Genomic DNA, 576,716 nt, shown 5'->3' on the forward strand with positions numbered 1-576,716 from the left:
CTGTAGAAGGTAACCTTACTTGGAAACAAGGTCTTTACAGAGGTAATCAAGCTTTAAACTGGAGGTTATTGCATGAGCTTAGGCCCTGATCCAAGAGGACTGGTGCCTTATACAAAAGGGGAAATAGGGACACGGAGACATATGTGCACATGGGGAGAACGCCATGTGACCATGAAGGCAGAGATCAGGGTGCTGTAACTACAAGCCAAGGAGTGCCAAAGACTTTGAGCAAACTTCCAGATTCTTTGTCACAGCAGATTCTTTGTCATAGCTCTTAGAAGGAACCAACCCTTGCTGACACCTTGGTCTAGGACTTCTAGCCTCCAAACTGGGAAACAGTGCATTCTGTCATTTAAGTCAGCGATAGTACTACTACCTAGTTTGTAGCACTTTGTTTATGGCAGTTCTAGCAAACTAATATGTACCCTTTACCCAGTTTCACTTACCATTAACTTCATTTGCTATGTCATATGCATAGATTTCCTCCCCCCGCCTACACACACGCACACACACACACCACATATATATGCATATATATGTATGTATAGGTAATACATGCTTTTACCAAACAATTTGAGACTACATTGCATGTCATGGCCCTTTACTCCTAAATATTTCAGTATGTATTTTCTGAGACTATGGATATTCTCTCACATTAGCCACAGTACAGTTATCAAGTTCAGCAGGCTTAAGCTTAATAAGATTGTTTTATCCAAGCTACCATCTCTATGCTGATTTTTAATGTTTTTTTGTAGCATTTCCCCCCTTGAGTGAAGAGTCCAGTCTTGGATCAGGTATTGCATTTACTTTTTTCACTTAGTGTTCTTCAATCTAGAATATTTCCACAGTCTGTCTTTGTCTCTTATGTCATGTCTTTTATGACATTTTTGAAGAATTATAGCTGCCATCCATTTTCTTTTAAATAGAAAGCTCCTCATTCTGGCCTCATCTGATCCTTCCTTGGATCCTTCCTTAGATTCCCAGGTGAAATGAATACTACATACATGGTATATCCTTCTCAAGGATCCCATCTGGAAGCATACGATGTCCATCCGCCCCTCACTGGTGGTGTTTATTGTGATCACTCATTCAAGGTGTTGTCTGACTTCTCCATTGTTACTGTTTTTCCTCCTTGCAACAATGAGCAAACTGTAGAGAGACACTTCAAGGCCATGCAAATACTCTGCCATTTTGGAGTTTAACTCTTTCTCTGTGCCTGGAGACTATGAGGGATAATGAGATGACTCTTACAGAATTGGCACCCTGTCCTCAGTCATTGCAGCCCTGCAGCATGGAGATAACAGACTCCTTGGAGGCCGTCTCACTTCAATCCATGCCTTGAGTTGAGAGTTTAAGACACTGAGCTTCTCTTTTTCAGAGCTGCCAACCCATCTATCATTGCCACAGCAATCCAGTGACTTTCCAAGTCTTTTCTCCTCACTGTACTCCATCCCATGCCCAAGACACCATTATTTGAGTAAGCCTGATGCCATGGTGTAATTTTTTTCCCAGTGTTCCGTTTCCCTCTGTGTATGTGATGGAGCCATTTACAGCAGTGTGCACAGAGTTAAGAGAACCCACAGGGCATATTGAGTGACCAGGAATGAGTGACAGCAGGATTAGAACTTTTTTTATCTGAAGGTTAAATGCTGAGGTCGTGGAGGAAGGGAATCCTAGCAAGAAACTGCTGTTATAGGGTGATAAAGCCACTGCCAAACCTCTTGTGCTGATACAGGAAGAGAGTGGACAAGAAATACTTTACTTCTCTTTCTTTCTGTCCTCCAAGATCCCATGGTACATCCCATTGGATGAACCTGAGAAGAAGCTAGATGGCACTTGGCTATCGGTCTCTAGGTTTCAGCCCTTTGGAGACTAGAGGGTAAAAAAAGAATATAGAATAGCAGCACTCAGCCTTTTACTACATGGTGTGAGGAACTTACTGTTGTCCTTCGTTTTGCTCCTACTGCATGCAAGTCTGTTCTAACAATGCTTCCAACCTTTCATTGCATTTTTTCTGTCATACCAGTTCTTGAAGAAAAACAAAACAGCAAAATCCACTTACCCTCTCTCCTACCCTTTTACTGTTATTGTCATATACATTACCTCTGTGTATGTTATAAATGGTATAATATATTGTTAATTCTTGTTAATTAATTGTAGATAATATGAGAGAGATAATAATCTCTCACAGATTGTTCTGTTTAAATTATTTTTCTTTAAATATTTGACCTTTTAAAAATGTAAGAAACTAAAAATTGCTTTTATCTTTACCAATATCTTTAGCATTTCTAGTGCTTTCTTCCCCCCTTCTTATGAAACTGAATTGCCATATGGTATCATTTTCCTGCAACCTAAAGAATTTTCTTTTGTATGTCTTGTAGCATAGATTTGTAGGCAACAAATTATTTAAATTTTCATTTATGTGACCATGTCTCTATTTTGCATTCATTTTTGAAGGATATTTTCATTCAATGTAGAATTTTAGGTTGATAGTTGATAGTTTTAATTTTGTTTTGGCTTGAAAGATGCCCTTGCTTTGTTTTTTTAAATTTTAATTTAATTTTATTATTATTTTTAAAAGATTTTATTTTTTTATCCGACACAGAGAGATCACAAGCAGGCAGAGAGGCAGGCAGAGAGAGAGGGGGAAGCAGGCTCCCCCCCGCAGAGAGCCTGACGTGGGGCTCGATCCCAGGACCCTGAGATCATGACCCAAGCTGAAGGCAGAGGCTCAACCCACTGAGCCACCCAGGCACCCCTGTTTTTTTAAAACATATATGCACCCCTGTGTTTATTGCAGTGTGATTTACAGTAGCCAAGGATGGCAACAACTTAGGTGTCCATTGATCAGTCAACGGACAAAGAAGATGTGGCACAGAGGTACAATGGAATATCACTCAGCCATAACAAAGAATGGGATCTTGCCATTGGTGATAACATAGATGAACCAAAAGGATATTATGCTGAATGAAAAAAAAGCAGACAGATCAAGACAAATACCAAATGATTTCACGCATATGGGGAATCTAAAAAACAAAGTCAAACAAACAAAAAAAGCAGAAATAAACCCATAAATACATAAGACTAGTGGTTGCCAAAGGGGAAGGAGGCGGGGGGATGGTCAAAATAGGGGAGTGGAAGAAGGCACAAGCTTCCATTTATGGAATGAGTAAGTCACAGGGATCAAAACCACGACTTAGGGGCACCTGCGTGGCTCAGTGGGTTAAGCCTCTGCCTTTGGCTCAGGTCATGATCCCAGGGTCCTGGGATGGAGCCCCGCATGGGGCTCTCTGCTCAGCAGGGAGCCTGCTTCCTTCTCTCTCTCTCTGCCTGCCTCTCTGTCTGCTTGTGATCTCTCTCTATCAAATAAATAAATAAAATCTTTAAAAAAAAAACAAACCACGACATAGTGAATAAAATTGATAGTGTTGTAACAGCATTGGATGGTGACACAGGTGGGAGCTGCATTTGTGGCGAGCACAACATAATGTCTAGAGTTGTCAAATCACCACATTGTGTATTTGAAACTAATATAACATTGTATGTCAACTATACTTCAATTAAAAAGTAAAGTAGCCCTTGCTTTGTTTTCTGCCCTCTACTTGTTCTAATAAAAAGTCAGCTGCATTTTAAATTGCTTTTGCTTTGTATTTAATCTCTTTTTTGTCTGCTTTTTTCAATTTTTCTAAATAATTTTTGTTGTAAAATATGCATAACACAGGATTTACCACTTTATTAACTTTTAAGGGTACAGTTCATTGGTGTTAAGTATATTCACATTGTGTGTAAATAATCTCCAAAACTTTAATCTTGCAAAATTGTGCCCATTAAACAACTCCCTGTCTCCCATCCCCCTAACCTCTGACAACCACATTCTACTTTTTGTTTTTATGAATTTGACTACTCTGGATAACTTATATAAGTGGGATCATATAGTATTTATTTATTTATTATTTCTTTTGAAGATTTTATTTATTTATTTGACAGACAGAGATCACAAGTAGGCAGAGAGGCAGGCAGAGGAAGAGGGGGAAGCAGGCTCCCTGCCGAGCAGAGAGCCCGACCCGATGCAGGGCTCAATCCCAGGACCCCAAGATCATGACCTGAGCTGAAGGCAGCTGTTAACTGACTGAGCCACCCAGGTGCCCCTGGAAATTAATTTTTAATAGCATTTTAAGGGCTGCTTCAAATTATATTCCAGATTATTCAAGGACACACTTGGTACCTTGGCTAAAAGAAAGCATATTTGTTTGTATAAAGTAGATGGAGAACATAACAAAGCAACAGAGAAAGGATTGGGTTCCTGGAGAGTTACAGCTTAGAGACCATCACAAAACCGTGGGTTTGCCACTATGATAACAGTAAGAAGGTAGCATAAATTTAGATTAAAATTCTTATATTGCTGTGTGATAGCATCTATTGTGGGACAGAGTGCTCAGGTAGAGTCCTAATAATAAGGAAAGAATACTTACCCAAAGTTTATATTCCTCTTGTATTAGGCATTCTCTTAAGGCTTTGTCCTACCTCTAAATCTGTTTTCCTTGAGTCCCTACATCATTCATACATTATCATGCATTTTGTTACTTTCATAAGGGGTTGATTTATTTCTCCAATGAAATGCCAAGCCTTTTGAGGTTATGCATCATGTTTTAATTCTTTATGTTACACACTATTGGGAACAGTTTTCTTTTAAGGATTTTATTTTTAAGTTATCTCTGCTCCCAATGTGGGGCTTAAACTCACAACACCAGGATCAAGACTTGCATGCTTCACCAACTGAGCAGCCAGGTGCCCAGAAAACAGTTTTATTCAAGCGGTATTTGATACTTAATTTTACAGAGTATGAGAAATCTAAAACCTTTTAATTTAATTTGTGATTTGCAGGATGCAAATATTTTTATTTTAAAAGATGCTACATTAATAGGAGTTCTAATGGGAGTGAAAGCAGAAATTCTTCTTGATAGAGAAGTTATGATTGTCCTAACTATGGTTCATACTTCTCCCATAACTTTTGTTTTTGCCAAATCCTATTTGGCATATTAATAATTCATTGATGTGTGTATAGTTTGGAAACTTAATGTATTAAATTTGGTTCTAAGGCATTGAACAGGATATAAGAAACCACTGAAAATTGGAAAAGGGCACTATTATTCAATTTTAGCTATAGAACACTTTGGAATCATTTGAAAATCACTACCATAAATCATCCAAATAGCTCATAAATTTACCAGTTCAACATTCAATCTTTATTCCCTAGATGGTATCTTTTGCAAAAACCCATTGTTTCTGTTCATTAAAATGGTATAACACTTAATGTTCTGAAAATACTACATAATCAGTATAGAAAATTAGAAAAATGCAGAAGGGCACAAGGAAGAAAATATAAATCACTGATAATTCCATCACTCAGAAATAACTATTATTACCATGATTGAATATGCAGTTTGTAAAAAAGAATCTTTTCCCCCCTCATGTATTCTACACTTAAAAAAAAAAAAGAGAACCCAACATAAAAAAAAAAAATAGGCAAAAGATTAGAACAGGTTTGTCTAAAAGACCAGTAAATCCATTAGAAATATGGAAGATGGAAATTAAAATCATAAAATACTGCTATATAACTATATGACTATTAAAGTTATGAAAGACTGACAATAACCAATGTTATGAAAAGTATTGATACTTAGCTCATGAGAGTGTCAGTTGGTTACAGGCAATTTGGAAAACTGACATATCTACTAAAACTGAAGATCCATGTATCATTTCCTCTAGTAATTCCACTCCTAATTATTTACTGAACACAATAAGTGCTCCTGTGCAATAAACACATATAGAAGAATGTTAATAGTAGCATTATCCATAATATCTCCATGTGTCCTTCAAAAGCACAATGAATAAATAAGTTGTGGTTGTATATTCATGAATTGTTTAGAAAGTTTTTCCCCATTTCAATATTTAGCAGGGAAGAATGACTGCTATGTGCAAAAAAAGGGTGTGGAAGAGGCTAAATATAACAAAACCAGACATATACAACAATGGAACAGAATAGAAAACCTGGAAATGTACCCACAACTGTATGGGCAAATAATCTTTGACAAAGCAGATAAGAGTATCCAATGGAGGGGCGCCTGGGTGGCTCAGTGGGTTAAGCCTCTGCCTTTGGCTCAGGTCATGATCTCAGGATCTTGGGATCGAGACCCACATTAGGCTCTGCTCAGCAGGGAGTCTGCTTCACCACCACCGCCCCCCCCCCGCCTGCCTCTCTGCCTACTTGTGATCTCTCTCCTTCTGTCAAGTAAATAAATAAAATCTTAAAAAAAGAGTATCCAGTGGAAAAAAGACAGTCTCTTAAACAAACAGTGTTGGGAAAACTGGACAGCAACATGCAGAAGAATGAAACTACACCATTTTCTTATACTATACACAAAAATAAATTAAAAATGGATGAAAGACCTAAATGTGAGATAAGAATCTGTCAAGGTCAAAATGGATGAAAGACCTAAATGTGAGATAAGAATCTGTCAAGATCATAGAACACAGATAACTATCTCTTTGACCTCAGCCACAGCAACTTCTTGCTACACGTTTCCAAAGGCAAGGGAAACAAAAGCAAAAATGAGCTATTTGGACTTTATCAGGATAAAAAGCTTTTGCACAGCAAAGGAAACAGTCAACAAAACTAAAAGGCAACCTACTGAATGGGGCAAGATACTTGAAAATGTCTTATCAGATAAAATGCTAGTATCCAAAATCTATTAAGAACTCATCAAACTCAACACCCAAAAACCAAAAAATCCAGTCAAAAAATGGGCAGAAGATGTGAGCAGATATTTCTCCAAAGAAAACATACAAGTGGCCAATAGACACATGAAAAAATGCTCCACATCCCTTGGCATCGGGAAATACAAATTAAAACCACAACGAGATACCTGTCACACCTGTCAGAATGGCTAAAATAACAAGTCAGGAAACAACAGATGGTGACTATGCAAAGAAAGGGGAACCCTCTTACACTGTTGGTGGGAATGCAAACTGGTGCAGCCACTCTGGAAAATAGTGTGGAGGTTCCTCAAAAAGTTAAAAATAGAGCTACCCTACAACCCAGCAATTACACTACTGGTTATTTATCCAAAGGACAGAAACAGTGATTTTAAGGGGCACATGCACCCCAATGTTTATAGTAGCAATGTCCACTAATAGCCAAAACTGTGGAAAGAGCCCAGATATTCATCAACAGATGAATGGATATGGAAGATGTGGTGCGTGTTCACATATATACATATGTATGTATATATATGCACACATACACGCACAATGGCATATTACTCAGTCATCGAAAAGAATGAAATCTTGCCATTTGCAATGATTTGGGTGGAACTCGAGGGTATGATGCTAAGTGAAATAAATTAGTCAGAGAAAGACAAATATCATATGATTTCACTCATATGTGAAATTTGAGAAGGGGCGCCTGGGTGGCTCAGTGGGTTAAAGCCTCTGCCTTCGGCTCAGGTCATGATCCCAGGGTTCTGGGATCGAGCCCCACGTCGGGTTCTCTGCTCAGCGGGGAGCCTGCTTCCTCCTCTCTCTCTGCCTGCCTCTCTGCCTACTTGTGATCTCTCTGTCAAATAAATAAATAAAATCTTAAAAAAAAAAAAAAAAAAAAAGAAATTTGAGAAACAAAGCAGATGAACATAGGGGAAAGGAAGGAAAAATAAAATAGATGAAAATAGGTAGGCAAACCATAAGAGACACTGAACTCTAGGAAACAAACTAAGGGCTGCTGGAGGGGAGCTGGGTGGGGGGAAGGGTTAATTGGATGATGGGCATTAATGAAGGCACTTAATGTAATGAGCACTGGGTGTTATATGTTACTAAATTCTACCTCTGAAACTAATAAAAAAAGGTATACGTCATGATGATTTGATATACATATATGGTTAACTCTTGAACAACATGGCAGTTAGGGTGCCAACACCCTGCACAGTTGAAAATCCACAAATAACTTTGGGCTCTCTCCAAACTTTACTACTAGCCTACTGTTGAGTGGAAGCCTTACTAATAACATGAACAGTTGATTAACACATATTTTATATGGCATATATATTATATACTGTATTATTATAATAAAATAAGCTAAAATGTTATTAAGAAATCATAAGGAAGAGAAAATATATATAAAGTACTATACAACATCTATCAAAAAAAATTTGTAATGGGACCCTCTCAGTTCAAACCTGTGTTGTTCAAGGGTCAAGTGTATGTGAGGATTCCTCATATAATTAATACATCCATCACTATTCTCTCATCTTCTTTGGAACTCTCTGTGCTTCTTGGATCTGGATGTCTGTTTTTTCTCCCAGGTCAGGGAAGCTTTTAGCCATTATTTCTTTGAAAGCTTCTTGCCCCTTTCTTTCTCCTCTTTTTCTGGGGCCCCTATAATGCAAAGTTGGTCTACTTGATGGTGTCCCATGAGTCCCAAAAGCTATTTTTTCCATTCCTTTTTAAGCTTTTTTTTTTTTAAATTGGGGTATAGTTGACACACAATGTTACACTATTTTTGGGGGTACATCATAGTGATCCAATGTCTCTATATGTTACACTATGCTGACCACAAATGTAGCTACCATTTGTCACCATACAATGCTATTACAACACCATTGATTATGTTCCTTATGCTGTGCATAACTTATTCATTTCATAACTGTAGGCCTGTATTTCCCACTTTCCCTCACCCATTTTGTCCTTTTTCATTCTTTTTTTCTTTTTGTTCTTCTGATTGAATAAGTTCCACTACTCTGTTTTCCAGCTTGCTGATCCTTTCTTTCACTTCATCTAGTCTGCTGTTGAATCCTTCTGGAATTTTTCAGTTAAGTTATTGTATTCTTTAGCCCTGTGATTTCTATTTGGTACTTTCTTATATTTCCTCTTTGTTGAACTTTTTTTTGTTCATGCATTGTTCACCTGACGTTGGTGAGCATCTTTATGACCATTATTTTTAACTCTTTATCAGGTAATCACTTATTTCCATTTTATTAAAGGTTTTTGTTTTTGTTTTCCCCCTGAGGTTTTATTCTGCTCTTTCCTCTGGAACATATTTCTCTGTTTCTTCATTTTCCTTGACTCTTTGTATTGGTTTCTATGCATTAGATAATATAGCCCCTTCTCCCAGTCTGGAACGAGTGATCTTGTGTAGGAGATGAACCTTATCATTCAGTCTGGCCTTAGCTCTTGGTTGTCTCTTAAACTTTTGTGATTGTCCAAACCACCTTCTTTGTTTTTAGTGGCTCCCAGTAGGTGAGGGTGAGCCTAGAACTGTCAGTGTTTCAAAGGGGAGGATCTTAGTCAGTACCTACAAGAGGCTAAATGGAAGCCAGACCCTCAGGCAACAGCTCTTGAAGAATGCAAATAGACCTCTTTCAGGGAAAGACCAGGAGATGAGCATTTCTCTCTGCTCCTTCTGCTTTAAGCTCTGCAGGCATGGCCAGTTAAGAACTTTCTTTGTTGGCTACAGTTCCATTGAGCCTCGGAACACAAGTTCTCCTGGTCATCAAACACAGGCTATCAAGGCATGTGTCCTCTGGATGCAGCCACAAAACCTAGGGTGTATGCACAAGCTATATGTACCCCAGATGTATGCATAAACTCCTTTCATAGAGACACTGGTGACTTGGAAGAGGCAGAGGGAGAACAGGAAAACCACTCCTGCTGCTCCACCCTCCCCACCAAGTCTATGGAGAGGAATGAAATTGTCTCCTAGATAAGTGTTAAATTAGAAGACTGACTCTCTTGTAGCTTTTAAGATAAGCAAATAGACCTCTTTCAGGGAAATATTGGGAGTTAGGTATTTCTTTCTTTTTTTTTTTTTTAGATTTTATTTATTTATTTGTCGGAGAGAGAGAGTGTGTGTGTGCACAAGCAGACAGAATGGCAGGCAGAGGCAGAGAGAGAAGCAGACTCCCCGCCAAGCAAGGAGCCCAATGGGGGACTCGATCCCAAGACACTAGTAGGATCAAGAACTGAGCTGAAGGCAGCGGCCCAACCCACTGAGCCACCCAGGCATCCCCAGGAGTTGGGTATTTCTGATGGCTGTCTCTGCACTCAGCCTTGACAGCTGGTTAAGAATATTTTCTCTGTTTGTTGCAGTCCTATGCGACCTAGGAGCATAAGCCCTGCTGGCCACCAGGGCCAAGCAATCAAGAGGTAGGTCCTCTGGGCAGCAGCCACAGAAGCCAGGGCACCAGCTACGTGCACAAGCTCCTTTCAGGGAGGTACCTACCTGTAGCTGGGAATGGAGCAGAGAAAGAGTACAAAGATGGCACCCATCAGCCTCCCTGGTCTCTGGAGAAGACTGGAGTCAGTCCCTACTTTCGTGTTAAATTAGAAGCCTGATTCTCAGGCTGCAGCTTTTAAGATATGCAAATGGGCCTCTTTCAGGGAAAGGCTGAGTGTTTCAGTCTGCTGCCTCTCTTCTGAGGCCTGGGAGGAAAACCACTGTGAATCCTCACAAGCCCTCTAGGACTGTGTCTTTGTTATAATCCTGCGCATGCTGTTGGCTTTCAGAGCTAGATGTTTTGGGGGCCCATCTCTTAGATGGAAGTCTGAAAAGTCAGGGCATTAGATGTTGGGTCCAAATCCTTCACTCTTCAGGGAGTAGCTGGGATTTGTGAGTTTCCTCCTGACTTTATGTCACTGTGTAGGGGATGGGGTTTATGGCAAGACTGTTTCTCAGTCTCTCCTACCTGTTTTGATGTGGGTATTTTCTCATTCACACAATGTGTAGGAGTCAGCTTCTGGATTTCGTTCAGAAGTAATTGTTCCATATGTCGCTGTGGATTTAATGTGCCTGTGGGAGGAGTTGCATTTAGGAGCTTACCATGTTGCCATCTTGAACTGAAATCTTCCTAAATAATATTTTGTGATGTGGCAGATTCCCTTTTACCTGGTGTGACAAGATGTTAAGGATTTATCTTCTACATCTTCTATTTGAACCTGTTACCAGCCATCAGGAATCCTTGTTTTTTGTTAATTTGGTTTGTTTCATTTTGCAACTTAGTGGAGATGGTATTTTAAGATCACTATCTGGGTTTGATGGATGCCCATTGCTACTTGGATGGTTATTGTTTATAAGTCCTTTCAGTAGACTGATCTAGTAACTATATTCATCCATCTACCTATCTGTCTCTCTGTCATCTATCTTTTACATTCCACTTGAAATTTAGTATTTACAAAATTAGAATTTTATTTTATTAAATATTTTTTTCTTTGTTTGAGAGAGAGTGAGAGCCAGAGAGAGAGAGAGAGAGAGCGCACACACAGAGGGAGAGGGAGAGAGATAAGCAGGCTCCCCGCTGAACAGGGAGCCTGATGTGGGACTTGATCCCAGAATCTCGGGACCATGACCTGAGCTGAAGGCAGTCGCTTAACTGACTGAGCCACCCAGGTGTCCCCCAAATTAGAATTTTAAATCTCTTCTACATTACCATATTGTTTTCCTTCCATACTGATTATTCTGATTCTCAAAGACACTGGGAATGATAGAATTAGAATATCTGATCTTGCACATTTGCTTTATGCAAAACAATCTGAGAATAACAAAACTATTATCACTAAAATGGCTACTGAAAAATATTAAAAACTTTTTGCTTATGCTCTCCCCAGTCTTCCCCCATTTTTAATGGTTAGTGTTAAGTGTAATATAGTGTATATAGCCATTAAACACTGTAGCCTTTATTTTTATCCTCACTTAGATTTAGTTTTAAATTAACCATATATTTAATGCTCTTGACCAGTATTTATGTCAATGTCTCTCTAGTAATTTTGGTTGTCTGAAGCTTCTAGAAGATATTTCTGGGAGGGCTCATGGGAAGATTATTTCCTGAGTCCTGTTTTGATAATAGTCTTTTTAGCTCTTTTTTTTTTTTTTTAAGATTTTTATTTATTTATTTACTTGACAGAGAGAGAGATTACAAGTAGGTAGAGAGGCAGGCAGAGAGAGAGGGGGCAGCAGGCTCCCTGCCAAACAGAGAGCCTGACGTGGGGCTCAATCCCAGGACTCTGAGATCATGACCTGAGCTGAAGGCAGAGGCTTAACCCACTGAGCCACCCAGGCGCCCCTCTTTTTAGCTCTTTATACTTAAAAGTTAGTTTTCTGGGTATAAAGTCTTTGGCTCACATTTTCTTTCTTTGCGTATCTTAAATTTACTTCTGCATATAACATTGCTTTCAAAAATTTGATGATAATCTGACTTTCTTATCCTCATACGTCAGATGCTCAATTGGCTATATTTCTAAAGAATCTAAAAATATTTGGATTATGAAATAACAGATAAAAGTATGTTTTGTGGGCGTATCTTTCTGGAGTGCTTTCATTGATCATAGGGATATTATTCTGCTCCTTATTTTCATTTGGGATTTTTTATGGGTTTTAACCCTGATCATTGTCAGCTGCTCATTTTTGTATGAAATTAGTTTTCTTGAATTTTTTGAAGGAGGAGTGGTTCAGTCACGCTTTTCTAACTTCACAGGTCTTCCTCTTCTGTTATTTTTGTGTAGGTTGAAAAATATGGCAGCTTGCCTTCTGAAATGTTCTGGCTCAGTTCTCCCTCCCATTTTATTTGTGCCTTGTTTTTCCTTTGCCTCTATTGTCAATATCCTGCTCAATTTTGACTCCGTATCCAAGAATTTCTCATGAGTGTAAAGTCCAGTTCTGGAAGGGAATGGTAGCTGGTCAGTTTGGAGAGTGCGAAGGATCTGGATGGTTCCATCCCTTTTAGACCTAAACATGGGTTCTTGCTCTCACCCACTATGGGAATACAGTTTTAGTTTTTGCTCTCAAGGTGATCTACCATGCTTAATAAGGAACATTTATTTGCTATTTTATGGCGTTACTATTCTCAGATCCGATAAATGCCTTGTTCTTGTCTGCTTCCTTCTGTAAAGATGTTAATATACTCCAGAAACTGTGCCTGTTGCTGGTTTGTGCTTATCTGTTTGCATTTGGGATTTGGGGGCAATATTCTGTCACCCAGATTTATTGTAAACATTGGCTGTGTCATCTAGTTTACTGCTATATGGGGATCTAGAAAGTCTCTACAACTGTTTCATCTTCCCTACCACAATCTTCCCAGAATCTTTTCTGGAGTTTTTTGACTTGCAGAAGTTTTAACTTTTGGCGTAGTCAAATTTGTCAGTCTTTAATGTTATGGTTTATTGACACTTCTTGTATCCTTAAAAGGGCTTTCTTCGTTCTAAATGCAGATAAGTAATTCCACATATATTATTATTCTTTTTTGGGTACATTAAAAATGTAAATGATCTGTAATTTATTTTGGGGTTTGGTGACATTTAGTGACCTGCTTTTATTTCTCCAAATAGCCATCTTCAAAACCATTTAGTCATTTTAATCAGCACTGATTTAAAAGGCCCCATTCATCATAGACTAAATATTCTTTGCACTTAGATCTGTTGCTAAGCACTCTAACAATTTCCACCTGTTTGTCTATTTCCATGATCACCATCACATTATTTTAATGACTAATTTTTTATAATTTTCTCCATCGGGTAAGTGTAAAAACCTTTCATTGCTATCCATTTTTTTCAACATTTTCTTAACTATTCCTTCCCATTTATACTTTAAGATAAATATTAGAATAAGTTCATCAATTTTATGGATTTTTGATTGGAATAGCAAATAATTTGGAAGAAATGATATTTTCATAACATAGGAACTTATCCATTTGGGAAAAGAGTATATTTCTTCATTTTTTTCTAATCTTCTTTCATGGTCCTCCACGAAGTTCTGTCAATATCTTCCTATAGGTCCTCCAGATCTTTTCCTGATTAGAAAAAACAGAATTCCTTATCTCCTTCTCCCAAGAGGTAGAATTGGTTCCAAAGTATGGGTTACTGACCCCCATGATTGGGGTTAAATGTTGTCCTGCTCCCATTTGGAAACCTCCAGGCACAGGGATAAGCGAGGCGTGGTGGCTGCAGGCATGTGCCTTGTCACCCTCTAACTTCAGGGGACATAACTGCCCTAGGTCCAGAGCTATTCCTGACATCCATTGTTGCTCCAAGCTGATGACTCAGTGTGTCTGGGTGAAGGGTTTTGTACCCAGTTCCAGCATGGGTTGGGGGGATGGGGTGGATTTCCCCACACCAACCAACAAGTCTCCAATACCAGCTGGGTGTCTTATAATTCAATCAATTCTGACACTATTTACCCAGGATAATATTGGATTCTATAGGTTAAGGGCTTAGTCTCACAAGATTGCCCTTCACTTCAAATGCCAATTGCAAGTTCATGTTGTTACATGTGCTTCTGACTAACTGCCTATAAATCAGAGGTTTCCACAGCCCCCCTTATTGGGCTCAGTTAATTTGCTAGGGTGGCTGACAGAACTCAGGAAACTCATTTACTGACTAGATTACCAGTTTATTATAAAGGATGTTAAAGGATATGGATCAACAGTCAGATGAAGAGATACATAGGGCAAGGTTTTAACAAAGGAGCTTCTCCTTTGTCCTCCTGGAGTTTGGGTCCCAGAATGGTGGCCCTTGGATGCATTCTAGTTCACCAACCTGGACGCTCTCCAAACCCTCTCCTTTTGGGTCTTTATGGAATCTTCATTATAAAGACATACTTGATTAAATCTTGGCTGTTGGTGATTGATTCAGCCTGCAGCCTGCAGCCTCTGTCCTCTCCGGGGAGATCAGAAGGTGAGACTAAAAGTTCCAACCCTGTCTTCATGGTTGGTTCCCCTACCAGCCCCCATCTTTGGGGGACGTCCAAGAGTCACTTCTTTAATATAAACACAGAAGTGTTGGAAAGGGGCTTGTTTTGAATAACAAGACACCCATTTTACTTTTATGGCTTGGAAGCATTTTCAGGAACGGAGGACAAGAGACCAAAGACTGTAGCACAAAATGCTCCCATTGCTAGTTTCATTCGGGAAAGATTCAAGGGTTTTAGGAATTGTGAGCCAGCATGCATGGGGGAAGACCAAAAATATACATTTCTTAGAAATCACAGTATTTTATTGGGATACTGAGCTCTCCCATCCCAGGGAAACACTGGCCCACCCGCCAACTGACTTTTGTCTGATGACCCCTCAAGGCCCTTGTTGCACAACCATTGTGCTCTAAGATATTTGCATTCCACTTTCCTTCCTCTTTCCTTCTCTTGGGACCCCCTCCTTGCACCTGAGTCTGATGGATCTCTCAGCCTTCCTGGCTCCCTCCCGATTTTCCCCACAGGTGTTTTCTTCACATATTAGTATTTTTTGGTATTTACTTCTCAGAGGACCTGGACTAACACACAAGGCATTGCAATCTCATATTTTAAAATTGATTTGACCTTAGAATTTTGAAAAAAAAATAATATGGTTAAAATTATGTACCAGGTAAATAGTTCTTCCAAAGTAGACTAGTTAGTTCTAATAAATGGTTGAACTGGTACTCTAATACAGGTCTGATTCCAAAGCCTACATGTGTGCATTATGCTTTGAAGGGTTTTGAATATCAGTACCATCTGGCTGGCATGACAGCTCCATATTAACGAGGAGATGTATTTGAGGTGGAAAAGAGAAGTGGGAGTTGGAATCTGGATACTTCAAGAGCTAGGCTAGGGCATTTCAGGAATTGTGAGTTTTGGCTGAGCAGTGGTCTATCATTTTACTTAAAGTAATGGTGTTGGTTTGTTGGAGGCAAAGGAATTTGGTGTTTTGAAAGGCCATATGGCAATTTATGTATGCAAAATTTTCAAATGAATGTCTTTGACCCAGAAATTCCACTGCTGAGAATTTGTGTGAAGGAAATAATTAAGACTATACTCAATTATTATCACTATAATAATGTTGAAATAATGCAAAGTTGGAAAGAATATAAATGCCTAACAATAGAAGATTTGGTTAAATAAGTAATGATATATACATCCAGCATATATAGTCATTTAAAATGATATTATATGAATGGACTTGCTGATATGAAAAGTGTTTACAATGTACTTTTTTAAAAACTGCACTGTTGAATTGAAATTTTTTTTTTCATTTTGAAATAATCTCAAACTTACAGAAAAGTTATAGGAACAGTAAATATTTTTTTCCTTTACTATTTTAAAATACGTTGCCATCATAATGTCACCTTACCTCCTGAATATTTGTCTACTGTGGTTAAGCATAGGTCATTCTCCTACATAACCATAACACAACCATCAAAATGAAGACATTAACATTGGTGATATTAGACAAGACTCTCCAGAGAAACAGAGCCAATAGAATGTATATGTATAGATATATAGAAATGTATTTTAAGGACTTGGCTTACACAATTGTGCAGGGTAGGCTAGCAGGCTGGAGACCCAGGGAAAAGTTAAGTCCCATTCAAGTCCAAAGGTCATCTGCTGGCAGAATTCCTTTTTTGCTCAAGGAAGGCCTTCAACTGATTGGATGAGACCCACCCAAATTATGGAGAATGATCTGCTTTACCAGTTTAAATGTTAATCTCATTCAAAAAGCACCTTTCCAGAAACATTAAGTGTAATATTTGACAAAATATTTGGGCAATGTGGCCTATCCAAGTTGATCATAAAATTAACCATCACAATATCTTATTGCTGTCTAATCCTTAGATCCCAATCAAGTTTTTATGATTATCTCAATAATGGTCCTTTCTGGCAAAAGGATCCAGTTCAGAACAATGTGCTGCATGGAGTTATCTTGTCTCTTTAGTGTCCTTCAATGAAGAATAGTCCCTCAGGAAAGAAAAACAGTCCCTCTGTCTTTCTTTGACCTCATGACACCTTTACAGATGTTTTATAGAATGTTCCTTATTTGGGATTTGTTTGATTAGGTTAGTAATATGTTTTTTGACAAGAAGATCTCAGAAACTGATGCTTCTCTGGGGCCCCTGGGTGGCTCAGTCATTAAGTGTCTATCATCAGCTCAGGTCATGATCCCAGGGTCCTGGGATCAAGTCCCGCATCGGGCTCCCTGCTCAGCAGAGAGCCTGCTTCCTCTCCCACTCCCCCCACTTGTGTTCCCTTTCTTGCTGTGTCTGTCTCTGTCAAATAAATAAATAAATAAATAAATCTTAAAAAACAAAAAAGAAAGTAATGCTTCTCATTGCATTCTGTATAACAAACAACTTTAATGTGTCTCATTATTGAGATATTTCATTAAGGTAGAGTCTGTCAGCTTTCTTCACTGTAAAATTACTCTTTGTAATTCTTCACTGTAAAATTACTCTTTCCACTTTGTAATTAGTAAATATTTTGTGGAGACATATGTTGACACTATGTAAATTTTTATTCTTCATCAAACTCTCCACTTAACTAACTGACTGACTAATTAACTAATTATATCTACATGGACACATTTTATTGTTTGGGTTATAATTTGTTACTGTTATTATTTGATGTTCAATTTGCTCCATATTTGGCCAGTGGGAATGCTTTCACGATGTTGTCTATGTTCTTTTGACATGTCCCCATCATTCTTTGAGCTTTTCTGTACTTTTTGGCCCAAGATGGTATTTCAGAATCATTTTGTCTAGAGCAAGTTGAATGGTAGCCGCCACCAAAGATACACCCATATCCAACTCCCCAGAACTGGTGAATATTAACTTATTTGGAAAAAGGGTCTTTGCAGATGGAATCAAATTAAAGGTCTTGAGATAGGAAGATCATCCTGGGTTATCTGGTGGGCTCTAAATGCAGTGATAGGTGTCTTTATATGAAATAGAAGGGGAGAAAGCAGAGACAGAGAAGGTCTTGTGAAGACAGAGGTGGAGATTGGAGTGATGTGCCACGAGGAATGCCTGGAGCCCCCAGAGTTGGAAGAGGCAAGGAAGGATTCTTTCCTAAAGCCTCCAGGGGGAGAACAGCCCTACCAACACCTTGATTTTGGACTTCCGGATTCCAGAACTGGGAGAGAATAAATTTCTGTTTCAAGTCACAAAGTGTGTGGTCATTTGTTACAGCGGCCTCAGAAATGAATACAACACTTTTCCCTTGTTCTAGTCCTAGAATTATCCATTTCTCAAGGAGCCCTGGTTCTTTCAGCATGTAGAATGGCATTTAGAATTCAAGATCCAAGTGCTAAGTGTACTCATTGTTTTGGGGAGTCCCCTGTTCCCAGAGCTAGGGAGTATAAATGTATAAATTCATACACACATGCACATACACACACACACAAATACACATTCATAAATAAGCATATATATACATACATATATATATATACACATGAATTTACACCTGTCTCTCTGATTTCAATTTATAGCCACAAACTTCATTCTATTCTTCTCCCTTTTCCATATGAGTACCTGTCTTAACAGTGAGAAAACTGGTTCCCATTATCCTCAGTATATTTATTAGTTTCATCCACTGTATGTAGGCAGACACTTTTCACACCACTGCTGTCCCACTGTCTCACAGATGCCCTCCTCACCCTGCTTAGGCTCCAAGTCCCTGAGACGGGTCACTGTGTATCAGGCTGTCCCTCACGTTGATGTCCTCCTTACCTACTTGGCTTCTGACACTTCCCACCAGGCTGCATGTCACTTCCCCTGTCCTCATTGTCCCGCTGTCCCCCCCAGGATTCTGACATCCTACTCTGGGTGGCCCTGCCCTGCTGTACTCCTCATATTCAACCACACCCATGCCTGTCTTGCTGGGCCTCACATAATGATCCCATGACTTGTGGACCAAATTGTTCAATAAGGGAAAGGAAGGGAAAAAAGAGGAAAACACAATATATACTTTTAGGTTAAAAAAAAAAAAGCTTATGAAATAATATATTTGGGGGGGAAATTGGTACTGCAAGGAAGAGAATCTGGAAATCCATATGTCAGAATGGTCCACAGTGGTTATCTCTGGGACACTGGGTCTCACTGGGTTCCTTTTCTTTCCTCCTTTTGCTTATGAGCACGATTTATTTTTGCAATAAGAAAAATAACTAGAAACTTTATTTTTAAATATTAAAAAAAAGGGCCTATAATTACACTCAAAGTTTTATCTTCCTGGGTGAAGGGTAACTCAAAATGTAGGGTTCTTGGAATGCCTCGAGGTTATTTTTTTTCTAACTTCAATTTTTGAAGCTAGCCTATCCAGATAATAATGCTGCTTATTTTGTGTATCAGTTACTTGAATCTGAGGACAACTCTTTTAGAATTGCTAACCAGTATCTCTGACATTTTCCCAGCTGCTTTATTGATTCACTAAAAGAGAAATCATCCATCTGTGCGGGGCAATGTGGAGAGTAAAAAAAAAAAAAAAAAAGAAAAAGAAAAAAAGAAAGGTAGAAAACAAGATCCCTGATGTGTCTTACTCCCTCCAAACCTCCTAAAAAGTTGTTAACATTTCCAATCGCATCAAGTCTGGCTGAGCTGAAACTAGCCAAGGGGCCATCTAGGAGCAGTCCGTGTCTGTTTACAGGTCCACCTCCCAGATGTTGGTGCAATCTGTGTAGTTGATGGTAACCAGCCAGTTTGAGAAAGCTACGCGTGTGTCCATGCGGGGGACACATCCTTACACTACCACGACCCTGTGACAGCAGTTGCTTACAACGGTGTGTTTTCCTGACTGAGTAACTTCTGGTAGACTTAATTTCCCGTTTTACACATGGCTCTTGAAGACAGGCCTCATTTAGAAGGACTTATCCCATGAAGTCATACTCTTTCCTCTTTGGAGCTTTCACCAGTGGGAGCTGTATTCCTTTGTATTAGTGATTTTGGCTCCGGGAAGCTTTTTCCCACTCTGGTTTTTGGGTAAGCCTGCCCGGGCCTTCCTAGATTCCAGCCTTGGGGATTTTTGGCCTGTCGCAAAATCTTCCATATTACTGTGTAAAGGGAACCAAATGTGAAACACTCATTGGCTTTCGGCATGTAGTTTTCTAGTTCTTTTGCTTGGATTCATTTTCATCCTGTGTCCACTGACATTATTTTAATGGGCCATTTGCAGGGAGATTAATTATACCCTTGGCACATCTGCTTTCCCGTTTGAAAATTTTCTTTCTGTGACAGAATTGGAAAATAATAGAAAACAGTCCGTACAGCTGCCTTAGTTACCAAGACAACAAAACGAAGAAATAGCTGGTTACCTGGCTTTTTCCTTTTTCTGAGCTACCTTCGAAACACAGTAATCTCCATCCTAAAAGCTGTGTATCTGCTTGACATTACTAGTTTGAGCTGATTAGTTGAATACTGAATTAATTTTTTAGCAAGAGTATTGTGTGCCCCGATTATAGTTTGAGAACAAAGCAAGGTATTTTTTTTTCCCTTCAGGTTTTCTTTTAAATTAAAAATTACACAGGTAATATATTTATGCATGTTCAGTAAACAAATGTAAAACTTGACAGAAGTGTATGGGGTAAAAAGTATAAGTCTCACTTTCCTGGACACTTATCTTAAGTGATATCAACATACTGTAATGAGTATAATTTCATAAATTAGCTGAGGGTGATTTTAAGAACAGCAATGTTTTCAAATCAGTAAAAACCACTTGTTAAATATATGTGTTAAAAATTTAAAAACTTAAAAACCCTTTAAAGTTTATATGAGCAATACATGTTTCTGGAATGAAATTCACAAAAAATAGACAAGCAAAAAAGAGTGTATAAATTACCCACAATTCTACTACTCAGAAGTCACTACCACTAATGTTTCGTTTTTGACGCTTTTTGAAAGGATTAGTTTCCATGTGTTCATGCTTAATAAAAATAAAATCAAACCATAGCCCCATCAATTATGATAATCAGAACAATACTAGTACTTACTCTACTGAAGACTGCCTATGTCCTTGCCCTGTGGTAAAAGCTTACTTGCATGAAGACACAATCATTTTTTGGGTAACATTCATAATATTAATTTCTGTTCCTTTCCTTCCATGTGTAGGTATTTTTAAAAGTATGTAACTATAATTGTAGTGTATAAACAGCTTTGAATCCTGATTTTTCATAAAAATTTTTTCTGTGATGCTACCTAATTTTTGATGTCATTTTTATAGTATGTGATCAGATAGTCTTTTTGAAGTCTTTGTCCTCTTATTGATTGTTTAATATTTCATTGAATGCATGTATAGAATCCTTTAATTATTTCCATATTGCTGAACATTTATTATTTCTACTTTTCCATATAAAGCTCTTATATATTATTTCTTAGAAATATTTATTCATAGAATGGATTTTTTCTTACATTTGTCAGAAAGGAAATTATTGGCTCAAGGTAATGAATAGTTTTAGAGCTCTTGAATGTATTTTCAAACTGCCTTACTGAAGTATCGTGGCAATTCATACTGCCAACAGAGTTGTGTGACAGCACTGGGAATTATGTTTCATATGCCTTCCTAATTTGATAGAAGCAAAATCCTTGTGTTTGTTTCATTAGTTTCTTTTTGATTATGACAGTTTAATCATTTACCAATGTTTACTACTATTATTTCCTTTTATAATGAATAATTTATGTGTTGTGATACTGCATTTTACCTTTAAAAATGTATGTCTTTTTAAATCACAAGAGTAATGCATGCTTACTGTATAATTAAAACAATATAGAATGCATCTCCTTCATCGCACTCCCCCAGAGCTGGTTTGATATGTACATCTCCACACCTTTTTCTAAGATTTAGGAGTTAGGCTTTTTTTTTTTTTTTGATGGTTATGGTAGAGAGGAGGGAATGAGTTTGTTATTAGTTCTTTATGAAGAACTTGTCTTTTGAGCTTGCTAGAAATGTATATGTATTTTTTCTGTTTGTTGTTAGGCTTTAATTTTGCCTTTGTTGTGGTTGCAGTCAAATTTGCTGATATTTTCCTTTGTGATTTAAAAAAAGTTCTTTTCAGTTTAAAAAGAACTTTTCATTTAAAGGCTCAATAAATACTAAGTTGTTTATCTTGCTAGTTTTTACTATGGTTTTTATTTTGGCATATATTATAAGGTGATGATCTAAATGTAATTTAGTTTTTCAAGAAATTAATTTTGGTGTGTATATTGTGAGATGATGATTTAAATGCAATTTTCCCCCCAGATGGTGAGCCCAATGCCCCCCAAACTACAGGCTGCAGAAGCCCAGTCTTCCCCGGTGATTTACAGTGCCTCTGTTATCGTGTCTTAAATTCTTATGTGTACAAGGACCTCATTTTGACGTTTTTGGTCTATTAATTTGTGTGTAATTTAATGTCACTTAAAAAAAGTCACATAAAAATAAGTGTTATACTTTGGTTAGTCTAGATTTCTCTTCATACAGTACACAAGAAAATTTATGTGTGCACCCCTGTGAAAAAAGTTCTTCTCCCCAGAATTTGCTTAATGAAAACAAAAAAGTACTATATATATTTTATTGTTATTGTTTGTTTGTTTTTTAAAGTGGGCTCCATGCACTTTAGTGGGATCCTAACACAGGACTTGAACTTGTGACCCTGAGATCAAGGCCTGAGCTGAGATCAAGAGTCAGATGGTTGGGTACCTGGGTGGCTCATTCAGTTAAATGTCCAAATCTTGATTTCGGCTGAGGTCATGATCTCAGGGTCATGGGATTGAGTCCCACATTGGAGCCTGCTTAAGATTCTCTCTCTCTCTCCCTCTCCTACTGCCCCTCCCCCACCTTTGCCCTTTCTTTCTCTCTCAAATAAATAAATAAATCTGGAAAAAAAAAAAAAAAAAAAAAAAAGAAGAGCCAGATGGTTAACTTACTGAGCCACTCAAGTACCCCAAAGTACCATATGTCTTTTAGGATATATATTAAACATGGAGTAAAATTAAAAAAATTAAAATTTTCCATTTTCTTGCATTCAGTTTAGATCCTGAATTCTGTTCAGATATTTCCTTTCAGCATTGGTTGAGGGGAACAGCAGGCCAGATAAAGGGCAGTGCAGAACAGGTAATGCTTACCCCATTTTCAGTTCTTTGGGGTATATACCTGGGAGTGGGATTCCTAAATCATACGATGATTTTGTTTAACTTTTTGAGGAACGGTTAAAATGTTTTCCATAGCAGTTGCACCATTTAAAATTACCAACAACAACGCACAAAAGTTCATCTTTCCATATTCTGGCAAATACGTATTCTTTTCTTTTACTGTTCTCTTTTCTTTTCTCTTCCCTTCTCTTTTCTTATAGTAGCCCCCCCTAATGGGTGTGAAGTGGTATCTCATTGTGATTTTGATTTGTATTTCCCTAATGACTAATGATGCTGACCATCCTTTCATGTGTTTATTGACCATTGTATATCTTCCTTAGAGAAATATCTATTTGAATCCTTGCCTAGTTGTGAATGGAATTGTTTTTTATATTTTGTTGAATTGTCGGAGTTCTTTACATATTCTGGATTTAAACCTCATCAGATGTATGATTTGCAGATATACTCTGGGTTGTCTTTTTACTTCTGTAAGTTTTAAGTATTTTAAGTTAAGAAGTTTTAAATGTTGATGATGTCTAATTTGTTTTTTCTTTTGGTGTCCTATCATCGCTAGACCAATGTTGTGAAGATTTATCTTCTATGTTTTCTTTTAAACGTTTTCTTGTTTTAGGAGCGCCTGGGTGGCTCAGTGGGTTAAAGCCTCTGCCTTTGGCTCAGGTCATGATCCCAGGGTCCTGAGATTGGGCCCTGCATCGGGCTCTCTGCTAGGCGGGGAGCCTGCTTCCCCCTCTCTCTCTCTGCCTGCCTCTCTGCCTACTTGTGATCTCTGTCTGTCAAATAAATAAATAAAAACTTAAAAAAAAAAGTTTTCTTGTTTTAGCTTTTAAGTTTAGGTCTTTGATTAAATTTCTGTTAATTTTTGAGTGAATATTTGTATATGGTATGAGGATATCCAGTTTTTCCAGCACGGTTTGTTGAGGTCTCCTCATTGAATGGTCATGACACCCTTGTCAAAAATCAGTTGACCAGGGCCAGCCCCCTGGGTGACTCAGTTGGTTAAGCATCTGCTTTGGCTTGGGTCATGATCCTGGGGTCCTGGGATTGGGAACCGTGCCAGGCCCCTTCCCCACTCGTACTCTCTCTTTCTCTCTCTTTATTTATTTATAAATAAATAAAATCTTTAAAAAAAACCTCAATTGACCAGGGACGCCTGGGTGGCTAAGTTGGTTAAGCAGCTGACTCTTGATTTGGCTCATGTCATGTTGTGAGAGAGAGCCCTGTGTTGGGTTACATACTAAGCATAGAGTCTGCTTGAGATTCTCTCTCTCCCTCTGCCCCTCCCCCCACATGCTCTCTCTTTCAAAAATTAATAAAATCTTAAAAAAATCAACGGAACATAAACGTGAGGGTTTATTTTGGGGATCTGTGCCCTATTCTATTGGTTTATGGCTGTCCTTATGCCATTATCACACTGTTTTGATTACTGAAAATTTATAGTGAGTTCTGATATCAGGAAGTATGAAAACTTCCAACTTTGTTTTTGTCTTACAGATTGTTTTATCTATTTTGGGTCCCTTGAGATGCCATATGAATTTAAAGTTGGATTTTTCTATTTTTACAAAAAACATCATTGGGATTTTGATAGGGATTGCACTGAATCTCTACACCACGTTGGATGGTATTGTCATCTTTTTTTTTTTTTAAGATTTTATTTATTTGTGAGAGAGAGAGAGAGAGAGCGAGTGAGCACAAGCAAGGGGAAGGGCAGTGGCTGAGGAAGAAGCAGACTCCTTGCTGAGCAAGGAGCCCAACATGGGTCTCGATCCCAGGACCCTGAGATCATGACCTGAGCTAAAGGCAGATGCTTAACCAACTGAGCCACCCAGACACCCCTGGATAGTATTGTCATCTTATCAATACTAAATTTTCCATTCCATGACCATAGGATGTCTATTTATTATGTCTTCTTTAATTTCTTTCTGGAGTGTTTTCTAGTTTCAGTGTACAAGTCTTTTGCCTCCTTAGTTAAATTTATTCATAAGTGTTTATTCTTTGGATGCTGTTGTAAATGGAATTGTTTTCTTAATTTCCTTTTTGGAATATGCATTGTTTGTATAAAGAAACTGAACCAGTTTTTGTGTGTTGATTTTGTATTCTGCAACTTTGTTGGATTCACTTATCAGTTCCAACAGGTTTTTGTGTGGAACTTTTGAGTTTTTTTTACATATAAAATCATGACATCTGAAAACAGATAACTACTTCTTCCTTTCCAATGTAGATGCCTATTTCTTTTTCTTGCCTGGTTGCTTTGGTGAGAACTTCCAGGACTATGTGGAGTAGAAGTGGCAAAAGTGGACGTACTTGTCTTATTCCTGATTGGGACAAAAGCTTTCATTTTTGAGTGTGATGTTAGCCTTGGGTTGGCTGTTGTTTGTTTTGTTTGTTTTTGTATATTGCCTTTATCATGTTGAATAAATTTCCTTTAAGAAACTGAATATCTAGAAGTGTGTTTTTAGAAATTGGAAAGCATTCCAAAGAACTGAGAAAGCCAATATTTTCAAGGTGGTTAGAAAAAGTCTTGTTGTTTTAGTAGTGTTCTCTAGCAGGTGGTATTATTTCAAATCAGAGATGGTAGATGGTGCAACTCTTTGGTATAGCAATTCTGCAACACATTTAAGGGCTATAAAACTGTTCATAATCCTGAAGCAATAATTTCATTTCTGATAAATCCACTCTAATAAATATTCTTAAGGAGGTTATATGAAAAAGTAAAAAGAAAAATTTCTGTGTGGTATTTTATAGTTCCATGACATAATTGGGAAAGCTTAAGTAAAAGCATCCACAGCTGTGGAAGATTGAAATTTAAGGTTTGTTACCAGGACAACACAGTTGTTCAGGTGCCTTCACTGTACATGCACAGCTCTTTTGTGAAATGAAATATTTAAAAAATCATTCTTGTTTCAGTGTCACAGTGTGGTCAACATTTTTTGGTGGCTAAGATGGCACATTAAGGAACAATATAGGGGTTGATTTAGCAAGATAAGAAAGTAGAGTAAGATAGGAGAAAATGTAATTCCAGCATTTGGTATTCTAGTTTCATTTGCATCAGGAATGCTCTAGAATTTTGGGTTTGTAACTGTGGCGATTTTGTCCCAAGGGACAATTGTCGACTGCTGGACACATTTTTTTTTTTAAATTTATTTTCAGCATAACAGTATTCATTGTTTTTTGACCACACCCAGTGCTCCATGGAATCCATGCCCTCCCTAATACCCACCACCTGGTTCCCCCAACTTCCCACCCCCGCCCCTTCAAAACCCTCAGGTTGTTTTTCAGAGTCTGTAGTCTCTCATGGTTCACCTCCCTTACAATTTCCCTCAACTCCCTTCTCCTCTCCATCTACCCTTGTCCTCCATATTATTTGTTATGCTCCACAAATAAGTGAAACCATATGATACTTGACTCTCTCTGCTTGACTTATTTCACTCAGCATAATCTCTTCCAGTCCCTCTTACACTGTTGGTGGGAATGCAAGTTGGTGCAGCCACTTTGGAGAACAGTGTGGAGATTCCTCAAGAAATTAAAAATAGAGCTTCCCTATGACCCTGCAATTGCACTACTGGGTATTTACCCCAAAGATACAGATGTAGTGAAAAGAAGGGCCATCTGGGGGCGCCTGGGTGGCTCAGTGGGTTGAGCCGCTGCCTTCGGCTCGGGTCATGATCTCGGGGTCCTGGGATCGAGTCCCACATCGGGCTCTCTGCTCGGCGGGGAGCCTGCTTCCCTCTCACTCTCTCTGCCTGTCTCTCTGCCTATTTGTGATCTCTCTCTCTGTCAAATAAATAAATAAATAAACCTTTAAAAAAAAAAAAAAGAAGGGCTATCTGTATCCCAAAGTTCATAGCAGCAATGGCCATGGTCGCCAAACTGTGGAAAGAACCAAGATGCCCTTCAACGGACGAATGGATAAGGAAGATGTGGTCCATATACACTATGGAGTATTATGCCTCCATCAGAAAGGATGAATACCCAACTTTTGTAGCAACATGGACACATTTTTTGATTGTCATGACTGGGGGTGAGGGGTAGGGGTGTGCTACTGACATCTAGTGGTAGAGGCCGGGGATGCTGCTAAACATCTTAGCACCAGCATAGGACAGTTTCCCACAATGAAGAATTATCCAGTCCGAATTGTCAGTGATGCTGAAGTAGAAAAAAGAGCTCTAAAGAAAATAGTCAGTATGATTATACTACTACAATAACTAATTTGCAAGGATAAGGAGATTAAAAGCAGTTTTTGACTGTGCCATTGCTGTGATCATGGAGTAAAATCCCAACTGTACTGTATTTGAGCCACAGAAGAAGGGAAGAAAGTGAATATATGGGTAATCATGCTAGAGACATGCTCTGTTCTCTACAAAGACGTTATAATTTTACATCCTCTGCTAAATTATTCCAAGGATATAATTAGAAATTAGGCCAAGTATAAAATAGTATAAGTAGGCCAGCTTCCATTCCCAAATAGGTTTATGTGAAAAATATGTTATAAGAGGTATTTTGTTGTTGTTGTTGTTGTCCATATCCAGCACGGAGCCCAACATGTCGTCCTGCCCCCATTCGGAAACCACCAGGCACAGGGATAAGTGAGGCGTGGTGGCTATAGGCATGTGCCTTGTCACCCTCTAACTTCAGGGGACATAACTGCACTAGGTCCAGAGCTGTGCCCGACATCCCTTGTTGCTCCAAGCTGATGACTCAGTGTGTCTGGGTGAAGGGTTTTGTACCCAGTTCCAACATGGAACTGGGGTGGGATTCCCCACACCAACCAACAAGTCTCCAACACCAGCTGGGTGTCTTATAATTCAATCAATTCTGACACTATTTACCCAGGATAATATTGGATTCTATAGGCTAAGGGCTCAGTCTCACAAGATTAGCCTTCACTTCAAATGTCAATTGCAAGTCCATGTTGTTACTTGTGCTTCTGACTAACTGCCTATAAATCAGAGGTTTCCACAGCCCCCTTTATTGGGCTCAGTTAATTTGTTCCATCACATTGATAGATTTGTGAATGTTGAACCACCCTTGCATCCCAGGGATAAATCCCACCTGGTCATGCTGGATAATCTTTTTAATGTACTGTTGGATCCTGTTAGCTAGGATTTTGTTGAGAATCGTGGCATCCGTATTCATCAGGGATATTGGTCTGGAATTCTTTTTGATGGAGTCTTTGCCTGGTTTTGGGATCAAGGTAATGCTGGCCTCATAGAATGAATCTGGAAGTTTTCCTTCTGTTTCTATTTTTTGAAACAGCTTCAGGAGAGTAGGTAGTATTTCTTCTTTGAATGTTTGGTAGAATTCCCCAGGGAATCTGTCAGGTCCTGGGCTCTTGTTTTTTGGGGAGGTTTTTGATCACTGCTTCAATCTCATTACTGGTTATTGGTCTATCAGGGTGTCAATTTATTCCTATTTCAGTCTTGATAGTTAAAAGTTTCCAGGAACACATCTGTTTCTTCCAGGTTTCTTAATTTATTGGCATATAGCTGTTGATAATAATTTCTGATATTTTTTTCCATTTCCTCAGTGTCAATCGTGATCTCTCCCCTTTTGTTCATAATTTTATTAATTTGGGTCCTTTCTCTTTTCTTTTGGATAAGTCTGGCCAGTGGTTTATCAATCCTAGTAATTCTTTCAAAGAACCAGCTTCTAGTTTCATTGATGTATTCTACTGTATTTCTGGTTTGTAATTCATTGATCTCTGTTCTAATCATAATTATTTCCCTTCTAAGTCCCTTAGACTCAATTTGTTGTTAATTCTCCAGTACTTTAAGGTGTAAAGATAGTTTGTATATTCAGAATTTTTCTATTTTTTTGAGTGAGGCTTGGATGGCTAGGCATTTCCCCCTTAGGACCACTTTTGCTGTATCCCATAGGTTTTGGACTGATGTGTTTTCATTCTCATTGGTTTCCATGAATTGTTTAAGTTCTTTGATTTCCTGTTTGACCCAACCATTCTTGAGCAGGATGGTCTTTAGCTTCCAAGTGTTTGAATTTCTTCCAAACTTATTCTTGTGATTGAGTTCGAGTTTCAAAGTATTGTGGTCTGAGAATATGCAGGGTATAATCTCAGTCTTTTGGTATCGGTTGAGCCTTGATTTGTGACCCAGTATGCGGTCTATTCTGGAGAAAGTTCCATGTGCGCTTGAGAAGAATGAATATTCTGTTGTTTTATGGTGGAATGTTCTGTATTTATCTATGAGGTCCATCTGGTCCAGTGTGTCATTCAAACTCTGTTTCTTTGTTGATTTTCTGCTTGGATGATCTGTCTGTTGCTTGAGAGTGGAGTGTTGAGGTCTCCCACTATTAATGTATTATTATCAATATGTGTCTTTATTTTGGTTAACAGTTGGCTTATGTAGTTGACTGCTTCCAAGTTGGGGTCATAGATATTTACAGTTGTTAGATCTTCTTGTTTGATAGACCCTTGAAGAATGATATAGTGTCCTTCTGTATCTCTAACTACAGTCTTCAGCCTAAAACCTAATTTGTCTTATATGAGAATTGCTACCCCAGCTTTCTTCTGAAGTCTGTTGGCATGAAAAATAGTTTTCCATCCCTTCACTTTCAGTCTGGATGTATCTCTAGTTTCAGAATGAGTCTCTTGTAGGTAGCATATGGATGGGTCCTGTCTTTTTATTGTCATCTTGTTTCCTGTGAAGTCCTTGTTTCTATAGATTGTCTCTGTATATTTGTTTTTTTTTTTTAAGATTTTATTTATTTATTTCACAGAGAAAGAGAGAGAGAGAGATCACAAGCAGGCAGGCAGAGAGGGGGGGGGGGAAGCAGGCTCCCTGCTGAGCAGAGAGCCCGATGCAGGACCCGATCCCAGGACTCTGAGATCATGACCTGAGCCAAAGGCAGAGGCTTAACCCACTGAGCCACCCAGGCGCCGTGTAAATTTCTGTTTTATATCACTCTTGAGATCTTTCTCCTTTTATAGATCCCCTCCCTTAATATTTCTTGCAGGGCTGGCTTAGTGGTCACATATTCTTTTAGTTTCTGCTGGTCCTGGAAGCTCTTTATCTTTCCATTCATTCTGAATGACGGCCTTGCTGGATAAAGAATTCTTGGCTGCATGTTCTTCTCATTTAGTACCCTGAATATATCTTGCCAGGCTCTTTGCTTGTCAGGTCTCTGTGGACAGGTCTGACATTATTCTGATATTCCTCCCTCTGTATGTAAGGAATCTCTTCCCCCAAATGCCCTTAAAATGGTTTCCTTGGTTCTAAGATTTGCAAGTTTTATTATTACATGCCAGCTTGTTTGTCTGTTTTCCTTGATATTGGGAGGGGTCCTCTCTGCCTCTAGGCCATGAATGCTTGTTTCATCCCCCAAATTAGGGAAGTTCTTGGCTATAGTTTGCTTAAATATATAAGAAGAAGTCCTCTCTCTCCCCACCCCCTCAGTGACCCCAATAATTCTGACATTGGAATGTTCCATGGTGTCATTTATTTCTCTAATTCTGTTTTCATGGATTTTAAGCTGTTTGTTCCTGGCCTCCTCCTGTTCCTTCTTTTCTATCAGATTATCTTCTAGATCACTAATTCATTCTTCTGCCTCATTTACCCTAGCTGTTAGGGTATCTAGATTAGCTTGGATCTCATTGATAGCTGCCACACCAGCTCTCACTTCTGCCCTTAGAGAAGCTATGTTGCTATTAATGGCTTTCTCCATCCTAGCTATTGTCTGTATAACTGTTACCCTGAAGTCTATTTCTGACATCTTGCTTATGTCCATATCCATTAGTTCTATGGCAGAGGTCTCTGTCTCTGAGTCTCTCCTATGTTGGGGGTTCCTCCTCTTAGTTATTCTGTTGAGGGGTGGTTGAAGAAATGTACAGATTCCAAATGATTGACCACAACCCCAGCAAGATGCACCTGTTTTGTAGGGACCTTAGGGTTGTCAGCTTCTTGTTCTTGCAGGCTATCTTCCAGGGGAGGGGCCTGCTGCCTGATACTCAGGCAACCCTGTTTGGACAGAGTTGCCCTGCCTCTGTGGGGGAGAGGATGGGCTCAGTGAGAACTGTTTTTCTGGAGCTTTTTTTCTCTGGCAGCTTTCCATGGTGGCTTTCCCCATCTCTTCTGAGAGTAAGAGCAGAAGTGACTATATCCAAACCTCTGTCTCAAAACAGAGAGATCGCAGTCTGTTTTTTGGTGAGCTCCCCAGGCCACACTGTCTCCATTTCTGTCTGTGCTGCTAAAAACCACAGCGTCCTGGGTTGTGCAGCACTCCCAGCCCCCGCTTCCAGTCCAGGCATGGCTCTGCCCTTTGTGCTTCTAAAACCGCCAGCCACTCCTAGTTCACATGCGTGCCTCCACAGCTCCAGGGTTCAGTCTGGGGGGCTGCCCTAAAGTCCTTTCCCCACTGCTACTGGTCTATGAGTTTGTGCCTATTCCCCAGTGCGGGAGGCTTTTGTGCTCCGGCGGTGCAGGATCCTGGAGGCTTCCACCCCCTTCTGTTTATCTTCTAATATCTGCCTGCAGAATCATGGCTCCCTGCTTCATACCTCGAGATCAACTGCCAGAGATATTCTATTTGTAGAGATCCAGATATATCTTCTTACATCTCAGGCTGATTTGGGTGAGATCGGTATTCAGAGTGGTCTGGTAGATATCCAGCTCAATTCAGAGGACCGGTTGAAAGAGGATACCCTACTCCTCTGCCATCTTTGCATCTCCTTTTTGTTAAAGATTTTTTTCATTTATTTGACAGAGACAGAGAAGAGCAAGTGAGAGCAAGCATGAGTGGGGTGAGAGACAGAGGGAGAAGGAGAAGCAGACTCCCTACTGAGCAGGGAGCCTGATGTGGGGCCCATCCCAGAACCCTGGGATCATGATCTGAGATGAAGGCTGACACTTAACCAACTGAGCCACCCAGGCGCCCCTAGATTTATTTTCATTCATGTCACTTGGTACGTGACACATTCCTGCAACCCTCAGTTTGTTTCCTAGAGTTAAGGGTCTCTCATGGTTTGTCTCCCTCTCTGATTTCATCTTGTTTTAGGTTTTCCTCTCTCCCCTTATGATCCTCTATTTGTTTCCTAAATTCCACATATGAGTGAGATCATGTGGTAATTGTCTTTCTCTACTTGATTTATTTTGCTTAGTGTAATCCCCTCTAGTTCCAACCATGTTGTTGCAGATGGCAAGATTTCATTCTTTTTGATGGCTGAGTAATATTCCATGATAGATAGATAGGTATACACACACACACACACACACACACACACACACACACACCCCTCTTCTTTATCCATTCATCTGTTGATGGACATCTGGGCTCTTTCCATAGTTTGGCTATTGTGGACATTACCATTATAAACATTCAGGTACATGTGCCCCTTCTTTTCACTACATTTGTATCTTTGTGCAATTGTATCTTAGTGCAATTGCTGGGTTGCTGGTAGCTCTATTGTCAACTTTTTGAGGAACCTCCATACTATTTACCAGAGTGGCTGCACAAGCTTGCATTCCCAAGTTTGGCTGATTTTAATAAGTTGGAATTATGAGGGCCTAAGCCCAGGATAATTTCTTCAGAAAGGATTTGCTTTACATTCTGGTGTGTGCCAGAAAGGGGACAATTTAGCTGCCTACAGAGCATTCAACTTAATGTGGGTCTTAGCTCTCAGACTTTGTGGTGAGCTCCAGGATTGTGGATTTTTCTATTTTTTTCTTTCAGTTCTATTGGTTTTTGCTTCTTGTGCTTTGAACCTCTGTTCTTAAGTGTATTCACATTTAGGATTGTTATGTCTTCTTGGTGAACTGACTCCTTTATAATTATGTGATTCCTGTCTGTATCCTGGATAATATTTCTTGTTCTGAAGTCTACTTTGTCTGATATTAATAGAACCACTCAACTTTCCTTTGGTTAGCATTCACATGGTATATTTTCCCCTGCTCTTTTACTTTTGACCTATTTCTTGTTTTTTTTTTTTTTTTGAAGATTTTATTTATTTAGTTGACACAGAGAGATCACAAGTAGGCAGAGAGGCAGGCAGAGAGAGTGGGTGGGGAAGCAGGCTCCCTGGTGAGCAGAGAGCCTGATGCGGGGCTCGATTCCAGGACCCTGGGATCATGACCTGAGCTGAAGGCAGAGGCTTTAACCCACTGAGCCACCCAGGCACCCCCCCCCCCCCCGCCCCGCCGCCCCGTCCCCTGTCTATGTCTTTATATTTAAAGTTAGTTTCTTGTAGACAGCATATAACTGAGCCTTGCTTTTTAAAAATTATTCTAATCTACCTATTTGTCTCTTAATTGATTCTTAAGTTAATTTTATTGTATGGAACTTATACAAGAGGGGCCTAAAATTCCCAAATTGAAAATTTTCCTAACCACTATTGGTATAATAATTTATTAATAATTAGGTGAATCAAAAATTACTAGATTAATCCACAAAAGTTCTAAATGTTGTCTACTATTATTTAGCACAAATAGCATAATATGTTTAAGGTTTACCTAGATTCTGCCCAATACATTTATTGAATGTTTACTAGTCAGCTCTGTATCAGGTTGCCAGCCTAGCTGAAAAGCAGAAAATACTCTGTTGAACTGCATGATTTCACCCTTTCTTTCCCATTTTCCTTCTGAAATGATCAGTAGAATTGGGAGTGATATAACCAGTTTCTCAATAGCCCAGAGGCTGCTTAGAGGACTCTCTGTGACTGGCTTTTTAATTGCCTGTGGTAATGTTTGCCCCAGGTTTGCACATAATTAGAAGCAGGGTGTATTTTGAATAGCGTATTGAAGCTCCACCTGGAAGATTGGAGTTAACATACCCATCTCACCCTCTTTCTCATCTCCACGTTCCCATTTGGTGCTGTAGTGAGTGGCACAGCAGCACCCCTGGGTGTTGGTATACCAGCGAGAGCCACATGGGCTTTGGAGCCCAGATGGCTGGTGTTAAAATCCTGGCTCAGCCGCTGATTTGCTCTGAGACTCCTAAATAGATTCAAATTCCTAAGCATCAAATATATAGTAGATGCTAATCACTGACCCCTGTCCCATTAAATAATTTAGAACCCCAAGGATGATGTGAAACCTATTTTTAAAGATAAAAAGGATCTTGGAAAGTAATTAGAGTAACTTTCCAGGAAATTTTTATTATGGAAAATTTCAACCACACTCAAAAGTAGAGTAGTATAATAAATCCTCATGTTCTCATCACCCAAACAGTTTGCCAATCTCGTTTTACCTACCTCCCAGCTCAATTTTTTTTCTTTCGTTTTCTGAAGCATTTCAAAGCAAATCATAGATATCAGATTATGAAGGCCATAAATAGTACAGTATGCAAATAAATCTTTTTAAAATTACATCCACCAATCCTTTCTTAGTCCCACTCCCTCCTTATTAGATTAGGAAATTTAGAGGATTAGTGACTTGCTCAAGGCCATATAATTAGTGGCAGAAGTAGAGCTAGAACTTTAGTGCTCCTAATAATCCTGCATTCTTTCCCTTACCATGTTGCTGATGAAGATTACTTACTTACTAGCTAAAAAGAAAAAAAAAATGCAATTAGATTTTCTACCAATCTCTTGCATCAGGATCACCTGGGGAAAGTATTAAAAATGCAGATTCCTGAGCCCTTAGTCCCAGAGGCTCTAATTCCTTATGGCTGAGCTGGAGCCAGTGGTTTGCTGGAGCCGATTTATACTGGCTCTTTAGAACCAACTATTAAATTTTAAGGGATTTTAAAGTTACCAAAATCATTAAAAATTAAATTATATAAGCTTATAGTTAAGTAAATTATATTAAAAACAAAGGTAATAAATACTCAAAACCCACTTTCTACAGACTTTACTACACTTTACCGGTATCTACGCTTTTTTTTTTTTTTTTAACATAGATTTATTTATTTATTTATTTATTTGACAGACAGAGATCACAAGTAAGGAGAGAAACAGGCAGAGAGAGAGAGGAAGGGAAGCAGGCTCCCTGCTGAGCAGAGAGCCCCGTGTGGGGCTCGATCCCAGGACGGGGCTGAAGGCAGAGGCTTTAACCCACTGAGCCATCCAGGCGCCCCCTGGTATCTACGCTTTTGAGGTGATGTCCATCATATCTGTATGGTGGAAATACCTATAATGGTGTGTGCAGACATCTGTCCTCAACTGCATGTTCGGCGTCACTTGAAATTCACCACGTGGGACATTTATACCACGGAAATTAGCAAATTTCACTCAGCAACGGGAGTTGTTTTGTTTATTGTCTAGACTTAAGAAAGTGCTGGATAAAGTGTTAATAATGTAGATTAAGTGTGTCATGTTTATGGCCATCATAAATAGTACAAAATATGAGGAAATATTAAAAAAAACTGTTACACAATTCAGTAAGGAAATCTCTCACATTATTAATAAATGATATTTTACTTCAGTGTTATTCAGTCATGTAAATGGAAATATTAACTAATATTCATGTCACTTGTTCATCAACTGCAACCATGGGCTGGCTATAGATAGGGTTTGGCAAATATCAACCAAAGCATTCTGTAAGAATGAATTAGATTATGAAATTTATAAAAACAAAATTTAAAAACATGGAATATATTATTATCTGTAAATTATATGTCAAAATCTATTTTATCAGCAAAATATGTTATGATGCATGCATAAAATCACTACATTGTTTTGTTTTTTGTGTTTTGGGGGAGCTAGTTATTAAACATTTTCCAACACACCTCTGTCTGAAACACAAGAATCTACATTTAAAGGAACATCTCAGGTAATCTTATGTCTACTAAATTTGGAGAACCAATGTTTTAGTCATTGACCAAGAAGATCAGGATCATTTAATTAGTTTCCAAAAGTTCTTCCTAATTCTTAACTGAAAGCCAGATACAAAAATGTGTTCTTTCAAACACAGAGGCCTATTAAAAATTTTTTAAATAACATACAATAAACAACACATATTTGGAGTGTACAGTTTGCTAAGTTTTGACATTATCAAGTTTTGAGAAAACTATTACTATAATCAAGATTGTGAAGATATTATCACCCACAAAAGTTTTCTCATGTCCTTTTTAAAAATTTTTTAAATTAAAAAAATTTTTTTAAAGATTTTATTTATTTATTTGACAGAGATCACAAGTAGGCAGAGAGGCAGAGAGAGAGAGGTGGGGGGAAGCAGGCTCCCCGCTGAGCAGAGAGTCCCATGCAGGGCTCGATCCCAGACCCTGGGATCATGACCTGAGCCGAAGGCAGAGACTTTAACCCACTGAGCCACCGAGGCACCCCAGTTTTCTCATGTCCTTTTATAATTCTTCCCTCTATTCCTTTCTGCCTACCCCATGTTCAAACACCTCCAGTCTTCTTTTCCATCACCACAGATTACTTTGCATTTTCTAGAATTTTATATAAATGAAATCATACAATATGTCCTTTTTGGTCTGGCTTCTTTCAGTTGGCATAACTGTTTTGAGATTTATCTATGTTGTTGAGCAAATAGCTTATCTTTATTCTGGATAGTATTCTGTTCCATGGATAAACCACAATTTTTTTTTAAGAAGAAATATGAATGAATTTCTTTATAACTTGAGAGTAGGGAAAAGCCATAATTTTTCTTCACTCAACTCTTGATGGACATTTGGGTTGTTTCCAACTTTGCCTATTACAAATAATGCTGCTCTGAATATTTGTATTAATCTTTGTTTTGACAGGCATTTCTTTTTCTTTTCCCCTTTTTCTTTTTTTAATAAACAAGTGAAATTTGACATTTTATTTATTTTTATTTTTTTAAGAGCGGGGAGAGAGAGAGAAAGAGCATGCACGAGTTGGGGGAGGAGGGGAGAGAGAGGGAGAAGACTGCCCATTGAGCAGGGGCCCAGGCCCCAGAGATCATGATTGTGAGCTGAAATCAAGACTCAGATGCTTAACTGACTGAGCTACCCAGGTGCCCTGCATTTCCTTTTCTTTTGGGTAAATACTAAGAGTGAAATGGTTGGATCATATGGGTGGTATGTGTGTAACTTAAAGAAACTGCCAGACTGTTTTCTGAAGTGTCAGAGGCCATTTCCCCCCCCCCCCCTTTTTGTTTGATGGTGAGAAAACATGAGTGGTTCTGACATTGGGTCAAGATTTTTATGTGAGCCCGAGAAGGCAACACAACTTGGATTAAATTCTTTAAATAATTACTTAGTCTTTAGTTAGTGGGAGTGGAAAGAAACTAGTGTATAGCAATGAACTTTGAAGAGTGTTAGGATCACTTATTTAATTTACGTCATTGGTTGATAAATTTGTTTGATTTTCCATTTTTCTATAGTTCTTGTTTGCACTTCTATTTCCTTTTGTGATTTTTCTGAGCCAGAGAAATATTAAAAGGTTTAAAATTTTAGATAATAAACTCATTAACTTCAGTAAACATTATGCCATATATTACTTGATTTCAGAAAATCAGCTGAAGGCAAGTAGTTACACTTTAGCACATAGGCGTTGACAAGATACTCAGCAGAGATAAATGTGTGTGTGTGCAGGGGTGTGCATGGAGTTTCTTTTCCCATTCCAGGAAGTTGTCTATTTCAAGACTAGCGAGACCAATTACATTTTACTCAGGCTTAACTGGGGCTACGGTTCTGATTTATTTTGGTGATATGTTTGTTTCCTCTTATGGATTGTTACTCTGAAAAGCTGCGTGGCTGGCGCCTTGGTTTATGTCTCTGAGTGGTCCGTTTGGAGAAAGACAATCCAGCATCTAAGAGTAGGTATGCTATTATGATACCGATAGGCTTCACAAACCCCCACGTCTAAAATGGCAGGGCCATAGTTAATGTCCCCTGAAGCGCAACTAGAAATTCAGAACTGCAGGAGGCTTCTGTGGGGAGGTGACCACAGGAACCCCGACTAGGAAACACTGGCCTGTGTAAGCGGGACGACTTCTTAATCACTTCAAAATATGGTGTTATTTCCCAGTGTTTCTCAGAGCGGGTTGCTTGGTGGCGGGCTAGGAAGAGGGTGCACCTTGCCAGTGATGGTACCGGCTTCAGCTTCAGAGCCTTCCCAGGGAGTTGGCTCTAGCAGCCTCTTCCTTCTCCAAAGAGGCGACATGGGCAACTCACCCAAGAGTTAATGGACACATGCCCAGTTCTCTTTTGATGAAATTCAACTGCAATGTGGTGTTGTCAGATTATTTGCTTTCTTATTTTATCTGTGACCACTGTATGACTCTGAAAAAAATAAAACTGTATGTACAACAATAAGCAATATTTCCCCCTCATTCCTGGGCATTATACTCCGGCACATAGCAGAAGTTATATACAGTAAACATCTTCAAAAAGCTCTCTATCAGTGAGGGAGCAGTTGATAAACTGCTCTGTGCCCAATCAAGGTAAAAACTATCTGGAGAGAAGCACTGTTTATAGATCTTGGGACTGGTAGTCTTCCAAGATGCTAGTAAAAAAATTAGGAATGGGAAGTATTTGTTCTGTGACAAGGAAAAGAAACAAAAAGTCTCCTTTATTTTGTTAGGTAAACATTTTTAGTCTGACTCCAGTTTTTGGCTTAATGAACTGAGAATCAATGACGTTGATTATCACCTAGGAGTACAAAACATGGTGTCATGTGACCAAAGAATAAAGCAAGTGACTGAAGAAGCAGATCCATGAATTCAAATCTTGTTTAATTTTCCATTGTAATACTTTGTCACACTTCCTGATAACTCTAATCAGTTATTATTTCAAACATTAGAAGAACACAGGGAGGATAGCTGAGGAGCACTGGACTCAGAGTCAGGTGGGCTAGATCTCAATTTTGGATTTACCGTGTTCTCAGAGGGGAGTGTTGGAGAGATAAGTGGTTCCCAACTTTTCCACCACAAAGAGTCTATTTTATTATTTTTCCCCTATCTATGATGTTTTGAAAGATTTTATTAGTTTTCTAGACATGAGGCAGGGATGTGTCATGGGGAATGGGTGTGAATCCTGGCCCCCTAGCTTACTAGCAATGTGACCTTGGGAAAACCGTATAACCTTTCCAAGTTTCAGGTTCCTCTAGGCTGTGGCCAGTATATAAATATATTTGGGCCTAGAAGAGTGCCTGGAATGTGACAAAAAAGAAAAATCTTAACAATAGCAATATTGTTGTTGTTGTCATTATTTGAACTAATCAGATAGAAGAATTGGTCCTTCCGAGAGTTGACTAACAATCCCACCCACAGTGCCCAAAGGCATCCAGCAGATGTTGGTCTGAGTGATGTACCTGTAAGAGGGTGTGGAAGTGGACAGCAGGAGTTTGGGTGCTGAGATGGTACTGTTTTTCAGGTGCAGAGATCTAAGCTAAATTTTGCTGGAGCTGTCAAGGTTGGAGCAGGATTCAGTTAGGGAAGAGTATTGCAGGTGGAAGAAGTGAAACTGAAAAAAGAAACCCGCAAAGAACCAAACCAAGAAGGGATCAGGGCCCAGGTTGGATAGACAGTCTTCAGAGCAGAGATTGTTCTCAGAGGAGGACTTATAGCCCCAGAAAACCAAGCCCAATCCTTAATACTACTGGAAAAGGAAGATGCTAAGGGGGGTGTAGCTGATGGTAGGCAGATGCTCTCAGTGGACACAGCCTGAGGGCAGCAAGACCAATGACACCCCCTACTCCATGTTGAGGCTGTGGATCCTAAATTTGGTAAGGCCGTATTTGTTTAGGACAAACTTGGGGTTAAACGCAGCTAGGTCTGCAGTTGAAAGGTCTTGAGATCCTGTAACAACAATGATTTTTTAATTTGTAGTCACATTTTTTTTTTTCTAACTTCATCTCTGGTCCACCCCTATTTAAACCAAAGATACACCATTATTAAAGGAATATAATAAATATACTTTATTGCTTGAATTACTGATAGGGTTGTGGTGCTAAAAACCAATCAGGATAAGTGAACATGTAGGCACTCATGCTCTGTTCCTGGTTTCTGGCTATTGTTTTTGAGGCTGAGGTTGATGATATGCTGGAAACTCTGTGCATGGTGACAGGGTCAACATTCGCATCCTAGTAAGTCCTACAGTCATCAACAGCAAAGCGACTTGAGTCCATTGTAAAATGTCAGTGTAACAACACAGATTTTATGATTGCAGTAGAAAACAGGGAAACTTAGTATTTAGTTAGCTGACGCTGTCCCATTGTGGGTATATATACCTTTCCCGTTGGCTTTTTGAAATGATTATTGTGGCTCATCTACAGCTAAAGTAACTTCTTAACAAACCTAGTGGATGCTATAGGACTTTATGCTTGTGACCGTCATCCGCCTTTTAAAGGTCTCTGGCTCCAAAGACACCTCTTGTTTCTCCTGTCCTTGTCACCATTCCTTTCCAGTTTTCTTTATAGCGCATCCTTTCTTGGCCCATTAATTCTAATGTTTCCCTGCATTGTGCTCTCAGCACCTTCCTTCATTTTATGTACTTTCACTAGCTGTTCTTTTCATTCTCATGTAGATGATTCTATTTTTGTCTGTGGAAGACTCCCTACTCTCTCTATTATCTCTGGTCTTAGCCTCTCCTGAATTCCAGAATGCTCTCCTGATTGATAGCCAGACCTCTCTTCTGAGGTATCCCACAGATGCCATAAGCTTAGTCATTTTTCACACTGATTTTCCCATTGGCTTAAATCTACCATAATTCATCCCTACACCCCCACCCAGAGCTGGGGACATGTTGACCTCCCTTTAGGCCTCATGCAGGACTTCTCAGAGGTGGCTCAGGATAGAGTTCTTCCAGCTAGCAGGAAAGCCTGTTGATTAGGTAACTAACAGTTACCTAATCTGCTCACATACAAACATTCCCAACTCACAGAAATTCACATGATAAATTCCTTATCTGGCATTCAAAGTCCCCCATAATCTCGACTCAGGCCATTTTTAGATTTTTACTTTTTTTCCTAAATGTCACCTATGTTCTAGCCATGATGGACGTGTGCAGTGCTTTCCCATCTCTGCTACACTGGTCAGGCATTACTTCTCGGGTACTCTCCTATTTTCTCTGCCCATCAAAATCCTATCCATCATTGAAGATCTGTCTGAAAAACTACTTTTAACGTGAAACCATCCATGGGCACCTTGGTGGGGGGGTCTCTCTCACTCTCTTTCCCTCCTTCAAATAACTATAATCTTGTGTTCAGTCTTTCCTACTAGATTTTGGGTTCCTTGAGGTTAAGGACTAGGGCTTCATCATTTTTGTAGTTTCCATGATGCCTGGCACACACTAACTGCTTCACTTACTGTTATTGGAGGACTAATGATTTGACTAAACCATTTTCTGGCCGTGTTTACAATAAAGCCAAATGCGTCTTATACAGTAAGGAGAGTGACCCTGATATCATCTGGTTTGAAGGCAAAGTTTGTTCTAGAGGCACATGTGTGTGGTCATACAAAATGAATCCCTTCTGTGCACAGGTTTTAGATACATGTGAGAAAAAAGAAAAGGAGGGGCACCTGGGTGGCTCAGTCGGTTAAGTGCCCGCCTTCAGCTCAGGTCATGATCCCAGGGTCTTGCTCAGGGAGCCTGTTTCTCCCTTTCCTTCTGCCCTCACCCCCTGCTTGTGCTGGCTCACTCTCTCTCTCTCTCTCAAATAAAGAAATAAAGTCTTTAAAAGAAAAGGAAGTATTCTTGTTTCTAAAGTTGGTACTGCCTGTTTTCCACGTCATCATCATTGCCTTTCTGTGTCTTTTTCACTTTTGGTGGGTATCCTACTTGTTGCTTCTCCCGTAGGCACTTTTTCCTTTGTTTGGACCTATTGATTTAACTATACTTGCCCTTCCTGTGGCCTGTTCAGTGTGAGTATTTTATACAGCAGCTCTGCTGTTCTAATATCCCTGAATACATCTTTATATATCCATCTTTATATATCCTGTTTCTACTGTCTGCAATAGAGATTCTTACAACAGTGTGTATTGTTGGAACATATTCTCTTATTAATGGAATTTATTGACACAGTGTATATTTGTAGCAGTGAAAGGACACAGAGTGAGGCTTGGAGGTGGGACAGGACTTGCAGATACTGACTTAAATGATAAAAGGTCTACATTTTTTTAACCATTTTATTTTTCTAAGTAATCTCTATACCCAGTGTGAGGCTCAAACTCATAAGAGTTGCACATTCCATGGACTGAGACAGCCAGATGCCCCATTAAATGATCTATTTTTTTTTTGAAGATGCTAATAATCCTTGGAAAGAAACACAATAATAATTGAAAATAGTCTATCCATCAGGGTGAAAAAAATTCAAGCTGTAGTGAAAGCCACGGAGATTTGAGTCATCCAAGGGACATGTCTGAGTGTTCCTGGCTTTCAAAAAGAAAGGCCTGTGTAAGCTTGATCTGCATGTGGGTGAATTAGTGCAACTACCGTAGAGAGAAAGGACACGGTTTTGAGCTGCTCTGTGTTTAGGTATCTGGATTTGATGTCAGGCGATGTAGACCAGATGTGGCTGAGTCTCTGGTGCTTCCCTGCTTGGGTTTTTCTGCAGTTCCCTCTGTAACCCTTTTGTTTTCTTCTGGAGGTGGGGGGTGGGTGGGTAGTGGCAATGCTGAGTGCGCAGAAGGAGAATGGAAAAGTCAACCGGTGAAGTACTCATGTCTTCGACGGCTTTCCTGTGAGATCTGTTTCTGTGGGCAGTACTACCCTGGGAACTGCCCCACTTGTTTGCCATTTGGAGAAGACAGCTTGGGAGGAGTTTCCTGAGGAGAGCAGGCCTTCTTCTAGCTCTGCTCCTGCACTGACCCCGAGGATAACAGAGCATGTAAGATTGAAAATATTATGAACCAACTCATGGATTCTGATGTGTATAGCTAAAGAAGTGAACATAAAACATGCAAAAGAAGTGAAAATCATCTGTGATTCAGTCAACAGATTTTAATGGAGCCCCACTATGTTTGAGTAACAGTGTTTATGGAATGAGGTCTTCAACACCTGTGATTTTTTTTTTTCCTAGAAAAACAAAATTTGCCTTTTTGGGTCACACATTATTTATTTTACTCATTTTAAATGAAAACATAGTTGGAACTATAGTGCATATTTTCAAGATTTCTGAAGAAGACTCTAGAATATAATTAGATCCTATCTCAATGACTCACTACTCACAGTACACCATCTGGCCAGTCTTCATGCTTTGAGTACAATACCCCTCTCCCATCTAATGAGCTACCTCTGACTACACAGCACCTTTGCTGTGATTTAAGAAATCAGATAACCCTGATTATTAGAGCTATTTAAAGTAAGAGACAACACGGCTTGAGGGACTGCGTGAGAGCTTCTCTTAGAAAGTAAAGAAATTGAGTTTTAATGAATAAGTTTTACAACTGCTCTTTCAGCTCCTGGATGGCTCTGGGTCAAGCTTCTCAAGGCTCCTGGTGAGGCGAAGTCTGACTTTGAACTGTGAAATATTTTTGCACTTAAAATTTAATATTTATGAAATATATATTTAAAACACATTACATATTATTATATATATTTTACATTTTATAAATGTAAAAGTTTGACATCTTATGTATTGTTTTAGAATGTATTTTTATATGGACTGGTTTTTCCCTCAAGGGGGTAAAATCAGTCCAGCATCCTAACCTTACTGATTTACAGAACTTTCTACATATTTCTGTATTGTTACCACATTACTAGCATAATATGAAGGTGGAAGTGTCTTTATAACATGTTTGGGAAGTCCAATAACATATTCAGATTCCTAAATCATTATGCTTATGAAAATGTTTATGTAAGAATACTGCCCGTAAAAGCTAAAATCTAGGTAGAAAACTTCTTTTAAAATTCAGTCTTATAAATTGGTTTTTAACATCTAGGTCTGGTGTTCAACCTATTTATTCTGGTCCTTTGGTCTCTTAAGTCTAAAGGAACCCCTCTTCCTTCTGGTAGCAGGGTCAGTTCTGCAAGCTGTCGTTATAGAACAGGAGGGGCCAGGGCAAGCTGGTCGGTCTTTTCCCTCATTCATTGCTGTTTCTGCTAATGATGAAGACTGAGAGTGACTGACAGACCTTGCTACATTATGGTGGCCCTCAAAAGGATAATCTATTGGGATTAATAAATGATTAATAAATGAAATAATATTTATTTTTCTAGTATCTCCAGAAAAATGTATTTTTAAATTTTAAATTTTTTTTTTTTAAGATTTATTTGAGAGAGAGAGAGAGAGAGAGAGAGAGAACCCACGAGAGGGGAGGAGGGAAGAGGGAGAGGGAGAATCCTATCCCACGACTCAGATCACAACCCAAGCCAAAATCACGAGTTGGACACCCAGCCAACGAGTCACCCAGGCGCCCCAGAAAAATGTATCTTTTCTCGCATTATGTTCTTAATTTTGTGATTTTATCACTTTTTCGACTACCATATTTTTTCATGTACTAATTATTGTCGCAATGTACCTAGAGGCCCCAGACACTTAGTTGGCGTTGGCTTTACGACTTTTGATATATAGACATATACTGATTCATATTGACACATACATTGCTGTGCTGATCTATTTGGAAAATCTCTCCAGGTACCTTTACAAGTAAGTTATGCGCCCCTAAAGGAAATGCAATTAATCCTCAAGCATTTTCCCTTTTCCTCCTAGATGGCTAGAGAGGATGCAGCCGTGGCATTGCCTCATCCACCTTCCCCAACCCGGTCTCTGCGAACCTGGAATCTGAGCCTACGAGTGTGCCAGCACAGCAGCCCTCATTCAAGTCTTTCGCCCATCTTCCAAACCAGATTCCTCCCTTCAGCCCTATTACATAGAGATTCTGGAGACATCACTGAACGGAGAGATGGAAGAAAAGGAGGAAAGAAAATTGATGCTTTAACAACCCACCTATCAATACATGAAGGTGTGGGAATGTGTTCGTGACAGCTGGAAAGGCTTGGAGGGGGTTACTTGATTACCCAGAGGCCTTGACTGTGCAGGCTCTGACCTTTACACGGCTCACCACTAACTGCAACCTCCACGTGGCCCCTCCATCTGCACACTGGGGATTGTCATATGATTTGCCTCACGAGGTTGCTGTGAGGTAATGTATGGAGGAGGGTTGGCCAATGACTTGTACCTACTTGTACCTATATGTGGATGCTAAGTTAACCATTTATTTATGATCTCCATAACCTTGCAACTTTTGGGGGGCAGTAACAGGACAGTGTATTTTTCATTCATTTGATAAACACCTTCTTCTTCTTTCTGAAATCCCAGTTGAATTGCCGTGGGGCCTTCTGTCACGAGGGTGATTCGCCCACTCAGGGGTGTGGGGTGGGTACAGAGCCACCTGAAGTCCCAGGGCAGCATGGGTTGGAAAAAGGTTGAGCCTGGTGTGTTAGGGAGTCCTGGTAGGAAGCAAGGCTTGCTTCCGGAATGCTCTCTGCAGGTAAATAAGTGCCTGGTGGCTGCCTGAGGACTGCCTATTGCTTCCAGAATTACCGTCCTGTGCCCACATAAAGTCTGGCGCCTGGAAACCTTCCACGTGGGTGCTTTGAGCATTCTGCTGGTCAGGCAGTGGGGGGAGCACTGCATCACGAGTCCTAGGCCTGGTTTCTAGTTCTGGTTCTTCAGCCAGGGAGACTCTGCAAGTTGTACCTGTAAGTAGAGAGATGACCTCTTCAGGCGATTCCTCCTCAGTCTCTTCCAGGGTACGGAGAATTGGGAAACATCATAACCCCAAACTCCCTCCACCCAGAGAAGTGCTGGAACATTTACAAGTGCGGAACAGGCCCCAGAGGGTCTGAGCGCGTGCGTGAGGGGCTTTTATTACTCAAGAGCCCACTTGCTGACTTCAATCCTTCTGCCCCTTCTCCACCTAGGCCTCCCAGGGGCCATCAGGGGCAGTGGTTATCAGGGGTCCCTACAGAATCACCTCTCTGGTGATTCTGGGGGTGGGGTCTCAGAGCCAAAGGCTGTCTGACCTTCGCTGTCAGTAAAGGTTCTCTAGTGAAGATGTTGTAACTGACAGGGGCCGCAAAGACACCGACTACAGGATTAATGCCTCAAAGTCTAATTTACGAAGTTTTGGCAAGTCAGCCGCCCCAGGGAGGGGAGGGCGGCCCGCGGAGGGCGAGGGAAACAGAGGGAGGGGCGTGGGGAACTGTCCAGAAAGAGCGAGGACTACAAACTTGCAGAAAGACACGCGACCTTCCGTCCCCTGGGGTACCGTGCGCGCCGCCGTGTCCCGGCCCCTGCCCTCAACTCGTCCAGACCTCAGTGCCAGTCACCTGCGGGGGACCCCCCCCACCCCCGGGCGTGCCCCCTGCGGAGAGGGGACCCGCTTCCGCCAGGGCGCCCCGCTCCGACGGGGCAGAGGGACGCACTGCAGAGGGACGGCGGGGGAAGCGGGTGGGCGCAGGCGAGCGCGACCCCCGGCCGGCGGCCGCGGCGCGAGTTCGCGGCCCGCGGGTTCCCACCCGGCGGCGGGGCGCTGGGGCTTGGCCGAGGTTCAGCCCGCCGCCGCCGCCGCCGCCGTTCCCCGCCCCCCCCCCGGGTCCCTGGAGGCTCCGCGGCTGCCGGAGCGAGAGGTGGAGCCGAGCCCGCGGCGGCCGCGCAGGAGGGAAAGTTCGGCGGCGGCGGGAGCCGTGGGGACCGGCCGGGCAGCCCGGAGGGCGCCTCGGGGTGAGTCGGGTCCCCTCCCGGGGCCGCCGGGTGTGGTGCGCCGCGCGGGGGCGTCGGTGCGGCTCGCGAGTCCGCGAAGCCCGGCCCGGCTTCCTCGCGCTGCCCGGCCCGCGACCCCGGGGCGGCTGGTGCCGCGGGGGAGACGGTGCCGCGCCCGGCCGCCCGCCGTCCGCTGGCCGCGGGGTCTGCGGGCGCCGGCGGGGGAGGGGGCTCGGCGCGGCGGCGGGGCCCGGGGCTGCTCGGCGCGGCGGAGGGCGGGCGCCTTCAGGTGGACGCGCGAGGACGCGGAGCCGGCGGCCGGGGAGGGTCGCGGCCGCTGCGCGCCGGCGGTCACCGGGGCTCCGCCACCCTCGCTCGTGGCCTTTGCCGGCTTAATTGCGTTCTCGGACCCTCCTGCAAAAGTAGCCGCGCACGTGCCCGCGTGACGACTTTGCCGGAATTGGTGTTATTTTTGCTGTGATGGGGAGCGCGGAGGGGGCGTGCCGAGGGCGGCCGGTGGGCAGCGGGCTCGCCGCCTGGGAGCGGGGCCCCGGGCAATGCGTCCGAGGGGGTGCGCGAGCCGCAGGGCGCCCCGAGCGAGTGTTTGTGCTGTCGGTGGAGAGAAGCCTTTCGAGGGCACGGTCTGGTGGGGTGGGGGTGAGGGGGTTGAAGGGCCGGGAGGAGGGGAGAGCTGTGCAGAGAGAAGGCGAAGTTGTTGTTTCCGCGACACTTCCTGCACCTGCAGCACCGTCGGTGATTTTGAAGTTCTCTTTCCATCGACGTGCAAAGAGCGACGGGAGAGAAGAGGATTTCACAGCAGTGTATGTGCGGAAACACGGAGGCGTGGGGAACACGAGTAAATGCGAGAGTGGTTATTTCGCAAACTCCACTCTTTTTCTGATTTCAAAGCCTTGGAGTAGTTTTTACTTAAATGTCGCTAGATAGGTCTAGATAATAAAGATAATTAAGTGCTCTCTCACGTCTTTTTACTAGAAATTTAAATTTAGTTCTACTGGATTTCTTGGATTTTGTTAACATTGTTCATACAAGGCAGTCATAATTATTATGAAATTACTTGCCCCGTGAGCATTAATAAGCCCTGGGCAGTGCTGTCATGTTGCTAATTGGAAGGAGAAAAGTCTTTCAAACTTGGGAATAGAGCGTATAGGAAAAAAAAAAAAAAAAGCCTTAGTCATAAATAGTGACTCGAACACGTGTAATAGTGCTTAATAGTATATGGGATCCTATGTTGTTTTCCCAGAGAATGTCAGTTCCTGGAAAGCAAGAGGTGGGCCATACCCAATAAATATTTAATAATTCCTTTGCATTGAATTACTATATGTTCTCTAAATTATACAGTATTGAAATACTTTAATTCTGTTCATCTTTGTGTGCCTAAGCTCATATGCCTGCTTGCAAGCTGCACTAATGGGGTTCAAAAGAAAATCTCAAACTTTGGGATTCACCAGTTTACAGTGAAGCAAACATTTGCTTTGCCATCCCAGGTACCTGGGCTTCAAGCAGCCTCTCCCATTTATCCAATGTATAACCTTGGGCAAGTCACTTACCCTTTCCCAGCTATAGTTTCCTATTTTGTAAAATGCCAATAATATTCCTCACCTTATGGAAGAATGAAACAACATTTAGGAACTTATCCCACTGCCTAGAGTACATGAAGTCCTTCATAGATGTTGTCTTCTGCTTCTGTCTTCCTTTATTTCTGGGAATCCTCAACTCTGGGATGTTTCAACTTTTTTTTTTTTTTTAAGTTTAAAAATCCTGGGGCCCCTGGGTGGCTCAGTGGGTTAAGCATCTGCCTTCAGTTCAGGTCTTGATCTCAGGGTCCTGAGATCCAGTCCCACATCGGGCTCTCTGCTCAGTGGGGAGTCCGCTTCTCTCTCTCCCTCTGCCTCCTTCTCTCCTTGCTTGTGCTCTCTCTCTATGTCAAGTAAATCCTAATTTAAAAAAATTTTAAAAAAAATCCTGTGCAATCTTATTTTCCATTCATTCATTAAACCTCATTTTGTTGAAGAACCTCAGATGCTGTCCTATATATATGGAAAGTGAGGAGCTGACCCTTTGAGGGTGGGAGTGGGCAATACCTCGGGTTTTCCGGTTTTTCCTATTGGAAAGAACCCATCACAAGGTCATATGATGGTGAATTGTACTTTCCAGTCCACTTAATCGTTCTAGCTCTGTCCTCAGTGTAACATGATTACGCTGAAAAGAAATAACAGGGAGTTCTGTGAGGGTCCTCATCTCTCCTGTTTATCCTGACTCCATGCCCCCAGCTCAGTGCCTAGCAGGGTGTAAGAGTTTCACAAGTGTTTGTTAATTAAAAAAATTTTTTAAAAAAAAGATTTTATTTATTTATTCGACACACAGAGAGAGATCACAAGTAGGCAGAGAGGCAGGCAGAGAGAGAGGGGGAAGCAGTCTCCCTGCTGAGCAGAGAGCCCGATGCGGAGCTTGACCCCAGGACCCTGAGATCATGACCTGAGCCGAAGGCAGAGGCTTAACCCACTGGGCACCCACAAGTATTTGTTAATTTAAATGCAGAATGTAATGAAATTATTCTTCAGGTCACATCCTTTATATATAAATATACATATTCCTGATGAAAGGAACTTGGGATTCTAAATGATGGCCCTACTATATATTAGGGTTAATAGAAATTATTAAAGAAGCAAAGCTCAGGTAGATTTTATTACCTATTGATTTTGCCCTCCTGATAAAGCAGTCTTAGCACATGTATAAAGCCAAGTTGGAGCAGCAGCTTCACCACTAGGGGCCTCCTCTGCATAGTGTATCACCCTGGGCTGGCATTTATTGCCCATTATTCTGTCCTTTAAGGTAGCAAAGGAATTAAACTTCCTCGGTTCTTGACACAGAATACTTTATTACAAAAGGGCAACCCTGTGTGAAAAGCATTACCAAAGGCCTAAAAATAAATGAAGGCCATCTTAAATGATGGATTCGGTACCATTTTAGAATCACTTTAGAGGTTTAAAGGAGATTTGAGGATGGGCTTTTTACTTTGCACATCCTTATATTCAAATATATGACTTTAAAAATTTTCTAATGAAGCAAACGTATGATTTTGTTGTATTATCTTCAAGTTTTTGGTGAAGCTTATTTTTTTTATCTTTTAATGTGTTTAAAATTGCTTTATCTCCTAAATAGGTACTTGCAGCACTAACAATAATACAAGTTGTTTCTCAAGGAATGCTCTCCTGCTAGTAGAAGCTTCTGGTGTCTCTTTCCTTCCTTCCTTCCTTCCTCTCTCTCCCTTTTCCTTCTTTCCTCTCTCTCTCCCTCCCCCCCCCTTCTCTCTCTCTCTCTCTTTCTCTCCCTTTCTTTCTTTCGAGGACCATGTTAAATCCCAGCTTTAAGAAATATGTTTCATTTAATTCCAAGATACGTCATCAAAAGGCACTTTTCTTCTGTGAGTTTTTGAAAAGACCTCTTATTTTGAAACTCTAATTTCAATGAAGTTAGTCATTGAGACGGTTGAACAACTCAAAGGTGTGTTGGTGTTTTTGTCAGATGTAATTTGCTATTTGGTAGAAAAAAATACTGACAATATATTTAAGCACACATTATTACTGAAAATATTGCCATATTGTTTGCAAATGAATAAGAGAATATTCCAGGTTTTCTGTGACATTTAATTATAGTGGCAAACTAAACACCATCGGTTTTTAAAGTAAAATTAACAACAGTTAGGAAAGAGTTAGAGCATTGTATTGTAGGCCCAAACTCTTATCAAGGGGTTTCTTCTCTTAGCAGAACGCTTCTGAGTTTAAAAAATAATTGGACATTCAATTCTGACTTTTACATGGTGAGATTTCAAAACAAGGCAATCTGTTTTTCACGTGTTTCTTCCAAGGTCTGGATCTGGACTCTTTAGGGAACTGCATAAGAGGAATAATTTTTTTTATAAAGGTCATAGATAATTTTTATTATCACTTTTCTTTGATTAAGTGAAATATGTCTGGATTATGTTTTGGATTCTGAGCATATCAAAAAGTTACACAGATCCCGTCTGCATAAACTAATACTTTTCCGGAACAGGAAGAGTACTGTTTTCGCTGTCACACATCCAGCCTGCGAGGGTGTGGTATCCCTGTGTCTCTCCTTCCCAGGTTGATGCTGGGTCTAAGCCACAATGATAGGTATATAGCTATATCCGGGATGAGGGGTTTTAGTTTGGGCCAGAGCCCCTGAGCTCACTGAGATTATAGAGGCTTGAGGTGGCAGGAAATGAACGTCTTTATACCTGGGAGTCATTTTTAGGACCCACCGCTGGGGAGGTGCCTCCTGGAGGGACAGAAATGGTAACTGTTTGCTGGAGTTTGCAGTGGAGTGTTTGGAACCTATCACTTAGTGAAACATCACCTTGCCAAGTAGATGATTTTAGACAATGTAAAATGTAACATTTGGTTATCCTGGGGTCAAATATGATACTTTGTTTCATTATCACACACAGGGTTATTTGAGTTGATGTAGGAAGAGGGAAGCAGGAAGCAGGGAGGAGGTGGAGGGGAATTGCCTATTTCTACCCAGCACTAGGGCCTGCCTGATTTTCATGTTCTGACGCGGTACAGGGCTGTGCAGCTTAACAATAGGCTTTGTTCACTTGTGACTTTGGGGTGCGCTCACCTACTCTGTTAATGCGATTACTGAAATGGTGGTTTTCAACCTGGGTCCTGGGTACTCTCAAAAGTGACTTTCTAACTTCTGTCTCCCATTTGTTAGAGGTTTGCTAAATTTAATGCATCAGTTAATGCGTGTAAACAGAGCTGCTGCCAGCCCACGGGGTGCCCCTTGGTGGCACCATAAACAGGGAGTGAACTGGACTTCAGCCTCACTCACCTCCTGCTGGGCGCTCTCTTGTGTGGCACCATGTACACAACCGTGTGCCATGCTCTTGTCTGGAAAAGTGCCTGGCACATAGTAAATATCACTGTTGGTGGTGGTGGTTATTATTTTTGTATTACTGATGGGATTGCTTCAGGGCAGATCATTTTAGTACCACAGTAATCTGGAACAGATGATTCAGGTGAATTTAGTGCTTGTAATAACATTTGCGAAGGTAAGTGATTCATTTCAGCTTTCTTGTTGCACTTCCATTATAGTTCTCCTCGAGTGATAAAAATGGCTAACACTTAGGGGCCCTTACCCACCTAGCAGCTGCTCTGCTACGCGTGGGCCGTGAGTCATTCATTGAATCAGCACAGCTACCTCAGGAAGCCTGCACTCTTAGCATTTGCAGTTTACAGATGAAAAAACTAAGATTTAGAGGGTGTGTTGCCTGCCCCAGGGCAGTTTGTGAGGTTTGTGCCTGGGCCTTGGGTTCACATCAGGCCTTTCTGGGTCTGCGACTTGAGCTCCTAACCTCTGTGCCATCTTCGAGGACGTGGAGAAAGGGGAACCCTCTTACACTGGTGGTGGGAATGCAAACTGGTGCAGCCTCTTTGGAAAACGGTATGGAGGTTCCTCAAAAAGTGAAAAGTAGAGCTACCCTATGACCCAGCAATCACACTGCCAGGTGTTTACCCAAATAGGAAAATACAAATTCAAAAGGACATATGCACCCCAATGTTTAGAGCAATGTTATCCACAACAGCCAAATTATGGAAACAGCCAAAGTGTCCATCAATTGATGAATAGATAAAGAAGATGTGGGGTGTGTGTGTGTGTGTGTGTGTGTGGATGCAAGATAATGGAATATCACCCAACTATAAAAAAGAATGAAATCTTGCCCTTAAACTTGCCATGACGTGGATGGAGCTAGAGAGTATTATGCTAAGTGAAATAAGTCAGTCAGAGAAAGACAAATACCTTACCGTGGAACATAAGAAACAAAACAAATGAGCAAAGGGAAAAAAAGAGAGGTAAACCAGGTCTTAACTCTAGATAACAAACTTTACCAGAGGGGAGTTGGATGGGTGGGGGGATGAATGAGAAAGGTGATGGGGAGTGAGGAGGGCATCTGCTGAGATGAGCACTGGGTGATGCATGAAAGTGTTGAACACCTGAAACCAATACTACCACTGTATGTTAATTGGAATTTAAATAAAAACTTAAAAAAAAAAAACCCTTTGTGCCATCTTTTCTGGCATGAGTACTCACTGCCTTAGCAGTCTAGAAAACATATTAGTGTTCTGAGGGTCACAGAATGTGAAAACTTTGATTTTCCTTAGATTATTGTATTTATATCCATTTCTGGACATGATGGAGCAAGATGACAAATGAATTTTTATCAGGAAGTCTGCTTCAGCATTTTTTATTTATAGATTTTTGTGTGTAGCTTTTTCAAGTAGCTCGAAATACAATACAATGTGGTACAACTTATTTCTGTACAACATTTAACTTCCTATCAAGGTACTTTGCAGGCATGTTATAAACAGAATATATGAATAAAATCGAGTGTGTGGGTTGCAGAATATTAAGGTGTGAAGGCTGGGATCAACCATTCATGCGTTCATCCATATTCATCATTCGCCCCTTGGATTAAGGTATGCTGCTGGACTCTACAGAAATGGCAAGTAGTGGAAGACAGCTTAGAAGACAGTGGAGAGGAAAGCGTTTGAGCCTTGGGAGCTAGGCAGTCCTGGGGTCTGAATCCCAGCTCCACCACTGCCTGACTGGGGCTCCTGCTCTCATCATTGAACATCTCTGAGCACTTAGCTTCTTTGCGTACATGAGGGGGTGGGGGTAATCATACCTTATAGGCTGTAGAAAGAATTAAAGGAGCTGTTTGAAAGAAAGAGCCAAGCCACCAGACATAGTAGGTGCTATGAACAATGGTGTTCTTCCTCTTCTTACTTCTTGCCCTCTTTTCTTTTCTAAAGATTTATTTATTTATTTGAGCGAGCGAGAGAGACGGAGAGAAAGGGTGCATGTGTGGGAGCCTGAGAACAGGGGAAAGGGGCAGAGGGAGAGGGGAAGTAGATTCCCCCTGAGGACGGAGCCCCTCGCAGGGTTATTCATCCCAGGACCCCGAGATCATGACCTGAGCTGAGATCAAGAGTTGGATGCTTAGCAGACTGGGCTAGCCAGGCTCCCCTTCTTCCTTCTTATCTGTCTCTTTTCATTCTTTCCCTTTTCTCTCTCCCTGCCCACCACACCCCCCCTTGGGGGAGCATGGTACAGATAAAAACATCCAAAAGGAAAAAAAAAGAAAAAATATCTAAATTTAAGGTAGAATGTGATGAATTCATTTAAAATGTTACTTTCTGGGTCTCCCTCTTGGGCCCTGGGACAGACGTGGTGTTGGGCGATCTGTGAGCTGGTGCCAGTGTAGGGTTCCTGTCACACTGGGTGGCTACCCAGGCCGGCCAGAAAAGGATGAATTCTAGGAGACAAAGGGAGCTTGGAGCTCAGGATGGGTGCCTTATTACATGCTTCTAGCTCCTTGGTCTCCCACTGTAGGGTTTTTCCAAAAGCAGCATGCTCTTTTAGCAAGGAACTAAGTCAGAATTATTAGTTGTTGCCCGTTCTTCTCTAGATCTTCAAGAGGTAGCTGGAATCACAGGAAAACAAACCTTTTTTTTTTTTTTTTTTTTAAAATTTGGTTCCAGTTGGAAGTGTGGTTAATACAACCAGATCTGTTTCACAGGAAGGCAAGCCAGGTGCACAGGGCCCAGTATAGAGTCCTGCTGTCATTTCTGTAGAGTGGGCCGTGTTTTAAGATCAGGGAATGTTTTTAGAGAGATGTGCCTAGTGGTTTTATGATAATGGGCCACCTTGTTTGGTATCCAGGGTAGATGCTATGTGCGGTAGGGAGGGAATGAGGGTTTTACAAAATCATTACAGTTCGGGACTGTCTACCTCAGCCAGGAGCAGGAGGCCTCGACTCATTATTTATTATGCGTTGGCACAGAGACATAAACCAGCCCTTCTGTGAATAGGCACACAGAACCTGCCCAGGTGCAAGAGAAGTTTGATTCAGAGTTTTTAAAAAATGCAAAACATTTAAAAAGAGTATCAAATTGAGGAACAGTCTATTTAAAACAAGTTACTGCAATTTTCAGAAGCGCATTTTACGGAATTAGTAGAGTGTATTGAAATGGACAAGCAAACTTAACAACAACAGCAGTAACAGAAAGATAGCTTAGTGGGAAGAAGAATAGTCCTTGAAATGAAATCCAAGTTAGTTTATATGGTTCTTGGGAAGATTAGGGGAAGGTGGGTGTGTGCTGAGTGCTCTAAGTGAGGAAGTACAGGAACCAGGGGACTGAATGAGGAAGCAGTACCTTGGCGAACAGGGTTGGCAGTTGGAGTCCGTTCACCCAGCTTCACAGCTCCACTCTTTCGTCACTGTGTGATCTTGGGCAAGTTCATTAATCCCTTAGACCCCAGTTTTCTCATCTATAAAATGAGGGTAATAGTTCTTACCATATTGGAGGGTCTGCTGATTGATTTAGATAACGTATGTAAACTGCTTAGCACATGGTAAATATTGCATATCAGCTGTTATTACTACAAAGGCCCACAGGAAGGACACATGGAAGAGAAAACAAGAATCAAGGAGCTTTTGGAAGAGCAGGAGGAACATCTTGTATCTTCCCCGGACCTTGACTTTTCTAATTCCACTCTTGGATAGTTTTAACGTCTTAAGTTCTAGATAATTATAATCATATATGTCTTGAACACCCACCATGTATATGTTACTATGATAAGATGCTTGGTTATGGACACCAAGCCCAGAAAACCACCTTTGGTATGCTTATGTAACTTCCAGTTTTAGATTGAAAGGAACAAGGTGGTGGCTGGGACTTACTGTTGAATAATGAATTCCTACTGTCCCCTGGCTACTTTAATTAGCTGTCCAAAGGAGAGTAGCAGTCCTTTTCTTATTTCCTATCTATTATATACACAAATGGATAGGAAATAACTACTTCTTTTTGGACTATTATAGATGTAAGTAGCTCAAAATACTCAGGATACTTTTGGATATCTTATTTGCATAGAAATAGGATTTATTTAAATGCCACTGTGGCTACATAATGAGGAACTAAGGGAGGAGACTTGTGTTCTGGGGGGAATTTCTTAGGATGTACCTATGACCTCTGAGCTCTAGCTTCCACCTAAAGCATGTTCTTCGGTGGGAGGTTCCCTTTGGTTTTTTATTCATGGCCCATAGATTTCTGGGCCTGAATAACAGGGGTGAGGTCAGTTTTAAGTGTGTATATGTGTGTGTGTGTGTGTGTGTGTATCTCCAGATGGAGGTGTCGACAAGTTGGTATAGAAGGAGACTAGATTGGTAGAGAAAGGATTCCGCAGCTGACTCAGTCTGTGGGGATGAACACATTCTTAATCCCTAAAGTAGGAATTTAATCATTGAGACTCAGGGGCCATTGAATGTAAAGCAGTGGCATTTATGGGCTGTGAATGAATTCATCAATCCAAATGGTGGTCGAAGCCAAAATCTGGGCACTAGTAACTTTGTTGGATTCAACATCTTGGGTCTTGAGTTGTCTCAAAAATGTTTTTTCTTTGAAGAGAGTATGTCATTCACTCAAGTAATTAAAAACCTTGAGGATGTTTTCCATGAATATCCTTTCGGAATAGAGGAAAATTGATCCAGCTGCACTGGAATTATCTTTTTGTCTTCTGAGAATGAGTCTGAACGAATACTTGGGTCATTATTAGTGTGGAACAGAGACCGCGGGAATACTTCTTTAGACTTTCATTCAGGACCGACGCCTTCATGTTCATGGTCTGGGAGAAATGAGGTAGGAGTAGTTGTAAGAACTATAAGCTTTTTGGATTCTCTCCCACGCAAGACAGTGACCTCAGGAACTGACTGTAGAAATGATTTGCTTACTACCCGGACTATGCTTTCTTTTCCAACCTTTCAAGATGGTGAATTTTATTGATGGCCACAGGGTGACCAGTGAGTATTTATACTTTCCACCAGTGTGAGGCAGGTAGGATATGGGTGTTGGTCCTTTATAGAACCTTCTGGTGGCTGGAAGTCCTGAGGAGGTGTTTGTTTGACTTGTGGTGATGGTCCAGCTCAGGGTGAAGAGGCATGGGAGGCACCTGTTTCTCTAGATTCCTTTCCCTTTTCTCTGTAAGTGACTGTTTGATTATTCTTGGGGCAAATGTCATGCCAGGGTGAAATGGACAGGTATTACTGTTTCTCCTAATCACTTAGGAATGAGGGTCAGAGAACGAATGGAGGAGCTTTGAATAAAACTGGCCATGTTTATTTATTTTATTTAGATGAACTGGAAGTCTTTGAAATGGCAACAATGCATATTTGAAAGGGATGCATGGGCCCCAGAGGATTTGTAGACTTCATTTAATAGTCTTGTTCATGACTTGCTGGAGTTGGAATTCACAGGAGAATCATTGGTTGACAAAAATACATCAACAGAATCAGTGTTTTCTGAGATCATTTGGTCTAACAATAGTATTTTGCAGAAATAATAGCACCTTAGAGATCATTTTGACCATCTCTGTGTTTTGCAGATGAGCAGAAAGAGGTCCAGAGAGACACAGTGACTTATCTAGGATGACCCAGCTACTTGGTAGAATTCCATTGTTAGGAATGGAACTTGGTCCATTGTTTCTGTAATGCGTCATCACAAGGCACCATGGCCACCTGGCAGGTAATTTTAGATGCCCCCACAACGATGCTGCCTAAATACCTGCCCACTCTTGGGTTGTTTAGAATCTGGTTATGGCAGTCCTGCTGTGTGCTTGGCACTGTGCTCAGGGCTAGAGGTGCATCGATGAAAAGACAGAGGTTTCTGACCTTAAGCAGCTCGCAGTAGAGTGAAGTACAAAGCAGGGAATGTATTGTCAAGCTGCGGCTTAATGACATGTGGGACATCTTCCCTGGGGATAGTAAGTTCTCAGGGCCCACTGTGAGGCCAAGGGGATTGGTTTTTATTTCCTGTTGACTTGACAACATCAGAAGTGGAAATCACGGCAACCAGCTTCGTGGGTCCAATGGACTCTAAATGCTCTCAGCTTCATCTGTGCATATCCAGCTAACAGGTTCAAATGTGAAATCTTTTGTTCTCTGCACTTCGAATCCATGCTTTTTCTGGAAAGACTTGGTAAGAATAGTTCTAGAGGAATTTGTTTGGGGACACAAATGAAAAATGGGATTGTTTGTGCCAAAGAGAAGTAAGATGTGGATATGGGTATCATTGTAGCTAAGTCGGGGGTTGAAAAATTGGTTTTTCAGGTAAAACGAGGCCCATTTTATCCTGGGAATGCAGAAGTGGGAGAAGGTTAGGAAGAAATCCACTCTGTGCTAAACACTATTTGAAGCACTTTATTTGTGGAATTTTTTTAAACCCATGCAATTATATTTGAGGAACTGAGATTTTTATCGATGAACTATCTCAGCGGGGTTAGATCACTATGACAGGCAGAACCAGCATTTGAATGTAGGTCTGTTTGTCACAAAAGCTCCTACTTGCAAGGCTGTCACTGTACCTCTGTTAGTACCAGGCATTACATGATGGCAGGCACTGTCGTTGCTTCTGTGTCCTCGGATCACGTAGACTCCCAGAGCATAGAGATGGTACTTGACATAGTTTTTCAGTGCATCCCAAGGAGTATGTAGCACAGTGTGTAGGCACAGTGGGTTCTCTGTGCTATGCATGGAATGAACGAATGCAGCCACTTAAAAGTCAACAGGCTTAGTAAACAAGTGGGTTCATGAATGGGCAAATTGCCTTCTAGGATCTTTGTATTTGCATGCAAAGCTGGCCTTGGAGAAACCGAACAGATAACCCACCCTTAGAAATCTCTTACTGTGATTTGCAGTTCATAAGCATGCCTGTTTTTAACTATATTCCTGTGTGCTGTTTGCTTACTTTGTGTTTTCTTAAAAGCTACCTATAAACAAATTATATATTCATAATCTTGTGGCAGCCTGGGTGGATTTAATAGTCAGGAATGCTTCCAACACATTAAGTGTTCTTGAGCATAATAAAAAGGAGGACTAATTATCTAACTGAAAAGATTATAACAGAGATGTTGGACATCTTGACTCAGTGGGATTTTTGACGGCAGCAAGAGTGGTTAGGAAAAGACAGCTCTGAGAAACAGCAAAGATGAGTGTTTTGAACCGAGTTATTTTATTAAATCTATGGTGTGGGTGTACCTATAAGAAAGAGGACAGGACTAAATAATGCATGGAGTGTCTGGGGTTGGAGTGGTAATTTGAAAGTAGGTGGCTGGTGTTCGCAGTTGGAGCCTGTGAGGTTTTACATTTAATGACTATACCTTTCCCGGAGCCATCTGTCTCTCTCTTTAATAAGCAATATTCCTTATCAGGCCTGATTTGTGTACATTGATTACACCATTATACTTGTTAAATATTAAAGCATTTTTCCCCCTTGTGTGAAGTCTAATTAGGCAAAGTGTTCAGCGCAAGCCTGGCATTATCATTCAGAATCACAGCCTGGTCATTACCTGCGACATACCTCAGGTTCCTGATCATTTGTCTTTTGTTCCCGCCCCATCCCCCCCTTCTATCAGAGTCCAGTGTAACAAACATAGTGCCTGGAAGTTTGATGAGGTGTTCAGCACCGTTGAGCTGTTAAGAAGGGCCCTACTACAAAGATTATGAAACCTCTTAAAAATGAGTGGAGAAATTTATTATCTGTAGTTTGCTGCATGAGTCAGGCTTCTGAACAGATATGTCTGATAAAATTAATTTTTACTAAATTAAAGAATCTTAAAATAGCTCAGAAGGATAAAAATATAAGTTACAATGATGTTTGGAAGAAGGGAAAGCCAGTCAGTAAGTAGCTGCATCTTCTACATACTTCTGATAAAAAGAATTGTCCATCTCAAGCCACTATCCCCAGAAGGGCCATGTGGTAATCCATTATGATCCTTTTTAACTTATTTCTTCTGTACAGACTAGTTCAAAAATTTATTTGCATCACTGATTTAATAGCAAGCATTTAATTAGTCTGGGGCCCAAAATAAGATTATTCATCACTCTGATATGTTTGGCAAGTTATCTCACCTCATTTTGGGACAACCGCTGTAATGGATGTTGTCTTTTTTCTTTTCTTTTCTTTTCTGTTTTTTGAGGTCTTCATAGTACTTTCTCATTTATTGTTTAAATTTCTAAAAAAAAAAAAAAATCTACATTTTACCATGAGTGTGTGCAAACACACAGGCACATGTGTCCTCACATGTGTGATCTGGGGCTGATGGGCATGAACCAGTTAGGAATAGGCCAGGTTATTGCTTGATATTCTCAACAAGAAAAGCTTTCAAACCATAAGTTTCATGTGATGTATGTTATCAGGCAAATAGGTTTTTCCCTCTCAGTAGCCCCAGCAGCTCATGTTGGGGTTTTTGAAAGTGCCTTTATCCCTTTACAGTTGCAAATAGCAGTGGCATTGCGTTCTCTATGCATTGTGGGAAGCAGTCTGAATATCTCCTTAATGTGAGAATTTATTTTGAGTTGTTTTTGAGTATAGGCAAATCAAAATGACCTTTGGCTCTGGATTAAAATACAGATACAGAGATCAAAGAATGGAAGGAACTTAAAGATTTTCCCAAACTTTTCTGCTTCCCAAATGGGCAAGCTGCCACTCAGAGAGGCGAAGAGTTTCAGCCAAGTTCACATGGGTATTAGCAGCAGGAACTGGAGCTTTGTTGTCACACCGCACTTTCTCTTCAGGACAGTCGGAGACCCTTGGCAGAGGATGACGACTGGACCATTTCCCGTTTCCCAGGCCCTTCACAGGTATAGGGTGCCCTTGGCTTGGGTGGGTTAGAAAAGGTCTGAAGGAAGGATTGCTGCTTTACAACCAGCTGAAGACAGAGAGGCTATAATCTGAATCTATCTGGGGTTACAGAAGAATTTACATTTTATGTTTGCTAATTGGTATATTGCTAGAAACTGAGAACTCAGAACCAATGCCTGCCTTTGAGCATCTCAGCGTTCAGTGGGGAGTCAGCAGGAGAGGAGACAGCTGTCCAGGGATAGCCAGGGGAAGGTCAGCTGCCACTAGGCCAGACTGGGGCCTAGCTGGAGAGTCAGGTACTCTGTTTCAAAGGCCCAGAGCCTGCTGTTTTCAGCCTGTGATGGCCATTATCAGGCCCCAAGGAAGTCATCGAACCCCTGGCCCCAAGGTTGAGGCAGACCCAGCAGGCACAGGGGTTAATTTATGTTGACAAATAATTACGGAGATAGTTAATGACAAGGATGTGGGTCAAGCCCATGGGGTCTGAAGCCTAGTGTGTTTGGGTTAACTATCTTCCACATGCTAGCTGTGGAGCTTAAGCAAGTTACTTTACCACTCTGAGCCCCACTTGTTTTGTCTATAACATGGAGTAACAGCAAACATTTATATTATATTCACTACGTGACAGCTGCTGTCTCAGAGCTTTAGGAATATTCACTCATTTAATCCTCACAACAGTGCCATGAGGTGGGAACTACCATTACTCCCACTTTACAGATGAGGAGACTGAGGCCCAAGAAGGTCAATGTATTGCTCAAGGTTACACAGCTATTAAGGGTCAGAGCTGGGGTTTGGATCTTGGTCTCTGTTGCTCTTTAGCTCTCTCTTATGCTGACTATCACCAGGATGAGGATCAAGTGGCATAAACATTTAAGTATCGACTGTCATCATGAGTTATAATAAAGTTAATATTGCCTTAATAACAACAACAATAAAATCTACATGATCAGCGTCTCCTTTTCCCATAGACAGGCTCTAGAGAAGCCAGGTCATAATCAGAAAGTTGCTTGGGCTCTTCAAAAGGTCATGCAGAGAGAATTCAGGAGACTTTATCCACTGTTGCTACTGCTCAGGGTTGGTATCACCAACGTAGAATTTGCCAATGGGGTCCACTTGCTTGAATTTCTGACCAGGACTCTGCCCCATGTAGCTCTGAGCTACCAGTGAGCACCTCTGTAATATTGTCCCCCACTTGTCATTCCAGACAATTAAGAAGGTTAGATATGCTAAGGGCATTGCCCATACTGCAGAACTAACCACCACTACGGAAGTCGCTTAGAACAACACCCTGATGCTTCGAGGAAATCTTTCAACCACTGGTGGAAGTCATTTTTTGACCAGCTTCCTCCATTTTGTGTCGAGTTTACAGCCTGATTCTCAGAGAGCAGTCTTCTTTCCAAATTACTTTGCTGTGGAGTTTAGATATTATTTTGTTTTTGTTCTTTTACATCATAGGCTATGAATAAACATATGTATATGTAATGTGTGTGCATGTTTTAACTTATAATAATAAAGTGAATAACCACCCAGATAAACATCTAGGACGTTCTCTTTGAAGCCCCTCGCATGTGCTTATTGATCGTATTTCCTTCCTTCATCCTGCCCTCACACCCACCCCAGGAATAAGCGCTCTTCCAAATATTGTTATTGTTTCCTTGCTTTTCTTTACAGTTTTACCACAAATGTGCATCCCCCCGTAAGGCATTGTTTTTGTCATAAGCAGCTGAGTTGGAAAGTTTGACTAATGCCTCAAGATGTACTAGATAGAAGTGACTAAAATATGTTGTGAGAAAGAGCAAAATAGGCATTTTCAAAGGAAGTATCTGATCATCGATCGGGTTCACAGCTCTTGAAAATCTTCTTCACTCTGAGGGTATAGAAAGCATCGGTACAAGATTTGTAAGGGGATTTATTTGGAGAAGCCGCTGCCAGGAGTCCACCTCACCCCCTTTTCCTGGAAGAAGCATGAGGTGGGGGAGCTGTTCCTCAGCCCCACCCTGGAGAGCGGTCGCCCGGGGAGCTGGGAGCGCAGCGGACTGGCTCTGACTCTGGTAAGATGTTTTGGTGTTGGGCTGAATGGGGAGCAGCTGCGATAGGGCTACCCCCACGGCCAAGTTTGTTGGAGCGATTGTGTGGTCTTCCCATGGACCAGATGCGGCCCATGCAGGGATGGAGAGCCAGCCAGGAGCCGTTCGAGCAAGTGGCACAGTCAGCAGAGAGATTATCAAGTGAATTTTAGGGGCTTGGCTGGGGGTGGCAAATGAAGGACTTGAATGCATCATTTACATCACAAGGATTTTGAGGGGAGCCCCTGGAGAACCCACAAAACTACCCATAAGGGACAGGGAGTCAGGTTTAAGTAGCTACTGGTTCAGAGATTGTGAAGCCCTCTGTGCTGGTGAGGGTACATTTGCCTGCATATAAATGAAAGAACAATGGTAACACAAAATAGAAGTCTATTTCTCTCTTATGTAGAGTAAATCAGGACATAGGCAATTTGTGGAAAGGATGGTGGCTCCACACAGTTAGTAGGAACAAGCCTCCTAGTTCGCCGCTCCCATGGCCCTGTGTCCTCAGGCTCATGGTTGGGGGAGCTGCTAAAGCTCCAGCCATCACGTCATGTTCCAGGCAGCTGGAGGAGAGGAAGGGCAGAGGAAAGGTCTGCTGCCCTATCTCTTTTAAGGATCCTTTCACAGTATACCCCCATCATTTTCACCTGTATTTCATTAACCAGAGTTCCGTCACAGGTTCACACCTTGCTCTGAGTGAAGCCAAGAAATCCAAGTTTGTTGTGGGGCAGCAACGGACCCAGCTTAAAGTTGGGATTCAGAGGGGCTACTGGGTATTGGGAGGCAGCAGCGGCCCCAGCACTTTATTTTAATGGCAGTTGCGTCAAGTAACAGCAGCTAGCAAGCAGGGCAGGAAGTGGTTTGAAAAGATAGAGGCTGGCAGCTGCCTATACACATCCTAGCAGGGGCATGGGGTGGAGCAAGAAGTCTTTTTTTTTTTTTTTGCCTTACTGAAAGGGTCCGTTAATATATCGACCTTTACATTTCATTTCCTGAATCACAATTGTGTTTTGTGATTTCAACTAAATTCAGGACTTTGTTACCTGGAAGTGGCAGAGAATTATGGGGCCTGCTAGAATTTCCCTTGAGTAGGAAAGGGAAAATATACCCCTGAATAGTATATGAATTTCAACTTGATAAGATTTTTTTTGAAGATTTTATTTATTTATTTGACAGACAGAAATCGCAAGTAGGCAGAGAGGCAGGCAGAGAGAGAGAGGGGGAAGCAGGCTCCCTGTGGAGCAGAGAGGCCGATTCGGGGCTCGATCCCAGGACGCTGGGATCACAACCTGAGCCTAAGGCAGAGGCTTTAACCCACTTAGACACGCAGGTGCCCCAATAAGATTTTTATCATACATAACCACTATGCCTTTTCCATACCTAAAAAATTAATAATCAGCCTTTAAAATCACCTAATACCCAGACCATATTTAAGTTTTTCTTATTTTGTAACTGGTAATGGATGTCAAGCAGATTCACTGTGGTGATCATTTTGTAATATATACAAATATAGAATCAATTACATTGTACACCTGAAATGAATATAATGTTATATGTCAATTATACTGAAAAAAAATGCATACTCTAACCTAGTAAGTCTGCTTATAAGGGTTTATTCTTAGGAGAGTATCAGACTGGTATGTAAAGATACAAGTGTAAGGTAGGAGAGGTGTGTGGGAGATGGGTGAAGTAGGTGATGGGGATTAAGAAGGGCTCTTGTGATGAGCTTCAGGTGTTGTGTGGAAGTGTGGAATCACTACATAGTGCACCTGAGGCTAATATTACACTGCATGTCCACTAACAGGAATTTAAATAGAAACAAAAAAATATATAGGTAAATCATGTTCATTGGAGCCTTATCTATAGAAAAAAATTCTAAATATCAATCAATAGGAAATGATTAAAACATTATGGTACCTCCTGAGAAAGGAATTATTAGAAGTCCTTAAAAATGATGATATAGATGATTACTGATGTGAAAATATGATTAAAATACATTGATGAGTGAAAAAAAAAGAATTTTCCCTATCTCAAAAAGTATCTGTTTCTTTGAATCTCATTTGCAAAAGCTGAGCATGTGCGTTAGCTGAATTCCACATGTGTGGAAAAGCATGCATAGATTAGCATGTGGTGTTCCTCTCTCAGCAGAAGGACGTAAACCTCTCAGCACACACACTCCCTTATGCATTTCCTCTGTTAAAGATGAAAAGTCTTTTTTAGAAATTGAGGAGGAGGTTAGTGAAAATCCATATCGATATAAAACATCGTGTGTCACACAGCTGCTGACTCCTCAATCAGAAAGCTTGAGACAGTGGAGTCTGACTTGGTGGTTATCTTGGACAGGGAACTGATTTATTCTTAATAATGGAAAGTACAGGTCTTTGAAGTGAGAAATAATAGAATCTATTTTACGCTTAAATAGAATTTCACATTGACCATTGGTAGAGCGTGGCCTTTAGATGCGATCTTGTGATGGTAACATGCTGTAAGGAGCATATTCCAAGTTGACAAGAATGCTTTGTAAAACTGTGTATTTAGAATATATGGATAGGATTGTTTTAACTTAAGTCAGATTTACTGGACACCTTCCATAGGAAGCACTGCCATGTGAAACAAAAGGAAGAGAAAACAGTGAGTTTGACAGGCTCGCCCGGCCTGATTTCCCCAGTTCTGTCCAGATGTTCTACTTTTTGTCAAATTCTGTGATTAATCCTCAGAAATCCTCTTTCGCTGCTACCCCATTCCCCAATATGTCAGTATAGTGGGGGTTAAGAAGTATAATCGTTTGAAAGTACAGGTACTTCCCTTTCTAGTTATTACTATTATATCCTCTTAATACTTCCAAAATGAATTTGAGATGTCTACATGATCTACTTTCAGAAAGAGCAAATTAAGAACAACAACAAATCCAGTACGGTCAAAGTTATGTCACCAAACTTTTCTTCATAGGCTGCAGTAATACATGGGTATACAGATTGCAATTCATACAGTGAGGTAGTGTGTTTCACAGTGACATAATTTATAAAGATCCACATATGTAACTTTTTTGCAACTTGGTCTATTGCCAAAAGTAAAGCCTCTGTGAATACTTCTTGCTTTTGATATCTATTGTGAACTCTTGAACCTTGACGTTATTTTTGTTTATTCTTTTAACACGTGCTCATCAAGCCTTTGCTATGTGCCCTGCATTGTCCTGATGCTGGGGGGAGACCACGTAAAGACACAGCTGCTTTTGATTCTAATTTCAGGGTCAGGGAAATTTAGTATCTAAGTGAAATGAAATGTCAACCACTGGCCCGTTAGGATTTGCTTTCACGTTCTGGTTTTCAAGAGATGGTACTTGAGCCCAGCAGCTAGTTCTGGGACATGTTTTATGGCAGCTGACAAATAGGGTTAACCACAATAGACAATTATTGATCTTAAACTGGTGTGTCCTGTAGAGACACTCTTAAAAACTCTCTGCTTTTTTACTTTAGGAAATTAAAAAGAGTCTTTTTGAGTGCAGATTTGTTAGTTCATACCCATCAAAGGCAGTAGGAAGAATACAATTAGCCATGGTAGTAGTTTATTTGAAAACATGTCCTTTTTAGCACACTAGTTTCTAGAAAAGGGAGATCTGAGTCAAGCTCGGTTGATCCAGATTGTAATGTTAGCTTACATGACCTGATTCTCGTAACTTGGGAGGTTGAGAATGGATTGTAAGAAAGGGTTTGGCAAAAGACACTTTTAAAAAGAAACCATCTTGTTTTCTGTGCGCTATCCATGCCTTACAGAGAATAAAACTCTAAAGCCATACAGAATTGAATTCCAAAGGTAGAACTGTGGCATGTCCTAACAACTTGGTTATTATTTGACTCAACATTTTAATTTATTTTCTGAACTATTCACCATGGCAATAATTTAAAAGAAATTCTTAATATAAAATTATAGAGGATGTTGACAGGTAAATATCTGTTGTGTGTTGATTAAGAATTAAAGCCTAAGCAAGAGGTTTTTTTTTTATATTGTGGTAAAATATACGTAACAAAAAAATTTATCATCTTAACCACTATTAAGCTTATTTTTATCACAAGATAGTTTGAGGCACTATGTTCTAGCTAGCCTGATGGAATTTCTTTTTCTTCTTAGAGAATTTTCACTAAAATATGCTATTTATGTTGTTGTGTAATGAGTTTATTTTCAAAGTAATAGTTTCAGACATTCTCCATTTTAATCTGGTGAATGTTGATAAGTGAAGTCTACATAAACAAAAGCTCTCCGGGGTCCTGAGTGATTTTTAATGGTGCAAAGGGATTCTGAGACTCAAAGGCTGGAGAACTGCTCTTGGTCTGTAGGAATTTCTTATGGAAAGGTGGCATCCCATGTTCCCTGGTCTTTAAGTCGTAAAATGGTGTGTCACAAACCCCCATCTTGAGAGAGGTGACAATTTCCTCCCGTAAGGAAGGCTTTCCACTTTTCCACCCTCCCTAATCCCAGGGTGGACACTCGGCAGGGTTAGTACGAGGATGTTTCCAGGTGTTCTGCTCCTCCTCTCAGGGCTATCTGTTCAAAGTCCCCCCGAGCTCCAGAATGTGTCCTGGTGGCACAAAGAATGCATGAGGCCAAGTTCCCGTCTGTCTGAGTGTGGAGCGTGAGGGCTGGTTTCAGCTGACTTGGGAACCGAGGTTCCCAGTTAGCAAGGACGTTCTGGCCGGCGGCAGTTAGGGTGTGGTTTGCAGGATGGTTAGAATGATGGAACACAAGAATTCCTTCACTGTTATTGACAAATAAATACCAGGAATTTAAAGGACATGCTGCTCTAGGAATACATCAGAGGGATGATCAGAATCCGTCCGAACACTCCATGGCCGGGTGGGCTGTCACTCTTACTGGGGACTAGACTAGACTAGACTTATGCTGCTCTAGTCACTGGCTGGGCCTGGGAGGGACAGTTGCCAAGGCTCTGCACACAAGGATGGTCGGTCGTCAGCTCAGAGCAATGACCTAGTTATTCCCTCCTGTGGGTCCACCTTACACATTTTACTTTTTGCTCGTTCCCCCATCCCCCACCTTTTTGATGGGGTAAAGTCCATTCAGAACAGCAGCCCACTTCAACATTGTAACTCCACCCTCAGCATGGACGTGATAAAAGTTTAACAATGCGGAACATTTCCAGTCATCTAGCATAAGCAGTTTCTCTATTCGCAATTTGATTGGAAGTCCTCCACTTTGCAAATTCTTAGTGACTGGATTTTCAAAACCCTCCACAGCCTGCCGGGGGCTGTGCCTGGAGCCACATGTCCCGTGACCTAGTAGTTCTGTCCTGGGTTTTCATAATCCTTTGCTTGGTTGGGAGCATTCAGATATGGGAATGGTGCAGTTGTGGGTCTGGAGAAGGGAGGGTGACGACCCTCAGTGTGCTTTTGACCTTGCATTTCTCAAGGAAGGGGCTTTCAGCTTTTCTGGAACCACAGCAGATGAGAGGTGGGATTGCGGGCTGGGGGATCGCTACGTATTCTGTGGCTGCCATCAGGAAGGCTTGGAAGGGTTCATCTAGGAGGTCTCCGGTCTGGTAGCCTTCCCCAGCCCCCCCTCCCCCCCCACTGTGAGGTTTCCCCCTCTGCACACAGGGGACAGCAGTGACATCAGCCCCCCAGGCCTGCTCACATCATCTGAGCTCCCTCCAGGGAGTTGAAGGATGTCGGGGGATGAAAATGATGTCATTTCCCCAAGTGCAGAATGTTGGGGACTTCTTCCTGGGACCCAGTTCAGCTCTTCTTCCTCACTGCTATGGAGTGAGGAAGGAGGCCCAGGCCCTGGGTAGTGTGGGATCCCCCTTCTCTGTGTGGTCAAGACAGAAGACAAGGAAGGGGGGAAGGTCTTCCCTTCACATACTTAGGGATGTACCCCGGCCTCCTGCAGGGGGTTGTTCCTGGGCTGGGTGGCTGAGGAGAAAAACAGTGCTAGCTTGAAGAGAAAGGAATGGAAGCCCGTCAGTTTGGGTTGGTAAGGCCCTCCGCCCTCCAAGGTGAAGGGAGCCTGTATCCGGCATAGCTAGCTGGCTAGCTCTCAGATACAGAAGTCTCTCCTCAGCACCCTGGGTTGTCCAGTCTGAATACTTCTGGGAGCAGCAAACCCCAGCTTTACAAGGCAGTCCATTCTGAATCTGGGTGGCTCAGCTGGAAAGTTTTCCATAGTTTCTACCCATCCGTCCTCCGTTCTTCCCCTTAGAGGCAAAAAGAAAAGTGGACAGGAATGGGTATCAGTCTGCACATAAGTACTCTCTGGAAATATGCACCCAGTGATGTGACAAGCAAGCAGGCAAACACACACATGAATCAAGGAGCAGAGACTCCTCTTCACCTCTGTGTGTTATTTTGTGTTATTTAATTCCCTTGGTTTAATAGCCCAGAGGCTTCCGAGTGTGTGCATTAGTTTTCAAAAGATATTACTTTCCTTCCTTGTGACAGTGGTACATTTCAGCTCACACTTAGCGGAATCCCATAGGTCGAATTTAACTGGCTTCTACCGTGATGGAAACATCCATGGGATATTTTGTAAAAAGGAATAGAGGAAATTTGTGTTAATTGCCTTGGGGAAATACACTCAGTTTCAAAAAGAGAAGGAGCCGTTAAAAATTTTCCCTTGGTAAACTCATTTAGTAACATGACATTTGTAACCCGTAACTCCTCAGGAACCTGGGGACTTGCTTAAAGGACAGTTTTAGTTCAATTTTTTACTTCACCTTCTGGAAAGACCCAAGTTCAAGGTTGGTCAAGTCTCCTGGGATCAAGGAAAGGGTTAATTTTTTTCCACAGTGCAGTCACACACACCTCAAAACATTCCAGAATTTTTTGGTAGAAATTGTAAGAAAGTATTAAAACTTGAGAAATGAATTAACAAGCCACCTTTTTATGCGGCGGCAGCGTGGCCCTGCGCTGAATGAATAGCACTTTATTCCATGACTGCATAAATCGTAGGCTGAGATGTAGAGCTAGCGTGTGGCCTCGAACTCAATGAGGGTGTGTGTGTGTGTGGACTCAGATCAGAACGAGCCTGTGCAAATAAGGTGGAAAAGTCCCCACCTCAACTCCCAGAACCCCGACACAGAAGAATTTCGAATAAGTCTCTATCTTCAGCCCACACCGATGTGTTTAGGCATTTCTTCAGGTTTCTTAAATAGATGGTTCTCGCGATGCACTGATAATTCTTGTTATACGCAGAAAGAATGCTCGGTATTTGAGCCTTCGTCCTCGTTCACGTTTCATTTGGAGGGCTGACGAGTAGCCGTGTTAAGTTTCTCTAAGTCAAATACCTGAAATACAGCTGTAAAAAATGAAAGTGTGCTTTAAAAAAAAATTTTTTTTTTAAAGATTTATTTATTTATTTGACAGACAGAAAGAGAGAGAGATCACAAGTAGGCAGAGAGGCAAGCGGCGTGGGGGGGGCAGGAAAGCAGGCTCCCCGCTGATCAGAGAGCCCAATGTGGGGCTCGATCCCAGGACCCTGGGATAATGACCTGAGCCGAAGGCGGAGGCTTAACCCACTGAGCCACTTAGGTGCCCCGAAAGTGCTTTTTTTGAAATAATGTAGAAATTGTAATGATTTCTATATTCCTTTGTGCTGGTCATTGTTGTGTTTTACACAGACTCATTCCCTTACTCCTCACAGTGGTGCTCTGAGGCGGGCGCATGGGCTTCATCTTACAGAGGACGAAGCTGAGGCGTTGACTGGCTGAGTAACTCACCAGGCTGTGCCTCTAGTTCATGCGGGAGCCCAGGTTTGAACTCTGGCCGCCTGTCCTGAGCGTAGACTTGAACCACTACTTGATGGAGCCTCCTAGAGCACAGCTAGTTGAGTTGCTGTCACCCTCCTAGTGACATCTTGTTCCCACTGAATTAATTAGGAGAAGGCCAGGAGGTTACAACAAAGAGACTCTACAATCATTTTAGTGGCTTAGGAAATATAAGTTTTTATTTCCCTCTCATAGGGTCTCAGGGGAGCATTCCCGGTACGCAGGGAAATTTTGCTACATGGAGTCCGTCAATGACCCAGATTCTTTCCAGGTCATTGCTCCTTCGTCTTTGGGACCTTATCATGTATACGATGGGAGCTGGGTGGTGGCGGCACTCAGATTCTACCCTTTGGGAAGGGGAGGAGAGTGTGGAGGGGCTGGCATAGCTTCTGCCCTCAGGCTTCCTAGGCCCAAGCGTGGCATGCAGGACTTCTGCCCATCTTCTTCTTGAAGAGAACTTAGTCACCCCTACCTTGGTCACGTGGCCACACCCACCTGCAGGGAAATATGGGATACGTGGTCTAGCCAGGGTTTTAGGAGAAAGGGGAGAAGAGAGTCTTCAACAGAGACAACCAAGAGTCTCTACTGTATGTGGAAAAAAGAACATAATTATCTTGATAAATAATACATCATCACCATAAGAAACTCAGAAAGTAAGGGAAATATTTAAAACAAGAGAAAAAAGTCACTCCTAATTCCACTGAAGTGGACTTTTTATTTCAAGCTGTCCATTGTCCATTCCTTCCCATAAACCCTTTGATTTCCTTTGGGGGATTCCATCTCTTAGGATGGTGTCTCATGGGATTGAAAAGCAGGTATCTTTGCCCTCCCCTAGCTCTGGGGGTAGGTGTGTGACCCAGGCTGGGTCCGTAGACCCTTTCTTCCCAACGATTTGAGGAGAGTGACAAGGAGATTAAAAATGCTGGAGTGCATTTATTTCTGGTGGTAGCACCTGGATCAGAACCTGCAAGTCTACCAGTGGCCTTCGTCCTCACGTACAAGCTTGGTGTTCAAGCTTTCAATCTCCTGAGCTCCCAGAATGGTAATAAAACCCACTTTGCTCAAGTTAGTCAGAATTGGTCCCTGTTGTTTGCATTTAAAGATCTCTGACTGACACGCTTGCTGTCTAGACGAAGTTTCTGCCAATGTTTGTCTCATTATACATTTTACATATTGTTTATATAACTTTATACCCTTTTGAAATATAAGTATTTTTTCCATTTTACGAAAGTAGCTAGATAATATTAGATTGCATGGATGTTCCATATTTATTAAGGTAGTTAATAATTTTTTCTGTCTTAAAAACTTTTTAAAAAATTGTGCATCATTTTAAGACCAGAGGGCTATTTCATTTATTAAAGGTCCAGAATACTGTTGCATTAAAATTTACTTTTCATTTATCTTAAAGTTTGTAACTATTTATAATACTTTTTAAAATCCAAATATGTCTTGTTCATATGCTTTTTTTTGAGGGGTTTGGTAAGGAAGGGAGCAAATCTTAAGCAGGCTCCATGCCCAGAATGAAGCCTGATGTGAGGCTCAATCTCATCACCCTGAGATCTTGTCCTGAGCTGAAATCAAGAGTTGGATGCTTAACTGGTGGAGCCACTCAGGCGCCCCCATATGCTTTCTAACATATAGGCAATTCAGGCAGGATTACTAACATTTTGTTGAGAAATTTGAGGCCCCATGACTTTCCCTAATGGCCACAGAGTCTTTGAAAAAATCCAGGTCTCTTGGTGGCTTGTCTTGGGGTCTGTCTTATTTATTGAGCTGCCTTCTGAAGCCAAGCTGGAGACTCTCTTGTTTTTGGGGCAGCCGACAGGAAGCGTTAGCACCTTGGAGTTCTCCACCCTTTTGAAAATGGACAGTAACTCAGACTGTCCAAGGAAAACTGCTTGATCTGGATCTAAGGTGCTTATTGGGTAAGAATGAAATCAGGGTCAAATTAAACAGCAGCAGTCGTGAGTTGATGGAGGGATGGGCAAAAGCAAGGTTGGAGTTTACGTGTCAGACGACCATGAGGAAGCCCCGTCAGAGGCCCCAGAGGTCGGAGACAGGCTGTGGGTAAAGCTCCCTGCTCACGTAGGGTGAGCCTGGAGATCTGAAAAAGGGTATGTGGGGCACCCTCCCCCCTTCATTCTCCCCCGGCCCATGCCAGCCCTCTGACCTCCCTGAAAGATCGTGACACAGGCACGACACACAGACAGCCCACAAGGCTGTGGAACCTGGAACACCTGAGCTCCTAGGATAGTTCTATCTGTGCCTTGTTTTGAACTCCCTCCACCTTCATTGCATATTCTCAGTCGTATTTATTGTTTGAGGCTGTCGAGGTAGGCAGAATAACAGCTTCCAAAAGGTGGCCACGTGCTGGAATCTGTGAGTACGTTCCTGCAAAGAGTTTTGCAGATGTGATCAGGATTAAGGACCTTGAGATGGGGAGATTGCTCTGGATTATCTGGGCGGGGCCTGTGTAATCACTAGCCTTAAAGAGTCAGAGAAGGAGATGTGATGAGGAAAACAGAACCCGACTGGTGCAGCGGGAGAAACACTCAAGCAGCTCTTGCTGGCTTTGAAAATGGAAGAAGGAGCCACTAGCCAAAGAAAGAAGGTGGCTTCTGGAAATGGAAAAGGGGAAGAAATGGATTCTTCCCTGTGTTCCAGAAGGAAGGCAGCCTGGCTGACACATTGATTCAGCCCCATGAGACCTGTTTTGGACTTCTGACCAACAGAACTGTAAGAGAGTCAATTTGTGGGGCGCCTGGGTGGCTCAGTGGGTTAAAGCCTCTGCCTTCAGCTCAGGTCATGATCTCAGGGTCCTGGGATCGAGCCCTGCATTGGGTTCTCTGCTCAGCCGGGAGCCTGCTTCCTCCTCTCTCTCTCTCTGCCTGCCTCTCTGCCTACTTGTGATCTCTGTCTGTCAAATAAATAAATAAAATCTTAAAAAAAAAAGAGAGAGAGAGAGAGTCAGTTTGTGTTGTTTCAAGCCACGAAGGTGGAGGTGATTTGTCACAGCAGCCACAGGAAATGAGTACAAGCATGCTGCTGGACGGTCTTGGCTCCCTGAGTGAGCCTTGCTCAGGTGACTGGAAATGGGGAAGCCCCAGGGAGGCTTCACGCAGAATGTCCACGTTGCGGGGGGAATTTAGGCACAAATACACCCCAAAGCCAGAACATTGTAGGGTTTTAGAAATGGGATATTTAAAGCCCATTCCCTAAAATAAATGTTAGTGTGTTAGTACTTCTATGGATAGGAAAAACCTCTTACCCTTTAAAGAGAGACGCTTTGGTTAAGAGTGGAATTATATAGGTCACAGCTCTATTTCAAACCAACTGTCTTTATTTTCATTAGAATTTGGGACCAAGACTGTTTACAGATCATAATATAGCCACTTGAATTTCCCGAAGTGTTTATAGAATTTTCTCATGTGGAGTATCGTTAAATAGTGAAGGTACATCATTAAGCTTAATTATGAGCTTCTCAAAAGAGGTACTTTTTCCAAAAAGAATGTCACACAGTGTGGGAGGAGCTAATAATCATAACCTCTGTACCCTGGAAGCATGACTGACTTCCTGCCCCGTGTTCACTCTCTCATGTATCCCAGCAGCATCTACTTGTTGGTGGTTAGTTTTTATAAATTCCATTTTATTATTTTTTTTACTCTTGCTAACCTGAGAACCAACAAAGTCACCTGCCTTTGAGGTTTGAGATAAACATGTATTCTTTTCCAGAATTTTAGCTGGTAGTTGGTTAGCATGAAAATGCTGTGACATACCACGTAGCTAATACAGAGCACTAACGATCGGGGTTTTTTTGTCATTGGCAAACTTGTCTTTCATTAGTGTGTTGAAAATATTAAACACATACACGTATGAAGATGTTTTCAGTTTTATAGGCTTATGCTAAAGTCCTCCCAAATATAAGAAAATGAAAATAAGGGAAATAAGAATTGGTCTTAAATTTTGATAGCCACTTGTTGGGCCTTCAGGTCAGAGTCCAGAAAGCTGTGTCTTTAAAGAGGTGAAGAGTTCCCAGGACTTCAGCTAACATGTAGCCCATGGGAATAGAAGAGGCTTGGTCTCAGATGGAGACCTTGAAAAGGGAGACTCTTTTTTCTTTTTTAAAGATTTTATTTATTTATTTGTCAGAGAGAAAGAGAGCGAGCGAGCACAGGCAGACAGAGTGGCAGAGGGAGAAGCAGGCTCCCTGCGGGGCAAGGAGCCCGATGTGGGACTCGATCCCAGGACGCCGGGATCACGACCCGAGCCGAAGGCAGCTGCTTAACCAACTGAGCCACCCAGGTGTCCCGAAAAGGGAAACTCTTGAGACAGACATTGGAACTGCCTCTTTATACTTTGTCCCCAGAGCACAGATTTGTGGCAGGTAGTGACAGCCAACGAAATCTATAGTCTAATTGCTCTGGAAATATGGGTTACAATGACAGCACCCACTCTTGTCCTGGTTTCCCCAGCAGCATTCTGATGATTACTTGGCTCCCCGTATCACAGATCTTGCTATTTGGGAAAATACTCTGGTCCCTGTGATCACGTTTCCCATTGCAGAAGAACTGGGGCTCCAATCATGGCCAGCTCTGTGGACTTGAGGGCTCCGCCCTTGCTGCTTTAATCGGACTTCTGGGTGTGCAAGGCGGTGTCCCACCACGTCTCTGGACTGCGCTGAATTCTAAGAGCCGAGCAGCCTCCTGTGGGAAGGTTGGCCAGGCTGTACCTGGTGGCCCCACCCTCATGTCTGCACACTGCCCCAGTAACTGCCCCTGAGAGTGACGGGGAGAGGGCAGTGACCTGCGGATGGTGTTTTGTGGCCACACCCGTGTTTGCATCTTGGCTTCCTCCCTTATAGCTCGACCTTGGGCATATCACTTGAGCTTGCTGGGCCTCAGTTTTCTTATCTGTGAATTGAGGAGACCACCTCCATTTTAGGGTCCTTGGTACATAGTAGTGTTTAAGAAATGTAATTAGCTAAAGGCCTCATGAGTCACTGCAAATAGCTCATTCATTCAACCCTTTCTCTAAGAATGCTCGCTGAGCCCCTCCCTGTGCCCCACACACTGCTGTGTCCGTTCCTGGGAGAGAGCAGCCAACGGGCCTCGAGGCCTGGTTCGTTTTGCTGCCTTCTTGGCTTTCGTATTCTTTTTCTCATCTAATTATAAAAAAAGGGATAAATACTTACCTAAAACCATTTGAAATGTAAGGATTCCAAGGTAAGCACTTAAACCAGATTCGGTCACCCAGCTGTAAATCATACACAGAGAAGAATTTGGTACAAATTTTATTTTTTCTTGAAGACTTACTGTGTGTTGGAAGCCAGCATGTAGAGATACTCTATTACAGCAACAGTTTTAGTCTTAAATCTTTATATTGGTTGTGCCAGGGAATTTATTTTTATAGCTATTAATTTTTCTTTTGAAATTAATATGCTAAGGGATACATTTAATGATCCATAAAAATACTGACTTTATGTAAAAGAAACAGCTAAAGCCAATTAGCATATCTTAATTTGCATATGTAGTCCAGCTCATTAGATATAAATGTGTTTTCAATGTAACGCATGATATTTTTTGACTATGTGATGCAGTAAGAAGACATTGCTCTTTTCAAATTTAACCTTTTGGGTGATAAACAGAATTTTGTTGACTTGTTACAGCCTGTGTGTTTAAGGTAAAATATTTTCGTGGTTACTGATTGCAGAGTGAAAATGGTGCTTTCCCTAGTTTTTGGATTAGAACCCTTTAGTGTGTGTGGCATTGGGGAGGCAGAAGCAGAGGGCTGGTGAACTCGAGCATCTGGAGGACTAGGGTTGTGGTCTCCAGGGTGTTGTTTACAAGGAAGCCCCCGGGGCCTCCAGAGAAAGGTGCAGACTGAGGAAGATGGCTGTGAGAGCCAGCGACAGTTGTCAGCTTCGAGGGTGAGGTGGGATTTACGCCTCTCACATTGCCCTCTGTCAGGCCTGGCCTGGTGAACTTGTGGCCCATTCCCAGCGGGCTGTGGTGCTTTTAAAAATAGTGTGTGAATAGGGCGCCTGGGTGGCTCAGTGGGTTAAGCCTCTGCCTTCGCCTCGGGTCATGATCTCAGGGTCCTGGGATCGAGTCCCGCATTGGGCTCTCTGCTAGGTGGGGAGCCTGCTTCCTCCGCTCTCTCTCTCTCTGCCTGCCTTTCTGCCTACTTGTGATCTCTGTCTGTCAAATAAATAAATAAATAATCTTAAAAAAAAAATAGTGTGTGAACACGAAGTGGTAGGGTTGTGGGGGTGTGCAGGAAGTCCAGAGCTGCTTCTGGTCTGACTAGGGCACAGTGTGGGGATGAAAGGTGGGGATGTAATTCCCCTTTGGAATCCAATAAGTCAGGGATTTGGAGCAGGAGAGAGAGAGACAGGCCAGCATGCTCTGGTGGGGGGTGCAGGTCGTGGAGACGGAGGACTCATGGATGCTACCGCCAGGGAGACATGGCCGGCATCTCCCGTGTGGTTCATGGCCGCCAGCCTTGAATCTAGACCCCAGTGGGGGGCATTTCCAGGGGCCATGTCCCAGCAGGGAGGCAGAGGACCGGCTGCAGATTTTGTGCCTCGGGACCCCTATTTTGTGGCCCAGGCCGTGTGGTATCTGGAAAACAGTGTGGCCAACCGCTCGGTGTGTTTTTGGGGAAGTCCTGGCTGTTTAGCTCCTGAGGAGATGAGCTCTGAGAGCCTGAGGCCTCAGCACGGTGCAGGCCTTAGGCTCAGATTGCTTATCCAACTGTTGTTGCGCTGGTGTAAAACCTGCAACCCAGATCCTTCCCTCAGGAGCTGCTCCGCTGGGGTGTTCTTGGGCATGAGCCAGCAGCGCCAGAGTCAGCCAGAGAGGGACGGAGGAAAGTTTTTCCCCTCTAGGCTCTGAAAACACGCATTTAGGACTCTTAGAAAAAGTGGGTGGATGGACGGGAGAAGGGGAGGGAGTGGAGAGGGAGCATCAGAGCGACACATTCCCGTGCCCACGCTGGGCACAGCCACAGTCCTCAGCTCTGTCTGTGGAAGGGAAGCCACCACTTGGAAATACTCCTCAGACGCTCAGAGGAGTACAGACCCATCAGCAGAGATTTACTCTCTTGGATTGAACGGTGTCTCTGCAGATGAGATAAATGTGATATTTTAGTGTGGCGTGGCCCAATTTCAATGCTTTTAGCTAGAAGCCATTTCTCCCCACTGTGAACTCTCTTTACCGCCCCAGGTATGGCTCATGTGCTTGTCACATTCCATCTGGTATGATGATGATGCCTCTGAGCTTCTTATCTCCCCTTGATAGATTATCACCATCTGAAGGCTGGGATCAGGTCTTATTTATCTCTTTCTCTGTCATCAAGCACACCACCTCCCTGCGTCACTTGGGGAACTGAGTTTGGCTCCGTGTAACAGAAGACCTAAAAGTCTGGATTGAAATGTGGGGGTTCCTTTTCCTCATTCAGAGGCAATGGCCCAGGACTTGGTGTGGTGGCTCCTCTGTGTCCCTGGTCCTCTGGCTTTTTGTTCTCCTATTCTGTGCCTCGCAGGCTTCCAGAACGGCCCTTGGACCCCTGTCATTACATTACATCTTCCGGGTAGTAGGAAGGGGAATGGGGAGCTCAAAAGACATAGGCCAGCTGGGTGTGCTTCTCAGTCTTAGGAAGAGGAGCACTTTCCTGGAACCCTCAACCAGTAGGCTTCGGCTCACATCTCACTGGCCAGAAATAGGACGCCCTTAGCTGCAAGAGTGTGTGCGAAATGAAGTTGTTTGTTTTCTAAGGAGGCTACGTGGCTGTGTGGAGCGGAGCTGGGGTTCTGTTGGTAGAGGAAAGAAGACAATGTAGGCAGCTAACAGTGCCAGGCACACTCCCATGGAGAAACGACTCAAATAAACATTTGTGGACTGAGCGGCTTTAACTGTAGACAAGAAGCTGTGTAGCCAGAGGCAAGAACAGGGTCTAGACTTGGTAACAAGACAGAGATTTTTGCTGAAGCCTTCTCTTACCATCTTCAGTGGGTATTTTGAGTGTTTAACTTTGGCATTTTGTCATACATTTATTTATTTATTTATTTTATTTTTTTAAGATTTTATTTATTTATTTGACAGAGAGAGATCACAAGTAGGCAGAGAGGCAGGCAGAGAGAGAGGGGGGGAAGCTGGCTCCCCGCTGAGCAGAGAGCCCAATGTAGGGCTCGATCCCAGGACCCTGAGATTATGACCTGAGCCAAAGGCAGAGGCTTAATCCACCGAGCCACCCAGGTGCCCCAAATTGTCATACATTTAAAGTGTACAATGTGCTGATTTGATATAGCTATGTATTATGAAAAGCTTGCTACAGTCAGGTTAACTCACATCTATCACCTCACATAATTACCTTTTTGTGTGTGTGAGAATGCCTGAGATCTATTCCTGTGGCAGATTTCAGGGATATACTACGGTATTAAGAACTATAGTCATCGTGCTCCATCCTCAGAACTTACTCCTCTGATAACTGGAAGTGTGTTCTGTTTGGTCAACCCTTCCCTGTTTCTCCCCATTCCGGCTCCTGGAAACCACTCTTCTTTTTTTTTTTTTTTGAAACCACTCTTCTATTCTGTTTCTGTGATATGAATTCCAGTGGTTTTTTGTTTTGTTTTTGATTCTACATATAGGTGATACCAGATAATATTTGTCTTTCTCTGTTTGGCTTATTTCACTTAGTAAAATGACCTCCAGGTTCATCCATGCTGCTGCAAATGGTGGGATTTCTGCTTTTTTATGGCTGAATAATATTCCAGTGTCTGTGTATTTTACGTATTTTTATATATAATGTATAAATATATTTTACATGTAATATTATGTATATATATAAACATATAAAATACATACCACATTTTTTTGGTCCACTCATCCATTGTGAATAAGTCTGCAATGCAGATACCTTTTGGAGATGGTGATTTCATTTTCTCTGGAAATATACCTAGATGTGGGATTGCTCGATCATATGGTTTTTTAATTTTTTGAGGAACCTCCATTCTACTTTTCATAATGGCTGTACCAGCGTACATTTCCACCAATAGCATACAAAGGTTTTCTTTTCTTTATATCCTCACCAAAATTTGTTCTCTCTGGCTTTTTCATAGTGGACATCTTAACAGATATAAGGTGATATCTTGTTGGTTTTTATTTGCATTTCCCTGATGATGAGTGATACTGAGCATCTTTTCATGTACCTGTTGACCATTTGTGTGTTGTTTGGAAAAATGTTTATTCTGAATAAACCTGAATAAAACCCATTTTTAAATCAGGTTATTGATATTTTTGCTATTATAAGAGTTCCTTATGTATTTTGGATATTAACTCTGTATCAGATGCATGGTTTGCAGATATTTTCTCCCGTTCTGCAAACCTTTTCATTTTGTTGATTGTTTTCTTTGTTGTGCAGAAACTTTTTAGTTTGATATCATTCCAATTGTTTCTTTTTGCTTTTGTTGCCTTTGCTTTTGGTGTCATATTGGGGAATTGCTGCCAAGACTAAAGTCAAGAAGCTTTTTTCTTCTGGGATGCCTGGGTGGCTCAGTCAGTTAAGCGTCTGCCTTCAGCTCAGGTCATGATTCCAAGATCCTGGGATCGAGCCCCGTGTCCAGCTCCTTGCTCAGTAGGGAGCCTGCCTCTCCCTCTCCCTCTCCCTCTGCCACCTGCTGCTCCCCCTGCTTTGTGCATGCTCTTTCTCTCTGACAAATAAATAAAATCTTTAAAAAAAAAACCTACCTTTTTCTTCTAGGAGTTTTATGGTTTTAGGTCTTAAATTTAAGTCTTTTGTCCATTTCAAATTAATTTTTGCGAGTGGTGTAAGATAGGAGTCTAATCTCATTCATGTGGTTATCCTTTCTCTACTGAATATTCATGGCTCCTTTGATAAATATTAATTGTCTGTATGTATGTGGCTTTATTTCTAGGCTCTCAATACTCTTCCATTGGTCCATTTTATGCCAAAACTGTTTTGATCACTAGACTTTTGTAATATAGTTTGAAACCAGGAAGTATGATGCTTCTGGCTTCGTTCTTCTTTCTCAGGATTGGGTCTTTTTTGGCTCCACATAAATTTTAGGATACTTTTTCCATTTCTGTGAAAAATGCTATTGGAATTTGGATAGGGATTGCATTGAATCTACAGATGGAATTAATTCTTCATATCTGTGAACACGCGCTATCTTTCCATTTGTGCCTTCTTCAGTTTCTTTTGTGAAAGTCTTGTAGTTTTCAGAGCACAGATCTTTTGCCTCCTTGGTTAAATTTATTCTTAAGTATTTTATTGTTTTCGATATTGATTTGATTGTTGTGAATAGGATTGTTTTCTTTATTTCAGAAGTTTTACAGTTTAGATACTAAGTTTTATTCTCTAACCATTTTGAGTTAATCTTTATGTTTAGATAAGGCTCTAATTTCATTCTTTTGTATATGGATATCCAGTTTCCCCAGCACTATTTATTAAACAGGTGGGCCTTTCCCCAACATGTATTCTTGACACCCTTGACAAAAATTCATTAACTGTTATGCTTGGGTTTATTTCTGAGCTCTCTGTTCTGTTCCATTGATCTGCACCTTTATTTTTATGCCAATACCATGCTTCTAATACTATTATTACTGTAGCTTTGTAACATAGTTTGAAATCAGGAAGTATGATGCCTCTGTTTTTCTTACTTATGATTGCTTTAGCTATTTGGTGTCTTTCCAGGTTCTGGATGAATTTTTAGGAATATTTTTTCTGTTTCAGTGAAAAATGCCCTTGGAATGTTAATAGGGGTTGCATTGAATCTGTAGACGGCTTTGACAAGTGTGGATATTCTTTTTGCTTTAAAACTTTTTATTTAAATTCAATTTAGTTAACATAGTGTATTATTAGTTTGAGGAGTAGAATTTAGTGATTCATCAATTGCATATGACACCCAGTGCTCATTACATCAAGTGTCCTCCTTAATGCCCATCATCCAGTTACCTCATCCCCCCACCCATCTCCCCTCCAGCAACCCTCAGTTTGTTCCCTGTAGTTTAGAGTCTGTTATAGTTTGTCTCCCTCTCTCTTTTATTTATTTGTTTGTTTATTTACTTATGTTTTCTATATTTTTAAAACTTAAATTCAATTAATTAACATATACTGTATTAGTTTCCAAGGTAGAGGTTAATGATTCATCAATCTTATATTATACCCAGTGCTCATTACATCACATCTGATTTTATTTTTCCTTCCCTTCCCTCGTGTGCATCTGTTTGTTTCTTAAATTTCACATGAGTGAAGTGATATGGTATTTGTCTTTCTCTAATTGACTTATTTCGCTTAGTGTAATACCCATTAGTCCCATGCATGTTGTTGCAAATGGCAAGATTTCATTCTTTTTGATGGCTGAGTAGTATTCCATTGTATGTATGTATATATATATATCTCACATCTTCTTTAGCCATTCATCTGTTGATGGACATATCAGCTATTTCCACGGTTTGGCTATTGTGGACATTACTGCTACAAACAATAAACTGCCTCTTCAGATCATTATGGTTGTATCCTTTGGATAAATACCTAGTAGTGTAATTGCTCAGTTGTGGGGTATTTCTATTTTTAGCAAGTATAGATATTCTTGCAGTTTTCCTGAAAATACCGTAAAGGAATGAGAAATTTTGACTTCTGGCCAGATCAGAACTTTGGTGGTGTTTACTGCAACAGGATTAAAGTACCTTAGGAATCCTTGTTGGTCATAACAGCAGCAGCAGCAGCCCCAGGAAATTGTGCTCCCTTCCAGATGTATCTTCATATGATGACAAATACCAGCATGTTAACTGCCTCTTGCCAACTTTGTATCATGGGGAATGTAGGTTGTCTGTGCCAGGCACGGTCAGGAATGAATTCTACTTGCTCTCACACATTCTCATCCTTCCTCCAAAACCAAATATGCATGTAGAAAGATAAAATAAATACAAGTCAGAAAGACAAATGAGTCAAAGAAAAAAATAAGGGCAGGGACCTATGATTTGAGCGAGGGCTGAAGTTTCAGTTACTATACAAAATACATGCCATAAGGTCCTGTATATTTTGCTAGAAGTAGAAGACAAATTTAGTTCTCCGCTTTTTCGCAGTCAGCCGGTAAGAGGCCAAGAATTCCTTACACAGTTCACAGTGTCCATAAGGCAAAGACAGTTCCTCGGGAGAAGCTCGACTCCTTCTGATCCTGGGAGATCTTGCAGGGTGAGAGGAAACCTGACAACAGCCATAACAGCTCAAGGTGGCGTAGGCTGATGAAGAGTTTGGGTTTTAGAAAGCCTAGTGAGGGAGGCAGTTCCTTCCTATTCTTGGCCTGAGAGTTTTGTGGGGGTGGTGACACTTGCAGAAGAGGCAGGGGTAGTTTGGAAAAAATAAGTCCTGTTTAATCAGAGCAGCGCTTTGTGTGGGTGCATCATGGAAGGCAATGGGGGCAAATTTAGGAATGGCTAAACGGCTTGGACTTTATCAGGTAAACAATGGCAAACTGTCAAGTGTTTGGGGGCAGGGAAGTGACATGATCAAAGCAGTGTTTTTGAAAATTACTAAGTGTTCATGATGGGAAAATGTGGCATATGATAATTATCAGCTCATATAAAATAAAAACAGTACACTGATGGCAAGGAACAAGAAAAGAGAATGCGTTCAATTAGATCATTTTAAAAACACAGATGCATTTCTAGTGACCGAAGCACAGGCATTGTGCACACAGCATGGGGATCGTACCGATTTGCTGCTGCTTCAGTCTTTGGCTTCCACTTCGTAAACAGGAAAATGGATGAGAAATGAAAGCCTTTTATGTTTTGAACCTTTCAGGCATCCAAAATGGGGACTGCCGGCACTGAACTCTCGATCTCCGGGGAGAGAGTTTGCGGAGCCCTAGCCTATCACACTCCAGGCTGTGGCTGGGTGGACGGGGCAGGGCCTGTTATAGGCTCCTTGGCCACAGGGATATTTGGTGCCTGCCATGTAGCAACGCTCAAGGCTAGATCAGAGAACACTTTTGGAGTTAAAGTGTGAGAAATTAGAAGTGGTCTCCTGCCTTGACAAAAAGAGCCTATAGGAATATAATATGGGTTCACGATTCCTGGATGACCAAGCTGGGATTGTTGCTAACTTGGTCCCGATCAGGAACGCAGGGAATGCGGTTCTGGGACCCGGAGCATGCTAGCTGTTTGATGTTACCCTAATCCCAAAATGGCACAAAGGAGAGGCATGAGAGACTTTTTGGAATAGTGGAACTGTTTTTTACTGTGGTCATGTAATCTGCGCTGATTAGATGACTTACTGCATTTGTCAAAACCCATACGCTATACACACAGAGTCTGGGGATCTGGCAGTGAACTCATAGCCTTGAGGCTTGAAAGGTCATTGCGCTGCCACATTGTCAGTAATCTCCTATTGCTCTATGTCTCTGTGACCCCCTAGAAGAGGTTTTCTGCAGTTGTGAGAAGGAAAGTAACCATCCATTGTTACACAGGCCATGGAAGCAGTGACATAGTAAATTTGCACTCCCTCGCTTCTGTCACACCAGGTAACTTTCCCTTGAACCTGTCCCGAATGAGATAAGGCTGTGGCTTCCTCCGAGGAAATGGAGGTTGCTCATTAGCTACTTCATGAGCCTGGTTGTGCCCCGTGAGGAGGGGGAAAGGAAAGCTCAGTCCTGCACAGACTTCCTCTCTGGTTGGTGATACGCCAGCCTTCACTGGCCACTCAGCAGGTGTTCTCTCCCTCCCTGCTGCCTGCGAGGCACAAGTTTGGAGGCCTGGCAGCAACAATGGACCCCGAGGGTCTGGACGACAGGCTGTGTTTCTGTAACAGTCTTTCCGGAAAGAGGGCGGACATTTCAGCAGGCGGCTCCCAGCCCCCACCCAAGCCTTATGACACTCCCTCTTTATGGTCACAAGAGTTTATGTCAAGTGGTCCGTGCTGTGTGATTCTACGAGGCCTCAGTGTCCGCCGTGAACAGAATCACTGTGCAATCTCCACACAGGCTGTCAACCCCCGCCCCCGCCCCCCCTCCCCCCCGGGCCCCAAGACAGCAGGGCAGTGCTGTCAGGTGGGAACAGCCTTTGGACGGCTGGACTTTGGAATCTCAGCTTTGCCACTCATCAGTCTTGTGACCTTCTGCAGGTTACTGAGCTTCCGTTCCTTCATGTCGCAGACTGGGTTCATAACATACATGCTTTGTACGTTATGCAGCTTAAATTAGAAAATGCAAAAGCACCGAGCACTGTGTTTGGGACTCAGTAAAAGCTCCTGCTGTTCCTCTTCTCGGTCAAAAGCAGTTCTTTCTTAAGAGGATAATTATACAAAAATCCCAGTATCGGTGTGGTACAGATACATATAGCGAGGGGTAGGAGGGTCATTCTTGGTGGAGGGAATAGGTTGAAAATGCAAAGAGGTGTTGCATTTTCCAGTTGAAGATGCAGAAGGATGGAAAGAGCCGGAAAGCACTTTGTTCTCAACTTTACAGTGCTGGGCAAAGAGCAAGTTAACAGCTGTTCTTGAACCAAAGAGAGTGCTGAAGGTGCAAGCCCCAGAACGTAGTGAGAGGCAGGCATCGGCAGGGAGGGGTGGGACAGAATGCGCGAGCAGCTGCTGGAGACTGGCAAGGAGAGTTCGTCCAGGGTGCCTGGAGAATGATGAAGGCTGGCTGCGGGTGTCCTGGAGAAAGGGAGTGAAGCCCTTGGGGCTGCAAATACGAGGTGGTATCTGTACCTGCTTGCAGGTTTTTCTCCATGAGCGAGACCAGTCCCTCACAGGAAAGACTGAGAAAGCGTTCTCTGTAGGCAGAGCCAGGGGAAGAAAAAGCAGCTCCTCTGGGAATGTCAGGAAACTTTGCCCTGATTTTCTTTTGTGCCTTCCCTATAGAACAGAAGCTTTGCTTTGTGAGGGAGGCAATAAACACCATCATCTTTTGGGCACTGGTGAAATCTTTCTGTAGCTGGGGAAGAAAACGGGGGAAAAAAAAAATCTCAACTGTGGGGGGAGGGGCAAAATGACAAACTGAATTCAGGACTATGAATTTGGGAGAGGGCAGGATTACCTAAGGATGGGCAGGATCAACAGGGAGGCCATCCTCCCTAAAATCCAGGGATAGAGTACCTGTCTAACGCTGTGGGTTAATCAGAACATCAGAGGTCACCCTCTCCCCCACACGCTTTACCACCAGGCCAGCAAGCACAGAGTAGCAACTGATTTGCAAGAGACAGACTTTCTCTGAGACGCGGCGAAAAGAAAAGACTTAAGGCCAAGGGTGCAGCAGTCATTGGAAAACAAATAGACTCTGGCATTCACCCTTACCCTGAACTCAGGGTGTCACTAGTCTGTGGGTCACTGAGGATTGCCATAGCAACAACAGACTTCAAAGCTAGCCCAGCTCCCGATTAGATTAGTTCAAACCCTTACACTAAATTCCTGGCAGAAGGAAAGGCGTAATTCATTTCCAGGCATGAAGAAAATATTTACCTCAGTCTCTACTCTCTTATCTAAGATGTCCAACTTCCACTAAAAAATTACAAGGTATATGAAGAGCAAGAAAACAAAAACCTACAAAGGCAAAAACCAGGAGACAAAGCAATCATTAGAACCAGACTGGATATGTCATAGATGTTGGAACTGTCTGGCAGGGGGTTTATTTATTTATTTATTTAGTTTGTTTATTTCTAGATTTATTTATTTGAGAGAGAGAGAGAGGGAGAGCATGTGCCAGGGTGGGAAGGGGCAGAGAGAAAGGCTCTTCAACCAGACTCGCCCACTCCTCCCACCCCAGTGCTAAGCCTAACTTGGGGCTTGATCTACTGACCCATGAGATCATGAGCTGACCCTAAACCAAGAGTTGGGCGCTCAACCAACTGAGCCGCTCAGGCACCCCGGCAGGGAGTTTAAGATAACTGTGATTAAATAGGCTAAGTGCTCTAATAGAAGAGATGGAAAATGGGCAAGATCTGATGGGGCCATAGAAATTAACCAAACTGAAACACAGAGGGAGAAAAGAAAAAGGAAAACCAACAAGAGAAGAAAGCAGAGAACAGAACGTCCGAGAGCTGTGGGTTGGTATTGGACAGTCTAACAAATACTTTATTGGAATGCCAGAAGGAGAGGTGAGAGCGAGAGCGGGGAGGTCAAAAAATATTTGAAAAAATAATGGCTGAGAAGTTCGCAAAGTTAGAGACACCAAATCACAGACCCAAGACGCTCAGATTATACCAGGCAGGATAAATACTCCAAAACAAAACACATGGAGGCAAATAATATTCATATAGTTATAAGCAAAACCAAAAACAATAAAAGGAGAAGATCTTAAAGGCAGCTGGAGGAAAAATGACACATTACAGAGGAACAAAAATAAAAATTATAACAGACCCCTGTTCAGAAACTATGCAAGTTAGAATATAATGAAGTGACATTTTTAAAGTGCTAAAAGCAAAGAGCTGTCAACCCAGAATTCCATGCATGGTGAAAATCTATTTCAAAAATGAAAGAGAATGAGAGATTTCCTCAACAAAAACTGGGAATTCATTGCTAGCATACCGACTCTGCAAGAAATGTTAAAGAAAGGTCTTTAGGCAGTGGGATTATGATACCAGATAGAATTTTGGATCTATACAGGGAAATGAAGAACACTTTATATGAAATAAATAAAGGTAAAGTAAAATTCAATTTTTCTTATTTTTAACTCTAAAAGAACATTGTCCAAAGCAAAATAGCCATACTGTGTTGTATATTTCTGACCTAGTTTTAATTTTTTAAAAAGATTTATCTATTTATTTGAGAGGGAGAGCATGCAAAGGCATAAGGGAGGGGGAGGGGCAGAAGGAGAGGGAAATAGTATGAAGCAGATTTCCCACTGAGCGCAGAGCCCAATGTGGGGCTCAATCCCACAACCCTGAGACCATGACCTGAGCTGAAACCCAGAGTCAGATGCTTAACCGACTGAGCCACCCTGGAGTCCATAACCTACCTTTTCATATGTATGAAAACAATAGCACAAGTAAAGGGAGTGAGGAATTAGGAATTAGGAATATACCACAGTAACCTACATGTGGAACAGAGTAATGGTATTCAGAGGTAAGCTGTGATTGATTGAAGATAACCCTAGGGCAAATACTAAGAATTGCTATAATAGGGGTCCGTATGAAGTACAATGCTTCTTTCCTAGGTATGAAAGGAGCTCTGAGAGGGTCTTGACCCAGGCAGGAAACAGAAAAGGAGAGTCAGGGAGGCGAGTGGAGAACTAGAGGAATGTTTTCTTCCAGGAGCCAGAAGAAGAGGGCATTTCATGCAGGGAGAAAGTGGGCACCAGTGTGAAGCAATGCAAAGAATTTGTGGAGAGTGACAATGATAGTGTCTGTAGGACTCTGTGACCAGACAGACTAATTAGCATCCTTCCATAGTAGTTTCCACAGGCAGGTTCAGAGAGGTCATCTGAATGAAGAGTTGTGAGTGGGTGATGAGAAAGTAGAGGAGTCTACTCTATGCTTCTTTTATTTTTATTTTTTTTAAAGATTTTCTTATTGGAGAGAGAACACCAAGGTGGGGCGGGGAAGGGCAGAGGGAGAGGGAGAGAGAAGCAGGCTCCCCACTGAGAACAGAGCCCAATGTAGGGTTTGATCTCAGGTCACTAAGGTCCTGACCTGAGCTGAAATCAAAAGTCAGACAACCAACTGACTGAGCCACCCAGGTGCCCCTACCCTAGGCTTCTTTTAAGTAGAACAGATAAGAGGTCAGCAGGGGAGTGGGAAGGGAGGAGGTGGGATTGCAGGAAATCTGTGGTTTACCCAGCAGGCGGTCAAAGTGGAAAATAATTGGAGTAAAATATAAAAACAATGAATGGGAAGTCCTTGGGTTAAAGTAATTAAAGCAAGGTGGCAGATGTAGCCTCTGAAAGGAGAAACAGCTCCTTTATTTAAAGACAGGCTAAAAGGAAGGGAGGTGAAGACAGAGAGCCCTGTGGAAGTAGAGGGGAGGATGTTGAGGTGGAGTCATTCTAATCAGAGGAAAGTAGGGCATAGGTCTTCTGCAAGTTACAGGAAGATTTTTAAAAAATATCTTCAGTGGTTGCCTTTCACCACATCTGGTTTTTTTCTCTTTCTTCCAATCGCCTACTGTATTAGTTTCTTAGGGGTGTCACAACAGAGTCCCACACATTGGGTGGCTTAAAAACAGAACTGTTTTGTCTTGGTTGGAAGGTTGAAGGTCAAAATCGAGGTGTGGGCCAGACCATGCTCCCTCTGGAACCTGGAGGGGAGCGTCCTCCCTCGCCTCTTCATAGAGTCTGGTGTTTTGCCAGCACCCCTTGGTGCTCCTTGGCTTGTGGTTGTGTCTCTCCACTCTCAGACGATTGTCACCTGGTGTTCTCCCGTGTGTCCCTATCTTCACAGGGTTGTCTTCTTTGAAGGGCACTAGTTCTCTTGAACGAAGGGCCCACCCTGCTCCAGGTTGACCTCATCTTATTTCATTACATCTGCGACAACCCTCTCTCCAAATAAGGTCACATTCTGAGGTACTGGGGATTAGGGCTTCCACATATCTTTTTTGGGGGGGGACAATTCAGCTTATATATCTACTAAATCTTCATCCCTCTTCACAAAATTTTCTTCGAGGGAAATCCAACTCAGCATCTAAAGCCCATTGAAATGCCACTACCTCTTACCTGCAGCCTTTCATGAATTTCCCTCCCTGCCACTCTCTCTTTTGTGCTCCCCAAATCTCTTTTGGGCTCATTATGTGGCTCATTCTCCCTTTCTATTCAGCATGGTTCCCCTTCTTGAAAGCAGGAATCATCCAATGGCTCTGTGTAATACTGACAGAGTCCAGAGGCACTTCCTCGTGGAATGGCTTAGGATCTCACAAACCAGCACCAACTGGGAACTTAGCGATAAAGGAGAATCAGGGAATTCAGGATCAGGGAGCTATTAGAGTAGATGAGGACCAACCAGGTGAGCTTTCCTGAGAGTGATGGGATAGGGCGTTGGGAGACAGGAGGAAGAGAGAACATTCTAGGCTGTTTCTTCAATATAGTTTTTGTTGGCAGGGGAAGATCATGACCGTGTTTCTTCATGATGATGTGTTTGAACGTTCTGCACAGACAGGGTCCACCTCTGTAGCTTGTGTGGAAGTCAGTTATGGTTATTGGGTTCATTGTTCACAGCCACAGCTGGGGTGCTCCCTGTCGAGCTTTGCCCTCTGCACCATTTTGAATATCCTACTTGTGCATTTAGGAATCTCAGTGAGATGGTCACCCATCTTTAGTGAAGTAATGGAAATTGTCCATCTGTGCAATTTGTTTCTTTCTTGGTACCATTTTGGCCAGGAAGGTAATTTTAAAAAATGCAGTGGGTGGTGCTTCTGTGGTCGGAGTGCAGAGACTTGGTTTAAGTTCTCTTCCTAAGATTTAAAGAAGGGTTAACGTCTTTCCTGAAGAGATATCCCTTTCTCATTGTAAGCATTTAATCAGAATGTAGGGCAACATACCCTTGAATCCAGCCCTGGCCCTGTTTTCTGACCTTGCCCTCAATATCACCTGAGGAAGGGCTTTGTGGGCATGTCTTGAGGATATGCTCAGTTTGGTAGTTTGGTAGAAGCACTCCAGGGCCATTTGGGCCCTCAGAGAACAGGAGGAAAGAATTTTCAGGAACAACTTGTTGAGTGATAGAGGTAGGCAGTGTGAATTGACAAAGTGCCATCACAACCTTTCCTTGGTCCCCTGGTGCTGGCAGCTGAAATCTTCTCGGCGCATCCGTCTTCTTTCCCGTCCCGTGAAGCTGATGGGAGTATAAAGGAAGGAGCGTGAGTTTGAAGTTGAATAGCTCTGAATTCTAACCCGGCTTCACCACTTTATCATCTCTGCGATCTGGGCACATAGCTTCCCCACTGGTAAAGTAGAGCTGATACCACATTCGGGGCTCTTGGGAAGAGTAAATGAAGTAATATTTGAAAGTGGCTGGCCCACTGGTGCCAGGCACATCAAAGATGCCACATGCTGTCCGTTTATCCTTTCATAGTTGTGCAGAGTGTGGGACATCACAGCAGAGAGGCAGGAAGTGGCCGCCTGGAACAGGGCACATGTCAGCTGGGAATGGAAGTGAATTAGGGGACACTCAGTCTTCTTCTTCTTCTTTTTTAAAAAGATTACTTATTTGAGAGAGAAAACAAGCAGAGAGGAGGGACAGAGGAAGAGGGAGAAGCAGAGTCCTCGCCGAGCCGGGAGCCTGATGTGGGGCTGGATCCCAGGACCCCGGGATCATGAACTGAGCCAAAGGCACATGCTTAATCCACTGAGCCCCCCAGTCATCCCTGTGTTCTTCCTTCTTAATTGCCTGAGATACATTGGGCACTTAAGCTTCTGAAAAATGCTAATTTTTAAGTGTAGTAACATTGATTGGGAGTTTGTACCATAAAAACTTCCGTATAGATTTTATTTTGCTGTCCCTTTAAATAGACACCGCAGTGTTGGAATACGTTATTTCCTGCCATTCGGCACACAAGACTTGATCTACTATATTTCATCACTGAGCGGAGTCCTCTTAAAATTTATTGTTGAACTTGTTAGAATCTTTTCCTTTGTGTCTTTTTCTGCTTCCTCCCCGCCCCCCCTTCCTGCAGGAGGGAAATGTTTGCTGCCGCAGTAAAATTGATTGATAAACATTTCAGGATGAAAATAGCAGTTTTAAAACTTTTCAGCTTCTGTCTTTTCTCCCCCCAGCACTGCTCAACTATCACTTTTGATGATTACTTACTTTTTATTGGGCCTGACTTGGCACAAGGACTATGAATTATCCTTTAAAGACACATAAGTACCTCAAGGTAAATTGCCCTCTGAAATATATTTATATTAAAAGTATAAATTAAGAAAAAAAAAGGATGTGTAAAGATTGACCAAAAACCTGTAAGATAGCAGCAGGGTTCTGGTAGCATGGTGAACCACAAAGTCAGTCCCCCTTGGAGAATAGGGGGGCTATCTAATTAATCCTTCTTGCTGCAGGACTTTGGGGAGAAATGTCAGCATCTTTAAGGGGTGGTTCAGTTGAAGGGAAGGAGAGAATGTGAGGTAGACATTCTACCTCGTGTTTCACAGCTCTCGACTGTTAATATAACAGGAGCACAAACGTGGGTGATGAATTCAGGAGCATCGTCTCCGAAACTGGCAAACAGTAAGTAAGGAATAATTACAGGGTTTCAGCCCAATTTAACACATTATACAAGAAGTGTTAAACGAAGAAGTTTTACTGTTTCAACATGCTCTCTTTTCTTTTTTGTACAGAAAAGTAGACAGTAATACCGCAAGCACTCACAGACCACTCCCTGGCATTAATGAATATTTATAATGTTGTGCTATGTGTGCCTCGGATTTTTTTGAAATGAAAGCAGTAAAATACTTCTGATAAAGGTGTTCTTTGTTCTCCTTCTGCCCTCCCTGGAGGAAACCACTATCGTGACTTTGGTGTGCTTCCTGTCACCGAGCATGCAATCATAACAATGATCTACATCTTATCCAGGAACCATCCTTTTAGAGATGATTTTACCACCTTATGAAACGTGTCATAAAATAAACCAGACGACAGCAGCAAGCTTGTCCAGCTGACTCTCGGGTGCTCATTGTTTCTCGACATATGGACCCCAGATCCTGTTCACTTCCCATACATAGGCATGCTGTGTTAATTTTTAATTTTGCATTTTATGGGAGGGCAGAGATAATTAATTTATGCCTTCATTTCTGGTATTTTTTGACACTTTATTTCAGAAGTTGCAGACAGTGTGAAAAGGGATATGCCTGAAGCCAGTTTAGTTGCCATGTTTTCCTAGAAGTGTTCCTTCAGGAGGAACGGCCAAGCCTCCAGGGAGTGGTAGTTCACACACACCGTCTTGTCTCCTTCCGGGCTGTGAAGTGAAAATAAAAAGTAATTAGTCGTTTGCACCTACCGTGGACATGCCCTCCAACCTGGCCTCCACTCGGGTTTGTGTCGTCGCTGGCTGGAACAGAGGTTCTGAGGTGACCTTTACAAGAGGGAGACCCCAGTCCCCACGTGCCCAGGACTCTGTCCTGAGCCTTCTCTGCAGCCTTACCTTGTGTGGGTCTCAATCTGGGCTGTGCTTCAGAAACATCTGGGGAGACTGGCAACCTCTGCATGCCCAGGCTGCGCAGGGAGAGTCCTACTAGGGTCTGGCAGCAGACGCAAACATCTGTGTCTCCTCAGCCCCTCCTGGCTCTTGCCAAGCTGAGAAGCAGAGCGTTAAAGCTTCCCGCCATCCTGGCTGTCTTCTAGGCTCTTGAACTTAACAAGTGCCTCTTCGCCCCAGGAGCACTCGCTGTTCCCTCAACCGGAACCACTTTATTCTCATTAGTTTAAATTGCACCTCTTCAGGCGGACCTTCCTCGACCAGACCCTCCAAAACAGCCCCCGCCCCACCTGCCACTAGCTAGACGGAAGCATTGTACCCTATTTATTTCCTTCTTAGCGCTATAGTCATTGAGAGTGTCTGTTAATTTGTTCACTTGCTTATTGTCTCCCCTCCCCCCGACTAGGATATAAACCCTTAAGGGCGGGACCTTGCTTTCTTGTTTGTCACTGTATTCCTGGTGTCCAGCATGGTGCCTGGCATAATACATGTGGGAAATGTTCGTTCAATGAATGTTAAAATAACATGGCCCAGTCCACATACATCTAAGAGACAGAACTGGAACGGATAGGGGGTGTCCTGTTTTGGGACGTCACCAAAGGGATGTGTGGGCATGAGGCCTCTCCAGGATTAGGGGGCACTTGCCATCCATCCGTGCAATGCTGGGAGCTATGCCCTTTCCCCTGAACTTCTGTGCTTTCTTGGTTTAAAACTCATAGGGAGTGAACAGGATAGTGAGTAGAACTGGAAAAAGGCTGGAGAGGTGAGGAGGAAGAAGTCTTTCTCACCTTTCGGCTTTCATATGGCCACCTTTCTCTGGGTGCAGTGCAAGTCTTTGGCTCGAATGAAGCTGAGTACCTTTAACATAACGGTTCATGCACCCCTGGTGGATGTGAGCTCCCTAACTCGCGACTGACACTGGGTAGCGTGTTTTGTAGGTGACGATAGGAGGGAGTTGGGTTTGTCTCACTCGGTTGGCTTGTAAAGGAAACCCGTCCTCATTCCTGGGAAAGCCTTGACCATGGTAGGCCATGATCTTCAGGAGGAGCCCCTAAAATCTGCACTAGTCATTCATCAGTGGATCAGATTCAAAGAGCCTGACGACTAGAGATGAAAATATGCCCCCTTGATGATATTCCCTTGTGGTGGCTGCACCCTCTCGCCTCGTGAGGATGACGGCTGAATTACCAGGATGCTTCATAACTTTGATGCATGCGCTGTATGTGTTCCTTGGCACGGAGGAAACACTGCACTGTTCTGCCATTAAAACATAAGAAATAAAACAGGGTAATGGGATCCGTTACCTTGACCTCAGAACCAAGCTAAATGGCCTCTCCGCGGCCCATCTCACGTCAATGACTCTTTAAATGCAAACAGTCTCTGTCTGATCCTGCGCTACTTCGATGCGGTGCTGCTAGAGGTATCATTCCTCCCTCGGCTGACCTATCCCACACGAGTGTCCTTATCGCAAATCGTGCAGCTGTCAAGGAAGTAATTGGTAAACAGACTGGCGACAGAGGTGTTATCCAGGCCCTTAGTTCATGGAGCAGCTATTAATGGGGATTTAAACGATGTAATTGGTCATGCTTAATTGTACAGTGCTTTTGGACACGGAACTGCTCCATTTGTCAGCCAACCAAGAATTTCCTGGCTTTAGGGCCAGTATTTCCATTGACCGGGTTGGTGTTCTCAAATCCTGTTTAAGCTCACTTTGTTCTTGAGCTCCCCTCTGGATCTCTCTGACTTCAGTGGCTTTGGTCACTAGAGCAGAAGGGCAGTAGCCTCAGGTTGGCAGGACTGCCGGGCCCCAGGGCCTCCCTCCTGCCCTTCTGCACAGCCTTAGGGTTACAGTTCCCCCTTTGTGAAGTATCTGTAGCTCGAGGACTCTCTGTTGTGTTGATTTTGCTCTAATAAGGGAAGTGAGGGCCCGTGCATGAGGCCCGAGCTTGGAATCACGTCCTTGGGGGACCCTGATCTCCGGAGGCACCCGGGGTGTGCCCCTGTAGACCTTTATTACTGCTATTTACTCTTTCCCCGTTAAAATGATTCTTCTCTTCCCTTGTGGCCGGAGACGGGAAAGAGGCTCTTTTGGATGCTTTGTGACTTCAGTCTAGGAAGTGGCTCTCCTTTCAACCTGATTCAGTGTCCTCCAGCGTCTGGTTTTAGAGCTCGCGTTTGTCACATTCTTGATTGCCCGTGTGGTGGCCTGAGTGCTCCCGGAGGTGACTGTCCGTCTCCACTGTGGTGGTTTTCCTTTTAGGAAGTAACACTTCCTTTGAGGATGTTGAGGAAATTCTGTTGCCCTCAACATAGATAACGGACTGAGCCAGGCTCGGATGCACACAGCACACCGACAATGACTCTGCCCTTTTGTGAAATCCTTTTAGAGCTGTAAATAGAATTTTCCCTAATTTAAAGGAATTAAGTGTTAAATTGGGGAGGGGTTGGTGGGTCACTGACAGACAAAGAAAAGGGTATAAACAACCCTCTTCCGTGCTGTGGCTGCCTTTGCAAGGGCCCTGTGTGACTGGGGAGAGATTAGAAATCTATTTTTAAATTAAAACGAGAGTTTTGGTGCTGCTTTGGAAGAATTCGTCTAACCCCCAGTGTAACAGGGTCCCGAAGGCTGTGTGACTCAAATGCCCTGTTGCTCTTCTCATCTTTTCTTGGCAGCACATTCCTTCATTGCCTTGTTTTTCAAGGGGTCGGGGAGGTGGAAGCAGAGCAGCGGAGGGGGCAAGAGCGTGCGAATGACCAAACCATTTGTCAATTAACCGCTAAATGTGGCTGATTTGGGGGATTCTTATCCTTTCCTTCTTTTGAAACTTAAAAAGATATCTCCTACAGGCAGTGTGGTGTGTGAGTCGTACTGGAGCAAGTCGGACATCGGTGGTGCCCGTGGGAGCGGATGGTTGTGGGGGAAGAGCCCGATGACGCGCACGGCCCCCGAGGCCTCTGACAGCTGCCTGCGAGGTGAGGGGAGAAAAGCCGGTATCACCAGTATCGCCCTGGGAATGAGCAGTTGCCTAGAGAACACCGTGAGGTGCGGCTTTCCTTGAGGAGAATGAACATTAGCCATACTGAGTAGCTTTAGGTTTGGGTATGGTGCATGACTTGGTTTAGCATGTGTTTTTGAGTAAATGAATCTGGCAACTTTGTGTCAGCCAGTGAGACTTGCCGGCCATGAAAGGATTCCTTGTATTTGGCTGAACTTTGTTTTCCTAGGCAAGATGCTATGCAGCCAATAGTAATCAATCCTTGTTACCTGAGGGACTTAGGAGAAGTAAGCCCCTTCTTATGATGTAACAACCTCGAGCAAGCCACTTCTGGATGTCTCTGACTTGGGTGATTTTGGTCAGTAGATCAGAAGGACGGTAGCATCGTGTTGGCGGGACCCCTTGGCGCTGGTCAGAGCTCTTTCGCTCCCTTCTCCCGCCCCTTTCTACACATCTTTAGGGTTATAAGTTTCCTTTTGGGAACTATTTTTAGCATGAAGACTGTTCATGGTGTTGATTTTGATCAGATAAAATATGGAGGGAAGGGAGAACCCACCAGGGAGAGGGCTGAGGAGGGTGAGCGTTGCAGGAGAGGGACTCCAGTCCTTGGCTCTGATCTAAGTGGGGGCTATTGCAGGGCTGGGCAACATTTACTATCTTTACAGGAGATCCTGGAACCCATTGCTTTTCCTTCTCGACCAGAACCATGACAGCTCAGTCCCTATCCAGAAGGAGCCATTAGTGTGGCTTGCAAGGCTTTGACTTGGGTCTTGAGGATTTGGTCTGGGGGGGACATGTGGGGCTGGGGCAGGATGACAGAGGATGTGCGTCCAGGTGGACCAGACAGTATACGCTGAGGTGCAGGCTGGGAAATCCCAGGTGACTCCGTTTGGCTGGAGGGTTTGGAGTGCGAAGGGGAGAGGTGGGAAGGTTGGAAGGGAGCCGGAAGCAGATAAGGATTAAAGAGTTTAGACTTTATTCAGGTAACAAAAGGCATCCACTGAAGACTTTGTTGAAGGGTGTGATGTGATCAAATCTCCACTTTTGGGAGACTAATCTGGTAGTAGTGGGTGGTGGTAAGGAGGGATTTCTATTAGGACACTATGGTAACGGTCTAAGCAGTATTTATGGTGACATATAAAGCAACTATGAAACCAGTCAGATGTTTTGTCAGAGCTACAAGAATCTCCATTCCTACAGGAAATAATTTTTCGAATAGAGAAGCAATTTAGGGATACATACAGTAAGAATTTTCATTAATGAATTGACAAAGCTTCTTTAAGATTAGCATGTGTGTGCGGATTGGTTTGTGCACTATTAGTTTGTTATGTTTTGATATTGTTGTCTTGTAGTTAAATGCATGTACCCTGGAGCCAGATGGCCTGGATTTAAAGCCCAGCTTCATCATTGATTAGCCGTGAGACCTTAGGTAAATTACCTAATCTCTCTGGGCCTCTGTGCCTGCCACCTACAGTGTGCTTCATAAGAGTTAATGCCATCATCATTATTGCCATCAGCATCATTTATTTCTAATGAATTGTCTTATTTATTAGAATAGAGATATTCTAGATCTGGAGGATCTTTTCAGGATCCTAAGTCTACCTCCTCAGGAATTGCCTTTGGCTGAGACTGCAGACCCCTCCACCACCACTGCATGATTTTAAACTCTGAAGGGCTTATTTTTTTAACCTGAAGACTGGAGATAGAGGTGCTGACATTGCCTTACTGTGTTAAGGATGTTGAGTAATTGAGATCCTCTTGGTTCCTTCCTTTATGGGCTCAAGATGGCTGCTGTAGCTCCAGCCATCATGTCTCTCAGGTGGAAGGAAAAAGGATCAAGGGTAGAAGGTCAAAAGAGTACCTGCCAGTTGAACAAGCTCTCTCTTAAATTCCATTCTAGAAATCCAACCTAAGGACTTCCATTAATATCTTTTTGGCCGTCTCTATCTTCCAGGGATGTGGAAAAGATAATTTTCTCCAGGCATTTTGCCTCCCTCAAAAATACAGATGTTCTGTTACAAAGAAAAAAAGAGAAGGATAGATATTGTATGGGTGGCTAGCAGTGTCTGCCACAGTAGGAGCTCACTGTAAGAAAGCTACCTCAAGGGTTTCAAAGAATTTTGTCTATTTTTAAGTTAGCAATTGGTTTGCCTTCTCCCAGATCAATAGCTTCTGGTAATCTAGTCATTTAAGTTTTTAGCACGTGTTCAGTTTTTGCCACTAGCTATTTTGTTTAAGAAAGAAAAGATGATTATAGAAAGATATGGAATTGTACCATGTTTTAAGCTCAATTAGTTGTCAGTATAGGTGGGGGGGGGGAGTCTTAGTTGACACCTAAAGATACATTTTGTGGGTCACATAAATGGTGCTCCCCGAGGTGAGATGGTGGCAAAACCTTTGTTATACATCCATATCCTGTCTATCGTATTGTTGTCTGTAGATAGGCTGACAGTAGTATAAAAATACTATAGATATCAACCATCAAGAGGTGCGGAGAAGGAAGGTAATTAGCCAGATTATGCAGGAAAAAAAAATTCCAGGCAAGGTATTTACCTAGGGAAGGACCATGGCAACAAGTTATAATGATTTGCTTAACCTCAGGTCAGAGTCAAAGTTGAAAGCAAACCCATGAGGACTATCTAATAAGATCTCACAAGTAAGAGGTTTAGGATCCAGGTCCAGATTTGTGGTAAATGATTCATATAATTAAAAAATATGACTTAACTTTTCCGTGCCTTACTCCTTATTTTAAAATAAGAAATAATAAATTTTAAAATAATTTTAAAATAAAATAAAAAAATTTAAAATACCAAATAATACCTACCTAAGTTTTTGTTTTAATTATAGCAAAATACACATAACATCAAATTTGCCATCTTTCCCAGTTTTAAGTATTCAGTTCAATAAAAGTACATTCACGTTGTGAAACCATCACTGTAATCCGTATCCAGAACCCTTCTTCATCTTGCAAAACTGAAACCCTGTACTGGTTAAACAATAACTTCTCATTTTCCTACTCTGGCAACCCTTGGCAACCACCATTCTACTTTGTTTCTATGAATCTGATTACTTTAGATACCCTATGTAAGTAGAATCAGACAGTATTTTTTTCATTTCACTTAGCATAATGTCTTCAAGTTTCATCTGTATGGTAGCATATTAACTTTTTAAAAAAGGATTAAAAGAATTTCCTTTAAAGGCTGAGTAATATCCCATTCTAGTGTATCTGCCACATGTTGTTTATCTTTTCATTGTGATGGACGGTTGGGTTGCTTCCCCCTTTTGGCTGTTACCAATAATGCTACTGGGAATCTGAGTATACAGACATTTCTTTGAGACCTTGCTTTCAGTTCTTTAGGGTAGAGATCCAGAAGTGGAATTGCTGGAGCATATGGCAATTAAAACAATTTTTTTTTTTTTGAGAAACAGCCATATTGTTTTCTATAACAGCGATACCATTTTACTTTCCCACCAGCCAAGCACAGAGGTTCCCATTTCTCTATATCCTCCCCTACACGTATTGTTTCCTGGGGTTTTGTTTTTGTTTTTCGTTTATTTACTTTTTTCTTGTTTGTGTTTTGGATGGTAGCCATCCCGACAGGTGTGAGGTAGGTACTTAGTTTTATTTTATTATTTTAAAAAAGATTTTATTTTTACTTATTTATTTGACAGAGGGACAGAGAGAGAGCACAAGTAGGGGGAGTGGGAGAGGGAGAAGCAGGCTCCCCACTGAGCAAGGAGCCCGACCCGGGACTAGATCCCAGGACCCTGAGATCCTGACCTGAGTGGAAGGCAGACACTTAAGCGACTGAACCACACAAGTGCCCCCTCACCTAAGTTTTAAAGGAGTCACAGCAGTGCCTCCAGGTTGACCTCTTCTGGAATGCTCCTTCACTCAATCCTTGTTTCCCCTTGGGCAAGTTACTGAGCCTGTGCGGGCATTAACAGAGTACATTATTGTTAATATTCTTATTATTCCTGGCCGTAGGTTTTCTCCTACATCCTAATCAGAAACACGGTGTTTCCAAAGTGTTATGGTAGAAACTTGGTCTTAGAGCCAGCAGGCATGGAACTGAATTCTGTTTTCCCACTTTTTAGTTGAAGGACCTTGGACAAATATCTGGGTCTTATTTTCTTTATCTGAAAAGAAAAAAAAAAGCGGCATGACCCTGGGCACCTCATGGGACCTCTCTTTTACAACTACTCCCCAGCCCCCATCCAAAACCTAGAGGTTTTCTCCCCTAGCTTTATTGAGATTTCATTGACATGTAATGCACGTAAGTTTAAGGTGTACAATGTGCTGACTCAGATACACGTATCTATTGCAAGATGATCACGACAATGATGTTAGCTAACACCTCCGTCCCCTCAGATAATTACCTTTTTTTTACGCATGTGGTTATAACATTTAAGGTCTACTTTCATGACCACTTTCAAGTCTGTAAGACGGTATTGTTAATTATATTCACCGCGCTACGCATTGGATCCCTGGAAGTTATGGATTGTGTAGCTGGAAGTTTGTACCCTTGGAGCAGAGTCTCTCCGTTTCACACTCCCCCTGGCCCCTCGCAGCCACCGCGCCGCTCTCTGGCTCTGCGAGTTCAGCTGTTTGAGATTCTACACACAGGTGAGAACATCAGGGATTCTTCCTTCTCTGTCTGGTCAATCTCACTTAGCACAGTGTCCTCGTAGTCCATCCATGTTGTCACAAATGGAAGAATTTCCTTCTTTTTTAATGGCCGACTGATACTGTATTGTAATTATGCACCATGTTTTCTTTATCCATTCATCTGTTGATGGTCTCTCGGGTTGTTTCTGTGTCTTGGCTACTGTAAGTCATGCTGCATTGATCATGGGGGTGCAGAAATGTCTTTGAGGTAGTGTTCTCCTTTCCTCTGGATATACCCCAATGTGGAATTCTAATAGCCTTACATTGTGCTTTCACCTTATGACTTCCCACTCGCCATTCGCTCCCTGAAAGTTCAAGCTTTCCTGCGAACTGCTCTGACCCTCTCGCTGTGAATTTCTAATTGCCAAGTCGGGAGATGCTCCGGGCCTCCGTTTTCCCTGACTCTGTTGCTGCGTTTGGCCATCCGTGCTGGAGCACTTCATTCTCCTCCTTCCTTGTTGGGTCCTGGGGCACCACTTCCCTTTGATTTTTCCTTTCCCTTTGTATGATTCTCTCTCAGTATCCTTCTAATTCTCTACTCTCTCCAGGATAGGGCATCGCCTCCACATATTTTCTGATGACCCTCGAATCTCTACTTTCAGACCTTCTTTTCTGAACTCCAGACTCGTGGATATGCCTCCCTCTTGAGCTCCTTAAAGTCAGCACATCCCAAAGTGAGCTCCTTGCCTCCCACTCCACTCAGTCCCAGCAAGGTCCTCAAAGCAGCTGGGCCCACAGCATGGTGCTTGTTGGTGCCCCATTCCCAAGAGTGCCGGTGCCACTCATTCTCTGTTGCCCCACCCCCACCCCTGCTGCATTTGGCTCAGTCTCCAGATTTTCCTGACCATCTCTCTTGCTCTTCCTTCTGTCCCACTTCTACCCTGCCTGGTACTTCATGCCTAGTTGCCTTGCAAGAATATGGCCAGAGCCCGCCACCCCCCCACCCACCCCCATCTCCCATACTGATCTGGTTCACTGCTCTGTCTGGACCTCCTCCCTGTCATTACTCTTCCTCCACCTGAATTCTGCACTGGGGATCAGTGCCACCGTTCACCGTATACCAAGGGTATACGGTCTCATGTATACCAAGGGTATACATGGGTCTCATTCAGGACTCCTCCTCATTCCTTTTACTTGGGACCCACAGCTAAGGGGCACTAAGACTGAAGCTGCTTCTGCATGGCTCCCAAGCCCTCGCCTCCTCCACGCCTTTGCCACCAGTTTTCGTGTTCAATCTATGGTCATCCGTCTTTGCTGCTGTTGTCTTTGCCTCATATTTTGTTGCTTTGTCTCCATTGTTGCCTCCTCCATGGGCCATCCTCTACTCTGCTGCCATATCCTACAAGCTGGTGCTTCAAGCTGCTTAAAATCTGAGCATCCCTTGGGCACCTGGATGGCTCATTCAGTTAGGTGGCTGCCTTCGGCTCAAGTCATGATCTCAGGGTCCTGGGATCAAGTCCCCCATTGGGCTCCCTGCTTTGTGGGGAGTCTGCTTTCCCTCTCCCTCTGCCTGCTGCTCCCCCTGATTGTACTCTGTCTCTCTCTGAGTCACATAAATAAATAAAATAAAAATCTTTAAAACACAAATAAAAAAACTTGCACATCCCCTTGCTGTGGGATCAAGGACTGATTCCTATGAATGGCACACATAATCTCTCTGTGGTCTTTTCTCGCCATCTTCATCTCCTACCTCTCAACTCCCTTCCCCTTTGAGCTACACCACACCACTTGGGGTTGCTTTTTATGTTTGTATTCAATTGCATGCACTGTCTTCTGCCTCTCTCTCCACCTTGTCTTCCTAGGAAATTCCCACTCATCATTTGAAACTCGCTCCATCGTTGTCCTCTCTGTCATGATGAGAGCAGCTAACGTTTGCATGTGCTTGCTGTGCACTAGTCACTGGTCTAAACACAACATGACTTACGGGGACCTCCTAACAACCCTCTTGTGGTACCTGTAGGGTAGGCACCATTATGATCATCCTTGTTTTACAGTTGGGAAACGGAAGCACAGAGAGGTTAAGTGTCTCATGCAGGATCACACAGCTAGCAAACCGGAAGCTGTGATCTGAAGGCAGGCAGTCTCAATCTGGACTTTGGGTTTCTTCCCCCGGAGCAGCCCTGGCTATGTTAGGCAGAGGTGGCCACTTCCTCCTTGTGCTGCCCTGACCTCACCTGCCTCGAATACATCTCTATCGCAGCATTTAGTATACTGTCTTTCAAGTACACAGTGAGTCCCCTGGGGGCAGACCTGCATTTGAGTCATGCTCACATTCCTGGGGCAGGGGACCCCGACTTGCCAGTTATATATCCCCGTCGCCCTGTGGTACATATTCATCAAAATGCTTTTGAAGAGGAACTGAAGGAATATAATGACTATTAGTTGAGAGAATGATTAGAGAGAACATTTTGTAAGGTGTAAAACAGGGGTTGGCCAACTATGGGCCGATGTGGCCTGCTGCCTGTTTTTGCACTGCCCACAAGCTAAGAATGGTTTTTATAGATGAATATTTACAATCGATCTGATGATGATGGGGAACACTAATTCTAAACCTCAGTTAAAAGAAATGTTATCCCTCCCGAAGGAATTCTGTTCTTCCTCATTAGATCTATGTTATGTTCAATTGTTGTTATTGTCTTTTGAGTTTTGTCAATAACAAATTTGTCAGTAACAACAAATCTGAGGATATGTGTGTGTTCTTTTATATGTAAGTACTTGTAGGACATCCTCAATTGTGCCTCTGGGCTCACACACCCAGAAATATTTACTTTTGTCCTAGAAAAGTGTGCCCCTTGCTCAAAGTGCTATTTATGTATTAGTGTTGTTACTGTTACTGTTATAGTATGATGGGGGAATTAAGAAATGTAAAATGTTCTGGCATGAATGTTCGATTAGATGAGTCAAAGCTTGCGAAGCCTTGGGCAGTAAGGGCTACATAGATGTTCTTTTTCTCTTTTATATTCCTAGACCTGATTTAGGGTAACACGTGGTTGGTTGGTTTGAGGGTAGGTGATTTAAAAATTTTATGACACAGAGTATCTTGCTTCACTGGGTGATCCTGGCGGTTAGTCAGTGGTGTCCAGGACAGATTGTATACAATGTAAGTTGGAGACAGACTCTTTTTTACATTGTTAGGGCCCCACATTCCTGATGATAGTGACCTGGACTGCAGGACATCTAATTATTTATGAGGCCTTGGAGAAAGGCAAAACTCAGCAGGAGCCAAAGGAATCTTTTCTGCACTTTTTTTTTTTTGAAGACTATTTATAGGCTTATGTCTACATATATATTTTTGCTACTGGTCTTAGATCTTTAAAGTCTTTAAAAATTTATATTCAGAGTGTTTTTCTCTTCATTTTTCATTTTATTAAGAAGAAACTATAAATAAAACTTAACAATGCCATCATTTTTCATTAGCTCTAATGGCTTTGTGACAGGATGAAAGCTCACGTAGTGTCATGTTTGATTTTTTTTTTTTCTTCCTCAGATGCTGTCAGGCTAGATCATTTAGAAATATTATAAAACCTTCTGTGCTGAAGGAGAAAGCTTTTGACTCCAAATTAAAACAACAACAACAAAACAAGACATGTGCATTACATCATGTGAGACATTTGTAACTTCTGGAAGCTCTTCTAAATCACACATACTCCTTTGTCTTCACATTGTTGTGTTTCTTATATTTATAATCTCTGCCCCCTGCTGCAAGGTAGCCTCCAAAGTAATTTTAGAAATCTAAGAGCCTGTGTTCTTATTTTCTTATACTTCAAATTTACCTTCAATTAAAATCTGGATTTCTTAGGTTATAATTCTGGAGCCAATTGTCCGGTTATTTCAATAGGAACATTTTAGGCCTGTATGGGTCCAACTACATTGTTTACAAGGAAGAAAGTGAGGCCAGAAGAGAGATTAGCAAATACACTCATGGTCATACGACTAGGTGGTGGCAGAGCAAAGACAAGCGCCCAGACAAGACCCACTTGCTGAAACCTCCTAGCTGAATTTTTTCCCTTTTGTAATTTTTCAGGGATGAAATCATCCAGAAACTTGTGTGGGAAGAAATAACAAAAGTCCAAGTTCTTATTTTAAAAATTAAGTTGTTATGATTTAAATGATTTTTGATGCTGTAGACATTTCAAGTTGAGTCCCTGGTTTCAGGAAAATAATAATAAGGTACTTTTAAAATGTACTGACTTTCCCATCAATGTTACTGTAGACAGATTTTCTCGGGACTTGACACCCTTGTTTGCGGTGGTAGGTGATGCTGAAATACTAGACCCTTGGCATCTAAATTCAAAGCAAGATGGGACTCTCTGTCAGCTAGTAGACTCCTCAGGCTTGGTCCCCTAGGCCTGTCAGCTGGGAGGGGCCCGGGCTATCTGGCAGACGCCATGCCATCTTTGCTTTTGTGCAGTGGATCATTTTAGAAAATTACCTGTAATTCTGTGCCTTGTGTCTGCTGTTTTATTAACGGGTTTTTTCTTAAGACAGCTGCCTGCATTTGCTTACGGGCAGAGTGGGAAGGAGCTGAGTAACTATACATACAAGGGCTCAGAAGCATGCATTAGGGTAGCCCTCACTTCCAGCCGTTTACTTACCATTTAAGGAAACTCCTACCCTTCCCTTTCTAGAAGATGTCATGGACACTAACTGACTATTTCCAAAGTACAGTGTGCAATATGTGGAAATCCAGTGGCTGCCCCCTGGGAAAGTCATCGCGTTTTCCAGTCCTGGCTTTAATCCCAGGTCAACACCACCGTGATCTTCCTTTCATACAGTTATCTTTTTTTTTTTTTTTTAACTTTTTTACTTTCTGAAAAATTAGTTATGAGAGTTGTACTTTCTAAGATTTGCCAGTAAGGGTAATCCAGTGATTTCATTTGGAATGTAAGACCTGAAATGGGGGCAGATAACTCTACAAAACAAGAAGCGTCAAGTGAGTACAGGCACTAATACTGTACTTACTGCGTGTATGTGGGTAGTTGCCAAAAGCATAATCGTTTTCTGGAACACTGTGTTCTGACTCTAGTTTGTACATCTGTTGTATCTTTCTAGCCAAAAGGAAGTGGAGAGTTGTGAAAATATCAGGCAAGTTGGGGGCCAGTTACATAGTTACTTCAAGTCACAAGTTTACTTTCACCTGATTAACCTGCTCTGTTAATTGTATAGGGTGGCTTCTGGGAAAAATTTTAAATGTAAATATTTATTGAGAACATCAGTGTGTATGTTAACCTTGTTACTGACTGCAAGGGGGACAGGTAGCAAATGCCGGTAGAGATTGACTGACCCCCGTGAGAGCTGGGGTCCGATGGGAATGAAGTCTAGGTGATTGGGGCTGGGGCTGCCACCAGGGCTGTTGTGTGGGCTGGTATCAAACATGGTTGATTACACACAGGTAAGAACTAAAGACCTCGATGTGAGTGAACAGGGACTCCCCATGGGAAAAGGCAGTCTCAAAGAAAGTCTTGGGTCAGGACCTGAGTCAGTTGGGGAGACATCAGGTAAAGCATGATCCAGACTGAAACTGTGAGAGCGGGCTGCATTCGTCATGGCCCACTCAGTGAACCAGAAGCCATTTAATGCCAGGACTTAGTTACAAAAGTCTTTGAAAGATCTGAAAGCCAAGTAGGGGATGATGAGGTCACCCAGAGATTAGCAATAGCAGGAAATCACTATCATCCCCGAGGCTGGTGGAACAAAGAGAGGGGGTTTGTTTTCATCAGAGGTCAAGACCTGTGTCTCCCCGGAGGCTCCTAGAAGCAGCCAGGACCATGGAGGGAAGGCCTATCTGGTGGGAGCTGGAGGCTTGGAGAAGACAAAGCCACTGCTGGAGATACCATCCAAAGCAGAGAGGAAAGGGAAGAAACACTCTGGCTTCTTCCTCTCTCCCATCCTCCAGTCTTCTATTTAAACCTTGCTGGAGCCAGTTGGCAAGTGAGTGTGGAAAAGATTGTTTGCAGAGGAAGGGCTGGAAATGGATCGAATTACAAACAGGCACATGACCAGCTTATGGACAAGAGCCTGGGGCAGCGCTGAAGGGAGACTCAGTGCTGGCAAGTTTTGAGCTGAAAAGAGACTGTGGGCTCATAGATGCTATTGGAGCAGCAGAACAATCCTTCCATGAAGGCTCAAAGGGCCCAGAGTACAAGACTCATCTGATTTTCCCACGCTCAAGCCTGAGAGTCTTTCTTGCATGAGGTGACCGTGCTCCCTCTCTGGCCCATTGCAAGCTCGGCCAGATTTGGGGGAAGTGGTGCCTTTTCAGGATGCAGGCTTTCTTTATTTGATTCCCATGGCCACGTTGAAGGCTTAGCAGCTGGCCTTTGACCAGGGATCCCCAAACCTCTGTTTAAGTGGCCAGAGCTCTCTGCATCTAGAGTGATGAGGAGTCATGGCAGTAAGTACTAAAAGAAAGGAAAGTTCTGTATGGAAGGATCCTTTCAGGCCTTCACATCCCAGATGGCCTCAGAGGCACCACTTTTTGAGGTGGTCATATAAATTCTCAGCCATGACTTTGGGCATCTTCTGGTCTCTGTCCCACTTCCAGGTAGTCATACTTCTCAATGATCACCATCTCCAGTGTCTTCGTCACAGACAGGGAGCTCGGTGCAGGTAGTACATCATGTTATCTGCATTGCAGAGAAGGGATGAGGTCAGCTATTTGTAACCATGGTGAAGTGTCCCTTATTGAACTATGAAAATACACCAGGCACTGGGCAAAGTGCTTTAAGAACAGTTGCATGGTGGTGCTCAAACTTTGGTGTGAGTCAGAATCCCCAACAGGGCTTGTGAAGAGGCAGGGTAGTTCCCCCTTATATGGCCTCTCGTTCGTTCCTGATATGGCAACTCTACTATGGTCCCTGAGGATCCACATTTCTCACTAGTTTCCAGATGGTGCTGATGCTGCTTATCCTGGGACACCCTTTGAGAACCACTGCATCCATGCCTTGGCTCTTCACGAAGTTATGGGCAGGTCTTGCCTTCTCCATCCTACAGCTGAGGAACTGATATTAAAGAGGCCACATCATTAGTGCAAAGCCACTGGGCTGGCAGGCAGTGTAGGGAGCTCCTCATTTGGGTCAGCTCGTGGTGTCCCCACTAGGCCCGCCAAAGCAGGCCTGGCCCATCATTAGGGCTTTCCCTGTGCTGGTGGAACAAAGAGGGGAGTTGCATTCGGCTTTGGGACAGCAAGCCTGGACGGCTGCTGCCCCCAATGGTCCAGGCCATTGACCCCCTGTGAAATTTGTCATTTGGTCTCACAGCCCTAGTGGACTTCTTTGTTAAATTTTATTCTGTGGTGGAAGTGAATTGGTGGGTTATGTTTTTTTTTTTTTTTTAAAGGTTTTATTTATTTATTTGACAGAGAGAGCTCACAAGTAGACAGAGAGGCAGGCAGGGTGGGGGGCGGGGGGGAAGCAGGCTCCCTGCTGAGCAGAGAGCCTGATGTGGAGCTCGATCCCAGGACCCTGGGATCATGACCTGAGCCAAAAGCAGAGGCTTTAACCCACTGAGCCACCCAGGCACCGGGTGGGTTACGTTTTTTTAAAGAATTGGGCCCAGTTTGGGTTGGTTAGTGGATTTTACCTTTGGGTACAAAGGTAGCTGAGGCTGGCTGGGTCGTCGAGGCAGCACAGCCTGGAAGCCCCACTCGGTGGCCTTCAGGAGGGGTCCTCTGCATGACCAGCTGCCCTCTCTGCTGGGAGGGACACCTGGAGTCATCACCTGCAGAGTGGGACATTAGCCACCAGTCTCAGACCTCTTTCCCTTACCTCAGGGTATGGCCTGTTGCCTGGTACTTTGTTGCACAATAAACCGAAGATCTTTTTAATAAACTCAGTCTCCTGTACTGATGTGTCCCGCGGTTGTCCCCAGTGACTTGCACTGGGTGGCTAGCTCAGACGCTTCACCAGCAAACCTGCCCTAACTTCTCGAGTCACCATTGCACAAAACAGGACACAAGAAGGCCCAGGGCTTGAAGGATAAAAACGGTGAGTTAGTGAGCGTCACACACCACCTCCTTTCCTACTGGATTTGAATAACATATTAATTATTAACTCAGAGTGTCTTTATTGTTCCATCTGCAAACTGCAAATGTGAATTCCAGCCATGTATTTTTAAACAGTTCTATTATGATCAAACAAATTTGAATATCTCAGGCAGTTTATTGCAAGTGGGCTTTGCTTATAAGGAAAAAGCTGTTTTATATATGGTTTCTTTTTTTTTCATTTTGGCAAACTGTAGCCAAATTCTGAGTTAGGAGAAATGCGGGCTGTTTACTATTTAATAGTTCTATATATCATCCTTGCAGTAGCTTCCATCATGTTTCCTTTGCAGAAATAGTGAGTTAAGACCCACAGTAGAGAAATCTATGCCCTGGGACCTGGACAAGATTAGAGTACTTGATGAATTTATAGCAATATAGATAACTAATCTGGGAAATAAAGATTTAAAAACAGCTTCAGTTGGCTATAAATGCTGTTAATGCTGCCTTCTAGAAAGAAAGGATGTAAACTTATATTTTCTGTTACTTTAGAAACCGATTTCAAAAAGATTCCTGTATTAATTGCCCATCAACATAGCCATCTACTAGACAATAACTGCTTGTAACCTTTTTTTTTTTTCCTGAAACACAGTTTAATTCAGATTCTGGTAAATTTGTATCTGCAGTTTTCTGGTTGTCTCTCAGGCAGCATTATGTTTTATATAATTTAATACCTAGAAAATTCTCACCATCTTTCTTGTAGAATTTTTAAGGAGAAGCCAGAGTCTTCTGTAGTCCTTTGTATCAGTTATTTATTGCTACATAGCAAACCCGCCCTGAAACATGGTGGCTCAAAACAGCAGCAGCCATTTATTGAGTCCACAGATAGGTACTCGGGGCAGGGTCGGTCATGGAAAGCCTGCACGTCATGCATGTCAGCTGGGACGGCTCAAGGGCAAGGGCAGTTGGGGAATGTGGGGTGGAGTGGGAAGAGGCCACAGATCCTGTTCCAAGACCACCACTTACCTGGATGGCAGGTTGGTGCCGGTTGATGACCCGGAGCTGAGCTGAGGCAGAGGCCCTATGACCTTGGTTCGTCTTCATGGAACCACGGTAGAACCACAGTAGTTGGATTCTAAAAACAATCCTCCCCAGAGAACCACGTTGAAAGCTATGATGTCATCTTCATGACAGCCTTGGAAGGCTCATGGCCTTACTTCTGCTATGTGCTACGGGTCAGGCCAGGTTGAAGGGCAGGGCCCTTAGGCTGTGCTTGTTGGGTGGTGAGAGTGGCAGAAGTTTAACCGTGTGTTTCAGAACTGTCACACCCTGGATCATGACCTGAGCCAAAAGCAGAGGCTTTAACCCACTGAGCCACCCAGGAGCCTCTGATAAACATTTAACTGTGACTTGTCGATGAATGATCTTGATCCCTTATTGACAGGGTGAGGGTGCGCTGCTACCCGTAATTACATGGCTGGACTGGAGTCCATCTGGGCCCATTAGGTAGGAGCTCAGCAGTGTTGTCTCAGGCTTGCACTGTGGTGGACCCAGGTTCTGTTGGAGTAATGGGGAAAATCAGAGTGTGGTGCCCCTGGAACAGTTCGGGGGTAGGTGATGGAGTGGAGACAGCAGGTATGGATGGTGCTTTCGAAAATTCTTAGCTGAGACGAAAAGAAGAGAAAGGGGCAATAACATGAAGGTGATAAGGGGCCAAGAGAGTTTTTCCTTTCTGTTTTTCTATTTTTCTTTTATCAGGGATGGGAGAATTTGTAGGGTGATGGGAAGGAGCCAATACAAGTATAAGGGGGTACTGTTCCCGCTCACCTGTGTGACTTAATTTCTCTTCCAGATTTTAAGTGCAGAGATCCTGGCACACTGCCATATATAATAGACACTTGATGTAGAACATTTCCCATAGAACAAAGGAATTTCACCTGTAGATAAACATTGTTTATGGGATTGTTCACCACCTGTGGTGACTTCTTTTCTTCCCCTTCAGGGAGTGGCCCTTGGCGTGCCATTTTGTTTCACAACAGACCATGTAGATTTGAAATAAAAGTCAGTATCCCACATCGCTGGGTACTGTGGCCTTCCCAGTGACCTCCACTAGAAATCATAACCCCCATCTCAAACAAACTCTGCCTATTTTCCCGAATCACCCACTGAAGCAAAAGAGCCCATAGGAAGACCTAGGCTTCAAGAAGCCCCCACTGAGGGCCCCAGAGACCAAATACGGACCTGAGTCACAGAGTCATTTTCTCTCAGAGCATCACCTGGTCATCTATGCTATGGGGTATGAACACCTACTTCGGAGGGATGTTGTAAGGAAGGTCTTGCGATGGATCACGTTTGTAAAAGTGCTTCTTAAACAGTAAAAATTAACTGCAGAACACTATACAAATGCAAGAAACTAGTTTTCTGTAGGCTGGTAGGCTGGTATGGGTATTTATATTTTATTAGAATCTTGATTTTTTTTCTTGAAGGGTTGTATGGTGTCTGTTTCAGTCACTTTTCCATTTTTTTCACTTATGTAAGAAACTGGCCTGGAAGTGTCAGCAATTGAAAAATTGCAATGATTTTTTGCTTCATGATCTACAGTTGTAATAGACCCAGTAATAACAGTACTCTCTGTCTGTAGTCTTCGTCTTTCTTTCTGGGGAGCGCAGACCACTGACTACTGTAAATAATGGACGGTGGCATTTCGCCTCTGGACCGGCGTGACTTTAGAGGCTCCTTTTTCTCTGCCACATGAGAAATGGTTGAAGACATTGCGGGGATTATTCATATTAGTGTGCTAATGAGCCAAGGCCTACAACCTGGAGAGAATAGTACAATTCAATTTATAATTCATGCTAATTAACAGCTCTATGAAAAGAAGTTCAGCTTTAACTTCATTTTTAATAACTGGCACATCTGTACAGCCCTGTATGTTTGATTATTGTGACGGGCGCGTATGTACCATTTCTTTAGGACGGTGTCTCTTTCAGTGTGACTGCACTCTTTTCTAAACTAAAGTTTCCAATGAGGACAGGGGATGAGATGCAAGTGTGTTTATTTCCTAAGTTTTTCTGCTCAGGAGAAGAAACGTGTGGGTTTTACTGGATGCGTGAATGTGGGGCTGAGGAATTTGTTGTTTGGGATGCCAGCTGGAGAAAAACTCATCGGTGGATTTGAAGCCTCACTGATGTCTGCTTCATTCTGGTAGAGCAAAAGTCACAGATATCACACTGCACATTTTGTAGTTCTTAATGAAAACGGAGGCCCCGAGACCATGAATATATCCGGACGGCAATAATAAACCACATTAAATAACAGAGACGGCATTGGAATGACCTGTTTTTGGTGTTTGCCTTTCTTAGGGCGTGTGCTTCTGTGCTCTATTTGATTCTGTCTCTGATGGAAATTTCTATGCCACGTGTGAGGGGCAGACATATGTGACCCAGCTGGACATGGAGTCAGAGAAGGTGGAGACGTGACCGGCCACAGGCCCCGTCTCCAGTCCCGCAACCACCATGATGACTCCATTTCCTGTCCTTTCCCCGGGGGAGGGTGCTGGTTGATGCCGTCTCTCTCTGAGGTTGCCCCCTTTCCCACTGCTCTTGCCCTGGCCAATGTCTCCTTTTGTCCTAAATGAGGGGTGTGGGAGAGCTGGTGAGAAACTCATCTGTGGGAGAAGCCTGAGTCTTACGTGGCCCATATTACCACATTTAGGAAATTCCAGAGAGCACATTCGTTTTGGTTCTTGCTGTCATTTCCCTTTTGGGGACTCCCCTTCTGTGTGTCATCTTGGTGGGGGGCAAGCATTGGCTGTGGCTGGGCACAGGCACACCTCCCTGAACAGCCAGCTGGACGGTCCTCCCTGGAGCTCTGAATCTTGAGCGAGTAGTGGGAAGTGAAAGGAGGGTTGGATCTGCTTGTGCCAGAGGCTCGGCTCCCTCCACCCTCCTGAGCACGTCTCCTGTGGGTAAAGTGGGACTAAGCTTTTGCTGGTTTTCTAAGGCCTTCCTAAGCTGGAAGGTGGTGGTTTCATCGCTCTATCCCAGAGGCCTGGCTGACATGGAGACACTTTGGGTAGCCTCCGTGTTGCTGTTTGTTTCGCACGTTCTTTTTGGCCCTCTAGTTCGGCACAATCCCGGGTGGAGTGTGAGATGGAGCACCGATGTTTCCTGTCCTCCATTAGCCAAGGTTGGTTTTCCAGAGGAAAGGAACTAGTCTGCTGGCCTGTGTTGCGGACAGCTGAAGGTAGTCCTCGCGGTGCTGTCTACTACCTTTGTGGGACACTTCGCAGTTCACTGAAGCACGTAGGCACCTGATTATTTTGATGTCTGAGTGTAGGTAGATACTGTTATCCAAGTTGGATGGGTGATCAGACAGCCTCAGTGAAGTGAAGTGATTTGCCCAGGGCTGGCGTATGGCCATTAATGAGCAGGAACGTAACTTGGACCCAGGCCTCCTGACTCCCAAGCCTCTTATTCCTGCCACTTGGATACGTCCGAGTTAGCCTGGTGATGGAACCTCCTCCCCTGAGATGCCACGCCTGCCAGATTTAGAAAATCTCTGCAACCGGGAGTTGCAGACGAAGAGCACTTGAGCAGGAACAGTTCCCGGCCGGCGTGGGGTGCCGCGAGCCATCCCCTGCGGAGCCCCCCTGGACACGTGGCTCATGCTCAGTCCTAGAATCCTAGAACGGAAAAGATCAAGGGCAGCTAGACTGCCAGACCCGCTGTCTTACTTCTCCATCTGAGACCACTGCAGGCCCTGCGATGCGGATGGCCAGGGAGTGGGACCCCTGGGACGGTCCTGTCCTCTGGCTTGAATCCATCAGTAGCTCACTCACGGGGCAGACAGCGTTACAGGTCAGCTCCCGGGACCACGTAGGTTACTTTGAAACTGCTCCCTTTACAGAGAGCCTTATAACATGAATTTAAGAACTAGGTGATATGAACTAGGATCATCACCAAATAGCTTTTCTTTTTCTTTTTTTTTTTTCCCCCTCAAGTCTTATGTGCTTATTCCTGATAGATTAGAATACACAAATAAAAAAGTAAAGAAAGAATTGAAAATACAGACAAAAAGAAGTCATAAAGAAAAAACTCTCACTCTCTTGCCACCCAGAAATGACCTTATCTTAACGTACATTTTTCCAGACCTTCTTTCTTTTAAATTTTTATCACCATGTATTAGGTACTCTGTTCTTGGTGTGTTTTTACACCTGATCTCATTGGGTCTTCCCGATATGCAAGGTATCATGACCTTCATCTTACAGAAAAGGGAACTGAAGCTCCAGGGGGTCTGCCTCATTTCAAAGGTTGTGCTCTTCACTGTACCCCTACGTGTATGTGTCACACACGCAGAGTCATTTAGTGAGTACGTATCAAGGCCCTCCTCCTAATCTGTCCTCGGCCGCTGGGAGCGTGTGGAACGTGTCAGTGCTATGCCACTGAGGGCAGTGTGATGCAAGGACAAATTAGGGTTTTGTGGGGCCCCACACCTATGCCATTTGGGTTTTTCTTTAAGAAAAAGAATATAACATTTTGAATACAAGATTAGATACGAAAGTGAATATTTACTTAGTATATGTGCTGCCAAAGCGAGCACAAAAGTGAATATTTACTTAGAATGGGAAGAGGAATAGCAACGAGTCACCGAAGCTTTAGAGAAGTTCCCTTCTTCCTCCAGAGCTCTCTTGGGGCAGTTGGTCTGCAAAGCATGCATGAAAGCCTTCCTCATTGGAACCTGGTGTTTCCTGCCTCCCAGAACACTCTACCCTCCAGGGCCCTGCTGCTTTCGCTTCCTTGGCTTCCCAGGCTGAGTTGGAGACCATGTACACAGGAAGACTCTGGATCTCGGGGTGTGGGGAGGGGAGGAGTCCCCTTTCTGAGCTGAGAGCGGGTGTGGTCCTGGAGTCATCCCAGCAAGATTGAGACAGAATTCCTGTCCCACTCTAGGAGTATATAAGTATTTGCTGGCATTCTCATAATTTTATGGTTTCATGTCTTGTCTTTGTTGGATCTACAGTTTAATTTGATGAGTGTTTTAGAGTAAGGATCTACTAATTTTTCCCCCCAAATTTTAACCAGTGGTTTCCATATTACTTGTTAACTAATTCGCCTTGTCCCCTTGATTTGAAATGCCACCTTTATGATCTATTAAGTTATTATTTATACTTGGATCCATGTCTGGATTTTCTATTCTGTTGCATTAATAAGCCTCTTTATTGCTGGGCCATTACTCACTTAATCATTGGAATTTAGTCTATATTTTCATATTTGTGAGGGTAGGGTCTTGCCCTGTCCCCTCAATAGCTTTTTTTTAAAACAATTTCTTTTCTCATATAGTTATTATTTTAGGTAATGGTTAGAACCATTTTGCTAAACCCTGAAAAAAATTTTGGGGGGATTTGATTGGATTAGTATAAATTTTGGAGTAATTTCTAAAGACTTGAAATCTACATACCATTAAATTATTTTTCCAGAAATGTGGTATATCTATTTGTTCTATTTTCCCTTTTTCTTTTTGTCTTTTTGGCAAATTTTGAAAGTTCTGGTCTAACTAGTTAAATTTTGTTATGAAAGGGATCTTATATCCCTCTTCTTTAACTTTTGTAACTGGCTGTTGCTGGTATGTAGAAAGGCTTTTCAAAAAGGAACATGCCCCCTTACCAAATTTAGTAATTCTAATAATTTTTGAATTGCCAGGCCTTTTGATCTTGTTTCCAGTGTTTGAAAACCATATTTGGAGTGATGTCTGAGGCATCAGATGCTGTAATGACTGGCCCTAGGCTGTGGGCGGTATCCAGGGCATGGTGACCTGATCAGGCAGGATTACTGATTTTAATAACTGTGACTGAGCAAATTGGGGTCAAGGTTAGGACGCACAGAACTTGTGGAATTTATTATAAATCACCAAGAGTCTGACAACATGAAAATCACACAGCACAGATCAAATCACGTGTCCTGATCAGACATTTAACTTGACCATGGCCTGGCAATCGTTCATAGCTGTGTATCTGTTACCTGGTCTGTGCTGCTGCTGATGACAAATTAGGTTCCCCAGGGTTGCTCAAAGGGATGCTGTCTGTGTTCAGGGTGAACGTGTTTTACCTGATCTTCACTGTATAAAGGACACCAAACTGAACTACCTGTAGATAAACCCAGCTAATAGGGATTTCCTATATGTTTGGGCGTTTGCTGATGGTGATCTGTTGTTGGATTTGTGGGGGCCCCTGGCTGTAGCACCCTGCTTCTGAATGCAGAACGGGACTGTGTTACCTTTTATCTGCCCACTGGAAAGACCGCTTAGAACCAGACCCGAAGTGTGGGCGGACGGGCTCCTTCCAGAATTAGCAGCCTGGCTCAGACTGTGTTGTGACATGGCTCAGGACATGACTAACCTGAGACCATATCTGCGACTTACCTGTGGTTTAGACCGATTTTACTTGAATGTTGTTTCACACTGAAGCAACGTCCTTTGTGGGCTCACACCCTGGTGTGAGTTAGTGAGGGTTCTATTGTGGGAGCGACAGAAGCGGAAAGACCACAAGTCCCAGGGGTGTGGTGATGACAGGGGTCATCTTTGTGATCTCGTGTGTGTGGGTGTGGGACAGAGCGAAGTACCCCCAGTGGGAGTGAGATTTAGGGAACCTGTTTGGGGAGTGTTGGGAATAATTCCATTTCTTATTACGAAGAGACCCTGGGAAGGGAAGTAAGCTAGCTTGCCAAGTCATTAGTAGACATTCTGATTAGACCTTCTTGGCACATTGCCTGGTGACTAGAAGCAGGGATAGGAGGGCCAGCCCCACCCCTGACATTTGTCGGGCCTGGGGCAGGAATATAAATGGTGGCTCAGCGACCGTGTGTCTAAATAAATATTTCAAAGTTACATGGCAGCCTAGCTATGAATCAGGTTCCAACTCACTCTCTCCAATGTAGAATTCTCATGATCCTCAAGGTTCTTGTTCAAAATCTCCCTGTGGTACATAGGCACTCCTGGTCTCAGGCCTCCAGTCTGTCTGCACCTCCTATGAACAGCCTCGCCTTGCGCAAATTTGTGGAGTGGGGCTCCCTGGAGAGAGTGGACCCAGGCAAGTACGGAAGCAGGTCCCAGGACCTGTGATGGTATCGAGCCTAGGGACCCTGTGAACCCCTGACCCCATGGAGGTGGCATGGCTGGAGGAGGTGTGAGTAGGGTCCCGTAAGCGTGGTGCCCAGGGTATGGGCCCAGCCTTGCACCCAACCTGAGATTCACCGGGCAGGGGGAGGATGTGGGAAGAGTGGGCGGAGCAGGAGGTGGGAACTTGCAACCCCAGTGTGGGTGAGGTACTCTAAGGAGGGAGATCAGGTGCCCCAAGCATGAGGGTCCTGGGGTGTGCCAAGCTCTGATCAGAGAAATGCCCTTTTATTATTTCTGGCTTGTGGGCAGCATGTGTTGAGATTCACCGCTCAGCTGATACAGACCCAGTGGACATGCCCTGCCTCTTTCTCAGACCCCTCTCCTTCCCCAGGTCCTCCTCATGTGTGGCTTCGGTGTTGGTGCTAACAAGGGACGTTTGTGATGGAAGGAGCCAGAAGTGGGGCTGGGGAGGGGCGGAGGGCAGATGGCTTCTCTCCTGCTGCTGTCTCCTCTCCCTGTTCTTGCAGATCCGCTCCTCTGGTCTTCACGCCCTTGCCTCAAGGGCGCTCCCCCAACACCTGTCTCTCCACTTCCTTTCCATTCTCATTTTCTGTTCCATTTTTTCCTGAGAATTTTCTTCATTCCCATGCTTGATGGCAGTGGCTTGGCCGAGTCCCTGGGGGCTTGACAGGGAGGCGGGAGGTACTCCCTTTGCATCCCAGCAAGGAGAGGTGTTATTATAGTAGTACTATATTCAGGTACTTTACAATTTAATGGGCTTTTGTGGGTCGACATGGAAACCTAACAGTCTCTAACAACATTATTTCTATGGAGAAATATGTTCCCAGTTTCAAAGAACTGATTTACAAGTGAACTTTCAGAACAAAACCTGTTTATCACGGTGGCTGTTATTTTTAGAATTTTGGGTCTGAAAAGTGCTCTGTGTACACCAGTAAATGAATTGAATCAAATGTAACCTGATGTGTGGGGGCCCCTTGCGGCTCTGAAGTTCTATGATTTTAGCTCACCTCCCTCGTTTTTACAGGTGAGAAAACTGCCATCAGAGACCGTGAAGTGATTTGGAGAAAGCCAGACACAGAGCCTTGTCTGGAACCGGGCCTCTGGCCCCCACTTGCTGCCCCCCTCCCTTTTTTTGCCATCAGGATGTGCGAGTGCCATTTTGATTAGCAGAGGATTGGAGCACCTGCATCCGTTTGGGGCTGCATAGTTCACGAGCTGTGCTGGGGAGCCCGGCAGACGGGAACCACAGTGGGCACTGCCGGACTCCACTGTGTGCACAGGAGCCTTGGGAAAAGACGGAGGACTGTTGTTAGATTTCATGCACACGAGCACGTTCCAGCGAGAGGATGTTTGGAGAGAAACAGCAGAGATCACAGCTTTTTAGCATCTAGAGGCAGCTGTAGGGGTCATTTGATCAACATTCTCCAAGTGTCTGTGTCCGTACCTCAGAATGAGAGTGACCTGCACGTGGAGTTAAATCGTTGGAATTTTTTTAAAACATAGCTGTAACATTTTTATAACAGAGCCGTGATAGCTACTTGAAAGCCTTTCCGTGATAATTCTAGCGTCTGGGTCATGGCTTCGCTGCAATCTTGGATTTCCTTACCTTTAAGGATTCCAGTACAGAGAGTAATAGCTCCTGCTTCACAGAACTTCGAAATGTGTCTTCTCTGGTATCACTGGCACAACATCCGTGAGGCTGTTTCCTCACCTATAAAACCAGGATCGTGATGCATCAGGATGACACGACGAGACACACATCAAGTACCAGCCCTGCGCCTGCCTGGGGTCATGCGGCGCTCATCAGTGGTGTGTTTTCTGTTCTTGTCATCGTTGTCACTGTCACCAGGGATGCCCTGTCACGGGTGGGAGGCTCTTCTATCCACTCCTGAATGGGTTTCTTTGCGCTTTCTGGCACTTCCCCCTTAGTTTGCAGATGTTGCCTATTCAGAAAAAACTATTTCATATTCTGAAGAGCCCTCCTTCATGGGTCAAGAGCTACAGAATTTCCTTCTTTCTTTTTATGTGTTCAAGATTTTTGGTTTGTTACGTTCCAGGAACTACTTTTGACTCCTCTCCGCTGCCTCTAAGTTCTCTCAGTTATGGCTTTTCTCTTGACCTTTCTCTGTGCCCTATTTGTCTTGGGGCTTCTTTTCTTAGTAAGCTGGGGCCATAGGGATATTCCTTAAGCCTATTTACCTTCTCAGTTGGGTGCCTGATTTGCATTGATGTCAGACATCATCAGTAAGTGCTCAACTCTGAGGACAAAATGAGAGAGCTCTTTCTACCGTTGAGCAATCCTCTTTTGTGGCTTCTCCTGGAATAGTTGTTATGGTCTGTCATTGGTTATTTGAAGAATTCCCAGTTTGGAATTTCCCTCTCCCTCTGCTGACCTTTGCCTGCCTGCCAGGTTTCAGTATTCCATACTCATTCCCATCACCTGACCTGATGTGGCGTGTCTGTCACAAAGCAAATATAGAGACCTCCTTGCACTTCCTGTCCAGCCCTTTGCCCCCGGTACTGGGTGTTAAGGTTTAAGTGGTTTCCAACATTTGGGACTGGTTCCTGAGGAAATGACTTGGGAGTGTTTACAAGGTGGCTGAGTAGCATTTAGTAGGATATAATGTTTTTCAGACTATTTGAAAGTTCCAGTTGTCTGTGACTTTTAACATTGTCTACAAAGGAATCCTTATAGCCTTGCTGAATTTGGGCACTTTCCCCCCAGTCCAGGTACTCATGCTCCAAAACGACTTCTCCACACCTTTTCTTTTCTCCTCAAGCTTCCAGCATCTTCTCACCCTTCCTTAATATCGGCTAGTGGCCCTGCTTCTCAATTCACTGACAAAGTAAAGACATTCTGAAGACAGTATATCCTTTTAGTGATGAAACTACACACACCCACCACATCTGTACTTATAGACTCTGATTTCATTCCTATCCATACTCTCATCGGTATCTATCCAAGGCCTGCCCTTCTTCTTGCAATGGACTCTGTCCCTTCCCACTTACTCAAGGACATTGCTGTAAAGTTGATCTTTGCTCCCTGCGTCCTTAGTTTTCCCTCTTTCCTGGATCAGCCCCATCAACACACAGAAACTTTCTAGTTTTCAATTCTATCCCATTGTGTTCTTTTTTATAGTTTCTCTTCCTCTGCTGGGAATACCCAGCTTTCCGCTAATTTTAAGATAGTTTGCCTCATGGAGCATGGCTATAATGGCTACTTTTTTTTAAAAAAATATTTTATTTATTTATTTGACAGACGGAGATCACAAGTAGGCAGAGAGGCAGGCAGAGAGAGGAGGAAGCAGGCTCCCTGCCAAGCAGAGAGCCTGACGCAGGGCCCAATCCCAGGATCCTGGGATCATGATCTGAGCCGAAGGCAGAGGCTTTAATCCACTGAGCCACCCAGCCAACCTATAATGGCTACTTTAAAGCCTTTACTTGGTAATTCTAACATCTGGGTCATATTGGGGTCAGCATCTATTGATTGTCCTTTCCCTTGGGAATTGGTCATATTTCCCTGGTTCTTTGTACATTGAGTCATTTTGCATGGTCCCGAACACTGCAAATATTGCATTGTGTAAACTCTGGGTCCTTTGGGAATCCTGGAGAAGTTTGTTTATTTATATTTTTATGCAGGCAATCAGCATCATTAAGTTTAGGCTGCTAGTTCTAGCTCACCCTCTCTGAATAGTGTTCCCATGCAGTTTAGTTTTCCAAAGCCTCTGCTTTCTGTTTTGGGTCTGTCCTGCCCATGGGCATCTCGGGGGCTGACCCTGAGACTTGAGTGGGCTCACACACAGAACTGGGGGATCCTCTTCTCTAGCTGTCTTCTCTCTGTGGTTCTACTCATACTTCTTGGCTCACAGGAGCCAGACAGATGGGATTTCTATCTGAGATTTGTGTGATCGTGGACCTCTGTGACTGGAGCCCATCCTTTGGGCAAGGCCTCAAGAGAAAAGAGAGAGGGAGACAGATGAATGAGGGTTGGGATGGAAGGTGAAGGAAAGGTGAGATTGGGCAGGGAAATGAACTCTTTGAAGGTCACTTTTCCAACTTTTGATTCCTTTCTACAATCTGCTTGCCTTTTTCCCCCCCCCAAAATTTATTTTATTGTGGTATGATGCACATAACATAAAATTCATCATCTTAAGTGTATATTTCAGTGTATTAATTACATCCATACTATAATATTGTCATCACCATCATCCATCTCTACAGCTCACTCTTCTTATAAAACCAGAACTCTGTATCCAGTAGACAATGACTCTCTATCCTCCTCTCCTGTCAGTTCCCGGAAATCACCATTCTCCTTTCTGCCTCTCTGATTTTGACTACTCAAATATGTCATATAAATGGAATCATACAGTAATTGTCTTTTTTGTGACTGACTTATTTCACTTACCAGAAAGTCTTCAAGGTGTGTCCATGTTGTAGCATGGATCAGAATTTCCTCCTTCTTAAGGCTGAGTAATATTTCATTGTACACCCCACATCTTGCTTATCCATTTATCTGTCGACAGATCTCGGGTTGCTTCAACATTTTAGTGATTGTGTTATTCACAGTCTGTTGCTGTGAGCACAAGTCTACAAATACCTCATTGAGACACTGATTACAATTCTTTTGGGAATATACTTAGAGGTAGAATGGCTGGGTCATATGGTAATTCTATTTTTAATTTTTTGAAGAGCTGACACTCTGTTTTCCATAGTGTCCATACCATTTTATATTCTTGCCAACAGTATACCAGAATTCCAGTTTCTCCACATTCTCACCAACACTTGTCATTTTCTGTTTTGTTTTTGTTTTTTTGATAGCAGCCATCCTAATTGGTGTGACATGATATCTCATTGTACTTTAGGTTTGCATTTCCCTAATGATCAGTGATGTTGAGCATCTTTTCATTTCCATTTTCTATTTGTGTATCTTCTTTGGAGAACTATCTATTCAAATACTTTGCCCATTTTTGAATTGGTTTGGCTATTTTTGTTGTTGAGTTTTAGAAGTTTTCTATCTAATCTGGGTATTAATTCTTTATCTGATATATGATTTGAAATTTTTTTTCCATTTTGTGGGTTGCCTTTTAACTCTGTTTTTATTGTCTTTCAATACACAAAATTTTCACGAGGTCCAATTTGTCTATTTTTTTCTTTTGTTGATTTTGCCTTGGTGTCCTATTCAAGAAATCATTGCCAAATCCAATATTATGAAGCATTTGTTTTATGTTTTCTTCTAAGGGTTTTATAGTTTAAATCTTACATTTAGGTCTTTGATCCATTTTTGAGTTAATTTTTGTTAATGGTGATAGATAAGGGTCCAACTTCATTCTTTTGCATGTGGATATCCAGTTTCCCCCACACAATTTGTTGAAAAGAGTGTCCTTTCCCCATTGAATTAGCATTGGCACCCTTGTCAGGAATCATTTGACCATATATTTGAGGGTTTATTTCAGGGCTCTTTACTCTGTTCTCTTGGTCTGTATGTCTGTCTTTATGCCTGTATGTTTTCACTAATAAAGCCACAGTCTGCCTGCTTTGTTTCCTTTTCATAGTTCCAAGTAGCTGCTTTTTGTACTTTGTTATGAGTTTCTATTTGCGATCAGAGGGAGGATGACCATTGTGGGTGTTCACCACCATGACAGTTCTATGATTTTTTTTTTTAAAGATTTTATTTATTTATTTGACAGACAGTGTCCTGGTAGAAGCAGATGAATTCACTTCTAACTCTTACATACTTGGGTTGACATCTTGGTCCTCACTGGGCTGTTTTTCCTAAGGATAGCTCCTGTAGTCAAAGATGGAAATACTGAACTTTCAGTCTTGTATCACACAGTGCATCTTGAAGGCCAACAAGAGGGGAACATAGCAGTACGGAAACCTGCTGGACCACATTGTACATAGCCGCTTTGGCTGCATTATCTCTGCTCTCTTGTTCTGCTGAGACCAGGCCCCATTATCACGAGTGACAGAGTGAAGAGCTGTTATGCAGATGTTTAGTCCTGAGTGTGAGCAACTTCAAAGTCATTTTTCTGTGGCTAGAATCCTTACCTCCTCTATTTTCAGCGCCTCCGAGGCACAGGCAGGGTGGCTGTGAATATGCCGTAGTTACGTAGCGCAAATATGGAATCCAGAAACCTAGCGAACTCCCTGAAATCCATATCACCTCTGTTCTCTGCATCAGAGTCCATTTTTAAGGCAGTGGCCATGTGGGTTCCCAGGAAGGACAGTTGTCACCCTAGGGTGTGTGTTCTCACTGCAGGTAAGTATGAGGGCATCTGCCTTTTGTTCTTTCTAAGGCTACTTTATAAATTAGGACATCTTTTGAGATGTCTTTCTGGCTTTACTTCTGACTTCTGAAAGTGGGGGTTAGAAAGGAGGATTTTGAGGATGTCCATTCTAATAGTCATACATACTGCTTACAACTCAGAGTTTCCCATAACCTTAACAATGAAACTGTTGTTGCTCAGTAGATGGTCCCATAATGAGCCAGCTTAGTGGTCAGTAACGATGTGTCTTGTTCTTCTGTTTTTGCTTTTCTCAAGTGCAGTATTTTCTTGCTTGTCAAGTTTTATGCACATTGTTTTAAGGCTTTTTCTTCCTTCTGTATGTGATCGTATAAGTGTTTTGTTTTGTTTTGATGAGAGCTGCTGCTTATAATGCTATGGTTAGAATTTAGGATGAATAGTGGTTTATAAACTATAAAAGATATACTTCTTGTTTCTGTTTCAAGGGTTAGGTATTATATAATTATTATCTTTAAGTAACTAGAAAGAGGGAAAATAATGGAAATGTGTTCTGCATAGTGTCTTAACTGCATATCATTTAATTTAGATATTTAATAGTATTCTCTAGTTGTCCAGGTCATATGGCAGTTTCCAGCATCCTAAAGGTATGAAGGGAAATGCTTTGCAGTGCTGTTAGGAGGATGCTGAATATGTCTGAGATATGACTCACTCCTCTTGGTGGAAGGGAGCTTTAGTGGGAGGAAAAACTTCTAGCATCTTCTTGGCTGTGTGAAAGCCTGAGTGTTTTTTCAGTACTCATTCATTTTTTTTTTGTTCATTTATTAATCCAATGGATATTTATCGCATGTTCTGCTCTTTACCAGTCACTGTGTTAGGTGGGCGTCTAGAGAAGAGTTCCTTTCTGATACACAGAGTAGCTGAGAGCGGAGAGATGGGGAAGCCAGAGCACTTCTGTGAGTCTGACGAAAAGGTTGTCAGGTGTGGGTGGTGGGAATCTAGCCAGAAAGAGAGGGAGAAGTCTGAGCACATGGCTTCCAAGGTACGGGTGTCCTGTACAATTAGCGTATATACCATGAGCCTTAACGTTGTTTGTGTTCAAGCTATGTAATTCTATTTCTTTACGTTTCTCTTGAGGAAATAGAAGCATTATTTATAATACTTTTTTTTTTAAAGGCAGAAAATCTAATTGCCCCATAGAGCAGACTGATGAAATTAATTACGGTGCATTCATGAGGTAGAGTTTTCTGCAGTTATTAAAAATCATGTTGCAAAAGAATACTTAATGGCATGGTGAAATACCACTTAATGAGGGGAGGAAAAACCTATAAAACAGTATGATCTCAATTTGGTGATGCTGCATTCTCAATCTGGCCCACCTGGATTACCGTGTTGAAATTGCAGCCATCCCCATCCCAAGCGCATGCCCCGTGCCCTGACCCTGCTCTACTCTTCACCTGTCCTTACTACCTGCTAACATATTCTACAATTTACGTGTTTGTAATCCTGCTGCTGTTTTTCTGTCCTCCTAGAATATAAGTTGGAGAAGTGCAGGGATTCTTTGTCCATTTTTTTCACTGATGTGTCCAGCTAAGTCCAGAACAGTATCTGGCACATGACAGATCCTAAAAATAAATAAAATAAAATAAAATAAAAATACTGTAATTATTGAATCAATGTTGAAGGAAATGTTTCCGTATTTTCTGTATTAAACATGGATTACCGCTATTGTTAGAGGGGGAAAAAGCTTAGAAAAGATACTGTTGAGTCTGAATTCCCCATGTAGACCTTGCCTGTTTATCTGGGGAAGAGGGCTGAATGGGTGATCGGAGTGGACAGAATCAGGCTGTTGGTTGTAGAGAACATGTTAAAATGCCTGTGGGTGATGGTCTGGGTTTGTGCTGGGCTGCGGGCTGGATTTCGAGCCTTCCGTGTTCACCCTTCCTCTGTGTTTCCCCACACTCATAACCGCCTTCATGCCTTGCTCTTTTTTCCTTCCTGGTCTGTATTTTCCTTGGTCCCCACTTTCTTCAGACACCTGCTGTCTTTTTCTGGCCTTCTGTGACGACTCCGGCCTCGTCCTCCCTTGAATTCCCACGGCGCTTACAGGGTGGGCCAAGTGTGGTGCTCCAGGAGGCCTGGCCTGACGTGACTCGCTCACACTTTCGCAGCTGGCCTTTGGAGAAGCCATGTTTGCCATGGACATTAACCGAGGAGGCCAGAGCCACCACAGTTGGGAGCCGAGGGGACTCTATTTTAGGACAAGAACCATAGAAATACTTTAAACACACATATGCTTCACTCATCTCATGTGTTACCTTCTTTCTGCAAGTAAATGACAAGCTGCTTGAGAAAAAGGCTTCTATTTTCACCTCTTCTTCCACAGCACATAAACAGTTCTGGTCTCCCAGCTGACGTCACATGCTCGTTGGCTGGCCCTTGGCTTCCCATACATAAAATAAATGTTGTTCGTGACCCTTCAGAGATGGCATGAGAATGCCTCCAGGGCAGTGATTTGAGTGCCATTGAGAGCATTATCTATGTATGCACATATATATTGGATGACATTTTGTTATTAATATTTAAAAAGCGAATAAACTGAAGTGAACTGTTCCAGCTAGAACTTGGCTGCGGTGAGATTTTGCTGTTAAAATTGTACAGTTTTTATTCAGGGAATTCAGATGGATTTTTAGGAAGCGTGTTATTATGTAACAGATTATTCAATTCAGTAAATGTTTATTGAGATTCTACTATTTATAAGATGCTACCGGCCCGGAAGGGAATTGTAGAGGTCCCCTGGAAACAGTCTGCAGGCTAGTGGAGGTGGGATTTTGAGGAAGTGCGTAAACAATGCCAAGAAAAGAGAAGCAGCGTAGTACTGGGGGCTTCAAGGAGGGAGAGATTCCATGTGACCTGGGGCCAGGGGAACGTGCATGAAGTAGAGGACATTGGGGTGAGCCCAGAATTCTGAATTTTGTTAGCTGGGAGATTGTGGACGTGGGAAAAGAGAGGATGCCAGGTGGAGGGAGCACAATCGAAGAGGGATGGGGAGACAGCGTTTGGGAGAATAGTGGGTTGTTGGTGGGCAGGACTGTGGAGACACGCAGGTGAGGAGGTCAGAGAGGAAGCTAAAAGGTAGGTTTAGGTCATGTGGGGAGGCCTTCATGCTGGAATAAGAAGCTCTGTTCTCCGTCTGCCAAGGGACGTTTGGATATTCTTTAACATTAGATACAGGTTTTGAAGGAAAAGGTTTCTGCTTTTTCTTTGGTTTGATAAGTAGAAGAGTAACCATATGCCTTTGATATTTGATATTTTGTGGTATTTATGATGGGGACTTTCCTCTCATCATGCAATTATTAAGTGAGGATACATAAAATAAAAAAAAATCATTTCCAGGAACACTGGTGGTTTTTGTTTGGTTGGTTGGTTTTGTTTTTACCACTGCGGTTGCAGAACAAGTGGATTGGGCGAGGGCTTCAGTTTGCTGAGTGACCTAAACTACTGTTGGGGAAATGGAAGTAAATCTTAAATGGTTCCGCAATTTTCTCAAAGCCATATAGCAAATTATTAAAATGCTTTTGAATATAATCCACGCGTCTTGGTTCTAAGAAGTTGCAGTATCAGAAAATTCATGACGAATTTCAGGATATCATCTATATGGTTGATACCACATATGTGCAGTGAGCGTTCTGATCTTACTGCTATTTCTGTCCATTGCTTTGTGCAGAAGGTGTTCCAGAGTCCGTCGTTTTCTACAAGAGACTTAAAAAAAAAACATTTTGGGGGAAGAATCCAAACCACAATCGCTGGAAATTCATTAATTATTTTTCATGCTATTTCAAAAGTTTAGTAAAGCGTGTATTCCTAACCCTCTGTGATTTATGTCACTTTCTCATTTGAAATAGATTAACAACTTAGAAATATACAGCTAGGAATCTTTGGGTTTAAGTTACAAAGTAACTGATCAGTTACTTAAGAACTCTTTTTCTTTTTAACTGAGGGTTGCTGGAGGGGAGGTGTTGGGGGGGATGGGGTAACTGGGTGCTGGGCATTAAGAAGGGCACATGATGTGATGAGCACTGGGTGGGTGTTTTATGCAACTGACGAATCACTAAATTCTACCTCTGAGACTAATAAAAAAAAAGAATTCTTTCTTTTTATTAAAAAAAGATTCAACTCGTTACTTTTTTTAGCTTTTAAATTTGAAAATATATTTGGGAAGGAAGCAAATTGCAGACTCAGATGTGGAATGTTTGCCTGTGTTTGTAGAAGTGTGCACGCATGTGTGTCTGAGCTGAGGAGAAGCAGGCTGAGGAGCGTAGGTCCTCACACCGTACCCTGGAGGCCACTGGACGGCTGAGGGAGGGATGGAATGAATGGAGGAAAATATGAAGTCTTTCCTTACTTTGCATTCTTTTAAAACAAATGGTGACATTATGTGCAATTTTTGCCTTTCCTTTTTTACGTTTTTGAATAAAAAACAGATATTTGTCAAAACTATTTTTCGTTATGTAGATTACTGTGTGGTACATTTTGGAGCAAGTCTCCCCCCTCCCATTGGACATTAAAGGATGCAATATATATGCTGCTCAGGTTTTTACTTTCTTAATGCATTTCTAGCTGCTTCTTCTAATATTTGAATTTTTATAGTTCCTTCCTTTCAACTTGACTATTTTCATTTTCAGAGAAGTTATAATCTGTACTCTAATTGTATCTCCTAAAATATTTAGTTGAAGGAAATTTCATGATCATTCATGGAGTTTAATACTTTTTTTCATTTACTTTATCAAGTTTTTGAATTCTTACCAATATTTAATACTCTTGTAACGCAGATATGTGTATAGTATAATTTTACATCTGTGGTGTAACATTTAGCGATTTATGGCCTTGATTTTCACATTCTCTCTCACGGAACAGCAAATGATCTTCTCAGCTTTTTGAAAGTGCTCCTCGCTTGACAGAGAGACACTACTTTTTCAGTTGCAAATACGTTTCCTTACTGTCATTCTGTGGTCATGTTGCATTTAGGGTCTTGACCAGTCCTTATTCCAGTCTTGCTTTGTTCAGAGGGAGTGGAACAGTCCTGACCTGTTTCTCTGACTGTTGTGTGAAGTAACATTCAAATCATTTCACACTTTAGGTACTCAGGAAGAAGACAAATTATGTCTTTTGAGGAGAAGATGCTGAAATAAGTGACTTGGGTGAAAGAAGTAAAAGCGATGGGTTTTCTTCACGGGACCTGCCTTTGTCTGGGCCTTCATTCCCTGAGTTGTAAAGTGAGGACAAGGGTGGACTGGAAACTTTTAATTCCCCTACAGCACTACATTTAGGGTCTGACCCCAGAAGGCCAATAACGTGGACTTCGGGGCTGTGGGAAGAACATGGTTGGAATATCCTGTCGCTCTTCTTCCAGCACGTTGCTGCTCTAGGTTCCATGAGCCGTAGGAGAGCATAGCACAGCTTCCTTCTCCTTCATGTTTCACACAAATAAAGGGAAGTATCATGCGGGTTGCCTGGGTTTAAGCAGCTGACGGACAATTGGAAATGACTCCACAAGGCATGAGAACAGCCCACATCTGGACTGCCATGCGAAGGTGTCATGAATAGAATTTGAAAAGATGAGGAAACTGACTAGAAAAGTGGAAGCTGCAGATAAAAAGTCTGGAAAACCGTCCAGAATGTGGTTAGGAGAATGTGAGCCCTTGACCTTGACCCAGAGGGGAGACCAAGAGGTTACCTCTTGGAAGTTGAAGTGTTAAGTTTAAAAGAACAGGGAATGTGCTCGTTTGTCTAGTGGATAATACATTTTTAGGTATCCATTATCCCAGATGTACCCCACAGCCATACCTAATGTGTTAAGTATAGGGAAAATGCATGACTTTTGTCCTTTAACAGGGGAGAGGATCCTGTCTAATTCGGTTACAGGTCTGCCCTGGTTCTGACAACAGAACCAGATCCTGTGCTGGGTGGACTGTGGTTCTTCCCTGGGGTTGCAAGTCGACCAGGAAGGTGGTGAGGTCCCAGATGTTTGAAAGAGGTGTGGTGAGTCATCACCATGCAGGGAGATTTCAACGTGGGCTGTGAATAAGAGCATTTATTAGAATCATCAAAGGTCCACTCATCGCCTGAGTGCCTTTGAGACAGTTGCCTTTTCTTGATTTTTTTCCTTCTGAGTTCTGGCTCCTATGTATTATCTTAGGAGGCAAGCTGGGCATAAATAGACATTTTGTAGCTATTTAAAACACTGTGTTAAAAGGCTGAAGGAACCACAGGGTATTTAACACAATTCAGTAGTGAGTACTTTTACAAACAAATTTGTCTTTTATTTTTATAAGATCAGGACAGTTTGGAGTGGAGTAAAAATGCCAGTTCTTTATTCAGCAAACCCTGTGAAACCAGTAATGTCTTCATTTCTCCTAGATTTACAGCTTTGAAAAGTGTTTTCAGCATAAAATGTGAGTCTGAGGACATTTGGGCAGAGTGTATCAGTAATAAGAGGTAATGGGAACAAAGCTGCTCTATTTCTAAGGGCCTGGCTGGAGCCATTGCATGGGTCCCTCCAAGGACATGGGAGAATGTCTTGGCCATGGTCATGTTCTCTCCAGCTGGGAGTCGCTTGGCTGGATATTATTAGAAAAGCCTTTGCTGTGAGAAGAGTGCCATTCTTAATCTTGTATGGAAAGTGACATTTGTCTATTGTTTTAAAAATGCCAATGTCTGCTCAAACCCAGATCTGAAGGCAATTTCAGGGTCATATGAAACATTAAGAGAAGGGAATTGTAGTTTTGGGGAGGAGGAGGGCTGGATTATCTCCCTGGCTCTTATCTGTTCTCATACTTAAGATTCCATCTTGATGAATTGAAATTTTTGCTCAACAGAAATGTAGTATTGTATTTTGTCCAAGTTGTTTCAGGTCATAAATCTGTCTCTTTAAGTATCCTATATGCACTTTAGCCTAGTCTCCTCTCCTCCCTCCCCAACTGGTAATCATTCTTCATAACTTTGTCCAAGGTTCTAGTTGTCGAAGCTTATGGAAATGCTGCCATCCCTGGCCACACATGCCTGGCATGTCAAGAAGGCCGTCCTTGCAGCCTCCAGGATTGCCTGTCCTCAGCTCCTGAGCGCATGAATGCCGTGCCATTTGGAAGAGAGCCCACTGTCAGAACCCCCCATCCTAGGAGGAAAGGCACATTTGGTGTTAGGTCATTGGTTGTTTTTTTGTTTTTGTTTTAAAGATTTTATTTATTTATTTGACAGACAGAGATTACAAATAGGCAGAGAGGCAGGCAGAGAGAGAGGGGGAAGCAGGCTCCTCGATGAGCAGAGAGCCCGATGCAGGGCTCGATCCTAGGACCCTGAGATCATGACCTGAGCCGAAGGCAGAGGCTTAACCCAATGAGCCACCTAGGCACCCTGGCCATTGGTTGTTTTAAACTGAAGATTCACTCCGGAAGTATTTAGTTCTGAGTAATTCTCAATATGTTTTGTGCTTAGATTTTCTGCGGTTGGAGGAGAAGTTTAAAAGAAAAATAATCACCTGAAGAAAATACAAGGTTTTCGTAGTATTTTGGCCTTAAACCACCATAGGAGATAAAAACAAACAAACATGGAATAAGTGCCGACCTGACCGTAAATCATGGAAGATGGACAAATCCATCTTCAGGACTGTGGTTATCTTTAAATACGTTGGTGTTGTTCCAGGGAAATGTTTCCCCAGCTGTCTGGGGAATTGGTGGCATTGCAGAGGCAGAGTGACCATGATCGATGGGAAACGTAACAGCTACACGGGCAGAGTGCATCACACACCGTTCTTCGTGTTCTCCGGCAGGCATGTGTTGCACTAAGTTTTTTGTCGTTACAGATGCGCTGGATGCTTTAGGTAGACAATGCCTGGGTTTCTGCCTTTGAGGGCATCGTGGGGTGGAGAGCTGGAGGTGAGAGGTGTCGTCTCTTTCTGGGGACTGGCCAGAGGCTCAGAGGGGCTGGATGCACATGTGGCCTCCTGGATGGGGGAGAGGATGGTCGCTCAGCAGATGCCGTTAATGCCACAGCAGATGGTCTTGCCTTCTCCCCGTCCCTCATGGTGGCTGGCAATGATCGAGCCAAATGACAGCATGAACCAGCGTTGGCCGCTGTTACCAGAGGAGTGGAAAAGAACAAATATCCTCTCCTTCTGATGTTTACTACACATACCTCAGTGCCCACCCGGCAGCCTATTTTTCTGGGCTGCGGCCAGCTGCTGTGTTTCTCCTCAGGACTTGAAGATTTCCCATCAGGAAAGAGGAAATGATAGAATAATAGAGGCTTTCTCAGGAAGAGGAAATGCTGTTGACGAGTAATGAATAGTTGTTAACTATTTAGATTGCATGCGATTATTGGATGACGCAAACTTTCCTAACCAAAACATCACCTTAACATTGAACTTTGATTTTTTGTTTATTATTTTTTTTAATTTTAATTTTTTAAAGAAGATTTTATTCATTTATTTGAGAGAGACAGAGCACAAGCAGGGGGAGCAGCAGGCAGAGGGAGAGGGAGAAGCTGACTCCCCGCTGAGCAGGGAGCCTGGTGTGGGACTCGATCCCAGGACCCCGAGGTCATGACCTGAGCTGAAGGCAGACGCTTAACCGACTGAGCCGCCCAGGTGCCCTGAACTTTGATTTTTTTAAATCACTGAGAGCGTCGGGAACTTAAATTTATGTTGTAGCTGTTTTACTTACTGAATTTCAATAAAGAGCAAGAGCTGGTGGAAATTCAGAGAGGGACAACTTTAAATGATACAAAAGGAGTTGCAAAAAGGGAGGTGCTAAAAGGGAGGTGCTAAAAATGTCTAACCTCTTAATCCTGGAATAGTGAAGACTGGGAAAGAGAATGGTTGATCTGGAATGTGGGCTTTTTCACCAAATCTTGAAGTGTTAGGATGAAAGAGTACTCTAGTCAAAATAAGTGTTAAGTTTTGTTAGAGGAGACACTGTTCACCCATGGAATTTAATACTGAGGAGGGGGAAAGGCAGGACAGAGCCATGACTTTATTGTGTCAGCGGTAGATCCTTCAGGACTTGTATTAGACATTGAGATACATGTGACCTGTAGGGTTCATAAAAAGAGAGGACCATTTCCTCCCATAATAACAATATTCTCACGGTTTCTTCCATTATTTTTCTTTTTTTTTTTTTTTAAAGATTTTATTTATTTATTTGACAGACAGATTACAAGTAGGCAAGAGAGCCAGGCAGGGAGAGAGAGGAGGAAGCAGGCTCTCCACGGAGCAGAGAGCCCGATGTGGGGCTCGATCCCAGGATCCTGGGATCATGACCTGAGCTGAAAGCAGAGGCTTTAACCCACTGAGCCACCCAGGCGCCCCTTCCATTATTTTTCTAGAGGCAGAATGCAGAGGATCATGAAATAGATCAGGGATGAAGATCTTTATGTCTCTCCCAACCCAGGCTACATGTTTCCTGTGTTACCTAAAAAAATCTGTATAGCAATAATAGTTCTATATTCCAGAACATTGGAAAAGTCTCAACAAAAAGTGTAAGCCATGATACCAGAACCCTCACACAAACACTGTCGGTTTGGTGCATTCCTTAGATTCTAGACGGTCTTTCATTTTTATTTTTTACCTTCAGATTTTACAAATAGCTTTGCTCAGGGTTGCCTAGTGAGTATGTAAGGTTTTGCAGCATTCCCCCAGGAGTCGTGCTGGGTGATGATAGCATGAGGCACTTCCCAGTTGGTGACTCATCTTCACGTGCTCTGAGCAGAGCTTTTGCCCGGATTCCAGGGCACTTGCAGGGCGGATGGAATGAAGCTCTGAGCACAGCGGCTCCTGGGTGGAAGGATCGAAAGGTTCTAACTCAGTAGAATGAATTCGCTCTAGGAGGTTTTGGGGATGCACACCCTATTTAAGAATCTCATTTTGTTGTGTGTAGAAGGGAGTGGGCTGTTGGGGGTGGAGGAGACCCTGGTGTTCCAGAGGCTGGTAATGTTTTCCTTTGTCATAGGGAGTGACCTGTAGCTAGGCTCTGAGTGTCCTTTAGCTAAATGGAGCCCTTTGGTGAGAAAGAGGATGGCCTTTCTTTGCTATCTAGTATGCCTTGGGTGATGGCACAATGATTTACGAGGAACCCCAGTCTTTGTAGATATAATGGGACCAGGAGATTCTAATTGGAGGTTCAGTTGCCTCCAGACCAGCCGGCCACAGGGATGCACTGGTGAACCCCACAATTTCAAAAGATCATAATCTTCTGGGGGATGTGGCACCATAGTGTTATGGAAAGATTATGGGGTTGATTTCTACTTCTGGCACTCATTAGCTGAGATAGAAGGTATAATTATCCCCAATTTACAGATGAGGAAATTGAGGCTTAGAGAGATTAAGTAATTTGCCTGAGGTCACGTAGCTGAGTCTGGCCCCAAGACTGCATACTTAAACCTACTGAATCCTCTCATCTCTCTCTCGCTCTCTCTCTCTCGCTCGCCTTCTCCCTCTCTCTTTTTAGCAGACATTTTCGTTTTCTCTGATCTCATGGTACAATGTATGGCTAGTCCTGTATGCCCTTTATAGATGTGTATGTGAAACTGTGGTTAAGAATGTGAACTCTAGAGCCCAACAGATGGACCAAGTTTAAATCAAGGCTGGGCCGCATCTCAACTTGAAACTGGGAAAATCACTTGCTTTTTCTGTATCTCAGCTTCTCCATCTGTCAGCTAGGGACAGTAATAGTATCTGCTTTATGGTTGTGAGAGTATTAAATGAGTTACTACCTGGAAAGCACCTAGAACAGAGTCCAGCATATGATAAGCACTCCACACACGCAAGCCATGATTATTCCTGCCGTGATTTACTGCCATGTCTTCTGGCCACTTTGTGGTTGGGAATGAGCACAGCTTTGTCCCCTGTGCAGGTGACTTGCTGGAGGGTTATGTGCTTTGATGATCTGGGTCTGGGCAGATAATGTTCTAGGCAACATATTAAGCGAGATTTGATGATCACCCAGTCTTGAGCCAACAATCTTGGCAGAGATTAACAGGGTGTGCGTTCTGTACTCTTATGTGAAAAAGAAAATGAGAATTTACGCTGATATCTGATTTTGATGAAAAACTTTCATGGTAGTTTATAAGGACTGACGCTGATATCTGATTTTGATGAAAAACTTTCATGGTAGTTTATAAGGACTGAGCAGATTCAACGAAAATATTTTTAGAGTCAGTGCAGAGATACAAGTTCTGGGGGATTCCTGTGCCTAATTATCTCCTCCTGAGGAACATTCAGTTTTGTTGGAAATGCCATACTTGCAGAAGGCTCTGTGGAAGCTTTGAATTGGTGATGAGAATTAATGTTTTAGGTTGGTGCAAGGAGTGTGTGAAGAACATCTGGGACGGGGGAAGAGCCCTAGTAAAGGATTATGACATAGTTGGGATAAAGAAGGAGTTGCTTAGAGTTGAGAGTTACATATGGGAAACAATGGAAGATATGGGCCAAGTGAGACTGAGTTACAGAGTTCTGTTTTTTAGTATGAATTTAAGATGATGGGCAAGGAAATACCACTGCATACTCTTCTTCTGGGAGAGACCTTGTTAAATTTGCCCAGAATATATTTATTTCACTAAAGGTACACTGGACATTAAAATGTGAAAGCCATCCTGCAGGAATTGTACATGACAAAGACATGGAAGGTGATTTTTAAAGAAAACCTTTGCCTTTTCAGTGGGAATTGAACAAGTGATTTCACTACTTAGGTTAATAGAAAAATCATGTATGAAGCTAGTTATTCACAACTTCAACAAATGTAACTGGCCATCAGGTAACTACTCCAAGGACTTATTCAATGCAAAGATTAGAAGGTGAATACTATGTATTACTTTTTAGCCTCTAAATCTCCTTAAAGGAGTTAAAGCTTGCTAAATGCCACCACTGGTGAAAATCCAGTGGAGCCTAGACCTTGCTTGGGTTTAGGAATTCCTCTCCTTGACTTTTTTTTTTGATAGCGATGATCCTAAATCCTATCTTAATAAAATGTGATTGGTTGAACAATAATTAACCATAATTCTCTATCATTATTCTGCCTGAACAAGATTTCAAATTTTAAAGGAGTCTTAAAGATCAGCTAATTAGATCGTAAAGTTGATGCCTGACTCTTCTGTGCATCAGGCCATTTAACTGGTATCTGGATGCTCAACAATGCTGGGTTCAGCCAATGTGGCTTATTGGACCCTCCACTGGAAATCACCAGTGGAGAAATTCATCATTAAAATCACCTTTCAAGGCTCTTATGGTCTGCCACAGAGCACCCTTCTATCCTCATCTTCTGGCCCTCTCTTCATTTACATTTTCCTCATCACACTGGTCCCCTTTCCCAAACTTCCCAAACATATGCCCATCTCCAGACCTTTGTTCTTCATACTTGCTCTTTCCTAGAATGTTTTCCCATGATATATTTATTTCACCCTAGTTCTTAAGATGTATTTCAGCCTATACTAGTGCCAGATTGGTATTTATTTTCTCTTATCACACTGAAAGTATTTTTCCCCTGATTTTTGGCATGTGTTGTAGCTCCTGAGAAATCAGTTACTTTTTCCTTTGAAGGTAGTCTGTCTTTTCATTCTGGCTTCTTTTAAGATCTCCTTGTCTTTGGTGTTCTGTAGTATCTCTAGGATATATTCGGTGTGGAGGTCTTTTAATGAATCTGTTCTGGTTTTGTTGGATCTTCTGTGTCTTTGGATTGGTGTCTTTCATCAATTCTAGAAAATGCTCAGACATTATCTCTTTATATGTTGCCTCTGATACATTCTCTTCTTTTCTCATGGAAATCCAACTGGATCTGTTAAATGTCTTTAACATCCTCATGTCTTTTTAATCTCTCATTAAATTTTTCATCTGTTTTTCTATTCTTTATTCTCAATTTCTTTAGCTTTATCTCCAAGTTCACAAGCCTTCTTCAGTTTCTAATCTGTAACTAGTCTAGTCTAGTCTCTAACATATCCTTTGTGTTATAAATGTCATGTATCTTAGATGCTTTTATTTATAAAAGTTCTGTTCACTTAGTTTAAAAATCCACTTATTTTAATAGTTTCTTATTTCATATTAATTTTATCAATTGCTACTTTTATTTCTTTAAACATGATGTTTAATGTTTTGTTTTTGATAATTTAATATTGAAATCTTTGCTGATCCACTTTTTGTGGTTTCTGCTGGTTTTTGCTCCTGCATATTTGTGACTTTTAAGTGTGAATTCCGTTTTTTGAATATTTATCCATGGGGATTTTTGGAGGTCTAGATGGAAGGAGAGTTCCTCTAGAGAATTTATGTTTGGTGGTGCCAGATTTCTTGGGGATACTACAAACCTGGGACCACCTTACAACAAATTCTTGGCTTGAGGTTTTCCAGGCCACCCAGGCACCATGAGTTTAGATGGGAGATCCTGTGTGAGGGCTAGAATTTGATGACAACATTTTAGGGGAGATTTTTTCCCCCTTTCCATATCCACAAGGGACATGTCATTTGAGACAGTCATATTTTCTTGAAGTCCCTGGGAGGTGGTCACACTGCTTGTTATATGTGGAAATTTGAAAAAAGCAATCTTTTCTCAAGATACTTTATTGATGTCAGTCAAAACATTTTCATAATAACTAAAATCCATAATAACTAAAAGGATGACTGTGAAGTGAATGTTATCCCAGGGATTATTTGAAGCATCAGTGGCTCTCACTTTGTGAAACGTACCCTCTGTCCCATTCTGGGCAATCCAATCCTGCCCAAACCTCAGGGCCTCCCTCAAATAATCCCTCCTCTGAGAATGCATCCCTCATTTCCCCATTTTAATGCCAAATGGCAGCCCCACTTCTGAGTGACCATAGTGGCAGTGGTGCATTTATCACAAATCTGCTACTTTTTGTTATTCTCTTTAAATCTCATTCCCTAGTACCAGAATGAGAGTTGTATGTTTTATTCAAATTCTGGGTTCCAGAGCACTCAGGGGAAGGTCTTGGGCAGGTAGGTGGAATATTTTTGCTCAATAATTAATTAAAGGGAAGAATTTAATTGAATAACAGGAGGTGAACCTACTAAAGAAAGGATTGCAAAAGGTTAGCAATTTGGATGGTTCATAAAGATTCTGTAAATCCCATGTGTACAGATCAGAAAGGCTGTCAAAGTGGGTAGAAGTCTCCTCTGGGTGATGGCATGCTATGCTATAAAGAGCTTAGATTTTTTTGCATGGCATAGTGTCTCAGTTTAGAGTGGCTTGGCAAAATTTATGTCTGCTCATAATAGAGTCAGAGATGTCTGTTAAAGGAAGAAAATCTTTGTATAACTCCAGGAAAGTGATTTCTACCAATCTCTGTTTTTGTTTTTGTTTTTGTTTTTTAAAGGGAGATTAGGCCATATTGTTCTACAGAAATTGTTGCCCTAACATTTATTTGATTATTACTCAATATATTTTACTCATTTTGTTAAGTTAAGTGAATGCATGTCACAGATTTTCTCCCTTCCAAATTCCTTTCCATTATCAGGTGATTTTTTAGAACTTTTTAAAAAATTATTTTTTATTGGAACAGGAAAAAATACTTTCTTTAAAATCTTGAGTTTTCTTTAGCTGATACCCCTGGAAAAGTTAGTTTATACTGGGGACTTTTTACAAATTATCTGATCTAAATCCGTAAAGATCCCACAAAATTGAGGGAACTGGCACAAAATAACTTGTCCTCGTCACTCAACCATTAAGGGGTGGGATGGCTGTGATTTGGCTATAGGTTCACCTTTCTTTCCAGTATACCCCATATTCACAGTTAGCTTCCTAGTACTATTTGGTCAGATTTTAAATGTTAAGCATTAAACATGTTTAAACTCCTTTCCCTCCCATTTAAAATTTAAAGCTCATTATGATATTAACAGGATATGACCTTATAGGAAAGCAATTGAGACTTCTAGTTCCTGTTGTTTATTTTGTATTTGGAGAAACATCTGGAAAATATTATGTTCAATGACTATCACTGACTTAATGACTAATGTTTATGCCCTTGCGTGGAGGTCCTAAAGCACTCTAAAGTAGCAGTAGGTGTGTTTGCAGTGATTACTGAACAAAGCACTTTCTGTGCAGTGGGCACTCTGGGAGAGGTGCAGGGCCCTGATTGGCTGGGCTTGGACCCTGACTGTGGTGGGATGCTGGGGTTTCAGCCACCTGGCATGGCTTTCTCACAAGAAAGAGGAGGCCCGTTACAGAGGAAGGGAGTGTGGAGGCATGTCAGGTAGTCAAAAACTATAGCCACTGTTGTGCACTTCTTGATAACCAAATAGAGATGTGAGTGGGTAGTTGGAAGAAGGTTCTGATGCTCCAGATAAATGTAGGGCTGAAGATTCTAATTTGGTCCTGGGGGAATCTAGGTGGATGGGATTTAAAGCCATGGGGTTGGGCCAGAACCAAGAGCAGGACCTTGAGGCACACAGTAGGCCATAAAGAAGGAGTTGCCAGGGGATAGTGGGAGCAAGTGCCCAAAGAGGCAGGAGTACAGGACCTCTAAGATCAGAGAAGAGAGAGTTGCCGTCTGAGGGTATACTCAATACTGCTGAGAGCGCAGGTCATGGTAAAATCGAGAAGTATCCATTGATTCATTAGGCACGATGTGAGCACTCTGAGAAAATTAGAACTGATAGGAAATGACCATCAACTGGAAATGTGGGTGGAAGCAGAAGAGAAGTAGAGAGCGGAAGTGTCTGGTTTGGGCGACGAGGTGGATGTTTATTCCATGGAGAAGGACAGCAAGTCTGGGAAAGGTGGAATAGGTCTGAAGAGGAGGAGGTGGATTCTGTTTTCATCACTTCATGATTCACCTCCATGGCTTTCATTAAAATGAGAAGTTTTTGACTTTCAAGCCTATATTTCGTAAGTTATTACATATAGAAAGAAAAGGTCCAAAGCAGAAGCTTGATGAATGGAAACATTTGAGAGAAGAGTAGCCTGTGAAGAAGTCTGGAAGGCAAAGAGGCCACAGGCAGTTGAAGCTGGTATTGTCTGCTAGGTCAATGGGGAGAGAGTTTGAAGGAAGGGATGGCTGTCAGCAGTTTCCATTATTAGAGAGGGGTCAAGTAAGTTAATGACTGAGAAGAGCCTATTGATTTTGGCAAAGACTATTACAGAAGTGTAGTGGGGTCAAAATCCAATTAGCAGAGGGATCTTAAATGCAAGAGATGAGAAGGGGGGAAAGCTGGGACAGATTACTGTTTCCTGAAATTGACTGTGAATGGAGTGGTAGATACACAGGGATATGGTCAAGGAAGTGGTGGTTATTATTTGGGGTGGGGGACAGGATAGATTTATGCTGTTTGTATGCTAATGGAAAGAGGCATTAGGGAGAGGGAGCTGGAAGATCCTGGAGAGGAGAATATTTAAGGAGTGAGGTCCCAGAGCAGGTGGATGGAGGAGGTACTTCAACTGGTGAGTTAGGAGGGATGGAGGTATGAGTGGGAGGCAAATGTTTCTAGCTGCACATAGATGCTTATAGTCAATGAATACTGTCAGTGAACAATGAATAGGCAGTGTCACTTATAAGTTAGATCAACTCCCCCTTCTTGATCTTGATCCAAAAATATTTAACATTAGGAAAGTTATTACCACTCCCATTTTACAATTCAAAGGCATTGGCAGACCAGCCTGCCTGCTGCTTGTTCTGTCAAATACGGTTTTATTGAAACATGGCCATGATCCCATTCATTCATCTGCATATTGCCTAAGCTTTTGCACAATAACAGCCAAGCCTAAAATGTCGTTGTCTGGCCCTTTTCAGAGAAGTTTGCTGACCTCTACACAGTTGATAAAACTGAGGCGCAGAAAGAATATTGACTTTAGAGGATCCCTCCCTTCTTCATCCAAGTCTGAGACCCGTCTTTCTCTGTGTTACTTGGCATTCTCCTAATATTTGCTGGTAACCTCTCTTTCTCAGGAACTTTCAATAGTTGCAATTTAAACCCATCCTGGCTCTACTCTAGAAATTCAGCTGTGTCTCAGTGCTTCCTAAGGAGGTATGTTCTGGAGACAGCCCTGCTCTTTCCATGACCTGGGTTGCGCTGGTTTATCCTGCTTTACTTGGATTGCTTTTCTTCACCTTTCCTGAGAAGCTGATCGTCGTCTTCTCCGAGATCATTACTGAAACCCCCATGTGTTCTTTATCCCCGTGGTTTTGTTTCATTGTTTCCCTTCTGTACTTCCAACTCTGATTCTAGTTTATGTCCTTGAGAGGGGACCCCCAACTCTGGTGCTAGAGGTACTGTCTCTGCAGCTAATCTCCCAGACGACAGGAACCATATTGACCCTGTTATTAGCCCCTTGAGTTCCACAGTTGATGAGCATGTTATTGGGCTTATCAGATGAATTTTGATTATGTTGAAAAAAAATTAGGTGCCTCAGAATTGCTCATTTATGCATAAAATGGTGTGGTAATTACTAGCCCTTCTCAACTGCTCTTGAAACCGAATCCCTTCCTGAATCTTTTGAAATCTACTTTGAATTATTGACGAAATTTGAAAGTAATGCATTTACAGGTTCATTTTCCCCCTTTATGTCACACTGTTCAATTTTCCAGAAATATACATGTATTTCTTTACTAAATTTTCAAATGTTAAGATTTCAATAGTTGCAATTTGCTTCTATAATTTACTAGATTATAGTTGTATTTACTTACACATACTGTTTAGCACCTTGTTACTTAAAATGTGGTCTGCCTAGCTACTTAGGCATCACTTGGGAGCTCGTTAGAAATACATAGTCTTGGAGGGGTGTCTGGGTGGCTCAGTGGGTTAAAGCCTCTACCTTCGGCTCAGGTCATGATCCTAGGGCCCTGGGATGGAGCCCCGCATAGGGCTTTCTGCTTGGTGGGGAGCCTGCTTCCTTCTCTCTCTCTTCCTGCCTCTCTGCCTACTTGTGATCTATCTGTCAGATAAATAAATTAAAAAAAAAAGAAAGAAAGAAATGCATAGTCTTGGGCACCTGGTTGGCTCAGTCAGTTAAATGGCTGCCTTTGGCTTGGATCATGATCTTAGGGTCCTGGGATTGGAGCTCCATGTTGGGCTCCCCACTCAGGAGGGAGTCTGCTTCTCCCTCTCTCCGTGCCCCACCCCGTGCTCTAGCTCTCTCTCTTTCTCTCAAATAAATAAAACATTTAAAAAAAATAACAAAAAAAGAAATGTATCATCTGGTCCAACCCAGAATTACTGAATCAGAATTTACGTTTTAACAAGATCCCCGAGATGCATATACACATTGAAATTTGAGAAGCTCTGCTTTGGGCTGTTGAACTTGGGTTTTAGACAAATACGCAAAACAGAGGGTCCTACCTCAGAGACCTTTTATAACTTTCATATGTTATGATGGTGTGTTTTACATTTTATGATGGAAGTTTTCCCTATCAGAAAAATTTTGCTGTTTTTCTCTGTTATTGTTGGAAGTAGTAGATCATGATTAAGAGACAGATCAGGTATGCTTTTGTTCTTTCTGCCATCTGGAATGTCCTTATTTTCTTTCCTTTTACAGAGATAACAAAATCTAAAACTTCTGTCTTTGACAGGAGTCTGGGCTAATAATCTGTAGTAAGTGAACAACCTTAACCCTCCCTCACTTGTAGCATTGGGCTCAATGCTATTTCTTTTGGTATGTATACTTTATCATCTCCCTTCAGTTTCCTTGGAAAGTGCTAGTACACAATTTGAATTCTGTACTGGATTAAGTTGTATTTCCCACTTTTTTCAAGTCCTTGAGAAAATTAAGGGACTAATTAAGTAGAGGAACAAGGAAATAATGAATCTGCATTTCTTTAAAAATATATAATTCATCAAAACACTAATTCACTTTGTCCTTCTTGCCAATTTATCCAAGCAGGTAGAGTAAAAAATAAAACAAAACAAAACACTCGTTCATTTATTTTTGGACAGTTCTTATGTATAGAATTCAAAAGATTCAGTGAAAAGTAAATCTCTTTCCCATCCTCACCCCCAGCTGGACAGTTCCCTCCTTGGGAGCAGGTCTTCATCCCAGGTTCTTACGGAATCTTTCAAAGATAGTATATGGTCTAGGAAGTTCAATGTAGTTATGGCTGAGAGTGAGCTTTGAGGCCAGAGTTTGAACCTTAGCTACTGACTTTGTGATCTTGGGCAAGTTTCTCAATCTCACTATGCCTCAGTTTTCTCATCTGTGAAATGGGTATACTAATTATATCTCTCTCAGAATTGCTGAGAAGAACTAATGAGATAATTCATGTAAAGGGCTAAGAACTATTCTTGGCATGCAGAATACACTCAACAAATATTAACTATTAATATTATATGTGAGCATTTCTTTATGTTTTTGTCATTTCTCTACATAGCAGTAATATACCCTAAGCCCTTCTACACCTTGCCTCTTCTTTTATTTGTGACTATTTTTTCTTTTTCTTTTTGTTTTTTTTCATGACCCTGAGCTGAGATCAAGAGTTGGACGCTCAAAGGGCGTAGTTACCCAGGCATCCTATGCTTTTTCTTTTTTTTTAACCTAATAATGTGATATTTTCACTTAACAGTGTGGAGATTGATTTATTTTATTACGTATAGAACTGCTTCATCTTTTTGGTGTCTCTACAATTTCTTTAGAGAGAGAGTCTGCATGTGTGTGGGGTAGAGGGAGAATCTGAAGCAGGCTCCATACCCAGCATAGAGCCCGATGTGGGGCTCAAATCTCACCACCTTGAGATCATGACCTGAGCTGAAATCAAGAGTTAGTCGCTTAACTTACTGACCCACACAGGCATGCCAAGCAGCTCTACAATATTCTATTTTATGGATATAATTTATTTTTTTCAGCCCCCTGTTGGTGGACATTTGTTTCCATTCTTTTTTTTTTTTTTTTTTTTTTTTTTTTTTTTTAAGAGAGGGAGCTGGGGAAGAGCAGAGGGAGAGAGAGAGAGAGAAAATCTTAAGCAGGCTCTAAGCCCAGCACAGAGCCCCATGTGGGACTTGATCTCATGACCCTGAGTTCATGACCTGAGCCAAAATCAAGAGTTGGGTACTTAATGGTCTGGGCCACCCAGGTGCTCCTAAGTTGTTTCCATTCCTGTGATACTAGATATGATATCATATTCCTATGATATGAGCTTTCACAAAATGGCAAGTGTACATGTTATAGTGTGTCTGTAGGGCAAAATTCTAGAAATGGAATCTAGAAATGGTCAAAATGTAGGATTTAGTTTTGCTGGATGTTGACTCATTGCCCTCCATGGAATGATAGACGTCTGCCAGCAAAAGCATTCTCATACTTGTTTTGATAGTCAGATTTTAAGTGTAATTTTTAAAAATACAATTTTTGTTTGTGAATATATAATAAAAATGTTCATACATATTTGGAAGTTTTATAAAGATTGCTAGATTCTTTGGAAGAGTTTGGTGGGTAGGAGTAGAAAGTTAATACTTTGCTCTTACGGGTTTGAAGGAGCAACAAAGTGGGACAGTGAGCTGTTTTTTTTTTTCCTTTTCCTTTTTTTTTTTTATAAGATTTTATTTATTTGAGAGAGAGAGAGAGCATGAAAGGGGAGAGGGGCAGAGGGAGAAGCCAGCTCCCTGATGAGCAGAGGGCCCGATGTGGGACTTGATCCTGGGACTCCAGGATCATGACCTGAGCCGAAGGCAGTTCCTTAACCAACTGAGTTACTCAGGTGCTCCCAGTGAGCTGTTTTTAAGGAGGAACTGTATGATATGCTAAAAACTGTTATTACTACTTCTAAAGTATTTTGAGATACTGAAACAAAACAGAGTTCACGAAACTCCCCTAACAACAGTGCCTGGCCTCGAGGTGCTCCCTGAAGGGTCTTGCCTTAGCTGCACTATTCTGAGATTGGCACAGCGTAGAGCCTTCTTTCTTCCACTCAGACAGCTCACGGTACAAATTCTTGCTGCCAACGGAGCTGACCATACAGCTTTTACTTAGGATGCAGGCAAAACAGTTTCTCTTAAATACTTTAAAAATTAATATAACCTCCAAAGTAAATAAGACCAGAGTCCAGTATCCTGGAACTTGTGACCTTCGCTTAGTAATTTTTGAATGGCCCAAAATATTTGCAGGCCCCTTCTCGTCTATTTTATATTCGGTAAATCGTTCAGACATTGAATTTTGTGGAATTTATAATATGCAGTTCTTTGGAAACACAGCTCTAGTCTGTGGTGAGAATTAAGATTAGCACTGAAATATACATTTTTAATCCATTTAGCAGATGATCGCTTGGTTCTTTTTGCATATTTAGATGAGTTGAGGAACTGAAGGAGCAATAAAGATAGCTCTACATTCCAAGAGGCATGTAAGTACACCGCCATTTTTAGTTACTGGCATCAATCAGGAAATACTTGTTGGTTGGACAGCGAGCGTATTGAATGTGGCCCCTGGTCATAGTGACATGCAGCAGGCTCTCCGTGGACCTCTCCCGGCCTGGCTGGCACACGTCAGTCTCCAGGAAGTGCTTTTCAGGGCAGCCTGGGACGCCTCAGTTGGGCTGCTGTCGCTTTGTGAGGTTCTCTGTGGGGCACGGTATGGGGCCACAGAAGATTTGCTCTTGGTTAGGGGATCAGTAGACGGGTAGGGTTCACAGATGGTGTGTGGTAAGCTGAATCATTCAGCCATCTAGCGCTAACCTTGTTGCTAGGACAAAGGAGATAATGCACATATTCTCTGAGGAGTTTATCAACCCGGCTGTCATTCTTTCTTAGCCACTTGACAAGATCTTGACATTGAGGAACTATAGCTTCCTCTCCCCTCCTTTTAAAATGTAGCTCAACACAATAGATGCTGTTAAGCTTCAAAATAGGTACCAATTATGTGGCTCTTACTTTGTGCTCGGTCTTTTTGTCAATTAATTGTTAATTGTCACAAACATCAATGAGGTAGATGAAAAGTTAAGGCTCAGTGGGATTAACTAACAGGTGCCAACTTTGGTAAGGGGACAGCATTGAGATGGACCCCTGGGTCTTTCTCACACTGAAGATGGGGCTTCCCTAGCCACAGCGCTGTTCTGCCAGCTAAAAATAGAAGTGCCTATACCAATTCAAGGAGTCGTCACATCTGTCTGGACACAGTTGTTTTTTCCTAAATAAGGGCTCATTATTACTGCTCGTTCAACTACCCCTAATATAATTACGATCAATTTTGATGTTGCTAATGATTTTGAATTATCTCCTCAAATTATCTTTATTACTTCTCTGAAAACTGAGGCTTAAAATATTGACAAGCTGTCAGACTTGCCCTTTAATTTTTCAGTGATCAGCAATACACCCCAGGATCTGTCATCACCTTCTGGTGATGACTGGAGCTTTTCAGGCACACACACTGTCTTGCTCTCTTCCACTCAATCAGCAAGGTCATTGTCTAATTCTCTTAGGATCCTGATGCACACCAGGCAACATTCTTATTTTACACATACTTACCTTGTGTTTCTAGTATTTTTCTCTTGTCTTCTGAGTTATATTGATTTTTGTCTTCATTAATTCTTCCCATCATTGCCAATTTTCTTCACCCTTTATGCTCGACATCTCTTTTAAAGTGTTACTCAATAGGCTTATTCTAGATTTGTTGATTTCTCATTTTTAATTTATTTCTTGTTATTTTTCTTTCAATTATAAGGCTTATCAGGGGTGCCTGGGTGGCTCAGTGGGTTAAGCCTCTGCCTTCGGCTCAGGTCATGATCTCAGGGTCCTGGGATCGAGCCCCGCATCGGGCTCTCTGCTCAGCTGGGAGCCTGCTTCCCTTCCTCTCTCTCTGCCTGACTCTCTGCCTACTTGTGATCTCTGTCAAATAAATAAAATCTTTAAAAAAAAAAAAAGGCTTATTGTATTTTCTATACCATGCATTTTGTCCTCTTCTGTGGTTATTTTGTTCTCTGGGGGTTATTTTTTGTTGTATTTTTGCTGTACCAGGCTCTTTGGGGTCTGGGTTGGGGTGTGGTGGAGAAGAGCCCAGGTCAGCACTGCCTGGGGGAACCTTTAGGAACTGTCAGGGTCTGGGATCCATATAATCACTGACGGTTACTGTCAGATCATTCTTTTCCTACTTGTCTCTGGCCCCCTGCTAGCACAAGCAAGGGTCTGCCTCCCCCTCCCCCTTACCTGCGAGTTGGCCAAGAAAGGGAAAGCAGCGCCCACAGCATCAGGGACACGTGGCTGTCTCTGTGGTCCCCAGGCTTTCACTGAGAAAATAATGGTTCCATTCATCTTTAGGCACACTGGACTTTGAACAAGGTGTCTTCTATCTGCTGTGTCATACCTTGCACCGACCCTGCAAGGTTGATTACTATGTGTGTTTGACAGATGAGGAAGCTGGTGCTCTGAGAGGCTAAGAATCTTGCCAGAGAGTGCAGTCTGCAAACAGACACACTAGGATTCCTACCCGTCTGTGTGACTCTGCAATCTACCTGGTTTCCACCCCAGCATATTCTTCTCTGCCAGAAGGAACTTGTTACTTGAGAACTTTCTACCCCTATTGTTGTCTGCATTTGGATTAGATCCTTCTTGTCCTAATTAGAGGTGTTTTAGGTATTCCCTACTGTTGCATCTTAATACCATTGCATCATGCTCCCAAGAGTTGTTCTTTTCTCCCTATTTAATTCATTAATAATCCCAGTACGTTGTTTCCTTTGTTCATTGAATTAGAATCCAGTAACTGGTGAACCCTCTTTCTCAGCTTCCTGCCAAAGTGAAAGCAGGCCTAAATTAATTATAATGTGTTGCTCTGACAATCTAATAGTGTAAAAATCAAGGTTATTGATCACTTTCAATTTAATGAATCAAACTTCGCTGCTTCTAGGGTGTTTACATGGACCCTTAGCTTTTATTGTTGCTGGTTCTCTTACTCTTAAACCTGTGTCTTGCCTACACAGAGTGTCCTGCTGATGTTCACAGAGTCATGATCGATGTTGGGCTGACTTGATGTGTGTAGGGTGTGTCTCGGTTTCATGAAGTACTTCTAATGATTTTTAATCTGCAATACAAAGTTTTAGATTAGATATACGAAATCATTGTCAGTTCTGTAATTCTGGTTTAGGGAAGTTTTGGCTTGATGAGTATCAACATTTCCTTTCTTATTTAACTCTCTTTTCCTTTGTCTCTTTTTTGAGTTCAAGGTCAATTTTTTTTTAAATTTATTTATTTGACAGATCACAAGTAGGCAGAGAGGCAGGCAGAGAGAGAGAGGGGGGGAAGCAGGCTCCCTGCTGAGCAGAAAGCCCGATTCGGGGCTCGATCCCAGGACCCCGGGACCATGACCTGAGCCGAAGGCAGAGGCTTTAACCCCCTGAGCCACCCAGGTGCCCCTCAAGGTCAATTTTTAAAGTGTGTTTTTTCTGATTAGGAAATTAATATGTATTAATTGTGGGAAATTCCACTGTAATCCTACTTTCTAGTGATAACCACTATTAAACATGTGGGCATATTTCTTTTTCATGTATGTGTGTGCATGTGTGTACATTTTATTACAGCTGAGATCCCAATACATACATACACAATTTTGTATTCTTTCCCAGTTTATGTAGATGATAAAATCCCCTTCACTAAAACTCTCCATGAGCATAATTTTAATGACTGTATAGTATTTCATGGTATGTATATGCCTCAAGTTCCCAACCATTCCCCGGGTTTAGGCATTTAAATCTCTTTCCCATTTTAGGAATAACGTTCTCTGGGATGCTTTAATGCATCCATCGTTGTCCAGATTTATGATCGTTTCATTTCTATTGATTCCGTGGAGTGACATTAATAGGCCAAAAACTGTGACCACTTTAAAGTTACTTGATAAACGATGCTTGCCAGATTATTTACCAGAGTACATTTCCACTCCAGCCAGCAATGGGTAGGATCCCAGGACTCATTACCTCCAACAAGCAGTGTGTGCTGGTGCACTTAATTTGTGCAAAAACTAAAGATGCTGCTTTGATTTGTATTTCTTTGATTACCAATGAAGTTAAACATTTTTTTAACCTATATGTTAATTTTTATATTCCTCTCTAAAGAATTCTCTACTTTTTATCTGTTGAAGCCTGGTATATTTCTGGTATATTTCATATACAGTTTATGAGAGATCCTTATATACTGAGGCTACTGACCCTTTTTCCATTTTATTTGTTGAAACATTTTCCCAAGTCATTGTTGGCTTTTATATCTCTGTAATTTTTTTGATGTTTACATGTGTTTAATTTACTAATCTTTATTCAGCATTTTAATTTACTATGAATTTATGATATACCTTTTATGATGTAAAGATATACTAATTTAATTTACTAATTTTGATTTTTTGTCCGTGTGTGTGATTTCTGCCATCATTTTATTTTTTTTTAAGATTTTATTTATTTATTTGATAGAGAGAGAAAGAGTGCATAGCAGAGGGAGAGGGAGAAGCAGGCTCCCTGCTGAGCAGGGAGCTCGATGCAGGACTTGATCCCAGGACCCTGGAATCATAATCTGAACTGAAGGCAGATGCTTAACCAACTGAGCCACCCAGGCACTCTCTCCCATCTTTCTAAAAAAGTCTTTTCCCCTTAGATTAAAAAAAAGAAGAAGAAGAAAGTCTTTTCTCACACAGAAAAAAGATAAATATATTTAACCGAATGTTTGTTTTCTGGCTCTTCTAATGGAATTTTACAACTTCAACTCTGTGATTTACTTGGCATGTATTTTGGAGAATATTTTGAGATAAAAAAACTAACTTGATTTCCCCCTATAGATAATCAGTTGACCCAGCAATATTTCTGTTAGCTAAGCCATTGTATCACTGCAGAGTTTTATCATTACTTCATCATGTGTTTATGTTTTATATAACTTAGGGTCCGTTTCTAGGACCCAAAGTTTTGTTTTATTGATCTGTTTCTGATTTATCCTAGAATTATATTCTTAATTACTTTGGCTTTATAACATGTTTTACTATTTGAAAAGTTGTATTTCTCCTTCTTGCAATTATCTAGAACTTACTCATTTTAAGCTTTCTATTTTTTTATATAAATTGTGGCCTCATTTTGCCAGATTCTTTATTTGACCTCTATTCCCCTTGCCCTCTCCCCTCCCACCCTAAGCAAAAACCAATAAAATAATAACTAGAAGGAAACATAAATAGCTCTGGGATTTTGGCTGGAACTGTGTTCAACTAATAAAATGATGCAGAGAGAACTGAACCTACCTAGAAAGGCACTTTCCTTTTAAACAAATGCTTCTTAGTGTTTGTGGGGTCAGTGATGGTCATCAGGTGTCCCTGTTTGAGCCCCAAAGATGTTCCAGGGCAGAGCTGTGTGACCTACAGCCTGCAAATGGCCAAACATGGCAAAAGGCTGCCAGCAAATGCCCTCAAGCTGGCGTCGTTTTTACACTTTTAAAGGGTTGTAAAATGAACCAAAGAAGAATAAGCGAGAGAAACCTTATGTGGCCCACAAAGCTGAACATGTTTACTGTCTGGCTCGTTACGGATGAGGTCGGCTGGGGGCACCGTGCGGCAGAAGGCTGGCGAGCAGGCTGAAGGCATTCAGAGTTCACGTGTTAATTATGAGTCCTGGTTTCCCTTTACTGGCTTCTTCTTCAACACGTTGGTGGGAAGGTCTGTGTTTGTTTAATGTATTTAAGGTCATCTGATGTGAGGCTGTCAGGGAACATCTACAGGTTCGGTTTCTTCCTGCGTTTCAGAATGTGCTTATGCATTTTAAAAAGTGCCTGAGTGTGTGTTGTGAAACTTAAAAGTAAGTACTTCTTTTTGAAGGATCACGTAGTCTCGAGACAAGGCAGTGTCTTGTTATAATGACCTGTCCCCAAAGCGGGGCTGGTGAGGTCAGCAGGCTGCCTACGCAGGAACCCTGGAGGGGGTCCAGCGGAGTCCCCGAGTCAGCCCCATGCTCCAAGCCCACCAGCAGTGCTGTTTCATGGACAACTTCACTAGACGAAGGCCTTTTGTTAACCTGATGGGATCTGCTTTATTAACCCATTAACTTCCCTCTGTTATCGCAAGAGAGAGCCGGCTCCCCCAGGCCTGGGCCCGGAGTGTGGGTCTGACAGGCTCAGGTGAGCACAGGTGACAGGAGCCCAGCAGAGGCTTGGGTATCCTAAGATCGGGGGAGGAGACACGGGGAAGAGAGATGATTCTACGACAGACAGGGTCTACAGGTCACTCTTACTGGTAACGAGGGTAGGTTCCATGTCCTGGGAGACCTAAAAATCCCACGGACCGAGGGACTTCAGAGAGATGAGCCAGAAAAATGACCCTGAATCTGCCTCTGTGCCAGATGTTTCTTTGTTGCTGAAGGAAGGGCAGGGGAGGACCGAGGGAGGCCTCTTGTCAAGTTCAAGTAGCCTGAATCTCACCCGTGGGTCCAAACTCAAATAGGGTTTCATTAGGGCTTTTCTCCTGTTTCTTGGAAATTCTGATTGTTCAGAGTTTGAATTTCACCTTTTAGATATTCTGAAAGGAAAACAACCAAAGTTTAAGTCTTCCATGCACACGTTTACCTTCTGAAATATAGAAGGTGTTTGCTGGCTGTTTCATAATCTCTTTTTGTTTTTTTTTCCAAGTTTAGAATTATTCAAGAGTAGTGGAAGGCCTTGCAGAGTTTGGTTAATAGAATTTACAGCAGGCAAGTCAGGCAAAGACCAGATTTCATGGAAAAGCTTCTAAAGCAAAGTTGTTGAAAATTTAAATTAGATTTGAGTGTGACAGATCGACTGCTGAGAAATGGTATAGGGCCTCCCTGTTAAATTCTATAGGAATCCGCCCAGAATTAATAGTGTTGTTTTTCTGGTGTAGTGGGTACTGATTTTGAGTTTTGAATCCAAGTTTATACATTTTCCCTATATAATCATTTTGCCCAGATAAATGGAAATATGGCCATATCAGGGACTCAAAACCATATGCTGAGAGTGTGTCTAGCAGCAGTTTTGTGTCCAGTCAAGAATATTCTAGCAAGTGGGCTCTGAGGAGACTGGGGAAAATTTCCTGCTCATGAAAAGTATAGTTTGAAGGAGAAAACAATAAAATTAAAAATATTAGAGGATCTATCTATCTTTCTATCGTTCTATCTCTAGCTCACATATTTCATGAAGTTAGATAACTGGAAATTGCTGTAGAGTGCAATGTGAGATTTTAATGCTAATAAGCTGTGTGTTCCCTAGACTATCCTTGATGGAAATCAGGGATCTTTCCTTTGTGTGTGTCTGTCATTTCCAGCAGGTGCCTTGAACACTTGGAGCTCTTGTGAGCAAGCAGGATGGTTCACTGAGTCCCGTGTGTGGGCAGAATTGAGGCCTTTGGGAGCTTTCTGGCTGGGCGCTATAATAGTTTAGATCCTTCCCAGCGCCGGACTTTGTTCCTTTCCGAGTCACTGGAACACATCCATATGCATTCCTGACGAATTGTGACTGAACTCCCTCAGAGAGGGATTTCTAGGAGATTTGTAAAGACTCATTTATTTCTTGGGGCTGTAGGCGCTACTGTGTCTGTCTTGTTCATCGCTTTATGTTCGGCTCCCAGCATGGGGCCTGGTACATTGTAGATACTCAGTCAACACTTGTTGAGGGAATAGATGGACCATGAATTAGGTGTTTTGAGATTGCATATTTAAGTTCTCATATTTAAGCACTCTATAGTGACGATAATGGGATCCAAATTTATTGATTGCTGATTGTATTGAGAGCTCCCTAGGCTAGAATATGCTGTGGTCACAAGCCCGCATGTTCAGTGGCTTCACTCAACAGAGCAAAGTCCACTGTGGTGGTGACTCAGGCTGCTTCCACAGCAGCACAACTCTGAACCCAAGGATAAGAGCGGGGCTGCAGCCTCCGGCCTGGGCTCTTCATTGTCCAGATCCGGAAGTGACGTGCCATACATCTGTTCACATTTCACTGGTCAGAACAGGTCACATGACACCATCCAACTGCAAGAGGGATTGAGGAGTTTCATCTCCTATATGCAGGGAAGGAAAGGAAAACCAGAAGATGATAGACAATGATAATAGCTATCATTGGTCTATTATAAAATTTTCCCATTTTACAGATGATAAAACTGAGGCCCAGAGAAGATAGGTTACTTGTCCAAAGTTACACAGCTGGTATGTGGCAGAGCAAGGCCTGCTACTTCTTTTTTTTTTTTTTTTTTTTTTTTTTTTTATTTTTTTTATTTTTTTTTAAAGATTTTATTTATTTATTTGACAGAGAGAGATCAGAAGTAGGCAGAGAGAGAGAGAGAGAGGAGGAAGCAGGCTCCCTGCTGAGCAGAGAGCCCGATGCGGGACTCGATCCCAGGACCCTGAGATCATGACCTGAGCCGAAGGCAGAGGCTTAACCCACTGAGCCACCCAGGCACCCCAAGGCCTGCTACTTCTGTCAATTTTCCCAAGACTCCTCAATGGTATGTTTGCTTTCAAAGCCCATGTCCCTTTTTAAAATTTTTTATTTTCACTCCAGTATAGTTAATGGTGTTATATTAATTTCAGGTGTATGATATATATTTTTAAAAGACTTTGTTTATTTATTTTTTGACAGAGAGAGACACAGTGAGAGAGGGAGCACAAGCAGGGGGAATGGGAGAGGGACAGGCAGGCTTCCCGCTGAGCAGAGAGCCAGATGTGGGGCTCGATCCTAGGACCCTGGGATCATGACCCTAGCTGAAAGCAGATGCTTAATGACTGAGCCCCCCAGGTGCCTCCCAGGTATATGATATACTGATTCAACAATTCTACACATTACTCAGTGCTCATCATGATAGGTGTACTCTTTAATCCCCATCACCTGTTTTCACCCATTCCCCCACCCAGCACCCCTCTGGTTAACTATTAGTTCCTTCTCTAGAGTTAAGAGTCTGTTTCTTGGTTTGTCTCTTTTTCCTATGCTTGTTTGTTTTGTTTCTTAAATTCCACATATGAGTGAAATTGTATGATTTCATATGGTATTTGTCTTTCTCTGACAGACTTATTTTGCTTAACATTATATTCTCTGGTTTCATCCGTGTTTTAGCAAATGGCAAGATTTCCCTTTTTTTTATGGCTAAATAATGGTCCGTTGTGTGTGTGTGTGTGTGTGTGTGTGTGTGTGTGTGTGTGTGTATACCCCCCACATCTTCCTTATCCATTCATCTCTTGATGGATACTGGGGTTGCTTCCATAATTTCACTATTGTAAATAATGTTGCAATAAACACAAGGGTGCATGTATCCTTTTGAATTAGTGTCTTTGTATTCTTTGGGTAAATACCCAGTAGTGCAATTATGGGATTGTAGGATAGCTCTATTTTTAACTTTCTGAAGAACTTCCATACTATTTCCCACAGTGGCTGCACCAGTTTGCATTCCCACCAACAGTGCACGAGGGTTCCGTTTTCTCCACATCCTTGACAACACTTGTTTCTTGTGTTTTGTATTTTAGCCATACGGACAGGCATGAGGCAATGGCTTATTGTAGTTTTGATTTGAATTTCCCTGATGATGAGTGATGCTGAGCATCTTTTGAAGCCATACCCTCAACCATTATGCAATACTTCCTTCCTTTCTTAAGGAAATTAATTTCCTTCTAAAGTAAACTTGCCCTTAGTGAGGGGGAGAATAATAAAAGTATTGGATTTGGGGTTTGGGTACCTGGTTTATAGTACTGATTCCATCACTAACTTTCTTTTACATGTAGCTAAGCCCCTTCTCTGGGCTGATTTCCTCACGTGGGATTAATAATTACTATGAGAGCGATATAATACACATAGTAATACACATGGTAACACCTGCAGAGGCATACATTGCTTTATAAAGATGTGATGATATTACCACCAACACCGACTTTATGTATTGGTCTTGTGCAGGTTTTTCCACATGTAACAAGTCTCAAGATTCTTACAGGAAAACCAGTAAACCCTTTAAATAATCTCCGTACATTTAGGTGAATATGTTTTGTGTTCCAATACAAAGCTAAACTTCATTGGGGTAATCTTTTCAGACATTTCATGACACTGAAATGATGTCAAGGTTCCGCTAAATTTCTTAGCTTTCACCTTTAACCCTCTTCCACCATCTTTTTATTATATGAATTTTCAAAAACTGTTCTTTTAAAAGCAAGTATCCCAAAGAGGATCTCTAGATGGATATGTCACTGTACGTTCAGCAAACTCTTCCGTGTTTTGCCATCTGTTTCCGGTGATCTGGAGGGGCTGGACTCAGGACAGGTGTACGTTGCTTGTGCTCTAAGTAAGAAGAGCAGCTCTTGTTCTTTGTAGCTGTGGAAGGAGAGGGAAACTTCTGTCAAATGTGTTAAATCACTGGCACCAGCTTGCCCATCCCCCAAAACTTGGTGCGATGTTGTTCTCAATATTCGTCTTCTACTTCAAGTATCTCCCAGGCTTGATGTTCTAGAATGCCTCTCTCCCCGCCAGGCCCACCTTGCAGATCTCAGTCAGGCCCACTGGGGTTAGCCGGAGCCTCATGTTGCTTTAGATATCATATAATAGACTTTTACATACTTCGACTTCTTGGCGGTGGTTAATAGCGCAATGAGTAATCAGACTAGAAAAGAAAAAGTTTTCTGTGGAAATTTGGGAGCCAAATTCCCATTAATTAAAAAAAAATACCCAGCATATTTTTCTCAGACCCCATCTCATAGACATGTTTATCCCTCATTGTTTAAATATGACCCTTCTTCAGCAAGGGCAAGCGTGCGAGGCCTTTCTCCTCCTCTCCCGTTTGGACATAAAGCCTGTTATTGTTGATTGTTCTGCAGTGGGGTCACTGGAAGACGAGATTTCGTTCGATAGAACATTTTCATTGCAGGATAACAGGCCTCTTTAATTTTGTACTTTTAGAGTGGCTAGAAAAACATTTACATTTACTCCTGATTTTCTCTTTCCAGAGTCCTGGGTGGACAGGGAGGACTCATTAGAAAATAGATCATGATGACACATCTCTTTATTGGTGAGCCATAAAAGTTCTGAGAAAGAACACAGAAGGTGGGCACTTATGGTATTAAAAGCCTTCGGCAAGTTATATATGTGGTGGCTTTAACTGACCTTGGAAGTTACGTAAGTCTTTGTATGTACTTTTGTATCCGAATGTGGCCTGTAAAAACGATCGTGATCTACTGAATTTACAAAATAGCTTCCCAGACGCCTGGTTCGGCTCTTCCTTTCATAGTGGTGAGCAGTGACTCGGCACTGCGGCTTATTTTTGGGGAAGGAACCACTTTGGTGGCACCTCCTTTCTAGTCCTGTTCTTTTCAGTTTATTTATATAAATGCTTCTTGCAGAGCTCTCCCAAAACCGTTTAAGTCCCAGGTGGGTCGGTCTCGTGTGCATTTAGATTCCACTCACTGGTAGTGCATTTCAAGGACCCCTTTCCCCTCTATTATTCTTTCTCTATTGCTCTCTTTTCAGTTCTTCCAGTTTCTTTAACTTTACTTTGGAATACGTTCTTAAGGCTTCGGAGAGCCACAATTAATTAGAACAAGGAACCGAGTGAGATTAAAGAGCCTACAGGGCAGAAAGAAGAAGGGCGGGTCCAGGGTTAGGTTGAGCCCAGAGCCCCATAGGCAGCGCTGGGCTGTGGCTGCCACTCCTCTGGACCGTTTCTTCTCTTCAGCTTGTTCCGTCTCTCCTTCTGGGCTGTGCCTTCTGTAGCCGTGGACACGGGTGGGGGAGGGTCCAGGGAAGGTAGGCCTCTCGGAGGACCCGACGTCCCAGCGGAGAGCCTAAGGGCAAGGCGGACCCAGCTGTGCTGAGAGGCGAGAGGGGCCTTATCAGGCAGGGAGGGGGTTTTGGCGTCTCCCGGGAGCTGGGAAGCTGGAGATAAATGCCGCTCAGTGCCCGACCGTTCAGGCTGGTTGTCAAGCCGCTGAACTTGATCTCCCGCCACTTCCTGCCGCCTTCAAGGGGACACTTCCTGTAACCCGCCCTTTGGCTCTAGTCATACCGGTATCCTTTTCAACCTGCGATTTGGCTCCGGAGAGCCTTGAAGGAAACTGTTTAACTGATTTCCTCCAGCCAACGTCAGTTTAACGTCTGCAAGAGGTACGCGTTCTGGTATATAAGTGAGAAAATAACAACGGGGAGCGGGGGTGCCTGGGGGCTCAGTCGTTAGGCGTCTGCCTTCGGCTCAGGTCATGGTCCCAGAGTCCTGGGATCGAGCCCCGTATCAGGCTCCCTGCTTGGCAGGAGGCCGGCTTTTCCCTCTCCCACTCCCCCTGCTTGTGTTCTCTCTCTCAGTGTGTCTCTCTCTGTCAAATAAATAAATAAAACCTTAAAAAAAAATAACAATGGAAAACCGGTCAGGTTAATTTAGACTAGACTCTCCTAGAGTGGTGATGGGTCGCAGAATATGCCACCCCAGAGTATAATTTTTGGCATATTGATTATTTTGAATTAAAGTTACCTCAGAAACAGCCATTGCAGGACTCTATGCAGAAAATAAATCTCTCCTGTGAAAGGTACCCTCCCTGTACCAGGAGAGCATCCTTATCACCAGAGACAGGAATTTAGGGCTGGGAGGGTTGTATAAAGAAACCTTGTTACTTCTTCACTCATTTACCACCCCAAACTCAAAACCCTTTGTCTGGTCAAATTTATTGCTTCCTTGTCAAAAAGGTATAAAAGCTGCCTGCTTTGGTCACTTCTTCGAGCATCGTATCTTTGGGGGTTCTTATATGTACGAAATTAAGTTTATTTTTCTCCTGTTAATCTGTTTTATGTCAATTTAATTATTCAACCAGCCAAAGTACCTAGAAGGCAAGAAGGGAAAAATATCCCTTCCCCCGCTTTCAGTAGATATAATTCTTAAGCTGTAATTATCTGCCTCAGATGTAAATGATACTCAGAAGTCTTGCAACAGCAGTGACAAACCGATTCCTAATTACTTGCCCTCCTTCCTACTTATTACCTTTTAAAAACCTTGGCCTCACTTTTACAGTTAGACCAGCGCTGAAGAGAAGCTGCCTACTACATATGCTACATTAGAGTTAATTTGCCTGGAATAATATTAACAGTATCTATAGGCTTAGTTTCCCATATATGCATGTGACCACATAACCATTGTGCTAACATTGAGTTTTAAATGCTTTCATTCTAAATATCAGCCTTTGGGGGGAATAATCAAGACCTAACAGAAGGGAAAATTAGGCTTATGACATTATCATACAAAAAAAGAGAACATTATCATAAAGTGAAAAGAAAAACAGTAAAATAAAAATCTTCCCAACTGCAGAGGGTAAATAAAAAAGAATGATGGCAATTATTACTAAATACTAAAATCAACAACTCTTGACTTGAGAAAATTAGGCTTTTTCATGGAAAAGAAGGGAGGGGGATTGGTTGCATATCGAGTAGAAAAGAGAGCATTTTAAGGCAGATCAATTTCCTTAAGACATTGTAATGAGGATAGATGACTCTAGAAAGTCATTGCTTTATGTCAGAAGTGATACATCTGAAAGCATTGTCTAAAGGGTTCTGATTAGCCTAGGAAAGCATCTGTATTCAAGCATTCAAGCATTACAGAATCAAGGTAAAAAACTTCATAAAACTTCTGAGAGGACCCTCAAGCTATTCATGTTGAGTAGATCGTTCTAGAGGGATGTTTCAAAGATCTTTCTAAAGTTGGGGAAGTCACTGTTGGCTGTGCGTATGGGGCACCAGTGAACCTCAACCGCTGTGAAGGCTGTTTTTGACCAGATGGTGTTGTTCAGACGTACAAAAAGAGAATAAACCAGTTGTGTCTTTGTGGGACCTGTCAATACTTTTCCAAGACAAAGGCAAGTAGAAAATTAAGGGGGAAAAAAAGAAAAAAAGCTGAGCCCTCCTTTTGAAGTGAACCCAACTATGCCAAAGTGGGGCTGATTTTTTCTGGGGTTCTGGCATCACTTCTCTATCATTTCTGGGAATTCTACCATGAAATTTGAGACATTGTGTGAGAAGCCTTCTAAAAACCTGGAAAGGAACGGGGTTGTGAAAAGATGAAGAGGAGGGTGGAAAGACCTCCTAACTGGCCCACTCCGAATGCCTCAGCTGTTCCCTGCTGCTTGTCCCTTTATGAGGTGACGGCGGAACGCTCAGGGAGTGGAGCTGCCGCAGAGGTGACGTCCACAGGGAGGAGCAGGAGAGATCTGGTGCTTCTGTAGATGAGGAGCGCGCATCCGGGAAGCTGGGTAAGAGAAGCAGCCTCCATTCACCCCACGTCTGGGACTCCAACATGCCATGACCTCCACAGTGTCCCTGGCTGGGAGGTTCAGGCAGGGACCCAGCCGCAGCCCGCAGCTTTTCCAGCAGTGTGTCCTTGGGAGAAGACAGGACAGCCATTTCCTCCCTCCCCTTCCTGTTCCACGACGTGCCCCTGATGGGCCAACCTCAGGGCACCAGGCAGTGCTGTGAAACATGAACCAAACATCTAATTTATTATCGAGAGCAAAGGAGCACAGCAACTTAATTTAAACACAATTATTCAGACATTTTTGCGACTTAAAACACCTAAAATTTCCAGTGAGGGAGTTCGGACCCTGTTGATATTTGATTACCACTACTGAGTGTGAGGTGTTTTCATCATTTCGTTAAATCGTGTTCTCATTTATATATAACACCTATCTTAGTCAACTCCGGCTAACACAGCAAAAGATCACAGGCCGGGAGGCTTAATCAACAGCATTTTATTTCTCAGAGTTGGGTATCTGGTGAGGACTTTCTTCCTGGTTTGCACACGACCACCTTCTAGCTGTGTCCTCACATGGTGGAGAGGAAGATAGTAGGAGTGTGTTCTGGGGTCTCTTCTTATAAGGGCACTAATCCCATCATGAAGGCCCCATCTCAACTTCATCTGACCTGAATTACTTCCCGAAGGCTCTGTCTTCAAATACCGTTACACTGGGGTTGGGGCTTCAGGATAGGAATTTTGAGTGAATACAATTCAATCCATACCAACAACTTTTCAGCCAAAGCTATTTTATCTGTATAAAAATAACAAAATATATTTCAGGATTAATAAATATGACATAATAAATATGACACATTTTAGTTTTAAGGGGAAATTATGAATTTCCTAACTTCTTTTGTGTTTATTAAATATCAAGCCCACAAAAAACAAACTCCTCTAAGTCTTTGGAGGTTCTCCGTGGGCTCTGCCCATAGACCACAAGGCGGTGTCTTTGGTGAAGGCTGTGTCCCTGCCAAGGGAAGTGTGGGGACAAGTAGCAAAGCACCAACTCTGGGTTTGGACAGGACTCTGGCTCCTGGGGAGGGAGTTAAACTGCATCAAGCCTGGGCCCCAGTCCTAGAGAAGCTCTGACTGCCATGACGCTTTGTCCAGATAGCAGGGTTTGAACTCCCATCTGTCTCCAGACCCATTTTCAAACACTGTATTAATTTAGTTCTTTTTTTCTTATTTATTTATTTGACAGAGGGAGAGAGACACGCAGTGAGAGAGGGAACACAAGCAGGGGGAGTGGGAGAGGGAAAAGCAGCCCTCCCCCCCCGCACCCCCACCCCCGGGGCAGGGAGCCTGATGCGGGACTCCATCCCAGCACCCTGGGATCATGACCTGAGCTGAAAGCAGATGGTTGACAACTGAGCCACCCACGCATCCCTAATTAGTTTTCTTTTTTTGATGGTTAATTTTCTTTTTCTTTTTCCTCAGCTTTATTGAGATATAATTGAAATGTAACATTTCATATTTTATTTACTTAATTTTAAAATTTTATTTTATTTTTTAATTGAAGTATAATTAACATACTTCAATGCGATGGAGAGATACATATATATATATATAATCTCCCACGACTTCTGTTGGCCATTTCGATGTCTTCTTTGGAAAACTGTCCATTGAGCTCCTCTGCCCATTTAAAAATTGGGTGTTTTTTTGTTATTGAGTTGTATGAGTTCTGGATATTAAGCCCGTATCAGATGTATGATTTGCCAGTATTTCCTCCCATGTGGTAGGGTGCCTCATTTTGTTGATGATTCCTTTGCTATGCAGAAGCTTTTTAGTTTGATGTAATCCCACTTATTTATTTTTGCTTTTGTTGCTTGTACTTTTGGTGTCATATTGAGGAAATTGCTCCCATGACAAATGTCAAGGAGCTTTTTCCTCTATGTTTTCTTCTAGGAGTTTTATGGTTTCAGGTCTTAAATTTAAGTACTTAGTCCATTTCAAGTTATTTTTGTGAATGGTGTAAGATAGGGATCTAATTTCGTTCTTCTGCATGTAGTTATTTAGTTTTCCCAAGCCATCTATGAAGAGACTATCTTTTCTTTTGTTGCGTATTTATGTTAATTGACTGTTTATGTGTAGGCTTATTTCTGGGCTCTCTATTCTGTTCTATTGGTCTGTGTCTCTGTTTTTATGTTAGTACCACACTGTTTGATGATGATAGTTATGAAAATATAGTTTGAAAAAATATATATAGTTTGAATATAGTTTGAAGTCAGGAAGTGTGATGCCTCTAGCTTAGTTCCTTTCTCACAGGATTGCTTCGGTCATTTGGGGTTTTTTGTCTCCATACAAATTTTAGGCTATTTTTTTCTATTTCTTTGAAAAACGCCATTGGAATTTTGATAGAGATAGAATTGAAATCTATAGATGGCTTTGGGTAACAGGGGACATATTAACAATACTAATTCTTTTTATCCATGAACATGGGATATCTTTTAATTTGTGTCTCCTTCAGTTTCTTTAAGCAAAGTCTTGGAGTGTTCAGTGTACAGATCTTTCACTTCCTTGGTTAAATTTATTCCTACACATTGCATTGTTTTTGATACTATTGTCAATTGGATTGTTTTCTTTCTTTATTTTTCAGAATTTTCTTGTTAGTGTATAAAAATGAAACTATTTTCTATATGTTGATTTTGTATTCTGCAACTTTACTGAATCCATTGGTTAGTTCTAGCAATTTTCTGATGGAGTTAAAGGATTTTCTATATTAAGATCATGTCATCTGTGAACAAAGACAGTTTTACTTCTTCATTTCCTATTTGGATGTCTTTTATTTCTTTTTCTTACCTGATTGTTCTGGCTATGACTTCCAGTACTATGCTGAATAGGAGTGGGGACCCTTTTCTTATTCCTGATCTTGGAGGAAAAGCTTTCAGCCTTTCACCACTGAGTGTGATGTTGACTGTGGGCTTGTCATATATGGCCTTTATTGTATTGAGGTATATTCTTTCTATACCCAATTTTTAAGGTTTTTTTTTTAAATCATAAAAGGGTGTTGTATTTTGCTAATGCTTTTACTGCATCAATTGGGATGATCATATGGTTTTTATCTTTTGTTCTATTTCTGTGGTGTATCACATTGATTTGTGTGTATTGAACCACCCTTTCATCCCAGGGATATGCCCATGGTGTGTGTTATTTTTCTAAGGCTACCATAACAAATTAGCACAGTCTGAGTGTTTTAAAACAACAGAAATAGATTGTCTCACAAATCCTCACAGTAGAAGTCTGAAATTTGTAAGTCTGAAAGGTATCAATAGTACTATACTTCCTCCAACACCTGTAAATGAATGTTATTCCTTCCCTCTTCCTAGCTTCTAGTGGTGGCTGCATCTCTCCCATCTCTGTCTCTGTCATCACATTCTTTCCCTGTGTCTTCACATTGTTTTCTTATAAGAAGTCCAGCCATATTGGATTTCGGACCCACCCTACTCCAGTATGACCTCATTGCATCTGCAAAGACTGTATTTCTAAACAAGGCCACATTCTGAGGTTTAAAGCTTAGGACTTCAACATATCTTTTTTGGGGGGGGGGCGGGGAGACACAGTTCAACCCATAACACTGTGCTAGAAAATATTCCATCTTTGGTGTGGATGGGAGGAGTATGTTTATCAAGCTGTAGGGTGAGAAAGGAAAGGAATGAGTTACAGAAAATCTTCCAGTTACTTGTAGTATATTAAACATCTGCAACTTGCTTGTCTTGGAGACTCCATGACGTGATTAGTGAGGATATATGACTCACCTGGAGAAGACACCTTCAATTCCTCAATGATAACAAAGTATCCTCTGGGCCAGATGTCCCTCACTGGAAATTTTTTAAAAGTTATGCCATATTTCACTTTGACTAGCCCCCAAACTTCTCTTTAAAAATTTCTCAGCAGAATGCACAGTCACTTTGCTTAGGTTGACAGCAAAATAATGGGGAGAATTTTCTTAGCGCTACTGAGGTGTGGGTGTTTCAGCTTTTTGCTTGAAATGATACTAGAGAATGTTTCCATATAAAATATGAGGACACCTAGCATCGATTCTGGTGTGTAGCCAGTGGTTAATAACAGAAGTATTTGATTGTACCCTCCAAAATGCAGTGATAAAAACACACAGAAAAGGTAGTCTAAATGTTATGCTTATTCCTGACAAATGCTTTTTTGATACTTTTCTTAAATGCTTTGCCATTTGGTTTGGAAAAACTTTCAGACATCCTTGCCACCCAATTATGGACTATTTCCAAGGCTTTGAGGAGCTTCTCTAAACAGCAGATCCAGAGTTGAGGAGAAAGCAATTGTTTCATATGGTTATATCTTATTTGTTAGGGATGGGAACATAAAATGGGCCATTTAAAAATTTCAGTTGCTTGCAAATATTTTTTCAAGGTAGATGTGTTATGTGACTTTTGATTCTGTTATGTTTCATCAACAAAAATGCACAAGATAAAATTCACATGTTTGCAAAAATTATGAAATTGAGTGATTTCTTTTTCTTTAAGAATTTTGTTTTGCACGTTATTGCCCAAATCTTTGTAGAGTTGATGATCATCAAAACCATTATATAAACATGCAGGTGTGAAATGCTGCTTTGAAATAAATAAAAAGTATCACTTTTTGAAAGTTCAAGCCATAGCAGGTGTAATAGTAGACAGCAGAGGCTTTCTGCTCATTATTCTGCTGCTCTAGTTTCCATAAAAGTGTTGGAACATCTGGATAAGCTATAGAAGAAGAAGAAACCCAGACCTCCCTCCCCTCCTCTATCCATGACTTTTAGTGACTTAGAACTAGTACAAAGCAATTTAGGACTGTATAATGTTTATTTAAATCTGAGAAGAACTTTGTGAATCAAAGCCAAATTCAGCTATGTCAGAGAAAATGCCTTTATGTGGCTAGTCGTCAATAAAAGACCATTTTTATCCTGATGCTTCAGGTATCCTCATGCCTTTGAAGGCTCATTTTAGTATATTAGTGATGAGGGAACAAATTTTGCTTTGGCTTTTTCAAGCTCAGTTACTAAATAATAGGAGCCCTGCCTTCAGCAATAGGGATTAATTGTGATAAAGAATTTTTTTTTCCTCTTAACAGGTACTTCTTGTTAGATTGGAATTTCTGAGAATAGCAATTATGGTCTGAATTATGGCACTTTATTATGCAGTTTGTTAGGACTTGGTTTTTACTTTAGCGAGCTGAACAACATGATTTAAAAAATATACATGTTGGGTTATAACAACAGTGAGATATCACTACACACAGAATGGATGAAATTTAAAACTGTGGCAACACTAATGTTGGTGAGGACATGGAACAACAAGAACTCTCATTCATGGGATGTCTGGGTGGCTCAGTGGGTTAAGCCTCTGCCTTTGGCTCAGGTCATGATCCCAGGGTCCTGGGTCGAGCCCCACATCTGGGTCCTTGCTCAGCAGGGAGTCTGCTTCTCCCCCTCCCCCTGCTCCTCCCCGTGCTGTGCTCTCTCTGTCTCTGTCAAATAAATAAATAAAATCTTAAAAAAAAAAAAAAAGACCTGGGTGCCTGGGTGGCTCAGTTGTTAAGCATCTGCCTTCAGCTCAGGTCGTGATTCCAGGGATCAAGCCCTGCATTGGGCTCCCTGCTCAGCAGGAGGCCTGCTTCTCCCTCTCCCACTTCCCCACTTGTATTCCCTCTCTTGCTGTTTCTCTCTGTCAAATAAATAAATAAAATCTTAAAAAAAAAAAAGACATGCCATTCATTAGTGCTGGAAATGCAAAATGGGATAGCCACCTCAGAAGACAATTTGCAGTGTTTGGCAAAGCTAAACATTTGCATTCTCACCATACGATCAAGCAATCTTGCTCCCAAATGAATTGAAAACTATGTCCACACGAAAATCTGCATGTAAATATTTGTAGCACTTTTATTCATAAGTACCAAAAATTGGAAGAACCCAAAATATAGCGAAAGGATAAACAAACTGGCCAGAGAGCTAGTGACAGTGACCGCCATCAGGCCACTGTTGGCCAGATGGGAAGAGCCCTCCAGGGGCATTGCTCTGTGTGGCTTATATTGGGCTGTTGCGGTTCCATTTTGAAATCTCCGGGACGTTGTCCTCCTCAGCTCCCTGAGTCTCTCTCCACTCATACATGGTTCTGATTCCACGCCTGACTTGTGGGGCAGCTCGACATCTCATCTGGAAAATGGGAGTCATCACACTTATTCTCTCTTTAGTCTCTGCTAAGTCAGCTTGCCACCCCACAGGGATGTTATAAGGAGAATGATAATGAGAAACGTAGCTTCACTTCCTAGAGAAAATTGAGTTCCTAAAAGAAGATCATGGTAGAGATGTGTGGGGATGTGGCTGAGGTAAAATCACGTGAGTAGCGTTTTGAGGGATAGATATTTTTACAGCTGGAAGGTCCTGTAATCGATTGCTTGATCTAGTTTTAGGCCAGCAAGCTCAGTTAGTGTGTGTGATAGAGTGGGAAGATCTGGATGGTGAAGGCAGAGATACCTGTGTTTGTCCCTCTCTGGGCAGCTGAGGGGTCCTACGTGGGACTCAGCCTCTCTGATGCTCGTGTGTGTTTCTATAAAAAGGGAATGACGACACCTGCCTTCTAATGAGCTGATTAAAACCATACCATGTGTAAAGTGCCCTTTATGGGGCTTGGCACAGGGCAGGCTGCTCTGTCTGCCAGGTCTAATATTTAGTGGAATGAACTGCCAGTTTTATTCTATCCTTCTTGAAGGTCTCAGAAGAAAGTCAACTGCCCTCCAATCTGTCCTAGTTTTATCCGGTCAGGAAAACATTTTTTAATGTCAAACTAAATCTTCTGGTTTTCAGTTTAAGTCTCCTTTCCTTTGTCCTATATCTTTTGGACATTCTCTCAAAAGCCCTCATAAAGGTGGTGATTAAACCGCCTTCCTGACTTCCTCAAGATTAAATAACTTGAATTTCTCTGACGTATTCTAATAGAAGCTGTTTAACATTTCTTTGAACATATTTCTCATCTTGTTCCAGCTTCTTCTCGGTCTTTGAGGTGTGTTTTCTTGGGGGACTGATGTCTAGAGAGGGTGCCAGGAAGACCCCCTCGCTGGAGCCTCCGCATGCCTTGTTCATTTTGTCTTTCGGTGTCCTTTTTCTCTTTGTCTGTATTATTGACTCCCATTCTGACCTTGTCTTTGTCCTGCTTTCTTTTTTCTTAAGAAACATTGTCTATTGGTTAAGACTGACAGCCCTGGAAGAGGACTTCCTGGGTTTGAGCCCCACCTCTGTTACTCACCAACTGGTCCTTGCCCCTCACTTTTCTGAAGCTCCGTTCTCTCCTCTGCAAAATGGGATGAATGGAGTATCTACTGTAAAGACTTAAGTATAAAATGTTTGTATATATATACATATAAAGTTCTCAGAACAGTATGGCTACATAGTACTCAACGAATATCAGCTATTTTATTTTATTTTAAGATTTTATTTATTTATTTGACAGAGAGATCCCAAGTAGGCAGAGAGGCAGGCAGAGAGAGAGGGTGAAGCAGGCTCCCCGCCGAGCAGAGAGCCCGATGCGGGGCTCGATCCCAGGACCCTGAGATCATGACCTGAGCCGAAGGCAGAGCCTTTAACCCACTGAGCCACCCAGGTGCCCCTGTTTTTTATTTTTTAAGATTTTATTTATTTGAGAGAGAGAGGAAGAGATATGAGAGAGCACGAGCAGGGAGGAATGGGAGAAGCAGACTCCCCCCTGAGAAGGGAGCCCACTGTTGGGTTCCATCCCAGGACCCTGGGATCATGACCTGAGCTGAAGGCAGATGCTTAATCAACTGAGCCACCCAGGTGCCCCAAATACCAGCTATTTTAAACCTATTTTGAAATCCTTTAGGCTCACAAGAAGTTGAAAAAATAGTACAGAAAGTTTCCATGTGTCCATAATTAAAATACTTTATCCCAGCCGGACAATTGCCATGGGTGTAACACTTAACAGAATGATAGACCTTATTCAGATTCACCAGTTTCGTTGTGCTTTCTTTTATATGTTTGTGTGTATGTGTATATAGCCCCGTGACACTTTATTGCATGTCTAGATCATGGAACTGCCACCACGGTTTGGATAGAGCATGGTTCTATTTCCACAAAGGCCATCTCTTTACGGTCACACCTCTACCCCTAGCAACCACTGATCTGTTCTCCATCACTTTTTTGAGAGTGTCATACAAGTGGAATTATACCTTTTGAGAATGGTCTTTTTCACTCAGTATAATGAATGACCTTGAGATCCATCCAAGATGTTCATGTGTCAGCAGTCTGTTCCTGCTTTAATCACTGGTTTGGTATTACAATGCTTGGGTGTACCACAGTTTGTTTACCTGTTTATGCCTTGAAATACATTTGGGTTGTCATCAAACTTTTGGCTGTTACAACTAAAGCTGCCCCAAAAATTCATGCACATTTTCGGTGGGCATGTATTCATTTCTCAAAGGATAAGACTGACACCGAAAGTGTGATTGCTGAGTCATTATATTAAGTATATGTTTAACTTTTTATAAAACTGTCAAACTGTTTTCCCTAATGGCTGTGCCATTTTACATTCCTACCAGCAATGTATGCGAGGTCTACTTTCTTCTGCATCCTCGCCGGAATTTGTAATTATCACTATTTTTCATTTTTGCTGTTCTGATAGATGTGAAATGGCATCTCCCTGTGGCTTTAATTTGTATTTCTCAAATGGTAATGACTTTGAACATCTCCTCATGTAGTCAATTGTCATCCATATATACTATTTTGAAGGTCTGTTCAAGTCTTCTACCCCCTTTTAAAATTCTTTTTAACTGTTCATTTTGGAAAGCTCTTCATATATTCAGAATATAAGTCCTTTGTCAGCTATGCAGTTTGTTGATACTTTCTCCCTTTTTGTGGCCTGTCTTTTCATCCTCTTCATAGGATCTTTTACAGAGCAAAAGGTTTTAATTAATTGATTTTCTTTTCTTTTCTTTTTCATGGGTTTGGTGTTATGTCTGATATTCCTTTGCCTATCCCTAAATTATGAAGATTTTCACCTATTTTTTTTCCTAAAAGTTTTATATTTTTACATTTAGATCTAGGATCCATTTTGATTTGATTTTTGTTTAAGGTGTTCAGTTTAGATTAAAATTCTTCCTCATCTTTTTCTTTTCTTTTTTGCATATGGATAGCTAATTGTCCCAATACCATTTGTTGAAAACACTATCATTTCTCCATTCAATCGCTTTTGTGTTGGCCATACTTATATAGAGCTATTTCTGGCTTCTTAAATCTGTTCTATTGATCTATGTGTCTGTTCCTCTGCCAACATCACACTGTCTTGATTATTGTAGTTATATAGTAAGTCTTATAATTGGGTATTGTGATTCCTCTAACTTTCTTCTTCTCTCTCAGAATTTTTTTTTTTTTTTTTTTTTTTTTTTTAGCTATTTTAGTTTTGTTGCCTTTCCATGTAAACTTTAAAGGAAGTTTGTCTATATCTACAAAAATGTTGCTGGGATTAGCTATTATGTTAAATGTTATTCCTTCTTTCTTAAGATTTTTTAAGATTTTATTTATTTATTTGACAGAGAGACAGCGAGAGAGGGAAGAGAAGCAGGAGGAGTGGGAGAGGAAGAAGCAGGCTTCCTGCTGAGCAAGGAGCCCCAATGTGGGGCTCAATCCCAGGACCCTGGAATCATGACCTGAGCCAAAGGCAGACGCTTAACCGACTGAGCCACCAGACACCCCTATTATTATTACTTTCTTATTCTGTATTTGTTTCATTCTCTCACGTTACAGTTTTCACTTTATTGTATAACCAAAAGGATCTTTAAGAGATTATTTAGCCCAATTCCAACATTTTTCAGTGTAGAAAATGTAATCTTTTTTTGGAATAGATTCAGTGAGGCTAAGTGACTTCCTAAGGTCACTCAGGAGGCTAATTGGTCTAGGACCAATGTCCACACCTCTGACTCCTGGGTCTGTAGGATTCTCAATTTGCCACAGGGCTCTTCTCTTACACCTACTGAATTTTATCTCTTTTCCATACATTTTCTGCTTTCTTGAAAGGATTATCTAGAATGTCATTGTTGTGTTTTAGAGATAAAATGATCAATAGTATAAAATCCCCTTGCAAACTTTTTATTTTTTTTAAATTTTTATTATTTATTTATTTATTTTTAAAAGATTTTATTTATTTATTTGACAGACAGAGATCACAAGTAGGCAGAGAGGCAGGCAGAGAGAGAGAGGAGGAAGCAGGCTCCCTGCTGAGCAGAGAGCCCAATACGGGGCTTCAGCCCAGGACCCTGGGATCGTGACCTGAACTGAAGGCAGAGGCTTTAACCCACTGAGCCACCCAGGTGCCCCAGCCTTGGAAACTTTTTAAAAGTGCAGGATCCTGTTACTCTGGAGATTCTTATTCAGCAAGTGTGGTGTAGGGCTCTGCAGAGGCACCTCTAGGGACTGTGAGGCAGGTGGGCTGTGGCCTGTGCTAAGAGCGACCAGACTCCATCAGCAAACATGGGCCTTGGAGTCCTAGTTCAGGGTTTAACTGCTCACTTCATGTTTAACTGTATGCTTCAGTTTCTTCAGGTATGAAGTGGGGATAATGGTGTCTGGCTCCCGGTGTTTTTGTTTAAACACAGTATGTGCGAAGTTCTTAACATTTAACTTGGTACCCCAAATCAATGGATGCTACTTCCTTTCTTTCTTTCCTCTTTAATAGATTGTGAAGTTTGTTATGTATTTGAGGCAGACTGTGTTATGTGTTCAATAAACTGTCCTTGTCAGTGAGGTAGGGTCCTGTGACTAGTTTGGCCAATGGAAATTTCATACAACTGGTGTGTGTCATTTCCAAGATGAGATGGTTAAGGGTTTGACTTGACTCCCTGTGTGCTCTCCTTCTGCTGTCTGCAAGATCCCTGAATGACACTGAAGCCAGAAAATGATATCAGCCTGATTCCCCTGAGTTACCATTTGGAAGAATGCACCTCCATTAATTAGCTACATTAGTTGGTGATTCAAAAGAGAACTCAACTTTTGTTGAGATTTTGGGGGAAGGGGTACAGCACTTAGTGTTACCTACCTCAATTAATATACCATTGGCCATTTAAAAAATTAAAATGATCTTTTGAATATTATATTTGTTATGACATTCTAAATATGATTTATGTAAGCTATAGGAAATATGTTGTAAAGTATGCAAGCAATTTTAGTAGGAGGCTCTGACACAAAAAGCATTTGTGGTAAATAAACTTTTTTTTTCAGACCAGGATATTTTTGTAGGTTTCAGGTATTTGTGGTCTTATATAAGTTTCATGTGTAGATGTAATTCTCAAGCATCAGCAGGCAGGTCCTTATCCAGGTGAAAGTTGAGATAATAGTCCTTTAGGGATAAAGGCCATCAGGAGCCAGAGGAGCAGAAGATATAGAATCTCAGAGTAGGTACACTGTTGAGGAGGTGGTCCAAATAGTCTAGGTGGGAGTGGGCATTTTACCACTGAGAGAGTAATGCTGGGCACCAGAAGGAAAGACAAAGGGTCTTTAGCCCATTACTGACCACACCGTCTCTCACCATAAAGTAGAAGATTCTTGTGTTCCATAGGATAGCTGCCCTGGGTCCAGATTTAAAGTATTTGACCATTTGCCTCCAAGAACCTGCTAGACCTAGGATCAGGTAGAGGTCTCTTTTAAGGCATAGCCTCAATATACATTTTTTAATAAAAATGACAGGTCTCTCAGGTCAGCACATCACTGAAGGGAACTGATACTTCACCACTTTTAGTGAATGGATCAAAAGACCCTTCTTGGCTTTGAGGTTTTTCCCTCTAGAAGGATTTATATTTGTATTTTTATTGTCTTTCAGTTCTAAGTAGCTTTCGTTTCATGAAATATTTAAGAGTTTATTGGTTAATATCCAAATACCTAGGGATTTTTCAGTTCTTTTTGTTATTGATTTCTGGCTTAATTTTACTCTAATCTGTGAACCCACTCTATGTAATTTCAGTCTTTTGAGCAATTTGTTGAGACATGTTTTCTCTCTCAGCATGGAGTCAATTGCAAACATTCTGTTTACTCCTGGAAATAATGCATATTCTGCAGATGTTAGGTATTGTGTTCAAGAGTGTTAATAGTATTGTTTAATTAGAAAAATGTGTCAGACCAACTTTCTGCTGCTTATAATAGACACGTCTTAAATTAAGGATATGGAAAAGTTAAAAGTCAAGGATAGAAAAATTGATTTTCTCCTTTTTATTGTATTAGCTCCTAAGAGAGATATGTTAAAATGTCTCACTCTGGTTATGGGTTACTGCTTGTGATTATTTCTCCCATTAGTTCCTTCACGTTGTGCTTTCTACGTTTTAAGGCCATATTAGTACATGCATACAAACTACAGAATTGTTGTATTAGTCTGATGACAGTGGTTTGTCCCTTAAAGTCTACTTTAATATAGCCCTTCCACCTTTGTTTGTGGTTGTGTTTGCATGCTGACTTTTTACTATTACTATTACTGTCAAACACTATCTTTGTTTAAAGTATGTCTCTTAAAAGCAGCATAGTTAAATTTCATTGTGTATCTGGTTTGTTAATCTTTGTCTTTTAATTAGGTGATTTAGTCTGTTTACCTTTAATAAACTATTTGGGTTTCAATCTACCATCTTACTCTTTGGTTTCTGTTTTCCCCACGTGTTCCTTTTTGTATTTCTCTTCTTTCCTGCCTCATTTTTAACTAAGCATTTTTATTTTTCTGTTTTTCCCCCTCTTTTCTGCTTCCCCCCCCCCCCCGCCTGCCTCTCTGCCTACTTGTGATCTCTCTGTTTGTGTCAAATAAATTAATAAAGTCTTTAAAAAAATTAGCTTGTTAATTATCCATCCTTTTATGTTCTTTGGAGAGGGTACACCATTCATATTTGACACTTAAGGCTAATGCAAGTTAGTACTTTTACCACTTCCTGGACAATACAGGAACCTTAGAATGCCTTTTTTCCATTTATATTCCTCCCAGACTTATGTGCTAGTCTTTTCATGTATTTTGAATAACTCGAAGAGCATAGATAGTAGTAAAATGTAATAAAATTAGTGGGAAGTGATGAATCTTGACTATTTAATATCTTTTTAAAAATGTTAAATATAATTTATATAATTATAAGTTCACATAATTTATTTTTAATAATGATTGTATTTGACAATCAGCTTGCAAAATACTTGAAGATGTAATAATAATCTCTTGTGAGTCTATATGAGCTGGCTCACTTACACCACTGACTGACTCACTTATACCACTGTCATTTCGTGGTGTGGGAGCCAAGTTTAATCAAGATAATCCTTGGAATTACAAGCATCTCAACATCCAAACATCAATATTTATGATCCCTACACAATAAAACAACAATCATGTTTTGTCAAGTTCAACAAAGAGGGGCACATTTTGCTGATGACCTGGATGAAGGGATAGAAAAAGAGTTTGTAGGGGCACCTGGGTGGCTCAGAGGGTTTAGCCTCTGCCTTCGGCTCAGGTCATGGTCTCAGGGTCCTGGGATGGAGCCCCACATCGGGCTCTCTGCTCAGCGGGGAGCCTGCTTCTCCATCTCTCTCTGCCTGCCTCTCTGCCTACTTGTGAGCTCTCTGTTTGTGTCAAATAAATTAATGAAATCTTTAAAAAAAAAAAAAAGAAAAAGTTTGTAAATGTGCAGCAATTCCACCTGTGTGGTGGAAATGCAATATACAGGGCACTACTGTGCAATTTCTTCCAAATGCTGTGTTCAGAGGTGGTCTTGTTACAGCTTGAAATTGGCCATGTTGGACTATTTACTTCACGGGATTATTGACATTTACATTAGGGTGTGATTTATTGTTTTGTGTTCTGGACTTAAGAAAATGATGAAGAAAATTGCAGATTCAACTAACAGTGTCTCCTGTCTATAGCATTACAGCACAAAAAAACGTGGAAATAGTCTTCTAATATTAAAAAAAAAACCTATCTGACTCAGCAAAAAAATAACTTTTACCATTGATAAGCAAGTGATATCTTACATTACCCTTAATATGAAATAAAATATCAACAAGCCTTCTCACTGGAACCGTACTCGTTTGTCAATTGCAACCACAGGTGTTTCTATAGACCCAAGCGTTGGGCAAAAGTTAATGAATGAATTGGCTTTATGGAATTTATGATAAAGAACACTGGATATTCTATTATTATTTGTAAATTGTGTCCTAATACTCTATATCAGTAAAATTTATAACTAATTTATGTCTATAGGTATCGATAAATGTGCAGTTTTCTTCCCGGAGATCTGGTTCTAAAACCAGCATAATTTGCCAGCATACCACTGACCTCACTCCCCCAAAACTGCTGTTAGAAGCCTTGTTATTGAATCTACTGACCTTCTTAAGAATCCGTAAGAAAATTTAACAGATGTTACTGACTTCAATACAGCAATTGCTTCTTTCTACATTTCTTTATTCTACTGGAATTTTTCTAGAACTTGGACTAGTTGTCTTCTTATCACCTCTGTGAAAACTCCCAAGGCCTCAAGGTCTTCACAGTATTTTTACAGTTTTTTTTTTTTTTTAAAGCTTTGAGTTTCTCTGCTTGTGTATTTAGCATACAAAGTAGATAATTCTACTCCTTGTACCTAAAAGATTTTTCTGCCATTGTGTTATCACCTCTTAAGCTTTTACTTCCCAGAGTTTTTCTGACAGATTTTGCGTCTCACAATCACTGTGTGAGCACCTTTGCTCCTTCTGAGGGCCCTGCTTGATGAGAAGGAGCATCTGACAAAAGCTTTGGGTCAGGCACTACTGACAGGGATTTGATGATGCCCTCTTTCTTGCCCAACATCCAGAACTCAGGATATCTTAACAATAAAAGATAATATTCTGAATAAATTTTTATTTTCTAGGCCTGGGGAAATCCTCTATGCTATATAATGCAGTGATTATTTAATGAGTGCTCACTGTGGATGAGTTATTGTGTTTTGTACTTTCTCCTTATTTCACTCTCCTGTTTAACGTCCTCAGGTAAATTTCATCATTATCTTCATTTTAGAGATAGGAAAATGGGGGGGCACCTGAGTGGCTCAGTCATGGTTAGGCATCTGCCTTTGGCTCAGGTCATGATATCAAGGTCCTGGGATCGAGCCCTGCATGGGCTCCCTGCTTGGTGGGGAGTCTGCTTCTCCCTCGCCCCTTGCCCCCTCCCCGCTCCTGCCATTTGTGGTCTCACTCTTTCTGCCTCTCTCTCTCTCTCTCAAATAAATAATAGCCTTAAAAAAAAAAAGAAAGAAGAAAACAGAGATTTAAAAATGACAGCTTGCCCAGCGTTTCAAGTGGCCAGATCAGGTGACTTGAACTCAAGTTCTTCGGGTACTACAAGCACTGCATTATTCTGTGATTTGTCAACAGTGTCTGTCGTGTTTCTCTTTTGTCTCTCTCAAGTAACCTCACTGGTTTCTGCTTCCCTCTTTCTTTAAAAGATTTTATTAATTGCGCTCGCTTCAGCAGCACATATACTAAAAGATTTTATTTATTTATTTGAGAGAGAGAGCATGAGAGAGGTGAAAGTTAGAGGGAGAAGCAGACTCCCCGCTGAGTGGGGAGCCTGACACGGTGCTCAATCCTGGCACTCCAGGATCAGAACCTGAGCCAAAGGCAGTTGCCCAACCAACTGAGCCACCCAGGTGCCCCTGCTTCCCATTTTCTTGTCAGAATTAGTGAGTATCCTTGAAATTTAAATCCGAGGACAGGAACATTTTGTTATTGTGACATGGAAGTGTAAACTATTCAAAAATGTTTTTTGGAAAGGAGAAAGTTAAAACTTTGAATAGTCTCCACCCTTTCCCTCACTTCACGTGAAGATGATCACCAAGTCCCCACTCTGTGTCTTTTAAACCTGTCCCTTGTCGGGCACCAGCCCTCCTTGGTGCAGGCCCCCAGTCCTTCACGGTTGTCAGGTGACTGCTGGAGTCGCTCATTGGTTCCACACCTTGGGTCCTCACCTCTTCAGCCCAACCTCATCATGGCCCTACAAGGAACATTTTAAAACACAAGTATGACCATTTCAGTTTTTTGCTTAAATTCCTTTAGTGACTCCATTGCCATTAAGACATGATTCCTTCACTTAGTGGAGGTTCCCAGCCTTCTCTGTCCCCTCATCTGTGTCCAGTTCCCATGAGTAGATGAAATTCCAGTCACATTCAACTTACAGGTCCCGAACTCTGGCATACTTTCTCCTGTCTGCTTTTTCTTTGGGTCCCCCCGCCTAGAATGCTATTTTCCTGTCTCCCATTTCTCCCATTATCTGCACTCCCAGCTGCCTTTCACAACTCGGATGTAAGGATGATTAGCCTAATTGGATTAGCTGCTCTTTCCCTCTGCTCCCTTGGCAGCCTGCGCATGCTTCCTCACATGCCTCAGCCTTCCAAATTGTGGATCGTCCAGGAACAGATAATCTGTGAGCTCCCTGAGGGCAGGAATCATAACCTTACCATAGAAATTGACAGTTTGAAGGCACTTGGTACATTTGTGTTAGATGAATGAGAGGTGAGAGATTTGCTTGTTCGATCACCTGTCCTCCATTAAAAATTTCTCCTATTCATTGTGGAAGAGAATGGATGATGGCTATAAATCCAGTGGGAAGGAAAAATTCAAAAGAGTTTATAGATGCTGCTGTGCTAAGAAAAAGTACTAGCTCAGAACTTGGGGGAGTCATTTCACCTCTCTGGACTTTGATTTCTAGGAGAATGAAGGTTGCATACCATGATTCCTAAGGTTCTTTACATTGGTGAATACCAGCCTTAAAGTCACACTTTGTATTACAACCATTTGTATTATAATTTTTTTGGTATTTAGAACTTCTCAAAAGATCTGGAATCTGATTATTTCCTAATCATGTTAGTGAGTACAATTCTCATTTTAAGCATATAGGAATAATGAGACTTCTTTTGAGTTCCTCTTTTAAAAGCTTACCTATTCTTTCTTCAAGTTAGTTGTTAAATAAATGACATGTTAACATAAATCAGTACAATTTTATTTTAAGATATCCTAACATGTCAAAACATATACATCAAAATGAATGCAAAATAATTCAATGAAGATACTTTGGGAAGCTATTCCCATAAGACTGTCTTCGCTTAAAATATTTTTGGAACTTCTTGTTCAGAATTATCCTTGAGCACTTGCACAATCTTTTTTCTAATGTTGGCAAATCTGTCTTTGTAGGACAGATTTGTGAACAAAGTAGGTGATCAAACTGTATTATCATTTTGTTTACTTATGAGTTTACTTGCTCTGCTTAGTAAAGTAATGTATGTTCGTTTGGAAAGCATAGAATAAAAAGAAAAATTAACTTAAACATTAATCAGTCATTGGGAGAAAACACCAGAGATTATGGGGTTTAGAGCCTGACGGTGACTGAGGTTCAGAATTCTCATCCAACACAACAAATTTTTTCTGTCTCCCTTGTCAATGCCCTGGGTTGGAATTTGTCTGCATCTGGAATTTTGGATGCATGATTCATATAAGGAAGTAAAATCCCCCCATTCTATCTTTTCATTTATCCTGAACTTTAGACCCTCTTCCCCCCCCCCCCCCCGCCATAGGGAAAAGTAACAACAAAACAAAACAAACAAACAAACAAAAAAACTATTATCTCCCTTAATTTAACCAGAGTATTATTTTGGTGCATTTTTTCCTAATTTTAACAATATGTCATTTGTGTTTTATTTAAGAAAAACTGAGATCCTGCTGTCTATGCCCTTGTATCTTGTCTCCTCTTCTTAGTATTGTATGATTGCCATTCATTAAATTTTTAAAAACATGATGTTTAGTGGGTATATTTTATTCTATCATATATATTCATATTGTACTCTCTGTTTTCCTATTGTCTTCATAATAGTAGCATATGGTTGTCTATTTGGCTGTACCGGCAATGATAAAAAATATTACAAATTAAAATATATTTGTTAGTTTGATAAATTAAACTGTTTCTTAAAAGTGGAATTTTTATTATTAATGAGGTTGAACTATTTCACATGTTCTCTGTCTTGTTAAATGTTATTTTGCCTGAAATTCTGCTCTGATTTAAATATTGCCATCCAAACTTTCTTTGCATTTGTGTTCTCTAGATATACTTAGCTCTTCCTTTTATTTTAGATTTCTGGGTCATTTGGTTTTAGACTTGTCTTATAAATAGCATATAATTGGATGTTGAGCATCTTTGTTTTTGTTCGGGATGTTTAACCCATTTACACTTATTGTCATATTTGATAAGTTTGATCTCTGATCAATTAAAAAAATTCATACTTTATATGCTTCTTGTTATTCTAAAGAGAATGTGTTATATGGATTCTATTTTTGTTTCTTTTCTAGTGATTTAAAAGACACACATCCAGTTTTTATTCTTTTGCTGCTAGTTCTGTAGTTTTAAAAATAAATCTGGTTTACTTATTTGACTCAAATTAGTTCTGAAAGCTCATCTAAAAGGGGTATTCAAAAGAAGTCATGAGCAATTGAACATTATTGGAATCAGTGTTTATCCTTTCAAGTAGACTAGTCTGAGGGACAAAAGTCACTTGATTTCGAGTGTTGATACTTTCATGTAAAAAAAAAAATCATGTTTTATATTAAGGTCACCTTAATGAGCATTTCTCCACCAATTTGACCCTTTGGTTACTTCAGGATTAATTTAAAATAAAGATAAACAATAAAAAAATCTTACCCAGATACTCTTTCTCTGTTATGTACCCTGCCTTCTTTGTTACCCCTCACTATGTTTTTAATGTAAGGAGTGGAGAGCAACCAGCCAGTGGCAGGTGTGGCATAACAGAGCTCTGAATGGTTAGATCTTGGATAAGTCACTTTAATTCTGGGCTTCAGTTTCTATATCTGGAAGTTTATGAGATTGGAGTACATAATCTCTGAGGTCACTACTTATAGCTTCAATCTTAAATAATTGACAAAACTTATTAAGTGCCTATTTGCATAGTTTTAATAGCAGGCCCTATATAAAATGACAAACACAAAAACAATCTATGTTTATCAAGTAAGAAAAAGAAGAGTTATTAAGTTGATGGGATTCTTTATCTTGGTCTGTGTGCTGGTTACATAGTGTGTAGTATGTCAAAAATTCACTGGGTTATACCTTTAGGATGAGGGTATTTTAATCACTTGTATATTTTATACTTCAAGAAACTGGAAAACTAAACTGAAAAAAGAAAAAAGAAAAGAAAAAGAGAGAACAGAAAAACTGGCCAGATGTTTAAAGGTTGAACTTATGAGGCAGGACAGTGTAATGGAGAGTCCACAGAAAGTAGATAGTTTAAATCCTGACAACATCAAATATTAGCCTTGAAATCTTGTGCACATTACTCAACCTTTGAGACTCAGTTTTATTAGTGAAAATAAAATTTGTGGTTTCTACTTTACAGTCGGGGTATTGAATGACTGAAAAAGAACATAAAGGACCTGGCATGTAGTAGGTGATCAATACACATTTTTTAAAAAGGAGGCAGTAAGACTATAAATGAACGTATATGATGGATTTGAAGAACTAAAAGATTTTACATCATTCTTTTGAAATCACCCCAAAATTAATAAATCCCAGAACACCCAGTGTTAAAGAAACAACGAAGAAAAAGCTAGGCTTATATTTTTCTGGTGATGTGCAAACTGGAAATACCTCTTTTGGAGAGCTACCTGACAATTTATAATAAAAATCACCCAGTTTATAATTATGATCTTTAAACTGTTAATCCACTTTTCAGATTATGGCTTGAGGAAATAACTCTAAAAGGAAAAACAAAATTTATTTATTTCAAAATGCTTGACTGGGTTATAATAATGTGTGAAAGCAACTAGGTGAAAGATGGCTAATTAAACCCTTTTAGCAATGCAGTGGAATACTGTTCCATTTAAAATGACAGATACATGGACTAAGTAGATATATGGAGAATTCAAGCAAAAAAATTAGAAACTAGGATGCACTCAATGAATACAACCACATAAAACCTATAGCTGTGCAATGATAAAGGTTAGAAATGAATTTTGTAAATTTCCAGTTCTATGTGGAGAAGGGGTGATCTATATTTTAAGTTTTGGTTTATTATAGTATAATGATTGCCACGTGAGTCTATAAAAATAAAGACATTGCATGTTCTGAGATAGAACAGGGTATCTATGAAAATAGTGTATAAAATACAGAATAAAAATGTACAGCCGATATATACGTAGAGTTATAGAAAAATAGACGTGTTCCTGATGATATTGAAGCTGTTGCCTCACCAATGCATTGTGAAAGGAGTTATCACTCTCAAGAAATGCTTTTCCTAGAAATAATTTCCAAGTCAGCTAAAATGCCAAAATATGGAGATGAAAATTCATGAGAGAAGTTGTTCTTAAAGGTATCAAGTTCCCTATCAGCTGCATTTTTTTTCCAGCTGCTTTTTCTTCTTTCTTTTCTTTTGTGATAAAGGAGAAGGTTTTTATAGATGCTGAAATGGTTTACAATTGCCTTATTTAGTTGCTCTTATTTTTTTTAATGTCTCCCCAAAGGGTCACAAAATCCATCATTTAAAAAGAGAAAATGATGTGTTTTTAGTGCAAAGAGAGAATAGCCACTTTAGAGAACCAATAGGAATGGAAATAAATGGAATTGGGCACCTACAGTCATAACATACTAAGTACCTTGAATCATTTCAGATGTCAGAAGCTTCACAGGGAAAATGGAATGAGGTGCTGGGTGGTGGGGTACTTCCTTTTCATCACTGGAACGCCTAAATCAACTTGTTAGTGGTTGTGCAGTGAAAGACTGTTGGAGTGCACAAGAGAACATGGCAGACCCAGGTGGAAGGATGCTCCTCTTTTCCCTGGGAGTAGAACATCTTTGGGAAATAATGAAGGACTTTGCTAGGTGTGAGAGGACTCTGGGTGTTTTAGGATACTGACGAAGCTTTGTATCTGAAATGCGTTTGGTGGCATGGAAAATTTTTGACGCAAGTTACAAAATGCAAGTAATATTCCCCAAAAGAGGGCTGGCAAGAATCACAGAGCTGGAAGGAGTTTTAGAAATCGATTAGTCCAAACTCTTAATTTTGCCAAAGAGGAAATAGACCCAAGGGGCAGGAACGGCTTGCCCAAGGTTACAGTCACCAGTGAGGACATGGCCAAAACCAAGTCTGTTGATTTCTGGCCCTTATTTTTCCTGCTCTACCTTGCTGAATTACCCTTACCTTTCACCATCACTTCATTACCGACCTTTTCTGCATCTATCATGCAAAAGATTAGCCTTCAGACTTAGAAATGTAGCCCTTTAATTCACAAAGAGTTCCTTTAAGCCCTCAGAGGTGTGAGTCAGCAAATCATGATCTATAGCATTGTTCCAGGATCCTGTTTGTCTAGCAGAGGAGGAGAAGTTTAATTTCAAGAGCTTGGTTCTGGAATCAGAGTTCATATCCATCCCATGGTTCATATCCCAGCTTCACCACTGGGATGGTGACTGACACGAAGCAAGTTATTTAGCCTCTCTGAATTTTGGTATCATCTGTAAAATGGAGTATCGTAATAGTACTTATGTTTTAGGGCCCTTAGGTGAGGATTAAATGAGATACCCCATTAGATGGGGGCCTGGGTTATAGTAAGTTCTCACTAAATGCTGCCTGTTATTATTGTTGTTCTGGGGATGGTTAGAACTCTTTCTGTCAAAAGTCTTAAGGAAAGAACTTTTTTTTTATTTTTTGAGGAAGGAATGGGTATTATCTAGGCATGGTCCTTAGGTGCTCAGAAAGGCTTTTCTGGGATTGTAAAACTTCCTGAAATTTCAACAACGAGAAATCTTTCTCTGATAGTCCTTTATGGATCTAGAGTAGCTTATTTATTCTGTAGCTTTTCATCGAACAGCTATCTTAACTACCCCAAATTTAGCTACTCTGTATCTTTAAATTTTTTTCCTATTTTTGTCTTTCAGTAATTTTTATAGCTTTATTGAGGTATAATTGATATGTAATAAACCCACATATTTAACGTATGTAATTTGATTGGTTTTGATATACACATGAAACCATCACCAAAATCAAGACAATGAACATATTTATCACCAGCAGAATTTCTGGGTGCCCCTAGGTAATCCCACCATCCTGGTCCCTCCCAACCCCCAACCCCATTCTCAGCCAAACCCTGATCTGCTAGAATTTTATATAAATGGAATCATATAGTATGTTTTTTATTGTCTGGCTTCTTTCAAGTCTGCATAATAATCATCCATGTTGGTATGTGTATCAACTGCTTATTTGTTTCTATTGCTGAGTACTCAACAATTTTTCCTTTGTTCACTCTTTACCTCTGTCTTGCTTAACTGGCCATGATGGGGGTGACAACATATTTTGATGATTTAAAAATATTTATTGATTAAATATCTGTGTTTCCTGTTCTTATTTTCTTTTTTTTTTTTTTTTTTTTTTTTTTTTTTTTAATTTTTTTATTTTAATAAACATATAATGTATTTTTATCCCCAGGGGTACAGGTCTGTGAATCGTCTGGTTTACACATTTCACAGCACTCATCATAGCACATACCCTCCCCAATGTCCATTTCCCCACCACCCTCTCCCATCCCCCTTCCCCCCCGCAACCCTCAGTCTGTTTCTTGAGATTGAGTCTTTTATGGTTCCTGTTCTTATTTTCAATTTCATTGCTGTCCAGTATACAGAGTAAATAGTACATAGCAATTTAGGCTCCCTGAGCGTAACACCCGTAACACCCGTTTGCATTCTGAACGCTTGTTTTCAAGAATGGTGTCCATAAGCAGTATTACTATTTATCTACTCAAAGGTTGAGATTAAAATTTTCTCCTGTCTCTTTGCTATCAATATTAGAAAGAGCATACTTCCATTGGCCTAACCGAATGAATTGATTGAATAAATTCAATTATATAAATATTTACAGTTTTTATTTTTACAGTGAAATATTTACCCTGTTAATGTTGTAGTCCTTTTTTTGAAAATGTGGACAGTATGTTCTCAATTCCCTTGCAACTGGAGCATAACGTGAAATAAACTAAAAAATTGATACAGCAGAAGTAATACATTTGCAAAATAATGACAGATCATTTAGGAGGCAAGTCAAATTTTATAATGACTTTTTACCAACACCACAGTATCTCTCAACTATTGACATTCCTGCATCTGGGAAGGAAGAAGATAAAAATTACCATTCAAAACGCCCATAGAAGTTTGGTGAAAGGTTTAATTTCTTCATCTATCACAGTGTCACGAGCCCTGTGAATGCTATTGATCAAGCCTCAGCGCCAGAAGTCTGGAGACTTGGCAGTGTGGAGGGTAGCCTTTAGCCAGAGGGAATCATAATGCCAGAGAAAACAAACTTTACCCACTCTGCATTTTGAACTTGTGTTCTGAGCCGTTGTCCTGAGTGCTCTTATTGCCTGGGAAGCCTGGGAATACAGTCATTTAAAAACTGAGCCCGTAGTAAAGATGTCTGTACCAGCCTTAAAGAAGCTACAGGTATTCTAGTGGTAGGTAGAGCTTTCTAATGAACAATGAAAAGAAGGTGTGGTTTCTCTACCTGAAGGTTACCTGGACATTACCTGGTCCCAATGTTCATTTTGCAGATGGCTAGCCCCAGGTCCTAAGAACTTAATAGCAGAACTGGAACCCGGGCTCTGCTCTCCAAACTACAAACCCACACCCTCTCAGTGTTCCTGTTGTACTGGGACTGGTGTGCGGGGGTGTGAGGAGTTGCACTGTATGACTCGTTCTCTCTGAGCTGCCTTGCGCAGGGGTCCGTTGTCTGGGACATTGCACCTTGATGAGCTATACTTCTTGAGCATTGTGTCTTCTTTGAGCTTGTCCATTTTAAAGCTCCCTTCCCTACTCTTAGCATCTCAGCCTAAACGCTGTCCTGTATCTTCATCATTTGTCTGGGCCGCTTGTTCCCAGCTGTAACATATCTTCTTGTGCACAGGGATTCTTAGGGTGGGTGGCCAGCAACAGATCAAGATCACCCTTCTTCACTGAGAATCATGGACTTAGGCCAAACCCTCTATTTTACAGCCTGGAAACACAGGTGAAGAAGCAGTGGACTTATCTAAAGTCTCACAGGAATGCATTTAAGATGATGTCTTAGTCAGCTGGGGCTGCTGTAACAGAATGCCATGAACGGGGTGGCTTATCAACAGCAGGCATTTATTTCTCCCAGCACTGGAAGCTGGAAGTCCAAGGTCATGGTGTCACCACGGTCAGGTTCTGGTGAAAAACCTCCTCCGGGTTGCAGACAGCTGACTTCTCACTGTGTCCTCACATGGCGAGCAAAGAGCTAGCTCGCTCTCTGGCCTCTTCTTCTCAGGGCACTGGTCCTACTCATGAGGGCTGACTCCACCCTCATGACCCAATGACCTTGGAAAAGCCCTACCTCCAAATACCATCACACTGGGATTAGAATTTCAGTACGAATTTTGGGAGGGACACAAATATTCAGTCCCTAACTGATGAGAATCCAAATCTATTGTTCTACTTGGGACGAAGTGCAGCAGATCTCCCTGAAACACCGTTCATGCCTCATTAGCATCGGCAATAGTACTCAGCACCTGTCGAACAGCTGTGGGGTTGAACGGGGAGGAGCTGGCCCAGAAGAACATATTCGGAGAGCACATCTCATCAGATGAACAACGGCCCATGAGTCCGACTGCGGCACTGCGGGCCGTGTGCTGGAAAGGAGCTCCGCTTTACGGAGGAACAGCAACTGTGTGCCTCTTAATGGATTTAGGAGAGAGATGATGTTAGTGGGCTCACAGCTAATGGCAAACAGAGCAATGTAGTTTCTTTCCAAGAGGCTACAGATAACTCTGTCCTCCCAAGTTCAAATTAGGCCGTCTTCCTTTCTGTTTTAACAGTATATTATCTGGATTTCTGTGTCGGATGTGAGCCATTTCATTCTTGAACGTGCTCCTGGTTCACGGGTTGATAATGTGAGGATGGCTCAAACAGGGATCCCACAGGGACCCCAATGCCTAGCTTGGGAGGCATTGGGTAAATCTTTATAAATAACATATGATTTGTTACCCTTTAAGGTATTAATAGACCCACACATTTTATTTTTTTATTTAAATTCAATTAACCAACCTATAGTACATCCTTGGTTTCAGATGTAGGGTTTAGTAATGCATCAGTTGTGTAAACACCCAGTGCTCATCACATCACGTGCCCTCCTTAATGCCCATCACCTAGTTACTCCATTCCCCCCGCCACCTCCCCTCCAGTAACCCTCAGTTTGTTTCCTAAGGTAAGAGTCTCTCATGGTTTGTCTCCCTCTCTGATGACTTCTCGTTCAGTTTTCCCTGTCTTCCCTTATGGTCCTCTGGGCTGTTTCTTATATTCCATACATGAGTGAAACCGTATGATAATTGTCTTTCTCTGATGGACTTCTTTCACTTAGCATAATGCCCTTTAGTTCCATCTACATCAATGTAAATGATAAGATTTCATCCTTTCTGATGGCTGAGTAATAGTCCATTGTATATATATACCACATCTTCTTTATCCATTCATCTATTGATGGACATCTGGGCTCTTTCCACAGTTTGGCTATTATGGACATTGCTACTGTGAACATTGGGGTGATGTGCCCCTTCGGATCACTACATTTGTATCTTTGGGGTCAATACCCAGTAATTCAATTGCTCTAGACCTGTACACTTAAAAAGAGACTTCAAATAGTTTAGCAATATAATTTTGTTGATAGTCTCAATAGTTCTGCAAAGAGTATCTGAGATTATCCCCATTTATCAGAATGAAAAATTGAAGAAAATAAGAGTGACCTCCTTCACTGGAAGGATTAGGAATAAGAAAGAGATAAAGAGATATCTTCTTATTTAGTCTGCTTCTGTACATGCTAGACCAGGACACAGCGATCCTGTTTTTCATTTCACTGGATAACAGAAGAGCAACATTTTTGGAGAAACTCATGACTTTTAAAGTCAGTTGTGCTCTAAAACATACTATTTTCAGCATAATTATTTAATGTGGAAAGAATGTGGTCAAGAATATAGTTACATGTGATTTATAATGGGTAGCATGCAAGGGCACTTTCTTTTCTGAAACATATTCTTTGTTTTTAAGATTTTATTTATTTGAGAGAGAGGGCATGGGAGTGAGGGAGACAGGGGCAGAAGCAGAGGGGAATGAAAGAGGGAGAGGGAAGAGCAGACTCTGTGCTGAGCCCAACACAGGGCTCGATCCCACGACCCTGGGATCATGACCCGAGCTGAAACCAAGAGTTGGAAGCTCAACTGACTGAGCCACCCAGGGGCCCCTCTGAAACAAATCTTAAGAAAGATAATTTTAGAAGTTGTCTGCATAGTTTCTGACTCTATCCCTGCTCTGTCTTCTAGTACCATAACATATTTATACAAATAAAAAACATTACCATTAAGATTTAAAAACATACATTATTATCCACATATGCACAAAGAAAAATCTCACAGGTAGCTTGAGTTGGCAGACACATATCTAGTCTCTGCCTATCTTGGTGCCTTTCTTTTGTTGCTTTTGGCACATTGATGATGAAAGGGCTTGTTCATCTTCCTTGCTTATTTCTCACATTTCAGAAATCAATGTATCTGACACATGTGGGGTTTAGATGGACTAAAGAGTTAAAGATTGGCATTTATGAAGGTGAGGAAGCCTTGGAGCTTAAGGCCCATGAATAGGTATTATTGTACCATTGGATCGATTGTGTTTTTGAAGCTCTTTAGAAATTAAATTGCTGTGAACTTTCACTTAGGAATTGTACATTTTATAGAATGGGTTGCTAGATTGTTAAAATATTATTGATCTCAGCGTACTCATTTTCAACATTTTATTGCTGTTTTCACTAGTTGAGTTTTGGTAGCCTCCTTTTAATATGGTTAAAAGATGACTTATTGGGGTGCCTGGGTGGTTCAGTGGGTTAAAGCCTCTGCCTTCAGCTCAGGTCGTGATCCCAGGGTCCTGGGATCGAGCCCCACATTGGGCTCTCTGCTCAGCAGGGAGCCTGCTTCTCTGCCTACTTGTGATCTCTCGCTCTCTGTCAAATAAATAAATAAAATCTTTAAAAAAAAAAGGATGACTTATTTATGGAGTCCTGTTAATTAATGTATGTCAGACTCTATTACTGTGGGACTGTGGTGGGACGGACTTCCTAACCTTTAGAATCCTGCCGGAAAACTTCCACATCCAAGTATGTGATTGTTCCATGGACGTTCTCCCAGCCTCTCTCTGCACATTGGCCTTCTCTTGCCTACTTTTTTACCATAATTAAAACTTGTGAATCCACATAATTGTCTCCATCATCCTCACTCTGTATGCCAAACGACTGAGAACACACAGGGCATTGGAGATAGGAGAGGGTACCTCAGATCTGGCTACAGATGTTTAGACTGAAGGATGTTGTTGAGAACTATTTTCTCAATGGAACAAAGCAGGGCACTATATCCGCACACCTGCAGTTGTTTTCTTGGATTTAGATTTTATTTTGAACAATTCTAATTGTTTCTTTGATACCCAGGAAGACTCATCCAAGAGTGTATTTTTGTCATTGTGATTTCTTATAAGGATGAAGGATTCAGGGGATCAGGGAGGGGCTGTGTTCTCAAGGCCTCGATGGCCACCTTTGGCGTATCTGCCAGCCCCCCGCTTTAATGCAGTTGAAGCCCCTGTTGGTCCCATACAGTCTTAGAGAACCACACGGGAGGACCAGATCTTGCAGCCAAGACAGTGTTGCATAATAGAAAAAGTAAGGGCTTGCTTTTCCTTTTTCTCTCTAGAGCTTTGGTTCTAAAGTCAGGAAAATCCTGGCTTTAGCATGTACTCGTAGGGAGGTTTCTTAACCCCTTTGAGCCTCACTTTCTCCATCTGTAGAATGGGAATATTAATGTACATAGGCATAGCCTTGTTGTGGGGGTCGAATGAGTTCCTATGTAATGCAACTAGACAGGGTATGGCACATGGTAGCCGTGCCGTTGGTGTCCCTTGCCTTTCTTCTAATAGATGATGTGTCTAGTTGAACACACCCACTTCTCCCTAACGGACTTTCCGTTTACCTTCAGTAATTTTCCATGATGCCAATTCGCCGTCCACCCCCATCTCTGAGGGAGTCTTGTCAGTGTTTCTGCCTTCCTGTCTCTTTCCTTTTCCATCACTAACTTGGGATGACTGCTTTCTGGGGGAACATGATGTTTGGAACTGCTAAGGAGACAATGTACTTCCCAGAGCCAAGGATCGGAGTTTTAATGAGTTCTTTCACTAGGGAAAGAGGGCGGTGCTGGGCCGTCCTGGGGCTCTCACCCTGTGGTTTGCCATTGCGAGGGCCAGGCACTTAGAAGCCGGATGAATGTACACTACTGTGTGTGGATGAAAAAACTGTGAATGTTTCTCTTCAAGTTGCTGGAGAGAGAAGTACAAATTAGATTATTAATGATCATACGGAGGTATGAGCCGACAGTCTATTTAGTTTCATTATTAAAACAAGTGTGGTTTTGGACGATGCGGATGTTTCCCCTTTTTATTTAGATGGCAAAGGATATTCATTAAGGATATCAATAAAGACCGTGTCAGTGATTTAGCCTCTGAAGCTGCCCCCTGCATGCTAAAAGACAGAAAAGAAAATTTAAGCAGTGGAGAATGAGAATGTGAGATTGGAAGCCAAATTATAAACTCATTTCAACTCTTGGCCTGCAGGCGCTGGAATAACATTATTTGTTGTCAAGGATGGAAAACAACTCAGATTCAGGTCTATTCCACTTTGGCATGGCTGCTTTTCTGCCAACAGCAATTCCATTTGGACACAGATTAATTAGCCAAGCAGGGACGGAAGTGTCGGTGGAGAGAGCACAGCCAGGAGAGGCCGAGCTGCAGCCCCGAGCCCCGAGTCCCCGCGGAGGGCGCCGTTCCTGCCCCCCCCCCCCGGACGGCCCTGGCGCTGGCTGAGCCCACTTTAACCTCAAACCCACCGTAAACTGGGAGGCGGGCGCGGATCCCAACGGACGCGGAGTTGTCCTCTTCATGGGGATGCCTCGGAGAAAACCTTCAAAGTTAGGCGCTGGGAGGAGCAGAAATGTGTCAGAACCGCTGTGGACACGTCCGCTGTGCCCGTGGAGAAAGGACGAGCGGTGGCAGCCCGCGGGCTTCTCGGTCCTGTCTTGGCTTTCTGGCCCTCTTTATTCCCGCATGTGACACGGGAACAATCGTGTTGTTTCCTTTTCGCTGTCCCTTGAACTGTAAAGACGACGTGAGAGCAGACCGCGAGCCCTCCCGGGAAGGGGGACCGCTAACCCATCGAAGATCGCATTGTGTAGTTACGAGCGCTTCCCCAACAGGAGGCCCAGTCCCCTTCCAGAACATTCCCTGCCTCTGCTTCCAGAACGTGTTCCTGCCCCTCTTTCCCGTCCGCTTTCACCTTCGCTCACACATCTGTGGCCTCCAGCGTCGTTCCTTAAAGGCCGGGGTGGCCCGGGGCGGCCGCCCGTCCCCGCCTTGCCGCACTCTGCGGGGACCTGGGGGAGCGCCGGGGGGGGGGCGCGGGGGGGCGCGGGCGGGCGGGCGGGGGCCGGGGAAGCTCGGGGACGCGTTGTGCGCCCCCTCCCCGCCGCGCCCGCCCGACAGCGCCAGTCGCGCGCCGGACCCGGGGTGGGGGGCGGGGCGGGAGATGCGCGCCCCGGAGCGGGGCTTTCTAGGCGCTCCGGGACCCTTTAGAAGCGCGCGCGCCCTTTCCGCCCCTCGGGCAGAACTTTAAGGAGGATTTGCTCTTTTGTAACATTGCATTCCATGAGAATATTAAAAAAAGAAAAAGAAAAAGAAAAAAAAAAAAGGAAAAGAAAAGAAAAAAGAAAAGCGGTGGCGCCGCACGCGGTCCTTGCCGAGGGGGCGGCACTTTCACTCCGACCGCGACCTGGAAGCCCAGGGACTTCGGCGCGGACAGCCGCGGGCGCAGACGCAGACGCAGCGCGCGGGCCGCGGGCGCGTTTCTCTCAGGCGAGGTGGGCTTTCCGGGGGAGGCTCCTTCTTCAGTCGGGGGCTCGCCCTCAGCACTTCTGTGGGGCTTCAGCCATTTGTTTCAAACCGCGCGTGTGCGTGTGCGTGTGTGTACAAATATTTTGTATTTTATCCACCAAAATAGGGAGGGGGAAATACCGTCCTGGGTGTGGGGGATGAATTGTATTTTATATCCTAAATGATTTAAATTTCTACCATTTTGTAGTATCACCTAGAGCGGAGACATGGGAATTCACAGGGGGCTCCTACTTCTTATTTTTATTTTATTTATTTATTTTTGTTTTAGATTCCTTTCCGTTTCAAGGGAAGAAGCCAAGGTATTTTTACCCAGAGGAGGAACGATGTAGTTCCAGGCTAAGCTGCTTTTCTTATACTTCCAGGTAAGTGAGTCTGCTCATCATAGATAACTTAAGAAATGAACTTTGGTATGGTCTGAGTTGAATTCCGTATTCTGGTTATGTTTGAAATGTGTTCAATTTCATTTTACTTTCAATAGCTTGGTTAACAACAAATTATTATTTTAAGATATGAGTACTTTTTCAAAGTAGTTCAATTATTTGGCTGCCTGGAATCTTTTTATTCACTTTGGAAAGCTTATAATGTACATTTAATGTTACCAACTTCTTTAGAATTTATTTCTTCTCATGGTGGCAGATGACTTAAGCCAATAATGTAGTTAGAAGAATTACTTAATTCCTCTTAAAAAATATTCGCTTGAATAGGAAGAGTTGTTCTCTTTTTGGAAGTTGTGACAGACTATTCAGCTTTCTCAAATAGTTAGCCCATAATCAAATGGGCACCATAATTCTGACCATGCCACAAAATAGTTCTTTAAGTAAAGTAGTTTAGGAAATTGAAGAATGCTCTTCTTTTCTAACTTACATCATAGGGGTATACTTTCTAGAATCTTGGGGCATAGTAGCCCAATGGATTATATGGTTGGTTTTCATCTGGGGACAAATATAAAGCTGTGGAACATTGTTTTAGGTCTGCTCTTATAACCAGTAATTTTGAGTTTCACTGCGATAAGATATTTCATTACATTTGGCAAGACTAAACTTAAAAAAAGCAAGAACCTTAGGGACATCATTAATGTTGAAATGCAACAGTATGAAATCTGAAATTGTATGCATGGCTTCTGTCTTCAACAGAGCAAACCTTTTCTAGTTTTCTTTAGAAATGGCTCAACAGACATAAAAGTAAAAATAGGTAAGTTGTGCTCAGCATGTGCGCATTTTCAAGAGGCTCCTCTCACCTTTCCTCTTCATTTAACAAATTTCTGTAGAGGTTTTGTTCAGGATTTGCTTTGTTTTGTTTTTATTTTTGTCACACTGATTAAAATGAAAGAATGGAAGTCAAAGCATCTGATTTGATTTTACATTAATGAACTGCTTTGCATTAAAACAATGGAGTGTGCGGGAGCATAAAAGGGATTGTAACTGAGTTACTATCAATAGAAAAATAAAAATGACCTTGGCCAAAAGTTAATAATACAAACAAAAATAAAAGAATAATTCTTTACCGATTCTTTTCCGAGTAGAAAGTCATGTGGCTATCAGGCCTAAGCAATTCAAGGCCAACTTGAGGGACATAGGAAATTATTCTGATCTTTGGTCTCGGGATGTTTCATGTTTTGGGGGATGGCTTGGATGATGTAGAAAACAGTGTCAGTAGAACATCATGTAGACCCTAATTATTAAAATCTTGAGATAAGAATAGAAAAGAGCCAAGTCAATTTTACAAAATGGAGAAGCCATAGGAAGCTAAGGTCGAGCTGGGCAAATGCAAAGTTATAGGATGTTTGTGCTCTAGTCCAAGACTGTTAGAGTAGCAAGACGTGGAAGGCTTGGGAGGCCAACGGGCAGAGCTGCAGCCCGAGCAGGGTTTTAGTGGTACTCACAGTGCTGTGGACCCCTGAGCAGAGAGAGGGGAAGTTGCTAAGGAGCCAAGGCTTTACCTGGTCAGTACCAACTTGGGAAAGCCAGCCTTCCAGGAACATCCCTTTATAGATTGAGGCCTTTTCAGACCGAGGGACTTGACTGTCCCTCAGCAGTGGTCCTTCCCCAGACTTGCAAGAAACAAACATGTGATTTGGGAAAAGAGTGACTGGGTTGTGTTCTTCTTCTGGTCAGCAGACCCGCCACACCAACACCTGGTGAGCATGGAGTTCAAGTAAGGACAGTTCACTTGTTGATTCAAATATTTACCATAAAACGTTGGCAATAAGGATGTCCTGGTGTCACAGACACATCCTTTGCAGAGCCTATGGCCCCACACCATTCCTTCCCCGTCCGCTGTTGCCCGCCATGTTGTCACCCCTACTCCATGTCCTGTTGATATGTTTCCTGTCTCTCCCTACCCAGAAGTGTGTTGCATTTCCACACATGCTAATTCCTCTCCTCCTGACGAGGGAAAGGTGTGCTCCAGATCACACCTGCTCCATCTCTACTTTCTGCCCCTCCCCCACTCACTGTGCGTGAGGACGCTCTGGTGGTCTTCACACTCCTCTTTCTGCTTGCCCTATTTTCTTGCTGCTCTCCTGGGGAACTTTTCTCACCTTTCAGCACCAATTCCTACGATGAACATCACCAGCATTCAGAAACAGCTCCTAGGAAGCCCTGACGACAGGAGTGGAAGGGCCAGTCAGTATGTGGAAAAGTGAAGAAAGGATGTCTCCTGGTCCCTGCCTGATGCTCCTGGTTGTTCACAACTCTTCATCCCAGGGTCTCTCGGAGTCTCCTCTGAGCTGGGCACAGGCCTTTCAGTTCTCATGTTGGTGGTCTAGTCTGTTCCTTGGGGAGTGTCTGGGGGCATAGAAACTCTCTTTGTAGACAGATAACTTTGTAGGTCCTTTACAGTTCCGGGAGCTCTTGAAACGTGATGACCAGATGACATAAGATGGTGGCTGGTTCGGTCCTTTTTGGGGTGAAGTGGGCGTGATAAGTAAATACTAATATGAAGCTATCATATAGGAGCTTGGCACATTGCTCATATTTGAGAAAACAGATTTGAGTAGTTTGTGTTTTATGAATTTTTGGATATGTTTTCAACTTTTAAAAACATTTCCATTTAATGGCATGAAGTGTGACACAAAGTCTGTAAGCTTTTAATGAGTGTCAGCTTTTGCTGCTTCAATTTTAATTTATACTCCTGAGCCACAATTTGTTTTCAGCAGTTGAAGCTACTCCAGGCAAGCCAGGGCCGGGAGACTCACACTGGCACCAGAATGGGTATGAAGCGATGCATGCCTTCTAGTAGGTTTTCATTACTTTCTGTTGATTGACACTTAATTAGGCCTTGTGTTTTGTCTTTCTGTTCTCTTTTGGGGCTCCGCTTATTGAGATTCCCTTTCCATCGACTTAGTTTCTCTCTCCCAAGCTTGTGCTTCAGCCTCTCACATCTGCGTCTGGTTCTGCTGTCCCGGACTCCCTTCCTGTCTAGGACTCAGCTCTGAAAGACCTTTCCTGAGCCCCAGCGACTGAGGGGCTGGACCATTGTGCCTCCCTATCACCTTATTTCCCCACTGTTTACTCCTGTTTACCAGTTAGACAGCTGTCCCGTGGCCAGCACTGTCCTCAGAGGAGGCTCAGTCTCTGCAGTTTCAGCACCTCGCCTGTGTTTGTCCTTATTTGTAGCCACAAACAAGTGTTTGGATGACTTTATGGTATCGAAAACCCTCATCAGAACCTAGTAATGTCAGTATTTTATTTTATTTTTAAGATTTTATTTATTTGACAGAGAGAGATATAGTGAGAGAGGGAACACAAGCAGGGGGAGTGGTAGAGGGAGAAGTAGGCTCTCTGCCAAGTGAGGAACCCAGTGTGTGGCTTGATCACAGGACCCTGGGATCATGACCTGATCCGAAGGCAGACGCTTAACGATTGAGCCACCCAGGTGCCCTGTAATGTCAGTATTTTAATTTGCTGAGTGCTTCTTGGTATACCTACCTTTCCTTTACCTTCTTCTGTCTTAACTTGTATATTTTCAGAGCTACTATGGAGGCGGGAGGGGAGGGATTTGAACCCAAGTGTTCTGACTTCAGCACCAGTTCCCACTTAGTTTCATGTATTAGAAACGTAAGTCCAAGAAGGTTGGCTGCAACCCACCTGGCCATCCACAGATAAGCAGATTAAGCAAAATGTGGACTATACACATCGCAGAATAGCATTCTACCTTAAAAAGGAAGGAAGTTCTGCCACACGCTACAACATGAATGAACCGTGAGGACAGGATGTGAGGTGAAATAAGCCAGCTACAAAAAAAGATAAAATATTATAGGTCTCAGCTTGCGTGAGGTATCCGGAGTCTTCAGGTTCATAAGGACAGAAAGTGGGATGGTGGTGGCAAGGGGCAGGGGGAGGGGAGAATGCTGTGTTGTCTAATTGGTAGAGTTTCCATTTTGCAAGACAAAAACTTCTGAGGTTTGTTGAACAACACTGTGAATGTACTGAATACTTCTAAACTATATACTTAAAAATCATTGAGATGGCAGGGGCACCTGGGTGGCTCAGTCGGTTGAGTGTCAGACTCTTGGTTTCAGCTCAGGTCATGCATGGTCTTGGGGTCTTGGGGTCCTGGGATTGGGGCCCCTGCGGCAGGATCTGTGGTCAGCACAGAGCCTGCTTGTCCCTCTCCCTTTGCTCCTCTTCATGCTCTCTCTCTCTCGAATAGATATATTACAAATCTTAAAAATCATCGAGATGGTGACTTTTATGTTATATGTGTCTTACCAAATTAAAAATAACAAAAAGTCAAAGATCTTGGTTTTAAAAAAGATAATTAATCCTTTAAAAAAATTGAATTTCTGGGGCACCTGGGTGGCTCAGTGGGGTAAAGCCTCTGCCTTCAGCTCAGGTCATGATCCCAGGGTCCTGGGATCAAGCCCCACATCGGGCTCTCTGCTCAGCGGCGAGTCTGCTTCCCCCCTCTCACTCTGCCTGCCTCTCTACCTACTTGGGATCTCTCTCTGTCAAATAAATAAATAAAATCTTTAAAAAAAAATTGAATTTCTTTGATTTGGGGACTTTTCCTTCCTTACGTTTTATTTTTCATTTGCTCAGATCTTTAAATCACTTTTTATTTAAACATGTATTATGTAACCAAAACAGACCAGATTTACATTGATAAGATCTTTGGACTTTCCTTCCAGACCTTGTTATTCCTTTTCTTATCTTTGCCTACATTTGCAATTAAAATCTGATTCAAAATTACCCACTTTCTCACCTGTTTTTCTTCAACAAAGATAATAGGATCTTACTGCTCATCTAGAAATACTTGTATGACACTTAAAAAATTACTTGTATGATTAAGGGCAGAAATGTTTGTTCTGTCACAAGCAGAGGGCACAGCAGACTCCAGGCTTTCATTTGATTGCTCATAAGGAGCCTGCTCATAAGGAGTCAGTCTTTTTTTTTTTTCCCATCACACTAATGGACGTTTTATGTGGAAAATCATGACTCTAAAACTAAATAACACTCTGGTGCTTGAAAGAGCACCAGATGAAATTTCAAGATGTTCACTTGACACCCAGGAAGCAGCTCTCTTTTTACTCAAAGGTTCTGACCCAGTGTGTAATATCTTTCCTGAAGAATTTAAAATGAAACTCGAATCCTGTCAGCCTAGGGACATGTTTGTGGAGGAGGGAAGGCAGGGATCTAATTCAGGAGCTGTGTGTAAAGGTTTGAGGGGAAAGTGGGGATGAAAATTAGAGGTGGAGGTGGGCAGTGGAAAGAATTATAACCTTGTGGAAACTTCTAGCTCAATTGTTACTTAGATTCTTCTTTCTTTCTTTCTTTCTTTCTTTCTTTTTTTTCGAGAGAGCCCACATGAGGGGAGGTTTGGGGAGGTGGGTGGTGGGGGTAGAAGGAAGGGTCAGAGGGAGAGAGAATCTTGCCCTATGTAGGGCTCATTCTCACTGACTTTGAGATCAAGACCTGATCCTAAATCGAGTTGGATGTTTAACCAACTGAGCCACTCAGGTGCCCCATTACCTAGATTTTTTAACATTATAGACAGGATTGCATGGTTAGGGCCACCAGAAAACACTAAATTCTTCTTTACTATTAGGAAACCATCTAATCCAAATTGTTACATTAAAATTTTTTTCTAAAGCTCCTTAAAAATATGTGACAATTAGAAATATTAATATTTACACTTAAATCTTTTAATAAGGAGTTGCATATTTTCAACTCAACAAGCAAATGAGACTTTACTACAAGTTAGACTTTAAATACACTTTGTGGTTATGGAGTGTCAGTTCTTGGATTGGAATTCAGTTTCTGGTGAATGTGCCAGTCATCTGCAGAAAAATGAGAACAGTAAGGTGATGTTTTTCAAAGAGCTAATACTCACTCTGAAGGAATAATCTTCACTTTGAGGCTCTGGTCTTTTTTCTTATGTATTAATATTTAAAATATCTATTCTTTTAGACTATAATGATAATTAATATTTAAAATTCTATTTCTTGACAAATTAAAATGTTGGCTATTATTTAGGATTTTTGCTTGTAAGAAACAGGAAAGGTATATATTGGAAGAATGTCCCAGAATTGATAGAAGAACCAAAATCTCATATATAATTAAGACTTGCAGCCAGGGCTACTTGTATCATTAAATGTGTTTTTCTACGTTTATAAAACATGTGAATAATCAACTTAGTCCCAAGCATGTGGGATCCATGCCAAGGAATAGAGGTCTTGATAGAGAGGGAGAAAAGAATTAAATTAATAACATTTGACTTTTATGATAATTTTTTCATAGCCAAGTGAAATAAAGCACTTACCTGTAGCCTTGGACCATTGTCCTAATTGGAATCCTGACCTGAAGTTGGAATGTGAATTAGGTGACCGTGTGAGGGATGTGTTGTTTTCATTCTCTAACTCCTCTTGCCCTGAAGTCATGTGGTGGGTTTTGAGCTTCGTATTATTGCTCATCTCTCTGCAATTTGACTCATGGCATCTTAATTATTATTTTTAGTACTTGGAAGCCAGGTTATGGATATCACCATGGCCTGCCTTCTCTCCATCATTTGATGCTTTGACCACTGTCTTTTATTTATTTTTAAAATTTTTTAAATTTTTATTTACTTATTTTTAAAGATTTTATTTATTTATTCGACAGACAGAGATCACAAGTAGGCAGAGCGGCAGGCAGAGAGAGAGAGGGGGAAACAGGCTCCCTGCTGAGCAGAGAGCCTGATGCGGGGCTCGATCCCAGGACCCTGAGATTGTGACCTGAGCGGAAGGCAGAGGCTTAACCCACTGAGCCACCCAGGCGCCCCGACCACTGTCTTTTAAACTCTAACTTCCCTTGGCTTACATAAAGTGACAATAAGCTCTCTTAGTTTTTCCCTACTTGTCTGGCTTATCCTGTACAGTCTCCTTCCCATCACCTACATATTGGTGTTCCCTAACGTTCTGTACTCTCTGTTTTTTCACTCTATACCTTTGTATTGTTTCTTCTGGTCTAAATGGTGAACTTTCATCCACTTCCTGCTTCTTTCCAACTTGGCTTCCCCAGCTCACACAACTGTTTGGGGCTGCAGACTCCTGGCCATCTCTACAGCATACCCCACCAGTGCCCTCCACTCAGTGTCCCCAGCTGAGCTGATTAGGTTAGAACCAGGTGAGGGGATCCTGTTTCCTCCTTCTCCCTAACTAGCATGCTACTCTCAACAACTCAACACTTGTCTAACTTGGACCCAGGATGAACAAACGTAAGTGATAACTACCAAGTTGTGGATGAAAATGAGTGCACACATGACTGAATTTCTTAGGATAAAGTTGCCAAGTGGTGTCACGTTCTCAGCAATACTTCAGAATGTTCCAAAAAGATGATACTGTAGAAGCCCCACATGCTGATGTTCTAGGAGCCAGTGGCAAGGGCATTAATCCCCCACATTGCAGGAGAGATCCTTCGAAGAGGGGAGATACTATCCAACCTCGGTTCGCATAATGCTACAGTTATCTACGGGCGTGGCTTTCTTCTCTGTGTCTCCCCCCTTGGGAGTCCATATTTGAAGCCCTCAACACAAATGGTAGACTTCTGGCTCTGATTTATTTCATACTTGTATGCCCTATGAGACTAGCATTTCAAATAGGCAACAACAACAAAAAGTCATAAGCAGGATAACTCCATTGGATAACAAGGACGTTATAATACCACCCTCAATAGATCCTAGCCAGTGAGAACTTAGCACAGACATTATTTCTCTAAATTATTATTTGATTCTGAGGAACATGAAATAAAGTTCCTCTAAGCAGACTTTAAAAAATCCGGTAACTCATTTCCTTCCAGAATGTTGATTACCTAAGTATAAATTACTACCCATAATCGTTACCCTTTCTCACAGTATGCCAGTGCACTCAGTCAACAAATTTGCTGAGCGTCTCCTAGGCAATAGGCAGTATTCTAGGAGTTGGAAATACAGAAGTGAACACGAGATGAAAGTCCCTGCCCTCATGAAGCTCTTATTTGGGATCCAGGAGTCCAGATATTTAGCAAGATAACTGGATTTTTGACATTTCTATTTTCTTCCAAGGTTTATGGACTACTATAAATCCTTGCTCTCTCTGATCACAAGAATCGTGGATTGGTAGAGCTGAAAGAAATAGGTCCAGCTGCTCTGTGCATGGCATGAATTCCGGGCAGGCAGGCAGGGAACCTTGAGCCTAGCTACACTTGGCTGGATGACCTGCGATGACCCCTTCACGTCCCTGAGCCCCAGTTTTCTTGCCTGTTAAACAAGTACTGGTTTCAAATCTGATTCAAGCATGGTAGTTAAAGGGTGTTTGGGAGTTCTGGCTGGCACCATGACTGAGTGGGCCCAGGAATGCTGAGTAACTTCCATGTCATGGACAAGCCTAGTCCAGGTCACAGAGGTTCTGAGAGCTGAGCTGGGAACAGGACCAGAGATCTGCTGTATTCAGTTTGGGGCTTTTTGTGGACTTCATGCCATTCCATCCTTTTCAGGATTGTAACATGCTCTCTGATTTCCATTCATTTGGAATAGGCTAGGTAAGGCAGTAGATACATGTGTTTGATGGGAAAGCTGTCCACCAAAATCCGCAGACTGGGCAGAGCAGGGAGCTTCTTGTTATCATTCTAAAGCTACCTTGATTTGCAAAATATCCCCTGATTTTTATTAAGAAAGTCTTTTCATAGCTGAAGCTCAAATACATAAAATTAAAATTATTATGTCAACTAGATCTAATTTCTACCAGGATCTAGTTAATTTGCATAGCTTTTTTTCTGATTATGCAAAGATACAGACCTTATTACAGCACTGGTTTGGAGGAGATTTATAGCATCCAAAGCCCAAAGTGAATAATGCCAAAATATTTTACAAGCAAATCATTAATCCATAGAAAATAAGCAGCTTATGGGGAGAATAATATGCGAACCAAACCAGAAAGGTTACATAAGGAAATCTTATCAAATAAACAGTGTATTGAATAATTCTTCTTTTATTCATTGATAAGCAGGGTAAAATGCAATACTCTCCAAGAGATAAAAATCAGGCCTGTCTACCTGAGAGGCATCATAAATGAAAGAAGCAACGTTCATCTTTTGTCAGTTAGGCTGAAACATCATCTCTGCCTCCTGTCTATATATGGTGAAAGTATCATCTTTCTCCTCATGGTCATTTAACCCCCAACTTGCCCTCCTGACACGTATTTGGGTGACTGAAAGGCTCAAGAAGGATTACAAAACATCCCAGAAAGAGTCTTTTACCTGTCAGTGGTTTCCATACTGGGGTACCAAGGTACCCCAGGGCACCAAAGGGAATCCATAGCTGTGCTTTGGAATATTGTAAATTTTCAAGCAAAGTCTGCTAGATCTCTGTTGGCTATCGGGCAAACCGCTAGGTAGTTCATACTTTCAGCATTAGATTGATCCCCGCTCCTTTTGATGATATCACATCTTTGGGAAACCACATTTTCAGCAGTTACTGTGATGAAAAGCAACTGCTACACAAAATTAGGTGTGGTATCTAATCTGGTGCCAGGGACTGAGAAGCACTGCAGTGCCCGCGAGAGGCACACATGCCCTTGGTCAGTGATGGTGGTGGGGGATGAGGCAAAAGCTATTCTGTTTCTTTCAGTTCATTGGACTCTTTTCTCGAACAGCTACTAAGTTTTTGGGACATAAATACTCATAAGCTAGTGGACCTAACTGCTTAGTGGAAAAAACCCCAAAACTGTTAGCCATTTCTTTTAGTCAAGGAGTGTTAGAAAAATTAATGAGACCCGAATGGCACCACGTGCTGAGAAAGCGAGACCTTGGTCCTAAACTCTTGGTCAGTCTCCAAATTGTACAGTGGAGAGCAAAGTTTCGTTTTCAAAGAGCAGGTATTTGAAAAAGGGCTCAGGTCCTAGGCCACCTCCTTGAGCTGTCACAGAGGCAGCAACAGTGGCAGGGGCCTCTGGAGAAGGGTCAGGACTGCTAGAGGGCTCATGCCCCACCTGTTGTGGCTGCTGCCATCTTTGTTCCTGGGAAGGTGGTTCAGATACGGAGGGAGGAATGACTGGATATGTATAATGAACATGGGCTAGAGCTAAAGATATATTTTCATATAGTCTGTTTTTTTTTTTTAATTAGAAACTTGGGAGTGTAGACTCTTGGAATAATTCACAGTGCTACAGAATATAAGCATTCTGTAAAAAACCAGCAACAGTTACTACAGTTCCCTTTCAGGCCTTAAATCCATCAGTCTTCATCCAACTGAGGTTTGCCCTAAAATAAAGATCAGATGGGAGCCTCCGTAGGAGCCACACATCTTGATTATAAAAAATTGAGGAATGTTACTTTTATTATGGGGAAGAAACTGACTGATAGGTATCAAAACACAAGGGATGAAAATTAGACCCAAGTGTTGAGTTGTTTGGAGTAGCATCCTAGGTGGGGAAAAGTGGGAAATAGGACCTTCATCACCTGGTTCTGAAGAAATCTCCAGTGGGCTCAGCCCTGGGGCAGGAGTGCAAGAACGCAAACAGCTTTTGAAATGAGTATGTTTGTCAGGCTGTCCTTTAGTAAACTTCTAGAAACAGTTAATGGGGGACAATTACATTAGACCATCACTAACCCAAGTGGTTTCCAGATCATTAATACCATAGAATGCTTTTCAAAAGGAGGTTTTTTTGTTTTTTGCTTTTGGTGATGAGATAAGCTTAGAAAATGTACTCCTTTCTTGTAGGGTACATTGCACCTTGGCCTATTAAAGATTCTGGCCTATTAAAGACAAGACAGAACTTTAATTCAACTTCCTCGTTCCCAGGTTTCTTCTCCACAGAACCTTTTCCAGCCCTTTTCCTTTCCAGAACCATCCACCCTTGCCTTTTTAAGAACCCTGTCCCACCAACCAGCCTTTGAGACGCGCTGTCCACTGCCCGTGATGGAAAGAATCTGATTCCGAGTTAGATTTGCATCTCCCTAGCTGTTGTACACTAAGCCAGCATTTCTCAACATTTGACTTGGCATTTACAAGCACGTACAGACGCCCCAGCCTGTCCCCAGAGTTTCTAGGGTACCAGGGGTGGTGCCGGTTACCTGCATTTTCGAGAAGCTCTTGCAAGGGGTCTTAGAGGTTCCAAGGTTGAGAGTTGCTTTGCTGGGAAGAACTTTCTAGTTTCCATTTCTTTTCCCTAAGGTTGCAGTAGGTACCTCCAGAAGTCTTTTTGATGTTGGGCATGCTTCCTGAAGGGAGCTGATTTCACGTTGAAAGCAGACTGCTGCTACGCTGTGGCTCGGAGTGTCTCAGCCTGTGGGCCTCTCCCTGCCGCGGGGTGCCGGGACCCTGGTGCTACTCCAGTGCAGGTGTGCTCCTGAGGTCGCGAGAAGGCTGCTGGGGGTTGGGGGGTAGAGAGGACGAGCCCCACCAAGGGGCCTATTCCTGAGCTCCTCAAGTGGGGTGCCGCTCAGACCTGGAACTCTCCTTTGTCCATAAGCCGATAACTGGGTCATGGCGAGCTTGACCTTGTGTTCTCTTGGAGAAACGTTCTCTGCTATGACTCTTCTGGTCTTACATCTCATGGCCTGACATTCTCTAAAATCTCTGTTCCTCTTCATGATGCCATGAGAAGTGAGGCAGGAAAGAGCTGAGGAAGGTGAGTGGGTTTTTATGGTAACCAGGCAGGGAATTAACACAGGATAGTGAAGGGATGTGATGAATCCACGGGCTGCAGATTTTTCCACTAAAAATACCTGAAAGGGCCCAGGTGAGAATATAGGACCCTAAAACCAAGGCAGAGTCTACTGTGAAAGTGGTGTGGGAAAAGCCCCAGCACTGAATGTTGAGTCAGAAGCCAGCTTTGCCGGTGGTGGATGAGGTGCATTGCTGAGGTCCATTCCTCTACCTTCTGCAGTCACACTTGGTCCCCTAGCCTGGCCACAGAAATTATGCTCGTAGTTACTGGAGATTGTCAACTCGGATGAAAAGCAGCCCCCTTCCCGTTCATCAGTGGCTGGGGAGAGAGATCTCTTACCAGTCGGTCTGCCTTCTCTCTTTGTAGTGGTCTGAAATGAGTCGCCTACGGATAGGCCAGAAGAAAAGGGAAGCAAAGTCTGCAGAGTGTTGCAAGCACGCTGTAGTCCATTTACATAATTCCCTCCGTTATTCCCCACAACAGCCCTTGGAAGTACTTCTTGGTTCTTTAAAATAAAGATGAGACACAGAGGTTCAGAGAGATGAAACAAGTTGTCCAAGGGTTCACAGCTCGGGAACAAGGGGGCCAGAATGCAGATCTGGTTGATCCCGAAGTCCTCTTTGATGCCCCCCGGCCCTTCCTGCCATCTGTTCCCGGGACCCAAGGCCGTGGTGCCCTCACACTTGCTCCTGGATATCTTCTGTGCAATGAGCTTGATAACAAGCTCTTGAAAAAGAAAACGAAGAGAAGCCTTCGAACACTTTCTTGCTTATTCTTTATTGCTGTAGCCATGAAACCCGGCATGCTTCCTATCACCAGTCCTTCTGGAAAGGACTCTGTGACAGGAAGGAATATGGTGGCAGATTCATTCGTATTTTTTTCTCCGAGTATATTTAGATTATATTTCTTTTGATTTTATAAATGGTTGGTTTTCAAATAAGCAGTTAATAGTGTTCACTAGAAGTGTGTTTTATGTGTAAAAATGTCTAGAACTTTATCATGGCAAAAAAATTTCCTGGAGGAAATAGAAAATCAACCGTGGGATAGATTGCTAACATTAGTAAAATAAATATTAATCCAAGGTTAACTGTTAGCCTAAACCTTTTCTTAATTCAAAATCTGAGTGAAGCCTTCCTTGGCAAAAAAACAAAAAACAAAAAACAAAAAAACAAAAAAAAAACCCACTTTATTTCAGCTCAGTTGGAAATTCTAATGTGAAAATCACCATAGCCTTGCAGAATCGCAGCATGAATGATATTAACTGTCTCCGTAACTTAATGACGGAGTACCAGACACCACTGCCCAGGAGGCACATGTCCATAAGCTTCCAGGTTTAGAGATCACACATTTCTCAACTGTTAGCTCTGGACGGTGATCATTTAATTCGACTCTCACATTCTGCCGATGAGCAAAGTACAGAAGTGAGAGATCTCAAAAGTTGTAAGGCTGGTGGGTGGTGGAAAAGGCTTCTTATTTTGTTACCATAGATAGTGGTGCCTTTAACTGGAATGTTTTTAAGAAACACTCTAGCCAAGCCCATTAATGCTGCAGACTATTAGGCTTGGCCCAGTTTGTGCTTCTCCTGCGTCACTGAATCATAACTAAGCAACGTAAACATACCCCAGAAGCTGTGGGCTGAGCAGAGTGACAGTTGTCAGCGTTCAGCCTCATTGCTTTGAGCTCTCTCAAATCCAGAGGAGGAGCAGGTGGCCAACAGAATTTGGAAGCCTTTGGAATGTTATGCCAGTTGCTCAGTTACTGCAGAGTGATCATCGGTTCTTTGTTGGCAGTTTCAATCCAGTTTGGCGGGTGTGTGGCTCGTTTTCTACAAGGTAGCAGGAAGGTGACGGCAGAGTTTAAATAAGCTGAAACGGAACACCTGCAGGTGAGCCTAATCCCGAGCAAGGCTTCTAATCAAAGTAGTTGGATGGATAGTGAATGATAATTGTAGTGAAAAGTTGAATGTAGGTCTCTGCTATTATGTTGTTTGGAATTACACTTGCTTATTATTATCAGAAAGCACCGAGACATTTGGTAGCCCGATTAGTTTTGGGAAAAGTCTCTTAGAATGGAATGAAATAATCTTACTTTTCATTTTAATGCCAGACACTGGTCTAATACTGTGTATACTCCTGGTTTTACACTGGGTTTTGTGCAGTCCAGAAAGTTTTCTCCGAAGCACATGTGTTTTTGTCCATGTCTGCCAACTGTGGTCTTATCTGGCTGTTGGTCCCGCTGGTCACTAGCACTTCCAACTGAGAAGTCTTTTGACGCCTCTCACCTGTTTGAGGTGCCTCTGTACCTGTTCGAATGGCTGCCTTTTCCAGAGTGAGCTCACTGGTTTAGACTCTTCCTACTACAAAAGATAGAACATTCTGCTCACACTGGCCCAAGCAAAAAAGCGTACAGGCGCGGCTGGCTTCTGGGATTCTTTGATTCAGGACCTTAGATCACTTGGCTTCATTTTTGGGGAGGGAAGAAAGGCTATAGCATCTAGATTTAAGTCTAACTGAAGAGTAAGCATGCTTCTCAATCTGTTTTCTTCTTTCTCATTGTATCTCATGTTTTGTCAGATATATATATCTCATAATTACATGATATATGTAATTCTTAATTGAAGTACAGTTGACATGATAAGTTTCAGATTTACGGTGTGGTGATTTCACAATTATATACATAATGAAATGCTCACCATGATAAGCGTAGTCACCCTCTGTCACCATACAAAGTTATTGCAATAGTATTGACTATATTCCCCATACTGTACTTTGCATTTCCATGACTTACTTATTTTATAACTGGAAGTTTGGGTCACTTAATCCCCTTCACCTATTTTACCTGTCCCTTCACTCCCCTTTGTAAATCACGTTTGTTCTCTGTATTTATGGGTCTGTTTCTGTTTTGCTGTTGTTGTTATTTTTTGTGTGTTCATTTGTTTTTTAGATTCTACATATAAGTGAAATCATACAGTATTTGTCTTTCTGTGTCTGACTTACTTCGCTTGGCATGATGCCCTCTAGATCCATCAGAGTGGTTGTAAATGCAAGATCTCATTCTTTTTTATGGCTGAGTAATATTCCACTGTGTATGTCTCTCTGTGTGTGTGTGTGTGTGTGTGTGTGTAAGAGTGTCTCTGTATCGCGTCTTCTTTATGCATTCATCTGTTGATGGATGGCTTGCTTCTGTATCTTTGGTTATTACAAATAATGCTGCAGTAAACATAGCGGTACACATATCTTTTCAAATTAGTGTTTTTATTTTTTTTGGATAAATACCCAGAAGTGGAATTACCCATACAAGTGGGTTGTATGGTATTTCTATTTTTAATTTCTTAAGGAACCTCCATCTTGTTTTCCAGAGTGCTGCACCTGTTTATAATCCCACCAGTACAGAGGGTTCCTTTTCCTTCTCTCTCAGTCTTTCCAGCATACCCCAAGACTGATTTTCATTAGCTTTGATTGGGTCATATGCCCATCTCTGAACTGTCACTGTGGCCACGGGATTGAATTATTCAGCTGGCCAGGTCTTGGTCATGGGTATCACTCCTGAGGATGGATGGTTTCTTTCATACATGAGCTAGAGAAGATGTTGATTTTAGTAGATACTCTCAGGATATTTAAAAGAGAATGTCAGGACTTGAAGGGAAATGAGCAACAGGGGCTCTTTTCCACAACTTGCATACTAGCATATTGCTGATGTGCATTATAGGTTTTGAAAGGTCTAAGAGTTAGTCTTCCAATAGAAGTATTGATTTTTTTCTCCCAACATTTCTTCTTTTGGTTTCTCTAAGCCATCTGTGAAAACTTTAATCATGTTTTTCTATTATGCTATCATTCACCAGGACAGTATTTAAACCCCCAATAAATGGGGATGTGATTCCTAGCTGTGATTCCTAGTCACAGCCATAGCCTTCTTCAAAGGGCTAGGTGACTGGACACTTTTGTTTTTGAGCTTGTTTTTCTGTCGCAGCATTTTCAGGGCAATTTTCATTTGGGTAAGACAAATAGCTCCCACAGAGCCTGGGCTGGTAGATTATTATCACAATGTTATTTTTAAGCTTTTGCATATGATTTCTTTTCCTGTTAATAACTAAGACAAATAATTTTCTTAGTTGTTGAAAAAATCAGAATGAATTTCTGAATCCTTTGAAATGATGATGAGCTCACCATTCCTAAGTATGTATGGTAGCAGTATTCTGTCTGTTAAGAGATCAGTCTCATCATGCCATGACAATAACTCTTTTTTATTGTCTACTTTATGGCCTTGGGTTCCTGGAAAGTGAAATTATGAGTATATATTAGCATACTATTGATACTCAGTAGCTGGTGTATTTTCTTTATTTATTTTATCAGTTAGAGAAGCATCAGACTTCAATAAAAAGCTTTTCTTTTTATACACTGGCAGGTTTTTAAAACTGAAAACAAAAGAAGATAGAAAAAATTTGAATGCCATGATTGTTATCTTGCAGAATTCTGCTCCAAGTTAATAAAAAAGGAATTTAACTTTGGGGCTTTAACAAGGCATTGTCTGAACTTTCGTCCTTAGTTTCACCTGATAGCAAAGTGGGTGAGAGAGGTTATCACACTTCCATATGATAATAACAAAGCTCTGAGTCAGTCCTGTATGTACTATTATACATACTATTATATCTGCCATTAGCAATCCCCCCTCCACCCCAATCCTGGATGCTTCTAAGACCTTCTCTTAATATTTAGGTCTCAGCAGGCTTAGTAGGAGGGGCTTTGGCATGTTTGCTTTGTGTTCCTGTTAGTTGTGATTCGTACAGCTTCTTGGATCTGTAGCTCTATATCTTGAATCCATTTCGGCCTCCTGGTGACTGTCTTTGTGGCTTCTGCTACTTTCTCCCCTTCTCTTCTTTTGGGATTCCAGTCTCACATGCATTAGTACTCTCATCTGTGCTTAATGTGCCACCTCAGCTCTGTTCCCTGTTTTCAGTTCTTTTTTTTCCCTCTCTGCTTCTGTGGGGTCTTTCCTACTCCTCTTGTGCTGTATCTCACCTGCTGTTAAACCCATGTATTGAACTATTAATCTCAATTATTATTATTTCAATTATATATAGATTCTAGGTATCTGATAAAAATCTCTATTTTTAATGTATTTTCTTAAACATTGTGATTGTAAGTCTATTAAAATTCCTTTTTGATAATTATAATATGTAGATCAACTGTGGGTCAGTATATTATCTGGTTTTCCTCTTAGTTTTTGGTCATCTATTCTTGTTTTCTGTCATGCTGTGTAATTGTCTGTTAAGTACCTGCAATCATATATGAAAAATTGTGGTGTCTCTGGATACTCTTATCTTCCTTCAGAGAAGACTGAAATTTTTTCTGGTGGACAGTTGAATAAGGCTATTCCCCTAGATCCAGTCAACAATGATGATGACTAGATTGGGGTTTCAGGCTTTTCTGTTTCTGTGTACCTGACTCCTAAGGCATAGCCCATCAAGGGTCTTACCTGAAAGCCAGGGCTCCTGGTCCATGTCAGACCCTAAATTTCAAGTCCCAGGCAGAGTGGGATTGACAAAAACTTCTTAACTTTTTAGCCTCTTGGCAGTGGCTTTCTGCTTGTTTTCTCCTCCTTTTACAACTCCTATATTTACTACTCCTATAAAAATTCAGCAAGTGCCTCGAATGCAAAGTCTGAGCAGCATATTTGATTCATGTTCCCGAGGTTCCCTTTTCTCTGGGGTACTGTCGGCTCAAGTGCTGGCTGAAGTGGTGGTCTGACCTCCATGTTCTATCTCTCCAACCCAGGGAGACTGCTCCAGGCTGTGGGCTGTGTCTGTCTGCTTCCCTCTTCTTCCCCTGCCCTTCCTCTCCTCCACTTCCCCCTCCTTTTCCTTCTTCTCTCCCTCTGCCCTTCTTCATTTTTAGTCCAGCTTTTGTAGTTGCTCTCAGTGGGGGACTTAGTGTGATATTGTCCTTACATTTTGGAATTATTTTATAATCTGAGGGTTTTCATGAATGCCATGTATATGAAAGTATTGTTTATTCAGAACAAGGTTTTACTTCAAGCAAAGAGGGTATGCACATATTTTAACTGTTTTGAGGTAAAAAAATTTCTGCTGATTGCCGGAAGTGAGGGTTAGGGGTAGAATGAAATGGGTGAAGGGAGTAAAAAAGTGCAAAGTTTCAGTTATAAAACAAGTCATAGGAATATAATGTACAAAATGGTGACTATGAATACTAATACTTTATTGAATATTTGGAAGCCACTAAGAGAGTAGACCTTAAAAGTTCTCATCACAAGGGAAAAGTTTGCTAGCAAAATAGATACAACTGACCCTTGAGCAACGTGGGTTTGAACTCTGCAGGTCCACTTAAATGTGGATTTTTGTCAACAAATGTACTGGAAAATTTTTTTTTATAGATTTGAAATAATTTGAAAAAACTTGTTGACAAACTGTGTAACCTAGAAGTACCAAAAAAAATTTAAGAAAAAGTTTGATATTACTGAAAGAATATAGGACATAATACCCATAAAATACAAAATAGATGTTATAAGACTATATTATTGGTAAGGCTTCTGGTCAACTGTAGGGTATTAGTAATTGTGTTCTGGGGGGAGTGAAAAGTTATAGGCAGATTTTTAACCATGTGTGTTGGGGAGAGGGAGGGTTGGTATCTCTAACCTGCACATTGTTCAAGAGTCAACTGTAGATACAGAGTGGAATAAATCACTCATGAACATAGATAAAAACTGCTAAACAAAATATTAGCAAACTGCATCCTTTAATGTTTTTTTTTTTTTAAATCACAACTTAGCTGGAATTCCTTATTCTAGGAATTTAAGGATGGTTTAGCATAAGAAAATCTTTTTTGTAATTTACTCATATTCACAATTAAATCTGAAAACCTCATGTTTATCTCAACTGATATAGGAACGTATATAATAAAATTCAACTTTCATTCATGAAAAGCTTCTTAACAATAATGGAGCATTTCTAATCTGATGAGGTATAGCTAACAAAAATGTTCAGCAAATACCATATTTAACTGTGACACTTAAGCAAAATTTCCATTAAATGCAAAACAATTAATTACCTAAAAATAAGAAATAAAACAGTCCCACTCACAATAGCATCAAAACAGTAAAATACTTCGGAATAAATTTAACCAAGGAAGTGAAAGGTCTATACACCAAAAACTAGAAGACTTTGATGAGAGAAATTGAAGAATACACAAACAAATGGAAAGATACTTCACGCTCATTGATGAAAGAATTAATGGGTCCATGTTACCCAAAACTATCTATAGATTCAGTGCAATCCTCAGCAAAAGAAACAGTCATCAAAACAAAGAGGCAACCCACGGAATGGGAGAAGATATTTGCAAATGACAGTACAGATAAAAGGTTGATATCCAGGATCTATAAAGAACTCCTCAAACTCAACACACACAAAACAGATAATCATATTAAAAAATGGCAGAAGATATGAACAGACACTTCTCCAAGGAAGACATACAAATGGCTACCAGACACATGAAAAAATGTTCATCATCACTAGCCATCAGGGAGATTCAAATCAAAACCACATTGAGATACCACCTTACACCAGTTAGAATGGCCAAAATTAGCAAGACAGGAAACAACGTGTGTTGGAGAGGATGTGGAGAAAGGGGAACCCTCTTACACTGTTGGTGGGAATGCAAACTGGTGCAGCCACTTTGGAGAACAGTGTGGAGATTCCTCAGGAAATTAAAAATAGATCTTCCCTATGACCCTGCAATTGCACTGCTGGGTATTTACCCCAAAGATACAGATGTAGTGAAAAGAAGGGCCATCTGTACCCCAATGTTTATAGCAGCAATGGCCACGGTCGCCAAACTGTGGAAAGAACCAAGATGCCCTTCAACGGATGAATGGATAAGGAAGATGTGGTCCATATACACTATGGAGTATTATGCCTCCATCAGAAAGGACGAATACCCAACTTTTGTAGCAACATGGACAGGACTGGAAGAGATTATGCTGAGTGAAATAAGTCAAACAGAGAAAGTCAAGTATCATATGGTTTCACTTATTGGTGGAGCATAACAAATAATATAGAGGACAAGGGTAGATGGAGAGGAGAAGGGATTTGAGGGAAATTGGAAGGGGAGGTGAACCATGAGAGACTATGGACTCTGAAAAACAACCTGAGGGTTTTGAAGGGGCGGGGTGGGAGGGTGGGGGAACCAGGTGGTGGGTATTAGGGAGGGCACAGATTGCATGGAGCACTGGGTGTGGTGAAAAAACAATGAATACTGTTACGCTGAAAATAAATAAAAAATTAAAACAAAAACAAAAACAAAAACAAAAACAAACAAACAAAAAAAAGATTCAGTGCAATCCTTATGAAGATTCCAATAGCATTTTTTACAGAAATAGAAAAAAAAAGTCCTAAAATTTGTATGTAACCACAAAAGATCTCAAATAGACAAAGCAATCTTGAGAAGGAAGAACGAAGCTGGAGACATCACCCTGTCTGATTTCACATTATATTACAAATTATAGTAAACAAAACAACATGACATTGGTATAAAGCACACAACCAATGGAACAGAATTGAGAACCCAGAGATAAACCCTCATGTATATAGGCAACTAATATTTCTCAAGGGAGTTGAGAACATTCAGTGGAGAAAAGATGGTCTTCTTTAATAAATTGTGCTAGGAAAGTTGGATATTAATGTGTAAAAAATGAAATTAGACCCCTATATTATACCATTCATAAAAATTTACTCAAAATGGATTAAAGACTTAAATATAAGACCTGAAACTGTAAAGCTCCTTGAAGAAAATATAGAGGAAAAAATCTTGATATTAGTCTAGGCAGTGATTTTTTTTTTAGATGTGACTCCTAAACAACAAGTAACAAAGGTAAAAACAAACAAGTAGGACTACATTAAACTAAAGAACTTCTGCACAGCAAAATAAATGCTCAACCAAAATGAAAAGTCAACCTGTGGAATGAGAGAAAATATTGCAAACCAAATGTCTGATAGGGATAAAGATCTAAATTATATGAGGAACTCATACAACTCAACAGCAAAAAACCCCAAATAATCTGATTAAAAATGGGCTAAGTACTTGAATGGATTTTTTTCCCAAAGAAAGTATTTAGATGGGCAACAGGTGTGTGAAAAGATACTCAACATCACTAATCACCAGGGAAATGCAAACGCAAACCACAAATAGGTATCACCTCACATTTATTAGAATGACTATTATCAAGAGGACAGTGGTACTGGTGAGGATGTGGAGAAAAAGAAGCCCTAGTAGACTCTTGGTGGGAATGTAAATCAGTACGGCCACTATGGAAAAGAGTACAGAACTTCCCTGTAAAATTAAATATAGAACTACCACATGACCCAGTAATTCCATTTCTGGATGTGCATCCAAAGGAAATGAAATCACTATCTTGCAGTGATATCTGCACCCCCCATATTTTTTGCAGCACTATTTATAAAAGTTAAGACATAGAAACAACCTAAGTGTCCATCCATAAATGAGTAGATAAAGAAGATGTGTGTGTATCCATGTCTCTGTGTGTGTGTGTGTGTGTAATGTAATATTATTCAACCATAAAAAAGAAGGAAATGTTACCATTTGCGACAACTTGGATAACCTTGAGGGCATTATGTTAAATGACACAAGTCGCACAGAGAAAGACAAACACTGTACAGTCTCATTTTTTATGTGGAATAGGAAAGAACAAAACTCAAGGAAACAGAGAACACATTGGTGGTTGCTGGAGGTGAGGGTTAGGTGAAATGGGTGAAGATGGTCTAAAGGTGCAGATGTCCACTTCTGGGGATGGGAGGTATAGTGTAGTGACAGCACTGTATTGTGTATTTTAAAGTTACTGAGATAGTAGATCTAAAAATTCCCATCACATGCAAAAAAATTGCAGCAACGTGAGGTGATAAGTATGTTAACTAAACTTATTATGCTAATCATTTCACAGTATATACATTTATCAAATCCTTATGTTGGACACCTTAAACTTATACAATATTATAACCAGTTGTATCTCAATAAAGCTGGAAGAATATTATAACTATTTTTAGGTTAGTCATGATATATACTGTTTATATTCATTAGCTTTTTCTTTGTTCATTATTAAATATGCTAGAAACTGAATATATTGCTGTGAACTAATTCAGCATAATTCCTGCTCTTGGGTATCTTATAGTCTAGTGGCAGAGCCTTTGTAAATAGTATTTTTGTGTCTCTTCCCTCTATCTGCAGCTATATGTTAATTACAAACTCTAAGTTATACAGAGGGAAAGTAAACATAATTATTAAAAAAGAATAAAAGGGTAAATTTAGGGGAAAGATTATAGAAAATGTTCCCCTTTGGAAGTGTCAGTGGGAACCTGCATACTGAAAAGTAATAAACTAGACGTAGAGAAGGGGAAGAGCTTTCTGAAGGAAACAGCGTGAGAACCAAGAATACGGGTCATTGGAAAAACTGAGAAATTGTTGAACTGAAGAACTGAGCATGTGTGGCTTTTAGGAGGGTAGGCCAGGGACAGTGTCATGAGATGACCTTGGAGCTGAGCCTTTTAGGCCATGCGAAGAAATCTGGAATTGTTCTCCAATGCAGTTGGAAGCCACTCCAGGGTTTCGAGGAGGCAGGGTTTTGTGGTGTAAAATGCTCGCCCTGGCTGCTGTATAGATAGTGGATTAGGAGCACCGAGGGTGAAAGCAGGGGCAGGAGTCAGGAATCTGTTGCAGGGGTCCAGTCAAGGACCTAGTGGGTTGGGCTACAATTAGGTCAGAGGTGGAGCAAGTAGATAGACGTTAAGATGTATTTTGGAATTAGCATGAACAGAGATGGGGGCTCCCGGATGCCTCAGTTAAGTGTCTGACTCTCAGGTCATGATCTCAGGGTTGTGAGATTGAGCCCCATGTCAGGCTCTATGCTGGGCTTGGAGCCTGCTTCAGATTCTCTCTCCCCTGCCACCTCCCCCTGGCTCTTGCGTGCTATCAAAAAAAGAATGAACAGAAGGGAGTGAGCCAGAATTGGCTTCAGTGGTAATACCCTGTTTTCTGGCATGAACATCTGAATGGTCGTAGGCACCATTTACTGATATGGAGGACATAGTGGGAAGAGGGATCTCGCAGGGGCATCAGGAAGTCAGCTTTGGATGTGTTAAACCAATAACACATTTGAGTGCAGAGGTGACGTAGGAAGTTGGATGAATGTGCCTGAAACCCAGAGAGTTTTAGGCAGGTTTAGGTTTAGGCAGAAGATAAAAACAGCCATGAGAGTAGATAGGCTTGCCTAGGACAGGAAAAACAAGTGTCAGTCTTTGGGAACTTCCTCATGGAACCATAAGGTAGATGAGTTGGCATTGGCAGAGAGAGGAAAAGAGCAGCCAGGAGGTGGGGGGTTTCCAGGAGAGGCTGGTGGGGGGATGCCAAGAGGAAGTGTTTGTAAGGAAGGGAGGGGATGATGGCAGGATAGACCCTGTCACAAGTCAAGTGAGATGAGAACTCAAAACTGTCCTTGGGATTTGGCAATCAGGGCTTTGGAAAGGATATCAGAGGTGATCTCAGGAAGAACGGTTTATTTTATTATTTTTGTGCTAAGGTATAATTGACATAAACATTCTGTTAGTTTTAGACGTACATCATGATGAGCGATATTCGTATGTATTGTGAACTGATCACCATCCAGTAAGTCTAGTTAACACCCATTACCACACAGAGTTACAGATGGTTTTCCTGTGATGAGAACTTTTAAGGTTTCCTCTCAGCAACTTTCAAATACAGAGTTCAGATTTATGAACTGTAGTCACCATGCTGTCCATGACATCCTCATGACTGACTTATTTTATCACTGGAAGTTTGTACCTTCTGACCTCCTTCACTTGTTTCCACTGATGGGTGGATAAAGAAAATATGAAACACACTCTCTCTCTTTCTCCCACTCTCTCTCTCAGTGGAATATTATTCATCCTTATGAAAAAGGGAGATCTTGCCATTTGCAACATAGATAGACCTTGGGGGTATTAGGCTGAGTGAAAAAGGTCAGACAGCGAAAGACAGATACTGTATACATCTCTTCTATGTGAAATCTAAGAAAAACCCAAACAAATGGAAAATTGAGTTCACAGATGCAGGAAACAGATATAGATTGGTGTTTGCCAGAGGTGAGAGGTGGAGGGCAAGCAACATGAAAGAGAGATTGGTCTGAGTGGAGAGGGAGGTAGGAGTCAGACGGAGGGGTCCAGAGATGAGAAAATGAAGACAGTCAGGGCTGACGCTGTTTGGGAAATGTGTCTGGCAGGGCGAGAGGGTGATGTCTGCTGGCTCTGAGTCAGCATCTCACACAAACACACACACACCCAGAGACAAATGTGAATCCATAGATAATACAGAGATAGTAGGGTCTGCATCCTGGAGAATGGAATCTCTTTATTTTGCTTGTGTCTTAGAGTACAGGCAAAGCTACTCCCAAATACAGTGACTTAAATAAAAGTTAATTTTTTTCACGTAAAATGCAGATGTTGATGCTTCACCCAAAATGCACGAGAAGCTAGGAAAACAATGTCTCCTGACACTTGGGCGGTAGCATCATAAGTGGTAGATTCCTAAGCGTAGGGAGGGTGTACACAAAGTCCCAAAGCATGACACATGTCCGGTATGATTATCCTAACGTCCTTTCAGCTGTCAGCATGCTCAGCTGCCTCACTAAATAGGACTGTGCTTTTGAGAGAGTTAACGTTAGAAATGATAAATTCTTATTCTGAACATCAGGGGCAAAGTGGCTAGCTGGGGGGCTAGAATCTTAGGGCAGCATCTGCAGCCTGCATGCACCTGCTGCCTCCGAGGCAGCCGGTGCACCGCACCCACCCCTGATCTGAAAAGGCTGTGGCTGATCTGGAACCCGCCCCAGCCCCAGGGCTGAGTGAAAACCGAGGAGGGTTGTGGCGTAATTTTTTCCACTGCTCCATTCAGTGCACCCGCACCTACGGGATCTAGTTATCGTGCGCACCAGCTAGCTCTTCGTTTTACTTTGGAGTTAGCTGTAGCAGAGGGCTGGACTCCTAGGATGCCAGTCAGTTTGTTAAGTTGTTGGCTGAGATTGCTTCAGGATTTGGGAGTCATCTTGATACACTGCTCTCATTTGCTAGTTACAGACTCAAAGTGTTCACATCAGCATCTCCTCCTCCTCCTTTTCTTTTCTTTTCTTTTTTTAAATGAACAAGTGGGAGGAGGGTCAGACAGAGGGAGAAGCCGACCCTCTGCTGAGCAAGAAGCCCAATGCGGGGCTCGATCCCAGGACCTTGAGATCACGACCTGAGCAGAAGGCAGACACTCAACCGACTGCCACCTGGGTGCCCCCGGCTTCATTTTCTTACTCAAATCAGCCAGCTAGGAAGTGGCAGAGCGTGTACCCTGCTTCGTTTCTTGTGATTTCTAAGTCAGGGCAAGTTTTTCTCACTCATCTTGTGATTTCATTGCCTGGCACGGTGACCTGATACCCAGCAGAAGCTGCAGGTGGCGGGAGGTGCCCACTGAGATCTTTGTGGGCTACTCACCCAGGCCCCAACAGTAGGGCTAGTGTCCGGTAGAGAACAGAAGTCTAAGTGCTCCAGTTCCACGCACAGCCTCTATTCTACTTCCTGGTGTGAGAAGGACACTTGTTTGGCCAACTTTCACCAGCGGCTGTTAAGAGGAGGCCCAGGATCGAGAAGGAGGTGGGCTTCTGCATACAGTCCTAATGAATAAAAGAAGCTCCTTCTCTCTCTCTTTCCCAAAGGAGATCAGAGAGGTAACGGGGTTTGGAGATTGCCATGTTTCTGAGCCGAGGTAAAGGAGGGGGTCAGGAAGATTGCTCATACAATTCTTGAGGTCCACAAGAAGCAGACACTGTGGGTTCCTTATTGGATGCCTGCCGAGTTGTAAGACTTGGTGATCTGCCTGGTGCTGACGGAGCACAAAGAAGAGAGCATTGGTGAGAGAGGGTATGGTGGTGTAGCCAGTTGTAGAGGAAACAAGGTCGTTTCCTCAAATTCATGGTTTCTGAGAAATATGCAAACAGGATCTCCCTCCTGAGCAGGCCAGTATTGACCCTGGCTCACACAGAGAATACTAGCTTGGGTCACCAGGTGGGCTAAAAAGGCTTTCATATCAATGCCAGGTGACAGGGTGTTGCCAGCTAGGAGACAGCTGGAAGATGCAATTAGATCTAACAACAGACCCCCAAACCCCGGTGTTCCTGCTCAGGACGGAAACCCCTGCCAGCAAGGCTTGTTTGGGTCCCCGCCTGTCCATCTGTATCAGCTGCGACAGTCATTAAAAGAGTAGGCTACCAGCAAAGAAAACAACAACGAATGACAGAGGAGAAGTGTCCCCCATGCTTTTATCTGCTCTGTCCTCAGGGGAGTGAAGCCAGGCAAGAGGGCGGGGACGTGGGGGGAAGACAGCACTCGCCTCCTTTCCTCCGCATGTCCATCTCTTTTCTCCGGAGCCACTGGAACCAGCAGCTTGGCCTGCTCTGCAGGGAGGAGGGGATCCCAGAATGGATGAGGTTGAAATGTTGCAATGGACTTAAATCTTTTTATTATGAAAAATATTCAAATATATGCAAAAGTAGAATGTAATTTTGCCAGTCCTGTTTCACGCATCCTTCCCTGACTTTTATTTTATTAAAAACATTTTTTTGTCAGACTGTTTTAAAGCAAATGCTAGCCCTTGTGTCCTTTCACATGCAAATACTTTTGGGTGTATTTCTTGCAGATAGAGACTCCCGCAACCTCACCCCACAAAACCATTATGCCAGTATTGGTTTCTAACAAAATTAATATTAATTCCTTACTACCATACGGCATCCAGTCCACATTCAAACTTCCCCAGTTGTTTCAGGGGTACCCTTTCACAGTTTTTCAAATTTATGTATAAGCAAGGCCTGCATTTCGCATTTGGGTATCTCGTGTTTTGTGAGTCTCTGTTACTATGTTTCCCTCTATTTCACTTTCTTCCCCGCTCATGACGTTAATTTGTTAGAGAAGCAGTTTCATTTGTCCTATAAGAAGTTTCACCCTCTTGACTTCTTACTTCCTAATGGTGACAAATAACTTGTTTCCCTATCCCTGGTATTGTCTAGAAGCCAGTAGGTAGATTTAGAAACTTGATTAGATTCAGATGAATAATTTTTAGGCAAGAGTACTTGGTAGGTGGTGTTGTATATGCTGCACTACTTTAATAACCCAGAGTGATCAAATGTTTTGGGATGGGCTGAGAATAAAAGTCACTCGCTTCCCACGGGGAGGAAAGGTACACAGTGCGCAGCTGGTGGTAGCAGTTGCTGGAAAAAATAAAACCGCTGTGTTTATTTCTCAATCAGTTGAGCGTCTTTGGCCACTCCAATTATACAGGCGAGTTGTGATGGAACTTTAAAATTGCCTTTTCCACTAGGGATCCAAATTCAATAGACATATGAGTTGGCAGACGAGGCAGTTTTGAAAACCAGCCCCCAGCTCCAAATGGGTCAAACTAAGGAGAGGAGAGAGGGTTGTGGACGCAGCCGGCTGTCTGCCCCAGCCCTGGGCTGGGCAGCTGGAGGGCACCGTGGTGGGCCCTGAACCTCAGGTGGCCTGAGGAGGGCTGGCTGGCGGCTTTGGGCTTTGCCCTGTACTCTGTGTTTGTTGAGCCAAGAGAGGTTAAATGATTATTATTTGTTCGCCAGAGGTAAACCACACATGGGAGAACAGCGTGTCTTCTTGGATTCTGTCAGATAAATTGGGCCGTGAAGAGGGCCCCTAGGAGCAGCAGGCTGGAAACAGATGCCAGACCGTATGGGATTTTGGAGGTTGATGACACTGCGACAAGTTCACCCAGGTCAAGGGACAGAGGTTTTCAGCAATGAGAATCTCCCAAGAACCCACTAAACAACCCATAAAGGAAGAATGAGCTTTAGGTATCTGGCAGGCTGAGGAATGGATGCCAACCTCTGACGGAACCAGTTTAGTACGAACTTTCTTACTGCTTTTTCTTCTTCCTTCCGTGTATCCCAGCACCTGAGGGGATCAGCAGCTGTAAAGAAGAAAGCCTCATCCACCCCTCTCCTCAAGACTACGTGTCTGAATCCAGCCTAGCCCTAGAAATGGGGGATAGAATCTAAGTCAGATTTGGAGTATGAATTATTAAAAGGGATTGGGAAAGGGGCACCAGGGTGGCTCAGTTGTCAGAGCACCTGACTCTTGAATTCGGCATAGGTCTTGAGCTCAGGGTTGTGAGATGGAGCCCCGCCTTAGGCTCCATGCCCAGCGTGGAGCCTGCTTAAGATTCTCTCTCTCTTCCTCTCCCTCTGCCCCCTTCCCCACTTCTTTAAAAAAACAAAAAGGGATTGGGAAGTCTCATCTCTGAATTAAGATGGTTTTGTGACTCATTGAGGTAGGAGTGAGCAGAGAGGATCTGGCCATTGTCCAGATTTTCATCAGGAGCAAGGGAAGTCCACCTCCCCCTGATCGATTTTTAAAAGGGCCGAGGGAGTTTTGTTTTGATCCCATTCTATAGTTGTGCTTGTTCAACGTACTAGCTGCCCAAGCAGTCAACGTTGGACTGAAGGAGTGGATAAGGGCTAATTTGCTGGGTCTGGCTAGGTGAAAAGAGGATGGACTGAGCCGACTTCATCTTTTTCATGTCTTGAAATCAAAGTAAAACCTCAGAACACTGACGCGGTAGGAGTGCATCCTGTTCCATGACCTGCTGGTGGGAGGTGCAAACCTGCTTTTTGTTCATTTCATCCCGCGTCCTCTATGTATTCCTCATTTAGGGTCATTTCCACAGGCTGTAACAGATACAATTTTCACTTTAAATCCCTTGAATTGTCTTCTTGCTTTCTATTTTTTTTTAAGAAAAGATTTTATTTATTTATTTGACAGAGAGAGACAGCAAGAGAGAGAACACAAGCAGAGGGAATGGGAGAGGGAGAAACAGGCTCCCCACTGAGTGGGGAGCCCAATTCTGGGCTTGATCCCAGGACCCTGGGATCATGACCCAGAGCTGAAGGCAGACGCTTAACGACTGAGCCACCTAGGTGCACCTGTCTTCTTGCTTTGTAAATATGATTTTTAGGACCATGGCAGTTTTCTAGAGAAAGTACTCCACTGTATCTCATTTCAAGTTGCTTATGTTAACCTGGACAGAATGAAACATAGTGTCATTTGTTATTTATGTATGTCCCTAAAAAAAACCCTAGTGTGGATTTGTCATAAATGACCTCAAACAATAAACGTTATGTTGTGTAAACATTTAAGAGCCCTTATGAAATGTTGTTTTTAGCATTTGCTACCTAGTTTCCTTCCTTTGTTTAGGAAGTATGCTTTGCAACTTTGGCAACTGAGATTATCCACCCAAAGGGTAAAATTGTTTATTTGTAGTTGGATAAATACAATTAATGTGACCTGTTGAAGTAATATAGTGTTTTGAATTAATATAATATATATTATATATTATAATAATGTAATAACATATTATAAATATATTTAATAATATATATCTAATATTATATAATAAATATTATAAATAAATATATTAATATATGTTATTAATATATTATAAACTAATATATAAACATATATAATAAATATATTCATAATAGAAAATACATTTACTAGTATATATTATAAATGTATTTATAATATATATTACATTATTATAATATATATAATTTATATTATATTTATATATTCTATTATATATATAATTGAAATAATATAATATATTGAATTAAAACTTGTTCTTTGTGAGTACATATATATAAGTGATTCTTTTGCTGACCAAAGAAGACTTTGTCCTTTTGATGTTTGGGTCTTAATTATCAGTAAGGCTCTTTCCCAGAAGGGATTCTTGAATCTTCTTGCTTTTTTTTTTTTCCTTTTTCCTTTCTTGACTTCCTGTGTTAACCTCTTCTGAAAATTACTGAGATTTTTCTCTTAGAATCAGTGGTAAGCCTAAAATGCTACTCTTCTTTCACTGCATCATAGCTATGAAGAATGACAAGAAAGGAGAAAATTAATGGCATGAATTTTAAAGTTTTTATCTCTTTCATCAGGGAAGATAAAATTTTATAGATAGGTAAACATTTACGTCTTCTGGGAAACGGCTCTACAATTCAATGATGGTGGAGAGATGAACTCTAAAATTAAAAAAGCATGTGAACATATGATTATTATTTTAAGGGGAAGTATTTCTATTCTTATTGCTGCTGTTTATGAAGAAAACACTTGATGGTAGATGATTTATCTAGCCATTTAAAATATGAAATTACAATGTGATATATGATGATAACTGTGTTCCCATTCAGGTGGGAAGTCAACTAAAGGGAAAAATAATGTAATGACTTGTTTGTTGGTGAAAATAAAGCAAGGAGTTTTAATCTAAATACTTTGAAATGAATCCAATTTATGCAGGCCCCACAGAAAACTTACAGTATTTTCATCTAAGATATTCAGATATGTTGTAAATTAGCTTTTCAGACTGCCATTGTCTGGTAGCAAAAAGAACAAAGGTTTCTATTCCTAGTTTGCTGATGGACTGTAGGTTTGCTTTAAAGCTCTCTAAAAAGTCAGTGGCTAAAATAGCTGAAGCCATTTTCCATGGGCTTCCACTGTGAAAGCCGAAGGTAATACATTTCTCTGTGGCTTTTCAATAGGATTTTTTTCAGATAGTGCTAATTTTCATCTAGCATTGCTTAAAACACACACACACACACACACACACACACACAAACCTTCTTCCTGTTTTAATCATTAACTTAAAATATGTTTATTACTTTTTTGCATATATATTGAATTTTCCTCACTGGGCCAGTATTAAAATTTACCAGAACATTGGAAATATTTTCTATCTGGGAAAGGGAGGGGTTAATCATCATTTGGAAGCACGGTTTGGTAAGAAATGAAACTACTCCTACAAAATAAGAATATGCCTTAATGTTCGGTCCTTGTAGTAGTGCAAATCCATATTAGCCACAGGAGTCCGTGAAGAAAGATGGCTGCTGACAGTGACTTCCCCTGGTTATGATTTCTGACTGCTCTCAGGAGCTTTTTGTACTTGTGCCATGTAGACAGACACCAGACTTATGTCAGTAATAATCCTCAAGTGCTTCTCATGCTAGACTTCCATGACTCCCTGCATAACAGACCTTTAGCTAGGGACTGGCTCATGTAAGACAGAGGGTTTAGCAGATGAGAGTCTTATGCATATCAAATGTAGAGCTTCAAGAATCAGAGACATCTCTGTACATGTCTTATTAAATTACTGGAACCCTCAGGGATAGTGTGAGCTACAGCCTTAAACCCTGCCATGAAGTTGGAAGTACTGCTTATTTCTGTGCCTGTCCTCATTACCTCTTGCTCTCTGTTTATGTCTAGATTTTGATTAGGGCTCCTTTTAGATGTTAATGAGGAACAAACTGTTGAGACAGACAGTATTATCTGTGTAGGGGAGATAAGTGCTGTTCCCCATTTGATTGGTTGGTATCTTTTCAAGTGTTCAGACATTCAAATTATAGCCAACAGCAATGATATGCTTAAAGAAAATGAGCTTCCCTTAATTAAAATGATTAAAACAAATACTAAGCATTGGAAAACAGCCAACTTTTTTTTCTTGTTTACCTTTTTAATAAGGCATAATTTATGTAAACACATACAAGGTACACAAATCTTAAGTGTAGAGCTCAGTGAAGTTTACATATGAATATAGCTGTATAATCATTTCCCAGATCAATATTTAGAACACATCTAGCCCCCCAAAAGTCTTCCTATCTACCCCTCTTTCACAGTTAATACTTCCTCCCTGCAAAATAACCACTATTCGGACCTCTGATCTAATCCAACATCTGGGATGAGTTTCGCCTGGTTTTGAACTTCACATGAATGGCATGATAAGATGTTGTGTCTGTGAGATTAATTATATGCTGCTGCGTATAGCAGTGGTGTGTTTTTGGTGTTGGGTAATATCCTATTGTATGACTATTCTACAATTTATCAATTCTACTGTTGATGGACGATTTTGTGTTCTCTAATTTTTGGCTATTACGAACAAAGCTTCCCTATGAATAAATATCCTTGTATGTGTTTTCTGGGGGATATAGGTTCTTGAATTACTAGGTCATAGAGCAGGCCTATGTTTATCTCTAGAATACACTAATCAACAGTTTTCCAAATTAGTTGTGTCAGTTTAGACTCCCACCAGCAATGGATGCCAGTTCCAGTTGCTTCACATCTTTGGCAACACTTGGTATTGTCAGCAACCAACTTAAAACTAAAAAAAAAAAAAAAAAAAAAAAGCTAGCTCTAGTTTAAAAATACAATTTTTATATCCCCCAGAACTCAGTTACTTGTTTTGAAATGAATTTTTAATTCACCAAGTGATACTACTGAGTGCCTGCTGGGTTCAGAGTGCTTTCTTTGTGCTCTGGGGTCTATAAGAGAATTAAACTCAACCCCTGCTTTTATGGGTTTACCATAGCCCGCTAGGGTGCTATAGAGAACAGGTCATCAGCCGTGCAAGTCAGGGTATGAAAAAGTACCATCATCAATAGTCTCTTCAACACGTCTTGATAGCAGAACTGTGTCCTCAGCTAAATTTTCAGATGCATTTGCTTTTTCTAGTGTCTTCTCACTTTTCCTGTAACACTGCAATGTCATTAGCTCTGTACTTTCCAGGATACCTTGCCGTGCCAGCCCATCTGGCTAATGGTAGCACCGTGTACTCTGGATCTGTCTCCCTCAAAGTACTGTGCCTTCCCCCTCTCTGTTATCAGAAGATTCTCCCAAATCTTGCTTGTGAGTCAGGGAAATTAAGTTTGGTGTTAAAACTGGATTGTGGTAGCTTTATGTTACCTCCTCTAAGAAGTGTTTTCCTTTTGAAAATGGATTCCAGGTGACATAGTGTCTTAGCTCAAAGGAATTAACATTGATGCTTGGACTTTTGATGTTTTCAGGCTAATGGAAAATTTTGAGAAGTGTACTTGATAAATTTCACTTTAAGGGAAGCTGTCCATTCCATCTGCATTTAAAGGAGGCTTCAACAAGGGAATGACTTAAAAAACAAGGCAGAAATTCTAAATAATTCCTGTGCAAGGATGAATTGACCCTGGTATATATCCATCAGTTTGGACCACTTACTCTAAATGGATTGGCTGAGTGCTGATGTGCTGAAGTTTTATAAATATCCAGAAAATGCCAAGTTTTATAAATATCCAGAAAATGCCACCTTAGATCTTACATTCTAACAACTTTTCTATATCCTTATTATAACACTAAAGGTCTTAATGTCTTTTTGTTTTTCACTGTTATTATAGTAACAGTGTGGAAATTCAAATATCTCTTCAATGTTTGGTTAAGACATGGGATAATGACAAGAATTCCAGTCTACCCCCAGAACCTGCATTGTACTCTCTGATCAGAATTCTTACATAACCTATCAAGATAGCTCTAGATTTCAAAAAGCATTGTTTGGGGGTACCTGGGTGGCTCAGTCAGTTAAGTGTCCTACTCTTGATTTCAGCTCAGGTCGTGATCTCAGGGTCATGAGATTGAGCCCTGTAGAACCTGCTTAAGATTCTTTCTTTCTCTCTCTCCCTCTGTCTTCCCTGCTCCCAACCCTGCTCATGTGCATGCTCTCCTTCTGTCTCAAAAAAACAAAAACCACCCCCCCCACAAAACCCCCTGAAAGCACTGGTTAGATAAGAAGATATGGTGATAATTGTTTTCAGTTTATTTTTCTTTCATTTGTTGAAACTAAAACCTATCCATACACCTGAGTTACTTTTAGAAAACCCTGTCTTATTGTGTAATTTTCCTAGTTACTGGTTTTACACATCTTTTCTTAAATCCATTTCTAGGTACTTTTGTATTTTAGATAATATAGTCAATGCTACCTTATTTTTTTAATATTTTCTAACTGTTTTTGCTGGTAGATTGAAATACAATTGATTTTTCCATATTGAGTTTTGTATCTAGCAACCTTGTTAAGTGCCCCTATTTATTATTATATTTTATCCGTATTTTCTTCTGGCCTTTTTAGAGATATAATCACACATCAGTAAATAATAACTATTTCATTTCTTCTTTGCAATTCCTTATAATCTTTCTTTTTTTTTTTTCTTCTTTTTCTTTTTTTGGGTGCTACTGTACAGGCTTGGATCTTGAGTACAGTGTTGAAGGGAGTGGTCATGGGCATCCTTATCTTGTTCCTGATCCCAAAGGGAACACTTTTAACATTTCACTAGGAAGTATGGTGCCTGCGGTGGGATTTTATAAATACCAAGATTAAGAAAGTTGCCTTTTATTCCCGTTGTTAAAAGTTTTGGTCCTGATGGATACACTTTCTCTTTGTCTGTCGTACTCTTTAGTGGGAAGATGGCAGTACTGACCCACGCTCATTAAGGCATGATGTTTTAGATTGTTTGGTATTACCTGGGTTGGGTTCCAGGCAGATCCTTTCACTCCTTGTCTTGGCTGATTGAGGCTGAAGAATTGATGTTTACCGTTCCCTAAGGCTTCCTTTTTGTGCTGGTAGAAATTTGGTTCCGAGCAAAGAAGGACTGGCTTCTTATCATCACAGTACATAATTTTGGGGTTTTGTTTCTAATTTTTTCCCCATATCAACCTGAGGGTTGAGACTGTTGAGTTGCAACAGTCTTGTCGTCCAACCCCATATTGCACATTAGCCTTAAAGGTGACCAGATGTTTCCATGTCATCAGAGAAGATTCACCCCTGTTCCTGGAAAAAGAACAGAGTATGGGTGAATTGAAAATGTCATTCTCACACTTCTGTGGGCAACACATTGCTATGCAAAGGGCTCTGAGCCAGAATGGAGATACCTGAGATCCAAATGGCTCTCATGCTAAGGGCCTCGCTCTTGCAAGCCTTTGTGTTCCCTTTCTTAGAAGGAGAGTTCGTAGTAACCATTCTTCAAAGGGCTATTTTTGCTTAAAGACTATAGATCTTTGAATGGTAGTCCATTATCATCCTTTTCCTCATTATCTCTACAAGGATTCCTGTAAGAATTTTCATCTTATCTTTCCAGATGGGAAATTACCTTACAGGAACAGCAGGTTGAGTAGCTTTAAATCCTAATGAGAATGGAGAACTGTGATGTAGATCTGTCTTGCAAAATGGAGATTGAGTATATTTCAATTATACTTATTTAAAATGTAGATGTTAAAGAGATGTATTTACCTTGAAACAAAAGTTTGTTTTTGGTAGAGGTCAAATTTCTCGTGTCATGCCCTCATAAGGTCTAGCATATATTAATTCAGTGAAGTGTATATTAGTTTCCTATGGCTGTTGTAACAAATGACTGCAGACTAGGAGACCTAAAACTGTAGAAATTCATTCTCTCACAGTTCTGGAGGCCAGAGGTCTAAAATCAAGGTGTCAACAGGGCTGTGCTCATTCTGAAGGAGAATCCTAGAGAAGGTTCCAGGCAGAATCCATTTCTTGCCTCTCGTAGCTTCTAGAAGTTCTGGGCATTCATTGACTTTTGCCCACATCACTCCAGGCTCCGCCTCCTTGATCACATTGCCTTTTCTTCTTTTGTGTCAGCATTTGCTCTCTCTCTTTCTTGAAGGCCACATGGGATTGCATTTAGGACCTACCCAGACAATCCAGGATAAGCTCTTCCTCGGGAGATCATTAACGTCACATCTTTTGCCACAGAAGGTAATATTCACTCTCTGTGCATGTGAGGTAGTGTTCAGAGGTCCTGGGGATTAGGATGTGGATGCATCTTTTTGGAGATCATCATTCAGCTCATTAAAAGTAGAAGTTATTTTTTGATCATGATTATTTTCTCCCTATCACTAGAAATGGGCACCTAAAGACTAGATCAGCCTTGTATTTCTTTAAAGTGTGAATAGAGGTGCCTCTACTTTTAGTATCCAAAAAGTGGAGATAGAGAAAATAATATTTGGGTATCTCTCATTTATCCTTTGGACTTCCTGTTTATTTTCACTGAAACTGATTATTAGAAAAACTTGAGTTTGAAAGATATCTCTAATGACCTGATTATATGCATGAGTGCCATAAATATAGGTTAAAAGATTGAATTTTAAAATTTAACTGATGTCGAAGAATGTAGTGGTCATAGTCTGGCAAGAAAGCAGTAATGCTAGGTTACCTTGACAGGTGACGGTTTATGTCAGAGAAGAATGAAAGGATGCTTTATTTTAAATTTCGTCGTTCTGAGAGTCAGCTAGACTGGTCGTCTTGTTGTACGATGTTTACCAATTTTAGAACTGTTCTGAAAGTTGGATTTTAGTCTTTAGAGCAGCTTTAATTTTATTCTCTCTATATAGGTTAAGGAAAGGATATTTACAGTAAGGATGACCATAACCTTTCAAGCTGAGCCAAATTTGTAATGTAATGGTTATTTTTAGTTCCTGAAATGGAATGGATTCATCGAGGTCCTCCTGCGTGCACAGCACAGCTCAGCATGATAGATGGAGGTGACCTGTGTATGTTCTCTTGCTTATCACTTATTTATTCCACAAATATTTACTGAATGCCTGCTGTGTGCCAGGTGCTGTTCTAGGAGCTTGGGAGTCTGTGATGAACAACACAGATAAGGATTTTACTTTCATGGAGTTTCTGTTCCAGTGAACTGATATTTCCAGAAATTGATATTTCTGATGAGTTGGATAGGTGTGAAGGAGTCAACATTACAGGGTTGGGCTAGAGAAGGTGCAGAAACACACAGGGTGGTAGAAACACCTCTTGCAAAGGCCCCCAGGAAAGAATGGGTTCCATATCTTTGAGGAACAAAAAACAAAGCACTGGTAGGTGAGGGGTCTGTGGGAGGGAGATGAGGCTGGAAGGAATTAGGGTCAGTCACCTCGTTCTGTGGTTCTTAGCCCCAGGCTTCATGTTCAGAATGTCTGCAGGAGCTCACAAACTTACCTGGCTCTCATTCCAGCCAAAGTAAACTGGCATCTCTCATGTGGTTGCTGTTGTTTTGTTTTATTTTGTTCCCAAGGGGATTGTAATCTATTATGCAGCCAACATGGTACTTCAGGCTTTTGAAAAGGTAAGGAATTTTATCTTAAAATCAATGGATTATCAGTGGAGTCCTTTAACTAAGGCAACCAGAGGTTTGGCTTTTATGTTTTTAAAAGGTCTCCCAGCTTCTTTTGTGGCAAAGGGGTTAGAAGAGTGGTGGGGGGTAGGGCACAAAACAAGGCGGGTCCTCAGGAGGGTGCTCTGACCCCAGGGTGGGGCTGGAGAGAAGTGCTCAGCTGGGCCGCATTCTGGAGAGGGCACTGACAGGACTGTGGAGAGATTGCATGAGGGCCGGAGAGAAAGCAAGCATCACACGGGACTCCTAGCGTTTTTGGTCTGAGTGACCAGGTGGAGGGTAGATCCATACACTGAGACAGGGAAGCCTGAGCTTGGGGATTTTGGCAGTAGATGTGCTACTTCAAAATGCTTTAAGCAAAGTTTCAGTGTAGGCTTGTGGGTGCACGGAACACAGAAGGGTCCCATCAGGACGGGAAATTCTCAGCAGAAGCCGTATTCCTGGAAGGAGCAGGTATAGGGTGAGTAGAGACACACCCAGGGTTCCAAAGTGGCCGTGGTGCACCACCCAGGCGGGAGGGTGGGGAGGACACTGTGGTAGGAGTCCTGGGCTTGGGGAGCCGTGTGGTCAGGGAAGAGGCTGAGAAGGTAGGTTGGACAGAATGGCTCAAGTCTCTAGGAGTCACTGGGAGTCACTGAGTATGTGTGAGGTGTACAGGGTTCTAAGCCGACTTGTGTGATTAGGAAGCTTGGTCCAGGGACCCTAAAGCTTGGATTAAAGGAATGAGTGGAGGGGTAGGGAGAGCACTTAGGAGGCTGCCATGCTGGGTCACTGTAGAGCCCACAAATTAGGATCTGATGTAGGGCCGTGGCTGGGGGAATGGCAGAGAACAGATGGAGTTAAGGGAGAGTCTGGTAATGGCTGGCCTGAGCACTTGGGGTGGTGCATGGGGAGACTGGGCTTTCAGAGAGCCATGGCAGAGGTGACACCTGGTCATCTGTGACTTACCGGTTGCCTCTGTATGCTGCAAACGATTTTGTTCTTGTGCTTCTAGGTGGTTACTATTCTGTGGAAAAGGGACATTCAAAGTATTTTGTGTGTGTGTGTGAACCTACATCACTGGTATGGAGGGAGCCAGGAAACCCAATTAGAGAACGTACTTTGGATGTCCATGAATGTCATTTTCAAAGTTGCAGATCGCATGAAACGTGTTACGTGTTAGAGGCCAAGTTCCACGGGGTCCCAGCGTTGGACTGGGCTGTGGGAGGACTGCAGGGCTCAGGGCGTGACCACAGCCATGTTCCTCCCTGACAGCTCTGGTTTCCCAGGAGAGACCTCGGCAAAAAGGGGCTCAGGAGGGCAGAGGCCTTGGAGTAGAGGAGGAAGGGAGGGTGAAGATACTCTCGGGGTCAGGAGTGAGAAATGTGGAAATTAGGGGGCCTCGTGCTGGAGGAGCAACCTCTCCTCATCCCTGCCCCCTTGGCCCCTGCTGGTTTCTCTTCTCCCTGCACGTCTCCCGCGCCGGCTCGGGCCTTCCTTACCCTGTTGGCTCACCGGAAGCAGAAGTAGCTTCACAGTGAGCTCTTTTTGCTCGTGACCTTGTGACAGTTTCTACTAACAAGGCAAACGGGGTCGAGTCCTTCTCTCTTGTGCTCCCTGCCCTTCCTCCCCCTGTTCTGTTTGCCATTGTGAGGGAAGAGGAGGCTGCACGTGTACCCGGATGGCTGGACCCCAGCACAACGGAGTGGAGTGCACTTCAGCAGTGCTTGGGCTGGAATTCTTTCCTGGGCTCTGTGTTACAGCGGAGGGAGCCCAGTGGGGCTGAGAAGAGGGAGTAACAGAGTAGTCTCCACTCTTATCTTCAGTCTGACTCTTCTCATTCTCCAGTCTTACCGTGCTGGTTTATGACAACCTTTATCCACTATATCCCGAAACCAAGCTCTAAAATTTACATATTTATTTTCAGTAATTTTTATTATAAAATACAACAGATGTGCAAAAGAAGCCCATAGACTGCAATTGTATAGGTTAATGAATAATTAGAAAAGAAACACCTGTGGAAGCCAGCACATTGCCAGCCTACCTGAAGCCTCCTGTGGTCGCTTCTGGAATCACATCTCTTCCTCCTCCCCCAGGTAACCACTTTTCTCGTTTTTATGACAATTTTGTTGCTTTAAAAAGGAATCTCGCCAGTCTGTACGTGTTATCACTTGGTTTTGCTTGGTTTTGAATCCTCTGTAAATGGAGTCAGACTGTACATCTTCTTCTTCTGTGTCTTGCTTCTTTGTTCCACATTCGGTTTCCAAGATGCATTTATTTTGTTGTGCCTGACTATAGATCAGTACATTCTGCTGCCGTATAGTATTTTGTTGAATGGTGATATGACGTTGTGTTTTTCTACTCCTTTTTTTTTATAAATCAATCTTTTTTTTTTTTGAGGATTTTTAAAATTTATTTGACACAGAGAGAGATCACAAGTCGGCAGAGAGGCAGGCGGGGGCGGGGGGGGGGGAAGCAGGCTCCCTGCTGAGCAGAGACCCGAATGCGGGGCTTGATCCCAGGACCCTGAGATCATGACCTGAGCCAAAGGCAGAGGCTTAACCCACTGAGCCACCCAGGCGCCCCGTGTTTTTCCACTTCTTAAGGTTGGTAACAGTTTGGGGACTACAGAAGACACAGGGGTAAGCATTCTTATGCCTGCATCCCTGTGCGTGCTAGCATGACTTTCTCTTTCAGGCTAAGAAGGGGACGCACTGGCTCATGGGATATGCTTCTCTTTACCTCCATTGCGTTTCAGAATTTATGTATATCCTTGTCAACACTTAGTATTGTCATACCGTTTTTTTTTTTTTTTTCTCAACAAGGGTATGTATTCTTATCTCTTTGTGTTTTACATGGCTTTTCTCTGTTTACCAGTGAGGTTGGTCACTTTTTTTTTTTTAAAGATTTTTATTTATTTATTTGACAGAGATCACAGTAGACAGAGAGGCAGGCAGAGAGAGAGAGAAGGAAGCAGGCTCCCTGCTGAGCAGAGAGCCCAATGCGGGACTCGATCCCAGGACCCTGAGATCATGACCTGAGCCGAAGGCAGCGGCTTAACCCACTGAGCCACCCAGGCGCCCACCTTTTCATATATTTATGGCCATATGGATTTCCTTTTTTTTTTTTTTTTTTTGTGAAGTGGACCATTTTTGTGTTGTGTTGTCGACCACCTTTGAATTGATTGCTGAGTTCCTTACACATTCTGGATCCTAGTCTTCTGTTAGTTATACATAGAGCTAATCTCTTCTCTCATTATGTGGCTTTTCTAACTCTCCTATGGTGTTTTTTGATAAACAGAAAATTAAACATTTAGTATAGTCAAATTTATAAATCATTTCCTTTATGGCTTGTGCTTTTTGTACCTTGTTTAAGGTACCCTTCCCTATCCCAAGGTCATGAAGATATTTTCTTTCCTTTTCCTTTTTGCTTTTTGACCCTTTTCATCCATTACTCTCACCCCCTCCCCCCACCTCTGGCAGCCACAGTCTGTTCTCTGTCATGGTGAGCTTGGTTTTTGTATTTTTGTTTTATGTTTATATATCACAATGTCTCCATCCCTTCATCTATTGATGACTACTTAGGTTGTTCCCATGTTTTGGCAATTATGAACATTGCTGTAATGAACATGGGGGTCCATATATCTTTTTGAGTTAGTAGATTTTTTTTTTCAGATGAATACCCACAAATAGAATTGCTGGATCATGTGGTAGTCTATTTTTAATACTTTGAGGAACTTCTGTACTGTTTTCCATAGTGGCTGTGCAATTGGCTGTACCGATTTACATTCCCATCAGTAGCACACAAGGGTTCCCCTTTCTCCACTGCTCACGAACACTTGTTATTTCTTGTTGTTTTTATTTTTTTTATTTTTGCCATTCTGACAGGTGTGAGGTTATATCTCATTGTGATTTGATTTTCAGTTCCCTGATGGTTAATGATGCTGAGCATTTTTTCATGTGCTTGTTAACTATCTGTGTCTTCTTCTTTTTTTTTTTTTTAAAGATTTTATTTATTTATTTGTCAGAGAGAGTGAGCACAGGCAGACAGAGAGGCAGGCAGAGGCAGAGGGAGAAGCAGGCTCCCTGCTGAGCAAGGAGCCCGATGTGGGACTCGATCCCAGGACGCTGGGATCATGACCTGAGCCGAAGGCAGCCGCTTAACCAACTGAGCCACCCAGGCGTCCCCTATCTGTGTCTTCTTCGGAAAAATGTCTGTTCAGGTCTTTTGACCTTTGTAATTGGATTGTTTGGGCGTTGTTTTCTTTTTTTTTTGCTACTGAGTTGTAAGAGTCCTCTGTATAATTTGGATATTAGCCCCACATCAGGTGTGTAATTTGCAAGTATTTACTCCCATTCTATAGGTTGCCTTTTGATTTTGTTTATGGTTTTCTTTGCTGTTCAGAAGCTTTTAGTAAAATATAGTCCCACTTAATTTATTTTTGCTTTTATTGCTTTTGCTTTTAGTGTCAGATTTAAAAAATCGTTGCCAAGAACTATGTCTGGGGGGAGCTTACCTAGAAGTTTTATGGTTTTAGGTCTTGCATTCAAGTTTTTAATCCATTTTGAGTTAATATTTATGTGTGGTGTAAGGTAGGGATCCAGTTTCATTCTTTCTCATGGGGCTGTCCAGTTTTCCCGATACCACTTGTTGGAGAGGCTGTCATTTCCCCATTCTGTGTTCTTGGCTTCTTTTCATAAATAAATCAGCGTATGCGTGTGTGGGTTTATTTCTGAGCTTTCTATTCTATTCCATTGATCTCTGTGTCTGTTTTTAATGCCAATACCATACTTTTCTGATGACTATAGCTCTGTAATTTAGCTTGAAATCAAGGAATGAGGATATTTTCTATATTAAACACTATATTTAATATATTTTCTGTATTAAATTTAATAAATCAATTTAATGTATTTTCTGTATTAAATCATTTTCTGTATTAAACTTAGCCTTTCATATTTGTCTCTGAAATTAATTTATGTGTGTGATGTGAGATAAAGATCAAAATTAATTTCTTTTGTATGGATATACAGTCATCCCAGGTTCATTTATTGAAAAGACTATTGTTTTTACGTCTGTGAGGCATCACATATCCTTCTGAGTGTGAGTCAGTTTCTGAGCATTCTAGTATATTCTCTTGGTCTATTCTATGCCTATACCACACTGGTTTAATTTAAAAAAATTATTCTGATATCTGACAGGGCACTCTTGTTCTTTGAGAGAGTTATGACTTGTCCGAGCCCTTTACATTTCCATGTAAAAGGTTTCATAGCACCCAAATAAAGTTTGGGATTTCATTTGGTGGGACTGCATTGATTCTATGAACTTATTTGGAGACAACAGATATCTTTACACTACTGAGTCTTTCTCTAAGTCTTTTTAAATGTTTTAATAAAAGTCTTAATAATTTTTTCCCCAGATCCTCAGAAGTCTTACATATCTTTTGTTAGATTTATAGCTAGGCACCTGGTATTTTTTATATTATTGCAAGTATTACCTTTTTACACTGCTATATAGAAATGTACTTGATTTTTTCTACATAGCTGATTTTCTTCATCAGAGAACTCTCCTATTCTAACAGCTTGTCTATAAATACCTTTGGATAGTCTACAAACATAATCATGTCATTTGTGAATAATGATATCTTTGTTTCTTCCTTTCCAGTCCTTGTACCGTTTATTTATTTATGCATATCATTCTGGCTAGGTCTCCAGTTTTCTGTTGAATAGAAGTGCTGAAGGTGATCATCCTTGTCTTCTAATATCAAAGGGAAATTCTCTGCATTTAATATGACATTTCCCGAAGGGTTTTTTTGGTGGGGGCAGTAGATAATCTAATAAAGGGAAAGAAGTCATTTTCTATTCCTGCTTTCTTTGGGGTTTGAAATCATGAATATTGAATATTACTAAATATATTTTTTGCATTTATTGAGATGATCATATGATTTTTCTGTTTAGACTGTTAATGTAAGAAACTAAGTTCCTGATTTCAGCATGTTAAAACAACTTATTACCTGGGATAAAATCAACTTGATATTTTATATATTACTGGATTCAGTTTGCTAAAATTTTGAGTGTGTTTTTGTGTCTGTGTTCATGGAAGAGGTTAGTTTGTGATTTTCTTTTTTCTTAACTATCTTTAGTGTTAAAATACAGCATTGAAATATTTAATTTCATTCTGAAGTTCCTTGAGGAATAAAAATGAAGTTTTTTTGATCTGAAAGGCTCCATTGCATGAAACAGTTATTTACCCAAGCATGTTCAAGGAATATCAAATATTTGGAAAGTGATTTCTTCTGGAAAATTTCAAATCATGTATAGAATGTTCTAGTTTGGTGAATAATGAGAAAATTCCTTTATGTAAATTGTTTCATGGAAAAAAGAGTTCTTTTAAGAATGTTGGTGACATGTATGTAATGTCCTCATCCTTTGATAAAATAATTTTTAGATAACTAGATTTAAAATTTGTTCATTATTCCATTTCAATCTCTAAATGAAGTGTCAGTATAGAAAGAGTTTTTCTTGTCTTGGATAACCATGACACTGATAATTTGAGAATTGAATCAATAATTGAGTAGTTAATTTGCTAAAAATAGTTTTCATTTTTAGAAGCTAAAGGCAAGTGTTGCAAGTTAAATAAAATCTATGTAAAAGCCACCTGATGTAAAATATACAATTTTGATTGATGTTAATATTCTAAATCATATGTATTCCTTTTTCTGCATTAACATTTCTTTTTTTCAAGAGTATTCAGAAACCACCTGGAAATCCTGATAATATAACTTGCTTAGCTACAGGGATTTTGGATCCCTAATTATAAAAACTCAAATTTCTGGGATGCCTGGGTGGCATTAGTCATGATCCCAGGGTCCTGGGATCGAGTCCTGCCTTGGGCTTCCTGCTCAGTGGGGAGCCTGCTTCTCCCACTCCCTCTGCCTTTCCCCCAGCTCATGCTTGTTGTCTCTCAGATAAATAAACAAAATCTTTAAAAACAAAAAACAACAACAAAACCCCCCAAATTTCTGAGAGAGTGGTGGAAAGGGAAGAGAGTCAAGTAATCAGCCTGAGGGCAGGGTTCCTACCTCACAGGAGTGGGCTGTATAGTTAAGTACATACATATATATATGTATATTTTAGTAGTTATACACCTGAGCTATTAATATCACTTACAGCAAACATGACATACACTCATGAAATGGTAGCTTTCCATTTGTATTGGTGATAAGCTAAGAGTTTTAGAATGTGAGGAGACATTAGCAACCATGAAATATAATTTCCTTTTCCCAGAGTTGAGACCAGTGACTTGCCTAAGATCAGAAAGGGATTTATTGGGACTCCTCGATGGCTCAGTCGGATAAGTGTCTGCCTTCAGCTCAGGTCATGATCCCGGGGTCCTGGGATCGAGTTCCACATCAGGCTCCCTGCTTGGCGGGGAGCCTGCTTCTCCCTCTGCCTGCTGCTCCCTTGCTTGTGCTCGCTCACTCTCACTCTACCTGACAAATAAATAAAATATTAAAAAAAAAAAAAAGAAAGGCAGTTATTATTAGAGTTGAAACTACATTTTCTTTATTCATTCCTTTATTCAGCACAAGTTTATTGAAAACCTGGTATGTGTGAGATACTATTCTACATACTGGGGATATTGTGGAGAATAGTTGAAGTCCTTCCCTCATGGCGTTTATATTCCAAAGTAGAAAACTGGCAAATAACAAAGAGTTATGTAAAAAATGACATTGAGAATGGGCAGGAAGAAAAATAAAGTAAGGAAAGGGAAGAGAGATGGCAGGGAATGCTGTTTAGGGTGGGGCAGTTAAGAAAAGCCTCACTGAGGGTATGACCTTTGAGCAAAACCTGAATGAAATGAGAGAGTAAGCCTTGTGGATGCCTTGCAGAAGAATGTTCTAGAAAAAGAGAACAGAAATCTCACGTTTGCTGTGTTCCCAGAACAGCAAGGAGGTCAGTGTGACTAGGGCAGGTAAGAGGGGGAGAGTGCTGGGCTGGGAGGTGCGGGATGAGCTTGGTGCCTGATCTTAGCTGGGTGCCATGTGAGGACTCTGGGACTTTTTCCAAGTGTGCAGGAAGACGGAGAGTTGTGAGCAGGGCAAGAACACGGTCTGCCTTCAGTTTTGAAAGGTGCACTCTGGCGGCTGTAGGATAGTGTCTTGAAGAGAGACAGGAATGGAAGTGGAACGGTGGTGAGGGGCTCCTGCAGTTTTATGGTGAGAGACCAAGGAGGCGAGGGATTCTGATTAGTTAAGACAGGCAGCTTGATGGCTTCCTGATATATTTTAAAGGTAGAGCAACAAGATCTGTAAAAGATATAAGGGCCATCCAGGTACTTCCACAATTTTGCCTGTTCCCTTTCACTGGACTAGAGCATATTAGAATGCTTTCCCAGGATTTAATTTTGCTTTTTGTCTCTGAAGGATGTTCAAGGCACAGTTTTTAAGACATGGTTTGCTGGGCAGATGATGGTTTTCATCTGGGGTGGTATAAGGTCTGTTTATGGCGCACCTGCCCTCAGGTGTCACTAACTTTGTATCTGATTTACTTTAACTGTCTGCACCTGGTTCAATTTTCATTTACATCTGGAAACTTCATAGTGTATTACTTTAATTTCTGCATTGACCTGAAAATTGCTAAGTCTCTTTGAGGTTAGATTTGCCTCGAGATAGATGGCTCATTGGTAGGATTCTTGTAGCTCCGTGTGTTGGCACTAAAGAAATTACCCTGGGGGGGGGAGAATCTATTAGTTTGTGCCTGTTTGCAGCAGAGAGGAGCTTGCATACAGAACAGTCTCAATAATGCAGATTTCCTATTGTTAAATGCTCGTTAAATGGACTAGAGGACAACACTGCCACGGAGGGGTCTCCCTCGCTATGGGGCAGTGACATGAAATCCTGACTCTGAATTGATGCCAAAGGTAGATCCATTGGATTTCGTGAATACAGATCGTCCCCCTCTCCCCTCTCCACCCCCTTTAGAATGAAAGGAACACATGTGAAATCAGGGTTTCATCCACTAATAAAATATTCCTTTTCATGTAGTTTGTTAGTTCAGGATGTTGCTCCTGCTTATTATCACAATTTCCAGTGTTTTTGTTGTTCTTATCAGAGAGGGAAAAGGACACCACAGAATACTCGTTCCTAGATGGCTGTTTTTTAAAATGGGACTTCAGAGGCAAAATGAAGATGAGCGTTTCACATCCCCAATTTCTGTGACTCGCTCCCACTGCTAAATGACCCAAGGGGAGGAAGGGTGTGGGTGCGTTTCCGTGTGTTGCGTTATTTTACACATCAGGTTGACTGTTTCCCACAAAACAGACATATATTTTTAGGCAGAGCCCATAGATATTCATTTTGTAAGGAAATATGAGTGAAGATGGATCGTCCTAATGCCCCTGGAGCCTAACCACCTGTACGGTGCCGAGCGAGTTCTGAAGCGCATAGTCGGGTGTGCTAAATAAAGAGCGTCTTGACTTCACCGAGGCTTCTGAATGCTCACAGATGTTTCCAGTTGAGCCAATGCCGGGGTTTGTTTTAGTTCCTTATTACGTATGTGGGAATTATGCTTCGTCTAGTGGATAGACTGCAAATACTTAGGTCAGGGTGTACGTATGGGCAACATATGAAATCTCGAGAAGTTTGGGGGCGAGGCTCTGGAAGGTGGACCTCTCTCTTGTATCTGAGAGTTTGTCACTTGGTCTTTTGACTCCACTCTTTTAGCTTCCATACTACCAAACGGGTCCGGTTCTCTTTGGCAGGCTCCCCTCCCTTGGACATAAATGTTCTCTAGGGTTTCATCCTTGGCCCACCCCTGACTCCCCCTACATATTCTTCCCACTCACAACTGTGGCTTTAACTAACCCACAGACAAGATGGCCGTCAAACCGTCACCTCCAGCCCAGACCGCTCCCTTGAGCTATTGGTCTGCACACCCAAGTCTAGTCAGTCAGTTCTTCCTGCCGCAGGTGCCCAAAGCAAGTTCTCCACCAGACCCTTCCTTTTGTCCCATGGCCCGGTCTGTCCCCAAGTGCTGTCTTGGCCCCACTATCCATCCCACAGTCACACACAACCTTCCCTACAACAGTAGATCAATAACCACGTCATAAGTATGTTTGATAACAGAGTTTCATTTTAAATTTTTTATCAAAGTAACTCATGCCCATAGTTAGAAAGCCAAGTTAGTACAGAAGGCCTTAGAATAAAAAGCAGTCATGCCCTTGCCTCAATCCTCCCCACCCTGATCCTCCTTGCCAGACGGAACCACCTTTAGCTCCTGCAACTGCCTCTTCTGGTCATTATCCTCATAGATTTAAGTTCTGTGCTTACATGGTCATCCCTTCATTTACCGATTTTGGACAGCAGCTACTGGTTTCCTGCCATCCTTTTCCATTACAACCCCCCTCTCTTTAGCCAACATAGTTGGATCACAGTTTTTATTTCCCTTATTTATGTAATTTATGTAACGTAGGTACACTTTTGTATCTTGCTTCATCACCTTTACATGGAATCACTTGGTCCTGGACTTACAGGGTGAAGATCTTAGCACACCTCCTGCCTTTCCCTTTAGTGCTTCTCCCTGCTTCTCCCTGTCTTCTTCTGTCATATGCACTGACTTTCAAGTTATCAAAATTGATGCCACTTGTTTGACAAATTGATAAATGTATTTTCCCTCTGAGTTTTGAGACATTGCTCCATTTTAGTATCCAGCGTTGCTGATAAATCTCGTATCAATCTAATTGTCCTTCCCTTGCAGGAAGACTTTAGGATAGTCTCTTTCACTTTGGCATTCTGAAATTGCCCCATCTTGTATCAGGTGTGTGTTTTTCAAAAAATTCATTTATTTTCCATTACTCCTTACTAATTTTCTCCCACTTGCTGTGTTCCCTTTTTCTAGGACTCCTAGATGATAGACAAGTGGACAAACTAGAAATTGTTTTTCAGATGCCTTTATTTTCTTATTTTTCTGTATTCTGGAAGGTTTTCTCTGCTTTGTCTTCCAGCCTCTTACTGATTTTTTTTTTTAAACTTGTTGTGTGTGCATTCTTATTCAGTGATTGTTTTTTCATGACATCCTGTACTTATTTTATAATGCAGTATTTTCTCAGTTCTCTGAGAAGAATAATTACATTTTAAAAACTTCTTTTTAAAGGTACAGAGATTTCCCATAGACCCTGCATCCCCATACAGACATTGTTGTTCCCAATATCAACATCCCTATGAGAGTGGTACATTTACTACAACTGGTGAAACTACATTGATGACTTATGACCACCCAAAGTCCGTAGTTTGCATTAGGGTTCACTCTTAGCATTCTATATTCTATGGGTTTTGACAAATGTGGTGATTTGTATGCATATGATTTATAGTATCGTACAGAGTATTTTCACTGCCCATAAATCCTCTGTGCTCAGCCTGTTTATCCCTCAGCATTCATCCCCCAATTAGTGATCTTTTAATTATCTCTATAGTTTTTTTCTTTTACTAGAATGTGATATAGTTGGGATCATACTATGGTATGTAGCCTTTTCAAATTGGCTTCTTTCACTTTGTAATATGTATTTAAGTTTCCTCTGTGTCTTTGACTTGATACCACATTTTTTCAGGGTGAATAATATTCCATTGTGTGGATGTTTGTGTATCTGTTCCCCTACTGAAGACCATCTTGGTTGCTTCCCAGTTTGGGCAGTTATATATAAACCATTTGTATCTTTCCATGTGTAGGCTTTTATGTGGGCATAAGTTTTCAGCTCAGTGACTAAGGCAAGAGTGTGTTTAGTTTTATAGGAAACCGTCAAACTGTCTTCCAAAGTGGTTGTACCATTTTGCCTTCTCTCCAGCATTGAATGGGAAGTCCTGTTCCTCACCAGCATTGGTGTTTGGGATTATGTCAGTGTTTGGGATTATGGCCATTTTTCCACATGTATAGTAGTATCTTGTTTTACTTTGCATTTCTCTGATGATGTATGATGAAGACCATTTCTTTATATGCTTATTTGCCATCTGTGTGTCATTTTTGGCAAGATGTCTGTTGAAGTCGTTGGGCCATTTTTTAATCAGGTTTTTTGTTTTGTAGAGTTTTAAAAGTTCATTGTATTTGGATACAGTTCTTTTTCAGATGTGTCTTTTGCAAATATTTTTTCCCCGTCTGTGGCTTGTCTTCTCAGTTTCTTGGCATTGTCTTCAGCAGAGCAGAAGTTTTTAACTTTAATGAAATGCAGCTCACCAATTATTTCTTTCATGGGTTGTGGCCTTGGTGTTGTATCTAAAGAGTCACAGCCAAACCCAAGGTCATCATGTTTTTCTCCTATGTTATCTTTTAGGAGTTTTATAGTTTTGCATTTTACATGTAGGTCTGTGATTCCTTTTGAGTTAATTTTTGTGAAGGATGTGTCTAGCTTTGTCTTTTGCATGTGGGTGACCAGTTGTTCTGGCACCCTTGGTTGAGAAGACTGATTACATCATTACGTTGCCTTTGCTCCTTTGTTAAAGATCAGTTGACTATATTGATGTGAGCCTATTCTTGGGCTCTCCATTCTGTTTCATTGATCTAGTTCTTTATTCTTTCACCAATACCATGTCTCGATTACTGTAGTACTATAACTTTATACTAAGTCTTAAAGTCAGGTAATGTCAGTCTTCCAGCTTTGTTTTTTCCCTTCAATATCATTTTGGCAATTTTGGGTCTTTTGCATCTCTCTATAAACTTTAGAATCAGTTTGTCACTATCCACAAAAGAATTTGCTGGGAATTTTTTTGGAATTGAAGTAAGTCTAGAGATCAAGTTGGGAAGAATGGACATCTTGACAATATTGAGTCTTCCTATCTGTGAATATGACATACGTTTCCATTTATTTAATTCTTTGATTTCATTCATCAGAGTTTTGTAGGTTTCCTCATATAGATCTTTTACATATTTTGTTAGATTTATACCTAAGTATTTCATGTGTTGGAGTGCTAATGCAAGTGGTATTGTGTTTTTAATATCAAATTCCATTTGTCTGTTGCTTGTATATAGGAAAGTGATTGACTTTTTTATATTCACCTTGTATCTTGTGACTTTGTTATAATTGCTTGGATTCAAGGAGTCTCAGCTGAGAAGAAGGTACTTGACATCTCACTGTAATACTTCTGCAGTGCCTTTGGCATTGCATTACTCCATTTTGGATTCCTTCTCAGTAGCCTTTTTTTCATAGTAGTAGTTTTTTTTTTTTTAAACTAATAAAAAAAAGGCATGCAGGCACATCTGGAAGGATATACACCAAATTGTTAACATTACTTACTCCATCTGTGTGGGATAAGGAGCCAGAGTATCTGCTTTATGTATTCTCTGTTTGTTTTCCTAAACTATTAAAATTTTGAAATAAAATCTAGTAAAAAGAATTACATAATAATGTAAATATAGAGGTGGAAGAATTATTGAAAGCAAATATCTATGTAACCACTGTCCGGATCAAGAAACAGGATACTGCTGGTCCTGCAGAAGCCCTCCTGCATCCCTTCCCGATCCTGGTGCCCCCACTCACCCAAGTGTGACCCTTATCCAACTTTGCGGGTTATTACTTCTTTGGAGTTATTGATAGTTTCATCTCCTAAGCTTCTTAAAACTTAATTTAAGTAGGATCATAATACAGAATCATATTTAAATGGAGTTATTCCTTTGTGTCTGGCTTCTTTTGCTTAACTTCATTTTTGTGAGATTCAGTCCCATGATTACATATAGTGTAGTACATTCATTTTCATTGCTGCAAAATATTCCATTATATGGATATATGATCATTTATTTGGCCAGTTACTCTTCATGAACATTTAAGTTGTTTCCAGTTTTACGCTATTATAAAGAATGTAGGTAGAAACATTCTTATACAGATATCCTGATAAATATGTAATCATATTTCTGCTTGGTATATATTGAGGAATGGAATTGATGGTCATAGAACATGTATATCTTCCATCTTTATTAGATACTGTCAAAACAGTTTCCTAAAGGAGTTACACCAATTTATGTAATACATGTTAGGTAAAAAAAAAAACAAAAAACAAAAAAACTGTTATTCTGATGACTACAGAGTGGCATCTTATTATATTTTTTATTTACATTTTACTAATGACTAATGAAGTCAAACTGATTTTTACATGTCAGTTGGCCCTTAGGATTCCTTCTCTGTTTCAGTTTTATTTTTCCCTTTTGTATCGTTAGGAGTTAAAAAAGTGTGTTTTGGATTCAGGGCACCTGGGTGCCTCAGTTGGTTGAGCAGCTGACTTTTGATTTGAGTTCAGGTCATGATTTCAGGCTCCTGGGAACTGAGTCTCACAACAGGCCCCCTGCTTGGCAGGGAATCTGCTTGAGGTTTCTCTCTCCCCCTCTGCCCCTCCCCCCATTCTCTCTCAAATAAATAAAATCTTTTTTTTTTTTTTAAAGATTTTATGTATTTGTTTGACAGAGAGAGATCACAAGTAGCAGAGAGGCAGGCAGAGAGAGAGAGAGGGAAGCAGGATCCCTGCTGAGCAGAGAGCCCGATGTGGGACTTGATCCCAGGACCCTGAGATCATGACCTGAGCCAAAGGCAGCGGCTTAACCCACTGAGCCACCCAGGTGCCCATAAAATCTTTTTTTTAATGGAAGTATGTTTTGGATTCAAATTATCTGTCACTTACATGTGTTACAAACACATATCTTCTACCACTCTGCGACTTGCCTTTTTACTTCTTTTAGGGTATCATTTAATAAATGGATTTAAAAATTTTTATTGTGGTCCAATTGCTCAATATTTTTGCATTTTTGGTTATTTTTCTGTTTTATATAAGAAATCTTTTCCTAATCAGTGGTCAAGGTGTTGCTCTTTTTTCTTAACTCGTTTGTTTTGTCTCACATATTTAGAACTTCAGCCTGCCTGGAATTGATTTTTGTATATGGTGTAAGGTCAGGCTCAAATTTCTATTCTAAAAACAAATAGCCATCAACCCATAGTTCTTTAACAATAACAACAAAAACAACAACATAAAAATGAAGCACACAGTGGAGGCAAGACCTCATGTGGCTGAGCCTCCACCATGCTCTCACAATGTGTCTTTCAGCTGTCCTGAGTACATCCTCCTCTGCCTCTGTTCCTCCTAGTGGCCCTTAACTAGCCGCCATCCTGTGTTAGTCAGTGCATTCTCAAAGGTGAGTAGGAAAGGGAAAGTAGTTTACCTTTTGATCTGATAAGCATTCTGTCTAGCTACAGTTTGACTTTATTCTCATGTCTTTTTAGAAGATGAAAAGAGCAGCTTACTGTAAAACAAAATCTAAAACTTCAGTGATACTAGTAATGTTTGTCTCAGTATTGAAGTACTACCCACATTTTGAATGTAGTCATACTTTTAATGTATAGAAGAAAGTCCAGCTTTAATTTCACTAAAAAACTTTTGGAACTTGCAAGTGCAAATCTTGAAGTTGAACTGAACTTGCTTTAGAAATAATCTTTCTTATTCCCAGAAGAATGTTTCCATTAGGAAAAAAAAAAAAAAAAGAAGCTTGGCATAGAAGCGATTATTTTCTGCATACAGGTCTATTGGAAAGAAAAGAAGCATACAGCTGGAAGGAATTTAAGATGTCAGCTAGTGCAGGATTTTTACCTCTAAGAAGTGGACTGTTCTCACTTTTAATATAATTCCAGAAAAGAAAATTCCACACCCTCTCCTAGTAATATTTAATATACCTCACTGTCAGTGAGTTTTCCTTATGCTATGTCATAAGTCCATTTTCTTATTCTGTTTCAAATGGAAACAGAATTTGGGCCAAAAATCTTGTGTCTATAACAGTCCTGAATCTACTTGATTCCTGAACCCCCTGCCAGCCTTCTTTTCATGATATAGTCAACTATGTTTGTTAGCTCTTTCTTTAAGTCAGTTTCCAAGTCCTTTAGTTACTGCTCTTTATCCCATCTGAATTTTCTCCATGTCATATATAAGTTATGATTTATAGACTCAAAAATTGAACCTAATACTTTTGCCAAGGTATGACCAAATGCTGGTCTCTTAAATAAGACTTCTAGCCTGGATTTTTGTGTGTGTGGTGAAAAGATTTTTTGCAGTTTGAACACAGTTGTTTATCTCTGCTTCCTGAGAATATCCAACGTGATAGGTAACAAATAAAAAATAGGTATAAATCCACATGGACAAATAAAATGGGTAATGAGGCTTGGTGGATGAAGGATATCAACAAATTTTTGGAAGATGGAAAACAATGGATAAATGGGAATTGAATTAGCAGAGGAGAGAAAACTGAAAGCCAAGTGCCTACAGAGCTGGAAGGTAGCCTGAAGAGGTTGATTTGTGGTCAGGACCAGAAACGTGGAACCATACTTGGAACCAGAAGCTGTGCCAGAAGACAGTATGAAGTGGGAGGCCAAAAAACTGGTATTGAGTGGAAAGCCCAAATAAGGAGTAGTTAGACCCCTTCAGTCCCAGCCACCTGGGAAATAGACCCCAGTGGGTATATTCTCTAGGGAACTTAGATCAGAGAAGCTTTGGGCTTGGAAATAGCAGATACAGATGAGAGTATGGGTAAGACTCCTTAAAGAAAACAAGATTATTAGGTAAACTTCCACATATAGAAAGGTGTTATCTCCTTTCTGGGCACCCAAAACAGACAACCAGGCTCATAGGTTTCCATTCTTGGATTAGAGGTTTCTTTGCTGGGAACCTGACCAATTGAAGCGAAAAGACTTTTGGAGGCCTTCTGTAAAATGATTGGGTCCCCCCACAATCATGTCACATAAGTGTAGCTTTTAAGGTCTCACAGTGGATACTCAAGGGTTGCCAGATATTTAAGGACTATCTATAACATGAACAAATAGAACCAAAACAAATAAACTATTAGGAAAAGAAGCTCAGAGGGAACAGAGAGAAAAGGAGAGTGGGGGGAACCCCAAATAATTATAATTGATATTCTTGGAAAGATTAGAGGATTCATGAAAGAGGGCTTAGAGATGAAAATATAATAGTAGAAATTAAAATTAAGTGGAAAGTTGGAATGTTGATGACACTGCCCAGAAAATAGAATGGGAAGATAGAGATGGAAAACGTAAGAGAAAAGAGGAAGAAATAAGAGGCTTTGTTTAGGACATCCAAAGTCTGACTAATAAGAGTTTTAGAAAAAAAAATAGAGAAAACGCATGGGGAACATTTATAGAAGAATATTATAGAATACTTTACCAAAGTCTAAGGACATAAATTTCTATACGGAAAGGGTACATTAAGTGCCTAGCACAATGAGTGAAAAAACACCCATTCCAAGACACATCTGATAAAGTCTGTGAATTAAAAAAATTTTTTTCTGACAGTTTTCACAGAAAAGAAAGTAGGTCATATACAGAGGCTCAGGAAGCAGGCTAGTATGACTTCTCAAATGCAATAGTGGAACCTAGAATAAATAGAGCTGTACTTTCCAAATCTGAAGGAAAATAATCTCCAATCTGGAATCTTGTACCTGGCCAAATTGTCAACCAAATGCCAAGGTAGAATAAGACTATTTTCAGACAGATATACAAAGTCTCAAAAATTGGTATCTCATGTGTGTTTTCTTGGATAGTTCTTGAGGGAGTTGCTCTACTGAGACGAGATAGGAAGCCAAAAATTTTGTAGGAACTAGGGGAAAGTGTAGGAAGTTCCCTGATGGGAGGTAAAGAGAAATTCCATGGTGATACCTGGATATCACTGGTTAGACCTGGAGGACACTCTTTCTAGATTGGATAGGAGGATGGAAGGGTCAGGAGAGATGGGAACAAACAACAAGTAAGAAAGATCATGTAATATGTTTATCTGTGATGAAATAAGTTTTCTAGTTCTGTCCTAAAGTTAGATATAATAAAAAAAATAATCAAACAATTGAAATTGAAGCAATTATTAACACCAGGAAAAAAAAAAGGTAGAAGAAATGAAATATAATTGTAGTATAGTATTGGGCTCAGTTATCAACAATATTTAAACAGATGTACTAATGTAATGCAAATACTGAGTATTTTTGTTACCAAAAATTGTGATACAGTTAAATTGAGAGGATTTTGATGAGGGGAGAGAGAAAGTGTGTAGGAGGTAAGAGAGCTTAATCTTCATCTTCTACAGAAGAAAGCCAGTAGACATTAAAAGTGGGTAAGAAATAGCAGCTGAAGAATATTAGTTAAAATATGAAGGTAAATACTGAAGGAGACAGCTGGAAAGGTTGAAAGTGATTGCCTTTGGTCACTGGAGCTCAAAGAGTGGAAGGATAGTGAGGGCGAAGGAAGTGACTGCTATTTTAAATTGCCAGCCTTATAGTACCATTTGATTTTTAAATTATGTGCATGTTTTATTTTGATAAAAGTAAAATAAATACATGTACATAAAAATATATTTGCATGTATGAATTTTTAATGTATCTCACAAAATATTAAAAGTAGTATTTGAGAAAAACAGCAACAAATTTTTGGAATATATTGAAAAGTTAATGTATTTTTTAGTGATGAATCATGAGTTCAGAATCATGGTAGATTTGATATTTGACATTGGAATTTGTGAAACTGTAGATTTATTATTCACCCATGTGGTGTTTGATTTATCTTTAATATTTATTAAGCATTAGAAAAAAAAGTGCCAGAATCATTGGATTTCAAATTTGCCTTCCTAGAGGAAAAATTCAGTCTGAACGAAATGGGCAAGTTGGCTCTTCTAATTTTAAATGATTAGTGTTGATTATGGTTTGCTTGAAATATAGTCCAGATGATTATTTATTTGAAGCATTTAATACTCAGTCCTGTGATGGTCTACTTCCCGCTGTGGACACTTCCAGACTTTCAGCCTCACAGAGTTAGTGTTTTTGATGTGTTCTATCAGACATATGAATTTTTTACTATTGTGCTTGGAATGTGGTAGCTGCTTTCCCGACTTCCCCCTCCATCACCATGATCACTCTGGGAACACATCCCAGTCCCTTGGGGTCAGGCAGCTGCTATCTTGTCCTGCTTCCTCTTTATGTAAGTCTTGCTCTTTTCTTCATTTCTCAGTATTACTTACTAGTTAAAATTTATTGTGTGTATCAGTGATCAATCTCTCTTTCCCCAGGAGTTTTATTTTTTTTTAAATTTTTTAAAAAAGATTTTTCTTTATTTATTTGACAGACAGAGATCACAAGTAGGCAGAGAGTCAGGCAGAGAGAGAGGGAGGGAAGCAGGCTCCCCGCCGAGCAGAGAGCCCAATGCGGGACTCGATCCCAGGACCCTGAGATCATGACTTGAGCTGAAGGCAGAGACTTAACCCACTGAGCCACCCAGGTTCCCCTCCCCAGGAGTTTTAAAATTATTACTCTTTTTTTTTTCATAATTATTTTTCTTGATGTAAGTCAAAGTTGCTAAAGTATATTGTACTGTATTCTACTAAATACCTAGCTGCATTTCTGGTTCCAAATTACCAGACTGAGACCATAAATAAGGAGTAAGAGATTTTACTTGTGCCCCTCATTTGGTTTCGAGTTATGGTGAACCTCAAAAACCCCAGCAAGTGATGAACAGACTTTCAGTAAAACAGTGCCTTTTATTTTTATTATTCTTTCCTTTAGCATCATGGAAACTTCATGTTTTTGGCTAACGTGTTTTTTTTTTTTAGCCAGTTAGACTCAGGATATCTTTTTGTATCTGTTATATTCCTGGGTGTAAAAATACCAGGAGAGTCTACTTTGAGGCACTAGTGAGTTCTCAGATGTTTTTAGAAAATCACTGTCAGGTGTTTCTAGGGAAGAGGCTTCTGGTGATTCAGCTACTGTCTGCTCCCTCTGGGAAGAGCATCTTAATGGTTCGTTTGCTTAGTGATGCCACAAGATCATCCCGCACCCTGGACTTTCATGTGGCACTGATCCAGGGACGCCAGTTACAGTAGCAGTACCTCAGCTTGGTCCATTCAAAGTTCTTTGTAAGGAACAGTTAGGTGTGTTTTTTAGTTTTCTTCTGAGTTTGGATAGAGATCGAGACAAATTAGAAGATATTATTTCTTTAGCAATTTAACAGGCTTTATAAATAATTGCATGATAAACAAGGAGTAGGTGGCCAATTAAGCAGAGAGAAACTTGGAAGCTTTTGCCAGTCCCTTTCAGTAGCTTGATTCTGGTCATGTGTAATTACCTGCATCAGCCATTTGGGATCCATTCATTAAGTACAAAATTGTCTCTGGGGGCCCTCAGTCACTGTAGGTTGAATGAAATTGGGAATTTGTCACATTGGAAGGACCATTTTATTCCTCTTTTGAAAAATAGCTTTCTTGAGATATAAGTGAACATACCACACAAAGCAACTATTTAAACTACACAATTGGATAGTTTTGGTATATTACGGTATTAACTTTTTTTTTTTTTTTTTGCTCTTTCAGATATTTTATTTATTTTTTAAAAAATTTTATTAGCCCCAGGGGTACAGGCTGTAAATCACCAGGTTTATACACTTCACAACACTCACCATAGCACATACCTTCCCCAAGGTCCATAACCCAACCACCCTCTCCCTACCCCTTCTCCCCCTGGCAACCCTCAGTTTGTTTTGTGAGATTAAGAGTCTCTTATGGTTTGTCTCCCTCTGATCCCATGTTGTTTCATTTTTTCCTTCCCTCCCCACCAAACCCCCCACTTTGTCTCTCAACTTCCTCATATCAGGGAGATCATATGATAATTGTCTTTCTCTGATTGACTTATTTTGCTCAGCATAATACCTTCTAGTTCCATCCATGTCATTTCAAATGGCAAGATTTCATTTCTTTTAATGGCTGCATAGTATTCCATTGTGTGTGTGTGTGTGTCTGTGTGTGTATGTATATCACATCTTCTTTATCCAATCATCTGTTGATGGACATCTAGGTTCTTTCCATAGTTTGGCTATTGTGGACATTGCTGCTATAAACATTTGGGTGCACGTGCCCTTTCGGATCACTACATTTGTATCTTTAGGGTAAATACCCAGTAGTGCAATTGCTGGGTCATAGAGTAGCTCTATTTTCAACTTTTTGAGGAACCTCCATGCTTTTTTCCAGAGTGGCTGTACCAGCTTGCATTCCCACCAACAGTGTAGGAGGATTCCCCTTTCTCCGCATCCTCGCTAGCATCTGTCGTTTCCTGACTTAATTATAGCCATTCTGACTGGTGTGAGGTGGTATCTCATTGGGGTTTTGATTTGTATTTCCCTGATGCTGAGTGATATGGAGCACTTTTTCATGTGTCTATTGGCCATCTGGATGTCTTCTTTGCAGAAATGTCTGTTCATGTCCTCTGCCCATTTCTTGATTGGATTATTTGTTCTTTGGGTGTTGAGTTTGATAAATTCTTTACAGATTTGGGATACTAGCCCTTTATCTGATATGTAGAGTGTAAATATTTTCTCCCATTCTGTCAGTTGTCTTTTGGTTTTGTTGACTGTTTCTTTTGCTGTGCAAAAGCTTTTGATCTTGATGAAGTCTCAATAGTTAATTTTTGCCCTTGCTTCCCTTGCCCTTGGCAATGTTTCTAGGAAGAAGTTGCTGCAGCTGAGGTCAAAGAGGTTGCTGCCTGCATTCTCCTCAAGGATTTTGATGGATTCCTTTTTCACACTGAGATCGTTCATCCATTTGGAGTCTATTTTTGTGTGTGGTGTAAGGAAATGGTCCAGTTTCATTCTTCTGCATCTGGCTGTCCAATTTTCCCAACACCATTTGTTGAAGAGACTATCTTTTTTCCATTGGACATTCTTTCCTGCTTTGTTGAAGATTAGTTGACCATAGAGTTGAGGGTCTATTTCTGGGCTCTCTATTCTGTTCCACTGATCTATGTGTCTGTTTTTGTGCCAATACCATACTATCTTGATGATGATAGCTTTGTAATAGAGCTTGAAGTCTGGAATTATGATGCCACCAACTTTCGCTTTCTTTTTCAACATTCCTCTGGCTATTTGAGATCTTCTCTGGTTCCATATAAATTTTAGGATTATTTGTTCCATTTCTTTGAAAAAAATTGATGGTATTTTGGTAGGTATTGCATTAAACATGCAGATTCCTTTAGGTAGCATAGACATTTTCACAATATTTGTTCTTCTAGTCCATGAGCATGGAACGTTTTTCCATTTCTTTGTGTCTTCTTCCATTTCTTTCATGAGTACTTTATAGTTTTCTGAGTACAGATTCTTTGCCTCTTTGGCTAGGTTTATTCCTAGGTATCTTATGGTTTTGGGTGCAATTGTAAGTGGGATTGACTCCTTAATTTCTCTTTCTTCTGTCTTGTTGTTGGTGTACAGAAATGCAACTGCCTTCTGTGCATTGATTTTATATCCTGACACTTTACTGAATTCCTATACAAATTCTAGCAGATTTGGAGTGGAGTTTTTTTGGGCTTTCCACATAAAGTATCATATCATCTGCAAAGAGTGAGAGTTTGACTTCTTCTTTGCCGATTTGGATGCCTTTAATTTCTTTCTGTTGTCTGATTGTTGAGGCTAGGACTTTCAGTACTATGTTGAATAGCAGTGGTGATAATGGACATCCCTGCCATGTTCCTGACCTTAGGGGAAAAGCTCTCAGCTTTTCTCCATTGAGAATGATATTCGTGGTGAGTTTTTTATAGATAGCTTTGATGATACTGAGGTATATACCCTCTATCCCTACACGTTGAAGAGTTTTAATCAAGAAAGAATGTTGCACTTTGTCAAATGCTTTTCAGGATCTTTTGAGAGTATCATATGGTTCTTGTTCTTTCTTTTATTAATGTATTGTATCACATTTATTGATTTGTGGATGTTGAACCAGCCTTGCAGCATTGGAATAAATCCCACGTGATTGTGGTGAATAATCCTTTTAATGTACTGTTGGATCCAATTGGCTAGTACTTTGGTGAGAATTTTCACATCTGTGTTCATCAAGGATATTGGTCTGTAATTCTCTTTTTTGATGGGGTCTTTGTCTGGTTTTTGGATCAAGGTAATGCTGGCCTCATAAAATGAGTCTGGAAGTTTTCCTTCCATTTCTATTTTTTGGAATAGTTTCAGAAGAATAGGAATTAATTCTTTAAATGTTTGGTAGAATTCCCCTGGGAAGCCGTCTGGCCCTGGGCTCTTGTTTGTTGGGAGATTTTTGATGACTGCTTCAATCTCCTTACTGGTTATGGGTCTGTTCATGTTTTCTTTTTCATCCTGGTTCAGTTGTGGTAGTTTATGTGTCTCTAGGAATGCATCCATTTCTTCTAGATTGTGAAATTTGCTGGCATGTAGTTGCTCATAATATGTTCTTAAAATTGTTTGTATTTCTTTGGTGTTGGTTGTGATTTCTCCTCTTTCATCATGATTTTACTTATTTGGGTCCTTTCTCTTTTCTTTTTGATAAGTCTGGCCAGGGGTTTTTCAGTCTTATTAATTCTTTCGAAGAACCAGCTCCTAGTTTTGTTGATTTGTTCTGTTGTTTTTTGGTTTCTATTTCATTGATTTCTGCTCTGATCTTCATTATTTCTCTTCTCCTGCTGGGTTTAGGCTTTCTTTGCTGTTCTTTCTCCAGCTCCTTTAGGTGTAGGGTTAGGTTGTGTACTTGAGACCTTTCTTGTTTCTTGAGAAAGGCTTGTATCTCTGTATTTTTCTCTCAGGACTGCGTTTGCTGTGTCCCACAGATTTTGAACTGTTGTGTTTTCATTATCATTTGTTTCCATGAATTTTTTCAATTCTTCTTTAATTTCCTGGTTGACCCATTCATTCTTTAGTAGGATGCTCTTTAGCCTCCATGTATTTGGGTTCTTTCCAAATTTCCTCTTGTGATTGAGTTCTAGCTTCAGAGCACTGTGGTCTGAAAATATGCCGGGAATGATCCCAGTCTTTTGGTACTGGTTGAGACCTAATTTGTGAGTCAGGATTTGACCTATTTTGGAGAATGTTCCATGTGCATGAGAGAAGAATGTGTATTCTCTTGCTTTGGGATGGAATGTTCTGAATATATCTGTGATGTCCATCTGGTCCAGGATGTCATTTAAGGCCTTTGTTTCCTTGGTGATCTTTTGCTTGGATGATCTGTCCATTTCAGTGAGGGGGTTGTTAAAGTCCTCTACTATTATTTTATTATTGTTGATGTGTTTCTTTGATTTTGTTATTAATTGGCTTATATAGTTGCTGCTCCCATGTTAGGGGCATAGATATTTAAAATCGTTAATCTTCTTGTTGGACAGACCCTTTGCGTGTGATATAGTGTCCTTACTCATCTCTTATTATAGTCTTTGGCTTAAAATATAATTTATCTGATAAAAGGATTGCCACCACCGCTTTCTTTTGATGTCCATTAACATGGTAAATTGTTTTCCACCCCCTCACTTTAAATGGTGGTGTCTTGGGGTCTAAAATGAGTTTCTTGTAGGCAGCATATTAATGTGTTTTGTTTTTTTATCTATCTGATACCCTGTGTCTTTTGATTGGGGCATTTATCCCATTTACATTCAGGGTAACTGTTGAGAGATATGAATTTAGTGCCATTGTATTTCCTGTAAGGTGACTGTTACTGTATATTGTCTCTGTTCCTTCTGGTCTACTACTTTTAGGCTCTCTCTTTGCTTAGAGGACCCCTTTCAATATTTCCTATAAAGCTGGTTTGGTGTTTACAAACTCTTTTAGTTTTTGTTTGTCCTGGAAGCTTTTTATATCTCCTTCTATTTTCAATGATAACCTAGGTGGATATAGTATTCTTGGCTGCATGTTTTTCTCATTTGGTGCTCTGAATATATTATGCCAGTTTTTTCTGGCCTGCCAAGTCTCTGTGGATAAGTCTGATGCCAATCTAATATTTTTACCATTGTATGTTATAGACTTCTTGTCCCGGGCTGCTTTCAGGATTTTCTCTTTGTCACTAAGACTTGTAAGTTTTACTATTAGATGACGGGGTGTGGACCTATTCTTATTGATTTTGAGGGAGTTTCTCTATGCCTTCTGGATTTTGATGCTTGTTCCCTTTGCCGTATTAGGGAAATTCTTTACAATAATTTGCTCCAATATACCTTCTGCCCCCCTCTCTCTTTCTTCTTCTAGAATCCCAGTTATTCTAATATTGTTTCATCTTACGATATCACTTATCTCTCGAATTTTCCCCTCACGGTCCAGTAGTTGTTTGTCTCTCTTTTGCTCAGCTTCTTTATTCACCGTCATTTGGTCTTCTATATCATTAATTCTGTCTCCTGCCTCATTTATCCTAGCAGTAAGAGCCTCCATTTTTGATTGCACCTCATTAATAGCTTTTAAAATTTCAGCTTGGTTAGATTTTAATTCTTTTATTTCTCCAGAAAGGGCTTTTATTTCTCCAGACAGTGTTTCTCTAATATGTTCCATGCCTTTTTCGACCCCAGCTAGCACCTTGAGAATCGTCGTTCTGAACTCTCTAGATCTGACATATTACCAACGTCTGTATTGATTAGGTCCCTAGCCTTTGGTCCTGCCTCTTGTTCTTTTTTTTGTGGTGAGTTTTCCCGCCTTGTCATTTTATCCAGATAAGAATATATGAACGAGAGAATAAAATACTAAAAGCGTGGCAAAGACCCCAGAAAAATGTGTGTTAACCAAATCAGAAGAGACCCCAAATTGTGGGTAGAAGAAAAGGGGTAAAAAAAAGTTCAAAGTAAGTAAATAAATAAATAAGAAAAATATATATATATTATACTGGTGAATAGAACAGAGCCACCCACTTGATTTTGGGAGGAATTTGGTCTCTTAGAAGAAGCTATCTCCCAAAATTTTAAAGAAAGAAAACCATATATGTATATATACACATATGTGTGTGTATATATATACACACACACACGTGTATATGTATATATATACATATATATATGCATACATACACACAAAAAAGGTAAACATGATGAAGGGATGGAATATGACTGTAATGATGAAAATTAAAAAAAAATTCTAAAAAAGGAGTTGTTAAGATAAGTTGGTTGGGAATAGAAAGAAAAAGAAAGTGGAGAGAATTTGCTCAGGCTGGAGACTAGAACAAACCCTGTGCTGGATTTAGGGTATATTTTGATCTATTACAAGAAGTTGTATTCCAAAATTTTTTAGAAGAAAAAACCCTGTGTGTATACAAAAGATAAAGGTAGATACAATGAAGGATAAAATATGACTATAATAATAAAGGTTTGGGACTTCATCAAGATCAAAAGCTTCTGCACAGCAAAGGAAACGGTCAACAAAACAAAGAGGCAACCCACGGAATGGGAGAATATATTTGCAAATGACAGTACAGACAAAAGGTTGATATCCAGGATTTATAAAGAACTTCTCAAACTCAACACACACAAATCTGATAATCATATCAAAAAATGGGCAGAAGATATGAACAGAAACTTCTCCAATGAAGACATACAAATGGCTATCAGACACATAAAAAAAAGTTCATCATCACTAGCCATTAGGGAGATTCAAATTAAAACCACATTGAGATACCACCTTACACCAGTTAGAATGGCCAAAATTAGCAAGACAGGAAACAATGTGTGTTGGAGAGGATGTGGAGAAAGGGGAACCCTCTTACACTGTTGGTGGGAATGCAAGTTGGTGCAGCCACTTTGGAGAACAGTGTGGAGATTCCTCAAGAAATTAAAAATAGAGCTTCCCTATGACCCTGCAATTGCACTACTGGGTATTTACGCCAAAGATACAGATGTAGTGAAAAGAAGGGCCATCTGTACCCCAATGTTTATAGCAGCAATGGCCATGGTCGCCAAACTGTGGAAAGAACCAAGATGCTCTTCAACGTACGAATGGATAAGGAAGATGTGGTCCATATATACTATGGAGTATTATGCCTCCGTCAGAAAGGATGAGTACCCTACTTTTGTAGCAACATGGATGGGACTGGAAGAGATTATGCTGAGTGAAATAAGTCAAGCAGAGAGAGCCAATTATCATATGGTTTCACTTATTTGTGGAGCATAAGAAATAACATGGAGGACATGGGGAGATGGAGAGGAGAAGGGAGTTGAGGGAAATTGGAAGGGGAGGTGAACCATGAGAGACTATGGACACTGAAAAACAACCTGAGGGTTTTGAAGGGGCGGGGGGTGGGAGGTTGGGGGAACCAGGTGGTGGGTATTGGGGAGGACACGTATTGCATGGAGCACTGGGTGTGGTGCAAAAACAATGAATACTGTTAAGCTGAAAAGAAATTAAAAAAAATATATATATATATAAATAAAATAATTTTACAGATTAAAAAAAAGATTTCTTGAAAGAAAGGTATTGTTAAGTTCAAGTAGTTAAAAATGTTAAAAGAGGAGAGATTAAAAGTTAAAAAAAATTGAATAAGAAAAAAAATTAAAAAACATTTAATTAACTTTGCAAGACTAAGGAATCATGGGGAGAAAGCCATGAATCCCATGCTTTGCTTTTCCCCTCCTCTGGAATTCCGCTGTTCTCCTTGATCAGTGAGCTTGGTCTTGGCTGGATGTTCTTGCTGATCTTCTGGGGGAGGTGTCTGTGGTAGTGATTCTCAAGTGTCTTTGCCCCAGGCCGAATTGTGCCACCCTTGCCAGGGGCCGGGCCAAGTAATCTGCTTGGTTCACTCTCAGGAGCTCTTGTTCCCTGAACACTTTCCGTAGAGCTCTGGAGGACGGGAATGGAAATGACAGCCTCCCAATCTCCGGTCTGGAGGAGCTGAGAGCTCGGGGCCCCACTCCTCAGTGTGCCCTCAGAGAAAAGTGCTCAATCACTCCCGTCTCCCTGGTCTTCCGCCACGCTCTGAGCTCACCCGACCTGTGACCAAGTGTCTTTGTCTCTGGCACACAGTCCCGTTTGGAGTCTCCAAACCCAGCAGATCCCTGTGCTCTTCCAGGGGGGTGTCCCTGGACCTGCCACTTGTGGGGTCTGTGCTCAAAGAGCAGTGGCCTGACTGTGCCACGGATCACAGTTTAAGGTAACCCCGAGTTGAGAGCTCACTCCTCGGCTCTGTCTCTGTAGCCGGCTTCCCCACTATGATACCTGTGAGCTCTGTGACACTCAGACACCCCTGATCCTTCTGTGACCCTTTGGGACCTGAGACCACACTGTCCCTGCGAGGGCTCCACCCCCCTCTTAGCCTCTGGAGCAATGTCCCTCAGTGGAGCTGACTTCTAAATGTTCTGATTTTGAGCTCTGTTGCTCCGCCACTTGCTGGGAGCCGGCCCCTCCCTCTGCGGTCTATCTTCCCGTCCCTTTGGATTCACTTCTCCACAGGTCCCACCTTTCAGAAAGTGGTGGATTTTGTTTCTAGAATTGTTGCTCTTCTTTTCTTTGATTTCCTGTTGGCTTTGTAGGTGTTCGGAATGGTTTGATAACTATCTAGCTGAACTCCTGCTATGTGATGTCATCTCAGCCATCTTGACTCCTCCTCCTACAGTATTAAATTTTTAAAAATTGTGGTAAAATATATATAACGAACTATCATTTAAACTGTTTTGAAAACTTTTTAATTAAAATTTTTAATTAAAAGTTAAAAAAATCAATATATGTAACATCAAATTTACCATCTTAACCATTTTAAAATATACAGTTGTTCACTTAAATTAATCATTAAGTGTATTCGCATTGTCGTGGAATCCCCATATCCGTACACAGAACTCTTTTTATATTGCAAAACCCACTAAACAGTAACCTCCATTCTTGCTTCCTTCCAGCTCCTGGAGACCACCATCTTACTTTCAGTCTCTGTGAGTTTGACTCTAGGTGACTTACTTAAGTAGAGGCATACAGGATATTTGTCTTTTTATGTCTGGCTTATCTCAGCTGGCATGTCTTCAGAGTTCATCTGTGCTATAGCATATGTCAGAATTTCCTTCCTTTTTAACACTGAGTAATATTCCATTGTATGTATAGACCGTGTTTTGTTTATCCATTCACTGGTTGCTAGACATTTGAGTTGTTTCTCAGTTTTGGCTATTGTGAACGATGCTGCTGTTAACATTGGTGAGTATCTGTTCATGTCCTGAAAGGAGAATTTCTGACCTGTTCTTTAAGGTCACTATAATACAATATAAGCTAACAAAAGAATTTAACTTATATTCTGGAGTAATTTATGTTGCTGTGCATTGTCAGACAATCGTTCAGAAATGTATAGGGTTCATAAGGACTCCATAGTTAGAGATGCTTAGAGAACATACTGAGAAGGGAGAACATGGAGAGGGAATAACTCTGTCCTGCAAGGAAAAATTGATTTCATGCAGTAGGAAGAAGACAGTGACAGGCAGAGAAAAGGGAACATCACATAGAGAAATGGAGATGCTACTTCTTTTTCCTCTTTGCTAAAAGGACAATGTTTGAGCAGGAAGCCAGACTTAGACAAATATCACCCTGACCTATATTTTCTGGATGGCCCACAGTTGATGCCCATGACCATACCCCGTGAACAGTGCCCAAACTCCTTTAGAGACCAGTAGAAGACTTTAACTGATTAGGGTTTTGGAAGCATAGGGAACTAGGGGTTTCAAACTGGCTAGTTTTTATTTATTACATTCCTTTCCAGTAACTCTGTATCAAGAGTACTTACCCTTTACTTCAGACATACCCAAGAATGAATGTTCATGAATGTTCAAGCATGTGCATGAAAGTACCAACCTGGGAGAATTTATGTTGCTGGGCACTACCAGACGATATTCCCAGGGCTTTTTTCTAAATGATTTGGTGGCACGTTTGGCTATAAATTCTAGTTGGCTTTATGACCAACTCTTAATTCTTAATGATACTCTCCTTATTTGAGTGGAGAGTGATTTGGCATAGTTGTTCTCACAGTTCTGTGGAGGTTCATGTTCACAAATTTCTGAACATTCAACAGAGGTCAAAGCAGAGCCATTGTTAAAAAGGATAACATCTGAAAACTTGTGCGTGGAAAGTAGCTTCCACAAACGTTGATTGTTGTAGCAAGAATAAGATGGACATGTGAGCATTTCATTTCCGTTTTTGGGAATGGAAAAGGAAACCCTAATATTGAAACACAACCCCCAGGCATATGTTAAAGCTATGTTTAATTTATCAAAATATACTTAAATAAATATTTAAATATATTTAAATATATTTAATATGTTAATATCACTGAATACAGAAATTGGGTAAAATACTGAAAAGTAAGTATTATACTTTACTGAGTTTATCCACATACATATATGTGTGTAATTGAATTAAATATTTAAAACATATTGAGCCTTTCCTGGTTTCTTTGTAAATTTTTTTCCCATTAAGTGAAGAGAAAAGTACTAGAGTGATTTGATCCAATACTATGGCAACTATATGTCCTGAATTTTTTCTGAGGTATTTAAATTTTAAACTATCACCTCCATAACTATACTTCTGATTTACATACTTTGTGTCTTGCTTATTCAGTTTTTTGTGTTTTGTTATGTTATTATAGAAAAATGGGTTGCCATATCTATTCCTCTCCAACTCATCTCAGAATCTTCCACTCTTGGCTGCCTGGAGACTTTGGGGAGCAAAAGTGTATTATTATTGTTTAGTCTAATAATTTGACTCATTTACATCTTCAAAAATGTTTTCTTTATTGTTTTTCTACCTTAACTATTTAATACACTCATTCATTCATCAGGAAACATTTACTGAATGTCTGTTATGTTAGAAGCCCTGTACTAGGCATTGGAGGAGAGTAATAAGGCAAAGGCTTTGCTGTCAGTACACTTGCCATCCACTAACTCAACTTGCACAATCAATGATGGCATTTTATACTTTCTCAGCATGAGTTGTTAGCAAAGAAAAAAAAACCTCATAAGCAGAGAACTGCTTTCCCAGGTTAAGTCTGTGAGGTAATTCTTACAATCTCATTTTCTGTAAGTCTTAATTTGTGAATTTAAATCTTCAATGTTAATTTTTCTATAGAAGTTTTTTTTTTTTTTGAGGTTTCATTCATTTCATCTCTGACCAACAAAGAGGATATCCCACATCTTGCTAATGCAGAGGATATATCAAATATGGTGGCCATTTAACTACTGTGAACAGGTCTCCCTAACAGGGGAGACTTGGCCTTTGGTCAGTCAAGTCCAGTAATATGACCCTAACTGTTTCTTTGGAAAACAGTGTATTTTTTTTTTTTTTATTTGACAGATCACAAGTAGGCAGAGAGGCAGGCAGAGAGAGAGGGGGAAGGAGGCTCCCTGCTGAGCAGAGAGCCTGATGCAGGGCTCGATCCCAGGACCCTGGGATCATGACCTGAGCCGAAGGCAGAGGCTTTAACCCACTGAGCCACGCAGGCACCCCAAAACAGTGTATTTTTAACTTCAGGGCTGATATGGGAGTGGCCTTGCTGTGCTTCATTCCTACCCCCTGAGAATCTCTGTGCAGGTGTAGCTCCATTCTCATCCTGGGAACCGGGAGTTATTGAAAATAGAAAGCATCTGGAAGAATGGGCTGGTTTCTCCCATGGTTCCCTCTGCTTATCTTTGAAAGCTTCTCTTTTTGGAGGGAAAGAGGCCTGAAGTCCCTTCTACAAATTATAATCTATTTCTTTGTTGTCGTCTTAGTGGGCTTTTCTTATTTCTTAGATATACAGCCTCCATTTGGAGGATGAGGTTGTGTGTCTCTAGTGTTCCAGTAGGATAATCAGACCTACCCTATAGTCAAATTTTGTGCCAGAAATGTTTGCCCTTTTAGCGGCTTTTAACTTTCTTGAGTCTACCTCTGGTATTCTTCCAGCATAGCTATGTAGCCATATTCCATTTTTCCCTAGAAACATGATGAAATATTTGGATAAGCTAGTTTCATCTAGGATCTGTAACATCAGAGTGGATAAAAAAAGAAACTCATTCAGACAATTGCATGTTTGTTTGGGGTCAGCTTTGGTGTAGTTTTATGTATTTATTTATTTTTAAAAATTTTCTTAGTTTTATGTATTTAAAAAGTAGGAAGAAAAATAGTTTTCTCCTTTTTTCTTTCAGACCTATTAGGAAACCCTATGGTTTTTTGTTTCTTTTTTCCTTCACTACTGGAGAAAAACTTTTAAATTTTGTATTCTTACTATTTTTAACACCTGAGTATTTAATGTTTATTATGTTCAATATTTCAGTAATAAAAGCTACTCAGTGATAATTTGTTCCCAATATCTTTTAAACTATATTTAAAAAGTAGTGGAAATGAATCCTAGTAAATTATATTTTTCTTAAAATTGAATTAGAGAATAAAATCTTAGTGTCCCTGGTGGGAACACCATATCTCAGCTGACTGCCTTGCTTTATTTTGTTGCTTCTGGCAAGGAGCAGATTTATTATTCGGGCTCTGTCTAAACCTGTAGTTTGACAGCCATGTCCTTGTGGTCCCCAAAATATTCTTTTTCCATAAACTAAATTGCTACAAACAACCTATAAAAAGTTACTGTTATGTCTCCATGGTAGAAAACTCATTACAGTAGCAGCATCGGGTTATAATGTAGGCTGCACTTAATGATGAAAATCTACTTTCTCCCTTAGAAAAATTAACAAACAAAAATATTTACCCAGGAAAAGCTAATATTTTGTTTTAAGCCTTGTTTTGGGGGTCCCCAAGACCATCTACACATTTGGAGATTCACTGGAAGGGCTCACAGGAACAGCAGATAGCCCCACTGTGGCTGAGTTGGAGTCCAGTGACACAGCCAGATATAAGGGGGGAAGACACAGGTGGAGTCTGGAGGAATCCACACGCACTCTTCCTGTGCTCTCTCCATGAAGGGTCACATGGAGTGCATGGACCCTTCCTAATATTGCAAAATGCTGCCATCTATTTGCACTGTTTCTGCCCAGAGAAGCCCAGTTGAGACTCAGAGTTTAGGGGTTTTTTGGGGGGAGGGATAGTCATGTAGACGTTCTCTGCCTAGCAACACCTAGTAAAATTCCAGGCCCTCAGAAAGAGAACAGGTTTTCACCATAAATCACATGGTTTGTACAAACAGCCTAGGCACAGCAGAACAACCTTATCAGTTAGGGAACTCTTCATGTCAATAAAGGGAACTTCTGGTAAGCCAAATTCTTGGCCAAGGGCCAACCTTGCAATTTGGCCTTTCAAAGGACAACAGCCTCAGGCCTGCTGTGTTAATGCTTCCCACTGGACCTACATTTTGGTTTGTAACAGTTTGCAAAATATACCTAACTTTAAGTGATAGATACTGATCGAGGAAGGCAGTGTGATTATTTCTCTGAACTGTTGTCAAGATCAGACTTTGCATTTGATAAAAGCATTCGGAGCCAAAGATGAGAAAATGACAATTCTCTGTGTAATACACTTCTATTTTTAGAAACCGCATGAACCTAATATTTTATAGAATTACAATTTGGTCATAATCTGGGTTACATTTCGAATATTCAGGTCACTACTTCTGAATTTCTTGGATTTGGGCATCATGCAGTTGAAATTGGTTTTATTGCCAGTAGCTTAGCCTAGACCATGCTGTCTGTTTATTGCTGAAATATCCCACCTGTGGGGGATATTCTTGGAGTAGCTCTTACCTGTCTGATATAGTTCGTGGTTGGGAGTATGAACATGAAATTGGATTCATCAGGAAACAGAATTAGAATCATTACTTTTATAAAATTAACCCAACAGTGTTGAAGCCATGTAGGGAACCGGAACAATTTAGAAATTATGTTTTCTTCTTCCGTTTTGTTTTGTTGAATAACAACTGTTCCTAAAAATCAAATGAATTAAGAGGATTTAGTTGAGTAAATAAATAAAAACGACGGGAAGATGAAGCAGCAGCTAGCACAAGTGGCTGCCTCTCTGCCTTCATACTAAGAGACATGAGTGTGTTTTCCTCCTCCGCACAGATTCTCACAACTCCCCCACAGAGATTCATCATCATCCCTTGTCTCTGTAACTCCATTAGGATTTCACAAGTTGTCATTCAGAGCCTGAGGAGGGTGAAGAGAGGGAGGGCAACACCTCCCCCTTCCTTGGGGAGGAAAGGGGAAAATGGGCTGGGAGATCTGGGACCAGGGAGACTGTTACAGGGACCATGCCATGGAGCCTGCTGTTGAAAATATTCAAGAATCTCTTTGCCACAAATACAGTTTTAATCTGTGAAATGAACATTCTTCTCTTCTTGGTTTGGCTTAAGTGATACAGCTCTCGTTTTATTGACAGTGTTTTCTTTATAGGGAATTCAAATGGTTTTTCTTTGGTCTTATCTAATAGGCTTCAGTGAACAGTAACACTGTGTGTGTGTGTGTGTGTGTGTGTGTGCGTGCGTGCGCGTGCACACACGCTTGCTTTCACATGCACGTGTTCTTGTGCTTTCTCTCTTCTTTCTTGGGAACTTGGAATAAAATTCTTGTCAAAACCAAGTGGCTCACAGAAGGGAACATTCAGAAAACACGTCCTTGTCATTTACATACTCCTTTTCCTTCCATCAAAAACCAGACAATCTCTTTGGATAGGAAATATTTTCCATAATAAAATCTGCCCATGTCAGTTTCCTCTTCTTTTGTATAAGCATGTCTTTTCTCCATTTCAGTATTTGCTGATAACCGAAGACCTTTTCTGTCAAATGCTATGAGAGTCAAGTGAGAACTGCCAAAAGCATTATGTGACAGGAGCCTAAGGGGACTTCATTTAAAAGAGGCCCTCCATGCTTCATCCAGTCCAGACAGTCATTTTAAGGAATAGGAGTATGAAAACATTCAAGAGTTATATTTATTTCCTATTACAAAAATACATTTTTATTAAAATAAATATTGAAAATGTATAGGAGCCAAATTAACAACAGCAAAAAGTCTTCATTACTCTACTACTCAGAGAAAATATGTGTGGCCTCACCAAGGTACTGATGCATGGCCTGACTTACAGTCTCGTGTGTGTGTGTGGGGGGGGGTCCCACAAAGCTTCCTGGAAATTGGCATGGAAGCTGATGAGGAATGTCTAGGGATTATTCTGACAGAAGTGATAGGAAGTGAGGAGAGACTTCCCGGGCAAAGGGAACAGGACAAACAGAGCTCTCCAGGTGAGGGGAAAGGGTAACACGTTGAGAAATCTACAACATAAATCAGTATGGCTGAAGCACAGAATCCAGGAAGTGAGGACTGAGAGTTGAGGCAGGAGAGGCTAGTGGAGGGAGACCAGATCACAAAAAAACTTGGCCCACCGTTTCATAAAGTGTGAACATTTTCATTTCGGTGTTTTTTTCCCTTTCAGTCTCTTACTTATATGTAATGGTCTCTCCTTACTTGTCATCACAGTGCAAAACATTTATTCACTAGTGGGTTTATGAGGATTTACTATACAGGCCGGAAGTTTTGAACTCAAATTTTTTTTTTTAAAATCTTTATTTATTTATTTATTTGACAGATTGAGAGATCACAAGTAGGTAGAATGGTAGGTGGAGGGAGAGGGAGAAGCTGGCTTCCTGCTGAGCAGGGAGCCCGATGCGGGGCTCGATCCCAGGACCTTGGGGATCATGACCTGAGCCGAAGGCAGACGCTTAACTGACTGAGCCACCCAGGCGCCCCTTGAACTCAAATTTTGTCATTTTTGTATCTGCACAGTGAGCCAGTGTGGGGGAACCCTGGGAGCAAGGGGAGAGGGGTAGAAGACCTACCTTATCATCTTGACCCAGGTGACATAATAGCCTAAATGCTTTAATCCTTCTTACCACCCAGCATTTCCAAAAATGATTTTAAGCATCTATACAGTAATCTAGCAGATGGAAGGACCGTAATTAACTGGATAGGATATGATTTTTTGGTTGCATATTTAGGTTGTTAGACTATTTTGGTAATAAGAACAAACTCCAAATATCATGTGAGGCTGGGATAGGTGGTGGTTTTTTTTTTTTTTTTAGTTTTTAATTTATTTATATAAATTTTTAAGCCCCAACGTGGGTCTTGAACTCACGACCCTGAGATCAGACCTGAGCTGAGATCAAGAGCCTGACACTTAACCAGCTGAACCACCCAGGTGCCCCCAGGGTGGGAAAGTTTAAAGAAATACATGAGGGAGGAACAAATCTTATGGGAACCAGAAATGTCCATTTCTCAGGATCTACAATGATTGTAGAGATGTTGTCTTATTACCTGTTTAGCACCAGGAATTTGTGGTCTTAAATCTAGTGTTTTGTGGCTTTGCTACTCCTTCTGTGTCTCTCTGTCTCTGGGTCACTTCTGCCAGCCAGTTGACAAATGCACTATTTCTTCATTCAAGAGGCTGCTGCACCCAGGTACTTACCACCACTCTTGACACAGTTTCTTTCTAGGCTATGTCATAGGTGTCTCTTTTTTTCTTCTCCTGTCCTCCAAGACCATCTCACTGGCCTTCTGTGTTCACCAGCCCAAGACTATGCCCTCAGCAGGGGATGTGGGAGGGGAATCACATTATAGAGTGAGTCAGGGGCAGTCACAGACACCATGGCTAACATTTCCAAAATCAGTCATCTCAACTTTTTTCTTAAGGAAAAATACTGCTGTTACACATCACTATGCATGGTTCAGGTATGGCTAGTACATGACTACCACCTCCTTTAACCTAGAAAACATATATTTCTTGGGACAGTCTTGGTTCCATTACATACCTTGACATTTTGTAAGAGGACGTTTTTCTACTTAATAGTCCTCCTGATTTTCATGATTTATGGAAGCCTTAGTCTCAATTTTCTATCTTCCTTCCAGTCAAAAAGTACTTATTCAGTGCCTTCTAAATGCCAGGCCATGTTTTAAGCACTACGATTACAACAGAGAATAAGATGCTGAATATCCCTATTCTAATGGATTTAACTTTCTTGCAGGGGAGGCATAGAGTAAAGAAGAAAATTAATAATGAGATCGTTTCAGATAGTTTCTTCTAGGAAGAAAATGAAACAAATGTCTGAGAGACTGCCTGGGGGTCAAGTACTACTTTCTGGTGTTTTCCCAGTGCAGGGTCTTTAAAGAGAAATGTCTTATCTGAGACCTGACAATATAAGCCAGGAGGGGTGGAGGTCTCAGGGAGAGCATTCCAGGCAGAGAAAAGAAATGTGTACAAGCCTGGGGGCAAGAATGAGGTTGGTGGGTCCATAGAAGAGATGGTGAGTCGGTGTGGGGCCATCATGGGAACAAGGGGAAAGGGTAGAGACCTACTTTACTACTTTATAACCCCTACCCAAGTGCATACAGAGTGTTATACAAACCCTGCCATTTCCACTGATCTTCTCACAGTTACCTCTAACTTGCCTTGCTTAAAGCACAACTCATTGTTTTCCTCTTAGCCTGTACCTCTTCCAAGTTTCCTTCGGCTCAGGAAATTAAACCGCCCAATGGTTCATGTTACTCTAACACCTTCTCATTTCTCCATCTAAATCGCCCAGCCTTTCAGTCTTACATCCAACAGAAAGCTCAAGTTCATTCACTTTTTCTCATACCCATTGCCCTCACCCTCATTCAGACCACTATAATCTTTTGCCTAGATCAATGCCTTGGCTTCTTGGCTGATTTCCCACCATGGGAGGATGTCTCTCCCATTTTCTAATTAGATTGTTTGTGTTTTTTACTGTTGAGTTTTGAGAGTTCTTTATATATTCTAGTTATTAGTTCTTTGTTGGATATGTTGTTTGTAAATACTCCCCCCAGTCTGTAGCTTATCTTTCTATCCTCTTAATGTCTTTTGAAGAGCAAAAGTTTAATTTTGATGAAGTCCAGTTTATTAATTTTTCTTCTGCTTTCAATGTCAAGTCAAAGAACCCTGTCTAGTTTTAGATCCCGAAGATTTTCTCCTATATTTTTTATAAAAGTTTTCCTGTTTAACATCTTATTTAAATCTGCGATCCATTTTGAGTTATTTTTTTTGTAGAAGGTGTCAGACTTAGGTTGAGATTCTTTTTGGAAGAAGAGGGGGCTATTGATGTTCAATTGCTTCAGCATCATTTGTTAAACTATTTATTTTTCATTGAATAACTTTTGCACTTGGGCATCTCAGTTGGATCTATTTCAGGCTCACTATTCTGTTTCATTAGTCTGTGCATCTGTGCCTCTGCCAGTAACTCACAGTCTTGATTACTCTAGCTATATAATAATTCTTGAAATGGGTAGACTGACTCCGCCCATTTTTATTCTTTTTGAAGTTGCTTTAGTTACTCTAGTTCCTTTGGCTTTTCATATAAATTTTAGAACAATCTAGAATATATGCATAAAACAATTTTATTGGCATTTTTGTAGGCATTGCATTGAATCTATATATCAATTGGAGGAAATTTTCTAAATTTCCTATGTTGAGTCTTCCAATCTATGAATATATTTTCCAACCCATGACTCTCTTTACAGTTGACGCTTGAACAATGTACCGGTTAGGGACACCGATCCCCTGCACAGTCAAAAGTTTGCCTATGACTTTTGGCTCCCCCAAAACTTTACTAATAGCCTACTGTTCACTGGAAGTCTTAATAACATAAACAGTCTATTCACACAGATTTTATATGTTATGTGCATATATCCCGATTTTTTACAATAAAGGAAGTTAGAGAAAAGAAAACATCTTTAAGAAAATCATAAAGGGAAAATAGATTTACAGTGCTGTACTGTAATTATTGGAAAAAATCCTCATGTAAGTGGACCTGCATAGTTCAAACCTGTGTTGTTCAAGGATCAGCTGTATTTAGAGGTTTGAATTCTTTTATTAGCATTTTGTAGTTTTCAGCATGCAGGTCATGCTTTGTTAGATTTATACCTAATTATTTCAGCTTTTTGAGTGATTGTAAATGCTGTTGTATTTTTAATTTCAGTGTCCACATGTTCATTGAGAGTATGTGGGTTCAATTTGGTTTTATATTTTCTATATAGATAATCATGTCATCTGCAAATATGGGCAGTTTTATTTCTTCATTTCCAATCTATATGCCTTTTATTTCATTTTCTTGACTATTACACTAGCTAGAACTTTCATTACTAGATCTAATAAAAGTCGTGAAACTGGACATCCTTGCTTTATTCCCAGTTCATTGTTTCATCATTCAGTATATGTTAGTTGTAGGTTTTTTGTAGGCACTCTTTATCAAGTTGAGGTAGTTCTCTGTATTCTTTTTTTTTCTTTAAGATTTTATTTATTCATTTGAGAGGGAGAGAGGGAGGGAGAAAGTGAGCAAGAACAGGGGGAAAGAGAAACAGAGTCCCCGCCAAGCAGGGAGCCAGATGCAGGCTGGATCCCAGGATGCCAGGATGATGACCTGAGCTGAAGGCAGTCACTTAACCAACTGAGCCACCCAGGTGCCCCAAAGTTCCCTGTATTCTTAGTTTCCTGAGAGGTTTTTTGTGTTTGTTTGTTTATTTTCTGAGAGTTTTTGTCATGAATGGCTGCTGAATTTTGTCAAATGCTTTTTTGCATGAATTGATGTGATAATGTGATTTTCCTTCTATAGTCTGTTAGTATGGTATATTACCTTAAATTATATACATGAGTTCAACTTGCCATCCCACAATTGGAATCCTGTTTAGTTTTTCAATTTCCAGAAACTGACTTGGAACATTGTGTTTACCTCAGTCATAAGATACAATTTCTTATTTTGTAGTTGTTAATGTGGGTTTATTGTTTAAATGACTAGAAATATTTAAAACATTATTATTGTTATTAATGGACGTTTAATTTAACTTGTGATTTTGAGAACGAGTATATATTTTTTCCTAAACCTTCTAATCAGAGGAATTCAGTTGACGAGTTATCCATTACAAGGAGGTCTGCTTTAAGGAGTAATCAACCTTTATCCCATTTTTGTTGTTTTCATTGGAACAGAAGTTGTAAATTACTAAGTTATCTCAGACCATCTGTTCTGGAAATAGTTTAAGGAGAGCTTGGATGATAAAGCCTTCTTTGAGGTGCTAGGAGAATAATCTTAAATTTTTTTTTTTTGTAGCCTTTTAGCGAACTGGAAAGCTTTACTAATAATTTCATAAAATTAAACATAGGAGAGACTATTTCCTTTATTGTTGATTGTATGTTGTAGTCTACTTGTAACTAACAGGCACAGGGCTGATGACTTGGAAATAGGTTTAAAAATGTTAAATACATTAGAAACCAATCTCTTTACACATTCCTTTCCTTACCACAGATGGCTTGATACATGCTATCCTTCTTTCTAAACAGTCCTCTGGTCTTCCCTGCTAACTCTGCTCACTTAATTTAACCTGGCAACATCTTTGACCATGTCAGCTACCACCTAATTTTCGGCAGCTTTCTGGGGCTTGACGTTTCTTTTCTGGGAAAATATTGTGAAGTGCAATTGATAGACACAAAATCTATTGTTACAATCACCACAGCTGTTTGGATTACAAACTCCCGACTTGAAGAGGAAAAATTATTCCACCTGCAAGATTAGTTCTAATAAACTGCGTGTTATTATTACCTGATTTCTTCTAGGCATTTTTTATACCCCTTTAAACTGTCATTTTCTGTGCATTTTAGATATGTGCAAGTGAGTTTAGGTCACTTGGGGCTTTTCCATTTGTGATTCAATTTTCTGTTCCTTCTGCCTTTAGTTCTGCCAAGAAATAGTTCTTGGTGGATTTCATTTAGTCTTTGGCCCCTGGCTTAATGGCTTCTGCAGGGTCTTGATGGGTGTGTTTTCCACTAACACACCACCATCTATGGCAATATGAGGAATCGGCATTGGGTTCCTCTGGAATTTGCTTCTTTATTATATAACTACTCTTATGCAGCTGAGTATTATATACAACCATGAACTTGCTAATATCTGGTGTGATTTTTTTCACCCAAATTAGTTCTGTTTTTCACACATTACTGAAAAGGATATGTTTTCATTATTATACTTATTACAGATTAAGACCTTTGAAAGGAAAGAGGACCAAATGCTGGATCTGAGCACCTCAGAACTGTGGGTTTGTTCAAGGGGGAGGGCGAGAGGAGATTTGCTAGAAAATTTTGGAGGCTGTATTTTGGTGAATACTGAAGATTCTTTCTTTCCTCCCCTCATGGTTTTGAGAACATCTTAGTTCTTTTTAAGAAGTTCGAGTTAAGCTTCGTTTTTCATATATCTAATTTTTTCCCTCCCCAATTAGATTGCATATTCCCTGAAGAGAAGATCTTTAAAAATTTCTTCTCTACTCCCACAGCAAGGAGCTTTATGAATATACTGTAGTTGCTCAACGAATGGGAACCGAATGTTATATGGTACCCTTCATGCTGGTGAGGTACAAAATGTGTAGGATCCAATCCTTGTTCTCAAATGGCTTCCCGTCTGTTAGATGTGAAGCACATAAGAATACATGATCTGAGACCCAGTATGAGGCAGGAGAAAGATGAAATCAAAGTGCTTGAAGACTAAGTAGGACAGAGTATAAAGCAGTCAAGCAGAACTTCCTGAAGAATCCGGCATTTGAGGTAAGTTTCAGAGAAGAAGTAGGATTTGGAAAAGGGTATTATTTTAAAAGTAGGGAATGAAAAAGAAAAGACTTTTAGATAAAGTTGCAGCATGAGCAAAGCTGTGGTGCTAGGAGACGACCAAGTCCAGTGGATAGCTTGGTGCTACTTCAGTGACAGTAGAGAGAAGGCAGGGCATGCGTGCCCACCGTCCTGGCTGATGTGGTTCTGAGTTCAGGTGTGTGAGCTGACCCCTGACTCTCTACCCCACCTCTGCTAAGGGGTTAACCGGCCTGGACATGTGCAGCCTTGCAGATGGGGAGCTCACCAACTCTTGAGGTACCAGCTGTCATCCGAGTATTCTTACCATGGGGCACTGGCTGGAAGACGGGCAGGTAGGAAGAAGTCCCCATGAGAGGGACTGAGAAGGTCAGCCTGAAGAGTTTCTAGGCATTTCCTTTTTTTAGTCATGATCGAAGCTGTGAGTTTAGTAGAACTCTAAGGGCAGCTGCGTGGGAGAACGCGGAGTGGGAAGCTCTTTTGTGGTGATCAGAATCTAAAGTGGCAAGATGTTTAAGGGAATAGAAAAGAGAGGACATACCCATACAATGTTTTTGAAAATACTAAACGAACCAGTTGTTCCCAGTAACCCTAACTGTTCCTTGTTGCCCTGCATCTTTCCAGCAGTGGCAACCGGGATCTTTATTATTTTTGGAGAAGGGTGGATACTGCCTGAAGGAAGCAGCCATGACTGGGCTTCCGGGATCAAAATGAGAGTTTGTTTTAAGATCCAGAGTGAGACAGTCTGAAAGCAAGCATTTTTGATTTCCAGAAGCAAGGCTTGGTTGAGAGAGGGAAGGAGGGAAATAGCATAGAAAGGAAGGAAAGGATCTGTGCTTCCCTACGAGCCAAAGCTGACAGAGAAAGCATAGAATTTCTAATTGACCTTGGTGTTGATGCAGGATGTAGCATCAGGACTGTTTCCTGGAGAATGGAAAAGAAGGACTCAGGCAGCAGGCAGGAAGGAGAGGAATTCTGAGGGGATAGGCTCTTTCTTTCCCTTTCAGGAGCCAGGGGGAAGGGAGGGTGCAGGCAGGAGAAACCTTGGGGCACCATCTGCTGGAAAGGGATTGAGCTCTGTACTAGATAGTGCCTGATGCAGAAACACCCGAATCTGACCAAAAAGAATCACTGGATTGCAGTGAGCCCACCAGAACTGGATGGGACAGGCAGCCAGATCCACACAGAACTGGGGCGTGAAAGCGAAGTTAAATTCAGTGGTAGAAAATAAAATTCTCCTCTTCCAAAGAAGTCATAGTTGACATAAAATTTCGCCTTGGCTACACTCTGAAGAGGTGAGGTGTTCCTGTCACCTGCTGGGAGGTGAGTAAGGTTTGACCACCATTTCACACTTGAGAAACTTAGAGAAGGTCTGTGATTAGTTGGTGTGCGGTGCTAGGAAGGGACTGTGGAGCTGCCACTGAATCATAACTTTTGACTGAGAACCAGAGGGACGTCAGAAATTATTTGGCCCAACCCTAGAATTTTCCCAGATAAGAGATCTTAAATAAATGGAGTTATCCATTCAAAACTGTGTATCTGGGTCGGGCTGAGCAGTGCTTTCTGGAGTTTCTTCACTAGTCCCGTCTGATCAGCCTGGAAAAATTAATATCTATTCCATTTGACCTCCATTTCCTGTCTTAATTATGTGTTGGTAGGAGTGGACATTCTGACTGGCTGATTAAGGAATTAATTATTTTACATTCATCTGAAAAATTTGTGCTTTGGGGATTTAAGGTTTTTTTTTTTTTAATCACTAAAATAAGGATGATAGATATCTGATCCCTGAGTAGCTTGTCATGAGGATTTAGAGAATAACCTTGCCTGTCCCAAGTTTCTGGCTTCGTGGAATCAGTCTCAGGTTTTTCATCGCATTTAGCAGGAAGTGGTGGCTCTAGCAAGTCACTGCTGGTTTGGGTTCTTCGAACCCATGGCAGAGCCGAAGTTCCAGGCGTGAACTTGACCCCACCTGGCCTCAGTGGCGTGAAGTGCATTGCTGCGGAGAGTGGCAGAGAACTGGATTGCTGTGAAGTGTTTGTGTTGAATGGAATTGCTCCCGTCACTCATTTTGTGGGACTCTTTCTTTCTCCGATCCCTTTCTCAGAATACCTTTGAGGTGAGATGTAAAGTCCTGCAAATTTCGTGGACAGTTGCCTTTTTCTGCTTTGCTAGGGGTTCCACAATTTCTTGGAGGGAATTTAGAATTAGAGTAAATTTTGGTACATTGCCGTTATGATTTGACTGAACAAATCAATGCAAAGTCTATTACTTACCTATGTTAATGAAGGAAAGAGTTGCAGAGAGTATGAAGTTCTACATATATATTTGGGGATTTGGTGCATCGGTGCCATTTCCTTTTACCATCCATTCATTCGCTCCTGTTCTTCCTGCTTATATAGTCTGTAATGGGGGAGGGGGTTTGTGGTGACGTCAGTTAAGTGTTAATCAGAGCCCAGATCGTAAAGTCAAATGAAGCAGAGCGCCACAGAGTCCTCTTCCCAATTCAGCCCCCACCCACTTGCTACCTCTCTTGAGCTGAGACCCAGAGGCCTCATCACTCATGCTGATGTCAGGGGCTTCTCCCCGTCACACACTTTTCCAGCTATCACTTGCCTCCTCACGCTTCTCCTGTGCAACTGAACTTCTTGAAAAAGCTTTCTGTAGTCATTGTCTCAATTTCTTTCCTACTCTTTAATCCGCTCTTCTCTGTCATTCATACCCATCTGTCCACCAGACAAATTTTCACTGAGTTACCAGTGATCTGTGTGTGGTTCAGCTCAGTGGCGTTTTTTCTGGCTCTCAGTTTACCTGATTTCTCAGCAGCATCTGACATTGTTGATTTTGTATCATTCTTCATCAAAGAATATTGTTAAAATTTTCAGACTGAAACATTTTATCAAGAGTATGACAAACAACCCCATAAGCTCCCCACCAGGTTTAAGAAATAAAATTTTAGCAACATGAACACTTACTTCCTTATAGAGCTTCTGAAGGCTCTGTACCCCTCCCCAGTCATGTTCAGCTTCTCTATTCCTACAGGGTAACTGCTCATCTGACCTTGATGTCTGTGGGGTCTTAGGGTCTCAGTACTTTTATCTTCCTCATCTGAGTCTCTCAGTATCCTCCAGCCCAGGACCATCAGGAATGTAGTATTTGGACACGTTGGGTTTATTACTTGTTGTAGGAAGTGAGAACACACACCATGGAGAATCCGGGGGGTCTCAGTGAAAGGGCAGTAGAGAGAATCTATTCTGTGGATTTGGGTTTTAGTTAGATGATTTGCAAGCAAGTCTGAGGAAGGGGAGATTTCCTCCAGAATAGATGCTGTCGGAGAGCAGGGGTAATTCTCTGATTAGGTATCTCAATAAATCTTATCTATTGGGAGACCAGAATAAACTGGTAACCGGTAAAGTAAGAGCCATCAGTCATTTTGGCCGAGAAAGGGATGTTAGATATTTTGTGGGTGACACATTGATTCTGTTTTTGTCCATGATCGGACAAAATGATGAAGTGGACTTATTTTGTTTCTTTCATCATGGTCTCAGAGTAACCTTGTCTGAGGCTGGTATTCTTTGAGATGGTTTATGTCTAGCAGGAGAATACATGACCTGGCTAGGCATCTCGGGCAGCTTCTGATCATCAGGCGATTGCTTTATTTCTTTCTGTCACAGTTTTGCACAAGTCGAGAAACTGAATTCAGGCAGATGGAGGCCGAAGTATCAGCTTGGTTATAAGGTTAATTTGGAGAACATAGTTTGGGTATGAGGTGAAAAATGGGCTTCCTAGTCCTGGACCCAGGACAGCAGACATCCCTGCTCAGTCATGGGTGGTGCTGGCAGTGTTGAGGCCGACCTGTGCTGTCTCCCAGTTCGTAACAGTATACAGTTGGAGGCCATTCAGAGTCAGAGTTCCTAGGGACTCAGAACCAGGAGCGCTTCTTGCTCTGGACTTTCCCAAAGTTGTCTCATCCACTCTCAGGGTTTGATGACCATTTTTTTCCCCGATGACCTCAATCTGTATCTCCAGGCCAGACCCGCCTCTCTGATAGATTTGCTCATTCTCCATCTCTACCTGGCTGTTTCAGAGCACTGAAACTTAACATGACCCAGGCCAAATTCATAATCTCCTCCCTAAATTCAATGTCTCATGTCCCCACAGCCGGACCCTACAGCTTCACCCCACGTGCCAGCCGCCTGAGCCACCTGCACTCTGCATGCTCCATATTGGCTCACGCCTCCAACCTCTGCTATCTGGTTATTTCTGCCTGGGGATGTTCTTCCATTCTTTGTCTGTCTTGCTACACTCTTCCTTCAAGGCTTACCTTAGATGCCATCTCCTGCAGAAAGCCTTTGGGGAACCCTCTAGGTTAGATTGAATGCTTCTGCTCTATCTCTTCTTACCTTTTGCTCCTCTGTAGAACAATTAGCTCATTGATTTATCTGTTTGTGTGTCTTCTTCCTTCACTATACCTTAAACTCCTTGAGGCCAGAACCCTGTCTTACTCTTCATTGTATCTTGAGATACATCTGTATCTATATGTAGATACATGTGTACTTTGATCCTATGCCTATGTATCTATAGATCTATGGGTTGATACCTCTCTATCTGTATTGATAGATAGAGCTAGATGTCTTAATACCTTGAACTAGACTTGGCACTTAATGAGTGTTCAGTAAGTGCTTGTTAAGCTACTTGTTGTCGAAAGACTTTGTTGACATTTTGTCTAGCCCTGGAATGACCAGAGCTTTGGTAATTTCAGTATCGAAAAGAGTAGGCCAAGTATTTTTTCATTTTACTTTACTCAAGATGTATTTCAGAAAAGTATTTAGATTGAAGTTTGTAAAGGACACAACATTTTCTTATTAAATTACATGATATTTTCAGCAAATTTGTTTAGTTTTATTTATCGACTGGGTCATAGGTTAGGACTCCTAATAGTTTAAGTAATATTATCAGTCAAGTAAGCACTTTTTTTTTTTCAAAGATTTTATTTATTTATTTGACAGAGAGAGAGAAAGAGAGATCATAAGTAGGCAGAGAGGCAGGTAGAGAGAGAGGGGGAAGCAGGCTCCCTGCAGATCAGAGAGCCCAACGTGGGTCTCGATCCCAAAACCCTGAGATCATGACCTGGGCCAAAGGCAGAGGCTTAACCCACTGAGCCACCCAGGCGCCCCCAGGTAAGCACTTTTCATTTTATCTCTAATTTTTTTTAAAGATTTTATTTATTTATTTGACAGACAGATCACAAGTAGGCAGAGAGGCAGGCAGAGAGAGAGGAGGAAGCAGGCTCCCTGCTGAGCAGAGAGCCCGATGCGGGGCCCAATCCCAGGACCCTGGAATCATGACCTGAGCTGGAGGCAGAGGCTTTAACCCATTGAGCCACCCAGGTGCCCCTATCTCTTAATTTTTATCTGTAAATCATAAATTCATAATTTTAAAGTTAAGGCCCTTTGCAAAATGGCTGTCCTACCCTTCTACGAAGGGAATGCAAGTGTCTGGAATGGAAACCTCTCAGTCCCATGTCCTTTCCCCAGGGCCCTGGGATTTCAGGGAACGGGTTGGTGGGAGGTGGGATTCGACATCAGTCAGCTTTACTGGGCCCTGCCAGGAATCCCTCAGCTGGCAGCAGAGAGGAGATGTTTTTTCTCACCCAGCTGGCACTGACAAGCTTCTCAGGTTGTGGACCTATGGCTCTGGGTGTTCCTGTGACTCAGCTACCCTGTCAGGGCTGGCTGCCCTGCTCCTGGTTGGCAACTCCTTCTGAAGGAAAGCTTTTACCATGGCTTTCTGAGCAAGGCTTTGGTGGTCTCAGCTCATCTTTTAAAGCTGGACCACACACTGAGCTGTCTCTGCTAGCTGCCCCTCCTCTCTCTGAGGGGAGGGAAGGCTGAGTGGGGTTGTCCAGGCAGGACTCTGCAGGGAGGACACCTGGTACCAAGAATGCTGTGTGTAGGGGACTTTGCTGGGGGGAAGGGCAGGAGGACCAAGGAGCTGGGGGGGAGAGGCAGGTGCCAATGATCTAAGAACACACTTGACTGAACTGCAATTCCTATGTAAACAAGGATTTATTTTTCCGATTATCACCTCCTAATTTGGTTTTCTCAAGTCATATTCCTTTGAAATGTCTGCCAGTTCTTAGCACCAGTCATAATGAAGATAAAAGTGGTAATGATACCACCTATTGTGAGTATTTCTGTTTGTCCTCTGCAAAGCAGTTTCACATTTGTTTGAAGAAAATTGACAATATTTTTCATCACCTTTGCAACCAGGGTTTTGTGCCCTGGAAGAAAAAGACTCTGGCCCTGGCAAATAAATTGGACAAAGAACACAAGGGTGCCCTACGGAGGGGCATGCTTCCTTTTCCGAAAGGGGTCTGACTATGCGGTCAGTTTGTGTTCTGAGCTGTTTGTGGCTTTCCGTGGCCATGTCTCTGGGCTGGCGCGCCGCCTTTCACGTGTCTGCAGTGGAAACCATGTCCTTATGTTCTCTTTGGCTTCTTTTGTCTAATTCTTAAACTGAGGGTGTAGAATGTGTAACAGAGGTACCCTTTGTTGTGTTGTGTTTTCACTTATGCCTGTGGTAACACGGAGCCAGCAGGTTGGAAATAAACACCTGCCAGGCATCAGTCAGCAACAGGGTTAGCCCACGGTAGCTGAGGAAAGTCCTTCAAAATTTTATCTCATTATAGGCTTTTAATAGAGATAAAGCAATGTTCATTAAAAGCTGAACCCTCCTTAGACTCACTACTCCACAGAATAATTGCTTTTATATCAATCTCGAGACCCATTAGCTTGGTGCCAAGAAAACAATTCCAACTCTTCTTTCTAGATAGAAGGAGCTATATAAAAAAATAAAGAAGGATGGTGACAGGGCCCATTGCATTTCTTTTCACCTTGCCCTGGGGCATATGAAAAAGAGTTGAACACTAAGAAATACTCAAACCAAAAAATCGTACAAAAAAAATCAGACCAAAAAATTTTGGAGAAGTATTATACAACATCAATAAAATGGTGGATATTTAGAGTTCACAATTTCCCCCCTCTTTTAAATTAAGAAAATATGCATCCTTAGTGGTGGAATTGGAGTAGGAGTAGAAAAACCTTAATTAGGGGTGCTTGGGTGGCTCAGGTAGTCAGGACCCTGACTCTTCTCAGGGTCCTGAGTTCAAGGCCCATATTAGTCTCCATGCCCAGCCTACTTGGGAAAAAAACAAAAAACCTTAATTAGATCTGTTGTCTGTTTTTTATCCATAATCATTTAGGGTTTCTCCCCAGGGTCCCCTTTCCTACCCAATAAATAATACTCACCTTGAAAAGTTCATCTGAAAGTTCTCTGGTCTTTCCAACCAGAGCAGTCTGTCTCTGCTCTGAACTACAGCGACATTTTGTTCCTCTTACATTGTTCACAGTGCCCTAGTGTCTCAGTTATTTTTATACCTATCCCTCCCAGGGGACCGTTACCCTTGTGAGGACAATTGACCCTCCTCTTTATGCCCTACCATAGTTGACACGGTCCCTTTCACACAGTAAACATTCTATACGTATTTGATGGGTGAGTGGATAAAATTCATATGAATTGGAACATCAGTGAAGAATTTCAGAAAACGAATTTTCTGTGTTCACGACATAATTTGCTTCCTACAAGAGTCCCATGCCCCTTTGGGGTAACGCAGGGAGGGTGTGGACTGAGTGTGCGGGCTCTCAGGGTGGGGGCTTATCTTTCACCAGCCTAGCCTGGAATGAAACCGTGTATGTTTTTCTCCTTTGACATTGTGTAGCGCTGTTGTAGAAACTATAGCAATTGTTACAGATTCTCGTAAGTCATCAAAAGGATAATATTCTAATTTATCTTTCAGGAAGAGGGATTTTTTGTCATCGCCCATCTTGGGCAGCTTTGAACTGAGAGCTGTTGTGTATCAGGATAATGCAGTACAGTCAAAAGAGGGAATCCAGGAACTCTTCTCACCAGAGACATTGTGAAGCCTTATTTTGGGAAGCAGCTTCTGTTGTTGTCTGAAGTTTTCTGTTGAACCCCAGGAATATCTCTAGTGCCAGCAGGTGAAATCAGAACACTAGTGTATTGTCCCATATCCTTTGGAGCTACTGGAGAATTGCATTTCAAAAGTATCCTAGGAAGTTCTGAGAGTTCTTCCAAACAGAACCTGCCAGCCCTTTAATAGTGACTCGGCGGGGCTAACCGCCGAGTTGTGCTCGGGGTCCATGCGGTCCGTTCTCTGGTCAGAGAAGTTTGCTTGCAGCTTGTGCTCTCATGTCCATAGCTCTGAAGTCTGTTGTCCTGAGGCCCAAGCTGTGTTGAAGAAGCTCAAGAAAACCACCCCTGTGCCCTTCCACTCTGCCCAGAGATGGAGCCAGCTAAGCCCATCAATGCCATTGCCCTTTCATACCCCCAGCAGCCTGGCGAGCTTTCTACCACTTGGTATAAATGGCAGTTTGGGGAGAACTTTTCAGATTCACTACCAATTTCTTTTTCTTTTCCTTTCCTTTCTTTCTTTTTTAAACTGGGCTTTAGGGGGCCAATAGGGATGTGAAAGAGTTACTTCTATTGGAAATCTTGGGAATGTAGTTCAGAGGCAAGAGACCGGGAGTCTGGAGCCCTGGGTGCTAGTTCCACCTGCTTCACAACAACCTGTAAATTTGTGTAAATATCAGCTGTTCCTCCTTGGTTGGTTTTTCTGAGCCATGAAATGACGTCAGTGCCAGGCTTGTACGTGGGGGGTTTGGGCCTTATTTTGGCTTGCACGTATTACATGTGAGCTTTGTGCCGGGCTCTATGCCCAGCGCCTCACGTGCACTGTCTCCTTTATTCTCAGAAGGACCCGAGGCCCCCGTGCTCCCACTCTCAGAAGGACCCGAGGCCCCTGTGCTCCCATGTTTGGGAAACAAAGGCCAAGAGAAGCCAAGTAACTATAGGACTCGACTAGTCTGCACCCTAGAAGCTGCCCTCTCAGCCACTGAGCCATACTGATAGGCTGGAAGGGGATATGAGGTCGTGCTTCAGAGAGTCAAAACAAGTAGAAGTGTGAAGTCTTGTCGAGGTGCAGGAATTGGCAGAACCGGCATTTGCCTGTTCTGGTAATTCAAAGAAGGCAGGCAGAGGCTGCCTAACACAGGCCCCCGCACCCCGTGCCTGACGTTCCACAGGCTGTGCCGGGTCCACAGGTCCAAAACCAAGATTGTCTTTCTGCTAAATCTCCTCCTGTGTGTGCTGGTTTATTCAATGGTGGCCCCATCCTGTGAGTCCCTCAAGCTAAACCCTAGGCCTTGTTCTTGGTGGACACTTTCTTTCTCCTTCTCATCTGATTGGTGTCCACATCCTGGAGATGGTACCTAAGGAAAACTCCTGGAATCCACCCTCCTGCCATGTTTAGCGCTGCTGCTTCTGCATGCCTTTTTTGGAACACCGAGGTGGTGGGCTGGCTTCTTACCTGGCCTCTCTAATGCCGGTCTCTCCCTCTCCAGCCCGTCTCAGCACTGTGCATTTGCTAGAATTCAGTTCTGCTCCTGTGACTCTCTTATCTAAAAACTTAAATGGCTGGCTAACCATTACCTGTGGGGTAAAGTATACCTCCCCTGTCATGATATAAGGGCTGGCTGTAGTCTGTGCGGGTTCCTGTTATAAGATACCATACACTAGTAGTGTAACAAACAAACGTTGATTTCTCACAGTTCTGAAAGCCAGAAGTGCGAGATAAGGGTGCCAGCATGGTTGGGTTCTGGTGAGAGCTCTCTTCTACACTGGACTCTTTGCTATAAAACTTTCCCAGATCCTCTCCTACCTCCTTACAGCCTAGCACTGTGCCTCATGCATTGGCACGCCAGCCTTCTCTCTGCTTTTCCCCGTTACCGTGAACAGGTCTCTGTTAAGCATGTAGCAAGCTCTAGAGAAGCCTTGTAGCATAGTGTTTAAGAGCACAGACAACGGAGACATACGGCCTGGATAAGAAACCCAGTTCTGCCCTTTCATTGCCAGATGACTCAGGCAAATGACTAACCTCTGCCTAGATGTCCTTATCTGAAAAATGGGTATGATATTAATAGAACCTGCAACATAGGAGACATCAGAGAAATTGGAGGAAGATGCAGATAGAGTGGGATCATAGACAGAAAGGCAAAAGTTTGCAGAAAGAGCGTGGACTATGTTAAGAGTGACACAGATATCACGTTCGTGGAATATTACATAGTATTAAACTGTAAGACAAACTTGGATTAAGTAAGTACTCCATGCTGTTTAGCTTCTGTAGAAGTAGGATAGTATCTTTTATGGATAAATTTCTTGATAGGAGCAATGTCTTGAAATATTTTTAGCCAGAACCATAATAATAATTAACCCCCTGTCAGGGACAGTTGACTACAAGATAAACTTGGCACTGGGTACTGGGAGTGGGAGCTGAAGAAGGGGTAAGGAAGGCTGGAACAGGTGCTCATAGGCACAGTGGGCTGGAGCAGAATCTACCTGCAGTCAGTGCAAGGTTTTATTTTTGTGAAAAATCACAATACATCTTGTGTTTATGTAATATTGGACATCTTCCTATTAATTTTTTCTCTATTATTGGTTCTATTTCCAGATTGAGATAGATGGCACAGAGAGAGAAGGCTTTGCTGATCTCACTTTGTGGGGTTTCTAAAATAATTCTGCACAATCCGTGCTTTCTCTAGTCCTGTTATATAATAATCACTTGCTGGAAGAAAGCCCCTCATTTGTGTGCTGCTGTCTTCCTTGTAGGTGGGGAGGGACGAGGAGAACTGAAAGGTGGTAGGCTGTTTATTTCATCTTGACTAAAAGTAGCAGTTATCTTCTTAACCCTTCTTACTCCAAACACGCCAGCAGAACACATCAAGTGACTCATGAGAGTGGTTGTCAGCACCTTTTCGATTCAGGATGTTTCCAGCGGTTGCTCCTTCCAGTGTCTGATGAGGGCAGAGAGCTGGCACTGCCCTTCCTTCACAAGATGGGAGGCGGCCCAGACTCATGCCTGGCATCGTGCTGACCAATGCCCAGGACTGGGAAGCAGAGGCAAGAATGACAGCCCAGGGAGAAGGCAGCACACACCAGTCATGAGAAGACTACATATGCCAGAGAGAACAGGCTTCTCGGTCATCGCTCTTTGGCCATTGCTCTTTGCACTCAAGCATGGAGTCCCACCTAGGGGAGCCCTAGAAAGAGAGGGGACACTGTGCTGTCTGTGTTCCCCCAACTCTTGCCTTCAGGTCGGAGTGCCATTTTGCATTCTGAGAGACTGGTATCTATGGACCACTTCTCTTCAGAGGCCTCTTTTGTCCTGTTTCTAGGGCTCTCCCTGCTGTGTGTTTTCTCAGCTTCTGGCTCTTTCTCTGTGGCCCTGCTGGTAGGCATTGCGTCCCTTTGCTAGTTTTCTCTAATTCTACGTATTGCATAGCTCTGTCTGTGCCCCGCGGCATCAGCCTGGTGGAAGCAGGTGACTGTGGTGGTGTTTGGGGATGTGGAGGCCTGCTAGCTGCATGGGAAGGTCACTGGCCTCCCCTTTTCCCAGTTTTCTCGTCTCAGAGAACAGGGATTGACAACTCACATGCGGTTTAGGGGAGACAGCAGATAATGCATGAACCTAGTGGTTCTCCGGGGCTCCTCACTGGTGCCCCTCCCCGTCCAGGGCTGCCTGAACAGACGACCCAGGGGAGCACTTTTATCTTACTCTGGGAGCTCTGTGTGTACAGATGTCGTAAAGCCATTGGGTGGTACACGATAAAGGCATTTGGTAAACATTTTAAAATTAAATTAATTTATTTGAGAGAGAGAGAGAGGGGTAGTCCATGAGTGAGGGAGGAGCTGAGGGGGAGGGGGAGGGGGAGAGAGAATCTTAAGCCGGTTCTGTCCTCAGTGTGGAACTCCACACGGGGCTTGATCCCATGATCCTGAGATCATGACCTGAGCAGAAACCAAGGTTCGGGTTCTTAACTGACTATGCCACACAAGTTCCCCAGTAAACCTCATTTCTCATCCTCCTCTTCCTTTTCCTGTCTGCTGATAGGGGGCATAAATCGTGTTAGCAGAAAGGAGAGAAGTCCAGTTTCCCTCTCTGTGCTGCTCTCACCATAACTGACTTGGGGCCCATCTCACCGTGGAGCCACCTTGGCCTTCCCGGCCTGGTGTGATGTGGTTCACACCTCTGACCTCACCTCGGAGCTGATGCTTACCACTCAGCAGCTCTGCCTGGCATCTGCTCAGGGCTCTGTGCTTATTACTCAGCCAGAAGGTCCTTGGCTGTGAGCATTGCTCACTCTCAATTAGTCCCCTCCTTGTTAATTGACAGCGTGCTTTTCCCTGGAAGCTGTGCTGTGTGACCTTGGGAATGTGGTCTCCTCGGGACGGGGGGCAGGGGAGGGCATGCTTTTGCCTGAATCTCCACGGATGCTGGGGCTGACTCTGGCCTGCACATTGGTTGACACACGGTGAATGGCCATTGCATGGGCATCTCCTTTGCCATGCTTTGTGTGGAAAGAAGTGAGAAATCAGTGTTTGGCAGGAAAGAATTCCATAGCAATGCCAGCCAGCATCTTACCCATCTGAGAGATGTTCTCTTTTTCTCCTTTCAAAGAAGAACATCTCTCAGTTGATTAAAAATTCGACTTGCTAGGGTGCTTTTTATTGGAGCTGTCTTCAACTTGATATGTGGGCATAAGCCCTTGGCGTCTGCTCAGAAGCACTTGAATGTTGCCGATGTCTTCTTTCCTGGCTCCCCCGTGGGGCCAGGGCAGCGCTCATACTGGCCATGGCCATGACCGGTGTTATTTCTAGGGATAGCATGAGTTTGCAGAGCTGGTAAGCGATGTGGAAGTGCAAACTACAGCTAAATGGGGAGCCAAAAAATTATATAGAGAGGAACCATGCTTACTGCCACAGCCAAAGGGCTGGACAAACTCATAAATAGGAAGGTTCATTATGAGTTCAGAAGCAAGAAAGATTGGACACGATGGGTGCACGATGAGGAATGGGTCTCAGCAAGCAGTCCGGGATTATTAAGGGTGCTGAACAGGATAGCCCAGTAGGTAAGAGCAAGGTTTTAGCATCATCAAATCCAGACAAAGCTGGATTTGAAACCGGACTTGGCCGCTTGCCAGCTTGGGCAAATGACTTCACTGCTCTAAGCTTCGGTTTCCTTATCTTTAATGGGGGTTAATAGGACTTAGCTCATAAGATTGTTTTAAGGATTAAATGAGAAAATGTTTATAAAGTGCTTAGTGTGATGTTTGGCCCAAAATAAATGCTCAGTAAGTGGCTGTAATCATGAGCAGTGAAGGGTGTTGGAAGTCTGGTTTCCTGGGGTTCTCATTTTGTGGGGCTGGGCAGCTCCACCAGCCACAGAGAGCCCCGTGGGACTGAGCGGGGAGACGGAGACCCAGGCAGATCTGTCTGTGGTGTTTCGGCAGCTGACTCAGCCCTGCGTATGTGCACAGACACCTTCCTGCTGGGAAAAGGTTCTTTATTAGACTTATTCTTAGTCCCCTGAGTAATAACTTCTTGTGCTAGGACCCTTCTCTCTTTTCACTCTCTTTTCACCGCTCTGTGGTGGCCCCTTGTGCTCACTGACCCCGTAGGACCCTTCTTGAAACAGGTTGGAGGTAGTGAGGGAGGACAAGGGTGCAGGGCGAGTAGTAAATGTATACACACTCAGGAAACCCCTCCCCCCATCAGTTCTTCCCTTTGAAGTTTTACCAGCAAATTAAAAACCAAAATCAAGACAAGAGAGAAGAACAAAAATGGTTTAGACCTGTTTCCTGATTTTTGGGTGCGTGTGGTTGTGATTAAACTCTGTACCTTCACTTTCTGACTAGCAGACCCTAATTTCTTCTACCACATTTCTTTTTTCCTGCTTTGAAGTAGGGTAAAAGGAATCAGAATGATTCTCTCAGGAGACCACTGTGGAGTCGAGGGGATGGAAGGGTACCTCTCACCTACGAAGTTGTCAACGGAGGTCATCAGCCCCATTCCTCTGGGCCGCTCCGTGCTGGTCCCTGGAGAACCTACTCTCAGAGCCAACTTATAGGGAGGACCCCACAGAAAAGACCAGCCGAGAGTCTGAGTCCTCTAGGAAGGCAGGGGAGTGCGTGCCTGGCAGTGGTCTGGACGCATGGCCTGGCGGCAGGCGTTGCACACCCTAGGATGCAGCCAGTGTGATCCAGAGGCAGGAAAGTCACTCTGAGAAGAGGACAGCAAGGCAGGCGCCCTGGGCCGTGGAATTCACTATTAACTGGGGGCCACGGAAACGAAGCATGATCAGGAGGTCAGTAACACCCTGAAGTAAGGTCCTTGGGAGTGCCCAGGAAGGTTCATCAGGGTGAGAAAACAAAACAAATGTTCTACCGCATTATTTTAAGAGTGCTGTTTTGTGAACACATAACACAACAATACTATAAAATGTGTATATAACTTATAAATGAGTAGATTTGCATCCTTCTCTATCATCTATAGGTCAGAAGTTACTTATCACCTGGAGTGTGCCTTCATTTTGGTAAGTTTGGAGATGGCTGATCCTGAGGGCCAAGGTCAGAGGAAGAAAGCGGCAGAACTCCTGGCATGCTGGAGGCCACAGCCTGCGTAGACCCCTGTCTGTGTGAGGGCAGAGCCGCGGGCCCAGGCCAGGTAGCTGGTGTCGGGGCTGGACGAGGTCAGGGAGGAATGCTTCAGACTCCTCATGGCCAGTCGGATGCTGCTCTGAGTGTTAGACTGTTGACGTGGCTTGGAAGCCCTGTCCCCACCTGGGACTCGGCTGCGGCCCCTCTCCATTTTGGGGCGGTGATACTGACCCTCTGGCATCCTTGCTTTAGTTCTTCACTCGCTCTCAGGGTCATGGCTGAGGATAAAGCATTTAGCACTAGAGTTGACGCTGACCAAAGATTCACAGGGGAAAGGAAACCCACGTCCAGACAACGCTGTGACACCTGGGAACCCCTGCTTGCGCACTTGTAGGTGGATGTGGTTTAGGGAGATTATGAGCTCTTGTGCTCCTTTTTGGGCCATTTTCCCTTCTTTGCAAGTGCCTCAACCCTCCACGAACTGTGCACAAGGGGCTGATGATTATGGACTCCACAAAGCTGTTGCAGGAATTGATTGTACATGTTCATTTCCTTTAAGAGAAGGCAGATGGGAAAAACTTAGGCAAGTCTATAAACAGAATGCACTGGGAGTGGGCACTGTGAGCTTCGGGCTTTTCCAGCGCTCATAATGGCTTTTAGCTGTTTTCTGTTGAATTTTGCAGAATTGTGCTCCACTTCCGCCTATGTTACCGGCCACTCACCTCAGATCCCCAGGGCAGTGTGGGAGGTGAACACACAGTGGGATGAAAGCCCACGGGCGACGATGCTGAGGGTCAGATTGGAGGCCCGCTATCATAGGCTGCATGGAGAGTCAGCCCCAGGTGGAAGGAGTTCTAAAGGGAGCCACGTGCTTGAGTAAAGGTTGCCGTGTTACATACATTTATATCACATATACATTTTTGAGAGCATTTGGAAGCTGTTTGAATAAGAATCTTTTCATGATGCCTTTTCCATGCACGTCCAGGATGATATATTTATCCAAGAGATAGAACCTCCATTTATGTTGTTAGTACAGCTAATCCTTTGACTGAAGGTTACATTGTGGCCTGGCCATCCAAGAGCTGACCGTGTGGGCCGGGGTGGACCAGACTCTCACGGCTATCCTGGGGCTTTGGTCTACCACTTCCTGGCCCGGGAGACCCTGCTTGTTTTTCCCCCATCAACCCTCTTGGCTGTGCCTGCACACAGGGTGGAGATGCCTTATAGAATTCACTGCCACTCCTTGAATGGTTTCCTTTATCACTCACAAGGCCTCTCATTGTGACATATAGAGCTGCCAGACCTGGTCTCGAGGTGAAGCCACTGTCTTTCTGCCTGCTGCTGATCCTGACAACGCTGCTTTTGTGGGACTTGTCCTAGAATCCTTGGCGATTTATGAGGATCTTGTGGCCATTAATAGACACATCTTGGTACACCTCTCTCATGGTACACAGATTTCATGACCAGAATGTTCACTGGGATCCGTAGAGCGAAGTGCCTACACCCATCCTTCTACTTCTCAGAATAGGTACTTTTGTCCTAGTCATAGAACTTCTAACTTCCACTGTCCCCATTTGGGGTAAAATGTTGGACTCTGAACCAGACTTGGGCTTGTCTTGGCTTTATCCTCTAAGATCTTCCACTCTAAGATGAAATGATGCCCATAGCCACTCATCTATCTTATCGTAACTAATGTTAATTCCTACCGTTTATTTCAACCTTTGACATTTTAAAATGTATTCATTTATACTTCTCAACACCCCTGCTTTCCATGTACATTTGGTAAGCATGAACATTTTGTGTCTGTTTTAATGGTGTTTGCCTGTAGAGGACTTATATTACTGTCATTGAGATGGCCTTACGCACTCTATAAGCTTATAAACGTGCTGATACTGGAGTTTGTGCTTGGTTCGTTTTCTCCTGTAACTTCTTACAGGAGTGCACTCAACATAGTGGTGCTTGGTAACTATTTGTTTTAAGTGTGATAATGGTATCCTAGATGGAGCTGACTATGCTTCTGACCCACTGTTGGGTCCCTGCTGGGTCATTTGGAGATCTGGGTGGTGTTCTGGATGCTCCTCGAGCCCAGTAGGATGTCAGAGCTGTCAGACAACTTCCACCTAGCATCTGAGAAACTCATCCATTGCTGGACCCTTTGGCAGAGGCCCACTGTGTCTTTTAGACTTTCTGCCTTATGTGTTCAGAAATTGCTACCCCCTATCTAAATACCCTAGGGAAAACGTTCTTAGGGTTATTCTGGCCCATTGATGCCAGTCTGCACTGAGAATGCTTTTCCATTCTGAGATTTTGGAGAATAACCTTGCTTTACGTGGGCTCAAACCTGGGTGGGTAGGTACTAGAAAGCATCACTCTTCAGCACTGTCTTGCCTTTATAGACTATGAAAAAGCCTTTACCCTGTGGTTTTGTTGCTCAGAGATAGCAAGAATGGCAGCAGAACCATTGTGCTTGGATAGTCCCTCCACTCTAATCAATCAATCCAGTGTTTGGGACAAGATGTGTCACAGAACCATCCTTGGGAGGTTGGGCCAGGGGCAGGAAAGTAGTTAGTAGACAGGAGAGCAGTTAGTAAGGATGGACATTTAGAAATATAAGTGGCAAGAGGGGCACCTGGTTGGCTCCGTTGGTAGAGCACGTGACTCTTGATGTTGGGGTGTGAGTATGAAGCCCACGTTGGGTGTAGAGATTATCTAAGAGAATAAAATCTTAAAAGAAATTGAAAAAATTAAATTGAAAATGGCAAGAAATCTGATGAACACAAGGATTTTCTATAATTAAAAAAAAAATAGGAATATGCATCTCTCTTCTCCCAAAGGTTCTAAAATTGGTTATTGACAGGCCTCCACCTTGCTCTCCACACCTCCCCTGTTCCCAGCCACCCCCAAAGACTGAACTAGTCTAAAATCTGGGTGTCTTTTCTACGTTTTTAAAATAGTAGCACTATGCTGCTCTGAGCACATAAAGCTATATTTTCACTGTCACCTCTAACTTGTAGTAGTCCTTGATAATTACATGATGCTCTCCTTCTGTAAGTCTATGAACACATGACAAATGTTAACTCTTACTTCTCCCAGCACCTCTGTAGAGAGAGGGGGAGACTACACGGTGTCTGTTATCCCTGCACTTGGTCTCGTTTACCTACAGGTTTCGCTCCATGTTTGGTCTGGTTACATCTCCTTGAGGTGTTCTTTCCTGTATGTGGAAGAGCTGGTCAAGTAGCAGGTGTTCTTAAGAATGATGTTCTGTGCTGCCAAGTGGAAACCCTAAAGTCTCCATAGAAGCAAGAAGCCAAAGGACGGGCCTCCTGACTTTAGGAAGCAGATATTCCTAGCCTCCACAGTTTAGCCAGTTTTTACTGTTTTGATTACAGATGAGATTGTTAGAACAGTTAGAAAGCATTCTGTCTGTCAAAGAATGTATCTGCTCCTGACATGTAAAAGGAGAAATCCTTCATTGCCTCTTTGGTTGTAATTTTTATGGCTTTTTCTTAGTTCTTGTAAAGAGTCATTTCTTCCTAAGATCTGTTTTTTTCCTCCTTTTACATCCCGAAGAATGGAATATCAAGTAACTTTGAAATTTATACTAGTGAATTGCAAAAGCTGGATGAGATCTTGAAGAGCTTATGGAACAGAACAAAATAATTACAGTTTTAAATTTCTTTAGCCATCCATAGCTTTAATATACTGCTTCATTAAACAACATGATTTCAATTTATTATGCAAATGTAACAATTATTTCATTAAACAAAATCTGTTAGAAAGATCACACCCTTTGTTTCTGTGGCACAATAAGTAATGTTGAATGTTCCATTTTTGTTTTTGATTTGCTTATTTTGTCTTTAGTGACAACCCATTTAAAGTAAAAGTCTTTAAAATGGTAGAATAACGTGATAACATGTTTTCACTGGTAATTTAATACTTGGATATAATGAGTTCATCTGAGAGATTTCATTAAAAACAGCAAGGTGCCTGAATACCAAAGCTGAGATGTTTTTAATCACAGAATTATAGTAATTACGCAAATCCCAAGATTTTCATCAGACAGAACGGGCTTCCAGAGCTAAACATGCACTTTAAACTTAGCACTAATAACTATGTATTGTTCTAAATTATAGCAGAGAGACTCCTTGGGCTAAGGGGAATATTGGAATTGAATTTTTAAGGAAAATTGAGAAATAAACTATTTTGGTAATGGTATCTGTAAGAGGCACATCACCAGGATAATGGAAGACGATCTCTGTATGCTTTAGACATAGTAGGTGCATATCAGATAAAGTCAATGAGCCCATTATCGTTGACTATATTTTCAACATAGAGAGAATGCTAGAAGGAGCACCTCTTTCTTCTCCCAGGGGTCCTGAAGTTGCTAATTGACAGGAGTCCTCCTCCCAGTCAGTAAATGAGACAGCAGACCACTAGTAAGTGAGATGATTATTGGCCCAGAATCTGGATTTTCTGGATTGGATGAAGACTCTGAAAAGAACAATTTGGTTATTGTGGGAATTATTTAAAATGTCAAATTTTTATAAAATGGTCATGACATGGTACCCTCAGGGAGCTTGCTTTTAAGAGAAGTTATATAAAAAAGATGCTCCTAGGGGCGCTTGGGTGGCTCAGTGGTTTAAGCCTCTGCCTTCGGCTCGGGTCGTGATCCCAGCGTCCTGGGATCGAGCCCCACATCGGGCTCTCTGCTCAGCGGGGAGCCTGCTTCCTCCTCTCTCTCTGCCTGCCTCTCTGCCTACTTGTGATCTGTCTGTCAAATAAGTAAATAAAAAAAAAATTAAAAAATGATGCACCTAGGAAGATTTTATTAAAAAATCTCCCTAAACCAGAAATTTTGTTTGCTCTGTTTTCCATTTATCATTAATTCTTTCTGTTTTCTGGCTCAGAAGGGTAGGGGGAGACAAAGAAAGGGGAGTGAGTGGGAAGGGAGGACATTGAAGGAGCGTGCTCTGAGGTGTCCGTGATGGGTGGAGGAGGGAGGAAGGGAGCCTGGGGCAAATGAAGAAGACAGGTTAGGTTGACTTCTCGTGTGTTACAAGGGGTTTGGAGTTTGAATGAAAGGCTCTGCGATCCGTCTGGGTATTCCTGATGATCAGGCAGGACCCAGAAGACAGAGACATGCCTGGGATTGGAGTCCTGACAAGACAAGTATTTCTGGTCTCCGTTCTCCCAACCCATCCCTTTCTGTGGTAAACTCATCATCCCTGGTCTGCAAGTTCCAACTGCCTCTGGACTCCGCCTGATTATGTTATCGTCCGTGTGTGTTATTTGCATATTTGAAGCTCCAGGGGCTTCCCTCCTGTCTCATTAGAAAGTTCGAAGACCATTCTGAGTCAGGTCCCAGCCCTGCCCTCAGTGAGGGTGCACAGGTGAGCTCAAGTAAGCCTCCACTTTCGCATCCCTCACTGCTGGGCGGGCCTGGCTGGAGAAGCCCCTTCTTGAGGTTTTCTTTTTCCCTTCTAACCATCAAAATAATATGTGCCGTTGTGGAAAATTTATAAGATAGAGAAGAATGTAGAGAAGCCGGAAAGTCACCATTAATGCTTGCAGAGGAAATTCCCATTTTGCCATATTTCCTTCGACTCTTTTTCCTGTATCCTTTGTTTTTTATGTGCACAGCCCTGCACATACATATTGGTGTCCTGATTTAGAAACGGGTAACAGTATTTAATCCCCTGTCATAAGCATTTTCTGTAAGCCTCCCGAGAGGCCTATTGAATATCCGTTGCCACGGTGAACGTAAGGGTGTTACTGTCTTGATTAAGTGTCATTGCCGTTTGGTCTCTTCCCAGGTCCCTTCTTGTGGTCTGCTGCACCTCTGGAAGGCTATGATGGGAATGAATGTGGCCGCCTGGAGTTTTCACTGGACTGGTTGCTTCTGCCTAGAAGGTCATCCTTTCCAAGTAGGAAAACTGCTCCCCGGGGTGGTCGACTTCAAGGGACCAGACACACTGTAGAGAGAAATGGATGAAAGCAGCTTGGGGGGCTCCAGACGCGTGCTCCCCGCGGTCTAGTCCAGGGACGCCCTTCCGCGGGGCCCTGGCCTTCTGGAATGTGGCCGGCTGCGGCCGCATGGCTGATTCCTGAGTGACGATGCTTCGCCGGGGGCTGCTGGCCTGGATCTCTCGCGTGGTGGTTTTGCTTGTGCTCCTCTGCTGTGCCGTGTCCGTGCTCTACATGCTGGCCTGCACCCCGAAGGGGGACGAGGAGCAGCTGGGGCTGCCCCGGGCCAACGGCCCCACGGGGAAGGAGGGGTACCAGGCGGCCCTGCAGGAGTGGGAGGAGCAGCACCGCAACTACATCAGCAGTCTCAAGAGGCAGATTGCGCAGCTCAAGGAGGAACTGCAGGAGCGCAGCGAGCGGCTCAGGAGTGCGCAGTCTCACCCCAGCGACGCGGCAGGCCTGGGGCTGGAGCAGGGGCCCCCTGAGAAAACCCAGGCGGACCTGTTGGCCTTCCTGCACTCCCAGGTGGACAAGGCGGAGGTGCATGCCGGCGTCAAGCTGGCCACAGAGTACGCCGCAGTGCCTTTCGACAGTTTCACGCTGCAGAAGGTGTACCAGCTGGAGACCGGCCTGACTCGGCACCCCGAGGAGAAACCCGTGAGGAAGGACAAGCGGGATGAGCTGGTGGAAGCTGTGGAGTCGGCCTTGGAGACCCTGAACAGCCCTGTGGAGGGCAGCCCAAATCAGCGCCCGTACTCGGCCTCCGACTTCATAGAAGGTTGGCAAGTGTGAGAATGGGGGTGGGGAGGGGAAGGAAGGGCACCAGGGTCCAGGCACCCAGGCCAGTCCCTGCCGCAGCAGGCTGGCAGCTGGCTTTGGGCATGGCGGGTTGAAAGTGTTATGGGAGCGACCGCAAGAGTATATGGCATGGAGTTTTATTTCTCAGAAATATCCATTCTACTTACCTTCTCATGAAAATCACACTTATTGAGGGGTCAGGTTCATTGCTCCCTGGTAGGAGAAGGCAGTAGTTCTTGGTTTCATTAATTAAAAAAAAGAAAGAAAAGTAAACCAAACATAAACAAAAACCATTGAAACTCCAATGGAGGTTGATAGGCAGTTTTAACTGGTCTCTCCCCTGGGCCCTTCTCCTAGGGATCAGGCCTGGTTATCAGCCCACGAACACCAGAGCAGTTGCGAACATGTGGTCTGCGGCACTCATCATCTGCCAGACACTGTTGGAGGAACTGTATACTTACTGATTCCCTTTTCCTCCTTAATGACCCTATTAGGAGGATGAGGAAACTGAGGTTCAGGTTAATTGAGTAAATGACCTAAGGTCGCTCAGTTAGCGAGTGACAGAGCCAGGATTTGAACCTGTGAAGTCTGATTCTGGAGTCTACATCCTTAACCACTAGGTTACATTGTATGGGCTGGCAGATGGCATGAACACTAGCGAGATGAACAGCTCAGCTTCTTTGATGGGCACAGAAACTATTAGTTTGTGTTTGTGTCTAATTTTGGAAGAAAGTGGCCTCGTCCCATTCCTTGGAAGATGCATTAGTATCCTCTTACTGACTTTTCCCTTGTTCCTGGGGCAAAAATCAACTAATAATTTGGGAGTGGAAATAACGTTCGAGGGTAGCCAGCTCTTCCCCCTCTTTCTGGAGAGAATCTACTTCAACTTCCCAGACGTGTGGCTGCGTCCTTGTCACCCTGCTCCCAACTTCGGTTATATAACCACCCTCTCATCAGCCTACAGGCCAGACGGACTCAGTTTAGTCCTATCAAAAAGCTCTTGCCACCATTTATGCCTCTTCTCTTTGGACACTTCCCCATCTTACAATTTTTTTCCACTTTATATGTGAACCATACCTCATACAATTTTGGTAGAGAATTATTTTTCATATACCTTGAGCCAGGCAAAGAAATCTTTTACAAGATGAAACTTTTTGTTGTCGAGATTTGTTGTTGTTGTTGTTCCTCATTTATACGAGGTATTAAAGATGCCCAGCACATTGGCAGATCGCAACTGTAAGCACATGGTTAGCACTTAGGGAGAGCTCGAAATATGACGCTGCTGCATCCCATTTTTTTTTTATTAAATTTTTTATTTATTTTCAGCGTAACAGTATTCATTGTTTTTTCACCACACCCAGTGCTCCATGCAATCTGTGCCCTCCCTAATACCCACCACCTGGTTCCCCCAACCTCCCACCCCCTGCCCCTTCAAAACCCTCAGGTTGTTTTTCAGAGTCCATAGTCTCTCATGGTTCACCTCCCCTTCCAATTATGCTGCATCCCATTTTATTGCGCTTTGGAGTTTATGAAACCTTTCCACGTAGAGTATCTTAATAGCTGACCCACGAGGAAGGCCATTAAATATCCTTAAAAAACGAATCCTGGCTACCACTCACCCTGGATATGCTATGGGAATTGCCCCCACACAAAGCGATTTCAAAAGAACTTGATTACAAATCAAAGCCTGCAATTTGGAATGTCTGCCCTTATGATTTTTTTCATCTGCATTCATATTTGAAATCTGTCTGCTTTCCTGCGTAGAGTATCTTAGTACACCAGGCCTGTTGACCTCACTCAGCAGTGACACAGGCCTTTGGTGCCTGCGTTCCTTTGATCGGATATGTGGCTGGTTTTCTGTCAGAGATGCTGTTCTCCTAGCTACCCCCGGCTGCTTCCGTGTGCGGCCCACAGCCTCTGGTGGCAGGCAGATCCAGCCACACACTTTTTCCAGTGTTGGTGAAAATCTAGTCAGCTGTTTTCCTGGGATGACAACTGATGTGCTGAACCTGGAGCGAGTATGGGGATTCTTTGTGTTTCAAGAAATAATAATAAAAGCACATGAAATGCTTCCAGGTGATAATAGTTCCACAAAGCTTAAAGCTGACTGTGAGGCAGGTGGCATGATGACATGAACACAGGGAGCTGTGTGACTCTGACTAAGACCCTGAAGCCCCACGGAGACTCGGTTTCCTCATCTGTCCTCAGAGACTTGACTTAATGTCCTCCGAGGCCCTATCCCCCCACCCCACCCCTCTGCAAAAAGCAAAGCACAGCTTCAGCGTCTTTTCTCCTTATCTTTGCCAAGCAGCCATCCCGGAAGGGTACTCTGCCACCTGCTCTGCTGGGTGACCAGGACATGCCACCAACCCTTTGGGATCTTCCTCTACAAAAAGGAGAAATTCTGATAGATTATCATGTGTGGACTGACTGTGGCCACTTCCTCGGGTGGCATGAAGCTTGCAGAGGGAGAACACCACATCGATGATGATCTATTATCTATATTGATGTAGTTATTTTCTGTCTCTAAGACAGAGGGAACAGCACAAGCCTCTCTCTTCCCTTCCCTCGATGTTTTGTTGGCATCGATTTTTGCTTTGGCTTCTTACATAAGAGCATGATTTTTTCTTTTTTCTTTTTTCCAGCTATCTGGGAAAAGAAGTTAAAGTAGAAAAATGGGATCAAATCCTGTACTGTAGGATGCCTAAATGTTTATCTCCTCAAGTGAACAGAAAATCTTTGTGTTTGTGGTTTAGCTCTTCCTTCAGTATTTACCTCCAAGTGGCATAACTTTTGGCTTTGGTTTCCTATTTTTCAGTAGACTCTTGGACATAAATTTGACATGATTCCATGAGACAATTTCGCCTTCCAAATCATTCCTCTTTTACAATCCAAGTATCTGAGAACATGAATCTACATGAGGCATTTGTGTCTCCTGTCTCCATGGGGTTGCTTCTCTGCCGCCCTCCTCCAGCTTCTGCACCTTAGCGGTGGCCAGAGTGGGTCAGATACTAACAGAGTTGGTTTGGGGATGGGGGTGGACCCAAGCCATGATCCCCAAGAAAGTGAAGGTCTTGAGGGCACCTTGAGATGCATTTAAAGCTAGGGGCATAGAAATCGTTATAAGACCTTAGTAGCTCTTCTACCATAATTCCTGACCTATGCTCAATGACCAGCACCTCGTGCTTTCTGGGAGAGAAAACTAAGGCAAGAAGTGAAGACTGAATTTTAGACTTCCATTGTTTGTGTCTCACTATAACCTCTATAACCACAGGATGTCCTGTGACCCCTTTGCTAACACTGTTTTGGACAAGTCAAATCCATTTCCAGGTCCTGGGTACTTAGAGAGCAAGGGGCTTGGGGCCGTGAGGACAGGAAGCGGGTTCTTTCCTCAGCACACATTTCAGTGATATGCTACTTTGCCAGCAACTTTGTGACTGGGGGATTGAAAAGGGAAGGCAGGCATTTGGATGCATTTCTGGCCACTTCTGGGGATCTTGGTGCAGAAATAGGGGAGAGCTGGGGTGGGAGTGGGAGGGGGATTCTGCACAGTGGGTGGCTCTGACCTGTTTGGGGGTGTGGGGAGAGGGGCTGGCGGGTGGGACAGCAGAAGGACTTTAGGTCGTGAGTTGGGCCTTCGTTCTCAGCCAGCATCTCCAGGGCAGTGAGGATGTTAGAGCCTATGACCATATCTCACCCTACTGTGCGCTGGAGTGATCTTGTTGGCTCCCTTCTAAGTTCTGAGTAGGACTGCAGAATACTGGGTTCCTCTGTCACTCACCCTGTCCCTTCTATCCCACATCCTACCTCAGATCTCCTCCGCCTTTGTTTGCTGATGCTTTAAGGTCCTTTAAGGAGGGAGAAATGCTTTTTATTCTGAAATCAGAGATAGAAGGCTTAAGTGCATGTAAATGGTTTGAAGCTACCCTTTGAAGAGGGAATTCTCCCTGTGGTGATGGTGGGAGAGAAGGTGTCCCAGCCTAGAACTCAGCTGGTGGGCAGGAGTCCAGCTCTCCACCAGGGCAAGTGGGAGAGCCCCAACGTAGAGTGAATGCTCTGCTGTTGTAGAATATTTTGAAATTCTCAATAATTTTGAAACGGGGGACCTTACATTTTCATTTGCTGCGGAGACCTACAAACTAGGTAGTAAGTCTCACCTCCAAGGCTGAGAGGACAGGAGGGAAAGGTGAAGGGGGAGGGTGGCGGAATGAGGGGGTGAGATGTGCAGTCCGGCGCCTTTGCTGAGGGTCAGCTCGGTCAACCTTCGGTGTGCTGAGACTAATGGAACCTGTGTTTGACATACATCCTGTGGGTACAGGGTATTTTGTCACAGCACTGCAGAAGCTGGCAAGTCTGCCTTTTTGGTGTATTTTCATTGTGCTTGTGCAAAGCGGTTTTGTTCCCAGGGGATTTTTTCAAAAATTGAGGTTGTCACTGTTCTCCTGCCTTGTTTCCTGTTAAGAACAGGCTACAAGGGCACTTGTGAAAGTGGGGGATGTCTAGGATGGACAACTTGGCTTTAGCCGGAGAGGGTGCAAAGGCTCAGTGAAGAGAGGGTCTGAATAGGGGCTTCACACAAAGTGGAAGGATGAGGGGGGTGACGGGGACGGGGAGACCCAGGCTGGAGCCCTTTCACAGGAACGTGTGGCCACGGCTGTTGCTCAGACTTTGGCCTGGTCAGCCCCTTCGGGAAGGAAGCGGTGTTTGCACAAAGGAGCTGTAGTTTTTGTTGTTTGTTTGTTTGTTTGTTTGTTGTTGTTGTTTTTAACCAGACCTCTAGTTTATCCCCTGTTAGAGTCTCTGGTGAGGTCTTGCACCAAGGCAGAATCAACATGCATGGACAGGACCCCTGTTATTTGCGTAGGATGTCCCCACCTGTTTTGGGGGTTGGGAAAGGAGGCTAGTGCTAGGTCTCAGGCTTGAAGGACCTGATTATGTACACGGGCAGACACAACTCTGGGTGACTGAGGGTTCAGTGGGGGGTACTTTTCATGCTGTGGGCTTCGGAATTGGTGGCCGGGTGCAAGCCAGTTGGTCAGGGAAGATGTCAGAGGAGGCTGGACCTGAGCTGGTCTCTAAAGCTGAGAAGGGGTTCCTGGAGAGGGAAGGAGGCAGCAAGGACAGGGGTACCAGAAAGCCGACTGCCTCCAGAATAGGACTGGACTATAGGCTTAGCATGGAGACCAGCCTGGTCAGCGTGCAGGATCTGAGAATCACTAGGAGTGGACTTCACAAGGGCCCTGAGGGCTGAGCCTAGGAGTTTAGCTCAGCAAGGATCATCTGGATCTGGAGTCAGGAGGTCAGTCCGTCCCAGGAGTCAGTGAGCTCAGCTCTTGGGTCTCAAAGAGCCCTCCTCCTCCTTCTGCTTGCAGTGGTTCCCAAGTGCTCAGACAATTCAATGTCTTGGAGGTCCTGTGGTCAGAGATGGGGATTGCCATGGCTTATCCCAGGTTCTTCCGTCTGTGCGCTGGGCGTTTTCTGACAGTTCACACACATCGGTTTATTTAATCCCCTCTTCCACCAGACAGGTAGACATGCTCATTATCTCTGTCTCCCATCAAGGTCACCCCTCTGGTGGGTGTCAGGGCCAAGAATCCAGTGCTTCCTGTCTTGGCTCCCCACCGTGCCACGTCTCACCGCTGATGGTCTCTGACCCAACGTACACCCGCCTTAGGTCCCGGAATGAGGTGGGGACACCTTTTAAAAACACGTCCAAAGGTGTGCAGATACCCTTGTGGGGAGGTCCTACACTAGTGAGTTCCATAAGATTGGGAAGAAGTTTTAACAGGAAGAGAGGAAAAACATGAGCTCCTGGCAAGAGAGGCAGACGGAGACACAGGAAGAAGCTGCCAAAGACAAATCCTTCACCCAGCTGAGGGCAGAACTGACAGCGTCTAGGAGCCTTTAGCCCAAAAAGCTTTATTTAAACTGCTCAGACATGCGTTTCTTCTCAGAATCATTACAGCTTTATGGAAAAGGGTTTGAGAGAGGAGTGAATATTCAATTCAAAACAGCTAGCTGAAAGCTGTTGAGCTGTATCGACATGCTTGTCTGTTCTTTAAAAGACAGGGTTTACTTTTTTTTTTTTTTTTTTTAAAAGATTATTTATTTATTTGAGAGAGAAAGAGAGTGAGTGAGCAGGGGGAGGTGCGGGGGTGGGGGGAAGGAGAGAGAATCTCCAGCATAGTCCCTGCAGAGCAGGGAGCCTGACACGGGGCTTGATCCCGGGTCCCCCAGATCATGACCTGAGCTGAAATCAAGGGTGGGACACTTAAACTGACTGAGCCACCCAGGTGCCTTTGCCTTTTTATTACTGTCTCCAACACATATTGCCTTACCTAGGTAGTCTTGGAGGACTCCACAATGTGATCCCAGCTTATCTTTTCAACTTCACTTCCTCCTGCTCCCTCCTGCCCTTCTCACCCTGCCCCGGGGATCCTTATTCTCTTGCGCCTGCCCTTACACAGCTTCCCCGTGCCTGTTACTTCACCAGAAAGACCCGGGCTCCCAACCTCTCCACCCAGTGTCCCTCATCCCGTAAGATGTTCTTCTCTGAAACCTGCTCTCATTTCTTTCGGCTGAAGTTCCTGCTCATTCTGCCCCACATGGCGTCCTGCGTGTGCCCTCTCCATCCGGTTTTATAGCTCTTCCTTTAGACTCAGCCCATCTTCACTGGCAACTTTTAGCAACAGTTGCAGCTGCCAGAGCAGTCTTTACTGTTAGAGAGCCAGCTGCAGGAGCCTAAAAGTCTGACTCCACCGAGATCCAACCCCATCCCCTCCCTGCATGCACGGTGGGGCGTGGGGAGGTAGACCTGGCCTCCTGACTCTCTTTTCCCCCTTATGTGCAGTGAACCCCCAGAGGGCCGGAACCACACCCCATTCAGCTTTCAGCTCCCATCTAGTTGTAGACACTTCACAATTAGTATGTATCAGAGAAATTGCTTTAAACCTTTTGGAATACATGTGTATTTAAAATCCTAGGTACGCAGGGCACCTGGGTGGCTCACTCCGTTAAGCATCTGCCTTCTGCTTGGGGCATGATCCCAGGGTCCCCCATCCTGCTTCCTGCTCTGCAGGGAGTCTGCTTCTCCCTCTGCCCCTCCTCCCACTCGTTCTCTCAATCTCTCTTTCTCTCCTTCTCTGGGTCTCAAATAAATAAATAAAATCTTTAAAAAAAAATCATCACCTTACAAACCTCCTCTCCACTTGAAGTTCCATTGTAAATTAGGTGTTTGGATTAGAGGATATTTTCCATAGAAGTAATACTGTAAATACTACTTGGGTTCCTTGGACAGACCATAAATCTGATTTAAACTCCCAAGTTCAAAGAAACTCGTGCTTGCCAGAGGGGAGGTTGGTGTGTGTGTGTGTTTCGGGTCGGGGGGCGTGGTGGTGGGGAAATCAGTAAAGGGGAGTGGGAGGTACAGGCTTCCAGTTATGGAATGAGTAAGTCCTGGGGATGAAAGGTATGGCATAGGGAATATCATCAATGCTATTTTAATAGCATTGTATGGTGACAGATGGGAGCCACACTTGTGAGGGTAGGATAATGTATAGACTTGTCGAATCACTATGATGTACACCTGAAACTAACATAACATTTCATGTCTATTATACTTCAATAAGAAAAGGGGTGTAACCCTCCCCCAATTTTTAAAATAAGTTAGTAACAGCAAAACAAAAGCTAAATAAACATTCTGTTCTAGGCATTACAAGTACGTTCTCAATGTAGTACCCGACCATAAAGCCATTTTCAAAACCTTTTATTTTGAAATATTTTAGAATTACCAGAGAGTTGCAAAAATAGCACAGGGTTCTGCTATATACCCTTTCCCCAGCTTCCCGTAATGTCAACATTTTATACAACCATGGTACAATTATCAAAATGAGGAAGGTAACATTGGTACAGAACTATTAGCTAAATTATTCCTGGGTTTTGTTTTGTTTTTGTATTTCTCCTACTTGGTGTTCTCTGAGTTTCTTAGATCTGTGGTTTGGTGTCTGTCATTCATTTTGGAAAATTCTGAGCCAGTAGTTCTTCAGGTATTTCTTCAAATATGTCTTCTCTCCTCTGGAATTCCAGTTATGTATATGTCACACTGCTTGACATTGTCTCACAGCTCTTGGATGTTCTGTTCCTTTGTTTTCACTTTTTTACTCTTTGCGTTTCAGTTTGGGTAACTTTTAGTGACCTACCTCCAGTTAACTGACTCTTCCCTCAGCAGAGAGAGGGTTACTCATGAGCCCACCATCCCAAGCATTCTTTATCTCTATTACCGTATTTTTAAATTTCTGGAGCTTCCATCTCCCTGCTTAAATGACCTGATTGCCCATGTTGTCCACTTTTTCTGCTAGAGCCTTTAATATATTGGTCATAACTATTTTAAATTCCTCGTCAGAGGATTCCAGCATCTCTGTCCTGAGTCTGGTTCTGATGATCACTTTTGTGTCTTGGATTTTTTTCCTGCCTCATAATTTTTGGTGAAAGCCAGACATCTTGTGTAGCTCATAGAGACTGAGGTGGTGTTTATCCCTGGAGATGGCACACTTCTTCTCCTAGGTCTTGTGTGTGTGTGTGTGTGTGTGTGTGTGTGTGTGTGTGTGTGTGTCTAGTCAGCAGTGGGGCTGGGTTTGAGGTTTGTTGTTGCTATGGTTACCCTCAGAGCACCACAGTTTTTAAATTCCTCTTGTGATACCTTGTGTTTAAAGTGGAGGTTTCTTCCTCCTCCCAGCCCTGCAATTTAGGTCTTCTCTTCTCGCCTCAGAGAAGGTCTTCTGGTACTTCTCTCCTGTCCCTCTCAGAAGTTCTGTTACTTGTTATTCAGGCCTGTAGGCTTCACCCTGAAGGAGAGTGGGGAAGTCCCTAGTGGTCCACTGTGTCACTAGGTTTCACGGTGTTCTGATCTGCCTCCAGCAATAAGGCTTTTGTACTTCTCCCTTCCCCTAGTTGCAGTGAGTTTCACCAGTTCCTTGAGGGTAAGAATGTTCTTTGCCTAAGCTTTTTGTTCCTGGGAGAGGAGGCAGGAGAGACTGGAACAGGAAGGATTTCTTGCCCTCTCGCACATGGCTGCTGTCCTCTCCCCTGGCCCGAACCACATAGGTGTTTTTTTTTTTCTTTTTTAAAATTGAAGTGTAATTGACATACGATATCCTATTAGTTTCAGGTGCACATACATTACAAAATGATCCCCATCTGTCACCATACAAGTTATTACAGTATTATTGTCTGTATTCTCTATTCTCTGTGTTACATCCCTGTGATTTAATTTACTTTATAATTGGAAGTTTATAACTTTTAATCCCCGTCATCTATTTTGCTCCCCTCTGTCTTCTGGGAGCCAACAGTTTGTTTCCTATGTCAATGAATATTTCTGTTTTGTTTGTTTATTTGTCTAGTTTTTCAGATTCCACATATAAGTGAAATTGCATGGTATTTATCCTTTCTCTGTTTGACATTTCATTTAGCATCATACCCTCTGGGTCCATCCGTATTGTCAAAATCAGCAAGATTTCATTCTCTCCGTATATCTATCTATTTGTATGATTTTCTTTATCCATTCACCTACTGATAGACACTTAGGTTGCTTCCATATCTCGGCTCTTGTAAATAATGTTGCTGTGAACATGGGGGTATATGTACCTCTTTGACTGGTGGTTTCATTTCCTTCATTTCATCTCCTTCAATTCAGGATTGCTGGATTGGATGGCAGTTCTATTTTTAATTCTCTGGGGAGTCTTCATACTGTTTTCCATAGTGGCTGCACTCATTTATGTTCCTACCAGCAGAGTACCAGGGTTCCCTTTTCTTGTCATCCTCACCAACAACACTTATTTTTGTTTTTTTGATAATTGCCGGTCTGGCAATATCTCATTTTGGTTTTAATTTGCATTTCCCTGATGATGGGTGCTACTGAAAATCTTTTCATGGGCCTAATGGCCATCTGCATATCTTTATTTTATTTTAGTTATTATTATTATGTCTTTGGAAAAGTATCTGTCAGGTTCTCTGCCTATTGTTTAATCAGAATTTTTGGTTTTTGATAGTAAATTGTGTGAATTATTTATATATTTTGCATATTACTTCTTATTAGATGTATGATTTGCAAATATCCTCTCCCATTTAGTAGGTTGCCTTTTTGTTTTGTTGGTGGTTTTCCTTCACTGTACAAAACCTTTTTGGTTGATATCATCACATTTGTAGCTTTTGTCATACTTACCTGAGAAAACTGGTCCAAAAAAATTATTGCTTGAGGCTAACGTCAAAGAGTTTACTGCCTGTGTTTTCTTCGAGAAGTTTCATGGTTTCAGGTTTTACATTCAGGTCTTTAATCTGTTTTGAATTTATTTTTGTACAGGGTATATGATAATGGTCCAGTTTCATTCTTCTGCGTGTAGATGTCCAGTTTTTCCAACACCAGTTATTTATTGAAGAGACTGTCTTTTCCACATTGTATATTCTTGCCTCCTTTGTCATAGTTTAATTGGCCATATAATTGTAGGTTTATTTCTGGGTTCTCTATTCTGTTCCATTGATCTATGTGTCTGTTTTTGTGCCAGTACCATACTGTTTTGATTACTATAAATTTGTAGTATAGTTTGTAGTCAGGAACTGTGATGCTTCCGGCTTTGTTCTTCTTTCTCAAGATTGCTTTGGTGGTTGGGGTCTTTCATGGTTCCATACAGAGTTTAGAATTATTTATTCTGGTTCTGTGAAAAATGCTATTGGTATTTTAATGGAGATTACATTGAATCAGTAGATTTCTTTGGGTAGTATGGACATTTTAACATTAATTCTTCCAATCTATGAATATGAGATGTATTTCTATTTATTTGTGTCATCTTTAATTTCTTTCATCACTGTCTTTTAGTTTTCAGAGTGCAGGTTTTTCACCTCATTGGTTACATTTATTCCTAAGTATTTCATTCTTTTTAATGCCATTGTATATGAGATTGTTTTCTTAATTTCTCTTTCTGAAAGCTCCTTATTAATGTCTATAAATGCAACTGATCTTTCTGAAAGCTCCTCCTGTTCTTAATTTCTCTTTCTGAAAGCAACTGATTTATGTATGTTAAATTTGTAACCTGTAACTTTACTGAGTTCATTTATTAGTTCTAATAGTTTTTTTGGTGGAGTCTTTAGAGTTTTCTATATGAAGAATCTTGTCACCTGCAAATAGTGACAATTTTATTTCTTCCTTTCCAATTTGGTTGTCTTTAATCAATCGTTCTTTCTTTCCCCCTTTTTATATTTTTCTTGCCTAATTGCTATTGCTAGGACTTCCAGTGTGATATTGAAAAAAGTGGTGAGAGTAGTTTTCTTTGTCTTTGTCCTGGTCTTAGAAGAAAAGCTTTCCATTTTTTACCGTTGAGTATGATGTTAGCTATGAGTTTGTCATGTATGGTCTTTCTTATGTTGAAGTACGTTCCTTTTATACCTATTTTACTGAGAGTTATTTTTCATAAGTGGATGTTGATTTTTGTCAGATTTTTTTTGCATCTGTTGAGATGATCATATGATTTTTATCCTTCATTTTCTCAATGCAGTATATCATGTTGATTGATTTGCAGATATTGAATCTTCCCTAGACTAAATCCTACTTGACCATGGTGTATGATCCTTTTAATGTATTATTGAATTTGCTAGTATTTTGTTGCAGATTTTTGCATCTATGTTCATTAAGGATATTGGCTTGTAATTTTCTTTTTTTTAAATGATGTTCTTGTTTGGTTTTGGAATCAGAATATTGCTGGCCTCACAAAATGAGTTTGGAAGCATTCCTTACTCTTCTTTTTTTTTTTTTTTTTGAATAATTTGAGATGGATAGGTACTAATTCTTCTTTATATGTTTGGTATAATCCATTTGTGAAGCCATCTGGTCCTGGACTTGTGTTTTTAGTGAGTTTTTAAATTACTGATTCAGTTTCATTACTTGTAATTGGTCTATTCAGATTTTCTATTTCTTTGTGATTCAGTCTTGGGAGGTTGTGTGTTTCTAGGAATTTATCCATTTTTTTTTCTAGGTTTTTCAGTTTGTTGGCATATTTCAATTTGTTGGTGGTGGTCTCTCATGATCCTTTGTATTTCTGTGGGGTCGACTGTAACCTTCTCTTTCATTTCTGACTTTATTTATTTGGGCTCTCTATCTGTTTATCTTTATGAGTCTGACTAGATATTTATTAATTTTATCATTACGAATAACCGGCTTTTAGTTTCGTTGATGTTTTCTCTTGCTTTTTAGACTCTCTTTCACTTATTTCTGCTCTGATACTTATTACATCTTTCTACTAACCTTGTGCTTTGTTTATGCTTCATATGAATACTTCAAGCCTTTACGATTTTTCTTTGGTTACTTAATGAAGTTCCTGGAGAAAAAGCCTGTAAGAGAGTACAGAGTTCTCTACTTTTTTGAACCCCGGGAGCTTCCCTTTTTGCCAGCCTGCTCTTAGCCTCCATCATTCTGTTAATTACTTCTTACCAGTGTCCAGTTGCATATATCCCAATAAATGAGTGCTCAGGTCTCTTTTCTATCTGTGGGCTACTGCCTCTCCTCAGATTTTAAGCCAGCTCTTTGTTCTGTGGACTTTGCTCTCCACTAAGTCAAAAGAAGTGATGCTTCTCCAAACTCATTGTATACTGGAGTGGAAACAGAAATGTGAAACCACTTCTTAAAATAATAATTTAAAAGCTACTGATTATTTTGTCTACTTCTGTTTCCCTATTAATCAATAATCTCTTCTCAAATGTAGTTTCAACCATCATACACAATAGAACAGTTTAAAAGAACTTAATTATATTGATTTTACTGAATAAGGATGCTGTGGTAATATTCCAAATCTGGAAGTCTGAATGAAAACCTCAAATTCCATGATCTCTTTTCTGTGACCGACAATCAAAGGAATGGCATTGTTAAATAAAATCCTATCTTGTACTATAACTCCATTCTTTATTTGAATTTAAATATTAAATGTTGAGCACTTGGGTTTTTTTCTCCACTGTTGTATTATCTTATGAAGTAAAATTATTCTTATTGTGACAATTTATAATTTACAAATACACTTCCCAAAATTGGTGGTGTTGAGCCATCCCTATCTTCTTCATTGCCAGAATCTGGGATTATTATTTTCCATCTATGTCTTCCTTTCCCCTTCTAGGATCCCTATTATCCTCATGCCAATGTTGATATCAGTCCTAAGTCAACCGGATTGGAGGAGTTAAAAGGGTAGTAGAGGGAAAGGAAAACGTAATTATATTGTTCCCAACTTAAATATCCACCTTTTTGCTGAAGTTCCCATCTTCCCTCCCCACAGGCCTGGAGACATACACAAACCCTCAGTTAGGGAATAAGCCAAGACTTTAAAACCCCAGGAGGCTATTCTTTACCTCTGAACCCTGTCATGATCCTTTCTCTGGGGGCTTAATCCCAGGCAGTCACCTCTGCTTCCTTGCTTTCCTGCACCTGTCCTCCTGATCTGGAGCTTGTGCCCTAACCCACCATCAGCAGTGCCTTTGAGTTCCCTCATCTCCAGTCCCCCACCTGTCCTATTCAAAATGTTTTTCTACATTTTGAAATCTAAATGTGAACGGAATTCACAGTTACACGCTTGGGTTGATTTATATAGCACGACAAATGTTGTATCACAGGCACATAATGGGTTAAAGAGGTTTCTGTGAGCTGGTGTGAGGACTTCACCACAACAGATCATATTGTTTCTGTGCCTTCTGAGTGACTTACAAATACACTTTGAACATAACCGGTTTGTAAACAGATTACCCCCTGTATTTCCTTTCCATTGTGAATATTGCTGCCAGTGACAGCCAGTGTTTTTCTTGCACTGCAAGTCAGAGTCTCTCTGATTTAGCGAAGAAAAGGGAGCATATGGATGGCAGGGATGAGACTATTTTGACTGTAAGCAAGAGACGGGGGTCTGTGAAGTGTCTTTCCTTTCTCCATCTGTTTCCATTGAGGCTGCTGATCAGAAGTCAGTGTCCACAGAGAGATATGGTCTTGTTCTTCTTCAGTGTGAAAGGTCTGCTAAGCCTTCTGCCTAGATGACTTTACTCTGATTATAGGACCTGAAGGAGCTGAGGTGGGAGAGAGGTAAACACCAACGAAAATGTTTCCATCGTGGAAATGCTTGCCTAAATCCTACGTGATTCTCTGCCCTCAGCCTCCTGTTTTTACTGAGGACACAGATGAAGGGAAGGACCTTTCCAGCCTTGGAGGGTTCCATTGGATTCCATTATCAACGGGTATGGAAAATGCAATTCTGAGAGATGGCTTCATCTGAAGATGTTTATAGGGAAGATACTGATGGTAGAGAACAGAGCCAAGAAGAAATTAAATTGCAAGAGGAGGCAATTAGGTCAAGCACTACTTAAAACTTCACAGCTTGTTAAATGTAGGAACAGATGGGTAATGGGAGACAGTGGATTTATGCTTTGAGATTTTTAAAGACTTGGTTATTCAGTGGTCTTTTCATTCATTGGTTATGCCCTATGCATGAGATATTGTCAGTGCTGTGCATAGATGAAGTTACGCACAGAGTCCCTGCCCCCTCAAAAGCCCAGGGCCCAGTGTGAGGGATACCCATGTACACAGATGACAGCAGCGTCACACCTTAAACAAGTGATACAGGGGAGAGGAAATTAGCCATAGGTTGGCACGGTCAGAAGTCATCAAAGGAAAGGCTGCCCTTAAATAGGGTTTTGAAAGATAAGTAAGAATCAGTTTACGTGGGTATGTGCTGTAGGGAGGAAAGAGTTTTAGGCATCAGGAGTAAGTAACATGCTCAAAACATGGATGCAAGTAAGGGTTGGTGGATTCAGGGAATCCGATAATGCTGGAGAATTAAGCAGAAGCATAATAGGTCTGGGTGGTAGGAGAGGTCGTGGTGAGAAGATAGCCCTGAAGAATTAGGCAGGGCCTCAGTTATCAAGGCTTTTCTACACTGAGGGTTTATAGTTTACCCTACAGGGCAGATGGCACTATTGGCTTTTAAATTGTGTGTACATTTATTTTTTGGCTGGGTTGTGATAGCAGTTTGGAGGGTATGTTTGAGTGGGTTAAGAGTAGAGTCAGGTTTGGAAAATAGATTGGTAGTTCCTCAAAATATTAAACATAGAGTAACTATAAACCCAACAGTTCTACTTCTAGTTATAGGCCCAAGAGAAATGAGAACTTACATTCACACAAAAAGTTGTCCACAAATGTTCATAGTAGCCAAATGGTAGAAACAACCCAAATGTCCATCAGTGAATGGATTGATAAACAAAATAGGATTATCCATACAACAGAAAAGTATTCTCTGTAGAATGAAAAGAAGTCCTGATACATGTTACAACGTGGATGTCCTTTGAAAACATTTTAAGTGAAAGAATCCAGATGCAAAAGATGACATACTGTATAATCCTATTTATGTGAAATGTCCAGAGCAGGTTAATCTATGGAGACAAAAGGTAGATTATTGGTTGCCTAGAATCTGGGTGGGTGGGGATGAGGAGTGCCTTCTAAGAGCTACAGGGTTTCTCTTTTAGGGAGATGAAATGCTCTAAAATTAGATTGTGTTGGTGGTTGCACAACTCTGTGAATATAGTAAAAAAAACTCACTTGGATACTTTAAATGGCGTATTGTTTGGCATGTGAACTATATTTCAATAAAGCCACTTATAAATAAATAAAAATAAATATAACACGTTCTGTGTCCTAAAAAAAAAAAAAATAGCAAAGGCTGGCTGACTAATGAGAAGGCTCTAAAATTAACTGAGGGGACGAGGGTTCCTGGACTGAGGCTGCTGCAGGGGTAGGAGGGTGGGAGGAATCCTCAGGATACCCAGGAGAAGGCAATTCTATAGGCTTAATCATAGCATCCTAGGCTTTTCCATAGATCTTCCTTAAGAGTGTTTGATGAATAAGCTACTATGAACGTATTTATTTTTACCACGGCTTTTTCAAAAAAAGATTTAAGGCAGCTAAAGTATTTATTGATGTCAAAGCTCTTTCTTATGTATGTCAGTGCTAAATTATATCCTTCTTATACAAAACACAAATATGGGCAGACACTGGGCAGGGGAGGTAGGGCAGAGGCTGACAGAAGGAAGACACAAATACGAAAAACCTCTGTCAATGGATTGTCTTGAAAATGAATTTCCAATTTGTCAGCAGTCTTCAAAACATGTTATCATTGGTTGGAAGCTAAACATTAAAGCATATTAAATGAAAGCATGGACGCCATCGCTGGGTGGGTGCCTGTCAGCAGGGAGGCCCAGGAGCCGGATTGGCAGGATGGAACAGCTAGACCAAAACACAGCTGGGCCTCCAGCCGGTGTTGAAGTGGAAGACGCCATTATCGAGAAAGCCTTTAGGGCAAAACCAAGTCAGACAGAGGCCTCGGGCCTGACACAGGCAAGGCTTGGCCCTAGTTGGCGGGCCGCCCCAAGCAGGGTACATGGCACAAGATTCAAGGGGCTGGACACAGAGAGAAGTTTGGGGTTCCACTGCATGCCAAGAAACAGTCCAGAAATGTAGGCCAAATCAGGAGATCAGGAGGAGTGTGCTGGAACCTGAAGAGGCTAGTGAGTGTACCACCCTCGGATGATTATTCAGCAAACATTTATTGAATGTCTGCCACATGTCAGACATAGCTCAGGGGTATGTTGGTTGATCTCAGGATGAGGGCTGTGCGCTTCTCTGAAAAGGAGCCTTCATGGTTCTCATGTAGATAATATTCTGTTACTTAAATCCTATACATTTCTAGACATTTTCTAAGGGATTCTCACTATTTACTGATGTTCCTATAAGACTATAGTTTAAACACGTTATTCATTTTCAAGTTCATGGCTGAACCTCTTTGAATTATGAATATGTTTATGGTCAATAAGCAAATAGAATTTATTAATAGTACAGAGTGTTCTTTGGCCTTCCTTCCATGTTTAATGAAATCATTAATCTCTGTAACCTCTACCCACAAACTAAATTGCACTGGAATTCATGAAAAATAGCACTCTATGACCTCATATAAAGTGTATGGATATAAAAGTATGTCTTAGTACCCTTCAATTATGTACCAAATTTATGCAGAATCAGTCTTGCCCTTTGCAGATTATTGGACAATAGAGAGACACACATGAAATGCTAAGAGTGAAGTCTAAAAAGACCTTTATTTCATTAAAGATAAATATGAATGTGACACAAGTTCTTGTTTAAACTTAAGTCCAGATGAAAATCATGAAAGAAAAATGGGCAAAAGATATGAACAGACCACAAGGAAGAGATACAAGTGTCTGTTATACCCATGAAAAGGTGAGGTAGAGATAAAAATGAAAACAAGAGTAGCATGTCAAATTGCCATAATTTTAAAAATGACAGTATGTGGCAGTGGTGAGGGTGGGGTAAAATGAACATTTACAGAGTAATGCAAGTATAAATTGCTGTAACCATTCCGTAAGGTGATTTGTACAAGGCCCTATAAATGTTCATACCTTTGCCCAGTATTTTCATTCCTGAAAACTTATTCTCAGAAATGCCCCTGAATATTTGTATCAAGAATGTTCATCAGAGAAGTAGTTGTAGTAGTTAAAAAATAGAAACAAGCCAAATGTCTGACAACAGGAGATGAGTAAAATCGTGTTGTATCTATATAGTGGAATATCACACAACAACTAAAAATCACTTATTCAGTAAAATGGGGCTCAGCCTATGCCATGAGAAAAAAACTGTAATTTTAAATGTGAAAATAATTACAAAGTTACATCTCTCTGTGTATCTATGGAAAGGAAAATGATTGAAGGGCGCCTGGTGGCTCAGTTGTTTAAGCAGATGCCTTCGGCTCAAGTCATGATCTCTGGGTCCTGGGATCAAGCCCCATATCAGGCTCCCTGCTCAGCAGGGAGTCTCCTTCTCCCTCTCCCTTCCACTCCCCCTGTTCATGTTCTCTCTCTCTCAAATAAATAAATAAGATCTTTTAAGAATGAGAGGATAAAAATACCGTATCAAAGTATTTATGGTTTTGTGCCTGAGTGTTACAAGGAGAGGTGATGCTGTGTTTTCCAGCCATTCTGGTTTGAACATCTGTTAGTTTTACACTTTGCACAAAGATGTACCAGTGCTTGAATCATGTTGGCATCCTTAAGAAAGAAACTAATGTTTGACCTCCTAAAAGTGATAAAATCTGGTGTTTGAAACAGACACAGACTTCAGGGTGGTGTTATGAGTGTACTTCCTGCTTCCTTCGTCTGACTGAAGAATGAAAAAGAGAAAAGATAAATTGTAGGTCACTTTCTCAGTCTTTGCCCTAAATACCAAGACTGGAGGAAGCAGCCACCCCGCAGGGGTGAGGGTTGCTTTAGGAAAGGTGACTATCAGCCTCTTGGAAGACATTTGAATACAGCTCCTTTGTGCCCTCGGTTCCATTTCTGCCTTCTTCACGACGGATCCTGGGAACAGCTCAGCAGAAAGCTCCCCATGGGTGCAGACGTGCCCCCGTCAGCCAGCTCTGATGGGTGGGGGCTCCAGGTCCTCGTGGTCCCCGGACAGGTTTGGCAGAACCTGCTTCCCACTGCTGTCACCGAGTCCCTTTCCTCATCTCATGGCCTCTTATATTACTCTCTAACTTCTTTTTAAACCCTCTTAGTGCTCCCGTGAGCAGAATGGGAATTTTAAATGGCAAGAGGAAAGAGAACAAAACACCTCTTCCTCCTATTCCAAAAAGACCCTACTGTCGATGGCACCTTTTTTTTTTTTTTAAGCCTGTCTCTCCCTTTTCCCTTCTTTCCCAAAAATATGTTTCACAGTCAGTTTGTGAAAACTAGTGTGAGCTGCAGCAGCCTCCCGTCCGTGGCCTTCCATCTGTAGCTCAGTCTGTGTTACGCGCCGTATATTTAGAACGCCTAAATTAGTGGAGCTACGTGTGCTATTTCAAGAGGAGCTGGAAAGTCAGATGAAGAGTAAGGCTATTGATCAGGAACGGCTCTTGAATGGGGTTGGCTCTTAGCCTCAGTCCCAGAAGTTAGAGATATTTTGGGGACATCAAGACACAGATGGTCTGCGAAGGCAGCTGGCCCATGTGGTAATGAGTCCATGGAGGCAACTGGTCATTTTTCTGAGCTTGGAGCAGACTTTCCACTTCTGTTTGTGCCATTCAAGTTGTGGCCAGAGGCTTCGGTTAGAACTCGTAGGCCCCGGACATGTGTATAAATGAATCATCAGAAATGGATAGACGGCAGCTTAGCCTGGCTTCCCAAGTGAAAGGTTCCTAGCAAAAAGATGGAGAGAGTTTTTGTTTTGTTTTTAAAGTAGGAAATACTCAACTGTGTTTCATAGGGTTAGGGAAGGATGCATTGTCAAGGGAGCCAGCGAAAATACAAGACAGGACACTCGATGGTGCAGATCCCACACACTCTTCTTTCATAGCCATCGTTTCCCATGATTGCAAAGCTTTCTGGGTCCCCCCACTAGATTGAGATGAGGGACCATTTCTCATATCACTTTGTAGCCCTAACACTAAACAGTGTGCCTGGAACACACATGATAAATGTTTGTTGAATGAATACATGAATTCACAGAGGCTGTAGGGACAAGAGTGCAGGTAGAGAGATTGATCTTGCCGAGGAGGAAAGAGAAGGATTCCTTTGAGACCTAAGGAAAGAATAGCTCTGCAGAGTGATGGGTAAATTTTTGTTGAGTTGATTTTTCCTCAGAGAGAGAGACTAGGAATTTAAGGTCTAAACATACAAAAATAACCCCTGTCTAGTGAATAAGTGTTTGACAGTGATGATTTGATATGACACTTTTATTCTTCCATATCTCTGTTTCTCGATTTGAGTCTTTAAGGTAGAAAGCTAACTTAATTGTGCACTTACCATTCCTATTTTAGTAATATCCTGTTCCCTCTCACTTGGTCCATCTTCCTTTTCTTCTAAGGACACCATCGTCCCACTGCAATTCACACCACGCTCTGCCATTCACCTCTTAGGTGACCTGGCTTTTCCATCTCTCATCTCCATACTGTACCTGTAGGCGATACATCTCTTGCCCTTTACACAGAGGCCATTATTTCTTCCTGGCCACGCTCAATCATAACTGCTTATCATTATTTTTCAACAATCTCAGCTCTGTGTAAAATGAGAACCCTCCAGTTCTGCTGTGACTTGTGGCCAGTTAAAAGGTTCTCAACCCAATGCCACTGTGTTATGTGGGGGTTTCCCACACATCCAACAAGTAATTCTCTGACACCAGCTGGGTCTCCTAAGTTCTGCTCAATTCTGACACTCTCTGCCTACAGTTAGCATCAGCTCTCACAGGGTATGGTCTCAGTCCCACAAGACCGTCCTCCCCACCATTTCAGGATGTCGGGCGCAAGCTCGGATTGTCTCCTATGCTTCTCACTGACCAGCTATAGATTGGAGAACCTGTCTTTGGGTCTGATTAATTTGCTAGAGTAGCTCACAGAACTCAGAAAAACATTGTATTTGCTAGATTGTGGGCTTACTATGAAAGGATATGATGAAGTATAAAGTATACGGATGAACATCCCGATAGAAGAGATGCACAGGGTGAGGTATGTGGGAAGGAGGGGGGAGCTTCCTTGCTCTCTCTGAGCACGCCACTTTCCCTGCATCTCCCAACCCGGAAGCGCCCTGACCACCACGCATACTTTGGGAATTGTTGTGGAGGCTTCTTTGCATAGACACAAACAATCACTAATACATTTTCAGCCTTTCTCTTTTCTCAAGAGAGTGGAGGCAGGTTGAAAATTCCAAGTTTCTAATCATGGCTTGGTCTTCCGTGACCAGCTCTCATCCAGGAGCCCATCCAGAGTCACCTCATTAAAACAAAAGACTCTCCTATCACCTACGAATTTAAGAGACTTTCAGGAGCCCTGGGTCAGGAAGATCAAAGACCAAGACCAATTAGTAAAACAAAAGATGCTCCCAGTGCTATTCTCACTTAGGGAAATATAAGGACCTTAAGGGCTCTGTGCCAGGAACCAGGGACAGAGACCAATACAATACATAGATTTTCTATTATCTAACCACTTATCAGACAATCCCATCCCATCTCTTATAAGTTTGGCTTTGAAGTCAAGCTACTTGATTTAAATCTCAGCAGAATTTTTTTTAAATTTTATTTTGTTTTTTTCAGTGCTCTAAGATTCAGTTTATGCACCACACCCAGTGCTCCATGTAGTACATGCCCTCCTTAACACCCACCACCAGGCTCACTCGTCCCCCCACTTCCTCCCCTCCAAAACCCTCAGTTTGCTTCTCGGAGTCCACAGTCTGTCATGGTTCATCTCCCCCTCCGATTTCCCCCATCTCAGGTCTCCTCTCCATCTCCCAATGTCCTCCGTGTTATCCCTTATGCTCCACAAGTAAGTGAAACCATATGATAATTGACTCTGCTTGACTTATTTCACTCAGCATAATCTCCTCCAGTCCTGTCCATGTTGATACAAAAGTTGAGTATTCATCCTTTCTGATGGAGGCGTAATATTCCATATATGGACCATATCTTCTTTATCCATTGGTCTGTTGAAAGGCATCTTGGCACTTTCCACAGTTTGGCGACTGTGGAGGTATTTAATTGTGTCATGTAGATAGGGTGCTTAGCCCCTCCACACCTCAATTTCTCTCATCTGTGAAATGAACATTATTAATACCTCCTGGGGTTTTGCAAGGAACATATGGATTAACACACATAATACACTCGTTTTAGAACAGGGCCTGGCACAGTGAATGTTCATAATTATGACTCCTCTTTTTGTTATTTCTTGGTAGGCCTCCGGAAAGCATTTTTATAGCCCCAGAAATTTTTTACGCTCTTTCCTTGTATCCTCATACCCTTTTGAGTTGTAGTTGATTTTCTCTAAGACACCATCGAGACAGCAGTAGGTTCATTTCCCTTTCTTGATTCATCTCCAAAGTCTCATGTGATGTAAACAAAATTTAAAGTTTCTTAGTTGAAGACATTTTGAGCCGCTCTCTTCACAAAGTTAGAATTCTGATCTAACCCAGTACTCGTGTTCTGGGTATCAGGGGTCATACTGGAGATGTCTGTAGGACGTTAATCATAGTTTCTGCGCAGACAGTATCTGTTGAAGTGAGAGACTGTCTCTTGGGAAGCGTATGATAGGGAGAATTTTGGATCTAGGATGTATATTAATGTTCACTCACATTTATTTCAACATGTCTTGAAATGTGAGTTTTCTTCTTTATCCTTTCTTTCTCTGAGCTGCTGTGTTCCAGTCTAAAACATGAAGCCTCCTTTGGCTAGAAAGCTCAGTGATATCAGGGTTCCTCCAGTGTTTTTCTAATTAGAATCCTATTAGGGGATGGATGGCCTGGGACGGATGCCACAGCATGGAGAGCTGCCCTGAGCGCAGGCGTGTACCAGGCCCCTTAGCCGAAGCTACAGACACACTTGTTTGGGCTGTGGCTTCTCGCCTGTTGGGGTGTGTGAATAGCTGAGTCTTTCAAAGCCTGACCATTTTTCTTTTCTGGTTTTCACCCATTGTTTTTATCGACTTTTCATTCATCATGTTAATTGCTATTAAATTCTAGTTTCTGTAACCCAGGGCTTATTTGTTTTGCCCTCTGCACCCAGTGCTAAGACTCCACCACGGTCCTGGCACGTGATGGCCTCATCCTTGACTGTGGGCTGCGCTGTTTGGATTTGGAACAAGCTTGACTAAGCCAGAGCAGCAGTAAGCAAAGGAAGTCATCCTTTTCTTTCCAGATACCATAGCTACAGTTGGGAGGTGAAATGGTCCTCTCTTCTGGGCATTGGTTGGAGTGAAATCATTTGTCTTTTTAAAGCAATACTGTGTTTTAGGATATAGTTTCTTCATAGTGCTTTTCAAATATTAACATGATAGATGAGTCTCTGGGGCAGAACATGAGTAAATGTTAAAGCACAAGCTTTCAGGAATAAAATTTAAGTTCTTTAGAGTTGTCAGCCTGAGAAAGAATTTAGGTAATTCTTCAGAAGGAAAACATCACATGAAAGCATGAGTTGACATCTGAATGTAGGTTAACTTTCTTCCCCAAATATAGTAGTTTAAGGTGTACTCTTTGCCTTGGCTTCCCGAGAGGGTGTGTAGTAGATCCCAAGGCCCATTCCCACAGGCATTAACTAGTAGATAGTCTTTGTAGTTCCCATTCATTCAACAACCACATGGAATGTCCACCATGTGTCAGGCGTGCCCCTGGCTTTGGAGATCCGGAAGTGAACACCCAGACAAAAAGCTAGGCTCTCGGAGTTTACGTTCCAGTTGGGGAAGAGACATAATCCTACATAAGCAAATTATATAGTAGGAGAAAAGATAATTTCCTTTATATGGGAAAAATGAAGGAGTTTAAGGACAGCGGGGGCTGCTGGGGAGAATTCTACCATCTTAAGATAAACTAACCCTTGTTGAGAAGGCGACATCTGAATAGAGACCTGAAGAAGGTGAGGGAGCAAATCATTCATGCATCTGGAGGAAGAGAATTCCAGAGGGAAGCGGCAGCTGGTACACTGGCTCTGGGCAGCCCCCTGCTTGTGTGCTGGAGGAACATACGAGAGGCGTGGGATAAGGGGGAGAAGGGGAAGAGGTGCAGTTGGGAGCAGGGGCGGGGGCAAATCATGTGGGCCATTTACCGTCAGTGAAACGGAAAGACCCTGATTAGTTTTTTTTAATTAACTTATGTTATTTGTTTCAGGGGTACAGGCCTGTGATTCATTAGTCTTACATAGTTCATAGCACTCACCTTAGCACATACCCTCCCCAATATCCATCACCCAGCCACCCCTTCACTCTCACCCTCCCCTCCAGCAACCCTCAGTATGTTTCCTGAGTTTGAGAGTCTCTTACAGTTTCTCTCCCTCTCTGGTTTCATCTTGTTTCATTTTCCCCTCCCTTCCCCTATGATCCTCTGTCTTGTTTCTCAAATTCCTCATATCAGAGAGATCATATGATAATTGTATTTCTCTCGTTGACTTCTTTCACTTAGCATAGTACCCTCTAGTTCCATCCATGTTGTTGCAAATGGCAAGATTTCTTTTTTTTATGGCTGCATAATATTCCATTATATGTATAGACCACATCTTCTTTATCCATTCATCTGTTGATGGACGTCTAGGCTCTTTCCATAGTTTGGCAATTGTGGACATTGCTGCTAAACATTAAGATCCTGGCTAGTTTTAAGCAGAAAGGTCACATGATCTGACTTAAGTTTTAAAGGGATTATTTTGGATGCTGTGTTGAGAGTAAGCTGTGGGGAGGCAGGGTGGAAGCAAGGGGACCTTTAGGTGTTCTCACAGTACCAGGCAGCAACCAGGATGGTTGTGGCTTGGACCAGGGTGGTAATAATGGAGGTGATCAGCAGTGGTTAGATTCTGGGCATATTTTGAAGGTAGAACCATTATGGTTGCCAGTGGATTGATGAGAGAAAGAGAGGAGTAAGAGATGACCGGGAATTTAGCCTGAGCAACTAGAAGGGTGCATTGCTCTAAATGGAGATGGGAAGTCTCTGGGCGGAGCATGTGCGTGTGTGTGTGCGTGTGTGTGCGTTTGTGTGTGTGGGAAGTTGTAGATGTCTAAATTGCACGAAAATTATTTAAAAAGTACACTGACAATAGATTCCTAAAAAACATATATATAATACATTGAAATATATATATATATATTCATTTCATTCACTCAGTAATTGATAAGTACTTATGAGTTAGGCACTGAAACAAGAATAAAAGAGTTTCCCTAGTCTAGGTGGGCAGCCAAGTGAGCAGGTGATGAGTGGCAGTGGTGAGGTGCTATTTTGGATCACAGAGATTATGCATGTACCACGTGGGAGCAAGCACTTAGGAAGGAAAGACATCAAGCACACTCTTGTAGATTGTAGAGAGGATTGGTTCCCAGGGGAGGATACTCTGTGCTGAAGTCCTCAGGGAGGAGAGGGAGCTGGAAAAGGAGGGGAACAGGCAGGATGGAGATGGGGGTTTGGGCCCAGAGTGGCAGTGTGCAAAGTCCTAATAAGGGCACCAGAGCCTGGTGAATTGGGACTGCTATCCGTCTTGACTGGGGCTTTGAGTTCAGGGTCTAGGTGTATTTCTAGGAGGCTGGGGATATCACTGAAAACCAGATGACAAAATGTGTTTGTTTTCCATGCCCTAGGTGCCACCAGGGAGCCACTGAAGGGTGCCAAGTAGAAGGGTGATACTATCAGAATGGAGAAATACTGCTTTGGCTGCTCTGTGGTGAATGAGGTGTAGGGACTCTGCCCAGGGGTCAGAGAGCTATTGTGATTTGGGGCTGCAGTGATGCTAGCCTGATCTGTAGTAGCAAAAGTAGGGATAAGAGAACTGGGCAGTTCCAGAGATGATGATTGATTAGAGTAATAATAGCTGACATTTATATAAAGCTCATCGTGTACCAGCCATGGCTCGGAGAAGGATGGAAAGATGAACCTCAGATTCAGGCAGCTCATTTAGCACTGGTTCCATCACTGCTCCTCCCGAGGGGACGAGCGGGATGAAGGGGAGATGATCACATCAGTTCTGGTGGGTGATCGTGAGGTGTCTCTGGGATGTAGAAGGGGAGAGGCTGAGACCGTTGGAATATGCGTTTGGAGTCAAGACAGAAATCAAGTGTAGAGTTGGAGCTGGGATTTGTTAGGGGTTGATGCAAATTTAAACTGGAGAAGTGGATGAGGTCTCTGGTGGTGATGTTTGAGTAGAGAGAGACCTGAAATCGAAACTCTGGGGACCACCCACAGTTGCATGATGGGCAGAGGAATGATGCTTTGTGGGACTAAAGAGGAAGTTGGCAGGGAAATAGGCAGGATACCAGAAGAATGTGGTACCGTGAAAGCCAAGGGAAGAAAATTTCAGATGGAGAGAGTGAGTATTTGCATTGAATACTGGTGAGAGGGAGAGCAGTATAAAGGCTTGGAGTTTCTGTTGGGTTTAGCTGTAAGGAGTCATCGATGACCTCTGTTGGTGAGAATGTTTTTAGTGGTATATCAGGGCAGAAATCCGATAGGAATATGGGTTGAGGAGAAGGAAGGAGAGGAAGTGGAGTCCTTGGGTATAGACTGTGGGTATAGACTATTGCTCTGTACAAGACGGTAGCCTCTCATCCTATATGGCTACTTAAAATGGAAATTATAAGAAATTTAAAATTCAGTTCCTCACTTTCACTGGCCGCATTTCATGTGCCTAGTAACCATTTGACAGCACGGATTAAGAACATTTGTGTCATCACAGAAAAGTCTGTTTGACAGTGCTGCTCTAGATGCTGAGCGTGGGGGCTCCTGGGTGGCCCAGTTGGTTCTGCATCTGCCTTCAGCTCAGGGTCCTGAAATCAAGCCCCACATGGAGTTCCCTGCTCCACGGAGAACCTGCTTCTCTCTCTCCCTCTGCCTGTCTCTCTGCCTACTTGTGCTCCATCTCTCTGTCAAATAAATAAATAAAATCTTTAAAAAACACTATTAAAAAATAGATGCTGAGCAGTGAAGGAGAGAAAGAAATAGAGCAGTAACTATTCTGAGTGTGCGTATGTCTGTGTATACAGGGGTAGGGGTGTGTGTGTGTATGAGTATGTGTGTGTATGTGTATTTAATGAGACAGATATAAAATATTTAGAATTGGTGGAAGAGCTCATGTAAGATCCCTTCCACTCCCACCAGCATTTTTTTTTCTACCCTTAAAGAATTATTTCGAATACTTCTAGGTATGTTAAAAAAAATTTACCTAGGAAGAGAAAATACTGTTTGGTCCCTGTATCTCCATAATTTTTAGCTTTGCACATAAAGTGGGGTTGATACATGTTTGCTGATAAATTCTGGGTTGCTATTGGAACACCGGTGTTCTAGTGATGTAATACATTCCATAATCACATAGCAGACCCGAGCTGAGTGCTTTCTGTGCTCCAGCAACTGTGCTGGGTTTGCAGACATAGAAATGAATTTTGACTAAGAATGTACTTGTGTCCCCAGTTGTGTACTCTCTTTCCCCAGGGGGGTTCTGAAGCCCACTTGGGTGCTGCCCTGTGCTGTTATTTGGGAGTTGGGGGCGGGGGGAGGTTAAGATAGTGCTGCTGAAGTCCTTGGGCTGGGTAGTTAGCTAGAAGTCTGTGACTTTGCATCCCCAGCTGCATTGCAAACCTCAAGGTCACACCTGTCCACATGTGTTTACTGAGCTCCTGCTAATCCCCATTTGTTAGGCTGGGGATGTAGCAAAAAATTTAAAATAAGATTAAATCCCTATTCTCGTTGGGGAAGTGAGACACTCTAACCACAAAAAGCTAAAAACACAGCAGTGTGATCAGTAGGGTGGCGGCAGATCAGGAGGGCAAACATCCAGAGTGCAGAGGGGCCCTTCAGCCTGGAGCAGTGGTCAGCAGGGCTGCGTAGGAGTGAAAGGTGATTGTAAGAGTCATTGTGATTTTTATGAGCCACAGAATATGCCACATTATAAGGCTAGTGTCTGATTAATGACAGCCTTTCAGATTTGGAAGAAGAAATTTACCTTGTTCCCAGCCACGGGAACCATGTGAGGGCCTTGTGCAGGGAAATGACCGACGTTAGCGGAACCTGCCAGGTGTGCAGACCAGGAACGTGTCACTAGCGAGCATGCGAGACCCAGAGCAGCAGAGTGCGCGGGTGGGAGGCACTGCTCCTGCCTGCACTTGACTCTGTGAAAACTTCCATGCAATCGTTGAGGAGGAATAAAAATTCTTCCTTCCCCCTGCCAGTGTGATCAGCATCTCTCCTGGTCGCACAGTTAAGCCACTGCTGGGGTAGCCTCAGTGGGAATGCGACACAAGAAGAGAGAAGAGCCCTTGTTGATACTCATTCTTCTCCTCAGTGCTGGACGCCGGACCTCTACTCACTCAGAGAGTACAAGATGCCCAGTGATGCTAAGGTGTCTGTGCTCTTGGCTGGGTTTGTATAAAATACACTACTTGTTCACTTATCGGAATTTCAGGAGGAATTTCACCTGAAATAGGCATTGCTGTAGTTATTTATAACTCAAACTTAGGAAAAGAAGCCTACCAGATTGAGAATTGGGCCTTGCGGGCTCTGCCACGAAGAGGTATCGCATCCCGTTGTTTCTGTCACACCTGTCCTTTACGAGTCCCTGTGCACAAGGAGGATCCTGAGGAGAGGCCTCAGTGTGATTCACGGACAGGAATCTTTTTCGCCTGAGTCAGGAAATGCGGCTCTCCCTTCAGGTTCTTGTTAAACTTCATCTGGCTCGAAGGAGTTTGCATGTAGGGTGACTAGGAGGAGGAACCCACAATAGAGGAAAAATTCAGAGACGGTGACCTCTGCCACAGAACTAAGAGATACGGACATAAGCAAGATGTTGGAAATAGCCTTTGGGGTAACAGTCACGCAGGCTTTTGTTAAACTTCACAGTTTCCAAGGGTACTTAGTGAGGAATGCTAACTGTCTAGATTTTCTGTATCTGCATCTGCACGAATGTCTCTTAATTATGGGTATTTGCTTAGTTAGAACAGCACTTCTTATGCCTTTGAGCTGTATTTTGTGGGGCACCAGATTTCTTTCTAAGCCTCAGTTACTAGAGTTAAGATGTCATAAGCATGTGATGGAGAATAAGACAGAATTCATGAGAAAAATGAGAAGGAAGAAGTGTCCAGATTTTATAATACAATAATAATGGAGGAAAAAGAAGAAATCCAGCTGTTTCGAATTATTGACGTTGATAAAACCACAGACCAGCCTGTATGGCTCCTGGACTACTGGTCTCCAAATGACACTTTGAGAACCCTGGCTCTCAATGTGGGTTGAGTCTACCAGTCCTTAGGGACTTTCATCATTGTCTACTCGGAGAATAAACTCTTATACAAAGGAAGACAGTCTAGAGTCCGTTATAGCTGTGGCACCCGAGGTGCCTTGTGCTGTGTCAGTGACAGCTGTGATGACTGCTATATTTAGTGGAATGGATGGGGCCCTGGACCTTGAAGACAGTTTTTACACAAGTTGTACAGATAGGACCCTGTCCTGAAGTGTATTTTCACATATCTCTTCCTAGTTTTATCTGCACATCATAACAACCCCAAACCCCATCTTATGAAGCAGTCATACCTCAGACCACTTACCCTTTGGTCTACACTTTGTGTTCTGTTCTTTAACACCATCAAATAAGCCATTCTCCACGAAGTATTCTGCTACCAATATTTCCTCTCCACATTCTCCTCATAGAAGCATCCACCATCCAAACACTAGTGACCTAAAATGGATTTTATTTTATTAAGATTTTATTTATTTGACAGAGAAAGATATAGCGAGAGAGGGAACACAAATGGGGAGTGGGAGAGGGAGAAGCAGGCTTCCCGCCGAGCAGGGAGCCTGATGCAGGGCTTGATCCCAGGACACTGGGATCGTGACCTGAGCCGAAGGCAGACGCTTAACAAATGAACCACCCAGGTGGCCCTAAAATGCATTTTATGTAACAGGGAAAACCAGGGCTTCTCAAGATCATTATGGGTCCTCTCATGGCAAAGATGCACAATGGACCTGAAGGTCCCTTTAAGGAGAGACAGGTGCAAAGGGCTGGAAGCTCTTCTTGATTTGTGTGTTGTTTGCTCCTGTTTCATTTGACTATTAAGCCTTCCAGCGATAAAAACCTCGATCATGTTAGGTCTCCGCAACATTAACGCTGCTTTACCGATGCAGTTTACAGTACTAGAGCAGTTCAGTGGTGGAGAAAGGGGAGGCATTATTTCTGTCATTACTCAGCTCCTAGAATCACTCTGAAGAGTACCAGTGCCCCGTGACTGCCTAAGGTTGACTTTGCCTCCATTTGGGAATCACTAGATTGAGGAAGCATTAAAGTTCTGTTCCCTAAAGCAGTGTTTTTTAACCTTGGCTGCACATTACAATCTCTTGGTGGGGAAAGGGGGGCTACACTGCAGACTCATTCAATCAGTCTCTTGAGGGGGGACCCGGGCATCAGTATTTTTAAAGCTCCCCGGGCGATTCCAGTGTGCCACCAAAGTTGTGAGTCCCTGATTTAAAGGACTCGCCAGATCTAGAGCTGGAGGCACCTGGCTCTGGAGCCTGTCTTCCCGGCTGCTGCCTCCCAGTCCCCACAGTGAGAAAGTCAACACTGATTCATTAAACAGATATTTGCTGAGCACCTAGAATGTGCCAGGCGCTGCTCTAGGGTGTCCAAGCACACTGACTCGTACTTTTATTGTTATGAATGAGGGGTGGCTTTAACAGGTAATAGACCTGTGTATCACTCTCAGAAAAATAACTTAAAATTGACTGTCTCCAAATAATTATTCTTGATAGATGTTCTGGAATACCATCTCTTCTGTATCTAACTCTTGCTTATAGAACAAGTTAACTATTTAGCTGATTTTTTTTAAATTTTCTTTGAGATTCCCTTTTTGACCCATAGATTATTTAGATGCGTGTTATTTAATTTCCAATTGTTTAAAGATTTTCTTGTCTTTCTGTTACTGGTTTCTACTTTGAATCCATTATGAACAGAGAGCATACTCTGTATAATTTCAATTCTTTTCACATTGTTGGTTTGTTTTATGGTCCACGATGTAGTCTGTCTTGTTGGATGTCCCATGGGGGCTTGAAAAATTATGTGTAGTATTGGGTGGAAGATTCAATCTGTGGGAATGAAATCCTGTCGGTTGATTGTGCTGGTCACATCTTCTGTTTCTTCCAGATTTTATATCCAGTATTTTTATTCGTTGCTGACAAGGGGATTGCAGTTCCCAACTCTAACTGTAGAATTGTCTGTTTCTCCTTTTGGCTTTATCAGTTTTTCTTCTCTGCCTTTTGAGGCTCTGTTGTTCGAGGTACACACATTTGGCTCCTTCTGTCTTTGTGGTGGATTGAACTTTTTATCATTTTGTGAGGTCCTTCTTTGTCTCTAGTAATTTTCTTCGTTCTAAAGTCTACTTTATCTTATACAGCCACTCCTTTTTTTATTAATGTTTGTAGGATATATCTTTCCCCATCCTTTTTCCTTCATGTTACTGGAAGTCATTTATTGAATTTGAAGTGAGTGTTTTGTAAAAAGCCTATAGTTGTGCTGTATTTGTTTCTTAACCCCTCTGCCAGTCTCCTCTTGTAACTGGTATATTTAAACTACTTACACTAAAGGCAATTAATTGATATGTTAGAGTTTATATCTCTCAAGTTAACAATTTACATAACCAGCTATGGTTTTATGTTAGAGAGTTCACCAAGAGATTAAATTCAAAATAGCTGTCAGGGGTACTTAACTAAGGGGCCTTTGTTTATTTGTGTGATTTAATAGCCAAAGTAAGAGCTGATAGTCACTTGAAAGGCTTCCTCAGCTAAAATACTGTGGCCATGCTGCAATGCACGGGGCTTGGGGGTCTCAGCTGCCCATTTGTCCACGTGTTTTGTGGACCCAGAACTTTCTTCTGTGGAAGATTTTAGTCCTATGTGGGGGACTCCGTCTGTCCAGCTCCATGCTGAGGTTGGGTGGCCTTCTGCTATGGTGCTTGCCTGGTGAGTCATAAGAGGATATCCGTAGTACCAAGAGCACAGGCACTGAGAATGTCTGCATGCGCCCTTAATGAGCAGCAGAGCCCATTTGCATATTTACGTGTTGTGATCAGTTACTCAGTTCCAGTTATTACCGCTGCAATACACGTTACCCCACAGTTTACTAGCTGGAAGTCATCGTTTCCGTGTCCCGACAGACTGCGTGGGTCAGGGATTCAGAGAGGACACAGTGGGAATGGCTTGTTCTGTTCCAGCATGTTTGGGGCCCCGTCTGGGAAGGCTGGAAGGCTGGGGCTGACAGGGAGGGGCTCAAATAATCTGGATGCTCATCCAGTCACAGATGTGGCAGTGGGGCTGTGACGACAGGAGGAGCAGGACTGCTACCTGGATTGCATGGCTTGTCCCTGCCACATGGCTTCTTCACAGCGCAGCGACCTCAGGGTAGTTTCACTTCTTACATGGCCGTCTGGGCTCCCAGAGAAGGTGTTCCAGCAAAGTGGAGACCATATCATTTCACTGTGCTCTCTTAGGCAAAGCAGTCACCCACTCCTATTTAAGGCGGTGAGGTAGGGGAGCAGAGACCAGCAGATAACTTGGGGGTCATGACTTTAGGAAAATATTTAAGAAGCACTCCCCAAATAGGTTATAATCTATTTTTATAGTTTCTTTAAGTTAAAAAAATTCCTTATATTAAACCATCACCTGAAAACTGCATACCTAATAGACCACATATTTTGCTTTCCTATGGAATTGTTTTTTTAGAGAGAGAGAACACACATGTGCAAGCAAGCAAGGGGGGAGGGGCAGAGGGAGAGGGAGAGAAAGAATCTTAGCATGGTGGGGCTTGATCTCACGACCCTGAGATCATGATCTGAGGTGAAACCAAGAGTCGGACACTTAACGGACTGAGCCACCCAGGTGCCCCCGCTGTGCAATTGTTCCTGTGCTTCAATAATACATCATCGGTCTTATGATGTTACTAAATCTGTTATAGGAATTTCATAGAAGCAGTAGCTCTCTTAATCCTAAGGTTATAATTGTGTTTCTTCCACTTTTTTGTTATTTTGTGGGCACAGTGAATCCTGTATTATTTAGCGCCTGTGTTGAAAGCTGGGGAAACTGAAGCTTTGAGAACTGACCTTATCCAAAGTCATAGGGAAAGTTAATGGTTGGATGGAATTAAAATTCAGGTCTGTCTCTCTCCTGGGCCAGATTATCTCTGTAGAACTTTCCCTGGCTTTGTTATCAAGTGTCACTTTACGACTTGCTACCTCACAGGGCTCTCACATGACCACAGTGTGGCTTGGCATTCTGAGCAGATAGTTATATTAAAAAGGATGTCTCTGTTGGGTTGACGTACCTCATAGCTCCCAATAGTTGATATTAAAGTTGTTTCTTAATGTGCTTTTCATTCCAATGGAAAAACACTTTTTATTCTCTCAATATGTTGATTTTACTCTGTCATTATGTGTGTTCATCCCTTGGTGATCAGATTGAGGTGTGTGTCTGAGTGATGTGGAGGAAAGTGCAACTGAAGCTAATCTCAAGGGGTTGGGGGCGTTTCTTCTGAACTTTATACCGGTTAGAACATTCTTTTTTGTTTAAGAGTCAGATTGTTATATTTTTGTTATAGTGGTTGTCAAAAAAAAACAAAAAAGAAAAGAAAATCCACAAACCAATAACAGCACAAAACTCAAAAATCTGTGTCGGTGGCAAACAGGAAGTCCTCCTGAGCGTGACTCACAAGGCCACCGTGATTTGGAACCTGCCTGGCCCTTGAGCTTCCTGTCTTGCTGTGTTCTTCACCGAGCCCCTCTCTTAGCCTTACTGAACTTGGGTGCTTTTCTGAATGGATCATATCCTTCCCCTGTACTGCTGCACACTGTTGTATATGCTGGTCAGGCTGCCCACAGAGTCCTTGTGCACCCCATACTGAGTCCGCCCCCCCCCACGTTGCTCAGATACCTGCCTCTGGGCGGCTCTCCCCAAGTCCCCCCCAGTAGAAGTTGAGGTCTCTCACCAGCTCCCCTGCCCCTAGCCACAGTGCTACAGCTACTCAAGCCTGTTTCTGTGCTCTTTGGGGGCAGATCCATGTTTTATTCATCTTTATGTACTCTGGTCTATTACCAAAAACTGCAGGTGCTTTTTGAGGGATTGTTGAGTGAATGAGTGACTGGATTAATGGGTTCACAGTAGCATATCCTATTATTCACTGTCATCTTAGCTTTACTTACTGTCCTTGTGGCCCTGGAATGTTTGCAGGAAATGATCTATTATGTAGATTTCATTTAAAATATTGCCAAGTTTTGAGCCATAACTCCAAACTTTGTATTATGAAGTAGATATTCTAAGACCAAAAAAAAAAAAAAAAAAAAAAAGGATTAAGGTTTAAGATTGTGCTTTTTATGCTGATTCTCCAGGTGGGCGTGGGGATCGGTTCCTCTTCCTTTTTGTGACCAGCTTAGAAGCATCAGAGATAAGGATCCATCCTTGTCATAGGATGTGTTTAGTGGAGCATTTGGTCATAGCTCTTCTCCCATCAGAAACTCCATTGACTGGAACTGTCATTATTTATTATAATCGCTAATTCTTCATTTTTTACTCTCTAGCTTTTGTCCTGGTTTGGGGTACAACAGTGGTTCCCAAAAGTCCTCAGACCTAATTTAACAGGTCTGGTGTAGGGCCCAAGAATCTGTCTTTTCTAAAGCTTACCAGCTCCTACTTGCATGGAGATATACAAGTCAATTAATGTCTCTTATGGTAGAAAATTGTGACCTATATTCTAGGTCTTCTGATTCTTTTCTTGCTCTTCAGCTCGGTGTGGTTTATACATAGATCAGAGGTCCACAGAAATATACATATTTTCCCCCAGATGGCCAGTGATTTGCTCTTCTAGCCTATTTGTAAAGCCAAGATGAATTTTTACCACTAATTACATGAGTTAGTCAAATAAAATAAATGCTTTTATGTAAGATCCAACTAATGATTTTCCTTGAAGCACAAAGCAGTTGTTGTTGATGATTTGAGCATAGTCTGTGGTTCAATTTTAAGAGTAGGAACCCTGTGTCATTAAATACCTTGTTTAAAGTGGCACAAAGTGTGCAGTGAAGCCAGAGTTGGGCCGCAAGTCTCTGGCATTGATCTTGGCCAAGTGCAGAAGCTGTCAATAAAGCCAGGAGACTGGGTGTGTCTGGCAAAGGGAGGGAGGCTGTTCTGATTATGTCAGTGTTGGGCGGGGGTGCCCGTGTGTTATGGTGTAGGGTTTGTTAACCAGTACAGTTATGAGGGGATGGTATAGTCAGACAAAAGTTCATGATATCTGGTAAAGGGCTATTTGGGATCAATGGTTTGAAAATTCCAGCTGAGACAATGAATTAGAAATGGAGTTCTCAAGCAACAGCTAAAAAAAAAAAAAAATCCTACTGCAATATTGCTCAAAATCTCCTGGACTTAAATATTATATATGCTAATTCGCATATTACCAGGCTCTTTACCAGAGTATTCGAGAATCCTCATATCTCTGGTTTCACAATGATGACTTTTAAAAATGAGGGTCTGGATTCAGCTTCCAAACATATGGAATGCCAGTGTAGTGCAGCGAGAGGAAGGCCTGTCCCAGAGCCCCGACCTATCTGACCAAGAGCAGGAGTTCATTAAATGGCTAATGGAGCAAACTAGGATGACGTAATAATTATAGTAGTAATAAGAGTTATTAGGGTTATTGCTATTGCTGACATCACTGAGGACTTCCCATGTACCAGGCATGTATTAATTTATGTAATCTTTACAATAGCCCTGTGAAGACGTAACTATTACTATTAACCCTTTTCTTAAAGATGAAGAAGTTGTTGTCCATGAATGAACTGATAATATATTAATCTTCAACTATGAGTTTTAATATCGACTTTCCTGATACACTTTGGAAAGTTAATGATGAGCTTTCTGAAGTGATCTCTGTTGATGTTTTTCTGTCCTTGAAAGTCAGTCTTGAGAAGAAAGGAAGAACAAAGGAGAAAGAACTAGAAACATCCTTTTGATGGTCAAGTTAAGTTACCTATAAAGAGATTAACCATGACAGGCTCTGAAATGCAGTCGTCTCGCCGGTCATCGGCCAGCATACCATTTGTAACCTTGAACATGTTCCTCATTTAACTGCTGTGAAGTTCTCAGTTCACCCATCTGTAAAAGGAAATGGGTAACTGGCTTACCTTGCTGAAAGACTGTTTTAGCCTAAGAGGAAGGTTCTGAGTGTGGTTTGAGAAAGAGACACCTGCAGTTATGTCCTCTGTTTGGGCAATATGTTGCTTAAGTTGTTCTGTTCTGTACAGACAAGCACAGCGGTTGGCTAGAGACAACAACACAGTCACACATTCCCTGCCCTTTGACCTTGTAATTCCTGCTCCTTGCTGCTCCCTGGATCTGAAGTGATCTGCTTTCAGCTGCATTCTGGATGTACCATCCCACCGTGTGTTGAGAGGAAGTTCCTCACAGTGGCCGCTCTGACCACCGCCCCCCGCCCCCGCCCCAGGTGTTTGTTCTGGAATCCCTACACAGCTCCCCACTGCTCTGTCCCCCACTGCTGCATTGAGCCCTTTAAACTCCCTTTATCCCAGGTAAGCATCTAGGCTGTCATTTTTCACCATTGGTTTCTTGAAGTTATGGGAAGAGGTGGATCTACCACGTCTTCATAAGAAGCCCATAGTCTTGGGGCGCCAGGGTGGCTCAGTAGGTTAAAGCCTCTGCCTTTGGCTCAGGTCATGATCCCAGGGTCCTGGGATCGAGCCCCGCATCGGGCTCTCTGCTCAGGAGGGAGCCTGCTTCCCTTCCTCTCTCTGCCTGCCTCTCTGCCTACCTGTGCTCTCTCTCTGTCAAATAAATAAATAAAATCTTAAAAAAAAAAAAAAAGCCCACAGTCCTTGCAGAATAAGAGCTCAGGGTGTACACGAGGTGTGTAAGGTCGGGGCTCTCGAGTGGCATACTGTGTGGTCTGGCCTGCTCAAGGCCACAGAGGGAGCCGACATGCGGCGGCCGGTTTCCAGGGCAGCGTGGGCCTTGTCCTCTCCTGCAAGAACCCTACTTCTTCATTAAACTTACGCATCATCAGAAATCCATTTCCCCCCAGGACTTCTGTTATTACTTCTGACTTCGGTCTTTCCATCGCTTATTTGCACTCTGACCCATTCTGTGTCCTTTGACCTTCCTCTCCTTAGGCTTGACGCCTCCCTCACCAGCCTGGACTCTGTCGTGTATTCCTTCAGTCACTTGCTTCCCAGCGCCCTGACCTCCTTGCCCTGCAGAGCCTGGTCCTAGATCAGTCACTTACTGTCTTTTCCCCTCCTTTGCCTGCTCTTCATGCTGCTGGAGGAAAGCCACTGTAGGTCCATACAAGCAGATATCCGTGCAAATTTATGATCTCCAGCCCAGCTGTGTTCTTTGGCCCCCCTCCCAGTTCCCCAGCCCCCCAGCCCCCCTCACAAAGACTGTATCCACCCTTAATCCCCTCGTCCTCAGCCTGACCTTCCTCCCACTTCACCAAGAAGTTAAAGATCTTAGTTCTCATGGATTCCTTTGGCTTCTTGCCCTGAATCTGCACCCCCGGCACCCTCGCTCTCCTATGTCTGCCCTGTTTTGGAGAACAGGTGATGCTGCTTTGTCCGAAACTGTGTCTTTTCTGGGTGGTGATTCCCACTCAGTTCTCACGTTGTCATTCCATCCGTGCATCCTCATTGCCTGGTTCTGTTTGTTCCTTCCTCTTGACATATGAAAGGTTGTTTCTTTTTCCTATTTTTTTAAGATTTATTTATTTATTTATTTATTTGAGAGAGAGAGAGAGAGAGAGAGAGAGAGCACCTGAGCAGGAGGGAGAGAATCTCGAGCAGACTTGGCACTGAGCCTGACATGGGGCTTGATCTCATGACCTTGAGATCATGACCTGAGCTAAAACCAAGAGTTGGACGCTTAACCAGCTGTGCCACTCAGGTGCCCCTTTCCTATTTTTAAAAAATATTTTATTTATTTATTTGAAAGAGACACAGATAGTAAGAGAGAGCATGAGTGAAAAGGAGGGGGGGAAGCAGGCTCCCCGCCGAGCAGCGAGCCCGATGCGGGGCTCAATCCCAGGACCCCGGGATCATGACCTGACCTAGGGCAGATGCTTAACCAACTGAGCCACCCAGGCACCCCCCCACCCCATTTTTTTTTTTTTTTTCAAGAGACACTGTCAAGTCTAAGTTCCTCTGGCTGCTACTCTGTTGTATTTATTCCCTTCTAACTAAGCACCTTCCTTCCCACCCTCCTGCCTTTCCTCTGTGTGTGCATTAGGGTTGCAGAAACAGTTCTGGTTTTCATGGTGGTGGAAATAGTACTGAATAGATGGGTAAGTAGACACATTCACATATTGTGTGATGCAGACAAACAAACGGGTAACGGGAAAGCGGTGACAGAGTGATAGGGCCGGTGGGGGTGGGGAGTGAGACCAGAGAAGGCCTCTTGAGGAGGTGGCTTTGGGCTGAGACTCACTGGCGAGAGGATCCAGCCATGTCCAGACCTGGGGGAAAGCATCCCAGGCAGAGGGGAGAGAAAAGGCAAAGGTCCTGAGGCAGCAGCCGTCACTCGACAACTTCAAGGAAATGAAAATTCTCAACTCTCTCAACCGCGTGCTGCCGCTTCAGCTGTCATCATCCTTCATGTCTGGCCTGCAGCCCTGACACTTCTCTGAAACCCACACTGGTCAGGTCACTAGTGATCTCCTGCTTGCCCTCCAGGGGGCCAGTATCGTCCTTGTTGTACTTAACCTTGATGTCACACCTGGCATGGCTGCCATCCCTCGCTGGCTCTCGCGGGCTGCTCCTGCCTTCTGGGTCCTGCTCTCCTTGCTCCGGTCCTCTCAGCCTCCTCTGTTGATCCACACACAAGGCTCCTGCAGGGTTGGGACACCCCAGGCCTGCGTCCTGGGCTCCCTCTTCTCTGCTCACAGACTTCCTGGCTGCTTGGACCTTCTGCATGCTGGGGACACGTACCCCTGTGTGTCAGAGGGAGGCCCGAGATCACCTGAGCATCCATCCTCCTCATATAGCTCAGGAAACCAGCACATCCAGTGCTTAGCTCAAAACCCTTTTCTCTGAAACCCCCAGATTGTTTCTCGGGGTCCATAGTTTCTCATGGTTCGTCTCCCTCTCTGATTCCCCTGCTTTGGATTTCCCTCCCTTCCCCTGGGGTCCTCTGTGCTATTGCTTATGCTCCGCCTACGAGTGAGACCGTATGATAATTGTCTTTCTCTGCTTGACTTACTGTGTTGAGGAGGGCACGTGCTGTGATGAGCCCTGGGTGTTAGACTTCACTAATGAATCATTGAACACTGCATCAAGGACTAACAAAAAAAATAAAAAAAGAAAATAAATCCTTGTGGTATTAAAAAAACCATTGAAATTGCTTGGGATGTGAGCTATCAAAGTTCCTCAGGCATTTTTAAAAAGAAGAGTAAGTGTTGGATCCATTCTGTAAGATAAGAAGACCTAAAATAAAGTAATATTCAAAAACAAACAAACAAACCCTTTCCTCACCTGTGACTAGAGTCACACTATGTTTCTCCCTCTCCACCACCTGCTGTCCCATTTCCTAACCACGTTTTCTTGAGTTCTTTCTGCTTCTCGCCCTCTCCACGGGTGCTGTCACGGTTTAGGCCTTTGTCCTTTCCTGCTGAATCATCGTAGTTCTCTCCTCATTGCAGTCAGATCTGAATCCCGTGGTCCCTCCATGCTCCCGCCACTGGGAGATGGTGGCACTGACATGTCTCCCGGCTCCCCTGTGAACCGCCTACCGCACTCCCCTGAGCTCCGGGTCAGTGTTTGCTCCCGTGAGGATGATCTAATGGGCCAGCATGGTGTGCCCTTCCTGACTCTCCAGCTTCCTCTCCCGTCTCTGTCTCAGACCTGGCTTTGGTACCCCCAGCTTCCCTGAATCGCCTCAAGTTTGCCAAACACAACATCGTGGTTTTTATCCCCTACCCCACCCCGCCAGTATCTTAGCTTATGCTGCTGTCTTTCCATAGCATGCCCTCTCTGATTCTGCAGTCTTGGCAAACACCCACTCAGTGTTCAGTTCTGGTGAAAAACCTTCAATCAAATTGTTTATACCCTCCTCTAGGTAGAAGCCTCCCTCCTCCCTGTTCCCTCACAGCTCAGGCATACTCTCTTAGGGGCTTATCATGTGTTTATGCCCATGTTGCTTACCTATCTACCTTTCTCTCTGAGAACACAGTGATTTTATTATATTTATTTTTGCATTTCTAATATAAAACACAATCCGCAGTAAATAATAACCCATAACAAAAGTCATTGAGCATGAGAGTAACTGTGTCACATGAATACGAAGTGTGAGGATCCCAGCTCACTGTTGTGCTAGAATCACAATGTGGCTTAGCTTTTCCTTTATTGTCAAGTACCTGACAGCCTTCCTGAAGTGATAGGTGGGTTGTAGTTTTGTTTGTGTGTGTGTGTGGGGGGGGGGGTAGGTAATGCCTGGGGGGGTAGGTAATGCCTCTGAAAAGTAAGTCAACTGTTAATAGTAGTGATGAAATAAGGACGAGCTCTAAGTAAAGTGAAGGTCTTAGAAATTTCTGATGGATTAAGGTGATAAAGTTGTCTGCATGGGTATGTAACAAGAACAGATACACACAAAATGCAATAAATAGAAGTAAGTAAAGGCAATTCATGAATTGTTTCAGCAAGGAAACTGGTCAGGGCAACCATTTCTTATCAAACAAAAGAAATGTTGGGTGAAGGTTGAAAACAGTGATAAACATGTCCAGAAGTTGCTAGGGGCTGACGCACCATGATGAGAGGAAAGCAAGGTGTGTACAGACATTTCCCTACCCTGGCAGTTGAGGAAAAGCCTGAGAGTGGTTACTTTTTATTGTTTTTTTTTTTTTTTTTTTTTTTTTTTTTTTGTGGCGAGAATTACTTCCATGAGCATCTGGCAATTCTTCAACATCTGGATTCATGGAAGTCTCAGGAGTGCCTCTTTCTCAGATGTCTACCATTTTCCCTGAGAAAACAGAGCTGACAACAGGTGGCACTGTAATAATGTCTCATTTATCTCACAGGGTCTGGGAGTGAGATATTCCTTCTGAGCAGGGTTTTCTAACTGAAAACCAATGAAGCACCAAAATAGTTAAAAATTACTGTTGGGAGTAAAATCTTTCTCAGGTGTCTCTGTTTCTCTTCTTGAACAGAGTAAGGGGGCTGTGCTCTTACAGTGATGTCTTCAAAGGTGATTTACATGGGTAGAGTGTTTTTATAGTCAGTGTCTCAGACATTTAAGTTAAAAGCAAACCATGTTCTGCTTCTCACCCTGCTGTCAGAAGGCCACTATGTACCTCTGCCAACATTTCTGCCTGTTCTAGATTTCTCTTTTCCCATATACTCTTTTTTTTTTTTGTGGTTAGAAATTTTTTTCATGAAAATCCCCTCTTAAAATTTACTACTTTGAATGCACTGCAGGATTAGAGTGGTGCTGTTGGAAGGTGAAGGGCCAAAGGATATCCTTTGCAGGATGGATTGGGCCTTGGAAGTGGGACGTGGATTGGCAGAGGATTGTAGTTATCCTGCTGAGAGACTGGACCTAGCTTTATGTGGAAAGGCAGAGGTGATAGTGGAGACACTACTCTGCATTTAGGGGATTGTTATTTAATAACTGTTACAATTGTGTGTCAGTGTAAAAGAAAGGTTCTAAGGGTGGGTGTGAAGACTATCCGTGGGTAAATGAGCCAAACTGGTTTTTATGACAGACTTTCTGTTGTTTATTCTGACTTCTGTTTTTCATGCTTCTGCATCTTTGCCCTGCTCTGAGCAGTTCATGTTGCGTATGAGAAGTGACTCCTAGGGAGTAAACCCTTGCACAGGGTATGTTCCAGTCAGTCATTAAAGAGTTTTGTGGGGGCACCAAGGTGGCTCAGTTGGTTAAGTGACTGTCTTTGGCTCAGGTCATGATCCTGAAGTCCTGGGATGGAGTCCCACATCAGGCTCCCTGCTCGGCAGGGAGTCTGCTTCTCCCACTGACCTCTCTCCTCTCCTGCTCTCTCTCTCTCTCTCTAATAAATAAATAGTCTTTTAAAAAGAGAGAAAAAAAAAGAGTTTCGTGAACATAGGCATATCACAACTGTCCTGTGACTCAGTGTGTCACCTGTAAAATGACAAGGCTGGACTAGATGATCTCCTAAGTCCGTACAAGCTGAAAAGGTAGTTCAGCAAAGAAAAGTTTAAAATCTCTGAAAATCAGTGTCCGGAGGATTGAATGGCCAACTTTGGGTTATGAACATCTTGGGAATCTTCCCAGAGGAGAAGATCAGCTTTGGAAGGGACAAAAGGTAGACTGGTAGGGAAGTGTGTCTTGAGAAAGTTCAAGGCCTCTTCAGAGGAGACCAGTTATTGTGGTAAAGTATATGTAGCATAAATTTTACCATTTTAACTATTTTTTTAAGTACAATTCAGTGACATTAACCCAATTCACACTGCTGTGTAACCATTACACTACCCATTTCTAGAACTTTTTCATCATGTCAGACTGAAACTCTGTGCCCATTAAATACCAACTCCCCATTCCCTGCTCCCCCGACCCTAGGTAACCATATCTGGGGTCAGTGGTCTACTTTTGGTCTTTAGGAATTTGACTAGTCTAGCAACCACATAGTCTTTGTCCTTTTGTGTCTGGCTTATTTCACATGGCACACGTCTTTAAGATTCATTCCTGTTGTGGCATGTGTCAGAATTTCCTTCCTTTTCAAGGCTGAGTAATAATCCATTGTATGCATCTACCATGTTTCATCCATTCATCCTTTGTTGGAGTTTTGGGTTGTTGCCATCTTTTGGCATTATAAACAATGTGGGTATGAACATGTGTGTACAAGTATCTGATTGAGTCTCTGTTCTCATTTCTTTTGGGTACATACCCAGAGGAAGAACTGCTAGATCATGTGATAACTCTATGGTTAACTTTTTGAAAAATTGCCAAACCATTTTCCATACCACACTCCCGCCGCATTGCAGGAAGTTTCCAGTTTCTCCAAGAGAAAGAGGAGTAGTTGTATATGCACATTATGAAGAAACTTGACTGGAGCCCATCTTTCTTATGAGGCAGGGGCAAGGCCTACAGTTAGGATAATAGATTGAGGCCATAGTATGGAGAGTCTTGAAGGCCTGGCCGTGGTGTGTTGGTACTTTATTCTCTAGATGCTAAGGAGCTGGTGAGGGAAAAGCAGGATTAGAATGGTGCTGTTGGAAGGTGAAGGGCCAAAGGATATCCTTTGCAGGATGGATTGGGCCTTGAAAGTGGGACGTGGATTAGCAGAGGGTTGTAGTTATCCTGCTGAGAGACCGGACTTAGGCTTTATGTGGAAAGGCAGAGATGATAGTGGAGACACTTTGGCGATCAGCAGGCAGCATTGGCCACAACCTGTGCACACTCATATTGAGTGAGGGTAAGTAAGAGTGTGAGGGTAAGGAGTGGTACCTCCTTGAAATTTGGCATCTTGATTTCTGAGGTCCTCTGTGGATGACAAGATGTAGAGAGGGGGCCCTGTGTCTGGTTCCTCGCCTGGTGAAGGAACAGACATTTGTAGCAGACCGTGGAGCTGTATCTTGGCTCCCTGGGGGTGTCCCCACCTAGTGGGTCATCCTAGAGTTAGCATAAGGTACCCTAGGATGCTTGCACAGGAAGTAGAAACACCAAACTCAAAGTGTCAAAGGAGAGAAAGAGGGCAGTTAGGGTATCTAACCCAAAATCTAAGCTAGCTCCAAAGTTTTAATTTTGATCTTTAATTTACATAATGCCTAAAAATGATGTTATCCCATGTAAAGCTGGTTTACATTTGCTGGTGTGCATGCCAGCATTGGCTGAAAGGCCATTTCTTTCTCAGAAGGCTTCTGCCTACCCCCTTTCTCTCAGGCTCTTTGTGTTTCCACCACTGAAGATTTCCAGGAGGCACAGGGATCCGCGGAGGTGTCATCCTTTGTGTTACAAGCAGACCAAGAGTGCCAGTGTGTAGGTGTGGGAGGGCGTGCCTGCGGGTGTGGTGGGTGGATGGCTGGGTGTGGGTTTCAGTGGACACAGGTTGCAAGAGAGTTTTAAATAACTCACTTGAAGTGGAATTAAGAGATCTAAATCAGATTTATAGGACATAATTAACTTAATTAGGTAGAGTATGGGGAAATATGCTAAAATGTTGATGCAGTAACTATTTCGAGGCATGGGATGTGGAAGATGGTGAGAAAGCAGCCGAAATTGTGGTGTGCAAGCTCGGCCTGGGCGCGGTGGCCTCCGCAGGGAGTGATGCCATGACTGGAGACCACGACCACAGCTGCCGCCTGTCCTGGTGGGCTGACCACAGAGGCAGCTCCTCTGCGTGCTTGTGAGGATCACCGTGATAAGAATTCTCACATTCCCTGGGCTTTCTCTGAGTAGATGCCCATCTCTTCAGATATGTTCGCGTATCTTTCTACCTATATTTTCAAATCTGTGGATTCAGATTTTTTAAAGTTAATGATTCTTAGCCTGGTGCTGAGAAAGAAAATAACTCAGTTTAAAAAACACTGTCCAGCCTATATATGTTTTTATCTGCACATGAAACTGTCAGCAGCCTTTCCCACATTGACTGCTGTGTGGAGAAGGTTTGCTTGCTGACACCAGACACCAGGAGCTTGACGAGGCCCAGCCACCAGGCCCTGGCAGGCCGCTCTCCGCTGTGTGGCCTCTGTTAGCAGAAGTGACTCTTTCCTCCCTCGTCCAGCCTTATTTGGACCCTGGAAGTTGATGGTGTCCCCAGCTGCTGCAGACAGTGTGAGAGGTGGCCCAGAGCCTCTTTCCTCAGTGAGTACTAATTGCCCGAAAGAACTAACAGACTTCGAAGGGAACCACTTCCCATTTTCAAAGAAGTCCTTTGAGCTTCCTAAGATGTGAACCTTCTTCTTTCTTCCATGAATGGCCCCCGCAGGGACTCTGAATTCTGTTTCAATGTGAACTCAGCACAACCTTTCTCAGCTTCCGTGACTCTGAGGGCTGCTGAGCAGTAGTTACCCCAGGGATCGACGGAGGCTTCAGAAGAGACCTCAGGCCTTGTCACTATGAGCTTGAGGCCTTAAATCACTGTGCTGGCTGCCAGTGGATTGCGCAGTTCAATTCTTGAGCCAGGCCCTTGGGACAGCTGTGAGGAACGAGACTGCTTGTGAATCCACAGTACCAGACTCCTCTCTCGGGCTCCTGAAGGAGATCCAAACTTTGAAGAGGATCAGAGAGGCAGTGAAGTAGGCTGTGAGCATGAAATGGTCCTATATGGTGCAGAGCGGAGCAGAGAGCCTGGCGGTGTTTGTGAGGGAGACCTGGAGTGCCCGCAGAAGCAGAGGGAGTGAGGAGGAGAGGAGAGCCGTGTATCAGGGCCCTTGAGAACTGTACCTCCCGTGGGCGGCCACTTCCCTGGAGATGCACTTTTAAAGCGACTCCAAGACAGGGGTGCTTCCCAGCTAACGTGGGGATCAGGAGGGGGAAGAGGGCTGTGATAGAAAACATGGTGAGTCAGAGGTAAAAGATGAAGGAGCTTGTCTGGAGATTTGTTGGATTCTTCCAGGAGTTTTTTGGACTGTAGCAAAAAACACCTACAATACCAGCAATGTCGAGAAGGCAGTGGGAACCTAGGCACTGGGAATTGTTTGCTTATTTGATAGAAAATTTCTGCCGGGTTGGGCCCTTGGGAGGCTCATCCTGAGAGTTGGCAGGTCACAGCTTCAACCTGACAGGCGTGACTGTGGCGTTTCAGTACCGGTGACGTGTGGTAGAACACAGTCTGGGGGGCCTTAAATAGATATCCCAGGTAGTCTGGCTCAGGATTCCTGAGCTGTGCTGCTTCTCAGAGGTAGGAAGGACAATATGGAATTAAAGAAGACGTGCACCTGCCACTGTGCTGGATATTTTATGTGTTGTGCCCTTTAACGCTTCCAGAAGCTTCCAGAGGGCCACCCTGAAATTCCCCGAATGGGTCGCTATGATCAGTCCTTCTGAAATAGCTGTAATTTCTAAGAGATAATTTTAACATTCTTTTACAATCAAGTGAGTACAGTAACTATAGTATTCATCTAATCGTATTGCAGAAAGTGTGGATAACAACAGAAAAGAAAAAAAGAAACAAAACTGCACAACCCCAGTCCTCATCGTAGCCAATTTTATTTTGGCATATTTCCTTACTGTCCTTTTTTGAATGCCTATGTACAGTATAAATACAGTTTTGTATCCAACATTACAGACTTCTCTCTGTGTTTATAGGACGTCTTCAAAACATGATTTTTAAATTGATGGTATTTTGATTTCTTTGAGGATTTTAAATGTGGGAGCATTTGGGTTTTCTAATACTTATTACATGTAGAGATTTAATCTTAATGTTTTAAAAGGCATTTTGTGCTAGATCTCAGGTATTAAAAAAATATTCAGCAGCCACAATTAATTTTTAACACTGTCTCTGTGTCTCCATTGACAGGGATCTACCGCACAGAGAAGGATAAAGGCACTCTGTATGAGCTCACGTTCAAAGGGGAGCAGAAGCACGAATTCAGACGACTCGTCTTGTTTCGACCGTTTGGCCCCATCATGAAAGTAAAACAAGAAAAGCTCAACATGGCCAATGCACTCATCAACGTTATCGTGCCACTGGCGAAGCGGGTAGACAAGTTCCGGCAGTTCATGCAGAATTTCAGGTTGGTTTGTTTGTACATGTTTACCTTCCTCTGTGGGGCGTGCTTTAAAATACTGGTATCATTTCCCATCATCTCCCTCATTTCCCCAGGCCAAGTACAAAGGCCCCTTTCTTTTCTTGTTCAGCTGTTTTCTTCATGTCAAGTTTACCATTTGCATTTGCCTTTCCCTAAAGCAATTAGAAAACTGCCAGGCAAGCAGGTTTACCTTCGGAAGGGGAAATTCTGAGGGGTGGCTTTTCATCAGGACCTGCAGAGATGGTCTAATGCCTCCTGTGTCCAGGTCTAGCTTGAGTCTGGGCTCAGGTCTGGGGACGACACGGGCCATGCTGTCTCATCAGTGGAGTGAGGCTTCTACCACACACTCGAAGGACGGGGACCTGCAGTGCCCGGGATGGACTGAATCAGAATCTATTTTTTAATTCTAATCTATATCTCCTCAGAGATTAAATTTAGAATTATACCCAGAAGTTTCCAAGCACTCACTTTTGTAGCTACTCAAGAAGAGTAAGCGGGGATTGGTTTTTAGAGGCAGTAATGTAGTTTTTACATACGTGTCTTGAAGCTCTTTATTGTGCAGTGTTGGTTCTTATAAGCTATCATGGCTAACATTTATATATTGGTTCACCTGTATTAGCTAACTTTCGCAGCCAGCTTACTGGATAGATGAAAGTTGTATGTGTCTAATGATAATTCTTGGAATATCTTATAAATAAATAAACTTATTTTTATTTATTAATTTTTTTAAAGATTTTATTTATTTGAGAGAGGGGGAGTGAGCATGAACGGGGGGAGGGGCAGAGGGAGATGGAGAAGGAGCAGACTTCCTGCTGATTAGGGGACCCAATGCAGAGCTGGGTCCTGAGCTGAAGACAGACACTTAACTGACTGAGTCACCCAGACGCCCCTCAAACTTATTTTTATTCGTTTATTTATTTTTTTAGGGAGAGAGTGGGGGGAGGGGCAGAGGGAGAGGAAGAGAGAATCTTAAGCAGGCTCCATGTCCGGGGGGAGCCCAATGCAGCTCCATCTCACAACCCTGAGATCATTCAAGAGCCAGACCTTTCACCTACTGAGCCACCCAGGTGCCCCTCCAACTTACTTTTAATCTTTTATCATTAAATTCACATTATTAAAAGCCAGTAATCTTCAGTGTAAGGGTGTGGTTGATACTTCTCAAAATTCTCGATAATGAATGCAGTCTTTTAAAAATTTTTACATTTGAAGGCTAACCCTTATCTAAATAAGTTTTATGGTCAGAATCCCATAGTCTTAAAAGAGGCCTTTGGAGGTCATCTGGTCGAGTCCTCCCTTAGTTCAGAATGCCTCCAGAGCATCCCCACCATTTGGTTCTCTGTGCAGCATGTGTGTCTGTGTGTGTATGCACATGTGCGTATGTACGTGTATGCACCTCCATCCCTGGGCAGGCTGTTCTGAGCTGAGCAGCTCCCGGTAGGAAGTTCGCCGTTATTTGGACCTGCCATCTGCCTCCCTGTGATTTCTACCCAGCGGGTCTAGTCTAGTCTCTGAGGAAGTGGTTGAACAAATCCATTTCCTCTTAGATATCAGAGCCTTTCAGATCTTTCAAGACAGCTGTCACAAGGCCCACTGTCTTTCTTTTCCAGGTTCAGGAGTTATGCCTTTAGTAGTGCCACCATGCAGAGGGACGTGGGCCGATCTTGTCATCTGTTCCCAATTTGTAGAGACCCCGTGGGCCCCATCCCCTGAGTGTTGTCAGTGCCCTCTGGCTCCAGTAGTGAAGTGAATGTGGAGCTTCGCTTCTGGCAGCCTTCCTTCGGTGTTTCTGTGCCGCCTGCCTTCTCACTGGGACGTCAGAGGGCTGCCGGTTGATTCAGCATGATTTCCCGAGAAGGACTAAACCCGTGGTTGGTGCTGGACATTAAGTCCAGTCATTTCTTCTGGTGGCTGGTGTGCCCATTTCTAGGATGAGTTGATAATAAATTTCCCTGGCTGGGAAGCTGCCCAGAGCGTGCCAGGTGAAGGGCCCCGAGATCTGCAGCTGCCCGTCCTGAAGGCCCATCACGGAGCGTGCTGGGCTTAGCGAGGCGGCATTCACACTAAAGCCACGTCTGCCCCATTCTCTGTGTAGGACTCTGGGCCCGGAGCCGCAGGATTCCCTTGGTTATATAGGATGGGCTCCGGCCTTCGTGTCACGAGGATTGCAAGTATTTAACGGCAGGACTGAAACTAGGAGGGAAATATTGTTGAAAAAGGTAAAATGACTAGCTTGCCAGTCCAGACTTGAGATGGGGAAATGAGTTGTAATTCTAGTTAATGTTTTAAAAACAAATAAAATGCCCGCTGTGGCACAGAGGCAGGAGCAGGTGGGTGGGAAGGCTTAGGGCTTGGGTAGGATATTTGGAAGGCCTGTGTGCGCTAGACACTCGACCAGATGCTGGGATAAGGAGATGAGTTCCTGGTGCGTACTTCATGAGGACCAGAAGCCACTCAAACGGAGCTAGGAGCTGCAGCAGAAACAGAGACAAGGGGCAGCGGGCCATGAGAAAGGCTTCCCAGGGCAGAGGAAGCTGAGTGGGGAGTTTGCTCTGTCCTCTAGGGGTTTCTGAATGTGTTGGGTCTCTGAAAAAAATGAGATAAGGAAGGCTACTCAAACCTGAGAGTATTTGATTCTGTGTCAGAACTTAGCATAGGTGCCATTTCAAATCAGCTAGCAGAGAACGGATTGTTCAGTATATGGCTTTAGGACAACTAATCAAATATTGCAGAAAATATTTAATTCTTATTGCATACCAAAACTCTGGTATGTAAACGCTGGTCAGTTAAATATTTAAATAGAAGTAATACAAACATTAAAGTATTAGAGAAATATAAGGAGCTGTTTATTAATATTTAACGTCTTTATGAAATCCGTTCTATCATAAGATTAGCAGATTATTAACTCTGGCTGGAACTGAAGATGGCATTATGAGTGACTTGTTTTCTTCCCTTGAATTCTGTTTTATAAATTTTTGTGTAGTTACCATGTGTTTGATGTTTTGTTTAAAAATTCAACAAAAAATTTTTGTGGCTGTTATAATTTGAACATGGTTTGGGGGCACCTGGGTGGCTCAGTCCTTAAGCATCTGCCTCAGGTCTTGATCCCAGGGTTCTGGGATCAAGTCGTACATCAGGCTCCCTCCTTGGCAGGAAGTCTGCTTCTCCCTCTTCCACTCCCCCTATTTGTAGTCCCTCTCTCTCCGTCTCGCTGTCAAATAAATAATAAATAAAAATCTTTAAAAAATGGATTTTTAGTTTGTAAAAGTGATATATAGCTATTATGAGATATTTAAATAATATAGAACACAAGTAATGAATTATTTAAAAATCCACTCCTGGCCCTGCTTCCCCAAATTAACCATTTTTAACATTATTGAACTCTGTTGTAGGTACTTTTATTTGCATATATGCGGATAGAAGAAACACTTGTTAGCTAGAAATAATTTAATACAGCATGAGATGTACTACATATTCTGTTTTTAATTAAAGAATTGCATTTTGCTTGACTCAATTTATAGAAGCGAATCCAAAGTATAAATTCAGAATCTGAGATATAATCTGAAGGAATTGCTGATCTTTAAGAAAATGTTTCTCTGCTGTGAGAGATATTATTAGCTCTGAAGAGATCCCTCTAAAATTACCTCTTTTTTTTTTTTTTTTTTTTTTGAGAGAGAGAATGGAGGAGAGAGCAGAGGGAGAGTGAGAGAGAAAAATCTTAAGCAGGCTCCACGCCCTCCATGGGGGTATCGAGCTCATGACCCGGAGATCACGAACTGAGCCTAAACCAAGAGTTGGACACTTAACCAACTGAGCCACCCAGGCACCACTGAGATGCCTATAAAATTTAAAGAAGAGAAAAAAAAGATTTTGCATAAAGAAAAGATTGGAATTATTATATTTTTTTTCTTGCATATTCTCACTTTAGAAGGGGTTGACTGAAAAATCACCATAAGTAGAGAAAATCAGCACAGTCCTACTTTCTCCCTTTCCTACATATCTTCTTCCAGTGCTGGCCATCTGTTATTTTCACCTTGTCGGGAGTGGCAGCCTTTGTGTTCTGTTTTGTAGTCACAAAGCCTGTGTGGACCCATAGCAGCCCTCTGACAACAGCAGCTGCAGTCCTGAGGTCTTGGTTGGCTAGATTTCATGGGTGAGACATTTTTTCAAAAAGTGTCCTAAGTGCTGAGTGGAATGTCTACTTACGGTCATTTCAGTTTAAGGATAACTTGGTTGGACTTAAAATTCTTGGGACACACTTTCTTTCCTCGGGAGTTTGTAGACATTCTTCTGGCATCTGATGATCCCACAGAGAAATGTCAGGACAACTTTATTTCATCTCTCCTGAGAATGACTTACTTTTGCCTGAGTGCCTGAAGAATTCCTTCTTGAATCTTGAATACCTTCATCAGGATATGTCTCATCTCAGTGTCTTTTTCTCACTCAAGTTTTCCTGTACTTAATTGAGTTTTCTTTGTCATTTTATGGATTTTTTCATGTCAGGAAATTTTTTTGGTGTTTAATTCTGTATTAGTTTCTATTTCTTAATGCCTCAGTCTTTTAGCTGCTTTCACATAAGGCTCTCCTCGAGATGAGCAATTTGATTTTCAGATGCATCCATTCTGTCCCTTGCTATGTTTAATTTATTACTTTTGTGTGTTTGGGCTGCCACCTTATTTTCTCAGCACAGAATGTGCCTTTTAATCTGTTGTTTTTATCATTTCTTCTTTGAACTTTTTTTTTAATTGAATTCACATTTTTATTTAAGAAAGTGTGAAACGCGTAAGATATTTTCTTCTGTTTGAATTGTATTTTCTTTTAGACTAGGTTTTTCATTTACTTTTTGAACGCTATTGCTTTCTTGTTTCTCTCTTTTTTTCTTCCTTTAATTTTGATACTATTCTTGAAACATGGTTGCTGGGAGGTGGCCTTTCACCTTCCTCCTGCCTGGCATGCAGGGGGCCACCTGGACTATTTGCTCTGACCATGTGGTGGGGGGCAGTTCTCCTTGGCTACCTCCCCATCTTGATGGAGAACTATTTGTGTCCCTCTCCTGGCTGTATTCCGAGGGCAGGGTATTTATTTTTCTATTCACTTTATTTGTAGCCTCCAAGAACAGGGGGAGGAGAGAAAACCCAGTGGAGGCTTTGTGCGGCCTTTGTTGGAGGTTTCCAACTCCTGTGGCTCTTCTGTGTCCTGGGGTGCGTGTGAGCTGTGCTAGGCTCACTCTGTCTAGTGGTGGATGGATTTTTGTCCTCAGGGGACGATGATTTGGCTCTCAGAATGGGACCTCAAAGGCGCCTGGGACATCAGCCCCATGAGTTTCCTTCTCATCTCCACCTGTTGTCATCAGCAGCTCTTTCCACCCCCACAAATTAGAAAGAGGAAAGAAGATAAAATTTGGGCCTTCTGTTTATGATTGGCACTGTGTGTGTGTGTGTGTGTGTGTGTGTGTGTTGTGGAGGGTGTATAAAAGATGCTTCATCTGACTGTCAGCATCTCCCATCCCTTCTTTTTCTGCTTTTGGGAAGGATCATGACTATAGTCATCTTTTTTCCGTTGCTTTCTGCCCACCTTTTTTGCAGGAGTTAGTTCACAAAGTGTAATGAAGATTGTCCTACTATCCTTTTCTACTTTCCATGCGAGGTGGAGAGACCGTGTATGCCACTGTGGCTCTTTCTTCACAGAGCCTGAATTGGGATTTGGGCCCCGTCCCTCCTTGGACCAGCCGTTCCCCTTGACCACCTTCTCCCCATCTGGCTGCCACTCCAGCTCTTCCGGAGAGAGTGGCTGGAGCCAGGAGCCAGGAGCCACAGGACAGGAACATCAAATCTTCAGTTTCTTCCACTGTCTTCTTGTCTTCTGTATGGAGATTATGTCCCGTTCATTGGTCATTGATTAGTAGCAAGACTTGCCATTAGCCACTATTTTTGGTACAGGGTTTGCAATGATCATTGTGAGATTAATGTATTTAAAACATTACTTTCCATGGCATGTCTTTTAAAATGTAGATATCCTTTGTTCTGACACCATTTGAATGAAGAATCTTATATAAGTAGCTTTATATATATCTGGCTTTACTATCTTCTGTAAAATCAAAGTACTGGTCCAGATGGGTCCCCTTGTAGCTCTGACACTGGTTATTACCGAGAGATTTAGGGTTTTGTTTTGTTTCTCACTTCAGCATCAGTTTGCTAACTATTCACCTAGAAATGAGCCAGAAGGCTAAAAACTATAAAAAAAAAAAAAAAAGACACCTTTGTAGACAGAAGAAATGAATATAGAACCTAGAAGTCACCCAGAGAAGAATGGCCCTTAGGGAAGACTGGGTCTGAGAAATCAGCTTACTTGGGGTGAAGGCCAGGCATTGGGTGCAGTCAGCTGGGAACCAAAGACCAAGTTTGCATGTTGCAGAACTGTGTTGGGCGTGGGCCTTCGGAACAAAATTGATTCCTGGGTGCATGGAGCATATGGACTAAAATATTTATTCTCATTACTATCTTATCCTCATTATTTTTTGAGTCATGTCAACTAATTCTAAAAACTATTTGTGTTTACAAAAATTACCAATTTAATAAAACCATTTTTATAGAGGTCATTAACAAAGACTGAATAACAGTGCGGGATGGAGGATAGGTGTGCCTGGAACCCAGGAATAGGGGAAAGAGTTGCAGATTGTCAAAAATGCTGGCTCTGAACTTTCTGTCAGACAAAGGGACAAGGGGGAAGCTAAAGCTAGTTTACTTCAGCCCTCAGTAGTTAATGAAAAGAAGGCTGCTATTTGTTGGGGGCGAAAAGCTTTCTCCTGGCACTAGACCCTAAAGGGCGTTATTGAAGAGGCGGTAAGCATTAAATGAGAGCTATTCCTGGGATTTACAAGAAATTACAAAGCTAAAGCTTCAGTATTGTCATCTCTGTGAGTAGGAATGCAGCTGGAAGGAGCAACATGGACCACTCTAATCTGGCTACTGGGGCTGCTTTGTGGCGCCATTGCTGTTCATGGAGATGAGATGGCTTCTTACTATGGCTGGTTGGTTCTCTGTTGCTGTTGTCATAGTCCTGGCCTGTGGGGGATCTTCACAGGCTCCAGGTGCTGTTTCCTGTCCCATGAATGCCCCAGATGACTCCCTTGGGGTCTGGAGGACTCCATCATTAATGCCCCACATGACTCCCTTGGAGTCTGGGGGACTTCATCATTAAGGACCCCTTTACCTGTGGCCAGAAATAGAGGGTGTGTACCCAGGAGAACTTGCTGCACATCTAGCCATGTTTTTATGTTTCCCCTTTGCCCAACCGTGTATTAACTTAAACCTACCTCCTCCTGCTCTTCTTCTTTTTTTAAAAAATCACCTGATTTGCTTTTGAATACTATTCTAGTATTTGCTTTGTGGCTCTTTAGTTTCTTTTGGCTTCTGGGTTATAGGTCTCAAGCTCAGTGATTTCAAGGTGTAGTTTGTGATAGCAGGAAGAAACTCATAATAACAAAGCTATAGATTGTCTTTGTATCCTTATCTCTGAGCCTCTGGGGGGGGGAGATTTTTATACAAATGATTTTTTTATGATTTCTAAAAATCTTTCCCAGTTCATTTCAAGTTTGCTTGATTTTTATTTTGACTACTTCCAGCTGGTCTGAGAACCCTTTTTCATGTTGCTATGATTCTCCTCAGACTTTGGTAGTTAATTTTGTTTTAACGTTCTTTCTTTCCCTCTTCTGACTCTTCTCTCATTGCTCTCAAAGCATTTATGATATTTTCAGGCAGTATCAGGGACATGTTTTACTTCAATTTTCTATAGTGGTATTTTAATCCCTTTTCTGCCTAGAACTGTGAAGTTGTTTCTGGAGATTTCTGGATCTTTAAAAAACAATGAGTATAGACTTTCCAGGCCAAAATGAGCCTTGAGGGTAGGGCTAGCTAAGCTGGTGTAATTTAGAGTGTAACAGAAAGGCTTCTGGTCATCATAACATTGCTGATTATGGTTGAGATAGGTCCCTTATCTTCTTTATTGTTCAGAAGGAAAACTAATGTAATTTCCATTATGGTATCATCCGTCCTCCCACTCCCTCCGCCTCTCCTGCAGGCTCTTTCTCTATTTCATACACCAGTGTTGCACCCAGGAAAGTTTTACGGTTCATGTGTTGGAGACACTTTAATTTACAACATTCACCTTATTTGGAGAAAAGTTTCTATTTTGGGACCTAACTGAAGTTGTTTCTTATTTCATTTGAGCCACAGAATATGTGAAAACATCTACCCAAGAGTAGAAAATGGTCAGTAGGAAACAATTCAATTTGCTCTTCTGAAATGGGCAAACAAGAAAGTGGGTCCTGATTGCTTGGTTGAGACTCAAAAATCAGGCTCATTTCTTTAACACTGATCAGACTACTCAAAAAATGGAATCCAGGAATTGTATATTAATGTAGCTTGGCATACGGGGTGGGGAGAGGACCCACCAAACCAAAAGAAGAATATTATTTTTTTAAAGCCAGATTTCAGGAGGCCCAGTTATTGTCTCTTCCCTCTTCAGGGTAGTACTTAGTCCTTTTTTCCAATGCCTTTTGGCTAAGCAGTTTCTTCCCATTGGCTGTGCAGACCATAAGTAGCATTTGGAGACTAATGAACTGTTATGTATTTATTATCTCATTTGCACAGGACATAATTAAAGGTAAATCATAGATTTTCTTTTCATACTTGATATATTTGAGTAGAAAATTGACTTAGAAAAGAATACTGATATAATTTCTTTGCAGCTGTGTCTCCTGAGCCAAGAAAACCCTTTCTCTCCTCCTTTCCACCTGCGTGGAGCCTGTCAGGAATCACCTTAAATTCTCCCTCTTCCTTGAGACCCCTTCTCCATCCCCCAAAAGAAATTAATCACATTCTTCTCAGTCTCTTGGCTCCTTATACCTCCAAACCATTGCTGTAGATAGTCCATCCTGCCTCATACTCATTAGCCATCCCTCCTCACACTTGTTAGCCATTCCTTCCTTCCAATACACTGTAAGGTCGTTGAGGCAGGTAGGGTGACCAGTTGTACCATTTTGCTTGGGACTGAGGCATTTGCCAGGACATAAGTGCTAAAACCTGGAGAATCCCAGGCACACCTGGGTGGTTGGTCCCCCTGCAAGGCACCATAAAAGATTACATTTTAAAATCTTATTCCAGTGAGAATAGTGCATTGCACTACAGTTACTCAGTGAATATTCTTGAATCCCTGTTTCCACAGGCCACTTAGCCTGAGGTTTAAAAACAACTACACCCAATTAGATAAAAACTCAATTTTCCTTCTCTCTCTCTGTCACCTTCTGTGGTAAGATGTCCAGCCTCGTGTGCCTTCCAGGCTTCCTGGGAGTCTGCAGGGATGTTTTGCATGTGCTCAACTGCGGTTTCAGCTTCCACAGACTGCTCAGGCGTCGGCTGCGTGACGCCAATGCGCGGCTTCTGACAACAGCCAAAGTTGCTGACACTTTTAATGCCACAGAAGCTGCTGGTGCACTGGGCCAACACTGCCACTTTAATTCCCCAGGAGTCCTGGCTGGAGCTCCCAACGCCCCCTCGTAATCGTATTTTCTGTAAAGAGAGCCTTTTGGCATTTCCTGCAGCTCCGTCTCTCTCTGGGACTTACCCAGGAGTCCACGGAGACCAGCTGGAGAGCAGGACAAACCCTGGGGACACACACTGTTTTCACAGCCGTGACAACTCCTGTGTTCAACTGAAACTGCTTCTTCCTTACCAGAGTGGTTCTGACCAAGGGGGGTATTTTGTACCTTCTACCCTGGCACATTCAGTAAAATCTGGAGATGTTTTTGGTTATCACAACTGAGGTGGGGGCTTGGGGGTGCTACTGACGCTCAGTGGTTAGAGGCCAGGGATGCTGCTAGACGTCTTACGATGCACAGGACAGCTCCTTCCACACTAGGGAATTCTTTGGTCCAAAATGTCGATGGTGTGAGGTTGAGAAGCCCTACTTCAGGATGCGTTTTCTCCCTAGGAGTACAGTGCTTCCTCCAAATAGACCTTGGGTTCCCCTGTCCCCCTTTCCACCAGATTGTGTAGTCATCTCTGACTGGCCCCAGCAGGAATGCAAGTTGAACAGTCATTCCTGTGGCCAGTTTACACTTGGAGTTTTGTTGAGACTTCTTCCAGTCTCCTGGCCCACAGACCCATTCTGCTTTGTGGCTGAGTCCTGAATGGGTCAGACCAAAGCTGTGAGATTTCAGAAGTACAGCCTTCATCCTGCTCAGGTCTTAAACACCAGGCTGGTCCTTAGGAAGGCTAGATTGCATGCCTGGCTTGAGCAGGTCACTGGAACTCCTTTCCTTATCTCTGTACAGAGGATGGAAATGATGATCAAGTAGTTCTCTCCCCAGTGCGTGGTTCAGATGAGTAACAGAACTCCAAGACCGTGATGTGCTTTCAGCCCCTTGAGAAATAAAAATATAGCTGTAAAGGTGACTGTGATACATGTTTTCTGATTGAAAATTTATCTTAATTAGTCCCTGTACTTCTATGGCACAATATCCTCAGGGAGAAGGAACTGTTGTTTTCCAGAAAAAAAAATATCTTAAAAAGACAAGGTCTTCGGGCGCCTGGGTGGCTCAGTGGGTTGAAGCCTCTGCCTTCAGCTCAGGTCATGATCCCAGGGTCCTGGGATCGAGCCCCACATCAGGCTCTCTGCTCGGTGGGGAGCCTGCTTCCTCCTCTGTCTCTCTGCCTGCCTCTCTGCCTACTTGTGATCTCTGTCAAATAAATTTAAAAAAAAAAAAAGGTCTTTGAGGGCTGCCTTTTTGTTTTGTTGATGTTCTCCTTTGCTGCACAAGAGCTTTTCATTTTGGTGTGGTCCCAATAGTTTCATTTTGCTTTTATTTCCGCTGCCTCAGGAGACATATCTAGAAAAATGTTTCTATGGTCAGTGTCAAAGAAATTACCACCTGTGTTTTCTACTGGGAGTTTTATGGTTTTACGGTTTCAGGTCTCACATCCTCAGGTCTTTCATCCATTTTGAGTTTATTATTTTTTATTTTTCAAAGATTTTATTTATTTATCAAAGAGAGGGAGTGCACGAGAGCACGTGCACAAGCAGGCAGAGTGGCAGGCAGAAGCGGAGAGAGAAGCAGGCTCCCTGCCGAGCAAGGAGTCTGATGCGGGACTAGATCCCAGGACCCTGGAATCATGACCTGAGCCAAAGGCAGTGGCTTAACCAACTGAGCCACCCAGGCGTCCCTTGAGTTTATTTTTATGTATGGTATAAGACAGTGATCCAGTTTCATTCATCTGCATGTTGCTGTCCAGTTTCTCCAACACCATTTGTTGAAGAGACTGTCTTTTTTCCATTGGATATCCTTTCCTACTTGGTTGAAGATTAACTGACCCTGTAGTTGTAGGTTCATTCTGGGCTCTATTCTGTTTCAGTGATCTGTGTGTCTGTTTTTGTGCCAGGACCACACAATTCTGATTACTACAGCTTTGAAGTATATCTTGAAATCTGGGACTGTTATACTTCCAGCTTTGTTCTTCTTTCTCGAGATTGCTTTGGCTATTTGTGTGGTTCTATCCATATTTTAATATCATTTGTTCTAGTGCTGTGGAAAACACTGCTGATGTTTTGATAGGGATTGCATTAAATATATAGATTGCTTTGGGTAGTATGGGCATTTTAAGAGTAGTGGTTCTTCCAATCAATGAGCATAGAATAACTCCATTTGTTTGTATCATGTTCAATTTCATCAGTGTTTTATAGTTTTGGGAGTACAGTTCTTTCACCATCTTGGTTAAGTTTATTCCTGGGTATTTAATTATTTTTGGTACAATTGTAAATGGGATTGTTAATTTCTCTTTCTGCTGCTTCATAATATTAATATATAATATATGGTAATATATAATATTATTACAGATTTCTGTATATTAACTTTGTATCCTATGGCTTTACTGAATTCATTTATTAGGAGATATTTGTCAAAGATGTAATTGATAAGGGCTTAATATCCAAAATATATAAGGAACTTTTGCAACTCAACACCAAACAACAACAACAACAGCAAAAACAACAAATAACCTGACCAAAAAAAATGGGCAGAGGACCTGAATAGACATTTTTGCCAAAGAAGACATCCAGATGGCCAACAGACACCTGAAAAGATGCTCAGCATCACTCATCATTAGGGAAATGTAAATCAAAAGCTCAATGATATAATCACCTTACAACTGTCAGAATGACTAGAATAAAAAACACAAGAAACAGGGGCACCTGTGTGGCTCAGTGGGTTAAGCCTCTGCCTTTGGCTCAGGTCATGATCTCAGGGTCCTAGGATCGAGCCCCACATCAGGCTCTCTGCTCAGCGGGGAGCCTGCTTCCCCCTCTCTCTCTGCCTGCCTCTCTGTCTACTTGTGATCTCTCTCTCTCTCTGTCAAATAAATAAACAAAATCTTAAAAAAAAAAAACAACCCATAAGAAACAATAAGTATCGGTGAGGGTGTGAAAAAAAGGAATCCTCGTACACTGTTGGTGGAAATGCAAGCTGGTGCAGCCACTGTGGGAACAGTATGGAGGTTCTTCTGAAAGTTAAAAGTAGAATTAACCATATGACATGGTAATTCCGCTTCTGGGTATTAACCCAAAGAAAATGAAAGCAATAATTCAAAAAGATATATGCACCCTTATGTTTATTGCAGCATGATTTATGATAGCCAAATGATGGAAGCAACCAAATGTCCATCCATAGGTGAATGGATAAAGAAGATGAGGTATATTTGTACAATGGAATATCACTCAGCCATTAAAAAAGAGTGAGATCTTGCCATTTGCAACAACACGGATGGACCTCAAGGGTATAATGCTAAGTGAAATAAGTCAGAGAAAGACAAATACCCTATGATTTCACTCATATGTGGAATAAACAAAAACAAATGAACAAAGAAGAATGAGACAAGCAAAAGAACCCCAGTGGACTCTTAAATACAGAGAACAAACTGGTGGTCACCAGAGGGGAGGTTGGGGAAGATGGGGGAGATAGGTGGAAGGGACTAAGAGTACACTTATCGGGGCGCCTGGCTAGCTCATTCGGTTAAGTGTATGCCTTCGGCTCAGGTCATGATCCCAGAGTCCCGAGACTGAGTCCCACATCAGGCTTCCTGCTCAGCAGAGAGCCTGCTTCTCCCTCTGCCCCTTACCCAACTTGTGCTCACGCTTTTTTTCTCTTTCTCTCTCCTGTCTCTCTCTCTCTCTCTCAAATAAAATTTTTTTAAAAAGTACATGTACCATGATGAGCACTGAGTATTGTACAGAATTGTTGAATCACTATATTATTGTACACTTGAAATTAATACAACACTGTATGCTAACTATACTTCAATTGAAAAAAGAAGAAAAAAAAAGACAAGGTCTTTGTGAAGAAGAAACAATTCTGAGGTTCTAGACTGAGACAGAAGAATGACCACCTAGGATTGTGGAGCTAATGTAATACAAAGCACCCATGTGAAATGCAGAGCTTTCCTGAAGGGCTCTTAGGAAGTTGGGGTGCCCTGAGATTCATTTCATGAGCCTCACCACAGCCCTGCTGTGAGAGGTGCTCTCAGGGGCACCTAAGTTAACTTGAAGGGTCCAGGCACAAATAATCACACCCAAACACAGACATCTCTGTGTGCATAGTCACCCACATGCGCACTCTTCTCCCACACACGTTGTTCCAGGGCATGGAGTCTAGTAAGACTTGTTCAGAAAATTAAAAATCACAAGATCCATCCAACAGATTGGTGGTGGTGTTTCCATAGTTCTTGTTCTCCCTCCCTCGTGGGGCATTTGTTTATTGCGTCTCGGGGAGTTTTAGTTACGTAGAGTGGACTGAGAAGTTCTCAAGAGCAGAACGGTTGAGGTCTTGGAGAGAGCATCTGGCACATAGTGTGTTGCTTGTGTGGTTATTGTTTGTTGAAGGAAAGAAGGAAGAAATGAGCATGAGGAGTGGAACCGTGGAAGAGAATCTCAGAACCGAGTCTGCTTTGCCTTTTTGGGAAACCTTGGCTGGGGAATGAAGGGTGAAGGTCCCAGGGATCTCTGTTTTAGTCCTTGAAAACAGAAAGTTCTCGGATGGATTTTAAAATGCCAGCAAAGATGTTACTAGAAACACAAGAATGCTTTTTACCCAGGCTCAGCGGTGACCCTCTCCTGATTCTGGGATACATTTTTTCCCAACTACACGTGCAATTTTAAAGCACCATTTTTGGGTGCTCGGTGCTGTGTGTGTGCTTTTATCCTACCCTGGCAAAGGAAGTTAAAGCATTGTCTGGCAGGTTTGCAAAAGAGCTCCTTTATGGGCAGAGAATTTTGTTGTCAGTGGGTGATGGTTCTGTCTGCAGGGACTGGGTCTGTGAGGGGGCTCTCGGTTTGAAGCACATTGTCCCACGCTGGTCTTCTGTTCCTGGTCTCTTGTCTGTGTCTAAGTGCTATACCATCAGACTGGATTTCAGAGGCAGCCCTTATCTTTCTTCGGTGGGAGAGAAACAGATTCTCAGAACCAAGACAGGATGACTCCTGCATGCCTGTAGCCTCGGGTCAATATCATCTTCCCTGATAGTTCTTAAATCTGGAATTCTCTTCTTCCTCCTCTCTTCCTCTCACCTTTCCATCCTTCAGGCCCTGGCCATTCCAGCTGATAGGATTTGCTGTGCTTTCTGAATTCTGTGTACTTGTTATCTATGCCACAAGGTGTCATGATTTTATTTGAGCTCATTTTATTTCCCAAGTTTTTTGAGCACAGGAAACATATCTCCTACATCTTCGGATTTCTCCCAGCAACCCCAGCTAGGTAGTCGCTCCTTTTGGATGGCATTATAAAAAGCATTGAATAAATGGGCCTCTGCGGTTAGAGCTCATGGACTTGCAGAAAGCGATGGTGTGTTTTTTGGAGGTTAAGGAAAGTAACGAATGGAGAGACAAAAGGAATAAAAAGAGGAAGGACATGCAAAATGTCAAAATATCACAAAATGTCACCCCACCAGTAGAATCTTTCATTAACTCGCTTCCAGAAAACTCCTGTTTAAACTGTGCACACACACACACACACACACGTATATACACATGTGCACACACAAACACATATGTACACACACATATATTTACATACATACACACATATCTATACAGAATTTACGTGCATATTACATGTGTATATGCAGTAAACCCTCAGCAGAATATTTTACCAGATTAGCTTAGGTGTTACCATTAGAGCATGGAACATGGACAAATAAATCAGCTTTTTTGGAGAAAGCGGGTCTGGCCCAGTCCAGAGCTGGAGGCCTGTCCCTTAGAGGGCTGTCGGGGCCCTAGAGCGTGTGGGACAATCAGTCACAGAGAGGAAAAAAGGGGAAGCCGTGAAGGTGATTGTGTCTGCATGGGAAGGGCGAGAAAGCCTAACTGGGCTTCTGCCTTGTCATTCCCTTCGGTGTTAAGAAGGGTTTGGGGAGCCCTACATGAAAGAATGTCTTTTCGCCTTTGTTCATTCAGTCTTTAAGACTGTTTGTGTTTGGCACACACAGGAAAAGTCAGACACAAGGATTCTAGTCACACCCTTTCTGGACTTTAGCTTTCTTATCTGTAAAATGGAATTTATGTCTTCTGTCCTTCATAGACTCCTTCTGGCAAAGAGGGGGAAGGACCCAGTGCCCGTCCCATGACACTAGGTGGCCCAATGGGCTGTGACAATTTGCACCATGGCCTTGTGCATCTGAGTTTTCATTCATCAGATCTGCATATTTACGTTTCATTGTTTTCTTGGGAGGATAAATACAAATGTAGGTAATTGTGATGACCAACCAGAAATATCCTGGTGTCCCATATCTGCTTTTTTGGCAGTTCACTCAGTTTACTTCAAGAACATTTTGCACTAGGGCACCTGGGTGGCTCAGTTGGTTAAGTGTTTGCCTTTGGCTCAGGTCATGATCTCCAGGTCCTGGGATAGAGCCCAACATTGGGCTCCCTGCTCGGCGGGGAGTCTGCCTCCCACTCTTCTTTTGCTCCTTCCTCCAGCTCGTGCATTTGAAAGAAAGAAAGAAAGAACGAACGAATGAACATTTTGTACTTGACAAAACAGGTATTTGTTTGGACCTTGCCTGTTATGTGAAAACAGACCAGACATACGTGTGTTTTGTTTCCTAGGGAGATGTGCATCCAACAGGATGGGAGAATTCATCTCACCGTTGTTTACTTTGGGAAGGAAGAAATGAATGAGGTCAAAGGAATACTTGAAAACACTTCCAAGTAAGTATGACTTGGAGTCGTACTAAGGATTCATAGCAACTGACATCAGGAGTCCAAGGCTGGAACTTCTGCTTCAGTTTTATTTTCCTTAACACCCTGGGTCAGCTGGGAGATGGACTGGTTGCTGGCTGTTCTGGGGGAATTTTGCACCTCCCGTCCCTGGGAGAGCACCCTAGCTGACACTGGTCCTCACTGTGTGGGGTTGTTGGCTTTGACAGTGATGAGATGAAGGGCCCTGAGCTGCAGGGATGGGGGGGCACTGGCTCCTTTGGACTTCTGTGTGACTGGGCATCGTCTCAGTGCTGCCGATTTGGGGACTTGGCGTCCCAGAGTGGGAATTAGGGACCACGCATCTGTGCACTGAGCTCCAGCTAAGCGATGTCCATCCTGGGATTTCCTTCCCTTAGCAAATGGTCTAACCCTTTTTACTTTCATTCATTATGCATTTTGAAAGATTAGGGGGAAGCCCAAAGTGATGGCTAGGATGGGATCCTGGGTGCAACTTACTCAGTTGAACAGAAATGATTTAACTGAAAACCTTAGACTTCGGGTTGTACATGTAGACATATACATATGTGTACAGGTCAGCTGTATGGGAGAGTACATGAAAGCAGCACAGACGGGTTTTCTCCCCTCCCCAGATAAATGAGTATTGATGTAATAAATATCTGTGGCATTTTCTACTAGTGAGGAAGCCAGAACGGTACCCCCACTACCGAGTTCTGGTTTTCCAGGGAGGTTTGCGGGCCTCCGCTTGAGTAATCGGGTGGGTGGTCTCTCCATAAGTGAAGGTTGGGGGCTTTGGTAGTACTCAGTGGCAGAAATAGCCTCACGAGGTCCATATGGTCTAAGTATAAACAGGGGCCCCCCTGTTTGCATTTCGTGTAAATAGTAATAGGATGAGAGTCAAAGGATAAGATTAGAAGAGTGAGTGTACCTTTTGTGTTTATGTTCACGCTTTGTTACTAATTTGGTATTAATGGGCACAAATCAGAATGCTTGTTCTAATTACTCAAATGTTCTAAAGCAGTGCACTGGTCTTATTTCCATAAAAAAAAAAAGTTGGATTGGAAGGCAGGGTTCCTCATTTATTTACATATTATTTATGGCTGCTTTTGTGCTGTAATAAGAGTTGAGTAGCTGTGACCAAAACTGTATGACTTGCAAAGCCTGAGCTCCCTACTCTCTGGTCCTTTACAGAAAAAGTTTGCTGACCTCTGTTCCAAAGCAATACGGAATTCAGAGTTTGAAACTAGTAACAGCTTAAAAGCTAGGCCCCATCGAAGGGAGATCAGAGAGAATAGAATAACTGAACAGCCTAATTGTCAGTGAACTAGAACCCTCTCGGCTCCAGCGCTCTGTGATATCCTTGTCGTCTCTGCTTGGGCATGGGGTGCAGGAATTATTAGAGCTCGTGTCCTCTGCCCAGTTTCAGCATCTCTGGCAGTTTCCATTGTTGGGCATGGATCTTTTTTTTTTTTTTTTTTTTTAAGCTTCCCAGCTGATTCTGACCTGCAGCCAGGATTGAGAGTCATTGTCTGAAAAAGCAGCGGTCCACCCCGGGAGCGGCCCGTGAGAGGCCTCCAGCGCAGCCGGCTGCCCCCTTCTAAGGTGTTTCTCAGTAGCTATCCAGGCGACTCTGAAGTGCAGTCAGGACTGAGAAATTCAGTCCTATTGGGTCTGGTACCCTCTGAGGACTTTAAAGGACATTTGCTGATAGATACATATAACCAACTTGACATGAGTCTGGTGGGTAAGGGGAAGGCCAGTTTCAATGTTGTTATGGGAAATATCCATTTTAGTGACTGGAAGGCTTAAGGGCTTTCACTATCAATACTTTCTTCTCTGTATCAAATGACCTGGCAAGATGAATTCTCAAGCAGAAGGTTGCTTGATGAGCAAAGAACAAATAGAATCCGAACAAGAGAAGTAGAATTATTTCAGTGGCAGGGATGGTTTACTTAAAATTTTGGAGAATTTCCAGAGATCAGCCTACCCATAACCGAGAACTTCGTGCCAGGGACTGAGCCCATCAGTGCTTTAAAAAGCACTTACAGCACTGTGGAAACTCTGGCGATGTGAATTGGAACCCCATTTTCCTGTGTCAGTGCTCTCCTTCTGTTAACTGGGGAAATCTGCAGTGTTAAGGTCTCTGATGCCTTGGGGGTGTCCTCCCCCTTCCCTGGTGTTGCTCTGACCAGACCACCTCCCGCAGGAATGCCCCGCCCTCTGCAGCCAGGCCTGAGCTGACCAAACACTGCAGCACTGCCTGCCACTCCGCCTTCCAGGTCAGTCTTCCTTGTCACCTGCTGCCGGAGTCTCCTACCCAGACCTGCTCTGACTTGTAACTTCACCTTGATGACTTCCTGTCTCCAACCACACTGGGAGGGTGTGGTCTGCCCCTTCGTCCTCACTCCCATTATCGTCTTCTACTTGGTGTTCTCTCCGTCCTCCTTTCTACGTTCTCAGACCACCACCCTTCCGTACCCTACCTCTCTTGAGTGTCCACCTCTGGAGCTCTTTCTGACCTCCAGTCCTCTCTCTCATCTCAGACTACTCCCTGCTCGCATCTCGTCTGCTTGGCACTTGGTGTATGATTCAGCTATTCCTAACTAGCTTATAGGCTGCTTAGTAAGTAGTACCATATCACGTGGCTCTTTGTAACTCCAGCTTAGTGCCTCATTCAGAAAACATCCAGTGTTTGCTCATCAAGAGAAGGATGGGGTGCCTGACTGTTGCAGTCGGTTAAGCATCCAACTCTTGGTTTTGGCTCGTCATGATCTCAGGGTCCTGGGATCGAACCCTATGTTGGGCTCCGTGCTCAACGTGGAGTCTGGTTGACATTCTCTCTCCCTCTTCCTCTGCCCCTCCTATTCATGCTGTATCTCTCTCTCTCTCTCAAATAAATAAAATCTTTTTAAAAAAAGAGAGAGAGGAAAATCCCACATACACAGTATATTTATACTCCTAGTAATCCATATGAACATTTATATAATAAACCCTATTCAAATGTCATTTTTTATTATCTTTTAAGGTAGCAAATCTTTTGTTCAGATGCATTCTTGAATAATAATAATAACCATGAATCATCTTATTGAATATTCACAGCAACTTATGAAATAGATTCTGTTATTAACCCCATTCATAGACGAAGAAACTGAGTCTCGGAGAGGTTGTTATTCAGGCTGTCGTCCCTACCACATGGGAGAGCCAGGATCTGAACCTCAGCTGTTAACTTGGGATAGTCGAGGTCTTCCCATGGCACCACATTTTCTCTTAGTATACTCCCTTGCTCCCTCCTGAAACTCATAATTGTCAGTTGAAAGTAATAAGATTTGAAATCAGCCTGAATGATATTTATTTCATTAGGATACCAGCATTGTGATTAAACTGTTCTAAATGCAGCTAAATGCATATGTGTTAGGAATAGCTTTTTAAAATCTAGTTTGGCTCATGAGCAGTGTGTTCCTCTCTCTGTCTCTAGATTTATGCTTACTCAGTTGAGCTGTACATTTCAGTTGATGGCTATAGATTAGTGCTTTGGAAATGGCAATTTGTGATTCATTAGAGGGTTGTGTAATAGCTTCAGTGGGTTCTGTCCAGTGTTTTTAAAACATAGAAATAGGATAAGATAGAAGATACCAGAGTGCATCACAAGTAGTAAGGGTAAATATTGTTTTGTAAAACTTTAGTGTGTGCGTGTGTGTATCTACTATGTCATGATGTAGAATATATTCCTTTGTATGGGTGGCAGTCAAAGTATTTAGCAACCACTGCCATGGATAATAGTACTAATCAGTTCTCAGTATCTGATTCTTATTCCATAGTTTTCCATATTAAGCTGCAGTTAATCTCAGATTAAAGCCTCGCTTGGTGATTCTCAGATATAAATGTGCTTGGGAATAACCTGGCATGCTTTCTAAAAAAATATTTTATTCATTTATTTGAGAGAGACAGAGATAGCGAGAGAGAGCACAAGTGGGAAGGAAGGGGAGAACAGACTCCCTGCTGAGAAGGGAGCCTGATGTGGGGCTCGATCCCAGGACCGTGGGATCATAACCTGAGCCAAAGGCAGAAGTTTAACTGACTGACCCACCCAGGTGCCCCCAGGGTGCTTTTTAAAATGCAGATTCTTGGTATCCAGCTCCAGAAATTCTGAGTCAGTAGGCCTGAGATGAAGAAGCTTGGTCACCAATACCTAGAACAAGTCCCACATGTGATGGTGACATGGGTGACCCACAGTGGAAAAGTGCTGGCCTAGGTAGACATTTGCTTGGAGCTATGTATTGGGAAATTTTAAAAAATTGTAACAGGTAGGCAGATTGGCGTGAGTTAACATTTACTACATTGCAACTTCATCTTTGTCCAATCATAAGGATACAAAGGTGTTATGCCCCAATAACGGGTCCGTGATTAAAGGAGCGAGACTGATACAAAGCGAAGGTCAAGCAAAGCTTTATTTCGCGCCAAGCATCAAGAATCTAACCGAACGTTCTGGGCCGCACCTCTTACAAGAGAGGGCGACCCTTCTCTGTTTCACAGTCTAGCTTTTAAGGGCAAAGGCCATGCGGTTGGGCCTGGCCACGCACAGGTGGCCAATGAGATTGTAACACACACAGGAAACTCCACAGTGATGTTAGGTGACCAATTGAATTATAATTTACCCTAGTAGACATTTGAATCAGCCTATTACATCTTGATTAGGATTGGCGCCAAAAGGGTTCCCAAAGGGTGGGGGCCCATACTCCTTGGTAGCTAGGGAGACAGTATGCAACCCCCTACTGATCGGATGTCTCCACCTGGCCTGACCCACCTTTGTATCTGGGCATTGTTACCTGGAGCTGGTTTCCCGGACCGCCTTTAAGTGAATCCCCTGGGGGAAGGGGAGCAAGGACAGTTCAAGGGCTAAACAACAAGGTTTTGTTTAACATCAATGAAAGCCTCTTGACAAAATATAAACATAAAATAGGTCCTTACAAAAGGCATCTTTCAGAGGTATTATCTTTGAGATCAAAGTACTAGAGATGAGACACTGCCCTGTCATTGCAAGTATGTGACCTAAGAGAGGGGTTTTTCTGTATGTCTTCTCGGGGACCTGCCTTGCTTGGGTGTGGGTCATCATTTCATGCCTCTTTGAAAGGTAAAAGACTTTATTTATTTATTTGAGAGGAACAGAGAAAGAGCACAAGCAGTGAGAGAGGCAGAAGGAAAGAGACACAGACTCCCCACTGAGCAGGGAGCCCAATGCAGGGCTCTATCCCAGAACCCTGGGATCATGGCCTGAACCAAAGGCAGACATTTAACCAACGGAGCCACCCAGGTGCCCCTGGAAGGATTTGTTTGATGTGTACCCTCAGAAAGATTTATCAGGACACCGCAGAAGAAAATTGGGGAGGAAGGTTTTATTCTGGTTTGCGATTTGTTTCTTAAATTTGAGCAGAATTGTTGCTTTGTTTTAATTTTTTTCTTAAGCAATTTTTAGATACTATCTCATTCACTGAAATCAAAAAATCAACACAGCAAATCCCTCCCAAGGAGGTAAGAAATCTTGGGCCCTGGGAGGCACCTCACAGATTAAGGCAGCATCTCAGGCCTGTGGCCATCCCACCTGGCATTTGCAAGAGGGGCTAAGTATGATTCTGCTTAGTGGAGATTCTCCTGTTTGTGGAGATGTGCCTATAGTCAGTATTCTAAATTGTTCTTTGGGGGCTTGGAACGTAGCATATAGATTATAGTATTGTAATAATTTTAAATTTCCTGAGTGTGATTATTATATTATTATAATGTTACATAGGAGAGTGCCCTGGTTCTTGGGAGATACTTCTCTTCAAGGGTAAAGTTGTCATGATGTGTGCAGCTAACTCTCAAATAGTTGAAAGCAGGCAGGCAGGGAGAACGTTAACACTTGCTAAATCTAAGTGAAAGATATATGGATACTTACATTATTCTTACATTTTTGAAGGTTTAAAATTTTTCCAGATAAAAATATTGGGAAAATATATTATGAAAAAAATGAAATGATTTGTTTATATAATGGAATATAATTCAACAGTTAAAGAAAGGTGATATCAGCAAAAATGGTAAAATAAAGACCTCTGTAAATACTCTTAATAAGGCAATGAGAAAATTGCTAAAAATGGTCAGAATCAACTTTTTTAAGAACTCTGGAAATTAAACAAAGCTTGCAATAATAAAATGTTTATCCAAGAAAAATGACTGAATTTTTGCGCAGCTTTAACCTGCCTTGTTCCCACCTTCTCCTTAGCGCTTCTGTAGCTTTGAAATCCAGTAGCCCATGAGCACAGCAAGAGCCACAGCCTGGCAGCAACCGGGGGCCAGCATGGGGCAGTAGCTCCTCTAAAGTGTCAGAAAAATGTTGTGATGTGACCTGTCTGGGGTTTTCTGGAAGACTCCACTCAGAAAGTTGTCTTTATTTAACTGACTCAGAGCTCTCCCAGTGGAAAAAGCCTTCCCTCTAAAAAACAATTATAGGAAGTCTGTAACTTTGTGGCTGCCTGATGTAGCAGATAAGAGGCAAACAATAGACTAACCAAAATGCTTAAAAAGTGAGGCTGAGGAGCGAGATCTCCACTGGGTTTTGAAAAGCTTGAATACCTTCCTGGGGATATAGAAAGCCGTGCTCACATTTAGGGCTATGGTCATCCTTAGGAAAAAGGTGAACAGGCCCTAACTTTTCACTTCTGGCTGACCTTGAGGCTTTGTGCAAGAAGTAAGTAAAGGCTAAGGTAAGCAGTCACCTGCCTGGTTGAGTGCTGATGGCAGGCCCCAACATGTATACAAAATCCCTTGACAAAGATTTGGAGACTTATTGGTTCTAGACACTTAAAGAAATCTCTTCTAATCGTTAACTTACCACTAAGTTGTCACACTCAACAAAGAATACAGATTTTACAGAATTAGTTAAAGAAAGTCACTCTGGGGGTGCCTGGGTGGCTCAGTGGGTTAAGCCTCTGCCTTCAGCTCAGGTCATGATCTCAGGGTCCTTGGATCGAACCCCGCATCAGGCTCTCTGCTTAGCAGGGAGCCTGCTTCCCCCTCTCTCTCTGCCTCTCTGCCTACTTGTGGTCTCTGTCTGTCAAATAAATAAATAAAATCTTAAAAAAAAAAAAAAAAAGGGAAGTCACTCTGAGAAACAAACTGAGGGTTTGGGAGGAGAGGAGGTGGGGGGATGGGTGAACCTGATAGTGGGTATTAAGGAGGGCACGTATTGCATGGAACACTGGGTGTGGTGCATGCATAAACAATGAATTCTGGAACACTGAAAAGAAATTTAAAAAAAAGAAAAAAAAAGTCACTAGATAAGCAAATAACAACAAAAAAGAGGAACAACAATAAACCCAGGGGTGGGGGGGAGTTGATTCTCATTTCTAGGATTGCCACATTATATTATTTAAAATGTCAAGTTTTAAACAACAAGTCAGAGATATACAAAGAAACAGAAAGTATGGCCCATGCACAGGAAACAAATCAATGATTAGAAATTGTCTCTGACAGCAGTGTCTGGGCAGCTGAGTCAGTTAAGTCATGATCCTAGAGTCATGGGATTGAGCCCTGCACTGGGCTTCCTGCTCAGCAGGGAGTCTGCTTCTCCCTCTCGCTCTTCTTCTCTTCGCACTTGTGCTCTCTTTCTCTTGCTCACTCTCTCCCAAAGAAGTAAATAAAATCTTAAAAAAAAATTGTCCCTGAGGAAGCCCAAGTGTTGAACTTACTAGACAAAGACTTTAAATCAACTGTATTAAATGTGTTGGAAGAATTAAAAGAAACCATGTTGAAAGAACTAATGAAAAGTATGAGAACCAAGTCTTGGCAAATAGGACCATGTCTTACCAAATAGAAACAGAAGTTATAAGAAAAGAGCCAAATGGAAATTCTGGGGTTGAAAAGTACAGTAACTAAAATGAAAAATTCACTAGGGTGTGCTGAATATCTGGTTTGAACCGGCAGAGGAAAGGATCTGTGAACTTTAAGGTAGGTCAATTGATGTGATGAGGTTTAAGAAACAAAAATGCATAAACATATGAATGCATGAACTATGAATCTTAGAACACTGAAAAAATAAGATAAAATTAAAAAAATAAATAAGAATGAAGAAAATGAACAAACCTCAGAGACTTGCAGGATAGCATCAAGCATGCCAATATAGACATTAGTGGGAGTTCCAGAGGAGAGGAGAGAAAGGGGCAGACAAAAATTTGAAAACATAATGGTTCCAAACTTCCCAAATTTGTTGAAAAGCCCGAATCTACACATCTAAAAAGCTCAACAAACTCTGAACAGGGAAATTCAAAGAAATCCACAGTAAACATGTGATAATCAAATAGTTGAAAGACAAAGACAAAGAAAGAATCTTGTGAGTGGTAGGAGCAAAGCACTCATTGGGTACAAGGGAATCTTAATAAAATCGGTAGCTGATTTCTCATCAGAAATAATGGAGGCCAGAAAGTAGGATGACATATTCAAAGTGCTGGAAGAAAAACATTCAACCAAGAATTCTATATTCAGCAAAACCATCCATCAGAAATGAAGGGGAAATTAAGACATGCCCAGATAAATAAGAACTGAGAGACTTCATCACTAACATGCCCGTCTCACAAGAAGTATGAAAAGAAGCTCTTGAGGCTGAAATGAAATGACACTAGACAAACTCAAATTCTTGTGAAGAAACCAACAGCTGAAATAAAAGTAAGTATTTCCCTATTTATAGGGTATAAATGTATTTTTTGTTTATAACTCTTTTTCTCTTACCTACTTGAAAAAATAACTGCATAAAACAAGGTTCATAAATTTGTATTGGTAGACACAATGCCTATAGATATCATTTTAATATGATAACAGCACAAAGGAGAGGAGAGGGAATGGAGGACCATATTTTGTGCACTGTCGAAAATAAGCATTTCTTCAAAAAGAAATGGAAAATCTGAGTAGATCTATAACAAGTAAATGGATGGAAACAGTAATCAGAAAACTTCCCCTAAAGAAAAGACCAGGCTCAAATGGCTTCACTGCTGATTTCTACCAGTCATTAAAGATGAATTAATGCCAATGCTTCATGAACTTTCACAATTTAGAAGAGGAGGGAATACTTCCCAACTCATTCTGTGAGGGCAGTATTATCCTGATACCTTAACCAGGTAAAGACTAAGAAAAGAAAACAGATGTAGAAATTAGAGATGTAGAAATCCTCAACAAAATACTAGCAAACTATCCAGCACCATGTAAAAATGATTTTATACCATGACTAAATGAAACTTATCCTAGGAATGCAGGGTTGACGAGATTCAGTCAATGTACTACACAAAACTGCATGACCATCTCTGTCCATGCAGAAAAAGCATTTGAAAAAAGAGGGGGTTTACTGTATTCTGGATATTTCAGATAAGTGGACTCATGTAAATATATGATGTTTTGTGTCTGGCTTCTTAACTTACAATAATGATTTCAAGGTCATCCACACTGTAATATGTGTTAGTCATTCACTACTTTTTATTTTATTGTTTTTGATATGACTGTAAATGGGATTCCTTTCTTAATTTCTCTTTCACTGTATGTAGAAACACAACTGATTTTACATGTTATTTTGTATTCTGACACTACTGAATTCATTTATTAGTTCTAACAGATTTTTGTTGAAGTCTTTAGTCTTTAGGTTCTCCTATATATAAGATCATTCCATCCAAAAAGATAATTTTACTTCTTTCTTTCTGATTTTGCCATATATGGCCTTTATTATATTGAGGTACATTCCTTCTATATCTGATTCATTAAGGGTTTTTATCATGAAAGGATGTTGAAGCTTGTCAAATGTTTTTTCTCTATCTTTTGAAATGATCATGTGATTTTCATCTTTCATTCTGTTAATGTTGTGTATCATGTTTATTAATTTGCAGCTGTTGAACCATCCTTGCATCTCAGGGATGAATCCCACTTGCTCATGGTGTGTGCTCCTTTTAATGTATTAAATTTGGTTTGCCAGTATTTTGTTGAGGATTTTTGCATCTGTGTTTGTCAGGGAGATTGGCCTATAGTTTTCTTTTCTTGTAGTGTCCTTATCTGGCTTCAGTATCAGATAATGCTGGCCTTGTAAAGTGAGTTTAGAACTATTCCTTTCTCTTCAATAGTTTGGCAGAGTTTGAGAAGGATTGGTATTAATTCATCTTTAGATGTTTGGTAGAATTCACTCACGAAGCTGTGTGGTCCTGAGGCTTTTATTTGTGGGAGAGGTTTGATTATGGATTCAGTGTCCTTGCTCATTATTTGTCTATTTAGATTTTCTATTATTTTATGATTTGGTCTTGGGAAGTTGTATATTTCTAGGAATTTATCCATTTCTTTTAAGTTATTCAATTTGTTGGCATATAATTGTTCATAGCAATCTCATGAGATTTTGTATTTCTGTGGTATTAGTTGTGATATCTCCTCTTTTGTTTATAATTTTATTAATTTGAGTAATATCTCTTAAACCTGTCTTAGGTAGTCTGGCTAAAATTTTACTCATTTTGTTTATCATTTCAAAAGAAACTTGCTGAAACTGAGTTGTATAAGCTGGCTTGTATAAGCTCAGAATCTAGAAAATTCTAAATTATTTAAGGTGCCATCTATGAAAAGCTGCCTGAGAATACATTTAATTTTAAATTCTTGACCCTATTCAAGTGTTTTCAGTAAGTAGAACTCATAAGCAATTTCAATATTTAGAGCTGTTAAAATTTTAAATTATACATTGAATGTAATACGGATTTGTATGTAAATTTTTAAAGTATTTTTTTAAATGAAGGATTATTGTGGGAAGTGCCACGTTAAGGGAATTTCCTTGTAATGGTGGAAAGAAGTCTGTATGAGAATAAATCACATTAGACAACAAGATCTTTTATCATTTTCAATTTGGCAATTCTGGGAAATAAAGTCAATTAGAGAAATTAAATCTCCAGTAGAAACAGTAGCTTTCTGAGGTCATTATAACCTCTAGCAGAATAATTGTATATAACTTGGAGGAGTCCCTATGCACCAGCCTTATTACATAAAAAAGGGGAATTGAATGAGAAACTTGAGAGTTTCATCAGTCAGTAACAATTCAAGAAGAAAAGAAGAAGAATAGTGAGTAATCATGGGGCCTTTTGGAACTACATATTCTGGAGTCATAGTTGGAAATTGCGTAGTATAGAATCTAGTGCCCTCATTCTACCATGAAGAAGGCCTGTTTTCCTTACCAGGCTGTTACTTTAGATGTGCCATTAAATGTTACAGTTCTTTGTATGGGATAAATTAAATATTTCAAACTAAATTGTATCTCTTTTCTTGGCTCTCATTTCTTCCGTTATTTCGTATTTGCCATCTTTCTAAAAGCGTGGGTTTGTGTCTATCCTTAGAATTCTGTTGGTTGGGGACTCTTTCTGCTGATGTATGGGGGGTTCCCCAGTACCCCCCTGAGGGAAGAAGGAGGAATCGTGGACAGTCCTCCCAACAGTGAAGGTCTGAGATACACCTCAGCTTTTCCTGTGGCTTTACCCTCCATTCATCCAATGCTTACCGATCACCCACTGTATCCCTGTGTGTGTCACTTACTATATATTGTGTCAGATAATCTCTGGAGATTACAAAAAGGGGGGAGTCACCCCTGCCCACCCAGGATTTATAGCCTGTAAGTCAGCCAGTACATATTTGTACAGGCAAAGGCACAAGAAGGCACTGGGCACGGGAGGACAGAGGGAGGACTGGGCAAAGTGCTAGGGACCCCAAATAGGCCCTTCAGTTTGCAGCAAGACCTAAGAGGTGGTGATACTTGTCTCAGGTTGTCAGAACTGAGTGGGGTTTTTGTGGGAGAGGATGGAGAAAGCATATTCCGGGAAGGGACCCTGGTGCCGTGGCAGGAGGCACACGGCATACCATCTGTGATCATCGCCTGGATGGTCCCTGGGGGTTGTCCAGGACAGAGGACAAAACAGGGTCCTTGCCTGGGCACCTCTGTGGCACATTCCCAAACCCACCACCGCACCCCCTTGGGGGCGAATCGGGGTTTTGTGTTGAAGCAGTCCTTGCTTTTGCATGGCTCTGCTGCCCCTTCCTCCACTGTTTCCTACACCGGGGAGCAGGGCTGCTCCGGCCAGTGAGGGAGTCCCCTGCCCAGTGAGTGAGCAGCATTTCTGAGTGAAGCCAGCGAACGTGTGGAGGGAGGGGCCCGGCCATCCTGCTGAAGCCAGTTTCTCTTCATACTGTTGTGCCCTGTGCTCCGGGGCTGGTGCTGATGAGTCTGAGGAGAGAGGAGGGTGTCCATTTGCCAGGCCCAGATGTTTGACAGTGTATTAATCTCTCTGTTCTGGAAAAGAGAGAAAGGGAAGTAGTTCCCATTCTTTTTCTGCTGTTTCCAGCTCAGCTCTCTGTCTTAGTAGAAAATACCTGTTAATTATCTGAGGCCCTTCCTGACAGCAGAGAGGAGAGCACAGGGTTCATTCAGAGACTGGTCAGTTCTAAGAAGTGCCTGGGCTGAGTGATCAAGAGGGAGGACAGTACTATTACCTATCTGTAGACGGACTCACAGCTGAGCCCGGGGACCTGGCAGGCACCCTGGGAACCACAGACGGATGACGAAGTTAGCCCTGGGCCTCCTCCAACACCTGTGAGTGGTGAATGGTGCCTCCCAGGCCAGCCATGACTCTGTTCCTGCCCCGCCTCTGCTGTGCCCTCACGTCCAGCTCTGTGAATCAGGCCTTCGGCGCAGAGCCGTCATATGTATGTCTGCTGGGAGGCCAGCAGGAGCAACGCATGTCTCCTGCTGGCCAGTGCTGGTCATGGTGGATGACCTGGGTGCGGGAGCCTTCTTTGCATGAGCCTAGCTGGGCAGACAGTGAGCAGACAGAGTTGGGTGCCCACCCTGCACCTTTCTGCATGGCCTGTGGGTGCCCTGAGAGGGGCCTGGAAGCGCCCATTCAGAGATTGGGTAGCGCCTGGATAGAACGCGGATTGTCTCATCCTTGTAGAGAGCTTCACTGAAGAGAGAGGAAGCAGATCGCCTTTCACATTAGGGCCATAGGGGGAGGGTCCGTCGGCGTCCGTTTTCCTGAATTCTCTTTCTCTAGAGGCAACATGTTGAAGCCTAGAAATGATGTTTCAAGATTTTCTAAAAAAGTTCTTCCAGATTAAGGTCATCTCAAGCACTAGGCACAGTGTTCTCCTCACTCCTTTCCTTTCCCTTGTGGCTCCGAGTGACGGACGAGCCCCGCCCCCCAGCTTCCTCCCTCCCCCTGCCCTTTGCTGCCAAAAAGCAGCTCAAGCCAGGGTTGGGGGAATTTAGAGACAGAACAAACTTGATTAACTTACATATTGGGTAAGTGTAGACATCAAATTACCACTGTCCCCTCTGAATTTGTAGTACTCAACTGTCTTTCCACCATTCACTCCATGGTCAACACCTACAGTCTTGTCATATCTCTAATGCTGTCACCTCAGTTTCTAGTGCTGCCTTGTGTTCTTAAGTATTCAACATGACTTAACTTTTGTAAAAATTTGATATATGTGCACAGAGGACCATAGGCTATTCCAGGAGGGAAACTGGGCTGTTCCTTTAAGAGGAACTGCATTCCTCTTCCTCTGGTGAAAGTTGCTTGCTATTGTTCAAATACAGAGCATTTTTATATTTGAACTCTCTAATGGTAGATCCTGGAAAACCTCTCGGTGGAGATGCCGGAATTATGAGTCAGTTACAACCTGAAGAAGGAAGGCCTTCCTGCTCTGCCAAATAGCTAATGCAGATATCCCTGCCTTGTAGGAGGGTCCCCAGAGCATATGAGCCTTGAGACAAGTCAAGAAAGAGACCCACGACTGGCTGTTAGAAAAAGATGAGCCCCAGGAATGTGGCTAAGTCCTGTGAGACCTGGCAGGAGGCTTCCTTAGATGAAGAAGGGAGAATCCAGGTGCCTCACAAGGGTGAAACTTTCCTGAAAACTGCCCAGACAGGGCAGGGAGAAGTGAGGCGAGCTTGACCTGCAGGAGCAGGGCTGTGGAAGCCTCCGGCAGGTGTGGACACGGCTGCAGGGGCCACACTCCACCTCACGTGTCTTTGCAGCAGGGAGGTGGCCTGGGCCTCATCAGGGCCAGGCCAGGCATGAGGAGGCCACAGAGCATGACTTCAGTGCCACTCACAGGAACTATGACCTGGGGGCCACCTCCCTGGGGCATGCAGGAAGGGGTGGATCCCTCCATGGGCAGAGCCCTGCCTAACCGAATGCAGAATCCCAGAGAAACAGAATTTGAGGGTGGAAAGGGCCCTTTGGACTCTGCCAGATTTGCAATGAGGAACCTGAGGCAAGAGAAGTGAAATGACTTTCCCCAAATAGATGAGAGAGCTGGGATGAGAGCCATTTGTCTGCTGACGTGTTTCCTCACAGACATCTGCTGAGCACCTAGTGGGTGTGGGCGTGGCTCTCGGCCCCGGATCCAGGTTTGCTGACGCAGACGCCCGTGCTCTCCCAGTCACCAGCCCTCCTGCCCTGATGTAAATCTGAAAAGTCTGTCCGGCACTAGATTCAGACAAGGTTGGGCCCACAGATTCCCAGGATAAAGAAAACCCACCCCAGTCCCAGATTTGCAAGAAGATGTCGCATCAGGAAAGGGGTAGCAGAGCTAGTTCCGCTCAGCTGATTAAATGACCAGCTACAAGCACAACCTCACATTTGAAAAGTTTCTGACTCTGTTTTTGTGTTGACCTTCACCCAGGAGAGTTCCTTGGCATACAAACTTTGAAACGGAAGTGGTTTTTTATATGTTTTGAATACCTCAAGATTAGGGAGGCATTAGGAATGGGCAGTGGGTGGAGGGGAGAGCCCAGGCTGTGGAAACAGAGGAGCCATGATGAAAAGACGGGGGCATGAGCCAGAAAAGGGGGTTTGTCAAAGGCCAAGGGGCCCTGCTGCACAGGCAGGGTTAGGAGCTGGACCAGGACTCAGAGTCGTTCCCTAGTTCTGTCTGGCAGAAGACAATTCCTGTACCACTCGGTACCACATGAATTTCTGGAACTTTTGCTCAAGACATGCCCCATTTCAGAAGGTTCTGGTGTCCCTGGGAAAGAAGAGCCAAATGAAGCAATGTCTTGCTTGGCTTTGCCACCACAGGCCTGGGAGTCCTTGCCGGGGCTGAGGACAGAGAGAGCTGATTCTTACAGACCACTTTATGCTCTTGGCAGCATTGACCTAACTAGTAACGCTGTGAGTAGTTAAGGAAGGTGTTATTGTTCCCATTTTGCAGATGAGGCAACTGAGCTTCTAGGAGATTACTGGGCTGGCCTAGATCACAGAGTTAATCTATAGGAGAGCCAGGTCTGGGACAGCCTTAGTGATATGAATCCAAGTTTGTCATTTTTTCCTCCCGTACTCTCTTGCTTTTCCTGAAGATGGGGAAGGAGTCCAGGCTTAGATGTGTTTGGGGATAGACATACATCAAGACTGTCATGCCTGATCTCGAGTCACATACAGATGAGAAGACACCAGGTGGGGCCATTCCGGTGTGATTTTGTTTCTTTGGCCCAGTGGTTTCATTCAGGTGGCTCGGGAGGCATGGAGATTGTCCTGGGTTCTGTTTACCCAGTCTCCAGTGGTTCAGGTTTCTCTATCACAGAGAATGTCCATTAGCTACAACAGTACACTTTTCACTGTGGGAAAATTGGTAGAGAAAGAAGAAATAAGTTGGTGCTAAAACTTCCCCGAGTGTTCTTGGTACCTTTAATCTCAGTGAGTTTCCAGTGAGTCTGGGTCATTCTGTATCTTCTTGGTAATCTCAGTGTCTTCACGGTTACAACACCTACGTGGCAAGATGTGGATGGGCCCTGGTCTTGTGTTTCCCAGGGGATTCTGTCTGCCTGGGCACGTGAGCACATGAGTGACTGTATCTGGTCTTCCCTTTCAGAGCTGCCAACTTCAGGAACTTTACCTTCATCCAACTGAATGGAGAGTTTTCTCGGGGAAAGGGCCTTGATGTGGGAGCCCGCTTCTGGAAAGGAAGCAACGTCCTTCTCTTTTTCTGTGATGTTGACATCTACTTCACCTCCGAATTCCTCAATACGTGCAGACTGAACACACAGCCAGGTAAGGGTCTCTGGATTTGGCGCTTCCCTTTCTCTCCCCCACGGTGGTGTTTAGCTCTGTCACACTCACATGCATTCCTTCATAGTTCCCTCAGCTGTCCTGCTTCTGCACTGGCGCCATTTTACCCCAAAGGGAAGGAAAATCATCTGGTTTGATTTCTCCTTTGATGTCAGTGTGGGCCTGTCTGAGGCTCTTCGTCCTAAGTTCAAGTCTGTAACCCATTTTCCATTTTCAGCAGGGAGGTCGGCCCACACAGGAGAGAGTGTGGGGGGAGGACAGGGGCTGGAAAGCTGTCTGAAACTAAAGGGAGAGGAGGGGCTGTAGGCATGCGCTAAGGGATATTAGAGAGTCTGTCTGTCTGGTCTAGGTGTGCAGAACTTCTAAGATGTGTTTTAGGGTTGAATGATAAGAAAAGGAAAAGTGGATGGAAATACCTGGGATATTTCCAAGGCTGAATAGAAGCCAACCAGCCTAATAGTTCTGTCTGTTGCTTTAGGGGAATGTTTGTTTCCTGGTTTGCAGGGAAGAAGGTATTTTATCCGGTCCTTTTCAGTCAGTACAATCCCGGCATAATATACGGCCATCAGGACGCAGTGCCTCCCTTAGAACAGCAGCTGGTGAGTAATTACCCGCAGGGGCCCTTGTGTGGCTCTGTGCCCTGTCTTTCATTACCAGGGGCACCTGACCATGATTAAAGGTGAGTGGAAATCTGTGGATTGATTCCCATAGTAATTTTTAAGTTTGGCACACGTTCTGGCCTTTGCTCCTAGCACCTTGTTCATTAAAAGTGCTTGCAATATTTAAAAGCGGAAAATAAATAGGAACAGTACCTCACGGAAAGGTAATTTCACACCTTCGTAGTTTTCTTATATGGTTTTTGGAAACTAGGATTATTGCATTATGGATGCAGCACATTTTCTCTTTGTTATTACAAACGCTCCCAGGTAAGGAAGGTGACGGATGGCAAACGGAAGCCAGAAGGGGGTGACTTGCCCCAGGTCACATGGTGAGTGAGTCAGTGGGGGAGTGAGGACCAGATCCAGTGCCCGTCCCTCATGCCACCATTCCCACAGATCACAGTCCCTCTGGGACTTGGTCACCAGCAAGGTGGCTCTTAAAGGAAGGCTGGAGGGGCTTCTCTGCTAAGATCGAAGCTGCACAGGTCACGGAGAGTGGAACCACATGGCCACCAAGGAGCTCTGTAGGCTGAGTGGTCTTGGTGGCAACGGTGGTGGCAGCAGTGAGCCCATTTAGCAGAGAAGCCGTGCGGGCTACAGGAGAGTCTCTTTGGAACGCATGTAGACATGCTCTGCTGAGACAAAATTCCCCATTACTGTGTGTCACCCCCAAGTCGGATGGTGACCTTTTCTGGCAGAGAGATGAGCTGAGTGTGTCTAAGGCTGCCTTCCAGCTCAGGCTGAGTATCAGGAGACCACTGACCTTGGGCTGTCTGTTCTTCATCGCCTTGAGTGTCTCTGTTTTCTCTGGAAGCAAAGCCGTGTCTCCTCCCACAAAGTGCATCTTAGGGTGGGAAAGGGAGATCTGCTGTGTGAACGTGAAGGTGGGAAGGAACCAAGTCTCTCATGCTTCTGTGCAATGGGAGAGTAAATTGATTTTCATTGAAAACATGCATTCTTTGAAATTCTTTTGGAGGACCAATTCTGTCCTGAAGCTTCCAGAGTAGCAAAACCTGGGGGCGCCTGGGGTGGCTCAGTGGGTTAAAGCCTCTGCTTTCGGCTCAGGTCATGATCTCAGGGTCCTGGGATTGAGCCCCGCATCAGGCTCTCTGCTCAGAGTAGCAAAACCTGTTCTCTCTAGCCCCACCCTCCAGTAAACCTCTGGCAGCTGTTACAGTGATCTTTTCCAGAAGGTTTCAGCTTGGGTGTTCCCTTAGGCTGGATGAGGTTTACTCCTCACCCATCCAGCATGGTTTCCCTTCAGGCCCATGTTGCGCAGCACGGTAATAATATGGTTCTGCCCCCCGCTCAGTGAAATTCCAACACTAGATACGCTGAGTATCTGTTGATGTAACTGTGTGTGTGTGTGCGCTGTATATGTCACCACGGTAAGTGTTTTCCATTCCCCAAGAATCAGTTTTTATCTGCTTGAGGGTGATATCGCTTCCTTTGAGACACGAACCTTCGTGTTTCCCTTCCGTGAGTTCTGAGCTTAAAATAGGGTTTCGGGGGGAAATGGGATACAGGATTTCTTTTCTGTCAACCTATTAGAATATAAATTCCTTTGGTTTTAAATAAAGTGCTTCTTTACGTTTGACATCAAATGTGATTAATGTTTTCAACTTCAAACTCATAAAGGTCTTATTTGCTTGCAAAGAATTCTTTTCATTTCACACTTTAAAAGCTTTATCCTTGTGTTAGCATTCCTGCAGAGAAGCAGGTGCTGCGGGAAATGAGAGGTGTGATACGGTTCAACTAGTTTCTCGGATCCCTAGAATTAATGGTCAAGCAGAGGCAGAACTCAGATTGCCGTGTCCATAGCTAGAGCCTCAGAATTATCCTGCAACTGGGGACCTTTACTTCCAAATAGACCTTAGAGCTTTCCTAGAGCACATATATCTGCTATGTTAGGATTCAGTGTTAGGATTCAGTGTTCATGAAGATTCAGTCCGGAGAAACACAGGGTTCTCCATCCGCAAAAGGAACGTGTTGATTATATTTGTTATTGGATGAGCCATTTCTGGAACCCTTGCTATCTGCAGAGAACTAGACTGGACATTCTGGAGGAGTCAGAGGAACCGAAACAGTTTCATGTGATTGGCAGTGACCGGAGAGGTCATTTTACTCTCTCATTTTCGTAGACTTGCCCAAGATCCCACAACCAGCTAGCAGCAGAACTCGGGCCCAGAGCAGGATCTCCTTACCCTAGTGCACTGAAAGCAGATTGACTTTGGATCTAGACGAGGGCTGAAATATGAAGGAAATGGGCTGACAAAAATTCCAAGGGAGAACATCAAGCTACAGAAATTCATTTAATAGAGACAGAATGTGTAGGTCCTGAGAAGGTATAAAATAAAAAGAGATGGTTAGGAATGGTGCATTACGAGAGACTTCCTAGCAAGGGTTCATTTTGTCTCAGTTGTGAAAGATCTGAGACCTATAGATACTCCGGAGAGCCACACTTGGAGTACATCCGTCTCAAGGTGGAGGGAGGATGCAGGTCCGGAAGGGAGCTATGACAAAAAGGTCTCACGATGCAAACACAAGACAAGTGCTCAAGCAGCCCTGTAAATGTGACCTCCTGAGTGCCCTGTGCTGGTCACTGCTGTTTGATAACACTTTGTCTTCAGACTAAAGCTGGAAGCCACATTCCTGGGGTGTGTGTGTGTGTGTGTGTGTGTGTGTGTGTGTGTATTCAGACTACTTGTTTCTTTACTTTTGAGTACAGACCATTAATAAATAGAAGTATGTGAAATCATGGGATTTTATGCTAACATTTAATTTCTTGAGTTGTAAACCTGAGATAAAACTTGCTCATGCTTTAATGAAGAAACAGCTCAGAGACTAAGGAATGACTCCGATTTAAATAATTATTAACTGTAGACATTCCACTTTCCCAGTTCAAGCCTTACTCACACTGAGGCCACCACCGGAGCCTCCTGCCACCTCCCCCTGTAGACCCTCTCCCACCCCTGTCAACCGGTCTTTCCTTCACCCTTTGCCAGAGATACATTTGCAAAACATGGATTAATCCCATTTTAAATCATCTTTTGTGGTCCAAAGCCAGTGGTGTGCTAGTAAATGTGTAACAACCCACTCCCGGAAAGAAGGGGGAGAAAAAGCCCTGATTCATCTTGTTGGCCATTTTCCGTGCCATCAGTGCCCCCACCGCAGCCTGGGGTGGGGGGGTCCCCAGAGTGACATCACTGAGTGCTGAGGCAGGCAGAGCCTCACAGTGTCCTTGGGAGCTGGGTGGGCCCGCACAGCACTGCGGCCTCGATGCCTTATGAGGACTAAGTGCTCCCCACGCTGACTCTGACACTGATGACCGAGGAAAAGGCTGCAAACCGCAGCAGCGGGTGCGTGGTGCCCCGCTTGACAGATGCCCCCCTCAGCTGCTCCGCCAGGCGAGCATCCCGCCCCGTGTCTCCGCACGCTGGCCTTCCTCCTCGGGGCCCTCTCCTCACCGAGAGACGTCCTCACCGAGAGAGTGCCAGAAGCCCCAGTCCGCCCTGCATCGTTGAAACCCAGAGACTTGGTGCTACTCTGTCTGGTGTGTGAGTGGCACTCCTGTCCTCTCCGATTCTGTCCCCTGCCTGTCTCCCCTCTTCTGAGAAGTATTTCACCACCAACCTGCTCAGATGTCTGAAGTTTGCTGACTGGCACAGTCCATGCTTTTAGTCTGTTTTTATATATTTGGGAAGTAGGCGCTCACTGAGGACCGAGACTAGTGTGAACAGATGCTATCCGCAGGCTTTCGGAAGCCAGCTCGGGGCCCTCTTTATTTCGTGGGATAGCCAGGAAGGTGAAGAGGCCTTATTTTGCTCACTTCTCCGAGGAAAACCTGCAGCTCAGAGGCATAAGTCGTTGCTTGGATTGCTGAGTGGGAGGTTCGAACTCGAGGCATGCCCTGTGTGATGGGGATGGGACTGAGGGTGCTGAGTGGCCTTGCTTCCAGAAGGGCATAGCCTAGCTTTCGGTGTAGATTCCTAGACCAGAGAACCTGGAGGATTCCTTATCCAGCACGATACCCTTCAGAAGACACTTTCTTCTTTTCAAGCAGGCACCAATAAAAGAAGACTTGTGGGGAAATGTGGGTTAATACAAATCTTGGAGGAGGTGGCCTTTGAGTCCATCCTTAAACCCGTTCTGTGAAAGCTGTGCCTCCAGAACATTGTATTTCTCAAGAAATGGAAATGCTCCCAGCAGTCCTGGTGTTGGTCTGGGCTCAGCCACCATTGGCTGACTTAGCTCGGACAGGCCATCCTACCTCCACACTGTAAGGCCCACGCGTGCCCCATGCCGTCTCTCTCTGGGCCCACATAATGAGGAATGTACGGGGCGGGGGCGGGGGACACCCAACCCAGCCCCTGAAGCTCGGGGTGCCTGCTGCTCACAGGCAGGACAGGCTGTGTAATCGGCGTGGCCCAGTGCATAGTGAAAGTGCAGGGCCCTGGCTCGGGACTTAGCAAGAATTTCCAGAGCACGAAAGCAGGCAGGACGCCCTTTGAGCGCGGGGCCTGCGGGCTGCAACGGGGTGTGTACCACGGGCACTGCACGTGAATGCGAGCCTGGGCAAACACGGCCTCGGTGCTTCGGAGGCTCTCTTTGATTTAGAGGAAATACTCAGCCTGAGTATTTGTTATTTATTTTATTTCAGGGCCCAGATTGCTTCGCGGGCAGTTGTCCAAGTCAGCACCATTAAACCAACAGGCGCGGACTGCCTCCCAGCTCCCCGCGCAGCTGTGGGATGCCGCCTTCCCACATCTCTGGGGAGAGACACCGATTTGTGCTTTGTGCTCTGGTCCCCATAGAAAATAATCACCCCCGTCACGTGAATTGCCCACAGAGCTGCGGGTCTGGAAGCTTCCTGTGGGAGAGCGGGCTTGACAACTGTCCTTTGTGGTGTGTTCCTGCCCTGCAGTGCTCTGCTGAGATCTAAGGTGGGGGGAGAAAGGGGGCTGCAGGGAGTTGAGAGGAAGCCAGCCCTCGAGAGATATTTTTTAAGTGAGGATAGAACTTGAAAACCGATAGGCGAAATTCGGGAGGGATGTTTTTCTTTTAACATACAATCTTTATCTGAGGGTTTCTTCCTCCTCTGTTGTAGTAAACATCATTGGTGTCTGTCTTTTCAAAGTTCGAACAGAGCAGGGGAGCTTCTTGTGCCTGGGGTCGAGGCTCTAAGCATGAGAGCCGTCTGTTCAGAGCCCAGGAAGGTGAAAACGTTTTAGTCTGTTCCTCCAAAGCCCCCCAGTTCTTTTCCCACTGGAATTCCTAAGCCTTTGCTGACCTGCTAAAGAATTCTCTGCTTGGGGCGCCTGGGTGGCTCAGTGGGTTAAAGCCTCTGCCTTCGGCTCAGGTCATGATCCCAGGGTCCTGGGATCGAGCCCCGCATCGGGCTCTCTGCTCAGCGGGGAGCCTGCTTCCTCCTCTCTCTGCCTGCTTCTCTGCGATCTCCGTCTGTCAAATAAATAAATAAAATCTTTAAAAAAAAAAAAAAAGAATTCTCTGCTGGAACCTTGTCTGTTTCCACTGGCATGGAGCCCTCTCTGCCCTAGGAGTGTTCCTCATTCTCTCATTGGAGGAGCATTTATAGAGCACCTCTGTGTGCTGGACCTTGATCTGGGGGCTGTGAAGGAGTCCAAGGCCCTGGGCTTACCTTCACCAGCAGTGGTAGGTGAAGACAGAAAAGAGAGGAACAAATGCCTCAGCAGGATAATTTCAGAGAGCTATAAGTGTTACAGAGAAAAGAAACCAGGTGACAGGTTAGAGAGAGACATGGTGGTGACAGGTGTGGGGGAGTGTGCTGACACTGGCTGGGAGGGTCAGGATGACTGCTCTAGGCAAGTGACATTGGAGCAGAGCCCAGTGGTGAGCAGGGAAAAGGTGACCCAGGCCAGAGTCTCCAAGTGTCTGGCACTGGGGACCTGGGAGCCTGGTATATTCGAGGGGTGGACTAGGAGGAGATTCTGCACGAGGGGGCGAGGTGGACGAGGCAGGCGGGTGTCGGGTTACGTAGGACCCTCGCAGGCTAGAGGTTTTCTCTGGGTTTTATTCTAATTGCATTAGGGAGAAGGCAATTAAAGCGCCTTAGGGTTTTAAATTGGAGCGTGCTGTGATCCAATACATGTTTGAAAGGACTCACTCCCAGCAAGGCTGCAGGTCACGGGCAAGGTGCCAGGGACTCGGCACAGCTGTGTGTCATAGAGCCTGTCAGAAGCGAACCCCCTCTCGCCCTGATGCCTTAGACCATGGGTAGGGTGTGAGCCAACCCGTGTCCACCAAGGGCTCAGCTTCAAGGAGCATTTCAGATAGTGGCTTTTTCTGGCTTGCTAACTTTAAAGCCAACATTAGTAAGTGTTTATAGAGTCCATTCCCCAGCTCATAAATCAGTTTGTGTCTGTCCCACGGTCCCCAGGTGTGAGGGTCCCTCTCGACCTTGTTCAGCCTTGCCTGGCATCGCATGCACAGCCCATGTCTGGGGTGACCACCTCTTGCAATCCTTCTTGTTTTTCCTTCCAAGCCCTGGCCCATTGTTCTTCCTGTTTGGGGCGTCTCTGCTTGGAGTCCAGGTACACCTCAGCCAAATGCTTGATGTTTGGTTACTGGCCCTTGTCTTTGACTCCATTTTTATCCAGAAGGTTAGAGGACTCGTCTTGTGTCCTTGCCAGCAGAAAGGATATTAAGTCATTAGCTGCACCAGAAACCGTGTACCTGGTATGAAACAGAAACTGTTTTTTAAAAAATGACTCAGTGGAGATTTTCCCAAACTTTCCTTCCCTGCAAAATCTTTCCAGTTGATACTAATGAAATTGCCTTGTCACTTGGGAGATATTGCATAACGGGCCTTTGTTCCAGTTGGAGCACATCTGCGGGGACCACACTGACGGACAAAACCTCTCTCGGTCCTTCCTTCCCCCCGGCAGCCCTGACGCGTGTGTGTTTCCTCAGCCCAGGCCATGTCTATGCGGAGGCTGTAGCGGAGATAAGATGGTTTCATGGATCACAGAGCCAAGGAATTTTCGAGTTCACAGTCCTTCCACGAGCCATATATGGAATATAATTGAGGCTTTGGTGGAGGGGCAGTGAGGATAGATGTTTGGATGGTGGAGCTGGAAGAGACCTTAGCAGAGATTTAGCTCAACCTCCTATTTTATTTTATTTTATTTCATTTCATTTTAAAAGATTTTATTTATTTGAGAGAAAGAGAGAAATAGCGAGAGATCACAAGCGGGGGGAGGGACAGAGGGAGAGGGAGCAGCAGGCTCCCCGCTGAGCCTGGAGCCTGATGTGTGGGACTCGATTCCAGGACTTTGGAATCATGACCTGAGCTGAAGGCAGATGCTTAACCAACTGAGCCACCCAGGCGCCCCTTATTTATTTTTTTATTTTGGGGGTGGCGCAGAAGGAAGGAGAGAATCTTAGGCAGGCTCCATGCCCAGCACGGAGCCCCATGTGGGGCTTAATCCCAGGACCCTGAGATCATGACCTGAGGTAAAATCAGGAGCTGGATGCTTAACAGACTGAGCCACCCAGGCACCCCTCAACCTCCTCATTTATAGGAAAGGAAATAGAGGCTCAAAGAAGTGAGGGACCTGCCTGAGGCAGAGAAGCTAGCCAGTGGTCACGCTGGAAGGAGACACTGGGTCTCCTCCCCTGCTGTACACTGTCTCTGATGAGCAGCGAAGGGAGCCAGACTCCAGGCGGGCAGAAAATGCAGAAATCCCAGTGGAGGGGGACCTGGTTCGGCCTGACCTCCCTTTCCCTTCCCCAGGAGGGGACTTTCTCCCCTAAGCACCTATGTTAGCCTCAAGAATGGAAAAGAACTACTAAGATCTCAAAACAAGCCCTGGAATTACCTCAGCCAAAAATTTAAACCAACGTTTTAAAAAGTCTTGCTGCTTTAGCAAATACACTGGAAATTTCCTTGCAGAGTGAGAGACTGAGTGAGACCTGGTCCTGCTCTTTGGAGACGGTCACCGCTTGGATGGCCTCTCGGCAGCCCTGCTGCTTGGCACTGCCACAGATGTTTTGGGAGCAGTTTGGTTTTAAAATAGTTTAAAGATGAATGGACAGAGTCTCTCTTCAGAACCTGGACTCTTGGTGCCCTTTACCTCGGCAGGGGAGAGTTAGCAGAGCTGAAGCAACCCAGTGCCTTCTCGGGTTTTCTTTTTATTCCCCGAGGGAGTCCGGTGTGTGCCAGAGCGGCTGAATTCCGAGTTGTTCTCTCTCCCTTTTCTCCACTTCCTGAGCCCTTTGCTGGCTCCCTGCCCGGCCCTGTGTGAGGGGCCGAGGCCTCCAGTTCTCTCTGGCACTGGTGTTGGGCCAGACACGTAGGTGGCTTTTCCATGGCACTGCTCAAAAACTGGCTCTCCTGGTTTGTTTTTGAGAGAGAGAGAGAGAAAGAGTATGTGTGTGTTTTCATGCCTACACCCTAGAAACATTCCAGCCAGAGGTGCCAAAAATCACAAGGCCCATTTGGGAACCCGTGAGTTCTGTGTATCCCTAACCATCCGCAGGGACTCAGCTGCATCTGCACTTCCCACATGAGGTTGTGGGGCAGCTTCTCGTCAGGTGGGCTGGGCTCCCTGTTGAACTGTGCTTACGCTAGTGTGGGACGGCTCTCTACCTCTATCCACTCGGTCCTCCCCTCTCAAATGACAGTGCTCTCCCTGCAGGTCATAAAGAAGGAGACTGGATTTTGGAGAGACTTTGGATTTGGGATGACCTGTCAGTACCGGTCAGACTTCATCAATATAGGTAAGAGGCACCGACTGGAGGCAAGTCTGGCCTCTGCTGCCACCCAGAGGCCACGAGCAGCCCGGGAGGGAGTCGGGGCAGCTCCCCAGGACTCTGAGGGCAGAGGTAGTGCCATTTCTTACGAAGTGGCCCTTCCTCCTGTCAGGGCCTTGGAGGCTGGACCAGGACGAGGCTTGGGCGTGTGTCGACACACGAACCCCTCTGATCTCCACTAGACCCTCTCGGTTATCCCACATGTGGCACACAGTCTGAGGAAAAAGGCCGTTGTCGCAGAAAGGTGGCTTCAAAGCAAGTCTCCCCACCCTCCCCGCCCCCTGGCTCAAAGAAGCACAAGCGGGGGAGGGGCAGAGGGAGAGGGAGCAGCAGGCTCCCTCAGGACCCCCAATGCCTCCTTCCCACCTGGTTCTGGCTCTGGTCCTTCTCAAGCAGAACATTCTGGGGGCGCCTGGGTGGTTCAGTAGGTTAAAGCCTCTGCCTTCGGCTCAGGTCATGATCCCAGGGTCCTGGGATCGAGCCCCGCATTGGGCTCCCTGCTTAGCGGTGAGCCTGCTTCCTCCTCTCTCTCTGCCTGCCTCTCTGCCTACTTGTGATCTCTGTCAGATAAATAAATAAAATCTTTAAAAAAAAAAAAAAGAAAAGAAAAAAAAAAGAACATTCTGGGCCTCCACGGTAGTAGCGGGATCCACTGAAGAAAAATAAGGACAACACGGGGAATTTGGGAAAATCACATACCAGAAAGGTTTCAAATTTCTCTCTGCTGAACCTTCGAAAATTCTAGGTACTACTTCAAGCTCCAAATGAGTGTATAGTCCCTGTTAACACACACACACACACACACACACACACACACACACACACACAGGTTCCCAGAGCATTGAGAGGAAAGGCCCTTAGGTTGCAGTTGAAGAGGGCAAAGGGACCACACAGCAAGTGATGGACGTAGGATGAGAACAGAGTGTTTCCTGTCCCCCTTGGAAATACTACCCCACTTCCCACAGTGGTACCTACTCATGTGCCCCAAAACAGAACAAAATTATGGATCATACATGACTAGGATATGAATGAACAAGGGAGAAACTTTGATCTTGTGCTCAGGGGGTCAGAGTGGACCCTGGCTTGGGGTCAGGGAAGCCCTGCCCTCACAGAGCATGGATATTTCCATCCCCAACCCCCACCGCCATATTCCCTTTCTAAAGCAGGTTTCCATTTTGAGAAACTCTGTGTTTCCTGGTTCTATGTACAGGGAAAGATTATTTTGTGATGATGTATGTTTATCAAATTTGAATTTATAATAAATTGGATTTTCCTAAAAATGGGGCGCAGCTGCCATTGAAACATGTGGGAATGGTAGCCTGGTGAGGACGCTCTTCCTCCGTGAGCCACTGATGTGACCTCAGAATCTCTGGGTCACATCTGGACCCCGGTCTTTCTTTGCCATCTTGTATTTATTTGCAAGCATCTTACTTTTGCACCTTCTATTTAATAAGTTATGATGATGCCGATGATAATAAATCAGTTACAGCTAAGCAAGCACTGTCCCTCACATGACTATGTCATTTGGTTATGACATCTAGTTCCATTTCAGGATAAAGGAACCACAACTCAAGAGAGGTGAAGTGGCCAACCCCAGGCTCAAATTCCAGACCCCTGAGTCAGTATCGTACACCTGCCCACCATGGGGGTACACAGATCACTTGCATACAGAGCCCAGCCGTGGGCAGGCTGCATGTTTCCCCCATGGATGACCCTTCCGGGCCCAGGGATGGCCTTGATCAGAACAGCGCAGCTTGGGGGCTGCATGGTGGCTCTGATGAAAGGTGTTGAGGATGATGTCACTGTTTCTCATAGGAGTTAAATAAATCTCCTACGTGAGAAAGGAACAATGACAAAAAGGGTCAAGTCTTCTCTGGTTCTCTTTGGTTCGCGGTGGGCTTCAGGTTAAGAAAAGACATGGGGCATCTCTGTTTACAAAGATGAGCGTGGAGGGGACCATTACTCACTTTGATGGAGTCCACTCTGAAGCGAGGCCAGATTTTCAGAGTAGAAACTCTGCACAGCAAGGCCAGTTCCTTAAACATGACTCACATCACTGGCCTGGGGCGGACAGACAGCTTTTGGGACCATTTCGGTCCATGAAAGGCAGAGTGTTTTGTGGGACATCATTTTGTTCACTTAGATCCCCCTACCCTTTCAGGGGGTGAGCCCCTGCTTCCCTGTCTGAATGGCAGGAGGCCACATGCAAACAGAAACCAGAATTTTCATCGGAAGGTTTCAAGTAGAAAAGGCGGGCGGCTGCCGTTCTTCATGGGGCGGCTCAGGGGGGGCTCGTTCGAGAAAGCAGGCAGGTGCTGGGAATGAATGCCCTTTGCAGTGTTGGGAGCTCCGGGAGCTGGTGCTCGTGGCCGCCACTGCCGCGAGTCCTGCGTTCAGGATTTCTGAATCCTCTTTCCCCGACGGCCCCTCTCCGCATTCGGAGGGGCAGGCAGCGAGACGTCTCCCCTAAATCATGCTTCTCTCCACGGGAAGTGCACGCTGGTGCAGAGGAGGGTGGCAAATCTAGATGGGGAGGGGCTGTGCGGCTTGCTTCAGCGCTCTGCTTTCTCCCGACAGGCGGGTTTGATTTGGACATCAAAGGCTGGGGCGGAGAGGACGTGCACCTTTACCGCAAGTATCTCCACAGCAACCTCATCGTGGTGCGGACGCCGGTGCGCGGGCTCTTCCACCTGTGGCACGAGAAGCACTGTGCGGACGAGCTGACCCCCGAGCAGTACAAGATGTGCATGCAGTCCAAGGCCATGAACGAGGCATCCCACGGGCAGCTGGGCATGCTGGTGTTCAGGCACGAGATCGAGGCTCACCTTCGCAAACAGAAACAGAAGACGAGCAGCAAAAAAACATGAACTCCCAGGCCTAGACCTGGGGAGACGCTTTCATTTTTCCCTTTCAAGATGACCAAACACGGGGCTGTGACAAGGAAGAGGTTTCCCTAAAGGGGAAAAAAAAAAAAAAAAAAAGAATTTGACTGATTAGTAAAACAGAGGAGGGGAGAGAGCCTCTGATTTCTCTCTGCTTATTTGGCTGGACTTAACAGGAATTAAAATCTCCCACTTTGCCTGCAAAAGTGGCCCAAAAGCATCCCGTTCCAGTGTCAGACAAAGGCAGAGTGATTGTGAGGTTATGAGCCCAAAGGCGTGGAGGTTTTGATTGTGTTTACAACAGTGAGAGCTGTTGTCTTTTGTGCTCATTGAAACAGTCACGAACTAAGAACAGTTTTATAAAAAAGTTCTTTGGAATGAGAGGCAAGCACGTGTCTCCCCATAGGAATGACGACAGGGGTAGGGCTCTAGGGCCCGGGAATGCTGGTGAGATTCGGAGATACACTCATGGCGGTCCTTGTGAGTGTATTAAGCAAAACCAAATGGACTCAAAAAGAAAAAAAAAAACAAAAAACTATTGCATCATTTCCATCCAAGATTAACCAAAAATAATCTGCTCATCCTTTTTATTATAGTTTTAACCATCCCCATTTCTTAATTTTATTTAAAAAATGCACTTTTTTGGCTTATGAGTTATATTCTGCTTATTTAATTAGCAATTTTCAAGCCTTACTAAGAGAGCACAAGTTAACATACATTTTTATATCTTTTAAGAAGATGCTTGTAGGTGTATTATGAGAACTTCTAGTTCAGATCCAGCTTCATATCCAAGGACACGCCGAATGCTGATCCCGTCAGACACTGAATGTCAGACCTCTGGTTGTGTGGAAGTCACGGTGTGGGGCTACTGGTACATTGAGACAGAGATACGTTATCCGAAGACTGTTTCCCAAGAGGAGCAACTGAACACTGGAGGGAAAGAAAGATATACTTCTTACCTTAACAGAAAAGGAAACTCATTCAGACTGGTAATATCTTGATTTATTCAGAAGTCGGAAAACACATTTTCTCCTCAGGAGAACTGGGGACCACTTTCTTACCTGTTTAAATAAACCAAAGTATACTGTGTGAGCCAAACTATCTTTTTTCAAAGCAGGGTGCTCTTCCTGGCGGCTGGCTTTTATGAAAAGAAATGCAGAAAAACGTATTTTGTGAAAGATCACTCCATCTGCCAGAGTCAAGTGGGATGGAAGATTTTGCTACAAGTTCACCCACCCCAGTCTAGGGGAAAGTAACTTAACTATTTTTTAAATGAAACAGTTCTACTTAGTCGCCAAGATGCTTCTGAAAATGGCATTTTATTACAGTTTCCAACTATTAAAAAATACAGTTAATAACATTGAGTGGTTTCTATGTTCATGTGAAAATTATTTATTTATTAGCCAGCACCAGATGCATGAGCTAATTATCTGTGATTCCTTGCCTTCTGTTTGCCCACAGTCAACTCATTGTTTAAAAGCTTCAAGAACATTCAAGCTGTTGGTGTGTAAAAAAAAAAAAAAAAAAAAAGCATTGTATTGATTTGCACTGGTAGTTAATAAAATTTAATTAAAACACAGGACATGAATGGAAGGTGGCATTGGACAGCTAATAAAATATGATTTGTGGATATGATTCCTTCTTGGAGCAAGAATGCCATGGCTTTAGTTTGGGGGAAAACTTTTTTATTGTGCAAAGACCAGGGTTTCTGCTATAGACATTTTGGGCTAGATCATTCTTTGTTGGGGACGGGGGCTGTCCTGTGCACTGTAGGATATTTAGCGACACCTTTGGCCTTCACCCACTGGGACCAGGGTGTCTGCTACAGACATTTTGGGCTAGATCATTCTTTGTTGTTGGGTGGGGTGGGGGAGGCTGTCCTGTGCACTGTAGGATGTTTAACGACACCTTTGGCTTTCACCCACTGGATCCCAGGAGCATCTCTCACCTCAGTTGACAACCGAAATGTCTCCAGTCATTGCCAAATGTCCCCTGGAGGGAGGGTACCAAACCACCCCCCTGCTGAGGACCACTGGTCTAGGAGGACAGAACCAGGAGGAAAAATCTGGCTCTTAATACATTTTGCTTGTCCTTTCTGTTAAGAAGAAATTGAGAAATGATTTCTAACTGGGTCTCATATTTTCCCAGGCAGTGGCGGTACTAGACATTTGGGGCCCCATGCAGCCTCTCTTGCCAGCGGTTCTGATGGCTGTGAGGGTCTGACCGCGCCCTCCTGCCTGTCTTCTCCCGGGTAGGAGGATGCACCTGCATTGAGGCTGGCAGCAGGGAGCAAGTGTTGTGACCATGGAGATAGGCAGGTCTAAGCGTCCTGCAGACTGTAGGGTCCCCGCTGCACCCTGTGGGCTAACCAGCCATCTGCGCGTGTTTCAGTGGCAAATCCCAGATGCCTGAGGCCGTGACAAAGACTGGAGTTTTAGCGGTTGGTGAAGAACTGCTGTGGGTAGCTGAAGAGGAACAGAAACAGCATCAGATTAAACTATCTCTCTTTTTGGAACTTAGGTAAAGCAGTTTTATCAAAAAGGGGGAGCCCTCTTCAAGCGCACATTAGAGGGGAATCTGTTTTCGTTTGGGGTGCTGGGTGGCTTAAACAGCGAGGGGATGATTCAGGTCAGGAAGGCTGAGAATTCCAGGATCAAGGCGTGGGCAGATGCAGTGTCTGGTGAGGCCCCATCTGCTGGTATCATCACAGGGTGGAGACCAGGCTGAGGGCTAGCGCTCTTCCTGTCTCAAAAGGACGCTAATCCCGTCATGGAGGCTCCCCACCTCAGAACCTAATTACCTCCCCAAGGCCTCACTTCCAGACACCACTGCGTGAGGGTTTCAACATGGGAATTTTGTGGGGACACAAACATTCAGCCTGAAGTGGGACCTATCCTATCCTATATACAGAAGAAGGGTTGGTGAAGGCCCCACCAAAACAGGACACAGAGGGGCTTGGAACTTAACCTCAGACAGCAAAGGGAGGCAGTAATGAACTCTGGCTCCAAGGGCCCTGTCGCATGATGTCTTCTAAAGGAAGGATTCTGTCAAGGAAGCACCGAGTCTTGGTCTTGTAGCCATCTCCCCGGAGCTGTGGTCTCTGACACAGACCGGGGTCTTCTCCGAGCTGCGGTGAGCCGACGCAGCCAGGGGAGGGGCTCGTTTGCATCTCTTGCCCCTCCTCGCAGGATAGCAGCTCGAAGTCCACCAGGACGGCAGCATTTACACCATGGAGATGGGCAGTCGGCTGAGGCTACCAACCAGGACTCCTTTTCCCCTCCTGCTGTACCACCACGCCCCTTCCCAGCTCGTTGTTAATTATGGACCAGCACACCCGTGCCCCCAACTGACACACCTGTTCTCGTCACCTGCTTTGTAGTCTTTTGTAGTCATCCGTGTGACCAACTGGCTTCTCTCCACACATCACTGAGGAGAGAATCAGGCCTAGGAATTTGCAACAGGTAAACAGAACTTCACACGGCCCTTCTCTGAAGATTTTGTCCGACTCAAGTAGGCACTGTTAGGGTCCGTGATCAAAGGAGCGAGACTGATACAAAGCAAAGGTCAAGCAAAGCTTTATTTCGCGCCAAGCATCAAGAATCAAACTGACCGTTTGGGGCCGCCTCTTACAGAGACAGCGACGACCCCCAGCCTCACAGACTAACTTTTATAGAGCAAAGGCCATGTGGTTGAGCCCGGCCACACACAGGTGGCCAATGAGATTGCAACACACAGAGAAAGCTGCACAGTCATGCTGGGTCACACGCAGGTGGCCAAATGAATTACAATTCACCCCATAGTAGCTATTTGAACTAGCCTATCACCTTGGTCAGAATTGGCGCCCAAAAGGCACCCAAAAGGCGGGGCCCACACTCCTTGGTAGCTAGGGAGACAGTATGCACGCTCCACTGATTGGATGTCTCCACCTGGCCCAACTCATCCCTGCATCCAGGCTCTGTTGTCTCCACCTGACCTGACCCGCCCTTGTATTGGGGCTCTGTTACCAGGGACTGGTTGACCACATTTTACTGGTTTCCTGGACTTGCTTTTAAGTACCCCTGGGGAGGGGGGGGCATGGTCAGTTTAAGTTTTACTGCATAAACAACAAAATCACTGTTTAACTGAGATGAAATCGCTCTGGCTAAATAGGCCCTTACATTCCCCCCTTTTCTTTGGAGATTAGTCAAATCCTTGACTTTTCAGCCAGTTCTATGTCCTCTTTTTAATGGCTGCCAGACTGTTTTTATGACTCCAGTGTGATTTACCCAGAAACAGCATTCCTTTCCTAGGGCTATGCAGAGCCCCCCTTTTTCTAGAAATAGTATGTCAAGCCCTAATTGCCTTATTTCCCACCTATACTTTAACAATAGGAGCAACAATGAACTCAATGACCTCATTGTTGGGTTTTTTTTTTTTTTTTTTTTGAGTCTTCGCTTTAGTCTATGATTGTCAGGGTCCATCGGCAGTGGCATTCATCTCTGGGGGGTGTCCTCCTCCTCAGCTTGTTTGGTGTGACCTGTGTGAATCTAGGCCCTGATGCCTTCTATTTTTATTGCATGGGGGTGGTCAGGATGACAATAAAAGGTCCCTTCCAGTGAGGCTCCAAGTTTCCCAATTGATGGTGACATATCCAAACCAAGTCCCCGGTTTGGTAAGGATATGGTTCCACCTCCATCTCCGTCTCAGTGTGGGCAGTTTGGATCCCTGTGTGGGCTCTTTTTAAGACAGACTGTAATGCCTGCAGTGACTGGAGTCCAGACTGATCCGTCATTTCTGCTAGGGCAACCTCTTGTAGCCAAGGGCAGAGTGGGGGGGGGGGAAGGAGGGTATCTCCTGAACATTGTTTCAAATGGGGTCACCTTGTTTAAGTAGGGTGTACATCATGCCCTGAGGAGGGTGAAAGGAAGGAGATCCACCCATCCACTGCCAGTCTCCAGAATTAGCTTTGTCAAGGTCTCTTTAAGAGTCCAGTTCATTCTCTCTACTTACCTTAGAGGTCTGGGGCCGGTAGGCACAATGTAGTTTCCAGTTAGTACCCAGGGCCTTGGCCAATGCCTATGAGACTGAACTCACAAATGCAGGGCCATTGTCTGACCCAATTGTGAGAGGTAACCCAAACCTCTAGTAGCTCTTTGGCTACCACTCCTGCCATCTCATGTTTGGCAGAAGAAGCCTCTACCCAGCCTACCATCCGTATAGATGTTGGCGGTCTTACTCTTGGCCATCTGCAGTGCCTTGGTGAGTGCAATCAGCTCTGATTTTGTGCTGAGGTTCCATGTGGCCGGGCTGCCATCCAGAGTTCCTGCTCAGGAAAAACCACTACAGCTCCCACACACCTCGTTCCATTGACCATGTAGCTACTCCCGTCTATGCACAGTCATCTCTGCATCCGGGAGGGGAGTGTCTCTAAGATCTGGCCTTATTCCTGTGAACTGAGTTAGGACCTCCCCACAGTCGTGTGGGTGGTCAGCCAGCTCCTCTGGCAGCAACGTGGCTGGATTTAGCACTGCCGGGGGCCGGAAAGTCACTTTTGGTTCATTGAGGAGGAGGGCCTGATACCCCGTCACTTGGGCATTTGTTATCCACCAGTCTGGTGGAGTCCGGAGAAGGCCCTCAATAGCGTGAGTGGTGGTCAAGATGAGATGTTGACCCAAAGTCAATTTACTTGCATCCTTGACCAGGAGGGCTGTGGCAGCAGTTATGTGGAGGTAAGGGGGGAACCCAGCCGCTACTGGATCTAGTTCCTTGCTAAGATAGGCTACTGGCCTTTGCCAAGGCCCCAGAGTCTGAGTCAAAACTCCTTTGGCCACCCCTGCCTTTTTATCCACATATAAGTGGAAGGGCTTGGTAACATCTGGGATGACCAATGCTGGGGCACTCAGTAAGGCTGTTTGTAATTCCCTAAATGCTCCTCCTGCCTCAGCTGTCCACTCTACCATAGTGAGTCCTCCCTTAGTTTGTAGAGAGGTCGGGCAATCTCCTCGAACCACGGTATCCACAGCCTATAGTGGCCCACCGTCCCAAGAAACTCTCTCACTTGTCAGGGTGTGGTGGGGCAGGGGTATTGGGTGATCACCTGTTTCCTGGACTCAGTGAACGCACTCCCTTGTGGAGATCAAAGCCTAAATAAGTGGCGTGGCTCTGACAAAACTGTGCTTTCTTTGCTGATACCCGATACCATTTTTCCTGCAGAGTCTGTAAGAGAGCTCTCGTCCCCTGTAAGCATGACTCATAGTCCTCAGCAGCTATTTCTGCTATTCCCACTAACTCAGTCAGATTCTTCCCTTAAATCCTTCAATTTTCTGAAGTTCCCTCCTTATATCTGGGGCTGACTGACTGGCAAAGGCAGAATCATCTAAACAAGCTATCGTGCAACTTCTCTGAAGTTTACCTCAAGTTGTCTAGCTTAGGCAAACATTTAAAGACAACCAAATCTAGAATTTAACATCCATAAAGGTGTGTTATTAAAACATAATTTTTCTCTCTAAAATAACCCTCATTTCCAGAGATAGCAAATCAGGACTAATTTATTTGAAAAACAAGTCCAGTTTCAAGAAACTTGGCCTAATTATTTACATAAGCTCAGCAAGAACAGTGAGTGATCATATAGATCTTTTAGAATCTGCTTTGTTGGAACTTCTTATAAGGAATCTGTAGGTTGAACTTTTAAGTAGCCTCTCCAGGCCAGAAACCAAGCCACGTACTTGCCATCAGACATGCCTGCAATACCTGTTGATTTGGGCAAATTCCTCTTCCTGAGGTCTCCAAAGTAGCCTGAGGTTCCTGCACATGCAAGGAAGTGACATTCTTTAGTCACATGGTGAGGCTGCTGGGAACTCTGTAAGCAAGGTATCAGGCCAACAGTTCCAAAGGGCTTTACGGCTCCAGGTTTTATAAAGTCAACCTTAGTTCCTTTAAGCTGTCTGGTCATATATGAGTCTTTTTCAAATATGACATTTCAGTCAAAGCTTTGGTAAAATAACCCATGTTTCCAATGGTGTCCTGTTACAAGGAGAACAGATTCTTATTAAACTTATGCAAGTGACTGATTGCCATGGAAGAAAGAATACTTGCTGAGACCTTTTGAGTTTCAGAGGGTTCAGATAGAAAAGTTGAATGCCTTGATTTGTTTACAAATGAATACTTTACATCTCTGTAAGTTACAGATAACTTAAGAAAAAGTTTCCCTAGTCTGGAAGAGCAAACATTACAGAACAATTAATGTTTAAAATAAGACAAAACATCAAGAGACACAACATTACAATCTTTCAGTTCATCTAGTCCCATGTTACTAATTCTGGTTTACTCCGAATGCAGCTCTTACTTCTGGAAATTCTTACCCATTTCAGTTCCAGGATTTCAACATATCAAAGACCTGTATTTGTCCTGAAAGTTTCCCATATGAATTTCCTTCAAGGCAGAGTTCATCTTACAAGAGAATTAAAACAATTACAAATGACAAAAACTCAGAATAGATATGGTTAAATATCAAGTGATGACCCTATCAAAACATTAAAACTTTAGGAAATGTAAAGAACCTCTAAAGTAGTTACAGCATTTACCCAAATGTAACCCAAGGTTTATCATTGGTTTAGTAGTACTTCCTGAGTAACTTAGCATATCAAGGAAAAGTCTTATGAGTCAAAGAGATCTCATTTACAATTCCGGGCAAGCAAAGAGAAAACCATTTACATTTTCTTCTTAACAGCAGATCAACCAATCCAAGAAAACTCTGTCCTTCTTGAACAGAGAGAACTTCAGTCTTAGAGTTAGCAGAATTTTGTACTCCGAGAAACATCTTAATCTCTAGTGAAGACTAAATATTAACCAATTGTGAACCGTTACAACAGAATTCTTAGAAGGCAAATTTATGAATCAGTTAAGCACAAAACATGTTTACCAACAGATTTCAAAAGCACAAACCTAGTTCTAGCAACCAGCGCTTTAGCATTTTATCCCATTTGGTTAAGACCTAGATGTCCAACAAATTTAATTCCATTTGTCATCCAAGCAAACCTTTAAAGTTTCAGGTTACTGAAGACTTTGAAAGCTACTTTAACAATTACCCATTAAAACTTCGAGGCAGACAATTAACCATCAGTTTTAGTCATCTCTTTGCTAACAGATTTCAACAAATAACATGAGCTTATTTGACCCTCAGTAAACTTTGATTGATGTTTCAAATTTACTGCTGTTAACTCAAAAGACATGTTCATCCTGGGGCGCCTGGGTGGCTCAGTGGGTTAAGCCACTGCCTTCGGCTCAGGTCATGATCTCAGGGTCCTGGGATCGAGTCCCACATTGGGCTCTCTGCTCAGCAGGGAGCCTGCTTCCCTCTCTCCCTCTCTCTCTGCCTGCCTCTCTGTCTACTGTGATCTCTCTCTGTCAAATAAATAAAATCTTTTAAAAAAAAAAAAGACATGTTCATCCTAATTAAACCAACAAACTTAACTTAGTTCAAATACTGATTTACGTTCCACCTGGGCCCACTCCACTTCAAATGTTTACCTGAGACACGGGTGGGAAGATCCGGAGAGGGGGGTGTTAGGTCCAGGGCATGCTCTTCTTGTTTCCAGACAGTGAAGAGAGAAGGAGCCATGGTGCAGGAAGCACTGAGGATGGTCTAAAGGCCAGTTATGCAGGCCGCACTGAGGTTGGTGCAGAAACAGAACGGGGAGACAGAAGAACAAAGTGCTGCCAGAAGGCAGAGAAAGGGTTCCCAGTTTTAGAGCTCATCAGCTCCAACAGAGGAGCAGATGCCATGCCTTCCCGCCACCAAGGCGGGGGGCAGGTGGCGGGTGGCTAGGCATTCCACGTCGGGCCAGAGAAGGCAAGGAATTTCCCCAAAACAAAGGGAGTTTCAGCAGCTGCTTGGGAATATTCCTTAAAGTCTCTGTCTCGAGTTACACTAACCCCACTTGGCTCCAGTTATAGCCATTAACATGGGAAATGAGTGAGGGAGAAGCCCCACATCTATTAGGAGGAACGGAGAGATGAAAGTCAGAGTCCCCTTACTCTCTGCTTGCCCCATTTCTTCAAACACAACAAACAACACAACAGACATCAAAAAGACAAAACAAAGACAACCGCAGACCCAGCGGTCCTAACCCGAACCTGCCGCTGGTGGAGATTTTCTCGGTCCCCTACAAACATAACAAGCAACACAATAGACAACAAAAAGACAAAACAAAGACAACCGCAGACCCAGCGGCCGGTGGGGATTTTCTCAGTCCCCTGCAAACACCTGCTGGTGGGGATTTTCTTGGTCCCCTGACCGCCTAGGGGGACTCAAACCCACTGGCGATCTACCAGAAGAGGGATGGGGCGTCCCTGCATCCACTCCAGCCCTGGGGAGCAATGCTGCATCCAGCTTCTCCCCGGTGGGCTATACGCTGGAGCTCTGAAACCAGACAGACCAGATCTCACAGAATAAAATCTCGAGATCTTACCTCTGGAGGCTTTTCCCAGAAACTCTGATGCTGGCTCAGTTCTCGTCGTTTGATCCCGGACAAGCCCCCATGTGTTAGGGTCCGTGATCAAAGGAGCGAGACTGATACAAAGCAAAGGTCAAGCAAAGCTTTATTTTGCGCCAAGCATCAAGAATCAAACTGACCGTTTGGGGCCGCCTCTTACAGAGACAGCGACGACCCCCAGCCTCACAGACTAACTTTTATAGAGCAAAGGCCATGTGGTTGAGCCCGGCCACACACAGGTGGCCAATGAGATTGCAACACACAGAGAAAGCTGCACAGTCATGCTGGGTCACACGCAGGTGGCCAAATGAATTACAATTCACCCCATAGTAGCTATTTGAACTAGCCTATCACCTTGGTCAGAATTGGCGCCCAAAAGGCACCCAAAAGGCGGGGCCCACACTCCTTGGTAGCTAGGGAGACAGTATGCACGCTCCACTGATTGGATGTCTCCACCTGGCCCAACTCATCCCTGCATCCAGGCTCTGTTGTCTCCACCTGACCTGACCCGCCCTTGTATTGGGGCTCTGTTACCAGGGACTGGTTGACCACATTTTACTGGTTTCCCAGACTTGCTTTTAAGTAAGTTCCCCTGGGGAAGGGGGGCATGGTCAGTTTAAGTTTTACTGCATAAACAACAAAATCATTGTTTAACTGAGATGAAATCGCTCTGGCTAAATGGGCCCTTACAGGCACCATACACAATTCTGAAAATTAAGAAAACAGCTTCTCAGAACCTAATTTTTAAAGATTTATTTATTTATTTATTTGACAGAGATCACAAGTAGGCAGAGAGGCAGGCAGAGAGAGAGAGGAAGGGAAGCAGGCTCCTTGCTCCTTGCAGGCTCCGAGCCGGATGCAGGGTTCGAACCCAGGACCCTGGGATCATGACCTGAGCTGAAGGCAGAGGCTTTAACCCACTGAGCCACCCAGGCACCCCAGAACCTAGTTTTAATACATTTTGTTTCAGGGGAAAATCTTCTAATGTCGTCTAATTGTATCTAATCTTATCAGTCAGTGGTCAGTGTGGTATGGTAGTTAATCGCAAGACTTCCCCAGCCAGAGGGCCCGGGCTCAAATTCCAGCTCTTTCACTGGCCATCTCTATGATCTTAAGCCAGGCACTCGGCAGCTCTGTATCCCCTTTTCCTTGTTCAGGGTCATGAATGAAGTCACATCTACCATGTCCTAGGTGTAAGGGCCTATTTATTCAGAGCGATTCCATCTTGGATTAAACAGTCATTTTGTTGTTTTTGCAGTAAAACTTAAACTGTCCCTGCCCCCCTTCCCCCCAGGGGACTTACTTAAAAACAAGCCCAGGAAACCAGTCCCAGGTAACAAAGCCCAAATACAAGGGTGGGTCAGGCCAAGTGTGGGTATCCATCAGTGGGGGCACATACTGTCTCCCTAGCTACCAAGGAGTATGGGCCTCACCTTTTGGGCGCCAATTCTGATCAAGGTGATAGGCTAGTTCAAATGTCTACTACAGGGTAAATTGTAATTCAATTGGTCACTTATGTGTGACCTAGCATGACTGTGTAGCTTTCTCTGTGTGTTACAATCTCATTGGCCACCTGTGCGTGGCCAGGCCCAACCACATGGCCTTTGCCCTTAAAGGCTAGTCTGTGGGGCAGAGAGGGGTTGCCCCCTCTGTAAGAGGCGTGGCCCCGAACGTTCGGTTTGATTCTTGATGCTTGGCGCGGAATAAAGCTTTGCTTGACCTTCGCTTTGTATCAGTCTCGCTCCTTTAATCACAGACCCATTATTGGGGGACCTTTCACTAGGCATGTAGTTTTGGAATGTTGGTGAGGTCCAGAGCGAACAGCCAAGCCATCTTTGGTGCAAAAAAAGGTGGTTTTATTAAAGCACAGGGACAGGACCCATGGGCAGAAAGAGCTGCTGCCCTGGGATTGTAAGGGGCAACTGATTATATACTTTGGGATTGGGGGAAGTAAAGATTAGGGAATTCCAATAAAACCTAGTGATGTAGTATGTTGGCTAATTGAATTTAAATTAAATAAAATTAAAAAAAAAAATAAGGCTCACGGGATCCCAGGACCTGCTATTGTCAAGCCAAGGCTGTTTTTCCCTCTAGCAAGGCATTACCATTAAGACAGCTGGGAGCTTCCTGGGGGAATGTTACACTCTGCGTGCCCCAAGGGTTTGTCAATGGGCTGCAGGTTATAAGGACATTTAATCTGCATTTCCTTCTGCCTTTGTATCCACATCCCTTAGTTAGGATTCACCACCAGGTCCACACTCACAGCTTTCTGTGATGCTTCCCAGCACACCCAAACCTCCTGGGCCGAAGTGCGCTGCATATTAGAGATCATGAGCCCATCACATGGGCATGGCTGTCCTTTATTTCTGTCATTCTGAAAACAAGTTCAGTCTATTTGAATGAGGATAACTAGGAATGTAAAATATAATGGATAATTTCTTCCTTAAATTCTGTGCTCAGGAATTTGGTGTCGGTGACCCCCTAGGCAGCTGAGGAGCGTTAGAGATTCCTGAGGTAAGGGGCAGAGCCGGGCACCTTCTATATGGAACGCCATCCTGCTGAAGCAGGTAATATCTTTTTCCAGGTGCAGAAACTGTGAGGGGCTTGCTCAGAGGGCGGGGACAGACCGCGGCTGGCTTTAGACTCTCCCGTTCTCACCGCCAGCTCCGGAGGGCTTGAAGGTCATGGGGTGGGGGTAGAGAAGGGAGTTTGGCCTCCAGCAAGTCCAGAGTCTTCTCTTGTGCCTCGATTTCCCACCATTGTTCTGCCCTTCAGCCCACCTGAGAATCCCCTGGTGGTGAATGAAAACACCGTGATCCAGGAACTCGGAAAGCACAGAACAGCCTCCCTCTAGCTGCTCTGTAAGCCCCTGAGGGTTTTCCGGGGCTCTGCAGCCTCAGAAGCAGCCCTCCAGCCCTCTGTTTGCCCTCTGTATGCCCAAGGCCTTGGACTGAAAGGCTGCCTTGAATGGGACAGGAGAGCAGGTGGGAATACTTGCCTTTTGAAAAAGATTTGACATTGTTTCCGAGAATTGCAGATCAGAGATAATGCCCTTGGGCGGTCCCTGAAAGGGTGGGTGTGTTTTACTCCCAACACCCATCAAAGAGCCGGCAGCTTTGTGTGATGCATATTCCGATTAGCCTTCTATTTGAATTCAAAGCTGTTTCTCCTGGCAGGAGCCAGTCAGTGCTGCCAGAAACTGTGGCGACTGTGCCAGCTGCTGGGGGGGGGGGGGTGGGTGGTTTTTTTCAACACACAGAAAATGTCCTCTCAGCAGAGGTGCCTTTCAGAATGCCTCTGGGGTACTGATCCTTTGCACGTGCCCTCTGCAGTGGCACCCCCTGTGCCCTGTGGCTGTGTCTGCCTTGACTGCTCTTCCAAAGGAGGGCACAAGGGACAGCCTGGGGACAGAAGCAGGCATGGCCTCTGGGCTGTCTCTACCCATCACCCAGTCACCCAGAGGCTCAGGGAGGGCCAGGCCACCTTCAGTGACCTGTGCCCAAGACTCTCCAAATGTCCTTTGGTGGCTGACGGTAGCCTGCCCCCTACATGCAGCACCCAAGCGGGGCTGGACTGGGCTTACTCCTCAGGGACCTGAGCCGCAAGACCTCAGCTGGCTCCTCCCTCCTCCCCAGCTGTTAACACCCCAACTCCGTTTCAAACCCCACCCCAATCTGCTCCCAGACAACCCCCCTCCAACCCCAGTGTTGAAAGAACTGCAACATTCACCATCGCCTGGACTGCTAACTTGCGAAACCCCATTTGAAACAGTTAAGAAAAATAAATAAATAAAATGGAAAACAAACAGCAAAACCCTCAAGTTACATTCAAAGGAAGGCTGAAGGGAGAATGTATTTAAGTACTTGTTCTTTCTTCCAGTCATTAGTTCAAAGAGAGCGGGGTAGAAGTCACCCCTACAGCATGGGGGGCTGTCCCGAACAGCAGAGTGGTGGGTTTGGGAAGCCCTGTCCAGAGCTCCACCACACCACCCAGAGCTCCTGCACGAGATAAGGTACAGCACGTGCTGTTGGGTGTGGTTGTTGAGGGGCCCTGTGGTGTTGCCTACCAGCATCTTGACTTAGCTGGAAGGAACATCCTTTTAGCTGAAGGAAAAGAAAAGCTGATTTAGACTGACCGGAGAGCAGGGGCTAAACGCCACCTCCCCCACATAAATCTGGGTTAGCACTGGCAGGAGCCAGTGCCAGCCATTTGGGACACAATGCAGTTAATCCCAGAGGGATTTGGGTTTGTGGTAAATCCTCTGGTCAAAAAGGCAGGTGAATACTTGGGGATTTGTGATCAGGAATTCCCGAACAACTGAATCAATTTGTCAATGACCAATTTTGGGTAAAGACGGATCACTGCTAACTTTGGGGTTGTCAAAATTCGACATTAAGAGAATGCCCTCTCTCTGCCATTTCTAATCCAGACTAAGGTAGCTGTCTCTCTGCAAGCCATTTCAACTGGCTAATCTACTGTGTGATTCCCTAGTATAACCCTTACTCTACATGCTTCCCTTCCCCCCTGAAGATTCATCCCAGAAGATCTAGCAAATGGGCCATTGGTATACACAGCCCCTGGGTTATACAAGCTGAGCTCATGACAGGAGCACAGAGTGCACGAATCCTGGCTTTGTTGGACCCAAGAGACTTTATGTGTTTCTTTTCTAAGCCTTGGAATCCAATCCTGTTTGAGAGCTGAAGCTCAGACAAGCTTAGTATTGTTTTTCTTTTAAGATTCCACACAGCTAGGGGGCACCTGGGTGGCTCAGTCAGTTAAACGTCTGCCTTCAGCTCCAGTCAGTGATCCTGGGGTCCTGGGATGGAGCCCTTCGTGGATAACCTTGCTCAGCAGGGAGTCTGCTTCTCCCTCTCCCTCTGACTCATGCTCTCTCTCTGAAATGAATAAATAAATAAACTTAAAAAAAAAATAACTACATGCTGCTTAGTGATATAGCCAGAATCCAAACCCAGACCTGCTAGACTTTCTACTACACTGAGCTCACTCATGACCCAACAGTGTGTTTTTACCACACAATAAAAAGCACTATTGTCCTGTAAGGCTCCAGAGCATTTTCAATCTGGGGCAGCGGTAGGAAGCGTGAGGATGAGGCAGAGGACAGAAGGAAGCATGGCAAGTACACTGGAAATAGAACGCTCATGTCCACAGTGGGGGCAGTGAGAGAAGAATTAACACAGCAGAATGTCGAGTCTGTGGTGCGGAAGGGAAGGCGATGAGAAGCTCTCGGAGAATACAGGAAGGGAGGGAGAGAGGAAAAGGGTGGGGAGGAGATCACACAAGCGGAAAGCAGAGGGGAGACGTGCAAGTCAGATTTGTGGCCACTCCTGAGGAAGGGAAAGCGCAAGTCGTCGTGATGAAGTTCTAGCACTTAGGTGAGGTTCGGTGGGGTGAGGTCCGGAGCTGATGACCAAGAAAGAATTCTTGAGACAACTTTGGTGCAAAATGGTGGTTTATTAAAGCACAGGGACAGGACCCGTGGGCAGGAAGAGCTGCTGCCCTGGGGTTGTGAGGGATGGCAGGTTATGTACCCTGCGGTTGGGGGAAGGTGAGGGAAAGGGAGGTTTCAACGGAGCTTTCATAGGCTAAAGAAGGCCTACAAGGTGCCGGTACAGGAGGTCTTGTGGCTTGATCAATGTTGTCTTTTCCCTCTCGGCAAGCCATTAACATCAAGATAGTTGGGAGATTCCTAAAGAATGTCACATTTGTCCCACCCTGGAGTGGTGGGGGTGAGGGGGAGATTGCGAGCTGTCAGCCTTTTGCTTTGTCCTCAGCCAGCCTTTGGCTCCCTCATCAGTCGGACAGGTGTCTTCTTTAAAGACGCAATTGTAGAAACTTGCCTTCTGAAAGAGAGACCTCCAGGGTGCAGTGTGAACCTTCTCACCACATTCTTGGCAAGAAGGAAAGCCCAGAGACTGTGTCTAATAGCTGAGCTAGGATGAGAATTCAGGCTTACTCAACCCCATTTGGTTTTAATCACTTTCTGAATTCTGTACCATTTTCCCTCCCTAAGAATTTCAGGTAGCACTGCTGGCCATCATATCAAACAATACAGAACTCAGATCTGCTCCCCCTTGTTAATTCAGTCAGGTCTTTTCCTGCTTACTAAGTCATCCTACAGTAGGATGTTACTTAGTGTCATTACATCTGGATAGGACTGTACTTACTTCCTCCAAAATCATTTTAGGTAGAGGGAGATGCTGGAATCATACGTCTTCATAATGATGAGTGACTCTAGGGTCCTTTTCTATTTATTTCAGAACCTTAAGATTTCAGAACTGGATGAAATTAATAAAAATCAGCTAGTAAAAGCACCTTCTTTTAATTAAAATAGAACTACCGTGTGACCCGGCAACTCTCCTTTCCAAAGAAAACGGAAATACCAATTCAAAGAGATACATGCACCCCTAGGTCCACTGCAGCATTATTTACAGTAGCCAAGATGACGGAAGCCACCTCAGTGTCCATCAGTAGATGAGCAGATAAAAAGAGGTGGTGTGTGTACACGATGGAATATTACTCGGCCATAGAAAAGAATGAGATCTTGCCATTTGCAACACAGATGGACCTTGATGGTGTTATGCTAAGTGAAATAAGTCAGAGAGAGGCAAGTACCCTATGGTTTCACTTATATGTGCAATTGAAACAATAAATGGATACGGAGAACAGATTGGTGATTGCCAGAGGGAAGGGGGGTTGGGGTGGGGGACTAAGTGGGTGAAGGGAGTTAAGAGGTACAGACTTCCAGTTATAAAATCAATAAGTCATGGGTATGTACAGCATGATAACTACAGTGGATAACGTTAGAATGCATACTCAAAAGTTGCTAAGAAAGCAGAGCTTAAAAGTTATTACAAGAAAAAAGGTCTCGTGACTTTGTAAGGTGGTGGATGATCATTAGACTTACAATGGTGATCATTTCACAGTCAGACAGTTCACACGTCAAGTCGTTATGTTGGACCTGAAACTAATTTAAGGTTAAATGTCAAGGACACCTCAATTAGAAAAAAATACCTTTTTTATTAGAAGTGAAAACTGAAGCTCAGAGAGGGAATGGTGGGAAGATGTGGGTCCTGTGTGGTCTTTGCAATTCTAAAATGTCATGGCTGTTGAATCACATTTAGAAATGACAGCTGAAGACAGGTCCTCTTGGACAAATATCTCATTGACAGGTGTCTTTCAGACTACAGAAACACACGGGATGTTTCAGGAATCACTTCACCATGATGGGTGTTTAAAAACTCTCTCATGAAAGCGCACACACGCACCCATACACACTCCCACATACACATACGTACACCGCCCTCTTCTCCTGTTACGTTTTACACAGCCTGCGAGGGCTACACAACCAGCAACCTCGTGAACAAACTGCTACAACGTCTGCTTCCTTTGAAAAACAGCTGCGGCAGGGAGTAGGCCAGAGTACAAGCGAACCTCCACCTTCCCAGAAGACGACTCTGGGGCTCACAGCACCCTGGGTCACTGCCCACAGGCGACCCCCTGGCTGGGCCGCCCCAAGAGTTGCTGGGAGTTGGCGGTGCAGATGCAGAGGACATAGGATTCCTGACCGAGCAAACCTGCATCCCAGAGCGGAACAGAGCCGGTGGGAGCTTACTCTCCTCTCTCCTCTTCCTTTATTCTCAGGACTGCCGGCTGTGCAGCCACAAACAGTATGTAACACCCATCAGGTTCTGTAAGGATCCTCTGTGTGAGTTTCCGAGGGCCGCTGTAACAAATTACCATAAACTCAGTGGCTTAAGACAACAGACATTTATTCTCTTACAGATCTGGAGGCTCGAGGTCTGAAACCAAGGTGTCAGCAAGGCCACATCCCCCTTTAAGGCTCCAGGGAGGATCCTGGTTTGTGGGGGCGGCCAGCACGCCTTGGCTTTCCCTGGCTCGAAGCCGCATCACCAGTCTCTGCCTCTGTGGTCCCACGGCCGCCTCACCCCTGGCTCCCAATCCCACTCTCCTCGTTAAGGACGCCAGATGCTGGAGGAGCGTCCGCCTGATCCAGCCTGATCCAGCAGGAGCTCACCTTCACTTGGTCACGTTGGCAAAGACCCTACTCCCAACGAAGGTCACATTCGCAGGTACCAGGGTTGGGGACTTCAGCCTGTCTTCCTGGGGACACCATCCACCCCAGAACAAGGTGGGCATAGGTGGGAACCTATGGGGGTCAGGTGGCTTCTGAGTCCGGTAGGACCCTTTACAGGTGTCCTGTGCTGGGGCGTGAGCACTGATGGACAGCACCTCGGGTGTGCGCGGGCTTCACCTCGTGGTGCGCTCCCGGAGCCAGAGTACACAAGGCGAGCACTGTCCTGCTCTCCAGAATGAGGAGACTCGAAAACGTGCTCACTCCCCTAGAGTCCGCAGTATTTCTTGACACGTGAAGCCTCTCCTCCTACACTTTTAACTCCTCGTTCAATTTGCATTCCCAATTTTTGTTTTTCTATGCCTCTTCCTTACATCCTGGCTCCAACATGCATGATAAATGAAGTGTGTTTGCAGGCCACCAGTGAAGGCTTTTCTGCCAGCTCCCCAAAGCCAACATGGAACTTAATATAAACATAGTCCTGAGACATTTCGAAATGATGCAAAGAGGGAATGTAGAGGTCATAAAATAGCTCACGGGAGGTATTGGTTGTTGAAGAATGTCTTAATTCCTAAAAGGTTTCAATTTCTCCTTTGTTCATTTTATAAACATCATTAAGGTTGTATCCTTCACGTTAGGTAGTTGCTGAAATTGGGGATCATCTCCCTTTACTTTTGGAGTGAATATGCTGCAGAGGTAATTTTCTCTTAACGTTAAACTCCAGCATCTGCACAGGAGAGCGATTTCCACGGGGCTCCAAGGACACTTGCCCGGTGGTCAGTGCTGGCTCAGCTGCAGGCTGACTTTGGCCTCACACACACAGGTCTGTTTGAGCAGTGTTAGCCCAGAGGAAAGCCCAGCTGGAGGGCGCAGGACACCAGGGGGGACGCTGTCACTCGAAGAGCTCCAGGTAGTCCGGCGGCTCGCCCTGCTGACCACAGGGGTAGAGGAGGAGCTCCTTCCCCAGGGAGGTTATGGGCTCCACCTGTGAATCAGAAGGCAGAGATCAGGCTGCGCTGTGGTGGGCAGGTTGTCAAGACAATAGAAATAAGAAGGTCATGCCCTTCCCTGCCTCCTTGGAGTACACAACTTCTTGTTTGCCCTTGATTTACACGAAGCTTTAACAGTTTATGGCAATCTTAGAAGAGATTTTCTCATCTACAAATTGCCATGCACCCTCTTTCCCTCCCAGGCTTGAGTTCTAAGTGTGGCCTCGGTTGCAATCAGCGTGTGCACAGGCTTTTAGCATCTACTCCATTCTCGGCCCCAGCGCATTCTCCCTGAGTATCTGAGGAAGGACTAGGTTCAACGATAAAGGAATTGCAATTAAGAATCCTGATTATCCGGAAGAATTATCAGAAACTAATCCCCCATTACTCGTCTCAATCTCTTTTCTTATAATTGCCTTTCACTGCTAGAGCTGCTGTGGGACAACAATTCACAGAGCAAGTCAAGCCTGTACATCGGGTCACCTTGTGGTAGTCCACCAACGCGGCCAGGGTGGCGTGCTGCAGCCGGTCCACGCCCAGGAAGCTGTAGGAGTCCGTGGAGGCATCTATGAGGAAATGCTTACAGCCGTCCTCGGACAGATAGGACAGGGCATAGCCTTTGATCCTTTCACTGACACGGACCAGAAAACTGCCCGGCACGCAAGTGCTCAGAAGCTCATTTGCTCTTTTTAATGTCAGGATCCCTGTGGGGAAGAAAAGCAGGTATTTTAGCCGAATCATTTCCAGAACTGTCTTCAGTTAATATAGCTGCATGCATAAAGTTTAGGAAAAAGTAAGAGCAACTTCAAGTCCATTTTGGACTTCTTAAGGATATACTACAGCATCATTCATCTCCTGGTATTCGGTAACTGGGCGAGCAGGGCGGCTGACAGCGGCCAATGGATAACATAAATGAGAGCGTCAAGATTTAACCTTCAGAATACGTTCCCACCTATGCCCCTGGTTATAACACCACAGGTGTTGGTGGCTTCTGAGTCTGGTAGGACCCTTTATAGGTGTCCCGGAAGCATTCCATCTGGAAGGGGACTGGAAGGTGTCTTCCTTGGCTTATTTCTGGGGACTCTGTGGCCTGGAGCATCTTCCTATATGGTCTTAGATGGTGGTTCTCCACCAGGACAACGTCTGGAAATGTCTGAGAAACATTTTTGGTTGTCACGGACAGAGGAGGCTACAGGCACCCAGAGAGGCCAGGGATGCTGCTAAACATCCAATAGTGCAAGGACAGCTTCACTTACAAAGAATCTTTCAACCCAAATATCAGTTGTGCTGAGCTGAGGAGCCTGGTCTAGGAGTCAGCAAGTTAGTAACAGAACCAGGAGGGACGCAGGTCTACAAGTCTTTCTACTTGGATTACTTTCCACTGGGTTACTCCTAAATGATGCTTCAGTGGCATTTAAAGGAATAAAAATATGTACACGTATATATATATGGATATACATGTGCTCATATATTTATATCTTCATATGTGTTTGTCTTCATATATATTCAAAATGAAACTCTTCATTTACATGAAGTTTTGTATATGTGTGTGTGTGTGTGTGTGTGTGTGTGTGTGTATACGCACTTTAGAAGCCTCATGAATTTACACTAATTCAGACCAGCCTTACCCCCCAACTAGTCCAAGCTCATGAGGTTTCACCCCACCCCGGTTTCCCTTCTTAGTCCTGTTGCGGTTCATCAGATGAGTCAGTGATGTGGTGAGACCTACAGAGAGTGCACAAACACATCTTGGAGAGATGGTGAAGTCATTCACTTAATCAGCGGGTTCGGATATGGGAGGAGGAGCAGAATTCTCCCCATGAACCCTTTCACCACGGCAGATAGAAGCTCTTACTTCTGTTTCGGGGTTAGCTCCATATTGATACTCTGTATCTTAGTAAAAGAACCTCCTGGTGAAAAGGCAATGGATGGACTATTATAGCCCTTTAGTCTTGTTATTAGTAAAGTTAATTGAGAATTGAACCCTAATTATCCAGAGTATGACATCAGATGAAAGCATCGCTGCTTTCTGGGGCAGCTGGGTGATGTAGTCAGTTGAGCATCTGATTCTTGATCTTGGTTCAGGTCATGATTTCAGGATCACAAGATCAAGCCCCACACTGGGCTCTGTGCTTAGTGTGGAGTTTAAGATTCTCTCTCCCTCTCCCCTTCCCCTGCTCTCATACCTGCTCTCCCTCTCTCTCTCTCTCTCTCAATACATTTTAAAAAAAAAAATCTCTATTTTCTTTTTTCTAAGTAGACCTTTAATAAAGAGGGGATTAAAAAAATCACTCGATCTCTCCGAGCCAAGACCTACCAACCAGCTCTTCTGCCTTCTCTTCTCCCAGGTGCATTTCAGGAGGCCCCAGGGCCTGCACCTCAAACCCAACTCTGTGACGCTCAACTCCAGTGAAACACAGGGATGAGAACTCGGGGTGTTGCACAGATAGGGAATATCCCTGAAACAGAAGAGCCATGACCTCTCTTCTAGGGCCTCCGGGTCTACCGATCCAAGCCCAGCAAGGTTACCATGATGCCAATGCATTATCTCCACCACCACCTGCTACCTTTCTGCCCTTTCCCTGATGAGACTCGAGCCAGTGGAAACTGCAGGCACCACTGATAGTGAGTGAGTGAGCCTCTTGGGTCAGCTGCTGTACCGTCCACTTCAGGTGCTCAGATGATGCCCATCTAAGATCCAACAGATACAGAACACTGCTTCTGTTGGCCCATTTTGCCTTTCTAATCACACCTGGCCCTATTGATAAATGACAGATGACAACCATAATCTGAAGCAAGGCAACAGGTAAGCAGCCTACCCAGGGACTAAACGTGACTGAAGTTTCAAGACTCTGTATTTGTCTATAAAGGCAGGGATATTTTTCACTGACACTGAAAACTGCCCTTCAGAGGTGAGTGAAGGAGCAGCAGCATTCTGGAAGAAAGATTTCTCTCTTCTTCCAGACTCACTGACAGCCTAGCTCTGAAATTCCAAGTTACTTCAACAGATGGGGGTAGATGTTATAACCTTAGCATGTTATCCAGATGGATTTAGATTCCTAAAATGAAAGCTATTCTGGAAAATTATAACCAAACCTGGGTTGTTAGGTTAAATTCTTCCTAAAATCAGATCAGACAGTAGCTATAAATCAAACTTCCTGAAAGCATCTCAAACTGTAAATATTACCCATTACACATAGATCTGGGCACTGCATAATTTCCAGAGACACCAGAACACAATAAAATGATTTTGTGGCAAATCGTAAGTCCTAATGGAGGCTCGAATACTGTGGTTCTGACGGCAGGTTCAGAGGTGAAGTGCTGTGGAGACCACGCTTCGCTCTTTCTGCTTTACAACAGGATTATCATTCCTGAAGAGAATGCTCGTTTGGCTCATCTGATACTTGTCCACATACAACCACGATTCCATTGAAAGCAGGGAGGCTTGGCTATGATTGCTGCCAAGCAGTGAGCTTTGTCTGCCTGCAAAGAGAGTTCTTGACCGCAAAGCCAAAATCCAGTGTGAAATATTAATCGCTGCGCACTTGAGCAGTCTCCTTACCCTGGTGCGTGACTCTAAGAATTCTGAAGCAGCGGCCTTCATCCAGCCCCCTAAAGGCAGTGGCGCCTCCAGGCAACTTCCCTCTGACCAGCTCTCTTCACGCATATTCTAAGAACCAAGCCTCTGTGAGTTCACAGGAGGATTTCTCTGCCAGTGATGAAGGGTAAATAAAAAGTTTTCTTTCACTTCATTTCATTTCAATTACTTTGAAAAGACAGATCTTCCCCCAGCACTGCTCCATTTGAATCTGGGCAGGGGGTGCCAGAACCACCCCAGTCCAGAAGAAAGCAGATGTCGCTGCACGAGGTCTTACCGGGCAGCTTCTGACTCTTGAAGAGCCTGGACAGAGCTGCCTACCACCCCTGAGAGCCTGAGCACCCAGCCGGGAGGTTCCCAACAGCAGGAGCTGGGAGGGAGCAGACAGAAATGTCCCACTCCTTTCTCTGTGTGATGCCAGGGCACACTCCAGGACAGTGCTATTCAACAAATTTCTGTTGCAATGCAATGCCTGTGCTGGCCCTGCGGTACTGAGGACCTGAAATGTAGCTAATGTGATAGAGGGACTCGACCCTTAATTTTATTTAATTTTAATTAATTTTGGTGTAAAGAGCCACATATGTGGCGTGGCTGCCGTGTTGGACAGCAGAGCTTTAAATCTCACTGCAGTGAAGAGAGAGCTGCATGATAGGCAATACGTTTTACACAAAAGAGGGTGAATAAATCCCAAGAGACTTGAAATAACTCAGAAACCCTACCATGGCCCTTGTTGGAGATCCACCTGGCAGCAACCACCTTACAGAAGGTGGGAAGCCCTTCTCCACAGCTTCCTTCTGGAAAATGCCCACACATTCTCTAAGATGCAACTTAATAGCATGAAGCTTTCTGACTTCTCCCTGAGCAGTAAGTCAAGGTTCTTCTGCACCTGCTGAGCACCTGTTCCCACCTCCACCTGAGACTCCCCTGGTCTATCCAGGGTCCCCTCTGGTTCTCCCTCCCTCCTACCATGTACTATCTACAGCTCCATTGGAGTACTCACAGCACATTCTACTGTCTCTCCCTGCCCCACATCCTTGTGATCTCCTAGAGGCCAACCGCCACATCTATTTTCACACTCTCAGCACCTGCCACTTACAAGATGCCCAGAAAAGGTCTAATGAGTAATTCTGTCTTATAATCAGGCCAGAAACTTTTTCCTCTGGGACGCTTCTCTGCAGCCACTGCCTCGAGTCTGATCACTGTTATGCACAGGGACAAGGGATGCATTTCAGGTTTTTCTGAAGTACTACTAACTTTGTTTATACATCTGTAGGGCCTGTGTCCAGAGTCTGGAAAATGTGTTTAAAAACCAAATGAAAGGTAACCAAATAATAGTAGCATACAGAGTCCTTCATGTTTGCCTGGCACTCCTCAAATGGCGCCTTACTTCATTTAATCCTCAAAGCAGCATGACAAACAGGCACTATTCCTTCTCTCAAATCTCAGATGAGCAAAACCTGCATCAGAGAGAGTTCCTAATGTGCTGCAGGTCATGTGGTTAGGCCAGGGGAAGCACTGGTCTTGAACCCGGGCAGTCTGACTGCAGAGTCCAGGCTCTCACCCAAACTAGAATACTACCCCTGAGCTAGCAGTTCACATTGCTCAACGTGCCTTCGTGTGTTATTTCACTTAATTCCCAAACAACTCAAAACAAACAGAACTGGTATTATTACCATCACCATACAAATGGGAAAACTGAAGAACAGATATATGCCCCAGGTTATAGGATTAGATAGTGATGGTTTCAGGTCAGTTGTCTCTCACTCAAGTATTTTGCTTTTTACCCCCCACCTAGGCTCATGAAATTTTCCTGAAACTGGCTGAAAATAAACTATGAATATTTATTTCACAAAGAGGTGTTCATTTCTAAGATGGGCAACATAGAGTCGGGGGGCACTGGGGGGAGAAAGAGAACCCCCAAGCATACTCCCAGGTGAGTATAGAGCCTGATGCAGGGCTCGAATCTAGGACCCCAAGATCGTGACATGAGCTGAGATCATGACCTGAGATGAAATCAAGTGTTGGATGCTCGACCGACTGAGTCACACAGGTGCCTCTGACCCAAGCAATGTAAAGAAGATGCATTTGTCGTGAAGACTTACATACAGTCACTTGGATGTAGAATTGAGGCATTAGTGACCTCTGCCACCTTCCCTAAGCTCAGGATTCCTATTGCCAGGGACTGAAAAGCCCCAAAGCACGGCAGGCTTCAGCATTCCCCTTGACCCACGTTGGGTCTGCTGAGAGCTGCCTCAGGGCTACCCTTCCAGAGCTCTGCCAAGAAGCTCTCATTCCTTCTTTTATCACCTGTCCTGGTTCTCTGCTTCTTGGGCTGCCCAGAATACCCTGCGGGGAGGAGATGGCACCAAGATAACTTTCATGAAGGAACTCATCTCTGCTGTTAAGGTGACCTCAAAGTCCCACACTGCAAAGTGCCTAGAATAGGGGTGAATAAAAGAAAAAACTGAGTTTTAGAAGAACTTCTTCCCAAGTAGCAACCATGCCAAATGCAAACTGCACACGTTATCTATAGGAGGTCTTAAACTTGGACGAGAGCTCTATATTTTCCCACTGTAGCTTCCTTCTACTTTATGCTTTCTTTAACCGGGTCAGTATTTAAAGGAAGTACTTTTGAAGGGGCTCTGGGACCGGCCCTACATCCTCTGTCTAGAGGGAGATACACTGTGATACCAAGCTCTCACCCTTCACGTCTCTGGCCCCTTGGGATAAGGAAGACTAGAGCTCTCAAAATATTATTCTTAACGTTTCTATAATAATTCAAGAATTAAAATCACATCATTTGTTCTTTCTTCACTACCATAATGGCTAACACTTAATTAGGGCTTCCTTTGTGTCACATTCAGCGCTAAGTACTTCACATATAGTAACTCGTGAATCTTTCAAAAGATTCTGTGAGACAGGTAATGTCAGTGTCTGCATTATACAGATGAGAGACAGAAGTTCAGAACTCATGTGACCTGCCTAAGGCCACACAGCTTGTTGTTGGAGGCTGGGATTTGGCCCCAGAGACATGCTCTTAACCACTACACTCTACTGCCTCCTTTGCCAACATAAAGAAGGAGTGTCCAAATTTTATAATCAGACCATGCAATGACAAAGAAAACTCTGGTGATGAAAGCACAGATTAAAAGTTCTTCTCTAAATATCAAAATCCCTCTTTCCATAAAAAATCTGAAGTAGAACCCCCAAAGCAGGTCACTCTCTTTTGCCCCTCACCCACCCAGGCTCCCCTTCCCTTGCCTGCAAGGTCCTTCTAGGTCTCTCCAAGAACACAGCGTAAACTACAAGACTCAAGCCCAGGGCACCAGTAATGGCAATCATGGGGCTCCCAGGCACATGTGGGCCATGACACTCAGTGACTTGCAGCATTAGGGGGAAGACTCAAGTGCATCCATTGAAAAACTCAAGTAAGCAAGGCCTTTGGGGTTAATGGACTATTCCCAACATTAGTGGAAATACATACATTTTTGCAGCCAGTTTGCTGCACAGGGTAGTTTATTGGAAAAGTCAGAGTCTTCAAAAAAACCCCACAATAATGCATGGTGCGTGCTGCAGAAAAGCTAGCTCCTCTCAAGACTGAATACATAGATGGACACAGCTTCACCCTCTTTATGTCTCCTCTTCAGTTACTCCGGCCGTCTGAACTAATACTAGGCAGTCAGACGGGAGAACTCCAGAGAATAATTCAAAGTGCTTTGATGCTTAGTGTCGATGAAGGCTTCATGCCAAAATGCAGGTGAAGTCCCAGGGCTTGGGGCTAATGCTGGGCTGGTCCATCTTCAGGGTGGGACAGTGACTGCCAGGGGAGGCACTTGTGGTGGTCCTTCCCTGCCACACGCAGAAATGACAGATTCTTGCTGTTGGCCACAGCCTACCCCACTCCACCAAGAATATGAATCATATATGTCAATGAGGCAGGATGTGCTTAGTAAAGATGGAAGTTTGAAAGTCTCTCTGGGAGAGGGGGGCGGAAGTCTGATGGCCCCACAATGAAGAAATCACCGCTTCTCAGCAAAATAGTTGAAGGGCACATTGTCACTTATGAGGGCTGATTCCCAGGTTCATTAAGGTTTTAGCCTGAAAGAAATCTTGGGCAGGCTCCGTGAGACTGTCTGTGGGATCCCTCCCATTGTGAGCATGCAGCCTCAGGGACTGTGGGGCAGGGGCTGTGGGCTTGCACGTGCCTGAGGAGTGGGACGCAGGACTCTACCTGGATGCTCGGCTCTGGGGACCTGAAGTCCCAGGGAGCAGCTGCATCCAGAGAAACGGATGGGACTTGCTCTCCAAGCAGAAGGGAACTTTGGAGGCATGTGTCAAAAATGGAAGCAATCAAAATAGCTGCAGCGTGAACTGTACTGAAATCCCACAGATGTGAAAGGGATTTGCTTTTTAAGTAGCTTAAAATATTGGGACTAAAGCATTGAGAGGCAGGTTCAATTATAAACCATGACAGCAAAAGACATCCAGAAGAAACCGATCAGGATGGAAACATCTCACCAGCAGGCTAATTATATCCATATTTGAATAAGGACATGTGCGTTGCATTTCAGAGGCATAATGATCAGCTCTTGATGCGTAAGCAAATATATGAATTCTCTAACAGAAGCAGTCAGAAAATTCCTAAATCAGAAATTTGTTTATACACTTATTGTTAGCCTTCCCCCACCGTCCTACTCCCAGTCCCTGCTGAATTCTGAGCTCCTGAACACTGTCGCATATTAACAGGAGACGGGATATGCCAATGGAGAGAATGAAGAAAGGAGTCTGGGGGTTTCTGAACAGACTTTCAAACTTCAGTTTTATTTATTTGTTGACCCTCTCCTTGAAGAGGAGTTAGTCAGTGAGTATAGCTAATTATATATCTACACACTTTGGATACTAGATATCAGGAACCAGAATAAATAAAATGACTTTGCAGGATGTTACATTTACCCAGGAGGGCTCTCCAACACTAATCTCCAACTTTATAAACATTCTAGACCATAGTGTGTGTCTTAAAGACTGCTATAATGTGGTGACCAGATGCAAGAAGAAAATGAATAAAAACAAGGACTATGTTTCAGGGTCAAGACAGTCCGACAGGATGAGAGGAGGGTGATAAAGAGGAAACAAAACCAAACAGAGCTGATTACAGTATTCAGAAGATTTTAAATCTAGAAAATAAAATATTATTTTAGCAAATCTAGGAGTCATTCCCATCTTGCCACACCTTTCCTCCCAACCCCACGCTCAACCTCAACTGGCAATATTCTGCTCAACTTTTCCAAGCAACTTTACTCCCTGTTTTGCCAGTTGTCCTTCTGTCCTTCCAAATTCCTGTTGCCTTCCGGGGTGACCTCCTGGGTTCTGGGATTTTTAAGGACAGACCCTAAATAAATATTTATCAAATAGCATAGGACAGTTTAGTAGTAATTAAGATCTATTTTACTGAAATCCTGCTTATCCCTCATATATGATGCTGTCACAGCAACAGTTTGTGGCAAGATTAGGATTATAATGAAGAGGAAGGCAGAGAGGACAGGACTGGCGCATTTACTTTTAAGCTCTTTGGTTCTGGCAGCCATGATAACAGAAACACTACGTGTCAGGCACTGTTCTAAGTATGTTACATATATTAGATGATACACTTAAAAAAAAAAAACTACTCTACAGTGTAGATATTACTAAGCCCATTTTAAAGAGGAGAAGAACATAACTCAAACCTAGGTTATCTGGTCTTGGAGTCTTGAGCCAAGCCTACACTATACAGTTGACCCTCAAACAACACAGGTTTGAACTGCATACGTCCACTTATATGTGGATTTTTTTCGATAAATGTGGTACTATAAATGTATTTTCTCTCTCTTATGACTTTCTTAATAATGTTTTCTTTTATCTATTAAAAGATTACAGTACATAATAGATATAACATACAAGATATGTGTTAATCAACTGTTTTTATGATCAGTAAGTCTTTGGTCAACAGTAGTCAGTTCATAGTTAAGTTTCTGGGAAGTCCAGATTTATCCGTGGATTTTCAACTGTGCAAGGGGTTGGCACCCCAACCCCTGCATTGTTCAAGGGCCAACTGCACTATCTTTCCATGCTAAGAAAACTCTGTGCTTCTTGGACTTCACATTTTTTAAAAAGCAGCTTGAGATATAATTTATATACAATAAAATTCACCAATTTTAAGTACACAAATGATTGATTTTGACAAATGTATATAGTTAGATAACCACTACCACAAAATACATAGATTCCATTTCTATTACTCTAACTCTTGCAGTCTTGGGGCATTGTATGGGGATGGGGCAAAACTTATGCTGAATGAAGGTTCCTTGACACTTTTACTTCACCACTGACTGTGAGATTTAGTGAACTCATTCATGTATTGGAGAAACAAATCTCTGTGGTATTACTGTTCGCTGATTTAAATTTCCAACTTATATAAAAAGCATGGGCGTTCCCACTTGTATTAGTGCTCAGATATGCTGTGACTTAGAAGTTAAGTAGACCTGGCTCTGAATATTGCCACTGATGGTAGAAGCCTGAAAAGAACTTAACATCTTCGTTCCTAGGTTCTTACTCTATAAAGTGGGAATAAAATTTACTTCCTTCAAAGTGCTCACTGCAATGCTTGGAACATATTAGACCCTCAAAAAATTACAGCTCCAACAGAATATAATCTGTATCTTATAACATACTGCATAACAGGTAAAACGAACAAGCCAAAGAAAAATCTAGATGATATAATGTTGGGAGAAAACTCAAGCTGCAGAAAAATACCTATAACATGATACCACGTAAATATTAAACACAATATTGCATGTTTTATAGAAACATATATATATATGTGTATAAATATATGTTTTATATATATCAATATAGTTTATAAAAATGCAAGCACATATACATATATAATGAGAATATAAAAATATGGATGAAAAGGACAACTTCAAAGACTGGTTTACCTATGGGAGAGAAGTAAATAAATAGAGTCAATAAGGGAGTAAAAGAGAGGGCCTTAATTCTCTCAGGCTTTATTTCTTAATAAGAGAAACAGATATGAGGTAAATATGGCATCTAACATTCTTTGTATCCTAGAAAGTAGATACAACATTTATTACATCATTGGTGTTACTTACAGTTTTCTTTGTTTGTTCAAAATATTTCCTAATAAAAAAAAAAGTAATTTTTAAATGAGGGAAGGGAGAAAATCCTCCGTAATATGGGTGGGCCTCATCCAATCAGTTGAAGGCATCAAAAGAGCAAAAACCTTCCCTGAGCAAGAAGGGATTCTGCCAGTGGACTTTGGACTTAAGCTGCCAGTCTTCCCTGAGTCTCTAGCCTGTTAGTCTACCCAGCAGATTTGAGGGGCCCATCAAGCCTCCAATCAGGTGAGCCAGCTCCTTAAGATGTTGGCCATAGAGGGATCTTCAGGAAGAACAACTGCAAAGGCCCTAGGAAAGGGGTAAGTGTGGTGTGTGCCGGGAAACATGTGGTGGAAAGTCATGATCAAGGCAGGGTTCTGTGAGGAACGTGGTTTGAGATGGAGCTGGAGGGATAATCAGATCAAGCTTGGAAGTTGAGACCCCATGGCCTCTGTGAGAAAAGCTTGCTGAGAGAGGAGCAGAAGTGGGGAGACTACATATCTACATGTGCTTGAGATCATCAAAAGATGCTCACAAAGTGGAGTTCAGTACTGTATTTCTGGATCTCTCTTGCATTTGGGATTTTCCAAGTTCTTACATCTAGGAGATCAGAGGCAATACCCTACTTTACTGCCCATGGCCAGATATCTGCCTCATCACGACGCTGAGTGGGAAAGGAAACCTGAGACAAAGATGCGGGGCCTCTGCTCCTCTCTGCCATCGCACTGAGTATTAGTGCTCTCTGGGGTCTCGTCCTTGGTCTTCTCTTATCTTTCTTCTCAGTTCACTCCTGGAAAATGTCATCTCCCCTCCCCTGCTTTTCTTTGTGTGCTGAGGACTCCGATCCATTACCATCGCTAGCACTGATCTGTTAATCCAATTACCAAATGGATATTTTCACATGACTGTCCCAAAGACATTTCAAACTCATCATATCCCAAATAAATTCATTTCACCCCTCTTTTTTAATCCTGGTAATCTCCGGATCCTCCTGTAGTCCTTCTCCCAACTGAGAGCATGAGTTTCCACGCAGTTCCACAAGCCGGAGATCCACTGGTCTTCATTTCCCTGTCCTCTCCTACCCACTTCCATCCTGTCTAAAGCCAACGAAAAGAAAGGGTGGAAGTGCGAACTTCTATGGGGAAAAATTAGCTGACCAAAACAGTAATATAAGAAAGGCAACTTGTGGAGTATATGATAACAAAAGGAAGATGGTAAACCAGTACAGGAGAGCTACCATCCCATTATTTCAAACAGGGCTCATGATCAATAACCAATTATATTTCAAAAGTATAAGATATGATCCATCTCTTTATCATAGAAATGTGAAATTTTTCTTCTTTAAACAGAAGAAAATAGCTTACACTGAGGACATGACTGTGTATTATTTCATTATATTTTATCATATTATTTATTTTGCTTATGACTATGATAAATACCTATATAAGTGAAATTAAATGCATAACAGTAGCAACTAATAAGTTATTTATACAAAACTCAAAAACTTATTTTTTTAACCAAAGCTCCAACTGGATTTTTAGTCCCACTTTATCTTCCTAGCTTTTAGCAACTATTTCAAGTGGAATTGCGTTAAGGTACCACAATTTTTAAACATTAACCAACACTTCCAATTTCTTATTTCCTGTTATTAATATGAACTACCACCCTTGTAATCAGGAATGACACCATCTGCCCAATGACACAGAAACTATAAAGTACTGATTTCGTCAGTGCTTATCTTAAAAAGAAAAAAAAAGGCAACATGAAACATTCATCTTTTGATACTGATGTCACTATTTCTTCCAATGTCTTCTGAACAGAATGGAAAGGACGTAGGCTTATGACCCAGTCCTAAGAGGGAGAGGAGCTCCTCAGGGAATGGACAATTACTAAAGCCTGAATCACCAAAGAATATGTATTTTCCAAGGAAAGCTAGATGGTTCCATAATGATCTCACTGTGAAAGCAGCCCTTTAGCAGAAGGCCTACAAAAAATAATTTATTTATTTATATTTTTTACTTTAAAAAATTTTTTAAAAGATTTTGTTTATTTATTTGATAGTGATCACAAGTAGGCAGAGAGGCAGACAGAGAGAGAGGGAGAAGCAGACTCCCTGCTGAGCAGAGAGCCTGATGTGGGGGCTTGATCCCAGAACCCTGGGATCATGAGCCAAGCCAAAGGCAGAGGCTTTAACCTAGTGAGCCACCCAGGCGCCCCTAATTTTTTTCTTTTTAGAAGTTCACGTTTTAATTTGAATCTCCCTGATGGTTAGTGATGATGAACATTTTTTCATGTGTCTGATAGCCATTTGTATGTCTTCATTGGAGAAGTGTCTGTTCATATCTTCTGCCCATTTTTTTATATGATTGTCTGTTTTGTGTGCATTGAGTTTGAGGAGTTCTTTATAGATCCTGGATATCAACCTTTTGTCTGTACTGTCATTTGCAAATATCTTCTCCCATTCCGTGGGTTACCTCTTTGTTTTGTTGACTGTTTCCTTTGCTGTGCAGAAGCTTTTGATCTTGATGAAGTCCCAAAAGTTCATTTTCGCTTTTGTTTCCTTTGCCTTTGGAGACATATCTTGAAAGAAGTTGCTGTGGCTGATATCGAAGAGGTTACTGCTTATGTTCTCCTCTAGGATTCTGATGGATTCCTGTCTCACGTTGAGGTCTTTTATCCATTTCGAGTTGATCTTTGTGTACGGTGTAAGAAAATGGTTGAGTTTCATTCTTCTACATATAGCTGTCCAGTTTTCCCAGCACCATTTATTGAAGAGACTGTCTTTTTTCCACTGGATAGTTTTTCCTGTTTTGTCAAAGATCATTTGACCATAGAGTTGCGGGTCCATATCTGGGCTCTCTACTCTGTTCCACTGGTCTATGTGTCTGTTTTTATGCCAGTACCATGCGGTCTTGGTGATCACAGCTTCCACCTTACACCAGTTAGAATGGCCAAAATTAGCAAGACAGGAAACAACATGTGTTAGAGAGGATGTGGAGAAAGGGGAACCCTCTTACACTGTTGGTGGGAATGCAAGTTGGTGCAGCCACTTTGGAGAACAGTGTGGATATTCCTCAAGAAATTAAAAATAGAGCTTCTCTATGACCCTGAAATTGCACTACTGGGTATTTACCCCAAAGATACAGATGGAGTGAAAAGAAGGACCATCTGTACCCCAGTGTTTATATAGCAGCAATGGCCACAGTCGCCAAACTGTGGAAAGAACCAAGATGCCCTTCAATGGACGAATGGATAAGGAAGATGTAGTCCATATACACTATGGAGTATTATGCCTCCATCAGAAAGGATGAATACCCAACTTTTGTAGCAACATGGATAGGACTGGAAGAGATTATGCTGAGTGAAATAAGTCAAGCAGAGGGAGTCAAGTATCATATGGTTTCACTTATTGGTGGAGCACAACAAATAACACGGAGGACAAGGGGAGAAGGAGAGGAGAAGGGAGTTGAGGGAAATTGGAAGGGGAGGTGAACCATGAGAGACTATGGACTCTGAAAAGCAACCTGAAGGTTTTGGAGGGGCAGAGGGTGGGAGGTTGGGGGAACCAGGTGGTGGGTATTAGGGAGGGCATAGATTGCATGGAGCACTGGGTGTGGTGCAAAAACAATGAATACTGTTACGCTGAAAAGAAATAAAAAATTAAAAAAAAAGAGAAGTTCACCATGTTATTTGTTTGGGACCCTATTTTTGTGGATATATTTGTGTGTGACATGTTGCTAATTAAAAGAGAGAAGCCTTTGGAGCACCTGGGTGGCTCAGTTGGTTAAGCATCTGCCTTCAGCTCTGGTCATGATCCCAGGGCCCTGGGATTCAGCCTGGCCTTGAGCCTTGCACTGGGCTCCCTGAGTCTGCTCCTCCCTCTGCCCCTCCCCCCTGCTCAGGCTCGTGCACGCTCTCTCTCTCTCTCTTAAATGAAATCTTTAAAAACCTTTTAAAAATAAAAAAGACTTCAACATGATTCAAACCAAGGTTTTGTCCTTTAGGACAAGCATGCTCTGTGAGAGAACCTTATTTTTTTAAGCACTTCTGTTGTACATAGAGCCAATAAATCCAGTTCCACCACTGACCCTAAAGAAACCAACTGAGGCAAGAAACCACTTCTTTTCCTGAAGTCCAAGAAACTGAGAGGACAGTGAAATATGTGCTGGCTAGACAGAAGGCTTGAATTAATCAAGTTTCTAGGGTCAAATTAAGAAATGGTTTATTAGGTAATATCTGCTTTGGTCTAACAAACCCACCTGGCAGCTTCAACTACTTAATGGAAATACAGATCAAAGTAACAGAATTTTCAGGTTAAAGATCATGAAGTTCAACTCCTTCATTAAATAGGTGAGGAAAATGTGGCTCAGATAACTTGATTTGTTACAGAGAAAGATGGTTTGCTCAGTCACTCAACTGTTAATGGAGAGCTGACTATCTGACTGCTACACCAATGCCCTACGCACCACACCCAAGGGCATACTGGACTCTCCCCACTGTGCAAGGTGGATGAAAGGCATTGCCATTTGAAGGAAATCACAGTCAAGTGCCCTAAGGTAGGCGAGCAGGAGCCATCGCTTTCCCCACCCACCCAGCGGTGTTTTATTTGTGGTGACAAATGAATGCGCACAGCACCTGCAGAGGCCCCAACTGCTGACTGTTTTCTAAATCTGTCCATGAGCAACTCACCGAGAAACCTTTGAAAAAACTGCTGTGTGAAAATAATTTCAAAGACTCTTCTTGGACAGCACAAATAAAAGGAAGCCTTTATTCTTTCTGCCCTCCTGGTAGATTAACAGATGAACACAGCCTCATCTGTCATCAGATGAGGCTCTGTCGAGGGCAGCTGTGTACTCACCGTGGAACCAGGGAGCTATGGTGTCTGAGGTTGTCTGGTAGCCTGCTCGCAGTGGTAGCTGCTCCTCTTTAAACCACCGAATGATGTCCTCCTGGGCAGAGTTGGATGCTGTCCTCGTCACTCCCTGGTTTCTGAGATTTAGAGAACAGTTCTTCAAGTTAGATTTAACTAAATTGAAAACAATGCCTTCGAAAATCATATATATCCTATATATATAAATCATGTATAAAGGGAGAGAGAATTATATATATTTGGAGATTTAATTACATGGGCTGAGCTAATGGGAAGTTGGACCCCTAATTACTGCCATTATACACCTAAGTCCTCAAGGGTTAGTCAAAAAAATAGGAAGGAACATAAATCTGTCACTTGTCCTTCCAGTCCTATAGGGCTAGTCATGGATATGAGCTACTGCTGTGTTAATACAAAGATTTTAATTCATTTTTAATATGAACAAAAGCTCCATTAACTTCCAATTAAAATTTGACAAAATAAGCATTAAAAAGTGAAATACACCCCCAACACCATTTTCCTTGGGAGCATGTTTTTGCAAATAAAACAAATGCAATAAAAAAAAATCTCTTTCCTAACATTTTCAGTATTAAATTTTCTCTTCTTTTTGTTTCCAACATCCCTGACTTGCTTTCTTCTCTCCCATACTTTGAAGAGGTTTGGTTCTGCTAAAGACAGTCTCAGAAATATGAAGTCAAAGAAAGAAGAGTGTTTGAAGATTGATAAGAAAAAGATACAAACGGTAGAATCATTTTGAAATATATTCAGTCGCAGAACTAAAGTTCTGGGATGTAAGTCAATTTCCACTACAAAAAGTAACCCTGAAATGTAATAAACATATTTCCAAGTCTCACACAATAACCCACTAATTTTGAGCAGAACTCAGTGTAAAGACAATGATGAGTTTGGATGAACTGCCAGGATGCCTGTCATGTAAATTAACTTATGACACTTTCTGTGTTCTATGGTAACGTGTCCCCACAAGTTACATGTGACATGTATGCCAGATGTACATGTAAGTATGTACATATTCATATGCATGCATACATAGCGTTTTGGAGAAGATTGACTATAATATTTGACTTTCTTGGGAATCAGAACCTATACACACACGAGATTATATGATGAGTTCTCTTACTAGCTTTCAAATTAGGTTCTTTTTCTTTGGAAAGTCTTTGGAGGTTAAGCAAAAACTCTAAGGACAGCCAATCTCTGTCTTTTCTTGGGCTGGCTCCTAGCTGACCTTGGTCATACACTGGTGTCCCAGCCCAAAAACCATCCAGTCTGGCTGCCTCACAAGAAGCATTTCATGCAAATGTGTTAAGTTGGAAAAACTTAGCTCAACTGAGCACAGCTCGAAACAAGGATTGCCCTTATTAAGGCCACCTCCACTGCTGTCAATCACATACACTGTGCACTAAAAATAGTGTGGGACAGGGCATGTTACACGTCATAGTCACCACCTTGGAAGAGCCTGGAGAACAAGGGCAGGTACACAAACAGCCCTGCTGGGGATCTGGGGCCAATGCACAGACCAGCTCAGGCACTGAAGAGGACCCTGGGCAGGAGCTCACACCTTTGTGACGTGTTCACAAAACTGCGAGGATCCCTGTTTCTGATTACTTTTCTTAGGTTTTTGTCCGTAAGAAAAAAAAATCACTCCCCAAACTGTCACTTTATAGAACATGATCTTTTAGTTCTGGCCCCCACATCCCAAAATGGAACCTTTCAGTTGAGTAAGTAGAAATAATTATAGTAAAGGAAAAGGCCCACCTTCCTGTTTCCTCTGAGGTCATAATCCCCATTAGGAAAGGCCTTGAAGATCAGTACTGACTCCAAGCAAAGAAAGACTGGTTTGCTTTCTATTTCTCCATACTTGGAACAGAGAATTATTTTTGGTTTTCATTTCAGAAGGCAAGGCTTCTGTTTCGTTTAATGACTATTTAATTCTTCTGGTATATTTTACATAATGTCTTCCTACATATTAGAATATGAAAAAACCCTAATATCCAGGAGAAAATAATTTTATGAACAGTTAAGTAACATAAGGGAAAGGGGGTTTCTGCTACGATACCATCATATTTCTCTTCAGGGAGTTTACAAAACAAACTGTTCTACCTAAGTTCCTATAGCTGACAAGGCAAAGGCACCATCATGATCAAAAAAGTGTTCATTCAAAGAAGGAACAGTTCCAGACTCAACATATGAACTTGGCTCTGTGTCCCAGAATGAGGATTACTGTCAAATCTTCAATCCTGAGCAATGAAAAACTCAACTCTATGAAGCTGTCAAAGTCAGCAAGCCCTTAGGTTTCTCCTTTGATATCGTTTCCTACTAACAGCGATATTGAGCACTGATGAGACCCCAATGTTTCTGCTTCTCCCCTCACTGGCCCGCTTACCACCACTAGGTGGGGGTGGGGTGGGGTGCGCTAGTGGCGCAGGAAGGCACTGAACTCAATGCACATCATCTCTAAGTTACTGGGAATCTTATTTTTTTTTTTTAAAGATTTTATTTATTTATTTGACAGACAGATCACAAGTAGGCAGAGAGGCAGGCAGAGAGAGAGAGGGGGAAGCAGGCTCCCCGCTGAGCAGAGAGCCCGATGCGGGGCTTGATCCCAGGACCCTGGGATCATGACCTGAGCCGAAGGCAGTGGCTCTAACCCACTGAGCCACCCAGGTGCCCACTGGGAATCTTCTTATAACAAACTATGGATATTTTATAGATAAGAAGAGGATGAATCCAGACCAGGTATCTTGGGAAGACGGGCTTAGTGGTGAGGCTGAACTGAATTACACAGGCAGCCAGCTGGTCTTCCCCTCCCAACGGCCCTCACACTATTTGTCTTTAATCAGCCAGTTTCAACCGTTATGCTTAGAGCCATCTGTGTGGCTTCTTACCTAAGAGGCTTTGGAGGGTATCCCGCCGGGTTTAGGAAGTGAGGCTTGGGTGGAAGGGGGGGTCTTTTCGGTTTCTGTGGAACTCCTGGGGGGCTTTGTGGTCCCTCACCACTTCCTTTTTCGGCCGCAAGTGACAACCTCTTATAGTCTTCCCGCGCTTGTTTAGCCAAAGAGCGTCTCTTCTCATCAGCGGCTTTGGATTTTCGCACTAGAAAAACAAGGGGGTTTGAGAAAGGCCCTGGTCAGCCCACAGAGATGGTGAGAGGAGTCAGCTGGTGATGTGCGCCGTCTCTCGGGAGATTCTGTCATCTGCTGATAATAACGAACAATCACTATCAGCGCCTAGGACTCACATAGCTCAGGCCTGCACATTCACAGCTGCCCAGCGCTCCCCGCAGAATTCCTGCCTTTCTAAGGGGGTTTTAGGACATCCTAAGAGGGAGGAGGAGGAGAAAGAGGAAGGAAGGAGACAGAAATGGAGAACCACGTGTTCGAGAATTTCCTGCATTTGGCAAGACTAAGAGATGAGTCGCAGCCTGAGTTCAAATTCCATCTGGCCAGGAGCCTCTGAATAAGAAGAGGTGGTATCATCCCTCCCATGCTCAGCTCAGGACATCACTAGCAAAGATCAGGCTCTCAGGAACTCCTCAGTGAAGCGGCTGGGGACGGGGTGAGAGATCGGTGAGGCTGGCCACAGGTCACACTCAGAGCCCCTGGAGAGCTGAACCAAGTGTGAACGGGCCTGCTAGACCAAAAACACAAAATGATTCTCTCCACAATCAGAGAATGTGCTGGTACACATTAAAAGTACCCCAAGGCCACCTTTTAATGTTGCTTTGTAAAATAGAGTGTTTTTTGGTTTTGTTTTGTTTTGTTTTAGCAACACAGCAGTAAAGGGCTCTAATGCAGGATGCTAAGACTAATTTTCATTGAGTGTGTTTGCACTTCCGGTGTTCTCGGTCAAGCCCTGTTATATCTGACTTCAAAGAGAAGCCAAAAATGTTACATTACACTAGAACTTCACTGCATGGAAGTGACTGGATCTTGCAAATATTTTTGTTTCACAAAACTGTCATGTTAATAGTGTTCGTTGTAATGGAACTGAAGACCAGATTCTCCGCATCCGGCAAACACTGTCACTCCCATTCTCCTGTTTCTCCCTCAAGTGGCCTCACAGGGATAACCTGGCTGGTAAACCTTTCTGAGTCAGCTGGAAACCCTCTTCATGTCTCAAACCTGCAATTTCCCCTAGCATTGCTGAGCACGCTTGGCTCTGGCTTAGCCTGCACCGACCTCTTCCTGAGAGGATTTATCTCTGGCACTGCTAACTCAAAAAGGAGTCAGGGTCAGGTCATAGGTATGGGAGGGTGCTGATATATCCAACTGGTTATTCCTGGGTTCTTCTATTAAAAAGTTAAGGTGAGTCACTGTTGAAAATTTAGAAAAGTACAGAATAACAAGGAGAAGAATTTCAAATAAAGCTCAAATCCCATCCCTCCAAATAAAAAAAAAATTAATGTTAACATGTTAATAACCTTCCAGTTTTTTTACTTCAGATACTAAGGCATTTTAAAATAGGAATATTTTTCATACTATTTTATAAACACATCTCAATGTCATTAAACCCTCTTCCAAAACATGTTTTTTCAGAGCTATATACCATTCCATCAAAGAGCTATATCACAACTGTGATGGTACAAAGATGAGTGGAGAACCTTTCTACTCTTCTACTATTCAAGAAGTGACTCCTATTCTCAACAACCATTTTAAGCACTTCTTAGATGGAGTAAGAGAAGGAACTGGCCTGGAGAGTCTAAGGTGTTGCGGAGGCCTCTGGGTACTCACGAGATGCCTGCCACTCTGAATCTTCTTTCCAGCTTTTATAAATCTGCTTGGCTTTCTCCTCATCTATTTGTTTTAGTTCTTCATCTTGTGTTTTCTTCACAGGCTCTTTCTTCTGTTTAAAATAAAAAAATACCCACACACAAAACCAGAAACAAACACTAGTAACTCTGGCAGTTTTCTGCCAAGAGGAAGAAGAGTGGGGAGCGGAGGAGTCAGGGGCACCGAGGAGCCGGTTTCTATGTAACTCCCTCTGGCCCCCTGGCTAGGGAATTTGTTGTTATGGGAAAAGCTTGGAGTGGGTGAGACCTGAAGCTAACTTTATCATGGCCTAGCTGTGCAACCATGTGGCCCGTTACCAAACCTCTCTTAGGCTGTCTTTGCTTAAGTAGAATTAGAAAACTACAAATATTTCGTAGGGTTACAGTCAGGGTTAACCCATATTTAAAAAGTGTCTCCCATAGTCTGTAACACATAGTTAAACTCCATAAATATCCATTTTCCTCAAACATCACTTAACTGTTTTAAATTGAAATCCCTCAAATAGTGTGTAAACACAGTTTCATGGCACCAGTGTAAACACTGCAGTATCCGACAGGCTCCATAAAAATAACAGTACATTTCTAGAGCAATCTCAGCCGTACCTCCATGTGCCCTCAAACCAGTGTCTAAAAATGTGGTACTGGGGGCACCTGGGTGGCTCAGTTGGTTAAGGGTCTACCTTTGGCTCAGGTCATGATCCCGGGTCCTGGGATCGAGCCCCCACATCGGGCTCCACGCTCATCGGGGAGTCTGCTTCTCCCTCTGCCTTTGCTCCTCCCCACTGCTCATACTCCTGCTCTCTCTCTCTCAAATAAATAAAATCTTTAAAAGAATTATTTAAAAATATGCTACTTACACATTTTAGGTGATCCAAAAAGGAATATTTTTTGTTTTTGTTTTTTAAATTTTTACAAAGCGTCCTCTTAGAGAAAATATAAAATAAGAAACACAAGTCTTCCTTAAAAAGGGAATTTGTTTCTCAAATTGTAAATATACAGAACACAAAAGTTATCATTTTAACCTTTTTAAACATTGTGGAAGAATACACATAACATAAAAACCATGTTAGCCATTTTGAAGTGAACAGCTCTGTGGCATTAAGTACACTTAAGGGAATTAGTTTTAAACTAAAGAAAAACTAACACCAAATCACTTAGACCTAAAAAAGTACTTTATTTGGGTATTGCCTTCTAAGGGCTTACTAGAAAACTGAATTTAGTACTTGGTGAACCAAATAAAAGCCGCGGTCACCCATAATAACGAAGGAAGCTGAGAGGGTCAGAAAAGACTGACCATGCTTCCTTTTGCATCTCAGAATCGACAGGTAATTTTTTTGTGTGTGTTTTCCTATAGAAAGATAAAGACATTCTGTTAAATTATTTCACCCCAACTAAAATATAAACCTTGATGTTGTGAAACCCATTTTTAATCACTGTGGGAAGTCATAAATCACAATTAATATAGGAGGTGATCATTCATTCACTCTTTCATTTCAGATATAACTAAACTTTCATGTATTTATTGTTTTCATTTTTTTTCTTACTTTCTTTTCCTGCCTAGCACTAGGCCCCCTTTGTTTCCTCTTATTATAAAAAACAAACAAAAAACCCACAAAAAACCCACCAGCTTTTGGTGTTTTAAATGACTGTTAAAATTTGTTATCACCTTACTGAAGCCATGTATAAACCTGAATAACCTTCCAGGATAAGGAAGCTGAGGAATGCTGGGAGGGTGGGGACTGACTTTTTATAGAGATGGTCAGAGAAGGCTACTCTGACCATAAAAAGTACATAAAAAGTACTGCTAACAATTTGTAAACTTAAATAGAAAAAAAAAAAAACCTTGAAAGTGGAGCTTTGTTCATCTTCCACATGCATATTTTAAAATGATTTCAAATGATTAGAAAAGAGCTATAACATTAAACCATGATAGTGGATATGGGTGCTTAGGAAAAGCAAAAAGTTTACAAAGTAAGTCTACTGAAGGAGAAATATTCACTAATAATGCAGGTGGTATGTGGTTGATGACAATCAAATGTTGGCGAGTGGTATAGCTAGTAATTCATGTTTCTCTTTAACTTGTAGCATCACTATGTTTGGGGCACAGAGGGAAAGACAAATTAACGAGTTTTGCAGAGTAGTGGATGAGATGAGCCCCGACCACTCTATTCATTCCAAAGCAGCTAGAAAACTTAAGGACTTGTCCTGATTCTCTAAGAATTCTCTCAGAAAATTTACTTTTAGCAAAATCTTTACAGGTTGGTCTTTATGTCCTCTACTTAGGAAACCAAGCCATTATTCCATTTTTAGAAGTTTTTGCAAGAAGCATGTAGGTCCAGGATGGGGATGGTGAGCCAAGCATGGGAAAGTCAGGTAGAGGCTGAGGGGTGAAGGGGCAACAGGGGTGAGGCTGGACACTGGTCCAAACCCCCACAGGCTGAGGTTTATATACATGAGGACGGGCAGTTCAATGTCAAAATATCTCCCACAGAAAGCCTCTCATCCCAGCTTGTTAATGGAAATACTTCCCACCAGTTTCCTCATTAGACCCTCTCCATTGCCTCCTAAGTCGAAAAGCTCTGTTTTATTATCTTTGTTCTCCAGAGAAGCCGGGTAAGTGATCTATCTGCTCACTCATTCTCTTGAGTTCCCATATAATTTCTTAAGTTAGAGAAGGAATGCATTGGCCCATGGCTCTGTGCGTTCTCACGAGAGGGTGTGAAGACTGAAAATCTGGCTGTCTCACATCTAAAAATGCTTGAGAACCATCTAGCCTACCCTCCTTATTTTGGAGCCAAGAAAGCTTAGCACTCTCTTTTCCATCTAGACTCACCCTCTAGATGGTCTCATCTTTCATCATGGCTTGATGTAAACCAAGATACCAGATTCCTTACAAGAGTCTACATGTTTCTCAACCCTAATCCCCTTCTCACTCACTGACCTTTCTGCTGTTCTTGACTATGTCAAGTGCGCTCTTGCCTTTGTGCCTTCATACTTGGTGTTGCCTCTGCCTGGGACGCAATTTCCCCCAGTCTCCACATGGCTCCCTCCCTCATTACTTCAGGTCTCTATTCCAGTAGTGCCTTCTCAGAGTAGCCTTCTCTGACCATCTCTGTAAAAGTCAGTCCCCACCCTCCCAGCATTCCTCAGCTCCCTTATCCTGCATTATTTTTCTCCACAGAACTTAGGACTTCATAGATGTGTTTGTCGTCTGTCTCCCTCATCCAGAATATAAGCTTCCTGAGGGCAGGGATTTTATCTGTTTTGCTTATAGTGCTTTCAATGCCTGTAACAGAACCTAGCACACAGAGAAACTCCACAGACATTGGTTAAATAAATACAAAGATCCTTTGTTTTTCTATCATTTAAAATGAAACAGTGTAATCCAGGCAGTGTTACCGAAATTTTCCTTTAGATGCTCTATTGCTACTGTTTTAGAAAAGTACATATTATACAAACAAGATGCACACTGGGACTACACTGCAAAAATTCATCATAGTTTCTTAAAGGCCAAATGCGAGCTATCCCAGTTCACACATGTCCCTGCAGATCGCACTGTCCACTGGAATGAGGGCCTCCACCATGGCCCCGCCTCAGGCCTGTGGTCACACAGAACCTTCTCTCTACAGCTTTACATCTTACATTACTTTTTCAAACTTTCCACAGGTCAGATCTACTATGGTTTCCAACTGCCCATCTATGCTCCATTTTTTGTGAGGAATGTATGATGGGATACTATCTAACACAGTGGAGGAAAGAGGCTCTGCCTATAGGGAGAATCACATCTGGATGGGCGTGTGAGAGATCTGAGTGCCCAAAGGAGCTCCTGGCACAGTGGGCATGGATGGTTCATCGAACAGGATCCAGCTCACAGAAACAAGGAACACATAAGGAACCTAATCTGAATTCATGACTTCTGCCAAGTTAAATGCTTCATTTATCGCTCCCTGAGATCAGTCTTCCCTCAGTGTTTGCTGCAGCCCAGGATGTTGTCTCTGCGTTAGATCTTCCGTGAGGAGTTTAGCAGATATGCCTTGGCATCTATTCTTTCCGTGATACTCAAGACTTTCCCAACTCCAGATAAACAGGTAAAAATGAAGAGTTATGTTCACAAGCTTTTAAAGACAGATTTCACATCTGCCGCTTTCATTTCTGCATGAGACTAATATACCAATTTGTGAAACATTAGTGGCAATGGCTATGCATTTAGCCCCCTGAAGACAGAACGTTAAGTCTTTACCTGGTGAAATCCACATGCCTTCATACGATTGATAGAATCTGCCAACATTTGTTGAATATTTCTTGAGGAACTGGAGAGTGACTAAAAATTAAATGAAACACGTTTTTATACCATTTAGAACTACAATGCAATTTCAGCAGATAATCTGTTCATGCTTCCCTTGTTTCAATGTCCCCTAACGTGCTGCACCCCCATAGGTGGATGCACCAAAGCTTCCCACCAGCACCTGAGTTCCTGAGCCAATAATGACTGAGGCAGCAGGTATGCAAAGCTTTAGCCTCCCCACTCAGTAGGGCTTAGAAATGAATTATGGCTCAAGATCCTGGAGCTGGTGGTTTACTCATGACAAGCGAGCTTCTGTATTTTGTTCCCAGCTGGCCCCAGGGCCCCTGAATGACTTCTAGACATCACCATTATTCCTTAATTTAAATTCTCTTCTTCTCTTAACCCCTGCTCTACCTCATCCCCTGTTTTTGGTTAGACCAGAAAAATGCTTAGTCTCTGCCATTTAACTGCATGTGCCTTGCTCTCTCTCTAGGCAGGAGCAGAAGCAGGAATGGAATATAGTTCCATGCCTGGGAGCCCTGCCACTTTCCCTGCCTGATCGCATTCCCTTCCCACCTCTCCAACCCCTGTTACCCAGCCCAGTGTCTGGGTTTATGCCATTCTAGACAGATTTCCCAGGAGGCAACTCCTGCCAATGGGGTTCCCAGATCCATTGCCTGGATTCCCTGGTGTCACTCCTACCTGCCACATGTCAACTGCTCAGGCATCATGACTGAGCTGGCATATCACACTGAGTGCCTCTTTAGACCAGGTCAGTTACACAGGCCCCTGTCACCGGGTCCCTGGCCTGAATGCAGAGTCTGGACCAAGTCCCAGCATGAAAAGCCACACATCCTTTACAGCTTAATAGAGCCACCTGCAGCCCATATTACTAGGATATATGTGTCTTGTGCCTGAGGATTCACTCCTGAATTTTGATATTGATCAGAAATTGTCAGTAAATTTTCAGAAAAACGTTGGTACCAAAATTCAGTGTGGAGCACAGGGGATACTTCGGGGTCATTACTAAGCCGTGTAATAAACCAGTGTGGCTACTCAATTTTGCCCCCTTCTTAACAGTAGCTACACTGAATTTCCCAGCTGCCCTAGCAGTTAGGTGTGCCCGTGGGAATAAGCCATCTCCACTATAATGCAGGTGATAACTGGTATCTGCCACTTCTAGTCTAGTCCTTAAAGTCTCCTTCCCACATGCCTCTAGGCCACTTCCCCCTTCCTATGCTTACTGCTAAAAACTGGAGAACCATCAAAAGCCTGAGTCCCTAACTGACTGGGCGGACCTGGGCCCTCCTGAATCAGAACCCATCCTGGATGTTTTAAGAGAGAAAGAGGAACTTCTGTTATGTTTTGACCATTGCATTTTTGGTCTGTTTGTTACAAAAGTTTCATCTATGTTAGTTGATAAAACTGGCCATGGCAGTTGCTGGTGGCACTCTTCAAGCCTCCTGCTGGGATTTTTTTACGAATAATGGGGAGTGCTATTAGGGTTAATTCCACGGTGGCTACTAGTCATGGAAGGACCATTATGACCAGGCACGGTGACTTAGTCCGTCTTATTTTTATTACTCACAGCACCTCTAGTGGATGGGCAACACAATGCCCAATTATCAGAGGAAGAAACTGAGTTGCAGAGGAGTTGTGTACCTTGCTGGCATCACACAGCTGACTTGTGCCAGAGTTTATAGTTTTTCCACTATGTTGACACTGTAACAACAGGAAATAAGCTCTAGGTCAAAAGTTTCTTTATGCTTGTTACTTGGCAAAAAATGAATCCTATAGGTTTCAAAATTACTACCTACTTACAATATTCTGTAGTTTTTTATTTTAATATTATAAAAGGATACATAACTTTTTTGCATCCAAAATAGCACAGTAACCAGTTCTTATTTATGAACAGGTTAGGACTGTTCCAGCAGGTTTTGTGTATGTCTGCTCAAAAGTCTATAGCAATTTTGAAGGGTTTGGGCTTGCAGTCTCTAAATAAATGTCTACCACAAGGAATGTGAGTTTTAAAAACAGGCTCACTCTCCCTTTCTTCAATGTGGTAAGATCTGTGGGGCATCATTTTGCAAAAAGGATTAGTTTCTCTATGTTGAAAATTAGGAGGCAGGTAACCACCCTCCCTTGCCTCTTCATGCACAGTAGATAAGGTTCCAGCTTCAGTGTCTACACCCCTGGCCTCCCCACTGGTTTGTCACAGGGCCTGGACGGATGCAGCCAGCACAGCTTTGGACCCAGGATTTGTCAGTGGCACCTCCACCATGCTCAGCCTTTAAGCTCTCCAACAAACTCTCAATTGTTTCCTGAATTAGCATCAGGCTAACAGGCATCTGACATGTCTCTTTTAACATATATTCTACTTTGTCAAACAGTTTTTGCCCCATCACTTGCCAATTACTGTTATGGGTATAATACCTTAAGCATACTGTGTGAGTTATTCTTTGTCCTTTAGAATTATTTGTTCAACTGAATGATTCATCTTATATACACATACAACACTGTTTTTTCAACACTTGCTTTTTGCTTTATTATCTTAATTTTTTCCCATCATCTATCTATCACCAAAGGCAAACTACCCCAAGATGGACCACTTTGGCATGCAGTTAAAGATTGTTCTTTAACTAAAAGAGCAATCAAAACACAGCACATTCAGGAAAATCTCTTTACCTCCCCACCTCAACTGCCTAAAAGAATTTAGATAAAGGACCTGCTCCAGGAAGAGAACTATGCTATAGATAACTACATTATACTATGAACTAGATACGGCAAGGCCTGTCTGATCAAAGTCCTCTATGTCCCATTCTTTCTGAGTGACCAGGCAAACATTTGTTCACCAAACATTTACTCCTCTTCATCTTCCTGTGAATTACATTCATTCCCTTTAAGTCCCAGACCCTTAGCCTCTTTCTCCTTAGTTCAGGATGATATATATACCTCATTTTGCTTGACTCTCTTTGGAATTTCCAGGTCTGTGTGGCGTTCCCATACAAATGAAATTAAATTTGATTTTCTCCTGTTAATCTGTCTCATGTCAACCTGATTCTTAGTCTGGCCAGAAGGACCTTGACAGGCAGAGGAAATTCTTCCTCCCTGACACCGGCATTTCGACACTCTCACTGCTTTTGCGCTTATCGGAAATGATGAGGTTATTCATATTCTTAAGATAATTCAAAACTAAGCACAGACACAAGAACCAGACAATGGAACGTTTTGTGATGCTGGGGATTGAAGGGCTGAGTGTGACCATCAGCACCATCTGCTGGAGCCAGTCAGAGTTGCCGGCCTTTCTTTGTCAGAAGGTTTAGGTTGTATCTTCAGTGTACCAAAGCTCAAAGTTGGTTCTTGAGTAGGAGTCTGAGCATAAATAATTTTCATTACTTTAACAACCACCCAGTTAACAACTACACAATACTTCTACTGAAGTACTTCTTTATGCCTAAAATATACTGTAAACTCCAAAACTATTCACATATACTAAGAACCACATGTGTAAAAATTCTGATTTTCAATGTGAACCAAGATTTGCCACTATTCCAAAGTGCTAAAATAATATGAAGAACTAATCAAGACTTGTGTTCAGCACATTCGTTCAGATACACTTACATGTTCTACAAATCCATGGAATACAAGTTCAATGAAATAGACTAAAAATAATATGATCCAAAAGAGATTTCCTTTATTAAAAAACAAAACCAGATTACTGGCTCAAAGGTGATGATTAATGATGCTAACACCAGAGAGACACAATCTTAGGAATACCGCTGCCGCTCTGAGCATTCTCAGAGTGAAGATAAAGGGGCTTCTTAGAGAGGGAACCACCCCTCTGAAGCTTCCGTATGATGCTGTGTTCCAGGGATATACTCTTTAGTTATTCCTATTTGTAACACAAGAAAGAGATGAAAGCTACCACCTACCTGCATAATTTTTCTTTCAAAGCACTTTCAAGTCCAATACATCATTTGACCTTCATTATCAACCCCAAAAGGGTGTCAAAGCAGGTACTGTCCCTTTACCAAAGAGGTAAACTGACCTGTTAATAGGTAGGAAAGCAGAGACAGAAACCCATGTCCTCTCGATGACTATAGCTTGCTCCTTCCATGGGGTGTCCCAGAGAGAACATATGTTTGTTCTCATGCATGCAAGGAAGCCTCTGCAGCCCCCTCCCATTTGCTGCATTAAAGATGTGTCTGCAGCTGCTGAAACTATGGGCAGAGTTAAAGCAATCTTCATATTTCCTTTATTTAAAAAAAAAAACCAAACTGCCACTGAATATTTATGCAAAAGCTCCACAAAATAAAGTGAAAACTTGAAAGCTAGTGACATCAGAAGCTAGACCAAGTCAGAATGGTCCTCTCTAGCCAGTGCAGGCCCGATTAGATCTGGGAGTGGAGCCCATCTGTACTGACCAAAGGGTGGCATGAATGTGTGTGTGTATGTATATCTTGACTTTATTAAACTTAAAAGCATGGGAATTCAAATCTATATAATTTGAATTATAGCAATTGGATTATCAATTGCTATATTATCAAAAGATGCTATAGCAACATCAATATTACATGGTTACAAATTATATTTCCCCCAGAAATTATGTGTCTTATGAGGATTATTCTAATTATATTCACTTTTAAAATGTGATCTGAAAAATAGTTCATTCTGGTTTTTAACCTAACATTCACTCCTTTTAAAAGTAGGGTTATGCAATTTATTAACTCCACATAAACCAGAAGACTCCAGTAAACAGAAAATTTTTAGCATTCAACTTTCATGGTGAAGATGAAAATGATGAGTTAACAGGCTAAAACCAAGAGTTTACTTTTGAAAACAAACTACTCGTTTAAATATTTAGCTATCTTGTTCTTACACCTCTTGAATCCATGGTATTCCTCATGGACCACAGGTTAGAATAATAACCTCCATGAAGGCAAAAGACCATATCTGCTTAATTCACTGTTATCTGGGGGCCCAGCAAACAGAACAGTGACTGGCACTTAGTAAAGTCCTCAGTAAGTATTTGGTGCATGAATGAACTCACAATAAATTCTGAAATACTTTCTTAATCATTAAAAAATATTCAGTCTAGTTTTAATATTAATCAAAAGAGACAATTTAAAAAATTCTCTGAAAGTTGATGGCCTGTAACTCACCTAGTTTGCTAACCAGGTTACTGGAATAATCAGATCATCCTATTACCAGCCATTTTAAATAAAACTTCCCAATGATGACTATAATAGGAAGCATTTGAGCATACTGGGATTTAGCTTTTTGCTTTCTAAAATAACAAGAGAGGCAGAATAATGAAACTGCCTTGATAAAGTTACAAAGGAGAATAATGTAGGGTGGAGATACCTTCCAAAGACCAATTAGACTAACAAGATGAAAAATGGGACAATCAATTTTACTCGTGAAAATATGGTACACGGTCCCTATGGGATGATTTTTCTGAAACATGAATGAGGACAACAGAGACCCTAGGGAATCTTTCTCATACTTTGCTAACATTGTACCTAATAAAATCTATGCAGGGGGACTACTGGATGGCTTTACTTAAAAGTACAGCAGACTCTAATATGGTGTGTAGTTTTATGGCGCATCTTTAAATAACACACTGAGTTTATTTTGCACATATTAGAGCCTCAGACTGTCATCGTGGATGAACATCTGTCCATTTCCATTGCACCCTCCTCCTACAACCCTCAAAGCAATGTGCAAACAGCAGAACTGGGCAGGGATATGTTCAGAAAATACAATAATGCAGAACTGGTAAGGGCTGTTAGGGCAAAGCATTTCAGATATGAAAGAGTTCCAAAGGCCACTCTCACCATCCCACCAAGGACACACATGATATATGTTCCATGAAAAATGAAAAGAAGACAAGCAAGGGAAATAAAGTAATTATTAAATATAAAGTATAAAAGATAAAGTTAAGTAATAAAGGATAGTTAAGAGAATAGACAGAGTCTTAAAAGCATGATGGCTATGGGAAGTCTTGACACAGTGGAATATAGGAACCGAACTATAAATGATAGAAAATAATATTTATGTCATACACAATACTATAAAAAACACTTCAGTATAAAGGACCTCATGTTTCCAGACTCGGTATTCCATAATTTCTTCCTGGCACCCTACTTTTAGTGAGTTAGATAAGCGAATTACTGTAAATATTATGCAAAATAAAGTTGTGTTACCAACTTCATAATGTGTAATTCTCAAGACTAGAAATGTTTTTCTCTTTCGTCATTTACTTTATAGTAAGCATTTTATACAACAAACTGCTTTTAAAAACACAGCATCTTAAATGGTTTCTAAGGCCCTAGGATTTTGTAGTTCTACTTTATATAAAATGTTATTCTACAGACTACCATGAAATGCTATTACAGTTACATGGAAACTACTTGGGTAATTGTGTAACTTTCTGATTATGGCTCTACTTTTTAATTAATAAAATGAGAATGAATCCCTTGTCTGTTTTTGCCTAGTTCATCCAACACTTTATCTCTCACAAAAACAATACTGAAATGCTTCCTGCAGGTGTACTAGAAGGGAATATATATCAAGGCAAATAGTTACTGTTTGGGGATTATCCCTCTTTTTTCTTCACATCTGTTGAAAAGAAATCTACAGGCCCCAAATGGTGGCACTTAGGCTGAAGCTCCAAATCAGTAAACCAAGACTTAATACCTAACCTAACTGCAGTTTCAACCCCCAGAAACTGACCTTTCAGCAGTCAACACGGGAATTTCCTGGTCAGCACTAGGAATTTTACTGATAGACCCCTTCCGTTCCCTTAGGAGGGTGACCTTGCCTAAAACAATGGATTCTTTGTTAATAATTTCCTTTTCTCCACTCCCTCTCTACTCTTCCTTCTCTGTAGCCCGTTGGAGCTCCCCTCTACTCGCTAGACAGATGCTGCCCAAATTCATGAACCGATTAATAAGCCAGTTAGATCTTTAAAATTTGCTCATATTTAATTTTTGTTATTTAACACACTCAATTTAGTCCTCAAAATTCTAGCCTGCATTTCAGGAATACCTTTTCCCATTCTGTTGACATTGGGGTTCCTTATTATAAATGTGAACCCAGCTCCCTTCAGGGCTTGATGATATAACTGTGTGCAGATAAGAGTCAGACACTGCCAGCGAGGTTCCACCACACCCAGGTACAAGGGCATCTACTCCAGGTGGGGTGCAGACTTCGTTCACCCTGCCTACTCACCAAGCTTTAGCACTCCTCTCCAAGGCACCATGATCTAAGACTACTTTACTAATACACTAATTTACACTCTTTACAAAAAGCACAAACCACATATAACCCAAAACTTTGGTTGCTCTACAAGTAGCACCTGGAGAAAATAAGGGTCCAAAAAACCCAATTCTTTTCTATTCTTTCAAAGAAGTGGTCCTCCTCTTAGTATCTTGCTTTGGAATCTCTCCTTTATAAAGGCAAACAACCAAAATGCAGGTTTAGACAACTGCTGGTTTCTGAGCAGAGTGCAAGCTTAACTTTTTGGTTCGGAAGGGATGTATGGAAGAAGGAAAACCCAAGTGGAAGTCCTTCGTCGTGTCTGAAAATAGTTTCACAGGGTGCTCCTTCACTGCTGTCTACTGATGGGAACACAAAGCTATGAGTTAGAATAGCACTTAAAAATATAACTGGGGGCGCCTGTGTGGCTCAGTGGGTTAAGCCTCTGCCTTCAGCTCAGGTCATGATCTCAGGGTTCTGGGATCGAGCCCCTCATCAGGCTCTCTGCTCAGTGGGAGCCTGCTTCCCCCTCTCTCTCTGCCTGCCTCTCTGCCTTGTGATCTCTGTCAAATACATAAATAAAATCTTTAAAAAAAAAAACCTGAATACCACCATGGTGTCAAGGTCAAGGTTACAATAAAAATTTACAGTTTAGTAGCTTTTTTTTTTTTAATCATTCTGTTATAGTAAAATGACAGATTTAAAAACATACCAGAGCCTTGGGACAGTGCATGCAAACACATGCATGTGCACAAAGTAGGGTTAGAGACGTGTCATCTCTAACTCTCGTTCTTTAAAGATATGAAGAGTAGGACTCTTGCTCAAGGCGTTTTAATCTAAGAGCCTCAAGGTTTTTTTGTTTGTTTGTTTTGTTTTTTTAAGAATGCTTTGAATCCTGGATGTTTGTGTTCTAATTTTTTTAGTCTTCTGTTTTGCAGTATGGTCCACTCTGAAGGCCATTTGTACAAAAATAACAAGTAATTCTCTGGAGATAAAAATCTACAAGTGGACAGATCTAGTTTTATTCAAGGTCCCCTTTGGGGCAAGGACAATCAGTCTACTGATTAATGAGTTCCCAGCCTACAGATTACATATAAACAGAGAAACACAAAGGGGCTTAGCTTTGAATTAGCATGCTCTGCTTGTCTCCCAAGCACACTGAGAACTGTTCTGTTCTCCCCCAAATTCTCTGGCACAAGAGTGGGGAAAACACTGACAGCATCCAGAGGACTGTCCACACCCAGGTCCCTAAGATCTCCACTTAGCTGTGGGGGATACCCAAACACCCAAACTCCCCAGGAGGGGATGCTTCACACAGGGCATCACCTGTCATTTTCTCTGGCTCTTATTAACTCCCCCTTGCACACGCCTTTGCCTGGGAATGGCGTCTGCTTCCCGACCTGCAGGTCTCAGAACCTGGCTGGGTGACAGCTAAATCCTGGTATTTACCATGACCTCCGGTTCAGTGACAGCACCCAGGATCACTAAGTGTTCAACCGTGATCCACTGAGAACCACAACACTCCCACTAAATGTTAAGCTGAGCATCATTTCTGAGTTCTCCATGTACTATCATCACTGCCAAAAACAAGGACAGGGCAGGTATTTTGCAGAGGGCAATAGCTTTTCAGAATAAGAACCATTCTCTCAGCTCTAAGCCAGGCATCACCTCAGCCTCCGACTCAGACTGCACAAACCATGGAGTCTACGGCCCTTCCAGCTCTTCATCTGAACAGTGAAAAGGACCAAGGTTGGGCTCATGATAACAACAGCATCTTATAACTGAAGAACTTCAGGGAATAATTCTTGTGGTTTCTGTCAGATGATACTGGGCAAGCACCCTCATGTTTCTAAATTTCCTCAGCTTCCTTTGTAAAGAAACAGTGTTGCAAACTTAATCCCTATATTATAAAAGGAATTGATTCCTTACAGGATACTGCCTGGAGTCACAGAGCTGCCTGGGAGGACTGAAGCCTCCATTCCCAGACAAGAGGTCTTGCCCTTGGTCAATGGTACGGTTTTACAGTATCTGGTACTTAATTGGGGAGTCTTACCTTTGGCTATCTATTTGTTAAAATGAAAATTTTAAATCACCGTAAGTATATTCTTTAAAAAGTTTTTCATAAAGATTATCTTTGTGAAGAAAATTGTTCTGAGACTGGACCCCAAGTTTTCTAAACCCTGAAGTGGGGATCCAACAACTCTTCTCAAAACTCCTCGATTTGGGGCGCCTGGGTGGCTCAGTGGGTTAAGCCTCGTCCTTCGGCTCGGGTCATGATCTCAGGGTCCTGGGATCGAGCCTGCTTCCCCCTCTCTCTGCCTGCCTCTCTGTCTACTTGTGATCTGTCTCTCTCTGTCAAATAAATCAAAATAAACGAAATCTTAAAACAAACAAACAAACAAAAAAACCCCAACTCCTCGATTTGCTTCCTATGGCTCTAAGGGTAAAACAGAAATTCTTCAACCTTAGACTTGGGGCAAATCTTTCATTATTCTACAATAGATCTCCTTGGATGAATTCATCTGCTAATGAAGATACAAAATAAATCATTATTATATCGGTATAAAATAATCCAAAGGCAAACCTATAGATTGGGCCATTTAGTGTTCACGTCCTGTTAGGTGTTGGACAGTTTGGTAGTCAGGGCTGGGGTCCCCAACAAGAAGATACGGAGTCAGGACAGCTAACACAAAACACCACTGACATCCCATTTTGCAGCTTAGACAGGACCACACTAGCATTCTGCTTTGAAGTCTTTGCAGAAGTGACTTTTGTAAAATATCCTAAAGTAAAAGAATTAACCACAAAGCATTTGTCACCACCATGGGCAAGGGCAGTTAAGACACAAGCCCCCAGATGTCAGCAAAATAGACCACCCACACATGGACATTAACCTAAATACGTAGACAGATATGTGACCAGAGCCCTGATTGGCAGAACTCTGCACACCCTGACTGCTGAAGATGGTTCTGCAAAACAGCTCACAAAAATCCCTAAACTTAGAAACTCCAAGGGCAACTCTCTTGGGCCCCCTCCCTCTCTGGGAGCTTTATACTCTTGCTCAATAAACTGCTTTGTTGCCCACCACTGTTTGGTCTACCTCTTCATTCTTCAAAGAGGCCAAAGTGACCAAAACCTGCAGGCACTAAAGACAGAAAATCCTGCAATAGTTCCGTGGAGGGAAGGGTACAACTCTCTACATTTTTTATATGTGAGAAGATTAGCTCTTTCCCAGGTGGGCCAAAAGATACAGTTTGGAGTCTGGGGTGGAAGGCTGTGGAAAAAAGCTCAGAACAGGACTGCTGATTAACTGAGAAATACAATGTGTACTTTATTTCCAGAAATGAGACTGGGGTCACCTCAGTCTTGTACTACTGGCCTCGAACCTCCCATCTTTGCCTAAATTCTGCTTGAAGATGAAAGTGCAGACCTCACAGTGAGGCCTATCCATTGAAACTACAGAAACTCTCCTTTACAGCTATAGTGATGTGAAAAATATTCAACTTCGGGTCATACCTATGGATGTTGTTTTAGGGTCATGAACGTTTAGAGCTGGCAAAACGTATGAGGAATCATCCCAGCAAACATCCCATCTCAACAGCTGACTGAATAACTGAATAACTGTGAACAGGATTCTTTCCAAAGCTTGCAGGTAAGACCCCGCCTCAGCCAGAACCTTGATTTCTGCCTCCTGAGACCTCAAACAGAGGACCCAGCCAAGCCTCGTCAGAATTCTGACCAAAGGAGCTGTCGTTATTTGGTCCATTGGTTTACAATAATTTGCTGTGGCGACAATAGAAAACATACATGAGACAAGGCCAGCTCTTTGGGTCATGTGGCCTCTCAGCTCCTCAAATGTGCCCTCCAGGTCTCAACCAAAGTACTTTCTCCAGTCAGGCTGCTCTCTGCCCTGCAGCCCCACACATGACACTTTCCTTTTTCTCACAGACATTCTGTGCTTTTTCTTCACAGACATTCTGTGGCTCCAGGCCTTCCCCCATCCCTTTCTTCCACAAACCGGGTGAGCCCTGGCCACTCTCCAGCTGGAACTCCTGCCTTACTTAGTACTAAGTGCCTCTCATCTTCTAACTCCTGAAGGGTGAAGACCTTGTCCGGTGGCTCCACTGTGGCTCCATAACAAACTCTAAGTCAGCTTGTATATAATTTATTATCATGTGTAAAATCAACCTATATCTACCACCTAAAGTGGCATGCAGAATCCTTGGTATCTCTAAACTAGACTCTGTTCCTTTAAAACTAGCTTCTCCCCCAGAGGTTCCTGTTCATGCTCATAGCATCCACATCATCCCAGGCATCTAAGCTTAGAAACTTGGGTTGTGCTAGAAAGCTTGCCCTCCACCCACTCTGATCCATGAATAATCAGTTCAAATTTAAAATTTTCAAAAAATAAATCTGACCAGGTCAAACCTTTGTTCAAAAATCTTTGGCAATAACCAGTTGTTCTTAAAAAAAGAGGCCAAAACACAAAGTTGTCCCCAAGACCCTGTCCTGTCTGGCCTTGCCCACCTTCTCACTCAATTGTGGGCTCTCCTCTGTCCCTTCTGCATTCCAGCCACACAGCCTACTTTGGGCTTTCCAAAGCCCGCTGTTCTTCTAGCTACACAGCCTTTGTCCATGCTGTCCCTTTGCTGGAACCACTGGCCCCGGTCATCCTCTGTCATCATCTCCAGCTCCAAGTCCTCTGCAAAGCCACCCTGTACTTCCTGCCATTGCTCAAATTCTAGTGTAATAGGGGTGCATAGAAACATATCCTTTTCTTGAGATCACTCATTATCTTTTGAAATGACGGGTTATATGAAGTCTCTCTCTGCTTTCTAAACTATAAAGTTCATTCAGCAGTTCTTTCCTTCAGTTTATTCTGAAGTTCAGCAGTGATTCTGTTCTTACTCCTACCCTATAATCTCAATGGCTAGCACATAATGGGTACTTTTTAAATGAATGAGTAAATCGGCCAATCTTGAGATCTTCTCCTCTCACTGTGTGTGTTTGTGTGTGTGTGTGTGTGTGTGTATTATATGTGCGTGTGTATAAAATATAATTCCTATAATACTTATGGTATAGTAGAACAATAATAGCCATGGTATTTAACTTCAATTTTAATCTTCTGTCCTGCTTTTGGAAAAAAACTTTTTTCGATGAAACTACTGTAATTCAAGCACAAAGATAAGCATGCATACATAACGCTTTGAAGAAGGTTTTTTTTGTTCTTGCTGTTGTTATTCTTCATTTTAGGGGTGCTAGAAAAGGAGTCTGCTATTTGGAGGGTGCTTGGTATTAAATGTGGAATACAAAGCAGCCCTGGGAGGGACTGAATGCTTTACTGCACATGTGAGGAAAGGACCCAGGTCTGACCCTGGTATATAAACCAAATTTTAGAATTTTGTACCCGTAAATATTTTGAGCCTTATATTTGCAGCTCTTTATAAAGCTTCTTTGCATCCCTCATATTAATAAGACAATCAAATGCAATGGTTAAGGAATGACCCAGGGGTTCTACAGACCCCTGTTTCTGTTTGAATCCTGAGTCAGTCTTTTGTCAACTCTAAGTCCTTGGGCAGATCAAATACCCGTATCGAACCTCAGTTTCCTTACCTGTAAAATGGACAAATACAGAAACAGTCCCTAGGTCATAAAGTCATTGTAAGAACGATATGAGACATTCAGAAGTGTGCTTTGCCCCATCATAACCCCATGAAGCGAGCAGGATAGATAACCATAACCCCGTATGACTGCCTCAAATAGGTCAAGAGCACACGCAACTAGTGTCACAAAGCTAGGGACCTGAGCCAAAGTCAAACAATTGCAAATCCTCTGTTAATTCTCAGTTTAATTAAATTCCTGGCAGAAGAAGGTACTTCATAATATAGTTTTATTGTTCTTCCAAACTATAATCTAAGCAGCAAATGATGTCTGAGCTCTTTAAACCAACTGAAACATGAGACAGTGCATACCAATTCTGATTATAAAATTCTATTGTGTTGAGGAAATCATGGTCCCCGCAGGCACAGGCAGAATTTATGAAGCCAAAGAGGCACGGAGGTGTAGTCCTCAACAAAACAGGGAAGACTCCACAGAACATAATCTACATCACAGATACGCCAGCGTCTTAGGACTAGGGTCCATCAGCGGCAGCCTCGGTGCCAAAGCAGGCTCTGTCTTGGTAAGTAAGGGTTTACCGTGCCAGAGCCACACCTGTTCATTTGAGTGCAGTTGTGACAGTGTGTGGTCCACGAAGCCTCAAGTACTTACCATCAGGCCCCTCACAAAAACAGTTACCAACCTCTGTTATAGAAGACATACAAAGGGGGAAATAAACCCTGAAAATATCTTAAAATGCACAACTCTATCCTAGTTCTTTCTTCACCCCTTCGGTCCCATGAAAAAGGAGTGTTTTACCCTTTTTTGTGAAGTAGCAGGTGACCCAAATTCCCCCAAATGAAATGAACATTAGCGCCTTCAAGTTCGGAGGGATTTTTCCCAGAAAAGTTTGTGATCCTGATGTTTGACTACATTCATCTCATTGTTCCCAATTCTTTAATTTCCCTAGTTATTAAATTCTGCGTATTTATACATATGAAAGACTCACTGGAATTTTCTCTTCTTCAGGGAGTGGTGCTGGTCTAGAGACTTTCCCCAGTTCTTCCTCTTCTGTTGCTGCTTTCTTGCAGATATTCTGAGTCTCCTGGGTATCTGGTGCTTGCAGATCATAATATTGTGATTTCATTTTCAAGTTATTGGCGAATTCTTTGGACTGAGTTTTTCTGAAGAGAAACAAATGTGGAATTATCAAAAATATTCTCCAACATGGATAGCTTTTCCAAAGCAGATGCCTACATTCAAATTATGTGAAAAACAGTAACAGATACCATTTACTGAGTTCTTACAATATGCTAAGCCCTGTGCAAGTATTTAAAGACATTAACTTAGGGACACCTGGGTGGCTCAGTTGGCTAAGCATCTGTCTCTTGGTTTCAACTCCTCTTGTGAGATTGAGCCCAGCGCTGGGCTCCGTGCTCAGTGCAGAGTCCGCTTATCCCTCTTCCTTCCCCTGCTTGTGCACACTCTCTTGCTCTCGCTCTCAAATTAATAAAATCTTAAAAAAAAGAAAAGACATTGGGGCGCCTGGGTGGCTCAGTGGGTTAAAGCCTCTGCCTTTGGGTCAGGTCATGATCTCAGGGTCCTGGGATCGAGCCCCGCATGGGGCTCTCTGCTCAGCAGGGAGCTTGCTTCCCTTCCTCTCTCTCTCTCTCTCTCTCTCTGCCTGCCTCTCTGCCTACTTGTGATCTCTATCTGAAAAATAAAATCTTAAAAAAAAAAAAAAAGAAAAGACATTAACTTATTCCTCATCTCAACCCTATAAGAAGGGCTTGTTATCCTTGCTTACTTGCAAGAGGCTCAAAATAGTTATATTATTTATCCAAGGCCACACTGTGGCACAGCTAGGATTTGAACCCAGGTCTGCCCAACTCCCGTTCAGAAGCTAAACTGCCGGAGCACACTGCCTTCCTAGGATGCGCAGCACACACTTCCTTTATCTCTGCGTGTTCATTTATAGTTTTAGTTACCGGGGGTGGTTACAGGAGCATCAGCAGCCCTCGGGACCTGAATCCAGGTCCACATGTCTGCTTCCATCTCATCAGCTCAGATAGGGCTGTCACTACTCACGGGGTGACAGCCTTCACAGAAGTCACCCTGCGCTCCCAAGAGAGGGGATCCATCACCTGCCTCACTGCTACCAGCCAAATTACCTTCCTAGTTTTGCAGGCGATCATGTCACTTCCTTATTCAAACCTCTAGTGTCCACAGATCAAGGTCCAAAGTCCTAAATCTGGCTTTCAAGGCACTTTAGAGCACGGCCCCTCTCTCCTTCTACTTGCCCACGTGTACCTGGAACATTCAGAAGTCATCATCACCCAAAGAACAAGACATATTCGGAACTAGGGGTCTTGATTATGCCCTCTGCCTGCAATTTCCTTCCTGTTATCCTGCAGCTGGAAAACTCTACTTATCTTTCAAGGTTCAATTCAGATTTTACCTCTTTTCTGGATCGGAATATTGGGCTCAGTTAATGCTCTGTTTATAACTTAGCTGTAGCCTGTATCACAGCCTCGATCAGCAGAAGTTAGTTGTGTACCTGCCTGTTTCTCCTCCTCCTCGAAGCTCCTTGTTCATCTTTGAATTCCCACCACCTAGCGCAGTGGAAGCCCCTGGAAGGCCTGCTCACTCAGCGGCCCCCCTGTAAGCAATCTTGCTGGAAGGCCTAAAGCTTAAACAGTCATTGCATTTCTCACTTACATTCCTGATGCTCAGTTGTGCCAGTTTCGGTGCTTTGGCACGACTCTAGGAAAGCCAGGCATCACACAGGAAACCTCATCCAGACCAAATCAGATGACAAGTGGAAGTGAAACAGCTGATCTGATCACATTGCAGGAAGGAAGGGAACCCCAAAAGTGTAAAGAAACTTGCTGGAGAGATCTACAGTGACTTTTTTAACTCTCAGATCCACCCCACTCTCCCTCCAGATACTCTGAAAAAGAGGCATCTTTGCAACATTTTATAATCCGGCCAGCCTCTCACTGGCTTGCAGATGGCATACCTGAGCTCTTCCGCTTCCCGTTCGGCTTTCAGCTGGGCCCTCTCAGCAATAATCTCATTACAGAGCACGTCGTAGGGTTTATCAAGATGGTGTTCGCCCATCACCCAGACCCAGACTTCCTTATCGGCTCCCAGTTTCCAGTGAACAGATTTGCCGTTCTCTGTAAGCAAAACAGAATTTGGATTGGACAAATATCTTCAGTCATGGGTTATGATGTTTGCCATCATTAAAGTATTTAGGGTCTTCAAGAAAAAAAGATTAGATGAGACAAAGCACTTCCAGTCTCCTCAGGAACAAGCAGCAGTCCCAGGGAGCAATGGAGGTGGTAGCAGAGGATGGTGGCTACAGCAATGTTTGTTTTAAAATATAAATATGAGGGCGCCTGGGTGGCCGAGCGTCTGCCTTCAGCTCAGGTCATGATTCCAGGGACTGAGCCCCTTGTCGGGTTCCCTGTTCAGCGGGGAGTCTGCTTCTCTGTCTCCCTCTCTCTCTGCCCCTCTCCCCGACCGTGCACTCTCTCTCTCTCTCTCACTCATGCTCTCTCTCTCAAGTAAATAAAATCTTTAAAAAATATGAATATGGTTTTTGAATGTGTCCATTTTGTAATTAAAGTAGAAGAGATGGGGAGAAATCATGCAGTTTGTGCTAACATCTGATATCAGAATCTCTAAGGTCTGAGAATCTTCTTGAACCCCAGAAGTACACAGCTTCTCCAGGGTTTGGTACTTCCATTTTAGAATTGGACTGGCTTTAGTTTAAATCCTAGTCCCACCACTTACTAGCTGTGTGACTTGGACAAATTATTTAATTTTTCTGAGCCTCAGTTTCCTCATCTGCAAAATGGGAATATGGCCGACCACCAACAATGCAGGACTGCCATCGGGAGCAGGCTACACCTGCTCTTTCCCCCAGTGCCTGCCACATAATAGGCGTTCACGAGAGGTTAAGTGCTACCATCACCCTATTTACTTCTAGGGCTCCTCAGACATTCACACCAACTTGTGAGAAGATGATACTCCTGGTAGTGTGATACTTAGTGAAGCTACTTAAATGATCCTTGTTTACAATTGGTCACAGGGGTTGTATTACATTCTAGTTCCTGGACTCCAGAGACGCAGCCACACAGGTCATGCTCCCTGAACCCAGGGTTATGAGGAACACACCCAGGAGAAGCCAAGAGGGGCAGTCCCTAAATCTAAAAGCCCCCAGGCAGATCTACCGAGGGCCATTATGGTTCATATTGTGGTCAAGATCCCTGGGCCCTAAGAACCCCAGACTGGCCAGTAGTGTTGAGTGTGACTAAGAGGGCACCTGATGGAACACATGTGCTTAGAGGTTAGAAATCCACACTGGGATTGTGTCTCGTCTTTGTACATTAAGTAGAAGGTTTCCAATTAAAGCATCTTCTGTCCAGTGAATTGTTAACCTACTTCCTACTGTCGCCCCAGGATACATTAAAAAACAGGCTGCTCAAACTCAGATGTGTTCTTTGGTTTGGCACTTTGCACCCTTCTTGGGGCAATGAAGACTTCCTACAGCGTGAGAAAATTCTAACTAGGATACTGGGGCAGCGGGAAGTTGGGGGGGGCACAGAATCTTCACTCTAAGAGGAGTCAAATGTATCATTGAGAAAGCAGCTGACCTCGCACTGTTTTCCCAAACAGAGAAACAGTGAAAGTGGCATCAGGTATGAAGAGAAGATCAATCCCAAGCATGCCCTAGTGGGGATGGGCCCTGGCCAGCTCTGGCTCGTGTGAGGAGATGCCAAATGGCTCATTAACCGTAGAAAGCTGTCATACCTCATCAAACTCCCTTTATTATACTCTCTCAGGGCAACTAATAGTATTTTTTACTATGTCCATCTCTCAACCTTCACCTAAGTAACTCTCTACCAATATTTTTGATAGCAGGAGAAAGTCGCCCTGACAGGAGAGTGGCGGAGGGCCGGGGTGGGGTGGGGTGGAGAGGGAGGACCCAGGGAGCCTGCAGCATTGCTGTGTGGCAGGACACATTCTGGGAGCCCTGCGGGCTGCAGGCCGGGGTGTCACTCTTAGGGGAAGAAGGTGCTGCCTTGAAGGGTGAGGTGGGAGAGAACCCCAGGATCGTCTGTGAACGGAGGAGGGTGCTACGAGTAGAAAAGACTGCCAAAGGAGAGGACTAGAGCCTTGACATTTTAGAAGCAAGGGAGTGGTGAGAATATGGTGGAGGTAAAGAAACCATGGTTTGGAGGCAAGAAAAAAAGAGAAGTGTCACATTCAGCCAGATGCCGAAAGAAGGGTTCTTGGCAGAATGGCACTGACGATAATGTCTGTGCTGAGCGCTTCTCACCTTCAGGAGCTCTTCAGTGTACCCAAGAGCAAAGAAATTGGAGGGTCTTCAAGGGCTCCCCCCACAATGCCCTAAAACCTTAGCGGAGGCTGCTGGAGAAGTTCTTCTAGTAAAACGAGTGTTAGCTCCGACACCCTCAATTTTACACCAAGACGGGGGAAGACTATTCAGGCCTGTTTAGTTCATGCCACAAAAACGTACTGAGTTTCTAACTCTGAGCACGATGCAGACGAGCTAAATGCTGCAGGTGCTACAGAGATCAAACAGATGTAGCCATTGTCCTGCAAGTCACCAAGCATCTTCGGAGAAAGAACAAGGCGTTAGGCTGCTTATTTAAAGAACTGTATTGCACATCTACTATGTGTGAGGCACTGAGGTAGACGTCCATCAGCACTTATGAACAAGACAGACCAGCTCCTGCCCTCGGGGAACTTATATCCTAGTTGGAGATAGGAATCGAACACGTAATTAATTATAAAAGTAATACGACTTGGGGAAGGGGATGTGAGAGGGTGCTAAGGGAATGCGTAAGAAGAACAACTAATCGATTTGAAGGACCAGGGGAACATACACCAAAACCACAACAGATTTTAAGTTCAGTGAGGATTTGATGGATGGAGAAATCATTTTGGAAGCACACAGAAGAAAAAAAGAAGTTCTTTGTATTGAGTTTTGGAGGGTGTAAGTTTGGTGACCTGCACAAAGATGGTGTGATCGAAGATCAGAGAAGGCAATCAGGGAAGGGCTGTGGGGAATCGGGTTCTTGGTGAGAGCTAAAGAGAGCTTTGGATGTCATCTGGCTGTGCACTGAGGATCATGCAGGGGGTGGAGGGCACAGGGCACAAGGCACAATTTCCAGACACCTGGCTAAATGATTTAAACTTAGGTCCTGCACTGCATAAAGCCAAAAAGTGGTGTTAAAATCCCAGGGTTTCCACCAACTCTTTATGTGACCACGTATAGGATACCTTACCTCTCTGAGCCTGAGCTCCCTCTCTGATAAAACAGAGGTAGTAAGTCGGACCTCACAAGCCTGTCATGTGATAAATGCTCAAAAATATTAGTTCCATGTTTCTTGATTAAATGACCAGTGAAGAGTCCATGACTGTCACTGTGCAGATGGTGTCAGGGTCAGAGAAGGGATTTAGGAAGTGCTCTGCCACATCAGCATGTGGGGTGGGTCAGGGAAGTAGGAGAGGCTGTCCAGTGGCTGAGTGAGGACAGAATTGGGGAGAGGTGAGGGGTGAAAGACCAGGAGTGAGGTACCTGGGGCCGAATGAGGAAAAGGTCAGTTAAGATTCCAGTGGCTGGAAAGGAAGGACTCAAAGATGATGCCAATATTTTGAGTCTTACTAATGGAGAGGATGGCGGCATAATAAGCAGAAACAGTAATATCAAGAAAATAAATTTGTCTGAGCTGTTTTGGAAATGAAGAATAAATTTTTAATTTTACTAACAATCTACACGGAGAGCTTCCATAAATACCTGAACTATGGCACTAGAGTTCAGAAATGCTGTCGAGACTGACAGTGTGAATTTGGGAATTACTTTATAGTTGCCATTGTTGAAGTCACTGGTGTAGAAAAATTGCAAAGGGAATGAAGCCTAGTGAGAACCTTGGAAAAGCATGTGCTCCATTTGGGAGGCAAAAGGGAAGAAAAAGATCATTCAGATTTAAATAGCCAAAAAAAAAAAAAAAAGAATTTCCGATTTCTGATTCCTAAACATGACATAACATAGGAGCCTGGGGAGAATGCACTGCCATGCGGCCAAGAGAGAGGGTGCTTCCATGCCCTGGAGACACAGAAAGGGGGATGGGGAGCCTTGAGGGGGGTCTCAGCAGTCTCTGACTTTGGAGAGTATTTTTAGGGAGACAGGTGGGGGACAGGCTACAAAAGCAGGACAGAAAGGATGGTAAAATGTGGAGGTTGTAAGTAAGTATGTGCTCTGGGGAAGTTTATTAGCAAGGAAGTAAAAGAGGATTCAGTTATTTGTTCAACAAATATTTACTGAGCATCTGCTATGTTCCAGGCACTATATTTAATAGGCCTTTGAGACAGAAAGGGCAGCTTAGGAGTAAGGATGGTTGAAAGATTTCTTTAAATAGAAGAAACAGGGACAAGTTTGACACTTAGGGTTTTGGGAGGGGAGAGCAGAAGGATACCAGGGACCAGGCCAGGGGAATGATGGCAGGAGGAGTGTGCAAAGAACAGGTAAGGAAGAAAATGTTGACAAGAAGAGAAGAAAAGCTCCTGTCTGCCAAGAGCTGGAAACCGATAGACTTACCCACATTTCTGGCCCCAGTGTCCTTCATCAAGGTAAATGTATACACTTAAGAGATCCTACTTGGGCAGGCACTGCATCTTATTATAACTTAATGCTATCCGCACATTCTGGATTTTTTTGTCTACTTCACCTTGACATTATATGCGCTCTTTAGTCAGAGGACAGTGAGAGAGGGACCTTTTCATAGCACTTCCATTTAATTATAAGGTTTGCTCCCACAGTACTTGAATCATGTTTGTGTGCTGTAGCATTCTTCATATTTGCTAGCTGAGGGATTCTTGAGAACTTCAAAAACCAACTTTTCTAGGACAGTAGAGCAGTCCTGCTTCATACCACACCACAAAGCAGTTCTTAAGCAGGTATGGACTCTCATCCATACCTCGTTCACCATATACAGTTTCTAACGAGGCAATGTTGTGAAATATCACATAAAAATGGGGCGACATTTGGCATGGGAATGGCCAGGCTTATCAGCCTTTCATTAGTTTGTGACACTGCTCACATCATCGTGTCTGACTTCTCCTCACATGGTGGGCCCAGCAGACGTGTGGCAGGAGAGACTAGAAGTGTCCGTGTGGATCATCTCGGGTTCAGGTCAGTGCAAACCCCAGGGCTCTCCCCAAACTAAGACTCATTCAGAGGGTCGGCAACTGGTCTCCACTCCAACTAGATCCAACTCAGAAGGACAGCCATAGTAACAGGCGAGGATGAGAAATGGAGAGAGAAGAAGTATACACCATGTCCCTACAAACAGAAGACCAAAAACCGAACAGAAGTCAGAGCATCAACACCAGGGGCCTCCTAACAAATTTACATATTAAACACATTGGGAGTATCATCAGGATTGACAGCAGCACCTACCAATACCCAGGTTGCTGAAATATGACATACTTGCCTAAACTCTCAACCTCTCAACTATTTCCCGCCACTCTGGCCTCTCCTCTAGGGACCCCCACCCCCACATCCAGAAACCAAAAGATCCAGTCTGGTGGGCACCTCTAGGGTGCAAGCGGTATAGCCATGTCCCTTCTAACTGATGGCCATGCCATGTCTGCCATTAAATATTTAGAGTATCACCCAAAGCCATCTAACCCCATCTTATAATGAGGAAGCTGAGGTTCAGGGAGGGTATTTAACTTGCCCAAGATCACAGAGTTAGTGAAATTGGAACCAGAATTCCAAGCCAGTCCGTGAGATTGCAAAACCTGTGTTTAAGACAGCCTCATAATGCATCATTCAAACTGAAACACTTCTGAGAGCAAAAGGGAAACCCACCCAAAGGTACGCCAGGACAATGAATGTAGATAGGGCTCTGACACGCAAGCTCGGGCATGGGGCCTCGATCACGTTTCCTCCTGGCCCTGAAGAGCAGGACAGCCAGGAGAAGGTGAGACCCAGCCCCAGGTGTTCGCAGAGTCCCATAGGGACTTCCTGAAATTACTTACAACTGCTGCTTTCCCCATTACTTACAACTTACAACTGTTGCTTGCTTTTCCCAAGTTGCTTTGCTAGACTTGTTAACCTGGGTTCATAATCTTTTTTTTTTTGTTGTTGTTGTTGTTCTTTATAGACCTTTTATTTATTTATTTATTTTAATAAACATATAATGTATTTTTATCCCCAGGGGTACAGGTCTGTGAATCACCAGGTTTACACATTTCACAGCACTCATCATAGCACATCTGGGTTCATAATCTTATAGTTGCTAATACTAAAGTCCATCTTTAAAATTTTAAATAATTGTTATGCTTATTTTAGAGACAAAAGGACAGAAAGGAAGTTGGAGAACCTGCATGGTGCTTGGGCTATAGCCCAGGAAAGCAGGTGGTGCTGCAGACAAGTGAGAACTTGAGTCAGGAGAGGACACCAGCTTACAGGGGCTCAGGAAGGTGAACAGGAAGAAGAGATCCATAATTATCCACATGCAGGTGCTCACCAGGGAAGAAGATAAGCCCAGGTAAACTATCAAGCTCAGAGTTAGGGGAGGGCAGGAGACAAGGCCAGAACCAGTGGTTCAGAACAGACTTGGAGTAGATCTGGACCTGGGTTCAAATAACAGTAACCGTACAAATGACTTTCCCTGTTTGTTTCCTTATTTATAAGGAAAAAGGCGACAACACGTACCATCCCAGATTCTTGTGAGGTTTAAATGAAATAGCATAAATATAATGCTTATGTCTGGCACATCCTAACAGACCAGAACCTTGGTAAGGGAAAAGCTCTAGGCAAAGGAACAAATGACATAAAATCTATGGGTTTGGTGACTAGCTGTGTGGCTTCCAGGTTTCTGGCTGTAGTGACAAGGGGAAAAAAGCAGTGCCACTGATTATAACACAGAATGAGAGGCAGTGTCAGGCCTGGGGGTGGTGAGGAGGACTGAGGTGACACTGACGAGCTTATGGGTCATACGAATGGGAACACTCATTAACGGAATGGACACTGAGGCCGAAGCAGGTGAGAGGCCTGGCTTGGCAGTATGGCTTTGAGCATGGCTGGCATATAGGTGGTGTTTAACTCTAAAAAGTAGAAGCGGAGGCCTCCGGGCTGGCTCAGTGGGTTGGGCGTCTGACTCTTGATGTTGGCTCAGGTGGTGATCTCAGGGTCATGGTCATAGTAATTGTGTCTGGGTCCACACTGAGCATAGAGCTTGCTTGGGATTCTCTCTCATCTTCTTCCTCTGTCCATTGCAACCCACATCCCCTGCTGCCCACCACCACTCGTGCTCTCTCTAAAAAACAAAACAAAACAAAACAAAAAACGTAGAAGTGGTACCGCAGGGAGATAACAGAGGGACCTTAACCTAGGATCTGCGAACCTGAGAGTCTGTGAACAAGATTTAGGGAGACGGTGAACACTGTAAAACTATACACAAGATGTTGTCAGTGTAGTGTGCATTTTCCCTGATCCAAGCTCTCGCTAAATTTTCAAAGGAGTCTCTGAGCCTCTCAACCCCACCTCCAGGTTACAAACCAGCAGTGCAGAGTGAGGCACCCTGGGGGAATATGGACATTTGGGGGTTAGGCGGAGGTGAAAGAGAGACTCAGAGAGGCCACTCCAGAGTCCGATGATGCTGAGGAATTGACGAGATCAGAACTGAGTCCTTCCGCGGGGTCACTGCCCTGGCTTTAGCAGAGAAGGGAGGGAGAAGCGCCACTGCAGGTGGCACACCGGTGGTTTACGGCCATTTCACGAGAAAGGGGAGGCTCTGCATAAGGAAACTGTTCACCTAGTAGCAACGAGAATGCAGCAAATGAAGTTTCATGAATCCAAGTCCATTTCAAGGGCACACAGAGCCCCTCCCACACCACACACAGCGACCAGATCCCAGCCTCCTGCTTAGGTTTCTGTCGGCTTGGAGGCCCCATGAAACAAGTGCTGGGCAGTCCTCTACTGAGTGAAGGCCTTTACTGTTCATGTTACCAGAAAGAAATCACACAGAACAAAGGCAGGGCCCTGACGCAAGCACCCATCTTGGATGTGTGTGAGGCACTTGCTGACAAGAGCAGTGTCTTTAAGCTCCAGCTAAGCTGGAGATGTAGCAGATTTGTCAACAGCGCCCGTTTTGGGAGAGTCAGACTAAGGTCTGTGGCAGCTCTGCACTTACTAGCTGTTGCCCTGGGCAAGCTAGTTAATGTCCCAGCCGCACTTTCTTCCATCTGTAAAACGTGAACGGTAATTCAGCTTCAGGCGTGGCTGTGATGATTTAATGAGATAATAAATTTAAGACTGAGCTCAGGTCTGATACATCATCAGCTCAGTGGTGCTACTTTTTAGAGCAGCACTGTCCAAATGTGAGCTACCTCTGTAATTACACATTTTCTAGCAGCCCCTTTACCAGAGCAAAAGAAATAGTACAAAATCATTAATGTGATTATTTTATATCATTCTTCCAATCGAGTCTTTGAAATCTGGTAATTTTATACTTTTACCAATCCAGACTATTCTCATCTCACCATGCTCAGTAGCCACACACGGCTAGGGGATGCCCTCCCAGACACCAAGCTCTAGACCTCCGGGTATGTGTCCTCCAGCAGCCAGAGGAGATACAGAATTCTTCCCCTCTCTAAAAATCACATTTCCCCATTACATTTTGAAATGATTTTTCTGCTCTATTACTAAGTTAAATCCATACTTCTAATTGCTTTTCAGACCTTTTACTGTAGCCGTAAGACTGCTAAAATGTTCCTGGTATACACAATACGCAAACATTTTAGTGATGCTCTTTGAAAACTCACCATAGTGGACGGTATAGAGAAGAAAGTGAGCAGGTGACAATGAAAGAACTACCAAGTGATGAGCTAAAATGGCGCAAAGGAATGAGGGGGAGGAAGGGCATAAGATATATTTAAAGAGCCAAGAAAAGGACAATCTCTAAAGCTGCGGCCTGGCTAAGAACTGCTATGAAAGAGCAGCACCAAAGTCAGCTGGGTACAAGCTGAGTGGGGTGGGAGAGGCCGGGAGCAAAGGCCCAAAAGGAGCAGACGCACACAGTAGGTTCGCAGTACAGATACACTCCTGGGGAGCACCAGCCATAACACTGCCTCGTACTATCTGTGGCTTTATCTTCAAAGGCAGAAGAAGATGAAAGATGGAAAAGTGCTGTCTTTTAGGGAAAGTTGGGAAAGAATCTCAAAACTTTTCTTTTTCTGTAGTCATAAGAGAGAACTAATTTAGTGTAAAATGTATTTTTCCAAGTGTTAAGTTTAAAGGAGTAATAAACTTTTGGCATGAAATTCAGACAGAATGTTCACTGCATATACTAACATACTTTTTAATTGATCATTTAATAAAATAATATGGATTTTCTAAGAGGTAGAGTCAAACTCTTCAAAAAGATAATTCAAGCAAAGAAATGAAATTGCTGTCTTAAGTAGTCACAAGGAGACCACTTCAGCAAATGTGAGAACCCCAAAGTCTTACAAAGTGTTTGGGCCACTGACATTAGGGGCAAGAACCCTTCAGCTCTCACCAGTCCCAAAGTTACCCAACACATCAGTGTATTCTCTTCACAATGAACAATGGTGTCCAGAGAGGTCCAGCTCTCTCTGATAAACTCTGGCTCAACAATGCAGGGAGATGTATAAGCCAGTTAAGAAAGATAAAAGGGCTGTGCTTCAGTTTGGACATGTTACTTACTGAAGTAAAAATTCTATTTCAGGTCTGTGAAATCCAATAAATCTGGGTACCTACCGGTGGTGTGACTTGGCATATATTACTTAACTTCTCTAAGTTTCACCACTTATAAAACAGACAATACCAACTTTGCAGAAGTTTTGTGAAGATAAGACCTACTGTATATAAAAGTGCTTTGCATAGTGTCTGACAAAACACGTTTCTAATAAATAGCTACTATTGATAACAATAAATGCAATAGTCATATTTATTTCCATATCATTATAAAGGCTTAATTGAAAAGGTTTCAAATAAAGGGAGTATAAGGTAAAGGTCACTAAACTGACTTCCTTTTTGAGTCTGTATATACCAGCATGCAAGTGAGATTCATTTTCTCCATCTCTGAAGCCCTGAATGGTTTTATCACATTTTATTTTTCCTGGCTTAATAAAAAATGAGGAGAAATTAGTCTTGAATGCCTCTGCAAGTGACCCTGAAAAACTGTTTTTTTTAAAACACCTTAGGTGTTCATCCATGACAGAATTTGTGCTAGGGGAGGGCGAAGAGCAGAGGTGGTTATTGTGTGCTTTTCTACGTCTGTGTGTATATATGCTTAAAGTCTTGATGTACAAGAATTCCTCGCTCATGGTCTCAAAAGGATCTCTCAAGCTACCAGGGGTTCCTTGGGTCAGGAAGAAAGACAGCTGAAAAATTAACTCACATTAAAAAATGTGTAGTATGGAGGTGCCTGGCTGGCCCAGTCAGTGGAGCATGTGACTCTTGACGCCGGACCACGAGTTTGAGCCCCATGCTGGGCAAAGAGATTACTTAAAAAAAAATGTGTAGTATGACTCCCCCTCCCCCACAGCAGTATTTACATTTTAAGAGGGAGTTTTCCTGAAAAAAGATAACGCAAAGAAAAATCTCTTAAAGTCTAAGAAATGTAAACATAATTGCTATAAGAATCCTGATATAGGGGCGCCTGTGTGGCTCAGTGGGTTAAAGCCTCTGCCTTTGGCTCAGGTCATGATCCCGGGGTCATGGGATCAAGCCCGGCGTCAGGCTCTCTGCTCAGCGGGGCGCCTACTTCCCTTCCTCTCTCTCTGCCTGCCTCTCTGCCTGCTTGATCTCTGTCAAAGAAATAAATAAAATCTAAAAAAAAAAAAAAAAAATAAGAATCCTGATATAATGCCTTCGTATGCTGCTAATAGGATACAGACCCCAGTGACAATAAGTGGGAGAGAAGCCCTTCCTTAGGACCCCTCAAATCAAACCGTACAGGTGACTTTTTACTTCAGCTTAAGGTCAGTCTGGTTTCAAGTAGGAGATCTGCTTACAGCTACACAAGTTCATGGCTAATGCTGTGCACGTGTGGGTATGTGCACGTAAGTATAAACTTTAAGCTGATAAATTACACTGTTAGAACCTCAACAACATTTAGGGTCCATCTACCAAACTGGAACTTGCCCCTGACTTGTTTCTGACGAGTGAGAACTGTTAAAACAAGCCAGGAGCCACGTTACTAACACATTCACGGAAGAGACTCAGGTAAGTTTACCTTTCTTTGGCCTGGATGTCACTGGCAAGGACTCCTTTCTTTCCATTGCCGCTTCTCTTTCTTTCCATCGGCGGATCTGTTCCTCCCTCATCTTGAAGAACAGGATCTGTTTCTGTTCTTCGCTGAGCTCTGCCAGCAGATCGGGATCTATGTACATCTCTGATAGTATCTGTTTCAGCATCTTTGCAGGCCTGGAGTCTTTTACACCTGTGGCAAAAGTTCTTAAAAATGGCTTCCAGGGGAAGGACGCACCCACAGACCTTCCCAGAGACTCGCAGCAATCCTAGTGACTGGGACGACAATTCCGCGAACTGGCTCTTGGTTCCTGGCACCAAAGATACTGTTCACAATGCTGTTCGTGAACCTGCAAAGGGCAACCGGCAAAAAGCAGGCAGCGTTAAAATGTGTAGACTCCAGGCAGGGGCAGGCTCGTGAACTAAGCTTGGAGGAAATACAGTATCGCTTTTCATTTCAGGTGAAAGGAGAAGAAAGCTGAGGCACGCTTTGTTAAGAGTTTGTGTAACCCCTACCCCATAATTTCCAGACACTTTATCAACAAAACAAAACAAACCCTAACTTTTACAGGTCAATCTCAGGGAAACAAAAAAAATTAACAGAGGTTTGGCCTTCTCCCAACTAAGCAAACATATTATTACCTCAGAGCCTAACCACCAACTGTATGGCTGAGAAAAGAATAAAAGAAAAAAGAGGCACAGGAAGAAATTAAAAGGTTCTCTCCAAACAACTTATTTCAAAAGAAAATACTGTTTTTGAGATTTCACAGAATTACCTACCCCAAACCAAACCAAAATGGGGCCATCCTCAAGGAAGGAAAAAGAAGAAATAGAAATTAGACCACAAGGCAGTTTTCCCATTTCCCCTTATAAGCAGCACTAAATAAACACAATCATGTACTTCATCTTCACAGAAGGACAAGGAAATTTCCAGATGACCTACCAGAACCACGAAAACAGAGTAGGTGCAGGAGATAACATCCGTGTACACTCTGGAAAGTCACTGGGTTTTAAATGTACCTGTTCTATCTATCTAATTTAATAAAAACTAAGTTTATGCACCAGAAAAACTGGGGTAATAAAGAAGCAACTAGGTTCGTTACAAAGGATCCTTGCTTTACAAAGGAGTTCCTTAGAGGACCCCTTTAACAAGAAGCCACAGACTCATGCACTCACAAGCGGGTTCACAGTGGTTGGGGGAGGGGGACAATCCCACTGGGGTTTCCTCTAATTCGCGCATTCTGTTTGGTTGATTTGGTTGATCTGTTTTAAAACTTTTAATTTTTTTTCAATACTCAAAAAAGCTTGCTTACTGAGACTTTTCAGGATCACATATGTTTAAGAAGTTGACTAGTAAATTGGTGCTCACATGCCTCAAATAATCTTACCACCTGGCCATACCTCTCAAATACCTGTTTGGCCAAGCTCAGTGCAAACACTCATAAACTTGAGACTATCACTCAGTCATACCATGGCTGCTTTTAGTTCCTTCACCTTGTCATTCCCATGGGTCAGATGGTAAAGCTCCCTGGGAGTCAGCTTCCCCCCTTCTTCTTCCCTGCAAAGCTGTCCCTTCATTTACACAAGCACGTTGAATAGCTGGGGTACCCCAGAATGTCTGCATACACAGCACATAGTTAAACTCACTATCCATCGTGTAGCTGGGACCTTTACTGAGGCTACAACTATTCTTACTAATTGCATCCTATAATCTCCCGCAGCATTCAAACTACTGGAACTCAAATGGAACACAGTATTTAGAGAAAAATTTTAGGGGTGCCTGGGTGGCTCTGTTGGTTAAGTGTTGGACTCTTGATTTCTGCTCAGGTCATGATCTCAGAATTGTGAGATCGAGCCCCAAATAGGGCTCCGCATTGAGAATGGAGCCTGCTTAAGTTTCTCTCTCTCCCTTTCCCTTTGTCCCTCCCCAATCTAAAAGAAAAAAAGAGAAACGTTTTAAAAACAATTAAAAGCAGTATTTGACTCTAACTCAGTCATGTCCCTCCTAGACTCCCTTCCTACTTTTATATTTGAAAGATGACCCTCAAAGCCTATACCAGCCAAAGAACTGATGTCCTGTAATGCTTTTTTTTGACTCCTGGGTTCCAGCAAGCTTCTTGAGGGGCAGGGCCGACTAAATCGACACTAAAGGAGAGTCTGCCAGACTCTTGTCTTCCCAGGAACCACAGCGAGGATGGGGTTCCTCTGCACACTAGACTCCAGTGCTCTGAGATGAAGCGGTAAAAAACCAAGGTGGATGACTCCTTGATGTGCCAGTAAATGTCCTTATGTTGGCACATTCCATGCCTCCAGTGATTGACTCGAACAAAAATAAAACATGGTAGAAAAGGAGGAACTCAGTGAAGCCTGAGGCTTTGTGTTCTGTTCCCCATTTTGAGTGGGGTGAATCTTAGCAACAGCGATGGTGTGGCCTAAACACTGAAAGCCCGAGAGTGCCAAATTCCCATTGTTCCCCTTTCCTCCACCCTGAGTACTGACAAGGAGAGCTTACACACGCTGTGCCGGCCACTGCCTTCAGCACCTTGCGTGTTTTAACTCATTTACTTTTCACCATCCCTCTTAGGATTCAGTTCCTCCCTCCCCCCGTCTCACAGAAGACGACGACGGAAAGTGGCTGAGCTGGGCAGTCTGGCTCTAAGTCGGCTCTCCTGTACTCCACTAGCACAGGGATGTTTCCTTGTAAGCCCGGAATCAGCACGTCGTCAGGATGCGGTACCACAAGGGAAATTTCAGAAAGAAGACCTGCAAATTTTGGCAGCAACATCAATGCTGACTGGAAGGTGCATGACATAATGCCTCTGAGCGGCAGAAGCCTCATCCAGGGAACTGCATGAAAGCTGAGGGGAGGCCAGGTCATTGAGAAAACCTCCCCCAGGAAGGGCAGCAGGGAACCGTCATGGCGGCCCAGGCATGGATGTCGTTTGCCCACTTTATTCACCAGGCACTTCGAGTTCTCAGTTTCCCTTCTCAGAGCTGCTAGGAGTTGCACGAATGGTACAGCCTCTCATAGGTGTGAAGGGTTCCATGGTACCGCTGTGATGAGATACTCAAGCTCGTTCACAATTGTAATTTGGGTTTGTGTTGTCTTTTCAACAAACATGGATTTTTAGCATTACCTTAACTACCGGATCTTGAAGGAAAGACACTGGCTTCCCTGTGTCCTCAGAGAGTACCTGGGGGCTCAGCCGGCAACTGCTTGGAGGTCAGGTGGCTGAATAGTGTGCATGCCATTCTAAGGCTGTTGATTCCCAGCGGGTGTGAATTAACTCCTTCCTCAGGCTCTCAGACAGAAAACTGAAACAGCACAGAGTGCTGCTCACAGAACACCCAGCAAGGACCCAGCGCGGGCTTCTCAAGAGCTGTATGACTTTCAGCTGTCATTTCACTACTCTGTTTTCTTGTCTGTGACATGAGGGACTGCACTGTACATCTTTGTAATTTGGAGACTATGTCATATAGCCTTTGTGAAGGTGCAGAGACGAGTGCAGCAAGGGTAGAGGAAATAGAAATAAGGAAACGAACTTGGGTTTTTCACACTTTCACTCCCTGACAGGACAGCTGCTGACCCCGACTCAAACTTGGAATGACTTTTCCCGTCTAACAAACTTCCAGTTATTCAAGATCCAAAACAAAGAAAAGCTAAGCTAACTCGGTTTTCTTGTTGTATACAGCACCTTACTCGAAAAAGAGAAATGATGAGCAACAAGCCCACATCTGCTATTTATTCCAAAAATAAATTTCTAACGGGTGCTAGGATCCGTTGTTTTCCAGGATACCATAGATTTGGCCCGACTCTCACATCTTCCATAGCCCTATTCAACAAAATAAAAATTGTGCTTTTAATGATTCTGAGAGCTTGGACGGGGGAGCCTGAAATAAAGCCTAAATCATAGCAGTAACGTAATATGGACAGTAAGACTTTAATGTTAAGAATATAGTTTGGGGATGCTTGGGTGCCTCAGTTGGTTAAGCATTCCGCTCTTGGTTTGGCTCAGGTCAGGATCTCAAGGTGGTGGGATGCAGCCCTGCCTCTGGCTCCTCACTGACCTTGGAGTCTGCTTGTCCCCCTCCATCTGCTCTTTACCCCCACTGGCTTGCTCTCTCTCAAATAAACAAATAAATAAATAAATAATCTTAAAAAAGAAAACGAATATAGTTTGAATCCTACTTCCTTTAAAATGGCCAGCTATTTTCAGACTTTCAGTTATCTTGTTCAACTTTACCTTATAAAGTTTATCTGCAAAAGGACTACTTTTGAGGACAAAATGAATTACCAGAAGTGACAGCAATTTGGTACTCAGTTTTGTACATATATACGATTCTTCAGAAACTTGAAGTTACTGCACATACGGATTTATCTAGAAAACTCCACTCATGTGCCAAATCTATGCCCACATATGACTTTCACTTATTTAAATCCACTAAATGATTATTCACTTTTAAAAGCTCCAATTCGTTTCTATTAAGCAGGCAATCAAAAGCCTTTTAGAGGGGTGCCTGGCCGGCCCAGTCCATAGAGCACTCAACTCTTGATCTCTCTGTCCTGAATTCAAGCGAATCGGGGGTAGAGTTTTACTTAAAAAACAAAACAAAACAAAACAAAACAGGGACGCCTGGGTGGCTCAGTTGGTTAAGCAACTGCCTTCGGCTCAGGTCATGATCGCAGACTGCCAGGATCCAGTCCCGCCTGGGGCTCCCAGCTCCGTGGGGAGTCTGCTTCTCTCTCTGACCTTCTCCCCTCTCATGCTCTCTCTCTCTCAAAGAAATAAATAAAATCTTTAAAACAAAACAAAAAAATTTTCAGGAGCCGAGGAGCCCAAGTTTAGAGAGAGGTGCCACTGCTTCTTCCCTGTGACCCCTGAGAAGGGAATGAGAACCGAGAAAACCGACGAACCGGCATCTCCACGCCCACCCCTTCAGGCGCCCGCGTGAACCCCGAGGGCAGGAGCGGGCAGGGATGCCCACTTGGCTGAAGAAGACCGTCGGCGGGTGGCCTGGGGCTACCGTCTGTGTCCGCAGTCCAGGGGGCGGGCGGGCGGCGACGCGCGGCCCTGAAGCCCGGCGCCCGAACCCCACAGGGCAGCCCTGGTGCCCGCGCGCTGGGAAACCGGTTCCCCGGCCTCCCCGGCAGGTCTGGGGCGAGGGGGGTCCGCACGGCCCTACCCCACGTGTGTGCGAGCGCCGGTCCGCGGGTGCAGTCGCTGCGGGGCGCCGGCGGGAGGGCAGGCGTGCGGGAGCCGGAGGCCGCGACAGACGCGAGACCCGCGGGGCGCCGGGGCCGTCCCGCCGGAGCTCAGAAGTCCTGGGCCAGCCCGACCGTCCCACGCGGCCACTCCCGGCCCGCCCCGGCTCAGCGACGCGCGCGCGCGCACCCCTCAGGCTCACGGAGGCCCGCCCGGCGCCCCAGGATCGCCCCCGGACATCCCGAGTGCGCCGCGGCCTGCGCTCCGGGGACCCCCCGCCTCTCGCCCGCCGGCGGCTCAGACACCGGACACCGACACCGGACACCCGCCGCCCGCCCGGGCCGCGGCGCAGGGGGCCCTGGCGGGGGCGCGTGCAGACCGGGCCCGGGCTCGTGGCGGGCCTCCCCCAGCTCCCCTCACCGCCGCGCCTTCCGCGCGCGCCCTCGAGCCCCACCCCCGACGCCCGGTTTTCTTGCCCCCCCCTTTCCGGCCCCCCTTCCCCTCCCCAGGCACCTACCCTTGCAGGGCCCTGCGCTCACCTCGGAGGGTGACCGAAGCGACACCACGTCCACTTGGGCCGCCAGAAGCTGTCGGGTGAAGGGCGGGCGGGCGGGCAGGGCAGAGGCGCCGGCGAGCGGCACGGGCCGGCCGGACAAACACCCCCGCCGAGATGTTGGCCAACAGTGTCCCTCAGCCGCGGCCCGCCCGCGCCGCCCCGCCCGCGGCCCGCATGCCGGAGCGACTGACTGGGCGCTCACGGCCCCACCCGGGCACCTGGAGACGCTCCAGCGCCAGACGGCGGCGAGGCGGTGCGGCCTGCTGCGTCCCGCCGCGACCCGGCCGGGCTGTCCGAGCGCCCGCCGCCCCGGGCCTCGGGTGGTCTGAGGCCGCGAGGCCACTGCCCCGTCTGCAGTTTGGGAAGGCCTGTCGCGCCATCTCGGGGCCTGCGGCGCTTATTAATATCAGCGGCCCGGCCCCTTCGCTTGAGAGCTCCAGGTATCCTGCAAGGTGGAGCCCGCGGAGGCGGGGAGGCCCTTCTCGGTTACACTGAGTCCCCGCGCGCCGAGTCAGCTCACCTCTCGGGTATCTGGAGCTCACTTCTTTTTCTTTTGTTGACATTAATTTAGCAGGCACTCGGGCACTTGTCAGTACAGGTGTGGCTTTGTAGGACAGGACCTAGGAGGCAACAGGCTGGAAAGATGGAGACTGAGAACAACAGAGACCGAGGGAAAAATGAAAAGAAAGGAAGGTAAAGGGATCTTGTGACTTGCAGCAAGAACAGGTTGGGGTGGTGCCTGAAGGGAGTTGCTGACCGAGAAGCAGAGTAGAAACATTGGAGGGTATTTTCCGTTGTGGAGGAACATTCAGAATGTGTGCAGAAAAACAGCCTGCTCTGGGGAACCCCCAGGTTGCACATGTTGGGGAGAAATGTGATAAAGAGTGAGCATTCGGTATTGCTCTCCAGTCTGCTTCATAAATTCAGGGGTCTGATTTGCTTCCTTCAAGAATGAAACTTTCTTATTCTTAACCTCCCCAGACTGCACAAGCAACTCAAAAGTTAGAAAGAGCCTTGGGGGCAGAGATGAGTCCCTGAGACCAAGCTATTTAGGAACCATTCTAGGGATCCTATCAGGGGAGAATTTCTGGTTTAGGTTGTTCCCAGTGCTTATTAAATGAATGGCCTCTGGTACATTTGGCTGGATTGTCATTTCCCCTGGGTAGCTGCTGTGGCCCCCTGATAATGCATCCTAACACTGCATGGATTGAGCTCATTGGAGAACTATAAAGGGTGGTTCATCAGCCAGTAAAATTTCCATATGACACTGGTCACAGCCAATTACCTTCCCCCACACTCAAATTCTGTTCATGTCCTGGTAAGTCATTTATAGCAGTGTTCCCAGTTTGCTGCTAACCGCTTGTACTTCAGTTTTCCCTTCTGGATAATAACAATGAAATTGTTTTGAGGATTAAATGAGATAATACATGTAAAGTGCTGAGAATAATTCCTGGATGTGGTGAGTGTTCAAACATATTAGCTTTGGGCACCTGGGTGGCTCAGTGGGTTAAGCCTCTGCCTTTGGCTCAGGTCATGATCTCAGGGTCCTGGGATGGAGTCCTACATCGGGCTCTCTGCTCAGCGGGGAGCCTGCTTCCCCCCTCTCTCTCTGCCTGCCTCTCTGCCTACTTGTGATCTCTCTGTGTCAAATAAATAAATAAAATATTTAAAAAAACATATCAGCTTATATTATTTCACATTACATACTGTGATTCCAAGTTACAACTTCACACTCAGACCTTGGGTTTTGCTTTCTATGGCACCTAGACTCCAAATAAACTTCAGTGATTCATCCCTACCTCCTCATATGTCACTTCCGAGATTAGATTATAAAAGACCTGTAAATGCATGCCAGGCTGGGCCTCTAGCACAGGTCTTTGAGGCACTACTGGGGGACCACCAGCCTCAAACTTGCAGTACGGGTTGCCTGGGTGACGGCTAAATGTTCTCCAGTAGGCAGTGGGCAGAGCTGTTGACCGTGTGAGCAAAATGGGAGATGCTGAAGCAGGCAAAGGATCTTTATTTAAAAATGTGCTCAGTGCCACACAGTGGGAAAAAGTGGAAAACACAGGACTGGTCCAAATCTCTGGGGTCTTTCTGGGTGAAAAATAGGACAAACACCAGGATTTTCTTATCCTATGATAACAAAAACAAAGGTGGTGTCTGGGGAGAGGAAACCAAAGAACTTCTTTTGGAAATTTCCAACGTAACCAAAGAATTTCTCTCGGAGAACCCAAAGAAATATATTCCTGGTCTTTGCTGGCCTTAAAAAAAAAAAAGAAGAGTGAGAGAGGGATGCCTGGGTGGCATAGTCAGTTAATCAACTCCCTTCAGCTCAGGTCATGATCCCAGCTTCCTGGGATCCAGTCCCATCGAGTTCTGAATTTGGCTCCTTGCTCCGCAGGGAGTCTGCAGCTCCCTCTACTTGTGTGACCTCTCTCTCTCTCTCCAATAAATAAATAAAATCTTAAGGAAAAAAAGAGCGAGAGAGAAGATCTTATTCAATATTTGAAATAGTCAACATCTTCATGAAATGTTTTTGCAACTTAAAAAATACTAATTTTAAACCAGAATTTTCTAATTTCAAAAATTGCATGTTTAAAGAAATCATACTTGATCTTTCTTGATCAGTCTGTAGTAAGTTTTACATTTAAAAATAAAAGTTGATTATGCACCACCACCAGGCTTACCCAACACCCCACCTCCCTCCCCTCCAAAACCCTCAGTTTGTTTCTCAGAGTCCACAGTCTCTCATGGTTCATCTCCCCCTCCAATTTCCCCCAACTCACTTCTCCTCTCCATCTCCCAATGTCCTCTGTGTTATTCCTTATGCTCCACAAGTGAGTGAAACCATATAATAACTGACTCTTTCTGCTTGATTTATTTCACTCAGCATAATCTCTTCCAGTCCCGTCCATGTTGATACAAAAGTTGGGTATTCATCCCTTTCTGATGGAGACATAATACTCCATAGTATATATGAACCACATCTTTCTTATCCATTCATCCGTTGAAAGGTATCTTGGTTCTTTCCACAGTTTGGTGACTGTGGCCATTGCTGCTATGAACATTGGGATACAGATGGCCCTTCTTTTCACTACATCAGTATCTTTGGGGTAAATACCCACTAGTGCAATTGCAGGGTCATAGGGTAGCTCTATTTTTACTTTCTTTCTTTTAAAAAAAAATTATTTGACAGACAGATATCACAAGCAGGCAGAGAGGCAGGCAGAAAGAGAGGAAGCAGACTCCCCACTGAGCAGAGAGCCCAATGTGGGGCTCCATCCCAGGACCTTGGGATCATGACCTGAGCTGAAGGCAGAGCCTTTAACCCACTGAGCCACCCAGGCACCCCTGTTTTTCCTTTCTTAAGGAATCTCCACACTGTTTTCCAAAGTGACTGCACCAACTTGATTCCCACCAACAGTGTAAGAGGGTTCCTCTTTCTCCACATCCCCTTTCTCCATATCCTCTCCAACACTTGTTTCTTGCCTTGTTAATTTTGGCCATTCTAACTGGTGTAAGGTGCTATCTCAATGTGGTTTTGATTTGAATCTCTCCGATGGCTAATGATGATGAACATTTTTTTATGTGTCTGTTAGCCATTTGTATGTCTTCTTTGGAGATGTGTCTGTTCATGTCTTCTGTCCATTTTTTGGGCGTGATTATCTTTTTTCTGAGGGTTGAGTTTGAGGAGTTCTTTATAGATCTTGGATATCAGGCCTTTGTCTGTATTGTCATTTGTGAGTATCTTCTCCCGTTCTGTGGGTTTCCTCTTTGTTTTGTTGACTGTTTCCTTTGCTGTGCAGAAGCTTTTGATCTTGATGAAATCCCAAAAGTTCATTTTTGGTTTTGTTTCCTTTGCCTTTGGAGACATGTCTTGAAAGAAGTTGCTGCGGCCAGTGTCGAAGAGGTTACTGCCTATGTTCTCTTCTAGGATTTTGATAGATTCCTGCCTCACATTGAGGTCTTTTATCCATTTCAAATGCTGAAACACTGAAAAGAAATAAAATAAAATAAAATAAAATGGAAAAAAATTAAAGTTGAAATTTAAAAAACAAAATGAAATAATAATTTTTAAAAAGACCTTTTGGCTTGTTTTTGTTTGTCTGTCTGTCTTTCTCTCTCTCTCTCTCGGAACTTTCACTCTGAAGCAAGCCAACTGCTACATCATGAGCAAACCTTTGGGGAGGAGCTGAGGACTCCTGCCAACAAGCACAGAATGAATTTGGAAGTGAATCCTCCCGCCCTAGTCAAGCCTTTGGATGACTGCTGCATTGGCTTATAGCTTCAGTGCAAATTCATGCAACCACCTAATTAAGCCACTCTCCAATCTTTGACCTACAACATTGAGATACTAAATGTGTGTTGCATTAAGCTACTAAATTTGAAGAAATCTGTTACATGGCAATGGATAACTAATATACCTCCTCATTGGTCTTGTCTCCAAGCCAGTTTTAGATAGCTTTTGTGTACAGAAAATTTCACGTACTGGATAACTTATTTCATGTTGCTCCAGGACCTCACCCCAGAGCTGGGGAATGTAATGTCCGTGAGGCCCAGGCAGTAAACACTCCAAATGATTAGATCAAAGATGGGGTTACAGATCATGCTTTCAGAAATTCTGCTCCAGGCTCTCCAACTCAGACATTTCTGAATACAGTTGCCAAATTCATCTGTTTTAAACATTAACTCTAACCCTTCATATTTGGTTGCTAAAAATTCTCTTTCTTGTCTCAAGTAAGACTAAACCTCTTGTCAACTTTCAAGGACCAGGACAATCTAGCATTAATCTTCCCCAGCTTTATCATCTTCCTAATACAAACCCTGCATTCAGACAATCTGGCATTTTCCAGTCTTTTAAAACTACACAGGCTCTGCAGCTTCACATTGTGGACTTTGTCTAAAATGTCTTGCCCAAGGGGCACCAGAGTGGCTCAGTGGGTTAAGCATTCAACTCTTGATTTCACCTTGGGTCTTCATCTCATGGTCATGAGTTCAAGCCTTGTATTGGGTTCCATTGCTGGGTGTGGAGCCTATTTAAATTGATTAATTAATTAATTGATTAATTAATTGATTAATTAAAATGTCTTGCCCTATAACGTGGCTTATAAAAATCCTACCTATTCTTTAGGAATGCTTTCCTGTCTACTCTCTCCTCAGCCAGAAGCAATCCCTGTCTCTTCTATGTTTATAGCACTTATATCACAAGTTAGAATTTAACACATCCAAGAACCAGGTAACGAACACTCGTTAAGTGCTGGGCCCTGTGGCAGGGGGTTGGGGGATGGCAGAGAGCAGACAGCCAGGCCTCCTGTTGCCATCCTTGGCATACATAGCTGTATGTATGTTTTATGCTTCTTTGAAATCATAAATGTCTTGATTGCAAGGAGTAATCCCATGTGGGTTTGAATCTTACCCAACACCCAGGCACATGATAGGTATTCAGTGCATGTTAGTGCAAGGATGTTTTGACAGCCCAAATGAATGTTGATTGCACACAAATACTGTAATTGTTCACTCAGTATGGGGCCCAACATCTCTTCTTTTTTCTCTCCTTGTTTCCCTCCCCATCCCTCTTGTCCTGTGCCCCTTTCCTATATTTGTAAATATCTCCCTTCCCCTTCCCTATTTCTGTAGTTCTTTTTCCATCTTTACTGTGTCCCCCTTATCCTTTAGCACCTTCCTTTTTGTTTCCTCTCTCCTATTTCCCAGTATTTTGTCTTTCAATTGACATAATCTGAAGCAGAAAATGTATTACTTCCCTTAATTTTTTTAAAAAAGATTTTATTTATTTGACAGAGTGAGCACACAAACGGGGGGAGCAGCAGGCTGAGGTAGAGGGAGAGGGAGAAACAGGTTCCCTGCTGAGCAGGGAGCCCACTGCGGGGCTCAGTTCCAGGACCCTGGTATCATGACCCAAGCCAAAGGCAGACACTTAACTGACTGAGCCACCCAGGTGCCCCCTGCCTTAATTTCAAAAGTAGACAATTAAAATGTTTCAGATTGCTCAAAAAACATCATGTGGCTCTGTTATTTACTCATGAGGCCCTCAATTACTTTTACCCTTCTTTTAGACCAGTGCTCTGAATAAAAACATTTCCCCCATTCAGTGACCTTGGATGCACTATGGGGAGGACTGCTACCTTCGTGTGCAGGCAACACTCCTGGTAGATGGGAGGTCTGGACGACCAGGCCTTGGCAGGGGACGGGTGCTGAGCATCTACTGCTGGCTGGCCATTGGCACGTCAGAGACATGCACTGTGCATGTCCCCAGCACATGGTTAAGGAATGTCCCGAGGCCCATCCATGGCCAGTGTTCCAAGAGACATGTTAAATATCTATTTACTATATGCTAATTTTTAAAATTTGTCATTTATTTGTAGTAATGGATACTATGAAACAAAGAGCCTACATTTTAATAGCCATTAACTGGCATTCCTTCATGAACCCTGCTACCCAGGTGTGGCACCGTACCACTGGAGGGGTGCCAAGGAGAGACTACGAAGTGTGAGGCACCCCTTGGAGATGTGCAACACAGCCTTCCTGGTGCTGCCAGAAAGACGTTTCACTTTCCATAAGTAAAGGTCAATTTAGGTTCCACAGAAATGGAAGTTACCTTCAGATATTTTCTTTGTAAAAATAAAATAGGTTAAATACCAATAACAATTTTCCTGTCATATTTTATCATCAACATCAGAAACCCCAACCACATTTTAAAAAAGATATTTATTTATTTATTTATTCGACAGAGAAAGAGAGAGAGAGCGCAGGCAGGGGAAGAAGCAGGCAGAGGGAGAGGAAGAGGAAAAAGCCAGCTCCTGGCTGAACAGGACCCTGGGATCATGACCCAGAGCCAAAGGCAGATGCCTAATAGACTGAGACACTCAGGCCCCCCTTCCCGACCATGTTTTTAATTCTTTTTTTTTTAAATTTAATTTCTTTCCAGTGTAACAGATTTCATTGTTCCATGTTTTTAATTCATAAAGAAGTTATACATTTGTCCTGTGAAGGGCATGTGAAGTATATGTGAAAGAAAAAGACTAAAATGGCTGAACTTTACTAAAAATTGATCACATCTCAAAATAAATCTTGGTTAAGTGATCAATCATAAAGAAATGTGTTGAAGGTATACTGTGATTTCAGTTTTCTGCTAGAAGTTAGGTTTGGTTTTGAACTATTTTCATTTCTTTATGACTTTATGTGGATTTTGTTTTTTCATTCTCATAAATATCAAGATAAATTATTGGTCTTTACACTCATCTTTTTTTTTTTTAATTTGACAGAGAGAGAGAATCACAAGTAGGCAGAGAGAGAGGGGGAAGCAGACTTACTGCTGAGCAGAGAGCCTGATGCAGGGCTCGATCCCAGGACCCTGGGATCATGACCTGAGCTGAAGGCAGAGGCTTAACCCACTGAGCCACCCAGGCGCCCCTACATTCATCTTTGAAATATTCTAATTTTAGTGTTTTTCCCTGAATTACCTTTTATGAACGTGTTTCCTCAAAATCCATGTTCTGAGTTGATGATAAGACATTCTGTTTCTTATATTTCTGTAATGCTGTGGTAAGCAGCCTTACAGTGGCCCAGAGGAACGGCTGATCGGAGGCTTGTGGATGGAATTGAATAACTTCTATCCCAAGTAATAGGGGACATCTGTGAACAGTTTATGTTAACCAGAGCTTCCATCCGCCCCCCAGCGCCCCCCCCCCCCCCCCCGCCCAGCTTGAAGTTCTGAGAAAGGAGCAGAAATAAGCTTTTGCTAGTACTGTAGCATTCCTGGACCTTCCCAGGTAGCTCTGAGTAGGTCTCTTAATCCTAACAGAACCAGATTCCTCCTTGGAGATCTCCTCCTTGGACCAGATTCAGATCAGATTTTGATTTCCTAACAGTTGTCTTCCTGCAATCTTTGCAAAAAGTATATAAATTTGCTTTAGTTTTATAGGGGTTCACTGCCAGTGAGCATAGAAGGAGTCTCAAACACATATGAAAATAACCTGGGGAGACTGACTATTTGTCCCTTTGCCCCCTCTCCCAAGTGGTTCCTAAATGATTGGAATGGGATGGCACACAGACATCAACAGTTTTCTCAAAGCATCCCAGGGCTATGGTTGAGAACGACTAAAATATATGGAAACAAAATTAATTGGTTATGGATTTTGAAGGAGTAGGAATGGCAATCCCTAGACTTTCCTAAAACAAACATGAAGATAGATATTCATCTGTCAGATTCTGATCCTAAAGTAAGTCCTACAACTTGTCCGAAAATGGATGGTCCACCAAACCCAGCTTGATATTTAAGTGCGATGCAACAGGTTTCACAGTCTGGCTCCTTGTGGCTGCCTCAATATATCTAACTTTCACTTCTTTCCTTCCTTTCACAGTTTCCTGGTTATGAAACCCAGAGGTTGCCTCCTGCCATCTTGTTGAGGAAAGCACTTCCCTCTCTAGTCCAAAGACTCCTCCTCACACGAGACTCCAGGTGTTCTCAGTCACTTCCTTATCTTTCCTGGAGAGAGCTTGAGTTCTGCCCCCTAGCAAGTCTTGGCCTCTCCACCTAACGATTTCCCTCCATTATACTGTTTGCCTGAAGACTGTTCTCTAATTGGAAAGTGGAGATCATTCTACCAGTGGGTAAGGGGACACACTTTGCCTCTTCCTAAAGGGGATGTTTAGATAAGAGCCAGCTTATGGCCACAGCGGTGACTGCCATTGTTTAGTTTATGACCGAAAGTTGGTTTTTATTGGCATGTTAGTATTTTAATGACAAGGAAATTTGTACAACATCTAGTATAGCAGAAAATTATGGCCAATAAATGACAGATCATGCTATACAAATAGAGATATGTGAAAGGGGGCAGACTTTCCCTTGTGGAGTCTATACCCATATAGAATGTGTATAACCACATATGCCAACCCTCATTGGGATTAAACACTACATCTTTGTAAGTTCTCATTGAAAGACAATAAATCATACAATGTCCAGAACTAGAAGGAATCTGGATAATATCTGGACCCATTCTGCAGCTGAAAGAAGTGAGGCAAAAATAAGGTTAAAAAACACAGAGCTAGCTAATCAGTGGCATATTCCGAATTAAAAAAAAAAAATTTCTGACACATAATCTTTAGAGTTATTAAACCATGTTGAATTACCTAGCCATTTTCCTAACTAAATTCAGGAAAGCGTGAAGGGAACCACCATCTGTGTGGTTCTTTCCTAACATAAAGCACCTTTCTGCCTTGATGAAGAGATATATAGGAACTGCCCTCAAGGCTGTACTACCTTGGGGCCAGCTATTGGTGTAAAGGACACCACTCCAGTCTCTACAGCCGTGGGCTCACAGTACAAGACCTGCAGAAACCACATTAAACCTTCAAGCCCCCTCTGGAGGAAACAAAGCTGAGGTTGAGACCCTCTTAAGTATAATAAGGAGGTATTGATGAAACAACAAATCCATTCTGAGGGTTAGGTTCTGACCAAGGGAGGAGGTATAAGGAGAAGAAACAATGAGAAGGAATAAAGGAATCAATACCAGAAGAATAAAGTGAGTGTAGATGAACTTAAAAATGAGTACATAACTTAATTGATTTCTTAAGCGAGCTTTCCTTTGGCGCTTTCCTGTGGAGCCTCAAATCCACACTCCTTCCTTGTAGGGGAGTGGTGCACACGGCAGGGGAAGGAAGAGTGCATCTGGCATCCAGACATGATTTTGAAGAGTGTTTAATGAAGGAAGAAGAATTTCTGGCCAGTACTGGATGATGTGTATGTGTGTGTGTGTGCGCGTGCGTGTGTGTGTATCTGGCATTTATTGAGTGCTTTTCATGGCCTGATTATGTTTTTAATTGAAGTATAATTGACATGTAACATTATATTTGTTTCAGATACACAACATAATGATTCAACACATGTATACATTATAAAGTAATCCTCCTAAATCTAGTTTCCATCCAGCCTTATATAAAGTTACACAAACTTTTTTTCTTATGGTAAAAACTGTCAAGGTTACTCCTGGCAACCTCCAAATATGTGATACAATATTATTGACTAGTCATCACACTGTACATTCCATTTCCATGACTTTGTTTTATAATTGGAAGTTTGTACTCCTTGATCTCCTTCACCTGTTTTACCCACCTCCCCAAATCTCCTTCCCTCTGGCAACCACCAATCAGTTCTCTGTATCTTTGAGTTTTGTTTTAATAGATTCCACATATAAGTGAAATCATATGGTATTTATCTATCTCTATATGACTTGTTTTGCTTAGCGTAATACCCTCAAAGTCCTTCCATGTTTCAAAAGGCAAGATTTTAATCTTTTTCATGGCTGAGTAGTATTCCACTGTGGATAGACAGAGAGATAAACAGACCAACCACAATTTCTTTATCCATTCATCCATTGGTGGACACTTACATTGTTTTTGTAACCTGGCTATTATAAATAATGCTGCGAAGAACATGGAGGTGCAGATATGTTTTTGACCTAGTGTTTTTATTTTTTTTAGATAAATACCCAGAAGTGGAATTGCTGAATCATATGGCAGTCAATTTTTAATTTTTTGAGGAAGTTCCATATTGTTTTCCATAGTGATTTCACCAATTCACATTCCCACTGAGAGTACACAAGAGTACCCCCTTTCTCCATGTCCTCGATACTTGTTATTTCTTATCTTTTTGATAATAGCTATTCTGACAGGTGTGAGATAGTCATGGTTTTAATTTACATTTCTCTGATAATTAGTGAAGTTGAGCATCTCTTCATGTGCCTGTTGGCCATTTGTATATCTTCTTTGGAAAATGTCTATTTGGATCCTCTGCTCATTTTTTTAGTTGAAATGTTTTTGTTGTTGTTATTGAGTTGTATTTGTTCTTATTATATTTGGATTTTAACCCTTTGTCAGATATATGATTTACAAGATCTCCCATTTGGTAGATTGCCCTTTAACTTTGTTGATAATTTCTTTCACTGTGCAGAAGTTTTTTAATTTGATGTAGTCCCGTTTATTTATTTTTGTTTTTGTTGCCATTGTCTTTGGAGTCAGATTAAAAAAAAATGTTGCCAAGAGTCATGTCAGAGAGCTTACTATTTGTTTTCTTCTAGGAGTTTTATGGTTTCTGGTCTTTTATTCAGATTTTTAATCTATATTGAGTTAATTTTTGTTTATGATATAAGAAAGTGATCAATTCTTTTGCACGTGGCTGTCCAGTTTTCCCAATACCATTTATTGAAGAGACTCTCCTTTCCCTCAGTGTATATTCTTAGCCTCCTATGCATAATTTAATTGACCATATACGTATGGGCTCTCTATTTCGTTGATCAGTGTGTCTGTTTTTATGCCAATACCATATTGCTTTCATTATTATAGCTTTGTAATGCAGTTTGAGATCCAGGAATGTAATGTCTCATGCTTTATTCTTCTTTCTCAAGATGAGTTGGTTATTCAGGATCTTTTTTTGTTCCATACAAATTTTAGAATTATTCTATTTCTGTAAAAAATGACATTGGAATTTTATTAGAATTTCCAACCAATTTGTAGATTGTTTTGCTTAATATGGAGATTTTAACAATATTGATTTAAACATTATTGATTCTTCTAATTCATGGAATATCTATTTATGTCTTCTTCAGTTTCTTTCATCAGTGTCTTACATTTTTCAGTGTACAGGTCTTTTGACTTCCTTGGCTAAATTTATCTGTAGGTATTTTATTCTTATGATAGAATTGTTAATGAGATTGTTTTCTTAATTTCTCTTTCTGAGGGATGCCTGGGTGGCTCAGTCTAAGTGTCTGCCTTCGGCTCAGGTTATGATCCCAGGGTCCTGGGATAGAGTCCTGCATAGGGCTCCTTGCTCAGTGGGTAGGGATTCTGCTTCTCCCTTTGCATGCCACTCCCCTTGCCTGTGCTCTCTTTCTCTCTCTCTCTGACACACAAATAAAATCTAAAAAAAAAAATGTTCTCTTTCTGGTAGTTCATTGTTAGTGTATAAAAACACAACAGATTTTCATATAAGCATACTTCATAGATATTACAGACCAGTTCCAGACCACACAATAAAATAAATATCAAATAAAGCAATCCAATTTTTTTTTGTTTTCTAGTGCATATATAAAGTTCTATTTACACTATACTATACTCTATTAAGTTTGCAATAACATCATGCCTAAAAAAAGCAATGTATACACCTTAATCAAAAATACTTTATTGAGGGGCACCTGAGTGGCTCAGTGGGGTAAAGCCTCTGCCTTCGGCTCAGGTCATGATCTCAGGGTCCTGGGATCGAGCCCCGTATCGGGCTCTCTGCTTGGCAGGGAGCCTGCTTCCTCCTCTCTCTCTGCCTGCCTCTCTGCCTACTTGTGATCTCTGTCAAATAAATAAATTAAAAAAAAATACTTTATTGATAAAATATGCTATCATTTGAACTTTCAGTGAATTGAAATCTTTTTGATGATAGAAGGTTTTGCCTTGATGTTGATGGCTCCTGCATGATCAGGGTGGTCGTTGCTAAAGGTTGGGGTGGCGATGCCAATTGAAAATAAGACAACAATATAGTTTGCCACATGATTGATTCTTCCTTTCACTTGAACATTTAGAGGCCATTCTAGGGTTATTAATTGGCCTAATTTCGGTATTGTTGTGCCTCTGGGAATAGAGGCACAAGGAAAGAGAGAGAGGCAGAACAGCCAGTTGATGAAGCAGTCAGAACACACATTTATTGATTAAGTTTGCTGTTTTATATAGGTGTGGTTCATAGTGCTCCTGAATAATTACAATAGTAATATCAAATATCACTGATCACAGATCACCACAACAAATATAATAAATATGATGAAGTTTGGAATATTGTAAGAATTACCAAAGTGTGACAGAGATAGGAAATGAGCAAATGCTGTTAAAAGATGGTGCCAATAGACTTGCTTGATATAGGCCTGCCACAAAACTTAGGCTTGTACAAAACACAATGTATCTGTGAAGTACAATAAAACAAGGTATGCCTGTATATTGATTTTATACTCTGTGAATTTACTGAATTTGTTTGTTAGTTCTAGCAGTGTTTTGGTAAATCTTTAGGATTTTCTCTATATAAAACCATATCCATGAATAGTGACATTTACACTTCTTTCTTCCCAATTTGGATAACTATTATTTCATTTTCCTGCCTAATTTCTCAGGCTTGGAATTCCAGTACTATGTTGAATAAAATTGGCTAGTGTGGGCATCCTTATCTTATTCCTGATCTTACAGAAACACTTTCAGCTTTTTGCTATTGAATATGATGTTGACTGAAGGCTTCCCCATAGATGGCCTTTATTATGTTGAGGTACATTCTTTCTATACCCACTTTGCTGAGAGTTCTTACACGTGTATGTTGAATTTTGTCAAATGCTTTTTCTGCATATGCTGAGACGATTATATGATTTTGAATCTTCATTTCATTAATGTGGTATATCATGTTGATTGACATATAATTGTCTATTTTAAGTTGACAGCAAGTAAAATTTGTAAACATTCCAAAGCTTTGCTCTTTTTTTCTGGGGTGTTATCATGTTTTTTTCATTTGGAACATATTCCTCTGTCTCCTTGTTTTGCTGACTACCTGTGCTTGTTTCTATGTATTAAGTGAAACAGCTATCTCTGTTAGTCTTGAAGGAGTAGCCCTGTGTAGGAGAGGAACCTTATCTTAACCTTGCCCTAGCTCTTGATTGTCTCTCAAAAGGTCTCTCTAATTGTTTCAGACCTGCTGAGTCAAGCAGCAGCTACGGGAACAATAGGCTATGGCAGGGCACCAGCCCGTGGAGGAGCAGGACACTTGCTCAGCAGGTCATACAGTGGGTTGGGGCCAGCTAGGTAGAGATAAAGTATAAAGATGCTGCCTGTCTTTGTTGGCATTGAAGGTAGAAGGAGAGTGCCAAAAATAGCATCTACTAGAGAGTCCCTACAGGCTTTTGGCCTGTTGGCAGATGTCTTAATGTTAGCAAATGAATCTTCCTCACATATGATCTAGGTGCTTTTCAATCTGCTACTTCTGTGCTGGGTCCTGGATCAAAAGAGTCTGTGTATGAGCCCTCTAAGAACAGAATTTCCATCTCCTATAACCCTACGTTTCTCTTGGATGTAAGCTTTATTGGTTTTTGGAGCTAGATGTTCTGGGATCTTATCTCTCAGGTTAGGACCCAAGGAATGGGGTGCTGAGTGTGGGGCACAACCCTTTTGTTTCTCAGAGAGAAGCTCTGTGTGTAGGAGATTCCTCCCAACTCCTCCTGGTGTGGGTCACATGTTGTTGGTGGGGTTTTTGGAGAGACTGTGTCTCTGTTTTTCTTACCCATCTGGATGTGGCCTTTTAATTCCTGGTTATAGAAGACCTGTTGACCTAGTTTTTAGGGGTTTTTTAGAGGGAACTGTTGTATATGTAGCTATATGCTTGTTTTATCCGTGGGAGGAGCTAAGTTTAGGATTTTCCTAAGCTGCCAACTTGAAATGCCTCCTCTAAAAGCATAAAGGTTATTGTTTGTTTTGCTACATGGTGAGCAGCTCTCCTAAATTGACTGAATAAAAAGTCTAGTTAAATGCCCAGGAACAAAAGACTCAAATCATCTGTTTTTTAAAATAGTATTTCCTAGGTACACTTCAGGAGGTAACACATGCCACTAAAGAGATGACACTTAACAGATAGAAATAGTTTTTAGTCCTCTGTGTGTGCTATAAATGGTAATGGCATCATAAATCTGTAGAGATTAACATGTCAGAACACTTTCAAACTATTTCATTCAGTTCTCACAACATGTTTGGTGAGATAGGCCTTTGATCTTAATTGACAAATGACGACACTTAGTTACAGGCCAGTTCAATGATTTGCCTAGTTTACACAGTAAACACAGTTCACTGTACCGTTATATAGTTAAGTGGTAGTGGTGGGGCAAAGGCTGGGATTCAGGACCTTCTAACATTCAGTCCAAGGCTCTTTCCCCTATGCTCTACTGTCTCCGTCATTTCCCCTGCATGATGGTAAAGCTGGAACTTTGTCTTCTTATATTTACATCCCCAGAGTCTATCTAGCCCAGTACATGATATGGGGTAGGTCCTCAATACATGTTTGTTGAATAAATGAATGAATCTAAATTTGGGTTTGCCCAGGAAAAATTAGTACGCCTCTGAATAGTCAGGGTAAGCTCAATTTAGGCTTTGTAGCCTAAGAAATTATCAACATATTTTATGGAATAAAATATGACTGGCTCATTTAACTTGAATGTTTTGATACGAGATACTATTCTGTACGAAAGGAGGGGATAATTTATGGGGATTATATTATTTGTCCTGCCAGAGAATAATATACCTCTATATTTATTTTCCCTTGAATTTTTATTATTTTTCAAATGTTCTTTCATTACATGCAATGATATAAATCTTTTATCCTTAGGATGTGAATGACACACATATGAGTAACTAGTGTATTTAAATACATAGCATTTCTAGGACTCTGGCCCAGAAGGATTATTATTATGCTCGGTATTGTAATTTTAGTCATGTACCATCTCGAATTATTATTCAATAGTTTTATTGTCGTTGGTTGTCCAACTAGATTATAAACTCCTTTGGATCAACTCATGCATTTTATTCATTTCGTATCTCCCTCCTGCCTAATAAAAGAACTGAAGGCACAACAAAGTTGGATTTCTGAGCCCACAAATCAAGGCAAAGAATGTAGTACTCTCCTGAGAGAGCTCTTAGTGAGGTCTGAAAACATTGTGAGAAAAAACTTGTTTTTTTTTTTTTTAAATTTTCATCTTGATCCAACTTAACAGATATTGTAGTTAGAATGGAATTCTGTTCTATTAAACTCCTCACAGTATTTCCTAAGAGTATATATTTTTTATAATGGAATTTTTTGTTAGTAGGGCAAAATATATAGACAGAATCGGGAAGGCTACTACTAGGGTATTTGAAAGAAAAGAAGCCACACATGGCTCTCCTTCTCTTCTTTCGTTTCCTTCTCTTCCTGCCTTTCCTTCTTTTCCTACTCACTTAACATGTTTAAAATCTGCAGGTGTATACTTTCCATTGCTCAAGTGAAAGGGAAATGATTGATTTCTTCTGCTTATTCGTCAAACATGTAGTAAATGCCAATTATTGCTGGGGAGGGAGGTAACAAGAAACAGTCTCTGATGGCAATAAGCATGATATCTAAAAAGGAGAAATGCTATAAATAAAAACAATTGTAATAACTTTAATAGAGGGGAAGAAAGAATAAATACCACAAAGACCACAGAGACAAAGCCGTGAGCATTCAGAAGACAGAGTACCTCAACCTGGAAGGATCTACAGCTTGTGTATGGCAAACTGATGGTCATTGATGGGGTAGGGGTCCTCCAAATGTACAACTTTGGCATATTGACTTTTAAAAATTAAAGTTACTTAAGTAACAGCTACTGCAAAAAGAACACTTATCCTCCTTTGTACTCCTGAAAGCAGAAAACAAATCTCGCATGTGAAGGGCACCCTCCCTGTACCAGGAAGTAAAGAGAGAATTTAGGGCTGAAAAGACTATCTAAACAAGTCTTGTTACTTCACTAATGTACTATCCTAAGCTCAAAATTCTCTATCCTCTCAATTCTTCACAAATTTATTGTTTCTAAAAGATATAAAAGCTGCCTACTTTGGTCACTTCTTTGAATATTATATTTTGATGAGCATATGAAATTAAATTTATTTTTCTCCTGTTAATCTATCTTATGTCAATTTAATTATTAGACCATCCAAGAAACCTGAAGTGAAGAAAAGTTTTCCTCCTTTACATTATCATAAAGTTTATCTTACATTCCCTCCCTCTTTTTTATAGTTTGTTGGTAAAGGATTGGTAAGAATTCGTGGGGCAGTCACAGAGGCAGTTGGGGTTCTCAGTGAGGCTGAACACACAGGATTTTAAGGCTCTAGGATTTTCGGAACGTTTTCTTCATTAGAAGCTTTTAGTTTTCTGGTTTGATCTTTCCAGTTTGTATCAGTTATCTTTAATGACAGGCTGGAACCCCTGGACCTATCCCTGCCTGTAGCCTCTCACTTTCAAGGAGTCTTCACGTGGCAGTAGTAGCATTCCATGGGGCCAAGTCCCAGTGTGCTGGAGCACACGTGCCGACCACACTCTTGGCTGAGGAAGGCCACAGGGCCACATCCAGAGTCAACACTGGAGGAGCTGCACAAGGGAAGGGACACTGGGGGGTGTGGCTCACTGGAACCATTAGGGTAAGGATCTACCCCACAGTCTAATACAGAACTCTCCGGAATATGAACAGTATGCCTGAAGGAGCCCAGAGTTGTCTAGGAATGTATTCTATGGTATTCTGGGTTGGTTTATTTCTGCAGATTTCTGATGTAGAGTGACTAGACAACTCATAAATTATAATAAACCACTGTAGTACTTCCTATAAGGGCCCTTCCTCCTCCTTCCCTCCTTCAATGCCCCTCACTTCCTTCCTTCCCTCCCTCCTACCTCTCTTTCCTTCCCTCCCTCCCTCCCACTCTAGCTTTTATCCTTCCTCCCAGGAGGGCGATTACTTACTTATGCTAAATTAGGGAGCTAAACACTAGATCTCCATCTAATGATCTCAGTACAACCTTCCTCCCCATCTGTCTGCTGTGGATATGCAGTCTTCAGTTTCATTTACTCTAACTATATGTTGGAGGACTTCTTGTCTAACATTTTATGTGATTTTCAAAGTTTATAATTAATGTATTTGGTATTTCTTTTACTTTTTAATGCCAAGAATGACCCTTATTTACTTCATAATTAATTTATCATTAATTTTGTTTTTACGATGTTTAACATTAACTAGTAGAGCCAGTAAAAGAGGAATGGCCCCAAACCAGATCTTATAGCACTGAACCCTACATTCCCCAACTATATTTCCTCCTTTTTATTATTAATGTTGATTTACCTCCTTTTAGCTGGTAATCTGACTACGAGGCCATGGTCTGATATATGATAACTTGGGTTGCTTTTCAGAAAAGAGGTGATCATTCCACATCAAACAAACTGAGATTTGTAACTCAGTGAATTCAAAGTATATCTTAAAATAGATTTTAGTTTTCATTAAGCCTAAAGATATAATTTAACAAACAATAGAGTGTCAGATTGGAGCAGGATGTTGAATACTCCTTTCTGTGGTGTCTTTTGTATGTCAGAATTTCCCAGTTTGTAAGGCCATTATGTGGGGGATAAGTGAGGCCCCTCTAGAAGCCACATGACCACTCTGAGCTTGCACTACCTGATTTAAACCAGGAAGTAACCTGGGTATTAGAACTGCAGGTCCTTGAGCAACTCATATTCTTTGTCTTATATATAAGGTTCAGGTTAAACAAACAAACAAAACAAAACCCATTCATTGTCAACGTCATGAGTGCTAATGTGAGTTCTGTGAGATCTCCATCACCCATGGATTGCCCTGAGTTTCATCATTTTATCATTATCATTATTACTCATATTGTTCTCCTTACTTGTCATCAATGAGCAAATTTTTGTTCAGGCATGTGTTCATTTGAAAGAAGTGAAGAAAGGAAGGGAAGCAACAAAGAAAATGTCAGGGTCTTTCTTTGGCTCAGTGAAGCAATTTTAGGGTGTACGGAGAAAAGGTTAGATAGTTGCACCCTGTTCTCCTCTGTTTAGATTACCTTTAGAATATTTGTTTGGTATTGAGATAAAATCAATCACAACTAAGTGCAATTTTCCAGAGAAGAATGCATATGTTAAGTGAAGGATAGTTAAAGGAATTGGGGATAGTTAGCCTGAATAAAAGAAGACTTGGGGGTGTATGGAAACATCTTCAAATATCCGAAGGAGTCCCGTGTGGTTTCAGTTGTGGCTTAGTTATTTCTAGGGATAGAAATGCTTTGGATGAAATCAGGGCATTTGAAATTTGAGATCAGCTATTGCTTGCCAGACATCTCATCTCTTCTGATAATCATCATTTACCAAATGAAGGACAACCAGAACTTACCGCTGTATTCAACCTCTCCTGGTCCATTTTCTTATGTATTGATACACTGGGTTTCATAATCCTTTGTTCTGGCTCTGACTTCTTTCTAAATATTTTCACCCTCTACTACTGTTTCTAGTTTATCACATTTCTTATATTAAAACTCATTCCATGGTTTAGAAAATCACAGGCCCAAAATGGCATCGCTTAGATTAAGTCCCCAAATTAGTCAACCAAGACTTAATAACTAACTTAACTGCAGTTTCAACCCTGGGGAATATAAACTTTGAGCAGTCAACATATATTTCCTGGTCAAACCAAGGAAAATTACTGATAGACCCCTTCCATTCCCCTCAGGAGGGTAACCTTTCCTAAACAATCATTCCTTGTTAATGTCTTCTTTCCTTTTTCTCTTCATGCTCTCTCTCTCTCTGTTTTTAATTTATTTATTTATTTATGTGAGACGGTGGGGCGGGGGGGGGCAGTGTAGGGGGAGTGACAACTAGAGGGAGAGAGAGAATCCCGAGCTGGCTCCATACCCAGTACAGACCCCTATGTGGGGCTCAATCTAATGACCCTGAGATCATGACTGGACGCTTAACCTACTGAGCCACCCAGGTACCCCACTAATATATTCTTTTCTTCCTTTTTTTAATTTCCCCTTTTGCTTTTGAAAACTTCTGCTTTGTTTTAGCTCAGTGGAGCTTCCCTCTACCTGACAGATAATATGCTGCTTGATTCACAAATCATTTGATAAAACCAATTAGATCTTCAAACTTACTTGGTTGCATTTTGTTTTTTTAACAGATTTGGAGACAGTGTTAGGATCTGAAATGAACTTCTGGCGGCATTTGGGGAAAATGAGAAGCACAGGAATGATGTCCCATGAAGCCCTTTGAGCAGTTTCCTGGGGCTGTTGATAAGTTCCTCTAGTTTTGAGCTTTGCTCTTTTTGTGTTTGAGCTACTGACCTTAAGTGGCTTTCTAGTCCAGGGTTAATGGGTCAGTCTAGACTGACAGGAGGCTTTAACAGAGTACCAGTTCTCAGTCCTTGGTTCAGTCTGTGCTTTCACATGGGAGTCCTTTCCCAATTTCCAGTCCACAGTCCCTGTTTACTGTAGTTTGCTGGTTTGGTCCTTTACCCATTTCCCATCCCGGTCTCCATTTACTGATTTAAATTGCTGAGGGTACACATGGCCTTTTCTTGGCCAGTCCACAGTAACTTCTTTTGTTTACTGCTGGTTTGTGAAGGTGCACAAATTCACTTGTCTTATTTTGTATACATAAAACTTAGCTAATAGGATGCTTAAAATCCAAAGTAGTAATAGCATCAACATCTGGCACACCTGCTTATCTAAAGGCTAAAAACTATGGTGCTAGGAGCTGTGAGTATCTACAGAAATGGCAAAATTCTAGAATTCCAATGGCCATTGTAGGGAATGTTTCAATTAGATAAGATCATTTGAGAAGTGCACTTGACAGTAAGGATTCCCAAATTAAACAGAATGGGAAACAGGCAATTAAAACAGGCAATCAGAAGACTCTGAAAAGGTTTCAAAATCCCCAAATAATTTCACTGAAAGGTTCATTGCAAAAGCTAAAGAAAAATTGAAGATTTAAGAGGTATCTAAGACAAGAACTTTAAGACTGATATTGAGCCAAGGAAATTAAAGGGATCCTATGAAAAAAAGTGTTTTTTTTCCTTGCTCCTTCTGCTTCTCTTCTGCTAGGATTTGAACCCCCACCTTACACATACCTTAACGTGTGTCCTCCTCATACAGATCAAGGAGTTAATGATTTCTTTGGAGACTTCCAGCTCACTAGATAATATCTAAAGAGTAACTACTGAAGTTGTCATATATGTTTTCCAAGACCACTGACTCATCAACTCCCCTGGCTCCAGGGCATAAGCAATTTAGGCAGAACACCTTACACCTGCTCTTGTCCAACCAGCTCCTGGATGCCTGCAAGGACATGTACACCAGACCACCATCCTCGGTAAAAACTACAGATCCCAAGCAAAGATGAGACTCTTGCTCCTTTTCTTTTCTGAGTCTCCCAGATGCTCTGTCTGTAACTGCTCTCTTCATGTGTTCAATAAACTTTGTTCTTACTTCCTCTCAGCTCCTGTTTAATTTCCATCTTGTACAAAGCCAAGGGCTCCTTTGGCTGGTCCTATAGGAACCACTCTGGGTCCTTGGACCCAGCCTCCCTGCATCAGTATCACTCCTACTGCTCCCTTTTATCCTCCTTTGAGTAATCATTCTATTAATGAAGCCCATCTGAATCGTTTTTCCATTCTGAAAAGATGACACAACCAAAAACAAAAGTCCACCAAGTTAGTGGCCTTACAGACACTCTCATATCTATCTTCAAAGGAAGGCTCCCAAATGGGCCCCTCCCAGAGTTGACAAAACTGAGGGATTTTCTGGTAAATTGCTACATTATTCACTTAAACAGCTAAGGGGAAACTCTGATAGCTACCAGATCTGCAGAGGGGATCCTATAAAAAACAGCAGAAGAAAGCAAAGGGTAAAAATTCTTACAAGAATAATTTCTTCTAAATCTCTGTTTGTAATGTTCACTTGAGATTGAAAAATAAAATTTCACCTTGCCATCTCCTTTACAAATCCAAACTCGTTGTTTATTGATCCTTTCTCTCCCAGAAATTACCATTTCCTTCTTACTTGTCTCATTTTGCATAACTGGGTTTGCCTTTCTGACTGTCTGGGACATTCAGGTTGTTGGCCCTTTCTTTTGGTTATTTTTGGGAGTGACTCTGGATTTGGGAAAGACAATATCCTTTCACCCTCTTTGGTAGCCCATCTTATACACAAGAGGGGTTATTCAATACTGCCAGAAATATTTAAGACTGTGTACCTAGAGGGAAAGAAGAGTATGCAGGATAATATAGTTTGGTATATAGATCAGCCTATGAAGTCATTTAAGTTATAGCCTAATTCTTTGAGGAATTGAGAACAACAGTCTGTCTTAAAAATCTTTTGCAAAGCAAAAGTCAGCTCTGGAGGCAATTCAGTTTACCCATTCCTTTATCAATCTGTTTATCTCAAAAGGCTTGTAAATTATTGGTTTTAGAAAACCCAAATCCTTCTTGAACAAATTTACATTCTTTCTCTGTCTCTTAAAGCGATATATATTATCATGTCTTTGGAAGGTAAACACAGCTTACAGTGTACCTGAGACTAAAGGGAAAAAGAGAGGGAAAAGAAGGCTTATTAAAATACAAACTGCTAAAAAGACTCTTGTGCCTCAAAAAATTAAATCCAGGGACAAATACTAATCTTAAAAATCCTCTCCACAAAGACCCCAAATAGCCAAAGCAATCTTGAGAATGATTGACAAAGCTAGAGATACCACAATTCTGTGTTTCAAGATATATTATAAAGCTGTAATAATGAAAACAGAATAGCACTGGCACAAAAATACACATAGAGACATAAAGACCCATGAAAGAGAATAGAAAGCCCAGAAACAAGCCCATGCTTATATGGTCAATTATATGTCATAGAGGAATATCTATGACAAGAAGGCAAAAATATACAATGGAGAAGACAGTCTCTTCCACAAATAGTGCTGGGAAAACTGGACAGCTATATGAAAAGAATAAAACTAGAACACTTTCTTATACCATACAATATATAAACTCAAAATTGATTAAAGACTTAAATGTGAGACTTGAAACCATTAAACCCCTAGAAAAAAACATAGACAGTAATTTCTTTGACATTAGACATAGAAATATTTTTCTAGATATGTCTCCTAAGGCAAGGGATACAAAAATAAAATTGAACTATTGGGACTACACTGAAATAAAAAAGTTTTTGCATAGTGAAGGAAACCATCAACAAAATGACCAGGCAATCTACTAAATAGGAGAAGTTATTTGTAAATGATATATCCATGAGGAGTTAATATAAAAAATATGTGAAGAACTTAGAACAAAATAATCCAATTAAAAAAATAGGCAGAGGACCTGAACAAATATTTTTCTAAAGAAGACATCCAGATGGCCAACAAACACATGAAAGGATGCTCAACATCACTCATTATCAGGAAAATGCAAATGAAAACTGCAATGAGCTAACACCTCACACCTGTCAGAATGGGTAGGATTGAAAGGACAAGAAATAATACATGTTGGTGAAGCTGTGGAGAAAAAGGAATCTTTGTGCACTGTTGGTGGGAAAGCAAATCGGTGCAGCCAAGGAGGTTCCTCAAAAAATTAAAAATAGAATTACCATATGATCCAGTATTCCACTACTGGTTATCTACCCAAAGAAAATGAAAACACTAATTCGAAAAGATACATGTACCCCTATATTTGTTGCAGCACTATTTACAATAGCCAAGATATGGAAGTAACCCAAGTGTCCATAAATAGTTGAATAGATAAAGAAGATCTGTACATACATACTGTATACACAGACACACGCACATCATATACGGTGGAATATTACTCAGCCATAAACAAGCACGAGCTTGCCATTTGTGTCAACATGGTGGATTAGAGGGTATAAAGCTAAGTGAAATAAGTCAGACAGAGAAAGACAAATACCATATAATTTCATTCATATGTGTAAGTGAAGAAACAGAACAAATGTACAAACAAAGAAAAATTAGATAAACAAAAACCCAAACCCATGTACAGAGAACAAACTGGTAGTTACCAGAAGGAAGGTGGGGGAGGGATGGGTGAGATAGATAAAGGGAATTAAGGACACACTTATGATAAGCAATGAGTAATATATAGAATTGTTGAATCATTATATTATATACCTACAATTAATATAATATTGTATGTTAATTATGTTTCCATAAAAAATAAATGAAAGTGAAATAAAGTATTTTAAAAATCTGGATAAGAACTGGGAAACCTCAGTTACTAGTTTCACCATTCAAATACACCTGAAATCCCAGATTGAAGTCATTCTTATAAAAGAAGTTTTTGTTCATTTTTCTGTTCTCGTGATACCCTTCCTCCTTTGAAAAACATAAAATAATTTCACTAATTTTTTTCAGCCAAATAAATTTTGTAAGCATGTGCTCAGTTTTGGTTAACATGAAATATCTAATTTTTTGAAGAAAATCCTCTTCACAAATATTAGTAACTATAAGGTATTTGCATCTATCTGTGTGTGCCCCTATATAGGTGGTACACATGATATATTTTTCTATCTCTGGGTGGTATTGCTAAAATAATTTGTAAAAGAGCTCAACTGGTTTAAAGGAAGTACTTGTAAGGACTGGGCATTCTACTGCTCTTAGAAAGATAGAAACTAACCCGAATGTTTTTCCAAGTCCATATGATCTGGGAAAATATTTGATATAAAAGTTAGTTTAAAGTTGTTGTTTTAATTAAAATAGACATATCTTAAGAGTTATCAGCAGTAAAATTGAAAATTTTTTTTCTGCGTGACTTCACTTTAAGTCAAATAAATGGATGTTATCTGTCATAAAAATGTTTTTAAGTAGGGGCGCCTGGGTGGCTCAGTGGGTTAAGTCTCTGCCTTTGGCTCAGGTCATGAACTCACGGTCCTGGGATCGAGCCCCGCATCTGGGTCTCTGCTCAGCGGGGAGCCTGTTTCCTCCTCTCTGTCTGCCTCTTTGCCTACTTGTGATCTCACGCTCTGTGTCAAATAAATAAATAAAATATTTAAAAAAAATGTTTTTAAGTAGCTTGGGAGATTGACTGACTTTGACGTCCCATTAAGTTTTTATGGGCAATCTCAGCATAATTGTTAAGAGCAAATACATTGAATAGATGTCAATAATTTTTTTAAATTAGGTAGATTTTTAAAATAGAGTCCCAAAGGGCACCTGGATGACTCAGCCAGTTAGGTGTCCAACTTGATTTCAGCTCAGGTCATGATCTCAGAGTCGTGAGACTGACCCCCGGGTAGGGCTCCCCAATGAGTGTAGAGCCTGCTTAGTAGTCTCCTTCTCTCTTTCTCTCTCTCTCTCCCTCTGCCCTTACCCCTCCACTCTCTCTCTTCAATTAAAATAATAATTTTAAATAAATAAATAAATAAATAGTCTCCTAAATCTTTCTGATAACCTAAAAACTTAAAGCTTTGCTGAGTTAGGTGAAATGATGAATTCAGTTAAATTTATTTAAAATTCAGATCATTTCCAAATAAGACAAAATATTAAAACACTACTAAACAGGTTTATCTACTTTCAGCTTCATATTACAAAAAAACCAAAATATATTTAAGAGTGTTAATGCTACACTGAAAAATTTTAAAAGGCATATGTTTTTTAAAACTATGAAATGTATTCATAAATTTGCAAATCTGAAGTATGCTGGGGCGCCTGCGTGGCTCAATCAGTTAATCATCCAGCACTTGATTTCAGCTCAGGTCATGATCTCAGACTTGTGAGAACAAGCCCCAAGTTGGACTCGCACGGGTGTGGAACCTGCTAAGATTCTTTCTCTCCCTCTCCCTCTGCCGCTTTCCTGCTCCTCTCTCTCCCTCTCTAAATGAAAAAACAAAACAAACAAACAAAAATAATGCTGGTGTAACAGTTCACAATTGCTTGCTATTTAATTTTACTTAGTTAAGGTTGCTAAGGATTAAACATTCTACTTAATATACGCAACTAAACTACTGGAAATAATAAGGGAAAACATCCATAGGCCAGGAAAGTAGTATGTGTTTTCTATGACAGAAGGGTTAAGAAATGGAGATATATTTTTTGTTGAGGAAAAAGAAAATAATTTTGGGGGCGCCTGGGTGGTTCAGTAGGTTGAAGCCTCTGCCTGTGGCTCGGGTCATGATCCCAGGGTCCTGGGATCGAGCCCTGCATCGAGCTCTCTGCTCAGCGAGGAGCCTGCTTCCTCCTCTCTCTCTGCCTGCCTCTCTGCCTACTTGTGATCTTTGTCTATCAAATAAATAACAATCTTTAAAAAAATAATAATAATTTTGTCCTAAAGTAAGGCTGGCTGTTTAAAGAAAAACAAACAAACAAACAAACAAACAAATACCAGAATATAAAAAGGAAAGTTACAGAAGGTTTATGAAAAGGAAATCTTAAGCAGGCTCCATGCCCAGTGTGGAGCTTGACTTGGGCTCGATCTCACAATCCTGAGATCATGACCTTAGCCTAAATTAAGAGTTGGATACTGGGGTACCTGGGTGGCTCAGTGGGTTAAGCCTCTGCCTTCAACTCAGGTCATGATCTCAGGGTTCTGGGATCGAGTCCCACATTGGGCTCTCTGCTCAGTGGGGAGCCTGCTTCCCCCTCTCTCTCTGCCTGCTTGTGATCTCTCTCTCTCTGTCAAATAAATAAATAAAATCTTAAAAAAAAAGAGAGAGAGAGTTGGATACTTTAACCGACTGAGCCACTCAGGTGCCCCAAAAAGGGAATCTTTGAAAGCACATTTTAATGGGTGGCCAAGTTGACTAAGATTAAAATGAATTTATTTAAAAATCAGTTTTAATATCAAAAGTAAGCTGGAGCAAAATTAGAATTTGGCTTTCTTTTAGTTAAAAGGACATTGTTTTTTTGACTTTTGATCTGCTTAAGTCTTTTTAACTTGGAACATTCCAAAAGATTTGCTAAACTACTAAGCTTATTTGCTCTGTTAAATTATATGGGAAGCATTGTTAAATAAGAAGTAGTACTAAGCCTTCTTTATGTTATAGTTGTAAGACTGTGGTACAGGTGGATAGAGTCCATTCTGTCTCCACAGAAATGGCCCCTTATTGCCAGAGTTTTGCCATCCTGACGTCCTTGCAACATGGCCACAGTCTGCTCCTAAATAAAAACATTAATTAACACTGACTGTAAATCAAGCAAATGGGGTTTTAGAAAACCCCAAACAGCTACTTGGTTCTTCCATGCTTCCTGACAAGCCCCATTTTTAAAAAATTTCTGCATTCCTTCATCGACCATAGTGCATTTAAGATGACTTTTAATATTATATAGATATTAGTGGGAAAACTTCTATAAAATTACAAAAACAGTCTATCAGCAATGTCTGACTTGTCAGATCCACCATTCTGGAAAAACAGTTTTAGCTGCCCAGAGGCCTCAGGGCTCTTCTCCCTACATCCTTTGAGTACTTGCTGATGGACTGCATTCACCTGCTGCTTAGTATGGATGACCAGTATGTTCCTGTAATTGTATGTATGTTAGATGACTTAAAGCCTTTCCTTGTTGCGAGACTGATGCCCTCAAAGTAGCAAAGAAACTGTTGGAAAGTGTTTTACCCATTTGAAGTATACATTCCACAATCTTCAGTGATTAAAGCACCCACTTCACTGGACCAATCACATGAGCCTTATACAAAAACCTTGCAAACTTCTTGGAATTCTATTGCATACAATCTTCTGCCAATCCCTTGTTGACTTCATGCTAGTGTGACCAGTTGCTGTAAGTCTCTAATGTCTTATGTTCAAGCCTGTCATCAACAGATTAAAAGAGCCTTTCTAGATCCCAATTCAAAGGATAGTGCCGGTCACAGTTTACAGCCTGGTGATTAAATATTTTGAAAACATCATCAGAGAAAAGCCGCTCTTGAGCCCCGTTTGGAAAGGACTTTAGCAAATGATTCTGACCACTGACATGGCTATAAAACTAAAAGGTATTAAGCCTCAGGTACACATCACACAGCTAGAAAAATGGCTCCACATGACCTCTGGTCTTGTGCAGATGTTGGGGACCTCCAAATCAAAGTGACAAGAAAGAGAAGGAGCTGATATCAACTAGACTGCTCTCACCCAAGACAACAAATCAAGACTTCATGCTTTATTCGACCATAAGGCCCTTTCTTCTTCCCTTTCCTTATTCTGGCACACGCTTATCTTTATCTCCCAGACCATTGCTAAGGGGAGTAACCTTTGGAATTTAGAACAAACTTCTGTTTCAGGCTAGGAAAAAATCTAACCATGCCCTTAATGTTTCATAAATGAAATAAGACATCTCTCAATTCCCGTAAATTTACATTGTGAGGTTAGAAAGGATGTAACAAGAGGCTTTCATGATTCTGGATTTACTCTTTTTGACAGATCCCTATTTCCCTAGTTAGAAATAAATGTAATAAGTCTAACATCTTTTCTTTCTTTCTTTTTTCTTTTCTTTTTTTTTTTTTTTTTTTTTTGAGACAGAGAAAGAGAAGGGAGAGAGGGAGAGGGATGGGGAGAGGAAGGGGCAAAGAGAGAGGGAGAGAAAGAATCTTAACCTGGCTCCACACCCTGCACAGAGCCCAACAGGGGATCTCACAACCTTGGGATCATGACCTCAGCCGAAATCAGGAGTTGGATGCTTAACCGACTGAGCCATGAGTTAATTAAAAATTAACTTCTTAATTTTTAAAATTATTACAGGATCTGCTATTAAAGCAATAACTGCGCAGATCTGCAGAAGATCGTTAGACTTCCTGGCCAAAGTTTTTCTTGATAATAAAGTAGCTCTTGATTATCTTTTACGTGGGCAGAGCCATGCCTATGTTATGACCGACACCACCTGCTGTACCTGGATTAACACTTATGGGGATGTTAACACTTGATTACATAAGATCACAAAACTAGCCCCTTGCCTTAAAAAGTGACTCCTTCCATGGGGTGTTTCTTTGACTTACTTGACTTTTATTGGTTTGGGTTTGGGGACCATGGATCTTGAAGTGTGCTCCAAACATTGGGAATTATTCTGTGTATAGTAATCATAATAACTTCCCTGGTGCATTATATTTGTGTGGTGAGCATGGCATGCTGTATAAACCTGTCAAATCACTAAGCTGTACACCTGACACTAATGTAACATTGTGTATCAACTATACTCAAAGGTTCTTAAAAGCTTTAAATGAGTGTTCATTTAGCCACTAATCACCACACAAATGATGTCACTAAGACTGGAATGTGAGAAAAGGAACAAAGAGGATAACTGACATAAAGAATGTAAAACTACAGTCATAACTTATAAATATCACAGAGATAAAGAAAAAATATCATGTCCTGACCACATATTAATCCCTAACTCACATGTGGCTTTGACCGTGGAGATGTCTCCTCCTTCTCGAAACCTGCTATTCCTTTGGCTTCTGTGAATGCTCCTGGTCTTCCTTGTCTTTGTAATCAACCCTTCTCTCCTGCTTCAAGAGCTGTTCACCGTCCCGTGTAAATGTGAAGGTTCCTTAGTCAACAACTCCTCTGAATCTAACAACTCTAACGGACTCTGCTTGCATGATTTCATCTACTTGCATTTTTTGAGCCTACTCTAAGTGGATGCCTCCTAAATCTGTACTGGAGCCTGGACATCTTTCCTGAAATTTAGACTTGGATAATATGATGCCTGATGGACATGTCTACTTGAACATCATCCCTGAATGCCAAGTCAATAAAGCACAAACAGAATGAACATTTTCTTCTTTATTTAATCTTTTTTAGTTGGTTATGTCAATCAGTCCCTCAAGTTATTCTTGGCTTTTCCCTTTTCTTTACTAGTCCTCCTCCCACGTTAATTCTAATCTGGCTACTATCAATTCTAATGCTTAAATATTTCTCAAATTCATCACAGGCTTTTCAGTTGTGCTATCACTGGCCCAGCGTTTCATCCTATCTTTTTGAATTTCTAACTGATCTAAACTCCTAACCTGTCTCCCTTCTTCCCATTTTGTTCTCTCCAAATCCATTTTCTATACAGCAACAAAAAAGAACATACATTTTTTTAAAAAGATTTTATTTATTTATTTGACAGAGAGAGATCACAGTAGACAGAGAGGCAGGCAGAGAGAGAGGGAGAGAGGGAAGCAGGCTCCCTGCTGAGCAGAGAGCCTGATGCAGGACTCCATCCCAGGACCCTGAGATCATGACCTGAGCCGAAGGCAGCGGCTTAACCCACTGAGCCACCCAGGCGCCCAAGAACATAAATTTTAAACCAACTCTATTATTACATCTCAAAATCCATCACCGAGAGGGTAGAGCCAAAGCTCGCTACCCCCGAGGTGGGCTCCTGCCTCCCTCTTTGGTTGCAACCCTTACACTATCTGTCTCACATGTTTGACCGCAACAACACAATAATTTATCTAGTTTCTTGCACCGCCATGCTATTTTTGGCTTCTCCATCTTTGTATATGCCGTCTCCTTTTCTGGAATGCTCCTCCCTTTCTTCCCTCTATATTGACTCCAACCTACTCCCCTCCACCAAAACAAGACAAAGCAGTCCCCTCCCCCCACAAACCTGGTTAACTCATCCTCATCCTTGCGGGCTCCTCCACAAAGCCTACCCTGACCTCTTGTCTCCTCCACTACAGAGTGAGGTACCCCTTTTGACCTCTGGCTGAGGCAACTCCTTGGTGAGGATCCAAAGACCGGGGAAACCAGCTGAACTGACCTTACCTGAAAAGATGAGGGATTTCCCCTTTTGCCCTTTGGAGGGATCCTTTCCACCCTCTCCTTTCTTTTAGCTTTTCTGCAGCCTAAACTTAGAATTTCCCAGACAACTGAAGATCTCTGACCAGAGCAGCTCCCTCGTGTGGTCTGAAGGTCTGAGAGCAAACAGGTCAGACTGTCCGTGCCTGTGAGGGTGAAGGACCCCTTTCCTCTGCTTTCTCACTCCATCCCCCAAGGTACTGTTCACACCACTCCCCACGGTGTGGTGTGGCTGGCTCGACCAGGGTGAATCCACACGTGTATGGGTTCTATTGGGACCTTTCTTGTTGCTGGCTGACTTTCAGCTGCCTTACTTCTTTTGGCTCCCTTCTCTTTTTCCTTTGTTTCCATAGATCCAGACGCCATCTTAGTAAACACGTTCCTATGCGTCTGAGTGGTGAGTCCTACCCCGATTTTTCTGACCTGGTTCAGTTGCCCAGTGCCTGGCTCTCCCTGTTGGAGGCGACACCCAATAGAAAGTACCACCACTATTTGCTGTGCCCCTCTTCTTAGTGACATGCCCTTAAAGAGTTAATCATCCCATATGAGGTCCAGTCCTTTTTCAGGTCAGTGGGATGCCCTGACTGAAATCGTGACCACTCATCAGAGATCCAACCCTTTTGGTGGGATTCCCCTTTGGGAACTGGCAGCTAGTCTTCAAACCCCCTCTATTCCTTTGGACTCACTCTTGGGGAGGGGGTTGTATTCTTAAAAACTGGAACAAATCAACCCTCGAGGCCTGAGGAAAAAAATGTCTCATCTTTTTATGTAATGTTTCCTGGCCTCAGTACAAACCCCCAGATCAAGAGGTATAGGCTCTCCTCAGGACTCTTTCTTATAATATTATTTTCTAGCTTGACCTCTTTTGCCACAACTCCCCCAAATGATCAGACTTCTCATATGTGCAAGACTTTATGACATTGTCCCAAAACACCGGCCTCCTTAAAAACTGTAGAACGAGTGTTGCTCAGTTTCATGGCCCATCTGATCCTATGAATAGCTATTAAACCTCAAACTCTGAAGTTTTGCTAAGTTAAATGATAGGTTGGATTGAATTCATTGGATATTGAAGTTTTTTCCAAATAAGATAAAATACTGAAACATAAATGACTAAACATAAGGTTTGTCCGCTTTAAGCTTCTTATTGCCGAGAAACTAAAGATACTTCGGTCTATTGGAAAACATGCTTTGTGCTTAATTGATCAATAAATTTGTCATCTAAAGAATTCTAGTGTAACAGTTCACAATTGGTTACACTTAGTTTTCACTAGAGACTAAGTGTTAAAATGCTGTTAAATGTGACAAAGACTGATGGGCATAAGGAAAGCAGCTCTGCGTGTGGGAAAGCAGGAGATGTGTAAGAAAAATACAAGGAACGGGAATATATTTTTGTTGAAGGAAAAAGAAAGTAATTTTATCCTAAGAGATTGGTTGTTTGGAGAGAAAGTCTTCGAACAAAATCTCAATGTAAAAGAAAATTGTAGAAGATTTGTGAAAACTTTAATGTGGCCAGGATGGACTAAGGTTGAAAGGAATGGTTTTGAAACCACACTGATATAAGATCCACTCTGTTAAAAGACAAGGTTTTCGTGATTTTTGGTCTGTTCTTGATTTTAAAAAAAATTGTAAACAAAAGGTTATTTTTCTCTTTTGTCTGTCCAGAAGACCAAAGTTTCTGTTTTGTTTTTATCAGGTCTTTGATGATCCCTAATCCTGTTTAGGCACATGCTCCATAAATTTCTGAGGTTTTAACAAAATTCTCTGAGATTTGAATTGTAAATGAAGTCTTTTTGACTAATTAGGGCTTTTTTTTTTTTAATTAAATTTTTTATTTATTTTCAGCGTAACAGTATTCATTGTTTTTTCGCCACACCCAGTGCTCCATGCGATCTGTGCCCTCCCCAATACCCACCACCTGGTTCCCCCACCCTCCCGCCCCCCGCCCCTTCAAAACCCTCAGGTTGTTTTTATTTAGTTTGTTCAGTTACTCTGGAAGCACTGTTTAGCAAATAATGTTATGCCTTAGGTTGTGTTGTTTGGGTAAATGTTATAGCAATTCTAAAGACTATGTGCAATTCCTAAAGCTTTCATATGTTTTGGTAACGCTCATATCAGATTTTAACCATGTCAAATTTTTTTTAGTCTTCTGTCATCTATAGCTATTGTTCTCTTGCAAAATGAGTTTCATCTTCAAGGAGATCCATAAAAAGGACTTTTGACAATTACAAGCATATGATATCTTTAAGACCATAAAACTAAAATAGGTGAGAACTTCCAGAAGTAACTAAAAGCTGTATTCAAACTGAACAAGAAAATTAGTAACACAGGATTAAATGAATGAAAGATGAGTATAGTTTTTGTGTTCTTCTTTGAAACATTACTGGTTCTCTAATGTATGTCCTTCCAGATTAAGGAAACTTTCTCTTAAGATATCCATGATATACAGAAATATGATTAAATATTTCTTTGTGAACAAATTGAAGCATTTAACTTTTCTCTCTACCTGAACCCTCCAGAATTCAAAAAAGTCTCAATGACTATTCTTTCCTTCATGGCAATTATAGTTATATGCATAAGTTTAATAAGAATCTGTTTTCCTTATAACAAGACACCATTGGAAACACTGATTATATTACCAAGGCTTTGACTGGAATGTCATATTTGAGAGACTTGCATAGACTCGAGATGTGATGAGACAGCTTATAGGAACTAAGGCTGACTTTATGAAACCTGGAGCCATAAAGCCCCTTGGAAATGTTGGCCTGATACCTTGCTTGCCTCATTACCAGGTGAATAAAGAACGTCACTTCCTGGCAGGTGCAGGAACCTCAGGATACTTTGGGAACCTCAAGAAGAATTTGCCCAAACCTACAGGTATTGCAGGCATATCTGATGGCAAGTACTTGGCTTGGCTTCTGGCCTAAAGATGCTAATAAAAGTTCAACCTAGAGATTCCTTATAAAAAGTTCCAGCAAAGCAGATGCTGAAAGATCTATATGATCAATCACTATCCTTGTTGAGCTTATGTAAACAACTAGGCCAAGTTTGTTAAAAATGGATTTTTAAACAAATTAGTCTTGATTTGGCTATCTTTGATAAAAATGAGGGCAATTATAGAGACAATGTTTCACTAACAGCTTTGCAGATATTAGATTTTTATACTATTTATCATAAACTAGACTAGATTCTGAATTCTTCTAGTTTCCCCAAATATCTAGCTATGGCTTTCCAAACCAAGGTTTCCAATCTTCTTCCTTCTCTCAAAGTCACTGCAAACTAAAACTGCCCTTGTGCCTGGACTGACCATTGTACTTCTATAGAACATTACCTGAGGTTATTACAATAACTAGAGGTTATTGATCTTATTTATTTAGCAGATCAGACTTAAAAGATTCTCCTATTGATACGGCAGATGACCGTGGGTTTATCGATAGCAATAGTTTCATGGAAAAGGAGATAAGAAAAGCTGGGTACGTTATAGTCAAACTCAGACTATTTAGGCCACAGCCCTCCCAGCAAATATGTCTGCCAAAAGTGGAGTTAATATTCATAAATTTCTAAATAGATATGCAGACCATATTCTCCCTAAGCCTTATCTGACAGTTACTAGCAACATACCCCATATAAATCCGGGACACATGGTTTTTTTAAAGGTGTGGAAGTCTAATACAGCAGGGGATTTGATTTAACACCCAAATGGAAGGGCCACCACCGGGTCATATTATGTACTCCCATGGCCATAAATTTGGGACATTCCTCATGGACTCATACATCAAGAATTCAACTTGTATCTTCCCTACAGGAATCCAGGGCGCCTGTTAAGGCATCTTCTTACTCCTGTGAACCTGTGAAAGACCTCAAACTTCTTCAAGTCACAATGATGGCTGTACATTTCTTTTTCATTCTCTTTTCCCCAATTTATACTGACATTTCTTTTTCATTCTCTTTTCCCCAATTTATACTGACATTTCTTTTTCATTCTCTTTTCCACAGTTTATTCTTACAATGGGTACGACATTATGCTGAACTTCAAAATCCAACAGCTTGCTAGAATTCTGCCCCTCTCAAGCGCATCTGGTCTGCCTTGATGGGTCTCCCTATTTCAGGGCAGAGATTGGCATTCCTTATGTAACTATGCCTTAGATATGACCTATGACCCAAATACTGCTCTATTTTGTGATATTTACTTTTTTTAAAGATTTTATTTATTTATTTGACAGAGAGAGATCATAAGCAGGCAGAGAGAGAGGCAGAGAGAGAGGGGGAAGCAGGCTTTCCGCTGAGCGGAGAGCCCGATGCGGGGCTCGATCCCAGGACCCTGAGATCATGACCTGAGCCGAAGGCAGAGGCTTTAACCCACTGAGCCACCCAGGCGCCCCCTGTGAGAGATTCTTAATGACAGGAAACAAACTGAGGGTTGCTAGAGGGGAGGTGGGTGGAGGGATGGGGTAATTGGGTGATGGGCATTAAGGGGAGCACATGATGTAATGATTATTGGGTTTTACATGCAACTGATAAATTGGTGAACGCTACCTCTGAGACTAATGATGTACTATATGTTGGCTAATTGAGTTTAAAAAAGAAAAAAGAAAAGAAAAGAAAGCAACTCTAATACTGACCTGTGGCTCACTGGATGATCAGAGAATGTCCAAGATAAGAAGGAAGACTAAACCACATGAAAGTGAAGTATCCAACATGTTGCAATCTTTGGGATGAAATTAGAGCAGGTGAGAATTGAAAAGACCGGTTGTTAAACTACAGGATAGATGAGTCATGAGAAAGAGAGCATGCAATAGAAGTACGGTGTGGTAAAACTGTGTGGTTTAAACACTCAAAAAAGAAAGGCGTTCTTAACACATGCAATTGCAATGGCTCAACTTTCAAAGGTTTTTTAGGTTTCCCGAAATCATATGCTCCATCCTTAAGTGGCCTAACCCTTATTCAAGGCTATTTTGAAATTCTCCTCAGGGCAATCACGAAGCAGAGCTAAAGACCACTTTATAAGTTGCCAGAATGCTAGTCTACAAGTAGGATTCACAGGGTCTGAAATACTCCATCCCTCTCTGTGAAAATGGAACAATAAAAACCACTTCACTTAACCAATGTGCAAAATGATGTTGGACCTTTGGAACGGCCAAATACCTAAAAAGACAAATTTTAGAAATATTTCTTTTCATGTTTCATTTTAATTAAAGAAAATATTGAATTTTTTATTTTCATTAATCATCTGTATTAATATGGGTACTTAGAGGAAATAACTCTATTGGTGAAATCTGGGCTCTCAGAACAAATGTGAGCAGATAAAAAGACTTTTTCTTTTTTCTTAATAAACTGCTTCCTTCTATAGGGCTATATAGCCTGTACATATTATAGTATAATGAAGATGGCAAAATGTGTTATAGTGTCATCATGTAATGTTTTTAGATATGAATGTTGTATTTGAATTGCCAATTGGCTTTTGCCAAGGTAACTTGAAAAGATTGGTGGGTGGGCATCTGCATGGCTCAGTCGGCTCAGTGTTCTGCCTTCAGCGGGGGTCATGGTCTTGGGGTCCTGGGATCCAGCCAGGTGTTGGGCTCTCTGCTCAGCAGGGAGTCTGCTTGTCCTTCTCCCTCTGCCCCTCTACCTGCTCTTGCTCACTCTCTTCCTTTCTCTCTATCAAATAAATAAATAAAAAATATTTTTAAAGATTTTATTTACTTATTTGAGAGAGAGGGTGAGCAAGCAAGTGAGAGCATGAGCAGGAGGGAGGGGTAGATAAAGCCCAAGTAAATAAAATCTAAAAAAAAAAAAAAAAAAAGAAAGAGAGAGAGAAAGGATTGGTGGGCTGATTTTATCCAGGAGCTGTATGGCTCATGCTTAATTGGTCATTCTCAATGAGAGCCATGACAATTAGCCTCATGATTGTTGGAGTCCTTTCGTCTTTCTTAGCCTGTGGAATGACATATACTCTGGTTCCCATTGCTCTGGGATTAAACTCTGGTATCCCCAGCAGAACCACTTCCTTCTTCTCCCTGGGGATATGCCCGCTGTTGGACTTAGGCCACTGTCTCCTCCCTCCTACACTGGCACCACGTGCTACCCTCTGCCTAGAATGGTGGAAGTTGTATTCATTGCAGCTAGGAGTGTCTCCTTATCCAAATGCATATCAGTGTGACAATAAATAGCACTGGCCGGCTTCGGTTTTCCCACATCTAAGTGTGTTTATGCTCTTTGGCAGGGAACTACTTTCACTAGAGGACAAAAGGAACTTTTTGCAGTTCCACTTTTGGAAGCAGTGAGTTAGCTATTAGCTAAAACACCTATGCTTCTGGAAATGAGTCCCTACAACCTGAACACTACTTGTTTGTAGAAATAGCCTATGGTTGAAAGAGAGATGATCGTTTGGAGTGGAATAAAGACCAAATGAAGAATGGAAAGACGAGTGGGGATATCTGGAGGCTTATCTTGGCTCCTACAGAACAAATAAGGGGAATAAGGGGTCCAGGGCTCAGCCACTCCTCCCTCCAACCTCAGTTTTCCTAAGTTTGTAATGAAGGATTTAGAAAGAGAGGACTCTAAAAGTTTAAAACTCTGTAGTTTTATAAATCTTAAGAAGTAGACAACTAATGTGAGTTAAATGTAATTAAGGGCATATGCAATCTATTTGCAAGTTTCTATCACTATTCTATACATATTGTCATAAAGAATAAATAGAGAAGATTTTGAAAATGCCAATAGTCTGTTTTTTTTCCCAGCCCATGACAAGATCTCTCCAGTTGTCAATTTCTTTTTCCTTTCAAAAATCAGTCAACTAGTGGTTTGAGATTTAAATATGGAATGACTCAAGACTAGAAATTCTGGTTGCATCAATAGAAAAGAGATGTGTTCCTATAGCCATTCAACTTTTTTTTTTTTTCATTCTTAAAGATCAACCTGAAATCCAAAACTAGGCCAGTTAAATTTAGTGTTGATGTGTCAAACATTTATCCACAATGGCAGTTTGCTAGAGCTTCTCTGCAAGGGTCTGGGGGGATATAAATGTCCTTCCAGTGTTTCTTTTACGGTGCACTTAGATGGATTTCAAAACTACTTTGCCATCTGCCAAAGGTCATGTGATGTCAGATCTGGACCCTGTCATATAATGATTAGTGAGTGGCTAGTGACATATAAGGCTTTGGAGACTAGACCCCCTGTTAGGTTTCTAACGCTTGAATATTTCCCAGCATGTCCCTCTGCACTTGCAAAGGGAGTGGTGCAAATGCATGGTCGCCCATGTGGAGCTGAACTGTTTGAATTACTCTCAGTGACAAGTTTCCAGGATCTGATCCAACAGTCAGAAAATATGTGCTGAGTGCCAGTATGTTCTAAGCACAGTGCTAGGTGGGAGAGTATGTGGAAGAAAAAAAAAAAAGCAAGATAGATAAGGCTTTTGCCCTCAGGTTTTCAGTCCAGTAGGAAAGGGTAACATTCCTCAGATTGACGTAATAAATATTTCAAGTAGATTTCTACCAGATTCCTGTGGCAGAAGACCAGGATTATTTGGGCAAAAATACCACTCAAACTTTAAATGTCCTGATCACCACCTACACAACTAAAAGGCCCATTGGCCACAGAAATGTCACAGGACTGATTTAAGTACTCAAAACACTGATAAGGAAGAATCTTTCCTTATCTCTCTAGGAGAATTATTTTGTTCATGCTTCTGTATTCCCTCTTCTCTCTTTGTCTAGCTCTATTTTTGTCCTCTGCCTAATGTATACTTAAGAATGGAAAGATTAATCAAATGACCTCAGTTTACTACCTCAGTCCTGGAGCCTATTAACCTTGAGAGTTGCACAGTTCTAGATCACATAGCATGGATAGACAACAGAATGTCTGCACACATGCAGACATAAATGATATGTAAAGTGGATGCAGGAAATTTCCCAAGGACTTTGTCATTCCTCACCTCTTCTGTTCCCCAGGTGATTTATACAACAGGATGTTGTCCTGAGGAGAAGTGTCCAGAGAACCCTGCCCTCTGTGGACTGGTGTATTGTTTAAGAAATAATTCAAAGAGTCTTCAGTTAAAACAAAAACAAACTTACATTATTTACCATGTGCCAGGCAGCACGAGTTTTCCATGCTTTAATTCATTTAACCATCACAGTAAACCTTTCATTACCTCCATGTTACAGATGAGTAAACTGAGGTAGAGAAATTACTTATCCAAGTAACCAAGAATGGTAGAGCTGGGATACCAACCCAGACTGTTGGACTCCCAAGTTTGTGTCTGTAACTAGTACACATTCTCTCATCCTAGAGTGAAAAACTGATTGGGCATCTTCTCTGTCACATTTCCCATTCCTCTGAATTTGTGTCAACCCAGTGGCAATCGTAAAGTATGCCTGGCATCCACAGAAGCTAATCTATCTTTCGTGCTGGCCTCCCCCACCACAAGACAGCAAGCATGTTCCTGAGTCACTCATGGCGTGAGCATGGGGTTGGCGCTTACGCCTTCTGAACCAGCATGCCTATCTGGAAGTGAAGTTGTCTAGCTGGCTTTTCCACTGACATCACACAGGGAAACACATTATTAAGGCATCTCTGTACTTCTCTAACTTCCTTGGAAATGGTGTTATTTAAGTGGTTATGAAACATGCCTTGAAACGATTCTCTTTGGTTTAAATAGTTAAAGATGTACTTAAGGAAGTATGTCCATTTTTAGAGTCATTGCATAATGTCTTTCCCCTTAAGTGTGCTTCATAATTTTGATGGTTGAGTAGTCAGTTGGGTATAATGCTTTTGAAAGGGAAACCATTCTCTGAAAATCATAAACATATTTATATACTCATCTCCTGCTTTCTGACCTCCATGGGGTGCAAATCTATTCTGGCTTATGATATTATTTAAACTGTTTTATATGTGTAAGACTTGCCTTTACATTTAGTTATTAAACTCCTTAAAGACACATCAAGACATCTGGGGACACAGTAAGTACAATACCTAATAAATATAGCTGCTGAACTGAAGTGAAAATGCATTAGGTATAAAAATTAGGTATAAAAATCAAGCCATAGATAACAAATAAAACTTCAGAATTAATTTTGAAAACTAAAGGTCTCCTTTATTCCACAAGGGATTGCAAGTCTCCTTTTTTATTTCTGTTTTAAAGTTAAAATTAAATGGCCCATCTCTGTGAATATAATGGAGTAGTTATTGTAAAAAGGTTGTTTTAAAAAAAAAATCAAAGATTAATGTGAGTTTCTGAAAGATGTTAAATCCCATAATCAAATATGCTAGCTTTTCTCACAGCAGAATTTAAAATTAATAAAACATTCAGAAATTCTATTCTATTCTGTTCTGTTCTAATCTTTACAAGGAGGACAGTTTCTCTTCCCATTCACGCTGCACCCTGGCTTCCCAGCCTCCTAAGCATTGGCAGCATTGAGAGTGGCCAGTAAAGGAAGGCTGTGTGAACACAATCCAGTTCCTTGTCCGTGGCTTTACAAAGAAGCAGAGTTGAGCTGGTAGGGACAGCTCTTACCGTCTCTTGTTATGGAAACAAGAACTTGGGTTTTAACTCTTTGGGCTGGTAAAACATGCAAATTACTGATGGAGTCTTGTTATTAAATAGTGCTTTTTGCATTACTGGATCTCCACTTAGAAGCTAGTAAACGGATGGCCTGGATGGATGACCAGTGATGGATGACTGCGCAGAGAGGAGGGGAAGAAGGCCCTAAAGACAGCCTCTCATGAAACATGGCCGTGCAGTTTTGGAGAGGAGGGAGCTGGAACATACTTTGCATATGGTAAGGAGTGCATTTTCCCCTTATACAAGCACAGGCACGGGGCAGGGACAGGCAAGTGGGATACGGGTGTGCAAGGGGACAACAAAAAGGTGAATGACAAGCTAGTGGAAGAAAAAAGAACAGACATGCGCAAAAAGGCCTGAAGGAAGGTATTTCCAGACTTCAAGTTTTCTTATCTTTAGAATGAGAAGATTGAATTTTGTCTTGCTTTGATAGCCATTCATAGAAGCTAACTCTAGCTGGCTAATGCAAAAGCAAGAATATACTGGAAAGATGCTGGGGTGGTATGCAAAGAAGAGCTAATACCCAGGCCCCAGAAACAACAGGCACCGGAAACCTAGGTGGATTAGTGAATTTTCTTTCTAGAATGTTGCTTTGCACATGATTCAATAATGAAGGCTCTCTCCCCAACGCCCTCCTTCCCCTGAAAAAGCTCTGTGTCTCTCAACTCAAAAGTCCCAATTTTTGGAAGAGACATCCAATTAGCTCAGGTTGGGTCAGTGGTTCACACCTGGATTATTCATCAATGACTAGGGAGATAGGATCCTAACAGTACAAACATAGCCGTAGGATCCCACTCCAGAGGGAAGTAATTTCTGGAGAATGGTGAATAGATGAGAGCTGAGGGACCATACTATACCCTTCGGTTCCCCCTGAAGCTCTACATAAAAGACCATAACTCACAAGAATATGTAAATAAAAAAAATCTTTAATGATGCAATTAAAGCTGGGTAGGATTGATCAGGAAGGAGTTCTTAGAAAGGAGACAGTTTGAATGGCGCTTTCAAAGGGGCTGGTTTGGTGAGGCCTATTTCAGAGAGTGAGCAGAGCATGCACAGAGGCTCAAGACAAGCGTAGAGAAGCCATGTTTCAGGAAGAAGAGCTTGACTAGTCAAAGAAAAATTAAAGACCAAAGTTAAAGGGCATTTAAGCAAATTAGGTTAAAGGTCAGGAGCATGGGGTTGGGAGAGAGCCTGGAGGAGAGGAAAAGGAACATGTCATCATGGAAAGAGCCAGAGTGGGAGCCTGGGAGCCGGCTTCTGCCACGAATCAGCATTTTCTCTGTGGGTAATGAGGTTCTCTTGGCCTTAGTGGACTCACCTATAAAGGGAGTCTACGATTCTACCACTGGCAATTGGGTTTTACTTATTTATTCAAAAAATATTTATTGAGGGGCGCCTGGGTGGCTCAGTGGGTTAAAGCCTCTGCCTTGGGCTCAGGTCATGATCCCAGGGTCCTGGGATCGAGCCTGGCATTGGGCTCTCTGCTCAGAGGGGAGCCTGCTTCCCCCTCTCTCTCTGCCTACTTGTGATCTCTGTTTGTCAAATAAATAAATAAATAATCTTAAAAAAAAAAAAAACTTGCTATTTAAAAAAAAATATTTATTGAGGAACTACTGTATTCTAGGAAGAACTTTAAGTGCTGATGGTTCAGCAATGAACAAGACAAAGTGTCTTCCGTGTTGGAGCTACATACCCAACTGATAAAGCAACCATCAAAACAGTGTTTGATTCAGACTTGTAATGATGATAAGCTTTGCAATGTTTCCTTGCTCCTGCATTTCCTGCACATACTTCCTTCCCAGAGCCCCTTCTTGGGGTTAGTTACATTGTTCTTTTGCTAGCTCTCCCTGCCATATCAGATGGTATTGTCATTATCACAAAATACTTGCCAGACTTACAAATGGAGTGTTTGAAGAGTCCTAACAATAACCCTACTCTTTCCTTTTCCAAGTTGTGAACCATTTAAGAAATAAGACAAGAGTAAAGCAGATGGGAGTCCTATGTGACTCCTTAGTTACTGGCAAATGCTAGGGCATGGTTTATATTTGCTGTGAAGAAATCCTTTTGACAGGAAGCCCCAGAATTAGACACATTGGGTCAGTTCAGGCCCTCCTCCTGGTGGCCTGCCCTGTGTGGTTACTGACAGCTGGTTCCCAGACAATGAGAAAGGCTGACTTACACATATCCAGTTCCTCTCCCAACTCATAGCCAGTAAGTTGCTCCTCCTCCATGAACTTACTGATTGATATATTGTTATCTATTTTCTGACTTCTTTTCTATCTGGATAAAGGAAGAAAATTTTATTCCACCTCCCCATCAGAAACAGGGAGGGGACAGGGAGCCCATGAAACATTCTTTGTGTGGCACTGTCACACCCACGCCTGACTACAGGTAGTCCTGGGGTCCCCTGTTTAACACTCGTAACTACTATTGTACGGCCCACTTTGGCAAGTTGTCTAGGCTCTTTGTATACAGTTTTTGTAAGGCCTGGGGGTCTCTTGTGAGTTTCCTACCAAACACTTGGAAATTAGGAAGATTGCTACCATAAGAGATCAGATACAGGCATATCATTTGAAAGACAAAAAATTACCAAACCAGCAGTACTTGCTGACTGAGTACTGACTGAGTAAGTGGCTAGGCCTGGGCTGTCAAATATGAGATGACTATATGCGGTGATTTCAATTTAAATTAATGAAAATGAAATAAAATAAACAATTCCATTCCTCAGTCTCATCAGTCACTTTTCAAGTGCTCAACAGACAATGTGGTTAATGGCTATCATGTTGGACAGTGCAGATGGAGGACACTGTATCATCACAGAGAGCTTTACTGCATAGGATTCATCTAGAAAAGCCCCATTAGTTGATTGAAGAGTTAGTCGGTCCTTGATTAACCTTTGAAGTGCAGACAATGGAGAGCCGTCCAGTCAAACTTGGGTGGTGAGATTACATCAGTCGGGGTCCTGGGAGAAGACAGATGGCACACTTAAAGGGTTAATTGAAGAGAGTTCAATAAACAGACCTTTTACAAAGTTGTGGATTGGGCTGCGTGAACCAACAGAAGATGGTGACGCATCTGGAAGCTTTGCGCAGGGAGGAGCTGTTGACCGCCCCGGTGATGAAAGGTCTGAGAGGAATGACATCCCTGCACCTGACGGGCACTGCCGAACCGACGGCCCTCCGGTGGGCTGCTGGGGAACCGCCCTGACCCTTTCTCTTCCCGTTCTTCAGCTGTCCTGCGGGTGTCTCCGCTGGCCTCCAACTGGAAGGGCAAAGAGCGCTTGGGGATGCAGGCTGCCAAGACAGACAGGAGACACAGAGCAGGACAGACAGGGAAAACGGAAACAGAGAGACAAAGGAGAGGATCAGTTCACCTTGCAATTGTTGCCCAGTACAGAGGGAGATTTGGTCTGGCTAAGGGTGGTGTGAATTTCCCATGTGACAGTCCTAATGGGGAGATGGATTGCCAGACGGTGGCAGTGATGCTATCCATTGTTTATCTTGCTTGGTACAGAGAGAAGAATACCCAATGCATGTGGTGCCTGTATCTGTTCATGGGGCAGGTTTCCCTCTCACTGTACTGACTATATTGGCAGTTTTGAACTCTTGGCCAGGTGTTTCTGAGCCTTGGACCAGGTGGGGAGACAGCACATCTCCTTGGCTTGACTTACGAGTGTGTAGTCTGACCTGTTCTTTGCAGTGGCCCCTTGGAGACAGAATGTTTGCTGTCATTTAATCAGATGGGTTTCCAAGACATTCCTAAACATTCAAGAAATGTGTTTTTTTTTCTTTTTTAGCACTATTTGCAATTAAGAAAAAAAATTAACAAGTGAATAAAGACAGGGGTATCTGAATGGCTCAGTCGGTCAAGAGTCTGACTTGATTTTTGCTCAGGTGGTGATCTCCGGGTCATGGGATTGAGCCCCCTGTCAGGCTCTGAACTCAGCAGGGAGCCTCAGCAGCTTGAGATTCTCTCTCACTCTCCCTCTGCCCCTCCCCCTGCACACACACACACACACTCTCTCTCTCTCTAATAAACAAATAAATAAATCTTAAAAAAAAAGTGAACAGTGACAGGCCAAAACTTCTTGACATTTAATATGTTTAGTATAACTCAACTATGCTTTGATTTTACTTTCCTTTTATTATAGCAGGAAAATTGTAGGACAGTTATTAAGGAGAAAGTCACCTACTATCCTAACTTGAAAAGTGTAATTTTTTTAAACATTTGCTTCTCAACCTTTTACTAGGTGTACCAATAAAGACTTATATTGTGCTCTGTTCCTTAATGTGATTTATTTGCAGTAATTTTAGTATCTGCATAATATTCCTTCTATGATATACCATAATCATTCTCCATTAGTTAGCATCTAATAGCTTCCATTTTTTATCATTGAATTACTGCAGTGAACATCTATGAGCATGTGGTCCTCTTATAGTTTAGATTATTTCTTTAAAATAGATTCCCAGAGATAAAATTATGGGCCAAAGGGCTTCAATATTTTTATGATTCTTCATAACTATTGCCAACATGCTTTCCAAAGGATTGATTGTACAGCTTCACAAAGTCACCATTGATACAGGCAGTAGTCTGATTCCCTAGAGCTCTGCCAGAAGGAAAATTGTATCAACTATACAAATTAACTAGGGGGAAAATTATGTTATTACACTCAGTCTTGCATTCAAGAAGTATATCTATTGTTGGGGCGCCTGGGTGGCTCAGTGGGGTAAACCTCTGCTTTTGGCTTAGGTCATGATCTCAGGGTCCTGGGATTGAGCCCCGCATCGGGCTCTCTGCTCAACAGGGAGCCTGTTTCCCCCTCTCTCTCTCTGCCTGCCTCTCTGCCTACTTGTGATCTCTGTCAAATAAATAAATAAAATCTTAAAAAAAAAGTATATCTATTGTTATATTTGTTATTCTGCAATATATATATTATATATTTATAATATTCTGCATACATCTAGCTTGAGGAGAATTGGTAACTCTAGGGGCAGGAACTCTTGGCAGACCTGTATGTTCCCCAGAAATCCCTACATGTGGCATGGCCTATCCCTACAAGGCCAAGATTTGGGGACCAGCTTCAGAGAGCAAGGATGCTTAGTTTCATGGCCTGCATTGCAAATTCACTCCTATAACCTGCCTAAGGCATCTAAGACCTCCAGACTACTCGACCCTAGCAGGTCAGCTTCCTAGAGCTAGGGCTTCCCCCAACTGTAATTCTGCTGCTGAGTGGGGAAGGTCATTTGAGTCAGAGCCCTTACGGACCAATGCTGGGAGGATACATGAGCCTTGGTGGAAGTCAGGTCTTATAGGTGTCCCTCAGCAGAATTCCTGGCCATGCCAGGAACGCAAGGCTAACAAGTTCCTTGAAATATGGTTTTGGGGGAAAAAGCAACTGTGTTTTACAATGGGATGGATTTCACACATCACTGTGAGCCCCTTGATGCCCCTATGAGGGCCCAGTCCATCTCCACAAGTCCCAGATATAGAAGACCACCCCAGGATGCCTGCACATGGAGTCATAGTAGGTTTCCCACATAGAGTTTGCTCCAGGTATCAGAACCTCTTGGTCCTTTAGACGGTGCCTATCGTTGCTGACAAAGCCATCTTCTAGAAACAGTCTTTCTCAGAACTGCATCACTGGTGAAGACACTTGAATTGTGGCTATCTTCAGACCCTTAAGGCCTTTATGGGACCAGGGTCCTGTCTGGCAAATGTATTTCCCAGGTGTCTCCCATAACACATAGCCCTGGTCAGGCCCTGAGTGGCTTCTGAGATCCTATGAAATCTGGCATCAGAGGAAAGGGCTACTCTGTTGTAGAGCAGAGTGGAACCTGGCAGCCCAGTGTGTCTCCCAGCAGTCCCTACCTATGGCTCAGCCTGTACCTCCATGGCCTTGAACCAGGGACTGATCCTAGAGAGCCTGGCTGTAGGATGGGAGCCATAGGAGCATGTGCACTATGATCCCTGCCCAACTCCCACCCTCGTGTATCCGGGCCTGAGTGAACAGCCCCCAACCCCCCAGCCCTGTAGGCTGTCTTCCTAGTGTTGTGGTTCCCTGCACTACACTCCTGATGCAGAGTGGGGAAGGTCTTTGAGTCAGACTCTATTGACCTGTGCTGGCAAGATACCTGGGGGGTCAGTTTCCCCAGGTGTCTCTATCAGTAGAATTCCCAGTGGTACCAGGCATGGCAAGGCTAAGGAGTTCCTTGAGATCAGGGTACAGGGAACAGAATTTTGGAGCAGGGTGAACCTTGGCATTGCTGTGAATCCTGCAAAAGTCCCCAGGGGGGGCCAGGTGCATCCCTGCCAGTGCTGGATCCAGGGTGCATGGATGCTGAGTCACCATGGCTGGCATGTGCACAGACACTCCGCCAACCTACCTCCAGGCATCTGGACCCCTTGGTCTTCAGATAGGGCCTTCCCTCACCCACCAGGCCATCTTCCTAGGGCAGACTTTCCCCATGTGTCAGTGATGAGAACATTTGAATTGTGGTCACTATCAGACCCTATATGGCCCTACCGTTCATACAGAGCTAGGCACCGGTCTGGCAGTCATAATTCCCAGGTGGTTTGTTTTAGTGCTAAGTTATGTTCAGCGAAGGGTTCATCTTTCCTAGCAATTTATTTAATACAGGTTCACTGTGGGAATTTCACAAACCAGTAACATAAAGGATAATGTCTCTTACTAAGCCAATAAAGAAATGACAAGTCCAAATCAACCACAGATTAATTACACTATTGTTCCAGGCAAGGAAAGACTTAAAGATTAAAGTCCAAATTTAGCTGAGGTGTACCTTTATATGATTTGGGAGAGATAGCTTAGTCAACCAAGGCCTGATGTCCAGCTGCCAGCGTCGAAGGAGAAGTCCCCTTTGCAAGAGCATGTTGTTAGCAAATGATGCCACGGGGATTGACAGGAAAGATGATATTCTTCAAAGGGCCACTGTATAGCTTTTGCTGGTAAAATAGGTGTCTCTCCTGCTGCAGGAGCCAATTGCCCCAACATCTCCCCACACCCCACCCCACTCCCGCAAAAAACCAAACCAAACCAAACCAAACCAAACCAAAACAAAACAAAACCCTAAATGTCCCAGACCATTCTCCAGAGTGGATGGAGCCCGGGAGCAGCTTCAACAACCCAAATTAGTCTGTTACAGAGTCATCACAAGCATGCCTTGCTTTTAAACAAAAAACAAAAAAACAACAAAAAAATTTTCTTTGAAACAGCAAAACAAAAACTAGTACAAATCACTTTTCTGACAATACACAATTACTCAAATTAACTAGTACTGAGAGAGGGAAGGGGACCATACCTATGGGCCTTGTCTCACACGAGCGCATGTGGGCAGGTACAGGGCATTTGTCATTATTGCAAAAATGAATTTTAATCTTTAATCTTTAGTTTGATTTAACATTGCTTTTAGTATGATGCTGACACCAGCTGTGCGGAAAGGGCTCTGGAGAGATTTTCACAGCAGCACACACCTGCGGCTGTGCTCCGGTCCAGCAGGCTGCAGGGCAGCCAATATTGCTTCGTCAAATACATTCTTGAGGCCTCTCTGTGCGAGTGCAGAACACTCCACATACTTGACCGCCTTCAGGTCATGGGCCAGCTTCTCAGCCATCTCTGGAGTGACGGGCTTCAGTTTGTTCTTGGCAAGTTTCTCAATCGTAGAGGGGTCATCTAGGAGATCATTTTGGGTCCCAACAAACAAGAAAGGAGTCTTTGGACCATGATGAGTTATCTCAGCTTCACATTTTCAAATGAGGATGGAGAAACAACTGAAAAACAGACTAGAAATACATCTGTTTGTGGATAACTCAGCGGTCGTAATCTGTCACAATCCTCTTGCCCTGCAGTATCAAAAGGTCCGAGCGTATATGACTCTCCACCAATCAAAACTGTCAATGCATAGTTATCAAAAACAGTCGGTACATACTCAGATGGAAATTTGTTTGTTGTGTAGGATATCAGGAGACATGTTTTACCAACAGCATCATCGTCCACAACAACACACTTAATTGTCTGCATTGCTGGAACAGTTTTGTTTCCACTTAAAATACGTCAAATTCGATGATGAACTTAGCTTCTCCGCCAGGGCATTGGCAGCACTCAGTTTTGTGTTTCTTTTTCAAGATTTCTCTCTATTCCGGGTCTTTCATGGTTCCATACAAATTTTAGAATTATTTTTTCTAGTTCGATGAACAATGCTGTTTTTATTTTGATAGGGATTGCTTTAAATCTGTAGATTGCTTTGGATAGTATGGATAGATTTTAACAATCTTTGTTCTTGCAATCCATGACCATGGAATATCTTTCCATTTGTTTGTGTCATCTTCAACTACTCTCATCAGTGTTTTATTGTTTTCAGAGTATGGGTCTTTCCCCTCCCTTGTTAAGTTAATTCATAGGTATTTATTTTTGGTGCAATTGTAAATGGGATTGTTCTATTAATTTCTCATTCTGCTACTTCATTATTAGTGTATAGATATGCAATGGGTGTCTTTGTATTGACTTTGTATCCTCACTGAATCATACTGAATTCATTTATCAGTTCTAATAGTATTTTGGTGGAGTCAGGGTTTTCTATATAAAATATCATGTCATCTGCAAATAGTGAAACTTTTGTTACTTTCTTACCAATTTGGGTGCATTTTATTTCTTTTTTTAAAATAATTATTTATTTATTTGACAGAGAGAGAGAGAGAGAGAGACTGCAAGAGAGGGAATGCAAGCAGGGGGAGTGGGAGAGGGAGAACAGGCTTCCTGCTGAGCAGAGAGCCTGATGCGGGGCTCAATCTCCAGGACCCTGGGATCATGACCTGAGTTGAAGGCAGAGGCTTTAACCCACTGAGCCACCAGGTGCCCCGGGTGCATTTTATTTCTTTTTCTTGTCTGATTGCTGTGGCTGGGACTTCCAGTCCTATGCGGAATAAAAGTGGTAAGAGTGGACATCCTTGTGTTATTCCTGATCCTAGGAGAAAAGTTCTGTTTTTCCCCTTTGAGTATCATCGTTGCAGTGAGGTTTTCATATATGGCCTTATTATGTTGAGGTATGCTTTCTCTAAACTTAATTGGTTGAAGTTTTTTTTTTTTTTTATCATGAATGGATGTTGTACTTTGTCAGATGCTTTTCTGCACCTAATGAAATGATCATATGGCTTTTATCCTTTCTCTAGTTGATGCAGTGTATCATGTTGATTGATTTGTGAATATTAAACCACACTTGTATCCCAGGAATAAACCCCACTCTACTGTGGTGAATTACTTTTAATATATTTTTGGATTTAATTTTCTAATTTTTTGATAATTTTTTCCTCTATATATTCGTCAGGAATATTGGTCTGTTGTTCTCTTTTTTTGTAGTGTCTTTATCTGGCTTTGGTATTGGAGTAATGCTGGCCTCATAAAATGAATTTGGAAGCTTTCCTTCCTCATCTATTTTTTGGAATGGTATGAGAAAACTAGGTATTAACTCTTCTTTGAATGTTTGGTAGAATTGTGGTGCCTGGCTCATTCAGTCCAAAGAGCATAAGACTCTTGATCTCAGGGTCATGAGTTCAAGCCCCACAGTGGACATGGAGACTAGTTAAACAAACAAACAAACAAACAAACAAACAAATGTTTGGTTTAATTCACTTGTGAAGCCTTCTGGTCCCAGACTTTGGTTTGTTGATTATTGATTCCATTTCATTGCTGCTTATCAGTCTGTTCAAATTTTATATTTCTTCCCAAATCAGTTTTGGGAGTTTGTGTTGTTTCTAGGAATTGATTCATTTCTTCTAGGTTTTTCAATTTGTTGGCATATAATCTTTCATAATACTCTCCTATAGTCCTTGGTGTTTCTGTGGTATTAGTTGTTATTGCTCCTCTTTCATTTCTTTTTTTTTTTTTTTTTAAGATTTTATTTATTTATTTGTCAGAGAAAGAGAGAGAGAGTGAGCACAGGCAGACAGAGTGGCAGAGGGAGAAGCAGGCTCCCTGCGGAGCAAGGAGCCCGATGTGGGACTAGATCCCAGGACGCCGGGATCATGACCTGAGCCGAAGGCAGCCGCTTAACCAACTGAGCCACCCAGGCGTCCCTCCTCTTTCATTTCTGATTTTGCTTATTTGAGCCCTCTCTTCTTTCTTTCTCCTTTCTTTTTTTCTTCCTTTCTTTCTCCCTTCCTTCCGTCTTTTTTTTAATAAGTCTGACTATAAATTTCTCAGTTTTGTTGATCTTTTCAAAGAACTAACTCCTGATTTTATTGATCTGTTCTATTACTTTTTAGTTTTTATTTCATTTATTTCTGCTCTGATCCTGATTATTTTCTTCCTTTCACTGGTTTGAGGTTTTGTTTGGTCTTCTTTTTCTAGCAGCCATTAGGTTGGGTTGTATATTTGAGATTTTTCTTGCTTCCTAGGTAGGCCTATATTGCTATATACATACCTCTTAGAACAGCTTTGCTACATCAAAGATTTTAGAATATTGTATTTTCATTTTCATCTGTCTCCATGTATTTTTTTAAAATTTCCTTTTGATTTCTTGGTTGACCCATTCATTGTTTAGTAGCATGTTATTTAACTTTCATTTGTATTCTTTCCAGATTTTTTCTTGTGGCTGATTTTTAGTTTCATAGTGTTGCTGTCAGAAAAGATAGATGGTATGACTTCAGTCTTTTAGAATTTGTTGAGACTTGTTTTGTGACCTAACATGTGATCTATTCTGGAGAATGTCTCAAGTGCATTTGGAATGAATGTGTATTCTGCTATTTCAGGATGGAATGTTTTTAACAAATCTGTTAGATCCATGTGGTCCAATGTGTCATTCAAAGCCACTGTTTCCTTGTTGATTTTCTTTTCAGATGATCTATCCATTGATGTAAGGGAGGGTGTTCATGTCCCCTACTATTATTGTATTTCTATTAATTTATGTTTGTTAATAGCAACTTTATGTATTTGGGTGCTCTCATGTTGGATGCATAAATAGTTATAATTTTTATATCTTCTTGTTGAATTGTTCCTTTTATGATTATGTAGTGTCCTTCTGTGTTCTTCTTACAGCTTTCATTTCATAGTCTATTTTGTCTGATATAAATATTGCTACCCTGTCTTTCTTTTCACTTCTGTTTTAATGATAAATACTTCTCCACCCCTTTATTTTCAATTTGTATGTATCTTTAAGTCTGAAGTGAGTCTCTCGTAGGCAGCATAGAGATGGGTCTTGCTTGTATTTATTCAGTCATCCTTTGTCTTTTGATTGGAGCATTTAATCTGTTTATATTCAATATAATTATTTGGGTATGCATTTATTGTTATTTTGTTACTTGTTTTATGGTTGCTTTTTGTAGTTCTTCTCTGTTCCTTACTTCTCTGTTGCTTGCTCTCCTTTCTCATGGTTGATGGGCTTTCTTTAGTGATATACTTGGATTCCTTTCTCATTTTGCAGTACTAGTCCCAGTTTTTGATTTGTGGTTACCATCAGGTTTATATGTATCATCTTATGCATGTAGTAGTCTAAATTAAGTTGATGGTTGTTTAAGTTTGAACCCACTCTAAAAGCTCTAGATGTTGACTTCTCACCCCCCACCCCCATTACATGTATGTGCTGTCATACTTTAATCTTTTTATTTTGTGAATACCTTGACTGTTTTTTATAGATATTCTTAATTTTACTGCTTTTGTGCTTCCTGCTTTTCTTACTCTTGCTTATGGTCTTTCCTCTCCACTCTAAGAATCCCCTTTAACATTTCCTGGAAGGCTGGTTTAATGGTGATTAATTCCTTTAATTTTTGTTTTTCATGGAAACTCTTTATCTCTTCTTCTATTCTGAAGGATAACCTTGCTGGATAAAATATTCTTGGTTGCAGGGTTTCTTCTTTCAGCACCTTGAATATGTCATGCCCTTCCCTTCTGCTCTGCAAAGTTTTAGCTAAAAAATCAACTGATAGACTTATGGCATGGCCCTCCTTGCATGTAACTGCTTTCTTTTCCCATGCTACTTTAAAAATTATCTCTTTATCACTACTTTTTGCCATTTTAATCACTATGTGTCTTGGTGTGGATCTCCTTGGGTTGATTTTCTTCGGGACTCTCTGTGCCTCCTGGATCTGGATTTCTGTGTCCTTCCCCAGATTCAGGAAGTTTTCAGCTATTATTTCTTCAAATAAATGTTCTGCCCCCTTTTTTCTCTGTTTCTTTCTGAACTTCCTATAATGCAAATCTTATTATGCTTGATCCTGTTGCTGAGTTCTCTTAATCTATTCTCAGTTTTTAATATTCTTTTTTTCTTTCTCCTGTTCAGGTTGATTGGTTTTCATTACTCTGTCTCTCAGGTTGCTAATCCATTCTCTGCTTCCTGTAGTCTATTCTTTATAAATCCTCCAGTTTATTTTTTAATAAATAATTTTTAATAAATAATTTTTATTGAGCTCTTCATCTCTGATTGGTTCCTTTTTTGGTCTTCTATGTCATTGTTGAAAGCCCACTAAGTTCTTCCACTCTTTCCTCACGTCCAGTGAATAGATTTATGATCACTTCATTAAATTCTCTATCAGTATATTACTTATCTCTGTTCATTTAGCTCTCTTGCTGTGATTTTGTTCTGTTCTTTCACTGGGAGATATTATCCTCATTTTGTCCAACTCTCCAAGTCTCTTTCTATGTGATAGGAAATTCAAGTCAGCTGCATATTGCTCTTGAAAGTAGTGGACTTATGAAGAAGAGGTTCTGTAGTGCCCTACAGGGCAATGTCTCCTGTTCACCAGAAACTGGTGCATCAGTGGTATCTCTTACGTGTGTTGCATGCACCCTACAGTTGTGGTAGTGCCACATTTGCTCTCAGTTCAGTCATCCACAATGGTTCACTTTGCCCATTGTGGACAGGGTTTGGTTCCTCTGTTGTTAGTGGGCCAGTCTGGAGTCACTTTGTGCTTGAGTTGGATCAGACCAGGCACTTGCCAGAGCTGCAGTGGCACCAAACTGTGGGGCACTCTCACTCTGTTGTCCCCTGAGAGGCTTTCATTGATGGGTGAAGCCAGCAATCAAACCAGATGCTTTACTCTCCCCTATCCCAGTGCTAGAGTAGCAGTCCAATTGCTGTTTGTGGTTATCTTTCCCTTTCCCTGGGGCAGGAGTCACTCTAGAGTGTTGGTGGCCCCTGTCAGGGCTGCTTGCACAACTCCATGCTTGTGGCACTGCTTTAAATGGACTCCTGTCTGGGGCAGTTTGGAGGGGACAGGTCTGCAGGACAATGTGGGGAAGGTGTATACTGTTAGCAAGTGAGGTGGACAATGTTTAAGCTGTACTGGTTCCATCAGGTGTCTATGTATCTAGGCTGGGGGACAGGGAAGGGAAATGGCAGCCACCAGCTCTTTTATTCTTGGGGAAGTGTCCTAATGATCTCTGCCCTTCCATCATACATTCTGTAATTATTAAATAAATTTCCTTTCCATACACCCATGATTTTCAAACCGCTGCTTATGTTGTTATCAGTGAGACTGTTTCTTGTGTTGACTCTTTAAAGGTGGGGACTCAGTTTCCTATCCCCCTCCCACTCTCCCGGAGCCCACTGATTTTTAAAGTTTAGGTATTAAGCCTGACTGATTATAAGAACTCATGAACTTAAGCCCCTGTGGTTTTCAAAGCCAAGTGATATGGGGATTCATCTTCCCAGTGGAGGTCCACGGTGCCTGGGGTGTCTGGGGTGGGGCCTGTTCCTCCTCCTTCTCCATGTTTATGGTTTCACTCCCTCTTGGGGAGGGTCTAGGGTGTCAGTTCGCAACCAAATCTCAACTGTTCCTACTCTTTACGATGTGGCCTCTTCTCTACATGTAGCTATGGAGAGTGTTCTGCCAGGCTTTGGGCTATTTTCTGAATTATTTACACAGATGTGGGTGTTATCTACTTGTATTCATTGGAAGAAGTAAACTTAGGATCCTCCTAGTCTGCCATCTTCCCTGGAAACGCTCAGCTTTTTCTCCATTTTAAAACCTGACAAAAGATGGAGGCCTCAGATGTTCCACACAAGCCACTATATGGGGCCGACCATGGTCTACTGGTGCCTTACCTGGGAACTGAGCCCATGTAGTTTGGCTGCAAGGTTTGGAGAGCCTGACACATGTACAATCTGCTCTCTGTCTACCTCCTGCCTTCAGGTTTCCAGCACCTCCAGGCCTAGGAAAATAGGGGCTGTCTTAAGCCCAGAAGGCTGCCTTCCCTTAGCTTGTGCTGCACTAGGGGCACACCTGTTGCCAAGAGGGGAAGCCCATGTGAGTGAGACCTGTTGTGACCCTTTGCCCAAGATGGGCTCAAGGTGTCTCTCCAGTGTTTGGCAGGGGAGGGAGTCTGGTACCCCAGAAGTCTGTTAGGAGCCAATATCCCAGGCAAACCCAAGGTAATGAAGCCAAGGGATTCCCTCTGAGATCTAGCTTCAGTCAAAGGCCTGAAAGGGTGTGGCGGAGTGGTGTGGACCTGGGTACTACAGTGAGTACCACACAAGTCCCCATCATGAGACTGGTCTATCCCCACATGTCCAAGTCCCATGGACTCAGCTGAGGCCACTTGAATGCTGAGGCTCTGGGGATGGTGTGTGCATCCTGGGCATCAGATTCCCTTCAGTCTCCTGGGTCGGTACTGCTCTCCCTCACCAATCCTTCCTTGTGTCATCATTGCTCTGTAGTGACCCCTTGATGATAAAGAGGTTTGAATGGTCATTCTGGCACACCCTATCGGGCCCACCTGTCCTTATTAGACAAGGGGCCTGTTTGGCAATGGTGATTTCCAGGTGTCTCCCATCCCACCTAGTACTGCTGAGATCTCGCTTCAGAGGGGCCAACTGTTCTGGCTGGGAGCAGGGTGGACCCTTTTGCCCCCAAGGGAGCCCCATAAGCCCTAAATGTGGCCCAAACCATCCCTACCTGGCTCTGACCATGGGGCTGAAGCCAGGGAGGCTGGCTCCCACCTCAGGATTACCAATGCAAGAATGATGCCCTCCACATGCACTTTCTGGCCTCAGACATCCCAGATGGACTGAGGTCCACACTCAGTTGTGGGCACAGGGGAGGGGCCAGCTTACCTATTACCTTCCCTGGAGCCAGGCATCCTGTTACTGCACTCCTGGGGCTGCTGGGAAAAGGCCATTTGAGTAAGAGCCCTGGTAGCCCAGTGCTGGTGGAGTAGCCAGGACCTCTGAGGGAATCAAGTCTCTCAGGTGTGTCTCATCCACATACTTCCTGGCCCTAGCTGAGGAAGACAAGGTTCAGGATTGCCATGCCAACTGTCTTGGGCAGAGCACAAAAATGGGTCTCAAAGCAGTGTGGAATTGGGCATAGCTATGAGTGCCCTGGAAGTCCCAAGAAGTGACTTAATTTACCCCATACCCCATAATTAGGGTTGAATACCAGGTGCCAGAATGCTGCTCACAGATGCAGAGTTAGCTTAGGCATGCTTATCTTTTGGCATTAGGCTCTTTTGGCTTATTCAGTAGGACTTGCCTTCCTGCCAAGCATCCCCACTGCGGGCAGCATCCCCACTGTAGCCAAGGCTATTCCTACACATCCCTGAGCTGGGGACCAGTCTCAGGATGCACGGATGCTGAGTCACACTCCTTTTTGCATGGATCATTCCCTTCTGTGCACCTGCCCTCGGATATCCTGTACCTGTTTTCATGGACAAGGGCTGCCCCTCACCTAGTGAGACCATTCTCCTGGGGATAGAGTTCTCTGCATTTAACTCTTGGTGGGGAAGCTGGAAAAGTCCTTTACTCCCATGGTCCTTGTGAATGTCTGGGAATAGGGGTCATTCTAAGTAATCAAGCCTCTCTGGTATCTGTTGTGCTACCTTTCTGTCTTGCTGGCATGGCATGGCCCCTGACATCCCACAAGATATGTACATAGGGTAACTGGCATCTCTGGTTTAGAGCAGGTTGGACTTTGACAGTGTGATGTGTCCCCCAGACCTCTCTGCCGGTCATCTTCCCTATCCCTTCCCATCCTAGACTCAGGGACAGATTCCAGGAGACTGTGCACTGAGTTGCACCGTATCTCTTCACGGAGTTCAATCTCGGGCACCCGCGCTCTGGCTCTTTGATCTGGCCTAAGCTCTCTCAAGGACATACATACATAATCAGATGCAGGAACTAAGAGGGTGCTTGGACCATGCACTGTTTCCTGTCTGCCTGCCTTCCATGTGCTTCCTTAATATTTGCCTCTCTTCTTCCTGCCCAGCACACCCTGTATACTTGCTCAGCTCACAAGCCAACATGAAGTCATAACACTTCACAAAGGCAGATAAATAAAGCTCAATAACCCAATGGCAGAGCTACCTATCGCATCCAGGCATGGCGAGGCTTTATGCTAGAGGCTGAGTGCCTGGATCATGTGTGTGTTGATTAGGTCACACACACAATGGAATCAGACTGTGGGGAGCCTCAAACTTACAGCACACTGTCTGGTGGTCAGAACTGTGGAACATCCAAAATGAGTGTCACATAGTATGTGAAAAGAATCTTGGTACTTTTGTAGTGTGTGTGTGTGTGTGTGTGTGTAAGTGTACACACTTGCATGTGCAGGTTGTGTGTGTGTGTGTGTAGGAGTACATAGACTCACATATCCACATAATAACTAATAAATGTGAGTTCTAAGCACGTTTACTTAGCATCATTCTCCAGTTTTAGGGGCAAACCGCGTTATTTTTGCAGGATGGTGCTTTGCTGCTCTGGGGCCAAATGAAGAAGTTGGTATTTGTGATGTTCCACATTTGCCCTTACTTCTGCTTTGCTGCTTCCTGACGCTTCTCTCTTGTTCCCAGCCCATGGTTAACGTGCACCTGCACGTGGCTCCAAGGTCTGACTTGTAGAATCCCAGAACAAAAAAGCACCTCAAAAAATCACTTGGTCCAACCCTTTCCTTTTGAATAGATGAGAAAACTGAGTCCAAGAGAAGTAAAGTGACTTGACCCAGGTTAGTCTAGGGCAAAGCCAGCCCTAGAAACAAGGTGTCCAAGAAGAAAGCTTTTAGATAAAGGGTCAAAAGATAGGAGTAAGTCCTATCTCTGCCTTGTAGGAGGTGCATGGCTTAGGATAAAAGTCACATGCCCTTGCTCATTTCCATCATTGTTCTAGCCACCGCTGTTTATACAAAAGGCTGTTGCAAAGACCAGATTAAATAATGGATATGAGACAGGGCCTTAGGTACTGTTAAACTTCCTATCAATGTAAGATTTTTACTATGTCCAGCCAATGATGTACCAAGGTCAGCCTTGTGTGTAGACAATAAGAAGATATATTTGTCTGTAGAGAATTTTAAAGTAATTATAAAACTGACTAAAAGTTAGGCTGCTTTTTGTTATTGCCATGTTTGGCAATTCTAAATAATGTCAGTAATAAGATATTCTTCCTTGAATTTTTTTCATTTTGGAGCAGGTTTCTGGCTTATCGCAAGATCAAAACTTTCCTAGGTGTAAAATAGCTAGGTCTTTACTTGACAGGCCACCCCTGGGAAATAGTGGCTTTCCTCTTCCCCGCCTCAAAACCTTTTAAGCCCATCATTTTTGTTTTTATCTGGAGTAGTTCCTAGAGCAGAATAACTTCCTTGTACTTATTTTAAACAAGACATTGATCAGAGAGCTTGGCTTAGAGCCTCTTGTTGGCATACAATATAATATTTATTCATTGTGAAGTGGGCCTGTGGGTTCTACCAACTCGCTTTTGCTGTTTTTCTTTAATGGGCATATATTTTCTATAAAATACTTGTACTACTATTCCTAGCCATGCCACAAAGCTGTCTAGCTGTGCACTGGCTTTAGAGATAATATGTGTAGAACAGTGAACATAGTGATACCTAGATGGAGAGCAATAATCCATTTTCCTGCCTTCCTACCCCCTTCTCTCCACTCCTTTCTTCTTTTGGCAGAATTTTTTTTTATAGGTTGACCTCCCATTTGCCTACTATATGTAGGCAAGAGAATGGGGTTGGCCAATGTCTTTTGTATATTTGTTTTTGCAAGGTCACCACATTCAATTTATTAAAGTTGCATAAAATAAATAAAAAGTTCTTCCAGCAGGCGGCACTGTAGGCTTCCAGAGGATCTGGAAGCCACAGGCTCCAGAAGTAGGTGCCCATCCTACTGTCAGAAAAGAAGTCTTACTTTCTGGGTTTGTTCAAGGACCGAGTCACATACTCAGGATTTCATCCTGGAATCCAACAGCGTTGTCATGTCAACCTGTTATAGACAGGACAGTCGGTACATACAACCTTCCTGAAGTACTGCAATCCTGAAGAAATAGAAGGACAAGTTGGCCGAAGTGTCCATGGAAAATAATCCTGGTGAAACACCATAACGTTAGCTTTATATATGCTGTGTAACAGAAGCTAGACTGACTTAAAGGGCAAACAAACACATGAACCAAGGAAACCAAGTAACTTAAGTTTAAATAAAGTGTATGATAATGCACTGGTTCTTAAGCAGAGGTACTCATCACAATCTCCTTACAGCTTCAGACAAAACAAACAAAACTCTTTGCTCCCACTCCTGAATGCTCCAACTGGATGAGTCTGGGTAGGATCTGGGCCTCTGTGTTTTCCTAAGTTTCATGGATGATTCCAAAGAATGATCCCAGTATTGGTACACGCTACAAAGGTCATCTATATTATTCTTGGCCCCCAGTTAGTGTGATATAATGGGAAGACCATATTACATCTAGTGTGCTTCCAGTTTTCTGAATTAGCTTGCTCATCTGTAAAAAGGGTAAAGCTGCAGAACTGGACTAGTTCCTCAAAGTGAATCCAGATATTAGCTATGACTGGGTGCCTAGATCAGATCTCCACATCACCCCCTCCCCCAAAAAAGCCATGGACACAATGCTGAAGGGAGAGACGTCACTGTCGAGATCCTTGTTCTCCTTAGTAATCAATTACAATATAGAGATGTCTTTCCCTAGGGCTGGTAAGTATTAGGAAATTGAGCCTTTGTCATGATATAGTCTAGGAAGTAGCAAATGAGTCTTAAAACAGTGCTCCTTTGGGTCACTACTTTTTTAATGATTTGGGACTCAGAGATCCCTCAAAGAAATAATTAAATCAGTTCACAGTAGGAGGAAAGTAATACATGGTCACTAATAATTTGGTTTACTCTTTTCGAGAGAAGAGTCTAGAAGAAAAACTCCCTGAAAAGACATTGAACCTGAACACTGGAGCAGACAGTCTCCTTGGGAACCTCCCATCTGATATCTGATGAAACAACAGCCAGAACTTCTGTTAAAACTTGTCACCTTGTAAAATCCTCTAGATCCCACCTTTTCTCAATTTCTCCCACTTGACACCCTCTTCTACATCCTTCAAGAGGGAGACAAAGGTCGGCTCCTCTTTGAGGCCTTCTGTCTTTCTTGGGCATTTTGGTCCCACTTCCCATGGTCAAGTATGTTGTAAATATGTCTGTCCCTTAGACTTCAAGTTCCCTGAGCACAGGAACTCTGAGCCCTTCAAAGTAAAATTAATTAGTTGATGATGGAAGATTAATGGATAAGTAAGGTTTTCCTTATGTGCAGGGAATATGGGTGACAATTTATGGAGTGTGTCTGAAATAAACATAACCCCATTACCCTTACCTCCCAGTATCTTGTATATCAGCCAAACAGGTATTTAATTTTACCAGTGATTTATTTGTGTTAAACATTGCCCATGCCTGATGGCCTTTTAACAAGCCAAGTGTCCTTAGGAAGGATGAGACCACTCCCTTGGAGTAAATGTGATTACCAAATCTTTTTTTTTTTTTTTTTTTTTATCAGGCAGAAGGTAGGATTCAGGCTGGTTCAGTGACAATGACCTGGGAATGCAGGATTTGAAAGAGAGGTGTCACCTCAGGATTCTAAAAAGGACCAGCTCTGGGCAAAAAGATGTACTACAATGGAGGACATGTTTTGGTACAAGGGAGTATTGCAGCTGGATTATGAACAAGTAGAATGTCCAGGTTGGAAGAGAATCCAATCTTTCATTTCATATAAGCAGCAGCTGAGGCCCAGGGAGAGGAAGAATTTTGCCCAAAGTCAGCAAGAGGACTTCACAATCCACATGCAAAATATCTTTAGTAGTGATATAAGCAATGCCCTTGTGCAGTCCTTGGTGCCACTGGCAAGGCAACATTTTCAATGCCAGAGCTCTGCTCCACCTTCTACCAGCTGCTCATCAGCATTCTCCAGGACTCTTTCTTAAAAACCAAGGGATGATATTTTTAACACGAATCTGCATTTTTAACAAATGCTCTCAGGTGAATCCTATGCATAGCAGGTTTTTGGAACTACTTGTCTATGTTATTAGGACTTTTTATACAGCTAATTATAGATTTTGTTGTTGTTTGTTTGGTTTTTGGTTTTTTATTTTTTGTTTGTGTGTGTGTGTATGTGTGTGTGTATATGCTTAAAAGAACTTTAGACATAGCATTAATCCTCTTATTTTTTTTCCTTTTAGTTACAGAAAAACTACACATTACTAACCACAGTCCACTTTCATGAAAAGAAATATAGAAATTTTAAAAAAGACAGACTAAGAAGTCAGAGAAAAAATAAACTTACTAATGCCACATTTTAGTGTTTCCTTGGCTCCTTCATTTCCCCAAAGAAGAAAACCAGATCTATGGAACTGAGTGACTCTTCTCAAAGGCAAACAGGTAGTTTGTGACAAAGCTAAGCCTGGGAATCTAAGCCCTCTGTCACCACTAGCCCAAACATATAGGACTATATAAGCTTACAGAAAAGTCTTGTGGGAAGAGACCACACTGTTCACAGTGCTTAGCACTAGAGACTGATTCCTGATGTGGACTTTCATTTTATACCTATCTGTATTACTTGAATTTGTTCCAGTTATAAGCAACACAAAAGCAACACTAAATTACCTGAAAAAGGAATACTAAATTACCTGAAAAATCCTCCTACTTCAAAGACTAGACAATGTTGTAGTACCTATTGCAAATAGCCCTTCCAACACAGAACTGAGCTTGCAGAAAAGAATGAGAAATGTTCATGTGCTGAAAATCAGGGTGGCTTTGCCTCATGCCACAGCTTCTCTGGGAGCATCAGCCTGAGACAGAAGAAGAAGCTTCTGCCCACAGCACACAGAGCTATCAGTGAGCCCCTCACATAAGCCAGGCCTGGGTGGGCTGAACACATACCGGAGAAGTAGAAGGAAATGTTGCTATTTCTGTTGAAACTCAGGGTAGGAAAATTCTCCCTGAGAACTTGCAACTTGTGATTTATTCAAGTAGAATTATATTTTATTCTGTTAAATTAGAAATTAGTAACCAAGGTAGAACTTTTAAAAAATCCTCTATGTTTGGAAATTTAGTCATACATTACTCAGTAAGCATTGGTTTTAAAAGGAAATACAAACTTATAAGTGTTTATAATTAAAGGATAATGTAAACACTACAGGTTAAGAGATGTGGAACAGCTGAAGAAATACTCTTAGGTAAAATTATAACCTTAAATATGTTTAACAGGAAATTAAAAAGATTAAAAAGTACAAGCTAACTCTCTTCAACTCAAGGGTTTGAAAAAAGAACAATGGAACAAACAAAGAAACATCATGAAAAGAAACAAAAATAAGTGCAAAAATTAATGAGATGAAAGAGGAAAAATACCAGCAGGGATTAACAAAACCAGCAGCTGGATTGTGGAAGATATTAGCAAGAAAGATGTATTAAGGCAAAAAGAAAGAAAATGCAAGTATACAAAATACACAATGAAAAGGAGAAGTAGCTATAGACACTTAAAAATTTAAAGATTGTTAAGAATGAGTATATAATAATGAATTTGAAAACCAACCTAAATGTAAAAGATAACATGTAAAATGTGTAAAAATTGACATAAAGAGGAATTTAAAAGTTAAATAGACCATAACTTCTGGAAAAGATGGTGGTATAGCGGATCCTAATTCACCTCATTCCACAGATACAACTAGATAACACTCACATCAGTGTAAATAACCTGAAAATGACCAGAAGATAGAACTGACCCTCCACAGGTAAATGTAGAGAAGAGGCCAAATCAAAAAGGGTAGGGAGGGCAGAGATGTAGTTGAGAACCAAACTGAGCTGTGAGAGAGACTGTCCATGGTAGGGAGGGACACCACAAGCATGGGGGGGGGGTGAACAAATCTCATCCTAGTTACCCTGTCACCCTGTCACCCCCAAAATTGGAAAACCTGCACTTGGAAGATGAATTCCCATAATGTTTGGCTGGTTCTTTGAAAGGATCAACAAAATTGAGAAAATTAGACTTAGGAAGAAAGAAAAGAAGGAAGGAAGGAAAAGAGAGGACTCAAATAAGCAAAATCAGAAATGAAAGAGGAGAAATAACAACTAACACCACAGAAACACATGAAATTATAAGAGAATATTATGAAAGATTATATGCCAACAAATTGAACAACCTAAAAGAAATGAATAAATTCCTAGAAACAAACAACTGAATCAAGAAGAAATACAAAACTTGAACAGACTGATTACCAGTAATGAAATAGAATCAGTAATCAAAAAACTCCCAACAAACCAAAGTCTGAGACCAGAAGGCTTCACAGGTGAATTCTACCAAACATTTAAAGAAGAGTTATTCTTCTCGTGCCATTCAAAAAAATAGGTGAGGAAGGAAATCTTCCAAATTCATGTTAAGAGACTACCTTTACCCTAATATCAAAACCAGATAAAAATACCCCTCAAAATGAGAACTACGGGCTAACAGGTCCATGAACATACCATAAAAATCCTCAAAAAGTAGGAAAATAAATCCAACAATACGTTTTAAAAAATCATTTACCACTATTGAGTAGTATTTATTCCTGTGATCCTGATGTAGATCAATATTCAGAAATCAATCAGTGTTATAAGTCTAATCAACAAGACAAGATAAAAACCATATGATCATTTCAATAGATTGAAAAAAAGCACTTGACAAAGCACAACATCCTTTCATGATAAAAACCCTCAATCAGGTAGGTTTAGAGGGAACATTCCTCCACATGATAAAAGCCACTTATGACAAACCCACAGATAACATCATACTCAATGGTGAGAAACAGAGATTTTCAATTAGGATCAGGAACAAGACTAGGATATCCACTCTCACCACTTTTATTCAACATAGGACTGAAAGTCCCAGCCATAGCAATCAGACAAGAAAAAGAAATAAAATGCACCCAAATTGGTAAGGAAGAGATAAAACTTTCACTATTTGCAGATGACATGATACTATATGTAGAAAACCCTAAAGACTCCACCAAAATACTACTAGAACCGACTGATGAATTTACAAAGGTTGTGAGATACAAAATTACTATACAGAAATCCATTTCATTTCTATACACTAATGCAGTAGCAAAAAGAGAAATTAATAAAACAATCCCGTTTACAATTGCACCAAAAATAACAAAATACCTAGGAATAAACTTAACCAAGAAGGGGAAAGACATGTACTCTGAAAACTATAAAACATTGATGAAAGAAATTGAAGATGACACCAACAAATGAAAAGACATTCCATGCTCATGGATTGAGAGAACAAATATTGCTAAAATGTCCATACTATTCAAAACAATCTATAGACTCAATGCAATCCCTATCAAAACCCCAATAATATTTTTCACAGAACTAGAACAAATAATCCTAAAATTTGCAGAGAACTACAAAAGACCCTGAATAGCCAAAGCAATCTTGAAAAAGAAATACAAAACTGTTGGTATTACCATACCAGATTTCAAGATATACTATGAAGCTGTAGTGATCAAAACAATATGGTACTATCTCAAAGACACAAAGGTCAACGGAACAGAATAGCAAGTCCAGAAAGAAATCCATGATTATACAGTTAACTAATCTACAATGTAATGAGAAAAAGTCAGTTTCCAAGAAATGGTATTGGGAATTCTGGGCATCTGCATGCAAAGGAATGAAATTGGACTACTTTCATACACCATACAAAATATAAACTCAAAGTGGATTAAAGACTTAAGTATGAGACTTAAAACCATAAAAATCCTAGAAGAGAGAATAGGCAGTGATTTCTCTGACATTAGCCATAGCAACATTTTTCTAAATATGTCTCCTGAGGCAAAGTAACAAAAGCAAAAATTAACTATTATGACTACATTAAAATAAAAAGCTTCTGTACAACAAAGGGGACAGTGAAAAAAAGAAAACAAAAACAACCTAGTGAATGGGAGAAGATATTTGCAAATGTTATATCTGGTAACAAATTAGTATCCAAACATACATAAATAACTTCTACAACTCAACACCAAAAATCCCCATATAATCCAATTTAAGAGTGGGCAGAAAACATGAACAGACTTTTCTTCAGAGAAGACATGAAATGGTTAACAGACACATGAAAAGATGCTCCACCATTCATCATCAGGGAAATGCAAATCAATACCACAATGAGATATCACATCACATCTGCCAGAATGGCTAAAATAAAAAATATAAGAAACAACAGGTATTGGCAAGGATGTGGAGAAAAAGGACCCTTTGTGCACTGTTGGTGGAAATGCAAACTGGTATAGCCACTGTGAAAACAGTATAGAGGTTCCTCCAAAAATTAAAAAATGGGATTACCATATGATCCAGTAATTCCACTACTGCATTTCTAACCAAAACCATGAAAACAGTAATTCATAAATATATAAGCAGCCTTATGCTTATTGCAGCATTATTTACAATAGCCAAATTATGAAAACAGCCCATGTGCCCGCAGATAGATGAATGGATATAGAAGATGTGGGATATATATAGATAATGGAATATTATTCAGCCATAGAAAAGTGCGAAATCTTGCCATTTGTGGCAACATGGATGGACCTAGAGGACATAATGCTTAGTGAAATGAGTCGGTCAGAAAAAAAGAAATACATATGATTTCACTCTTATGTAGAATTTAGGAAAGCAGACACATGAACAATGAAAAAAATGAGACAAACCTAAAAACAGACCCTTAAGTATAGAGAACACGCAGGTGGTTCCCAGAGAGAAGATGGGTGGGGGGATGGGAGAGATGTGTGAAGAGGATTAAGGGTGCACCTGTCATGATAAGCACTGAATAATGGGTAGAATTGTTGAGTGACTGTACTGTACACCTGAAACTAATAAAACACTACATGTTAATTATACTGGAAATAAAAAAAATAAGTAGACCACTAAGTACACAAGATTTTTAAAATGGAATTAACAAGCTGTCCCTCTCAAAGCATAATGTACACACACTGTGGTATGTAGCCTCTTACATGTGTCTCAACAATCTCTCTCTCTCTCTGGGATTCATACCCCTGTGTAATTAATTCCTTGCCCTTGAGTGTGGGCTGGGCTTTGTAGTTGTCCCCTAACAAATAGAATATGGCAAAGTATTTGGATGTCACTTCTGGGTTTAGGTTGCAGAAAGACTGTGACTTCCATCTTTGTCTCTCTCAATCTCCTTTTCTCTCTCTTTTAGCCCTGTCTCTGAGTGAAGCATGATGATGTGCTGTGAGTACCTTTATGGAGATGCTAATAAGCAAGGAACTTATGTCTCTGGCCAATAATCAGTGAGGACCTACGGTTTGTGAACTGATTGAGTTTGGAAGTGGATTTCTGAGGCCAAGAGCGAAGTACTGAACTTGGAAGCAGATTTTCCCTCAGGAGAGCCCTGTCTGATGCATTGACTGCCATCTTACAAGAGACCCTGAGTCAGCGGCCCCCAGCTAAGCCTTGCCCACAAAAAGTGTGACATAATAGATGTGTGTTGTTTTATTTCTCTAAGATCTGAGGTTGTTACACGGCAAGACATAACTGATATGTACACAAACAGAAATTGGTTTTACCAATGAATTCAATCAACTTTCAATGAATATTTTCTATCTTATAAAACCTGTTCCAAAAAAATAGAAAAAAACCCTGCCCAGTTCATTTGTGAAGCTAGAATTAACATTTCATTAATGCAGACATGCACAGATCTGAAGTGTATAATTAGGTGAGTGATGAAGAATGCATACTCCCTAAATAATATACCAGTCAAGATAAAGTTTTCTGTTATTCCAGAAAACTCTCCTATGCCTCTTTCTAGTCAATCTCCTTTCTCGTAGGCAATCACTAATATCATAGGTTATTTTTGTTATTCTTCAATGGAATTGGATATTTATGTACTCTTTTGTGCCTGGCTTATTTTGCTCAATGTAATGTTTATAAAATTAAACAATGTACCCCTCTCTCCCTTATTAATGCCAACTTCCCTCCATTCTGCACACCCATCTATACTCACAAATCCAAAATACCATATTAAAACAAGGTCAGATAGTTTACCCAACTGAAAAACTGATTAAAGTTGGTCTTTTAACTACAAATTAATGACTCGGTTAAAGATATAAAAAGAATTAAGATAATCTAGAGGCATAAAATCAAGCTGAGAGGTATGAAATTATTAGAGCAGGTTATAATTTTCTATCTTTCTATAAAGCATAATACCATGATGAAATAAAAGAGGCTGCATGAATAAGACTGCTGGTCAAATTGTACTAAATAATTTTGTCTTTGGTATATATTAAAATAGCTTATTTATATGTCAAATTTTATCTAAGAATTATCATATGGGTGTGTATAGCCCCTTGTAGACTGTTCTTTTTTGTAACTAAAGTTTTGTAATTTTTAAAAGATTTTATTTATTTATTTGAAGCAGAGAGAGAGAGAGAGAGCACAAGCCGGGGAGCAACAGGCACAGGCAGAGGGACAAGCAGACTCCCTGCCAAGCAAAGACCTTGATGCGGGGCTCGATCTCAGGACTCTGAGATCATGACCTGAACTGGAGGCAGACGCTTAACTGACTGAGTCACCCAGGCACCCTAAAATTTTGTATTTTTACAGACCATTTTTGAGGGAGACAGTGATCATTGTAATTAACTAATAGTAATCTTGTGTTATTTTAAAATAATCATGCCTGAGATGGCAAGTTGTGGGCATTAAGGCTACAACTCCTCCCCTTCAATACACAAGACAATGTTATTAATCCATCTCACCACTTCACTGCTCTGAGCCAGAGCTGGTCTGTGAATCCTTCTCAACCAATACTCTGGGCAGCCACCATCCATCTATTGGAGATGGCAAAGGAGTGGAAACCTATTGAACTATTCAAATAACCTCTTAAAGAACATGCTATTCATAATAATGTATTGAGATAGAGAATGCTACTTTATTAAAATAGTATAGTGTAAGAGTGTAAAGACAAAAGGGACTTTGGAGTCTAAGAATGTTGGGTGTGAATCCTGATTCCATATTTAGTTTATCTCATGGCCTCGGCAAACCACACCTCTTCTTCAAAAGAGGAATGATCATTGTTATCTCATTGATTTTTTTGCAAGAACGTAGACATAAATTTTTAAAGTGCTGGCAAATAATAGGAGTTCATTCAAATGGTGCCTATTACTCTTATTATCCTGGAAATATCATAGGTTTTGAATCAGATGACCTATGTTTTAATCTTGGCACTGCTCCTTTACTGTGACTTTAGACAACTTGTTTATTCACTCAATCTACTTCCTCATGGGCAAAACAAACAAACAAAAATCATAATAACTGCCCTGATGGGTTTTTGCAAGAATCAGTGCTAATACATGGAAATTACCTAGAAATTAGTTAAAGCTTGACCAATGATAGCTTGATTTTAATGTTACTGTCATTACTATTCTTCCTTCCTCCTTCCCCCCAAACTCTGGAAAATAATTGAGAAAAAAATGTGCCAAACTCAGTTGATGGGGCAAAGGTGGTGAGGGCATAGAACTTGGAGAGCATCCAATGACTACAATTGGTATTACTGTCTTTTTTGAAATTTCCAGCACTTAATTTATATCTGAAATTTAAAGGCAATATAATAGCAAAGCTTTAAAAAGGTGACTATTTATTAACTACATATAAAGATTTTTTCAAATACTGATTCAACCATAATAAATAAAACTCCAAAGATTAAGCCATGTCATTGTGTATATGAAGTAATAAGTTGTTTTTTATTCCAAAAAATTTGTTTATCCAATTTATTTATCCAATAGTAAGTTGTTTTTATTGCTGTATTCCAAATAATTTGTTTAACCAACAAATTTGCATTGCTTTCATTTTTAGTTATGTTGCATAAAGCTGCTATAAACATTCCTGTACAAGTCTTTTTGTGGATATTTTTCATATTTTTGGATAAGATAAATTCCTACAGTGAATTACTGAGTTATATAGTAGATATCTATTTACCTTTATAAGAAACTGCCCAAACTATCAGTTTTTCAAAGTGGTGAAACAATTTTACTTCAGCCAGTAAAGAAGGAAAGATTTGTTATTCTACAACATCACCAATATCGCTCACCTAATTACACACTTCATATGTGGTGTTGTCTGTCTTTTAAATTTCAGTCACTATAATGGATAGTGGTATCTCACTGTGCTTATAATTTGCATTTCCTTAGTGACTAATGGCAGCATATTTTCATGTGTTTGTTTGTCATCCATAGAACTTTCTATGTGAAGTTTACTTCAAGTCTTTTCCCCATGTTTTACATTTGGGTTGTTTTATTTTTATTATTGACTTATGAGTCCTTTATATTTTGAATATTATGTATTTTCTCTCAGTCTGTGCTTTGCCTTTTTGTTTTCTTCATGAGGAGCTAAATTTAAAAATGTTTATAAGTTCATTTATTTCATAAAGATCAATACCTATTTATAATTCAATTTTTTTCCTAGTAAATTATAAATACAGCAGAACTTCTTTACCTTGTTTTGGATTATATCCAAAACCTACAGCAAATATTATACTTAATGGAAAAACTTTGAAAAAATTTCTCTTTAAGATAAAGTCTGCAATCCTCAGTATAGATCTGGCCAATATTACAAGAGGAAAAAGAGGTATAAATTGTAAAAGAAAAAGAGATAAATTGTTACTATTTGAAGATTGTATGATTATCCATTTACCGGGAAAACCCAACTGAATCAACAATAGAAACTAATAAGAGTTCAACAAAATTGTCAAATAAATATCAATGTACAACAACAGCATTCCTTACACCATGAATACAAAACTAGAAAAATATAATAAAGTGTCATTCACACAGTAACAAAAATGTATGAAGTGTCCAGGAACTAACCAAGTTATTCAGACAGTGTCCCAGGAGCAAAGAGATGAGACACTCAAATTTGATAATTAGAGAAGAGATGATTATGGTGATGATGATGATGGTGATTTGGTAAAACACTTTGGAGCTTGTAATACCAGGCAGTGATTGCTATTCTTAAGTCTGTAAGTTTCTGAAGTTCTTATTTTGCATTTTTATCCAAGGTGGCTTATTTCTTCCTGTGTTTTTGATTTTGGATTGTGAGTTCATGTTCCTTAGAACTTGATTTACAAAAAATTTAGAAGACAAGGATTTGAAAATACTTTCCATCAGTGTTTGGTTTTGATAGGCACCTGTCAGACTAAGACGTCCTTAGACTAAATTTTAACTTTTTCTTGTATAAATACTGTGATTTCTGGCCCCAAACTCATATGTGAGCTGTCTGTGATCAGGAATTCTGAGACAAGGATTGTTTTATTTTTCTTATTTTCTCCCTCCACTCAGAGCCAGGGCTTATCCAGGCAAATATTCTTACCATCTTTGTGTGCATGACAGATTATTGTCATTCCTATTTTTTAAATTTTGTTTTCTAGTTTACCGACTGAGGATATTGCTATTTAAGGCTGAATATCTCCAAGAGTAGCTTTCTGACCCATCTCACACCTTGGGAGAGCTCAGGCTTGTCTCTTGTCTCCAACAACCACAGGCTATCAAAATGCATGGCAGTGCTTCCTCTTCCATGCAGTCCTTTCTGACTCTTTCAGATGCTCATCACCCCTAGCTCCTTTGACATTTTGATGTTTAGCAAACCCTGGTACTCAAATCTGTCCTCAGTCTGGCAACAAATTTCCTTCCTAGCATTATCTTTGTCTGAAGGATATTAATTAAATTAATCATCTATTTAATCAATAAATATCTCTTTAGAAAATTTCTAGACATACACTAGTGAAGAATATAGGAAAAAATCCTAAGTTTAGGGTCTTATAATCCAGTAAGGACAGATAGGCAATAAACACATTAAAATATATAAATAAAATAATTTCAGATATAGATAAAAGCTAAGTATAAAACTGGGTAGTGGGATAAAAAGTATCTGGAGGCGATGGGGTTACCTTAGCTGGAATATTCAAAAAGGTTCTTTCCAGGAAGAAGACATTTGGTTTGAGAAAATGATGAAATAATCATCAGTTATGAAATAATCTGGAATAAGATATTTTTAGAAGAAACATATAGAAAAGAGGTGGGTGTGTGTAGGGGATAAAAAGGGATATATCAGGGTTTTATGAATTGAGAGTATGAGACAAGCCTGGAGAGATCTGTAGAAACTTGTAAGCCATGGTAAGGAGTTTGGACTTCTCCAGTGACTGTGAGAGTTTAAGAAGGAGTATGATATAATCTGATTCATGTGTAAGAATGGGGCGCCTGGGTGGCTCAGTGGTTTAAGCATCTGCCTTCAGCTCAGGTCATGATCTCAGTGTCCAAAGATGAAGCTCCACGTCACGCTCCTGGGAGCCTCCTTCTTCTTCTCCCTCTGCCTGCCACTCTCCCTGCTTGTGCTCATTCTTTCTCCCAAATAAATAAATAAAAATCTCTTTCTCTTTTTCTAAGGAAAAAAAAAAAAAAGGAAGGAAAGATCCCTCTTGCTGCTGTGTGGGGACTATTTGGATTGTGGCAAAAGTGGAGACTCTCAAAGACAGCTTCCAAGTGCAGGCACAAAGATAAGTATGCTGACTGAAGAGAGCTGGGGAGCAGAGTGGACAGGGAAAAAAAAAAAAAAAAAAAGGAGAGTTTGTACTAGGTGTTGGCAATTATGCTTGTATGGACCCCTTAGGAGACTAAAGGAAAAATGCAACTCTTTTCACCTCCCTGAAGACTGTGGGAATATGAAAGTCATTAGGTCCAATATTCTGGATCTTCTTCTTCTAGCCACAACATAGTAACGTATGTCCTGCCCCCCTTGAAGCTAAGTGTGTCCATGTGACTGTCCAGTGAATAGAAATGCATGATTTTCTATGAACCCTTACCTTATCATGGTGACTGGAGACATTCCAGATGATAGAAGCTCTAACATCTATGGACCCTATCTCAACACATAGCACCTTCTATCTAACACTCTGCCATAAATGTTGGAGTCATCCATAATTCTTGTCCCTCCTTTTCTTATAGAATCCAGTTATTTCATAGATGTGATATTTTCTCTACTGCTGGAGATATTCATTTTGATTTTATTTTTTAAATACTTTTTATTCTCTGCATTGGGTCTTTTCCTCCATATTATTTTCTGTGGTTTGTTTTATTGTTTTCATCCATGTTGGAGGATTTTCTTAACTATCTTGCTTCCTATTCATATTTAAAATAACCACCAAACTCTGATTTGAAACTTTATGTCTACAGATGAAGTTATTTCTTGATGGGTTTTACTGTAGAATAATTATGTCTAAACCAGCTATTTTACTGAAGGAAATAACCAGAGGTTAGGGTGACTCATTCAGTAGATGTCTCTGTCTTTGACCATCCCTGTGCATATGCATTGGACTTATTTTTAAAAATAAGTTTCAAAGATTAAGGCTGTACATAAGACCCAACAGCATGGATTTCCTCTCACTGAAGCTGATCTAGCTACCATTGCTGCTAAAATCTGATACACCATATATATTCAACATGCTGATCCCACTGGGCCCATAGTATGGTTTCACCATTTAAAGTGACCGATCAGCAATTTGACTACAGGTAATTACATTAGGCTATTTCCTCTTCCTTGATTCACTCTATTGTCAATGATGTGTTTTCCATTTATGAGTTTTTCTTTCTTGGATTAAGGAATACACTCCAAGAAGATGAGTTGTCCCTTAGAAGGAAGAACAAATCATAAATAGATCAGTGTCTTGGCCAGCAGCACCGAGTTTTCACAGAAAGCCTGATTTAATATAATAGCTCTTCCAGACATTGCCTTTATGGATAATAAGTTGTGACAATGTATACATGACTATGGTATCCACTGGACCTGTCATATAATACAACAATTAGAATCTGCTGGCCTTATAAAGTGTTAGAATGTCCTTTTAAAGGTGTAGCTAAGGCATCAGTTTGGAATGAAGATTTGTCCTTCGAGATGAGGTACATGTTTTGAACAAAAGGCAATCATAAGGTGTTATTTCTTCATAGTTAGCTACAGTGCATGAATTTAAGGATGAAGAGGAGAAAATAGACATAACCTTCTCACTATCATTCCTGGACTAGCTTCATAAATTGTGCATCTTGTCTCTGAAACTTTTGCCTGTTTTGGCTGGGGGCCTTGTCTGAAAGGGGATGCAAAGTGGTAAGATATTTCTAACATGGGACATTGTAAAGTTTCTCTAAATGTAATATGGGAGTGAAAAACATTTTATTTGCTTTTCAAGATTCTTCTAGTTGGACTAAAATTTAAGTTGACATGAGATAAATTAACTGAAGAAAATCAAATTTAGTTTGTACACACAGGAAATCCACACAGACATGTAATTCCAAAGATGGTCAGGCATAATGAGGTGCATATGTCATCCTGAAATAAGTATAAGGGAATAGTGATTTGGGACTTCAAAGGGAAAGAATGTAATTCATAGGAAGATGAAAAGAATAAATATTTGTTAAACAAATGTTTGCTGGGCCATTCGGACACAATAGGACATAGAGAAGGCTTTCATTAAACAGGTCTTGCAAGTGTCCTCCCTATGTACCATATCTAGCTCATATTATAGTGTAGTTATTTATGCTGGTAGCTCTCTTCCTGGAGCAGGTCTTTTTTCTAAATTCTTTTAGGTAGTTGGTGTGGGGAGGTTAAAGTTCCTTCCTGAGTCTTTTGGGCCTTGATTGTTTGGAACTTGGTAAAGTCTGCATGCCTAGGTGGCCTACAGTGGGGTCACCTGCCTGTAGCTCCTCCACTAAACTATAACCTAAACTTAATCATTTCAGATTCCTCATGATAGTAGACCATTTGGCCAAGAAAGAAATTACTATAGAGATAGGTGTAATTTACTGTGATATCATGAAGAGATAGAATGGTAGGTATGTAATGGGATGGGAAGAAATACTTTTGAAACTCAAGCATTCACTAGGATGCCTCTGGATTCCTATATGTCTAGTGCTCTAAACAAAGAAATAAATGGGCAAATGTAACAGCCATTCCCATGGAAAAGGCATGTTAAACAGAGTCTCAGATTCCTCACAGATAAAGTTCTGGTTTATCCTATTAGGCAAGCAACCTAGACCAGAGGAATAGTTGGCCAAGATGAGAGAAGTCTGCAGTGGGTGTTAAAGAAAAGATAAATCATTGCTTTAGCACCAGCCAGACTGCAGAATCTGTAGCATGTCCAACTAACTCTCCTATTGTACTTTGAAAAAAATTATATATATATGTTTGAATACTGTGACTGGCCACCACCTTGAAGAATCAATGATAGAGCAGAGTGAACTTAATGTGGGACACAAATGGGCCTGAGTAGGGCAAAAGACACACTGTAATAGATACTGTGGGCATTCCATTCATATCTCCTGGGCATTCATCATCCCAATCCTCAATGACTCAATTGCTTCTAATAGCAAGCACCATGACTCTTTGCCTTAGGTGCCTCTGGCTGATGGAGCATAACTGATCTGCATGAATTTAGGCCTAAATGTTGCAGGAATTAATGCCTCTTAGGATCAGCACTGAACCAATATCTGATGGAAGTTATTGGACACCTGAGTATACACAGAGTTCTTTTCCTTTTGTTAGGTTATCTGAGGTGGTTGTTCAGGAATGAGCCCCCGTTTCCCACAGCAGTGAATGTTCCGTTAACTTTGTTTGCTTCCCTCTTTCACCTCCCCTTTCTTGGTATTTCCTGTGATTACCTCTCAGATTAATTATTTGCATTCACAACTTTGTCTCAGGTTCTGCCTTTGGAATAACCTAATTTGGAATAATTTAAGAAAAGTTCCTTGATACTCTCCTTTGGGCTTCCAATTATGGGTGTGTGTGTGTGTGTGTGTGTGTGTGTGTGTGTGTGTGTGTTTATCATTATTTGGGTGGATTTCTGTTTCTCACAACAAACAATCCCCATTCAAGCTAGTTTTTGACCTAAATATCACTCCATTCAAGAAGCCTTGTCAGATATCCCCAGCAGACCACATAAGAAACCTTGTAATGCACTTGTATAGACTTTGTAATTTTCAGTTCATAAAACTTAACTGTACCACATGTAATCTCTTATTTGTCTCTGTCTACTACTACACTGATAATCCAATGAGGCCAGGAACAATTGTTTTCTTTTTTATTATTATGTTCAAGTACTCTAACCCAGCAGTTGGCATTCGGTAATTTCTCCTAAAAAAAAGTCTTTAAGAATGCAATTAAATAAAGGAGAATAAGCCTTGAGTGAGAGTAAAGGATGAATTTAGTTTTGGACGTATAGATATGAAGGGTATGGCAGCTCTTCTCTGAAGACAGAATTGGGTATATGAGTGTGAAACTCAGGTGAGAAGTGAGGACTGAAGGTGCAGATTTTGATTTGTGAGATGTTCTCATTTATATGATGGTTGAAAGAAAAGAATAGGAACAGTGAAAAAATTGTTGACATAGCACAAAACCCACAGAACTCTGTCAATTAAGGGATTAAGGGAGATAATGGAGATAAAGGGATAATAGAGATTTTAAGAAGTAGAAAGTGATGGGTAGCATTCACTGTGGCAGAAAGGTCAATTAAATTTTCGTCCAAAAAAAATGTCTATTTGATTTAATAAGGTCACTAATGATCATGGAAAGAATAATTCTTTTCTTCAGTAAATATTTTTTAAGATATTTGTTTGTTTGTTTGTTTGGGGGAGAGAGAGAGAGAGAGACCATGAGGGCCAGTGAGCAGGGGAGGAGCAGGGGGAGAGGGACAAGGACACTCCATGCGAAGCACGGAGTATGCCATGCATGGGAATTGATCTTAGGCCCCTGAGCTGAAACCAAGAGTTGGACACTTAGCCAACTGAGACACCCAGGTAGCCCTTCAGTAAATACCATGTGCCAGGCACTGGTGTAGGCACAGAGAAAACAGCAAAATTCTGTGAAATGTAGTTATGAATAAAATAAAATCTAGACTGCAGTGGTCTGAGGAGAAGCTATGAGATAAGGAAGTAGAAACAGAGAATGGAGAAAATTTTTTTTTGAATTTTGGAAAGGAAGAAGAAAGAGTAAATAGTTACCATACCATATAATAAAGACTTTCCGTTTATTTATTTTCTTCTCTTGCCTGCTGATCTGTGAGTGATCGGTATTTTTAAAATTTATAATTCATTGTAATATCTGGAAGGACAGCAGTTTTAATGGTGGTATTTGCCTATTTGGCATTAAAATAGATGTGTCTACAATACCTCAAGAAAAAGGCTTCCAGGCCAGGGGAAATTAATACAACAGTCATAGATCAACTAGGCCAACCCAACTGCCATAGAACAGGTAGGCCAACCCAAAGCTTGGAATGGCTTCAAGTGCCAAATATTGAGGGCAATCTGGACTTTCATTTCCACTGGATGGCATAACTTAGAAATAAGAATCATATTCCAAAACATGTAACTCTAAGAAACAGGTAATTTTAAGAAATTAGTATTTTTTTCCTTGTGATGAGAACTCTTAGGATTTACTTTCAATGGCTTCCCTATCTATCCCACAGCACTGTTATCTGTAGTCATCATGTTGTACATGAATTCCTAGTACTTATTTATCTCGTAACTGGAAATTTGTACTTTCTGACCTCCTTTCTCTAATTCATCCTCCCTCCCACCCCTTTCTCAAGTAACCACAAATCTGAACTCTTTTTTAAAAAATGAGTTTGGGGTTTTTTGTTTTAAGATTCCACATATATAAACTTGAAATCATATAATATTTGTATTTCTCTGTCTTATTTAATTTAGTATAATGTCCTCAGGATCCATTCACATTGTCACAAATGGCAAGGTTTCCTCCTTTTTATGGGTGAATAATACTCCTGTGTGTGTGTGTGTGTGTGTGTGTGTGTGTGTGTGTGTTTAAGTTCTTTATCAATTCATCCATTGATGGGATACTTAGGTTGTTTCCATATCTTGGCTATTATATAATAATATATTATATACTGTATCAAATACTGTATTAAATACTATATTAAATACTGTATCAAAGTGCAGATATCCTTTTAAGTTAGTGTTTTCATTTCCTTTGAATATATTCCCAGAAGCAGAATTGCTGAATCATATGGTAGATCTATTTTTAATTTTTTGACGATCCTCCATACTGTTTTCTACAGTAGCGGTGTCTGTTTGGAATCTCACTAACAGTGCCCAAGTGTCCCCCTTCTCTCCACATGCTCACCAGCATTTGCTATCTCTTGTCTTTTTGATGATGGCTGTTCTAACAGGCATGAAGTGATAGCTTATTGTGCTTTTTTTTTTTTCTGATTTGCATTTCCCTAATGACTAGGCATGCCATGCATCTTTTTATGTACCTGTTAGCCTTTTGTATGTTATCTTTGGAGAAATGTCTATTCATGTATTTTGCTCATTTTTAAACAAGAATTTTGTTTGTTTGCTATTGAGTGGTATGAGTTTTTAAAATGTATTTTGGATATTAACCTCTTATTAGATAAATGGCTTACAAATACTTTTTTCCCACTCCATATGTTGTCTTTTCACTTTGTTGATTATTATTTTCTGTGCAAAAGCTTTTAATTTTGATGTAGTCTCACTTGCCTGTTTTTTATTTTGTTGCTTGTGCTTTAGTTGTCATACTCCAAAAATCATTGCCAAGATTCACGTTAAGGAGTTTTTTTTCTATATTTTTATCTTAGAGTTTCATGGTTTCAAGTCTTTAAGTCTTTAATCCATTTTGAATTAATTTTTATGAGCTGTGTAAGACAGTGGTCTAGTTTCATGCTTTTACATGTGAAAATTCAATTTTTCCAGCACCATTTATTGAAGAAATTGTCTTTTCTTTATTGAGTATTCTTAGGGCCCTTGTCAAATATTAGTTGACCATATATGCAGAGCTTATTTCTCAGCGCTCAGTTCTGTTCTATTGATCTATTTGTCTGTTTTCATGTCAGTACCATGCTGTTTTGGTTACTATATCTTTATAATAAAGCTTGAAATCAGGAAGTGTAATGCTTTTCACTTTGTTCTTTCTTGGGATTGCTTTGGCTATTAGGGTTTTGGGGTGTGTGTGTGTGTGTGTGTGTGCTTCCATATAAATTTTAGGATTATTTTTTATACTTCTGTATAAAGTGCCATTGGAATCTTGATAAGTTTTGCACTGAATCTATAGATGGTTTTTGGCATTCTTTAATCCATGACCATGAGATATCTTTGCAATTATTTGTGTCTTCCTCAATTTCTTTCATCAGTGTCTTATACTTCAGAGTAGAGATCTTTCACTTCCTTGGTCAGATTTATTCCTAAGCATTTTATTGTTTTTGATGCTATTGTCAATGGGATGGTTTTCTTTCTTTCTTTTTTCCTTTTAGAGAATTTGTTGTTAGTCTGTAAAAACACTAGTGATTTTTGTATGTTAATTTTGTGTCTTGTAACTTTATTGAATTTGTTTATTAGATCTAACACTTTTTGTTGGAGTCCTTGGGATTTTCTTTATATAAAATCATGTTATTTGCAATAGAAATAATTTTGCCTCTTCCTTTCCAGTTCTGATGTTTTATTTCTTTCTCCTACCTGATTTATCTGTCTAGGACTTCCAGCACTATGTTAAATAGAAATGGTGAAGGTGGGCAACTTGTATTGTTCCACCTTAGAGGAAAAGTATGAACCTTTAACTTTTAATGATATTGGATGTGGGCTTATTATACATGGCCTTTACTATCTTAAGGTATGTTCCTTCTACCTAATTTGTTTAATCATAAATAAATATTGAATTCTCTTGAATGCTTTTCCTGTGTTTTTTGAAATGATATAATTATTCTTTCATTATTACATCCCAGATATAAATCCTACTTGATCATGGTGAGTAATCCTTTTAATGTGCTGCTTAATTAATTTTGATATTATTTTATTGCGAATTTTTTAATCTCTATTCATCAGGGATATTGACCTGTATGTTTCTTTTCTTATAGTGTTTTTTTCTGGGTTTGGTATCAAGGTTATGCTGGCCTCATAAAGTGAATTTGGAAGTGTTCCTTTTCAATTTTTTTTCGAAGAATTTGAGAAGGATTGGCAATAATTCATTTTAAATATGTGGTAAAATTCACTAGTGAAGTCATTTGGTCCTGGGCTTTTCTTCACTGGGAGATTTTTTTTTTTTCTTATTATTGATTCAGTCTCCTTACATTTTATATTCTTCCTGATTTGGTCTTGGTAATGTGTATATTTCTAAGAATTTTTCCATCTTTTATGGAGTGTCCAGTTTGTTGGCATATAGTAGTCCATAGTACCCTCTTACAATTTTTTATATTCCTGTGGCGTCAGTTGTAATGTCTCCTTTTTCATTTATAATTGTGTTGATTTGGGTTCTCTTTATTTTTTTCCCCTTGGTTAGTCATTTTTATTTATCTTTTCAAAGAAGCAACTCTGCTTTGGCCAATCTTTTCTATTATTTTCCTGTTCTGTAGTTCATTTATTTTTGCTCTGATCTTTATTTCCGTCCTTTAGCCTACTTCAGGCTCAGTTTTTTTCTAGTTCCTTAAAGTGTAGAGTTAGGTTGTTCATTAGGGATCCTTCTAGCTTCGCTTTGTAGTTGTTTACTACTACGGACTTCCCTCTTAAAACCATTTTTGTTGCATCTCATAAATTTTGTTACATTGTATTTCCAGTTTAGTTTGTCCCAAGATTCTTTTCAATTTACCCTTTAATTTCTTTTTGATTCATCAGTTGTTCAGGAGCGTCTTCTTTGATTTCCATGTATATGTGGATTTTCCAGGTTTTTTTTCCTTGTTATTGATTTCTAGTTTCATACCATTCTTGTCAAATAAGATACTTCAACATACAAATGGCTATCAGACACATGAAAAAATGTTCATCATCACTAGCCATCAGGGAGATTCAAATTAAAACCACATTGAGATACCACCTTATACCAGTTAGAATGGCCAAAATTAGCAAGACAGGAAACAATGTGTGTTGAAGAGGATGTGGAGAAAGGGGAACCCTCTTACACTGTTGGTAGGAATGCAAGTTAGTGCAGCCAATTTGGAGAACAGTGTGGAGATTCCTCAAGAAATTAAAAATAGAGCTTCCCTATGACCCTGCAATTGCACTACTGGGTATTTACCCCAAAGATACAGATGTAGTGAAAAGAAGGGCCATCTGTACCCCAATGTTTATAGCAGCAATGGTCACAGTCACCAAACTGTGGAAAGAACCAAGATGCCCTTCAACGGATGAATGGATAAAGAAGATGTGGTCCATATACACCATGGAATATTATGCCTCCATCAGAAACAATGAATACCCAACTTTTGTAGCAACATGGACAGGACTGGAAGAGATTATGCTGAGTGAAATAAGTCAAGCAGAGAGAGTCAATTATCATATGGTTTCACTTATTTGTGGAGATTAAGAAATAACACGGAGGACATGGGGAGATGGAGAGGAGAAGTGAGTTGAGGGAAATTGGAAGGGGAGGTGAACCATGAGAGACTATGGACTCTGAAAAACAATCTGAGGGTTTTGAAGGGGCAGGTGGTGGGAGGTTGGAGGAGCCTGGTGGTGGGCATTATGGAGGGCACATATTACATGGAGCACTGGGTATGGTGCATAAACAATGAATTCTGTTACACTGAAAAGAAATTAAATTTAAAAAAAAGATACTTCATATGATTTCAGTCTTCTTGAATTTACCAAGATTTGTTTTGTGGCCTTAGATATGGTCTATCCTAGAAAATGTTCTATGTTCACATAAGAATGTATATTCTGCTGGTGTCAAATAGAATATTCTGTATATGTCAGTTAGATCCGTTTGATCTATAGTGCTGTTCAAGTTCACTGCTGCCTTATTTTTTCCATTTAGATGATCCATCCATTAGTGAGAATGGGATAGTAAAGCCCTAAACTATTTTCACATTGCTATTTATTTTTCCTTTTACCTTGTTGTTTTTAATTTTATATATTTAGGTGCTCCAATGTTGGGTGCATAAATATTAACAATGGTTATATCTTCTTGATGTATTCACCCCTTTATCATTATATAATGACCTTCTTTGTCTCTTTTTGATATTTGCATTTTAAAGTCTGTTTTGTCTAGTACAGGTATGCCTACCCTTATTTTGTTGTTTTTTGTTATCATTTTCTTGAAATACTTCTTTTGCATTCCTTCATTCTCAGTTTATGTATATCTTGAGGGTTAAAATGAATCTTCTACGGGCAGCGTATTGCTTGATCTTATTTTTTTAAATCCAGCCATTCTATGTCTTTATTGGAGAATTTAATTCATTTACATTTAAAGTAGTTATTGATAAGTGAAGATTTACTATTACTGTTTTGTTAGTTGTTTTCTGGTTGGTTTGTAGATCCACTGTTCCTTGTTTCTTATTCTGCTGTCTTTTTTGTTTTGTTGTCTTGTGGTATCATTATGTTTTGACTGCTTCGTCATGTTCTTTTGTGTAATTACTACAGGTTTTTCCCTTGTAGTTACCATGAAGCTTACAAAAAATATCTTAAAATTATAACACTGTATTTTAAACAAATTACAACTTGCTTCAATAGAATTCCCACACTTTTTCTTTTTTACATTTTTACTTCTACTCACCCTCATATTTTAGTTTATTGATGTTATACATATTGTATATGGTACAATCAAAAGGTTATTGTAGTTATGGTTATTTTTGCTATTTTTTTTAACTTTTAAACTAGAATTGTACATGAAATATGCACTACCATTACCATAATACAAATCTAACTTTGAATATATTTACTATTACCAGTAAGTTTTACACTGCCTTCTTATGTTTATATGATGTTAATTAGAGCTCTTTTATTTCCATTCAAAGAACTCCCTATGGCATTTCTTGTAAGGCAAGTCTAGTAGTGATGAGTTCTTTCAATTTTTAATTGTTTGGAAATCTTTATCCTTTCTTCATTTCTGAAGGACAGCTTCTCCAGGTATAGTATTCTTGGTTGACAGCTTTTTAAATTTGTTTTATTTTTGTGTTTAGTATTTGAGTATATCATTCTATTATCCGTAGGCCTGAAATTTGTCTATTGAGAAAGTCACTGAAATCTTATAGGGGTTTCCTAGTATGTAACTTCTCTCTTTTTTCTTGCTGCTTTTAAGGCATCACTGACTTTCTTCTGCAGTTGGACAGAACCACTGATGAAGACTACTAATTGGGTTCTGCAAATAGAAACTTTGGCAAGATCCAAGTGTTGGTTGTTGGAAGTCTTTCCCACTTTTCCATCACAATCAGATTCTCAGTGGTTGAGCCCTTCAGGTTCCTCTGTGATCACCTTTATGGTAAAACCAGAGTAGGGACTCCCACAGAGCAACCCACATTTCTGTGTACTAGATGTCACCTCTGGGCTATCTTTTCCCACTGAATGAACAGCAGGCTTATAGGAGATATCTTAGTATGGTGCTGCACTATCCTAATGGAGGGGGTATGCATGTACTTGTCAGCATGTAGCCATTCCTTTTACCCTTCCTTTTTTTTTTTTTTTTTTTAAGATTTCATTTATTTATTTTTCAGAGAAAGAGAGCACAAAAAGCAGGGGAAACAGCAGGCAGAGGGAGAAGCAGGCTCCTTACTGAGCAAGGAGCCCAATGTGGAACTCAATCCTAGGACCCTGGGATCATGACTTGAGCCAAAAGCAGATGCTTGATGGACTGAGCCGCCTAGGCATCCCTCCTCTTACCCTTCTAATGTAGTCTGTCTTGAGCTCTGTGATGCAGGGGAATGCTTCAGCCTCACTCTTATATTCTAGGATTCTCTCAGTGGTGTCTCTTTTATCAATAGTTGTTAGTAGTTCTTTTTGTGAAAAAGGAATTAAATTAGGAATGACCTATATCACCATTTTAATGATGTCACTCCAGAAGCTTGCATTTTTTCATTTGTTTTTGTTGGACTTATCCATCCATCAATATTGCTATTGCTATAATCAAGAATTAATGGAGCCAATTAAAATAATTTTAATGTAATATCTAAGTTATCTATATGCAATCCATTTATTACACAAATAGACATGATATGTATTCATATTATTAATCTGTACATTTCATTTTCTAATCCAGTTTCTCTTCTGTGAATATTATTAATGCCTTTTAAAATTAGCCACTTTTTTCTTTGGATTTGTTCAAGGACTAAATATGAAGCTGAAAAATTCACACTGCTACAGAGTTGGTAAGCTAGCAATCCCTGCAACTAGCTACTATAGCCAATGAAGTGAATAAAATACTGCTAATTTCTCTCTCTTTTTTAAACACTACAACTTCTTCATGAGGGATGCTTTTAAAAACTATTTTGTGAAGCACTTATAATCTAGAATTTACATATTAACCATTTTTAGATGCACAGTTCATTAGTGTTAAATATTCACATTATTGTGTGACCAATCTTCACAATTCTCTTCATCTTAAGAAACTGAAACTCACTATACCCATTAGTCAATGCCTTATTCCTATCTTCCCATCTCTAGCCTTGTCATTCTACCTTCTGTCTCTATGAATTTGACAATTTCAGGTATCTTATGTTAGTGGAATCATATAGTATTTGTCTTTTCTGAGTGGTTTGTTTCACTTAGCATTATGTCTTAAAAGTTGATCCATTGTGTGCTATGGTGAGTGCCATGAAATGTGTAAACCTGGCGATTCACAGACCTGTACCCCTGGGGATAAAAATACATTGATCCATACTGTGCATGTGTCGGAACTTTCCTTCTATTTAATGCTGAATAATATTTTATTTTCTGTATATATCAAATCTTGTTTTTCCCTTCATTCCTGAATGGACATGTTCATCTTTTGGCTATTATGAATATAAGGGGAAAGATATCTCTTCAAAGTCCCATTTTCAGTTAATTTCAATATATACCCAAAAGTGGGATTACTGAATCGTATAGTAATTCTATTTTAAATTTTTTGAGAAATAGCCACACCATTTTCCATAGTAACTGCATTACTGCACATTTTCACCAATGCACACTAGCTCCAAGTTCTCTTCATCCTTGCCAATACTTATTATTTTCTGTTTTTAAAAAATAGCAGTCATTCTAATATGTGTAAGATGTATATTTTTATTTTAAAAGACCCTAGAACACTGTTGGTCACACATTATTTCATTAAATTATAAATTAAAAATTTTACAGTTACTTGAGTCAAAACAAAATTGACTTCCCCACTATTATTTTGCATATATAGTTTGGGAGTAAAGTTGGCTTATTCATCAAACATTTGTATTTTATTCTAGAAGTTTCTTTCATATTTTAAAATAATTTCTATCCTAAGCATTTAGGAAAATACATTGGGGAAAAAAAGTAATTCTCAGGAAAATTTACTTATAATCAAGAAGAAAAGAGAAATGTATTGCTGGCCTTCTCTCTATCATATTTATCCTGACCCTCTAGGGTGAGTTTGACACTCCTTGTTAACACCAAGGGGTTTCAGAACCAAACAAGACATCTGGTTATTGCTATTACTAGTAACCAAGCCTTTTTAGAAAATAATCACATTAGAAGTAAAGTTTAAACTCAAGTCTTGAGGAATTCTTCCATGTCATGATAACCACCTGTAGAAAAATGAGGCATTACAGATAAAATTTAGCTTATATGCCCTGAATATGATGATATCAGTAGAGAATACAAAGATTGGATATGTCCTGGAAATTTCTGGGCTCACAGACAATACTATCTTCTTTAGTTACAATTCAAGGGCAGCCCTGTGGTCACATGCTTTATTCACTGTTCAACCTATTCCTGAGAACCTCTCCAAGATGGACCTAGGTGGAACATACATTTTTTTTCCATTTTAGTGAAATTTATTAGTTTTTATGTTTATCTTTCCCTATACTTTATTTATTTTTACATTAATTTGAGTAGTATTTTAGGAGATCATCTTGAGTTTTCTTGATATATATTTGCATTGATCAAATTTCCCAGCTGCAAAAAACAAGGCCAACTCTTTCTAGCAGAAAAGGAATTTTTAAAAACTTGTTACACAGATATCACAGTCTGTCCAAGTGGGCTAGAAGCTCAGGTCTGGAGGATATTTAACCATAAATAATATTTGACTGTTTAGATGCAAAACTTCACAGACTCTCAACACTGGCCCTATTAATGCAGACCGTAGGACTCTGCTGCCAACATCTTAGCAACTACTTTCTCTGAAATTTGTATATCACTTCACCACACTGTGAAGCTCTTTCCAAAAAGGGCTTCCCTGCTGTCCTTGCTTCCTTAAAAGCATCTATTTCAAATAAAAATATTACACAGGTTCATTTGAAGTTAGAGTTTGAGTCATGTGCCTGTATTATTGCTGCAATGAAACTAAAGAAATTGAGTTCTAGTTTCTGTCTTGAGGAAACAAGACTCAACATTACAGAGTTCCTAAATATGCATAGTGGTCACAATATGACAAATAGATATTACAATATTCATATTAATTATGATTAAGAATACTTCTGTATTTTTATTTAAATATTATGCCACTTATTTTATTTTCTTGTCTTATTGAATTAGCTAGGACTATCAAACAATGTTTAATAACTCTTAGAGAGAAGACATTATTCTTTGATTCAGAGTATATTTACTGAGTGTCAATAAAATCATCAGTGAACTACATAGGAAAAATCCCTACTGTCATGAAAATTATGACCTATTGCCTTCTTAGGGGTTGAGGAGATTATAAATAAAATAAAAGTAAATTTTATATACTTTTATATTAAAAGGAGAGTAGATTATAGAACATAATAAAATAAGAATGCTAAGAGTGGGATGGAAGATATGCAATTCTGAATAGGATGGTTAGTGTTGGCTTTGCTGAGAAAGTGACATTTGAGCAGAATAGAATAGGTGAGGGGTGTGCCATGGAAATATCTGGAGCAAGAACATTCTAAACAGAAAGAAAAAAAAACCCAAACCCAGTCAATTTAAAGGCTCTGAGACAGGAGTATATTTAATGGACTGCAAGAATGCCTGTGCGGTTGAAACAGAGCATAAAATGGAGAAAGTGGTAGAAGATACAGTCAGAGAGTTAAGAAGGCTCATTACATGGAGAACCAGATCCTCCCTGTGCAGAAGTATGTATGCCATAATAAGAATATGATTTTTACTCTAACCAAAATATGTAACTATTGAAGTTTTTTTTAACTTACATCTTATATGGGTCACTTTGGCTGTTATGTTGAGACTAGACTCTAGAGGGAAAAAATGGAAGCAAGAGTTCAAATTGGAGGTTATTGCAAACACGTAGACCCAACATGTTGTTGGCTGGGACCTGAGCCAAGGTAACAGTAGTGTGGGTATCAAAAGTGGTCACATTCTAAGTGACAACAAAAGAGGCAAGATTTGTAGACAGCTTGTGAGGGTGTACGAGAAAAGGAGGAAGTAAGGATGAATCTAAGGCTTTTGGCTAGAACTGAATGGGTGGAGTTGCCATTCACCAAGAGGAAAAGAACATGGGGAGAGAGATTTGGGGGAAGGAAAAGATCAGGAGTCTAGTTTTGGACATGCTACATTTGACATATGTCTATATTTGACATCTAAGTAGAGACGGCCATAGGCAGTTGGGCATATTAGTTCGCAATTGAAGGCTGAGTTCTAGCCTAGAGATAGAAATATGCAATAAATAATGATGATATTGAAAGCTATGAATATCAAGTAAATGTGAATATCAAGTGAATATCAAGTAAACTGTGTTTATCAAGTAAATGTGCAGAGAGAATAGAATAGAGGTTAAGACCTGAGTCAAATGAGATTCCAAAGTTTAGGACATCAGGAAGAAATAAAAGAGCCAGCAAAGAAGACTGAGAAGGAAAGACCATTGAGTTCAAAGAATCTTTTAAATTCCTGTCCTAGAGCACATGGAGGCTCTAGAGGGATCAAGACTTCTTATAGACATGCTTTATAAGGTACTTCATTTCCAAATCAATTCTGAATTCAAAGATGAAAAAAAAAAGACAACATTTGTTGGAAGTCAAGAGAAGAAAGTATTTCTTTATTTTAATAATAATGACTTTTATATTTCACCCTTAAGTACAATGTTTGCTCTTCGTTTTTGATAAGCATATAGCTTTTATTTATTTTTCTTTTGTCCCTATTTTTACTTAGAGTTTTTGTTTGAAATAGCTACTGAATGTTATCAAATGCTTTCCCGGAATATGTCAGCACGGTTTTTGTTTGTTTGTTTGTTTGTTTGTTTTTTGGTAATCAGTTGATGAAATAATTTTCACATTGATAATTTCCTCATATGAGCAATTTGGAATAGACTTTTCCTGGTCACAGTTTTAAAATCATTTTAATATACTATTATATTTATTTGTCTAATATTTTATTTATACTTTTTGTACATATATTCTTTTTTAAAAAAGATTTTATTTGTTTATTTGTCATGAAGAGAGAGAGTGCAAAAGCAGGCAGTTGAGGCAGGCAGAGGGAGAAACATGGGCCTGAATGCAGGACTCGATCCCAGGATTCTGGGATCAATGACCTGAGCTGAAGACAGAAACTTAACTGAGCCAACCAGGAATCCCTGTGCCTATATTCTTAAGTCAATTCCAATTATAGGTGGGTTTTTTTTTTTTAATTTTATCAGGTTTTGATATTAATTGCTAACTTTTAAAATAAATTAGGAGCTTTCTTTTTTATGAACTGAAATAGTTTCAACAATGTTGGAGTGAGTATTGCAAAACCAACTGAATCAGGTGACTTTAATTTGGGGGGGTATTTGTTTGTTTAAGTTTCCTATGCCTTTTTCAGTCAATTTTACTACTTCTTATGTTCTTATGTTTCCATAAAATTTTCCATTTATTTGAGGTTTCTATTTATATTACCAGAGAATAGTATACAATAATTTCTCATAATTTTTCTAATCTTCTTTCTACCTGTGGGTATATTCTCTTCTTTGGTGTTGATACATTTGTATTTGCTCTTTCTCTTTTTTCATCACGCAGGCTTTATGGAAGTTATCCATTTATGGAAATAATGGAGAACTTGATTCTGTTGTTACATCTGCTATTTTTATTTTTAAAAAATTTTAATTATTTAAACTCTTATTTTTTTTAATGGGCTGCACTGACTGTATTAATGTTTACCCTTGGGTGTTTTTCACAGTTTTCTCAAGAGGCATTCTTAATTAACTTATTTTTAATTTATTTTATTTAAATTGAAGCTAGTTAGCATGCAAGGTAGTATTGGTTTCAAGAGCAGAATTTAGTGATTCATCACTTATATATAACACCCAGTGCTCATCCCAACAAGTGCCATCTTTAATTCCTATCATCCATTTAGCACATTGCCTCTACCCACCTCCCCTCCAACAACAATCAGTTTCTTCTCTTAACTATAGAGTTTCTTATGGTGTGCCTCCCACTCTGTTTTTATCTTATTTTACTTTTCTTTCCCTTCCCCTATGTTCAACTGTTTTGCTTTTAATTTCCACATGTGACTGAAATCATATGGTATTTGTCTTTCTCTGACTGACTTATTTTGCTTAGCCTAAAACTCTCTAGATCCATCCATGTTGTTCCATTCATCTGCCAATAGACAACTGGGCTCTTTCCATAGTTTGGCTATTGTGGACAATGCTGCTATGAACTTTGTGGTGTAGGTGTCCCTTAGGATCACTACATTTGTATCTTTGGGGTAAATAACCAGTAATGCAAATGCTGGGTCATAAAGTAGCTCTATTTTTCACTTTTTAAGGAGTCTCCATACTGTTTTCCAGAGTGGCTGCACAAGCTTGCATTCCCACCAACTGTGTAAGAGGGTTCCCCTATCTTTGCATCCTCACCAACATGTCATTTCCTGACTTGTTAATTTTAGTGGTTTCTGACTGGTGTGAGATGGTATTACATTGTGGTTTTGATTTGTATTTCCCTGATGCAGAGTTATGTTGGACATTTTTTCGTGTGTCTGTTGGCCATTTGTATGCCTTCTTTGGAGAAATGTCTGTTCATCTTCTGCCCATTTCTTGTTTGGATTATTTGTTCTTTGAGTGCTGAGTTTGATAAGTTCTTTATAGATTTTGGATATTAGCCCTTTATCTGGTAAGACATTTGCAAGTATCTTCTCCCATTCCATAGGTTGCCTTTTAGTTTTGTTGACTGTTTCCTTTGCTGTGCAAAAGCTTTTTATCTTGATGAAGTCCCAATAGTTCATTTTTGCCTTTGTTTCCCTTGTCTTTGGAAACATATCTAGCAAGAAATTGCTGCAGCCAATGTCAAAGATGTTGCTGCTTATATTCTCCTCTAGGATTTTGATGGATTCCTCTCTCACATTGAGGTCTTTCATCCATTTTGAGTCTATTTTTGTGTGTGGTGTAAGGGAATGGTCAAGTTTCATTCTTCTGCATATGGCGGTCCAATTTTCCCAACACCATTTGTTGAAGAATCTATCTTTTTTCCATTGTATATTCTTTGCTGCTTTGTCTAAGATTAGTTGACCATAGAGTTGAGGGTACACTTCTTGGTTCTCTATTCTGTTCCATTGATCTATGTGTCTGTTTTTGTGTTATCACCATACTGTCTTATTGATTACAGCTTTGTAATAGAGCTTGGAGTCCAGAATTGTGATGCCACCAGCTTTGGTTTTCTTTTTCAACATTCCTTTGGCTATTCAGAGTCTTTTCTCCTATCATACAAATTTTTGGATTATTTGGTCCAGCTCTGTAAAAAAAGTTGATGGTATTTTGACAAGGATTGCATTGAATGTATATATTTCTTGGGGTAGCATAGACATTTAAACAATATTTGTTTTTCCAGTCTATGAGCATGGAACATTTTTCCATCTTGCTGTGTCTTCCTCAATTTCTTTAATGAGTGTTTTATAGTTTTCTGAGTCCAGTTACTTTGCATCTTTGGTTAGGTTTATTCCTAGGTATCTTATGGTTTTGGGTGCAGTCGTTAATGGTATGGATTCCTTGATTTCTCTTTTTTTCTGTCCCATTGCTAGTGTATAGAAATGCAACTGACATCTCAGCATTGATTTTATATCCTGCCACTTTGGTGAATTCCTGTATAAGTTCTAGAAAATTTTGGGTGGAGTCTTTGGATTTTCTTTGACTATCATGTCATCTGCAAAGAATTGAAGTTTGACTTCTTCTTTGCCAATTTAGTTGCATTTTATTTCTTTTTGTTATCTGATTGCTGAGGTTGGGACTTCCAGTACTATGTTGAACAACAGTTGTGAGAGTGGACATCCCTGTCATGCTCCTGACCTTAGGGGAAAAGCTTTCAATATTTCCCCATTGAGGGTGATATTCACGGTGGGTCTTTCACATGTGGTTTTTATGATTTTGAGGTATGCTCCCTCTATCCTTACATGTGGAGTTTTTAATCAAGAAAGGATGCTGTATTTTGTCAAATGCTTTCTTTTTGTATCTATTAAGAGGATCATATGTTCTTGTCTTATCTTTTATTAATATACTGTATCACATTGATTGATTTCCAGATGTGGAATCACCTTTGCAGCCTAGCAATAAATCCCACTTTGTCTTGGTGTATAATCCTTTTAATGTACTGTTGGATCCTATTAGCTAAAATCTTGGTGAAAATTTTTGTGTCCATGATCATCAGGGATAGTAGACTAATTCTTTTCAGTGGCATCTTGATCTGGTTGTGGGGTCAAGGTAATGCTGGCCTCATAGGATGAGTTTGGTAGTTTTTCCTTCCATTTCTATTTTTTGAAACAGTTTCAGAATATTAAGTATTAATTCTTTAAATGTTTGGTAGAATTGTCCTGGGAAGCCATCCAGCCCTGGACTCTTATTTGTTGGGTGATTTTGATTACTGCTTCAATTTCCTTGCTGGTTATGGGTCTGTTCATAATGGGTTTTCTAATTCTTCTTGGTTCAGTTTTGTAGTTTATGTATTTCTAGGAATGTATCAATTTTGCCCAGATTGTTTAATTTGTTGACATATAATTACTCATAATATGTTCTTATATCTTTTATTTCTTCAATGTTGGTGTGATCTTTCCTCTTTTATTTGTGATTTCATTTATTTGGGTCCTTTTTCTTTTCTTTTTGATAAATCTGGTCAGCGGTTTATCAATTTTATTAATTATTTCAAAGAGCCATCTCCTAGTTTCATTGATCTGTTCTACTGTTTTTTAAAATTTCTATAACATTGATTTCTGCTCTAATCTTTATTATTTTTTCTTCTCCTGCTGGATTTAAGCTTTATTTGCTCTTCTTTATCCAGTTGGTTTAGGTGTAATCTTAGTTTGTATATTTGAGACTTTTCTTGCTTCTTGAAGAAGGCTTGTGTTGTTATATACTTCCCTCTTAAGGTAGTCTGTGTTGCATCCCAAGGATTTTAGACCATTGTGTTTTTAGTTTCATTTGCTTTCACATATATATTTTTTAAATTATTCTGTAATTTCCTGGTTGACACATTCATTCTTTAGTAGAATGTTTTTTAACCTCCATGCATTTGTAGCTCTTCCAAATTTTTTCTTGTGGTTGACTTCCAGTTTTAAAGCACTGTGGTTTGAAAATAAACATGGTATGGTATCAATCTTTTCATATCAGTTGGGTTCTGATTTGTGACCCATTATGTGGACCTATGTTCCATGTGCATTTGAGAAGTGTGTATTCTGTTGCTTTAGGATGAAATGCTTTGAATGCCTTTGTTTCCTTTTGATCTTCCGCTTAGATGACCTATCTGTTGCTGTGAATAGGGTGTTATAGTCCCCTACTATTACTATATTATTATAAATAGGTTTCTTTAATTTTGTTATTAATTGTTTTATATATTTGGCTGGTCTCAAGTTAGGAGCACAAATATTTATAATTATTAGCTTTCCTTGTTGAATAGACCATTTTATTATGACAGAGTGTCCTTCTTCAACTCTTATTACAGTCTTTGGTTTAAAATGTAGTTTGTCTGATATAAGGATGGCTACTCCAGCTTTCTTTTGATGTCATTGGCATGATAAATGTTTCTCCACTCCTCATTTTCAATCTGGAGGTCTATTTGGTTCCAAAATGAGTCTCTTGTAAGCAGCATATCAATGGGTCTTGTTTTCTTTCTTTCTTTTCTTTTGATCTATTCTGATACCCTATGTCTTTTTTTCAAGCTTTTCCATTTATTCTGAGTAATTTTTAAAAGATAAGAATTTAATGCCATTTTATTACTTGTCATGTCACTCTTCCTGTGGAATGTCTCTGTTCCTTTCTGGTCTTTGTTACTTTTGGGCTTTCTCTCCACTCAAAGGATCCCCTTTAATATTTCTTGCAGGACTGGTTTAGTGTTCAGAAATTCCTTCAGTTTTTGTTTGTCCTGGAAATTCTTTATCTCTACTTTTATTCTGAATGATAGCCTAGCTGGATATATTCAGCATGCTAAATAAATAGATCATGCCAGTGCTTTCTGGCCTGCCAGTCTTATGTGTCTACCCTTGTAGGTTAAGGACCGCTTGTCCTGAGCTACTTTTAGGATTTTCTCTTTATCTTTGAGATTTGCAAACTTCACTCTTATATGTCAAGTTGTTGACTTATTTTTACCGACTTTTGAGGGGGATTCTTTGTGCCTCCTGGACTTTAATGCCTGTTTCCTTCCTTAGATTGGGGAAGTTCTCCCCTATGATTTGTTCAAATAAACCTTCTGTCCCTCTCACACTCCTGGGAGCCCTATTGTCCAGATATTATTTTACTTTATGGAATCGCTGAATTCTTTAAGTTTCCCTTAGTGATCTAATAGTTTTTTTTTTCAGCTTCCTTATTTTCCATCATTTTATCTTCTATATCATTGACTTGCTCTTATGCCTCACTCATACTCTCTCTCTCTCTTTTTTTTTTTTATTTGACAGACAGAGATTACAGGTAGGCAGAGAGGCAGGCAGAGAGAGAGAGGAGAAAGCAGGCTCCCTGCTGAGCAGAGACCCCGATGCGGGGCTCAATCCCAGGACCCTGGGATCATGACCTGAGCCGAAGGCAGAGGTTTTAACCCACTGAGCCACGCAGGTGCCCCTCATACTCTTTTTTATAGTCTCCATTTGGGACTGTATTTCTGTAATGGCATTTTTTATTTCAACCTGACTAGATTTTAGTTCTTTTACTTCTACAGTAAGGAATTCTCTAGTGACTTCTATGCTTTTTTCAAGACCAGCTAGTATATTTATAATCATTTTAAATTCAAGTTCAGACATCTTACTTATATCCATATTGATTAAATACCTAGGAGTACTACCTCCTGATCTTTCTTTTGGTGTGAATTTCTCCATCTAGTCATTTTGGCCAGAAAAAAAAGGAAGAAGGAAAAATAAACTGACAACAACAATGACAAAAACTTCAGGAAGTGTTTCTGGTGTAGGCTGTGTACACTCCTCTGTTGCACTTTGGTTACTCTTTCCCACTGATCTGTCCTCTACAGAGTTCCTCCTTGCTTATAGTGGGGACTGTTTGGACCTTTAACTGGGTGTACTTTGATTTGTTTGTCAAGATAAGCTTGCAAAAGCAAAGAGAAAAGAAGTTAAAAAAAATAATAAACCTAATCCAAGACAAGAAGCATGAAGGGCTAACTCATAAACTGACTTGCACTTGTAAGGATGTCCCTGCCAGGTGCAGGGGGGTTTGGATTTAGTTTATAGGGCTTCGGCATGCACTGGAGGTGCTGTGTTTCTCCCTGAAATCGGATTGTGCTATTGGACTGGGGCGGGGTGGGGGGCATAGAAGGGTGACGGAGGAGGAAGAATTTGGTGTCACTTTTCCCTCTTGTCCCTGTGGAGTAGAACCCCTGACCATCACGGTTCAGGAGGTTCTCTGAGAAAAGAGAACAATCTCCTGTGCCCCAGCTTTTCATCAGTTCCCTGTCCTTAACCTGTCTGTTCCCAGGTCGTGGGTACACGTAGAGCCACCAGTTTCCTGTGTTTGATCTCTGGCTGGTGGCTGGGATTCAAAACACTAAGTTTTAAAGGGCCTGGCAAAGTGTGGGCCCACTCCCTTCCCCCAGAGGAAAGACTTTCTTCAAGCACCATCTAGTCCTGAAAAAGCAGTGTGCTTGCAGAGGGTAGAGTTTATTATAATGCTCAGCAAAAAGCTGGAACAGGTTATCTGCCCTCTGCACATGACTCAGCCCCCTACTCTGTTGTGTCCCAGAAAAGCGGTCATACAGAGGCATACGGTGAAAAACATCAGCCAGCTTAACTGCAGTTTGCCCAGGTCTCTGCTCTCTGGTCAGTTCTGCAGCAGAAAAGCAGCTGTTCTAAGTGCGCACAGAAGTTTAAGACTACTGTGGCTCACAGTGTAAAGTTATTAAGAGGTTTTTCTACCCTCTGTGCACACCTCTGACCCCACTATTGAGCACCACTCGGTGGCTCCCAGTTGGACTTTTGTCCTTGGAGAGGGCAAATACACTCTTCTAAATGTACTCCAAGAAGGGGAGTGATCTCTTCCTGTGTGACACAGTGGATCGCATACCGTGGCTTATTGTGCAATCCCTACCCACTGTGTTCTCTCCCACTTTCTCCCTCTCCCTGACTTTGCTCCTCAAAAAGGGTTCCCTCACCTTCATTGTGGGAGGTTTTCCTGTCCCCCAGTTCATGGCTCCAAAGCTCACATCTGCCACATTCTCTCCCATCAACTGTGCAGATTGTTTTCTTAGCCCTCAGATCATATTCCTAGTTGTTCAAAATGATTGGATATTGATCTAGCTGTGTTCAAAGGACAAGAGAAGCTCAGAGTCCCCCGATTTCTCTGCCACCTTAAATTTCTCACTGATGTCATTTATGTTTTTCCCAGATTGATTAATGGACTCATGGTTTTAAATATAAAATGACTTTGTCTACAAAGACAAAAGAATACAGTTACATTTTACAATGTAACTAACATTTTAAAAATATGTTCTCTGTAGTTCCAGTTCTTATATTTCTTCCTTGAATTCCTAACTATCCAGATGACACTTGGATATATAGTTGTCATCTCAAACTTAAGTTGGTCAAGAGAGAACTACTTACTTCCCCACTCCCATTTTTTATGTTTAACCTATCTCAGAAAATGGCACATTATCTACTCATTCACTTGGTAAAGCAAATGTGCAACATCTTTGATTGTTCTCTTTTATAGCCCTCATTGGTTTCACTTCCAAAATTTGTACAACCCGAGTCTAAACCACCCTATGTTCCTTGGACTCTTGAAGCAGCCTCTTAACTAGTGTCTGCCAACATGCTTCTCTCTTAGAGCCCATCTGTTCCATCCTCCGCACTTTAACCAGTGACTTTTTAAAAATTTTTTTTATTTTTTTATTAACATAAAATGTATTATTAGCCCCAGGGGTACAGGTCTGTGAATTGCCAGGTTTACATACTTCACAGCACTCACCATAGTACATACCTTTCGTAATGTCCATAACCCCACCACCCTCTTCTTACCCCCCCTCTCCCGGCAACCCTCAGTTTGTTTTGTGAGATTAAGAGTCTTTGGGGCACCTGGGTGGCGCAGTTGGTTAAGTGGCTGCCTTCGGCTCAGGTCATGATTCCAGGGTCCTTGGATCGAGCCCCTGCTTAGCAGAGAGCCTGCTTCTCTCTTTCCCTCTGCCTGCCACTCTTCTTACTTGTGCTCTCTCTCTCTCTCTCTGTCAAATAAATAAATAAAATCTTAAAAAAAAAAGTCTTTTATGGTTTGTCTCCCTCCCAATCTCATCTTGTTTCACTTATTCCTTTCCTACCCCCAAGCCCCCCACGTTGCCTTTCAACTTCCTCATATCAGGGAGATCATATGATAATTGTCGTTCTCTGATTGACTTATTTCACTAAGCACAATACCCTCTAGTTCCATCCACGTCGTCGCAAATGGCAAGATTTCATTTCTTTTGATGGCTGCATAGTATTCCATTGTGTATATATACCACATCTTCTTTATCCATTCATCTGTTGATGGACATCTAGGTTCTTTCCATAGTTTGGCTATTGTGGACGTCAAACCAGTGACATTTATTTGTTTATTTATTTATTTATTTATTTGACAGAGAGAGATCACAAGTAGGCAGAGAGGCAGGCAGAGAGAGAGAGGAGGAAGCAGGCTCCCCGCTGAGCAGAGAGCCCGATGCGGGGCTCGATCCCAGGACCCTGAGATCATGACCCCAGCCGAAGGTAGAGGCTTTAACCCACTGAGCCACCCAGGTGCCCCAAACCAGTGACTTTTTGAAACATAAATCACATCAGGTCAACTTCCTGCTTAAAACACTCAACTGAGTTTCATTATACTTAGAATCAAACCCATCTTGTTTCCTGCCTTTACATTCACTTCTTCCTGAGAAAGTACTTCACTAGATATTTATATAGCTTCCTTCTGAATGCCCCTGACACACTCAGTTACTGTACTTTGTTTTCTTCATCATAATTAGCAGCACTCATATGAAGCTACTTATTTGTTTCCATATTTGTTGTTTATTTGACTTGCTAACCCCTCCCATGCCCACACATTAAAACGTAAGCTCCTGGAGAGCAGGGACTTTGTTCTCTTCACTGGCATATCCTAGAGGTTTGTATAAGGCCAGACACAGCAGGCATTCAACAAAGGTTTGCTCACCAACTGACTTCCTCTCCATTCTTTTCTCCTCACATATACAGACAAGAGAAACCACACTGACACGTACATCATGCTGTTTTTCCTCCTTGGATGTTCTTTTCTTGTTTCTTCTTTTGGTGTTAGGATTTTTCTAGACTCAAATCCTCAAAAATGAGGATTTTTCTAGATGCGTCTCAACATCCTTACACTAGAGGATTCTCAATTCAGACAGTAGTACCCTTAATGGGCTTATGTTTGCTGAGTTGCATTTGTGCAACGTCCTTGGCTTTTATCAGTGAGTGTTTGAGAAAATGCCATATAAAATCTATTACATTTGTTTTTTTTTTTTTTTAATTTTTTATTTTAATAAACATATAATGTATTTTTATCCCCAGGGGTACAGGTCTGTGAATCTTCTGGTTTACACATTTCACAGCACTCATCATAGCCCATACCCTCCCCAATGTCCATTTCCCCACCACCCTCTCCCGTCCCCCTTCCCCCCCGCAACCCTCAGTCTGTTTCTTGAGATTGAGTCTTTTATGGTTTGTCTCCCTCCCAATCCCATCTTTTCATTTTTTCTTTTCCTACCTCCCCCCAAACCCCCCCACCTTGCATCTCCCCTTCCTCATATCAAAGAGATCATATGATAGTTATATTTCTCCGATTGACTTATTTCGCTAAGCATGATACCCTCTAGTTCCATCCACGTCGTCGCAAATGGCAAGATTTCATGTCTTTTGATGGCTGCATAGTATTCCATTGTGTATATATACCACATCTTCTTTATCCATTCATCTGTTGATGGACATCTAGGCGCTTTCCACAGTTTGGCTATTGTGGACATTGCTGCTATAAACATTCGGGTGCACGTGCCCCTTCGGAGCACCACGTTTGTATCTTTAGGATATATACCCAGTAGTGCAATTGCTGGGTCGTAGGGTAGCTCTATTTTCAGTTTTTTGAGGAACCTCCACACTGTTTTCCAGAGTGGTTGCACCAGCTTGCATTCCCACCAACAGTGTAGGAGGGTTCCCCTCTCTCCGCATCCTCGCCAGCATCTGTCATTTCTTGACTGGTTAATTTTAGCCATTCTGACTGGTGTGAGGTGGTATCTCATTGTGGTTTTGATTTGTATTTCCCTGATGCCGAGTGATGTGGAGCATTTTTTCATGTGTCTGTTGGCCATCTGGATGTCTTCCTTGCAGAAATGTCTGTTCATGTCCTCTGCCCATTTCTTGACTGGATTATTTGTTCTTTGGGTATTGAGTTTGATAAGCTCTTTATAGATTTTGGATACGAGCCCTTTATCTGATATGTCGTTTGCAAATATCTTCTCCCATTCTGTCAGTTGTCTTTTGGTTTTGTTTACTGTTTCCTTTGCTGTGCAAAAGCTTTTAATCTTGATGAAATCCCAATAGTTCATTTTTGCCCTTGCTTCTGTTGCCTTTGGCGATGTTCCTAGGAAGAAGTTGCTGCGGTTGAGGTCAAAGAGGTTGCTGCCTGCATTGTCCTCAAGGATTTTGATAGATTCCTTTCGCACATTGAGGTCCTTCATCCACTTTGAGTCTATTTTCGTGTGTGGTGTAAGGAAATAGTCCAATTTCATTTTTCTGCATGTGGCTGTCCAATTTTCCCAGCACCATTTGTTGAAGAGGCTGTCTTTTTTCCATTGGATATTCTTTCCTGCTTTGTCGAAGATTAGTTGACCATAGAGTTGAGGGTCTATTTCTGGGCTCTCTATTCTGTTCCATTGATCTATATGTCTGTTTTTGTGCCAGTACCATACTGTCTTGATGATGACAGCTTTGTAATAGAGCTTGAAGTCTGGAATTGTGATGCCACCGACTTTGGCTTTCTTTTTCAATATTCCTTTGGCTATTCGAGGTCTTTTCTGGTTCCATATAAATTTTAGGATTATTTGTTCTATTTCTTTAAAAAAAAATGGATGGGATTTTGATAGGGATTGCATTAAATGTGTAGATTGCTTTAGGTAGAATAGACATTTTCACAATATTTGTTCTTCCAATCCATGAGCATGGAATATTTTTCCATTTCTTTGTGTCTTCCTCAATTTCTTTCATGAGTACTTTATAGTTTTCTGAGTATAGATTCTTTGCCTCTTTGGTTAGATTTATTCCTAGGTATCTTATGGTTTTGGGTACGATTGTAAATGGGACTGACTCCTCAATTTCTCTTTCTTCTGTCTTGTTGTTAGTGTAAAGAAATGCGACTGATTTCTGTGCATTGACTTTATATCCTGACACTTTACTGAATTCCTGTATAAGTTCTAGCAGTTTTGGAGTGGAACCTTTTGGGTTTTCCACATATAGTATCATATCATCTGCAAAGAGTGATAGTTTGACTTCTTCTTTGCCGATTTGGATGCCTTTAATTTCTTTTTGTTGTCTGATTGCTGAGGCTAGGACTTCTAGTACTATATTGAACAGCAGTGGTGATAACGGACATCCCTGCCGTGTTCCTGACCTTAGCGGAAAAGCTTTCAGTTTTTCTCCATTGAGAATGATATTTGCGGTGGGTTTTTCATAGATGGCTTTGATAATATTGAGGTATGTGCCTTCTATCCCTACACTTTGAAGAGTTTTAATCAGGAAGGGATGCTGCACTTTGTCAAACGCTTTTTCAGCATCTATTGAGAGTATCATATGGTTCTTACTCTTTCTTTTATTAATGTATTGTATCACATTGATGGATTTGCGGATGTTGAACCAACCTTGCAGCCCTGGAATAAATCCCACTTGGTCGTGGTGAATAATCCTTTTAATGTACTGTTGGATCCTATTGGCCAGTATTTTGGTGAGAATTTTCGCATCTGTGTTCATCAAGGATATTGGTCTGTAATTCTCTTTTTTGGTGGGATCCTTGTCTGGTTTTGGGATCAAGGTGATGCTGGCCTCATAGAATGAGTTTGGAAGTTTTCCTTCCATTTCTATTTTTTGGAACAGTTTCAGGAGAATAGGAATTAATTCTTCTTTAAATGTTTGGTAGAATTCCCCTGGGAAGCCGTCTGGTCCTGGACTTTTGTTTGTTTGGAGATTTTTGATGACTGTTTCAATCTCCTTACTGGTTATGGGTCTGTTCAGGTTATCTATTTCTTCCTGGTTCAGTTGTGGTAGTTTATACATCTCTAGAAATGTATCCATTTCTTCCAGGTTGTCAAATTTGTTGCCATAGAGTTGCTTGTAGTATGTTCTTATAATTGTTTGTATTTCTTTGGTGTTGGTTATGATCTCTCCTCTTTCATTCATGATTTTATTTATTTGCGTCCTTTCTCTTTTCTTTTTGATAAGTCTGGCCAGGGGCTTATCAATCTTATTAATTCTTTCAAAGAACCAGCTCCTAGTTTTGTTGATTTGTTCTATTGTTTTTTTAGTTTCTATTTCATTGATTTCTGCTCTGATCTTTATGATTTCTCTTCTCCTGCTGGGTTTAGGCTTTCTTTGTTGTTCTCTCTCCAGCTCCTTTAGGTGTAGGGTTAGGTTGTGTATTTGAGACCTTTCTTGTTTCTTGAGAAAGGCTTGCACTGCTATATATTTTCCTCTCAGGACTGCCTTTGTTGTATCCCACAGATTTTGAACTGTTGTGTTTTCATTATCATTTGTTTCCATGAATTTTTTCAATTCTTCTTTAATTTCCTGGTTGACCCATTCATTTTTTAGAAGGATGCTGTTTAGTCTCCATGTATTTGCGATCTTTCCAAATTTCCTCTTGTGATTGAGTTCGAGCTTCAGAGCATTGTGGTCTGAAAATATGCAGGGAATGATCTCGATCTTTTGGTACCGATTGAGACCTGATTTATGACCCAGGATGTGGTCTATTCTGGAGAATGTTCCATGTGCACTAGAGAAGAATGTATATTCTGTTGCTTTGGGATGGAATGTTCTGAATATATCTGTGATGTCCATCTGGTCCAGTGTGTCATTTAAGGCCTTTATTTCCTTGTTGATCTTTTGCTTAGATGATCTGTCCATTTCAGTGAGGGGAGTGTTAAAGTCCCCTGCTATTATTGTATTACTGTCGATGTATTTCTTTGATTTTGTTATTAATTGGTTTATATAGTTGGCTGCTCCCATGTTAGGGGCATAGATATTTAAGATTGTTAGATCTTCTTGTTGGACAGACCCTTTGAGTATGATATAGTGTCCTTCCTCATCTCTTATTATAGTCTTTGGCTTAAAATCTAATTGATCTGATATAAGGATTGCCACCCCAGCTTTCTTCTGATGTCCATTAGCATGGTAGATTGTTTTCCACCCCCTCACTTTAAATCTGGAGGTGTCTTCGGATCTAAAATGAGTTTCTTGTAGGCAGCATATTGATGGGTTTTGTTTTTTTATCCATTCTGATACCCTGTGTCTTTTGATTGGGGCATTTAGCCCATTAACATTCAGGGTAACTATTGAGAGATATGAATTTAGTGCCATTGTATTGCCTGTAAGGTGATTGTTACTGTATATTGTTTCTGCTTCTTTCTGATCTACTACTTTTAGGGTCTCTCTTTGCTTAGAGGACCCCTTTCAATATTTCCTGTAGAGCTGGTTTGGTGTTTGCAAATTCTTTCAGCTTTTGTTTGTCCTGGAAGCTCTTTATCTCTCCTTCTATTTTCAATGATAGCCTAGCCGGATATAGTATTCTTGGCTGCATGTTTTTCTCGTTTAGTGCTCTGAATATGTCATGCCAGTTCTTTCTGGCCTGCCAGGTCTCTGTGGATAGGTCCGCTGCCAATCTAATGTTTTTACCCTTGTATGTTACAGACTTCTTTTCCCGGGCTGCTTTCAGGATTTTCTCTTTGTCGCTAAGACTTGTAAATTTTACTATCAGGTGACGAGGTGTGGACCTATTTTTATTGATTTTGAGGGGCGTTCTTAGCATCTCCTGGATTTTGATGTTTGTTCCCTTTGCCATATTAGGGAAATTCTCTCCAATAATTGTCTCCAATATACCTTCTGCTCCCCTCTCTCTTTCTTCTTCTTCTGGAATCCCAATTATTCTAATGTTGTGTCGTCTTATGGTGTCACTTATCTCTCGAATCCTCTCCTCGTGTTCCAGTAGTTGTTTGTCTCTCTTTTGCTCAGCTTCTTTATTCTCTGTCATTTGGTCTTCTATGTCACTAATTCTTTCTTCTGCCTCATTTATCCTGGCAGTGAGAGCTTCCATTTTTGATTGCACCTCATGAATAGCTTTTTTGATTTCAACTTGGTTAGATTTTAGTTCTTTTATTTCTCCAGAAAGGGCTTTTATCTCTCCGGAGAGGGTTTCTTTAATATCTTCTATGCCTTTTTCGAGCCCGGCTAGAACCTTGAGAATTGTCATTCTGAACTCTAGATCTGTCATGCTACCTATGTCTGTATTGATTAGGTCTCCAGCCTTCGGTACGGCCTCTTGTTCTTTTTTTTGAGGTGAGTTTTTCCGCCTTGTCATTTTGTCCAGGTAGGATTTGCTTTCTCCTGCTGTGGAATTCCGCTGTTCTTGGTGACTGAAGTTGGTTTTGGATTGGTTTCTTGTTGATCTTCTGGGGGAGGGGCCTGTTGTAGTGATTCTCAAGTGTCTTTGCCGCAGGCGGAATTGCACCGCCCTTGCCAGGGGCGGGGCTAAGTAATCCGCTCGGGTTTGCTTTCGGGACCTTTTGTTCCCTGAGCGCTTTCCGTAGAGTCCGGAGGACGGGAATGAAGATGGCGGCCTCCCAATCTCTCGGCCGGGAGGAGCCGAGAGCTTGGGGTTCCGCTCCTCAGTGCGCTCTCAGAGCAAAGCGCCCAACAGTCCCGCCTCCCTGGCTTGCGGTCGCGCCTCGAGGAAAGCAGTCAATTGTTGGAGCTGGAGAAAAGCGCCGGGTCGCTTTTGTCTCTGTGGCCTCCGGCCGCGCTCCGAGCCCACCCAGCCTGCGACCGGCACAAGGTAACCCTGGGCTTAGAGCTCACTCCTCGGCTTTGTCGCTATAGCCGGCTTCCCCGCTCCAATACCTGCGAGCTCTGTGGCACTCAGACACCCCCAGTCCTTCTGTGACCCTGCGGGTCCTGGGGTTATGCTGACCCCGCCTGGGTTTCCCCCCAGTTTAGCCTCTGGAGCGATGTCTCCCAGTGGAGCCGACTTTTAAAAGTCCCGATTTTGTGCTCCGTCGCTCCGCCGCTTGCCGGGTGCCGGCCCCTCCCCCCGGGGTCTATCTTCCCGTCGCTTTGGATTCACTTCTCCGCAGGTCCTACCTTTCAGAAAGTGATCGATTTTCTGTTTCTGGGATTGTTGCTCTTCTTCTCTTTGATTTCCCGTTGGATTTGTAGGTGTTCACAATGGTTAGATAAGCTATCTAGCTGATCTCCTGCTACCCGATGTCGTCTCAGCCTGCTACTTCTCCGCCATCTTGACTCCTCCCCTCTATTACATTTGTTATAGGAGCATTGTAGGAGATGTGGTTTCTACTATAGTTCTCAGTGATGCTAATAAAACTCCCACTTGAAAACTTTGTTTGAGAAAATAGTTCTAAGACTTGTTTTCCCCTTTATGAACTGGTTTGTATTTTCCTTTATGACAATAAATATTATGCAATTGTCCCTGGTGTCCTTTTCTCTGGCCGCCAGAGAGCTCATACATGTGGAAGTGTGGTCTGACTAGACCCTTACCCTTCTTCTCACAATTGTTCTCCTGCTCCTCTTCCTTCTTCTCATTCTCATTTCTCTCCTTCTCCTCTTCTTCTCCTTCCCCACCTCCTCCTTTGCTTCCTCTTTGTCTTCTTCCTCCTTCTCCTTCTTCTTCTCTTTGTCCTTCTTTATGTATAGTTAACATTAAGCTGCTGTTTTTGGACTCAATTTATTTTTCCTCTGCTCTTGATTTTTCTTACAATATTTACATTTTCCATGGTCCTGATCCCCTAATTTCTATTTTATCATTACTGTGATGTATGCATTTTTGGTGTAAGCTGGCCCTGTCACTTTCTAAAAGGAGACAGGGCATGCATAAAGAACAGGGTGATACTGCCTCAGTGACGTCATTTCCTGTGTCTCCAAGCAGGATAGCCCTACACTTTACGCTCACACAACACATTGTTCACATCTCTACTATACTGCTTTTCTAAGTATCATATGATGTAGTGGTTAAAGGGTGCTTAAGGTTCAATTACACAGTCTGTCAAGCTATGTGATCTGGGAAAATTTCTCTGTAGTTCAGCTATAAAATAAAGATACTGATGATACCTACCTCATAGGTTTCTTATATTAAAAAAACAAAATTCACTTGAGTAGATTTGAAAATCTAATTTGTTTTATTAGGTGATTCATGAATCAGGCAGCATCTCATCCAGCAAGTAGAAAGATTCTGCTTAGAGGTAGTGTACAGAATGGAAGATTTTTATAAGGAGGATAGGGAGGGGTGTCTGGGTGGCTTAGTTTCTGCTCAGGTCATGATCTTGTGGTTGTGGGAGGGAGACCCATGGAGGACTGTGAACTCAGCATAGTGTTTGCTTCAGATTCTCTCTCCCTCTGTTCCTCTCTGCATGTGCATGCTCTCTCTCTCTCTCTCAAATAAATAAATAGTAAGTAAGTAAATAAATAAAATCTTTTAACAAATCTTAAAAATAAATAAAATCTTAAAAAATCTTTAAAAAATTTAAAAAAAAAAAGGAAGTTGGGGAAAAGAGTGATAAGCAAAAGAAAAGAAAGAATAATTTGGGGCCAGAACATTTTTTCTTGGGGGGCGGGAAAGGGGCTAACAGGGTTTTCATCATGCAGATTACCTCACTAGTACTAATCAGAAAATTTTAGATTGACTTTTAAAAGGTCACATCAGGGGGAGAGGTTAAAACTGTCATTAAGTCTTGATTGGCTGTCGTGGGGAGTAAATTATTCCATTTGGGGATTGATTTTTCTCTTTTAACAGTTGTGAGGATTAGAGGAGTGGATATACAATGCTTAGAATGATGCCTGGACTATATAAAGTGCTCAGGAAAGTTAATGATTATTATTATTACTATTGTATTATATTTACTTAATGTGTTTGATTCCCCTGATTTGTCCTGAGCTCCATGAAGGCAGAAACTTTGTCTTACTTATTCCTAGTGCATAGTAAAGTGCCTGCAATCAGCTAGGCATTCAATGAATATTATGGAAATTGTTTAGATTAAAATAAGAATCTGTTTCATGATCATAGAATACTAGGAAGCAAATTTAGAGAGTCATGGTGGGATGGATTTTGGAAGGTTTTAAAAGCCAAGTCACATTTTCATTTAATGTCAATTAAGTAAGATTAATAATGGAGTGCAGATCTCGTTGAATATAGGGTGGGAGAGGATCACGAGGCTAATGAGCTATATCTCTCCTTGTCAAAGGCCCCACAAGTAATCCCTCCGTGTTTCTAAGGCTCTAAGGTTTCTGTTGTGTTGAACTTATTCACCAGGACTTGGCTACAGTGAACTGAAAGCGATGCAAATTCTTTTGCCAGCAGGAGCCAGCAGAGCTTGTCCCAGCGCTGGAAGATGTAAGTCAGGGGCATGGGAGGGTGAGCAGGGATATGAATAAAGGCAAGACACAAGTCTTCTCCCTCAAGAGAATTGTATGCTTGTGAATTAATCAGATTGAAATCATCTCCTGTGGCAATCCTGAGGGTTGGCAAGGGGCGGTGGGGGGTGACACACACAAAAAGTTAAACGTCAACCAGTGCTAATAGAGGCCAGTCCCATCCTCTCTGTGACCTTGAAGACTGTTGCCCTGTGGACATGAGCCGAAGTCTTTAGCAGGAGCTGAGATTCTTCTGCCCTGCAACTAGTTTTTTATTACCAGGCCACTAGGGATTTGATTCCTGCACCTAGAAGGTGAGGAGAGACGTGGGCAGATGAGCCAAGGGGTTATGGACTTAGCAGATTAACCTCCCTGTTCTAGAGAGCTGTTGTTAGAGAGGGATTCCCCCTTCTGGTGGTAGACTCCAGTCTGTTTAGAGAAGGAAGGGAAAAAGTGAGAGTTAGAATGAGAAGGTCTGTTTAGAGAAGGAAGGGAAAAAGTGAGAGTTAGAATGAGAAGCCCTCCCTCCCTCCTCAGGAGTATAATCTGTTAGCAATCTCTCTGATACAAGGGCAAATATTTAAGAAGCATGATTACTGCTAATACCACCCTTTTATTTTTTTTTCAGAATGTGAACAGCTCGAATGTTTTATAAAGTTTTCTAAAAGTTTATTTTCCAAGTCAATCATTTCATTCATTCAGTTTACAATTCATTTCATTCATAATGCAGAAAAATAGTCGCAAATATGTTATATAGTAGCCAGAAACAAATAATGACTCTTGGATTTAACTACTCCGTACATTATAGCATACCCCATTACATGGTATCTGAAGGTTAGCCATTCTCCAAAACTTTCAAATATAAGCTCCATTAACACATTAATTTGTTAAAAATTCACTGATTATTTTAAATGTATTAATTACAAAAATCAGCAAATGGATTTTTTAAAATCCCTTGATTCTGTATAGAAGCATTCAAATAATCCAGAAAAGAAAATTTTCAATTTTTCTGTGAAAATACATAAAGGAAACCTCGTTTAAAATGGAGTCAGGTAGCCCAGAAGGGGGAGCTCTCATGCATGTGCCCCGCATTGCTGTTGAGCGAACCGGGAGGAGAAGGAAAACAAGAATCATTTCAACAAAGTGAGAGCACTTTTCTTTTCTTTTCTTTAAAATATCTTATTTATGTATTTGACAGACAGATCACAAGTGGGCAGAGAGGCAGGCAGAGGAAGAGGGGGAAGCAGGCTCCCTGCCGAGCAGAGAGCCCAATGTGGGGCTCAATCCCAGGACCCTGAGATCATGACCTGAGCCGAAGGCAAAGGCTCAACCCACGGAGCCACCCAGGAGGACCAGGAGAGAACTTTTCACGAAGAAATTAATCTGTCTTTAAGGAAAGAAGACCCTCTCCCCTGCCTCAGCAACAATGTGTTAGCCACAACCCCCCTCAAACTCCTATTCTCCAATACAGTTTTGTTTGGAACAACCCTCCCCAATTACCTTTTTTAAAAGCCTTTTAAAATATTTTAATTCTAGTATAGTTAACATGCAGTGTTATATTAGTTTCAGTTGTACAATATAGTCATTCAACAACTCCGTACATTACTTAGTGCTCCTTGTGATAAGTGTATGCTTAATCCCCTTTACTTATTTCACACACCCCCAACACCCTCCCCCCCCAACAATTGCTTTTTAAAATGTGATAAAAGCTGACCTTTCCTGTGTATATTCAGACTTGCCTATGGTTCATCATGACTTACTTGTTCAGAATTGCAATGCCTCTGTTATTCTCAAATAAACTCATGTCTTTTCTTTCCTTTCTTTTATAACTTAAAAAAACTGTCCTTTTCTCTGTTTAAAGGTAACGTGTCTGTAAGTTAAAATCAAAGGGCACAGTTTCTTGGGAGCCTTTGCATTTGGGTTCTACTACTAGACTTGCTTAGGTGGTTCTTGTCATGACGTGTCCAAGAATACAAATCATGGCCATCATGATGAGAGGATATTCTATCCTTTGCAGGAAATAGCAGTATCTGTTAGTAAAATGCTGGGTTTTACAAGGTCGGAAGTAAAATAAGTTTGTTTTAGGTTGGGCCACCTTGATTCTCACAGGATTCTCTGGCACATGTGAGGTCATCAGCTGTGGATTCAGAAGTTCTGTGGGTCCTTTGATATGTAAAATTAGCCTTTATTGACCTGTATATATGCTCTGCGAAGTTTGCTTTTTACGGAAGTTGCTGGAAGACAAGAAGCATTTCTGTGTTCTCTGTAACACTTTAAAATGTTTAGAACAATGCTGTCCACACTGGGGCTTTCAGCAAATTCTTGATTTACTGAAAAAATCTACATAGATAAGAAGGCAAAGCACTAATAGCGCCAAATTCCTTGACTCACTGTATTTAGGTAATATGCCCTAGATTTTGATATCATTTCAAATTTGGTATGCAGAACAACCAAACAGAAATGAAAAAAGGGATAGATTCAATTGTTCTCTGGTAGTAGATAATTAAGTGTGAAGTTTCTGGGGTTTGGTGACAAACCAGAACATGAAACTCTCCAGTTATAATCTTAAAGTTCACTCAGACAAAGGTATCTAAAGTAAAAAGTGAAGGGATTTCAGTAATTACATTTATCACATAAGCAAAAAGTCAATTGTTTAATTGTTTTCCTTACTTTACTCCCACTAATTGTTTACCTTACCTTACTTCCAGTAATTCTCTTAACCCCGTACTTTGATTTCTTTACAGGGTTTTGGTCACATTTCAAATACATGGCAAGGACCAGCTACAGTGGTAATTTGGGTCAGATGACAAATAGAGAAAATACTGTTGGCATTTTTAGTTTTTCTACTTTAATAACAGTAAAGATGTAATGATAAATACATAATACATAAATTTATGTATGTACATATGGTAAAGACATAACGATAAATACATAAATACATAAAGTACAAAATACAATACAAAATACAAAAGTACAAATTACTTCAAAGGCCATGACATTAGATTACCACCATCTGTATTTTTAGAAAGCACTCACGTTACCCGTGTTCTTAAAATAATACGTATTGCTTATCTATGGTAAATTAAAAAAAAAACACACTTTCAAAGAAGATACATGACTTTTTTGTTTTGTTTCAAGTTTTTTTTTAATTTCTTTTTTTAGTTTCTTGTTATGTTAGTTACCATAAAATGCATTATTAGTTTTTGATGCAGTTTTCCAAGATCATTGTTTATGTACAACACCCAGTGCTCCATGCAATCAAGTTTTTATTTTAATTCCAGTTAGTTAACATATAGTGTCATATTAGTTTCAGGAGTAGAATTTAGCAATTCATCACTTCCATGTAACACCCAGTGCTCACCACAACAGGTGTCCTCCTTGATACCCATCACTCATTTAGCCCATTCCCTGCCCACGTCCCCTCCAGCAACTCTCAGTTTTTTCACTATATTGAACAGTCTCTTTTGGCTTGCCTACCTCTTTTTTTCCTCTTCCCCATGTTTATCTGTTTTGTTTCTTAAATTCCACATATGAGTGAAATCATATGGTATTTGTCTTTCTCTAACTGACTTAATTTGCTTAGCGTAATACACTCTAGCTCCATCCACATTGTTGCAAAAGATAAGATTTCATGCTTTTTGATGACTGAGTAATATTTCATTGTATGTATATATATATCCCACAACTTCTTTATCCATTCATCAGTCGGTAGACATTTGTGCTCTTTCCATAACTGGCTATGGTTGATAATGCTGCTATAAACATTGGGGTGCATATTCCTCTTCGAATCAGTATTTCTGTATCCTTTGGATAACTACGTAGTAGTACAACTGCTGGATCATAGGGTAGTTCTATATTTAACTTTTTGAGGAACCTCCAAACTGTTTTCCAAAGTGGCTTCACCAGTCTGCATTCCCACCAACAAGGTACATGGCCTTTTGAATATGTCTTTATTTTGCATAGTATAGAAAATTGATTTTTATTTATAAAACATACTCATATATTAATTAATTCATAATTTTGCCCTTGGAACTCTATTTAAAAAAATAAAAGGAAGTACAATAGTTAAAATTTCTTGAATATATGTTTTAGTTATAGATAACTGTCACATTACCTCTCTAAAATATAACTTTGTCTAAAATATTCACCACTCTCAATAGCCTTAAAATGTAGCATTGAGGATAACTCAAATTACATGCTTATTACAAAAACAATATTTTAGAAAGAGGATAAAATGGATCTTTGCTTTTAACTTTAAATTCTGACTCCTGAACTTTGTTAGTAAATTTACTCTTTTCCTTCAATGAATGTCTTATAATAAGCACCACACAATCATTTGAAATTGTAATTATGAATTGCACTACATTGGAGTGCCAAGGTGGCTCAGTTGTTAAATGTCTGTCTTTGGCTCAGGTCATGATCCCAGGGCCCTGGGATCAAGCCCCTTATTGGGCTTCCCGCTTGGCGGGAAGCCTGCTTTTCCCTCTCCCACTCCCCCTGCTTGTGTTCCCTCCCTTGCTGTGTCTCTCTGTTAAATAAATAAACAAAATCTTAAAAAAAAAAAAAAAGAATTGTGCTACATTAACACAGGTACTCCTAGAAAAATGCATTGTAACTAGGTGTCTGGACTAAGATTTGTGCAGCTGAACCCTTGTCTCCCATAATGCAAAAATGTACACGATGCATGCCCCTGACAATTAGGCAAAAGATACTATTACTGAAAGTCTCCCAAATATATTTATTTTTTCATGAAGCTTCTTGGCATTAATTTAATTAAAAAGTTACATCACAGAAATATTAAATATCATTGCATAACAGTTAGGAGGAGGAGCACGTAGGGCAGTGTTTCTTCCATTATCAAAATTAAAAATGATTTCACCAACAAAAATGAGACTAAAAGTGACTATGAACGCATCAATTTTGTAATGGAAATGAACAAGGCAGATTCCCATTCCATAAGGTTTAAGAAGCAAAGGTAACTCCATAGGCTTTTTACTTGTGTGCAAAGAAAGCAAAAGAATCCACTATGAGATGCACCCAAAGATTAGGTACAGCTTTAAGAGGAGGTTCCTGGACAACACATGCTCCTATGAAGGCTACAACTGTGACTACAACATTGACAGTCAATCGAAATCAAAGGCATGTAGAGTTGCTGTCATAAACATTCTTACTCCCACTTGACAACTTTAACTATATTTGTGGGATTGTCATTTTTAAGAATGATATTGGTAGGATATGACATCATCTGTTAAGTAATAGTCCTAGGCTCCTTTGATGAACAATGGAAACCTCCATCAGGCAGTGTTCAGGCTGTAGTCATGGATTTCTTCTCTGAGTAGAAGGTATATACTTTTATAGACTCTCATGTTTGCTTTCCCTCTCTTTCTTTCCTTCCATCCATCCTTCCTTCCTTCCTCTTTCTTTTTTTTCTTTTCTTTCTCATAGTTCATTTTAAAATGCAGAATAAACCCTAACAACACATATTTTATTTTATTGCCAGTCTATTGTGGTAGACCCTTGATATCTTAAAAAAAAAGTTAGAATTATAAGAAAAACTAACACAATATTTGTTTAAAAGATATTCCGAAATGGGTCTGAAACAGACTTAGATCTAGGAATTTTTTTATAATGATCTCACGAATGTAAGCCTGGACTATCATTCTGTTACTAGTCAATCTTCTTATTTTATCTGAGCAAATGATTACTGCATTTCCTGTGGTTTCAAAAGCTTCCAAGTATCTTAGTAAGTTATCTTTTGTTATTTTCTTTACAGAATAAGCCAAGGAAAGAGGGATTGCAAATGGAAGGTTTTCTAGGATAGCCATCACCAGCACCGTTATTCCAATAGTGAAAAACTGAACAACATATTCCATGTAAACTGCAGTGCAACCTAAAGTCCGTTTGCTCTCCCAGCTCCAAAAGTCCACAGTACAAAGTTAGTCCTTAGGAAGACAAAGTAGGAAAAGCCATTAGCAAACCTTACTTGCCAGTTGCCTTATGGATAACTGAGAGGTTGTCTTACAGGATCAACTACTCTTTGGCGTTATTAATGTCTCAGCCTGCCGCATTTGTCTTTGCTTTCTTGGATTGTTTTGCCCTTTCTGGTCCTATGAGAATCTGTTTTCTTTACATCATCTTTGCTCTTTGTTTCATAAGTCAGCAAAGACAGGAGGAGGCTGCTTTGGAGCTAAGGCCAGCTGTGGTCACCTAGGACCCAGAAGCCACATGGGGTCTCAAGTCAGTGTCTTCTTCACCGTTTCCTACTGTGTGTGGAGGATGCTCTCCTCCATCTTGAGCTAGTGCCAGAGGATCTGCAGCTGGTCCATTGCAGACTATTGTTCTAGTGAATCTGCACCATGTCTCCCACTGCTAGGTCCATCACGTGGACCTCCTCCACCTGGAGTCCAGCTGCACAGCAAATCTCTTGTGGGTCTTGTTGATGCACTTGTCCAGGCTGCAGAACTGTCCCTCTTTGCTCTCTGGTCATTGTAGATGTCACTGGCACCCCATGCACCACCCTCCTCCACTTCCATGTTCTAGAACAGCTGGCAAACGCGGCTCTCAACCCAAGCCACATGCAGCCCATCTTCACGTGCCTGCTCACTGCTGGCCGTTTTTCTTCGTTTCCTTCCCCTTTTCTCCAGTGGACCCTCAGGCCCTGGCTGGAAGGGCCACCTGTGCCCTTTTTCTGCATCCCCAGCTACTTCCAATAAAGTTGAAAGTACCACTCTTCCCATTCCAGATCTCACCCCCTTCTGTCCCCAACTTCCCTGCCTCCACTCCCACTCCCAATGCCAAGTCCTCTGTCACGCATGGCAGGCTCTCAGAATGCTTCAAAGACCACAAATACCCAGAAGAGAACAAGCAGAGACTGTTGATTCAGAGCTTGCTTTGGCAGGGAAGTTAGTCACTGTCATGCCTAAGACAGACTCAAGGGGAGGCAGGGAGGGGGAAGACTTCATAGTGGAAAACAAGGAAGGCTTCAGGGAGGCCCCAGTTAGTCTGTTGACCCGGGGAAAGAAGACAAGTGATCAGCGGGGAAGCATATTTGGCTTTCTCTGGTTGGTTCTGAGTTGGAAGCATTGCACAGACAGGGAAACATTAGGAGAGCTTGCTTTTATTAATCAAATCTTGACCTCTTTGGTCTGGCCAGTGCAGAGATCGTGGGTCAGTGTTCTACTTTTATATGGTCTGACCATGATCCCTTTGTATATTGTCACCCACCAGTCATCCCCTCGCTTCCTTTGGCCACCTTCCCAAGTAAAGGCTGTCTTTGGGAGTTTTCAATAGGAACTCACCTTCCAAGGTGCTGGGGTTTAGCATTTTTTCCCAAGAGAAAAAGCTCCAGATGGTACACCTGGTCCATGCAGCCTGTGCCCAGGGCTGTGTCTTTTAGGCCTTCAGCTCCGTGATGTGGAAGGATAGTGGAGCTCTTTAAGTTTTATAATTGTGAAACTAGCCCAGCTCTCTTAGTTCTATTGCAGGGCAGTCAGTGCTAACCCCAAACCAAATATTGTCTGTATATGCGTCACATTCTCAGGAATAGTAATTAAAAAACTGAGTATGTACCACAGGCAAGGTCCACCACAGTGGATGAGGTAGGGTGTGGTGCACTTTCTGTGGCCACAGATTTGGTATTAGTCCAGTTTCTGTATTCACACAGCTCCAAATTCACTTTTGTTATGGTCTTTCTTCTGTGTCTGAATGATCACCAGGGTGTAGGAAAATATGTTACACTTTGTTACCCGGAGCCTTGGAACATCTTACACAACCTTGCATCCTTGAGGAATGATGTTTCGTCTTCATCTTTCCTCTCTCTCCCCGCATCTGGTTAGCAGCAACTGACAGTCCACTGGTGATTCACTGGATGCTATTTCGTTTGTTCGGGCAGCTGTTTATTAATCTGTAACTTCCTGTTAAGATGCAGGGTGTGCTTTTTAAAGAAACCTTACACAGCACAAGTTTTATTTTGGGACTGGCTGTACTAATATGTAAAGAGGATCTGGGAGAGGTACTTAGTCTTGGAAACTATTTTCTTTCAGCAAAATTTTGTGGGCACTTACATGTGCCAGGCACTGTTCAGTGCACTGTAGTGCAGGAATGAATGAGACAGCTCAGCTTCCAGAAGTTTACCATTAACTCCAGGGAGACAAGCATAAGAAAGTGTGGTAAGTACAACCATAGACGTGCAAGGTATGGCATGATGCAAAGGAGGAACTGGAAAATTCCAGGGAAACAGAGGGGTGAGAAAGTTTTTGTAGTAGAAGCTCTAGAAGGCAATCTAGGAAAGATGTCCAACAAAGATGTCACATTTTGGTGACAATATAAAAGGACAGATTGGACAAGGAAGAGCTGGAAACTAGGGAAATTATTTGAAGGTTATTTAGATGGCTGTCACAATGATTTAGGCAAGAGATGATAAGGGCCTAATTGAAGACTGAGAGAGAGGTTGCAGAAAAGATTTGAGAGAATTTTTTACAATGGTGTGGGACAGTGGGAGGTGAGGAAAAAAAGATTTGAGCAATCGTTTTTATTTTGATATTTAATGATGCCTTTAAATAGAATGGAAAAGAAGGAGAGCAGGTGAGTTGGGTGATGGCCATGGAAACAATGGGTTCACTTTTGGACCTGTTGATATTCAGGTACCATGTGGGGTTCATTCGTTTATAGCAGATCAGCAGCAGCCCACCTTTAATAATGTATCAAGATTAGGTAACCCAAGCTTTCTGTTAAAGACGTCCAAAGGTCTAGCTATTGTTCCTGGATGTCTACAGTACATACTTGTTTCTGTTCTCTGATTTCAGATTGTGTATTTTACATTTACTTACAAGTTGCTGCAAAAATTTGAGTATCTGTGAAAGACAGGGTCCAAATTAAGAGTACATTTTCATAGACTTCACAAAGGTGTATGCTAACCTTGCTCCCAGTCTTCTAGAACTCCCCAAAGTATAAGACTATCCTACTCCAGAAGACTTACAGAAAGCTGGGGCTCTTTAATTTATATCTAAATCCCGATGTGACCCATAGCCAGACATTACCAGCTATAACCCATGTCTGTTAGACTAGCAGTCATTAAGAAAACATGCAGTGCTAGGCTCTGGGGATTATAGAAGTAATATATTGTATTCATTCAGAGACTTTATGGCCAAGCTGAGGAAGAAATGATTAACATTAATTAAACAATGAGAGAGTATGATGGGACAGAATGTAATTCAGTGCTATATTATGGGGTAGAGACTTGAATACTGAACTGTTTTAAAGTATGCACAATACTTTCTCTTATCTGTATAACACTCAGCAGCTTACCAAATCTTTGTAACACACATTCAATCTTTCTTAGGATCCTGGGAGGTTGATAGAAGGCAGATATTAGTATAATTGTTCACATTTCCATGTGTAGAAATAGGCTCAGAGGAGTTAATTATATTTCCCAATTCTCCCAGCAAAAGCAGTAAAGCAGAGTTTTGAATGCAAGTCGGCCAACCTAAAATCCAGTGGGAAGGCAAGTTCGTCAAATCCAATGGGAAGCTCGTTTTATTTCATGGAGTAAATGAGACTTGAACTGGGCGTTGGAGGATTGAGTAAAATTTGAAGAAATGGAAAGGAAATGAGAGTATTTTGAATGGGATAAATACTGTAAGGAGAAGGCAAGAAGCCAAGAAGGCGATAGTGAAAAAAACAGAGGGGAGTGGATGAAGTAAGAGTGATGGGGTTTGAGAAAATGGTGCTTTGAGAGCCAGGCGAGTAGATTATGTTATATGTAGGGTTTCACTAGAAGTCAGTGAGCTGGATAGTGGCATAAAGGAAGATCCTTCTAACAGTGTGCGGGTGTACAGGGAGGATTAGAATGAGGAGGTCCCAGAGGTGGGAAGGCCATTTGGGTGGCTTCATGGTGTGGCTACAAGGAAGGGCCTGGAATGGGGTAGCAAGAGTTAGTGTGAAATGAAAATAAAGGGGTTAAAAAGAGAGAGTTCAAAAAGATGACTTAGTGCTTGTTGAACATGAGAGATGGAGAAAGTGAAAAATTTGAAGAATTCCAAATTTCAAATAACTAGTTTTGTGGCCTCAGACAAGTCATAGGATCTGTCTGAAGACAATGTGATGGCAGAAGGTGACAGCAACCCTTACCTCACAGGTGACTGAAACTTGTATGTGTGTAGAACTATTGGATTAATCAGCTGCTTTAATGATGAGAGGCAATTCTTAAATGTCTAGAAAGATATTCTCAATAACATTACTGAAAATAATGAAAAATTGGGAAATATCTAAATGTTCTACAATGGAGGAAGAAGTAATAAACTATGATGGTTATGTGGAAATTAAAATCATGTTTGTACAGCATGAGGACAAAACTATTCCATATATAAAGGTAAGTAGAGAAAACAGGACACAATACTATCTGAACATTATTAAAAATAAGTATATGAATAGAAAAAAAGACTGAAAGAAAACATTAAGAGTGATTATCTTTGGCTGATGGCAATGTGGCTGATTTGTATAATCACTTTTGTGCTTTGTACTTTTCTGGAATTTCCAAATTTTGTATAATGAAGCTTTTTTCTTTTCTAATAAGAAAAAATATTTAGGAAAAAAGAAAAAAATGAGATCTGCCACTACTGCTTAAAATCTTTAGATGTGTTGTGTCCCTTCTGTTTAAAAATAAAATACAGGGACACCTGGATGGTTCAGTTGGTTAATTGTCTGCCTTCAGCTCAGGTCATGATCCCAAGGTCCTGGGATCCAGTCCCCTATCCGTCTCCTTGCTCAGCAGGGTGCCTGCTTCTGCCTCTGCCTGCTGTTCTCCCTGCTTGTGTTTGCTCTCTTGATTTCTCTTTCTGACAAATAAATAAATAAAATCTAAAAAAAATATATAGAATAGGTACATCCTTCTCTATCAGACTTGGAGAATATCAGTGGAATGGAATAGCTTTGAAGAAGTGCCAGAGATAGAGACGTGACCTTCATGGGAAACCGGGAATAGAGCTGAAAAAGATTCTAGTACTCCACTCACAGAGCAAAGATGTGTGCCTTTAAGGAAAGAATATCAGAATCCCTCTCTGTAAGGTAGTTTGATCTTTGGAAAATGCTTACAGCTCAGATAAATACAAAACCAGCTCCAGAAGTAGAAAAGAAGAAGTTATTTCACAATTGCAAACAATGCTTCATTGTGCAAAGTATTTCATTAGGTTTGCTAACCTGAAGGAGACCTTGGCCAGGACTCCTCTTGGTTTTCCACTAGGACTGCAAAATGTTTTCATTGACTGTACATTCAGACACAAGTGGAAATTGACTGTCCTGTGCGTTATGGAACACGTGTTAAGAATTTTTAATATGCGTTTGTATAACTAAACAAAATATTTCTAGGAAATAAGACCACAAATGTGCCCTCAAGGAACATAATTGAAAACCAGTAGATTAATTCTTAGAATCTTGATATTGATAGGAATCCGTGAGAGTTCCTAGCTTCATGCTCAGTAAACAGATAACATGACGGAACAGGGTTATTTATCTGAAATGCTACCAGGTCTTTGACTCAGTTTTCTGCTAAATATGTTATTTTACATGGCCTGGTACTATCGCTTCAATCAACCCATGGAATATCTATGATAGGCAGAAAAATGTCTGGCAGGTACGCTCCTGACACTTGGAGCCTTCCTTTTGGTTTATCTTGGAATTTACTTCACATTTACCTCTGTGGTGTTGTTTTCACTAAATGTATGCTAGTTCAGGGAACTCTTCTCAAATAGTTTTTCTCCTCCCTACGTTTCTATCGGCCTTGCTGCGTTTCCCATCGCTGTCTGTTCTGGATGTATCTCTGCCAAGTAAGAAGCAAAGCACACTAAGGTCTGCAGGGAGAGGTCAGAGTTCTCTAAATAGGTCCCTGAACCCCCAAAACGCCAAACCTGAAAAGATTCAGGGTACAACCTCTCTGTCTGGTTTTTCTTTAGGATCAGCTTGTTATTAGACTTCGGGTAGACTCAGCTATGCTAATTTTCTTGGCTGTGCTCACATTTGTAAAAACGGCATTAAAGAAAAGAAACAAGCATAGCAAACAGTGGAAGAACTTTCCCACTACCACTTGCCATCTCCCAGCATTTGTGATTTTTGCCTGCATTTTATGCTGCCAAGTGGACAAAACTGCTTCATGCAGAGTTGGAGGTTTTTTCCCAGTTGTATGATATTTGTCTATATAGGTTGTCAAGTTAAATACTGTAAGACTGTTTGTTTATGATATCACCGTAGATGATGCCAGAAACATTAGGAAAACGAAAATTCGCATGTCAATAGCAATTTTTTAAAAGTTAGACCTCAGGAGAGTATATTTGCTCCTTTAAAAATGTCTCACAGGAGGCAATTAAACACTGCTGGGAAGGAAGGGGATGGTAACAGAACGGGAACTTTATGGCCTTACTTGCAAAAATAAAATAATTAGGCCTGAGATGGCTTTTCTATTGTCGTCCTGTCAATATTTGAATGACTGTTAAAATAAACGACAAGTTATCACACCGTATATAATCAGGGTGACATCTGGGGCTCCGTAAGAGGCCACTGTTTCTCTAACTTTAGCTAACCAGTGCACTTCCTGTAGTGTACTTTGGCTTAATTGTCAGAGCCAAAGGGTCTGATTACCCTTGGGTTGTTTTAGAATCTCTCTCTGTCTCTTTCTCTCACAGCTAGCCGAAGTGTCTCTTGCTGCACTTACCTCATTCCAGCATTAAAAAAGCCTATTCTTTTGACAAATATATACAAGCAAAGAGCTAATGGGGTAGCTGCATCTATTTGAAGAAACGTTTAAATCCTTTTGTAATTGATTCCTAATTTGCTTGGTCCATGTACATTTTACAACTCTTCCTTGACAAGTAAGCCAAGATTGTGTGGTGGTTTTCATCGTGGTCTGAAGTGTAGAAGAGAAGGAGAATGAGGAAGAAAATATTTTTCAGATTTTACAGAGAGAAGGACTGAGATTTTCAATCTGTTGCGGAATCCACCGGAATAAACGAAGTCACTCATGCCAGGCAGCTTCACTGAACGCATTTTATACTTTAGGTTTCTGACACAACCTCAGAGCAAAGAGGAACCTCTCCAAGGACCTACCCAGATGCAAGGCTGGTAAGTCACTGACTAGCATGGAAACTTTCATGCGGAGCAAAATACTAGTAAGAATATGTTTTAGGAGGAAACGTTGGGTCCTTAAAAAAATTCTGTCCTTTCTACAACCAAGAGTGTGTAAAAATAAGAATTCTTTCATTGGGATGAGGTGATTTGAGGTATTTTGCCAGGCTACTTTGTACTATGTTTTCCTTGGAAGGAAGGAGACTGAAAAATATTCTTAGTTTTGCCATCCAAATCTGCTCTATCAAATCAGATGGCCAGTGGCTGGGTGTTTGAGGCTCCAGGCAGGTTGATGACCTGTGAATCATGTTTTATTTCAGTATGTTTTGGAATATTGACTGATTAGATAAATAGAGTTTTCATGAACATAAACTGAAGGATAATTTTATTGGAAAACTCAAGTTATATCTTGATTTTAGAAGATCTAGTTCTGTGTTTTTAAAAAACCTTCCTTTCTGTCCTGTATTTAATAATATCTCAGGTGTTTAAGAGGTAAAATCATAACCAAAGCATTGAGTTGATGACAAAGAAGTTATAAATAAAACTATAACAGCAAAAATATTAGAATAAGATATGTATTGCCACAGAAAAGCCGGACATTTAAACTTAAAAAAACAGAGGCAGGAAAGACAAATTTTTACTTTCCATTTATCCATAGAAATTGCCTTTATTTTTGTAATGAGACCCACTAGGCTGGCTTTCGTATGGTCCTTTGCCCTCATGAAGCAAATGGAGAAATACCGATCTGTGAAATGATTGCAGTTCGTTAAATGTCAAAGAGAAACTTGTTAACCAGACGTATCAGATAACCGATTGCCATGCCGAACTGTTGCCCAACACAGGAAGTGTCAGTCTTCCCTTTAAGGACAACTGCTGGCTACACAAAATGCATAGTTTATAAATAATTAGGAAAAAAGTTTACAAAGCATGCCACTCACGTGGCATTTCTTCTAAAAAGAAGAAGTATTACCAGCAGTGTCATTCATGCAAATGATTAAGTATCAGTGTGTTAGAAAACTGTGAATGCAGACAATTTCAGCCTAACTCCATAATCTCAGATAGATGCATAGGAGTGAAGTTTCAAGGACAAGAGTTGGGGGAGGGGAGTCGAGGTTTGGGATAATTTTTGTAGCTATGCATTGAAAAGACCAGTTTTCCAGAAAGAACTCCTGCAATGACGAGATGGGATTTTTTTTTCCCCCTTCTCTGTCCTGGGAATTTCTTTCTTTTCCCTGAGATGAGGGAAGGAATGGAGGCCTCTGTGTCTCTTTTCTGGACGTTCTTTTTCTTTGAAAAGGAGGGAATTAAATTGCCAGACCAAGTTAGAGAAGCCCTCAGGGGTTTTGAAGACTCAAGTGGAAAATCAGAATACTAGAAGACTTGGGTCACAGGAAGGGAGGGATGTGGTTCTGATGATCAAGGCAAAGAGAGAAACTGGGAGCTTGAAGCAAAGTCTGTGCTGACTTAGAAGCAGAATAGGGCAGCTTGAAAGGAAGGAATCACAAAGGAATCAAGACTCTGAGTTGATGCGCTGGGGGAGCTGGCCATGGCCACGGTGGACTAAAGGTCTGCAGCAAATCGGATAAACTCTCTTTCCAATACTGCGGGTAGGCGAACTCTAGCTAAAATATTATGTTGTGGATTAAAAGTTACCTTAAGAAACCTTCTATTCTGACTCCCTTGTTCCATGCACACAGAAAGGAAAGCTTGTGGCACAACAAACCCAGAACCATACAAGGAAAGAAATTGGAGAAATTAGCTAAATTGACACAGTTCAAAGTCAGCAGAGATGTCTAACAGCCTTGTCACACTTGATATGTCCCAAACTCTATCCCTACATCTTTGTCTGAACCGTTCTCCACTAATGATATCTCCATCCTTCCCGGAACTTCAAGCTCACTCTTGATTTTGCTTTTTCTCTCACACCACACATTCAACCCTTCAGGAAGTTTAGTCAGCTCTGCCATCAGAAATATTCTGAACCTGACCATTTGGTTCCAGCCTCTGTAGCTTCCCACCTGGCTGATTGTGGTAGGTGCTCTCTCTCCTTATCACGTGGCCCCTCCCTGTCTGTTTTCAACACAACAGCCAGAATAACCATGTTGAAGCCCAAGTCAGATCACATGACCCTGCTGCACTCAACAAACAAAAAAACAAAGTGAATGAAAAAAATCTCTCCTTGATTAGCATTAGGAAGGCAAGAGCCATTATTTATGTGATACGCGTCATTCACCTGGGAAAGGGAAGGAGGAAGAGAAGGAAACCAGCATTTTTTGAGAGTCTACAATGGAATTTGTGTAAAGGAACTTGTATAGTGCTTCTTGCACACCTGGCACTCATTACGAGATAGCTATTTTTATTTTATTTAATTTTTACTGACGTCATGAGGCGGATATTATAACCCCTTTTGGTCAGGTAAGGAAACTTTGGCTCAGAGAGAGGCAGACTGAGAGAGAGGTAAAGACTGTAGGGTCGCTTAAGTAGTCGTGGGGGAGCAAGGATTCAATCCCAAAGCCACACCCTTTCCTCAATCCGATTGCTCCTCTGTGATCTTTAGAAAGGACCCCCAGGACCTACAGCAGGTATAAATATGCATACAGGTATGCATTATTCACCACAGACACGGTAGGAAGGAAACTGGCAAAAACTCCCCCCTGGTGCCTCTTACTGCCTTTTTATAACTCAACTGCCAAGTCCTTTGCCTCACTCCCGGACTCCCATTCAGTGCCTCATATTTTCAGATGTCCTTAACCTCAGTAGTCATCATTCCGTTGTTCAACCTGCCTGAGCATTAATCTTCTCATCTGTAAAACTGAAATGATTATACCCCTCCTGGATTCATTATGAAGATAAATTAAGCAAAAATAAAAGTCAGCATTTATTGAGTGTCTGCTCTATTCCAGACAGTACTATTTTAAGCACCTTATGTGGATTACTTTATTAATCCTCACAACTACCCTATGAAGTAACTATAATTACTATCATTGTGATCATTTAATGAGTGAAGAAGCTGAATATCAGAGATTAAATGATCTGCCCAAGGTCACCCAGCTAACAGCAAAGATTCAGACCAGGGCAGTCTGACTCTGCGGACCTTTTGAGCCATTTCCCCTATGCTTCTTATTCGTAAAACAAAGATAGTCTCTAAATCATAAACATTATTAAAATAGTCATAAGATGATAATAACGAATAGCTATAATTTACTAAATGCCAACTTGCATAAAACAGTGTGCTTGCTCCCCTGCACTGGTCCCTCTGTAGACTTCCTGCATCACACAGAGTTATTACAAGGATAAATGACATGACAAGTGCTTGCACATTATAGAGGATGAATAAATATTGTCTGCTTTCCACCCAGAGATAACCAGTATTAATACTTTGACGCAGAAACTTCCAGACATTTTTCTATAGTTATTTATAAATAAATAAGTAAATGTGGATTACATTGTACATCTTCTTTTTTTACTATCCCAAATATGAACATTTTACATGTCAGTAAATATCCATCAACAACATGCTTTCTCAGTGAATTTGATATCATCCTAAGTCAGCAAATAGTCTTGGGGGTCTTGCGGCAGGAAAAAAATCTAGATATTGCAATGGTTTGTGACTCTCTCTGCCTTTCTAAATATATTTTATTTTTGTTTTTAAGGAGGGTTCTGCATCATGTGTTGTTAATTTGCAGAGGGTTATTTCATATTTTTCTCTCAAGAACTGAATCTTTTTAAATTTACATGAAGTCTTTAGTTGGTTTCTTTTCAAACACTTGGCATGTACTCAGTAGACCCTCACAGGGGAAAAAAATCCCCACCATTAGAGCGACAGACCATAGGCCTGGCCTGGGCTTCTGAAGAGCTGCTTGGTTTCTTCTCGGTGTGCTCCTGGAGCTGGCCCGTAGTTTGACTGAAATGTTCACTTACTCTATACCATGCCATCCCCACTGATGAAAGCTTTCATTTCCAAGACCTGAATTCTCAAGACTATATAATCAGCACAGTGCGGTAAAATGTTACAATATTTTACAATTTTTATAAAATGTTGCATTTTGCAACTATTACCAAAAAAGCAGACTGTGACTCACACAGTTTTACTGGAGGCGAGTTCATGAATAATATGATCTCAACAATATTTTGTTGGATGACATATCAGCAGAAACTGATAATCTAGAGTCTGAGAAATCTGTTTAGGAGATATTCGTAAACATAAAGTCCCTGTATAGTTTATGTCTCACGTTTAGCCTTGCGGTTTGTTCTATCCCATATACATACACGTTTGAAGTTTTGATAAGGAGATTTTAGGTCACCACAGTCCCTCCTCAGTTTGTTTGTTTGTTTTTTTAAGATTTTATTTATTTATTTGAGAGATAGACAAAGATAGTACAAAGATAGTGACAGAGAGCACGAGTGAGAGAGACGAGCAAGCAGGAAGAGAGGAAGAAGCAGGCTCCCTGCCGAGCAGGGACCCAGATGCGGTGCTCCATCCTGGGACCCTGGGATCATCCCTGTTCAGTTTTAAACAGGAGTACATTTTTAACTTTCAAATGACTTCTCAGGAAACACACACACACACATACACACATGCACACACACTTAGAGATTTCTTAGGCAGAAAATACAGACCAACCATCTAAACAGATAATCAATATTTTCTTAATCACTCTTGAAATGATAGTAAGAGCAGTTAACATTTTTATAGCACTTATTTACTTATGGTCACTTCCTTAAGGGCTTTATGTTACATGTAATTAATTTATATGAATCCTAGTTTTCACAATTATCTTGTGAGGTAGGGACTTAAAATAATGATTGGAAATGAGAAGAAATTTATCTCAAATAAATGCATTTTGAGAAGAATAAAATTGTTTTAATGTACTCATGTGTGAAAATGGATGTAGTCAACAAATCTAGTGCTGGGAAAATAATGGAATGGATAACAAAGTAGCTTAAATTATTTTTTCCAAAAACATAATTTAAGAAGTCATTGGATAGCTGGGCTAAAAACACGTTTTGGATATTGTTTGATCTTAAAATTTTCAGGAAAAAAGCTTGACCCATTTAAGAAGTCTCTTAATAATTTCATGATCTATGTCAGTCAAAT

At 41.9% G+C, this 576,716-nt stretch overlaps 2 protein-coding genes and 1 pseudogene across 16 annotated transcripts; 1 reads left to right on the plus strand and 2 right to left on the minus strand.

Moving 5' to 3' along the window:
• The first annotated feature begins 44,670 nt into the window (after positions 1 to 44,670).
• Positions 44,671 to 379,680, plus strand: CSGALNACT1 (chondroitin sulfate N-acetylgalactosaminyltransferase 1). Of its 12 annotated transcripts, XM_080794792.1 has the most exons (11): positions 61,955 to 62,213; positions 94,987 to 95,112; positions 187,629 to 187,722; positions 223,089 to 223,180; positions 286,276 to 287,204; positions 333,249 to 333,465; positions 349,627 to 349,728; positions 365,641 to 365,819; positions 366,342 to 366,436; positions 375,175 to 375,256; positions 377,867 to 379,680. In XM_080794792.1, the coding sequence occupies exons 5-11, from the start codon at positions 286,577 to 286,579 to the stop codon at positions 378,154 to 378,156; spliced, it is 1,593 nt and encodes a 530-aa protein (XP_080650918.1). In that variant the 5' UTR covers positions 61,955 to 62,213; positions 94,987 to 95,112; positions 187,629 to 187,722; positions 223,089 to 223,180; positions 286,276 to 286,576; the 3' UTR covers positions 378,157 to 379,680. The 12 variants fall into 12 exon arrangements, with proteins under 12 accessions (XP_080650926.1, XP_080650921.1, XP_080650922.1 ...); XM_080794796.1 differs by lacking the exons at positions 61,955 to 62,213; positions 223,089 to 223,180 and adding an exon at positions 46,341 to 46,441; XM_080794802.1 differs by lacking the exons at positions 61,955 to 62,213; positions 94,987 to 95,112 and adding an exon at positions 46,343 to 46,441.
• A 15,738-nt stretch (positions 379,681 to 395,418) lies between these two features.
• SH2D4A (SH2 domain containing 4A) lies at positions 395,419 to 454,749 on the minus strand. 3 transcript variants are annotated; one of them, XM_080796269.1, is made up of 10 exons: positions 454,358 to 454,749; positions 448,601 to 448,964; positions 437,317 to 437,476; positions 435,307 to 435,481; positions 421,395 to 421,475; positions 417,117 to 417,228; positions 415,272 to 415,479; positions 412,357 to 412,487; positions 397,230 to 397,450; positions 395,419 to 396,742 (listed from the first exon to the last, which is right to left on the minus strand). In XM_080796269.1, exons 2-10 carry the CDS (start codon positions 448,779 to 448,781, stop codon positions 396,650 to 396,652), a joined length of 1,362 nt encoding a protein of 453 aa, XP_080652395.1. In that variant the 5' UTR covers positions 448,782 to 448,964; positions 454,358 to 454,749; the 3' UTR covers positions 395,419 to 396,649. The 3 variants fall into 3 exon arrangements, with proteins under 3 accessions (XP_080652395.1, XP_080652396.1, XP_080652397.1); XM_080796270.1 differs by lacking the exon at positions 454,358 to 454,749 and having other exon boundaries at positions 395,420 to 396,742; positions 417,117 to 417,225; XM_080796271.1 differs by lacking the exons at positions 395,419 to 396,742; positions 397,230 to 397,450 and adding an exon at positions 400,324 to 400,455.
• A 47,010-nt stretch (positions 454,750 to 501,759) lies between these two features.
• On the minus strand, positions 501,760 to 502,322 carry LOC308338891 (cell division control protein 42 homolog; annotated as a pseudogene). Its single transcript has one exon. The product of its transcript is annotated as a cell division control protein 42 homolog (transcript).
• Positions 502,323 to 576,716: the final 74,394 nt, after the last annotated feature.

Source organism: Martes martes (genome assembly GCF_963455335.1).
Source record: "Martes martes genome assembly, chromosome: 2".
In the NCBI taxonomy this organism is placed as follows: Eukaryota; Metazoa; Chordata; class Mammalia; order Carnivora; family Mustelidae; genus Martes; species Martes martes.

Bases quoted from the DNA above. Each gene is read 5' to 3' on its own strand.
- CSGALNACT1 (XM_080794800.1), top strand. From the start codon at position 286,577: ATGCTTCGCCGGGGGCTGCTGGCCTGGATCTCTCGCGTGGTGGTTTTG. The intron at 287,205-333,248 runs GTTGGCAAGTGT...CTCCATTGACAG, and splicing joins GGCCTCCGACTTCATAGAAG to GGATCTACCGCACAGAGAAG. The intron at 333,466-349,626 runs GTTGGTTTGTTT...TTTGTTTCCTAG, and splicing joins CAGTTCATGCAGAATTTCAG to GGAGATGTGCATCCAACAGG.
- SH2D4A (XM_080796269.1), bottom strand. From the start codon at position 448,781: ATGCTGAAACAGATACTATCAGAGATGTACATAGATCCCGATCTGCTG. The intron at 437,477-448,600 runs GTAAACTTACCT...TTTTGCTTACAG, and splicing joins GACATCCAGGCCAAAGAAAG to AGAACGGCAAATCTGTTCAC. The intron at 397,451-412,356 runs GTGAGTACACAG...TCTTCCCCACAG, and splicing joins CATAGCTCCCTGGTTCCACG to GGATCCTGACATTAAAAAGA.